Here is a 572243-nt window from a genome sequence, read left to right on the forward strand (position 1 = left end):
TTTCCCCATATAATTGTGTTCAGTTAAATAGAACTGTCCCATTTGGAAAGGACAAAAGTGGGACGAGAGGAGCTATCATGGAGATAAAGTAAAACAGAACAAGATAAAGCATGAGGTGAGGGTTACGTCTTTGGCTCTGGCAACTCCTCTGCTGCTGCACGAATTCCTTAGAAAGTGTGAACAGGCCGGCAGGTGGAGGGGGTCTTTGTGTTTTAAGAGAGACTTTCTTTAGTATAACTCATTCTAAGACAATTGGGAAAATGGAAAGGCCACGAAGGCTTCCTGCTATTGTCCCATAAATCTTAAGTTATAAAGCTGGACTCTCAGGGGGTTTAAAATGGACAGTGGCTGTGTGTTGATTACGTTTGAATTATATCACCCCCAGCTCCTGGATACAGCCTGATTAAGGCATGACTTGCTCTGCAGAACTTACTAGAGCACTAATAGCTGCTGGCCTATTTAGGAAATTATTTTGTCTTGACGAGGGCTGGCTGTCCTGGGACACCGTGTCATATGAGCCATCGGGGACCACGCAGTGCTGAGAGGATGCACTCACAGCCTTCTATTTATAACCCGCTTGCTTGCAGCCGCCGAGTGGTGAGAAGTGGATCGCCAAGCGTGCTGGGAGGTTTGGGGGTCGTGTTGCTTCTTCCTTAAACCCGCAGGTGGAGGGGAGGGGAGCTCCCAGGGGGCATGGAGGAGGGACCGGGGCTGTCACTCAGGTGCTCGAGCACCTAAGGCACGTCACGTGCTGTTCTAAGCACTTCACACAGGTCAGCCAACGTGCCCACAACCCCAGGAAGTTCTCCAGAGGAGGAAACAGAGGGCAGGGTGGGTAAGTAGTTGTCCAAGGTCATGCGGAATTCAAACCCAGGCAGTCTCGTTTCCAAGCCTGTACGCGACTGCTGACCGCCAACCAAAACGAACACAATGACATATAAATCCAATATTTCAAAGTGAGCTCAGTTGCAAATGTACACGAGACGTTTTCAGTTTCCCCCCATCGGTCCAAGGCCTGCTCAGGTGAGGTCACTTGTCCTACCCGTGATCGGTGACCTAGGCAGATGTGCACCTTCCGGGGTCCCTCAGTAACAAGGGGAGTCCCGTCCTTAGTGGAGAAGAGCCGTCCTGCAGCCCCTCAGCAGCCCACCTGCCCCGGGCCCACTGCCTGGCGGCCAAGCTCTCTTCCAACCATCCCGAGATGGGGCTCCATGGATCTGAGAACCCACGAACACAGGTGGGAAAAACACACACGTTTATTTTCACCAGCCTCTGCTGAAGTGCAGCATCTCTTCCAGTCACAACTAAATCCACAAACCAGGGCAGTATCTGCAGCTTAGTCACCAATAGAAAAAAACAGCTATTATCCTCTTATATTACCACCAGTTCAGATACTATGAAACATCATTCGTGTTCATCAGTACTTTAAGATGCGATTACACCTGCCTCGACATCATTTCTTTAATGTAATAATAAAGTATGTGCATTACTATATCAATTTTTTTTACTATTTTGATAACTGCATTCATTATAATCAGTTTCTTTATAATGCTAAGTAGTATTTTACTGTATGCCTTTCTAAATGAGCACTCTTTTGCTGAGAAGTGTTCCAGGGGCCTCACTGGACCCCCAAAGGGTCCAGAGCGCATAAAACAGACAGACCAGCAAACCCGAACTGGTCTGGGGGCACTTGAACAGCAGCTGGGTCTTCCTTCTCCCCCTGAGCTTCGGGTCCTGGTCCCCCAGGGAGCGGACGGCAGGCTTCTGCTGAGTCGTGGCAGCGCAGTCTGTGCCCGGCGTCTGCTCTGAGCCTCCCGGGGCCCCTGGGCTGGCTCTCCAGGGGCCCGTGGATGAGCTTCCGTAGCTCCCTCCGTCAGACCCTCCACCCCGGAGAGCCAGCTCTGGCCCGTCCCCTTCCACTCTGGCTGTTTCTTTCTCCCCACGGGTGTCTCACAGCTTCTCAAGGCTGGTGCCCCTTCCCAAAGGTTGCCCCCTTTGGAAAGGGCCAGAAGAGCTGCAGCCAGCTCCCTTCCCCAGGCCCCTAAGGGGCAGGAGAGGCCCCCTCATCTCTGAGAGGGGTCCACCCCGTCGGAGAGCTCCCCAGTCTCCTGGCTCCGGGGCAAGGTCTCGGCCAGCACCTTCTCCTCTCCCAGGGGAGGGGAAAGCACGCCGTCCAGGCTGATGGCCCGCCCTCCCCCCTCATTCTCCCTTTCCTTCTCCCTGGACGGGGTGCAGGTCCGGGGGGCGGGGGGAGGGCGGTAGTTGAGGGGTCCAGGCTGTTTCAGCTGGATGCGATCTGCCCCCAGGAGCCGGCAGCTGTCTTCAGCGTCTGTGACACTGGCCGCCTCTCTTTTCTTCAGTTGGGGCCTCCAGTTCCGAGGGAGGGCAGGGGAGGAATCCTACCCACGGAGCATCCCGCAAACGCTTAGGAAGGCTCTGGGGAGGTGCCACCTGCCAGCCTGCTCCTGGAAGCGATGCTTCTCGTCCTCACAGCCCCGGCTTCATTAAGGATTCCAGGAACCCTTGCCTGTTGCAGCGGGAGCTGGGCCCCTTCATCCCTATGCTGGGCCGGGGCAGAGAGACGGCCCTCGACCACGACGGAGTGAAAGACACAGGAGATATGGACAGGATGTCTTTAAGGACCAAGGACCGTCCAACAACAGTGCAACCGACAGCCATTCGTAATTCTCTGAAAATGTGCGTTTTCGGTATATTTTTACCATAACAATTCATATTCACGGACGCTGGTGAAAGAGTTCATTTTGTATATTTAGAATTATTCTCCATTCACTTTTCTCCCTCCTCAGTCAAATTTTTAAAACAGCATGAGCCTGGCTATGGATTCTAATTAGTACCTGGTGATTTGCTCCAGGGTCGCCTCGTGCAACACTGCGTGAAAAGGGACGGGGCTCCTGGAAAACTTAGCCCAGCACCCCCTGAGGTGGGGCTTTGCAGTGAGAGGCAGGGCGCCCTCTGCCGTTTGTCCTGGGAATTTCTGCTCAGTTGCAAGAGGTCTGGCTGGTAAATACACACCGTCACCCTGAATCCGCTAGCAAAGCCAGTTTCCAAAAATTCTGCAGAATTCTCTCATTTGTATCAAAGAAATAAATATCCCCAGGGCAGAGTGTGCGAAGCTTGTCCCAAGCAGCGATTCAAGTAAATCGCGGTGGGCAACGTTTCTGCCCAAAGTAAGCGGGGACCATCCACGGGGAAAGGATGAGAAGCTACGGAACTGAGTTTCAGAAGTCGCCTGCTCCGCTTAAAGCTGGACGTCTAAAAAAGGCGCTTCCTGATCATGGCCGAATGACTCAGTTTCACCGTGACTCAGCCCGGCTCCCGGTTGCCCAGGGGGTGGAGAGGGACCGACAGATGCTGTGCAGAGTCCCCAGGCGCGGCTATTTCTGGAGGGTAAATGGGGACGGGGGAGCTCACGCAGGCGCTTTGCTCAGGAAGTACAAGTGGGGCGTTCATGAGAGGAAACGCTCCGCACTCAGAGGCTCCAGAACCAACCTCTCTAGGCGCCCCCACGCGAGGGGAGAGGCGCCCTCCTGCAGGTGATGCAGGGGAGACGCAGGCTGCCAGCAAACCCAGGAGAGCCCTGCGTTGGGGTGACCCGTCCCCCTGCGCACAGGAGCTGGTCCCCTGCAGGGAAGCAGGTCTGTCCAGCGTTCGCCAGCTGCTAAAGCAAACGGATCTCCAGACTGTGCTAGGCAATTTTTTCCCTGTCCCGGAGCTGCATTTTCAACGTGGGGAATAAACGTTAAGCTTTAAACGAATCAGTTACACATGTGAGATGCCCTGAGTAGCGGGGAAACTGTGACTTTGAGATGGGTGGCCCAGAGGCTGCGGGTCTGTCTGGGGAGCTTGGGCGGCTGCCCCTATCCATCCCACCTCACCAGGGCCGGTGTAGAGGTGTAAGGACAGCCCAGAGGAAAAGGTCCTGGAGTCGGCGTCACTCCACGACCTGTTCTGGGAAGGGCTGGCCGGGAGGAGGGCGACCTTGCGGGTAATGCCGAGGCTGTCAATGGAACTAAGGCTGTTTCTGTACCTTTTCAACGCGGGGAGAGGCCTTCGCTAGTGGCAGGAGGAGAAAGCTCTTTCAAGCAGCATCGTGAACAGTGGGGCACAGACAGGAAAGTTCGTTTTCAGAAAAAAATAGGCTGGTGAAATATTTCTCTCGATGTCTTAAAGGGAACAGTCTCACGTCTCTGGTGCGGGGTGTGGTTTGGAGAAGAGCAGACTCGAAATCTTGAAGATCACTGCAAACTCGGTCTCCTTCAGAGCCCTAATCATTAGGTATTTCCCGTGTATACATCTTACCTTGTAAGGAGACATGGGTTTTACTACGTCTCCTCCAGAGGGGTCGCCTGGAGAAGCAGGGCATGCCAAATATATGCCTGATCTTTACCTTCTCAGTGTGTGTCATTTCCTTCTTTCAAACCATCAGGGAGACTGAGGGCAATCAGACAAGTATCACTCAAATGATGCAAAGGGTAGGGCACTTCTTATGACACGACTTGTAAGCATCTTAAATCTGGAAGGTTGAAGAGGACAAGAACCCTGGAGTATGATTTTAACAAAATCCCATGTACTCAAAAGTGACCCTGGGGGACACCTTTTAACAATACTGCAGAGCAATCATCTCAGTTCTAATCAAACTAAATGCTTTTTTTGTTTTTTGCATTGTACAAATTAAGTTTAGGGAAACTTCTCATGCAAGTCAAAAGGAGGCCGAACACAGATGCATCCTCAGAACGATTGAGAGGAAGATGTGACAGGAAGATGAGAAGAGAGGGGAAAGGACCCCACTGCACTCTTCTGAGGGGGGTCTGTGTGCTGGCACCGCCCGCAGCCCGGATGGACGAATGATTCCCGGCCCGCAGCTCCTTGCGCACGTTTCTCACTGAATCTTATCTCTCACTTAATCGTCTTCAGGCAACTCTCATGACCGCACTTGTTAACCCAACCATCAGCCCCACCCCTGCCTATTGTAAAACTATAGTTTTCAAATCTATAGCCTCATTTGACACACCTGACAGGTGACAGGTTTCTTCTGCAATAATTTTTTTAACAGAAAATTTCTTAAGGGCTTGATATTCATTTTCATTTATCCTGTACCTCACCTGGTATCTGGAAAATGGGAAGCACACAGTATATGAATGACGAAGAGGTGGATGGATGGATGGATGGATGGATGGATGGAAGGATGGATGGATGGGTGGGTGGATGGATGGATGGATGGATGGTGGATGGATGGGTGGATGGATGGATGGATGGGTGGAGGGATAGATGGAAGGATGGGTGGATGGGTGGATGGATGGATGAGGGCTGCCTGGATGGACAGATGGGAGGGAAGGGGGGGAGGGAAGAAGACGACCAGATTTTTTTTCTTTGTAGTAAATTTCTGTAAATTACACCCAGTCTGAGACTCTCATCTGGAAGAACTACAAAATGAATATGATCTAAATTTGCAAAGCTTACAAATTTATTAGCGGCTTGTGCAGTAACTTTTCCTTTGATGTGTCTGTGGCAAAACTAGCAACAAATTAATAAAAGCTTAATTTTTATACAAATAGTTTTATTACAAATTTGAATTTTTAAGAAATACACATTTAAAGAAATTACACAAAAGGCCTTAGTAGTCTTAAAAACGTTTTGGAGACTTTTAGTAAAATGTCGTTTCAGGCACAGTGGTCCAATCCTGCTCTCCTGCAATCCATCCGCTCCCCTGCTGAAGTCTGAACACAACTCACGAGAAACCAAGGAAGCCGCCTGACTGTGCTTACAGGTCAAAATACCGATCGTCTGATTCGGCAGAGTTATTTCTCACACAAGGCTGCAGGCTGAGGATTACGCATAAAATGAAGGCCTTTTAAGTTTGTTGTTTTTGAAGTCAAGTCATTCAGTTTGTGATTAGTGTTTAAAACCCTGAAGATATTGCATACAGAATAAAAACAAGAAACTCAAAGTACATGTTTTCCTGTAATAGACACCACATCCGTGAAGCCGGGTTTGGTTTTGGCAACACACAGTTTTTGGTTCGGAGGTGAACAATGAAAACTGGTGTTTCACATTCAATACCCTAGTGTTTAAAAATCTCTGTTAAAGGACAACACAGGCTTTTAAAGGAAGAAACTATGTAAGCTTTATTTTAACAGTGGAAATGAAACTACAACTTGACCTGCCTAATTGCTGACATCTATATAAATTACTAAAATATATATATATATTTCATTTCTGCCTACTTTGGGGACTATCTTTGTTCCACAGGAAATCCGTGACTTCTGCAGAAGCAGCTGCATAGTAGCACACAGAGCGGAGAGACCGAAAATTCTCTTTGGTGGGGCGGTCGGAAGACAGGGCTACGGGCCCCCGTCCTTCCCTTTGGAGGCTCCAACCATCGGCTTTACACGCCTATTATTTGTACAGACCGAGGGACCTGAATTTTGAGACAGTTAGACAGTGATATCAACAGACGTTTCACCTGGGGTGTGAAATGGATCTGTTATAATACAAGAACGTACACGGGCTTCGCCCAGGTTGGAAGGTCCCACAGCCCTCCTAGCACCCTTTGGTTTTTCTGATGGGTCTCACTTCACACATCAGTGCACTGGACTGTAGAACAGACATATTTTTTATTTCATCAGAAGTGCCATTTGGGACTTCACTACGGGCAGCTTATCGTGGTCTTGGATTCTCCTTCAGCAAGTAGAGGCCAACGAAGCAGGGTGTGTTAGTTATGCAGATTCCTATCAGGCACCTGACAGTTCTCATACTGGACAGTGAGGTACACAGGATATATTTCTAGAGTTCGTTGCTGTTAGAAGAAGGAGGGAAGGGGAAGGAGTAGCACCATATGTTGTGAAGTAGCTGAGGGCCGGCTTTGTTATGTTCTCCGCATGCACACCTGACAGCGACTGACGTGCGTGCGCAGCTCTCCGGCCTTCAAGGTGGACGGCGTGGGCTTCCTGAAAGGCAGCACAGAAGTCAGGGTCACCGCATGGCTCAGGCCGGCTCCTCGGCCCTCCCTCCCCCCAGAGATCCCCGAGGAACCAGCCTTCACCCTGCCTCTGGGCGGGTACCGCGCCGGGGGGACCCCGCGGCCTCGGCAGTGCCTGCAAGTTATATCATCTGCATCCACCCTCGGGCCAAGAGTACAGGGCGAGTGAGGGCACAGCCAGAGTCACCCACGACTGTGTGACCCCGCCCGAAGCCTCAGCCACTCCCCACCACGGACCCTCTGCCTCTGCAAACTGGAGGTTAACCTTCTGTTCTCTTTTCGCAACGCGATTACAAACACCCCCAGGCTAGGAAGACGTTCTGCTTCCCGGAGACGCTTCACACGCGTCCTAAGCGCTCATCACATGTTGCCGAAGGACAGGACGAGCAACTGGGATAATCAACCGGACTCAAAACACATTCGAAACTTCGGAAAGTTGTTCCCGGCGGCCGTCTGATTACAGGCCAAAGACAGGGGAGGACATTTAGCGTTCCAAATGCTTCCTTTATCCTAGGAATTCCGTTCCTTGACTATTGGAGAAGTGAAGTCTGAACTAAAATGAGGACTCATCAAATCTTTACTCAAATTAAAGTAGCCATATAATAAGAGTAGCTTGTCCTAAAGCTGCGCTGGCTTTACGTTAGCAACTTTGGTGAAAATGCTAGTGCCGCCAAATTATTTAAATTAATGGGATCTTACCTAGTTTTGTTTAAGAAGGCATTTCAGTTAATTGTACCAGGCTGCTGGTTCAGAAAAAAAAAAAAAAACCCAAAACAAAAAACCCACTGTTACCTGTTAACCCTATAATGGGCAGCCCCGGTAGCTAAGAGTTGACGTCAAGTTCCCAGCTGCCTAGACAGTCTCGTGTGAGCTACTAGAAAGGCACCTGGTAGTTTTTTGAGGCTTAGAAATTTACGAGTAGTGAGCGTCTTCCTTCACCTTTATGATCTAAGCTAGAAAGAGACAGGGCCATAGCAGATGTCCACAGAATTCTCTCCGCAAAGGTAAAGACAGAAAGGCTTATCTCCGGGGCCGAGAAGCACTTATTTGGGGGACTGAACAGTAAGTAATTGTTCAGCCCCATCGGCGCCCGCCGTCCGCTCCAGCAGGGCTGCAGCTGGTCCTAAGTACCGGACAGAGGCCTCATTATGCGCTCCCATCCAGTACTGACTGGGCCCCGCTCCAAACTAACTTCAAGGTCAACGGCCACTTGGGACCGTTGTTTTAAAGGTGAAATTTTGGTAATGGAAACGAAAGAAGAGGTTCTCCGTATCCCTTTCGGTGGCATCTGTGCTGAAATTAATTTTCATGTGCGGGCCTGAAAAAGTCACGGACAACTCGCAATACGTACATCCAATTCAGCACGTTATAAACACCGTGAAAACCGAGGCGACTCCCTCTCTCTCCCCCTGCTGGTTGAAGGTACAATGTTTTAAAATGCTCTGTTTGCAGATGTGTCTTAATGACACTGCCGTGGACTCATCTTGAAAAACTGAAAACTGAACTTTTTCTTTCATGACTCTTCAGCAACGAATGAATAAAGCCTGTCACCTAAGCTTTGCCTTTGAACATGGTCTCGATTATCTGCCCACGCAGAACAGAACCAAATATCTTTTCCTATCCTATCCGTGGAAGAAGCCTTCCTAAGGATTGCCGTAGAACCATCTTTGGGACTTTGCACCGGAGCACGTGTATGGATCATGGATGACTGAAAATAAAAGCCACCGGGGGAGGGGGGGCGGGGGGGGCGAGGGGGGCACTTTACTTGAACATCTGGCTTCTTTCTATCGTGGCAAGCCAAAAGCTGTAAGCGTTTGCATAGTAATTGCAAGTCCCGCGGCCGTGGCACTCGATGAAGGGGGCGCTTCTGAACTCTTCCAGGCAGGACCCAGGGGAGGCCAGGGCTTGGCCAGAACCTTCGGCTCCAGCGCTGGTGTGCTGCAGGGAAACAGGAGCCATGAGCCAGAGGCGCCCGCCCACCCCGACGGGCTTCCCGGGCCCTAGGGAAGCGCCGGGGCGCTCCCTCCCGGAAAGCCGCCCTCCCTGTCTCCCGAGGCCACCAGGGAACACGCTGGCAGCCACGCCGCCCCAGGGCCTCACGCCGGGCACACCCAGTGCCAGGAATCAGCCGACCGCTCCTCCCGGGGGTGGGAGGTGACTGGTCCAGCTTCACCAGCATTTCAACAACTGTTTTCTTCTTGGAACACTGAAACCTCTTCTAACCTGGGGCGTGAGATGACAGCCAAAATGTGCAGAGGATGCTGGGACCAACTGATGTGACATCAGACTTTCTAAACAAAATTATATGGGATCATCAAAATCCTTTGTTTGCTACATTAGGTAGCAAAATCCTTTATTTGCTACATCATCCATTTTCTTTTCTTTAAGAAGAGAAAACTTAAACAAGAGGAAGAGGGAAAAGAAAGCTACTATGGTAACTGTTTGTTCAATTGGGTTGAAGTAGGCTCACCTGTCCTCAGAAACCAAGACATAAAATGAATGACATACAAATGGAAGATATGGCAAAACCTCTACAGGACGGCTATTATGGACATAAGAAAAGTGAACTCTGGAATTTTAGAGCCATCAGGGACCTCTGAGGACAAAGCTAACGCCCTATATTCCCAGAGGAGGACCCCAGGATCACAGAACATTCCAGATCACACTTCCCAGGCAAAGCTGAGATGGGAACAGGCCTCTGGAGGCTGCCAGATCCGAGCCCCTCAGCTTCGCCACAAAGCCTCCAGCCTCAGCAGTGATGGGATGCCTGTTCTGCAGAACCTCAGCATTTTGATTTGCTCTTGGTTTTGAGAAATTATGGGCAATCGTTGTTCAGCTTTTTGTATGACACCAGGACAAGGGGCGGGGAAGTGACAGAGCACTTTCCTCCATTCTTTACTCCTTGGATCAAGGGCCTCTTCTGTCAAACTGAGACTCCACCTCGTATTTCTTATGGTTATGGAGTCAAAAGTCCAATCTGCCTTTGAGTCAAAGTTGTATGCTTACATCATTGTGAGTATCTTGATTTCTCTACACCACAGTTTTAACTTTTTTGGCTTTCTTGATAAAGTAGTCACCATGCAGGATTTAGAATTCTCCAAACAACTTGCTAGGGCTTCCCTGGTGGCGCAGTGGTTGAGAGTCCGCCTGCTGATGCAGGGGACGCGGGTTCGTGCCCCGGTCCGGGAAGATCCCACGCGCCGCGGAGCGGCTGGGCCCGTGAGCCGTGGCCGCCGCGCCTGTGCGTCCGGAGCCTGTGCTCCACAACGGGAGAGGCCGCAACAGTGAGAGGCCCACGTACCACACACACACCAAAAAAAACCCGAAAAAAAAAAAGCAACTTGCTAAATTTTGTTGCTGCAATTTTTTTTGGACCCGTTGAAGAGTCTAAATGCAGGACCTTCAACCCAGGAAATCTCACCATCCGACTGGTGAGAATCCAATACACAAGCATTTGAAGAACTGCTTTCCTGGCAACTTCTACACTTGGAATAACGGAGGGCAGAAAGAAACAGTTAAGAGGCCACTTTCCCTGTCAAACAAGTAACAAGGCTAATGATGATTTGGGGGTCAAAGGTACCTACGACCTGGCCACACCCGGGAGTGTGAAGATGGGACGGGCTCACAGTGGAGACGTGGGAAATGTTTGTGGAGGGTCTTTTACCGGGAGTGACTCCAGCGTAACGTGATCGTCCAAGTTCAGAGCTTCTGTGTTTCCAATTGCCTCAGTACTTTAAACTGAGGCAATAAGATAAGCAGCTACAACGGGATCTCACAAGGGTGCTGCGTTTCCTGCTCTAATTGGCTTTGGGGAGGAAGGGAGCACGGGGGTCTGGCATCGGGGGCAGCTGGCGCTAGGAGAGCAGACTCATGTAGGAGGGGGGTGGACCCCTGGGCCCCTGACACTGGCCGGTGCCCCCGCTCTCCTCCTGACTCTAGCTTCTGCTTTGGGGCTTGCAAGCGTTGTAGTAAATGTGTTCCCACCGTGGGCGCGCCCTCCTCTTCCCCCAGGGCGGCGCTGACTCGGAATCTCACCAGGTCACCCAGCTTCCTAGTCCCAGAACAGCCACTCCGTGGAAGAGGGGGGGCTCTGAGCTGGAGCTGGACCCACTGCTGTCCCCTCCCAGGGGAGCAGGCCAGGCTCCTGGGGACGCTTTGCAGGGGGTCCCAGGAGCGAGGGCAAAGAGGTGGGGTGACTGTGGGCAGCTCTTTGGGGGAAATATGGAGTTTCCCCAAACACTTACCATCACAAAGGAGTAGCCGATCCACAGCGAGGACCAGCCGCTGGGGCACTGCGGGATCTGGATGGTCTGGCTGTGCACGGCCATGACCATGGCCGGGGCCTCACACACAGCACACCTGGAAGGCACGGAGCACAGACGCTCAGCACAGCCGAGGGAGGCCCCCGCCTGCTCGCCCCTTTTCCCACTACCCGAGCTCCGCCTCGCCACGCCACCTTGCTGACCCAATGATGTGTTTTACCAAACCGATCGGGTGTCCCCTGCTTGGACGCTGAGGCTTAATTAGGGTCTTCTCATTGGTTTGATAAGCCTGCCTCAGTATTAAAACACTGAACTCAAAACCAGACCCAACACTTGTCATTCAGCCATCTACTTTGTAGCAGGGAGGAACCTGGAAGGCCAGGTTGCAATAGGGACCATCTCCTGAGACGCTGGGGCTGCAGGAGACGTTTGTGTTCTCCTTTGTGTATTTCAGCGTCTTCCAGTGTTTCAGCAATGAGTGTGGATTTCAGCAAACACAATGAATGCTCAAGAAAAAGGAGACGGTGCAATCCATCCAAGGGCTACCACTTCCGGAACAGGGCGATTTGTTTCAAGCCCTGAACCATCTTCAATGTAAGAAGAACATTTAGTGAATTATAGTAACTAAGACAGATGTTAACAACCCCAGGGCTGGCTGTCCGTGTGAGTCTCCTCCGAAGACTCTTTCCAGACCTGGAGCCAACGGACCAGCGAGGGGACCCTGCCCCAGGCCAGACTGGATGTTCCCCAAGCCAGCCTGGCTCCCGCTCAGCCGCTGGGTCTGCCCCCAAGAATCAACGACAGCAACACACAATGTTCTGACTCAGACCTGCTCTACTAAGCGACCCTTTGATGGTGGGAAAACGTTTTGTTGGGAAAAAAAAAAAAAAATTTAAACATCGGCAGTAAAATAATTATATTCAAGTCACAAACTGAACAGAGTACTAACGATGATGATAAATGGCTATAAATGGCGTTAATAATTACACCTAGTTACGCTGGAACATTTGCATGAAAATGGATTAGGAGCGGGAAGGGGGCCGAAATGAGTCGTTCGCTTTTCCGTGTGTGCGCGTGCGCGCGCGCTATTTTCTATTTTATTCACACAAACGCAGATGAATGAAAGGGCTCAGCTAGACAACAGTGACTGAAATTGGCCTTCTACATCTGCCACCATCTGCCTGCCAGACGCAGGAGCAGACACACAGCACAGAGGAAAGTGTGTCATGCCAGGCTCTCTCTGGGCTGGCGGGTTCAAGCCGCTGCAGAGACGTGGTCTGGACCCCGTCCGACGGGTGCTACGGGACAGAGGATCACAGACTGAACGAGCCCCGAGGTCCCTTAAAATCCACACACTCTCATTCCCCATATTACCTATGAGAATGTGAGACCACAGGTAGTTGTGTCAAAAGGCAGCACTAGAACACAGCTCCTACTCTCATAACGGTGGTCTTCAATCCAGAACAATTAAACAGTCCGTAGTTTTTGATGATTCATGTCCGCAGAGAGTCGGAAAGTGCTTAGAAAATTTTGTCAGGATGACAGCAGAAAAGTTGCTACTTTTTCTGCTTAAGAGGAAGGATTTTGTTATTAACTCTTTCTAAAATTAAGCTTTAGGACATCCCCCAAAGGGAGACCTCAGAAGGAACCTGTGAGTCCTGAGAAGTCGTCAGAAACCACTAAGTTAAAGTAACGGTGGGACCTGGGCGCTCAGACACCCAGAGGAATGGGCAGCGTTATTACAAAAGGGGACGTGAGATGTGTGCTTTCGGAGGAGTGACTTAAAGGATGTGACTTCTGAGGTCACATCAGACACCGTGCATCTGTGGGTCAGTTAACAGGGAGACGTGAAAACCCCGAAATGGGCAACGCTGGGGTGTTTAAACAACTCATGGTAACGGGTCCACAGAGAAAAGCAAGTCTCAGACTTGAGGCTTCTCCTGGACCTGCTTCTGGAATGTCCTAAACACATCCCAGAGTCCTGTGTCCCAACCAAATCAAGGTCAATGTCAATTTTATCAAGATGGTAAATAGGAGACAAAACCGAATAATCATTTTCTACCTGTTGTCCAAGGAAAGCTAAACAAAAACACAAAGGTGGTTAGTGGTTAGTTTCTGTTCTTGTGCACCCAGCATGGTTCTGAGCAAGAAAAGTCAACCCAGATCAGCCCACAGGGACCCCCGACACACGGGAAGGACATCTGTGTTTCGAGAGGTGCCTCTCTGGAAGTTACCAATGACTTTCCCCATCTTAAGACCCATGAGACAAGTTTTCTTACAGCTCAAAAGAAAAATCTTAGAAAGCTGTCGGGAGATATTTTGAGGTGCATCGAAAACCGGATTTTTCCAACAGGCATCTCCCAGCCTTTCTGGCCCAGGTCTATGCGGTACATTCTTTTAACAAGACTGTTCTGTGAGGACCAGGCTTCCACACTCTGGAGCTACAGACCCCATAGGTAACCAGTCCACCTGACCATCCAGTGACAGGTGGTCAGCACACAGGGTGCTGGGCTGCTCCAAGCACCCACCCCGTCCCCCTCCCCTCTGACTCCAGACACCTCTCAGCCCACACCACTAGTCTCTCTTCCTATTCAAGAGCTGCTATTTCTCTAAAGGAAACAGAAAGGCTTCCGCTGCTTCTCACTCTCGCTTCCCTAAGGAAAACTTGTCCTGCCTTGTCATTCTTTTCACCCTTTACTAGCTTCGCCTGTAAAAGTAAAATGAGAGACTAGCTTCTCCGTCACACAAGTTCATACCTTTGCCACTTTTCTATTGCTTCCGAGTATAGTGAAGGAAGCAACTTTTAATTAGAAGGAAAGAGGCAAAAGTAGGAAAATCGTGTACTTTTCGGTCACAATCATTTCAATTTCCCATTGTATTTCCCACCAGGAAGACTCCTGGGGACCTGAAAGCATACGCCAGACATTAATTAGTGTGGAAAGCACTTAATTTGGGAAGTCGCTCGAACGTATGCAGTCTCAGTGGGTACAATATCACCTCAAGAGTGCAAAAACGGGTGGGGTGGAAGAGAATGAGAAAAATCGTAGGATGTACACGTTAATGTGCACGGTACATCAGTATCATCTTGTACACATAAAGCACAGACAGACAGTATGTCCGTGGCGTCTTCATTCCTTGGGGACCACCTTACACCTACAGTTAAGTGCCACTGAACTGTACACTTAAAAATGGTTAAGACGGTAAACCGTATGCTGTGTGTTATGTTAGTTTATGTTATTGTTTTACAATTAAAAAATAAAAATTTTTAAAAAGTTTCGTGGGGGGTGATTCCAAAAATATATATATATCTTAAAAGACTCCTTAGGGAGCTAATTATTTAAGAAAGAAAAAAGCTGCAAAGCTGTTCGAAAGTTTGCCGGGGACGCCAGCGACACTGCTGGTTCGTGGCAGGGAAGGCAGCCACCCCGGGTGAGTCACACAAGATAACACGTCTTGTTCCTAAGCCGGGCCTGATCGCACCAGGGACTTGCGCCCTTCTTAAAAATGTTTAAGAAGATACCTGACTTTTACGTCCGGTTATCTGTATGGCTGGTTTCTGGTACAAAGCTCAGGTATCACAGTTAGTACACGGAATGGCGATGGATCCAACGTTTGGGGGAAAATGGAAAAACACACACACATAATCTCTGCCCCGACCGTGGGCTGCTTTTCTTCGTCGACTGCGCGTGTGCCCCGTGCAGCGGCCGGGCTCACCTGCTGATGAAGGGCCTGATGCCCTCCCCGGTGACGGGGGCCATGGACATGGGCATGGGCTCCGGGGTGGACAGCCAGTACGAGTAATCGTTCCGGGAGGCGAAGTTGCAGACGTTGTTGATGTTACAGAAGAGGAAGGGCATCGTGCTGAACTTGCGCAGACAGCTGCCCGCCGTGCCTGGGGACGCGGGGAGAAGACGTCGCTTACCACTCGCGGTCTGCCTGCACGCGGAACGCGAGTGAGCTAGCTGATAAAGACGTCTATCCTACGCGTCCGCTGCGGCGGACATAAAACTGTTCGCCAGTTACAGGAAGAGGGAAATACATGTGCCAAACAGACGGGTACCATTGGGAAGGAGCATTGCGTTCAATGGAAAGTGGTCCAGGCCAAAGGGAAGCCATCAAGAAGTAGCAGGATGAACAGAAACAAAGCAGTTCATCAGTAGAGAGAGACCTTTTCCTGCAACTGAATTCTAGAGGGAACTTAACGCGCAGCTCCTTGTACCACAGCTGGTAACTCACTGGACCGCGTCTTTCATGACATGCAGAGGTGTCTTTATACACGCTTGCAACCTCAGCGAAAGTTAGAGGTGTATAACATTAAAACATAATGCGGTGGAGCAGACCAGAGCGGACTAAGAAAATGATGACAAACACAGAGCCCTCTATCGATCTAAACTAACAGAAGGACAGAGCAATTTTGGACACAGGATAACGTGGACATTTTTAAAAAGAGCGACAGTAAAGCTGCTCTAGTTTATGACTATGAATATGCAAACTGTGAAGTGTGGACTCCAGATATCTTGATCCTACTTGATAATCTGAAGAAGAGGTCAAAAGTTTTACTAATTTAAAATTTTCAAAGAGCCAGCCTTTACGTCTGCCTGGCCTCCCATGAGTAATACGGTGGCCGTTGGTAAGGATGGAGGCAAACGGGACTCTTTTCCTTGACTAGGTCTTGGTGACACTCCGAACTGCAGGACCGGAGCGGGAACACAGCCCAGCACCACCCGGCGCGGGAAACGTGACGTGGAATGAACACACCCATCTGCAGACGCCTCACCCAAGTCCTGGCCGTGCGCCCGCTCGTTGCCTTGTACGTAGAGCAGAGAGTACCCGTAGTAGAGGATTTTGGTCCCGGGGGGACACTGGGGCTCGTCTGTTGTCTGACTGTGCCTGGTCACGAGGAAGCCGTGATCAACAGACGGGGTTCCTGGGGGACCCATGGATCCCGGCAACCCATCAGGGCCAGGCGGACCCGGGAAGCCTCTTGGCCCTGAAAGACAGCAGAGAAATGCGCTTCCTCGGTTACAAACAGGCGAGACTCGGTACAACCACCACCACCCTCGCGCCACCTCAGCTTCTCCTCTCTGCATCCCAGCTGGAGATGCTTTATAAGCGTGCTGCTGGGTGCAGAGCAGAAGCTCACAAACTCAGTCCAATGAATGAATGAAATATGTGAAAATATAAATATATGGATAAGGGACGTAAATGACATGACTCCATGCGTGTGTTCATACGGCATTTGGGAGCTCCTCTGAGGGAGGATTATTATAGGATGATTAAGAGAACCGTCTTTTAAGGTAGCTTCCCAGCCTCAGCGGCCCAAAGCCAGCGTATGGAATCAAGGGTGGAAGGAAGCTGCCGTGCAGGGTGTCCTCCTGCCCCCTGGGAGACGAGGCTGGCTGCAAGACGTTCACAGGCCTCCTGCTGGGCTGGGCCCTCTGTCTACTTAGCTGCACCCTCAGCCTTTGGCATCCCAGCCAAGATGGGACGTCTGAGGTCCTGCCTCTCGGGAAGCAGACCAACCTTAGCCCCCGCCAGTCAGTGGCCTTCCGGCCAGCACGGCACTACCACGCACTACCCTTGTCCTTTGCTCAAACGGCGTGTCTGAGCTGCAGACTCTTAGGAAAGCAGACAGGGCCGTCCCTAGTGGCCTTCTCTCAACAACGTCTGGGAGGCACTGAGCTTTGATCAACATGTGTCTCCCTACACAGGAAAGACCGACGACAACCCTTAGCTCCTCTGTAAGGTCCCGTTTCTCCGAAGAAACAAACTTCTACGGAAATCTTTCGAGAAACACTTCCTTTTGCAGGTTCCCATAGGCCTGGGCCTAAGGCTTCTAACCCCCAGATGCAGAGAGCGTGTAGTGAGGTTGGGAGAGCACAGCAAACCTACCAGGAGGTCCAAAGGGTCCTGCCTCTCCTTTCTGGCCAGGGGCCCCATCGAACCCGGGAATACCTGGTGGCCCAGGTAAGCCCACAGATCCTGTCACACCTAAAGGGAGGAGAAAGAATTCAGGATCCGGTTGTGCAGAGCAATAAATTGGCTGTATCTTTTTCTTCCCTTTTGAAATGTCTTCTTTGGCCCCCCGAGAGGGAAGCACGGGGCCTCGGACTACAGGTGGGAGAGCTTTCCCAGGAAGCCAGAGGCTAACACACACGCGGCAGCCTGACACCCACACGGGGTACGCGCCTCCTCCCGGAATTCGGGCTTCCCCCCGGCTTCTTGCTGTTGCTCTTGTTACTGTTGGGCACACAGTTTGGGGAAAGGCAGTCACGTGGGGGTAGGGAGAGATGTGACGCACTTTCATTTTCTCAGGGGCTTCCCCCCTCTCGGCCGCGTTCTGGTGTCTCAGAGAGCGTTTAGGCACCGGGTTTATTGACGTGGGTAGTGTTTTTGTTTTCATGTGTACGGTTTATTCCTAGGTGGTTAAAACAAATTTTCATGGATGCTACCTTTCTACTCTAAATGTTTTCATTCTTCTTTATCTTCCATCCCCGACTCCTCAGCAATAGCTTTTGAAGTAAGGAGTGTTTAGCCCCAATAAGCAGAAAGATTCTAGCTTAAGGTGTCCGGGAACCACAGGGCTTCGCACAGATCTTGGCCACTTGGGTAGAGCTTTCGGGCCGCCGTGGAGAACACCAGTTCGTACAATTCGGGAGTGCTACTCCCTGCAGAGTCCCCCGTCTCCCGGCCGGGAGAGATGCTTTTCCCATTCCTTTGCCCATGTGTTTCTAAGTGAACGTAGAGGTATTGAGTTGTGTGCTGTCCTAGCTTTTCTTGGATTTCTTTTTCTGACCTCGTTAGGCCTCTTCAGAAACTTCACCTGGTTTTGACATACACCGAGGGAAGGTAAGAAAGTCACCTTCAAATACGTGTTTACACAGTCACTGCCCAGAGGCTGTTGTGCGACACGCAGCTGAAGAGGAAACCCCGCCCGGGTCAGCTCCCTCCCGCCTCCACAGCCCTCTGCACAGCGCGGTTATTCCTACCTTGTTGTCCTTTGGGGCCTGGAGGTCCCTGAAGCCCTTTCAGACCTGCGGGGCCCTCAGGACCAGGGAGCCCTGGCTCCCCTTTGATGATGTCGTATGGCCCCGGGGGGCCCGGAGGGCCAGGAAGACCTGTGGGAATCAGGGCAGCCACTGGTCAATTTCACCGTCCACATTCAGGGCAGAAACAGCTTCTGACATGAAACCCAATCAAACGCAGTGCTTCTCAAAAGCAGAATCACGATCAAACACACAAGGGACCAGGTCCTCACGACGAGACACACGGGTATCTGCGCATCTCTATTATCTAACCTAAAATCCTGAATCCTCGGGACTGGAACAGACCTCGGGGTCACCAGTGTCAAATGTCCACCCAGATCTGGAGGCCTTGGTGGACCCCTGACCCAAGGGGAAGCTCGCCCCCCTCAAGGAACCACCCCTCACGTGCGGAGCTCCAACAGGTGAAATTAGGACTTTGTTCTCGTATGCATCTGAGATCTGCCTTACTGCACACCAGAACCACTGGTCTTAATGCTTCAATACTGAGTAAACGTAAACCTTCGTCTGCTTGACGGGTCCTGAAGTACACGGAGCAGGCCACGTGAAGCTGGGGGCCTCGGGTCTACCGCAGCCTCCCTCTCCTCCGTTCTCTCGCTCCTCACACGTTTCCCCATTTATTTTCTCCCCGAATAATCCACTTCTCAGTGCATTCTCGTTGCTCACGCCCTCTCTTGAAACACGGTCTTGAAAACTAAACGCAGCCCTCGAAATAAGCTCTGACCCCCAGAGGCCAGGATGGGATGCAGACTCCCTCGGACCACTTCCTTCTAAGACCAGCTGTGTCTCTGGAGCCACTCGGCACGTCTGGCTCCCCGTGGAGAAGCCCAGGCAGCCCCTTTCTTAGAAGGAACTCCATACTGTCCAGCCATAGTTTGTTCAGTCTGTGAGACGGATTTCGTTCCTGGTTTTTATGGTTGATTTCCATCTGCCCTCAGAGCCTGTGAGATTTTGTCTCTCACCCCTTTCCACTGGATTTATCTCAGGCACAGATTTAACAAACTTGACTTTCAGGACAAGTCATTGGTAAAAATGTCAACTAGATTAGCCAAATATGGGAACCCTGCCAAGTGGCCAAAGAAATTTCAGCTGCTGTTTTCTAATGGCCAAATTCTCTTACCTTTAGTTCCAGGGAAACCTTGGTCTCCTTGGTCACCTTTAACTCCCTGAAGGCCAGGGAGGCCTTTCTGCCCTGGAGGAAAGTAAAACACTGTCTTTGCACGGGATTCCAAACGATAACCGTGTGTGTGTGAATACACACAGTATGTACATATATGCACACACATGTACACATACGCTTGTGTGTACATATACACACCTACATATACACGTATAATACATGCATATACACACGGTGAACACATTTCCAATTGATGCACATGGAAGAAAAGAACATAACTTGTAGTCAGCTATGTAAAACTTCTGATGAAACTCTTCTTTCTAAAACCCAGAAGTCACATTTTTCCAAACATGCAGCAAACCATAAAATGGTCCCAACCAGTGGAAGGGCACGTGATTCTGTTTTTGGTCACGATCTGGTTCACACGTGTCCCCAACTAGACCACACGATGCCTGCGAGCTGAGAACTTGTTGTATTCACCTTTCACTCATATGTACCTGATGCTGCAGTAAAAAAAAAATCAAAGTGCCTGGAAGCTGGTAGGCACCCAATAAATATCTGCTTCAAACATTAAAAAATTAATGAATGGCCCAAATCCATGACTTCTCATGGAGATGCAAATGGTCCACTGATTCTTAGTAAGAAAATCAGAATGTCTTTATACTGCTACGCATGCGATTCTACAAACGGGGCAGCCACCCAGAAATGGCATTTTAATTTGAAGAGAACAGGATCCTGTACTGCAACCATGCTATAGGTCTATCAACAGGAAAGCACCAGGGGCTGGGGCTCTGGTGGCAGGTAAATGTCTTCAAGCGGCATCTCCCTTATGTCTTACCTTGAAACCCCGGAACTCCTGGAGGTCCCATATCACCCTTAGCACCTGTAGCTCCTGGAGAGCCGCCGACCCCCTAGACACACAAAGAGAACGTCAGTCAGGAAGCTCAGGAGACACAGGTCCCTCAAGCAAGCAACTGGTAGTCAGGAAGTTGGGAACAGCCCCTCCGTGTTCTGAAGTAGCTCTGTGAACAAATGTTGCCTTGTGGTGGCTTAAAGATGTAAAAAGAATGACCAAACCTCTGTGTGTGCCTAAATCAGGGGGCTGGAAATTGCAGCAACCTGCTTCAGTCACTCTGCCCCTTCTTCCTGCCCGCCTGTGTGGTAAATTCCAGGAGCAGGTGTAGATCTTACATCCCACTGTCCCCACCCCATAGCACGATGCCATGAACGGAGTCGAAACTCCCTGAACATTTGTCATGGCAACATCTCAATCGATCAACACCAAAGAACCTTTCTGGATGACTTTACTCCCAACACCCAACCACAGTGATTTTGCTTTAAAATTAGCTTCGCATCTTGTCTTAAAAGTGCTTTTAAATATGGAAAAAAAAAACATTAAAAATACTAAAGAAGGGTTATTTTCCTCTATAATACAGTGATATTTTTGTATTAAAAAAATACCTTAATTTCTAGATATTTCAACAAAGTTGTTCCTTTCTCAGTATATAAAAAGTTGTAATGTTTCTTTGCTTTACTTTATTTTAAAAAGTGCCATAAGGAAAATTACATGCACAAATATATATCTATATATGTATACATATAATGCACACATGTATACACAGAGATAGACAGACACTGAATAGCACTGGGCATAGGGATGTATTTCTATGTTACTGAGGCTTTCTTTTTGCATCATTTGTATATAGATTTTTAAACCCAGCATTGAACTACAATCTCCAGTAGCTAACGTTTCACTTTTGACGGTTTGTGTAAAACTAGATTTTGTAAAAAATTCTGTAACGGTTGCCTACCATGATGCCAGTAAAGATGGCTGATTACTTGCCAGAGAGAAGGGGCTGATTCAGGGAGGATCTGGGCGTGTAACACACATGTAACACACATGAAGACACGCATACACACACAAGTATTATCTTATGATCCTTTTCAAAAACAAGACCTGCCAAGGGACAACTCACCGGCATACCCTGGAATCCTGGGTCTCCCTTGGGCCCTGGAGCCCCAGGAGTGCCCGGCCAGCCTGGGTTTCCCTTGTCACCTTTCAGCCCATCAAGCCCAGGGAGCCCTGGAGGCCCCACGGGTCCCGGAAGCCCTAATGGGAGACACAGAAGTCCCACGTTTGAGGTCAGAGGGTGGTTTTATGTATAAGTGTCACTGGGCTGTGGCCGTCACCACTGCCACCCAACTGTCCCCAGCTGTCCCACAACAACATCGTATTAAGCTGCATGAGCCCTGAAGACACCCGGGCAGGTCCTAGAAGGAAGCATCTCCTCGACCGGCAGTGAACGTCGATACAAGCACCACAGTCTCAGAGTCAAGTGCCCTGCGGTGGCTGTGCTCAGGGGTGGCCGTGCCGTGGGGCAGCCACCTGTTCACGGGGGAACAGGTGTGACAGAAGCTCGTGCTGGTTTTAAACAGGCAGCCACACATGGCATTTGTGCTCCAGTCCTTTTCAGTAACGGCTTTCTCCCTCTCCCTAATGGCTTGTTCCTTGAAAGAAGGAGCACAAGAAAAGCACCGACCCAGTGGAGGCCCAGGTAAAAGGGGCCCAATGTCTTAAGCAGTTTCAATAGTAATAACTGTTGCAAACTTCTAAATAAAAAGCTCATTTGAGAGTTTAATTATTCCAATTTCTTCGATACTTGTGTATGTTTGTGCCTCTGTTTCAGTCCCAGCCCTGAACCGAGTGATACACCCTTACCTGGCAGGCCAGGCTGTCCCTGTGGGCCCCGGTCTCCTTTGCGCCCCTCCACCGCGTGGCCCGGGGTGCCTGGCAATCCCGGCTGCCCCTGTGGCCCCGGAGGACCCATGAATCCTTGTTCTCCTTTGGATCCAGGAATTCCTGGGCTCCCAGCTAAGCCTGGGAAACCCACGTCGCCCTTTGAACCTAAACAGTAAAGACAGGTTGAGATCACGGTGAAATGCAGGGAAGAAGAGAAACCCAGTGCACCAAAGAGGAGGGAGGGGCTTCCAGAAGGACCCAGGAGGAAACCAGAGCTGGTGCCCTTCTCTCTCCTTTTTATTAGATAACGTGCCAGACTCCCGCCACAGCCCCCATGAAGAAGAGAAAGCTTAGGGTACAAAGAAACTTCAACCGCTCTCTACACTTTTTAAAGGTGGTGTTCTATGGCAAAGGCACTTGAATATACGTGTAGACAAGCCTGCAAGGTAAGGCATTGCTGAAATTAAGGGCTTGTTCTACCAACAGGTGAATGAATAAACAAACCATGTTACAGCTACACCATGAACACAACTCAGCAAGAAAAAGGAATAAACTATTGACACAACGAACAGCACAGGTGACTCAAATTCATGATGCTGAGTGAATGAAGTCAGGCGAAAACGTACATGCTGTAGGATTCCATGAATGTAAAATTCAAGAAAATACAAGCTAATCTACAGTGCCAGAAAGCAGACCAATGGTTGCTTGGGGTGCAGGTCGGGGTGGGGACAGGCAGGAACAGAGGCGGGTGACAAGGCAGCCCAGGAAACTTTTGGGGTGACGACGCATTCACTGTCTTGAATGTGCTGATATTTTCATGGGTGTGTACATACATCAAGATTTAGCAAATTGTACACTTTAAATATATGCAGTTTATTAGATGTCAGTGATACCTCAATAAAGCTGTTTAAAAAAATTTTTTTAAGTGAGAGCCTGTAGAAAAAAACCCTGCATGTTTAGTTTTAAACATATTACCCCAAACTTGCCAACAAAACGACAAAATTCTAGGATTGCTTCAAGGTTATTAAGAAAAAATAAGAAGGGAAGGAAACAGGGTCACCACCTAGAAGGATCGTTGGGCCCTCCTTGGGATTTCCCCCACCCACACACTTCACAAGGCTTTGAATCCAAAACACAGCACGCCACACGGTGGTTTGCCAAGAGCCAGTAGAAAGTGTCAATTCGACTGTCCCAGACCCATAATCTATCATCCATGTCCACGTGCTTCCTTGTATCTGCTCTCACCCTGCTCTGCCGGTGCCACGTGTATCAGCGGTTAGTTGAAAAGGAAGAACATATTTAGCAACTGTGTTACCTTTCTCTCCTTTGGCCCCTGGAAACCCTGGGAATCCTCTTCCGGGGAGACCTACAAGATAAAGGTTAAGAAGTCACGTTTATCTCTCCTAAAACAGCCGAGCTGCAGGAACAGCACAAAGCAATATCCACGCTTTGCACCGATACCATATACTGTTTGCGAAACACAGAGAAATTAGTCCGTTGCACTTTGCAAGTAAAATTATATTACTACAGTTGTTCTAAGATACCCTTGACTGGATATATATATATATAATTTAGTACATTTTCCCAAGTACCTTTGAGCCCAGAACCATTACAGCATTTAGTAGAAACGATCTGTACAGATGGGTACTTATTTCCCATTACTGTCTGGAGACTCACAAATTGGCTTTTCTCAGATGACTATCCAACTAACAGCTATTCTCAAAGGCAGTGCACAGAGCCAGTGATATTTGGGGCAGCAGACACCAGGGAGTCCACAAATGTGAGTCAAGTGTATAAGGGAAGATTCAAAGGGGGGAAGTAGGTGTGGAGGCATTTCTTATGAATTATTTCTATAGGAAAATGAATGTACATAATATAAACATAAGGCTCATAGAATGAAAGAAATGAGCTTTAGAAAGAGACCAACACTAAGAGCCATGGATCCCCCTGCATGCTCCTCCCCGGCACTATTCCCCTCCCTCCATCCCCCTGACCGAGGGCAACCTGTTTCAAGTTGTGTGTGTGTCACCCTCTTGCTATATACGAATATTATTACATATGTGATTGTCATCATGGGAGCTCGCAGCTCACACTTTTGCCCAAGTTGCCGTGCCCCCTTCAGTAACAGGAGCAGATTCTGGGGACTGCGAATATGCCCAGGACCAAATTCCTCTAAAGGGGGAACGGCCAGGCAAAGAGGGCAGTGGTCTGGGCTTTCTGCGGTGTCTCCTTCACTCACCACTGAGAGCTCAGGCCATTTCAAGGGTAGATGCCCATAAGTATTTGTGGAATAAATGAACACCCTCTTTCCCCTTTTCTCATCCAATCCTGCCCCACCTGCCCACATCGTTGCTTAAACAGCTGTAAGGATGTAACTTACGCCCAGCTTACACCCAGCTCCGGTCACTTAGCATGGAATGTGAGTCTCTGGGAGATGTTTACTCCAGAGCAGAGTCTCATTCTGAAAGGGAAATGGGAGCCCAACATACCTGGTTCACCCTTCTCTCCTGCGGACCCCGGGAATCCATCACTGCCGGGCTCCCCTTTCTGGCCAGCCGGGCCTGTGGTACCAGGCTTCCCAGGAAGACCTCAAAGAGAAAGGTCAGATCGGTCAGGCAAGGAACGTATCACGGCACCGTGATCTGCATGGAAGATGCGCCAATCCTGACGTTCTTCCAGGGAGCTGTCCCTCCCACCCCCTAGCATGCCCAGCTTCCCCAAGGTTACTCCTGACACCCCTTCAGAAGGGACCTTCATGGGGCAGGAACACCACTGCACAGTGACCCCCTAAAGCTGGTGAGAGTGGAGAGAAAGGACATCCATCTACCATGCCGAACAGGAAAAGTTTCTAGACTCAATTGGAACTAGCTGTAAAACCAGTTCTAGGTCTAACTGGTGGAAAGACCCTAGAAGTCCCCCTAGACTCAGTTTGTTCATCTGCAAATGGAGGTGTGAGCCCCGCTGGTCATCCAGAGGTCACCCAGCCTTGATGCCCCTTGGCCTCTTCTCCACAGGCCCCCATCTGTGCCCTAAAAAGTGGTCTCTACCTGCTTCTCCTTTGATGCCAGGGACGCCATCCAATCCCGGGAGGCCTTTGTCACCTTTTTCTCCAGGCAGCCCAGGGCTTCCTAAAGAAAAACCAAAACACCAGAACTCCCATGACTTTGAGTTTCTCTTTGCCATCCTGGAACCCCGAGCTCAGGAGGCGGCCAGCTCACTTACCTGGATAGCCAGCACTCCCTGGGGAGCCTTTGGGGCCCGGAGACCCGGGCATCCCTGGGACCCCACTGCTTCCTTTCTCTCCCTTCTCTCCAGGGCTTCCTGGAAAACCTGCTACCCCTCGGTCTCCCTGTGGGTGACAATTGGGCCCATTAACGTGACATCTGTCCTTGGACACGTGTCTGGAGGTGCTTTCTGTACACACGCGAGTGCAACGACCATCGCACGGCAGAATCCCACTGCCGGCTTTCTAAGGGAGGATCAGAGCCCTCTGAGAATGGAGGGAAAACTAGAAACCCAGAGCGAAAGAGCAGTGGCCTGTTCTGCTTCTCGTGTTCCTTCTCCATTTCTCCCCATGACAACTTGCTACCCAAGCTCTCAGCATGTCTCGGATCCTGCTTGGGGACACAGGCCGTGAATGGAAGGGGAGGCAGGGAGACTTAAAATCAACTGGGGAAACAGTTCTGTGTTATGATTCCTTCACCGTGTGGAGATGCTCAGTGAATGTTCCTCCAAAGCCTTTCTGCGGGGATGGGTGGGAGGGGCTTCCGCGGGGATGCTGTTACCTTTTCCCCCGGCCGTCCTGGAATTCCAATCCCAGGCAGACCCGCCTGCCCTTTCTCTCCTTTTGCTCCCTTTTCTCCAGGTGAGCCAGGGATGCCCTGCAGGCCAGGGAGGCCAGGCACACCCTTTTCTCCAGGTATTCCTAGAAACACACACAATTGAAACAGAACGTGTGCTTAGCAGGTGCTAATGTTAAAAACAGGAAAGCGCCTCAACTGCCAGCCAAGAATGAGACGGAAGAGCACGCATCCCCTCATTTCTCAAGTTGTAAGTGATCCAGGCAGGCGCCAGCCACCCAGACCGCGTCAGAACCGTGCCAGGAGACGCTCCTCCTGTCTTTTAAAGACAATCACATTACAAAGGGAGAAGAAACACATTAACCACTTAGCACGCTTCCTTTCCCAACAGCATTAAACATGGCTTCTGTGTCTTTCGTTCCGAAGTCAAATCTCATTATCCGAATGAATCAGAGGGGGCAAGAGGCAGGCCATGGAGAGTAAAAGCGTACCTGCTTCCAGGATGCATGTGGGCAGTCAAACTAATTTATAAATAGGCGCCAGGGAGGGCAGGCTTATGCCCGCCCCTGTAACTGACCCTCTGCGGCTGCTGGCCTGGCTGTGAGGGGCAGCTGTGAGCCGGTTGATGATGTTACTGTACGGAGAACTGGGTATTAAATTGCAGCCAAAGCCTCCGGGAGATTTACTGCAACAAAGGGAGCCCTGGCTGTTTTATTGCAAGCAGCATCTGCCTAGCGGACTGAACGACAGGCCCAAGAGATTCGTGGCGAAAGGAATTTAAGAAGCCTTACTGCAGCCGCTGGGTGTTTATATCTCAAGCAAAGTGACAACGCGCCTCGCAAAGACTTGGGAGGAGTGAGGGAGACGGGCTGGCTGCCCTGACTTCCTGCTCCAGGCAAGTCCTAAGAAGCAGTGGCACCTGGACCATCCGGGGCCTGAGCTTTCCATCTGCTGCCTCAGCTCTGGTCACTGTCACCGCGGCAAATGCTGATGGCAAAGCCTGGGAGGCCAGCTCAGGACCAGGGCAGAGGAGCCCAGCTCAGGACCGGGGCAGAGGAGCCCAGCTCAGGACCGGGGCAGAGGAGCCCAGCTCAGGACCGGGGCAGAGGAGCTAACGTCAAAGGGCTCTACAGGCATGAGCTGCTTGTGCTGACACAAATGAACGGAGAATTCATCACCTCCTCGACGGATCCAAGTAAACGGATCACTTGGAGGTAACTGAAAGTTCATAGTACATAGCCCGTGTTTTATTTTATTAAACGGTGATGGGTTTTGTTTGTTTGCTTGTTTAAGCAATGGCCAGAAGTTCAACCGAATGCCACCATCCCTAGACAAGAGACCACACAGAATTGAAGATGTGAGTCTGTGTCAAAGACACGTCTCTCTGGATTACGTCCTCCGTGAAGCAGACTCGTCCCACAGGCACCACGTGTGCAAAGCGCTGGAAAGGAAACTCCTTTCCTAAACCCCACATACCTGGCAGGCCCATCCCACCAACCGATCCTTTGGGTCCAGGAAGTCCCGGAGCACCTGGGATCCCGCTTATGCCCGGATCACCTTTAGGTCCTAGAATCATAAGGAGAAAAACCCAACAGGTCAACGCCCACGAAAACTGCCAAGTAACCTCTCCCCACATGAGCCCCTGCTGAGCTGGCGACCTTGGACTCCCTTCCATACCTGGCTGCCCAGGTTGTCCTGCCTGACCGTCCTTTCCAGGCACTCCTGGGGTTCCAGGATCTCCCCGGGATCCTTTATCACCAGTCGGGCCGATCTGCCCTGCACGACACACACACACACACAGTGACGACCACGTCTGCTTAAAACACGACCAACTGTACAAGCACAGGTTGGTGTGACATCTCGTGTGAAGAACTGAGTAACTCGTTAGACACCTTGTCCCCCCTCCGCAGGTACACTGTCCTCTGCGTTACCTTTTTCTCCTTGGTCACCCTTCTGGCCCTTCATGCTGCCCATGTCCACTTTATCCATGGAGCCCGGCTTGCCAGGAAGACCCACATCTCCTTTATCTCCCTTGAAGCCAGGGTCTCCCCTGGGTCCCGAGGTGCCCGGGAAGCCGTGGTCCCCTGTAGAAGGAAGAGGAGGCACCGAGTGACACGTGGCCAAGGGCCCCCAAGGCAGTGACAAGTGTGGTGTTCTTTCTGGCCAGTAGAAGCAACAGATAAACAACCTATAAAGAACAAATAATCTGTCCAAAAGTGGCATTAAATGGAGAGTGTCTGAGTTACCCAGAAGAATGTGACAGCGGGGAAATGAACAATAAAGCCATTTTCTATAATTCATTATTTGCTAATAATTCCAACATATGAGACTCTTCACTTATTAAATAATTTATATTTTCTCTCCTTCTTAAATACCTTCGCAATGCCTGCTGATAGTGGCCCCTCAATTCTATATGAAAGAACAGAATTTTCCTGTTCAACTAAACAAATGACCATTTTCATGTCTCACATTTAAAGTCAATTTCTTTTTTTTTTTTTTTTTTTTTTTTTTTTTTGCGGTACGCGAGCCTCTCACTGTTGTGGCCTCTCCCGTTGAGGAGCACAGGCTCTGGACGCGCAGGCTCAGCGGCCATGGCTCACGGGCCCAGCCGCTCCGCGGCATGTGGGATCTTCCCGGACCAGGGCACGAACCCGTGTCTCCTGCATTGGCAGGCGGATTCTCAACCACTGCGCCACCAGGGAAGCCCTCCAATTTCTTTTTTAAAAACAGCATTTGAACCAATTTCAAATATCAAGATAAGAAATAAAAAATAAGACTTGTAAACTTCCTGTTTGCTAATTTGATTCCAAAGACTCAGTTGCTGTGACTAAATCTTCGAATGACTAATACCACCATTTCTCAAAACAAAACCAAAAAAACAAAAACTCTACGATGCCAACAAGGAAACCCGAAAAGCTGTCTTCTCTCTGATTTTTTGGCAGCGCGCGGCCCTTAATCCCCATGACCCATGAGCGTCTCCTGGAAGAGGGGGTCTTCCGGACCCTTGCTTGATTTTCTTTCCCAGGCCTCTTGAAATGAACTATGATCTACGACTCTTGGAGAATTTCCCACAAGGCATCGGGACACAGACATGAGATGGGCTTTTCCAGAGTCACGCTCCCTACCTTTTTCACCCGGCAATCCTGGCACACCCGCTGGTCCTGGCGAGCCGGGCTGCCCGGGGGTCCCCATGATGCCCATCTCTCCCTTGGGACCTGTGGCCGGATGGAAGGACCGTGAACGCTGATGGCAGATGCCGAGCGAGGGTCATGAACAAGACCAGGCGAGGCGTCTCCCCAGCATCCACTTGGGTGGACTCCACAGGTCACTTACCTGGGAACCCGGGCTGTCCAGGTGTGCCCTGCTGTCCAGGGAGACCAGGCAGCCCCGACTGTCCCGTCAGGCCGGGGAGCCCCTGCGGCCCTTTGTCTCCTTTGGGGCCCGGCATATCCAGGCCTGGGAATCCAGGGAAGCCCTTCTCGCCTTTCACTCCAGGGGGGCCTGAGGTGGGGAAGAGAAGAGGGGGCGTCAGCAGGATCGACAGGGTGTCCTGCAGCGTCCTGTACCGTTTACCTGTTACTTTCTGCAGAAGGTGTGTAGCTGTGCCCACGTCAGGGGTAGAGGGCAACGGCTTCCACCTTCTCAGATGGTGGTGTTTGGGGCCATCGGTGGGCAAATAACATCCCAAGACAAAGCCCCGCCTGCCCGCCGTGAGCCGTCAGCAATTCCCACCCGGGCCCCTCCGCAGTATTCAGACCTAAGCCCAGCTTCTCCACGGTGTGTCTCCCTGACTGTCCTGCCCTGGTCCACCCCCTCTGTCTCACTTCTAGAATGATTATTAAAGGCAAAGGTAGCTTCCAGACATGAACTCATTTTGTTTAAGTTACCTACAACTTACTAAACGTCTTATGGAAAGATAAGATAGAGATACCGATCCTTCTAAATTAAATATAAAAGGTACAGAATATACAATATAAAGGGGAGATGTCTTTGGCACATAAACCAAGTTCAGAGGGAGGTAAAGAAAGGTGCCTGTGACCTTACGTGTAAGCAAACAACCAAACCTGCGGCCACAGAACAGAACTGACTTTTCCCCCTTTTAGTCGCAGATTATGAGTTAGGGAAGGGACCATTCTGGAAGAACGTAGTATCACCTGATGACCCTGGGGGTCCCTGTCCTCCAGGGGGTCCCATAGCTCCAGGAGGGCCTATTCCGGGGACTCCAGAAGCTCCTTTGGGACCTTGCAATCCAGGAGGCCCCGGGTCACCTGGATGGGGAAGAAATCGTGAATGCACCACATGGGGACACAGTGGCGTCAGCACCTGCCACCCACTCGCGCCGCTCGCCAGGAACCCGTCTAGAATTTTCATCATTCATTCAACAAACGTTTACTGGGCCCTAACAGGTGCTCTGCGGACACACAATAAACAGACCCCGTCCCTACCACAAGCTCGATTTGCCCACAAGAAGTTACCTCTGATTCCCTGAAGGCCTGCAGGGCCGATGGCGCCGTGCTCTCCGGGAACGCCTGGTCCCCCGATGCTTCCCTTCTCTCCAGGGGTGCCGGGGATGCCGGGGAGTCCTGGCAGGCCCTTGAGTCCCGGCAGACCAACTCCAGGCTCTCCCTGGAAACCCCGAAGCACAGAGAAGCCAGTGACCCTCAGAGCCCGCGATTTTATCAGGCCAAGAGCATACGTGTTAACCGATGCTGCGGGTGCATTTCCAAGAACGGTATTTGTCCCCACTTCCAGTTGGCGCAGCTTCTCCACACCTCTTGCTGCCTTTCAATCTCACTACAAGCCGAAAGGGAGGTATTTTTTATTATTTTCTTTTCACAAAGGAGGAAAGCCAAGGCTCCCGCGTTTGGACGGCTTGTCCACAGTCAGAGAGGCAGGAGCTCCTTCCGCTGGGTCTCGGCCCCTCGACTCCGCCGCCCCGAGTCTGCACAGCGGGAACGACACCCAGCGTGGTGCGTGGCCAGCGAATCAGTATTAAGAGGCGGAAAGTTCCAGGACTGGAACAGAACTCCATTTACTTCGTTTTTTTGATGAAATGAAAGCTCTCGTGTCAAATTAAACGTTTAAAACCTTCTCATGAATCAAAGGGTTTTGACACACACAGATGATTAAAAATAAAGGCAGTATTCTGAGGGCCTGAAGAAAGGAGCATTCAAAGCACCCCAATCTAAGCACCGGCGGGCCGTGTGAAGCAGGAGGTGGACATTATGTCACAGCGCCCCCCTGGCGCCCCTGAAGTCAACAGCTTCCAGATGAGGACCAGGTGGAGGTGAGCGGGCAGAGGAGGCTTATCCACATGGCCCCGCGGTGAAATCTGCAAACTGGAGGGAACTCAAGTCCAAGGGATTTTGAAAAAGCTCAGTATTTTAAATCGTAAACCAAATCCTTAATTCCAGTTCCATTCGGCATTTACTAGCTCGTGAGCCAGTGTCTGAGGCGAGAGCTACAGACTGCGGTCACTGACTCACTTTCACACCCAGTGTGGGTCGTCAGGGGAAGGCGGGGCTGTGTCCCATGAAGAAGGCGTCCGAAGGCCACGTGCCCCACGTCAGCCACACGGGGCAGGGACACCACCTCGGGTCAGGCGTTCCTCACAAGGAACCTCCCCCAGCATCACCGAGGCACAGCTGCCAGCGTGCGCCCACGCCCGTCCCCAAGGCAAGGGCAAGGGCTCTGTGTCGGCAAAGGTGCCTCTCCTGGCCCTGGCCTTTTTCCCAGGTAGGACAGATGCCCTCTGGCAATTTCCCTTCCCTTCCTTGTAATCAGAACGGGAGAGGGTCTCACCAACAGTCGCCTGTACTTGCTGAGCGGAACTGCAAGTATCAGCAAGCAGCAGACGGGTGCTTGAGGGCAAAGAGAATCCTGCCGTCTCCCTAGTCCCGGGGTCCCCAACCAGGGCCCTCTGCCCCACGGTGACACTGGGTAAGGCCCGGGGATGTTTCTGGCGGTCACACTGGGCATGCGTGCCGGGGCGCTCCTGGGGCATCTGTGGGTCGGGGCCACGGAGGAGGCTGCTAAAGACCCCTCAGTACTCAGGGCAGCCCCACCAAGAGGAATTATCGGACCCGAATGTCAGTATCACTGAGGCTGAGAAAGGCTGCCGTCCACCGTGCTGGGGGCTGTTAGGTCACTCAGGACAGTGGCTTCCAAACAGCTTTCTCCTTCCACTCGTGGTAAGACACACACTGTACCTGAGATCCAGGACACACACAGGCAAGAGCCCACTCACAAAGCAGGAACAAATGATTCTCCCCAAAAGAGGCACGCACGTGCTACCCCGTGTACCCTGGTACTTTCTATCTGATGCTACTTCATTCAAACACAAAACACGCTGACCCAACAGACCCCATGAGGTTAACAGCCCACAACTTATGTGTCCAGTGAGTCCCAAGGATGGGGAGACAGCAATCCAGAGCACGCTCAGTACCCACCTTTTGGCCAGGCGGACCTGGGTTGCCGGGTAAGCCATTAAAACCTTGGCGACCGGGATTTCCAGGAGGTCCAGTGTCGCCAGGTAAACCGTCAACACCTGTTTGGAAGAGTCAAAAAAAAAATCATTCATGTAAAAATACCATTCCCTACTTTCGTCACTTCTTTTACACCTGCTCAGATGAACCTGAACAGATCTGAGGGCGCCAACAAGGAAGATGAGACCACCCCGGTCCAGGGGGTAGCCTGGGGGCAGGAAGCACTCCCGGCGCCGCCGCCCCTTCCTCTTTCTCCCTCACACCCGCCCCTCCCGCCCTTTTCTGCTGCGCGCTTAGAACTTTTCTCTCCTATCCACTCCCCGCAAACGAACCAAACCAAACCAAACCAAACCAGCATCTGCAGACTGGGAATGGCAACTTAGACTCCGGCAACCTGGTGAGAAATCCAGCCCGGATGTGCCCACGCAGACCCGCATCTTAACAAGACCCTCCGTGATTCCTGGACACGTTCGCGTTTGAGAAGCACCACTTTAGGCCTCCTGTTCTCCAGCTGCACCACACTGGAGGCACGTGGGGACATTTAGAGACTGGGTCCCGCCTCTGACGGGCTTTCCGACAGCTGCCCACGTGGCTATAAACGGCAGCAAAGTGTGAGAGCCGTTGGACTAGGCTCTCTCTGTGTGACGGAAGGCTGGGGACACGCGGCGATCTGCAAGTTTGCAGAAACACGAACCTGAATCGCCCGTGGTGCAGGGCTGCTGTTTGGAGGGGCCTGACAGACAGTGCACATAACTCCAGGCAGCTTCGTGCGATGTGGGCAAAGCGTCTCTGACTAAGGAGGCCTTCCTCAGCTACATTCTACCTGCAGTGATGGCAGCGGCCTGGTTCTGCCATGGAACGTGCAGGAGGCCTGAGCACTGCCCCCGTGACGCTGGAGGGTCGCCGGGGGGCCTTCTGCCCCGTGAGCCTGGCAGACGTGGCCACGAGCACGGTGGGCACCGCGCGGCTCCCGGAGAAGCAGGCCGCCGCCTCCCGTCCCCAAGCGCGAAGGCCTGCAACCTGGAGAGCGGGCACGACGCGGAGCCCGGAGGCCGGACGAGCCTTTACACTAAGTTTTGGTGAAACGGCGGTAAAGCTGGGGTCGGGATGCCGGCCCAAAGGGAAGAGACACGCCCCTCACTGCGCACGGCCCTCTGGGCTCTGGACCAAAGTCCCTAGTGGCCAGTCTGCACGTCAGTCTCCCTGAAGGGCTAAGAAAGCAGCAGAAAGGGGGAAACTGTCCTCCTTACTTCCTTACAATTTTCAGAAAGAAGTACTGGTTCTGGAACGTCCATGCGTGTGAGGGCCTCTCCCCCAAGAGCAAGGCCCCCCTCATATTCACCGCACCATCTCCCTGCCCTCCCCCCGCCCTCCAGACCAGCCTGGCCCAGGTCCCGGCGGGCCGCGTGCTCCCTTCACGGATGAGAGAGAGACCCCCTCGAGGGTAGGTTTAGGCAAACGTGGCATCGGCCAGCTCCCCGGGCGGCTTGGGGTCCTTAAGGTCCCAACCCCTTCCCACCAAAGCACTCTGCCGGGAGCACACGTCACCCAGCACCTCGGTGACCGGAATCACCGGCCTCCACACCGCACAGCTCTTGCGCTAATTCGCACACAGTGTGTTTACGTGCACCGCCTCTTTTCTCCTAGAATTCACGGGAGGGTGAGCGGAGAGACCACAGCCCTTGGTGCTAACCGCCGGGGACGGGTGCCACCGTCGGGGCCCACGCGGGCAGTGGCCAGAGCAGTGCCCGCCCCGCAAAGCTGCCTTGTCCTGCGGGTTTACCTTTGGGGCCGGGAGGCCCTGGAAAGCCAATCCCAGGCTGGCCGACTGAACCCTTCTCTCCAGAGAGACCCGGCCTTCCCGGGGTTCCAGGAAAACCTCGGTCGCCTGCGGTGAGAAAGACCAATGGTCAGCGTGAGAAAAACGTGAGCACGTCTCCCCCAGCCGAAGCCCCAGAGGGACAAGACTCTGAGTACCTTGCGGCCCTTGGAAACCGGGGGACCCCGGAAGTCCTGCTACTCCAGGGGGACCGGGTAAGGGCGTGACTTTTCCTTCTTCACCCTTGGGACCTGGGGAAAAAGAGCAAGGACACAGCGTGAGGGCGGCTGCATCACATCCTTATCTGCACGCCTCCATCTCTTCCTTCTCCTTTTCTAGACTCTCTCACAGAGAGCTCCTCTTCTCCCGAAATGTCCAAAATGACCGAGATGTTTGTTTGACACAAGAATTCTTTACGCGTCCAAAACAAGAGTCACGAAAAGCTACAAACTCTACAACAACAAACAGCTAGATGACCCTGGTATCCATTAATCTGTCTCAAAAAGTCAAAGCCTTTTCACCGTTCTGTTTCTCAGACAGGATTGGTTCTAAGTTGCTCTGATGCCCACAGTGGCGGGAAGTTATCTTCACGACGTGCCCCGTGGGTGATATCGTTACCCTAACCGTGAGCTGGACGGTTCTGCGGTATCTCCAGCCCAGGAAAGCCACCTTTTTTCTATCTCCAAACTGGGAGGTGCCTACGAGATCCACTGGGTGTCAGGATTGAGCTGTTACGAAAGGACCGAAGGGCTCATCTCCACTGAACCTTCAGGGACCTTAAATAGAGCTCAGGCTCTGAAGGGCCTCCCAGGGACAGCCAACACTTGCTTTAGCTACAGCCTGTGGGAAGCACCAGGGCCTGACCCCAACGCATCTTTGCTATCAGCTCCAGCCCTGGGAACAAGGCTTTTACGACCGTCAGACTAAACACAGCTCTGGCAGATCAAAGAAGTCGGGTTTCTAATCCCAAAGCTGCCTGGGTCTGGATGGGCTAGGAACCCTCCAGAATGTGGACAGCTGACCGACAGCACGGTCGGCATCGCCTCTTTGGGGAACCCTCTTCCCATCCCGTCAAGACGTATCTGTATGTGTCCCACTGGCTTTTCTGATGGTAGTTTCTGGCCGAGAAAAAGAAACCTGATTCCTTTTTACACGCTGCAGGGGTTCAGGTGCCGGAAGCACAAAGAACACTGGAGATGGCGACCTGGGAATTAGGAGTGTGGGGTGAGTGATCAGAGGCCCCTTTCCGAGACCCGGGGTTCTTTCTAAGTCAAACCCAGCATTTTCCTGCCCCGAAAGGAGTCGTAAGAGAGACGTTCCCGGGTTCGTTGCTAATCAATGAACGATCATCAATGGAGTCCTCACTTAGTCAATAACCAACGATCACCCAGCAATGACGGTAACAACAACCCATCCAGGAAGGCGCTGCGCTTGGACCTCCGTCAAGGGCTGCTGATGCGTCCTGCATTCCGAAGCTGACAAACCCTACACTGGGTCTTCATAAGGAAATAACAGTTCCCAGCGGGGACAGGAGCTGACGGAACTTGGGCTGGATACATGGCTCGGGACAGAATCGGCAAACGCGTGAGGGCAAGAAGGCCGGACTGTAATCGCTGCTGCGTCTCTCCTGTTGGAAACTTTGATCTTCCAGCTTCTTAGTTACCATGCTTCTCCAGGCTTCCTGGCCACACACCTTTAATCACCCCAAGTCACCTTTCACGCATTTCTACGACTCTTAAGCCATTGCAGTCACAGCACACGTCCTTCTGTCCTCTGTGTCCAGGCCGTTCCTGGCCTCTCCTCCTCCAGGTTTCCTAGGCAATGGTGTCAGTGTTCCACTTCCTCCCGGAATCGTATTCAACTAATAAGTCACTGACAGTCTACTGTGTGCTGGGCCTGGGGACCCCCCCCCCTTTCACTTCTGTCCCTGAAGGTAAGCCCGCCGTGAGGACACAGTGCAGCGCCGCTGTGGGAAACGCTCACACAGCCCCTCCCACGCTCTCCACCGAAGCCCGGGCGGTGGGCTCCGGGAGGGTGGGCGGCCTCTCTGCCTTGCTTCCTCTCTGGTCGCTTAGCTCAGCCCGTGGCACACGGAACCACGTGAAAAAACAGTCAACAAACGGCTGGAACTACCCCGAAGTTCAACAGCCACGTCCAAGCAGCTGTGGATCAGTCACTGAGTGCGTGCACATCAGCCGAGGGGAGAGACAGAGAACGGGCTCAGGCTGCTGTCACCTCCACACAGAAGGCTGACCTTCTCTGCTGCATACGGCATCCTTATTTATAAGGAAATCACCTATGCCTTCAAGTCCCCGTTATCCAGATCCTCCACGCCACTGGCCCATCTCATAAAGGAAGGAACGAGACACAGAATCGCTAAGGAAAGGCTGCTCAAGTCATATCCCCCCTCCTGGCAGAACTGAAACCAGACCCACGTCCCTATGTCACCGAGCCCAGGGCTCCTGGCACTTGCGTGCGGCACTTGAGGTCCTCAGGCCTCACCTGGCAGGCCTGGGGACCCGGGGTTTCCCGGAAAGCCCGTCTGTCCTTTGTCACCAATGGGGCCAACAGGGCCAAACCCTGGAGGCCCAGGAGGGCCGACGTCACCACGGCTGCCGGGGAATCCAACTCCTCCCGGGGGGCCACGTTCTCCTTTTAATCCTACTGACCCCTGAAGCGAAAAGAGAAAAAGACGAGTTATCAGCAGACATACCAGCACTCCGATCCGCGTCGCATTTTTCCACCATCCGTGGTAAAAAAGTGCCAGAGTTTAACTAGCTGTGCTACTTATTAACTTCAACCCGTCTGCAAAGGTCACCTTGTAGTTAATAAATGAAACCGGCATTCTCTCCTCTAAGCTGAGCAACCGCCCTCCCAACCCAGACACAAGTAGACGCTGCAAAGAGGAAGGCCTTATATCTGGAATCTTCTTTGAAAGGGTGACTTGAATGCCGCTAACTTTAAAATTCACCTCCCGTCTGACATATGGAGGTCTTTGCAGTCCCCCCAGATCCATCAGAAGACACTGACCCCTTATCACCTAATCGTTCAAGTCCAGGCTATCACACCTAGGTTTACAGACTACAGTTTTCCAGTGAACGTGAGACAAGTTCGTTCACGACAAGGACCCGCCGAGGGAAAACAGGTCGACGTGATACCAATGACTCCTTGTCCATCCTCTGCATATCCATCATCTGCCAAGCGCACGTCCGAAGTCTGGGAATCAACATACCGGGGAGCCTTTGGGGCCGGGCAGACCCGGATGGCCGTCTCTTCCGGGAGAGCCTGCTCTGCCTGGCATCCCGGGCTGGCCTGGGAAACCTGGGTCTCCTTTGTCGCCCTTGAGTCGAGTTTCGAAGTAAATCTCGCCAGGCTCGCCCTTGGCTCCCGGCTGGCCCATCAGCCCGGGCACACCTTGCGGTCCCTGTGAGAACAAAGCCTTATGAGGCCACCACCAAAGACACCCATCCATAGAGCAAACCAGCAGCAAGGAAATCAGGACGCCACCTTGGAAAGTGGGGACGGGTTTAGAGCTCCCCGTTCCCTGTGCAGGAGCGAAAAAAAGCCAGCAGCTCTGTGACAAAGCCCTGAGCTGACCTCACTGCTGTGCTGCCCTTAAAAAGCCTCTAGTAATGGAGAAGGGGACAGGGCGGGGGAGCGAAGGAGGAGTACTGGGCCCAGCCCGCAGATCAGTCCTTAGGTAACTTTCTTGTCTCTTACAACTGCCGACATTCCCAAGAACGGGTCAGCTACGGTTGGAAGGGGCTGGAGGTCCGATTGCCTGGGCCCAGGAACCAGAGATGGAGGCCGAGAACAGCCACGTTCCCTAAGTCTGGTCAGCGCTGAAATCACACAGCTTTTGCCTTTCACGCTCACAGCCCCAATCCCGGAAGAGATAAGGAGGCCCAGAGGCCCCGGAAAGAGAAAAGTCGGGGAAGGGAGCATCAGGCGAGCTCTGTAAGTGGGATTCTGAGCCGTCAGAAGCATAGAATTAACTTTCCCAAGAGACACACACTGGAACCCTTCTCAGTTCCTGCAAGGGGACTCTTCAAGGAATGCCCACCCCCTCGATGGTTCATCCTACAGGTCCCCTTGAGAGTGGGGTTCACCAGGAAGAGGCCCCAGGCTTTAAACAACTGTCTCAGTTACCTGTTCTCTGAGAGAGGGACCTCGTCAACCTCCCCGCTCACTTGGCAGAATTTAAACCCTGGCCGAATTCATGTGGTTTGAATTCCTTTTTGTAAACTCCCCTTGAAATGGTTCTTGGATGTAGGTGAACCACAGTGCGTGCGCACACACACGCGTACACACACACACACCTCTGTGTGTGCCTATAACAGGTACCTCCTCAAAGTACTGGACACAGCTGGTCGGAGCTGGCCCTGAGCTGGAAGTGCCCCTTGTGACAGAGGACACTTCACTCAGATCTACGCGGGGAAGGAAGGGGGAAGATATCCAATCTATCGTATTTACTCCAGTCCCGCTATCTCCACCAGCCCCCCGCCGGAAAGTCTAGCAGAGGACATGGAAAATTCATTGTCTGGTTGAAAGCTGCTGTGGTGTTTTGTAGCTTTTTCTCTCTAGTTAACATTAGCTCCTGTGCCTCCCTAAGGCCCAGCTGATCTTGGAAGCCCTTCCGGATAGGCCCAGGGGGCCTGCTCCCGTGTTTCCTCGGTGTACTGTATGGTCCTCGTGGCTCTGTTAGGGACGTTCGCTTGCCTTCTGTCTCTCCACTAGCCTTTCGGGGCGGTGAGGGCAGGACCAAGGCTTCCTGTCTTTGTGCCCTTAATGCCTACAAGAGGGAGGTACCGGAGGACGTGTATGCTGAACCAGCAATGTTCACCAATAAAAAGTAAATGCCAATGTAAGAAATTACAAGCAATGCATATTTTTCTCAAACCGGAGGCACCCCTTATGTTATTTTATGTTGATTATTCACAGCTTAGAAGTATATTATTTTCTAACACTATGAGCACAGGGCAAGAAAAATACACGTTTTTATTTTCATACTGATGACCATGTCAGTCACTGTTCTATTTAAGGGAGAAGTCTAGGATTTCTTTGAAAAATTGACATTTACAACCCTAGGACATCTCATGTGGATTCTTTGCTAATCCTAAGTGATCCAAGGGTCTTTTGATGCCCATCCCTTAGGATAAACGTCGAAGAATCAGACGCTGCCTTGGAAGTTTAGCATTGGCCACATCAATTGGAGAAGATCTGACAACTTGTGCAGTCTGCTTCTAGAAAGTGGTGCCACCATGGGAAAAGTTGGGAGACGTTCGTTTCAGTTAACACAGGTCACTCCCAGTGACCCCAGACCTGCCTGGGGGCTGGGCTTCGTCATCTCAGCCTGGAGCCCGCCTCTCGTGGTCTGTCCTCCTTTCCCCAAACCAAAGCCTCAGCGTCCAGAGGACATGTCCCAGAAACGCTGCCTAAATCAAATGCAGAATCAGAGCTTTCTTCATTGGAATCTACTTTCCAGTTTGCTCCGCTGGTTTGTGGACCCTCTTTTAGCCTCCAGCCAAATTCGAAATAAGGGCACCACATTTTTGAGCGAGTTAAACCACGGAGCTACGATACAGCATCTAATGAAAGGAAAATGATGACCTTCTCTTAGGTTATTTACCCACAGAACACCTTTTAGAAGTGTTTTCCCTCTACACCAAGAAAGACGCTCCCTGGACGGACGAGGCGTGGAGATTCGCATTTCTGCTGTACACTCCCTCTGGTTTTTCTTTATCGGGGCTTCTCCCCAGCCATCCTCCTTGCTCTTTGCTCATTTATACTGGACCTGGGGCTGGGGGGGGTGGGTGTCTGGGCTGGGCTCCAGGCAGACTTGAGGCAGGAAGTACTCCAGGAAGCCGAGTAGATAAAGGCCGGGCCCAGACTGTGTCTGTTGCCTTCAAAGCTGTTCCCACTTTGACCCTCAGCACGGCCAGGGCTCCCAGCTTTCTGAACTTCCAACGTATTTAGAAACATGTTAAACAATTGCGACTTCTAACTTAGCTCCTCAGGCACCGGGGAAGCTCTGGGAAGCAGAGGCCCATGACTTAACTTCAAAAGGAGAAAACTATTGCTGGATTCCAGCTGTTTCATCCCCATTTCAGCTCACTTTTGCCCCGACCTGCTTTTACAGAACCTTTCAGAAATATCTTCTTAAGTTACAAATGTTAAAGACCTACAAACAAAAAAGAATAATGCTGAAGATCTGACTTTCCATTTACGACAAAAGAAAAGGAGAAAGGAGAAAAGGAACGAAAGGAATTGTAGAAACTGGTTAATGCTTAACAGAACTGAGAAGCACAAAGAAAATACGAGAACAGAGCCCAAAGGCTTAAAAAGCTTCAGCAGTAGAGCTGATTACATGCCCCAAAAGAGAACGTCCTTCAATATTTAAGGTTATTAGTATAATCTGCTATTCAATGGCTTCTTTTAAAACAACGTAGAAAGGTTAAGACAATGGTGTTCTGTCTAACTGAAAGGTTTCATGTCCGTGTGATCGAGATATTTCATTTATAGATTTGAAAAAGTGTCTTTGCAATAGATGTTGGTGATAGGAGTTTTCAAATTGTGTACCTGTAAGAAGAAGAAGAAAGGAATAGTTCAAATTCCTAGAGGAAAATCAGCCAGCGCTCCTTCACTGCCATAGACACCATCAGCGCCGAACTTACTCACTGACAAGCTTGAGATTATCTGGTTTGAGGGTGCAAGACTGTGTAAAAAGACGACTCAACAGTGTGGCTGTTAGAGGTCACGTGACTCTCGGTGGCACCAGAGACCCTGCGGGAAAGTGGCCAGCAGCACTCGGCCGCGCCTGGAAACAGGTTACGTGGCGACTGAATTCTGACCCGGTGAGAAGAAAGGCAAGTTGGGGTGCAGGTTCTGGGTGCAACGGTCCTACTCATCCTCAGGTCAATCGGTCAGGAGAGACACGGGGAGTAATTCTGACAAAGTGATGCTTCACCAGCTCCCCGATAAAGCCGGAGTCCACGTGCAAATGCAAAGACACATGCCTTTGCCGGTTGGCTCGGTGGCAACTCCTGATACGTCTAGGAGCTCAGACAGGTTTACTTACAGGTAATCCTTCCAGACCGTCCCTGCCGGGTGAGCCTCTGTCGCCCTTGGCCCCTGGCTGTCCTGGGAAACCTTTCGCGAGAGACGGAGGAAAGATTCAGCACGTCGTCGATGAGACACTTTCTAAGAGCTCAAAACACGTCCACCTTTTCAAGACTCCAAAGTGCCAAGATCTTTATCCTACGTGGATGGCGTCTGAAGCGTCTCGAGACACAGTAATAACAAAACTGCCCAAGACGGGCTCAGAGGGGGGAAGAGCGACCCCCAAATGCACGCAGGTAACACCGACGCGGAACGGCTACGAACCCCCGCCCGCAAGCCCAGGGGCCACTTAAACCAAAGCAGGCGGGTAGCCTCCTCCAAGGTAAGGAAGTTTGCAGGGCCGTGTGAACCACATGCTGCTCTCCTTTGACTAGGAAATCTTTCTGACACTGAATTCGTAAGTCCTCTTGACAATTTTCAACAAAATGGACAAATCCTAGAAGTGGGGCTTCACATTCTCATCTCGTGTTTCAGTGTGGATGGAGAAAACCAGGTCAGGGAGTAAGCTATGCTTCACTGTGAAGGTTCCAACCCACTGAGGCAAATTCTGACCTGGCCCCTTTCACATTTGGGGCCTTACCTATTTCTCCGGGGGGTCCCTGTGGCCCTGGGGGCCCACGAAGTCCTGTTGAGTCACAGATGAGGCAACTGTCTCCTTTTTGACCTGAAAAAAGGGACACGGGGTGTTATATAGAAGAGGTAGGCAGAGTCCCTGGAGCTCAGTGACAGCACAGGAAGGGGAAGAGGAGGCCACCATTTACCTAACACCTGCTCCAGACGCGTCCATCTGCCGATGGCCGCGTGTCCCGGACACGAGGCCCACCATCCGCCCTCAGCATGCACCACGGGTAACCACGGGTGCCCTTCTAAGGAATCCCATCCTCTGCCCTGCCAGGGCACAGGCCCTGCCTCACTAAAAAGTGATCCACAACTCCATTCGCCCATCAGCCTGAGACGATTTGACTCTATCATTTTGTCTCTAATTCTAATACGTCCCATCATCTTTCTCTTTGATTATGTATTTTTAAAAGCCAACTGCACATATAACTCCTGGACTTTAAACCTATGTTCCGGGCTGACAAATGACAGACGGGAGTGAGAAGGCACAAAATCCAGGGCAAAGACCTGACCTGACATGGAGGACCCAAGAGGGGAGGGACCCCAGCACATGAAAATGGGAGGAAATGCCTTTCTTTGGAAACTCTAACCTCTTACATCTTGATTTGCAAACTAAGCTAACAGGCCTTCGAGTGCCTTAGACGTGCGTGTGTCCTGAACCTTGAATGTCAGGTTTCTAGGCACAGGTAAGGCAAACAGAGGGCAGAGCACACGTGGAGAAGCTGTCACTCAGGAGTCCCAGAGGCTGGGTTGTGTGCCCCTCGTCCCCTCACCCTGACCGGCACCCCAGCCCCAGGCACACCCCACACCAGGCCTGGTGTCGGGAACAAGGGCAGAACAGGAGCGCCTCAGTCACGGGGATGCGCTGTTAGTTGCCTAGTAACAGTTGCCTAGTAACCCAGCCAAGCTGCAGGTGCCGTGGGATCCGTGGGCGTCTGCTCCTGAGGCTGGAAGTGGACGGCGGGAGACCTCGCCCCACAGGCGTGAAGGCACAGGGAGAAAGAGGCTCCTCTTAGGAGCCGGGGGATGGATGGACACAAGTCTCAGTGCAGAGAACCTGCTGACCATTGTGGCTCCATCACAACATGGAACAGCCTCTACCTCAGAAAGTGCGAAGCAACCGGTAACTAGGGAGATTCATGAAAAACAAATGACACGCCAACTGGGGGCACAATCCTCCCCGCTTGAATTCTAAGATCACTTTCATCTAAGGTTCTGCAACTTGCATGGCTGTCAAAATTCTAAGACATTTTCCATGCATTTGAGCTTCAGGCTTTAGAAGAGCAAAAATTCTTTGCGATCCAAAGCCAGAAATGGGGCCCACAAGGATCAGTTTTTGGGGGGCCGCCCTCTCTCTGTTCTACTCTCTGGGTATTACGAGACATATACTGAATAAATATTGGAACATCCTTTGTTTACTCCACACTAAGACGGGACTGTTTGTGCAGTGATAATCCATCGTTCCCAAGATTGTGAAGGATTTTGATGAGTCCTGCGTCGGCATTACAGAGGACACTTGAAAAGTCTAAGATAAAACTCAGAGCCAAGGGCGGAGGTGGCTGATTCATCAGCGCACATCTGCTCACCCTGATTACGGAAACTGGGATTGAGGGGCGGTGAGCGTTCTGTATACAAGCTTGTGATCCGGCTTCAAGGAAAGACGTGAGAATGCAATCTCTGACTTTGAACCAAAGGATCGCAGGAAGGTATCAATCTGAGAATTTAATCTGCTGACCTCACAGAGGGTAAAGAACAGGGACTCTGACTTCAGGGCCCGTCTCCCCGTTATCTCCCAGGTGATAAACTGTCTCTTCAACGCCCAACAATCTCAGCAGAGCTGTCAGGAGACACATCTGAGGCATGGACTTCCAGGAGAGCTTCAGATAATGGAAGAAGATACCCGTGTCCACCCGAAGCCAGTAAGTGTGCAGAAATGTATCTCGCGCCCAAGCACAACCATCATGTTTTAAAAAATTAAATCTCTTACCTTTTTCTCCCACTTCGCCTGTCAACCCCGGCTGCCCCGCACTTCCGGGAGGGCCCTGGTCGCCTGGCGGCCCGGGCTGGCATTCCACAATTCCATCTGCAACGGGTGTTTAACAATGAGAGGATCACTCCCACCAAACTGAAGCTAGGTGCTTTCACCCTCTCTTGAGTCAATCTATTACAAAGCCAAACTTTATTCAGGTTACTTGGCAAGTGTTAGAAATCCAGCTGTGGTCTGCTTTGAAACGACCCTAGTTCGTTAACTTGTAAACCATGCCCAGCGCACATAGCATCCATCCATGTCCCGTCACAAGCCGTCAATGCTAAAATTTCTAGTTTACAATTCTAACGCTTATTTCAGCGCATCAGCCCTGTCCTGAACCTTACTTCACGTTATCTCGCGAGGTACACACCATCACCCTTACGTCGCAGGTTAAGAAACTGAGGCTCAAAAACTTAAATGATCTGTCCATGCCCTACATCTGTGAGGTCAACACGGAAACTTCAGCAACATTATGCCTTTTTTTCCTCCTGAGCAAACGTACAGTGAAGTACTCATTATTTTAGAGACACAGACTGCCCGTGGGAAAACGCCTCTAATTGTTTGTTCCTATTCAATTCTCAGCATCACTGACGTGAAGAAGCATGAAAATGAACTGCGGTGACGCAAGCACCATCTGTTGTGGGTTCTAGTAAAAAAAAAAAGTATTGTTTTCGAATACACACAGTGATAGAGTTTATATTTCCTTCTCCAATATCTCTGAAGGGAAATGACAGAGTGCGTGCTCGAACGGGCGGCTCTGTGGGCACTGGTCACGACCGCAGCCCGGACATTCACGGCTGCAGCCCCTGCCCCCCGCAGCTCACACATCAGCTCCACAGGGAGGGACAGAGGGTGAGAAGCATCCCAGCCTTTTGGGCTTTTCACAAGGGATGCTGGGGCAATGGTGGGAGTGCTCTCCCCAAACACAAAGGCCTAAAAAAGCACCCAAACTTCTCTGTCTGATGACTTTGTTTAGAGCTCAGAGGAAAAAGTTTCAAGTGTGTAAGAAATGAAGTCCAGGGGTTTTTTGTTTGCTTGTTGCTGATGTTTTCCTGGGAGCTTCTCTGAATAAAGCACAGGTGAGGAGGAACCCTGGGGTGGCCGTATCTCTGCCCTGGGTCCTCTGGCTCCGGCCGGCTCCTTGGTGACCCCATCGGTCTTGAACAGATTGGAGTCGTTATTATGCTTCAAAAAGCTTCCTTTATAAATTCCTTTCCTGGGAAGAACTCATTCCCAGCCCTGCAAGCCGAGGTGGCTGGACTCCCCGAGTCTGGAAACACAGGTGCGTGAACACTGACAGGCGTAAAATTATTACTTTTCCAGAACACTCCTCCTGCCAGCCTCCTCTCCATCAGAATCCCTACACACCCCTGGTAGGAAGGCAAGTTACCATCCTCCTCAGAATGAATTTTAAATAATTTTAAGTCTAAAGCAAGAATACAGGGATGTGTCTGAGGAGTTCTGAAGGGCAAGTTCAGGTTCGACGTTTCCACGGTCTGCTCAGGGAGGCTCGGCCGTCAAGGGCGGGGAGGGTTGCAGCCACGTGGGACCAGAGCCCAGGAGCGAATAGGGCTGTAGGCGGCTCCACGCTCCCTGGTTAATGAGCAATCGAAGGGTCCCAAGGTGGAGATTCGTTAAGATGCAGCCTCTTTAACGTGCACTGTCAACGTGTGTAAAAATCTCACTGATCAATGATCACTCAGCACGCTGTGATTGTGAATCACCTGATTTGCACAGACTGGAAAGGGCAACCCGGAAACCTGGAGGGTGCCTATCACAGCGTATTCGGCCCACACATCCTATACAATTCACAGCAGAGAGAAGTTCAAGTCCTTCCATGAGATGTGTTCACATTTCAGAACTGGCCAACTATGAATATGAAAAAAAGGTTCTAGATCTCCCCATGGTTGGCTCTCTCGCCAGGGTCTTTGCCGATCACTCTTATTAAAGCTGAAACCCACGCACGGCCCAGACCTGTCTTCCCTTCCAGGCTTCCTTTCCTCCTGTATTTGCCACCTCCTGCTACCACATAATCTACTGATACGTATTTACTTGATTTCTGTCTCAGAATGCACGCCCAGGAGGACAGGATTGTTTTGTGGGCTTTGTCACAGGTCTTAGGGCAGCGCCTGGCGTATCGTAGGCACGCCAATGTTTGTTGAATGAGTAAGTGACCAAGGAATGAATGAATAAGGACCCAAAGGCCCTTCTGACGCCTGCAACCTTCTCTTGGACACATAGAGGGAATGTGACTTTGGATTGCATGCCTCGAAGACTTCGATATTTGATCTTCATTCTCCACGTTTCACATCAGAAGGGGAGGAAGTCCCCGTAAAGTCACAGGGGATCCATCCCTCTGGCCCATGAACAACAGGTCCGAGGAAATTCACGCTGATCTGTTCCCAGTGAAGCTTCACACCTGGAATCACTTGTTCCATCCAGTCCATATCTGGCCTCCCTACGTAGCTTCATCCGTGAGAAGTCCTTTCATGGAGATGGGTCTGCATTCCAGCAAATAAGCCACCCGGCACCTACAGCATGGAGACCCCCTTCCCATAACCCACGCAGGACCCGTGCCTCAGACGCTCGGCTGAGCACACGCTGGAGGTCTGAACTTACACCTACTGGAACGTAGTTTAAATCCCCTCAAAGCTTCTTTTATTTTGCACTGCGATGACTTTGGAGTCACAGAGCCCCCTTCACTGAATCAAGAGGTTCCTGTTCTGTGCTCAGCTTTGATGGTAGGCAGACGAGAAAAATCCAGGTAAACTACCGTTCAGATTTGAAGTCACTTACAGACAAAGCAGCCCCTTCTCCGTGTGTGTGTGTGTGTGTGTGTGTCTTAGTACCAGCTTGTGTCTCTAGATGAACAGACTGCGTTCCTTTCCCCGTAAGAACCCTACAACTCAACTGGTTTGCTTTCTAACTCCAGATGCTGGTTAGGCTGGCCCCTATTCCCCTAAACCAGTTTCATTAGCTGATGTTCACTCTTCCTTTCTGCAGTGACTAACTTTGCAAAGACAACTACGTGAGATACGAACAATTCAGGAGTCACTGGACACCCGGCCTCTGGCACTGCACCTCCCCCAGCCCTGCTTAGCCCTGACCCCCCATCTGTCCTGGACAGGACACCACGCGAAATGGACCCAGAGGGAACTCACTTGTGTGGCCTGGCTGCCCAGGGGGGCCGGGGGGCCCAGGGGGGCCCGGTAGCCCATCCCTTCCACCTGGTCCGGGCAAGGACACGCCTGGCAAGCCCTGGTCACCTTTCTCTCCTCTTTCACCGGGGAAGCCGGGGGCACCAGTCAGCCCTGGTATCGGAAAGCCTGAAAGCAGAACAGAACTCATGGACACAGCACCACACCAAGTGTCACGCCGACAGCACACACTGGTCATGGGCACATGTCCATGGCTGAAAGGGGACCTGCTCCGGACAGGTGAGAAACTGCATCAGCTTCTCACCACGTAAATGCTGTTGGGCAAAGGCTCCCTACGAAGTAACTGCAAGGAAAAGGGGCTCATTGTGTAGACATTAACATCTGTGGATTTCCTTCAGTGCAAATAGTGTCCCCAGTAGGTTAGAGAGAGTACTTTCCATTTCTGCTTAGAGAATAAAGAAAGGCGTAAGAAATGTCCTTAAACAAAGCAGACGTGGACAGGAGGCAAAGCGCGTGGGAAGCGTGTTGGAAGCAGCTAAAGAACAGAGTCGGGACAAGGAAGACACAGCCCGGGAAAGAGTGCGACGTCCAGGTGGAGGTCAGAGCTGAACACGGGAAGTCGAGCTGAGCCGCTGTGGGTTTGGAGGGGACACGATCGTAGGGCCCGGTGACGGCCGAGAAGGGTTTTGACCTAGTGCTCGAGACACAACGGTCCAGGAGTCTGCAGGCGAAGTGACTTTGTGCTCCGGAGAGCAGAGAGCTGGCCTCTGGTCCCAGCGTCTGCCCGACAGGTGCAGGGGCGTGAAAACAGACAGATGAGGTGACACAGGAAGAGTCAGGTCAGAGTCCCGAGGAAGGACGGACAGACCCCCAAGCCCCAAACGTGAACTTGAGTCCCAGGTGAGAGGCTGCAAGTCGCTGAACCCGCAAGCACGGCACGTAAAAGAACTGGAGGCCATCCGTGGGGGCTCCAGCCCCATCCCTACCCCAGAACTGGTGTGGGAGAAGCAAAGGAAGGGTGGAGGATGAGCCTCAGGGAGGCGTGGAGGCGGGACCTGGGGCCGAGGGCCTCTGCCGTCAGCAGGGGGTGGGGGCTGGACCGGGGGCATACAAGGCCAGAGCAACTTCAGAGACGGTTTCTAAGAATGACGGCTTAAGACACTAACGGGGTCAGACGGGGGGTTTTAGAAAGCAGAACTGCAAATGCTGCCGGGAGGCGGGAAGTAACATGGTCACGAGGACAGCTGGAAGGTCCAGCAAAGCTTTACAACCAAGGAGAGGAAAGTGGCGGAAAAGAGGGAAGAGGGAGGACTTTAAGGGCAGATGCCGAAATTTTAGCAGAGAGGAGGCACGCAGGGCAGCGAAGTCGGCCTTGAGCCACCGCTGCTGCGCATCTTACACGGTGGGGCTGGGTTGTCCGGGTGTCGTCTGTTCCAGCAAAAACAAAGGAAGGGGCTCTGGGGGGACTTAAAAGTCAAGAACTGTCAGGAAGGGAAAAAAGAAACTGACGAAAAAGAATAAGGAATAAAAATTAAAAATAGAACGAGACACAAGCAAAACCTTCAGTAAGAACAGTGCGAACGCTCCGCGTGCTGTCGATTCCAGGGCACCCGAGGGTTTCAGGCCGAGCACTCGTTACCTGCGCTCTAGGACCTGGGATTACACGCCTGCAGTGCCTACAGACAGGCCTCTGTGCATACAGAGAAGTGTGACCCCCAGCCTCCGATTACACAACCCGGTAGAAATGCAAAACTAGCACAAAACAGCTGCACACTTAGTATAAGCTCAGTGACGCAGGAGTCCACCGAGAAGCAAGACTCGAGGTGATCAGATTTGTCAGAAGAGGTTTCGGCCTCGAGTCTGGTCTCAAGCCGAGAAACAAAGGCGGTTCCAGGCAGGGCAAGGGAGAGCTACGACGCTGGGGTGTGGGTGGAGGTCTTCGAAAGGCCGGCGGTGCCCCTGGGAGCAGCCGGACGGAGGCCGAAAGGCAGGGGGCTTAGATCAGAGGCAGGGAGACGGGGTAACTGGATGAGAGATGTAAGAAGTGCCACCTGTGAAATACACGTTTATAACGACATGTTAACCTGCCATTTACAAAATAAGCACCGTCCTAGGAGCACGGGTTGTTTTCAGAGCTAGACAAATGTGCAACAAAATTGCTAGCCGTTGTACGCAAGTTTCTGACTAATGCAGAGGATAAACATGTTCAGACTAGAAACGTGCCGAAGGTGTACAAATACTCTAAAAACGTAATTTAAGGGTGCTCACCTGGAGGGCCTGGCGGGCCTTGTATTCCTGGGAAACCTGAAAAAGGAGGAAGAGAGCGTGGGACAAACTGCGCCCGTCTCACTTGTGGCTTTTACGTTGTGAACTTCTGTGCTCGTGGGCACCCCCGGTCCCGGGACAGGGAGCTCCGAACTCGGGGAGATGCCGCGCCCCTGACACTGCAGAGATGCAGGGAGATGGGCTCCTGGAAACCCAGTGGGATTGCAAAAGATGAACTTGAACAGCACTCGGTCACCACATGGTCCTGCACGGCGCTCAGGTGTTATCAAAATGCGCATGAGTGCAGGACAAAGAAGGAAAAAAGAAAGGACACGAGAAAAGAAGGGAGGAGGGAAAGAAAGAGGGAAGGACCTTACCTTTGGGGCCTGGCTCCCCTTTCAACCCTGGAGCCCCTGGGTACCCGCGCTCTCCTTTCTCTCCCAAGGGCCCTGTGCCGATAACCTGAATTACAGAAGAAAAGATCACCGCGTGGCATGGCAGGGGACTCTGCTGTATATTATAGCACAGATGAAGAGATAAACACATCTTTTACTATTTCAAGACATGTGAAAGTAAAGAAGGAATAGTGGTGGAAGAGGAAGGGGAGGGGAGAGGGAGGGGAAGAGAGCGGGAAGGGAGAGAGTACTGAAAACATGAAATGGGTATATTCGGTAGTGCCCTCCTTGCCGAGAACTTCGCCAGGCAGCTCTGCTTCCTTTTGTAATCATCTGCTTGGCAGGGGCTTTACCAATGAAGTCAAGTTAGAAACATATTAATTCTGAGGTTTGGGTGTAGAATTTCTCAAAGTCCACGCAAGCTGTAAGAAGAATAGTCTTCTTTAAAGAGTATTATCTGAAAAACTGCCTTAAATTTCCTCAGGCAATATGTAACAGGAACACTCAAACTTTTTCTTATTGGAAGGGGTTTTATGCTTCACTCTTTTACATGGTCAAAAGTGGGGACTTCTTGAAGGTCCTCGTAAAATGGGGCAAGAAGAAGGCACTGTGGCCCTCACTAAAAGGGGGTGAACCAGTTCACCTCAATTCTGAGTTGCTGAAATTCGAAGACAAGGACCATACCAAATATTGCCTATTACCCTTAAGATGTAATTCCTCTGTAGCAATTAAATGATGGGTATTATTAAGGTCTGCTGATGAGGTTAAGGTAAAAAAAGATTATTCAAAGGCAGATGCTGGATTAGAAATATGCGACATGGAATCATCTATTGTATGACGTGTTAAAAGCATAAATACTTTGATAAGTATAATACTTTGATCTGGTAATCCTATTTCTGGAAATGCAGCCTAAGGAAGGATTACTCAAATCCCTCACCTAACACACACAGACACACACAGGCACGTACAAACATTCACCACCACGTTGTACCCATGCAAGAGGCCAGCAAACAAGGGAATGGTCATATTTCACTGTTTGCAAAAAGAACTGGGGCAAAATGGTTACAAGTATTGCACAACGCTCTGAAAATGACCATTTGAAGATAACTTGAAAACGTGAAGAATGTTCATTTTTAAAAAGAAAAAAATGTTACGTACATTGGACTGCAAGTACATAAAAATATGTATACGGACAAGGAGTCAAAAGTTATTTGCAAAAAATAAAAACTGTTCTGCTAAGACAGTCAGATCATGGATGATCTGTTTCTCTGAGCAGCATTTTCCTTAACAGACCATTATTTTTTTAAGTTTCAAAATGTGTTGCTAATACTCTCATCCATGTGCAACTCTTTTAAATTTAGTGGTCAAAGATATGCAGAAATTGTCCAAATACAATAACAAGTAAATACCAAATGCCACACAATACAAAATATAAATGATCGATTCAAACTCTGTGTACCCCCTACATCAAAACGTAATTCTAGGACCGCTGTGGAGCATGTGGCCTAGGTGACAGGCCAGCCTGTCTCTCTCTTTCCTTCTTTTCAAACGATCTCACAGACAGCAAATGTCACTGTTACTCACAATTCCAGGTGGGCCAGGAGGGCCTGCTTCACCTTTGTCTCCCTACAAAAGAACAATAACTTCACTTGCATTTTTTAATTATAAAGGTTGCCTTGCCAACGGCAGGGTTGAACTTTTTTTTCCTAGAAAAATAGATCGTGCCCACTGTATGCTAACATGATTGTCCTCTCCTTAGAATCTCTCACTGTGATTAGTCTAAAGTGCTCTGCAACTATTACAAGCAAAATCGATACATCTCCCCTTGCTTTGCATAAGTGTGACATCCGAAAATTGAGATTTCTACAAAACGTAAACGGAAGGCTAATTATTCACATTACGAAAGAGTTCATGCTTCTCAGAGAACCTCAACAGAATCATCTGCAAGTTGAATTCGTATATGGTGGTTTTTCTTCTTTTTCTTTTTTCTTTTATTTTTGGCCATACCTTGCAGCATACAGGGTCTTAGTTCCCCGGCCAGGGATCAAACCCATGCCTCCTGCGGTGGAAGCAGGGCGTCTTAACTACTGGACTGCCCGGGAAATCCCATACAGTGGTTTTTCAATACAATAAAAAATAAATGAAATAAAATGATACGAAAGCTTAGGGTGGCTAAAAGCATTTTCTTAAAGAAATCATTGTATTTGAGGATTTTGGTGTAAGACTGTCTAACTCTACATTGGAAGTCATAATAAAAGGATACTTATGGTTTTTTCTTTCCCCTTAAAATCCAGCACGACTTGAAAACATTGGATGGATAAATTCTCATCACTTTGAGGCTTAATTTAACCCATATTAGATGAAAAACTCAAAGAAATCAATCCTTTTATATCTAATGTTCTTATATAAGTATCACAACAACACGTTTAAATGTCCTGATACATGCACATAATTTCACAAATGCCCATTTTTTCCCCATTGTTTCCTTTTTTTTTTCCTTTTAAGCTAAGGCTTTAAACTCAGGTGTTAAACCAGAATTAGATGTTTTGATTTTTCTAATTTGAATAAAAGAAGAGATTTTAGAACTACCTATGGGAGCTTAAAAAAATCTTAGCTAATATATCTAAAAATATTTACCTTTTACAATCTACAAGAATTGACTTTCTCATAAAGCTACAGTCTTAGAAAGGGATTTCTCCCTTTGTCACTGGCATTGATAAACCAACCCTGAGGTCCTCTCCCTACTGTTAAAGATGAATGTTTCAAATCCATTTCTCATTTTAGTAGAGATTTACATTACCTAGTCTCATGACTAAAAGAGAAAAATAAACCAACAGTGAGTTTTCTCTGAGTATCCGACTGGCAAATATTTTTTAAAGTTTCATAACAAACAGTTGTCAAATGAAAGGGTTCCAGGGCGATGGAAGTGCTATTCTGGGGGCAATTTTATTGCGTATATGACAAAAGCCTCCCCCAAAAAGGGTGTAAACATTAACCCCAAAATTATACTTTTTAGGAATTTATGATGGGAGATCATCAGACAAGTGGATAAAGATACTTATAATGAGAAAAATGTGTTAACGATCTACATAACATGCAGTAAGAGGTACGGAAAGGCATGGATATCGTAAGTGTTGATGTATAACCACATTTATGGATGTTGAAATATATCCTCATTATGTCATTAAGGGAAAAAGCAAGATATATCATGCAATACACCATTTTTTTAAAATCTCATGTATGTGTTTGTACATGGGACAATTATTAACTCTGACCATTTCTGAGTGGGTAATAGAAAAATTACACAGGCTTTCTTTTCTCCTCTATATGTTTCTGCATTTTCTTTGCTTCATAATCAGGGAAAATTAATCTACTACAAAAAACACATAAAAACTTAAATGAGTGGAACATTTTATATTTTTTTCTTTAAAAATTTATGCGTACAAATAGAACCGCTAGGTTGTGTTTTTCCTCACATGGAGCATACATTTTATTCTTTGAGTGCATGGCCCTTTATTCTAGAAAAACTTCTAGGTTGAACAAAATGAAGGCAAAAATTCCAAGTAGGGTCACCATTTACCTTTAAACCCTCTCGGCCTGGGAGTCCTGGGTACCCCGAATCCCCCGGAAACCCCTAAAATGGAACAGAAAGCAACAGCAATCGTCAGCAAGTGAGGGCAACAGCTTGCTTTTACAAAATCACAGAGAAATACTTACTAGACTCCCTTTTTCTCCCTTTTCACCATCTTTTCCTGGTTTTCCCTGTACAATAAAGATGTAAATATTAGCAGTGCATAAATAATAATAACAAACTTGCTCTAACACCAAGGGTCTGAATCAAATACAAGGTACTATGTTGTATGGACCCTCTGGGTGAGTTGGCCTTGCTACAGTAACAAATCACGGAAGATACATTAAATAACTATGAACGAAAAGAGCTCCAACAACAGAAGAAGACTTTTCACTATTTAAAAAACTGGAGGCTGATTAGCTCCCATCTTCTAGGACATCATTACGTCTGGCAGCCGAGTCTACACCAGAGAAGTTTTCTTATTGGCAAGTGAGTGTCTGGCAGACGGTACGTCACTGATTCACTTTAACAGAAGTTTCCGTGCATCGTTTCAGGGTAGAAACTGAACTGCCTCAGCTACTGGAGGCGGGTGGGTCTCCTGTCACTGCACTCGGGGCGCGAGAAGCACCTGAGCATCTGGCCTCTGGACAGAGCTCCCGGCGGGCTTGGGCGGCTGGGAGGCGGCCGCCAAGGGTGGCTGGTGCTCTGAGCAGGCGGACAGGTGGCTTTCAGTGAGGGGCCGGCAGGGGGCACTGTCTGGTCGGGGGGCGGGGGCGGGGAGGAGTCATCTGAATAACAAAGGGCCTCAGCCGTCCCAGGGGTCTTTCTAATGGTGACCACCTCCTTATTCCTGCTCCCAGGGCTTCAGAAAGGCTCTTCAGCAGAGGAAAGACCCCTACAATCTCTTTCAGTCTATGCTCCTATGAGCCTGTGATTCTAGGAATGCAGGAGAAATGATTTCACATCAGGAATAAGAGGACTTTTGTTTTTAAACATCTCTATTGGAGTATAATTGCTTTACAATGGTGTGTTAGTTTCTGCTGCGTAACAAAGCGAATCAGCTATACGCATACATATATCCCCATATGCCCTCCCTCTTGCGTCTCCCTCCCTCCCACCCTCCCTATCCCACCCCTCTAGGTGGTCACAGAGCACGGAGCTGATCTCCCTGGGCTATGCGGCTGCTTCCCACTAGCGATCTGTTTTACATGTGGGAGTGTATACATGTCCGTGCCGCTCTCCCACTTCGCCCCAGCTTACCCTGCCCCCTCCCCGTGTCCTCAAGTCCCTTCTGTACAGGACTTTTGAAAGCACTTACTCGGGGTCCTGGTTTTCCAGGTTCACCTTTCTCTCCAACCCCTGGCATCCCCTAAAAGACAAAAAGAGAAAGAATTAGAGTTCTCTGTATATTTAAATAAACTATTAAATTAAGTAAGCATTCCATTGAAGGTGGAACACATGATGGTCTGTCCCACAAAATAATAATGATAAACAAGATTTCAGTCCTTACCTGAAATCCAGGTTCACCTTTTTGGCCCTAAAATAATTTTCAAAAGAGAGCAAAATTAGCACTATCTAGAGGCTATATCAGTTTTTATATGCTACATGGAACAGGTAAAAGGGAAAAAAACACCTTTTCCTGATATAGTAACCAAAAAATTCACATTGGTCTGCTGCATCCACTTCCTGCCATCAACTGGATTACGGATGTAAGAAGGGCAGAGTTCACACATCTGTCCCACAGCAACCGCAGCCTCCTTCCACCCTCAGCTCTCTCCCTCCTGTGGCCCAGCCATCGTCCCCTCCCCACCTTGGTGCATTTAAGAAACCCTCACACAAGAGGGTCGGCCTCAAACTAGTCTCGCTCCAACCCAGGTCCGGCTGCCTTTGCCTTCAGGAAGCTCACTTCTTATGGGATGGGTGGTCTATAAAACCCTGTTTTCAGGCCAGGGCGAATATAGCTAGAGAAACTGAATTTTGACCCAGTCTCTCTTTATGCCTTGGGATCTGCCCACAATGAGGAAGCCGGCGTGCACTGGACCAGGTGTGTCCCACCTTCTCTCCTTTCGCAGCATACTCTCCTTTCTCTCGAACTTGAGCTTGTCCTGGTACTCCGGGGGGCCCGCTGACCCCTTGGTCACCCTGTTGGCGCAAGCGTCTGGGGTTAATCGGAGGCATAAAGGCAACTACACGGGGAGGAGAAATGCAGAGCGGGGAGAAGCCCAGGAGAGAGCGTCCGTGTTGAAAACATGACTGCACTCTGTTCCAGCCTGTCCTTTTGCCTCTGCAGAAAATTAAACTTCAGAAGGAAGATGGTCCACTAAGGCTATAAAGCCAGGGGGAGGCTTTCCCGCTCAGGGGTCACCCCATAACGACGGAACTTGCACCTCTGCAGGACAGATGGATGTGTGCATATATGCACAGACCACGCATGTAGACAGACAGCGCATGTCTACACGCCAGGACACATATGCTGGTCTGTCACGTTTGATGGCACGGAGGAAAGGCACACCAGCCGCCTAGTAGCGCCTGGGAAGAAAGGAGGTCTCTTTACGTAAACCAAAAAGAAGCATCAGGGAGCTCTTCCTCAGAATCCTAACTGCTGGGTACAACGGGAAACACAGGAACCCCAGCCGTCACACGACAAAGGAGGTCCAAAAACTTCAACGGCGTCAACCGCAGAATCACTTTACTGTGAGGTTTATGAAAAGACTGGGTGGAAATCTGGGGCGGGAAGAGGAGGCCAGTGTTCATCCACCTCTGCCCGGACCTGCACTACACTCGGCTGGCAGCCGTGCAGCCGCAATTCCAAGAACGGCCACTTGGTGCCCGTTTTGTGGGTCCGGTCCAGGCAAAGCGGTGGCGAGATCTCCAGAGCATCAGGGACCCACTGCCAGCCTCTCATCCTTTCTCAGCAGGAGGAGGCTGCCTGTTCTGGCCTGTGCACCCCTGCCTGCAAGGTTCTTCCCCCCCAGCTCTGGTACGATGGCTTTCGTCTTTACAGGGCTTAATATAATGGCTATGCTACTGACAGCCAGGTCCTAAATTTGACCTTTTCCTAATAAAATCCAGGACTGAGAACATTTTGATTGAATGTGTGAACAGAGAAGTGGAATAAATGGCCTCACTGCATCTGCATCTGTGGGTCAGATCCCACGTAGAATCATCTCAGGGAATTCTAGCCGTGCCTTCAGGGAAGATACTAACAAACTCAAGAACGTTCAGAGAAGGGTATCCATGGTTATAAGCATCCAAGAGGAGGTCCAGAGGCAGAAACCCGATCATGCTTAGAACTGGGATTTTAAGCAAGAAAACTCCCCAAAGCAAAGAGCACTCACCTTGTCACCTTTTGGCCCTTGAAAACTCAAGCCCATTTGCCCCTGTTGATTAAAAAGTGGAATCCGTTATTAGCATTGTTTACTTTGTTCAAAATCATCTAACAACATGACGTGAAATGCAACAAGATGGTACGTTTAAGGCAATAACTTCGTCTCACAATGACATAATCCTTTCAAGAAAGCTGTGATCATGTTGTATTCAATGTCTATAAAAAGGTTTTTGTAAGTATTATTGAAAAAGAATCCTATAAAAACCTTTTTTAAAAAGCTTAAGATTTTTAGACTCTGGCTTTAAAAAACTAAGGAAAAGATCAATGATTCCATAACTAATGGATGGATGGAAGGATCAACAGATTGACAGATCAACCGATCAATAGATTAACTGACAGACAGGTTAGACAGATCGATGGACAGGCGGATGGACAGATGGTAAATATATAGATAGATAAAGAAATTATAATTTCCCAAAACTGTTTACAGAGATGTAAAAAATGAGTTACAGAAATTTCATGATAGTCTTATACCAATGTCAAAGAAAGACAAATGAAAAATAATCTTTACCTTTTCACCTGGAGGGCCAGGAGGGCCTGGGGGACCCTGTAGGACAGAGCATTTTAATTAAATATAGCTCACAACCCTGGTAAGCTTTAAACGCTTTTTTGTACTGACGTTATCGTCAGATCTCATGGTTAAGGTGATGATTTATTTGTTAAATATTCTTCCTGTGCTATAGAGCGGTTAAACTTTGAAAGTAACCAGAAATTAGTTCAGGACGATTATTAACAGGGATGGAAACCCTTCAGACTCGTAGGGGCTGTGGCCTGTGGAATCCACTAATCTGAGCACCTGCTGGGCTATCAGACAGCGGATGCAACCAGCCAAACCCCTGAGAAGCCTTAGCGTTTCTAGTGTGGAAACATTTGTCCACTTTGAAAACTGCTGCTGATCTTTCCAAGTTAAATGAAGTTTTCAAGCGGCGAAGTCCTCAAAGTTCCTGTGTTTGCAACAAAATTTCAGAATGCTTTTTATAATCATTAAAAAGGCAAAACTAGTCATTCTTCCCTCATGTAAACGAGTCTGTTACAGGAACATGAAAGAGGTTAACATCTTGCAGCAATGGATAGAAGAATTGCTGGATCTGAACCCTAAAAAAAAGAATAAATTTAAAAAGTAAGGCTGAAAATCTCTCAAGGGCTCTCAGGCAGGCTGGGGGAGGATGGCAATAAACCCAGGCACGCCATTCATTCCCAGTGAACGCGGCGCTCGACAAATAAGTGCTGTTAATATTAAGTCTCTTGTGCCCCCAAGAATGTGTGGGTAGAAGGGGCTGATGCCACCCTCGTCCTCGGGGCTATCAGCTGTGAGGGACGGCTGGTGTCAGAGCAGGGCTTCCTGGGAGGTCCTCTCGGGTGCTCAGTGTCTAGTCTCTGTCCCAAAGACACTGCAGCTTCTTCACAGCCTGGTCTGGGGCCACAGCCCCGAACAGAGCAGGCCCTCCGCTGTGGCTGCGTTGCCACAAGGGAAGGTCCAGGGCAGGGCCTGCCCTGTCCATCTCTGAATCCCCTCCTCATAGGAGGCGCTCGCATCCACGCAGCCCCACGGAAAATCACCACGTTGACCCTGTGGGATGTCTCGGCATGAGGTACTACTATCATCCTTTTCCCACAGCTCTGGGGATACGCGGACCATAAGTGCCAGTCAAACACCCCTTCAGACAGAAGCTCGAATAGATAACTAATAAGCACCTGCTGTAGAGCACAGGGAACTCTACTCAATGCTCTGGGATGGCCTATATGGGAAAAGAATCTAAAAAAAAGAGGGACATACTCATATGTATAGCTAAGTCACCGTGCTGTACACCTGAAACTAACGCAGCACTGTAAATCAACCACACTCCAATAAAAAATGTTTTCAAAAGATAGAAGCTCATTCTCATATCCAAACTAAGAGAGCTCTCACCACTGTGTAAAGTTTTCATTCCATTTTACGTATTTTCCCCCCTCACCACAGGTGTTCTCTGAGTGCCTCCGAGGGATATTCCCCCCAAACTTACTGGTGGTCCAGTGAATCCCGGGGGGCCAACAGGACCTTGCAGCCCTGGCAGTCCTGGCAAACCCTGCAATTCATTGAGAAAGAAAAGAATTAAAATGCAAACCAAGAGGAGACTCAGCATGTGCTCATAGTTATTTAGCAAATGCTTACAGGTGCTCCTGGGGGTCCAGCAAATCCTCTTTCACCTTTCAACAGGGTCCCTGGTATGTGGCCAAGTATTTCACCTGGATCCCCCTAAGGGATGAAAACCAAGATAAAGTCACAAATACTGACATTTATGTGAAGAGAGTGTAAGCGTACGGCGTAAGAGGCAAACACCGCTGCGGTGGAACTAGCCCAGGTCGGCACTTAGCCTCTGTCTAAGCTGGGAATAAACAGACCGCCGTCTCCGGGTTTCACTTGTCTGAATGACCAGCATTAGGGGGCTGCGACCAGGACAGAGCGTGTAGACCGCTGAACGGAAGGATGTGTGATGCTTCCACGTGACGGGCCCCCGGGCAGGAGGCATTCTAGACAGGGGCCCGGTCTCCGGTCCAAAGGCTATGGGACCACAGGCTGCTCTCACAACAGAAGGATTATCTTTCAAGAGAAGACCCAGCACAATCATGTTCAGAGAATCAGTGAGAGTACGTTTTAGGTGTCAATGTGGCCAGGCCACAGGACCCAGATACTCGGTTACACACCAGCCTGAGGTTGACGTGAAAGCACTTTTAAATAAGACGGACACTTAAATCGGTAGCTTTGGAGTAAAGCAGATGGCCTGCCACAGTGGGGGGCCCACCCCATGGGTTGAAGGCCTTCAGAGAAAAAAGACGGACTCCCGTGAGGAAGGCGGGCCGTGCCTACAGAACAGCCCTTGAACTGGGCCGTTGCTCTTCCCGGGGTCTCCAGCCTGCATCCTGGCCCCACGGGTTGTGGACTTGCCAACTCCCACAATGACGCAACTCTTTAAAATAAGGAATTTATTTTATCTCAATACCTTTTGATTATATTATATATTGAAATATATCATCAAATTAGCATATAATATAATTAACTACTATAATATATAATATTATGTATTATATATTATATAATATAAATCAACATATAATATAATTGATATACAATAATATATTATATCAGGTATTACAGAATATGTAAAATACAGTACATATATTTTCACTATGTCTCTCACTCACTCACTCTATCCTTATATGTGTATGTGGTATACACATGGCACACGCATAATAAACGCACATCTCCACGCACGTGCTACTGGCTCTATTTCTCTGCAGAGCCCTGTTGGCAGCCCCAGCCGTGGCTCTGGACAAGGAGCATCAGGGACTCACATCCTATCACTAATATTTCCCGTCACGCCGTGCTTCCCATCACGGCTTATTTCCTATGAAGAAATCGTGCCTAGTGTTGAAACTTTCGATTCTAAACTTGAAGTCTGTGTATAGGACTTAAGCACTCTTCTAATGTAGCAGAGTTGAGACAAATAGGTTACCAGGCAATCGGTCAACCACAGCGATTTAAAGTTATTTTGATGGCACCTGTTTTAAACAGAAGCCTGGAATGAATCCAGTAAAATAAAATAACGTACCTTCATTCCCGGTAACCCTGGTGGCCCCTAGAAAAGAAGAAGGTGGTATTAGTTTTGTTTTTCTCGAAACAACATCAGCATTATGACATGAGGGCAAAGAAAGGAAAAGGCAATGGAATGAGAGGAGAGAAATTAGCACCGCAGAAATGCTTACGTAACAGCCCAGTACTCACGGGATTCCCAGCGAATCCAGGCAAACCCGGAGGCCCCAGAGGCCCTCTCTCGCCCTGGGGGGACAGCAGACAGTCACTCTCAAAGGCCCTGCTCCCATCCGTTACCCCATCCTACCCTTCGGGCTTCATTTGTTGGTGAAAGTCATTTTCTAAAAAGTGTTACAAGCTATATTGTTCGGTGCTGCTTCATGATAGAAGAAATATAATATTTGAGAATTTAATTAATAGAGACAAGAATTAATAGTAGCATTTTCTTATTTGCTTTAGTAATAGACTATAGGTGAGACATTCAGTGGTTAAGGCAATTTTAGAATAAAAGTCCACTAAATAGAAAGGCACAATGATGTCTTCCTGTTCACTAGAAGTGGGAAAACTGTGTTTCCTCATCTAATAAAGAAAGGTGTAAGACGAGTAACTTGCCAACTGTGGCAATTAAAACTGTGTGCACGGGACAACATTGCCTGACTTCTCCAGGCGCAGAGTTAGGTGAACACGCACCAAGCAGGGAGGCTCTCGGTTCTACATTTACCTTCGTCCCGTTGCATCCTGGGATACCTGGGGGACCCGGAGGACCGTCTTGGCCAGGAATACCCTGCAATTAACAAGGTGAACAAGTAGCCAAATCAGAAAAATCACTGACGGTGCCATAACTCACATCAAACGTCTTATAAAGGAAGCAGGTGCCTTTTATATACATACAGGAAGTCCTGGGTTTCCAGGGTAACCAGATGCTCCTGGGGGTCCCTGTAAGGATGGAGATGAAAAGTTTTCATTGAGTGTGGGAGAACTTCATTGCCTTCCACTTGCATCCACCTGGCTGAGGATGTCAGACCCTCATTATTGACACTTGGAACACTGACCCTAAGCCGACAGGGAGGCACCTGAGGGCCCGGCCCCGGGAGCCAGATGGCCTGGCGTTTCAGTAGCGACTCTGCACCATCCACAGCTGACGATTAAATACTTCTAAAATCAAGGCTGCACACCCACAAAGTAACTCTGCCCTCATTTCATCCTTCGTAATTTCTAGGTGGCAGATACATAGATAGATAGATAGATAGATAAATTTACATTAAAATCTCAAACAGTTGGGAAGTACAGTGTATGGCATAAATCAGTTCACTGAGGGAAGAAAATCAAAGTTATTTCTGGCTGAAATCCAGATATTCTCCATCCCAGACAGTTACAATGGTATCCGCTATCTTCTGCCCTAAAGACCCAGGAAGGCAGGTTACCGGGCACACTTCCCTTTCCACTAAGTAACAACAACAGAATCAAAATGTTTACACTTTACAGTGTCTTCCTATTGTTCTGCTTTCAAAGGTCTCCCTGCTTGCATGTCCCAGGAACGGGAGTAGCAGAGAAAGCAGACTGTGAAGAAGGAAGAGGAAGTGTAGCTCTGAACACGTTACCACTTTTCACATTAAATGAAGACATCTGTCTTCAAAGACCTGTAGGCGTGTCACCCCCCCTCCCCCAATTAAATACGCCTACAGGAATCCTTGAGGAAGGAGAGAGGAGAGAAAACACGCGTACAAAGGACAAGAAGTGAGAGCAGCTCCAGGGGCAGGATTGGAGGTCGAGGACGCAGGCTCCGCCCAGCCTGGGCCCTCGTGCCCAGGACACACGCTGCCTGAGCTCCGAGGACAGAGGCAGAGAGAGGGGCGCACAGAGGAAGGCGGGGACAGGACGCCCCTCGGGACTGTCTGGGGGTGGGGAGGGTAAAGAGCCCTCCCTCCGGAGGCACCGCTGTGTCAGACCCCACCCAGTCATTACCAATTTAGTGACAACCGTACTCACTCTTGTCCCTTTAGTTCCTGGCAGTCCTGGTTCTCCGGTGTCACCCTGGAACAGACAGACATGCCACAATGACCACTCGTCACAAAAGCAACACGGATCCTCTTCAGTCCACCCCCCCAACCCCCTGCGCCCACGACAGCCAAGCTCACCTTCTGCCCTGGTGGTCCCTGCGGCCCCTCAGGTCCTTGCATTCCCGGGAACCCGATGACACCTTGTAACCCTGGGAGACCTCTTTCTCCCTGGAGAGGACGAAGGAGCAGGTCAGAACAAGGGCAGGTGGGGGGAGAAATCAGCCTCACTCAGCATCATCCAGCAGCCAGCCCACCTACCATGAGCATCCGACAAAAGACGCTGCCATCTACGTCCCATCTCAGAGACCTTTCTCTGCTCTTTTTAGCTCTTTTGAGGGCAGGGACATTCATATGTGATCCCTGGTCCAATGCTTTCTATATACTATATTCTAAAGGCTAAGTAATTTGTTGGGGAAATAAAATCGTGGCTAGTTGGGGATTTTTTTTCACTGGATGGCTTATAACCTCATTTGACGAGTGGAATCTTCTTGTTGTCGGCAGACACAGCGCTGAGGTTCTGTGAGCAGACGTCAGTCAAGTCTCCCGTTTAGGAGGTGTGTAGGCAGAGCTCACGGTGGCAGTTTCAGTGCAAGATGCAGAGACTTTTCTGTGCAGTCAACAGTGTGACGATAGCTTTTCACAAGCATCTCTTAAAAAACTGGGGTTTTTTTGCAAAGGTAGACTCGAGGTTTAATTACGGTCTCTGCCCTCGTGGAGCAAAAAGAAATAAAATTTATGCTTAACGTAATGAATATTATGTAGGGTCCACACACGTGGCTGCAATTCAGAAAGACTGGGATTCTGGCTTTGAGATGGCCCCTGAAGGGTGAAAGGAAAATGAAGGTGTGAAGAGACAGAGGCAAGGACAATTCAGGCTGGATGCCAGAGAATGGCGAGCTAGGCCACGTGAGCACAAGGCACTAAGAAGAAGAAATACAACAGGGACAAGAACGTGGAGAGATGAGGCGTTACCGTTCGACACTGGAAACAGTTTCCTCTGTAAGCATCGGTGACCCAGCGGCCTGATGAAGGAAATTGAGGAAGACAGCCACACTTTTTGCCAGTATGAAATAGCCTAAAATCAGGCCAGGAATTCAAGAAAACCTATTCTCTTCACAGTATGTGGACTTCGGTGCAACCTCACAATGTAAATTGGGTACATTAAGTAAGGATCTTTAGCCAATTTTCAAAGACAGAAGGCACGTCGGAGATTACAGACAGGATTCCTTACTTTCCCTACAGTTATGTTAGTTCAAAGTAAAAAAATAAACTGACAAGCTATACATTACATCACATAAACATTTACCACCCAAAATAGCACATTACCAAGAGTTACTTAAAGCTGTTCAACGTTGCATAAATGAAAGGACACAGAACCCAAACTTCCAAAGTCACCCTTCTTTCCAAACCACTCAGCCAGTTGCAGAACTTGCTGGTGAATTGTGCGTCTGTTGCATTTTCTGAAATGCAGAAACGTGGTTCTGAACTTGGGTCTCCAACCAGTGGACCTCCACAGATCGTGGGAGTCATTGGAAGTGTAAAAGGCAGGAAGCCAGAAACAGTGTGTGAACAAATGGGAAAGAGATTATTTCAAACTCTAGAGGAGACCATCAGATACTAAATGGAGTAAAGAAAGTTAAGCCCTGCAGTTTGGCCCAGCCCTTTGGACCAGCTGCATCCAGGGATCAACCGGGAAGAACAGATGCTAATATTCCCCAGAGCCCGGCATAGGACTTGACACAGAACACTGGCTCGTCCTCCCTGAGGCCCAGGAAAGAAAAACATTCTCAGACCAAGACTTGTTCAAATGTAAAGCTACTTAAATACATTCATTCTTAACCTAAAATAACAGCAGATACAAACGTACAAAATCCTGGCGCTGGAGACGGATTGTATGCTGACATCATATCAACCTCCTCCCTTGATTCAGATGTGGGAAAATTCTACCCAAAATAGAATTGAACTGCTGGCTAAAAAATGTGCACACTGAACTGAGTACCCTCAAATAACCTGGCATGAGATGGGAAGGAAATACGAAAGGCGCATCAGCAGAGACGCTTCCGAACGCATTTGGTGGCATATTTTTAGTACTTAGTTAATATTGGCAGGTAAGATTTTATAATTCTCATTTTCATCGTTGACTGCATGGAGACCCAGAGCCAGATTAGCTGAGGAGACCCAGAGCCAGATTAGCTGATTTCTACAAGTTTCTCATTGAGTCAGCACTAAAGCCACAAATAGAAATGAGGTCAACCTCTACCTCCGTCTGTGTTTCTTCTAGGTCACTAGAGCAAGCTGGTTCCCAGCAAATATTAAATAGTTCACCCGCATTGAGTTAGCCCCTTTTATGTCCATTTCACAGATAGGGAAATTAGGATTCCGATGCTTCACTGACGCGTCACATGTTACTGGGTGACCCCTGCGTGCTCCTGGGAACAGAATTCAGAAATCTGAATTCCCAGTCCTGGCTTTCACCACAGGGCCACATTCTTTCCCAAATATCACCGGAACACTTAAGAAAGCTCCGTATCCCAAGAGTTTTGAAATTAAGTAGCTAAAGAGGAAGTGACTCCCCCGTGGACATGGCTCTTGTCATCTCGCACATATTTTTTTTTTTAAGTTTCCTAATCTTTTGTTCAGACAAAAGTGCACATGAATAATCTAATATCCCATACCCCGTCCAAGGCTATTCTGGGCACCAGAGTAGAGCAAACAGACAGGATAAGCATTCAATCATCTATACAATTAGCTGGCAAACAGCACATGCTGCACATGGGCCCAATTCTTCCTCCGAGCTTTCAGCAAATCTCCACGAGGGTTACGGGAAAAGCAAAGAGCTGGGCACATCATGCAACGGCTTTTCATGTCGGTCCTTTCTAAGCCAGACTCCGCAGTTGTGGCCACTCGTGTGCTGAGGTTCAAGGCTGAATGTGCAGAGTTAAAACCACCTAGAAACAGGTCCTCCTAGTCATCTTTTTCCCGGGATGTGCTGGAGGCAAAAAGGTCCAAGACGACATGGCGGCCCAGGTGAGGTCCACAACCACTGTTACCACAGAAGCAAGAACTTAAAGTGGAGGAGGAGAGAGAGAAGCTTGTACAATACGACCCAGAATGTTTTGAGGCAAATGCATCTAATGGTTTTATTCTTGAACGTCAGTCAGTGTACTGTACTAATTTAAAAACAGTTTATATACCAACCATGGAAGTGACTATCAATATATCCTCAAATGATGAAATTCAGAATTTGAGGAGATAAAAAACACAATGCTATAAACGAACGAATACAGCCATGGAGAATAATCTTGGCATCAAAATTAGCCATTCTAAATTAGGCATGAAATAGAGTTTCGTGCATGGAGCAACTTACAAATTTTGTATCATCTATTATCTAGAGAAGGGCATACCTCTTTCTAAAAAAAAATCCATAAAGTGTGGGAATAAAAGAGTGTTTTTTAGAATATCCAATTATTTCCCTTCCTCTTAAAATACCTGTAGAAACAAGTTAATGATGGAAATCCAATGCTAGAATATAGTCCCCTTCAAATCTTAGTCAAAAATCCAAATACCAATAAAGCCCTCAGGATGGTGAGGTCAAAATAGTGTGAAGGTTCTAAGGATAATATAGGATAACATCATTAACAACAACAAAAACTGAAATTAACACAAAATATATCTAGAATAAGCAGTCTTCAAAAATCTTACTATCAGAGGCCTATTATGCTTGTTTCAATAGCCAACATGGGATCACTATCTTTCAGTCACATTTTGAATTATTTTTTCAAATAATTTAAAAATAATAATTATTTTATTATTAGTTATTTTTAAAATTATTTTAAAATAATACGATCAAGATAGCCTCATCCACCAGAGGGCAGACAGAAGAAGCTAGAAGAACTACAATCCTGCAGCTTGTGGAACAAAAACCACATTCACAGAAAGACAGACAAGATGAAAAGGCAGAGGGCTATGTACCAGATGAAGGAAAAAGATAAAACCCCAGAAAAACAACTAAATGAAGTGGAGATAGGAAACCTTCCAGAAACAGGATTCAGAATAATGATAGTGAAGATGATCCAGGACCTCGGAAAAAGAATGGAGGCAAAGATCGAGAAGATGCAAGAAATGTTTAACAAAGACCTAGAAGAATTAAAGAACAAACACCTAGAAGAATTAAACAACAAACAAACAGAGATGAATAATACAATAACTGAAATGAAAAATACACTAGAAGGAATCAATAACAGAATAACTGAGGCAGAAGAACGGATAAGTGACCAGGAAGACAGAATGGTGGAATTCACTGCCACAGAACAGAATAAAAAAAAAAAATGAATGAAAAGAAATGAAGACAGCCTAAGAGACCTCTGGGGCAACATTAAACACAACAACATCTGCATTATAAGGGTCCCAGAAGGAGAAGAGAGAGAGAAAGGACCCGAGAAAATATTTGAAGAGATTATAGTCGAAAACTTCCCTAACATGGGAAAGGAAATAGCCACCCAACTCCAGGAAGTGCAGAGAGTCCCAGGAGGATAAACCCAAGGAGAAACACGCCAAGACACATAGTAATCAAACTGACAAAAGTTAAAGACAAAGAAAAATTATTGAAAGCAGCAAGGAAAAAAAGACAAATAACATACAAGGGAACTCCCATAAGGTTAATTCTCAGCAGAAACTCTACAAGTCAGAAGGGAGTGGCATGATATATTTAAAGTGATGAAAGGGAAGAACCTACAACCAAGATTACCCGGCAAGGATCTCATTCAGATTCAACGGAGAAATCAAAAACTTTACAGACAAGCAAAAGGTAAGAGAATTCTTAAAAGCACCACCAAACCAGCTCTACAACAAATGCTAAAGGAACTTCTCTAAGTGGGAAAGACAAGAGAAGAAAAGGACCTATAAAAACAAACCCATAATAATTAAGAAAATGGTAATAGGAACATACATATTGATAATTACCTTAAACATGAATGGATTAAATGCTCCAACCAAAAGACACAGGCTCGCTGCATGGATACAAAAACAAGACCCATATATATGCTGTCTACAAGAGATCCACTTCAGACCCCGGGACACATACAGACTGAAAATGAGGGGATGGAGAAAGATATTCCATACAAATGGAAATCAAAAGAAAGCTGGAGTAGCAATACTCATATCAGATAAAATAGACTTTAAAATAAAGAATGTTACAAGAGACAAGGAAGGACACTACATAATGATCAAGGGATCAATCCAAGAAGAAGATATAACAATTATAAATATATAGGCACCCAACATAGGAGCATGTCAATACATAAGGCAACTGCTAACAGCTATAAAAGAGGAAATCAACAGTAACACAATAATAATGGGGGACTTTTAACACCTCACTTACATGAATGGACAGATCATCCAAAATGAAAATAAATAAGGAAACACAAGCTTTAAATGACACAATAGACCAGATAGATTTGATATTTATAGGACATTCCATCCAAAAACAGCAGATTACACTTTCTTCTCAAGTGCACACGGAACATTCTCCAGGATAGATCACATCTTGGGTCACAAATAAAGCCTCAGTAAATTTAAGAAAATTGAAATCATATTAAGCATCTTTTCTGACCACAATGCTAGGAGATTAGAAATCAATCACAGGGAATAAAAAGTAAAAAACACAAACACATGGAGGCTAAACAATACATTACTAAATAACCAAGAGATCACTGAAGAAATCAAAGAGGAAATCAAAAAATACCTAGAGACAAATTACAACAAAAACACGATGATCCAAAACCTATGGGATGCAGCAAAAGCAGTTTTAAGAGGGAAGTTTATATCAATACAAGCCTGCCTCAAGAAACAAGAAAAATATCAAATAAACAATCTAACCTTATACCTAAAGGAACTAGAGAAAGAAGAACAAGCAAAACCCAAAGTTAGTAGAAGGAAAGAAATCATAAACATCAGAGCAGAAATATATGAAATAGAAACAAAGAAAACAATAGCAAAGATCAATAAAACTAAAAGCTGGTTCTTTGAGAAGATAAACAAAATTGATAAAACCATTTGCCAGACTCATCAAGAAAATGAGGGAGAGGACTCAAATCAATAAAATTAGAAATGAAAAAGGAGAAGTTACAATGGACACTGCAGAAATGCAAAGCATCCTAAGAGACTACTACAAGCAACACTATGCCAATAAAATGGACAACCTGGAAAAATGCACAAATTCTTAGAAAGGTATAACCTTCCAAGACTGAACCAGGAAGAAATAGAAAACATGAACACACCAACCACAGGTAATGATATTGAAACTGTGATTAAAAATCTTCCAACAGGGCTTCCCTGGTGGCGCAGTGGTTGAGAATCTGCCTGCCGATGCAGGGGACACAGGTTCGTGCCCTGGTCCGAGAAGATCCCACATGCCGCGGAGCAACTAAGCCCGTGAGCCATGGCCGCTAGGCCTGCGCGTCCAGAGCCTGTGCTCCGCAACGGGAGAGGCCACAGCAGTGAGAGGCCCGCATACCGCAAAAAAAAAAAAAAAATCTTCCAACAAACAAAAGTCCAGGACCAGAAGGCTTCACAAGTGAATTCTAGCAAACATTTAGAGAAGAGCTAACACTCATCCTTCTCAAACTCTTCCAAAAAATTTCAGAGGAAGGAACACTCCTAACCTCATTCTGTGAGGCCACCATCACCCTGATACCAAAACCAGAAAAAGATACTACCAAAAAAGAAAATTACAGACCAATATCACTGATGAATATAGATGCAAAAATCCTCAACAAAATACCAGCAAACAGAATCCAACAACACATTAAAAGGATCATACACTATGATCAAGTGGGATTTATCCCAGGAATGCAAGGATTCTTCAATATACACAAATCAATCAATGTGATACACCATATTAACAAACTGAAGAAAAAAAACCATATGATCATCTCAATAGAAGCAGAAAAAGCTTTTGAAAAAATTCAACACTCATTTATGATAAAAACCCTCCAGAAAGTGGGCATAGAGGGAACCTACCTCAACATAATAAAGGCCATATACGACAAACCCACAGCAGACATCATTCTCAATGGTGAAAAACTGAAAGCATTTCCTCTAAGATCAGGAACAAGACAAGGATGTCCACTCTCACCACTATTATTCAACATAGTTTTGGAAGTCCTAGCCATGGCAATCAGAGAAGAAAAAGCAATAAAAGGAATACAGATTGGAAAAGAAGAAGTAAAACTGTCACTGTTTGCAGATGGCATGATATTATACACAGAGAATCCTAAAGATGCCACCAGAAAACTACTAGAGCTAATCAATGAATTTGGTAAAGTTGCAGGATACAAAATTAATGCACAGAAATCTCCTGCATTCCTATACACTAACAGTGAAAGATCAGAAAGAGAAATTAAGGAAACAATTCCATTCACCATTGCAACAAAAAGAATAAAACACCTAGGAATAAACCTACCTAAGGAGGTAAAAGACCTGTACTCAGAAAACTATAAGACACTGATGAAAGGAATCAAAGATGACACAAACAGATGGAGAGATATACCATGTTCTTGGATTGGAAGAATCAATATTGTGAAGATGACTATACTACCCAAGGCAATCTATAGATTCAATGCAATCCCTATCAAATTACCAGTGGCATTTTTTACAGAACTAGAACAAAATAATCTTAAAATTTGTACGCAGACACAAAAGACCCCGAAGAGCCAAAGCAGTCTTGAGGGAAAAAAACGGAGCTGGAGGAATCAGACTCCCTGACTTCAGACTATACTACAAAGCTACAGTAATCAAGACAATGTGGTACTGGCACAAAAACAGAAATACAGATTAGTGGAACAGGATAGAAAGGCCAGAGATAAATCCACGCACCTATGGTCAACTAATCTATGACAAAGGAAGCAAGGATATACAATGGAGAAAAGACAGTCTCTTCTGCATCGAGGAAACTGGATAGCTACATGTAAAAGAATGAAATTAGGACACTCCCTAACACCGTACACAAAAATAAACTCAAAATGGATTAGAGACCCAAATGTAAGACCAGACGCTATAAAACTCTTAGAGGAAACATAGGAAGAACACTCTTTGACATAAATCACAGCAAGATCTTTTTTGATCCACCTCCTAGAGTAATGGAAATAAAAACAAAAACAAACAAATGGGCCCTAATGAAACTTAAAAGCTTTTGCAAAGCAAAGGAAACTATAAACAAGACAAAAAGACAGCCCTCAAAATGGGAGAAAATATTTGCAAACGAAATCAACGGACAAAGGATTAATCTCCAAAATATATAAACAGCTCATGCAGCTCAATATTAAAAAAACAACCCAATCCAAAAATGGGCAGAAGACCTAAATAGACATTTCTTCAAAGACATACAGATTGCCACAAAGCACATGAAAAGCTGCTCAACATCACTAATTATTAGAGAAATGCAAATCAAAACTACAGTGAGGTATCACCTCACACCAGTCAGAATGGGCATCATCAGAAAATCTACAAACAACAAATGCTGGAGAGGGTGTGGAGAAAAGGGAACCCTCTTTCACTGTTGGTGGGAATATAAATTGATACAGCCACTATGGAGAACAGTATGGAGGTTCCTTAAAAAACTAAAATAGAATTACCATATGACCCAGCAATCCCACTACTGGGAGAGAAAACCATAATTCAAACCATAATTCAAAAAGACACATGCACCCCAATGTTCATTACAGCACTATTTGCAATAGCCAGGTCATGGAGGCAACCTAAATGCCCATCAACAGACAAATGGATAGAGAAGATGTGGTACGTGTATTCAGTGGAATATTACTCAGCCATAAAAATGAAACTGGGTCATCCGTAGAGACGTGGATGGATCTAGAGACTGTCATACAGTGTGAAGTAAGTCAGAAAGAGAAAAACAAATATCGTATATTAACGCATGTATGTGGAAGCTAGAAAAATGGTACAGATGAACTGGTTTGCAGGGCAGAAATAGAGACACAGATGTAGAGAACAAACATATGGACACCAAGGGGGGAAAGTGTTGGGGGGCAGGTAGTGGTGGATGAATTGGGAGATTGGGATTGACATGTATACACTAATATGTATAAAATAGATAACTAATAAGAACCTGCCATATAAAAAATAAATAAAATTCTAAAATTCAAAAAATAATAATAATATGATCATCGGGACTTCCCTGGTGGTCCAGTGGTAAAGAATCCGCCTTCCAATGAAGGGGACGTGGGTTCGATCCCTGGTCGGAGAACTAAGATCCCACATGCCATGGGGCAACTAAGCCCACGCGCCACAACTACTGAGCTCAAGCACCTCAACTTCAAAGTCTGTGTGCCGCAAACTACAGAGCCCACGCACCCTGGAGCCCACGCACCACAACTAGATAGAACCCTGCGCACCACAACTAGAGAGAAGCCCGTGCGCTGTAACGAAGATCCCGTGTGCTGCAACTAAGACCCGAACAGCCAAAAAAATAAAAATTGAAAATAAAAATAAAATATGATGATGGATCTTCCCAGTGCACTGACACCCAAGGAAAGATGCTGCCCGAGACCTGGGCCCCCTCTCGACGGGGGGCCAACTTGTTGGGCAGAGCCATCTACATGTGCTTGTTCCTCCATCAGAAAGCAGAACGCACCCAACAAGGGATGCTGATTGCAGAGATTCTGCAGTCGGGGGTCCATCTCTTGGAAGTAAGTACTTTAAAGGCAGGCATATTTTTTATTCATTCGGCATTTGGCACGAACTTGAACTCAATAAAAGTTGGTAACTGGATGATGAAATAACCAGTAGCATCACACGAACTTAGGATGAGGTAGGATTCTATCTACGTAGCCTAAAAGCTTTAAAACGTAGTAAAATATGGTTACTGGGCAGGAGGGGATCCCAGGCCTCCCTTTCCCAGTCCAAAGCCCTGTGGGCACCATGGAGACTGGCTAACATACCACAACCGGCCAGAGAAGTCACAGGGAGAGACAGTGTGGGCAGGGCATGATACTGAATCAGCTCTCCCTTTCCGTCATCTGGTGCCTTGAGATTTCCATTTCCAAGCAAAACTGCAAATAATTGATGGAACGAAAGTATTCACATTTGGAGCCAGAGCTCACCAAGCATTCAGTGATGGGGAAACTATTTCAGATGACGGGTCACAGTCAATGGGTGACTTCAGGACTGAGCCAAAAATTCCACAAGTCCAATTCCTTGAGCCCAGCAACAATCAGACATCTGCAGGACCATTTCCTGAATACCAGTACTGCTGGGAAAGGGGTGGGAAGGCTCCGATCCGTGTCACAGGGTCATGGAAAAGCTCTGGGATGAGGCCCCACTGGGCTTCACCCACACCATGCAGCGTGACTTTATGGCAGAAATATTGCCACCCGTGTAGAGGAGTGGACAGGGGGAGGACACACACAACCAGAAAAGGCCCTGAAAAGGCCTGGTTTTCCTAAGAAGAGGATGCAAACACTGACTCTCCTCTGCCCCACGAGACTTATACCTGGAACGTTAAAAGAACGTATGTGTCAATTGAACGTAGACTACATTGGGGGCAGGGATGGAGTGGGAGGCTGGGGTTAGCGGATGCAGACTATTTTATATAGAATGGATGAACTACAAGGTCCTACTGTAGAGCACTGGGAACTCTATTCAACCTCCTATGATAAAGTGTAATGGAAAAAAATATGTATATGTATAACTGAGTCACTTTGCTGTACAGCAGAAATGAACACAGCATTGTAAACCAACTCTACTTCAATAAAAAGAAAATTAAAAAATAAAGTAGACTACATTTGGGGGAGGGATGGAGTGAGAGTTTGGGGTTAGCGGATGCAAACTATTATAAATAGAATGGATAAACAACAAGGTCCTACTGTAGAGCACAGGGAACTCTATTCAATATCCTGAGATAAACCATAAGGGAAAAGAATATGAAAAGAGTGTATATATATATGGACAACTGAATCACTTTTCTGTACACTTGAAAGTAACGCAACACTGTAAATCAACTTCAGTAAAAAAAAAAAACTACATTTATTTAAAGGTAATACTGAAGATTGTTTCACATAATCGCTCTATCATTACTACTGTTCCATGCATTTATTTCAATATTAAACTACGAAAAGAGTAAACTAATCGTGCACCCAAAGCATGGCTTTATCTGTTTTATCTTCTTCCCCAAAGTCTCATTTTCTCTCTCAAGATTTGGTGATATTTCACTTGATATGGTCACTATGAGGAATGTTTACATAGTGGTCTCCATTGGCAATGTGGGTGTATGCCAAGAGCTTTAGCAATTACATGCGAGGGTGGGGAGAGGTGGGCAATTGAGAGGTTTTTTCCTAGAAATGAGGTCATTCCCCATCTTTACACATTCAAAGGATGAGAAGAACAGGAAAAGCAGAAAAGTATTAAAAAGGAAAAAAAGGCTCCTTAATCCCTGACCTTCGTGTACTATAAGATCCAGTCTCTTCTCCAGGAGCCTCCGGGACACGCTCTGCCTCAACAGTGGAGTTGGTTTGGGGGAGCAGACCCTACCTAGCCTCCCAGCACTCCCCACTTTGACATCATCAGGCTTGTAGGGACTTTACTCCCAAGACTTCTGAAGCTGCGGATAATCAGGTTTGTATGAAAAATGGGACAGACACAGTGCCGAGGTTTGGGAAAAGGGAGCTTACTGGTTGTACAGGAAGTAAATGGGAAAGCCTTTCTCTCTCTGCCCACATCTGGACTGCGGCTTTTACATTGGACTTTCCGCCTCAGGCTTCTTGAGCAGAAAAATCCCAGCCCCTCTGGATAAGTCCATCTAGTGGATAAGGTCCACCAATGCCCGGCTGATGCGGCAACAGCTTCACGCCGCCCACTGATACGGCACTTAATGCAGAAGCCTCTCCAAGAGGCCGTGTTCAAGGGCAGATTTCCGTTGGATAAATCCTGATATGGAAACATTATTTGAGCCCACGAGGAATTCTGGCACAATTCTAAGAATTCAACATTGCCGTGAAGGTTGGTTTTTAGAGCTAAGCTCAAATCATACGTAATATAAAACTAGCAGGGTGCCAGTTATGGAGGAGATACACAATAAGTATTTCTGATTAGTGAACATTTGCAAGAAATAAAACTGTGGATACTTTCCGATCTACAAAAATCCACTTTGCACATCACCTGGTGAGAAAAAAATGAATTATAAAGAGTTTTTCACAAAACACTTTCTAAAGAACCATTCTTCAACCCAAGAATAGCTTGAAGGAGCCCTAAGTGCATTCTTACTTATCAACAATTTAAAACTCTTCCCCGAAAGCCAGCTAAAAGCAAACAAACTGTCCAGCTTCACTGATCCAGTAAAAAACTTACTAAAACGACAGGCAAACTTGAGTGCTGACAAATTGTTGGTGGCAAAAAAAAAAAAAAAAAACCTTAAAATTTTCCAAAGATTCTTAGGACTTATAAATAAATTCCAGACGTTTCTCCTTCATTAGAGCCAAGAATCACTTACGGAGGACACACTTTAAAGCTGTAAGCAGTGGCAAATGTTTTCTTCAATCATTTGTCTCTTGGGCTCTTTCTGCAAAATCAGTCTAAAATGCTTTTGTTGTCTTATTCCAAAGCAGTAATCTGTTTAAAATATTTTAAGTATAAATATTTAAAGTTATTACCCCGAAGTAGTCAGCTTCCCAAATTAGCAAGAAGCAAAATATTTTGATAATGTTTTTCCAAAGTGTGGTGGGTGTATTCAGTCCAATTTTGTGTATACATTTCCTGATATAGTTAATCTTTAATCGATAGCTTTGCTCCACTTCCCCATCAGACAGTAACAAGGGGAGCTTGTTCTCTGGAAAACATGTGTGTTTCTGGGCTTCACACTCTATTAATACATTCAGATCTCAATGTGAAGGTTCACATGTCCTGATGGGTTTTCCTGGGGACCCCTGTCCAATAACCCTCCCCCGACATCCATTATCCTCTGGGCTTCAGCCTAGGTCTTGGCTCCCAACCACCTCCCGGGCCCAAACAGTGTCTCAAACCTGTAGGCACCAGTTACCCAACCCACTTCCAGGTGGTCGCTGCCCCCTGAAATACCTGTACCCACACGCCACCCCCATGGTCCCCTAGCACCCCAGCACGTCCATGGAATCTCAGCTAAACACCCCTTCCTTGGGGAAGGACTCCTAACCACAAAAGTGATTCAAAGAGAACTTTTACACCTAATTGACCCCATTAAATTAAGAGGCAACAAAGGAGGCATGAGCTTTTGAAACCGCCGTGTCCGGAAAGCCCGCAAGGGCTCTGATTTTCCCGCCACTAGAGGGCGCAATGGGACCACACTTCCCCCCCCGCCCCCCGCCCACATCAAAATTCCCCCAGGGGACCCTGAAAGCATTCAGCCTTTTCTCTTAAATATTCATTATCTTAATATATTAATATTAAATATTCAGTGCCATTGAAGATATTAGTGCAGGCACAGCTAAGAGAAATCAGTTTTTTAAGGCTTACAATGCAGAACTCTAAGGGAAAGAATTTTAATGGGAATTAAAAACGTAATTTAAATTAAATATAAAACTAGTAACCTGAGCGCTGAGGCTATTAAGTGACAGGTGAATTCTGTGACCCTAGAAATAATGTGAATTGTGGATGCTTTTCAGATTGCTTTTTTCACCCATTTTTTAAACTTAGAGTATTTGAATCTAACAATAATACAGGGGAAAAAGTAAATTCAGTTTTCTAAATGACTGGAAATAGTAAATATTGAAAAAATTAAATCCTATAAAACATGCATAAAACAGCTACAAATATGGTAGTAGAAAGGTCTCTAAAAGCCAATTTCTAAATATCCAAGTGCCAGTAAAATTTATATGAAGGATCTTCTTTGGTCCTTCTACTACAATTTTATAGGAAACATATACTTGAGGTAATTTAATCCATTTTGCTGATTTTTGCCATTTACGAAGGAAAAATGTCCATCCAAATTTTAACAGCTTCCCCGAAATATGATAATAATGTTATGACAAGGGTGCTCTTGAAAATCAAAATCATGAATGTTTTTGCCTAAACCTATTACCTTACATAGTATAGTAGAGACTTGAAAATTGTCTTTTAAAGCAGAAAAGCAGTACAGACATAAAAGGGGCCTGACTGCAGCTTGGAACCTCACTTGTGGTGGCCCTGGAAGGTTGTGTATGTTGCACACTTCAGGAAGGAGGCTGGGCACTGGCCCAGCAGGGGGGCCTTATCTAAAGTGCCCAGAGCAGCACAAAACCACTCAGAGGCCTAGGAGCTGCTGAGAACCTGCCTGCAAAATTGTACCTTTACTCACCAGCACAAGTGCCTTTTCTGTGTTTTAAAGTTCCATGAGATTTATCAAAAACCTACCTCCTAACTTAAAGATTGTGGGGAAGGAGTGAGATTGCAAGAACATAAATAATTGAAAATGAAATAGCAACAGGAGGTTAGCTGCTTTTTGAGTTTAGACAAGAAAAAATACATTTTTCTCAAAAAGACACTTTGCTTTATGTTCACAACCTTCAAATCAACGACCCTGAGGTTTAAAGAGACATATTCTATGTTATCAGCAAATGTTAGAAATACCTGTTAGTGCACAATGCCTAAATACTCCTTGGAGGGTTTTCTTGTTACCACAGCTAAGGATGTTATTAACTTGAACTTGAAAATGAACGTGGGTGTGTGACAGGGTCCTGGAAGTGCGTGCATCCTGAACAAAATTAGGGCACATAAAAGTCAGGAAATGCCACAATCTAGGTCATGGCTTTTTTTTTTTTTTAAGTCTGTGCTAACAGTAAATATGAAAAATGCAGAAGAACTATCCTGACAATAATGATTATAATTACTAATATAAAAAGCATGCAAGATATTCTTTTTTTAAAAAATTTTTTGCGGTACGCGGGCCTCTCACCGCCGTGGCCTCTCCCGTTGCGGAGCACAGGCTCCGGGCGCGCAGGCTCGGCGGCCACGCTCACTGGCCCAGCCGCTCCGCGGCACGTGGGATCCTCCCGGACCGGGGCACGAACCCGCGTTCCCCGCATCGGCAGGCGGACTCTCAACCACTCATGCAAGATATTCTTTAGGTTTAACCGTAAGAGAAACTGCCAATTAGCAATTAAGAAAAAAAATGTTTTCTTAAAAAATGTGTTAAATGCAAGTATGTACTGAAATTGGATTTTACGGGTACCGCCCTGCCAGGGGTCATTCCCTGGGTCCTCACACCTATAGCACAAGCAGTACGCAGTAGGTGCTCACTAAATACTTTCACGAGGAATAAGGAAACACAAAATGTTAAAGATTCCAAAGAAATAATATAAACCTACCAAGAGGGTGCAGGTTTAGGAATTCCATTTTCAAACTTGACTCCAAAAATAGGCATCTCTGCTCTGGGTTAGTGACCGGTGCTTTTGGGAATCCTACTTTCTACGTTCTCACTGTAGACTGATAATGCCATGTGATGGGGAAAGAACGTTGACATAGGAACCGAAAGAGTCCCATCCTGGCTCCAGCACCAATCGCTTGGACTCTCTGAAAATCCGTTCTGCCCTATATAAGACGGGACCCTGCCACCTGCACCTCTTCCCTATCGGATCTTTTAAGAGTCAGATATGATGGCGTTTTCAGAGCTACTCTGCACTGCATGAAACACTGAACAAATGCCTACAAACTAAACCCTACTGACTGTCGTCTATGTAAACACATCTCTTTTGCATTTATCGTTGTTTCTATGTCTATCAGGCCAACTGCATTTCCTAAAAAGCCAAAGAATATTTTTAAAGGGAATGAAAATGCCGTGTCGTCTCTTTTTTGTTCCTATCGGTCATGACCCGTGAATTATCTCATTCTTGTTTTTGTGGCTAAATTTAACATAGGAAAATAAGAATTTCTTGAGTATTTAAAAAATATGACAGTTTTAAGAAATTCCTCCTTTATCTTATGCACAAGGTTTTTTATTTTTTTCCTTAATGGGTACGTTGCATATTAATTCTGTTCAAGCCCAGGACATTGATTTACTCTCCCGTCTCAGCCTGAGTCTTCCTGAGGCCAGCACATCACCAGCCAAGACGAAAGAGCTCCGGGACCCTTCTCTTCTTTTTACTCCGTAAAGATCTGAGAATACACATGTGTGTTGATGACCCCAAATGACTTCCTTTCCCTCCAACCAAGTTCCTTGACTGTATCACATGGCTAATAACATTTCCCCCGACATGTTGCAATAATGTCAAGACTTCATTAATCAAGCTCAGAACTGAAAGATCCAAATAGTTCCAAGGAGGTTAAGACATGACAAATCAATTCTGTCCACACAATACAACACAGGCCAACCTTGAGGTTTCACAAAACACACTGTCAGCTTAACCTCATTAGTTAGAAGGAGCCATGGTTGGATCAATCCTAATTAATCACCAAATTTGAACCTATTTTCAGTAAACACCGTTAATCCTTTTAAAACATTAAGGAAAGAAAAGAAATTAAGCAAGGAAAGAAATTAAGCAAGATGTCAAAGGGGATTTTTTTTGGTCAAGATTGATTTTAAAACTGAATTGATAAGAAAAGCATATAAGTACACAGTCAGTGCAAAATAAGGGTGCATAATTAACACAATAAATAGCTCCTTCTTAAATACTTAAAAATAAGCTTCCCTTCACCTCAATGTTGTTTGGCAACCTGTTTTCAAAATATAATGTGGACATATATTTTTACCGAGGAGTATGGCCAAATTATTAAAAACTTTAAATTAGTAGCATCTTATTTAATGCCATTTTACTATATTTTTCAGAGGTATTAAATGTTTGACTTATAAGATAGTTTCTTGCTTTTTTATTTTAAATTACATAATGCCGATAGATTAAAACATTACGCTCTTTGGCCAGGAGCTAAGTTGCAGAAACAAGCATATCACACTTCAGTTTGTAAATTAGTTGGTATTAATGTTCTCATAAAAAATAGATGACAAATTGTAGAGTTTTAAAATGTGTGACATTTTCCCATGTATTCTGTATTTAAATTTAAAGAATCAATTTGAAGACAGAAGACCCAATGGGTAAGTGTGTTAGAGAGAGCAGACAGCCTGGGGGCGGAGAAGGGGGGGGATGCTTGAAGGTCGGGCCATACCCATCGGCGATGCCCCCTCTCGCTCCCCACTCGGGGGGTCTGCAGCATCCAGCAGAACAACAGGGCCAATTTCTCCTTGTCCAAAGGAGGCTGATCAGTCAAGTACCCTGAAGCAGCCTTCCCTGTCTCCTGCCCCAGATATAAAATTGCCAATTTTGTAAAATTCCTGAGCTCTCACGGGAATTCCAAGCCAATGGGAGCCCACAAGGCATCCCTGAAAGAATAAATAGGTTTCCAAACCAATGCTTCTCCACGGGGAGAATCAGCACCTTTCGTGAAGAAATCGATGAAAAGCAATCATCTAACAGTAGTTTGATACTCCATGTAAACAGGCTGCCGTTGATTACTTGGGTCCAGAATTTCAGAATAACAAATATTGTAGCGACCCGGAGCGGCCCTGCATCAGGGTTTCTGAAGAGACACACAGAGTCCTGCTCTGTGGATGGAGCTGGAACTTGCCCTGCCCCTCCTGGTTCCCTAAATCTACTCCAGAAGGACAGTCATGCCTGGTGACCTCGGGCTCTGGAAGCCCCCTTCTTGGGTTACCCACCAGGTAAGGGGTCTGGGATTCCAGGAAAGCAGGATGGCTCACAACTATGGAAACAGACACCACTGCCTGCAGAGCTGCACAATCACAGCTGAGTAGAGGACAAGAGATTTGCTTCTTTTTAAAAAAAATTTATTTTATTGATGACTAGTTAGTTGATTTATGATGTTGTGTTAATTTCTACCATACAGCAAAGGGATTCGGTTATACACCTATATATACATTCTTTTTCATAATCTTCTCCATTATGGTTTAGGTTCCTCAAAAAACTAAAAATTGAGCTGGCCTAGGATCCTGCAGTCCCACTCCTGGGCATATAACCGGAGAAAACTCTAATTAGAAAAGATACATGCACCCCAGTGTTCACTGCACCACTATTTACAAGATCCAAGACACAGAAGTAATTTGCTTCTGAAATCAGATCACCTACTCTCTTCTAGAATGTCTCCTTAATTATGTGATCGCACACAAGAAGCACCTCAGGAGAAGTGCCTGTGTCGGGAGCAGAATCGTTGACGGGACGGAAAACGACGCGTGCGTGTTCCAGTCTGTCACGGAGGGAAGCAAATTCCTTTTTTAAAAAACAGAATTTTAAGCTCTACTCACTGAGCAGATTACTTTGTCTGAAGCATCACTGGACGCATAGAATAGCTCTTACGTCCACACCACGGACACCCCCGTTTCTCTCCGTGTTGCACCCCAAGTCCTTCCGTGAGGAGCGGGCCTTGGAGCAAACGTTGCCCCAGAGGATGAACAGCCTCCAGGCTGGGGAACTTTCATTTTAAATTAAAGATGGACACTTTGGGCTAAGAATATAACGTCATCTAAGTAAGTCAGAAGGGACAGGAATGGCTATTCCCACTAATACTGTCATAATTACAATCTATTTTGCCCTCCCTTTTAGCTCTCGGCACTTAACCCAGTAATAAGACCCAGGAGATGACCCCTGACCAACTGTCGCTGGGCTGGGGGCGACCTTCAGAGCTGTTCTTTCGGAAAGTCAGGATGATTTCACAAAAGTTATTTCATACCAGCACTGACGTCCCAGCCCCTGGGAAATTTTCACACATGAGACAGAGAGCTGAATAGATTAGCAAGTGGAAAACACAAAAGCGCGGGGAAAGCAGAAGCCAACCCCCACCGTGAACACTTCCCTGCAGGTCTCGTGTGATTTTTCTAAACGGAAAATGGGGAGAAAAACCAGCTGGCCAAGGGGACTGAAGAAACGTTAACTTTCACAACAGCAGGCTCGAGAAATGAAAGAGGAAGGCACAGGAGTTAAATGCTGCTGAATCACATTCCCCTCTTCTCTGCATACATCACCGAGAAAGTATCCGACACTGAGGAAATGTCTGCTTGTGAAGAAAGAGCCCGTTATGGCCTGACCTTCCATGCCTCAGATTAAGGGAGCGTTCCAACACTGCCTGCGTACCAAAGGCGTCCTGACGCTGCCTGCGTACCAAAGGCGTCCTGACGCTGCCTCCGTACCAAAGGGGTCCTGACGCTGCCTGCGTACCAAAGGGGTCCTGACGCTGCCTGCGTACCAAAGGGGTCCTGACGCTGCCTGCGTACCAAAGGCGTCCTGACGCTGCCTGCGTACCAAAGGGGTCCTGACGCTGCCTGCGTACCAAAGGCGTCCTGACGCTGCCTGCGTACCAAAGGCGCCCTGACGCTGCCTCCGTACCAAAGGCGTCCTGACGCTGCCTCCGTACCAAAGGGGTCCTGACGCTGACTGCGTACCAAAGGCGTCCTGACGCTGCCTGCGTACCAAAGGGGTCCTGACGCTGCCTGCGTACCAAAGGCATCCTGACGCTGCCTGCGTACCAAACGGGTCCTGACGCTGCCTGCGTACCAAAGGCGTCCTGACGCTGCCTGCGTACCAAAGGGGTCCTGACGCTGACTGCGTACCAAAGGCGTCCTGACGCTGCCTGCGTACCAAAGGGGTCCTGACGCTGCCTGCGTACCAAAGGGGTCCTGACGCTGCCTGCGTACCAAAGGCGTCCTGACGCTGCCTGCGTACCAAAGGCGTCCTGACGCTGCCTGCGTACCAAAGGGGTCCTGACGCTGCCTGCGTACCAAAGGGGTCCTGACGCTGACTGCGTACCAAAGGCGTCCTGACGCTGACTGCGTACCAAAGGGGTCCTGACGCTGCCTGCGTACCAAAGGGGTCCTGACGCTGACTGCGTACCAAAGGCGTCCTGACGCTGCCTGCGTACCAAAGGAGTCCTGTGTACCAAAGGGGTCTGGATACTGTGTACCAAAGCCATCCTGACACTGACTGTGTACCAAAGGCTTCCTGACACTGACTGCGTACCAAAGGTGTTCTGACACAGACTGCATATCAAGGTTGCTTTTGGTAAAATTACGTTTTACTCTAGAAAGGTCAGTAGTAGCAAAGCTCTAAAGAACCTTCTGGCATCTACGGAGAAGGCCTGAAATCAGAGCTAGCAGACATTTTGATTTGGAAAGTTTTAGAGCTCAGAGCCCATGTCCTCCCTATTGGAGGTTTTCAACTTTAAATCAAAATGCCTAGACTTTTTTTCAGGTGGAGAAACACACCTCAATCACAAGGGCACAGATAAACACAGCTGCCCCGCACCACATCCTTAGAGGGCGAATACCTGTGAAGCGTGTCCTGCATCCTGAAAAGCAGCTCAAGATAAACCCACATCCCCACGTAAAGGCTGGGCTCCCTGGGCCCCTCTCTGAGGTCCACACTACCTGGGTGTCCCTGCAGACCACGGCTTCCATAAAGAACATAGCTGCTTCTCACCTTCAAGTGGCCGTGGCCCACACCCTGCTGGCTCTAACGTCACCCTCCTGACTTGGTCTCCCTCATGTCCCCACCCTCTTCCCACAGCACCACATCCCGGAGGAGTCCCAAGCGGCAACCTTCAACACTGCCGATGCAGAAAGAGGAAAAGACGGGCAGGGAGGGTTCCAACGGGACAATAGGGGAGGTTGGTGTTGGGAGTGGGGGGTGTCTAGGTAAAAAGTGTGTATGATTGTGTGTGTGCATATGCCTGTGTGTCTGCATATACCTGTATGCATGCCTCTGTGTGTGCATGCCTGTGTGTGCATATACCTGTGTGTGCATGCCTGTGTGCCTATGCCCGTGTGTGCATGCCTGTGTTTATGTGCATATGCCTGTGTGTGTGCATGCCTGTGTGCATATGCCTACGTATGCGTGCATGCCTGTGTGCATGCATGCCTGTGTGTGCATGCCTGTGCACGCATGTGTGCGTGTCCATGTGTGTTTGCACACATGCCGGGGAGAGGCTGGGGAGATACAGGGAGGAATGCAGGCCCCAGAGAACGCATCACCAGATGCATGCCACAGGGCACCGCATAAAAAAACAGGTGCACCTGTGCAGGTGAGTGAGCAGATAAGGCAAACATGATCACCATGGGGAAGGAGTAGGAATACCTGGTGGGAGGAACATGAAGAACAGAACTGTTAAAAAGAAAGGAAGGAGGAGAGTGTGGTGTGGCCCGCACAGTGAAGTGGGTGAACCCCACTCGGCGCCAAGTCCAAGCGCACTGGAGTGTCTTCAGAGCCCTGGGGGTGGAAGAGATCTGCACCCCGAGATCTCAGCTTCAGCTCCCATCCTCATGGCCCTGGACCCACAAGGGCCTGAAGGACCGAGTTCTCAGCAGAGATCAGCAATCTAATGTCGCTCTGCTTCAATAACCCCCAAACGGACTTCAGAATGTTATTGTTAGCTTTTCTGGAAGTTTCCCCGGCCATAGATTACTCCTGCCTTGGCAGTCAGGGCGTTCAATTAGCTGTCAAGTCATGGTCTCTTGCACGAACCATGTGTCCCACATTCAGAGCGGGTGAGGAGCTCAGGAAGCCAGGACGCCCCCCCCGGGGGCCTCCTGCGGTGTGAGGTCACAGCCCTCTGGGCGCACCCAGGGCTCAGCCTGTGTGGTCCCGAAGCAGACGAGCCTGCGCTACCCTTTACCAAGTGCCTCTGTATTTGGATTCAGACACCAAACCTCGGGGGCTCTGACTCCTTGTCGAGAGGGCCAGGACCCAATGCTCACCCCCCGCAGCAGCCGTGGAGGAAGGATTTGTGCAGCACGCCTGTGAAACGCCGTGGGCCAGGAGCAAAGGCGGGACATCCTGATGTAGAAGAGAAGCCATCATTCCGCGGCCTCCTGCATCCGGAGACAGGCGGCCCGGGAACAAGATGCACCCAGGCACCCTCACCCTCGCCTCGGAAATACCCAGCAGCGAGGGGAGACCCCGCTTAAGAAAAGAGTAACTCCCGAGGGCTTCCGGAGAGACACCCATTCCGCACTTTCATGATTTGGGGTCTCATATGAGGAAGTGAGAAGATGCATCGGGGGAGGGGGAACAGCTGTCCATGGTAGTTTCCCAAAGCGCCCAATTTTCCTCCCCAAATCAGGGCACACATGATGAACAACAGGGAATCAAAACTGGGAGCCTAATTCACATGTCCTGAGCCTGGTACCTGAACTTCAGGTGTCTGTTCCTGGCAAGTTCAGTTTCCCTTTCCCTGACCCATGACCCCAGCTCAGCTCTGGACCCCCCGGGGCTCAATCTCACGGCACTGCTTTCTCTCTGCCCTTGGAGCTCGCAGCTGAGTGTTCGGCTTGGGGGTTATTGGTGCTGTTACTTGTGTAACGCCTGGGACTGTCACATCCTCGAGGACAGGTGCCAACCATCCCCTAAAACTATCGGCTCGCGGCCACGACCAGGCAGAACCTCAACAAGACCCTCGAGATTGGAGTAGGGGGCACATGGATACAAGCAGCTCACTGCATCTACCCTGGATAGCCTGAACTCCTTTACCAATCGAGGGGAAACCATTGCACAACCAAGCATTCATCCAGACACTACAGACCTCAGAGTTCACACCAACCAACCTAGAGCCAGGGATTCCTCACCTGCAGTCAGTGAACCAACATATGGACATCACCTGCCGCAATGAGACGCCCGCCCATAAAAAAATTCTTTGGACAAATCCTCAGGATCTAACAAGACACCTGGGAGAGCTTGCCATCTCTCATTCATGACCAAAAGCGTCTTCCAGCTCTTTGCTGGTTGGTCTATAAGCTCGAGGGTCAGCCCAACCTCATACGGATGAAGGTGACCAGAGAGGGACTTTAAACCAGGAAGGATGTCCGGACAGCATTTCAGGGAGGAGTCGAGAATCGTTAGCCCCCCAGGGTGGATTTCCAAGTGAAGAGATCTAGAGTCAGTTGGATTTGGGGCCAGATAAGCACGATGCTGCTATAAAACCTCGTGGCTATGGAGGTAGGCTAAGCCACACGTGGATACGGTGTGCAGGGGAACCTTTAACTTTTCCAAGGGGCTTGCCGGAGGGAAAATAAGACCCAGGGGCACCCGTTTCCCACAGCCCACTGGTTCCCTCGTTCCCTCCGACTAAGTCTTCCTTTGTTTAATTACGCACGGTGCCGAGCCACCTTGCAAGGATGAGGGTCCTGTTAATGCCATTTCTGGGGTTGCAGCTCTCCACACCCACACTACGGAACCATCTCGATCATCACGTGCCGTCTGGAAACACAAGTGGAAGGCTCGTGATCTTCTACCCACAAACAGGAGGAAAATCCAACTGTACAGTTCTCCTTTGTCAGGGTTGATGTTGAGTCTTTGATCTTGAATTAACACATACAGCCTCATTTTGCTCCTTCTAAAAGAAAGCTAAATTCCTGCCAGCCAATGTTTGGTCAGGGTCCTATTTACAAAAAAAAATAATTTTTCCATTAAGAGTCAAGATGAGGGCCGCCATGGCCCAGCATCTCCGATGACAGTGTCCACTCAGACGAGGGGTTCTGTGCTTTAAAGTCCCAGGATACGATATTCCATTCAAGACATTTCATTTCCTACTACTCCTTCTAAACATGGAAATGAAATCAGCTCACTCTTTTTAAAGTTGCACTGGATGAGGTGTGTTACAAATACAGTTACAGATCCAAAAACGTAGACTTTTTTATGATTATAGTCTATCGCAAGTTTAACAGGTCTCAGAAGCACATGGCGAAGGGGGGGATTTTTATGTAATGGAGAGAAACAGGAAGACGAGGTGGGCCCTGGGGGAGGCGTGGCTCACGGTCTCCCCCCACGGTACCCAAGAGGGCGTATTCCAGTGACGTCCAGAGCACAGGGAGACGTCTGTGGTGGGCCTGATGTGAAGGAGAAAATAAACCCACTTAGCATGGAGCTGCTTTTAATGGCTTCCCTATGGTATACTGTTGATACCTCACTCTTGGATTCAAGCATATTAAAAAAAAAAAAAAAAAAAAAACCTTTGTTTCCAAAGAACTACTAAAAAGACAAAAGTAGGTGGATGTGGGAACCCACACTGATTCTCACGATGATTTTGCCAGATGATGATTCATGTCCAATATGTGGAAATAGGAAATAGGAGACATCTGGAAAAAATCTTGGCATTGCAAGACACCAGAAACAGCATGGAGAAGGAAAAGAGTGTGCATTAACCCATATACCCAGCGCACGGGAAGAGGAATATATCATCAGAGCCCGCGGTGGATGCCAAGACCCCAAAACGATTAAAGTAGACACTTGGGGTATTGGAATCCATTATATGGCAGAAATAAAATGACACTTCTCAGAGATTCCCCTTTAAAAATAACTCGAAAAAGGAGAGTTAGCTGGGGGAGGAGAGGAGTTTGGACAAGGCTTGTAATTATATGGATGTCAGGAAAAGCAGTTAACAACAAAAAGAGGTATTTGAAACATAAGGAGAGTGAATAAAGAGAGAGTTGGTTCTCCTAATGATTCTGGAAATGGATGATAAAATCACAACGTTGACTAGAAATTGGATGATATTTCCAGACAGACCTCCCAAGTGAGTACCTCTCATTTTTCCTCCACCAAAAGCATCCAAAAGCTACAAACAAGCTTCCTAACAGTGGTGCTATAATTCTAAAAACATCCTGACATCTCTCTAATATTAGGTGCCGGGAGAACTTCTGTCTCGGTGGAACCAGTCCTCCTTTGTGAATTGAGAAGTTCTCTGCCGGGCAGCTCACCCCTACGTCTTTACACCTAAAATCTGTCCCCAGCTGGACCATCAAACAAACTCCATCGCCATAGTTACCCCAACTTTAAAACTCACGCGAAAATGACATGTAACAGAAATGACATTTTAAATGACCCAAGTGCTTTTTAGGTACCATACCTTTCACGTGACCCTTTTAGCAACACTGGGAAATTGTAGGTCAAAGATCATTTCCCCTTTTCTTAGGAGAATGTGGTCAAAATTCCTTGATGGAACACACTCGGCTTAGATGGTGGAACACGCTAGAACCTAGGCTCTTATTCAACAGAACATCCTTTCCTAAAGGCTGTTCCTGATTTGAGAAATAAAAGGGGTCTGTGATCAGAGGAGTTTGGAAAACCACATGGGAAAAGCCATCCTTGAAGGTTCTGAAGCTTCTGTTAAAAATTTTGAGGTGTCCCAGGGCGGGACTTTAACCACAGCTCATGTCCCCCAAATGTATCTGTCCTTGAAACGCTGCTCCATATTCCGTCCCAGAGGACACATCCAAGAACGTCCTCAAGGTGGTCTGAGGACCACGTGTGGGGAAAGAATGAACTGGCCGCCATCGCCCTTTGGGAAATGCTCAAAGCAGAACACTTATAAAAATCAAGAACTCCAATCAGTCTCAAAAATAATACAAGTAGTTTTTTTTTTTTTTTTTTTTTTTTTTTTTTTTTTTTTTTTTTTTTTGGTATGCGGGCCTCTCACTGTTGTGGCCTCTCCCGTTGCGGAGCACAGGCTCCGGACGCGCAGGCTCAGCGGCCATGGCTCACGGGCTTAGTCGCTCCGCGGCACGTGGGATCTTCCCGGACCGGGGCACGAACCCGTGTCTCCTGCATCGGCAGGCGGACTCTCAACCACTGCGCCACCAGGGAAGCCCAATACAAGTAGTTTTGAATACACTAAACAAATCTTAATTTTATTAAATAAACCTCCTAATATGTTACATACAGTAGTAGCACTTTTTTCTGCGTTTTGACTTTATGGATTTCACATCCTAGAAGTAAGAAAATGGAATTTCTTTTTAAAGCTACTAGATTTTGAAGTCCTCGCTAATACAAACGTGGTGTGGAGCCTCCCACAGAGTTAGTGCTTAATAAATAAATTATTGTTATTATTCATTCATTATTATTCGTCCAAATCAGTTAATTTATCCAAAGTTTCAAAGAGTTTACACAAAAATATTCATTTTCATTTACTTAAGAAAAAAATGAAATACCTAGGAAGAAACATGATACCTTCAATATTTAGAACAATGGTTAAATTTAATTTATGGGAAAGAAATTTTCAATGTTCTAATGAAAAATAATAAAGATAATCTCATTCTTCAGTAATCCTTGAGGTGTCAAATCGATTCTACACAGATACTAAGAATAATAAGAAATGAAAAGAGAATAACCAGTTGATATATGAAGTATAATATACAAAAGCACTCTCTTCCATTTCCATGTGTAAATTAAAAGAAAAATCGATGAAATAAGTATATGTATAAATTGAAGACTGTTGAATTCTCAAAAAATGGCAATAAAATATAGTCCCTGGCTCAAAAAGGAATTTTACTTGAGATTCAATGACAACTAAGAAAGTCTCCTCTATTTACGATCTTGGAGGAAGTCAGATCCTTTATATTAAAAGTCATGTTAGCTCCGAAGGCATTTTTGGCGAGCACGGCAATATAGGCAAAAAACAGCCAGAACAGTAAAATGGGTGAGCAAATGCCGGAACTCCTAATCAAGCAGGGACTGGAGTGTCTCTGGCAAAGAGCAGCTAATAACAGAAAACAATGTAAGCTGGCACGCAATCAGGAAGACTGGAAAATTCAACCTCTCCTCCTGTATTTACACACGATTAGACACATACAGAGTTCTTTGCACATACTTTTTTCTTATTTAGCGTGTCCTTGAGGAAAAGATACTAAGGATACTTGTTTTCTGTCTCCAAAAGCAACAACCGAGAAAGGCCCGCCGACTGATTCATCCCTCGGCTACTCCAAGTGGGGAGGAAAGAGAAGCCACAGCTCCCCAGGTGTAGACAAGGTGACGGCCCTCGTCTTGGTGTCCAGAACGAGTGAGAAACAAGGCCAGATTCGCCTCCTGGGAAATCGGGGCGGCGTGCCCAACTTGTAACAAAGATGACTCCCTTTGTAACCAGAGTGACGAATTTCCTAGAGTGCAGAGAATACGCCAGGATTTCCTGAAGGAAGGGGCCGGGGAGGTCCCATCCTCACCACGTAGGTACAGTGGCATCTCTTGACATAGGCCTAAGAGGCCCACTTCACTACGCCCTCCCCTCAGGGTTTTACCCTGAACTTTGTATGGAATAAACACCCGCTGAAGGTGATGCAGTGCTGGCTCTTCGGGCTGGGATCCCCCTAATCTGGCTCAGGTGGGGTGGGGCTCAGACTTGGGCAGATGACCTCTGACCTGCCCCACGTCGCAGACAAGGTGGCTCCCTGTGGTTCTTTGTTTAACCTTGTGGCGCTCCTCCAGGACAGGACCTGGGAGGTCTGCCCACAGCCCCAGAGGAGCAGGTTCACTTCTTTGGGGTCCTCAGCAATCCGTTCCAGCATCACCCATTTAGAGAAAGCCTTCAGAAGGTCTGCTTTCCTTGGCAAGGTGGCCAGTGGAGACCATACAGACCATAGATTCAGTTTTAGAGCAATGGGAGTTTGGTCAAGACTCCAGAGTATTCTGAACGACGAGTGCCTCTTGCTGGGCCCTCCCAGATCAGGATCTTCTTATCTTGAAGAATGGAAACTGATTCGTGCTCTGATTAGCACTTGGACCCTGTCGCCTGCCTCTTATTCCCTACAAGACACCAGGCTAGTTCAGGGGCTCTCGATCCAGACTGCTCTCCCACTTTCCCCAAACCCCAGAAGATATTTGGCCTTAACCTGGAGATATTTCAGTTGTCACAGCTGGGGGAGGGAGGGAGCTACTGACATCTGGTGGGTGGAGGCCAGGGACGCTGCTAAGCATCCTACAGTGCACAGGACACTCCCCACGGCAACAAATTATCCCACCCACAATGAACACAGTGCCAAAGCTGAGAAACCCTGGCTGGCTGGTTTCTTCAACTGTAAAATGGGTAGAATAATAGTAAGCATAAAAAGATGCAGCACTGGGCTTTCCTGGTGGCGCAGCAGTTGAGAGTCCGCCTGCCGATGCGGGGGACGAGGGTTCGTGCCCCGGTCTGGGAAGATCCCACGTGCCGCGGAGCGGCTGGGCCTGTGAGCCGTGGCCGCTGCGCCTGCGCGTCCGGAGCCTGTGCTCCGCAACGGGAGAGGCCACGACGGTGAGAGGCCCGCGTACCGCAAAAAAAAAAAAAAAAAAAAAAAAAAAAAAAAAGATTCAGCACTGTGCCTGGCCCAAGGGACAGTCAGTACACATCAGCTCCTTTCTCTTTCTCACTCTGACCCTCCAAAGCCAGGATGTTTCTGTTCCGGCCGAGATCTGCCGTGTCTAAGCAGAGGTCATAATGCAATGTCAGACGCAGACAGACAGGTTTACATGGAGGTCTGACGTGGGATGTCTGTTGACTGTGTCAGGTAGACACAGGAGGTAAAGGGCTGGTGAAGCCACAGACCATCCACCCTAACAAGAGAGAAGCATATGCACCAGCGCAGTGCAGGAAGCAACATAAGCTTGTCCCCAGATTTCCAGGGCCGGACACGGAATCACTTCAGGTTGGACAGACACCTCCAACTCTTCCAAATCAGAGGGGCTACGTGCTTTAGACAAGAAGACGGACATTCCATTTTCAAAGCTCTCTGCTTTGAATGCAGCCTGGGAGTGCACTATCTGATGAGCCGGTATGTAGAGAGGGGCTGTGATTTACAGACAGTCTAATTAGTAAATAAAAGGAGGATGTGTTTCTTCCCCACATTGCTGGCAAGGATCCGGGTATCAGCAGGTTAAAGTGTTCTGAGAAGCTGTGAGACACCTACACTGTTCTCATCATTCCTCAGAAATACTACAATTCGGCTTCATTAAGATTCTCTGTGCTCCCAAGACTGTGGTTTGGGAAAGTCCCTTTCAAGAGTCACTCTGTTAGGAGCCATCAACCCTTTGCCATGGTAGCATTTAGCAACAGGCCACAGGGGCTATTTTCTCTGATCAGTGTAGATAAATTCAGCATCTATCTTTTTGCAGCTGTGTGACAGATGACCCTATTCTATATCCAAGTGCGTCTGAAGAATCAGTGAACACATGACCTACTTCACCCAGGAGACTGTCCCTTTATTTATGGCCCTAGGCCACTGAGATCACTCTCTTCTCAGGACAACTGTAGCACTTGTTTCCTCTGCTGTTTCTCCTGCAATCTGATCATTTACTCTTGTTATTTATTTCATGTGTATATCTCCTGCCTCTCTTACTTCAAGGAAACTTGAAGCCACCTTCTTTGGACACTGCATGCTCACTGAATAGAATGGCAGCTTTACATAAACGTGGGCTCCTGTGGTTAAAATATGTGAAAGACTTCTTGTGCAAACTCAATTTTTGCCAAGTATAAATGGTTAATTTCCCAGCCTATGGCAGTAACTCCTGGGAATACGTGGCCTTTCCCACTACCTCAAATAATTGAGAAAATCAGGTTACTGAGCAAAATAAGAGCTTAACTTTTGGCTCTTGATGAGGAGGCATGCATTCAAGACCCTAATCAGCTTAAGGAGATAGCATTCCCACACTGCTGGGGCCTCTGCAAAGACACGACGTCATTGTGTACAAACCCAAATTAATTACCTAGAGAAAACATCTGAAGGTCTGCGTGGCCAGCCAGGGAAGTGGGAAAATAAACAAGTCAGCAAAGACTGAAATCCAGTGAAAGGCTCCATGAATTTAACTGTTGAACTCAGAATAAGATCCCTAGCACTATATTGATAACTACGAGATTATAAAACAACCAATGATCTAATGCATTAATATTTGCTTATGCTATCTGGAGAATATAAGACATTCTGTCAATTAATCATATCTCCATGGAACGCAGGACTTTGCCAAAAGGGATTTGGCAATTTATACTGGAGATATTCCGATTTCCACTGGTGGATTCTAAATAGCCAATATGCTAAAGTGATCCTCGAGGGGGCATTTCTCAGAAACAATGGTTTCCAAAGTTCTCAGGCAGTTGACACTCTGCCTCCCTTAGGTAATTTGAACTCTCCCTGAGTTATATGGCTTCTATCATCCTGTTTTCAAAAGCACATCAAAATTCATTTAACTTGTACACATTGGAGAACAGCAAAATAACTCGTACGAGAATCGAAAACAGGCATTAGTAGCTCAGAAAGCAGGCCTGTGATTTGAACCACTCGATGTCAATTCTGTGATGCTCAAGCCTTTATTCATTTATTGCATTTACACCCGATTAGCACGTGCAGGACCCACTTTGAGAACAGTGGTGGCAGATGAAGGAAGACCAACTTCTCTTGCTGACGTGCCAACCGAGAATACGTTTCTTTGTTATCTGACCTTGGGATGACAGCAAGGGAACCAGACCTGAAGTCCCAGCTCAGTCAAGCTCTGGGTGTTTCCCATCGTTAAACTGATTATTTTAACATCACATCCGAGACAATAAGTGGAAGTTTAAAATTTCCTCTTTCCGTGGGAGGAAGGTCCTCTTCCCGGCTCATATGCTATGTGAACCGCAGGACCTGGAATATTTATGCTCAAGGCGAGAAAAGACAGAGCTCCGATTTCTGTCTAAAGGCTATAATACTAAATCATTTAGCTAGTCCCCTAAATTTTGAGAGGCCATCTGAATCCATTCAATAATTACAGCCTTTTAAAACTCAAATTCAGAATGGTTTAACCCAAAGCTTGCCAGTATTTTATTTTAAATAGTCTTCATTTAACAATAAGGTACAAAACCCAAAGTGGTCAATGGAACAGACAGCTGAGGGAGCAAGGTCAGGCCAGGAAGGACCACGGAGGTCCTGTGACCTTCCCACCTTGACCTTCCCGTGCCAAAGTGGAAGGCAGGCCCTACGGTGTATGTTCCTGTGTCCCTGATAAGCACAGACCTAGCCTCTGCTGACACACTGGCCACAGCAAGGGCTTCCTCAATGCTCGGATTTGAAAAGAAACACTTAAAGACCCTTTTCCTTGTGGGGGTGGGTGCCCGATGACCCCCGTGAGTGAGATGTGACCTGCCGTCTCGAAAGATGCTTCGCCAGCTCTGAACTGACATGGGCCAGGTCCTTGTCAAGGTCCTGACTTCGAGAAGAAGTCAGCCAAAAATATTTGAAAAGCTACACCTATATATAAATCTACCTTGTTATATACAATGGGTAGATTTTTGGTTAAAATTCAAATGAATCGGGCTAGAAAATATAAGACCAGAACAGGAAGTCTGAAACGTACCAGGGCCTGGGGAAGTGCCACCGGGTCTGTAGCTGATGGAAGGGAGTGGAGATCAAGAAAGCGGGTGGAATGGACACATTCTCTTTACGAGCGAGAAACACCAACTCTGCCTGCCCCCTGAGGCTTTAAGTTACAAGAAAAGCAGAGTAGTGTTGATACAGGTCTCCACTTCCTATTTGTTGAAAGTTCCACTTTTTGTAGTTTGAAGGATTTCTTTGTTAGTTCAGCGTGCTTCTAATTCAAGCTAGACACACACACAGAAAAAGAATCTGTGGTATGAACAGACTCGCCTCTCCTCTCCTCTCAAGGAGGCAGCCTGGAGCTAGCTAGAAAAACTTCCCAAGTAAGAGAAGGAACGGCACCTGAAGATGAATTATAGTTGATAAAGTTGATGATGAAAGATATAAAAATGTTTCCACATACTTCATTTATTCAAAAACCTATCCAGGTTAATACCAGTGCCACCAACTACCAACATATTTTTTAAAAGAATAATGTTGGCACTTCAGCAAATAGCTGAAAAGAAATGACACAATTTTCTATAAAGTAGAATTTGCTGAATTTCAAAAGTGTGAGTCTGTGGCCCCATATGCCCTGGGCACACCAGAAGGGAGAGAAGAATTTGCACCCTGGCCCTGTTGAATGACACCTCGAGTCCCAGAAAGCGGGCAGAGGTCCACGGGGGCCCCTCCCTCCCTTCCAGATGGCCCCAGCTGCTGTGGGTCTCACTGACTGGCCCACTGGCCACGCTGTCTCACGGCCCCACCCAGTTTCCACGGTGACCCCCCAGACAGTTACAGGATGCTGCACTGTCCCCGGGTAAAGCCCCTCTCTCAAAACAACTGTCTGCCTTCAAGATCCAACATGCCTTTGAGAGAAAATGATCTTTATCCAGATCTGTGATTCTTCCAGTAAGGGAGAGGCAGAGGACTTGCTTAGAAAAAAATATTAAAATTTTGCATTTTGGAAACAATAAATAGTTACTGTTTCTATAAATAAATCCAGACAAGTATGTTACGAACTTAAAATTGTTTAAAAATTCTAATTTGAAGAGAAGGCTCTAGAGTTCAATATAAATGTTTTCTTTTTTCAGAAAAAGGCTGAGTTGAGTTCTCATGCACTAATTCCAAAGAATGCTATTGACTCAACAGATTTTTCTGCCAATATACTTGTTCCTTCTACAGTCAAAAAAGGAAATAAACCAAATCACTGTCTTAACGCTAATTGCCACCAATAATTACAGTCTTTGGGGAAGAGCAGTTAAGATTCCTCAAAAATACTGTTAAGTTTAGTTTTGCTTCATTTGTATCGCTCTGGGGAAATTACTGAAACGGTAATAAGGCTTTAACACGACTTGCTGATTACTCGGTTGTTTTAATGTTATTTCTAATGACTTCCACAGTGATGGCAATTCAAGAGAAATTGCTGCATCGGAGCTCGGGCTACTCACCTTTTGTCCCTTTACGCCATGGCAGTCGCATTTCCCGCAGCCAGAGCCGGCACATACACCCTGGAAATAAGAGAAAACAACTTTAAATAGAAGAACACCTGCAAGTTGAGGTCCATAGCTGAACTGAAATGATTTGGGCGTCTTCACCTATTTATGGGTTCGCCCTACCCTTGTCGTATGAGCACGTCTCTCTGGAATTGCTCTCATAGGCTCTCCGTACTTGTTCAACGGTCCATCTCTTTTGCCCTAACAGACAAAACAGCAGTCCCGGAGAGGAACACATCAAAGCATCACTCAGTCCAAAAAGTGAAGGCTGTCACACTTTTAGACATGGACTCTCCAGTTGCCATAAAACAACAGGAACCCACTCCTATCTTCAAGGCTACGAAAGTACCGCACTTCTGATTCAGGAGTTTCAGACCTGAGACCACGGGAGACGGGAGTGGCGGGGGAAGAGTCCATGCTTCTTCTCTCACATCCCCAGAGACACAGATACATGCAAAAAAAAAAAAAAAAAAAAAATGTGCAGAAAGGACAAAGAAGAAGAAGCCCAAGCCTTAAAGCACTGATTTTTAATTCAATTAAAGCTGGAATGTTCAATCAAAGAACATTCCACCACAAAATCCTCCTTGTAGGCGGGAGAGAGGGTGTCGCAGGAGGGAGGAGATATGGGAACATATGTATGTGTGTAACTGGTTCACTCTGTTGTAAAGGAAAAACTAACACACTATTGTAAAACAGTTATACTCCAATACAGATGTTAAAAAAAAATCCTCCTTGCAGTTCATTTCTAACATTTAAATTAATGTTAAAACACAAGATAAAGAATCCAAGTATGTAATACGAGCTGGAGAAGAAGGGAAACAGCACGTTCAAATGCCCACCGGGCGCAACAAACGATCAGCCACCATCTTATTTAACGAGATACGTGTTACCATCCCCATTTTACAGACGTGAAAACCGAGTTAGGAGGTTTTAGATAACACGCCAGGACAAGGCGGAGACGAACTCAACGTCAACTCCCATCATGGAGAACTGCCAGTGCGTTAAAAGACAGACATATGATTGTGCTCGATACATTTGCAATTTCCTTAGAAGAGTCCAAATTCTAAACCAAAACAGAAATAGACATCGTGGCTAGAATGGAAAAGGGTGTGATAGGAATATTGATAATGTAGCTAATGAGCTTTATTAGTGGCTCGATATTCAGTGTGAGATAAAATGTATATCTAAGTGCTGCTTCCAGCAATACAGTTTCTGGAAAATGAAACCATACCATTAATAATATTGTGATCGTGTGAAGTCTGTTTTTTCAACAACATACCCAAGTCTTAGTTTCCCTACCTTGGAAATCGTCTGCATAAAACACATACATCTGGAGATGTTTATTTTATAAAATGAAATCCGAACAAGTGCCTCCAAGACAGTAAGCTGTTCTTAATTTTACATTTTGGAAACAGAGACAATTGACAACAGTCCAAACCGACCCCAGAGATTACAGATCTGTTTCTTTCCCTGACTCATTTTTCAGGCAATTCTCAGCATGCACTCTGATAAGCTCCTAACCTTGTAGATCAATCCATGTGCACAGTTTTGCTTCAGAATCTGGGTTTGGGTGACCACTCAGAGTTGTCTAAAGAGATGAGGCTAAAATCTCAAACCTGTGCTCCAGAAATTCATCCGAACTGCACAAATATAAAAGGACCAAGGGACTCCGGGGCTGAGCCTTCCTCAACAACCCCCAGGAGAGGGCTATCCGCTCCCACCCCGGTGCACACGAAATGTGGATTATGTGCCTCTGTTGTGACCCTTATCACATGTTTCTCCGAGTCCTTTGCATGTATGTGTCCCCGGACCCCGGGAGCCCCTGGAGGGCAGCCCAGAGCCTCTCACCCAGCCTGATACACCCTGTATTTCACCTGCAACCACATCGGTTGTAAAACCCACAGCAGGAAATAAAGAACATCACTGACTGAACCATGACACACCCCCTCAACTGTTCGATCTACCCCAATTCCTAGTTGTTAAAACATTTAATAAACGGGCATCAGAGACAACCCAGTGACACTGGTATGTCAACTCACAACGTATAACTACATCACAGCACTGTGGGAAAATACTCCAAAAAGGAACTCGGCGATGAGTGTGGGACTGTTCCAGATCCCCAGACCAGCCAGGGAAAAGGGGAGGTTCTGGAGGATGCCTGGGCCCCGGAGCTGCCCGATGCTGCTAGGTTAGCCCCCAGGCCGGGGGAGCCCAACAGGTGCGGCGGCCCCAAGGCACCCGGGCTCCGGGTGGCCTCCTCCTTGCAAGTGTCCCATCTCCACAACTTTCCTGCTTCTGAGCCGGGTCCAGAAACCCACCTCTGCTCTTTCAACTCTGCTGTTTATCCAGAAGGATACCAGAAGGAAAAGTCAATCAGGCCAAGAGCCACTGACTTAGGAAATGTCCACCCACCACCCAGGCTTAGCTGGGGGAACCCAACAACAGCCCGGGGTGGTAACGGACTTTTCTAACTACATTTCAACAACGGCATCTTCAAAACTTCAGATTAGGTGGGAATCGAATGACTGAAGCTGAAAATGGCTGTTGGTGATTCTGAGGTTTCCTCTTCTGAAATGCTGATAAAATCTCAGCAGCTCATCTTTATTCAGTTTGAGGGAGGTTATAAAAATGAATTTCCTGGACCTGTTCCCTGAAGCTATGGGTAAATGCCTTTATTCAGGGGTCCCCAACCGCCGGGCGGAGGACCAGTACTGGCCCCCGGCCTGTTAGGAACCGGGCCGCACAGCAGGCGGAGATTAGCGGGCGAGTGAGCAAAGCTTCATCTACCGCTCTCATCGCTCCCACGCCCCCTGAGCCATCCCCCCTCCCGTCCCCCAGCCCCAGCTGTGGAAAAATCGTCTTCCACAAAACCGGTCCCTAGTGCCAAAAAGGTTGGGGACCACTGCCTAAATTGCAGGGGACCCCAGAAAAGAGGTCACAGGGTCCCAATGGGGGTTGTCGAGGTCAAATTGTTGCTTGAGCTTTTGCTACAGAAACACGCCCAGCACGTGTGGGTAAGAATCCAGCAGTTTTCCCTTGGACAACACTTCAGGTCATGACAACTCCTGGGGGAAATCGGAGATGAGAGAAAGGACGACAGTCTTATTACAGGCCCCATTAAAGGACCCTGCCCCTGTTGCTACCAGCTTACATCAAGCAAAAAGAAAAAATTCTTAATCCCAGACAAAAGACACTCATGCCTCCTTATCTGCTTTATTCACATAGGAAATTTTATTACCCCTTCTGGCCCTAGAAGACAATTCCAAAGAACTGATCATTCTAAGAAGATCTAAATGATGGTCAACTTTTCAGAACAAAAGGCATTTTTAGACCATGATTTTTGTTTCACATTCTGGGTGGCCCAGCATTTTATGTAAATGGCTCTGCTTCAAAAAACCCTAATTTTTAGAATAACAAACAAACATCGTGAGAGGCACATTTACTTTGCTAAATGAAATCGACTTTGAAAGATCACTCTTCTGGCCCTTTACAACTGCTGTCATATAATGCCCCAGGCTGGATATCACCCTGGCATGTAGAGTCATGTTAGCTGTGACTCAGGGGCGCACGGCTAAAAAGGACAACATGACGTCCCGAGTGTCCTTTTCAATCTGGTGTAATGTCTGATTTTGAAATAGCTCATTAAATAAAAGCCTTCAGTAATGCAAGTCTCAACCCTCCGTTATGAATTACTACTTGAAAGGGCGAATAAACTGTATGAGTTACTCAGAGTCACGATTTCACAGGTGACCTAACATGCTAAAGGCCATGTCACAAATTTCATGATTTCCTGAGGACTTACATTCCACGTCCAGACCTCTCAGCAAAATCAAAAGAGAGAAGGCAGCCCCCCTGGGCCCCAGCGGCTCCCTCCTGGCTGCATATCTGAGGGGGCGGACAAGTCTGAGGTCTGGAAGATATTGGGTTCCAGTCAGCTAGCTCCCGTCCCATCTGTTTCAGATTCTAGAACAAGAAGAACTTGTACACTCTGTGAAGTACTCACACTCCACTCTTTCCTCCTGCCTTCCCCCCCCCCTCCCCGCCCCGGAGTGCAAGGTCAAGTAAACTAGCTCAAAGGCCCCAGAGGCATATGCGTGCCTGTGCTTTCTTCCCGGGAGACCCACACTTAACCTACAGTCACGACTGACCAAGTTGGTCATGAAGACAGTCTCCACTTGCACATGGAGGACGTGGCTAAAGATCCCAAAGGTCAGAAAGTTGTGGGTCTTGGTCCATCTTATAGAAGTAGACCATCCCTGGTCCACAGTGACACGGGTCACTCAGACCAGTGAGGGTAAGAGAACTCTAGAAATTTCTCAGGGGGAAAAGCATCACCATTTATACGCCTAAAACCACAGAAAAGCTTAATGAAAACCAAGTCACCCTTGACAGCCAATAATTTACCACGAGAGCATAACAGATTCCCTCCAAATGGAAGCAGACCTGAATTAATAGTATCTGAAATAGAAAAAAGTACATCAGTTCTCAATGAAGTCTGAAGGACACACACAACTTCAATAGCAGAGGTCAACTTTAAATGCCCGCAAATAGCACAACTGGAAAGGAATGCAAAATGTACAACAAAGGCATCCGTAAATAGAATACCTCTCATATTCTGTACGAGCATTTTTATCCTTTTCACGATAGGATAAAACAATGAATGTTATTCACATTTTCTTTCGTGCCCCAATTAAAAATTTCCAGAGAGTCAAACCATCAGAATTAATGCTACGAAGTATGCTACGTTCCAAAAATTCCCAGAGATTTACGATACACAGTACTCGAGCCAAAGAAGGAAGGGGAGTGACCAGGGTCAATGCCTTTCATTTGCAATGAAGTCTATTTCCGGTCTTTCTCTGATCTACAGACCGACAGAAAGCTCTTCTCGACCTTACAGTGAGTTCTAGGTGGAGAGGTTTGCTAATTCCGTTTAGAGAGAGACTTTTTTAGTTAACCAAGGAAGCCAACTGCTACATTATTCTCTCTCTCTCTCTCTCTCTCTCTCTCTCTCTCTCTCTCTGTGTGTGTGTGTGTGTGTGTGAGAGAGAGAGAGAGAGAGAGAGAATGCCCACTCATGCTAATTTGTTAGCTGTGACATACCTTCCGCAGGAAAGCATATTTGAAATGAGTTAAACAGGGCGAAGTCCTCAATTGTCTGATTTTTTTTTTCCTGTTTCTGAAGGGAAGCATCCCCACTTTAACATCCCCACTGTAAAAATTTTTATGTGTTTCACATCCCGCCAAATAGGGACAAGTGGAGCTCGGCCAAGTCTAAACAGCTTATCTTTCAAATTCCTTTTCACATTCTCTGCGCCGTGCAAAATGTCAAAATAGTTTTGTGGTGATAGGACGATCCCCATTTTCTTCCTGGCCGTATAGCCCTTCTTCGGGGAATCTTGTGAATAATCATCTACCCCACTAGAGAAATATGTGGAGACGCAGGAATGTATTTTAGGACTACTAGGGCAGAAATTGGAAGCATGCAGAAACCAACAGTGGAGCTTCCAGACTGCCCAGGGTCGGGGGTCAAGCGGGAGAACCCTTCTGGAACACGGTGAGGCAGCATCTCCTGAGCTGAGCACCACACAGCGTCTGGCCCCACTCTGGGCACCTGTCCCACAGGTATGCGGGCAGATGTCCATCAGAAGTCATGTCATATATTGTCATCACTGAAACCGCTTCACAACATTGGCCCTTATCACATCCCACTAAAGTGGGGTCTTTTCATTTCTATTATTTTTAATTCTGTATCATTACTCCCAAGATGGTAGTATGGCGAATAAAAGATGACCTCCTCCCCCCCCCAAAAAGGCCCCGTGAGCTCACACTATTTTTGGAAACTAAAACATCATAAAGAAATAGAGAGTATATATGGGAGATTTTAATGTGTATGTCCTAATTCCCATCCTGTTTGTGATTTTTAACTAGAGTATGCTATTTTTGGTAATTCTTGTTTTAAATGTTAATTTACTGCCATGAGGTTCTGCAAAATGGCTGTCTATGACTCCATGGACCCCCTGCCCAGAGAGGACTGCCCTGAAAGAGAACCTTCAAACTTCTCCAGCAGGAGGGGAGGGATGGATTGCGAGTTTGGGATTAGCAGATGCAAAGTATTTTGTATAGGATGGATAAACAACAAGGTCCTACTGTATAGCACAGGGAACTCTATTCAAAATCTAGTAATAACTTATAATGGAAAAGAATATGTATGTATATGTATAACTGAAGCACTCTGCTGTATAGCAGAAATTAACACAACATTGTACATCAACTATTCTTCAATAAAATAACTTTTTTTTTCAATTACGAGAAACAAGAAACTCCAACGGGAGAGCACACGCTGTATGACCCCATCCCATTAAGATCAAGAACAAATGAAACTATCAACGGTGATCAGGAGAGTGTAGGCCTCCGGTGGGGTTGCCGAAGACGTTTCTGGGTGCTGCAAACATGCTCTGCTTGATCAGGGTGAATGGTAACACGCGGAAAAATTCATTGAGCTCTGAATTTACAATGTTTGCACTTTGTTGTGCTTTACTACAATTTTCCTTGAAGGCATGCTCAAGAATGTTTATTGCAACACTCTACGAAGTAGCCCGAACTAGAAACAGCAGAATAAAAACACAGTGGTCTGGATTCACAGAATGAAACCCCTATCCACGGAGGAAGGTCGGCTATGACACAGATGGGTCTCATAGACTTAGAACCGAGCAAGCTGGAACCAGGCACAACAGAACAAGCCAGGAGATTCCGATTTCATGAAGTTCAAAACTAAACAAAATGCAGTTGCACAGTGGTTACCCTAGGGGGCTACTGGTGGCCAGAAGGGGACTCAAGGGGCTTCTAGGTTTCCGGAAATGTCCTGGCTCGTGACCTGGCTTCTGATCCACTTACATAAGAGACACTGTGCCTTTATGATTTCACACATTTCTTCAATAAAATCTATCCCTCCCCCCAAAAGTGTGCCTAGGATTTAAAAATTAATAACAAGATAAGTAACAAGAACCTACTGTGTAGCATGGGGAACTCTGCTCAGTACTCTGTAATGACCTATATGGGGAAAGAATCTAAAAAAGAATGGAGGGCTTCCCTGGTGGCGCAGTGGTTGAGAATCCGCCTGACGATGCAGGGGACACGGGTTCGTGCCCCGGTCCGGGAGGATCCCACGTGCCGCAGAGCGGCTGGGCCCGTGAGCCATGGCCGCTGAGCCTGCGCGTCCGGAGCCTGTGCTCCGCAACGGGAGAGGCCACAACAATGAGAGGCCCGCGTACCGCAAAAAATAAATAAATAAAAATAATAAAAAAATAAAAAAGACTGGATACATGTTTATGTATAACTGACTCACTCTGCTGTACACCTGAAACTAACACAACACTGTAAATCAACTATACTGCAATTTTTTTAAAAAACAAAAAACAAAAAAATCCAAAACACTATGATGCAAAATTACATATAATACACATAAAAAATTAAATGAAATATTAACAAGTGTGAACAAATTCCACTAAAGTAAAAGACAAGAAAACCCCATGATTACAGCTACTATTATGTAATGTTTTCTAAAGTTTCTAACCAACAAAACTGTTCATGAAAACAAAAAATAATTAATAACAAGATAGCAAATTATAGCCAAATGTTGCAGTATAATAATAATTTCTTAAAAGCCTACATTTGTACAGCATTTTTGAACTTCCAAAAATATGCTTGGAATTGTGGATTGAACGGTGACTGATCTCCAAGGAGTTCACAATCCATGTGCTTTCACCTGCATTTGCTTGATCGTTATTCTATCATCATCGTTGGTTTTTTTTTTTTTGATAAATGTAAGATAGATGTGATTCAAGATGTGAAAATAATTTTTCATCCTTAATCCAACAGAAAATAATTTAGTTAAGTAAAATAACATTTCTATTCCAGTCAATCATGGAAAACGTGGAAACAGAATATCCCCACTACTTTTTAGACTCACAAAACATTTCTGCTCGAATGTGAAAACAACTACAAGTGCTGATATATTCTTGGCAAAAAAAAAAAAAAAATGAGCATGAAACATTTGAGAAACAAACTGATCTTGGAATACGCAGCATCTCTCGTAGTCTGACTAAGAACTGACTTTGCAGAGTCTGGTGGGCTCCCAGCAACCAACACAAGGATATGAGGATGTTTGCTTGACCATTGCCATGTGATGGCAGTTCTGTTCTCCTGTTTCCCCCAACGTACAATTTTGGTGACTCATTTTCATTTCTTTTCTCCCATTTCTCCCACTTGGTGGGGGTGGACGTCGAATGTCCTTGCCTGGGAGTGGGATGAACTAGAGGGAGTGATGGTGCAGCCCAGCACTTCTCCAGGTCACTGGTGGTCCTGCTGCAAACAGATGTGACTCTAATTAGCTGCCACATGACAGCGGCTCAGATGACTGTGTGTGAAACAAGTTGGTGGGCTGAGGATATCCACTGGGACCCACGCGCAGAAACGCTGCCTGCAGATGGGAACTGGGCGTGGGGTCCCTGGTGGTTGCTGACTCACTGGCCTGAAGGACAAACGCAGAGGAGTCCATTTCGGCAAGTTTCTAGCACAGGGGTCATCCTCCTGAGCCAGAATCTTCTCCCACAGCCACCGACTGCCCTGTCCAGGGCAAGCGTGGGGCCCCAGAGGCTCCCGGCCTTTCGTGAGACTCACATTTCCCACCTTCAGAGGAGAAACCTCCCAGCAGGAAGTTCCTGACTCTCAGCTACTCTCTCCAGGTTCCCTGAACGCTTTTCCAACCTCCCCATCCTCCACCGGAAACAGCCACCACCTCTCCATCCTCCACCGGAAACAGCCACCACCTCCCCATCCTCCACCGGAAACAGCCACCACCTCCCCATCCTCCCATCCAACCCCCCACGTTCCACCTGGACTCGCCTCGTCCGTCCGAGACGCTTCCTCGAGAGCCACAGACTTGTACTTTCCAGCCACCCTTTGAAGAACAGCACCTTTTACCCAGTCTGGCATGAAAAAAAAAAAAAAAGTTGGACTATTTCCTCCAACCGGAAGCACGTCAACTCCTCCATCGCGCTGAAGTATGTGGAGGTGCCCCTGCTATCTTTGGTTTTCATCTTTCCTCACCCCCCACCCCAGTCTGGCTCTTTCACCCCGAATCCAGCCTCTCGGCCTGGCCCAGCCACTACCGCTCAGTCACCCACGTTCACCGAATTCTGCTTCCCGGTCTGGCGCACGGTGGGGGTGGGAGACTCGGCAGGAAGGAAGCAGCCCACGTGGCCTGTGCCCTTCATTCACTCACACGGAGTCTCCGCCTGTTCCCGGGCACTCATCCTTCACCTGATGCGTTACAGGACCTCAGCGTCTAGTGCACATCTGCTGTATAGGGCAGGTCTCTCCCTGCCCCAGGACGCTAAGAATGCAGAGCTGGGTGTCTCGGCGAGAGGTTGGAGAAACTGAGAAACGACAGCACGAGGCGCCTCACACAGAGTGAGCTAGCTGAGTCCCACAGACACACAGCGGAGAAGCCCTATGCCCCGTCCGAGGGACTCCGGGATCCCAGGGTAGGTCCCGCTGAGTGAGAGGGGAGGGCGCTGGCCCGGCCAGACATGGGGAGGGGGCTTTGCTACAGGGCGCTGGGCGGGGGCGGGGGGGGGCACGGAGGGACATGCCAGTAGGCAGGACAGAGCCAAAGGGCATCTTAGAAAGGGAAGTGGCAGGGGAGCTGTGCCCTCCTAGGAAGAGGGAGGGCCGGCGGCGGCTACCGGCAGGTAGGCGCGGGTACGAGGTGGCAAAGGGTAAGACGCCAGCTCCTGAAGCAGACGGGGCGTCGGAGTGGGAGGCTTCATCGCGGCACGTGCAAACCTGCCAAGTTCGACACTCAACTCAAAAGCACGTTTTTAAGCAGAACTACAGGGTGTTTTCTGCACATCCGTCAGTCTCACTAAATGCACGCGGAGCAGGAAACGTGCAACACAGCGCTTCGGGTAGAAGCGCTTTCAAGGGTTGGAGAAGGAAGAGAGAGGAGAGCAGGAAGGGAGGAAAGCGAGGGGGGCAGGGGGCGGAGTGTGAAGGGAGAGACCAGGCACTGCAGCCCACCGGGTGCCCGAGGCCTCGTCCCGCGTGGGTTTGGGTGGGGCTTATCAGAGTCGCCCCCCTCGGCCACCTTCACTGGGGTCTCCCGCTCTCACCCCTTATGCGAATCCCACCTTCACACTGTTTCTTTTAACATCCCCCTCGCAGTCTCAGCAACATCAGGTCGACACAGTGTCTTAGAAATATTGTTGCCAAGATGCCTGACATCTACAGGAAAGTAGATTTGAGTTAAGAGGTTAGAAATGGCCCCCTGGCCTTGAAGAACAGCTAAAGCGCTCTGAACCCCACTCCAGGACCTTTTCGGCATTATAGCTTCAGGAAGATTCCTCATCAGGTCTAAAATCTTAATCAAAAGAACACTTAGTGAGCGTCTGATGCTTTTCCTTCTGGGACCCAGGAGATACACTGCAGATATACTACATACACTACATTAAGTAAGAAACTCCAAGCAGCCCAGTCGAACAGGGCTCCGGGTCCATCGACTGGGCAGCTGTCGGCTGGGGGGGTTACGCAGAGTCGTTTTCCCTTCCATAGGACCACCTTTAACAAGATGCCTTGAAGGGTCTGCTTGTTCTAGGGAAGCACCGGGTCACCGGCACACAGGCACGAAGACGGCTTCACGCTGGCTATGCAAAAGCGGAGTCAGTCTTCTGTTTATCCTACGGTGTTGTGCCTCCCGATCCTTTAAGGACCCTACAGTCTGCTAACACACTTAAAATGGAAACAGGAAGAGCCTGAGTGACTAGGGAAAGGTGACAAGTATAACTGACATACCACACTCAAAAACAGAGTCTAACTAGACCAGGGTTAATGGGGATCGCCAACTTTTTCTTTTCCTGAAACCATTAAATATTATAAATCACTGCTGATTTCTTCCCACATTAGAGACATCACCACCCCCCTCCAGTCTGGGTCTGGAAGGTGATCCTAGTTGTATGACACCCCCTTCACCACCATACGCTCTCTCTGCTTCCATCTTAACAGGCTACATCCCTCTTCTAAAAAGCGAGCGGGAAATGCTGCTTTTCTGCGGAACTGCAGCATGTGGGATGGCCCAGTTGCACAGGCTGTAACCTCACTCATCCCGAAGGGGTTCAATGAGCACTTCCTCTGTGTGGGGACGGTCCCCGTTCTTGGCAGGAGGAGAGGGGGAGGTGCCCTCGTGGCGCTGGCCATCTACCAGCAGAGTCTTGTGCCCTGCAGCAGGAGCCCTAACACACGGAGGTGACCAAGCAAAGCCCATGAGCCAGCTCCCCAGGGAGGAAGAGTCTGTGGGGTGCCCAGAGGAGCCCAAGGCTGGAGACTCAAGGGAGGGTGTTGGAGAAAATCTCGCTGGGGAGGCTGGGAGAACGCAGGCCCTGTGAACCTTCAAGGAAAAGTCCAGTGCTTTCTCTCCAATAGGCCACTGGGAGCATTGAAAACTCCTGAATGAGGGAGAATTCCTTTCTCTGCATTTTAGTAATATTCTTCTACTACAGTGTGAAGGAGATTGGAGTGAGGAGAGATGGGGTGGCGGTGGGGGGTCAGGAGACCTACCAGGGAGTCTGACAGGAGGGAGCGGGGCCTGAACCCAGGCAGCAGCCGGAAAGGAAGGAGAGGAGGTATCCAGGGGATGGAGAAGGCAGACCAGTGAGGGCTCCGTGTTAAGCGCAGGAGATGGAGGGGTTTCCAATGGGCATGTGGACAAACCGTGTTGCCTGCCATTTCAGTAAACAAAGGATGCTGAGGTCACAAAGCCAGCAGCCACGATAGCCTCCCCACTCCAGTGCACCCTGAGGGGATGCAGGATGGAGAAAAACAGGACACTGGCCCCAGAGAGCTAAGGGGCGCATCAAAGGAGTGATTTCAGTGAGCCCAGAATCTTGCATCTTCCCATACATAGAAAAGCACTAGAACCATTAACAGGAGATGTCTGTAATCTCATGTAACATGTCTCTCTGCAGTTTTTACCATTAGCTGTAATCTCCTGATGTTCGACTACATGGTTTTTTCCTTTTTTTTTCCAGCAAAAACTCCTCTGTACCCACGCTCCTCCCTGACCTCTTGGGGACACTCCCTCGGGGCTCTGAGAGGCCGTCTCCCAGGCTATAGCCCTCGGTAAGGTCCCTGAACAAAACATAATTCTCCACTTTGATGGCGTGCATTTTTTTCAGTGGATAGGTGTGATCGGAAGGACAGTGATTCCATCAGTAATAATGAGAAATGGGAGGAAGGAAGGAGAAGGGAGGGGAGGGAAGAAAAGAACGTCACGCGTTTTATTTTACAATAGGAAGAGACACCAGAGTTTCATTTTCTTGGTGGGTTATTCTCCAGATCTCATGTAAAGATCTTTAGTCTATTTGTCAAACTGCGTATCTCATAACCTTCTTTAGTTAGCAAACCTTATTTAACTCGTGATTATATTCACTGATGCAAGAGATAATGTACATCCTTATGCAAGACGTAGTAGAGATCCAGCAGGAAGCCCCCAACTTCATCTCAGCCAACCATCCCTACCTCCACACCACGGAACGTCCAAGCAGAGCTGCTGGCATGAAAGTAAGCTAGCCTGACGTGCACGTACCGTTCTAGGAGACGTGAGAGATGGGAAACGAGGACCGTTTTCCTTCCTTCGAGTACATTCTAGTCCAGATGAGGAAAATGCATATAAAACTAAATGACTTGGGAAGATCATTGTTACTGCGGCTCTGAAAACACAAACTGCTTGAGAAGGAAAAATGTGTTTGGATGGGATGCTACACCGAGGGAAAAGGATGAGAGAGGAAGAGGAGAAGGGACAGAGGAAGAGGAGGCCACCTTGTTGGGGACCCGCTAGACACGGCCTGTGCTTTCTTTTTTTTTTTGCCTAGCGGCCATGGCTCACGGGCTTAGTTGCTCCGCGGCATGTGGGATCTTCCCGGACCGGGGCACGAACCCGTGTCTCCTGCATCGGCAGGCGGATTCTCAACCACTGCGCCACCAGGGAAGCCCACGGCCTGTGCTTTCTGGTGGTGGCAGGTCAACAGCAGCCGGAACCTGGGTGAGATGCCCAAGCCTGGGATACCCAACACGGGCATTCCAGAAGGAGGAGGCAGAGTGAACCAAATACCGAGATGGGAAAGTGCAGAGGGAGGTGAGGGACACTGAGGAAGCTGTGGAGGCTTGGGCCCCAGGAGTGCTGGCTGGGGCAGTGGGCCACACAGAGCCTGGCCACACGGTGGAAGGTGTGCAGGCCACTCTAAGGCAACTAGACATCGCACCCCATGACAGGGAAGCCATACAGTTATTGCCAGGAATGAGGATAGAAAAATGGATGTTCTCTCTCGTAGGACAGAGACTAACCACAGTATGCATCAAACGAACGTACACAGTATCAGTTAATTCATGCTACTTCCATTTCACAGAGACTGTGAAACACCCCGTTAGGACATCGATCACAGCCGTTCCGCCTTCTTGTCAGATATGGGACATGATGAGAAAAAGTGTGCATGTTTAGACTAATCCCAAGCAACCAGGATGAAGCCAAAATGTAATTTTCATAACTGCACTCAGCCTCAAATACCAGACTCATCGTAAAGCCACTTTTCAAAAATACATGCAAGGATTTAGACTCTTTATAAACGACAGATTCTAAAATGCTGCAGTGCAGCTCTGCAAACCCAGAGGACTCGCACTTGGAAACATCACCCCCAAAGGATAACATGACTTGATGTGTTAGCTTTAAAATCAGGTCTGAAAACTCACACAGAATGTGAACAGAAATTCCACGGAATAAACTCTGTGGAATAAAGAACACCTGACGGCGTGGCGAGCCCTCTCGCCTCTGACAAAAGGTCAGAGATCCACGCGGAAGACTCTTTGTGACAGATTCCCAGGCCACGTGCACATCGGAGCAGGGGCTCAACTACAAACTTCAAGCTCATTGGGCGTTTCTGGAAGATAACGAACATGGTGGACCCCAAACGCTGCTTTTCAAGAACTAAGTGGCACCTTCAAAGGACCCACCTAAAAACACAAGTGCAACACTTATGGTTAAAAGAAGGAAAATGGGGTAAACCACAGAAGGAAGAGGTGGTTTCCTCAATGACACACTCTGGTATTTACACTGCGGCCACGGAGATGCCAGGAGACATCTCTGAGGCTCTGCCTTGAGGCTCTGGGGCCAGCTGCCCATGGTTAGTGTTTGCAGAGGTACCATTCCCAAACCACACGTCCCCGCGCCACCCCTGAGCAGCCCTACTCCTAACACTTCAGAAACCAATCCTTAAGTTTACCAGCTCCCATTGAAACCAAATGTCAATCTGTTGACAAATAGCTATCAAACTGTGTGAGAATCCAGAAGACGGTATCTTTTCCAAGAGTGTTTAAGAAAAATATTTAGTAGCCTTAAGCCGTGCATAATTTATTACGAATACAAATATGAAATAAATAAAATATGAAAAATATCACTCACTCCATTTCCTTGTGCCTTCAACTTGAATGATACACAAATAGTCCTAGTTTCTTCATTTTTGCACTGGTATTTCATTAAATATTTATTCCCCCCATTTGCTATCATAGAGAGTTTTAGGAGATTTGTGGGCATTAAAATATGCTTTTCTAATGGCAAAGCACTTGTATAAGCATGTTAACATCTAGAAATATCTAGAAAACCTTTTGCTACCAGTTACAGTGAAGTTTAAATCAAACAAGGAGAATTGGACAGTGAACACGATTCAAAACAAATATTTTCTGGGGAGGCTTATCCCGTTGGAAACCAAAACCACACCTGTGCTTTTAATAACTATATTTTCACATGTTGATGAACGTCTTTATGTGCTATAAGGGAGCTAATTCTCTTTCTTTGAAAAACTTTAGCGTCCTTGCTATAAACTTCCAATTCTAGAGTTCAAATTTCTATGTTAATTTCTAAGTGAAGGTTCATTTGTAGAACAGCCCATTATTATTCCTGCATTTGAGGAAACCTGGCATTATTCGAAGAGGAAAACTAAGGAGAACAAAAAGAGAGGACATAGTGCGCATAGGATACAGGGAAGATGTCCTGAATGCAGTGAGCTGGGCCGGCTCTGGAAAGAAACTAAATATGAATGAGCCAAAAGCCAATAAAACTATTGAAAAGGAGAACCTGGCCAAACAATACATGAAACATGGGATTCATATCACGATGATGCAATCAGCCAATTCAGGACAACTTGCAATTCAGTCATTTTTACCCTATACACAGTATAATGGACAGTTCAGGACATCAGTTGGGTTTTTCTGTGTTAAGATGTGTGATCTGACAGGGTAGCAAAATGACCTCCACCTCCAGTTCATTTTATGACTTGCAGACACAATGCCAGGCGATAACTCAATTCTTTTTCTTTACTTATTTCTTGTTGCCAGATTCCAGCACTAACCCCTGTGTCTCTGCAGTCACTGCTCTCTTGAATTAGCAAAGGGACTTTGAGTTGTAAATTAATGTCATGTTAAGAATCAATAACATCCCAATTAAGATATGAATCACAAGGTCTCCAAGGTTATCATACAGTTTTCAGTGTGTTGTTTCTAATATAAACTTTGTGGTTGGTGATCTTATTTTCACACACACACACAAATAGAGCCATTATATGTGTCTGTATGCACAGACCTGAAAATATTCCTTTATGATGATTAAATTATTTTAAATTCTTATTCACTTTTTAAAAAATTAATTCACAATGTACTACTTCTACAGAACCCTCAACTTGGAAATACACGTCTTCTGAAATCAGGCAAACCCAGTTGTTTTGGCCATTAAAAGAAACTGAGATATTGTTTGGATTAGGCTACTCAGAGAATAAATATAAAGGTTTTCACCTACTTAATCAGGAATGATTGACGGCCTATGATGTGTTAGGTCCTGTGACACAGCAACTAAAAGGATGAAGGAGGTCTCAGCTCACAGAAAAGCCTTTACAGTGGACAGTAACAGAGGCACACCCCTTGCCATATATGGGAACATAAACTAAAGGGGTGTGATTGGAATGTACTAGATGTAGTACATCTAAAGCTAAAACAATTCAATCCATAAACATCTGGATGAAATGTACTTTGAAGAGGACAGTACTACAACTTAAAAATTCCTTTTGCCATCTTGCATCACCTACCTTGAAACAGACCGAAAACAATTGGCTATGTTCTTCAAAGGTGAATTTTATTCAGTCTGCATAACTACTTGTCCCATCCACACCATGAATTCGCCACTGAGCGCACGAAACACAAGACTGGATGTTTTAATGTGAGTGCATACGGCTCAACACTTTTTCACTAGTATCCAAAAATACCCAAACACCACAGATTAATTTCGACAGTGGTATATACTTTGAATCTTTATACCTCAGTCTGTTTATTCCAGCCATGTGCCTTTCCTCTATTAAAAATACAGTCTGGAATTACCAGTTGATGGGAATGATAAATTAATAAATAAGTTAATAAATACTACTAGTTTTCCAGTCACAGATTTCAATTTTAGATCAGCTAGAGCTTTTGGTTATCTTACCATACGAAGAAAACTAGTACACTGTGGTTACCAAGCTACATTTTTTAAAAATTCTTAAATCATTAAATATCTTGGAGAAAGTAAAGATTACGTTATGTTCGATATGGTTTGAGTGGTAGATGCATTTAATTGCATTTCATAGCATTAAAAGTGGAAAGGGACTTCCATGGTGGCACAGTGGTTAAGAATCCACCTGCCAGTGCAGGGGACATGGGTTCGAGCCCTGGTCCGGGAAGATCCCACATGCCGCGGAGCAACTAAGCCCGTGAGCCACAACTACTGAGCCTGCGCTCTAGAGCCCGCGAGACACAACTACTGAGCCCGCATGCCACAACTACTGAAGCCCGCACGCCTAGAGCCCGTACTCTGCAACAAGAGAAGCCACTGCAATGAGAAGCCAGCGCACCGCAACTAGAGAAAGCCCGCACACAGCAACAAAGACCCAACGCAGCCATAAATAAATAAATAATGGAAAATACACGTAAGATATATGCAGCCTTGATCTATCAACCAAAATATTGGTTCACGGTCACTGGCAACCCTGAGCCCCCAGAGCCCAGAGCAATCATACATCGAAATGCTCCGTCTAACATCTGGCGCTGGGCCTCCATCCAGCTCTGGTGGTTCCCTCAGCTCCTGGGGTGACAGACCCGGAGTCTGTTCTGAGGGGTACAGACCTCACCCCACTTTCAGAACCACACACAATTGGATTTTTTCCGTCCTGTTAATTTGTGTATGTTCCCCTTTGAAGGGCATACTCTCCAGATCTTGTTTTCCTTTGGACGAACCATGATTTCCTTCTCCTCCTCCCCCGACTCTGCCCAGCCTTCATTATTTTGTATCGGTTTCAGCCAACCCCAACCCTAACTAGGCGCTTCCATCAGTGATTATATCAGTCACTCCTTAGTCTGACCCGACCTGTCCCCTTTAAGCTTCGTGCCAATCTAAACAAACTGCTTGAAAGTATTTCATCAACAGTACCGCTTTTTAACAAAGGCTTGTCTACAAAATCTAGGTGGAGTCAAGCACGTGATGGAAAATCTCATTTTAGCTCGAGCAGCTGAAGATCAAAACTGTCCATCTCTCCTCTTCTGTTAGACTCTGTGGACTAGACAGGAAACTGGCACCACGCGAACTTTTGCCCTTTGAAAATCAGACCCTGTCTTTACTGCAACAGTTCACCGTGCAGCCAAGCAGAGGAGAAACTCACGGCCCAGTCACCTGTGAACCATTTTCATATTTTAGGGTTCATTAAAAAAGCGAAAGCAGGGGCTTCCCCGGTGGCACAGGGGTTGAGAGTCTGCCCGCCCATGCGGGGGACGCGGGTTCGTGCCCCGGTCCGGGAGGACCCCACGTGCCGCGGGGCGGCTGGGCCCGTGAGCCGTGGCCGCTGCGCCTGCGCGTCCGCAGCCTGCGCTCCGCAGCGGGAGAGGCCACGGCGGTGAGAGGCCCGCGTACCGCAAAAAACAAACAAACAAAAAAAGCGAAAGCAAAAGTTGATTATGAAGAATGTGTACAGAACGTGATAAAATGGTATACTTTTAAATCAAAACAAGTCAGCCATTCTGCTAATTTAATGGCCACAGAAACCAGAGGCCAATTACTGCCAATGTACAAGCCCCTCACAGGTCGGGACACAGACCCAAGCGTCACATTCCCAGGTGGGTCCTTTTTCTCTGTGTGTGACGTGCAGCTGCGTCCAGTCGCTCTGAACGCTGCCGCCCTTGTCAGTGGGTCACCAGGCCACCCAATCTTAAACCTCAGTCCTACACTCTGAAGCCAGGACCCTCCCTCTCCTCCACGCCTGCATCCCACGCTGCTACGGGTTACCTCTCCGTAGAGGATGGGCCATAACTCACCAAACGCCTATACCCTTGGTCTTCATATTTAATACAAACCAAGCATCACCACGGAGAATACAAGACATTCCCAGATGAGTACAGACTGTGAGTGTCTCACACTGACACAGAGTAATCGATTTTCCTGTTCAGTGCTTACAGAGCTCCAGTTTTAAATGATGATGCTGGTTGCAGAACTCTGTGCATGTACTTAAAGCCATTGAATTGGACACTCCCAAGTGGTCAAAATGGTAAATTTTATGTTAGGTCTATTTGACCACAAAGAAAAACTGTGAAAAAAAAAAAAAAGTTTTTTCACAAATTCCAGTCTCTCTACTGAAGGCCTCAGTGTTCTACTAGCAATGCTTCCTGCTGAGAATCAGGCCAATCACAGGAGATAAACTGCCCCCCCACAAATGTCCCTGGTTCACTAAGACCCCTTCACATAATCCACAGAAACCATGGCCTCGACTAGACACTGACAGTCAAGTTCTTGGCTGTTGGGGCCTAATTTCGGATTTTCTGAAAATAGTTTTGGTGTTTACTCTCTTTCCACCTACCAGATCTGGGGGCCTGCTTGCTTGCTTTCTTATTATGTGGCTACATTCTCTGAAGCACCACCCTTTCTTATGTTCAGGGAAAGGAAGCCCCAGGACTTCTTTGACTATCCAGCAGCCCAAGAACTCCTTAGCCTTGAAATCAAGTATCTCCTCAAATTCCTCAAAATTTACTGAAGCCTCAACTTTCTTAAGCCAAGCGGGAAGACACAAAGAGTAGGTAGATCGCTCCTCTTAGATCACTTCTAGGAAGCACTGATGCTCCGCTCTTCCCAAGGGCCCAGCATTACACAGGCAGGGAGTGGGGCCTGAGCTCCACCCCACGGCCCAAGCCCAGGGCCCCCGCTCTTCTACAACAAGCCGCCACCGTCCCAATGTATGACATCAAGAAGGGGAACTTCAAAACAGGCTTGCCTCCCGAGTAGGTAACTCGGCTACCCCAAGGGCACGTCGATATATTTATAGTGCACCACAAAAGTTACTCTCAGAAGCTCCCTGTGTGCGCGGCACTTAAGTACAGGATTCTAAGATCTAACCCATCTCCACTCCCCGGTCTGAACTCTAGTCTTTATTTGGACAAAATTACGCAGAGATCAACAACCTCTGAGATGCTTTTCGGTCCACAGTCATGCTACTGTACAAAGAAGAGGAAATTCCGCACACTTGACCCAAGGGTCTGAGTTTATACAATGGGGAGGAAAGCATAAACAATACATTTTCAGGGGAAACACGTGTCTCCTGATTCAGCTGCACTAATTAACATCACCTACCTGGAATTTCCAGGTGAAGGGTCTCTGTTTCCAGCTGCCCTTCTAAATATTCCACTCAATTCTAATGACTTCTCCCCATGAGTCTGTCTCCCGCATGATGCCTTTCTGTCAAGGACTGGGTTCTAAAATCAATGTCTCATTTCAAGGGTTGCCAAGAGCCCACAACACTCCTGCCCAATCCTGGTGCAGACCCCAGGAACGCCACCCCCAGACCCCGAGCCTCAGGGAGCTCCCGCCACGGTGAGTGGGCCCGAGGTTTACACTCGAAATTGTGAATCCGAACTTGAACCAAATGACTCAAACTTCTCCCCAGCAGGTAGCTTTCTCTGGCTGAACCCTGTGTGCTCTGCAAACCTGCCTGGAAAGCGATCGTGAAGGAGAGAGCACTTGATGACATGCAGCCTAAGGCCACACCGCACACCCTTCTCTGCTCGGAGCCAGTGAGCAAACCACCTGGGCAAAGAAAGTGGAAGGTCTCCAGGGAATCTGGGACGACCTTTGACCTCCAGGAACGATACCATACGTGATCCAGCACTTCAGGGTCTGGACCTGAGGTTCAGACGGCAGAACGGAGAGCTTTGTGTGATGAGCAGGTGCAGCGAAAGCCGCCCAACCACTTTCTGGGTCAAACGTCCTCCAGAAACGCTGGGGCAACTCACCCCCTCGCGACCCACTTTGAAACCTACACTGAAACGAGCAGCTTTGTAGTGTTTCATCATCAAAATGGAACTGATGTTATCTCCGAAAGGAATGAAACATTTTTGCCTCTTGTGTGGGATCCTAAAAGCTTTACCAGTGGCATATTTAATGAAAATGTAAAGTTAATAGTTGAAACGGTGTATTATTTTGCAGATCATTTCTTATAAATACTGATTAAGGTTATTTTATAAACTAAAAAGAAATGTTAAGCAGGGGCTGTCTGTGTCATGACCACATAAAAATAAATTCCTAACAATGGATCTAGGAAAACCCAAAATTAAGCAGTTAAGTGTTTACTATTCTCAAAAAAAAAAAAAAAAAAAAAGTAGGGCAGCATTTTTTTTCAGCGCCAGCACATCTGTAGAAGCCATACCAAAAGACAAAGCTCAGAACATCTCATCCCCAGTGCTGCTGGCAGTAAGGTCGGTGCAGCAGCTGTGCGCTCGCTGAATAGAGGACTTTCCCCACAGAAAGCTCTCGAATGTGGCCTCCGCCCTCTCCCCAATCAGGAATTCAGCCTGAGCTCGGAGCTGGCACTAAACCTGCACTTCTCACAAGTCTGGATTAATGAGTTTCTGAGGTCAAGACCCGCAGACTCCGGTCCTTCTTCAGGGGAGGCACAGACGTAAACTAGAATTTGAAGGAGTCGCAAACCATAGCTGTGAGTTCTCAGCACTCGGGAACATGCTTGCGGTTCCCGGAGGATCCCTCCTTCCATCCCCTGGAGGAACTGAGTCAAAGCCCCAGGCTGCGAGGCCTCTGCCTAGAACGGAAGACATAGGGGGGCTAACCCCCCACTACCCTGCAGCCCACCTCCAAGTCCACGTGCCCTGTAATCCCTAAGAAGGTCAGAGGTGGGGTCACAGGGGGAGCAGGAGGGAGGGAGGAGGAGAAAGTAGAAGGTTAAAGCATTTCAGTGGATGCACGGTCACGCCTCACTTTTCTGAACAGATGGAGAAATGGCAACGCTACTCCCATAAATTAATTCTTTCAATCCAAATTATTCATGTTTATAAAGGAAACTGTCTTTACACACTACTTTTGTCCACTGATTCAAATGTGTAATTCTCTGCCTGTCTCTCTCCTCCCTCCCTCTCCCCCTTTTCCCTCCCCCCTCCCCACCCGCATGACTCAGGCATTGACAGGGGTCAAGGTCCTCCGGAGCTACAGCTAAGGGGCTGCTGAATCCTGGACCAGACAAGCCTGGGGGCAGGTGTGGGGCTGTGGGTAAGGTCTCTTGAGTTCTGGGGTATCCCTTCTACACTTTTCCTGTTGTCCTTACTCTGCCTTCATAGACTTTTCTTCTTCCCCACCTAGTCAGTGGCTAAACAACCAGCGTGTGCAAGACGCTGGCCCCGCCAAGCACAGCTAGCACTCCAGAAGCAAGGAGGCACCGGGCTTCGCGCCCAAGTCCACCGACATTGACCTTGAGGGCTCAAGGAGCTTGGCGTCTCCTTCTGGGTTCTCAGCTCCATTCCAGATGCTTCAAGTTCACACTGAAGTCACCTGGGAGCGAGTGAAGTGTGACCTGATTTCCGTTCAGCGAGGTGAAAGTTAGGAAGGTAGAAAATCCCAGGAAGATGAGAGGGAGAAGCCAACGGTGATACAACGGGGTTTACTGTCCACGTGGGGATTTCATCCTTCTCCTGCCCAGGCAACTGGAGGCTACCAGCAAAGCCACAAAAGGCTGGAGGAGTCCTAAATAGCTAAGAGGGTCAAAGTCGCCCCAAACAGAAGGCCTGGTGAGCTAAGCCCGTGCCCGATGGTGAGACGGTGACGTCCTTCACCAAAGTTGTGCAGTTACCGTCTCCGCTGTCAACTCAGATTCTGAGCTCAGAAGTGAGGCGCGTCTGTGCCTTCACCAAAGATCACGGTGACCAACACGTGAGCAGCACACACCCAGGTGAGAAAGGGTGAGGCTGGGAGCCAGCGGAACTGATTGCGCTAACACGGGCACAGCTCAACCTCCGATCCTGACAAAGGCGCCCACAGGCCACACGGCCCTATCGCCAGCTTTCGGGAAACGCGAGTCAGGGAGAGACCGCGTGCGGCCTCTACCTTCCTGCACGTGCTATAAGGAAATAAGGTGAACCGAAAGGCTGATTTTCTGAATTCCTGTGTGCACTTCTGCAGCACTTTATCTGCCGGCAATCTTGGGTTCTGAGAGCTAAACCAGTCGTTTTATTTTATTTTTTTAATTTAACGTAATTTTTATTTTGTACTGGAGTAGAGTTGATTTACAATGCTGTGTTAGTTTCAGGTGCACAGCAAAGTGAGTCAGTTACACACATACATACAGAGATCCATTCTTTTTCAGATTCTTTTCCCAAATAGGTCATTACAGAGTGGTGAGCGGAGCTCCCTGTGCTGCACGGTAGGTCCTTGTTGGTTGTCTGTTTTATATATAGATGTATGTGTGTCTGTTCATGAACCAGTTCGTTTTAAATCCATTTCAGCCAGAGAAACGCTTTATCTCCAGCGAGATTTAGACTGAACACCAGGGTCAGAAGACGTTACAGGGATTCCTGAGGGTCAACCCAGAAACGGACACGCCTGTCAGGACTGCGCCGCAGGTGCAAGAAGTGTGCCCACCCATCGGCCGGCCTCGGCCCTGAGACAGTCCCGGACCCACCTCCGAGGGGTGAGGGCCAGACGCCGAGGGTGACTTTCCTGGCAGTGCACACAGCAAGCATGGGACGGAGCCGGCGGCCAAGCAGGGACTGCTGCATACCCTGAAGAATGACGTCATGCACCGGCCTGCAGCGGGGAAGTCCTACACAGCAAAAGATCGCCACCCAGATAAAGGGCTGAAAGCTATTTCCCGGTTCAGCTCTTTTGCAGCAGAGCCTGAGGACAGCCCGACAGGCTGCGGCATCCACACAGCATCAAGCTCCAGGCAGTGCTCAAGGACTTAGATGTTGAGTCGACTTTCTCTGTGCTGTACGGTGGACAGGTCGTGGCCAGCTTCCTGCGCACACCCGTCCCTGTCACCTTGAATCCTGTTGCACGAAAAGCAAGGCAAAGCCATCGACCCCAGGATCCCCCGCAAGCCAGCCCGGGGGTCGTGCTAATGGGAACGTGGTCCCTGCGAGGGATGTGGATCAGAAAACATTTAACTGACACTGAATGCACGTGTCACCCTGATTGGGAGACTGGCCGTGGGAAACAGCGACGAAGGACAGTATTGGTTAATTGACAAAATTTGAAGATGGACAGGATATTGGTGACAGAATTGTAACACTGATAAATTTCCTGAATTTAATAAATATACTACATTTAAGTGGAAGAAGATCCTTATTCTTGGATATCAGACTGATGTGATCAGGGGCTAAGGGGGTGACTTCTACAGCTTGCACTCAAACGGCTCAGCAGAAAGTAATAGTCACAACAATTTGGAGAAAGAGAGAGAAAACACGAACGTGGTAAGACGTAAACAATGGATGAATCTAGTTGCAAAGTATTCAGGAGTTAATTTTGACAATCCTTGCAATTTTCTCTAAATTTTTTAATAAAAAGTCTTTTTTAAGTAGGATAAAGACATATTAGAAAATTGGAAAGGAAGTCCAAATTTTGAAAAGGGTGCAAGGCAGCAAGGCTGCATTCCCCCGGGGAACAGCCCACCAAATGGGAAGCACGCCGCTGTGAGCAGCTCGGGATTAGCCACAAAGAAAACCTCGCAGCGAGGGCAGTGGCTGCTGACGAGGGCACAAATGACACAATGTGTCCACGGGAGAAAGGATTTCCGGTCACCCAGCGGGCGAGGTGGCTTCCCTCCGATCCACTGCGGTGCCGAGGACCTCATCTATCTGATGTCCAGTGAGCCCTCCCAGCGGGGAGGGGTGGGCGTGCATGCGGGGGATGAGGGGGAAGGACGACTCGTGTCCCAGCTCCCAGGTTTGCAGAGAGATGGGGGATGGAGCCACGACACTTCAGCATCTCAAGGGGGAACTCAGGGAGGACTCTGGAAGGAGGGTCACTCAGGTCGTTAGAGATTCTCAACGACAAAGGATCATCCTGACTGCAAGCTCTGGCAACACCTGCAGCATCAAGATGGATGTGGTTTTTCTTTCTTAAATGCTTCCTGAATTACACGGCTGTAATCTGAGTGCTTCTGTGCTGTCTTGTGCATCTTCTGTTAGGAAAACAGAAGCACTTGAGGAATTCTTCCAAAGCACCTCTGCGCCTGCAGCCAGCTTTCTCTGGAGTGGCCCTTATCGGCCCCTAGGCTCTCCCCCTGGCACCAGCAAAAGAAGCCAGCTCCTTGCTCTCCAGGTTTGCAGTGACACACACGTAAGCAGCACTTAGACAAAGAAAACTGATCTACAGCTAAAGCTTGAAAGCGATGGAGCTCAATTAGCAAGGAGCAGATAATGGTTATCATAAAGTCTGCAGTATTTCACATTTTCAGATTTCAAGTCATAGCACTGGAATTGGTTCAAAATAAGACACATAATAGCCGTTTGATGAAAACATAAATCGCCCTGTACAACACTTAGAGCAATATGTATTCGGTCAGGATCTTAAGCGACTTAAAGACCTTCCATAGAAAATAGTATCCATTATCGCTGGGCTAGGCTTGACACATGTTCAGCACCTGGACCACAGATACCAAAAACAAAACAGCAAAACACCTAAATGCCCTGGAAAGCGCCTGTCACAAAGTTCATACATCTGATGCCAGGAGAAAAGTTCAAAAGACTGCTTGCAAATGCTGGCCATACAAGACACAGGAGCTGGCCCTGGTGACCATACAGAGACACCTGCACGGTAGGGCAGAGGGCAGGTGCTGACTGTGACCTCATTCCAGGTATAGACACCGCCAACCTACACAGGACAGAGCGGGTGAATTACAAATGGCTCTCCTGTGCCTGTGATGACCTTGAAGCCTGAAGGTCCGGGCTTAAGAGCTTGGACTTGACACAGCATGCACAAGATGACAGGGACTGTTCGGGCAGGGAGGGGGGCAGGGTGGGATGTGCAGGGGAAGAACTGACATGACGAGGCCTCCTTAGGAAGGAGGCGGGCATCCTCTCCAAGTCAAGTGAGCACTTAACAAAGACGTGCTGAATTAAAGAATGATTGACGTTGGACCTCTCCTAAAGAGTTCAGCGCGGTGTGGCCGGGGAAAAGTGATTTTGAGTCTCACAGACTCAGTTAAATATTGGCTGTGCATTACCGGCCAAGTTACTTAACCTCTCTGAACGCCAGCACTCTTGGATTGAAAATGGGAAGAATCCCTACCTCTTAAGAGAATTGTGACAATCAAATAAGACGACTTACTGAAAACACACCTGGCGTGTGGGAGGCTCAACAAATCTTCCTTTTGCTTGCCCTCCAGTGAAGGGTGGGTTAAAGTCAAAGAGGAGGGAACTTGTTTGAAGCAGTGGGAAATGGAAAGTGATCTCAAGGGAGAGGAAAGCAGAATTAGCGCCTCTGACAGCCCAGCAGTGTGCGGTCACTTAGCACAGAAGCCACACCTTCGCACACCCAGTGACCCACCTCAGGAAGCACTGCAGCTGTGAGGCTGGCCCAGAAGACCCGAGTCACTCAGAAAAGGTTCAGGGATATTGAGAGTGTGCTCTATTAAGAAAGGATTGTGCATAAGTTATTTTAGCAAAGGCACTGGTGGTTAAAATTTTTTTAATTATTGTAGCACTTTAAGAAAAGCTTCAGAAAATTAGCTCATATCCAGAAAAAGAACTCGTTCCCTGATGTCAGAAAAATAGGACTTTTCTGTCCTCCAGTGCTCAAAGCACATGCAAAAAAAAAAAAAAAAAAAAAAAAAAACCACCTTATTTATGAGACAATTTAGTAATATGGGAAACTAGAATAACCAAACTAAAAACCTTTACAAGATCAGCAGAGCCTATATATTTTTCCTGTAGTATAGGGGGAAACTGTCATAAAAGGACTTTGATTAATGCTAATAGGTTGGGCCTATAGTTCCCAGGTACTAAGTTAATACAGAATCTAGAAAATGAAGTGCATTTGGAGTTATGAAAATAGCAGTTAGTTCCCTTATTTTACATTTAGTTTATGAATTTATGACGACCAGTGTCAGAAACAATTCAGAAACCATAAAGGTAAAGGTACCTCCTGGAACACACTAGCCATTCGGCTGCGTCTATCCACAAGGACTGGCCACAACTCCCAGGCACATGCCATCGTATCATGACATCTGATGGGACATACAGACCAAGGGCAGCCCCAAGCCCTGCAGGGTGAGCGCCAGCTAGCTGCAGGTCCCAGCACGTCCCAATCAGCTTTACGGAATCACACCAACCTCCAGGGGCCTTTGGGGGAGTTTCTGAATTAACTGCACCATAAAGATCCTATTTCAGGGTCCAAAACAGAAAGGAAAGAACCACCTTAAATTCCTAGGCTGGGTGGAAGGGTCCTACCATCTCACATACATAGTAAAATACCTAACATATCAGTGGGAAACTGGCATTGCAAAGCCAGAAATGCATAAGTGCTCCAACAGCCAGAAAGCTGTGACCTAATTCTGGGAGATGCCAGAATGAAACCCGACCTGCTAAAGGACAATAGTGTTCCTCTTCCTGCCTCCCACACAGCTGCTTGTTGCTTTGGGGTTAAAATACTTGACCTGAATGGGCCAGATGTGGCTGCAATTCACCTGGATTGTGGGAGCGATTGTGAAGCTCTGCTCTAAAGGTGGATGAGATCAGCTTAGAGCTGAAAATGGCCCCTCTTCTCTGCGGAGACAGAGAACCAATAGAAAAGACGAACCTGCCAGAAACAGACCTGTGGTCCTGCCACCCTGCTCGCTGAGAGCACATTACGTATTTCCCCTTTAAGATCATGGTTCATTAGTAGCAATGCAATTCTCCTCTCAAAATGTCTCAGAATATGAGGAAGAATAACATGACAAAATACGGAATAATTAAGAAGGTAATATCAAAACTGGCAAAACGATGGTAGAAGCATCAACTCTGCCATACATCCCCTGTGGCTACGAGGCAAGTGAGTTGGAAAGTGAGAGCATCTCACCCAGCGTCCACTACAGCCACGGAACGGTCATTTAACAGCCCCACTTCACACAGGAAGAAACGGAGGCTCCAGGTGGGTGAGAGGTGAAACATCCACGCCCAGTTGTTTCCACCACTCCGCACGGCCTCCCGGGGAGACACATATATGACACGGCAGGTGACACTGGCAGAAACCGTGCCCTTATTGGAGATGTCCATTTCTGGAACAGTGACCACTGACTGCGCCACTGGGAAGTCTAGAAGCAATGACAGCACACAGAGCTCCCACACCTTGGCTTCTACACACCGCTCCTCAGGGAAAGGAGCCAGAACTCTTAGGAGGAATCCGGCTGACTCGGGGCTGCGGGGAGGGGAGAAAGAGAGCCTAGAACACGTGTCCCGCATTAAACACAAGACGAAAGTGCAATGCTAACTGCCTTTTCTGAAAAGGCTTCTTTCTCACAGTACATTTTGGACTTCAGGTTTGGAAACAAATACACCCTCCAAACTCAGAGCGATCCCTGGACACGCCAAGCACGCGTGGGCGCTCAGATCAGCCATGGGGGTGGTGTCTGACCTCAAGCGTCATCTCTCTGTGCTGACAACGCATAAAGGGAAACAGCGCAAAGCGAAACCTCTCTTTACTTTTCTCCTTCCTTCAAGAAAAATGTGTGTGTGTAGACAAAATTTTAGATAAGCACAGTTAAGATTTTCAAAATCTTAAGCATGAAGTTAGTAAACGGCTGCCTGAACTAGACCCAGAGAACAAGCATTTTGAGATCCTAACTTTCAGGTCTTTGGGGTATTACTGGTTCCGTTTGTCTCTCACTCATTTATGATCTTAACAGATGTCCGCTTAAGCCCTACTCCTGCTGCCATTGTTGTTTAAGCACTAGAATGGAGGAATGAGGTTGAATGAGGTTGAGGTCCCAGCTACCAGGGGGTGTATATTTAGAAGGACCTAGAAGTCTACTGTGGGTTTGCCTTGACAATCAGTGAAACCACACGATGTGTCTCAAAACGCCTTGTTAACTGCTGAGTACATTCTGCAGCTCCATCCACGGCACTTCGAAGATAAGAAGCTTTCTCACCAACTTGAAATCCCTGCTAGGTGCTTAATAAAGAGCTACTGAATAATTAATAGAATCAGCAAGCAAGAGTTGTTTTAAACCCACCTCTGCTCCCTTGCCTCAAGGCCTCAGTTTAAAGACCAGTCCATAAAAACTCTGAAATCTTCAAAAGATCATTTCTTTAAGGTGAGGTATATAAACCATACTTCTGTTCGATTATAAACTCAGATCCCAGAGTTAACTGCTTCATTGGAAAAATGGTTTTAAACTGTCACATGCAACTGAGTTACACAGAAAAGCTAAAGACATACAATTTTTCTTCTCCTTTTTTTTTTTTTTTCTAAAATAACAGACCCCAGGGATTGACAGTGAGCGTGAGGTCTGTCAAACCGCACCTTCTGGGTTCGAAGTTGGGATGTGAGCAATCAAACCGACCCCAGCACCCATCGATACCGCATAGATGTGGGTCATCTTTTTAAAGAGTCCAATGAGGCTGAAACTTACCACGCTACAGAAACTCATCCGCCATTTAAGAGAGACAAAATCTGGACATTCAATTACAGTTTAATGCACTAAATGATCCCATCTCCCTTAACTTTTCAATAAGCTTAAAAATTATTATATTGGAAGGCAGAAAGACCAATAAGCTTCGGGCCAGGCCAAATTAAAAATTAATTTTTATCGAAACATTCACTGTTACAACTGTTTTAATTATGCATTTGCTTATTTGTTCGGTGAACACTGAACAAAATATTGCACTAAGTGCTAGGGATAAGCAGGAAAATACTAAGCCCTGTCATCAGTGAACATAAAACTGAACGGGGAGAATAAGAAAAGTGGTCATGAAAAATTACATTATCATCAGCTAATTGCTACAGTGAAGCATGCACGTGGTGGGAAAGGCTTATACTTTTCTTCTCTCATGCACGCATCTCGAAGTTCAATCGCAGCAGGGCTGCAAACCATGGCAACAGATGGAGAAGCGTGGGGGGATCCTTCCCTTCCAAATGCTTCCAGAACCTCAACAGCAGGGATGAAAGGCCCACCCTGTTCCAGAAATCCTTGCTAGCAGACGTAATCGCCACGCATCCTCTGAGAAAGATGACCCAATATTTTAGAGTCAAGCTGACTGGCAACACCAGCTTTTCTGAGAAAGCTTTTAGCCGCTTCCCTGGCCATGAACACCAGGTAGAATCCTGCCGTTCCCACTTCTTAGGCCAAACCTTCCCGCTGGGCCCTGAGAAAAGTGGTCTAGGACAGACCCAGCCAGCATGGGACCGCATCACTTTGAGACTTTCCTTTTGCCACCGAGGATTTGCGATGGGACCTTCTTGTCTATTTATGTTTGTAAGAAAAGACACAGACTGGGGTCTGCTGCCTTTCTCTCAATAACGCAGAAAAAGCCAGAACAGATACGGGCTTATCTCTGTGCTCCAGGCATGAGTCGACCCACTTATGATCTAACATTCCATGAAAAACACTGTGATGGGCAAATTCTATGCATCGGTTGGAAGGGGTGCCCAGGCGGCCGATAGAACATTATTGCTGGTAAGCCTGTGAGGGAGCCTCTGGAAGAAACGTGCATTTGAGTCCGTAAACTGAGTAAAGCAGACCGCCTCCCCAGTGCACGGGGGTGCCACCCAGTCAGCTGAGGGTCTGAATTGAACAAAAAGGCAGAGGCAGGGCAAACGGGCCCTGTCTTCCTGAGCAAAGAGGTCTGTCTTCTCCTGCCCCATGACATCCTCCAGCACTCCTGGTCCTTGGGCTTCTGGACTCAGACTAGAAGCTACAGCCCCACTGGATGTCAGGTCCTTCCAACTCCATCTGAATTACACACAGCCTTCCTGTGCTCCAGCCTGCAGACGGCAAATTATGGGACTTCTTGGTCTTGGCAACTGTGTGAGCCAGTTCCTAAAGTATCCACCTATCTGTATTGACCCAATATACGTCTCTCTGTATATCCTTTTAGTTCTGTTTCTCTGGAGAACCCTGACTAATACAAACACTGAGAAAATAGGAAATACTGAATCCTTCAGAAGCAGAAATATACATACCTATATAAGATTTAGATGTACATGTATAGATGTGTGTGGGGTGTGTGTGTGTGTGTGTGTGTGTGTGTGTGTGTGTGTAGACGGGGAACAAGAATAAAAATGATGCCAAGATAATTTTGAGTCATTGTTTTAATTCCCAAACATCTTCAAGGAGATGTGGAACCTCCTTCTCTTGGGACGAACTGCATTTTCTAGTTTGCCCTTCAAACGTTTCCTCTTTACACCAGAGCTACATAAAAGCGCACTGCACATATATGACTCTACATTGCGAAAGAGTTGAAGAGAGTTTAGTAAAACATCTGCATGGTTGTTGTTTGCGGGCCCAAGTATTCTGTCGTTTTCTTCCAGAGCCCTAATTCAGTCAATTACCACAGATGTTGACAGGCCTGCTCTCGGCCCCCCGGGGAGCACACCCTGGCCTTCGAGAGGGGTCCTCCTTGCCAAAGGCCCCCTCTCTGCCGAGGCACTGACACAGCCCGAGCACTCTTGTCCAGGTTGTCTGGGAGGCTCTGAAATGTTCGCACGATGTTTAAAACAAGATAACCCCAAAGAGCACAGATAGTAACTAATTAATACAGTAATATGTATGTTCTATTACATTGTAATATGTATTGTTAATAACTGATTCTCAGCTTTAGTTAGTATTCACCATACTACGTGTATAATACGTGTAATCCACACAGCACAGCGCAAAGCCCTACTGTGGAAAGATACCCAGGGCTTTCATTTGGGATCAGAGATGGCAGCAGTGACCCACGGGCTGGACAAGCCAGTACATGTCTTGTTTGGCCTGCACCATATTCTCGAATGTTTTGAATGGATATTTTCACATTGAGACTCTCGGATCCCACCTCCTCTCTAGACTCTTAAAAGCAGGACCATATTGGACTCCTTTTGCTGGGGTGTGGTGGGCTCCATCCCAATGCGGGCTGTTTACTTAATGACCTCCAGGCTAGGTCATCAAGTAACAGGGTTCTAACTGAGCTTAAATGATAGAAATTTTCATCCCAATCAATCCAAACATGTGTTTATGGGAAGATTCTCCTGGAGCCACATTCCAAGGCAATAAAGCATCTCAAGGAACTGCCCTGCTAGTCTCCCCATAGGATCAATGCCAACACGTTTCGCTTCTGGCTAACTAGCCATTTCTCTGGAATATCACACAACGAACGTATCATTTAAAAGCTAGCCACTGACATACATCATTCTTTCTTCTACATTATCTTTTATTTTCTCCAATCTGTCTTTGCCTGAAATTTCTCATATGATGACTCATGTTTTCTGAACAGCTTTTTATCAGGAACTTCAGGGTCATTTGTATATAATCCCTCCTGCGAAGTTACCATGGTAACGTGGGGACCAGGGTACCGGAACCACACGCACAAACGTCTTTTTTCCTCAACTGTGCAGGGTACCACGCTCCACATGCCAGAGTCCGTGCTCTGCTCTCAAACAACTGGAGCCTTTTAGGTCCTTTTTGCTCTGGGTGATTCACGCCGTCCTTGCATATGTGGCCCTTTGACAGGCTTTGTCCTTTTCCTGCTCCATCACTTCCTTGACCTCAGTCTTCCATGTTGAGTAAGTTAAAGTTCCCCCGAACTTCAACCTAGCAATTTTATTTTCTTGAGATTTCTCAGCATCCATTTGGTTTCACACCCCCTTAATTCCCACATCATCTTTTAAAATTGTTAGCACTCACTCTCTCTCCATGACAATCTTCTTTTTCAAACTTTAAACACTATTACTATTTCTCTTATCAGTATGGTAACTCATCCTAGCATGAGTGCATTTGATGGAAATTTTTTTAAAATTCCTCCATGCTAACCCTGCCTTCGTTTTCCTTCTGCAACTATCACAAGTGGAATTCTAGTTTTCTTATTTCCATCCCCCTCCACAGAGTACATATGTTAACTAATTCAAATAATATTTTTCTCCCAATAATTTAGAAGATCTTAAGAATACGTTTCAAGAGCCACTTACTGTCATGGTAGCTGGATATAAATGATGGTGCAATGAAGAACAGGCATTAAATTTTATGAAAAGGTAAAGGGCCTACATGTCAGGGGTTTTAGATTCTCCCTACCTTTCAGATCCTATTTTCCACTTAGCTTTTTTCCAGAATTTATTCACAGAATTTTTAGGAGCCCATCTGAGATCTTCCTTCCCTTTACTTTCTTATTCCCTCTCCCTTCCTGTCCTTATCAATTTGATTTTATTTTTATAATCTGGAATCTGAACAGATCTGCATACGTGTCCACAATTTGAAAGCCTTATGCTTCACATAAGACTCTGGACTCACTCAAAGAGCTTTATGAAATTGCCCTGCAGATTTTTCCTCTCCCATCCGTCCACCCACTTGTTCTGCATTTTATCCACCCAATGTGTACCCACAAAGTACTGTGTATAGACTTCAAAGTCTTCCTACAAAGCTTTTCCTCCTAAAGGATATCCATTTTCTGCACATAGTAAATGTTCAACAAATACACTTTTGGTTGGTATCATAACTGATTTCTTCGTGGTCATTTCCTCTCTTATTTCCTACATATTCTTTGGACTTTAGGTGGGAGGAAGGTCGTCAGGGCATCAGATAGGGTTGCAGCTGATGGAAATTCTTTTTCCAGCCACCACCCTTGACACTATCCCTTTCTCAATCTGCAGATCCATTTGGGAATGTTGGCTACACATTTGCTGTGTGTTATATGTTTCAGAAGCTCTGAGGCATCCTGTTTTGTTTCTTTTTTTCCTTCTTTCAACCCCATATCATGTCTTGTCCTATAAAAGGGCTTCCTTTAATCCAGAAGCGTTCTGAAAACCAGATCCCTCCCCCACAACCACCCGCTACCCATGACTAGCGTCCAATAGCCTTCAGGTCTTCTTTTCAAAGCAACGGGATTTGAACCCACACGTTCCTCTATGACTTTTTGTAATTACATTCTCACAAATACCTTGTTATCTGGTTTCAATAATGATACAATTCCAATAAAATTTGTTTTTAAGAATAAAGCCATAAATTATTTTCTAAAATTGCTGGAGACAATGTTTATGTCCATGCTCCTCCAAATTCATATGTTGCCATCCTAACCCCCCATGCAATGGTCCTGGGGAGGGGGGTACTTGGGAGGTGATTAGGTCATGAGGGCGGAGCCCCCATGAATGGGACTCGTGCCCTTATGAAAGGGACCCTCACCCAGAGAGCTCCCTCACCCCTTCTGCCATGTGAGGACACAGCCAGAAGACGGCTGTCTACGCACCAGGAAGCCAGCCAGCCTTCAACTGACATGGAATCTGCAGGTACTTTGATTGTGGACTTCCCAGCTTCCAGGAGTATGAGAAATAAATTCTGTTTATAAGCCACATGGTCTATGGTATCTTGATACAGCTGCCCAAACTAATACAAAGATCAAGCAGCCAACCCTTTTTGTACCAAGAAAAGAAAATTTTCTTTCACCGAGATACAAGTTACACTTTCTGCCTCTCAGATGGTTACTTGGGTTTCCAAATTCCATTTCTCTTTATTTGCGTCTTGTGCAGAAGTTATTTCATTCTCCTCCATTTCCACTTGCTTCCCTTTCCTTTTACTCCCATCCAACCTAGTCCTTTAAAAACCTCCTTTCTGCTAGCAAATTATCTGTACTCACTACTCTTGTGTCTGATTTCTTCTTCTTTTTGCAACATTTTGTGGGTTTTTTTAAGATTTTTTTTTTTTGATGTGGACCATTTTTTAAAGTCTTTATTGAATTTGTTACAATATTGCTTCCGTTTTATGTTTTGGTTTTTTGGCTGCAAGGAATGTGGGATCTTAGCTCCCTAACCAGGGATCGAACCCACACCTCTGCATTGGAAAGCGAAGTCTCAACCGCTGGACCGCCAGGGAAGCCCCCTTTTCTGCACCATTTTGGACCAACTAGGCCACTGGTTTCTGTCATCCCAGCCAGCGGGACGGGGTCACCACGTGGCTTTTCCTCCTTCCATACTTTTTCTGAGTCACGTGCAGTGAACCACGCACATTACCTGCGCTGCTCCAATCCTATATACAAAGTATTTCAAATGGGGCAACAGGTACTGTCCATCTTCCTACTGCTTTAATGTTTTTAAATGTTTCACTTCATTTGCATTTCTTGCCATTTTCCTAACCAACACTTTCTCCGATACAGGGAAGCCCCCTTTCCTTACGAAACTATGTCGCCCTGTATATTTGATATATTTTTCCTTCTTCAATCACCTTTCACCACAGAAGGCGGGGCCTTCCTGAGTTCACTCCTACACTGTACACTCCACCTCTAGAGATCAACCCCCCACTTCTCACCCTTCGCCGGAGACCTTATGCTCCTCCCCACAAAATGGGCTCATTCACTGAACTCCTACAGTCCTCACGTTGAGATGTTCTGACGTCACTGAAACAACTCACATTTCCAGATAGATCAGCAGTTCCTTGAGTGTGCAAATCATGCAACTCAGTTCCTCATCTCTCGACTTTATGCAAGACACATTCAACTGATTCTCTTGGGGGCTCCAAGGGCCACATACACACCTATAGGTCACAGGAGGAAACCAAAACATGCCAATCTCTTACTACACGGGCCTCGCCTTGCAGGCACTTCCTAGCCCCTGGCACTAGCCACCTTAGAGGGTTTAGCGTGATTCCTTCGGGGCGTGCTCCCCCCCAAGACTTCCATACATGTCATCTTGCTATCGTTGTTCAACTTTCTAACCAGTGCCATTGCAGACTACTCTTTCGTTCTCAGCCGCTAACTCTCTCCGCATTATTGTTCAACCAATCTCCCGTTTGCGTATCTCGCCTGGGCTGTCACCGAGAAGGCTGTACCACCCTTGCTGGCTGTGCCCACTGTCTTTGCCTGAGTCCTGCCCCCAGCTGCCAGGTTCCCCCAAAGAACTTCCCTCATGCTGCTGCTGTAGCGTCTGCCAATTCTAGCTTCTGCACATTACATAATTGTCTTTGGATCTCCCTTTCTGCTATCCCTTCCCTGTCTTTCTTTCTTTATTAATATTTTCTGTTCCTATTGGCAATCTTCCCTTGTAATTTGGAGCTCATTTTTATTTATGAATCCATTACTAAATGATAAACTTCGCCAGGTATAAATAACTGTTTTTTAAAGCTCGATTTGAAAAGAACTGAACATGTGAATATGTTCAACAAAGAAACAGCAGGCAAACTTGCTACACGTTCATCCCATGCCTTGCTGTGCGATACAGCCAAACTTTCAGACACAACAAAAATGCACACTTGGTGCCCCTTACCCTGCAATGGTCAACCACAAATTTCACGTAAAGGTCAAAAGTGAAATGCCTTTAGGAGTTCCCTCAAAATCGTAAAATAAAAGTCACATTCCAAACTTCATAATTCTCATGAATGCATCACAAAGTCACCATTATGCTATTGAAAAGGAAGACAATTACATGCTTGTATTACGAGGGAAAATATTCTAAAAATGAATTATACAGTAAAACCAAGAATCTTCAATTTCTTGCTCACAAATAACGAGTTTGCTTTGGCTTATTATCTCCCATGGCATGGTCTTGACATATCACACCTCTGTAGACAAAGACCCATCCCACCCCTACATCTGCAGAACTAAATTTGGTGTGTTGACTTTAAAAAAAAAAAAAAAAGTTACCTCTCAAAATGCACTTTCCAGTTAGCTTAACGGGCCTCTCTCATCCCTGTCCCATCCTGAGAACCTGGAATCACGTCGATAATACTTAAACCTATAGGTGAATTCCCTTCCTTTTTAAGATATAGTTTTTCTCATATTCTTTTCTTTAATAAATATACTCTATAACATATGGCCAAAATATCCAGCTGAAGGTTTTGTTTGCTCTCTTCTATTCCCTCTCTGCCCAATATAATTATCTGTTAGGATCGCTATGTTAAACATTGTTTGCTTTAGGAATGACCCCATTCTTTTGGATCAGTGAAAAAGAAGGGCTTTTTCTCCCTCCCCAGCTAAGCGTCCCATTTTTTTCAACCACTTGGATGTAAAAACAACTCTCCAGCATCAAACTTTTCCAGTAAACAGCATATCCTTCAGCCAGGGACCTGGCCAATGCCTCTGACAACATCAGGTGGTCTGTGTGGCCACCAAACATGTGAGATACTCTCCCTGGGGTCCTTCTCCTGGGATAACAGCTGTGACGGGCAATATTGTCATGTGCTGACAAGGCTCTAGGGAGGGTCACCCCGTCTCCTACAGCTGGAATCACTATCTTTCCAAACAAAACGTGAGAAACAGGAACGGGGAGCACTTTTCAACTTTCCAAAAAGTACTCTGTGCTCCTTGAAGCTCAGTTTATGACATTATTTCAAAATGTTTTATTAACATTAGTTAATCCTTTAGCCCCTTGAGAATGACCAAAGGAAACAGCAGATTAGCAGTAGACGGAAAACAAGCAGATTATTCAGAAATGGCGATGAAGCAGAAGCGTCAGTGCTTATCTGCTGTGATACTGAGCGTGAGGTTTCAAAAACAAAGTAGGAGGCCTCTATTTCTAACGTGTGGGTTCATATGGAAAGTCAAGTTTATCAAAGATCTGTACATTAGTCAAGAAGACTAGGACGTCAAGATTTGGGTAAACCCAGATCACAGCGTCCTCCAGAAGAGAGTGAAGTGCAACTTACAAACCTCTACTGTCTGGAACATTTAGTCACTTTCAGCCAAAGAAACTTTTGTAAAATAAGGGACCTTTCTTATTGTCTTGTGTCACGGCAGTTTACCAACCCGCCAGTTGTGTCATTTCCCATCGCGCGCCGGTAAAAACCCCTCCATTCCCTCCATGTGCCTCACAGGCAACAAGTGAGTCCCGTCGATGCTTCTTTCCTCAGAGTATTACCTCTAACTCACGCCGCGCATCCTAAGCCGTTCACCGGAGCCTCCTAAATGCCATCGTCCCCACATCCGAGTCCGCATCCACATCGCCCTGTGCTCTTTTCCAACGCAAATCCACTAGATAAACAATGGCAAGTAGGTTTCATCTCAAATGTCAATTCCTGCCAGTCAAAGGCCGCTGCTGGGGGCTTTGAATTGGGAAGAATTCCGAGGTCTTGCCCGAGATCACCTAGGAGGGCTGTGCTTCTCCTAGCAGTGCAGGCTGCCCCAGGGTGCACACCTGACCTCACGGTCACGCGTGGTGCGCCTGCCAAAAGCAGGACCACTGGGCATGCAGACGCAGGTGCGTCTGTGCTGGCTTCTGGGGACCACGAGCTTCCTGCTGAAAACACCCTCTGGGAACGTGACCATCCACCGGAAGTTCACTGGTGTGTGACTTCCGGAGTTCAGTCTTGTGCTCTTTTCTGAAGATTAGAGCGTCATCCACCTCCAGCCTCCCTACCCCTCTGCACGTTTCAAACACCAAAGGTCATCCTGGTCAGTTCCAGGTGCCCTCCAGCATCCTGAGGCGTCACTCACCTCCAGGCATAAAGACATGAACTGATTTAAAGTCTTAAATAGCACCGTGTGCATGTGTTTGATCTGCAGCGGGCTACGTGTCTTGTGAGTGTCTCCTGGGACACCTGCTGATGCTAACAGTACATCTGCTACTACTACTGATACCACTACTACCTCTGCAGATGCTAATACGTCTACTACTACTACTAATACATCTGCCGCTACTACTGCGTCTATAGATACTACTGCTGCAGCCGCTGCTACACGTGCTGATACTAATAGTACATCTGCTACTACTCCTACATCTACAGGCACTGCTGCTGCTACTTCTACTACACGTGCTGATGCTACTAGTACATCTACAGATACTACTGCTGCTGCTGCTACCACGTCTGCTAAGACTACTACCACTATTACTACTACTAATACATCTCCCAATACATCTGCTAATCCTCTTGCTGCCACAGCTGCTACTAGAAGAGCAGATGACTGAAGCTACCATTCGTTGGTCGCACCCTCTATCCAGGTCCTGTGCTAGACGCCCTGTGTGTGAATGGGACCCCAGCCTCTTACTGCACAGAAGGCAAAGGTGCCAACACTGATCCCCGGCCCGTGTGAGAGTGAGTCTGCAGAGGCCATGGAAGGAGGGAAGGGCCCGGATCCCGGAATGACTGAACGAGAGACGCTCAGGGAGCACGAAGGCTAACGAAGCAAGGGTAGAGGTGACGCTGAGGCCGGGCCTGCACGCGCAGGGTAAGGGGACCTAATGCTGCAGGAGAGACCGGGGCAGAGCACTGTCTGTTTGATTCACGGGAGGTGTTTACAACTGACAGGTGTGGGGAGGGGCCATAAGGCAGACTAGGGGATCTCGGAGGGCAAAGAAGAAATGACGGCACCTGGAAGTGCTGACAAGCAGCCATCAGGCCCAGGCAGCAAGGGGCCTGCCCTGGGGGTGGAGGGGGTGAGACACAGGGAGTTTGGGGCGAAGCGGTGGGGACCGGCAGGGACATCAAGGGGTCATCCCAGGACATCCATCCTGAGTGAGGCTGGAGGCGGGAACAGTCCCCAGGGAAACAGGGCGTCACAGTAACACAGACAAGGGGTCGCAGCCAGCTGCCTGGGATTCACGGCAGACGCCCAGGACGGGCTCATCGCGGTACCCTGAGGGCCAGCTGGGCAGCCTGGTGACCCCACTGGGGCCCTGAAGCTGGCTGACGCTCTGCTCCCAGACCCCGAACGTTAAGCGGCCACAGCCTCGGCTCTCGGGACCTGCGGCCCCACTGTGTTGCGGGGGACAGACACACAGGCACAGAACACTAGGCACCGAGTCGGGGCAGCTGGAGTCTGGCCTGGCCTGGGGCCAGCCCCGCAGCAACCTCGCAAATGTTCCCCCTTCCAGGTGCCCACGGGGAAGAGGGGGCGCTTCCTACTGTCTCTCAAGCCACTGGACCCTGGGCTCACCCCATCGTGACCGAGTCCCACGGGCTTTGTTTCTGGGAAGAACCCCACTTTATATTTCACATTAGTTCAAGGCTCTCCTTCGAAACAAGTCTGGAAACAACTCAAAACTCCAGAAAATTCAGGAGTGGCATTTGGAAAACTCCAGGCCGAGGGTGGGGAAAGGCATGCTGACGGCCTGTTGATCTTGCATCTCCTCCCTCACCCCAAAGGCCACCCACCTAGAAAGAGGCGAACAGGCCGTCTGCCCCTCCACCCCGCACCGGATGTAAACGTGTGTTTTCACGGCCGAGGAAGGGGCAGCGGTGCAGAGGTGTCCTTTTTCCGACTACATGTCTACAGGGAGAGAACACTCGCATTTGCTTTCATCCACCTTTCGACAACAGTAACAGAATTCCTCCAGGCTCAGGGATGTCTCAGCCACGAGCCAGACAACACGAGGTCCCCTCCCAGAGGCAAGGCGGGCACTTTGGAGAACTAGTCCAAACTGTCAGGTGCAGCTGCAGATCTGCATGTTCCCCAGCCCTGTGTCTCCACAGGAGCCGGTCCTATTAACACCTTATCTGCGTGGAGGTCCCCGTCTCCTCTCCAAACGGGAAAGCACCCTGGAGCGGAGGCTCTCTTGCTCCCATGGAACACAGAACAAATGGGGTTGACCTCTGGGTTCATACTGCACTCGTGGAACTTCTCTCCAGAGGCCAGGTGGCTGCCTACCGTGCCGCTTGGGTGGAAACTTGACGCTGCCACTGTGTCCAGAATGAAGTCAGGGTGTCCTTGGGAGCCAGCACCAAGGTGACCTCGCACGGAGCGCCTGGCTGGAGTTCAAGGACGCGACCTTGCAGATCAAACACACCCCCTATGCGGGGGGGGGGGGGGGGGGGAAGCGCTTACGAGCTGCTCACGGGGAGAAAGTGCAGAAAAGCTCCACGCAGCTGCGCCCAGAGAAAAGCTTCCTTTAGGGGACTGATGTAGGAGCTACTGCACCTGCGATCCAGGAGTGCCAACTATTTCCAGACTCAGGAAAGAGCTGCTAAGGACTCAGGAAGCCTGCTTGTAGCCCTGGACCGCTAGACCTGCACCCCACGTTTGACGATGCTGGCGACATAGGAAGATGTGCCTAACAGACAGACCTGTTAGCACTTAGGAAAGAACGCCCGGTTTAAGAGATTTGCAGGTTTTTATCCCTTGCAACCAAAATCTTTTTAAAGATGACCTAACCACAAGGTACAGAGTCTTGACAGACAGAACTGTTCCCACTTCACTGTGTCAATTTTTATTGTGGAGAGTGTGTGTTTTCTTTGCAGAAAAATTAAAAATTGCAAAAATGTGAGTTCGTTTGATGTATTTGAAAGAAAATAATGATGGATCTAAAGGCAGAATTGCATGGAGAATACACACAGCCACCCATCAGGGGCTCAATACTCACATCACAGCTCCTTCTAGGTGGATAATTCGAGAAGCAAAGGAGCAGGAGACGCACATAGCGCCACAGGCTGCCTGCCCCTCGTGGAGTGGACTCATCGTGGACCACCTCTTCTTTCCAAATCTTCCAACAACTGGCTCTGCCAGTTTTATCCTCGGCGGCGCAGTGCGTGTGGATATCCGTCCCCACACGTGCACACGCGGGCACGTCACAAGCTCAGACACGGGGACTGATCAACTGTGTCCAGGGGGAACCCGATCCACGCAGCTAAAGTTTTAACATGAAAATGTCACTGCACTGTTTCACTTTTATGTCCAAGACATAATTAGTTTTCTGCTTTAACCTCTTAATCAGAACATCTAATGACCCACGAGATGTTTATATTATACTAGAGTTTTCCTTAAAAGGCAACACAGCCCATGACATTCTTCACAGGCTCCCCAGGCCGCCTGGCTCTCTCTGCTCCCTGGGCTCCGGCTTCACCCTCAAACGGCCCGCCCGGACCCCCCGCGTGGCCACGTCCTGAGAGCGCCTGCAGCAGCTGCCCTGCGTGTGATTTCCTCTCTCTGGCGATCTCTCCTGGAATCACCTCCATCCCACTCAAGACCCCATCCACACCTCAGAACCCCAGCGCCCCTGATGGGTGGCACCCAGTCCCCCCTGCACCCCACTTTTTTTACATCACCATCCCGTGACCTTGGACACTTTTCTGATCTCTATCAGGGCTGGTCAGTGGACAATGCAAGGGGACACCGCGCACTGGCGGGAGCTCGTGGTAATCAGGCTTCCCCCGGTTCAGGTCTCTGGGCTCTTGGACAAGCACCCAAGTGGGTGAATCGGTCCACCTGGAGCTCATACACAGAGGAGCAAATGGCTCCGCTTGCCTTTCCCCAAGGACAACAGCCGCCCCCGCCTGTCCAAGCATCCTGGTGGCATCCCCCTCCTGATATCAAATAGCAAAGACGGTATGGTATCGCTTACATGTGGAATCTCACACAGAACACGAATGAACCTATTTGTGAAACAGAAACGGACTCACAGACATAGAAAACAAACTTATGGTTACCAGAGGGGAAAGGGGGAGGGAGGGATAAATTAAGAGTTTGGGATTAGCAGATACAAACTACTACATATATAACAGGTAAACAACAAGGACCTACTGTAGAGCACAGGGAACTATATTCAATCTCCTGTAATAAACCATAATGGAAAAGACTATAGATACATACATATTTATATATATAACTGAATCACCGTGCTGTACACCAGAAACTAACACAACATCGTAAATCAGCTCGACTCCAATTTAAAAAAATCATGTCTCGGGCTTCCCTGGTGGCGCAGTGGTTGAGAGTCCGCCTGCCGATGCAGGGGACGCGGGTTCGTGCCCCGGTCCGGGAAGATCCCACGTGCCGCGGAGCGGCTGGGCCCGTGAGCCGTGGCCGCCGAGCCTGCGCGTCCGGAGCCTGTGCTCCGCAACGGGAGAGACCGCGACAGTGAGAGGCCCGCGTACCGCAAAAAAAAAAAAATCATGTCTCTGAACGGTGCCTTCATGCCTTTTCTCCTGGGAAAAGCCTCACTGGTGCTTATTAGCCCCAGCAGTCAAAAGCTGCTCGTCTCTTCGACTATCTCCACATTTTACATCCAATTCTTCCAAATTCTTGATTTTATCTCTTAAATCCTTCAGCATCTCTCAGCACTGAAGAATTTGCTTTGTTCCTCAAGATTAGGTGGAAAGCTTTAACCGTGTAATCTCCTCGGAACCCGGCTGCCCACACACTTTATCTTCCAGATCAGGACGCTGCCGGGAGTGAATGCTTACGCTGAGGTAATCATTAATGATTAATGATTACGCTGAGGTCACAGGCACAGCTCGGTGGCCCCCTGCACACCCGATTCTCTGCCCCATGTGGCTGATGGGAAAAGCTACACCTTGTGGGTCTCTGTATCCCGCGCGCCCCAAGCAGGTGTGGAGAGCAGGAGGACTTTCAGTAAGTGTGCAGTACTTCCTGGGTCACTAAGTCCTCCGCACACCTCACGAGCATGCACGCCGCCCGTGTTTGCTGAGAAAGGGCTCTCTCTCTGGTCTCCACCTCCAGAGCTCTGAACTGGGCTCTTGCGGTTGCCCCAGCCTCTGCAGATGAACAAATTCTAGATTCATCTCCAAATTTCAATGGCTCCAGCACGGCCGTGGCAATCAACTAGCCACTCAGCCAACACTGGCTGGGCATCGGATCCATGTGAGGATGCTGCCACTGTCCTGGGTGCTGCGAAGCACAGAGAAACTGAAATGCAGCTGAGAAGCTGGGACCTGCACACGTGCAAAGGCGGTTAGTGGTTCCAGGAAATGAGAGACAAATGCCAAGCATCCCTTCTAGACAATAAGATTAGTGTTCACTAAAGTGCTCCTCCTGCATCAACTTTCCCGTCCTCCTTAGAAGTATCTGCATCCTGACTGCTGCTAAGGGCCACATCTTCGGAGACACTGTCGAATTCAGTGCTATTCTTATCCACTGCCAGGTGCAAGGTCTTTTTCTTTGATCAATCTTTTTCAACAGGTCTTACTATAAAAATCCACTACCAAATCCCTCTAGAGCAATATCTCTGTGATAGTCTGAAATACGCTCCAGGCACCGCCTCCCTAAAAATGCACTGTGCCCAGACCCAGAAAACGAACCTACGGCTACCAAAGGGGAGAGGGATAAATTCGGAGCTCGGGATGAACAGATAAACACTACTTTACATAAAATAAACAACAAGGTTCTACTGTAGAGCACAGGGAACTATATTCAATATCTTGTAATAACCTGTAATGGAAAAGAATCTGAAAAAGCATACATACATACCTATATATATATATATATATATACACATAGATAGACAGACAGATAGACAGATAGCTGCATCACTTTGCTCTACATCAGAAACTAACACAACGTTGTAAATTAGCTCTACTTCAATTTTTAAAATGCACCGCGCAGGGCTTCCCTGGTGGCGCAGGGGTCGAGAGTCCACCTGCCGATGCGGGGGACGCGGGTTCGTGCCCCGGTCCGGGAGGATCCCACGTGCCGCGGAGCGGCTGGGCCCGTGAGCCGTGGCCGCTGAGCCTGCGCGTCCGGAGCCTGTGCTCCGCAACGGGAGAGGCCATGACAGTGAGAGGCCCGCGTACCGCAAAAAAAAAAAAAAAAAAAAAAAAGCACTGCGCAGACTCATTAAATATGCACATGATTTCAAGAGGTTGTCCCCCTCCTCCACCAAGTACAGAGGCCATTCTGTGGCCTGCGGCAGACAATAGTTTCTTTTTTTTTAACTTGTGAGTTGAATTTATTTTTTTTTAGTTTGATTATATTTTTTCCACCTTTATTGAGATACAATTGGCAGACAACATTGTAGAAATTTAAAGTATACAGTGTGTGGACTTGAGACTAGGATATATCACAAACTGATTACTGGACGATAATCTCTTGAATCTAGTCTAATCTGGGGACGGGCATCGCAAACCCCTCCACGCAGTTTTCTTACGCAGGGCCTGACACAGTGGGTACCACCTGCGTGGCTCCAGGTGTGGGAGACAGGTACCCAGAGGTGATTCTGGCAGGGAGGCGGGCGGGGCCAGCGGACCATCAGAGACAGTCTCCCCACGGAGAGGGTCAGGAGAAACACAGCTGTGCATCGATGCTCCCAGCACGTGAGACAACCACTGGGCAGCCTCGCTCAGTAGCTAACGATGACACACCTACTCACGGGTACACAGACCCTGCGATTGCGGGAGAAGACGGTACTGAATTATTTTTTTATTGCGAGAAAAGAATCTCAGTTCTCCCCACCTCGGCCCCTTCCCCAGAGCTTCTCCTCCTCCAACTAACTATCTGTGGTCCCTCTCCTTCCACTACGGATAAAGGCTTGACTCCACTGAGGTTATATCTCCATCACAGGACACACCGGGCTCAACAAGATGGGCGCAGAGCCCAAGTCCTGTCTCTTCTGTCACACTCGCCACCCAGGCCCACAGCAGGGACTGGCCCACCTGTGAAAGCTAGCCAAGGCCCAAACTCTAAAGAAATAAGACCAAAAGAGTATAAAAGTGCACATGTAAAGAAACATCTGTATGCAGGGGACGCGGCTTCGAGCCCTGGTCCAGGAAGATCCCACATGCCGTGGAGCAGCTCAGCCCGCGAGCCACAGCTACCGAAGCCCACGCGCCTAGAGCCCGTGCTCCGCAACAAGAGAGGCCACCGCAATGAGAAGCCTGCACACGGCAACAAAGAGTGGCCCCCGCTCGCCGCAACTAGGGAAAGCCCGCAAGCAGCAACGAAGACCCAGCGCAGCCAAAATTAAATAAATAAAATAAAAAATAGACTAAAAAAAAAAAAGAAAGAAACATCTGCTGTGTACGTCCTCGGGCTGCAAAGCTGATGGCTCTCATGTGTCATGGCTCTGCCTCTGGGAAAACATGGATGAAACACCATACAAGCTAGTGGCTGGTGCATCTACCTGCCGGGCTGTTGACAGTGAGAAAATCAACCTAATAGTTTTGCTTTGCCACGAACAGCTTTCAAGTTAATAATACCGCGTTCTCCCAAATTACACAGCTGCATAGACCACCCAGGACCAGAACAAGTGGCTTTAAAGTCTGGAGTTGTTTCTAGTAGTTATTGTGTACCATCTATCGCCCTGACTTGAGGTCATCGGTGATTCTGCTGCAGTACGGCAGATACGGCTCCGATCTGGCCGGCCACACGTTAATACGATGCTTGGACCTACCGGAGACCTCAGCGGACCTTACCTCCTCTTTGCTGGCTGACACTTATTTATGAAGAGGACGGCCAATTAAAGAACTAAGCTTGGTCCGGATCATTTCTATCATTATTTCCCACAAAAAGGCTCTGTAACATCAGACATTTCATCAGAGACTTTTACGCATCTTTCCCCCACATAAACAGCTTTTCACGGTTGCAAGATAATATGGGACATGTCCTGCCAATCGCCTAGGACAGCTGGCCAACACATTTTACCCAGAACTTTGACCTACGTTTTCTTTTTAAAGCCACTCAACAGTTTCCCAGAAACAGTCTTCAGGTTTCTGATTCACGTGTCCCTAACTCACAAATTAGATGGGTTTTGCCCAGGAAACCTGGAAAACCTCGGTCCCTGGAACGAGACTGGAATTATGCCAAAAACAGCATGACTGAAAGAAGAGGGCTCAAGGGCTAACTGTGACCAGAAGTCCTCCAGACTCGAGCAGGCGCTGAGCCAAAAGACACCCGCTCTGCCCCTGTTGGTGCTATGACACAGTCTGTCCCACCGGGGTGGCCACACACAGCGGGGTGGCATGACGGCCGCACCCTTAGAGACTGGGGGTCCTCGGGGTGAGGCCCCGCTCAAAGCACCCCCCTCTCCGACTGCCTGCCTCAAGCCTCTTCCCCCAGGGCCTTGCTGACTTGGCCACGCCGCAATGCCACCGTAAAGGCAAAGGACAACAGCCTTGCATCATCACTGCTGTGACACATGCCATTCTCATCAAAATGCCTGGAAGTCAAGAACACTGGAGAAACACATTTGCTTTTTGAAGTCTCCATCCTTACATCTGGTATTTCCACATCTGATGCCTTTGTCTACCCTAAATCCAAGTTGTTTTCCCATGGCCAGCCTTGCATAATTCCCAGGGCAGAGAGGAGAACCCAGCTAATTCATTTCCCACCCTAGAGATATTTCAAAATTCTTAATTTCTAAATAAACAGAACAACCCTGAATGTCTGCTAGCCTCATGAATTGACTATAGAGATACAAAGTAAGTAATAGTTCCTACAAGGAAATTCAGTTCTATTCCTTATATTTATAACTCTTTTAACCAAGTTGAATTTCTGAGGCTGAGCCATTCCTAAAGCTGCCAAGAGGGACATCTTTTAAAATAATTTCTAGTTCAGCATGATCAAAGGCCAAAATTATTCGTATTAATTCCATACACAACCTTTGAGGGCAGCAATACTTGTCTGTTTTGTTCCACAGCCTGGGTGTACAATAAATATTAATTACATGAGTGAATGTACCAATGAAGGAATGAATACCTGTAATTACATTGATATACACATTCTATGTATGGTACGCATATAGCTAGTATACGTGTATATTTACATAGAGATACATGTACGTATATTTCCATGTGGCTGTTAGCTGAAGGCACTTAATATACAAAAGCCCTAACATCCTATAAATGATCGTTTGTAAAAATGTACAGATAAGATTCACTTCTTTAAGACACGCAGAGACCTCTGCAAAAAGACTCTTTTAATCAAGATACATGGGGCAATCCCATTCTTAGGCTTCTTGATGGATAAACAACCCCAGTCTGTCACGTGTTGGGATTCTCCTCTTGCCCTGTCCCGCTCTATGCCTTTCTGACCTCCACCTAAGGTGAATTCTAAAGTGGATCTCACAGCAAATGTTTATACGGCTGGCAGCGCCACCTCTGGTGCCCCTCAGACATTTTCTATCACGGAAAACGTCAGTCCAAGGCAGCCAGAGACGCAGCCCCTCCAGCAGAGAATCAAACTCAATGCCACGTGTGCTTTCCAGCCCTGGACGGAGCCCCCCCTGGAATCTGTCCTCACATCTGAACTCGTACGCAAACCCCTCGCTGACATCCAGGACCGCCAGACTCAGGAGGGACTGATTAGAAGTGACAAATCGATCACTAAAAGGTGAGCCTGTGGCCTTGAGTCAGACCCATTAAGTGGGTGCCTTGGTGGAAAATTACCGGAATCAATGATCAGACGCCAAGGAACAAACAACATGCAGCCGAGAAGTTGAGGAAAGAGAGCCCCGGGAACCCTCCGTTTCCCGTGCTGAGGAAGAGATGCTTTCCCCATGTTACCAAGGTCAGGGAGAGAGGTCTCCAGGGCGATTCCAGTTTTGCACAAGTCATATGAAATTATGCTCTTTCCACATTAGTCACTAAGAGGAAGAAATGATGGACGACAGTACTCTTCCAAGTGGCTATAAATTACCAACGGTCAGGATATCCCACAAGGACTGAAACAGTGGTAACACTGCCAACTTCCTATACGAAATCACTACAGTACATTTCATTGCAATTGGCTTTTGTTGGTTTTATTGGTGTCGTGCTTCAAAGCCCAGTTTTACATCTAGGAATACTTTAAGGATAGAATTATTCCCCTAAAATGTGCAATTAAAACATATTTCAGTAACTTGTGTGTGAATAGCATTATAATCCAAATAATCCAAGAAGCTTAAATTACCCAAGAAGCTTACCTCATTTTAAGGAATGAAGTAGAAGTAAAAGAAAGATGTTTTTCGGTCTACATAGTTTCAATTACAGATAAATATCAACAATATAATAATGAAATCAATACTACAAGCTAACGTTTCTTGGACTAAGGATGTGGCAGTCACTCGTGTATGTGCTTTACATGTACTATCTTCACAACAATTCTATAAAGAATTAGCTTTATTACCCCTATTACAGAGATGAGAAAACTGAGGCACAGAGAGGTTGTGTAGGTTACCCAAGGTCAAACAGCTTAGTTGCTGGTAAATCAAGGATTCAAATCCATGAGGTCTGGCTCCAGAGTCTGTGATTGTATGATGTTCTTTCTAGAGTTTCAGAAGCTAAGTGAAAACTTTTGGGGCAAAAAGAGAACAGTGAACGTTTTAATTTTTTAGTGTCGTATCTATTACACCATTATTAAAATTACTCTTACTTTACCTTGGGCATATATCAGAATACAAAGTATAAGAACAATTTTAACTGCCTGTGTATTTTTTGACCCAGAGTGAGTATTCAACACACACTTACTGAATGCAATTTCAAATTACTTTGAATGCTAGAAGCAAGATACTGAGCTAAGAACATATTAATTTGTGTTGTGTGCTTAAGTGAATTCTTAGCCTTGCCTGTTTTACTTTCACTGATGTGAAGAAAAAAATGACACTTTGACTACAAATTTGGCTTCTAGTCTAAAACAATGCCCAAAGTTATGTAAGTTTTAAATAAATTATTCAGTCAAAAGAAAAACACAAATATCTCTGTAACATATTAATGGATAATAACCTCCACGAAAGAAGAGAAAAATCTAAGGCCAACAAAAAATAATAAAAAATGATTAATTATAGAAATTTTTTTAAAGGTTTAAAAGCCTGATTGGTGGACTCTAAGGGAATCAATAATTTCATGAAAAACTTCAGTTCTTCCTAACCTGTCCTGCTGTCTTAAGCACTGGCCTTATCTTGAGTCTGGTTCTCCTGGTGGTTGCAAGGGGAAGTTGTTTCCCTGTGTCAACTGACCCTCCAAGCCTTGCTCCCAGCAAGCTGCAGCCAGAGAGACAAATCTTTCACATAAACCACAGAATGCAAGTCTTTCCCTTTCGTCTGATTGGGTCCACTCAGGTCATGGGCCTGTGTCTAAATCAGTAGGAAACTCCAGGAGAAATCCATTTGTGGATTAACTAGACTCCACCTCTGGAGCTGGGAATGAACTCATCTTCCCTCGCAGGACAGGAATTGTTGGGAAGCCGAACAAAACTGAGTTCCTGACAGAAAGAAAAAACAGAGGAAATGGAAGCTGCTTAGGTTTTGAAAACCTGAGGTTTTCAAAATGATAAATGATGTGGATTTACGTGGAAGAGACATTTTTTCTGCCTTTCATAAACATATAATGTATACTTTAAAAGAAAAAAAAAAGTTTTAAAAGCCTGAATTCCAGAAGAAAGAAATACAATTCTTATTATTTTCTGGTATTTAGGAAAACAAATTTTAATTATTACTAAGGCGTCCAATAGCTATTTGTTCAGAGTTACTTTAAGAAACTGATAAGAAGCATCTGTTGTTAGCACACTGTTTACACGCACAAATGTTTGTGAAAGATAAGGTGTGAATGAGGGATGAACCCAGAAGAAGGCTGTTTATCTCGTGTGATAAAGAGTGTGTCACGCCCAGCTTATCAGCGACAGGGGCCGATCTCGACCAGGTCTGCGAACTTATCTGAAATACACTGACCCAGGGGCCCCGCACTACCCATATTGTAGTATTTTTTCCCATCACTAACCCATCTTCCTGCTTTGGCAAAGTTCCTCTTGATTTTACAGGTCATTTCCTGACCAAAAATTACGAGTTATCGTAAACCGCTAACCCCAAGTGGTCTATAATCTCCAGGAAATGGATCTGGCCATAAGAAGACACGAAATAGGAATCCTTCATTCAGGGGCCCAGGAGGCCAAGGCTCAGAGGAGGTGGGCGAGGGTGGGCAGGCACTGCAAGAAGGCGAAGGCACGCCCTGGGGGTCCTGCTCGCAAACCTGAGTGGGCTCCGGCTTGACCAGCCCCTACGCAAACACCGAGCCCACCGTCAGCAGGTGCCAAGGTGAGAATGGAGGGCCCTGAAGATGGAAAAACTCTGACATACAGTGGATCACCCCGAGAACACCCATGTCCCATGTCCTGCTGGGGACAGGAGGACCACAGAGGACAAGCGTCTTCTCCGGGCTCCAGCTGTCCCCGTCCCCCTCGGCCACGCCCTCTCCTCCAGCATCCTGGCACCCCACATGCCTGCGTCAGGACCACTCTAACCCCCCAAGTAGCACCACAGGGCTGGAAGTGCTGCAGCAACAACAACATCAGAATCAGGAGAGTCATTTTACATACACAGGTGCAGCTTCTGCTTGAGTGCACACCACTCTCGCAGAGCAGCATGTCTATAGCTCACATCTATCAAGCGGCTGCCCCTGTAAGTGAAGAGAATGGACGAGGCCTGTGGTCCCCAGACCTCCACCGCCAGCATCGTCTGTTGGAAATGCGATTCTCAGGTGCACCCGCACCCCTAATCAGAGAAGCCGGGAGGGGGGCCGGGCGTCTGTGTCCCGGCCAGCACTCCAGGGGATTCTGCTGTGAGCTCCAGTTCCAGACCCACTGCTCTGGTGGCCTTGTGTGTTTCTCCAGCCTCAAGATGCCCCAATGATATAATTACTTTGCTATTTATTCCTCAGAATTTGCTCATGTAACGAGCATGCAGCCAGCACGGTATAAACGCTTTGCAAACATTAGCTCGTTTAATCCTCATACCTGTCCTGGAATCGAGGCCCTGCTGCTGTCCCCGTTGTACAGATGACAGAAGGTGGACAGAGAGAGAAGTGAGTTGCACACGTCCACACAGCTGTAAGAGGCAGAGCTGGATTCAAAGCAGCACCCATGGGCCCCCATTGCAGTGCCTGCCAGCCCATGCGGGCAGAGTGTGTCCTGGGCTATGTTCCTCTCTGGATGTACCTGAAACACTGCAATTGTCTTTCCAGGAGTTTAATGCAAACTTCATAGAGAAACAGGCATTTCTTTTGCCTGGCTGATTTTAGAGTTCTTGGAGTCAGGCTGAATTCTCCCACAGTATGCAACGACTTCTATTTAAGACACATAGTTAGATCAAGTATTTTCCAAATGGACACTGCAAAAAAAATGGACCAAACTATAATTATGCAGCCTTCTGCCCTAATAAAACTTTGCACATTATAGGTAATAATGATAATAATATCACCTTAACTCAAGGTTTAATGCAAGAACAGTCTGGACCTGGCAAATAAGTTTCGCGCAGCTCTGTAATAACTCCGTGACGTTAAAGTTTTATTCTTTAAAAAAAATACCAAAACACAGCTCGAAAATCAAAGCTAATAAGGAAACGGAGTTGCTTGTATTTAAAAATGACATTTTAAAGCTGATGCTCTTGGGTGATATGGAAATTGACACTCATGCTCAAGAAAAAGTCATTACTTGCATAAAAGGAAAACTGGATTTTAGAATAAATTTTGATTGCTTTTTCTTATTACAAAAATAATATGCTTACTCTTTTAAAAGAAAGTATTGTTAGAGATGGAGTAGTCAAATCTGCCACTGCTTAAAATATACATAAATATTATTTCTTTAATAGAAATGAAGGAAAAACACCACGATAGTTATCATTGGGCTCATTTGTAACATTCTGAAACAGGAAACCAAAGCTGCCTTAGCACCCTCAAAGATACCCCATACGCTAACGGTGGGCTGCTAGGAGTGTTTCTCTTTCTGAAGTGAAGACACAGGCTGCCACGCACCTCGATCCTCTGAGCCTTCTTCAGCTCTAGGTGTGTGAGTGGCAGCTGGGAAAAGCTTGTGCAAACAGCTCCGGAAACACTGAGTTACAACTAGAAAGCCCTGAGTTTTGTTCTTCGTAAAGGAATATACTGATTTTCTAAAGGAATATGCTGATTTTCTAACGCAAAACTCAATAAAAATTTTTTCACAATTTCAATTAAATGTCAAATACAGGAATATTGTCTCTACATATTCCGTTGGGTCGGACAACGTTTACTGAATCGGCTCAACTCTGTGTGAGTGACTCTACCTGTCAGGAAATTTGGTGAAATGGGAACAGGGCAACTGACATCACAGCGGCCTCTCCCAGGTCACAGCCAGCATCTCTTGCTGTTATCTGAATAAGAAAGAAATGCGCACAGCACGCAAAGACCTGTATCCAGTGATAAACAAAAGTTAATTCCAAAACTCCTAACAAAGTCTTGATGAGCAGCAAAAGAGGAGGACGTAGGATCACTCTCCTCTATACCAGCGAGAGAACCGACACATACGCATGTAATATATTTGCCTTAATACCTGATTCGCACGCTTGGCATTCGTCTTTTACTTGAGCACAGATCGAGCCAGCTTTGAAACTCAGATGACTTTCAATGTTCTTATACTGTGCACACCACAAACCAAACCTCGCAAAGCAGGAATATTACTACGCCACGGAATAAACTATTTACACAAAGAGTTCAGCCTTGTGTATATTTCCAAGTCGTGTTTAGTCTGTGGCGGAATATCTGCTCCAAATTCCAAATTAAGAGGAAACACCTTCGTTTGGCATTACTTTCCTTTGTGTTGCCTAAAACCGCTACGGGGTCAGCAACACAACATAATTTCCGGGAGCAGGCACTCAGCTCCCACCAGCCCCCCGCGCCCGGGTCCAGGGTGAAAGGCAGGCAGGATCACTGAACCCACTACGAGTAATTCACGACTGCCCTCCATGCGTCAGGTACTCCCCCAGACAGTGGGGGCATTTTTCAAAGAAGCTCTGTCCTCCAGCATCTCAAAATCATCAAGGGTGTTGAACCAACATACACAAGACAATGAGCTCCCAGCCACGTAGCAGTGACAACAGCTATGGTCTCCTCGGGGTTCACTTGCTTCACACGTACAACCTCTCCGGACATCTTAAAGGTGTCTGCAGATGCTGTGTCGTCCTCGTTTGATGGATCAGGGACCCGAGGCTCAGAGAGATCGCACTGCTCCGTGGGACACAGAGGTAAGTCCTTCGTGACAACTCGCCAGCCTGCGTGCCGGGGAGCACGGGGACGAAGACCAGGTAAGTCCGCGAATCCACGTGGCGGAGGGTGCGTAAAGCGGAGCCGAATCAAAACCACAGCAAGACACCACCACACCCCTGTTAGAGGGGCCAAAATCCAGAACACTGACAACACCAAATGCTGGCGAGGACGCGGAGCTACCGGAACTCTCGCGCTCACTGCTGGTGGGAATCAGAATGGCCCAGCCGCTGTGGAAGAGGGTTTGCTGGCGTCTCACAGAGCCAAACATACTCTTACCATATGATCCAGCAATTGTGCACTCTGGGATCCGCCCAAAGGAGCTGAACACTTAGGTCCACACACAAAGCTGCACACAGAGGTTTATAGAAGCTTTATTCAAAATCAGGCAAAACTTGGAAGCAACCGAGATGTCTGTCAGTAGAAGAGTGGGTAGATAAACTGTGGTCCATGCAGACAACAGAATATTATTCGGTGCTAAAAAGAAACGGGCTATCAAGCCATGAAAAGACATGGAAGACATTTAAATGTGTATGAATAAGAGAAAAAAGCCAATGGGAAAAATCTACATAAAGTATGATTCCAGCTACATGAAAAGGCAAAACTATGGAGACAGTAAAAAGATCAATAGTTGCCAGGGTCTGGGGAGAGAAAGGGATGGATAGACAGACCACAGAGGACTTTTAGGGCAGTGAAAATACTCTGTGCGATACCATAATGATGGCTACATGCCATTACACGTTTATCCAGACCCGGTGATATACAACACTAAGAGTGAACCCTAAGGTAAACTACGGACTTTGGGTGATGACGGTGGGTCCGTGTAGGTTCATCAGTTGTGACAAACGCACCAACTGGTGGGGGATGCTGACAGTGAGTGAGGCCGTGCTTCTGGGGACACAGGGGGTAGACGGAAAATCTCTGTACCTGCCTCTCAATTTCACCTTGACCCTGAAACTGCCCTGAACAATAAAGTCTTTATTAAAAATGAACAAATGAAAACCACCCAGCCAAAGAGTTGGAGACTTTTGGTCAGACAGGAGGTAGCCCCTGTCAGATGCTAAGCAGAGGAATCACATGGTCACAGCAGGATCTCTGAAGACAGACTCAGGACAAGGGGAGGGATGAGCTGGGGAGAAGACAAGGCTGAAAGCAGGGACGGAGCAGGAGGGGCTCGTGGCGACCCCGGCACAGGGTGAGCGGGCCTGGAATATGGTGTCGCAGCCATGGGAAGAGACGGCCGAGGGGGCTCGGAGGGGCACGAGAAGGAAGGAGGGTGGGGTGAGTGCCTGGGCGACGTGAAGGTCAAAAAGGAGGGAAGGGCGAGGCCTCCACATGAAGCCACGGTCTCTGGGCTGAGTATCAGGAAACACCGGGGCATCAACGACCAAAACGGGCCACTTGGGAAGAAGGGCAGTGGGCTGGTGAACGACTGCAAGCTTGGTTCTGGACACATTTGCTAAGTCTGCCATCAAAGCAGGACAGCAAAGGTGAGGTGCTCCATGGGAACGTGAGGAGGTCGGACTGGGGTTCAAGAGAAAGGTTTGGGGTCCCCTTCACGGAGTGCTGACAGATCATGGGAGTGGGGAGGGTGGAGAAAAAGAGAAGCCTGCTGGAGCCCAGCCCCGGGCCCCCCCACCTGAGGGGTCTGCAAGAGGAAGAACAGAGAAGCAGAGACACAGAAAGGACCCCAAGCAAGACTGATGTCACCGGACTAAGACCAGGAGAACAACGGAGGGAAATACAGGACGGAACCGGTCCCTGTGTGCCAGACTATAAGATGCTAAGCCCAGAGTCATTCTTCAAGCGGTAAACTGATGATCCAACCACTTTCTGGTTCACGTCTCCTTCACTGTGCGCACAAGAATGGCAGGAATATGTCTTTTGTATTGTTCTACAGCTGACATTTCATAGTGGTTGTTTAATAACAGCAGGAAGAACAATGCTCTGGTGATATTATTTTAGGCATTCTATTGTTGCTTTTGCTTATCTGAGCCCAAGAACTCAAAATACCCCAGCTGCTTGAGAGGCATTTTAACGAGGCTAATCCTGGTCCGTTTCTGGAACCATTGTTAGAACAAACATCGTATACCTCATCAAGACAAGTGCTGTAAATTATTCACTGACTGATGCCCCCTCCATCTCTAAAAGGATTTGTTTCAGCGGGTCACCTGTGGGTTCACTTTGTCTGCAAAACCTCTACCAGTTCTAAACTAGATAACCGAACTTGTTCAGTGATGGCCGTCCTCACCAGTTCCAAGAACTCTGAAGACAGTCTTGTTAATGGATAATGCGGGGTTCTGTGACTTCCCCCACGCCCTTGCCCCAGTGGGGGGGGGATGTTCTCGGTCAGCTCTCGCCTACAATCAGTCATCCGTGCTGTAATTCTGCACACATCCCAATCCACCTGCCACCTCTGGAGGGGGCCTTTGGTGGAGCTGGGGTCTTATCGCCGCTCTCCTGGACCTCCGTGTGTCTCCACCCCTCCCGGGGGAAAGTTCAGATATCACGCCCGTCAGTCATACAAGCGATGGCATCTCGGTACCCCAAATGAGGGAACCGTAAGGTCTTCTTTACGTGCACAGACAGCCTGACCTGTGAAAGGGCAAAGGAGGAGCTATCCAACCTTCTGAGGATGACGCACATGACAATTCATATGAAAATGAGACGCCAGGCCTCTGGTCCCCCGTTCCTTCCGCGGAGTCAGAGGTGGGACATCCTCCCGGAAGTTTCCCCTGAGCTCCCCAAAGCTAGGTGAGGTGCTCCTATGGCCCTCGGTTTACCCTGACTGTAGCGTTTACCAGCCTGAGTTGTATTTGCCCGTTTCTTTCCCAGCACTTCTCAGGAGGCCACAGCCTCCCTGGGGGAGGAGGGTGGGTCCCACTCACTGACGCTCGGCCAGTGCCTGGCGGGGGGTGTGGCCTGAAGATGTGCTCAGGGTGCCTGTGTGGGATGAAGGCAGGAAGGATGGACGGGGGGTGGGGGAGCAGATCTTCCAGGGAAACTGAGGCAGGGGGTTACCAAGTCCTCTGAAATCATCTGCTTAATCAGAGCAGACACAACATTTAGGATCCTCCGGTCCCTAAACCACACTTGTTCTCTGTGTGTGTGTGTGTGTGTGTGTGTGTGTGTGTGTGTGTGTGGCTACACCATTAACGTACACACTAATAATTCTATAAGTGTACACTCACACAGGCGAGGCACACTGTTTCTCCTGGTTGGTATTAGAGGTGCTCTCCTTCATCCCGATCCAGTTCCACGCATGAAGAACACCGTGATTTAGATGATACCTTCACCAAGCTCACTCCTGAGATACTGGGTTCATGTTGCTGTCACTGAGACTAAGTCAAAACTCAGCCTTCTCTTTGAAATTACATTCCCAGCAGAATGTGGTCCACCTTCATATCAGAATTAAATATCCGTTTGAGTGCTCTAGGTCATTCAGTCTCAGCATGGTGACTAATGGTCTGGAGATGCCAACAGCCTACTCGGGCATCACCACACTTTGGTGAAAGTTCACATTTCTGATCCTGAAAAATAATTCGTCAAGAAGCATCAAACAGACCAGTTGGAGGAGGGAGTTCGGAGGCTGCAGAAAGAAGAATTCGTTCAGCTCTTGACTGCGCGACTCAGAACCGAGGACCCTCAATCGTAACACTATGGGCACATTTTTGTCTTAGGTCTGCACCCCATTCCTCCTTCCTTGCCAAAGAAAGAAAAGTTGGGGAGGGGAGTGGGGGGTAGGAAAAAACATCCCTGGCTTAGAAAATCCACCCACCGGTAAGTGAACAGTATGGCCATAGCAGATATGATCAAAAAATATAAAAGCAAACAGCCTTTCATGTGAATAATAATAATAGTAAGTACAATCTCTGCCTGGCACCTAGTAGGTGACGTTTGGGTGGACCAATGCAGGTAACACAGATTCAGATACTCCAGAAAAGCAGGTAATCCCAGAATCATTTTTATTGGCTTCTGAATTAGGATGGACTGGTAGCATCTTTTCATTTAAAATGCATTTTTAAATGATATTCTGCTTGGATCAATATGGAAATTATTTCAACTTTTTGGTATCCCTAACAGCTGATTTTGGAAGGAGGTAAGCAAAAAAACAAACAAGAAAATGTTACTGATGGTGTGAAAAGTGAGACAGATTTTAAAATTAGCCAGATATTATTTTTAAATGGATTTTCTTATACAGCCATAAGTCTTATTCATATTAATAAATGTGCTCTCTCTGAATAAACCAGGGAGAACATGGCAAAATGATAATATACCCATTAAGTCAACTGGTGATCAGAGGGTGTCCATGTGCCAGATCTCTTAAAACATTACATGAGATTTGAAGGATACAGCAGAGCCAGGACAGGGACGTACAAGGAAAGTAAAATAAGCCCAAACTCAGCAGTAATGAGTTTGATTTCCCACTCACTGAGTGGCTCATTCTTCAAAGTCCTGGCTATTTGAAAAGCCGGCTCTCATAATTGGCTGGGCTTTGCTAATATCATCGATCAGAAAATCCAAGTCCAAACAGAGCTTCATATTTCCAAATAGAGAACCTTCTCTCATTTCCTTGCCATCTCTCCTTGGAAATGTTAAATCTTTGGGTCAATAGTTCTAGACCCAAATGAAGTGCTCTAGAGCTGCCTCTTTTGGAAGTATTTTGTCATCGTGACCAGAGAGTGTTTAAATAACCGACTAGGGTGCCTGGCTAGACTCTGGGCTGGGAGGAACAATCTGAAGTTAACTGCTTGTGTCATCATTAGGCCTTTCCATACATAGTGACACAGCTGCCGGCAAAGAGCCAGACTCTCAATTGCAAGACATGTATGCATATCACCAGTTTATTCTGGCAAGTAACAGTTAATAATTTATATACAATTAACTGAAGTCAGTGAGCATCCTTCTTCCTGAAGAGAAGAAAAAAACAAAAAACAAACAAACAAAACAAAAAAACTAAGAGCAAACTCAGGATGTGAAACAAGAGTAAGTGGGAAATGCCGAAAGTAGTAACATCATTTTTAAATATTTGGGGAGGGGGGGATGCAAAATGTGTTGAGAAGGTACACCTTCCCAGGGTTTTGTCTACAAGGCTGTGACACTGGGAAACAGCTGAGGTTTTTACTCCGTCTGAGGGGGAGGAAAAAAGCAAAGAACAACAGTCCATCAGGGACCGTGTAGAGCTGGACGCCTTTACTTGTGCAAACCGGACTCCCAGATCCTTTCCGGGCAAGCGCACAGCCGGAGGAAATGAAAACTAGGAAAACAATCTGTGCACCGAACAATGAGATGGAGTTTCATTTTGGTTTCACACTCAAATATAATGTGGTTATAATATTTTTACTGTATTAGTAAAAGTCATCGAGTCGAGTATGGAAACGTTTGAAAGCTGCACGACAGAAAAGCTCCTCTGCTGTCCCTTAGCGTGCTGCAGCGACAGCAAAGTCGTGGGAAAGCAAAGATACAGCTGTTTCCAGGCAAACGGCCCAGGACTGTTCAGCATCAACCAACAGTCTCCAAAGCTCCAGAGAAACACGCCCAAAGCGACTCCCGGGCACATGTGTGGGGCTCCGAACAGCACGGGGCGCGCGTGTCCGGCCCTCCGGCCCCCCGCCCACTCGGGCGCCCCGGGCAGGTGAAGGCGCCCGCTGGCCAGGCGCCCCCGAGGTGCGAGTTCAAATCCCCCTGACTCCCGGGCACCCTCACCCCGCGCGGGGCGCACCAAGTTCTGCTCGCCCGCCCCCGGCCCCGAGGAGTCCCCTGACTCGCCCCTACCCAGCCCACAACAAAGGAGGCTCCCTAATGGATGCGCGATCACAGCCCACGGGGGTCCCCGGCGGGGACCAGCCGCGAGAGTGCGCCCGGCTGTGCCGCGCAAGACCCCCGGGCCCGGAGGGTGGCTCCGGCGGGGGACAAAGGGGGCTCCGGGGCGCAGGGCGGGACGCCGGGAGCCGAGCCGGCCGGGACTCACCTTCGCGGCGGCCCGGCTGCTCTCCTCGTGGAGCAGGAGGGCGGCGGGCAGCAGCAGCCAGACGCCGAGCCGGGGCCCCATGGTGGCGCGCCCGGAGCGGCGGGGACCGGCGGCGGACGGCGGGGGCCGGCGCCCGGGCTCTTGGGGGCGGCGGCGGGCGGCTCACTCTCTCAGGGCCGGGACTCGAGCGCGGCGCACCGTCCCGGGCGCGGCAGCTCGCGGCGGAGACCTGAGCGCGGCCCGGCGAGCTCCCCAATTTGTTGGCGCTGCCCCTCCCCTCGGCGGCGCGGGGCGGGCGGCGCCTCAAAGGGGGAGGACCCTGCGGCGCGGGTAAGAGGCGGCAGGAGCGCGCGGCCGGGGGATTGTGGCCGCCGCGCGCCGGGACGCAGGGCTCCGCGCTCTGCACCCACCGCCGCCGCTGCCTGCCCGGCGCCTCGCGCTCGCCGACCCGGCGGAGCTCCGAGGGCGGACGCGCGGGCCCGAGGCCGGCCCTGGGGCGGCTGCGCTGCTCGTGCCGCGGGCGGCGCTTCTGGAGGGCGGAGGCGCGCGGGCGGCAGCCACTGAAGCCGGGCCTGAGGTAAGAGCGGCCCTGGGACGCCGAGCCCCGGGCGGAGGGCAGGGACTCGGGCGCCCCCCGTGCAGCTCGGGCTGCGCGCCCGGCTCTCGGAGTGGGAACGGGGAGAGTGGAGCGGCGGCTGCTGAGCGGCCCCATCCGGGCCTAGGTGGGCAGGCCGCCCTCTCCCCTGCCTCGTCGCGGGGCGGCTCCCGGTCACCCCCGGCAAGAGGCGGGGACGCCCCGCGCTTTCCCTTGTCCCGCAGACGGAGGCGGGCGGCGACGAGGCTCCCTCCCCAGCTGGGCTAAGCCCGCTTTGTCTCGTCTTCCAGGCTAGGAGGGACGGATCGGAGCCCCGAGGGGCCGAACTGGGAGCATGGACCGAGACCGGCGCGCGGCGTCGCGCCCTGCCCTGCGGCGGTAAGCGACTTGCTGCCTGTCCTCTGCGTCCCGCGCGCGTGTGCTTCTCGGAATTTCCAAGCCGGGGCCGCACACTCACGGCGCTCTCCCCCCCTCTCCCATCCAGGTGGCTACTGCTGGGAGCTGTGACCGTGGGGCTCCTGGCCCAGGGCGTCCTGGCGGTAAGTCCTGTCTCCCATTCCGGGCCGATTCGCGTGCCGGAGAGAGCGCTGGGGACGCCGAGTGGCCTTGCCAGAAGGCCACTCGCGCGTGCGCACCTGAGCGTGTGTCCGTGTGTGTGTGCCTGGGTGTCCCCTACGTCCCCGACCTAGCCCAGGCTCTGAGAAAGCACACCTTCCCCCCCTCACCCCCGAGAACTCCGGTTTGCCGTCCCTTGGGTCCCCCTTCAATGCCGTGCGTTACTGGCGTCCGCTCTTCCTTGGGAACCAATAATTTAAAACATGGCTCGCGGCATCCTTTCCCCTCGTTTGAGCAAAGCCCGTCGTTAGAAGCAAAGCTCAGCCTTAGAATCGAGGCGGTCAGACACGTGGCCCTGGGGCGCCAGGCTTGGGGGGAGAATAGCTTGCGTGGCATCAGGAGCTGGTATCGGAGGTCCTGCCCTTGGCAATTTTCCGTTCTTTTGAACGAGAGGCTCTGGGGGAATGGTCGGGGCGAGGAGGACCCGGAGACTTTGTACTCCTGGTGTCGCTGAGAGGGAACAATGGCAGAAAACACCGTTTTCTTGCAAGACGCGCTCTGGGCCCGGAAAAGCCAGGGTGGGGCTGCTGAGTCTCCCACGGGGACCCTGTTTACCGAGTCCCCCTCCACCCCAGCCCCGCCATTCAAGGTGACCCTGCCAGCATCGCCAGGCAGTCCCCGCCTGCCGATTGCACTATGGGATTTTGTACTTGGGAGCAGGAGCCACTTTGGTTGAACTTCGTGTGGCATGGCTGAGCTGTCACAGCTTTGCTGGGTCCCTTAAATTGAGGACCCAGAGGTTTAAACTGCAGCTGAAGGTCCAGGGGACTTACCAGGTGTCCTGGACCCCACCCTCCCTTCCTCTGTCTGATGGAATATGGTGGCACCTGATCTCCCAGGTGGCTCAGTCAAGAGACACCCCCCCCCATCCGCACTCTGGGTAGAGTGCACCCAGGCACAGCGGCGTGCTGTGTTCACGGTTTGCTTTGAATTCTGTTACTTTCACCTTGTTCCATCCTCACATAAAACAGACGAGGATGTTCACGGCTGTGAGTGAGGAAGTGCTATCCTAGCTTGGGAAAGAACCTCGAGCCTCACTTTTCTGCTGCAGTTCAGGGCCCAGATTGGGAGTCAGAAGAGTCCATAGACTTTGACCGGAACATTCCAGGCCAAAGTTTTCTTAAAGCTCGGGTCTGTCTCTCCTTCCTTTCCACACGTCCTGGTTTAAGAAGATCAGAGCCTAGAAATGTAAACCAGCCCATTGGCCTTTATGGGTCCTTATGCACACACGACGTACAGGACTTGGCCCAGAGCTGGGAGCCAGGGCAATGCATGCGCGCGCGCACGCACACACGCACTCTGAGAAGGAGGAGGAGGCCCCTGCAAAGGGAAGTGCCCAAATCCTCTTGAGATTGTACATTGGTTGTACTCACCCTCCCACACCCCTTCGTCCCCTAGAACCACTTTTATAACGTCAGTGTTTTCCTTCCTGAGAATGATGAGAATCTTATCTGGCATTGATCCTAAAAGTGGTGGAAAGGGCTTCATGTCAGAAGACCTGGGTACTAAAGGCAGCTCTGCCCTGGTCTCATAAATCCTGAGCCCGCGCTTCCATACATTGAAGAGAAGAGAATATCTCCCAGCCTGTACGTGTAATACACCTCTGTGCCTTCTTCCAAAGCCTCTTAGATGCCGCATACTTATCTGAGTCTCTGCCCCCCCCCGATCCTTGGATGGGACCCAGAGCATTTATTGCCTAGCAGTGCTTCTCAGAGGACAGTCCTTGGACCCCTACACTCACCTGGAAAGGCTGGCTAAAAACTCAGACCTCTGATCCACATCTCAAATCTTCTGATCAGACTTTTGGGGGTGGAGCCTGGGAGTCTGCATTCCCACTTGATGCTAAAGTTTGGGAACCACTGAGTTAAGAGTATTGGGTTGGAGGGCATTGGAGTCACTTGCCGGTTGATGGCATTTCTAACTCTGCAGATACAAACAGATACTTCTGGGTCATTTTACTAGAGACACTTCAATAGGTATTATTCAGCAATCATGGAACTTATGGTGTTCAGCAATGGATGTTCCACTTACTAACTTCTTATTGACCGCAGGCTTTAAGAGCTGTTACTCAAGAAATAATGCCTTAATCTTTAACTATATGTATTTAAAAATCTTCCCTCATTGTGGCAAGTCCAGCTCTGCCCTATTTGTCCGCCACACTCAAGAACCCTGTGTCTTTGCCCGTTTGTGCCAAAGAGTCCTCCCAGGGGTAGGTCGATTCAGTGAAAAGGGCTGCTCACTGTAGCTTGAAGAGTTTTGTAGCAGAAGCAACAGCAAATGGGTAGCAGAGATGGCAAATACTTATTTATTGAATACTTGCTATGTGCCAATTTTTGTGCCTTAATCCATCTAAGCTTCATAGGAAAACCTACCTACCCGAGTACGTAACTTTTATTACCCCCATTTGACAGCTAAGAAAACAGGCACAAAGAGTTTAAACACCTTGCCCAAGGTGTCTCTCTTTGTAAGCAGCAGATCTGAACCCAGGCAGCTCCCCACTGCTTGGTTTCCCAGGGTCAGAACTGTCCTGGTAAGTCAACTGCTGATTTCCAGTAGTTGAGTCTCCTGTTCGAGCTTTCCTTGCTCTGGACAGAGACAAGCAGAAGGTGGACCATCCACTGGTTTCTGGGAAGGGGAGTCCCCCCCCCCACCTCCTTTCCTGCTTTGCTCTCAAGAGCAGGAGCCCGGAGCAAGGGAGACCCAGCACGATCTGGTGGCCAGAGGGAGAGAGGACGGCCGCAGTCCCCTGGCAGCCTGGGCTCGGGACCCAGCGTCACGCACCCTGGATGTGTCGCACGCTGTCCTCGGGCTGCCTTCCTGCCGCTGCCCGGCCTGAGGGCGGGGCCGCGGTGTGAGTGCACGTGACACAGCCCGTCCTAAATGGCCACCAGCCCAGGCTTTGAAGGCAGGTTGCCCGGGGCTCACGAGCGCCTGTACCACACTCTGGCTTCTCTTCTCAAGACGTGGGGCAGCAGCCTTGAAGATCTAAGAGAGCAGCCCTGTGCGATTCTGGGGGGAAGAGAATTCCAGAGAACAGAGACCGTCCTGGAGAGCAAATGTGCTATGGGCTGGGCTGACCTCCTGACCTCAGCCAGGGGGACCTTAGATTCTCCAGGTATCAGGAGGCAGCCAGGAGAGCTGGACACACAGGCCACGTATGCCCCAGGAGATGCTGGGCTCTAGACTGCCTTCCCACCAGCTCAGATCTCCAGGGCTCCAGGCTCTGGAAAATTCTCTTGCCACTCCTGCGTGCCGCCACACCTTTCCCTGCCCCCAAGGAACGAAAAGAAAAAGAAGGAATATGCTTCTGTTTTGAATTTTATTTTATTTATTTTTTTATGCAGCAGATTCTTATTAGTCATCTATTTCATACACATCAGTGCATACATGTCAATCCAAATCCCCCAAATCATCCCACCACCACCACCCCCACCACGTTCCCGCCTTGGTGTCCATACATTTGTTCTTTACATCTGTGTCTCTATTTCTGCCCTGCAAACTGGTTCATCTGTACCATTTTACTAGGTTCCACATATATGCGTTAATATACGATATTTGTTTTTCTCTTTCTGACTTACTTCACTCTGTGTGACAGTCTCTAGCTCCATCCACGTCTCAACAAATGACCCAGTTTCGTTCCTTTTTATGGCTGAGTAATTTCCCATTGTATATATGTACCATGTCTTCTTTATCCATTTGTCTGTCGATGGGCATTCAGGTTGCTCCCATGACCTGGCTATTGTAAATAGTGCTGCAGTGAACATTGGGGTGCATGTGTCTTTTTGAATTATGGTTTTCTCTGGGTATATGCCCAGTAGAGGGACTGCTGGGTCATATGGTAATTCTATTTTTAGTTTTTTAAGGAACCTCCGTACTGTTCTCCATAGTGGCTGTATCAATTTACATTCCCACCAGCAGTGCAAGAGGGTTCCCTTTTCTCCACACCCTTGCCAGCATTTGTTGTTTGCGGTTTTCTGATGATGCCCATTCTAACTGGTGTGTGGCGATACCTCACTGTAGTTTTGATTTGCATTTCTCTAATAATTAGTGATGTTGAGCAGCTTTTCATGTGCTTCTTGGCCATCTGTAGGTCTTCTTTGGAGAAATGTCTATTTAGGTCTTCTGCCCATTTTTGGATTGGGTTGTTTGTTTTCTTAATATGGAGCTGCATGAGCTGTTTATATATTTTGGAGATTAATCCTTTGTCCGTTGATTCATTTGCAAATATCGTCTCCGTTCTGAGGGTTGTCTTTTCGTCTAGTTTATAGTTTCCTTTGCTTTGCAAAAGCTTTTAAGTTTCATTAGGTCCCATTTGTTTGTTTTTGTTTTTATTTCCATTACTCTAGGAGGTGGATCAAAAAAGATCTTGCTGTGATTTATGTCAAAGAGTGTTCTTCCTATGTTTTTCTCTAAGAGTTTTATAGTGTCCAGCCTTACATTTAGGCCTCCAATCCATTTTGAGTTTATTTTTGTGTATGGTGTTAGGGAGTGTACTAATTTCATTCTTTTACATGAAGCTATCCAGTTTCCCCGATGCAGAAGAGACTGTCTTTTCTCCATTGTATATCCTTGCTTCCTTTGTCATAGATTAGTTGACCATAGGTGCGTGGATTTATCTCTGGGCTTTCTATCCTGTTCCATTGATCTGTATTTCTGTTTTTGTGCCAGTACCATATTGTCTTGATTACTGTAGCTTTGTAGTACAGTCTGAAGTCAGGGAGTCTGATTCCTCCAGCTCCTTTTTTTCCCTCAAGACTGCTTTGGCGGGCTTCCCTGGTGGCGCAGTGGTTGAGAATCCGCCTGCCGATGCAGGAGACACGGGTTCGTGCCCTGGTCCGGGAAGATCCCACATGCCGCGGAGCAACTAAGCCCGTGAGCCATGGCCGCTGGGCCTGCGCGTCCGGAGCCTGTGATCCGCAATGGGAGAGGCCACAACAGTGAGAGGCCCGCATACCGCAAAAAAAAAAAAAAAAAAAAAAAAAAAAAGACTGCTTTGGCTATTCGGGGTCTTTTGTGTCTCCATACAAATTTTAAGATTTTTTTTGTTCTAGTTCTGTAAAAAATGCCACTGGTAATTTGATAGGGATTGCATTGAATCTGTAGATTGCTTTGGGTAGTAGAGTCATCTTCACAATATTGATTCTTCCAATCCAAGAACATGGTATATCTCTCCATCTGTTTGTGTCATCTTTGATTTCTTTCATCAGTGTCTTATAGTTTTCTGAGTACAGGTCTTTTACCTCCTTAGGTAGGTTTATTCCTAGGTATTTTATTCTTTTTGTTGCAATGGTAAATGGGAGTGTTTCCTTAATTTCTCTTTCAGATTTTTCATCATTAGTGTATAGGAATGCAAGAGATTTCTGTGCATTAATTTTGTATCCTGCAATTTTACCAAATTCGTTGATTAGCTCTAGTAGTTTTCTGGTGGCATCTTTAGGATTCTCTGTGTATAGTATCATGCCATCTGCAAACAGTGACAGTTTCACTTCTTCTTTTCCAATTTGTATTCCTTTTATTTCTTTTTCTTCTCTGATTGTCGTGGCTAGGACTTCCAAAACTTTTGAATGGTAGTGGTGAGAGTGGACATCCTTGTCTTGTTCCTGATCTTAGAGGAAATGCTTGCAGTTTTTCACCATTGAGAATGATGTCTGCTGTGGGTTTGTCGTATATGGCCTTTATTATGTTGAGGTAGGTTCCCTCTAAGCCCTTTTTATCATAAATGGGTGTTGAATTTTGTCAAAAGCTTTTTTTGCTTCTATTGAGATGATCATATGGTTTTTTTTCTTCAATTTGTTAATATGGTGTATCGCATTGATTGATTTGCATATATTGAAGAATCCCTGCATCCCTGGGATAAATCCCATTTGATCATAGTGTATGATCCTTTTAATGTGTTGTTGGATTCTGTCTGCTAGTATTTTGTTGAGGATTTTGGCATGTATATTCATCAGTGAGATTGGTCTGTAATTTTCTTTTTTTGGTAGTATCTTTGTCTGGTTTTGATATCAGGGTGATGGTGGCCTCACAGATTGAGGTTGGGAGTGTTCCTTCCTCTGCTATCTTTTGGAAGAGTTTGAGGAGGACGGATGTTAGCTCTTCTCTAAATGTTTGCAAGAATTCACCTGTGGAGCCATCTATGGTCCTGGACTTTTGTTTGTTGGACGATTTTTAGTCACAGTTTCAATTTCATTACTTGTGATTGGTCTGTTCATATTTTCTATTTCTTCCCGGTTCAGTCCCGGCAGGTTGTGCATTTCTAAGAATTTGTCCATTTCTTCCAGGTTGTCCATTTTACTGGCATAGAATTGCTTGTAGTAGTCTCTTAGGAGGCTTTGTATTTCTGCGGTGTCTGTTGTAACTTCTCCTTTTTCGTTTCTAATTTTATTGATTTGAGTCCTCTCCCTCTAAAAAAGAAGGAATATGTTCTTAAGGTTTTCTCTTCTCCTTCCAATCAGCTTAATGATAAGTTACGGAAAATGTACGGTGCTCAGATGCTTTCCATGCTCGAGACCTGATCCTGTGGAGATCAGGTCTCTTGCAGAATTCCCTGGAGCTCTAGTCCAGTTGTTCAAAATCTGGGCCCCCAAGAAGAAGGGAAATATCACAACGTTCCTCCTGTGTTAACGGAAAAACAAGGAAACGTCCAGCTCTCTGGAGGCTCTTAAAGTTATCCCCCCTGCATGGCTTGTATGGCTTGGCCACAGTCGATAACACCAGGGATGTGTCCTAGCATCCCAGAACACATGCAGGTATAAGGGGGACGGAGGGACCACAGCTCTGCCACTGCCAGTGGGTATATTTAGAACCAGAGGAAAAAAAAATGTGCAATTCAAGTAAAAAGTTCTAGAACAGAAAACAAAGATTTTGCTAAAATAATAAAAATCAAAGGATTGTCTGTTTTCCTGAAGAGAGGGTAGAAAACAACAACGAAAAAGGGGTGACTGGCTTCAATTAAGTAAGAGAGAAGATGCGAGAGAAAAGAAAAGCGCAATGGAGAGAAACCTGATGTGTGACGACGAGGTAATGAAGATGTCAGTACTTAGCTGCTGGTGGTTTGGGAATGTCTTGTACTTTTAATCTGAAAAGGAATTTTCAGATTAGGAACCTCTGATTAGAGGACTTGAGAGGAAAATGTGAAGTCAGCCTCCCGCTGGCGGTGTCATCACCGCCGTGGAAGGTGGTAGGTGAGGTTGGGAGCCCCGGCCTTGGCTGATTCGGCTCGTAAGCTGGGAATTCTGCGCGGGAGCTGGTGGCCCCCAGGACCAGCGGCCACACAGCAGTGGTGGGGGCAACCAAACGCCACCCCAACGTGGCCCCTAACTGGCTGGGTGACCCCAGAGCAAGTCACTTAACATTTTGAGGGAGGGTTGGCGTCCGTCCGTGCTGGGATGCTCCGGGCAGACAGTCACCCCAGTGAGTTGGAGAGTCAGAGCTGAGGACGGGGACCGCCCCCCTCAACCTGCCCCAGGCCCCTGGGCTAGGCCCTCACCACCCGCAACTGTAAAGCCGGGAAGGGGACGCTGTTCCAGGCTGACACTTGGGCTGCTCCAGAGATGACTTAAAAATAAGTATGCTGCGTGAGGCTTCTTATCTTTGGGGGTGGGGAGCTTCTGTAACCCGGTGAATGATACCTGATCAGCTGGGCAAGAGGCCAGGCAGGTTATCTGGTGGTCACCTCCTGCCACCCCCCTGGTGGCTGCTCCCACGCTAAGGAGACTCTCCTGGGACAGGCCTGAATGACTCACTAACCTTGATTTCATCGCCTCCCTGGGGCTGTGTGATTTTTTAAAAAATTATCCATGAAAGAAGATTAGAAGGTGTCTAATCTTAGGGAGACTGCGTGGGTTTCTCCAGCCCCCTCCATGCGGTCAGGGAGTGACTTTCAAGGGACAGGCGAGCAGCTCTGCCCCACCCACTAGATTCCGAGCCCGCAGGCACCTGGACCTGGTCTCTGTGTCGGGGTCTCCCATCTCCTGCCGCTGCTGTGGTGCACTGGGGGTTCTGTTCCGACGGTTCTGCTACCCTGAACGCGGCTGCCTTCTGAAGCAACAAGTTGTTTTGTAAAGAACGTGCTCCTCTAAGCGCCGTGTGGCATCCTGAATCGGATCCTGGAAGGGAGAGAGAATAGTGGGGGAAAACTGGTGCAGTTCTGATAGAGTCTGTGGTTTAGCGAATGTGGTCATGTCCATTTCTAGTTTTGACAAAACGGGCTGAGGTTGTGTAAGGTGTTGACATCACGTCATCATGTCTGCGTGAAGGGTTGTGTGGGGGCTCTCCGAATCCTCTTTGCAACTTCTCAGCAAATATAATTCATTTCAGGATGAAAACCTGCCCTTAGAAGCCATGAATCAGTCACATCTGGCACGCGTAGTCCAGACAGGTGCAGAGCAAGCAGAGAAGCAGCAAACTGTACACTGAGATCGGCAAAAGGGAGACAGTGTCCCCGTGCTTTGCTCTGATAGAAAAAAGCAAACAAAAGGCACTTCTGTGTCCTTGGAAATCTAGCAGAAGTGGCCCCTGCCTGGGGAAAGGGCTTTTGTTCCCCTAACTTAGGTGGGGTTCTTTATGGGGAGAGGGGAAGGAAGGCGCCCCAATGGAGATTGCACAGCTTGGCGTCTCCGAGGGGCTCCAGGGCTGAGCTACCGTGGCCTCCCTCTTCTTGACCGACTGACCAGGGCAGGAACACGGTTGCACAGTTGTTTCCTGAGCTCGAGATGGAACCGCAGGTTTGCAGGATGGTGTCATTTCCAGGAGGGCTTTCACATGCTCACACCTCTGGCTCACTCACTCATTTGTCTGGCCAGTGTCCCGTCCATAGGGGCTGGCCGTGTGGGAACGGAAAGCCCACCGCCAGCTTCTTGTATGCCTAGGACACCCAGGGAACAGCGGGGATGAGAGAGTGGCACGTCCAGGGTCCCCGAGCCCCCTCCACGCGCGCTCCCTGCATCGCTGCAGGCTGCAGGCCACTGCAGAATTTGGAATCAGCAATCTCCAAGTGGCCACAACTTCTACTGCAGTTATGGGCTGGGGACAAGGGCCAGGAACAAGGATGGCCAACGGCCAGCGGCTGTCACCTGGCGCTTTTGCCTGTGTCACCACCCTGCAGGAACAGAGCAGCCACTGCCAGCTCTGTTTTGCAGCTTCGCTCCCCCGCCCGCCCCCCGTCTCTCTCCTCGAAGTAGCCTGAAGCCCCGTGACCTGAAGGACACCTGCCCCTGGCCTGTCAGAGGCCTCGCGTAGCCAGCGTCAGAATCCCGCACCCAGCCGGAGCCCCTGTCCCTTGGAAATGAGCCATTGCAGAGTCTAATTAAAGTGCCCTCCCAAAATTACGGTTAGAGAGCCAGGATTTTAAAATCATCATCCATAAGCCCTGTAGACACTAAGCGTTTGTCTTTTCTCACGTAATCGTATCCCCACTGGAATCTCTGCCACCACAGCCCAAGGCTTAGGGCACACGACGTCTTTCCTCCTGTGTCATTCACGGCTGCATCGTATGATCCAGGGCCTGAAACACAGCAGGCACCCAGTAAAGCCTCTGTGCCGTAAATGAGTGAAGGTGTGTATAGCGAGCTGAAAGTGCTGAAACAAACCTTCTGGATGAGAAGGACAGGCATGGAACAAGTAGGAAAGATTAGATTTAAATGTAGCTTTTCTCGGTGTGGTTGTTTTTCCCCAATTAAATGCTACCCCCCACTGGCTAAAGCTCTCTGTACCTGATGATAAAGGAAGTGCTGATTTGTCTGTGAAAGATTTGCCTTTTTTCCGAGGGATTGTTTCAGGCCCACCCCTAAAATTCCTATTTTGCTGCTTTTGCCCACTTCAGCGACCTCCCATGTGGGAACTACAGAAGAATTACAGACTGATTTTCTGGTACCTGGTGGGACTTACATAACAGTGTGTCTTTCTGCGTGTTGAGCGCTTTTGGGTGCGTGTCTGACTTTGTGTGGTGGTGTGGGCCCCATGAGGGCGGAGGAAAGGGCTTCTGCTTGTTGACACGGTCAAAGACACGTGCTCCCTGGGACGCCTCGCAGGCTGTGGTTTGTCCGTTAGAAAAAAGAGGGGCTGTATTATCAGCAGCTGGGCAATAACTGCAAACTGAAGTCAGGAAGGAGCAACACGGAACGGGGAGCCCTCCCGCCTCCTCTGCCCTCACCCCTGCCACTGGCTCCAGGTTGGAGAAAAGGAAGGGTCCCCTGGGAGGGCCTTTGTGGGCTCCCGTGGCATCAGCGTAAGAAAGAGGAACCCCTAAGGAAGTTTCTCGCACTTCAGAACCCCAGGAGCAGCTAAAATCCCCCACAGGGGAAACACAGCAATTTGGTGCCAGGAGCCGATCCCATATCCACTGACACACATTAGCCGCTAAACACCCGCAGTTCTGAGACGGTCCCACTTCACGGGTGTGGAGACTGAGGCGCACAGGTTAGGGCCCTTGTCAAGGTCAATAAGGAGTAAGGTTGGGAGTGAAGCCCAGCACCGGCCGATTGCATGACCTCTGCTCTTCACCACGGTAGCCGTAGAGTATGTGCGTGCACTCAACATACGCAAAACGTTGGCTATGTAAAATATACACGTGTGTATTACATGTAAATATATGTACGCGTTATTTATCTACGTGGAATATAGACAGATGATAGACGGTAGATGATTGACAGAGAAAGACAGATATAGATGACAGATAAATTGATAGATGATAGATGGATAGTAGATGGATGGAGAGATAGACAGATACGGAGACGAGAGAGAGAAATAAAGAACATAGAACACAGAAGCGCACACACACGTGCCCTCTGGAGGACCCTAGCTCCTTGCTCCCCAAGGGCTGCCCAGGCAGGACGGGAATGACGTTCTCGAGGACGCCTCAGGCAGACCTGTTCTTTCTGGGGTCCCTCTGCAGAGAGGCTGACCTACAAGTGCAGATGACTAGCGGCTCCCAAACTCTGAGGAGCAAAGACTAGAATGGCTGCATGAGGAAAGACCCCTGGAGGGTGACCAAGGGGGACACACAAGCTGGCCGGGGGCTCCGATCAGCAGGACAGAGTCCCCAGACCCTGCTGCTCCGGGTCGCTTTTGGGCTCCCAGGCCGGGGAGATGCATGCCCCGCAGGCACGTGGGGGGCGGAGGCGTGGAAGCAGAGCGTGGTCTCGGAGCAGATAGAGAGGCTGTCGGAAAATAGTTAGTCCTGACCTGGAGAAAGATTTACTCAAACCCCCCGGGGAGTAAGAGACCTCCCCAAAATTACCTTAGCTGTGCACGGTACCCCCGTGGACAGCAGTGTTACGATGACAGGCTCCATTTTTCCTGGACCAGTGCCAGCTTCCCTACCTCGGGGTCTGCTTTCCCTGCTTTGTTTTCTGTTCTGATGTTTTTCACCGGAGTTCCCACATGCCAGCAGGTAGACAGGCGTGGTCTGTTAAAAAGCGTTGGAGCATCTGGGTTGGAGTCCAGTGACCGGGAAAAGCCACTTTTCCTCCTCTATCTCCTTTTCTTCATGTGTCAAACAGGAATGTTAGTATCTGTGTCACAAGTTCACAAGTTCATGGATGTGAAATCCGTTCACCCAACAACATGTCTCGATTCTACTAGGACTAACGTTCACTCACAAGTTATGTGGGCTCGGGGCTGTGTCCCAGAGGAGGACAGGCCAGGAACAGCAAGCGGAACGTTCTGAGCACGTGCACGTGTGTGTGTATGCGTGTGCTTGTGTGTTCGGGGCAGGAGTATCCAACTGTCTGATGGAATTTTTAAGTTAAACGTGCTGTCCAGGGGGAATGGGCAGCCCGCAGAGGTCCTACTTTAGAGAAGAGCCATCGCGGGCGCTTTGCCGTGACACACATGCCGTGCGTGTGGCCCTGGGGACAGAGGAGAGGAGGGTCCCCGCTCAGACAGGCCCTCGGGCAGAGGCGGACGTGGCGTGGGCGCAGCAGGCCAGCGGGACTGAGGGATGTGGGAGGGGACCGTGGGGAAGAAGGTTCTGGTCCTCACCCTTCTGGGCGCCACGGGCACGGAACCCTGCCTGCTAGGGAGCGGCTGTCATTCCACGAGCCTGAGCTGGGGACACGCTCGCGGACGCTCGCGGACGCTCACGTGTCCACTTGCCGAGATGGGTGCAGGGGGGTCTTCCCAAAGCCTTTGGACAGTTGTTTGTATTTTCTAAAGTTTGAAAAACACCCGCCAAGGGAAGAATGTTAATTTTAATTAAACTGAGGTCAAGGTGTAACTAAATTATTTCCAGAACAAATGGAAAGCCTTACAAACAAAGAACATTTTGTTCGAAGAATTCTGAGACCCAAGTATCATTTAGCAGAGCAAGAAAACTCTAGAGGCTTTGGTTTGGCAATATGGTACAGAAAACACACCACAGAAGCTTAGGAGAGGGTGTCTTTCCCGAAGGAGCGGAGAGATCCCCCAGCCTTGGCCTCACAGGCCCTCAGCAGTGCCCACTCGCTGCTGTGGTTCCACAGCCCGGACGAACAGGACACACACACACCCCCGTTTCCTCCTGAGCGCCCAGGTGAGCAAGGCCAGTGGGTGGCCTCAAACAAGAAGAGCACAGCTGGAAATTCCAGGGGAAAATCACCCCCTTCCCTTTCTTCCTTACTTGGTCACGGTCCGAATTGTTACAACCTTCCAAGTTGCAGTGAAGGACCAAATACGGGCCTGAGATCCTCTCCTTTCCTATCTGAAAAGCACCTTCCTTTCCTACAGCTCCCACCAGGTCTGGCAGCTTCCCTCCCTGCCCCGCCCCTCCCCTTCAAGACAATCTGAGCTCAGACAGGATTTCCTTCGTCTTAGTCACCAGCTTTAATGGCCCGGCCTCCCCCTTCCCGTTGCAAAACAAGGAATATTAGCAGCAAACAGTCTGAAATTATTTGTAAACCTTACCAGTGCATGTAGACATCAGTTTTTGTGTCTGCTTATCAATATCAAGATGCCAGAGGCTGGAAAAATCAATGTTTTTCTTGTTGTGAAGTCACATGGTGCAGTGATTTTTCAGCCGTCTGCCTTGGCTTTTGTGAAACTGCAGAAGAGCAAACACCTTCATTTTTACCGCAGTCCTAAAAAGCTGCAAAGTTAAAAACAAAATGACAATTTGGGCAGAAATCATTCCTGTTTTAAAAGAAGGCTCGTCAAAGGAGGGGTCAGTTCAGCAACCTTTCTGGCTGGTTCCCAGCATCACAGAAGAACAGGCCTTCGAGGCATGATGTGAAAGCATTCCTTCAAAGCCTTAACAGATTTCCTGGGGTTTCGAAGGAGAATGCAGTCTTCATAGTCTCCCCAGTGATTCTCTGAGGAACCAGGGCAACTCAGTTACAGGAACAGTATGTACAGTTGCCAGGTCTGCTCTTAATTAAAATGGAAGCCCAGCCAGGTCACTCAGCTCTGGCTGCCTGTGCAGGGAGGAAAGTGTACCCCGACCAGGGAAGGGACCCCTCCATCCAGTTATAAATGGACACGGGGACACACACACACACACACACACACACACACACACACACACACACGTCTCCCCTCCCAGTAGGAGTACTTGTATCAGCACATCACTCTCCTTTTCCCCTTGAATTGTTCTTGCCAGGAGATAGAAGACAAAAGGCCAGCCTCTCCCAATTCAAGTCAGTGGAGTCCCATCAGAGAAGCTGGGGAGAAAAGAGATACAAATATCTCTTTACAGATTCTATTTGCCTCTTTTTCACCCCCATTCCAAAATTTCTTCACTGACACCCTGTGCCCTTCTAGATGTAAAACTCTGCTCAAAAGTGGCTCTGACAGCAGTTACTTACATGCAGAATTTGCCTCTAGTTTCCTCTGAAACCAGTGGACCTCGGCCATCAGAGGTGAGGATGGCCCTGGGAGCTTTGTGCAATTGTGAGTGAGCTGCTGCCGGGGGCGGGGGGCCAGGCATCCGGGTTAAGCAGTGTCTGTCAACCTGGCTGCCGTGGCCGTCACCTGGGGGATGCTCCAAAATGCTGGTGGGGCGCCCAGCCCCGGGGACACCCTCAGGTGACTTAAGGGAATTTCAAAGCCACGCCGAGACCGGCTCACCCTTTAAGTTCGAGAGGCGGATTTGCTCTGTTCACGAAGTTCTCCAGCCCTGGGCCCTCCACCCGCCGAACGCAGCCCCAGGCCCTGGGCCGCTGAGGCACAGCCTGCTGTATGCAGCCCGGAGCCCCTCCGGCCCCTGGTGACCCGGTCCTTGGACCCCGGCTCTGCCACGTGGGTGCATTGGCGCCACAGCTGAGCCCCTGCGCTGTGATTCGCAAGTGAGCCTGAGCTCCTGCCCTGTGATTGGCTCCCTGAGCTCCTGCTCTGTGACTCGTGGGTGAGCCTGAGCCCTTGAGCTGCGATTGGCGAGCAATTTCTTTGTTTTTTTTTTTTTTGGTATTCAACTCTTTATTTTAGTAAAATCAGAAAAAACACAGCATATGCTAGCACCTAAAACTAATACATTAAGCAATTACTAAACTTACAGTGACTTGAGGTTCAATGTTTACATTCAGCAAATTTAATTCCTTTTTTTTTTTTTTTTTTTTTTTTTGCGGTATGCGGGCCTCTCACCGCTGTGGCCTCTCCTGTTGCGGAGCACAGGCTCCGGACGCGCAGGCGCAGCGGCCACGGCTCACGGGCCCAGCCGCTCCGCGGCATGTGGGCTCTTCCCGGACCGGGGCACGAACCCGTGTCCCCTGCATCGGCAGGCGGATTCTCAACCACTGCGCCACCAGGGAAGCCCTAATTCCATTCTTATTTACTGGAAACATTGCTGGCTGACACAACTGAATCTAAAAGCCACTGATTATGCCCATACACAAAGATAACCACATGTTTGAGAACCGCAATATGCCAGACACTGAAAACCAAACACAACAAAATATGTACTAAATAAAACTCTGAGAACCTGTGAAAATGTGGATACTTCATAGCAGTGTTTAGAAGTGTTTCGTTAATATTTTAAGACAAGTGTATCAAAACCTTGTCATGTTATAATTTCAAGTTGCCAATTTTGCCTTAAATTTTGTCAGAAAGTTACGGCTACCTATACTGCCAATGCTGGCTCTGCTTAATTTGCCTCACGTTTAATGGGACTTAACATTAAAAGCTCACACTACCCTGAAATATTTTATCTCACGTATGGTGACATTCAATATTCAAGTGCCAGTGTTTTCGTACTGTCTTTTGGTCAAGTTTCTTTAAACTTTTCAAATAATCACTTTTAGGCTCACAAAAATAAATGTTTGTCACAATGTTCAATAAATATCACACAAACTAGCAGCAAAAAGTATCTAAAATCTGTCGTGCGCACGTAGTTTTCTTCTCAACCATCATTCCATGGTCCCAAATAAAATTTTAGAATCTAGTTCTTAACACGCTGCGTTCCACAATTTCCAGGAGACAAGATAAGATTGGAAGTTTAAGGACACACACACAAGACATACATCTAAAATTCTCTGAATGTGCAATAAAATAAGTATTTTGTAAAAATGTATGGGCAAAATGTACAAGAGTCTAAATCTATACTAATTGAAATAGCACCGTAACGAATGACCTCAATACCATCAAGTGCACCTATTTAGTGAAGTTTTAGAACAAGGCACAGTACACTTGAAAATCTATTGCACTTTAAGAAATTTTTGCTGCCTTGTGCGATTGTAAATATTAGTCTATAAAGATCACTATATTCCAACCACAAAATGAGCACAGAATTCCAAGTGGCAGAGGCATTTTTAGTTGGTGAACAATCATCTTCAGTCAAATTTAGCAGAAAGCGACTACAAATAAAACGGAAACCTATGTAACTAAAATACATTAAAACTGCACTCTATAGAAGTAACGCCTTGTGCAGTTTAGTACATATTGCCAACCTGTGTGATCTCAAGAATTTCAGAGTTTGTAGCTACTCTGATTTACAAATTCTACAAGTGTAAGTAAGCCATTTTAACATTTCAGCGCAGCTTAAACAGAAAAAAGAGAATCTGCATTAAAATAAAAGCCTGCTGCATAATCCCTCCTGCTCTATCCTCTTGACCAAAGAACATCAACACTAGCATGTGCATTAAAGACCAAACTCCAAGCAGGTCCTTAAAAGGACTGGTCACTGGCATGGTCAGCCCTTCTACCACTTCACTTTTATTTACTGCAGGCATTCAAAACATCTAATTGGATGAAATTTCCCCCAAACAGTTTTGTTACCAAAACTTTTAAACTTTCCCTATAATAATTTGCGCACATCTGCCTAGCTTGGAATTAGTAACCTAAACATTAAAAGAGGAATTGCTGTATTTACTTGCATGAACTTCGAAGAGTGCTTTGAAAAATGTATAGATGTATTCATACATGCCACCTCATCCTGACTGGAATGGCTTATTTAAAGACTACAAGTGCCTTTCCAGGATAGAGTCAGCAAGTCAGAACTTTGACTTAGTACAGTCGGCCACGTTAGAAACTAATTCTACTGTAAGGTGTTTTCCTGCCCTCTCTGCAAGTATCAGAAAGTCCTAACGCCGGAGACAGCCCAAGATTTTTTCCTTTATAATATTTACAGATGAATTGATGATTCCTGTTAAGTTGTATCACACCTGTGTGCCAGGTTTGATTTTTAGCCCAAGTTCAGTGAATTTATTTTGTCAAAACAATTGAAAACTTGAGCATTACTGAGCCAACAGGACATCAAAATAATAAGTGGCCTGAAGTTAAAGTCACAGCACATTAACAAACAAACGATCCTCAGTCACAAAATTATAAATGCAGTTTGGGATGGAAATAAGCAGAAGGGGAGTTAAACCAAACTACAGCAGTTAACTTTTCACACCAACTTCTTAATAGGGTTGTTGATTGTTCCTTTCTTTTCTTCCTTTGGCTCTGAGCTCCCTTGAATTTGAGGAGAATCACAGCTGGTAATGTAGTGCTAGTTCTTTTTTTTTTTTTTTTTAACATCTTTATTGGAGTATAATTGCTTTGCAATGGTGAGTGAGTTTCTGCTGTGTAACAAAGTGAATCAGCTATAGGTATACATGTATCCCCATATCTCCTCCCTCTTGCGTCTCCCTCCCCCCCTCCCTATCCCACCCCTCTAGGTGGTCACCAACCACCCAGCTGATCTCCCTGTGCTATGCGGCTGCTTCCCACTAGCTAGCTATTTTACGTAGCACTAGTTCTTGAAGCTACAAGATATAGTCTCAGTTACATGTGATTTAGCTTTTTCGAAATGATGACTTTGCTGCGAAGCAGATTCAGCTGCCCCACCAGCCAACCCCCGGAGAGCTGTAATGTCCTCCGTCACTATTGTAGAAGCTCCCGTAGCCACGTCCACCACATCCTCCGCTGCCGCCATGACCACCTCGACCCCTGTGGCTGCTGCTCGCACGGCTACTACTAAAGCTAGGACTGCCAGAACTGCTACTTTGTCAACAGTCTCGGGCACCAAATCATCCACTCAATCTCTTAGAACGCCTACGACTGCTACCCTTGTAGTGGTGTTCATAAGCCATACTTTCTAACCAAGATGGCACTTCCTGTTCAGCTTCAACAAGAAGAGCCAACAAATCCTTTGTGATATTTATATTTCTTTCGTTGGAAAATGAGGTGGCAAGACCAAGGTTTCCTACATGTCCTGTACGGCCAATCCGAGGTACATATTCCTCAGTATCACTTGGCAAATCAAAATTGATAACATGTTGGGCATTTGAAGTGTCTAGTCCTCTTGCTGCCACAGCGGTAGCCACTAGCATTGGGCTTTGTCCCGAGCGGAACTGGTGCAGGGCTTCCTCTCTCTCTCTCTCTCTGTGATCGGTCTCCATGGATACTGGTACAAGCATATCCTTCATGGTATAAGAAATCCGCCAGAGAACCAGCACCCTCTTTGGTCTCCACAAAAACTAAAGCCACCGAATCCTTCCCTGTGCATTTACGAGGTCAAGCAGGAACGACCGTTTATCTGACTGTTCCACCCAAACTACTTTCTGCTTCTCGCCTGATTGGAATTTCATGTTCTAGAAATAAATGACTTACTTTTACTCCAGAGGGAGAAGGAAGGAAGATTAGTCATGCTCGCTCTGGATTTTTTTTTTTTTAAGTCCCCAAATTCCTTAATTAGGAAGTAAATGCAGTTGAAAAGAGCGTTGACTCCTGCCTAGAAATTCCAGAACAGGGAATGTGTGTCTGCACCACACAGATGGTTCAGATGATTAGAAAGGCCTGTTCCCGGAACAAAGTCAAACCTGGACCATCACTTCTGTTTTGTATGAAAGCGAGAGAGCAAAGCCAGAGCAGTGTCTCAGAAGAAAGTAAACTTATTTAAAAGGGGGTATACATATAAACATACATTTCATCCATTTTGAGAATGTCTACCTCTATTTACAGTACCTTTAGCAAAATCTTGATCCTTGTACTTATTGAGTGAGGACAAAAGACAGGCTGTTTATTCTGCCAACATTTTTGCCTTCGTGTTGGTTTTTCTTCCTCGTTGGGTTTAATTAACTAGAGTCTCTAAGGATAAACAGAAAAAAAAGGCAGCCTTCATGAGGTTTTTCTTAGCTCCTCACATTAAAAAGTTGTCTAGTTCTCTATTCTTGCTAAGCATTTTATGTGTTAAAAATTAGATCAACTTCCTGAAATTAAAAAATAAAACCTTGACACGTGATTCATACGTCACATACACTACAGACATACAGTGTTTGTAAACTAATCACTTGAAAATTATCTTAATGTTACCTCAGGTCTCTTGTGTATCTGTCTCATGCAAACCTCTGTTGATTGTTTTATCCTTTTTTTTAAACGGTGATAAAACACACACAACATGAAATTTACCATCTTAGCCATTTTTAAGTGTACAAGTCAGTAGCATTAAGGACATTAACATTGGGCTTCCCTGGTGGCGCAGTGGTTGAGAGTCCGCCTGCCGATGCAGGGGACGCGGGTTCGTGCCCCGGTCCGGGAGGATCCCACGTGCCGCCGAGCGGCTGGGCCCGTGAGCCGTGGCCGCTGAGCCTGCGCGTCCGGAGCCTGTGCTCCGCAACGGGAGAGGCCACGACAGTGAGAGGCCTATGTATGGCAAAAAATAGAACATTCACATTGATGTGCAATCTCCATCCATCTCCAGAACTTTCTTCATCGTCCCAAAGTGAAGCTCTGTCCCATTAAACAGTAACTCCCTCGTCCCCCCTCCCAGCTCCTGGTAACCTCTAGTCTCTGTTTCTATGAGTTTGCTTGTTTTAGGGGCCTCATGTAAGTGGAGTCATACAGTATTTGTCTTTCTGTGACTGGCTGATCTCACTTAGCATAACAGCTGGAAGGTTCAGACATGTTGAAGCACGTGTCAGAGTTTCCTTCCTTTTTGAGGCTGAATAATATTCCTGCACTTTTCTAAGTTATTGTCAAGTTCAGCTTCGTTTTCTTGGCTGGTAGGTTTCGGTGGTTAGAGTCAAGTTTAGAAGAAGCACGTGGGCCCCTTGGCCACGGGGCTTCTGTACTTGGGTCTCTAAGATTGGCCCCTCCCACTTGTGCGTGCCTCGCTGGTGGCCCCTCCCCTCTTGATGTGGGTCTTGCTTTCTGGCCGATGTTGACGGCTCCCTGATAGAGTGGGTCCCTCTGTGCACTGTTCTGACACGCTGAGCCCAAGGGCTCATCCTGCCCCCGTCCCCCTCTGCTGAACCTCTCGATCTGAGAGAAGCCAATGGACAAGGGTATCGATCCAGCAGAAACCTGTAGCCAGTCCCCTGGGATTCTGTGGCGGGAGTTTGAGGCCCTTTATCCCCATCACTAGTTTGGATCCCAAAGACGGGCTCGCTTGAGGCTCACTAGCTACTCTGAGCTTCTCTTCTGCACGGTCTGGGTGGGAGCTGTCAGGATGCTGTAACCTGGCACCCAGGAGGAGGGGGGGGTCCCAGAAGCAGCCACCTGCGAGGGACGACATCAGGGATTTGACATGAGGAGCCTCCGGGATGCCTGGCACCCATCTTGCCGTGGGTTTTTTTTCTCTTTGAAGTCAGTGGCGCTAAATACGTCTCTTTAACTCATACTCATTCCTCCGCAATTGTGAATCACAGGGTTTAAACGCGTGAGCAGCGGGGAGGCCGAGGGGCCAGCCAGAGGGTCAGAGTCCCAGACGGAAAGTCAGCAGAGGTGGCCCTTGCCGCCTCTGCTGTGCTCCCGGTGGGAGGGCAGGCACCGGCGCCGTGGAGGACTCCTAAGGAAGGAGCGCTGGCTCTTCGGCCGAACCCGAGCCACAGCCCTGTGAGCTCCAGGGTCACGGTCCTGGGAGCCCAGTGTCCAGTGCAGGTCCAGCGTGGGAGCTGGGGTCTGACTCACAGCCCAGACAGACGCCAGCAGGAGGGAAGCAAGCTGGGAAGACGGGAGTCCCGGTCGGAACGGGCGTGCAGCGTCTGGGGACGTTTTGTTCAGAACCCCGGCACGAAATATGCTGCTGAGGGCCAAAGGCACATTCCGCGGAAACGCGCACCTGCGGCCACTGACGCAGGCCGCTCTCGCACCCTCCGCTCGGTTTGAACTGCTGCGTGAAAACGACTGGGGTGGATAGACGATGACGGCTTGTCTGCAAAGTCAAACTAATGCAAAATATGCTTCCTCGGCAAGACAGAGTGCCAGCTGTCTCCTGGCGGCGTTCGGCCAGTGAGGTCTGCAGGCTGAGCTGGACTTTTTCTTCAGGGCAGAGGACGTTGGCCAGTGGCCTTCTTTGTGCTTCTGGAAGCTCTGTCGAGGGTAAGAATGTGGAAAGTGGACCAGTGACCAAACCGATGGGATGGGGGGAGGCCATTCAGACCCCTACTTATCAGGCAAGGTGATAGCTGAACTTGGCCCCTTGATGCCCTCCCTACTGGACCCAGGCTCACGAGGCTGCCGGGGGAAGGGGCCTCGACTGGGACGTCACCCTCCCCGGGAAACGCCGATCGCTGACACGGGGTCCACGGAAAGCACATCAGATGCTGCTCCGAGATCCTGGCTAGAGCCAGAAGAGCTGAGCCAGAGCAGTGCTGGGCAGACCGTACGTTTGAGTCCACGGATTCAGACTCTACAGGCCGGGCGGGGCCTGGGACTCTGCATTTCTAACCCCGCTCCCAGGTGATGAGCTACTGCTGGTCCAGGGACCACAGTCTGGGTAGCAAGTCTTAGACAGTTGTCTCTAGGGCCTTGTGATTCTGTTTGCCCTTTGACTAGTCACCTCCTCACCATCAAAAGAACGTACACCCAGGCTTGTTTCCCCCAAAATGTCCTGCCAATCTTCTAAAATGCCGCAGAAAACACACTCCACCCGCTTGCACGCACAGGCAATTTTTGGAAAGCTAGCGATAAGGGAAAGATCGCTTTCCTCTGCTGTTCTCTGGAAGGGTTAAGGCATTTCTGTCTTTGCAAAGCGTTTTATCTTTTGACGTGTTGGGCTGGCTGAGGCCTCCCGGGGTCATGTGCTGCCTGAGAGCAAGTTTGACCCTGAGCATTGCGAAAACAGCCTGTCTGGGGAGGGAAGGGGCCGGGAGAAGGGGCATCGTGGCCTATTTCATGAAAACACGTCTATCCCCGTTAGAAAACGGGTCTTCTTAACACCATCGGCTTTAAGTCATCATTATTTGAACAGTTTAACCCAGAGGGTGTACGCAGTGATCAGAAGCGAACACATTTCAGGGTAACCGTTTAGAGCCAAGTGTTAGAAACAGAAAACAACACTCCCGCATCATGGAGAGTGTGCTTGAAGCCCGTGTCCTGTTGAAATGACATTGGAGGCACACTGCCTCCACCCACTTCTCTCTCTGAGTTGTTCAAGGAGCTCTGTTCCTCGTGGAATGACACTTGATTTTCCCCAGTGAGGGTCAGTCATGCGTTTGACCGTCTCTGGTCAAAGCATCTACCAAACGGAGTCCTTTGGAAAATTCCATGTAAGACAAAGCATATATATTAGAGATAAAAGCAAAGATTAAGTAGGCAGACCTATTAGGCAAATGTCTACAAAGGAAATTATTTCGGAAGATTAGTGAATGGAGGTGGTGAACCCTTGATTTGCACAATGACCGAGGTCCCTCCTGTAGACTTGAATCACGTGGTCCCTTTGTGCATCTTTATTGCCCCTTGAGGCGCTGTATTCCTGAAGGTTTCCTGTCTCCTTCAAGGTACAGAATTTGTACTTTGCATGTGGTGGATGAGGAGGGGCGGGTGTCCCCCCCCCCCCGAACTTCATTCTAAGTCATTTGCTGAGAGCTCAGATGACATTTGCCCAGCAACCTGAGGGGAGGAGGAGCTGCAGACTTGGAGTCCAGCTCATGTGGCTTCACGAGCTGTGACCTTGGGTGAGATCTTCAGGTCCTCCTCTGCAGGATGGGTTTATAATCCTCCCTCAGCTAGATGCTAAAAGGACTAAATTCCACGAGGTGCATAAAGCACCGCACGCAGTGCCTGGTGTAGAATAAACACCCCTACAGGTTACCGTGATTGCTGTTCTCTCCCCTGAACTCAGTGATCCCTTGACCTTGACCAGGTCCCTCCTCGCCGCTGTCCCTGGTGACAGCCCCCGTGCATCCCTGAGTCGTGGAGCCTTGGCAGGTAACTCCAAAGGCTTTTCGGTGGAGAGATGCTCCTTCAGTGTCTCTCTCCATCCGCACGTGGCAGGCCCCAGGCGCGTCTTAGGTAGGCTGTTCGTGGACGTGAGTTACTTGAGTTTTCACTGACCCGGGTTTGCACGGGCCCCTTCTCAGGCTCCGGAGAAGACGGGTTTCCTCTGACCCCTTGACGACAGGGCTTCCGCAGAGACTGAGGCTCTTCCTCAGGCCCGGCTCCTCCTACTGCCCGACACCGTGTCCAGCTGCCTCCTCAGTGATTCCGATTCTTTGGGGTCATGTCCAGGGGCTCCGTCCACATCCAGCGTCTTGATTACTACTCTGTTCATCGGCGTGGCAACAAGAGGATAACATGGTCTTAGCTTGACTGTTGGGTAACTGCTGAAAAATCAGTGAAACGCACAGCCTCAGAGGGCAGCTCATAAGCCAACTGATAACCTTGACCAGTCTGTGCCCCAAAGAGCCTCACCATGGGTAGATAACAATCTTGGGGTGAAGGTAGAGCCCTGTTCCGTGTAGACCCCTTTTGTGCCCAGAAGCTTAAAGCAACATTCACTTAGTCACTTGTAGAGACTCAGCTTCGGACACATGTGCCCTTTCCAACACACATGCATTCACCCCCGCCTACATCTGGTGCCTCCCAACCTGGGTGGCCCTCTCCCCAGGGACCCCTGTTTCAGCCACTTTGATGGGTTGTCGTCTGGAGGGTTCCTGGCATCCACATCTCGGCTTCACCGGCCACTCTACCTGGGTTAGTTCACTGCCCCCCACTGGCTGGCTTCCGTCCACATGTTCAGGTCCTCACCCCACCTCCTACCCAGGGCTCAGCACACACAGTCACCTTCTCTGCGTAGTGAAGACAGCTTCTCCCCACATCGCTGACCACACTGGATCCCATCCAGAAAACAACTGTTACATCACCACTGCCACCCAGCCAGCCATCCTGGCCCGTCCATCTCAGGGTCAAAATGGCCCTACGTTTTACATTCAGTTCTTGCCATCAAGAGTGAAAGAACTGAGAGTGCCTTAGAGTGGTCCTCTCAAATGGCCCCCGGTGTTTGTTTTTATTTTTTATTGAACATCATAGTTTATTTTTTTTATACACATACATATACCTATTCTTTTTCAGATTCTTTTCCCATATAGCTTATTACAGAATATTGAGTAGAGTTCCCTGTGCTATACAGCAGGTCCTTGTCGATTATCTAATTTTTAAGCTCATGTCTTTTTATAATGAAGAGCTGGAGATGGGGTGTTGGAATGAAAAACAAAGAAATCCAGCTTGAAGTAGTTTGCTTTTGTTGTTTCAAGAGAGGAATTCATTCTGTGGGTGTCACTGAAGCGTTAAAGTCCCCCAGCAGCCCTAGAGAAATAGTTCCCCTGCTGTGACCCACACCCAGCTAATTTTGTTTTTATCATTAGTTAAGGCACTGGTTCCGAGGGAAGTTTTAGCCCTTGGACGTCATCTTTTAAAAATGTACCCTTGAAAACAAAATTGTGAACATAAACAGCTTTTCGTGGTCACATACACAAAATTATTATTTTCCCATAGACTTAGTAAAGTCTAAATAGATTTTTATAACATTTTCCTAAAATTTTACTTATGAAACAGCGTATTTTAAATGATTGTTAGGTGATGGTAGAATTCTAAACTATAAATCCTGTACCATAAACCGCCTTAATCTAGACTAATAATTGTGACTTTGTCTTCAGTAAACTATACGTAAGAAGTTTTCAGTTAATATGGATAGTCTGAAAAAGTTAATCAGAAGATACTTAATCTGCTTAAGAAAACAAATCTCCTTCAGACACTTCTGAAGCACTCACTTACCTGCACAAAATAATTTGTTCCTGATAAGTGTTATCGGTTTGTTTAAACCACCCTGAAGAACCTCTATCTGAGGGCCATGACTTCTTAGCTGGATTGTTGACTTGTGTTTTTTTTAAAGTAAAATTTTGTTTCTCTTTTCAAAATTCCTCAAATCAGATATTTTTTCCTGTTCAATCTAATCCTTCCACATTAAATAAAACTAGTCCAAATTTTCACTCTGCTTTGACATTGAGGAAGAGCCAAACTAGGCTGATCAAGTTCAGTGAAACAAATGCGGTATAAGCGGAGACTTGCCTGTTAAGCATTTTATTATCTTTCTCTATTTCATTCCTTTCTTTCATGAAATATGAAAATAAAACACTGGGCTTTCAGAATAAATTGAAGGTGCAGATATATAGTTCAACGTGCTAACAGTATATTTAATTCAATGATTGTACCATATGAGAGATGATATATAAGGAAATTTTCCTTGAGAAGGGGTCATCCTTAGGTGTCAAAGCTCAGAGGCAGGTAAGACCTTAGGGATCAACTAGTCCAAACTCTTCCTAAAGGTAAGTTTGGGGCCCAGAGAGGTACAGACACCTGCCTGTAACCACACAACCAGCTCCTGGTAGAATTGTGAACCCAAGCCCTAGCCAAGTGCCAGCCTTGCTAAACTAATGCTGTCATCTAATTTCACTGATTAAGTCATTTTGTATATTAGATCATTTTTTTGAGTAAATTACCTGATTCACTATTTTTAAAGGTTTGTTTTGGAAATGGTGAACAAAACATTCTACCAAGTCAAACCCATTGATCATGATAGAACTATATCATGGAACAAAGCTCCTACTTCATTAAGACCCCATACTACGACAAAGATAAATCCTTCTGTTTTAGCACAATATGTTTAAAGTCCGTAACCAGGTAAAGAGATTAAAAAACATGCTTATCTGAACAAGATGCCTAAGTAAATTAAATGGAGGAAGTCTAGACCTTTGAACAAGTCGATTGTAACATTACTTCAATCCCTGGGGTATTTGATTTTTTAAACGCTAGTGTTTTGAAAGCCATACTAAATTTAAAGGAGTGGAAGGCATGACATTAGCTCTTTCATCACTCTGTGCACCTCCAAGAACACTCCCCCATCACTGACATCACCGGGAGTTCACCTGAGTTTTGATTTCTTGAAGTTAGAAAGACTAAATTCTTAAGAATCCCTAACTTAGAGAATCCAGAAAGCTGAGATGAGACTCCTGACATACCGAAGGCTTTCTTTTTTTAATGTTTTTTTGGTTTTTGACTGCGAGGCATGTGGGATCTTAGCTCCCCGACCAGGGATCAAACCCACGCCCCCTGCATTGGAAGGCAAAGTCCTGACCACTGGACTGCCGGGGGAGTCCCCCGAAGGCTTTCTTAAAAGTCCTAGACAATAGTGAGAACCACTAGGAAGGGGCAAGGTGGGAATTCATGGTTCTGAAGAGAGAATACACAGAAGATAATCAACAAGAGGCAGAAGATGTGGTATTTGGAGGGTAGGCGACCTCAGTGTCCCTGGATGCTGCAAAAAAAACACCCCTTCCCTCTTGTCCTTATTCCTGATTATCTTATATATTTATCTCTTATAGTTCTTTTGTAGCCATCATCTCCTTTAATCCTCACAGCAGCCTTGTAAATAGACGGAACAGGTGCAGTCATCTTATTTACCGCTGAAGCAAAGGGGAGCCAAGAGGAATTCAGTAACATGCTAACAAGGTCACTAGGTTGTGACAGGGCTGGTGTTGGATCCCTCCTTTTTCTTGAAGGGTTTGTCCCCGGCAGATCCTTCCAGATTCATGCAGCTCCGTGGACATTTCCATGTGCTATTCCCAACCACCCACAAAAGAAATAAAGGACTGTTATAACCACCATGATGTTGGCAGGAAAAGAGAGCAAAGTGCATAATTCCATCGCGGCTAGAGGAGGAATCTTTAAAACGCACCAAACTATATCTTATGAAGGCGGCTTTTCACCTCTTAATGGCAAAGCCGAGGGTGGCAGATGCACTAAGTGTATTGCTTCAGCACAGTATGCCTTTTATTTTTCTTTAAATGCGAATTGCTCCTTTTTCAAATCTGAGGAGCCCTGTAAGGATTTTCTTATGAAATGGGATGGATGCTATGTTTTTATCATGAAAGATTTCAAGGCTCTCCACGGCCCCTTTAACTGCGGATGGCACTTGATTTTGTTTTCCAAGTCCCTCTTACGGCTGCTTGACTTCATCTCAAGCAAGCTAAATAAAGGAATTTTCATTATTATAACGGTCACTAAGCAGACAACTGGCGTGTCAGCGTTTAGCAGGGGATGCGGTGTTGGGGCGAGGGTGGAAAGATACTGCCGTAACTCGATGTTGTACTTGAGTGGCCTCATTGTGGACGTGGGTGGCAAGTTGGAATGAAGCTGGGGGGTGGGGGGGGGAGCGGTACAGCACAGAGCCCTTCGCAGCCACAATGCCAGCTTGATTGGGCCAAATCCCCTGAGATCTATTGAGGCTCCCCATCTGTTTGTTCACAATTCATCTAAGCAACTCTGAAAACTGCCTGGAACCTCCTCGGGCCAGTATCTGGGATTCTCTTATGGTTCAAAGCCAAGTGCATCTCTTTGTTTGCCCAGGTTTCCAGTGCTAGCCGTCCACCTCCCTCCTGAAACGCTGCTCTGAACCACGTGCTCCCGTTTGATCCATTGTAGATGCTGCACCGTATAGGTACCATAGCGCTGGGTGACTTGGCCTTGTTCCTTTGCATTAAAGACCTCCTGTTCGGTGCAATTCGTTTCCAAAACAGCAATTAAGAAGAGTTTTCTCCCAGGAACTGGCAGCAGGGTTGCCTGTCTTGACCTATTTTGGCTGACTGATTCTCCCCTACATAGTTTGGTACTCGGGCTATTAGGCGGTTTTGGAGTCTTCGCCGCCTGCATTCCTCTACCTTGTGTCTTACATCTTCTTCCCTTCTACGTAAAACAGCTACTCACCAAAATGCTATTTCAGTAGTCTGTGGGCATTCAGGTTCTCTTGGGGTCAGTGATAATTTTTTCTTTCCATATAGCTCTTTAGAAAAGGAAATGCACTGCTACTCTTTTCTTCTAGAAAGATCCCAAAGCTCTTAAATCATCCTCCAAAGATCCACTTGAACATTGTATATTGGACCTAAAATACACCTGTAAAACCGTGTGATAAGGCCAGGCAGTAACAAAGTTAAAACTGCTGGCATAAGACAATTGAGCTGTCAATCAGTATCTAGTTCTCAGTTCCTTTGAGACTCATCGCCCAAGTGGTGACAAGAACAAGATTACCTGAGAGATAGCAGACCTGTCCAGAATCTCCATAATATGTTTTTCGGCAGCAAGTTTCCATCTTACTCATTTCAGAGATTTCCATGTTGTTGAAAAGAAGGGCAAGTCATAATTTTCCCTGCTTGTCAGTAGTGGGCAAGGCCACCACAGAATTGGAGCTATTGGGCAATCTGCCGGGCTTGGCTGCCTTGAGCCACGAAAACTCAGGCCCGACCGTCGTTCATCAGCCCTGACTGGGGTGGTGAAGAGAGGGTGGGCGGGGGGTGTTCCAGCAGACCCCGACAGCTCTCTGAAGCAGATCATTTCCAACCGCAGAGCCCTGTTTCTAAGACTAAGGGCCGTAGGAGGAATGAGGCAATACTCCAAAAACGAATTCAGAACAACCAGCAGAATTTGATGTCTTACATTTACCCTTGGAGTATTTGTATTTCCCTGATTACTGATGAGGTCAAGCACGTTTGTGTGTATTTATGGGCCATTTGGATATTATCTCCTGTGATCACAGGTTTGAGAATTTTGCCTTATTTTCTCCTGAATGTCTATATTGGTACTGACTTGGAGCCCTTTATTCTAAATACAAGCCCCTGTTTGGTTACATATGTTAGAAATACTTTGTTTCACTCTGTGGCTTACTTTTTCTCTCTCTGAATGAAGTCCTTTGATGAGCTGGCCCCTCAAATTTTAATGTGGTCCAGTTTCTTCATCTTTTTATGGTTACCGCTTTCCCCAAACTCATTAACGCTAAGAGTTTCCTAGAGATGCGATCATGTTATCTGCAAATGATGGCTTCACAACTTCCTTTTTAGTCCTTATACCTTTTCTTTCTTTTTTTTTTCTTGCTTTATTTTACTGTCTAGAATATATTAGCAATATCAAGCCAGGAAGTGCTTTTTAACCCCCAACGCATTACGTATACTTCACCAGTAGTCTTTGAGATGGATGTTAGAACCTACATAAGCTGTTTTCAGAACCCAAACTCACCTTTAAAAGTATATGATCCCTTTTTCTTGTCTTATTGCCATGGTTAGGACTTCCAAAACTATGTTGAATAAAAGCGGCAAGAGTGGGCATCCTTGTCTTTTTCCTGATCTTAGAAAAAATGCTTTCAGCTTTTCACCACTGAGTATGATGTTAGCTGTGGGTTTGTCATATATGGCTATTATTATGTTGAGGTATATTCCCTCTAGGCCTACTTTCTGGAGAGTTTTTATCATAAATTGTTGTTGAATTTTATCAAAAGCTTTTTCTGCGTCTATTGAGATGATCATATGGTTTTTATTCTTCAGTTTGTTAAGGTGGTGTATCACATTGGTTGATTTGCAGATATTGGAAAGTCCTTGCATCCCTTTGATAAATCCCACTTGATCATGGTGTATGATCCTTTCACTGTATTGCTGGAGTTGGTTTGCTAGTATTTTGTTGAGGATTTTTGCATCTATGTTCACTGGTGATATTGGCCTGTGGTTTTCTTTTTTTGCTATATCTTTGTCTGGTTTTGGTATCAGGGTGATGGTAGCCTCATAGAATGAGTTCAGAAGTAGTCCTTCCTCTGCAACTTTTTGGAATAGTTTCGGAAGGATAGGTTCTAAATGCTTAGTAGAATTCACCTGTAAAGCCATCCGGTCCTGGATTTTTGTTTGCTGGGAGTTTTTAAACTACTGATTCAATTTCAGTACTGGTAATTGGTCTGTCCATACTTTCTATTTCTTCCTGCTTCAGTCCTAGAAGATTGTACCTTTCTAAGAATTTGTCCATTTCTTCTAGGTTGTCCATTTTATTGGCCTATGTATAACTGAATCACTTTGCTGTATACCTCAAACTAACACAACATTATAAATCAACTGCATTTCAGTAAAAAAAAATTTTTTAATAAAATAAAAAATAAAATTGTATCATACCCAAAATAGCTTACTGGACTATCATATGATAGAAAATACCATAGGAAATAACTTTCCAAGCCCACCTCGCCTTTAATCGGGTTTAGATCAGAGATTCAAATACAGAGAGAAGTAAACTAGGGACAAGGTGATAGTGACAACACCACAAACCAGTGCTGTCACTACTGTTGTGAAATAAGCATGACGCCTCCCTCTACATGGCGCTTTCTCATGTAGCACTGTTTCCTCTCCTCTGTCCTCCTGAGTCTGAATGTTGACTGTGGAATGTTGAATGTTGATGATGTCCCCTAAGAAGGCAAGCACTGGCAGACAGAAGGAGAAGGCAAGAAAAGCTGGGCTCACAGAGATACGGCTCTATCCAGCCTTCTGATCTGTTCACTTTTCATAGAAGAATCAGTTTTTATGTTTGGACCATGTTTTGCCACCCTTAGGAGTGGGGCTCTGAAAGGTGAGCAGTGACTCCCCCAGCGTCACCTGGTTTCCTGTGTGGCTGGCCTGGAGCGTGTTTGTCACAGCAGCAGGTTCTCAAATGTGTACTTACTATAACAGCAGTGGTAACGCCTAACACGGTGATATTTCCAGAAGCCCAAATTCCACTGGTAGTTATGTAAGTCCTGTCTCTGGGCCAGCAAGAAAGTGGGTGTGAGAGGTTCCAGTGTCCTCGCAGGAGCCAACAGGGCTTGCTTCTGGAAAGGATGTGTTCTGCCAACTGAAAGAGGTAGAAGGTAGAGGAGACTGTAGTTATGCCAAAGGTCTACCCATCACCCTAAGACATTGTTTTGAGAGTCAAAGAAAACCCCCTGCTCTGCACCAGCCGTGCCCACATTCCACCTCTGATTTATGACCACTCCAGGGGTGTGGCTGCCATTTGATGGTTCCTACTTCTGTAACTTGGAACTGTGTCTCTATGGCAGCCCTCCATGTCCTTCTGCTCTGGCCCCATCTGTGGGCAGCAATGTCCTTCACGTCATCACAGAAAGATAACTATTTTTTGTTAATAAGATCCTCTCTGCACTTAGAAAACATGATGAGTCTCCACACCCTGTGGAGATATCGGTACGGCCCTTTGCACTTTTCTAGTCACAGCCCCGATCCCCACCCCACGTCCAGCCTGCATGACTGAGCCCAGGTCCTCCTGCTGGGCTTGCAGTGAAATTGGGAAGAGCTGAGCCTCTTCTCTTCCTGAGAGGGTGTGCGTTCTTGCACCTGCACACATGTTGGGTCCTGCATCTCCGCACCTGTCTCTTTTCTAACGCTCTGCATAGGGAGCAGCGTTTGGAAGCACTTTTCTTCCTCTCCACACATTTCCTAACTTCTCTAGGATGGGTTGTGACTGAAGTGTCCCAGACGGAACACGCCCCTCTGGTGACAGCATGGCTCCCCTGAGTGGAGGGAAGGATGCCCGCATCTGGGCAGTGCCTACGTTTTCCTGGAGAACCTGATCACCTGCTCCCGTGTGATATCGGCACAGCCCTTTGCACTTTTCTAGTCATGCTCCTCTAAGGGAGACTTGTCATAACGATTCTGAGGCCAGAAGGCTCAACAAATGAATTTCAACTTCTTTTCGTTTTTTTTACTCCCTTATGTTTTTTTTTCCTTTTTTTTTAACTGTTTATTTTATATTGGAGTCTAGTTGATTAACAACGTTGTGTCAGTTTCAGGTGCACAGCAAAGTGATTCAGTTACACATATACATGTATCTATTCTTTTTCAAATTCTTTTCGCATTTAGGTTATTACAGAATATTGAGCGGAGTTCCCTGTGTTCTACAGTAGGTCCTTGTTGCTTGTCCATTTTAAGTACAGCAGTGTGTACGTGTCAGTTCCAAACTCCCAGTCTATCCCTCCCCCTCCCCCCACCCCACCCTTCCCTCCTGGTAACCATAAATTCTTTCTCTAAGTCTGTGAGTCTGTTTCTGTTTTATAAATAAATTCATTTGTAACATTTTTCTTAGATTCCACGTATAAGTGGTATCATACGATATTTCTCTTTCTCTGTCTGACTTACTTCATTCAGTATGACAGTCTCTAGGTCCATCCATGTTGCTGCAAATGGCATTATTTCATTCTTTTTAATGGTTGTGTAATATTCCATTGTATACACGTACCACATCTTCTTTATCCATTCATCTGTCCATGGACACTTAGGTTGCTTCCATGTCCTGGCTATTGTAAATAGAGCTGCAGTGAACGTTGGGCTGCATGAATTTTGACTTCTTGGTTTCTTTGTCTCAACCCTCCCCCCAACCCTCTGGGCAAGCCTGCTCCCTGATAGCCGTGGACACTCCAGTAAACGGGGGTGTGCTTCTCCCCAGTCCCCGGCCCTTTCCCAGCTCCTGCCAACTGTGGATGACCCCTTCTGGGTCTGAATGTCAGTCACCCTCTCCTGCCTGGAGGATTCTACCTGCCCATGGAAGCCTCTGGTATATGGCACCCATCCAGGATGCTGAGATTTCCCACTGGGACATGATCACTCCCGTGTCTGAATTCCCTTGCCAGTTTTCTGTACATTTATTAAGGCCCTTAGACAGTCACATCTGCTTAGAGTTGTGGTTACAAATAGTTAATAAGACTTAATGCCGTCCAGATCGTATCCAGACTAGACCCTGGGCTAAGTGCCTTACATACCTTAGCTCATGTTACCTCCAGGGTCACTCTGTGAGGTATGAACCAATGTATCCTCGTGTTACAGGCGAGGAAGCTGAGGCCTGGTTAGTGAGTGGTGAGTGGTGGGGCCTGGCTCCCACGCTCACTCCATCTCACCGCCCCCCTGGTCTGAACCTGCCGTGAGTTCAGAGTATGTGGAACTTGGCACGTTGAGTGTGTGTCCCCAAAGTGCCACGTCCTGCCCATAGGGGAGGTTAATAAATGCTTATGACACAAATACAGACCTCGTTTCTGTTTGGGGAGCTGAGTAGCATTTGCCATTAGGTTGAGCTGTGGGGTAGATCTTCCTGGGAGCCGGGCAGGGGCCATCACCGCGGACTTGGACATTCAAAGAGAGACCTAGCTTGTGAAGCACTTGTTCCTTTGTCGTGTGTTTTTTTGCTTGTCAGGCACCCAGGCGTGGCCTGCATCTAAGCCTTTGTGAGCGTTATTGCCACACGCGTGTCTGAACGTACTTGCGTCGTGTACCCCTGGTTCTGTTCCGAAGACTTCCTTTAGACCACAGAGTCATGACCTGCGTGACCAGGGCGGCCCGTGGCCACATTCTGTTTACGCACGTTTTCGGCGTGAGTGGAATCCAGGTTTCCCTCTTGGGACCCGGTTCCCAAGCTGAGGAGCGCACTGTTTCCTTGTGCTCATCACGGTCACGGCTCCCTCCTTGAGATGTTCATTAGCTAAACAGATTCGTCCCTTGCAGCGTAGATTTATAACCGGGGAAACTTGGGGAAATTTCCGTGCAGAATATTGTGGCAAATGGTTAAGAAGATTTGGGTGCGTCGCTTAAGAACAAATACTACGCAGCCAACGTATTATGAATGTTTTGTTTACGAAGAGCTTCTAGTGGCATGAGGAAATGCTTAATGTTAAGAAAAAGGAGAGTGCAAAATCTTACATAAAGCATAATCTCAAAGATGTAGGAAGAAGTACAAGGGCAAAGACCACAGGAAACATGCTGAAATGTCCTCTGCCCAGAACTGGGCCTCTCCGGCCTCCACAGGCCGATCCTGCATGAGCCCATCCCTAAGACCTGTCCTCATTTGAGGGAGGAGAAAGGTAACCAGCCTGGGACCGAGGGACATGGACCGTCCACCTGTCTGTCCCCTGCCTTGAGCTCACTTATATCATGCCCTGCAAAAGTCAGAATATTATTAACTCCTGTTAGCAATGCAATCTGACTTCACCTGTACGCAGTTCCTTTTAAGCTATCTTTCCACCTAGAGCTGATATAAGTGCAAATAAAAAACTAGGAAAGTTCACATCTGTGTCTATTCCCAGAGTTTAAAAACAAAAATAAAACAAAAAATCTTTTTCTTTATTTTGGTCTCTTTGCTGTTTCAAATTATTTCCTCCTCTACTCTGGGACATTGATGTAGAGAATTAAAAGCTGACCATTTCCTCTTTTCCTGGAAAATAGTCGAATGACTCTTTTTGATAACATGTCTGATTGTGTGTCTCAAGCATAGCCAATTTTTTATGAACATGCAGGGAATTATAACAGCGCTACACTTGTGAAGTGGAATATAATGGCACTATTCATGAAAAGGGAAGAATTCAGAGGAAATGGGCAGTGAATATCAAAATGAAGTTGAACAGTAGGTTTTTATAGGCTCCTTAAATCACGATGCATTTTGGAGGACGGCAGAGGAAGCCGGGCTGCCCAGAGCCGCCCTTGGTCGAAGCCCGTCCTGCATTTTATTCCTGAGCCCTGCAGTGAACCAGCCCAGGGCGGGAGTGGAGTAAGGGGCTGAACACACAATTGGTCCCTTTACTGGGGGAAATGGGTCCCACTTGATCCACATCAGGTTTTGCTGGAGGAATACAGGAGAGGGGCCTCGATGTCACCAGGCAGCGTCACATCTGCAAACAGCTCGTTGGGAGCTTCCTTCCTGAGGATGTTTGAACATTTTATACACAGAGCCTCGACCCCAAGGACCATCTGAAACGTCAGTGTCTCGACACACGAAGCCGCTGGAAGCCTCCCGAGATGGCAGCTCATCTCCTGCTCCTTCTGGGTGTTGACGGGGACTGGTGCCCGTGTGGGTTACAGCACAAGTTCCCAGATGTTGCTCTGAAGACCAGTGCTGGGCAGCGATGACGTTTCAGTGGGCCAAGGAGAGATGAGGAGGAAGAATGAGAAAAGAGGTCATATGTGTGTGTGTATGCATGTGACACGCATTCCATGGTTATAATATTTTGCACACGTAGACGTATAACATTTGCTCACTACTCCTACGTACGTAAGTTTCTGATGCGGTGGTGACGCAGCCCTATGGTAATGAGTCCGTAGTTCTGGAGTGGGGCGTGGGCACTGAAACTTTTAAAAGCACCCAAGACGATGCAAGTAATCAGAAACTACAGGTCTGGTGAAGAAGATGCTGTGCTCTGCTATTTGGAATCATAAAAGTAAGATTTAAAATAGGTTGTCCCAGGGCTTCCCTGGTGGCGCAGCAGTTGAGAGTCCGCCTGCCGATGCAGGGGACACGGGTTCGTGCCCTGGTCCGGGAAGATCCCATGTGCCGCGGAGCGGCTGGGCCCGTGAGCCATGGCCGCTGAGCCTGCACGTCCGGAGCATGCGCTCCGCAACGGGAGAGGCTACAACAGTGAGAGGCCCGCGTACCGAAAAAAAAAAAGATAGGTTGTCCCAACCAGAAATACCCAGTGACGGCCCACAGCTAATGGGCAGCAGGGAGTCAGGCCGAAACAGTGGTCCAGCTGCACCTGCCCTGGCCGGGAGGGAGCTGGTCCCAGGCCCAGGACGACAGGCCAGCGGGCGGGGCTCCAAGGCAGGGATCGGAAGTGGAACTGGATCAGGGGTCAGAAGGGAAACCGCTCGTGGCAGGTCAAGGCGGGTTGCCTTGGAACTCCCTTGGCCAGGTCCTGAGTCACAGCCTGTGCTTCTGAAGGCCTGGGCATGGACGTCCGGCACTGGGCCTCACCCTAGGGATCGTAAAGCTGCCCCTCCGTGTGGCTGACCACGGCAGCCCTCCAGGACCGACACTGGCGCTGGTGAGAGCTGGAGGCGCCTATGCTCCAGAAGGCACCGTGCCGTGTGTGCTGTGCTCCCAGGACGTTTTTCGGAACAGCTTACGGTAGAGCAAACACTTCAACTGTTAAAAATACAGCGCTGCTACTTGTGAAGATTCAATGCAGCCCACTGGATGCAAATGCTTTGAAAATGAAGAGCAGGATACCAACAGCTTGAAGTTACCGTCTTGTTGCCGCCTTGCTGTTTAATGAGGCTGGTGGCATAATTTTATAGAACTCTAGAACCGCAAGCGAAATTTTTCCAAGTGGGCCATCTATCACTCTAGGGGCTCTTTGTTGCTAAATTATATCCTAAGCCGATTTTTAAAATTTATTTTTATTGAAGTACAGTTAAATTTACAATGTTGTGTTAGTTTCAAGTGTACAGCAAAGTGATTCAGTTATATATATATATATATATATATCTTCTTTTTCAGATTCTTTTCAATTATAGGTTATGACAAAATATTGAGTACAGTTCCCTGTGCTAAGCTGATTTTTAAGTTAGATTTTTTTTCATGAATGCTTACTGAGTCAACTTTATGGGCATTTTATAGTCTATAAGTTTTTCATTAGTTGATTTTAATAATTAGAGCACAAGAATCTTCCATAAGGTAAGGGAGGAAAGAATACTCGGGCAGTGAAGGCTGGACAGTTAGTCCACAGGAAAAACTCAAGCTGAGACTCTTAGAAAGGCACCGATGGGAATCTGTTACCGTGAGCTAGTCAAGAGGGCAAAAATGAAATGGAAAACAGATGGGAGGGGTGTATGTGTGTGTATGAGAGAGAGATAGGGTACATTACCTACATTACCGAGGGCACAGTGACTGAGACAGGATGCTAATATTCTAAAACTAAGAGGAAAGACATAGTAAAGATATGTGAGTTGGTAGAACTTTCCCTGAAGAGGACGAAAGCCCGACCCGTGAGTCCTGCCAGAGCAGGGAGGGAACTGCCCGGCCTCCCAGCCTGGAAACAATGAGCCTCTGCTGAGAAGCTAAAAGTGGGATCCAGGGAATCATTCATCTGAAAGATGAGGGGGGAAATGCAGAGTAGCCAGGGAAATCCACACACTTTGCCAGCCTGGAAGGGTGATTTGCTTTCCTGAATTGCTAGCCTGAGCTTTGCAAGAGGAAGAAAGCCTTGAGTTTGCTGTCCCCTAAAGACAGGCACTAAGAAAACGTCTGGGGCCACCCCTCCTCCCCAGGGCTGGCCCAACCAGCCCCGAACTCCTGGCTGCAGCTCAAGCTGGGAGATCACGTCGTGTGTTGAATAAGAAGCTGGGTTTTTTGTTCGGGGCTTTGTTTTGTTGTTTTCAATATCTGCAGGACAGTTTTTGGAAGAGCGTGTATGCCCCATAAAAGGAAGCAAATGCTGCTCTTGGACCCTCATCCGTGAGTCGTGGTTGTGGCAGCTGTGCATCTGCCCACAGCACTGCGGGCCAGCCCTGCACCGCTCCTTCCCCAAGATCATGGGGCGGGGGTGGGGGGGGGCTATGGGGCACTAACTTCAGATGTTTTTCCTGTTACTGTCTTGTAAGAACACAGAGGGAGCTCAGAGAGACTTCAGTTACTTGTTTTTAAATGAGTCAGAGAGTTGGGATTTTTTTTCTACATTTAGGCAGAAAATCATTGTTTATGGAAAAGAGGACCAAATTCAGTCACTGAAGGAGGTGGTGGGGGCGGGGGAGACCCAGCATGTTATCACGTCGATGAGCAGATGAGAGTTCCAGATGCGGGGGGGAATCAGAATGCATCTGGGGGTTTGCCTGTTGCTGTTTAATCTTGGGCAAGTCACCTAGATCTCTGGAGCACCCAGTTTGCTCGTGAGAAATGGAGTCAGAGCTGGGGTTCTCCTGCATCTGAAGCCTGGCCAGGTCAGTCTTACACCCTTTAGCTACTTCCAACCCCGCCTCTCGGGACGCTCACCAACGTGCAGTCCCCTTACCAACACCACATCCTCTGTTAGACTAAGACGTAACAAAAAGCAGTCAAAAGTAGGTCTTCACTAAGACCTACTAAGAAAAAGCTGGGACTCCCTAGAATTAGTTATCTTGTCGGTCGTTTCCAGTTCCAAAAATGTGACGTTTGAGCTTGGCATGCCCAGTGCCTGGCATAGTCCTGGCACCGTACCAGGCGATCCGTGGACTTGGTGGGAGGAAAAATCACTGAAGGAACCGGGGTGGAGGTGCCTCGATGCTGCTTTGCTGGACACTCAAAGCAGTGACGGTCCGGAGCATTTCAGAAGCATTGCAGACCTGGAACATGGACACAGCATGAAGCTGGCTGTGCTAATAACACATCAGATTTCTTTGCTTTTGCGGAAACTCTCCTGACCCGGTATAGAACAGCAGTGCTATTTACCCTGATGGGACAAAGGTCCATCTTGGCTATTCATGGGACCATAGGCATGGCTTGAGTCCTTGAGGGTGGGTGAAAGGGGGAGCGGGTGATAAATGGCTCCCTGGTTTAAAGCCTGAGAACCTTGGGTCCAGTGATCACCCAGAGCCAGAGGCAGCCTCACCTAAGGACATAATTCCATGGGGCCACAAATCAACCAGCAATTCTCCTGTAAGCTGACTTCTTAATCTAGCAAATCAACCCTCTCCAAAGACTTTTCATCCTAAGAAAGTAAAAGGAAGAAGAAGGACAAAGGGGAAGGACCGGAAGACTCGAGGATGGTGGTGATAGAGAAAATGCCGGGGCTCCTCTCGCGAGAGTCAGGTTTGGCCCCTCCCACCGAGCCTGAGCTTGGCGTCTTGTCTCAGTTCCTGGGGCGGCATCTTCTGAAGAGTGGTCCTCCCAGCCCAGGACCCCAGAAGTCCAGTCCTCCAGGCCGATTCCAGGAGAAAGCAGAGCGCTCTTGTAATTCATGAAGACATTTTTAGGTACGAAGAATTATAAACGGACAGGGAATATTTAAAACGTCTCAAGGCCACTCTGTCCTTGACTGTTCCTTGACCTCAAAGCAAACTCCAGCTTCCGCAGCTCCGGTCTGGCGGGTATGCACGCAAACCCTGATGGTCTTCAGTCCTTTCTCCTGCTGTTTTTGCTAAGTGACCCCAGGGACACCGCTGGCTGGGATTTCCAAGAACTGCCTCCCGTCCTGAATCTATTAGGGTGTTTATGGGTTGCAACCAAGGAGAGGAGAAGTATGGTCTATTAAGGGCAAAGACTCCAGGGAACTGGGAGGAGAAGTGCTGGCCTTGGCATCGGTGCCTGACTGTATGCTATGCACAGGAGCAGACGCTCCTGGCAGGAGTTTCCTCCCAAGGGTTGTGCTTTGGGCAAAAGGGAGCTCTGAATGGTGACGCGGCCGGGAAAGAAGCACAGCTGTTCCGCTTCACATGTCTTTGCGCGCAGGGGAAGAATGGCCAGCGTTGCCCTGGAGCCAGACTCCTGGGTACCAGGGTGTCTAAGCCACCAATTCATGGGGTGGTCGCCGTGACCAGCGCTGTTGCACACTCACCCCCCAAAGCTCTGTCCTGCTTTCCATCTATAAGCCTTCTCCATCTTTAAATCCATCAGGAAATCTTATCAGCTGGGTAGCCGATCCTTAGAGATGTGAGAGTGGGACTGACTCCAGAGAACCCCAGGTGATGAGATGGACAGCTCACCCTGGCATTTGGAAAGGACTGGGAACATGCTTTAAATCAGGCAGGCAGGTGCATTTAAACAGTGCAGATAAGCAAGCAAAATTCAAGGTAAGACACAGTGATTCGGGAAGAATTACTTGCCCATTTGTGCCCACGTACTCCCGTGCAGTATAATAATCCAGTTATAGCAGGTATTGTGTGATTAAGTGTTTATTGGTGAGAACTGGTGAACTCCTAGTCTCCCAAGGGCAGGGGACCTACCTGTTCCCCTCCAGACCCCTGGTACTCAGCAAGCATGACGGTACTCAGCGAGCATGACAGGCCGTAGGCTCTCCAGGGTGTTTCCAGAAGCCGTTTGGTGGTGTCTGTCTGTTGATGAGAACAGCTCAGTACTCTCCTGTCCAAAGAGCAGAGCAAGAGTTGTAGGTCTGTGTAGTGGCAGACAGGTTCTAGGTCACCGGACCCGATTGCCGTGTCAGTGTGGATGCCCTCCTTCCCCGTCGGGGGGGTGTTTGGACTTTCCCAGCCTCTCCTCATCTCCAGGTCTGTCCTATTGCCATAGTACCGACATTTCCTGGCTTTTGTTGTGCTGTGGCCCACACTCTGTTTTGAAAGGACAGGAGCATAATAAAAACGGATATGAAAGAAGGCCCAGATGACATCACTGAAAATATTTGAGGAAGTCCACTCTTTTGGATGTTTATAATCTCAGCATGTTAGTTGTTTGTAATATGATAAGAGCATTTTTGATACATGGGGGGGAATTACAGGCCTTGTGGCTCAGACAATATTCATGAATTTTTATCTTGGGCTCATAGTGATGGAAAGAGAATAGGAGGTCTTGGCTTGAGTCCCAGATGACCTTGACTCTCTGGTTGACCTTGGGTACAACTTTCAGCGTCGTTGAGCGGCTTAAATTGTGCCTATGCCAGCTATTCATTGAATTGAAAAAAGAAGCAGAATTCCATTACTAAAGATGAGTTAGCGCAGTAAATTCTCCCTTTCAAAAATCTTAACTCGGGGAAATTGCTAGTACGTGGAAATTAAAATTAAAATATCGCCTATCCAAGGTTAACCCCATGAGCTCTGTGTAGATTCAGCTTCTGTGCTTTGCTTTTAGAATGAAAATCTTAAAGCATTGCAACGTCCCCGTGGGCGACCATCTCCCTGAGCGGTGAACACGTTGCCACTTACAGTACCCCTGGATCTGAACTGAGAGCGTGGAGAGGGGCCGGTATCTTCCCTCGTGGGTGAAACGAAGCAGAGGTTAAAGACGCGAAGAGCACACACAGCCTTCCCGCCACATGCCAGGCGCTGTGCTAAGCTCATCTCGTTTCCCCCCCGACAGCAACCCCACGAGGTAGGGGTGGTAGATTCTACCCATTTTGCAGATGAGGAGAGACCGCAGGACGCATGGCATAGGATGGTTCTCAAGGCCACAGGACCTCCCTCCAGGGCAGCCCTGAGAGTACGTACGTACGTACTATCCAGGTACCGACGTCACAGTGGACGTTGCATACCTGCCTGGAGCCCGGGAAACAGAGTCCGGGCACTTTGGAGGCCTGGGAAGACCCCACCCTCTTGCAGACACCCCAGATTCAGGATAAGAAGCCTAGACTAACTGTTTCATGCATCAGTGTGACGGAACTGGCTTCCAGTCCTTAAAATGTGTGCATGCTAATTCTGAATTAGCCTTACCTAATTTGGAGGGCAGCTCCAAAACTTGCTCTGTACCGAGTCCAGGGAGATTTACTGTTCGGTGGGTCGATATTGCAGTTACTGTCATATGTGGTCCCTGATCGCAGCACAGAACCGTGAGAATAAAAGGCCCAACAGCCCGCTGGGGAGCAAAGAGAAGCCTGGGGCTGGAAATTCCCTCTTGGAATATCCAAGCGGACAAATGTCCAAGTGGGTATAACGTGCACGCAAATAACAGCGCTGCCGGCACCGAGCAGGACTCTGCCGGAGCTGCCAGCCCAGGAACGCGGCTCTGCCGCGACAGAGGTTTTATTCACAGACCTGCCGATGCAAAGAGAAACCTAAGCTCCCAGCGAAGGAATCCTGTCTCGCTGCTGATGTGCAAAGGCGTGTCACGTGGCTTCTGGGAGCTGCCAGGTGTGATTACCTTGGCTGGGTACATATAGGAGAATGAGTGAGGCAGAAATGCAGAAATTCTACCCCAGAAGCCAGGCCAGCAGGTATGTAGAGTGGATGCGATTTTAGAGTGGGCTCTCCACTGGCTCGGAGCCCCGTGACTTTGATCCAGGGGATCATCAAGTTTGCAAAGATGAAGCCGCTCGGATGTAGATGTGAGCCTGCCCAGGCAGACTTTTGGTATGCCTCCCAGAACAGCGCGAACCCACACCTGCCTTGCCTGGACCAGTCCCGGCCAACCAGAACGGAAATCTGATTGTATTTTGAAAAAGCATTGCTAAGTCTCTTTCCTTCCGTTCTTCTCAGGTTTTCCCCCCCACCAAAAAAAAAAAAAAAATTGGTCATGGAGGGAGGGGTTTGGACAGAGCTCTTAGGCTGGGCATAAATAGCTTCAAGAGACGTAGCCACTTCATTTCTTCAGAACAGTGTTAAATATTCATTTCAGACTCATAGCCAATTCTCACAGCATAGACATTTTTATTCATTGCCAGAGACACCAAGAACTGACGGGCTGTGTAAAAAAAGCTCAGAGCAGGTAGTGTGTGATGTAACGCCTGCACTAAATGATGTTTTGCTAGACTGTCTCTCGTAGCGGGGGAGGGCACAAAAAGAATTGTTCATAAGTACTTAGCGCATTTACTCTAAATATAACATATCAGACTCTTTACTGGGTGTGCACAGAATTCTCACCTCCTGGTATAATTACGTGGGTGGCCTCTTAAAAGCTCCTGATGAGATGTTTTCCTCACCTTTGAGACAGAACTCTATCCCTAGGGCTATACAAACGACCGAATGGCATTAGCCTTCGTCAAAAATAGTCTTTGTTTTTCTTTCGGGCGGCCGGCCGGACCTCAGTTCCCCGACCAGGGATGGAACGCAAGCCCCGCCCCCCGCCGTGCTAGCGCGGAGTCCTAACCGCTGGACCGCTAGGGAGGCCCCCAGACCTGTCTTCCACGTGGCCGATTCGCCTCTCATTGATCGGATGAGAGCGTTGTTGACACGTGGATGAGCAGCGAGACGGAGAACTTTGCAGTCGGGTCTCTTCAGTTACCCGCATTTTCTCTGACTCACACCTGCGGGTGGACGGCTGCTGATGAAGAGGAGGAGGATGTCCGGGGAGTCAGGTCGCTTGGGACAGGTTGTGTGCGCGGTGGGTCGTGTGCGTACCGGGTAACAGAGCAGCTGGAGGCGCCCGGATGAGCCCAGGCGCACGGCCAGCTGCCGGGGAATTCGGCTCCCGCCGCGATGCCCGGGTGCCTCACCGCCTCTCCCTCCTGACTCAGCACCCCACCCCGTCCCTGGACCAGCCCATTGCCTGGTCCTTCCCAGTCTCTGCCCACGTGGCCCCTGTTCTCTCTACTGAGCAGAGTCTCACTACTTCCCGACACCCGCTTCCATCAGATCACTGCCCTCGCTGCTCTGTAAGAGAACGCGCTGCGCTTACTGTAATGTTTCTTTGCTGATCGGGACCATGACGCGTCTATTCAGCCGTGCTCTGCCTTTTACTGCGATTATGGCTGATGGTATTAGTACCCTGGTCCCGAGCCGCCAGGTCTGCCTTCGACGCTGGCTTTCTCGTACTCCCTGTTGGCTTCGGGTGGCATTTGGTAGGATGTGAGCATTTTTCAGGCGCAGTCACCTATTATGTTGCAGCAGAAAACGCCCGTACTTACAAAGAATGAGCAGGGCCGAGATGTGAGATCAACGCGAGCTTGACTTCCTGTGCCCGAGGGCAAGTGGCTGGTGTGTCTCAGTGTTTGAGGGCGCGGGTCTCGGCTCCGCAGATGGGGAGACAAAGGCGGGAGGGAGAACATTCCAGGCCAGAGGCATGGCTTTTGCACAAAGGCATGTTCTCGAGGAGGATGGAGACCCAGAGGTGTTCACGCTCACGCGTTTAAAGTCCTCGACATTCCACCGCTGCGTGAAAGTGTTTTATTAAGCACTCGGCTGGAGTTGAAAGTGGAAGGAACGGTGGATGGAAAGGAGCAGAACTCCCCTTGGCAGGTCTCAGGAGAAGCAAAGCTGGTCCGGGAAAGAGCGGGCGTGTAGGGACCGGGGGACGTGTAGACACAGAGTGGGCTGTATCTTGTGAACGGAGCATCAGGTGGGCTCTAAACTAAAGGGAAACAGCAGGACGCAAGTCCCCAGCCTGCCCGGTGCTCTGCTCTGAATGTTTGTGCCCGGCCACCCAATCCTAACCCCGAGGTGATGGTTTTAGGAGGTGGGGCCTGTGGGAGGTGATGAGGGCGTGAGGGTGGAGCCCCCATGATGGAGATGGACATCCTTGCAATAGAGGCCCACGGAGCTGTCTGCCACATGAGGACACAGCGAGAAGATGCTCTTGGTACAAAAGCAGGAAGCAGGCCCTCACCAGACACCGAATCTTGCCTTGATCTTGGACTTCCCAGCCTCCAGAACTGTGAGAAATATGTTTCTGCTGTTTAGAAGCCACCCGGCCTGGTGTTTTATTATAGCTTCCTGGGTGCACTGAGACGCTGGGCATTAGTGATTAACAAAAACATGAATGGTGGCCATCTGTATTAAGGATGGAGAAGTCAAGGACGGAGGGAGGGTGAGTTCCAGAAACTGGTCTACTGGCAGACCCAGCAGAGAAGCCCGAACAGCAGTCGAATGATTTCAGAGAGAAGCATCGTTCCCCCTGGGCTGCGCGTCGCCTGCGTGTGTGTATGCACGCTCAGGTGCGCCAGCTACTGCAGGGTGGCCCGCGTGCGCACTGGCTCTCAAATTACGCACACCTGTGGCAGCTTCACGGAGGCGTCGGGCAGAGGGGCTTTGGCGATGCCCGACCAGACGCCTGAGGCACTCCTGGCTCTTGGGTCATTGGTCAGACCGGCAGCGCCCCGGCCATCGTGACCACAGTGCCGGTGGCACAGTGCCAGAGGGCAGTGAAAGGAAACCAAGAGTGGGGTGGGTAGCGAGGGGCTTTCGTGGAGGCCTGAATGAGCTGTTTCAAATGCTGGATGAGAAATAGAACTGGTTCTCATGTGAGACTTTGAGACTGTTTCATTCGTAAGTCAACATCTAGGGAAGCCCAGACACGAAGAGGTTCAAGATCAACTTTTGGAATTGAGGGACTAAGCCCCAGATTCATAAACATCTCAAAATTTCAAGGAAAGTAAATCGGACGTCTTAGGAGCTGAGACCGTGGCTGCCTTGAATATTATGAGAGGCAGCAGGTAATGTGCTGGTGACAAATCCTAGAACGTATTCAATAGATAGGAATTAGAAGTAAAAGGGGACCGGAGTGCACATGATCTGGCTGTTAGGTGTTGGGAAGAAACACCTTAAAGTGGAGGCAGTCGGTGCTTCAGATGGGACGTGCTTCAAGATAGAATTACCTGCATTTCCAGGCGTCCCCTCTTGGCTCTGTACTTACTCGTAAGGTCGCCTGTCGAGTCCACTGCCCAGCTGGCCCCCACCCACGTGGTCCCTGGATCCTGACAACAGCTGCACGCCCGTGTCCCGTGTCCCTGGCTCTTTGCTGTGTACGTTTCAAGTTTCTGGACCAGATGAGGCATCTCCGGATCTCCACCAGCCCCTGATGGAGGAGCAGCCGTGACGCCTGGAATCACGTCAGGTGAAGGCCCTGTGGCTCCGTGGAGGGACGCTGTGAAGGAAGAGGGAGGGAAGCTTCTGGACGGGGCGTGCGTCACCCGCGCTCCGAGCACGCGTGACCGATGTCAGCACCTGCGCTGGCTCCCACCTGGGCTGGATCGCCCGGCGGGCCTCCCTCCCTTCCTCGCCAGGGGACACACTGGCGTCCTGCGTTCTGTCTCAGGACGGGAGGAGAGGGCCCAGGCAGGGGGTGTGTGACAGGAGCCGCCACCCCCCTTCCCGGACGCAGCCAGGTGGCCCACTTGCCTTCATCTGCAGGCGGGCCCGCCCACACTCTGAGATCATTGTAGCCCCGGGCAAAAAGGTGTTTCTGAGGAAGCGTTGGCTGATACGGCCCGGCCGCGCTTCCGCTCCCATTTCTGTGTCTGAGGCTCTGCGCCGGCAGCCAGGCCTGCGCCCCGTCCTCGCGACCCTCAGACGTAAACGGTGGCAGAGGCTTCAGGACAGACGCCACTGAATTCTCGCCCCGGGCACTGGGGGCGGGGCCACGGTGGTCCTCATTTTGAGCGAAGGGCAGTGCGCTTCAGAAGCTAGGTCATCCCTCCGCCTGTAGACTCTGCCTTTCGCCCTCTTCTGACGCCCCTGGTCTGTCCGTTCCTACGTCCCGACTTTGCGCGCGCCCAGCAGCCCCGCCCGGGCGCGTCCTGGCCGCGGAGCCATGCAGCACGTGCAGCGCGCATGCGGGCCCTCATTAGCCTGCTGTCAGCGTCAGGAGCGAAACTGGGGAGCGCGTCCTGGCCTCGGCCTGAGCCAGCAGCCCTCTCCGCCCCGTCCGGCTCCTGAGATACTGGGGTTTCTTTCCGTCACCCCCGCCGCCCAGCACCCAAGCCCCGGCGTGAAAGTGCGGCTGCCTGTGCTGTCTTGTCAACAGCAAAGCTGTCTCTGGAGAACACGCCTGGCCTCTGGGCAGCCGGGGAAGAGAGAGGTGGTGAGGAAGTTGGCCGCGGGCTCGTAAAAACGTGTCAGTGCGCAAGCGCGGGGAGAAGAGCGCGGGCCTCATCTCTGTGGCTCAGCCGAGGGCCCCGAGCGCAACGCCCCCCGGTCCTGCCCGCCGGGAGCAGCGGTGCCCTCGCAGGTGCTTTGCCCGCCTGGGTGAGAGTAAGGGAGCGCCTGCGGGACCTGACGACTCCGTCCGAAAAGACCTGGGGCCCTTCGTCTCCCCTCGAACGGCTCGTCCTGTCCGGTTCCTGGCTCCCACCCTCCCCTCCCTTCTTCCCCCAGCTCCCAGCCCCGGGAGGCCGGGTCTCCCTGCAGGTCTGTCGGAGATCAGGGTACCCGGACAGACTCCACGGGGGTTGTTCATCTAAACGGGTGACCGTTCCGCCCGTCAGTTATTCCGCTGCCTTTAGCTAGGGACGATTCGAGGACCCTTCTAGAATCAACGCATCCATTTTGGCTGCCCTTGAAATGTTAAACAAAGACAACCAAATTGGCTGGATTTCCCACCCAGTTTATGGGGGAGAAGGGTTTTGTTCTGTGTGGAGCGGCTGTGATCCGCACTTCCTCTGCCGTATACCCTGTCTTGCTAATACTATGTTGGAATGATTTCCTTAATTTCTAAAGCTGCATGTACGGAAATGGCTTATATTTCCTGTTTTGATAAACTAATAGAACTTTACTGGGAACCTTGTTCCCAAGCTGGCTTTCTCTTTGTTGGCCTCTTTTTAGATTAAAAGGATAATTTTAGAAAGTCCAGCTTGCCTGGAGTTGTGACAAAGACAAAGACTTGTATCATTTTTTTTTTTACCTAAAATAGGAAGGATGATTACTTTTGTACGAAAAGGAATGTCTGTCTTTTATGTTAGTCAGAATGGGTTATTCAATAGCCCTCCATACAGGAAGCTTGGGTTGGATGCTGGGGCCGATCCAATGGTAAAATATCTGTAAATTCCCTCCAGATTTGCTCTTTTTGGCTGGAGGTATGTTGGCTTAAAAGGCTTTCTTGGACAAGACGTTTCTTGGAACATGTGGAGGACAAAATATTCTTTCTTTGGGGACAAATGAGTTTTGTTCCTGCATCTTCATGTAAATTTGATTAACACTCGTTTCTTCTGGGCAAGTCGAGAACAATGGCGGGCATTTTTTCTTTCGTTTCTGTGTGTGTTGTGTCAACTTTAAAGAGAGTCACATCTGCAGAAAGCTGGGTGCACGTCTGTGGCTTTGCCCTCTTAATACACGTGGAGGGTTCACACTGGTAGTTAAGAGAGAGCCAGTCTTAAAGAGCCTAAGTCATTTGTGTGTGTTATTTTCTGGCACCCAAGTGGTTGTTTGCACGTATTTTTAAATGTCCTAAGTATCTGGCACGGGGAGAAGCAGCGCCGAGCAGCTCTCTCTGGGTTCGGAAGCGGGGCTGCTCCTCGGACACCTGCCCAGGGTACCCACTTTTCACTGGGCCGCCGAGGAACTGCTTTTCCCCTCTGCCGGCTGCTGCGCCATCCCTGATAAAGGCCGTGTGACACCGGCTCCTCCTGATGCCAGCAGATTGCTCAAAGAGGATGCAGGGCAGCAGTAAGTGGGACCGGGCGGGCGCTCCCTTAATCCTGCAGCCGCTACCCTTGATCCCTACTCCGACTTTTCCCTGAATTCCGGTGGGAAATGGCAGAGCAGTCTCGGCAGGCAGCCGGAGAGCCCGTGGCCCAAGGCGGAAAGTCTCTCCTCGAATCTGATAGACGCCTGGTTCGGGAAGCTAGGACCTGGCTTTGCTTAGAACATGCCATGACTTTTGTTCTCCCAGAGAAGAAAGACGCCCTGGGGAATCTAGACCATGCATCTAGGGTGATTTGGATGTCTCTAGGAGGAACTAAAGCCCATGCAAATAGATGTATTTTTAAATCATTCTATGAGGTATCGCCTCACACCAGTCAGAATAGCCATCATCAAAAACTCTAGAAACAATAAATGGTGGAGAAGGTGTGGAGAAAAGGGAACCCTCTTGCACTGTTGGTGGGAATGTAAATTGATACAGCCACCATGGAGAACAGTGTGGAGGTTCCTTAAAGAACTAAAAATAGAACTACCATATGACCCAGCAATCCCACTACTGGGCATATACCCTGAGAAAACCATAATTCAAAAAGAGACATGTTCCACAATGTTTATTGCAACACTGTTTGCAATAGCCAGGACATGGAAGCAACCTAAGTGTCCATCAACGTATGAATGGATATAGAAGATGTGGCACATATATACAATGGAATATCACACAGCCATAAAAAGAAACGAAATTGAGTTATTTGTAGTGAGGTGGATGGACCTAGAGTCCATCATACAGAGTGAAGTAAGTCAGAAAGAAAAAGAAATACCGTATGCTAACACATATATATGGAATCAAAAAAAAACGGTCCTGATGGACCTAGTGGCAAGGCAGGAATAAAGACGCAGACGTAGAGAATGGACTTGAGGACACAGGGGGTTGGGAGGGGGAAGCTGGGGCGAAGTGAGAGAAGCATCAACATATATATGCTACCACATGTGAAATAGCTAGCTAGTGGGAAGCAGCCGCATAGCACAGGGAGATCAGCTCGGTGCTTTGTGACCACCTAGAGGGGTGGGATAGGGAGGGTGGGAGAGGGGGAGACGCAAGAGGGAGGGGATATGGGGATATATGTGTGCATATGGCTGATTCACTTTGTTACACAGCAGAAACTAACACAGCATTGTGAAGCAATTATACCCCAATAAAGATGTATAAAATTTTTTTTTAAAGTGTAGTGATGCCAAGATTCAGACAAGCCTCCAAAGAAAAGAATTCCCATATAGAAAGCTAACCAAAAAAATCTCTTGTTCAGACCTCTCCATGTTGCCGCTGGAAACCATCTGTTGCATTCCATTTGAGTAGAATACGATCCAAGCTTTCTAGAAAATGTATCTTATGGCCTTACATTTCTAATTGGCTCTTAAGCAATCCAGGCCATTTCCAATTCCTAGAATTTCTAATCAGCACAGCAATGCTGGCTACTAATTCAGGACAGGATAAAATTCAGCAAAACAAAAGTCTTAAAAGGATGCTTTGAACAAGGAAAGAAGAACTAAAATTTTTTGGCGCTACGATTGATTAGAAGCTCAAACTGTGTCCTGGGTGCTCAGAGCCACCCTAATTGTGCCCCAGGTGGCAGGGGGCAGAGGATGTCAAGGGCTGGCACTTGTCTAGAATGGACACGCCTGGGTCCACGTTAGGCAGGGACACGGTGGCCCTGCAGGAAGTAGTACCTTCGTCCGCTGCAGAGATGGCTCAGTGGTTTGCAGTTGCCTCCTTGTCCAGAAGCGAATCCCCCTTTCTCTCCATGCCAGCCCGTGAACCCGGCACAGTGCTCCAGACCTCACGTGCTCCCCTGGAAATCCTGCTAGGAAGCAGGTTCTGGCCCGGGAAACCTGGGGCAGGTTCTGCGATCCTAGCTAGCAGCGAGGCGATGCCGGTGCTACGTCCACACAGCAGGTTGGGAGTAGCGCGGGTGTAGACGAAGCAGCAGCGTGTCCAGCGTGGACGGATCGCCTCTTTGACGCTGTGTCTGAGCCCCGCCTCTAGTCAGTCAACCTCCGTCCACTCCCCATTCTCCTCCCGCTGCACTCCTTTGCCAACATGGGGTTTCTTCCTGTTAATTGTTGCAAGGATTACCTACCGTTCATCTCTTCCAGGTGCAGCTCAGAGACGTTCCTGGTCTGCTGGGCTTCTTACGTTTATGCTGCTTCTCTCTTACTTCCCAAAGCTTATAGTTCACATTGAGTTTTCAAAACTACTCCTGTCAGCTCTGCAACACTTTCTGAGATGTCAAGAGCTTACAGTGATGTCGAAATTCATTGTCCCTTAACTCTACTCAATACTCTGCAATGACCTACATGGCAAAAGACCCTAAAAGAAAGTGGATCGATGTATATGCATAACTGATTCACTTTGCTCTACACCTGAAACTAACACAACATTGTAAATCAACTCTACTCCAATAAAAGTTAATTTTTAGGGCTTCCCTGGTGGCGCACTGGTTGAGAGTCCGCCTGCCAATACAGGGGACACGGGTTCGTGCCCCGGTCTGGGAGGATCCAACGTGCCGCGGAGCGGCTGGGCCCGTGAGCCGTGGCCGCCGAGCCTGCGCATCCGGAGCCTGTGTGCTCCGCGATGGCAGAGGCCGCAACAGTGAGAGGCCCCGCGTACCGCAAAAACAAACAAACAAAAAGAGTCATTTTAGTGGATTTGCAAACACACTGTTAAGAAAATGATCAGGCAGGCTGCATAGTAGGAGAAAATATTGGTAGTAAATATATTTGACCAAGGACTTGTATCTAGAATAAAGAATACTAAAAAAAGAAACCCACGTCCTTTCCCTGTGTCCCAGCAGGCTAAATTCCTCTCCCTTCCCTGGAAGGAGCGGATGAGGCCAGAGGGGCTGGTCTCTAGTCTGGTGGCGGAAGAGGCGGCTGCCAGGACGGGAGTGTCCTCGGTGACGCTCGTTCATCTGCTGACGGAAGTAGCGATTCACGCCCCTGGGCCCCCTCCTTCCACAGTTTGGAAGCCGGATCCACGGTTTGAAATGATCACGCGTCTTGGTAGCAACGGAGACGGTTCTTGGTTGAGAAGCAGGGTTCGGGAAGTCCCAGACCATGGGCTGTCCGTCTTGGACGATAAATCAACAATGAGTTGAAATTGAGTCCTGGCCCCGAAGCAACGTGGGCTCATCCTGAGGGTCATGCGAAGAGTGGGTTCAAGTTCGCTCCAGTCCTAGCTGCTCTGAGTCCTGGTGATAACGATGCTAGGCCTGAGGGCTGGCGGTTCCCCGTCTGTCCCCACAGTTCCAGCAGCAGAGGCCTTGGGTTACACGGCAGGAGGCCGGCCTCTCAGGGTGGGCACAGCACAGCGCGGGAGAAAGGCGGTGCTCGGTCCTCTCTGTCACCAGGCGTGATTTAACATGTGGGGCTTTCTTCTCTCTTGCTCACTCCGGACTACCCCCTTCTTCGTGGTGCTTGCCATAATTGAAATGATGTAGGTGTCGTTGCTCGTTTACTTGATTTTCTTGTCTACTTGTTTCCACGGTCTCTTCCCCACTTGGTACCCGCGGCCAGCACCGTGCATCACCCAGAGTAAACGCTGGAGAAGGAAGGAAGGGGGGGACGGCGGGAGGGAGGGAGGAGTGAATCTGCAAAGTGAAAAGGTGGATGAGTGATCTCCTTCCAGCTGTCCCATGTGTTTGGAACTGCGGGTTAGGGTCCCCTGGCTGGTGCTGAAGGAAAGTGTTTCCCTGAACGCTCCGGGCTGGGAAGAGTGTGGTGCAAGCTCCTCCGGGGCCCGGAGCCCGGGTGGGTTTCTGTGTGACCGCGGGGCAGTGAGAACCCGTGCGTGTTGGCTTCGAGCGCTCTCCAGGGAGGGGAGTCCTTGCAGTTTTCACGGATCTTCAGCCTCGTTGGTCCTGCGGGGCCGTGAGCGCTTGTCTGCGCCGGGATGAAGGGTGTCCGGACCAGGGCGAGCGTCTGGCCTGCTCGGTTGAATAGGTGGGGCTGGTCCGTGGCGGTGAGTCTACAGGAGCCCCCTGGCCCCGGGAGCTGCGTCTCCCCCCGGGATGCCGGGCGCTGAGCTCGGTGACCTGCCGGGGAGCTCGGGGGGGGGGGGGGCTGCTGCCAGAGTCTCGCTCTACACCGGGTGGCCGACGGGGATTCCGACTTGAAGTGAGAAGCCGGCGGAGGAGTGAATGGAGGTTCCCGAGAGAGCCTGGACCTTACGGTGAAATCATGCGCTCCTGGAAACCCTGACGTTGAAGGTCCGGGCCCGGGCCGGCTTGTCACCCTGGAGGGTGGCGGGCAGACTCTTGAGGTGGCTGTAAGGTGGGGAGGACGCTTGTCGTCTTCATTAAGGAGCCGACAAGAGGACCCCGGTTTGTCTTTGAGTTGTGCCGAGCAGGAAACTGGGGCGTGGACTCAAGGGCTTGGGTTGGGCAGTGGTTGGACTGAGCTTTTGTTCTTCTGTCGGGGGTGGGGGGGTTGGGGCTGGAACACAGACACAGGACCCCACGTAGCACTTCACACACTCCTCATCCGAGGCCCTCAGGAGGGTATAGGTACCTTGAGAATGTTCCAGAGCCCAGGTCCTGTCGGGGGAATGCCAAGGCTCAGCCTGAGACTTGTTCAGTCCCTGAGAGATGTCTGGAGCGCTTGCCCTGCCCCAGTAAAGTAAACACTTCTGTCCATCCTGGGGGCCTGACATTCCAGAAGGAGGCACTCAGGGCTCTTGTCGCTGTTGGAATTCTGAAGAGCCCCTCTGTAGGATATGTGAGATGCTGATGGGGGACACACACACACACACACACACACACACACACACACACACACACACGAGGGCTGGAGTTTCCATGATGGAAATTGGCTTGTCGGGTGGAGGGCTGCTTCTCAACAATGTCTCCCTCACCTCCTGTGTCAGGGTGTCTGATGCACACATGGTGGAAAAGCATTGAAGCCAGGAGTTCTCAAGCCTGTAAGTCTTAGTTCCAAAAGCAGAAAAGTGCTATTGAATTTTGAGCGGGTTGTGAAGAACTCATTGCTATAACTAAATCCAGCGCATATCCTAAACCTAGAACAGAAAGTCTGTTAGATCGATTTGAAACCATTAAAATCATTTCAACCATTGATTTATATACAGGGAGTTGGCAGGTGGCTTTAAAATCAAAATTAAAAAGAGCATGTGAAACACCAGATGGGGAATAGGAGTTTATGCTTCACCTTTCAGCCTGAGGCGTCCCCCTGCCCTTTCCAAACAACTGGTAAATGAATCAGGATTGTGTGAGCCCGGGACACCTTGCCAAGGCACCTCTTCACGTCACAGTCGTCCATGATGGAGTACAAATGCGGCGGCCCATCCAGGCTCCTCTCACTTCGGTGCTCTCATCATAATCCATAGGCCGATGGCTTGGCACGGGGCTGGCGGTTAAAAAAAACCAACTATGCAAAATCGTGGGATTTAAAAATGAGCCCCACTGAAGTTACACGCTGAAGCCATAAAAAAAATTGGCAGGGCTTCCCTGGTGGCGCAGCGGTTGAGAGTCCGCCCGCCGATGCAGGGGACGCGGGTTCGTGCCCCGGTCCGGGAGGATCCCACGTGCCGCGGAGCGGCTGGGCCCGTGAGCCGTGGCCGCTGCGCCTGCGCGTCCGGAGCCTGTGCTCCGCGACGGGAGAGGCCACAGCGGTGAGAGGCCCGCGTACCGCAAAAAAACAAAAAACAAAACAAAAAAAATTGGCAACTACCTTGTATCATATTTGGAGAGCATGAAACGATTTTACCCATGTTTGCTCGTACATTATGGAGCTTGGGCTGTCTCATTACTTTAGGACAGAAGGATAACCAAGAGATTCAAAAGGCTTTGGAGGTGCTGGTTTCTTTAAAGGGTTTGAGATTTTTCAGGTTTTTTTGAATTCTTCGAAGTAGTGACTGATGCCACCGACTTTAGATTAGGTAAAGAATGGTAATAAGAACAAAAAATGTGAAACTCTCAAATGAGACCTCTCTGTGGAAAGTGGTTAGCGAAGGAAAGGAATGTATCATCTCTACAGGAAGGACAGTGCACTGCTGACCCGGTGTCTAAGGGCAGCTCTGGCCAGATGCTGTGGAGTCAGGGTTTGCTCGTGGGCCCACTAGGGCTGGCCGTCCAGGGCACGGAGCTGCCGAGGTGGCCAGGCAGCTCCCTCCGCGTCTTGACGCGAGCCTTCGGGAGCAGGGAAGGTGCTGGCAGATGTGCTAACGCGAAAAACAGGCAGAAAACGACAGAGGGAGTCCCCAGGTGACCCCCTGTTTAGTCACGGAGACAGCTCTGGAGAGGATGGAGTCGCTACGGTGAAATGCGATTTTGTTGGAAGCTGGGACGGGCTCGGTTGTCGGGAAGCGTTGTCTGCTCCGTAAGGTTTGGCTGAGTGCTCACCAGAGCTCACCGCGCCCAGGGTCCCCGCCGGATGGGCTCCATGGGGGCTCCAAACGGTCTGGCCAAGACTGCCGAGCCAGACGGAGGTTCCCCAGTGACCGGCTGCGCTCGCTCGCCCGTCGGGGGTGATGGGGGCGGGGAGTGGGCAGGGCTGACACTTGGCTGAGCAGAGAGAGAGCGGGGAGAAGAGGGCCAATCTGATTGTCGTTTCCTACTCAAAATATTGAGTGCTGTGGACACAGTCTGAAAGGAAGAGCTCAGACACGGTGCAGTGTCCAAGCCCATCTTTGGCCTGAAATTCTGAGATCGAGGGCAAGAAGTAAATGCATTTTTCCTCGTCCAGCCAGAAAGCTCGCCCAGTCATCCACTAAAGTCATCAAAGAGTTATAGCTCGGTGTCTGATGAAAAGTTCACTGAGGTCACCCCAACCCGACTGAATAAATCCTCAGGAAAAGCCTCTTCCCCAGCCCCTCCTCCTCGGCGCCCCAGATGAGCACGTCTCAGGGAAAGGGAAGGGGCGGGGGGCTTCTCTGGGGATGCCGGGTACCCTGGGATGGAGCTGAAGATTTGTCATCCTACCAGGTGTATTTGCATATTCTGCCTCCGGATCAGAAGCCCCTTCTCCCCGTAATTCACCGGGACCTGTGCCGTGTGATGGGGCCTGCAGTGCCCTGCGCGTTTATCTTAACCCCATCCTACTCAGCCTTGGACGCCTCCTCCCAGAATCCATCCCCCACCTTGCCAGGCAGAATGAAATGCTGCTTCCTACGTGCCTGGACGCCTCCTCCAAACTAAAGGGCTTAACGCAGTATCCAAGGCTCGCTTCACATGGATGCCTGGATCCAGGCAAAGTTCTCCTTGACTTTCGAGCCCCAGGATCTAGCTTGGCATCTGGCCTTTAGTAGGCACCGAGAAAAGGCTTATTGCAGCCAGGGCGACCTTGATGTAAGCTGTGGACCTTGGGTGGTGATGGTGTGTCCGTGGAGGTTCCCTGATGGTAACGAATGTCCCGTCTGGTGAGGGATGTTTTTGGTTGAGAGGTTGGGGCCCGGGGGAGCTGTGCATGAAGTCTCTGTACCTTTTGCTGTGGGCCTAAAACGGCTCTGAAAATTAAATTCTGGTTTTTTTAAAGACTTCCTGAATGTTTTGAATGAGTAGTTGTTAGAATTGGAAGGGCTCTCAGCACCTGGCACCGTGACGCCTAGCGTAGCTGCAGTGTTGTGGTAACTTCTCTGCTTTGTGTTTCATTTTTGCAGGGCGTGAAGAAGTTCGATGTGCCCTGTGGAGGGAGAGACTGCAGTGGCGGCTGCCAGTGCTATCCCGAGAAGGGAGGATGGGTAAGTCGCGACACTGCAGTGTTATCTTCCTTACACATCCATTTTGAACGGGGTGCTGCATCCTGCCTGGTTAAGTCATTTGCATACGGTCCTAAGAAATTTAATACAGGCGCGTTCTTTTCCACAAAGCAAACAATAATATAATGCAAAATTGGGTCGATTTATACCACTTCCTTAATAATTTGAGAACAGCGTTAACTTTCTCAAGCCTCTCTTCTCTTGTTTGTTGTCATAAATACACATGTGTATGCATATAGGTACGCATAATGCAACTGCGTTTTATATTAATGTCATCTATAAGCATACATTTTGTAGAAACACTGCCTAAGGAAAGCATAGTCGCATTTATACTGCAATATCCATTTAGACTAGAGGGCGCTGGCCTTATACCACTGAGAATCGCTTTGGCTTTTAAAATTATCCCACTCGTCGCCGGAATGCCCTTTATGTGAAGCCCATTTCATAGGTAAGTCAGAGAAAAACGGTCCCCCCAAGTTATCACCGTAACATCTGGCAGAGTTTGAAATATGGACCTGATTTGGGGGGTCATATGTTCAATCAAAGGGTTGCCTTTAAAGCTGACGTTTGAGTCTTGGTATTTTTGCTGATTTAAAAAGGAATCGTTTATATGTTTATATGTCTAAGCCCATTTGGGTGTGTGCCACCGTGGGGAGGGCGGTATTTCGTTTTACATCACAAAGTCGTCTGAGTCCTTACGCTTTGGAATCACGCAGTTCCCTCTAGGACTCAAGTTTGTCCGATGCCAGGTAGTAAGAGGCCGCTGGGGCTTCTCGCCTGCATCGCCCTGTCCCTGTGGGAACCGGGAATTACAGCCATCCTCAGGGGCTCCAAATGCGTCTCACCAAGTTGAATTCTGAAGTCAGTTTTCAAAGTAGCCGTGCTCCGCTCCCACCCACCAGGAGGAAGAGACGTCTGGTTGGAGACCCACCTCTGAGGCTGGGTGTTATACCCTACATCCTTCCCTACCTGAGTCGCCCCCAAAAGGCAAATAAGTAAAAGGCGTGGCAGGGAACCCCTTTACCAATGCGGTGGGCTTATGTACTAACATGCGACTGACCCTCATTTTAGTGGCATAGCTCACAGTTGAGGAGGTCAACTGACCTTCTGCCGGGAGGTCAAAGCTTCTGTCTCCACGGGCTGTGTTCATCGTGACGGTTTTTTGCTGCTGTTGCTTTAGTAAAGGGCTCCTCTGCTTGGAGTGGGGACTTTATGCTGAAGGAGTTGCTAGTTGAAGATACTTTATCAGCATTTAATGAGGAGAAGTATTTTTAAATATATGGAAACCGTCCCATGAGGCTTAAATCCCCCTGGGGTCCCTTGGAATAGATTTTCCTAGCGATGGTTCTGGAGCAGTGGTGAACAGCCTGATTGCAGGGCTCTCCCCTCCCAGTGCTTGGCTCGCTCAGCCTTCTGCAGGCACAGAGAAGGCAAACGAGTGGTATCCAAGCATCTGTGAGACATGCCTGAGCTGGAGGGACCCTGGCTCTGATAGGACCTGCGTTCTCTCGGGGATCTGCCAAACAGAACCCAGACTGAGTAGCAGGGGGCTGGGTCTGTTCTTCTTCACTCTTTCTGATTAGCTAACGTAGAACCAATATGTGAACATAACTCCCGTAATGCTTTTACAAGAACGCTTTTCTTCCATAAAGGTAGTTCCATACGTGATGCTGTCTGCACAGCAGTGGATTCTTTTTTTTTTTTTTTTAGATGTTGGGGGTAGGAGTTTTATTTATTTATTTATTTATTTTTGCTGTGTTGGGTCTTCGTTTCCGTGCGAGGGCTTTCTTTCTCTAGTTGCGGCGAGCGGGGGCCACTCTTCATCGCGGTGCGCGGGCCTCTCACTATCGCGGCCTCTCCCGTTGCGGAGCGCAGGCTCCGGACGCGCAGGCTCAGTAGTTGTGGCTCACGGGCCCAGTTGCTCCGCGGCACGTGGGATCCTCCCAGACCGGGGCTCGAACCCGTGTCCCCTACACTAGCAGGCAGATTCTCAACCACTGCGCCACCAGGGAAGCCCAGCAGTGGATTCTTAAATGACGCTGAGGGTCTTCTCAAAGAGGTCATCAGAAGAGAATTTCTGCAGATCCCCTGGTCTTTCTAGTTTAGTAAGTTTACAGCACAGGTGTTATTTCCTGTCATCCCTGATGAAGAAAATACCTCGACTCTGTTTGTACGCATTGCCCAAAAGTAGAAAATGCCGCCTTCTGGTTAATTTCATTAACACGAGTAACCTGGCGTGGGCTTGACTTTCCTTTAATTCTGCAGACACATTATCAATCTTGGTCAAACTAAGTTGAGACTCGGCAAGTGTCCGGATAGTTTGTTCAAGACCCAGGGCCAGCGGGACCCAGCCAGGGGACTAGCCTACAGGTGCCACTCTGGAGTGTTTGGAGTCATGAAGAGAGACGTAGGCCCCGCTCCTGGACCACACAGATCCAAGCCGGGTGGTTCTAACTGTCAGCACCCGAGGCTGCCCGGCTGATTCAGGTGTGCTATTGAATATTGGTCAGTAAGGTGATAGGAATGACCGAAAGTAAGAGATAAGAAGAAAACCCCGTGAGGAGAAAGAACTAACCCCATTTATCATTGTCTACAAGGTAAGCCCAGTGTATTACTGAAGATGTTTATTGTTAGGACAGTCGCATATACTTTATGCAGTCATTTATGAAAATAGAATGTCTATGTCCGTTCTACGAACCTGGTGTATGTATATTAAATATTTGTTCATTAACAAGTCTACCCAGATGAGGTCCTATGGAGAGCAGAGCTATTTCTGCCCTGCTTTTGGATTGGTGGTATTTTTCAGAAGTAATGTAATGCACAAAAATAGCCGTGGGGTGGATTTCGCGGCTCCAAGAGCCGTGTGCATAGTTTGTTCTTTCCCACAGCTTCCCCTGGGGTCCCTTGCTGTCTGCTTTCCCCTCGGTGCCACCGCGGCCGCCGTGACAGCGCCTGGCCGCAGAGCCGCACTCCCCGAGCTCCAGGCTCGCTCGGCCTTATACGGGCACGGCGTCCAGCTAGTGTGTTCCTCACCATGGTGACAGCCAGCACCAGAGACCGTCTGTTGCCGGGTCACTTGTAGACTCTCAGCAGAAATCACAAAGGTACTGTGGCTTCGGGTTCCAAAGGACGTCTGTCTCATCCTAACCAAAAGAGCAAGCTCTGTATCGAGCCAGACTCCCCGGCCTGGAGTGGCGGGCGGCGCGTTGTCACGGGGAGAGGATTGCGTCACACAGACAGAGCCAGCCGCCCCGTGGATCGTTCCAGAAAGCCGGTAGCGGGGGCAGGAACGGGGGGAGCTGAGGCCCCGCGGTCTGTGCACGCTTCGCTCCCGGGCCAGCGCTGGGAGGTGCAGAGGGTGACCTGGCCACGCCTGCCAGTTCTCGTGGGAGGACAGTGACATTTGTGGCTCAGTGACTTGCTCCGGTCTCAGTCCAGAACAGAACTCGAGCTCTCCGACTTTCAGATGAGTTCGTGTTCCAGTACAGTAATCTTTAGTGTCTGCACACCTCTGGCCAGATGTTGACCTGTGTGGAGGAGATTCCAGGGGATGGGGGAAAAGCACCCAGTCAGAGAAAAGACAGAAGAGGTTTCGCTGTTTTGACTCCAGAGTTGTGATTCTCTAACCAATTTTCCAGCCGTCTCTTCAGTTGCTTAGTGAATACAAAAAAGTCAATAACTTTAAGAAAGGAGTTAACGTGGTTAGATCTAGAGGCTGTCGTGCAGAGTGAAATAAGTCAGAAAGAGAAAAACAAATATCGTATTTTAAGAAATGAGTTAAGATTTTGTTGTTGTTAGAGGGCTTCTGCTTCAAATAATCCCTATTAAGTATACTGGAGTAATTAGAAAGTGTAAGTCCTAAGCCAGCAGTACTCCACGGGGTGCTGTCCACAAAGAAAGGCAACTAACTGAATTCTCGGACTTTCTCCACCGCTAACGGTCACATACTCATCACCCCAGACAAAGCTGCCCAGCGCCCATATCTTTTTCTCTTCTTTTTGTTTTTTTATTGAAGTATAGTCGCTTTACAACAATTCGGGTATACAGCCAATGATTCAGGTTTAAATATATGTACGTAAATCTATATTCTTTTCCAGATTCTTTTCTATCATAGGTTATATTACAAGATAGTGAGTAGAGTTCCCTGTGCTGTACAGCAGGTCCTTGTTATTTCCCTATGTATATATAGCTGTGTGTATCTGTTAATCCCAAACTCCTAATTTATCCCTCCCCCACCCTGCTATCCCTTTTGGTAACCGTAAGTTTGTTTTCTATGTCTGTGAGTCTGTTTCGGTTTTGTAAATAAGTTCATTTGTATCATTTTTTTAGATTCTACATATAAATGATATCATGATATCTGTCTTTCTCTGACTTACTTCACTTAGTATGATAATCTCTAGGTCATGCACGTCTCTGCAGATTGCACAATTTCATTCCTTTCTATGGCTGAGTAATATTCCATTGTATATGTGTACCACATCTTCTTTATCCATTCATCTGTCGAAGGACACTTAGGTTACTTCCATGTCCTGGCTATGGTAAATAGAGCTGCAGTGAACATTGTGGTACATGACTCTTTTTCAATTACGGTTTTCTCAGGGTATATGCCCAGTAGTGGGGTTGCTGGGTCATATGGTAGTTCTATTTGTAGTTTTTTAAGGAACCTCCATACTGTTCTCCATAGTGGCTATATCAATTTACATTCCCACCAACAGTGTAGGAGAGCTCCCTTTTGTCCTCTTTTTCTTTTTTTTTAAAGAATGGTAACATTTTTATTTATTTATTTATTTCATATTTATTTTTGGCTGTGCTGGGCCTTCATTTCTGCGCGAGGGCTTACTCTAGTTGGGGCAGGCGGGGGCCAGTCTTCATCGCGGTGCGCGGGCCTCTCACTATCGCGGCCTCTCTTGTTGCGGAGCGCAGGCTCAGTATTTGTGGCTCGCGGGCCTAGTTGCTCCGCGGCATGTGGGATCCTCCCAGACCAGGGTTCGAACCCGCGTCCCCTGCATTGGCAGGCAGATTCTCAACCACTGTGCCACCAGGGAAGCCCTGTCCTCTTTTTCTGTTCTTTTTCTTCTTTCTTTCTCTACACATGGTGGAGATGGAAGGTAGTTGAGCTGCAAGCATCAGAGAGAATTTCTGTTACAGAATTTCTGTCAAAGCAGAGTGACTGCCTCCATGTGATACAAAGCTTCATAGTGTAGAAAACAGGAGAGAGAGAGCAGGGGAGGCATCTGATTCAACAGATAGAGAGGCCTTTGCCTTTGTGCATCACCTCACCAAAAAGGTTGTGAAGTTTTCAGATTTTTTCCAACCGAGGTCAATTTTAATTCATTATCTCAGTTACTCAGTCAAGTCCCTGTTCCCCTGACACTTTGGTTTTTGACCATCAACTCAGGTCAGATAGGCGATTTCAGCCTTTTAATGGCATTAACCTTAGCAAGGCGCCTGTTTTCCTACGCAACCAGGTATTCAGAAATTGGTACATACAAAGACCGATTGAGTCCCAAACGTTGGGATTTATTGAGGTGGTTAGATGGGCTGTCGACCTGCGGTGGGAAAAGGAGAGACCACCACTGTGACTGGTCCCAGAGCTGAACCACCAACCCAGAGAGAGGGACCTGGCGTCTCCCCTCAGTGTGCAGTCATCTCCCCCACGTTCACCCTCCACGGGCCTGGCAGCAGGAGACCCAAGACTGGAACCTCAGCTCCTGGACGGGTGCAGTTGACAAGCTCACTCACTTAAGCAAAGGCTGAGAACCGGGGCAAGTTGTGTTTGGCTGTTGCATTTTTTTTCATGTAGCTAAGAGTTTCCCACAGTCTTTGGGTCCCTGGACTTGGGTCAAAGTATGAGCAAATAATTCTCGACCTCACAAGATTCCTTAAATTCAGCAATATAAATCAAAGTGAGAGAAACCGGAGTGAGAGAGGAAGCAAAGTGTGAACACAAAGCTCTCAGAGATGGGTGGTGAAGGATGGATGGGGTGCAGGAGACTCAGTCTTTGGCCCTCGCCTGTCAGCCCAGGTAGGCAGCAACGAGGAGATGCAGGAAGCAGAGGCGTAGCATCAGGGAAAGGAGCAGAGGGTCCCTGAGCAGCTCTGAACCACAGTCACCGTGGCAAGGTCTCTTCCAAGGAGAGCTGTGGTCTTGCTGATGGCGGTATCTTCTGTCGTGCGTCGCTAATCGTAAACCTCACCCTCAAACGTGTATAACTGGCTATGGCAATAAAACTGAATTTTTTTCTTTGAAATGCTCAGTATAAATCTAAAGGCTGGGTGGCCACTGTGGAGCAAGGGGAGATGCCCAGAGCATAGATCTTCCGGATGTGTGTGCTGTGTGTGCCCTGCCCGCTCCAGCGGGTTCCCCTAAGCCGCACGGTCATCTGTCTCAGCTCTGGGGAGACACGTGCACGCGCGAAATGGAAACATCAGTGCTGCCGTAGCGGACCTCTTTCCAAACCAGCTGCTGCCTTTCCAGGCAGAGGCCTGTTACTGGTCTGCTCAGCAGACCTGACGGGAGTCATCGCCCGCATTTCCTGCCCTATCACAGCCCAGAAAGGGCGAAGAATGATTCAGAAATAGCAGAAACCCTTCCTGGCTTCTGAGCTTGTATAACCTTTGTCGACACATAGCTCTCACCTACTTTCAACATCGTGTGCTTATTTTTAGTGCGTCTCTGGAGCGGCAGTGGTTCTGGCTATAGCCCTGTGCCACTGTGGCTACAGCCAACTCCATCACTCCGTTACTTTCTGCAAGGAAAACTTCGGCAGATGTAGACGATGCCTGCCTAATTTGTACATCGCACATAAGCGATGTGTTTTTAAAGTGACGCTTTTCTTTTATGTCTGCCACGGTAAGAAGAACCCTAGCCTCCTTTTAACAATGGAATTTTACAGTCATTCAACACTGAAATCTGTATCTTTTGGTCACCCACACGCCAGGCACGTGTCTAGGAGAAGGGGCTGGGTCAGTGAACAGTGGGAGGGGACGCCCTGAAGAGCGGAGGTGGCCCCGAGGTCAGGGTGTGCCCGGCGTACTTAAGGGACCCCCTTGGGAGCCCGTGCGCCCCTAGCGGATCAAGGAGGCAAGACTCGTGGCAGGTGAGGTCAGAGAAGGTGGTCGCGTAAGAGTCTTAGAGAACCTTTGATTCAGGGAGACGAGAAGCCCTTCAAGAGAGTTCCTTGGAGGAACTGTGTGACTTATAAGTTGCCCAAGTCACAGAGCTCTTGGGGGGAAGCTGGTGAGGAACTTTGGTGATCCAGTCAGTCGGGGTCGAGTTCTAGTCAATAAAGGTGCCGGGAAACGTGGCCCCCTCGCACAGGCAGTCGATTACACGTAGCAGTAGTTGGCTGCTACAATTATAATTACACATCGTAGTAGCTGGCTGCTACGATTTAAAAGCAAATTTATTCATTCAACAGATACTGTTTGCACGTCTATGACGTGTCAGGCCCCATCTAGACACCAGGGATGCAGAATAAGCAGAGCAGTTCATATCCCTAATCTTTTACAGCTGATATTCTAGCCCATGCTCTCCAAAGGAATTTTTTGCAGAGATGGAGATGTTCTTTACCTACACCATCCACCATGGCTCTTTGAGCGCTTGAAATGTGGTTAGTGAAATGAACAAACTGAATTTTAGATTTTTATCTAATTTTAGTTCATTACAATTCAAATAAAAATAGCCCCATACGGCCAGTGACTACTGTATTCATACAAGATCACAATTGTGAGTGTCGAGGTGGAGAGTGGAAGAAACACACAATAAACTCATAGTGAATAGGTAAGAATACTCTAGATATTAAATCCGAGATGAAAAGAAAGCACAGTGTAAAGTCAGCGTTTCATGAAAGACCAAGACTTGTAACCTGCTGGGCTTATATCTTTACAAAAAGGGTGTTATTGCAAAAATACACAGACCCGTGAGTCCAGCACATTGGAAATGGTATATGTACAGAATGTGTCATCAGTCGGTGAAGAACGATTTCTTAATTGACTTGTCCCCTCCTTCTCCACCGTAACCCCACGGCCTCTTAGGAGAATTTGCTTTGCCAACTTGAGCTCCGATCGGTACCCTCCCCTTCTGAAAACTTCTTATCTGCAGGAGACCTTTGATGACCCAGCCCCCCCACCTTGGGACCATAACCTCACCCTTGCCTTCTTTCTGGCAAGGTTACGCAGGCATTTTCTTAGAGTAGGACTCTCAGTCCAGTGTTGTAGGAATGATTTAATTGTGCAGCTGGAGCAGAGAGAAGCAATTGTGGCACCTCTGGCTTTACTCCCCTGCTCCCAACCCCACCCCAGTAAGGGAAATGTTTAGCTTCAAAGCACCATTCTAACACTAGTCACAGTTTGATAGAAAACGGGCCAGTTTGGAGCCCATCCGAAAGGAAGAATACATTATTAAATCCTGAAAAGATGAAATGTTAATACCACCTCACTGCATGGACTCAAAGAACCCCATTATAGACAGAATCTGATGATTGAAAGTCAGCACTTAGAGAAAAAATGTATTTCCATGCCATTGAAACCATCATGTCCCTTATCTGAAGCATGACGAACTTTGTCCTGGATTCCCATGTCTCCTCCAGTAAAATACATCATTAAATAATAGGAATCATGAAAATCATTGGTGAAAATTAATCGTAGTGGCTGTGGCCTAGGCTCTATCAACCATAACAGGAATTGCCTACGACACTGCTGCTATGGTAACAGCAGAGCAGATAATTGATAAAAAAAAAAAAAAAAAGTACTTAGCATTTACAGTAGAGGCACATGACCAGTGATTAATAATGAAGCACTGGCACAGGGGCAGCTTAGTACCTGAGTGCAGAGGAAGAATTCTAGATGTCTACGTATTTTATTTATCCATTTGTCCCTCTTCTGGTGAAACTGCACACACACACACACACACACGCACGTCACTCTGGAAGCCTAGACCACATTCCTTCATAATGAAGAAATCATACTGTGCTCTTGTCTCCAGGTGTTGCTAATGAAAGATGGCTTACCTAGTGTCTACAAACACTCAATCTTGCCTGAAGTGTCTACCACCCTAGAAATACCAGGGGAAGCCCACTCTTTCTGAGAGAACCACACCCCTCTGTTCCCTTCTGAATTTCCATCCAAACAGAAGGAGCATAGAGTAGACATTCTCAGAGCTCAGGCAGAAGAGAGAATGAACTTGAGAGAAAAAAGAACTTTTTTTTACCTAGGCAGGTCCCTGTTCTCCCAACCCTTTGACCGTAGACTGATATTAGATGTTTTTATGGAAAACTGGGACATTGGTGAAAGTATGGTGTATGCAGAAGCACAAAAATGATGGCTTGAGGCTGGCCGGCTGGTCGATGCATGTGGGCAAGGGGCACCATGGATTCTGGGCAGTGGCCTCAGCGATCAAAAACCTCAGGGAGGGGCTTCCCTGGTGGCGCAGTGGTTGAGAGTCCGCCTGCCGATGCAGGGGACACGGGTTCGTGCCCCAGTCCGGGAAGATCCCACGTGCCGCGGAGCGGCTGGGCCCGTGAGCCGTGGCCGCTGAGCCTGTGCATCCGGGGCCTGTGCTCCGCAACGGGAGAGGCCACAGCAGTGAGAGGCCCGCGTACCGCAAAAAAAAAAAACAACCTCAGAGAGGCTGGCCATCCACACCAGCCATCAGCACCAAGGATGGTGAGAAAATGATTAACTGGGTTCCAGTCCAAAGTTGACAGTTTCTGGGGAAATGGCCTTCCTTTCATGGCCTCAAGGAAAACATATCTGTGGGTCAGAGCCAGGAGAATGATAATAATACTGTTTTGAGTTTTGACTGAAAACCTCACACCGACTCCAAGAGACCACTGATAAACCGGGGTGAGAGAAAGGAACGTTCTCCTCTTCTTTGAAGCCGGACTGAAGCTCTGCGTGTGGAAATCCATCGTCTTCCTTCCTCCGATGGAATGTTTTGACAAGTACAGCACTGAAGCGTATCCTTTTCTCTTGGAGAAGGAATGCCAGTTTTCAGAGACCTCTGTTTTGTTTTATTCACCTCCAGTCCATCCTTAGTAAACAATTGCAGGATTTCTAAAATGACCAGAGGAAAATTCTTACCAAACATGATGTGCTTTCTAAACGCCATCTGAAAATGGAAACGTGTTCTCTGAACTTGTCTTCCCTCACTCAGTAGGAAGAGAGGTTGAGTCTTCATATGGAAAAGGCATCCTGTCCAGTTCACTGGGGCAGCCTATACAAGAGGCTAAATGGTCCTGTGTCTAAGCACTCTTAAACTGGACTGCTTGCTCCTGTAATAAAGAGAAAAGGAGTAGATTGCACATTTTTGAAATTACTCTTCCTATTTTCTTCCAGAGATAGTAAATAATAACCAGAGAAAAATGGCAGAAATGACCAAACCAAGTGACACAGGCACAATTTCCTCACTCTAGAGTGGGAGGGGGTCATCTTTTCTCTGCCTTATTTTCTCCTTCTTGAATTAGAAGAAGCTACCCGTGTCCTTGATAGTCAAAGGCAAAGATGCTACATACGTCACTGGCATTCAGGTGAATTTGAATTTATTTTTAAAGGCTTTAGGCATTTCAGAATTTTCTTAAGAAACGGCTCAACCTGAGAGCCTGAACAGCCTGTGATTCTGAGCCCTCTGGCATCCCACCCAAACTAGCCCATTGTGGTGTAGACACCAGGTCATTCAAGTCTTCAGATGTCTGACTCACATGGGAAGTAGAAAGCAAGCCTTCAAAAGGGCATATTTCCCCACTGATTAGAAAGATCAAAATATCCCTGTCCCCTTCCTCTCTGTGTCCAGTCTAGAAGACTAAATTCTAGAAGAATCAAAGCAAGACTAGACCTTCCTGTAACCCAATACAAGCCCTGTATTGATGGCAGTTTCCTCCTAAGCCCCTGCGAGGGCACTAAAATCCCACCATAGGAACAAAAGTTTTTGTATTCAAAACACTGTTAGGATGGATAATTCCTAAAGATTTGGAACCAGAAAGGAAAAAGCGAAAGAAAGCAAAACAAAATGAAATGGAAGTAATTAATTATGGGTAAATAACATCTTTGGCCTAATAAGTTCTTAGCTGCATTGTCACCGTTGATGTTTTTCATTAAAATGTCTTTGTAAAGCACTTAACTGTTCTTCAAACTTAAAGTCTGTTTTAAATAAAGAAACAGAGGACAGATGAATTTTATGGTGAAGTTGGTCTCTCCATAATAAAAATTAAAGCGCTGGTATGTATTTAGCTCTGCATGATTTTTTGAGAAAATACACTCCAAATGGCGATAATGGCATTTTTTACGCCTTGTGAAGATACATTTCGAAAGAACCCTGATGTCAAGGTCAGTTGTATACCCTGCACCCGTATTTAGCATCTGCCAACAAGACTAGCCTTTCTTAATTCAGTAAAAAACACACACTGCCATGGCTTTGAGGACGAATGAGTTTGCAATGATTGGAGACAAAATGAACCAGAACCCTGTGACTGTGACTAGGAAGCGGGTTTCTTTTGTTTATGTTGCTTTTGACATTCTACTCTTTTCAACTCAACTCAGAGAAGTAGCCCATTGTCTTATACCTGGGCAGCCGCGAGGTGCACAAAATCTTTAATAGAGTTTACTGTGTGCCCACAGCCCCGAAGCACACATTACAACCCAAAAGAAAGAGGGGGGTGAATAGGAGGCCAGATAATCCAAGCAAAATGCTGAAACAGGAAGGTGGCTTCCGCACTCGAAGGCCTTGGGGGTATAATTCCTCATCATTTAACACCTGCTGTTTTACAAATATTTGTATTTCTCATGGTAGAATGATAGAATTGCTGGCCCAGCGCCTTGACCAATCTCTCCATCTCTTACCCAGGAAGGAGGGAAGACTACATCTGAGACTGATGAACAGTTATTCTGTTCTTAGAGGCTTTCCTGGTTACTTAATGAAAACACACACGCGCGCACACGCACACACACATACACACACACGCACACACATACACACAACACACACAACACACATACACACAACACACACACACCTCAGAATAGATTCATATATATCTAGAGTCAAATTCACTAAAAAATACCCAATTAATGAAAAGTACGATATGTTATCGCAAAAGAAAATAATCCAACTCCTAAAAGTTGAACTAAAAAAGTTCAACTCGTCCTCAAAAACAGAATTTTTCTTTGGGACTCTGGCTTAACACTGAATCCCACTTAAAATTTCCAGACAATAAGGTTGATTCCACAGCTTCACTGAAAAGAAACTCGGTGTAAAACATGCCATAGACAAGAAATAAAGCAAGCATATCTGCGCCCCTAGGAGATTTCTTTCTGTTCCCTGGTCAGCTTCACATCTTGTTTGAAATAATTTCTCCTCTAAGCCAGTGTGTTTCTTGCCTTTAAAGAGTATATTTTGAAATCAAGAGATGCCAGGGGCATGACATCAGCCTGCTTCTCCTCAAGCGTTGTATAGAAAAGAACTGAGGAACATCCTGAAGACATAGACTTAACCTCTACAAGTTACACAGTAAAGTGATACTGGTGCTGTAATTGTATTGTATTTAAATAGGTGTTTGTTTAAACTCCCGGTCAACTAGAGGCATTAGGATGTTTCATTTGAAATCCAAGAAGGCTAAAGTTATGCATTTGGTTACAATATAGCTATATCAATAGCTTCAGGTGAGTTTCAAACAAACGGAAACATCAGAGTTTGGAGCAGAGAAAGGTTTCTTGCAGGGCCGAGCAAGGAAAATGGGTGACTCACACTCAGAAAACCCCAAACTCCCCGAGCGGTTTCAGCAAAGCATTTTTAGAGGCCGGGTGATGGAGGGGGGATCACAGGGTGGGTGATCAGCTCATGCACAATATTCTCTGATTGGTCAATGGTGAGGTAACAGGGTGGTGTCACAGGGGTTGAAGTTATCAATCCTTAGGCACCAGTAGGTCTGGGGGCTCTTGATCATCCAGTAGATCATTTCTTCCATTTGGTGGGGCTTTTAGCATCTGTGAAACAACTCCAGAAATGTGCATCAGATACTATTATCTAGGAACTTCAGAGAGGAGCTACAGCCGAGGATGTAGGGGAAGGGTGTGTCCCAGGAAGACCGCATAGGGTCCTGAGCTCCGAGGATGTAGGGGAAGGGTGTGTCCCAGGAAGACCGCATAGGGTCCTGCTGGGTTACAATTAGACCGCTAAAATGTAGTACCATTGATAGGAGCACAGTTCAAGACTATTGACAAATGGTTCATGGGACCAGCATGACCATCACGGCGTACGTACGGGCGGTGACACCCCACCGCAGCATGTGCTGTGATGGCTGTCACCAAAGCTCTTGAGAACATTGCGACATAGGAAAGGTTTAGCTTTGACACATGCTCGCTTCCTGAACAGGAACCCCACCTTCCCCTCCCATCCCACAACTACACACAAACTCCGATGCCCTGGTGATGGCCGTCCTCTAGCATTTCGCTTCCACTGCAAAGCTCCCGGGACCCCAGTGAGCTGTCTCTTCCACCGTCCCTCTACAGGCCCCATCACGACTCCATTGCTTCCAAATCTACTGATCTCAGCAGAACTTAGGGAAGGGCATGGTCTCCTAACCTTTTTTCAGATTAAAGTGTCAACTGTTGCATTACCGGTGCCCCTGACTTCCTGACCAATTGCTCATATGAAAATTGTACCCTCCTTCTAATCTCCTTCTTCTGAGTGTCTCACTTCCCTTCTGGAGTCCTGGCCTGCGGATTTGAACCTGGCTTTCCAGCAGCTGCCAGACCAGCGTGAAGTGAAGGGAGACTCTTTCCTCCCTGGTCTGGCTGCTGTGCTTCTAGGACCGTGTCGTAAAAGCCCATCACCTGTTTTCACCAGACACGCTATTGCGCTGGCTCACGAGCGATATATTTCTACCCAAAACTCCTTTTTTTTCGTTCAGTAAGTTTCTTGTTGTATTTCTTTGGGGTTTTGCTTTTTGACTCTTGGTCTTCCATTTGTGCGATTGATTTTTCAAGCTTGACCCAGATTTTACTTTGATTACTGTGAAATTGCTGAAAGGTGGAGCTAAAAGTTTCTGATTTGGAGATGGTGGAAATGAGGGTATTCTTCTGCCGTTTATCTTTTTTTTACGCATCTTTACTTGTGTAGTACTGATCTATTTCAAACACAGACATTCCATGAAACGGCTACTAACCAAAAAGGAGATGTCTAAGTGTTCATTACCACTGGTATTTTTAGGACTTTATTTTGAGGCTAGCATTGATGAAAAAGGATATGTAGCCATGTGCATACGCTCAAGTAGAATAATCAGACGAAGGAAGTAAACAAAAAGAACTTTGTGGATGAAAATGAACTCCTTAATTCCAGAAGATTAAAAAGACTTCTTTAATAGAAAATAAAATAAAATTTAACAGAGGGGGTGCCCTTCAAAAATGTCCGTTATCTTGGAAAGAAAGATGAGTCATGGAAATAGCATGTTGATCCGAAAGATGAATAGTTTAGTGCTTTGAAACTGACATTTATGGAGGAGGAGGGATGCCGAACTGTCATCCTGTATCCTTTCCTGACAGTCACTGAAGTAGTCCAAGTTCCTGGAATAAGATGAGTCTTCTTAGAATTAAGATATGCATATTACAGTAAATAACCTCAGATTTTTTGAAATGGATACATCATATATGTGTGCATACACACACACATGTGTATTTATGTATTTTAATTGTATGTGTTTTATATTTGTTAAATATTATACCTTTTCTGTGTATGTTTCCAGGAGACTAGCAATTTACTATCACAGAAAACCCTTTATTCATGTGTTCAGCATGGGATTTTAGTTATTTATAGCATCTAATCTTATCTTAGAACTTAAAATAAAGCCCCGGGTGCGTTTTGAATGCCCTGAAACTTTGTGAGAATACGTTAGTGCCTCTCTACACTTATCAAGTTTTTATATTAAACCTAGTCCAGATGTTCCTCAGCACTATGAACAAGCAGGAAGAAATATTTTCAAAGACAGAAAGCATCCTTCTACTTTGGGCATCGACGCTTCCCGTGCTTCGGGGAGTTGCATCGGGCAGCGTCACTCCGCCGTAAGAGATAAACTCTGGAATTGAATTTTTCTGCCTCGGGTCTGACGTTGGCCGTTCCCGGAATTCACTGTCATTCCCGTTTCCACCATTTATTGCCCCACGGATCTCTATATTCTGTTGGCTTTGCGTCAACAGGACTTCCTGGAATAAACCAACAGGGAGTTGGCTCATAGACGGGAGAGGCGCCTGCGGGCGCAGCCAAGATCCCACGTCCCATTCCCGCCCTGAGCGGCCAGGGGAAGCCCCTCACCTTTTCCTTTTTTTAAAATAAAAATGCCATATCCGCCCCCCACCCCCCGGAGTCTTCAAGTGTCCTTACTGTATTTCACAGAAACTTAAAGCATAAAAGAAATGTGTGCCACTGGATATTTCAAGGAGGTATTGACAATAGTACCATTGATTTCAGATGCCCTGGGGCCCCGTGGACCACCTAGGACATGGATCTCTGAAAGGACCTTTCATGGGGGGTGGGGGGTGGGGTCAGGCACAAAGAGAAGAACTTTCCCCAAACTTTTCAATAGTCTTTTTTGTTAAAAAAGAAAAAAAAAAAAGTTTCTGTCTCTGAAGACCACTCCAGATTGACCCATTTTTCCTACATGTGATTTGTGAACTATTTCAGCATCTCTTAAGTCTCCTTCTGACAAATCAGGAATGGAGAGGTAGCATCCATATGCTTTCACTTTCCTAGAATTTGTCTCCTGCTATTTTTTAATCAAAATAATCAGTGTTATGCTATTGTTTCAAATTTAGAGGCATTTTACTGTTGTCTGTGGTATCTATGCATATATTGCCATCCTTTTTTACATGTTATTTCTGAAAGACAAGTAACCTTTTTTTGTCTATAAACATGTTTTCTCCTATTGCCAATAGAGATAACCTGAAAAGACACAAAATTCCCCCTTAACATTATTTTTCGACAGTGCTTTAAATCTCATTTTGTGGTCACTACGGTGAAGCATGTATTATTTTAAAGGCTTCATATGGAATAGTCATTAGTATCTTGTTCCAGTTAAAAAATAGCAGGTGTTTCCTTTGCCTTTTTGGAAGCTTCTGTTGTTTGTCTTTTGTTTGTGTGTCTGAGTTTCCCATTGTCTGGGGCAAGCACAGTGGCTGTTATGGAAAGCCATTGTTTTGGTTCACAAGACTTTATTTCCAAAACTTTGTATGGAATCTCCTGTATGTTCCCCACTATGGCAGTATCTACCCCATTCTTTAATAACCATATGGGTTGGTGACTAAACAGTTTATTTTTAGACACACAGTATTTCTCAGAGTGGGATGTCCTCTGCCTGTTTTTACAGTCGATAAAGAATCGTGAAGGTTTCATTGTAAGTCCTTCCTCCCAGCCATCTTACTCACTTGGGGTATCTGTTCCGCTCTGGGGCTCTAGAATCACCGTATTGATTTAGAATCCCAAACTTCAGGATTTCCCTCACCCACACCACCCAGGCGATGCCACCTGGGCAGCAAAAGCATCTTGTGGGTGAAAACATGTTCTACAAATGGCAGCCTTCCTCACCTCCACAGCGTTGCTATTGAATTGGACTTTTAGTAGCTAGTATATGTCAAGAACATATTTTACCTTACCTTCAGAGAATGCCCATGGTAAAAGGGTTTTGGTGGTGAAATAGTTGACTTCTCTTCTTTAAAAAGTAAAAGTCAGATACCTCAGTGGACAGTCTGACCCGATGGGATCGGCTGTTAAATTGAAGCAGTCATTATGCTTCAGTTGTCAACTGAACTGGAGTTTTATTCCTAAGACAGCGGTAATTCATCCTGTTTGGTTTTAGCCCTTGACATGAATTGTAGAATAAATCAGGAAGCAGGGTCCGGTTGGGTCACTCGGAGTTGTAATGACACCCGTACTTATTGGTGGCTTACGCTGGGTGAGGTGCTGGGAAGTCTTTGCATCCCCTGACTCTCCCGGTCCTTAGAAGGGCTCTGTGATGTGGTCCCTCTTTTACATTGAGGAAATTAAATCAAGAGCAACACAGTGAGCAGTCCAAAGTCACATCGCTGGAGAGTTGAGGAAACACGCTCTGAACCCAGACCTACAGCCCACGCTTTTGTCTTTTCTTGAAGGACACCCTTTAAAATCTGGGTATGGGGCTTCCCTGGTGGCGCAGTGGTTGAGAATCCGCCTGCTGATGCAGAGGATGCGGGTTCGTGCCCCGGTCCGGGAGGATCCCACGTGCCGCGGAGCGGCTGGGCCCGTGAGCCGTGGCCGCTGAGCCTGCGCGTCCGGAGCCTGTGCTCCGCAATGGGAGAGGCCACTACAGTGAGAGGCCCGCGTACCGCAAAAAAAAAAAAAAAAATCTGGGTATGATATTGCACATTTGAAACTCAGTTGTTCCTAATTATTATTCCTTTCTCAACCTATCATTTCCGTAACGACTGTTTCTTTTCCTAAACAAAACCATTTAGCCAGAGAAGTGAAAAAATATAGATCGAGAGCCTGGGCTGGAATCTGCCTCGCCCCTCCTCGGCTGTGTGACGTAGGCAGGCGTAGCTCTCGGAGCCTCTGCGCGCTCATTGGTGAAGCAGAGATGATAATAAGCACCTTGAAGCGGTGTGAGGCATAGAGGAGATGAGGTGTGTGACACACGTAGCCCAGGGCCGGGCACGTCTCCACCATCAACCTTGTTCCTGTTGTTATCTTTCCATACTGAGATATGATACTATCACTTCTTCTGCTGGATTGTTTGTTTCTCTAGGAGCCTGATGCCATTGCTTGATTATTAGCTGTTTTAGAGGGAAATGTTTGTGGTAGAACTACAGTATTTCTTATTGCTGAATGTTTCATGGCTTCCTGAGGTAATGCCTGCCTCATTTGTGTCCTGCTCTTGGACAGCTTTGTTATGAAGCTCAGGAGGTAGAAGCCGCTTGGCTGGTCTCAAAGGACTTGGCATACATCAAATCACACGTAGGGGGAGAGGACCCATCGCTGAACTTTTTCTCTCGTCCAAATGTCCTTAAACAAAGCAGTTACAGTGCTGTAGTGTATTTGAGGACCGCTGTTCTCAAAAACAGCTGCATGGTGCCCAAGCATCCTTGTTGATTAGCCAAATGGAATCAGTTCTTTCCACAACACATTTTTAAAGACTTAAGGGGAAAAAAACGAGAGTTCGAGTTTTCCTAGAACAATGTGCACCCGTTTTCCGCCCACATCCCCAGAGAGAAAGATATGAATCACACCACTGCAGATGAACCAAATATCAAAACAGGTGCTGCAGAGTAAAGAGCATGAATCCTCCTTTTCCTTAGATACGGCACAAATAAAGCAGCGTTTATTTATGGTAACTCTGTGCATAAACCCCATTTACAGTGACACACAAAGCGAATACGGTGTTATGCAAAGTACATAAAACTGAAGGATCTACCAAGCATCTCTTTCACAAGTTAATATTTTAACATTAAACTTTAACACTATAACAATTCAAATAGTACTTTAAAAAATAAATGATTTCCTTAAATTGATACAATTATAAGAGAAGGAATAGTAATAGAAGAAATCGACAGCAACAATTAATCATCCCCCTGCAGCCCCACCTTCAGGAACCCCAGCTGCCTATTTTAATGGGTGAACAATTTATTATATTTCCCAAGAAATTTCTTTCCAAGGAGGTCAAAAATAGTTGCACTTTTTCCCTATTTAAAATGTATACTTTGAGGCTTCCCTGGTGGCGCAGTGGTTGAGAGTCCGCCTGCCGATGCAGGAGACACGGGTTCGAGCCCCGGTCCCGGAGGATCCCACGTGCCGCGGAGCAGCTGGGCCCGTGAACCACAACTACTGAGCCTGTGCGTCTGGAGCCTGTGCTCCGTCCGCAACGGGAGAGGCCGCGATAGTGAGAGGCCCGCGCACCACCACGGTGAAGAGTGGCCCCCCGCTCGCCGCAACTAGAAAAAGCTCCCAACACAGCCAAAAATTAATTAATTAATTAGTTTTAAAAAATAAAAATGTGTACTTTGAATAACAGAAAAATTATCTGTAAATTTCTTAAAGATTCATAGCCAGTTCGGTGGTAGTAGATTTCTGTTTATATCAACCTCAAAAACCAGGGTTCAGAATGGGGGTTGAGTGGCTGTTTCATTGTGAGTTATGGATATCACTGTTAAAATACATACTCAAAATTCCACCAAAGATTTTATCTAATACGGACCACAAGATTCTGGCAGAGAATCAACTCAAATAGGTCTTTTTTTTTTAAGATTTTTTTTTTTTTGATGTGGACCATTTTTCAGGTCCTAATTGAGTTTGTTACAATATTGCTTCTGTTTTATGTTTTGATTTGTTTGTTTGTTTGTTTGTTTTTGGCCCTGAGCCATGTGGGATCTTAGCTCCCCTACTAGGGATTGAAGCTGCACCCCCTGCACTGGAAGGTGAAGTCTTAGCCGCTGGACCGCCAGGCAAGTCCCTCAACTAGGTCTTCTAAACATCACTCTTGATGCATCACTTTTTTTAAAAGAAAAAAGGCCCTTGTTTATCTTTTTAAAATGCTTACTCAGGGCTTCCCTGGTGGCGCATTGGTTGAGAATCCGCCTGCCCATGCAGGGGACGCGGGTTCGTGCCCCGGTCCGGGAAGATCCCACGTGCCGCGGAGCGGCTGGGCCCGTGAGCCGTGGCCGCTGAGCCTGCGCGTCCGGAGCCTGTGCTCCGCAGCGGGAGAGGCCCACATACCACAATAAATAAATAAATAAATAAATAAATAAATAAATAAAATGCTTACTCCGACTTGGGAGGATAATGCCGTGCTCCCAGCATCCGTGCTAGCATGCTGGCCTTTCCCCACCATAGAAGGTGGTGTCGGAACAAGATCCAGAAAAAACAAATAGGAAACTCACTGTTTTCTTGTTGCTAGACGATACTAGCCATACATACTATTTACAGTACTCAGGGGGGTGACAGGGAGAAAGCGGGAAAAGAACTGCTGTATGTGAGTTTTGGAAGCTAATATTGCGCCATCCTTACCCCGAGAGAAGAGTGTATGGGTTCAGAGTCAAATTACTCTTCAGTAAACTGGGCCTGGGTTTTAGAAGGTGGATCAGTCTCTGTCCCAGGCACCAAACAAGGGTCCAGTCGTGTTTGCTCCCAAGCTGAGTCCAGGGAGCATTTGCTTTTGGTCATATGATGGTCCCAATCTTGTTTTAACTTTACAGAACTAAACCAATTCCGCATAATCGTACACACACACGCACACACACAAAAAAAATCAGGGTGCATCTGAAGCATTGGGCGGGGGGAAAGAAGTCGATTATATTTTCATTTGATAAATGCTAATATGCTGCGTGCAATTACGGTTTTTGAGGACTGCATTGATAGGTTTATATCAGGTCAAGAATAGATATTTTTCCTTTTGGCTTTTTAGATCGTACGAGGTTTTAGACATCATCCACCAGGAAGTTCATGGGGGAAAACAATCGGGGATTATTTATTTCAGCACTTTTCAAACCACATCCCGCTCAAACTGGTGCCTGTGGTCCCCGAGAAAGGGGTGCCAACGGGGAGGGAAGGGACCGCTGGGGTGGGCTCTTTGCTCCAGACCCCAAAGGCAAGGAATCCACCCCTTTTGTTGTCATCCCGAGAAGGGCAGTGTGTTTGCACCGGTGGCCGGCCCTGTGTGAGAAGGAAGCCACGGACAAGGGGCCAGTGTTGCCCTGCGCGCGGACGGAAGGGAGCGCCCTCACCTGACCACATAGGCGCACGGAGGAGAGAGGCCCCGGGAGGGTCTCTGCACACGCTGGACCTTGGCAGTTCCTCTGTGCTTAACGACTTCAGGGGATTTTGACACCTCATTAAGACAGGGAAGAGGCCGGGGTGAGCTCTGAAACCCTCTTCGGGTACCTGATTCCGTGACTCTGTGCACCTCTCGTGTCCTGGGGAATTTAACCACAGCTCCAGCTCGGGGGGGCTCAGGTGGCGCTCATGTGTCCAGCAAGGTCGCCACCCAGCTGTGAAAAGTCACTTCTAACTCCCTGAACCTGCTCTGCCTTCCCGACTCTTCCCAGAGCGGCTCCCCCCTCCTACCTCACACGCGAGCTTGAGGACCACGCCTAGTTTCGCCTGCCCCGCCCAGCTGGGCACCCACCCACTAGCTAGGCGCCTAGTGGCCTTTGCAGCCGGTGACCGGCTTCCCCATCCTCCGCCGGACCTGGGCTCCTGGAGAAAGCCCCCCGCATCCAGTGGGTGCTGAGCAGTAGCCTGTGAGGAAGGCAAGGAGCCAGACTGGCCAAGCCCGGCGAGGTGGTCCAGTTTCCCACAAACAAGGGATTAGAAGGAATTAAGACAAAAGAAAGAGAAGGACCGTTGGAGAGCAGCAAGAAGTGATGCTTGCAACTTAACAGCCAAGGGCAAAAAGGATAAAGGACTTTTTAAAATGAAGAGTCAGAAAGGCTTAGAACTCTGGGACCATCTCCTGCGGAGTAAAGCACAGCAGCGCTAACCATTGGCGGTCGTGATAAGCAGAGCGTCGAGAAGATGCTGAGTTGCGTTCAGTATTACGAGGGCTCCCAAAGTGAGGTCCCTGGCATGGGGTGTCAGCATCTTCTGGGACCTGCTGATCTGACAGTCTGGGGAGAGGGCCCTGCAGTCTATGGAGGCATTTGAGATGCATGTGCAAGTGAGAGCAGGATTCAGTATTCCCTTTGTAAGAAGAGAGATGCCGGGTGTGTTTCCTCATCTGAAACACGGTTCCCTGGAAACAGAGGGGTTCTAGAGAGAAACTGCACTCAGGTGTCAGCTTTGTCATTTCTAGCCTGTGATTTGGGCACGTTCCTTAATATTTTTGAGCCCCTCTCTTCATCTGCAAAAAGGGGAATTCAAATACATACTTGACAGGCTTGATGTGGAGGTTAGAGATGAAATTCACGAGGCCACTGGCAGCCTCGTGGGACGGCTGTGTTATTACAGTGTCCCTCCGCTTCTTGATCCGGCCCGCAAACCCGCACGGAGCACCGTCTGTGCGAAGAGAACTCCAGTGAAAACGATGAGTGAGATGCTTGCTCTCTAGAAGACCAGGCTCTGGGGCAGAGATGGAGGAGAGAACAGACAGAAAACACATCTAAATAATCACAAATGGACGTGATAAACGCCACCCATGTTGGCCTTCTGGACCAAGAGCTTTTAGAAAGGTGTGCACTGAAAGTGGCCCAGAGTTGGATGTTAAATGGATAAATCTTTACCCAGAAAACTCACTTAAATGGACCATCTCAATACCCACACAGAGCAAGTGCATTACCATAAACAGTATTATTTTTAATTTTTTTAATTGAAATATAGTTGATTTACAATATCATGTAAGTTTCGGGTGTACAGCACAGCAATTCAGTTAACATATGTATACTATTTTTCAGATTCTTTTCGCCTATAAGGTATTACATAAAATTGAGTAGAGTTCCCTGTGCTATACAGCAGGTCCTTGTTGTCTATTTTATACATAGTAGTGATTTTTTCATTTTCCCAAGGTCAACGCCCATGTGTGGAAGTGCCCTATGCTCTGTGGTTCTGTGTTTTACATGTTTTGGGAAAGAGGATACACTTGTGAAGATTGGCTGTTGGCCATTGACATCCCAGTGTGTATCTGTTAATGCCAGCCTCCTGATTTATCCCTCCCCCTCTAGCCCTTTCCCCTTCGGTTACCATAAGTTTGTTTTCTGTGTCTGTGAGTCTCTTTCTGTTTTGGAAATAAGTTCATTTGTGTCTTTTTTTTTTTTTTAAGATTCCACATATAAGCGATATCATGATATTTGTCTTTCTCTGTCTGACTTCACTTACTATGATCATCTCTAGGTCCATCCATGTTGCTGCAAATGGCATTATTTCACTCTTTTTTATAGCTGAGTAATATTCCATTGTATATATATATAAAACACATCTTTATCCAGTCACCTGTTGATGGACATTTAGGCTGCTTCCATGTCTCGGCTACAGTAAATAGGGCTGCAGTGAACATTGGGGTGCTTGTATCTTTTCAATTTACGGTTTTCCCCAGATATATGCCTAGGAGTGGGATTGCAGGATCATATACCATAAACAGTATTTTCAAAACCTCGGAAGTTAACCTCCTTAATGGTCCAAAAGTGAACCACCCTAGGTCTCGAGAACCGTAGCTCAAGTCCATCCATCGGGAGAAAATGCGATGCCTTGGCAGGTTTTGTGCTTTCCGTACAGCTGTTCCTTGGTACCGGGACGGCTCCTGAAATGGATGGGAGAACAGTGCCCTTCTGGGGAAGCCAACTAATTGGCCAAAGTTGCCACCTGTCCACGGGCAGTCCCACACGGGGCTCGGCGGTGGCACTGTGCTGGGAAGGACCTTGGGGCCAACCGTGGCCCCCAGCAAGCCCTGCACCTGTTTCTAAGTATAGATGGCTTCTGGGATTTCAATTCTGTTTTTCCCCAAACACCTCAGCCCATGAGACTCAGAGGCAGGTAATGGGGCCAGATAAGTAGCCTCGTGGCTGTGACGTCACGATGTCCTTTCTTAGGGCTTCAGAGGTCGCAGCTGTGCACGCGGGGCCCCCGAGCGGGTCTCCGCAGCCGCTGGACCTGCTCCTTGCTTTGCCCTGGGTTTTATTTTTGCCCTGGGTGTCCTCAGTTCGGGACACGTTGACGTTTACTAAAGAAGCGATGCTTTATGGCGTTGACAGTATGTTCTCCCTTCTGCTGGCTCCCACCTGCATTAAAATGTGTATATGCCTCGGGATGTTTTTAAAGCTTCCGTCTTGACGGCCTGACCAAAAGTAGACTTTTCGGGCATCCCTAAATGATTCTTATGTTAGGAAAACCTGACCGTAGAAACAGGAAAACACCAAAAATGGTCAAGGGGAAAACTCAGAGTCAGGTCCTATTTAAGCTTGATTTGAATAGAATTCCTCAGATGTACCCTAGTAGAGGCCAGGTATACGCTGTAAGGGAAGGTTGATGTGCAACGTGAAACCTCAGAGCAGGACTGAACAACAGGTGGGCGCCCAGAGCCCCCCTTAACCAGCGAGCGAGCCAGCGAGCAGGGCGGGAGAGCTGAGCCTGGAAACAGGAGGCAGCGGGGCGGTGCTGCTGAACTTTCCCCGCGTCCTGAGTGCCGGGCGGGGCTGGCGCTCCAGACACTACTTGAAAAGGGAAGGTTCTGGGACTCCTGGCACCGTCGCCTTCCCTCTGCCCAAAATTCAAGGTTTATTTTTACTCGCTGAATGAGAAAAAGAAGGAGTGCTGTGCTCTGTCCTGCTCCGCACCGCTGCCACATTTTTAGACCACGGAGCAAGATGAATGCTTTCGGAAGGAATGTGTTTATGGAAGAGGCAGTTTTTACCCATCAGAGGGCCATGCTTTTTGACTTTAAACATGGCATAGAGCTTAAGTGTGGTGAGTGAGCAAAGCCAGAAGAGTTTGCCCCTCACATGAACGAGGGTCTCATTGGTTCGTTTGCTGTAGCTTTCCTGGGGGGAGGCACAGAGCCTGCGCTGGCGTCAGAACGTGTGTGCTAAACCGTGCGGTCAGTCGTGCTGCTGCAACTGCAAGGGGCTGGGCTCCGTGGGCCCTGGGGCCTCCCTGCAGGGTCCCTGTGCGTCTGTAGGGACAGCTGCTCGAAGCATCCCTCCTCCTTGACCCCTGTGTCCGGCCCGCCCGCGGCCTTTCCTTCACAGGGGCCCCCTCCCCCTCCTGGTGAATGAGGTTATGGCCCAGAACCCGGGGCTCTCTCGGGCCCCTTCCTGCCCAGACCTCTCGTGTCACCCCCTCTTTGAGCAGCAGACCCCCTGCCGCTCCCCATTCCCGTGTCTGCCATCCCCGGCTGAGCTGACACGGGCGGGATGCTTCTCCCTGCATCCCTGGAAATCAGCCTCTCCACGAGGCCTGGTCCAGGCCAGGTGTGAGGAGGGAGGCCACTGGGGGAGCCGGAAGGGACGCTGGCTTTAGTCGGGAACAGCAGAGCTGGCCGCCGTCACCTCTTAAGGTTCAAGTTAGATCGTGTCACTTCTGCTTTCAGCGCAGCAGCGCATCCTTTGGGGGACATGTAACATCCTTAAAGCACTTCCGATCTTTAGCCCGCGTCCCGCCGTATCCCCCGCACACACGTACGCACGCTCACACTCATCCAGATTCGCACACACGCGGTTGGGAGTGGATACACCCCGCGTGACTTAATCGGAATCGCGGGGCAATAGGCAGTGACCATCAGACCCGTGTCCTGGGCCACTGACGTGAGCACCGTCTGCCCGAGAAGGGCCCCCTCAGCGTGTTTGTGCCCGTGACCCCTGTCGGAGGGAAGGGAAGACGATAGAGGTAGTATGGGCTCCTGGCTCTTCTCTGTAGCACGGACATCTCACAGGGCGTCGCTGGTGAGTCTCTGAGATTTCAGCTCCCAGAGTGCAGCCCAACCTGGGCAAAGGCCCCTGCCCTGGCTTCTCCTTCGTGGTCCAGAACCTTCCATCCCGGCCGACGGAGGGGGTGGGGTCAGCCCCATTCATTTACACAGCGGCCCGAAACATTTGTAATGCAGAAACTTTGGAAATGCCTCACTTCCTGTTTGACTCTTAGACCCTTCTCAAAAAAATCAACGTTTAATAAATACACGTTAGTCAACTATGCCATGTACTTGGTCAAACCAACTCGGTTTTACTAAATGCCCGTTTAACCTGGCCTGGGGTAATTTGAAAAACAAAACCAGAAGACTTCACGTTGCAGTCTCATTCGTTTCTAGCGTAGTGAATGTGTACTGGAAGCCAGGTGGTTACGTACGAGCTGCGAGGCTGTCGATATTCCTAAGCCACCACCTCCCCACTCGCTGGACGTCCATAGCCTACTTGTGCTTTTGGTGGGGATCCCAGAAAGACCGCCGTGGCGGTGGGCGGTACCCCTGTATCCACGGGTTCCCCGAGGTCACCTGATGACCTGGCACGGGAAGTCTTTGCCGTTGACACCAGAAGGGGCCCTGGGAGCTTCGAAGCTGGATTCCGTGGGTGAGGCCACAAAGGGGACCTGTTATACTCAGCCTCGTGCCACGGGGGACAGACAGAGCCTGGTCCAGACTCACACCCGCAAACTGACACCCCGTTAAATCGCATTTCAGTACTTTTTTAAATCAGGGTTTCCAAGTTTTACACGTTTCAAGTTCATGTTTAAAATCAGCAGCATTTGTTCCATAGGGCAGTTGGGAGCCATTCTTTAGGGACTAGGAAGTCTGTTCTCATGCCCTTTGACTCCATTGATGTTAATTCCCAATGACACACTCTCAGGGTGCTTTGGCCAGAGGAATCCTATATGGAAGGACTGAGCCGTGTGAGGTCTGAGAGCCAGCAGGGCGGCCTGTCGTTAACCTTGACTGAGTAAATCCCCCTCGTTGAACGACTGTGGTCGGAGATCCCCTGTTCCCATGTGATCCTGAACAGTTGGACGTATTACCAAATTCGAATCAAACTCTCTTTCTTTAATACTGAAATCTGTTTTCTAAACAGACATACATCAAGTGGAAGCTACTTCTTTTGTATCTGACAGTCTTTTTAAACTGTTTATTCAGTTACTTGGGTCACCAGTGACTTATGAATTCTCCAGTTTAAGTAAGAAACTTTGAGGTCAAGACTTCTTTTTCTGGTACTTCCTCATTCACACAAAAATGTTCTTTTCTTTAATTAGTGCTTTGGGGGGTTTGTTGTCTTTGCTTTCAGGAGTCTTGAAGCCTTGCTTCCAGAATGCTGGCGTGGATGCACTGAGCTCCATAGCATGTCAAACTTGTGCTTTAAGAAAAGAGTTGGAATATCTACAGGTTCTCCCGTAGCCCCTTCTCCCCGAGCAGGGGCGTGACGTCGGGTAGCAAAAGAACCAGAAGCATCTGTTTCCAGATTAGCAAAACGGGGACAATCAGAAAACCTGATGTCACCAGACCTGTTCGTTCTTGAGGCGTCCCGCAGCTGCTGCCTTGCTGTCACGGGCACAGTGTGGTGACGCCAAGATGTCATTGGGTTAAAAGAATTTCCAGAGAACTGAAATGCTTGTGGAGAAGGAATTGGCTCCGTCACTTACCAGCTTGTTGGCCTTGAGGAAATCCCTCACCTCCGCAAGCCTTGGGCTTTAGTTCTGCCAGCGGAGCGGTGATATCGGCACAGGGAGATGCAGTCACCCCAGCTGTGGTCAGCGCTCATGCAGGCGGGCAGCCCCCCCCCCCCATCCCACTCCACTCCGGCCGCTGCGTTTGCAGGCGTGGTTTGGCGGTTCTCCGTGGCTAGCTGTGGAAGTCTCCTTTGCCCTCCTCAGGATTTACCTTGAATTTCTTAGTCCCCCTTACACCTCTTATCTTGCGAGCATCCTTCTCTGCATGTCTTCTGGAACCTTCTCTCTTTTTGCCCCGACACGTCCCATTCCCTCCCAGGGTGGTTCTGGAGGGAGTGAAAACAAAAGAACATCTGAGTTTTCAACAGCCCGTGGCAGGAGTCAAAGAACTCCAGACCTGAGAGTCTAGGGATGAGAAGAGGTTAAAATCAATACTGAAAGTCAAGGCTGAACATTGTGAGGCTTTAAGAGTAAAAAAGAATGAGCAAGAAACCAAGTCAACAGCAACTCATCATAGAAAGTTGGAAGAGTCCAAATAATTACTTTATACTCTTGATTTCCCCCACCCCATATTGCAGAGGAATTTGAGTAAACTCAAAGAATGAAACTGTAGTTGAAAGATAAATGTGTCTGGGCTGGTGATTTACCTCCCAGATACAGGGGGAAGGTAGGTTTCCGAGAGGCATGAACCAGGACAGGACAAGGAGTTGGGGTTAAATCGACAGAGGGGAGAGATGAGGTCACAGCAGAGCCATGGGTCCTCAGGGTTCTCTGAGACCTCCTCTGCGTGCATGTGCTTAGGATGCAAAAATGCTTGTGACTTTCCAGCCAGACGTGGACGGAGCAGCAGATGTGACTCGTGCCCCGTGCAGAAAAAGACCATATTAGCACATGGCCACCTCATTCCCGTTTCCTCATGGGATGCCTGGGAATCTCCCGCTAGAGTCTGCTCCTCTCTTTTCCCCTCTTATCTAATTGTGGTCAAGAATAATAATTGGACACTTCCTGCCCTGGAAACCATCTGGCCTTCTGTGGCATCCCCCATCCTTCCTCTTCCTTTGCCTATAAATTAAGTCCTGGAATAAAGAAGGAGAGGGAGACAGTTTAGTACCAAGAAAGTGATGCAGGGGAAGAACTGTGTAGTCTAGGAGTCCAGGAGGAGGATAAACAAGGAACACGTCATTGATTTTCACCCTCCCGTCCGCCCCCTCATGTACAGGAGGGCGAAGGGAAGGACTTACAGTGAAGGCACGGAGGAGTTCTGTTAGCCGGGAGGAAGGACTCCACAGTCATGGTAACCTGGGAGATGTCGGGGATCCCCTCCCTGATCTTATATCCACCGGGGAAGATGTACTCTTGGTGAAGCTACAGAGAGTTTCAAAAATCCCTCCCCGCGGCACAAGTTCATGAAAAACGGTGAATAAAGTTAATCTTGTGTGATTCTCTTTTGTGATGTAAAATTGAGCTTTTTGATTTCTCTAACAAGCTCTTTTTAAAGACTATTCAAGAGGAAAGTAAAATTAAAATAGCAAACTGCATTTTCACCGGCTTAGTTTATTAATGCTATATGACTGTCCCACCCAAGAATAATTTCAAAAGCATAGAATTTTTAAATGGCAATACTTGGAAGTGGAAATGATGTCAGGATTACTGTTTTATGACTATAATACAGTATGATGTAAGCCTTATGTAAAAATGAAGTGATCTTCCTGTTGAAATGCATTTCAAGTAAGTCTCTTGGCAGCAAGGTTTTGAATACTGGGTTTTAATTACTCCGTTTTCAACTATAATACTTTGTGCTGTAATTCTAGACACTTTCAAGAGCGTCTCCCCATTAAAAAAATGTTTAAAGTAAACCTCAGTTGCATGACTCATGTACAATGAGAGTCAGAATATCTTTTCCCAAAACACAACGGATGCACATTACACAGCAGGCAACCCCTAACCTCCCTCTGCGGCCACAGCTTACCAACACGGATTTGGTTTCCAATTCATAACTGATCCCAAAACAAGTAAGAGAGCACTCATGGAATTACCTCACAGAAATTGTTGTGTGGAAGAGAGAAGTCTTAAAGAGCGTGGTTTCCTTCACTGTGGAGAGATGCTCCCTGCATGCAAGGCATGTGCCGTGCTTGGGTGTTGATGGAATGGCAGGGGACAGAGCCACACTATGGCGCTAGGTGATCCCCGCCTCCTTGTCCCCCACCCGTCTGTGTGTCTGTGTATCTCTTTCCATGTCTCTCTGTCTCTCTCTGCAACCCCTACCCTCGCTTTGCAAAGTTAATAAGAATGTGGGGGGCTTCCCTGGTGACGCATGGTTAAGAATCCGCCTGCCAATACAGGGGACACGGGTTCAAGCCCTGGTCCGGGAAGATCCCACATGCCCCAGAGCAACTAAGCCCGTGCGCCACAACTACTGAGCCCGCGTGCCGCAACTACTGAAGCCCACGTGCCTAGAGCCCATGCTCCGCAACAAAGAGAAGCCACCGCAATGAGAAGCCCGTGCACTGCAACGAAGAGTAGCCCCCGCTCACCGCAAGTAGAGAAAGCCCGCGCACAGCAACGAAGACCCAATGCAGCCAAAAATAAATGAATAAAATTAATGTTTTTAAATGTTAAAAACAAATAAGAAAGTGGGACATTTCTCCCATCATGTTTTACTTTACCTTTTTAGATGTGGTCGTTATGTCCACTGAATCTAACACTCACTTGATAATTAAAAGATGTTTCCCCAAGAAAATCTGTCACTATTGATGCTTTTTTTTTTTTTTTTTTTTTTTTTTTTTTTTTTTTTTTTTTTTTTTGCGGTACGTGGGCCTCTCACTGCTGTGGCCTCTCCCGTTGCGGAGCACAGGCTCCGGACGCGCAGGCTCAGCGGCCACGGCTCACAGGCCCAGCCGCTCCGCGGCATGTGGGATCCTCCTGGACCGGGGCGCGAACCCATGTCCCCTGCATCGGCAGGCGGACTCGCAACCACTGCGCCACCAGGGAAGCCCACTATTGATGCTTTTGATCCAAATCTTGAATTCCACTGGAGGGGGAGGGAATAAAAGAGATAATAAGTAAGGACCCCAAGCAAGTAAAAAGTCCTAATGAAAATGAGGCTAAAATAAGTGAAATGTACTCTTCTCTCCCTTCTATTATTTTAAATAGACCTTGTGTTTTAGAGTTTTAGATTCGCAGCGACTTGTGCACAGCATCAGAGCTCCCGTACACCCTCTCCCCCCGCACCCCAGCTGTTCCCCTTGTTAACATCTTTCACTAAGGTGGTACATTTGTTACAACTGATGAACCAAGATTGGCCTTCCATTATTTTTTTAAATGGGCATCTGTCTTCGGGGATTTGTGTGATTGAATAATGCAGATTGAGAGGGGCTTTTCTCAGCCAACCAGGTGCTGGCGAAAACGCAGCAGTTTCCTCTGCTCTGTAACTAGAGGCTCATGGTGGTTCCCATGGGCCACAAGCACGTGGTCCCAGAGTCCAGATGGACTTGCCCTCAACTTCAAGGGGGGGTCCTGCACTTGGACAAGAACCCCCACAAGAAGGTCTGTGGAGTCGAAGCGTTTCCTTCTCTGGAGAACATGCCTCTAGGAGTCCTTGGTTCCCTTTGAGCAAAATGTCAGACACACTCATTACCCTTTTTCTTTTAAAATTCCTAATGATCTCCAAAAGATAAGGACCGAACATCTTGTAATTAAATTCCATGATAGTCTAAAATGAAACCATCCAGAATTTTAATAGATATTAAATAGGCTATTTAATAGACTAAGTTGACCCTATTATCTTGTGATGATACAAATTAAAGGTGGTTTCCAATTCCTAGGAATAAAATGGGATCACTGCCAATAATGAAAGAGTTGCAAATATTTGTCTTCCATCATATTTTTAAACTGCTGACCATGTCGACTTGTAACACAGAGAGAATTTAGAAAAAGGTCCAGTAAGAGTCCACATGTTCTGTGATTTTTATTCTGTGTCTCAAGCCAGAGCATCAGATCCCACAAAGCCTGAGCCTGCACTTCGTTCTGTGAGCCCAGGTTCCGGGGACGTGACTAATACGGGGCTATTTGCAGCCTTACCATCCTTGGTCACAGTGCTACCCAGGGCCCCAGCAGGGCTGCCGAGCCCACAGCGTATCCCTGTTAATGTGGCATGACAGTCGGAGACTTTTTGGAAAACCTCCCCCAGCGCACGGCTTCTACGCCCCCATTGATATTTGTCTGCAGATAATTTTACAGTCAGTTTACTGGCAAATGCGTCACAAGCGTCTTGGGCTCCTACTTACAGAGCTTCTGCCAAAGGCAACTGGAACAGAGAGTGGCCTGTGCAGCCCCAGGACCGAGGAACCCCTCCTGGCGTCACGAGCCACCAGTCCATGCTGGTTCTGTGGCCCCATCTCTGAATGGGGTGGCAGGTCACCAATATTTGTGGGCTTGATGAGGGGGGAGAAAAGCATGAAAGAAAAACTTTTAAAAATGAATTTCTGGTTTCTCGTTCCCCCTTAGTGATGGACACATATTTTTATATTATTGATAGTACGTCGTCAAACTTTTTTTCAAGAACGTTGTAGGTGGCATATTTCACAGCCCTGGAAAAGCAGCCGTTTGGGGAATCAAAACTGGAGGCCAGAAGCATTGGCCCTGATTGGGACTCTGCCACTTACGGAGCCATGTGGCCGCAGGAATGCTGATCGCCTGAACTGCGGCAGAAAGCGATAGAAATCATTATATCAGGGGCAAGAGGATGAATGGCCCTTTGTGGCCATAAAGGGGAGTGAGTGGGTGGGGGCGGGGGTAGAAGAAAGCAACAGCTCTGTGCTGGGTCTGCAGGAGAGTGCTCAGAACGCGACTTTCACGCTGTGTGTTTGTATCCGCAAACTTATTTCTGTTATTTGGAATCCCGGGAAAAGATTCTCCAAAGTGACATTGTAACAGCCCTCTAATTTGAAAAGATGGGCTAATACTTGCTGAAAGCAGCCGTGTCAGACCCAAGAAAGCAGCTGTCCGCCTGGGAAAATTCACAAGTCACCCCGGCCTCCCTCAAAGATAACCTTACCGGGCCGTTAAGTATTTTGAGGGCTTTGGTGTTATTTTTAGAGAAGCACAGAGATCTGAATTTAAAAATCAGATTCCTTTTTTTGCCTCTGCTTCCTCTTCCTTTTCTCGACCCCTCTCCTTCTTGGTTGTTTCCATTGCTATTTTTTGCTGTTTTTACATGCTGCTGGGGGGGGGGGGATGCCACAGTGTAAAATATGTTTATTTACATGCAACTAAAAAGAATGAAACACATATCTGTTCTGAGGAGTACTCATCCAGCGCCTTGACATAACAGCAGGAAATGTAGCGAAAGATCAGAGATACAAGTTCAGAGTCACCCTTGCCTTTGAAATTAAAAACTGAAAAGCACCGTGAGCTTGATAGGGTACCAAAGATGTCCCACCCAGAGGCAGGTCGGAGTTAGAAATCATCTAGTGAGCACTTACAGGACCACTGACCAAATGAATTTAGATTGTTTTTTTTTTAACTTCCCTTTTGGGGCCAAATCCATTTTTTTTTGTTTGTTTTTGTTTTGGTTTTTTTTTTTTTTTTTTTTTTTTTTTTTTTTGCGGTACACGGGCCTCTCACTGCTGTGGCCTCTCCCGTTGCGGAGCACAGGCTCCGGACGCGCAGGCTCAGCGGCCATGGCTCACGGGCCCAGCCGCTCCGCGGCACGTGGGGTCCTCCCGGACCGGGGCACGAACCCGCGTCCCCTGCATCGGCAGGTGGACTCTCAACCACTGCGCCACCAGGGAAGCCCCTATAACGGGTTTTTACGTGGCTCTCTGAGGTTGGTTGGCCCGAGACCTGAAGTCTTGCATTTCTGACCCGTTTTACCTATTTTCCTTCCCACAGATTGACAAATACCAAGTGTGGGAGTCTGCCTAGGTCTTGTGAAACCTCTCATTCTCCAAATGCGTATCATTCCCCGGGTGACGCAATCCACTTTTGTGAAAGAGATGAAAATATTGGAACTTTTCAAAAATGGTTAAAATTTGGGAAGATTTGCCGTGGAAAATGTTTTAAAATGCAAATTCCCACACAGCTCTTCTAATTTATTTTAGTCTGATTATATTTGCAATCCGTGGTCTTCCTGGCAGGAATCTGAGAGGCCACCTGCTCCTCTCAGAGGAAAAAACATTCTGTTTCAAGGCCGAGCGAAGGAGGGATGTGAGTGAGGTTTGCTCTGGTCACAGCTTCTGTAGCTTGATAATTGCACAAGCCCCTCCTGTACGATGCTTGATTAAAATTCTTGATGGCTTTGGTAATCGCCACAAGGCTAAGCGAATCTAATGTTCTTGAACTTGTTCCATACTCATAATACATCCAGTAACCATGTGTAGTAATCAGACAGATTCTCCAAACCCACAGCCAGCTGCATTTCTAAACTTTAACAAGGTTTGTGTGCTGCCTGGTCCTGCAGCCTTGGTCACCGGCCAGCCAGGAGAGTAATTTCCATTTTCATTCATTCCTGTAGGGGACGTTTGTTATATAAACCTAATCTTCTATAAATCCTTTGGAGACCAATTTGTATAAGTAATCAGAGTGGGAAAGTTCCTCAGCAGATGAGAAACAAATAAGATTTTAGATGTTTTCTGAACATTAATTCACTTCTTGGATCTTGAAACTTTGGTCAAGTGGAAACTTTTGTCCCTCCCCCACCCCCCAATATCATATAAGCTAGAATGAGAAGAGGAGTCAAAGATCAACTTCCATTAACTCCAAAGGCGGATAAAACAACAACTATAGTAAAGACAAGTACCATTCCGTAGGTATTCAAACATGGATTCAGAATTTCAGTTAGAGAGCAGAACATCCCAACGTTTTACATATTCTTCACTAACTTGATGTCTGGGTCCTTGACTGTGATCCTCATTTGTCATTGTTTATATAAGAGACACAGACACAAAAAACAGGTTGATTATCATTATGATATCATCTCTCTTCCAAAGGGGGAGAAGATCGTAACTATTGAAACCTTCTTTATACCCTTTATCGTCGGTTAGATTAAAGAAAAATCCCAATTCCATTTCCATAAATAGGAGAAAAGAGTTATTCAGAAAATAAAGTGTTTATAATGATTGACCTTGATTTCTGTTCCTTATAGGAAATTACCTGTTCACATGCACATATTATCCTGAGTTAGTCATTGAGGCTTCATGAGTTCAACACTTTGGCCAGCATTCTGTTTTGTAAGTTTTCGCAGAGAACTATTTAAGAGGGAAAAAAACGTCTCACAAGTAAACTTATATTAGAGGAAAAAAAGGCAGATGTAGCTCTTGCGGCTTCCAATGCCTCTTAACAGAAAACATCTGCTGGACTTCCTGAATTTTTCTAAGACCTTGAGAAACACACCCACGCGTTTCCGACTTTTTTCCTAACCCTCGAGTTGGCTTAGCAGGGCTCAGTTTTGCAACTGACTCCTCCGCTTTTTATACATTTCTTATCCATTTGTGTATTCCATAGATAGGCGCTGACTGCCTGCTGTCCGTCTGGGGGTTGGGGGAGAAGCAGAGAAGAGATTTATGGGGTTGGAGCGTTGTCAGAACTAAAACCTAGACTGTAGATGAGGGTTGGTTTGGGGCTTTTGCTTGTGGGAATCAAAGCAGCTCACTTTAGTATAATCCATGTCTTTTTAAATGAAGAATATAGTAATTACAGTCACATGAAGTACAACATGTCATACACATTTCACGAAGGTGTTTGCCATTTAAATTCAAGGGAACCTAATTTGATGTGTTTAGAAAGAGACAATAGATTTTTGTTTGTGTGTTTGCCTGCCCACGGGAACTAAAACAAACAAGACTTATTTTTAAAGAGCTTCCACAGAGTTCGCATTCTGTTTTGGGAAACCGTTCAGCTCTGTTACTTTCTAGAACTGGACTTTGTCATATGCTCATGTCAGACAACCCGAGGTAGCTCACCCAGTTCCTACCAGCATGTATTTTGAAGGAGTCTCTTGGTCTAAACGGTCTTCTGCTGTGTCTCTGAATCAGTTACTGTTCAAGGCGGAAAAAAAAAAAAGTATAAGGTAGCAAAATATCTAATCGTGGCGTGTTTCGATTTCTCTTATTTAAGCTAATTACCCTTTCAAGATAAACTTTCTGGGTCGGTGCAGCTCTTCAGATCCAGACACATATGTAAAGGTTCTGCCCTTCCTGTAAAATGCAAGACTTCTAAAAGTCATTATATTTTGAATATTCCTTGATTGCAACAAACACGCTGCCGCCCACTAGGTATAAGAGACCCTGCTATGGGCTGGCGATGCAGGTTTGGATAAGGCATGGCGGCCACCCGGACAGCAGGCATCACCTGACAGAGAGCGGAATTCTCCTTCCAGAGATGCAGGGTGTGGCGTGTGCAGGCTGCACGTACCTGGCCTGGCCGTGAGGACTCCAGGAGGGGCGACTGTGTCACCGGGGCAGGCCCTGGGACGGACTCACCTTGGCCAGCGTGTGTGAGGGGCAGACCAGGGCCGAGAGGTGGGCGTCTAAGGCAGCACCATTTAAGGAGCCGAGAAAGTAACCCCCAAAAGGAAAACAGGGAACCAGGTGCAGAGAGACGGGCACCGGAAACCCAGTTGTCCCCAAGAGGAGAGCGCAGCATCTTCACCGCAGGGAGGGGAGGATGGAGTCGCGACCGTTGTTAAAGCAGCGGGTTTAAAGAGAAAGGGGAGTTGGGTGGTAGCTCGCGGGAGGTGTGGGCTGTAGGAATTATAAAATTCCTGTAAAATCCAAACACAGCAGATAAGCTCAGAGATCAAAGAGGTGAATTGTGGCCGGGAAATGGTCTTTGTTCAGAGGACCAGCAGGGAATGAATGCTGGCCGGTGCCCCGGGGGTGCAGGGGAGGGCGGGCCTGGCGATGTGGACTCTTTCGAGGATCCAGCACTGTGGAAGCCTGGGCTCTCAGGTCTGTGTCTCGGAAATGCCCGCTGGACGGTGCCAGGCGGGACTCCCAGCAAGGAGGGCTTGGGACGGCCACCTTCCTTGGAGGGCACCGCATTTTTCCAGGGGGGTGAAAAGACAAGCTAGAGGCCCTAAAGCAGGACTGGAGCTCAGGGCTGGGGGGACGGGGTGCTGTCCAGGCTCACACCCCTGCTTCTCTGCCCTCGTGGGCAGCCGTGGGCATCCCTTGTGTTCAGACATGGCACCTGAGACTGAGGAACGTACCAAGTCCCAGTGGAATCATTTGTCTCATTTGCCCCCTGGTTTTTTACTTCTGGAGTTTTTTAAGAGGGGAGCGAGCTAGTGGCCTCTGGTGTTCGTGCCGTAAGCGTGCTCCCAGAGAACCTCCCAGAAGCAAGCTGGCGTTGCCTGTCCCTCTTGTGGTCTCTGGCCAGGAGCTTGGGGGGGTGAGAGCTGAAAGCAGCTGAAGGAGTGGTATTCTGTTCGTCATTGGGAACCATTTTCTGGTGAATCTCTCTGCCAGGGGACACCACGCCAGCCTCTCAGTTGTCAGGTCTATGCCCCCGAATCTTTCCTGCACATCAGAGCTCAGTGTCCAAGAAAGTGCTACTGTTTTCATGACAAAGAGGAATATTTAGCTGAAAGAAATCACTACCATACTGAGCAGCTAGTAAATCTATGACAGCATTGACCATAAACCCCAGACGTAAGCCAGATAGTAAACTGTCATCTGTAGGCAGCAGTGTATCTGAAATCAGAGAGATACGTAAAAAGGGCCTGCAGCAGCGATGCCTCATGACTATAGACATTTATGGCTTCCCTGGTCTACCCGGAAGTAGGGGGAAGTGGCGTATTCACCGAGCATTCATTGGGTGCAGGACGCTGCACAGCGCTGTGTGTACATTCAAAGATGTACGTGTTGTCTGGTCTTAAAGAAGTTACAGTGGATCCAGGAACATACCAGGAAACTAGCAGAAATGTACTGCATAAAATCCAGTCTGCATAGGGACGCAAGCTACTCTAATGTAAAAGCAGGTCCCTCCGGGGGCACATTCCAGAGAGAGTTAAATTCCTGGGGATGAGCTTGTAAGGCCACTGTGATCCACTTGGAAATTAGAAGTGGATGCTTGGTTGTTCAGATTTTTTTTTTAATTTATAAATAAGCCAGGATGCTTTCCCTACTACGTTGCTACAAGCTAGCTTCCAGTCGAGTCCATATTTTGTTTATCTCATATATTTTTCTGCTTTCTGTATTCTTCACACCTTCTAAATGTATATATATGTGTATATATAATATGTGTGTGTATATATATATATAATACCTATATAGGCCCCTCAGCAGCGTTCTAACTCCATTTATGATCAGGACACACTTGAGGGCGTGTGAACTGCTTGGTTAGATCTTGCTGAAGGTGAAGGGCTGAGTCTTCGCCGGCTCTCGTTAAGCCTTCAGGAGCTCCTTGGAGGCGGCCGATCCCATAAGAGGCAACTGCTGTCCACACAGGCACCCACACCACCTCCCTCCTTCTCTGGTCGGGGAAGGTTGGGAAGAGGGCAGAGCCACCATGAGCCAATGCTTCTCCTGGATACAGGGCACCTCTGTCAACTCACCAGAAGAAAGGGAGCAAAGGCCACTCCAGGGAGAGGCGGGGCGCCAGCCAGCTCTGGAGATGGGGGGGCACAGGCCCGACCTAGGATGCGGCTGGGGGGCCCAGCGACCCAGACGGAGGGCTGGGAGGAGGTGAGACCAGGAGCCCCCGAGGCCAGCGCCGGGAGGCCCGGGCGCCAGGCCAGTTGTGGGCGGCGGGTGCATTGTGGGCAGAGAGGACAGCGGTGTCCCCACTGTGTGGGCTGGGGTCTGGGTGGACGTATTGCAGGGAACGGGGTGAGGGGCAGAGGCGGGGAGAAAAGGATTAACAAGCTCCTGTGAAGGTGCTGAGTCCACAGTGACCGTGGGGTGCCAGGCACAGAGACGGATGCAGAGGGTCCCTGCCGGGAAGCATCCCTGATGCAGCTTCCAGGGAACGAGGGGCCTCACCCCAGAGCTCCTGGGAAAGAGGAGCAAATGTAAAGCCACGAGAAAACCAGATTTTACAGCTCGGAAACCGGGGAAGGAGGCCGAGTGAGACGCCAGGGTGTGCGGAGAAGCCCCGCAGAGCCCGGTCCAGGACAGGAGCCCGTCTGCAGAAGGCAGCGGCCAGGACGTGGACTGAAAGGGTCCTGCCCGTCGAGGGGAGAGATTGTCCGTGCAGAAGCAGCTGACACGGGCCCGGGCCAGTGGGAGAAATGAGGTGACTTCGGAATGCGTTCAGGTTCTGTTGGGGAACAGAGAGAATGCTTCCTAAAGAGTCACGGAGCTGTACTCTGAGACTCGGGCTCAGGGCAGCTGGGGGGCTCCCTCCCGCCGTCTCTCTCCCCTAGTTGCGCCGTCTCCCTCTCCCTGACGGAGGAGACGGGCATCACCGCCGGTGCGTACGGCACCAGCCTGCTAAGTGCCCATCTAGGCCGTGGTCAGGTCACGGCCCTGTAGGAGAGAGGAAGAGGACCGTTTGGGTGTCGAAGGCGTTCCGCGTGGCCACACACAGGCGCAGAGAGAAATCTCCGGAATCCCTCCGTGTGTAGCTGCTGCCCAGCTGCATAGCATGGGCAAATAGGACACCCCGGGAGGCCGCGGTGGTGGTGGAGAACAAGGTAGCCACACACACCAAGGGGAGCATCTTACAGAGACATCCAGGGCAAGGCTTTCTGGGGCTTAATCCCACCCAGAAGCTGAGCACCTAGCTTGTGGTGGATGAACCACACTGTGGGTGTTCTAAGCCCCAGAGGCCGCGAGCATTTACCGTGCTCATCACAGCCCCAGCTCTGCATTTTCACTCCCTCCGCCTTTGCCCCGTTGATGAAACGAGCCGTGAGCGCATTTGCCCCGTCGATGAAACGAGCCGTGAGCGTCTTCGCTTTTGCCAGAGGTGGCGCCCTGAGGTCTTCGTAGGAGCGCAAATGCACAGGAGGCGAGTCGGGGGTGAGCGTGAGGCCTGGAAACGCAGCTGTCTTCAGTTGCTGCCTTCCGTTTTGTAGATGAAACTATTTATTTTTCCTTCCACAAATGCGGTGGAGAAGAACCAATGTTCTGGAGGTTGTTTTCGCCCCGTGTCATGAGAACAGGACACAGCTGAGTCACTGCTCTGGAATGGATGTTAATGTCATTTGGTTTCCTCTCGCCCGGGACCCTAGGTCTCCTGTCTGGACAAATGAGCCATCCATTATCTTTCCACCAGACTGAAAAAAGATCAATTTCTCGTGGTTTGTTCTTTTTTTTAATTGCGGATGTGTGTTCAGCGTCCGTCCAAATAATCACTCTAACTGGGCGGGGAGTCGCAGGAGGGAAGTTCGGGACGTCCAGATAGCCATCTGCTGAGGCGGACGCACCAGGAAGCACCGGCCCTTTGTGGACAGCGTTTAACCCTGACCGTGGGCTGGAACCTTCGGCCCTCGCCTCCCTGGCAGCCCGGGGACGCTGCCGCCATGGGGCTCTGACGGGTCCGCATCTCCAGAGCTTTCACCCGCCGCGCTAGGTATTATTATCGATCACGTCTTGCAACAATTTCCAAAACATTCGATACTTTTAAGCTGTGAATAAAGAAGACTGAATTTCGATCTGGCTTTGCTGTCTGCCGTGTAACCTTCCCCAATATCAGACTTCACAGGCGACAAGGGTTGTGAGGAGTTGACGACCTTGAGCGCCAGGCTGCCCTGCCGCTGACAGGTCACGTTACCCTGTCCACGCTGCTTTGGGTCATCGTATGCAAAGCCGGGCTAGAGCTTTCTCCGGGAGCTGTTCCCCACATTATAATTTCATGTGTCCACAATCAAATACACGTCTAGGTACCTTCAGGTGATCTGACGTCTCGAGGGGATCTTCCAGCTCTGCACCAGTATAGTCCCTGCCATTTGTAGACGGCCAGGATCCAACAGCCCCATACGGTGAAGGAGCAAAGAGGCCCCCATCGCCACCTGATCTAAGGGCTTCTGCCTGCAGTGCTAACGTTTCCGCCACTTCTCTGAGACCCTTCCGTCCGTGCCTCTCATCTCTTTCCTTCAGCCACTCCCAACATCAAACTAAAAGTCACTTCTAGGGGCTTCCCTGGTGGCGCAGTGGTTAAGAAGTCACCTGCCACTGCAGGGGACACGGGTTTGAGCCCTGGTCCGGGAAGATCCCACGTGCCGCAGAGCAACTAAGCCCGTGCGCCACAACTACTGAAGCCTGTGCTCTAGAGCCCACGAGCCACTGCTGAGCCCGTGAGCCACAACTACTGAGCCCGCGAGCCACTACTACTGAGCCCACGAGTCACAAGTACTGGAGCCCGTGCTCCGCAACAAGAGAAGCCCCCGCAATGAGAAGCCCACGCACCACAACGAGGAGTGGCCCCCGCTCGCCGCAACTGGAGAAAGCCCGTGCGCAGCAACAAAGACCCAACACAGCCAAAAATCAATCGATTGATTATTTTTTTTTAAGTCACTTCTAGACCCTTGTATTTGTTCACAGCCAGACAGCCACCAGTTCTGACACTTGCCTGCGCGTGGCCAGGGGCTGCGCACCACCTTCTGTTCCTTAGCTCATCTCCTTCTGAGGTTGCTGCACAGAGCTCTCTTAGCCACAGTGGCCTTCTCCCGCCGGGAGGTGTATGCTTAAGTTTTCAACAGCTTCCCCATATCTGAAAGCTTGTTCTCTCGAACATCCAGAGAAACCCTGTGTTCAGGAAATGCATAACGGTTCCGTCTTTTTACCATAAGACACCGCCACCGGCATATTCAGAAACGATCAGATCTTTCTAACGTAGTCCTTCTTCAACAACGCGTCTGTTGCTGGGAGCGGGAGGGGCCGCGGGTCAGAGGTCTGTCCGACCGTCCCCGGGAGTGTGCTGATAGCTCCGAGTTTCAACCTGCAGCCCCGGGGCCGTCCCTGCGTACCTTTTGACCAGAGTTGCTAAAAAGTAACAGAACCGCCTTGTTTGAGTTTCACCTTCTCTTTCTGGCCCCAATCACTTTCAAGCAGAAGGGGAATTAATGAGCCGTGAAGTGGTCGCAAACTGAGCAGCATCGGGTTAAAGCAGAGACACGGGGTTTTTAGAGAATCTCTGAAGGATTGCGGTTGGCTCAGTTTTGTCTAGACTTCCATGAACCCAAGCCTACATCTGTTTGTTTTTGCAGTCAGTTTCTCCATCTCTTTGGGGCTTGATTATAGCTTCGTGAAGATCCGTAAAAAGATATATTCGGGGTCCACGGTCATACCCATGACTCAAGGGAGGTTCGGCTGGGTGGTGACAACAGCCTCTGGAATGTTCTGGAAAGCTGGGTAGGAATCCCCTCCTCGACAGGCCGGCTGAGGGACCTCCACCACCTGGTATCTCTGTTCCCCCACTTATAAAGTAGACGTAAGAACAGACCTGCCTCACAGAGGTGTTGCAGGGATTACGTCATTTTACTGTTGGAAAGTGCTCCAAACAGTAAATACTCTGGTCTGGAAATGTTAGTTGCTCTTATAACCTCGTCCCACACAGGGGTCAAATCCAATAACTTGATCGCTATTTCTTGGACCTCTGCACTGGGTTTGGGTTTAAAAGGCCCTCAAATATCTATCTATCTATGTCTATATCTGTATCTGTATTTAGAACACATTCCTTTGAGCAAGTCAAAAGGGAAGGGAATTATAAAATAATTAATTACTGAGTTCACTCAACTACCCTGCGAAGAGAAAAATGAGATTTGATAAGCTCTTTAGACAACATTGGAATTCCGCAGTCAAAATTTTCGTCAGAATTTTCCCCATGGGAGGCTAGCTCCCCATGACAAATGCGGAGCCTGCCCTCTGATCCACCGAGGGGGGCCATTCTAACTCCAAACGATTGCAAAATCTTGGACTTTGCAAAGCTGTCTGAACCGAGGGTGGGGTGGGCCCTTGTCCCAAAGAGCGCGACTGACTGCCACCTAGTGTTGGCCACCAGAACTGCAAGGTGTTCCTCAGGGAGAATCAAAGTAATAAGAAGGCGTCTTTTGTTGATATAAAGTTAAAATTTGAGGGCTTCCCTGGTGGCGCAGCGGTTGAGAGCCCGCCTGCCGATGCAGGGGACGCGGGTTCGTGCCCCGGTCCGGGAGGATCCCACGTGCCGCGGAGCGGCTGGGCCCGTGAGCCGTGGCCGCTGAGCCTGCGCGTCCGGAGCCTGTGCTCCGCAAAGGGAGAGGCCACAACAGTGAGAGGCCCGTGTACCACAAAAAAAAAAAAAAAAAAAGTTAAAATTTGATTTTAAAACTGAGACCTTCGGCAAGCGTGGAAAATCTTCCTTTTATAGCTTTGCATAGACCCACTTTGGCAAACTCGCTCCTTTTCTCCGTAACCTTTAACCCTCCTGAGTCACGATAGGTGTGCTAAACAGCTTATCCCTGACAATCGTGCTCAGAACAGCCTGGTTCAAATATTACCAGGACTGAGCCTCCTGGAGATGGGAGCCCTGCATTCCAGAGCCCTTGCCTCATTTCCTATCTTGATTTCAGCAGACGATGGATGTCTTATTTATCTTCCTGACCCTGAGCGCAGCTTCGATAGGGCCCATAACGCGCCATCATAGAGGCCTGGAAAGCCATCTGTCTGACAACACGGATAAAACCAGACCATCCACTAGACCGACACTCAGAAACCCCACAGATCTGGCTCAAAGAGTCGACAAGACCTGGGGGGGGGGGGGGTGTATTTTGACATATTCAGGTGACTTAAGGAATTGAAGGGAGAGAACAAGAGGGCCACAGTTTTACCCACTGAAACTCTGCCTTGGAAGTGCTTCAGAAATCATGAGCTCATAATGGTCTTAAAAATGGTCTAAAAACAGAAGACTCTGGCCTTCTGCTTCCATGTGGGAGGAACCTGCATTTTGTCATGGGGCGGAGCTGGATGATCTCAGAGCCATAATTCATTCATCTAACGGTCCTGAGCAGCTTCCAGGCATCATATGCTGCAGCAGAGGCTGGGACAGGGGCTTGCATGAGGCCTGGTCCACGCGGGCTGCACACTGAGTACTGTGTTTGGAGCGAGCTTTTCAAGCCCCTGGTCTAGGTTCAGGGTCAGGAAAACGTCCCCAGAAGCTTGAGCCACAGCCTCTAGAGCCCCCAAGAGCCCAGGCCAGGATGGCAGGCATGTGCAAAAGCCCTGAGGTGCAGGGGCCCTGACCCAGTGCCAGGAGCTCAGTCCACCCGGGGCAGAGACACAGCAAGCCTGGCTTCCCCGACGCTGGCGGGACAGGCGGGACACCTGCAGACGAGGTAGGCAGACGAGATGGATCCCTGAAACCTGACGACAGAGCCGACGTGGAAGGTGAGGGCGAGGGAGAAGAGGAACCGCGAATGGTTGCAGAACCTGCAGTTGCTGAGAGAGACCCCTCACAGGTGGGCCACCTGCACCTGCAGGAAGAGACCGCTCAGGTGGGCTTCAGATGGTTCTCTCCTTGGAGAGAAAAGAAAATGCTACAAGGGATTCACGTAGAGACTCACGCGGTTTTAAAGCCACCGGAAAAATGTCACTGAGCTTTAGGAAGGAAAAGTATTGTAAATGCTGAAAATGCAGGAAAATTCCATCCTAAAGCATCTGGCTGGGCGGCGGTGCCTGTCCACATGGGGAAACTCATGCAGTGCTCTGCTTAGGGGCCAGGGAGGGACCCCTGGATTTTATGGCTGGAGGGGGTCTTGGTGACATCTCTGCACATTTCCCACACTCAGAGGGTCAGCGGTGGTGCGCCACCCTGTGCATCTCAGGGGGCACCCAGCGTGCAGGCGGAGGGGATGCTGGGAGGGGTTCCCGGCAGGAGGACGGGCAGGGTGTCAAGGGGCCTGCACCTCCCCGGGCTGTTCCCTTATCTGTCCCAGGTGAGAAGCCTGACCGTGCATCGGAATTGCTTGGGGAGCTGGTTAAAAACAGAGATTCCCAGGCTCCACCCCTTCCCACTCCCAAGCTGTTAGAGCAGAAATTCTTAAGGCGCCAGACTCTCCCCAGCTGATGCTCTGGCGGCCAGCCAGGACCAGTCCTGGGACAGGAACCATTCCTGAGTGATCTTGTCAAGCTCAGAGGAGCACTCAGTTACCTGGGATCTTATTAAGATGCAGGTGGCATTCAGTGGATGATCCCAGGAGCTCCCGGGGTTGCTATAGGGTCCAGAGGCTTCCTGAAGGCCCTCCCAAACCTGATATTCTATGAAGCCTCTGGGAGAGTACTAGGCTGTCAGTGGTGAAAAGCAGAGATGTAAATTTGAAACGCGGCGTATGTTGGTCTAATTTAACGCAACTCTCGTTCCCTATAAGAGTCTTGCTCAAGAAGAGGCTGGTGTTTCTGTCCCAGAAAGACAGACATGCATACTGTACAACAGTGTATGAGAAGAGAATATTCTTTTACAGAAATAAAATGAAGTCCATACAGTAGGTAAAAACTGTGGGGCTGATTTTCTCTGTAGTTCCTGTACAGTCGAAATGTGTTAGCTGTCTCGTTTCCCGCCTCAGTGGGGTTCAAGGTAACGTGCTTGCCCCACAGAGATCATCCCTGCCTTGGAGGCCCTTTGCTCTGGGATCCCGTTTCAGGCCTGATATCGTGTTCGTTGCGGTCCCCGCCCCCCGCCCCCCGCCCCAGGCCCTCCTGCCTCTGGAACTCACATTTGTAAAGAAGTTGACTGTGGGTGGTTGTCTTCACGGAGAAGAGCAAAAGCACCAAAGTTGTGGTCATGACCCCGGTTGACTCTGAGCAAACCGTGTGACAGGGGCTCACAGGGGGCTGGACTGCCAGCTTTCATTGCAGAGGGATGTCCCAGAACCGGTAAGGATGGTGCTACAAGTGGAAACTCTGAACCCTGCACTGGATCCAGCATCAGCAGTAACTTGGAAGGAGCGAGATTAAAACCATAACGTGTCAGCTCTGCAGAGCTCTTAAGACAGCTAAGGGGACAAGCTGACGATACCAAGTGCTGACAAGGACCTGGAACTCTGGTGCATTGCTGGTGGGAACACAAAATGGAACGTCCAGTCTGGAAAACAGTTCTGCAGCTTTATTTTGTTTTTATGTATTTATTTTAACTGTGCGGGCGTCCTCCTGTGACTGGGTTCCCCTGGAGTTGTTTTTTTTTTTTTTTTGGCTCCGTTGGGTCTTCGTTGCTGCGCGCGGGCTTTCTCTAGTTATGGCAAGCGGGGGCTACTCTTCGTTGCTGTGCACGGGCTTCTCATTGCGGTGGTTTCTCTTGTTGTGGAGCACAGGCTCTAGGCGTGCAGGCTTCAGTAGTTGCGGCGCTCAGGCTTCAGTAGTTGTGGCTCACGGGCCCAGCCGCTCCGCGGCATGTGGGACCTTCCCGGACCGGGGCTCGAACCCGCGTCCCCTGCATCGGCAGGCGGATTCTCAACCACTGCGCCGCCAGGGAAGCCCCCTGCAGCTTTATTAAAGTTAAATGTACTCTAACCATAAGACCCAGTGCTCTCATTCTTGAGTATTTACAAAAGCACGTCCACACATACAAAAAGACCATACATGAATGATTTTAGCAGCCCAATTCACATTGACCAAAAACGGGAAACGATTCAGATGTCCTTCAGGGAGTGAATGCATAAACATCGTGGTGATGGGATACAACAGAGCACTCCTCCACAATAACGGGGGTCACCCTGTTGATACAGCAGGGCGGTGGATCTCCAATGCTGAGTGAGAGAAGCCGACGCCAGAGTTGTGACACCGAGTGATTCCATGTGTGTGACCGTCTGGAAGAGGCATGGCCGTGAGACTAGAGGTCGGACCAGTGACGGGCGGAGGTTGGGGAGGGGGCTCGACCGCAAGGGGTGGCGAGCAGCCCAGCGACTCGAGCTGATACCACTCGGAGCATCTGTGCGTCCAGACTCACAGAGCTACACACCGGAAAAGTGGCTTTCGTTGTATGTAGATGTAAAAATAAATTTTGAAATCTGGAAGAGGAAATGAGAAAACTACATAACGTCCATGAACGTACAATAACAGAAAAGTAGATTAAAGCCGAGGAAGGAAGAGGAGAAGTAGTCACACCTTTTCTCAGGATGGAGAAGGCGGAGCTCCAGTTAGAACTTGACCTTTTCAGGAACATTTCAAATACAGTGGACCAGGAAAAAGAGCCCTGTGCCCAGCCAAGTCGGAACCCTCCCTGGCTCTTAATCTTTTTTCCTTTGTTGGCCAATTTTTTTTTTTCGTAGCAGACCAACTTAATATAACGCCAGCCTCGAGAATATTTTTCTTTCGTGTGACTGTGTTTAGTCTAAATGGAAAGGAGATAGAACTGTTGCTTCTGCTCCTGGCTGTGCCCGGGATGCTCAGAGGTCCCTCTCAAAGGCCGCCCGTCCGGTGGATCGTCTCGGCGGGGAGGCCAACGTTGGAAAGGCCAGGCTCCTCACTCTTCCCTCCGGAGGCTGTGTTTCCCGGGCCTCTGGCTGTCCCTGGACGCAGGGCAGTGACAGAGACAGGGTGTCACGACACAGTCTCCACTGCACGCGGGAAATGACCTAAGAATACAACCTAAGAGAACTAGTGAGAGGTTGGCTTGTGCAACTCACACGTGAAAATTAATAGTCTACAGTTGAGCCCATAAATATTGGCGGCAAACTGTTTTCGTTACCAATCACCTTTCTTAAAATTAATTTTTGTGGGAGTCGAGTTGATTTACAGTGCTGTGTTAGTTTCAGCTGTACAGCAAAGCGATTCAGTTATACGTATAGATACATCCACTCTCTTTTAGAGTCTTGTCCCATCTAGGTCATTACAGAGTACTGAGTAGAGTTCCCTGTGCTCTACAGCGGGTCCTTGTTATCTATTTTATGTATAGTAGTGTGTATATGTCGATCCCAATCTCCCAATTTATCCCACCCACCCCCCCTTTCCCCTTGGTGACCATCAGTTTGTTTTCTACATCTGTAACGCTATTTCTGTTTTGTAGATAAGTTCATCTGTACCCTTTTTTTAGATTCCACACACAAGCGCTATCATATGATATTGTCTCTGTCTGCCTGACTTCACTCAGTATGACAGTCTCTAGGTCCATCCACGTTGCTGCAAGTGGCGTTATGGCCGCGTCGGATTCTCATAATCCCAGTGACCCCAGAGCTGTCTCCTGTTGTGGCTGTCACCTTCCAGTCATGTAAGCACAGCCTGGGGCCGCCCTGTGTGATACCTCATGATGACGTCGAGGCTGCTTGATGACTCTGGTTGTTGATACCGTTTCCATGCTGTCAGCTGCTCGGTTAGAGAGAGCGTCTCATTGTGTCACACGTATGGGAGCCTGACAACCAGAGCCCCAGAATCGGCTTCTTCCAGCCCATTCCTTGGCCACCATTTCTGCCCCCTCAGCCCATCCACACCACCTACCTCCGCGCCGCCTTGGAGAACAAGAGGCTTAGCAAACCCAGTCTGTCTGTTAGGCAAGGTTTCGTCTTTAGGCAAATGAAATGTACTTATTGCCACAAAGCACAGAGGCAATGGAAGGCCTTTCTAGAAAACCAGCTTTTCCGAACTGTGCCAAGGCAGATCACATCCAGACTATAAAAAGCTCAGCCTCGTGTTGGGCTAAAGCCATTGTGTTCGACTGCCCATGTGCTGCCTATTTTTAGAATAAGGAACAGCTTTCAGACTTATTGGTCCTATGGATGGAGAACAAGAGAGATCTGTCTTTCCTTTGCTTTAAAATGTGAATCTTTCCAAGTCAAATCATTTCAGATAAACCACCCAATAGCATCTTATTAGAGGTGACACCCTCTGTTGTTGTTTTTTATGGAAGCCACATATTATGGAAGCCTTGACATCCTAGGTGTATCTTTTGCTCCTGAATCTGGTTTCGTCCCGACCCACTTCCACCCCTGCCGTCCTGTGGGCTGTGGGCAGGACGGTCCTAATTCCTGCCAGGATCACGCTCGTATAGACCAGCTTCCACACAAGGAAGGCTCCGTCTTGGTTTCTTTAGATGTTTTTCATTTCACGGGCAGACATTTTTCAAAAGCACCTTGCTAGATGTTTTTAATACGGCATTTTACAAGCATCCTCTCTTCTTCCACTTCTAAATAATATCTATTTTATAAATTCACTTGGGGCTTCCCTGGTGGCGCAGTGGTTGAGAATCCGCCTGCCAATGCAGGGGACACGGGTTCGTGCCCCGGTCCGGGAAGATCCCACGTGCCGCGGAGCGGCTGGGCCCGTGAGCCGTGGCCGCTGCGCCTGCGCGTCCGGAGCCTGTGCTCCGCAACCGGAGAGGCCACGACAGTGAGAGGCCCGTGTACCACAAAAAAAAAAAAAAAAAAAAAAAAAAATTCACTTGTAAGAATGTCCTAGAAGGAAGGACTTGGTCCTATTCAGTCTGCCGGTGAACTTCAGAGATGGTCTTCTTAATCTTGCCTTTCACCAGACCCCTTTTTTGTTGGTTGTTTGTTTTTAGGTCAAGTTTATTGAGGTATAATTTACATACAATTCCGTGAATATTGGCAAATGTGTCCAGCCACGTAACGACCACCATCGTCATGATATAAAACAGGTCCAGGCTTCCCTGGTGGCGCAGTGGTTGGGAGTCCGCCTGCCGATGCGGGGGACGCGGGTTCGTGCCCCGGTCCGGGAGGATCCCACGTGCCTCGGAGCGGCTGGGCCCGTGAGCCGTGGCTGCTGCGCCTGCGCGTCCGGAGCCTGTGCTCCGCAACGGGAGAGGCCACAACACTGAGAGGCCCGCGTACCGCAAAAAAGAAAAAAAAAAAAAAAAACAGGTCCACGACCCCAGAGTTTCCTTGTGCCCTTTCATAGTCTGTCCTTGCCCTCCGCCCCCAGGCCTGGCACTCACTTTTCTGCTTTCTGTCTCTAGAGTGTCACCTAAATGGGATAATAGCACAGTGTCGCATAAACGGGACGGCCAGAACACAGCCTCTGTGTCTGGATCCGCGCTGAGTGCGGTGCCTTTGAGACCCGTCCTCACCGTCATGCACGGTGGATGGCTTCTTCTTTGTTCTTGCTAAGCAGTAGTCCGTTTCATGAATGGACCATGGTTTGTCTATCCACTGATGGAGACTCGGGTTGTTTCCATTTTTCAGCTGAAATAAGTCGAACCACTAGGAAGCATTACCTAAAGTTCTTCTAGTAAAGCGTGTGTTTGGCTTTAGCCGCTCGGGTCTGTGTCCCCAGCAGTGATGAGACTTCGGCTTCTCCGCATCCTTTGCAGCACGTGGCGTTGCCAGTTTTCTCTGTGTGGGTGTGTCAGCCGTCCCAGCAGCCGCAGCTACACCTTCTTCTGGATTTAATCGGCCTTTTCCCCTAATGACCAGTGGTGTTTAACCCCTTTCACATGCCTGTTTTCCATCTGTACCTCTTCTGTGTTGAAGGATCTGTTCAGATCTTTCACCCATTTTTTCAATCAGGTTGTTCTTTTCCTTATTATTGATTTCTGGGCACTCTTTCTATATTCTGTGTATGTGTCTTGTGACTATTTCCCTCCCAGCGTGTGGCCTGCTTTCTATTTTAAACGGTATCTTTTGAGGATCAAATGTTTTAATCTTATCAACTTTTTGTCTCTTATGGCTTGTGATTTTCATGTCTTATCAAAGCAACCTTTGCCTCATCCAGTCACAAAAATCCTTCCCTATGCTTTTCTTCTAGAAGTATTGCAGTCTTAGCCCTTACACTTGGGGCTGCATATTCCATTTTGACTGATAAATGTTTGTGGGGCCAGGTGAGCGTCAAGGATTGTTTCTTTACATATGGATGTTGTTTCCCTTATATCAACACTGGCCCTACAACCTGTGTCAAATAATTTTGGAGAACAGGATAGCAGGATTCCCAGGAGGCCATGTAATTCTTATTGAGGAATAAGTGAAATCTTTTATTTGGAATAGCGCCCAGGGCAGGACTGATGTTTTGTTGTATATTAATAAGAAGCTAAGGGAAAAGGTGGCAGAGTTATAACCTCAGCTCTGCCTGTTTTGCCTGAAGTAGGCAGTTGGCCATATTTACTGATAGTTATTATATATGTAATATACAGTTCAATACTAGCCTTCACATTTTACCATCAGCTTTTGGAAGAGGGCGTGACTTCACTCTCCCAGGCAATCAGAACTTGCTCACAAATGCTAACGATCATCTCTAAGAAAGGTGACTAATCCTAAAATTTAGACGCACAAATTATTTTCCTGAATCCTAAAAAAAAAGGTCCTTTCAGCCTTTTGGGCCATTTGATATGTTCTCAGATGTGTGTGAACAGCTCACGGAATGAGCTGGGACTTGGTCTGGAATCCCCTGAAGGTCACAGAGGACCACAGCATTGGAAGGAAGGGCCGGGAAGGCGGAGGAGGGGAGGGGCCGCCAGGGGATGGAGAGGATGTGGGTGTCTGGAGGCGCGCCCAGAGCCCATAAAAGGCGAGACAGGAAGAGTACACTTAGGAAGGAGAAGGGATTTCCTAGTATTCAGATGTTGGCCGGGAAGGCATGAAAAGCTTATTCTTATTCTACCAGGAAAATACTGTACCGTAGACTAAAAGTCCTGATGTGCAGTGAAGCAGGATTGATCCTTGGAAACGTTTCTCTTTATCGTTCTCCCTTTTACTCCCTTTCCCAGTGGGGGTGTTAAGGCCGGTAACCAGTAAGCTGGATGGCAGCGGGCACCTCCTTGGGGTCGTTTGCACGTGAGGTGTGATTTCTCGGGGCCTTGATTGGTCATATCCAGCTTCTACCTTTATTTTAGAGGCTGAGGCTGCAGAGGTCTTCAGCATGTGCACAGATCTATTTTGCCCCTTTTCTCAGAAGCGAAAATTCCAAGTTCATGAAAGCTTGGTAAGTGTCTCGGGACTTGCAGTGCATTCCCTCCACAGCAGCCGTATTTAAGCAGTGTGCACTCAAGCCTGGACTCGTACTCTCAGCCTGTCCAGACTCCAGCTTCCAAAACTAACCCTGGACGTCCCACGCATCCTCCAGGAGCGATGTCCAAAAGGGAGAGGCCGTGTGCTCCCCTCCGTCCTAACAGTGACCGACGTTGGTTCCTTCCTGCAATTGCGCTGAAGCATGAGACCAAAAAAACTTTGTTAGAAATAGTCTGCAACGAACGTAACTATTCGATTTTCTTCTGCCCAGCTCAGGAAGCCCGACCTCTCTTCTGAGGTGCAACCTCACGCTTAAGGGAGTTTTCTTGTGAAGACATACCTGCCTCCTTCCATGAAAACTTCAGGAGGGGAAGGAGGGTGGGGCCGTGCAGGGATTCTCAGGCTTCACTGTGCAAAGAACCCGCCTGGGATCGTGGTCAGCGCCACCCCGGGAGGACTGGGTGGGCCTGAGAGTCTGCGTCTCCTGCAAGTTCCCAGGTGGCGCTGAGGCAGCTCATGGAGCTCGACTCGAGCGGCAAGGGTGTCGTGGAAGGTGGACTCCACCCCTGCCCAGACCTCAATGCATCAGTCATCCCTAACCCGAACCCTCCAGACCCTGGTGGTCTCCCCTCTCAAGCGGGGGCGATACCTACTTCATGCACTTGTCCTGGGGGTCAAAATGAGAGAGACCATTTTTTTGAACCCTTTCGTAGCGCTTCTTCCCAGAAGATACAGGAGTACGGGATCCTCTCATTATCCCGTTTCCTAGGAGGTGATACATCTGTACGAATCAAGTTCTCTGTGGGCGGCGGGCCGAGCACGTGGGCTTACAGCTCCTTTCCAAATGTCTGCCGGCTTTTGAGAAATATTTTGTGGAGATACTTGTGTCAGGTATATGGCAGGAATTTTAGGAGCTTTAGAAATGTATGCAAAGACAGTTAAGCTACAGTCCTACTCTTTCTGGGGTAATTTTTATTTCTAACGTCACTTATTACAAAAAGAAAGGAAGAGATGGAAATCACTTTTCCCATCAGGACTTTTCGTCAGAGGCTGGAAGTTGATAAGGATGACGATTAGTACAGAGGAAAATCCTTTCTGGTTACTAATCATTCCAGCTGCTCTTTGCAAACCCCCTAGGTGCCCTGGTGGGCAGGATATCCTAGGGGACATCTCACCCCTGATGACCAAAGCATGCATACCAAGGTCCTCCGACCTTGACATAAAGGTCCTTTCAGTCCCAGCAACGCAGGATTTGTGCTGAGAGCAAGGCGGGGGGACCAGTCCTGGAAGACGAGGGAATAACTCAGATTCCCTCCAGGCTCTTCCTGGCTTTTCCCCAGAGCTGAAGCTAGAGGGGATCGAGTGAAACGTTTCACGTGTCAGAAGCTCAAGATGAGCTCTTCAGAGTGACACCATTTTCACACCCTCTAGGCTATACATATTTTTAATGGAAAATAACAAGTCTTGGTGGGAATATAAGGAAATGTGGGACCCTCACACATCGCAGGTGCGAATGTACGGTGGGGCAGCCGCTGTAGGAAGCAGTCTGGCACTCTCTCCCTGAGACAGTTAAACAAAGTTACCGTGCGATCCGGCCGTTCACTCCCAAGTATAGACCCCAAAGAGCTGAAAGCAGGAACTGAAACGGATGGTGGTGCGTGTGCACGTTCATAGCAGCACTGTCCACAACAGGCGAACTGGTGTATCCGCACGGTGGGGTCTTATTCAGCCATACACGTGGGTAAAGCACCGACACGTGACATGGATGAACCTCAGAAACATTATGTTAAGAAGCCAGACGCTAAAGGTCATCCATCATACGTATGATTTCCATTCATGTGAAATATTGAGAACGGGTAAATCCCATAGAAACCGAAAGCAGACGGTGGTTACCAGAGGCTGGAGGCTGGGGAATGAGAATGACGGCAGTGGGTGTCTGGGGCTTCCTCTGGGGTGATGAAAGTATTGGGGGGCTAGATAGAGGGTGACAGACGGGGGACACCGTGAGTATACCTGAAGCCACTTGAAAATGGGTAGTTTTGGGGTACAGGAATGTCACCGCCATGAAAAGAGACAAGTGAGGGCGTGTTCCAGAAAAGGAAAGGCTGGAGTTTTAGTCCCAAAGTCAGACTTCCCATCCAAGAAACAAAGGTTAAAAAGAAGCTTACTGACAATGGGAGGAAAATGAGACCGTGATGGGAGAGGGAGTCAGGAGAGGGTAATGAACTCGAGACAAGGTGAGGCTTTTCCTCATGAAGACGCACGTCTCCCATTTGGGTTCATGGGACACGGTCCCTCTTAGCTGGCGCTAGACGGTCCTATCCCCTGGAAGAGATGTAGATTGTGGGCAGGAAAAATGACAGTACCGATGAGGAACATCTTATCCCCCAAAGGTTGCTCGCTGTAAACGCTGACAAACTAGGGGCCTCCGATAGTTAGGGGGATTCTGAGGCTTACAGGCATGGTCTGCAGTCACAAACAAAAGAGAAGTGAGCACAGCTGAGGAAGAGCCATAAAAATCGGAAGCAAAGCATGTCTGTCCCCACACTTCCAACAAATGAAGCGCACCAAGACCTTAGAAAAGGCTGAGCCGGGGTGTCACGTGTCCAAGCTCACGGCCGCCCGTCTTGTACCCGAGCCCCCCTCGCCACTTCTTTCACGTTCCCCGAAGATTCAGATGCGCTGGCTTTGCCGTGACACACGATGCGTGTGGTCAGGCTACCCAGGGGAGCATCCGCCGCTCTCTGCGCCGACCGGCCTCTCCGGAACTCGTGCGGGGAGAGCAGAGAACCTACCATCCCTGCAACGCTGACCTGGCGCTGACGGAGCCCCAAACTCGCCTTTGTCTGAGGAGGCAGGGGGCCCAGGCTTTGGGGCAGGTCTCAGCCATCCAGCGGGATCTTCATCTCCATCTGTGTCCCCCACCCCGAAGACGCTTCTTTACTGCTCCCTCCATGCCTGGGGTCCAACATCTAAAGGGAGGGGCAGCATGGGGGTGATACTGACGTTCAGAGGCAGGGTCTCCCCACACCTTTCCCTCCGATTCTGTCCGTGACGCCAAGGCCGCACCCCACGCTGAATCTGAAATTACTCACTCCCTCTCAGTGGTGTGTGATGTTAAGGACAGATTATAAACGTTCTGCAAAGACAGACAGGCGTCTTAGCTGCACAGTTTATATGAGAAAGGTTCTTTACAGGCAATGAAAGAGAAGAGTAGAAATACTGACTCAGAAGCCCCTTAATCTAAAGGCAAGACCAGCATTTGAAGTGTGCGAGCAAATGGGCCTTGGCAGAGATGTGATGAATAAAGAGCAGACTCCCTCATCGAAGGAGGGCTCAAGCCAGAGTTAGGTGGTTGGGGATTTTTTTTAACTTGGGCTCACCTGGGAGGTTCATTAAAATATAACAGTATGGCATAAGCACGGGAGATTTTTATGGTCGTGAAACTATTCTTTATGATACTGTTATGTTGGACACACACCACTATACTGTCATCAAAATCCATAAAATGTGCAATACAAAGGGCTTCTCTGGTGGCACAGTGGTTGGGAGTCCGCCTGCCGATGCAGGGGACGCGGGTTCGTGCCCCGGTCCGGGAAGATCCCACGTGCCGCGGAGCGGCTGGGCCCGTGAGCCGTGGCCGCTGGGCCTGCGCGTCCGGCGCCTGTGCTCCGTGGCGGGAGAGGCCACAGCGGTGAGAGGCCCGCATACCGCAAAAAAAAAAAAAAAAAAAAAAAAGTGCAATACAAAAATTGTACCCTATTACAAATCCTGGACTTTAGTTAATAACATATACTGGTGCATCAGTTGTGATCACTTTACCACACGAATGCAAGTTGTCAATAATAGAGGAAACTGTGAGGGAATGGGGGGTAGTTGGAGGAGCAGAGAGGTATTTGGAAACTCTGCAGTTTCTGCTTAATTTTTCTGTAAACCTAAAACTGCTCTAAAAAATAAATTCAATTAATTTAACAAAAAATATTAATATATAACTAATGCATAAATTAGTTCCAGTAATAAGAGAGCTAGAACCCCCTTTTTAATCTTTCTATTTTCGTTGTGGCAAAACATGCGGAACGTAAAATTGACCATCTTAATCATTTTTGTACAGTTTGATGTGGCATTAAGCGTGCTCACATTTTGTGCAAACATCGTCACGACCACATCTCCAGAGCTTTTTCATCTTTCAGAACTGAAACTCTGTCCCGATAAAACTCGAGCTGCCCTTTCCCCTCCCCCAGCCCCTCGTCGCCTGTAGTGTACTTGCTTCTCTGTGAATGTGACTCCTCTAGGGGCCTCATGTTGGTGGAATCAGACAGCATCTGTCCCCCTGTGGCTCCGTGTAACGTCCTCAGGGTTCATCCGTGCTGTGGCCTGTGTCAGGATCTCCCTCCTTTCTAAAGGGAATAACCGTCCGTTGTGTGGATGGACCACAACTCTGTGTTTATCCACCATCCATCGGCGGGTGCTTTGCTGCCACCTTCTGGCGGTTGTGGAAAACGCTGCAGTGAACATGCGTGTAGAAGCATCTGTTCAAGTCTCTGCTGTCGATTCTTCTGAGTATTATTCCAGAAGCAGAATTGCTGGGTCACAAGGTAATTCTCTGTTTAATTTTTTGAGGAACCGCCCTGCACTTTTCCACAATGACCACACCACTTACATTCCCACCAACAGAGCACACGGGATCCAATTTCTCCACATCCTGGCCAACATGTAATTTTGTCTTTTTTTTTGTTTTTTTGCGGTACGCGGGCCTCTCACTGCTGCGGCCCCTCCCGTCGTGGAGCGCAGGCTCCGGACGCGCAGGCTCAGCGGCCACGGCTCACGGGCCCAGCCGCTCCGCGGCACGTGGGATCTTCCCGGACCGGGGCACGAACCCGCGTCCCCTGCATCGGCAGGCGGACTCTCAACTGCTGCGCCACCAGGGAAGCCCTCTTTTTTTTTAAGTAATAGCCATCCTAATGGATACAGACGCACATTTTATATATTTCAGAAACCTTTTCTTTTTTTCTCTGTGTGTGTGTGTGTGTGTGTGTGTGTGTGTGTGTGTGTGTACAGAAGGAGAGATTCTTTAATCACTTAAACATTCAGGGACCACTTTGGTAGCTGGATGCCAGCTCCATTTCCATACCTATTGTATGCATTATACTGAGATAGAGAGAAAATCTTAGAAATTTGTTTGGCACTTTCTTTTATACTGAAAGGACTTTTTTTGAAAAGCCAAGTAAGTTTATTCTTTCATCCCAACCCAATATTAGCATTTCACAATAACATCACTGTAGTAATTTAGGATCTTTTCTTCCTCACATTTAATGTTTTTCCCTTTGAAAGCTATGGTTTCTTTCTTAGCCAGGAATGGCTTTGTGGTTCTCGGGGCAGAAGGTGGAGGTTTACATGTAACGTTCTCGGAAGATTATAGCTCTTTAAGAAGGAAGAGTGTAGCTTCAAAAGCAACGTGGTTGCAAATGCTCATGCATGGTTATGAATTGTGGAGACTGAGCGTGTGTTCTTTCTACAGGGCCAGCCAGGGCCAGTGGGCCCACAGGGATACACCGGGCCCCCCGGGCTACAAGGGTTCCCCGGACTGCAAGGCCGCAAAGGCGACAAGGGTGAAAGGGGGGCTCCCGGGATCACAGGACCGAAGGGAGATGTGGTACGTACAGAAACTGTCGGTATTTCTCTCGCTGTCTGAAGGGTGGAGGCGTCTTGGCCATCATTAAGTCTGTTTGCCTTCTTTACAGGGAGCCAGAGGCGTTTCTGGATTTCCTGGTGCCGACGGAATTCCCGTAAGTTTTTCATAAGATTAGAATTTTAAAACACTGTACACGTGCAAAACAATACGTTTATGACTTAACAGACACATGTCTCACTGGTCCCCCTCTCTTGTTTATAACAAAAAACTTATGGGGCTACATGCGCATATTTTTTCCTCGTGGAATCCAGTCAAATATTGGACAGATTGTTTGCTTTGTAAACGTCCTTCTGGACTTGGCTTCAGAATTGAGGCTACTTTGCTAAAACTGGACACTGTTTTGTAGTAAAAAGCTGCAGTGTTGCACAGACGTGCTATAAAGAGCCAGTCTGAACATTCTGTTTGAACTCCAGAACCACCTGAATATAAAGTAGTCCAGCCAAGAGCGGGGCCGTCCTGAAGCTTGTGTGACTTCTCAAATTCTTGGTAGTTACCGCACATAAATGAGAAGACGAAAGGCATGCTTTGTCCATGAGAAAATCTCAAAATGCAGTCAAATGTGTTTTTCTAACCTAGTTTACTTTACTTCTTGTGGCATAAGAAAATAAACAAAGCAGCCTGACTCAGAGCCTTCTTCACGGGACCCAGGAGCAGATTTCCCAGGGCCGGCTTCCTGTGGATCCCAGCCTCCGGGATAGATGTGTTTATTGCACGTTTAGACCCGCCCCATCCCTCTGCTGCTGAAGTTTAAGGACATCTGCCACTGGCACTTCACACACACGCAGATGTCTGCGCCCTTACCCTACACACATGTGGTCTATCACCATGCTTGTACACGCATGCGCGCGCGCGCGCACACACACACACACACACACACACACACACACACACACACACCAGAGGGAGAGGATCATCAACCCCCCCAGGCTACGCAAGTGGGGCTGCTCCATCGCAGGAGAAAAGGGAGAGGACATGAGTGGACAGCAGTCACAGGGAATTCATGCTTTTCCTTCAGATCTTTAGCTCCACCTTCAAGGAGACTTTTGCAGCAGAAGGCAGAGCTAAAGAAAGGAAGCCACGGGGCTCCCCTGGTGGTGCAGTGGTTGAGAGTCCGCCCGCCGATGCAGGGGACGCGGGTTCGTGCCCCGGTCCGGGAAGATCCCACGTGCCGCGGAGCGGCTGGGTCCGTGAGCCGTGGCCGCTGGGCCTGCGCGTCCGGAGCCTGTGCTCCGCAGCGGGAGAGGCCACAGCAGTGAGACGCCCGCGTACCGCAAAAAAAAAAAAAAAGAAAAGAAAGGAAGCCACACTTGCCAAGACGTGAGACCTACACGGCTGGTGACCCTCAGTGTCACCTCAGTGAGGGCTCAAAGAGACACATCAGTGACAACACATAGCTGTGAGCAAATAAGGAAATAGCTCTCACATGAGTCAGAATCTTGAGAAATTGGCAGAGTTGAAGAATCCGCAGATTTCAAGGGTTAAACAAATAACAAAAGTATTTTCCTACCAACTGCCTCAAGCGAAATCGCCCATGTTTAACCTACTTTTTTGGACTCTTCGGATCATCCCTCATTGTGGTCTAATGGAAGTAGAAGTCTGAGCTTTAAACGGAGTGACCTTATGGGAAAACATTGTAACCGATCTGTATCATGTTTTCATTTGTTCTTCCACTTCATGCTCATTTAACATCAGAAGCAAATATTTCGCAAATTAGGGAGGAAATAGTCATCATATGGAGAGGTGATCGTGGTGTACAGATAACGGGTCATTTCCTACAGGGTGTCAGGGCTGCTAAAAACAGTCTCCTTAACTCTGCCGGAGTCTGACAGGTGCCCCACAGTAAGTCCACGAAAATCTGCCACTTTCGGGGCACAAGCACCTAATGAACGCAGCGTTTGAAGGACCCCTGGCAGTTTTAGCTGTTTAGAAGCCGAATATAGAACGTGCTATGCAGCACATCTAAGAACCGTATCGTGCAGAAATGGCCCTAATTAGATGTTGAACGCAAGAGGGACATTGAGATCAACAGAATTGAAATTTTTCTTTGAAGGACAGTTTCAAACTGAGACCAGATGGGCAAATGCAATTTCAAATGACTTGGGTCGATTCTAAGCGAGTGGGAAACACCAACAGCAGACGGGTGATTCAGGAGCAGAGTAAGGAACTCGGTGGGACATTGAAATGAAAGCATCACGGAATCCTAACCATCATGAGGAGAACACCTGCAGAGCTTGATTTCTGAATTTGAAGGTCAGCTTCCAGAGGCCCCTAAAAAGAGGCCTTTACGTCGAAGACCGAAACGCCGCCGGCTGTCCAGTACCAGAGAGATTGTGTCTCGTGATGTCCAGGGAGAGTCGGGGCTCCTCTGACTCACCAGAGGGTTGACTGAAAAGCCTACCGCCTCTCTTATCTGATGGCACCAGTGAAAGCAATGGCTCTGAACGTCGGAAGCAAAGAAATGTGCAAACAAAAGAAAAATTCTATTTCTCTTATTGGATTTCTTAATATCATTCGGGGTACAGGCACTCTGTGTAGGCCTTGTTCATTTCCTTTGAAACTTTCCAAATTTCTCCAGGTAAACCTGAAAGGCAGCCCACTGGCCTCAGAAATCACTCTGGAATATATATTTGGTCTATTATCAAGAACACCAAAATGTTAAAGAAATTGTACAACAGGAGATCATACCTCTAAACATCTGTTGTGTAAAGAAACAGGCTCTGGGGGCTTCCCTGGTGGCGCAGTGGTCGAGAGTCCGCCCGCCGATGCAGAGGACGCGGGTTCGTGTCCCGGTCCGGGAGGATCCCACGTGCCGCGGAGCGGCTGTGCCCGTGAGCCGTGGCCGCTGCGCCTGCGCGTCCGGAGCCTGTGCTCCGCAACGGGAGAGGCCACAACAGTGAGAGGCCTGCGTACCGAAAAAAAAAAAGAAACAGGCTCTGGTCTTGTAGTCCATAAACTGTGGATTATTAACCTGACCCCTCCATGTCTCCAGAGCCAGATTCATGCCGTTGAGACGCCCGGAGACCTAGCCTGACCCCGAGTTACACGAAAGACACGTGTGATCGCATTGCCTTCCTTCCCCCACCTGGCATCCCAGGACACCTAACTTGCTTTCTATTCGTGTTTCAAATCTAAAAAGTCAGTGTTCCTGAAGACGACAAGAAGTCAATTGACTTATTGAAGGAAGTCAGCAAGGAAATCAGCTCCTCTACGTGCCGCTAAGTCACTGATGAGGCCCCTCTGCAGGTGTGACTCCCACCCGTTTGGGACGTGGGTCTGTACAGCTCCACCTAGAATTCGGTCGGGCACAGCTGAGCCTTGCTATCCGCGAGCAGCATCTGCTTCTAGAGTGCTTTCTAGAATTTTTCAACCTGCCCTTTTCTGTTCCTGCTAAAACAGCCCTCCCTGTCGCCCAAGGAAGCAAAGCAGCAGAAACCCCAAAAGATGGTTGATATCGTACCAAACCCCGTGGGAGACAGAGCTCTGTCGTGCAGGCCCCTCTGCCGCTTAGAAGGACACCTGTGAGCCCCGGATGACTCAGTTCTTCATTCGTTCATTGGTTCATTTTGAGTTGTCTTGGCAGTTGGATTCATGCCGGGGACGTCTCTTCTGAGAAGATTTTAAGCTGTTTCATCACAGTTACATGAAAACTAGACCCCTGCGGACTGAAGACTCACTCGCTTGTCTGTTTCCAGGGACATCCTGGCCAAGGCGGGCCCAGAGGACCGCCTGGCTACGACGGCTGCAACGGGACAGCGGGTGACGCAGGCTACCCGGGACCCAGCGGCCCTGGCGGCTTCCTCGGCCCCCCTGTGAGTATGGGGCCCGTTCGGGCTAGTGGCACGGGTCGGCTCTGGGATCTGCGCGGTGGAAATGCGTGAAAGGTCTTGCTTTCAGGAGGCCCCGCAGAGGAGGCCTTTGAGAAGTTGTCTTAGCAAAGCTCTCTGAAGAGGGGGTGAGCTTCCCCCTGCTCCCAGGACAGTGATGGGGTACTGGAGCACAGGCCGGGCCTGCCTTTACACCCCGGGAAACCGCGCCTCCCCGCCCTCGGTCAGCGGCCCGGGTAAAGCACACCTCCCCTGCTGAGGTTGGCTTGGGGATACCTAGGCGTGCTGTTCCTGCATTCAGATAACTCCATGTTCCGATTCATCCTTTAAGCGTTAGGTAGAAAGTAGTGGGTTTGCCTTATGTGGTTCACTCCTGCAGCCTCCTAAGTGTTTCTTCATTTCCTCCCAAGCTCTGATCCAAATAACAGCGGATAATAGTGGGATCGTGGAGATAAAATTGTAAAAAGCTTAAACCTTGACAAAATTCTCTATTATAAGTCATCATCTTTATTCGATTCTAACATCCTTTGTGACATGAAAGAACAATGATGTTCTCTGGGATATACAGGATAGGCTTTATTTTTCGTAATGGAAAAACTTCCCTATAATGATCCATTTTGTGGCTTCATTTAATTTCTAGGGTCTTCGCAAAGAATCTGGAAATATTTTTCGGCATTCTATTGCTACCTTCTTACCACCAGTATATTGCAAATTCAGGGTTAAACTAACATTTTTTCGCAAAACTTTTTATTAAAAAAAAAAACATTTTAAGGTGAAGGAAGGGCAGTCATAACACCCTTCGTTGCGTTTCCCCCGAGGCTGGTGGATTTCTGGTCACACACCTCCGCCTTCCAGCTCCTCTTCCACTGGCTGTTTCTTTCTCACGTGATTCAGCTTTCCCATAAGCTACATTGCATTCGATTCTATTCTCATATCATAGCTTTCATTATCAATAAGTATAGCCATCGCTTTAAAATACTGATTTTATATGTAGGTATTAAAACATGTGTATATGTGTATGTATGTACTCACACATCGTGTATATTTGACACAATTCCATTTTTAAAGGACGACCCAGTATCTCTCCCACAAATGGTGCTGGAGCGTGATTGTGTTGATATTTTAGTACATAAATGCCAAAGAAGACACAGAATAGTATTTTTACAAAGAAAAGGAACGGGGTGGTAGAGGAAAGGATTTGTTTACTGAAACTCCACTTGGGTTTCTGAAAATAATTTAAATCCTATAGAGTATTTCCATTTTAACTGTACGAAAGATGCTGTTGGGTAAAAATGAAAGTAAAGCTCTCAGCCTTGTGGTCAGGGTAGAGGTTGGTGTTCAGAATAACCAGCATTGGCCTTGAGAAGAGCTAGACATTTGCCTATAAAAGGCAGCATGTGATCATCCAAATAACAGTTGTTGCACTGAATGCTAATGGACTGTTTTCTTCGTTTTTCTTCCTGTGATACATGTGCTAATTTAGGGGCCCCAAGGACCCAAAGGGCAGAAAGGTGAGCCCTACGCTCTGTCTGGTGAGGACCGCGACAAGTACAGGGTAAGTTGGTAGAGGTGGGGCGTGGCCAAGCGCCCCCGTGTAAATTCGCGAGTAACAAAGCTAATTTCCAAGTGAACTCTGGAGTGGAGAGATGCAGAGAAGGATGGACTAGCCCAGAATCACGGCTGATTCGAAATTCTCTTATCGCCCTCCAGGGTTTTCAATCTTACGCTAACTGTGGGCTCGCTCGTCCCACATTCACAGCACCCCAGATATCTGGGTGATTGACATCACCAAGTCCTGAGACGGCAGATACACTTTATGTGCTTATTTCCAACATTGCAATAAAATGTCACTAAACCTACAGATGCTTAAAAGCTAAAATTCTTAAAACTATTTTTTCTCACTTAGGGGGAAGCTGGAATGCCTGGACTGGTCGGTTTCCAGGTAAGTGTTCTTTTCATTGGAGAATAGACACGGCAGAAGTTGAAGAACTCCAGACTCCAAGTCCCAGTCTGCCTCTGCTAACAGCCTTCTCTGGTTGCCTGTCCTTAGGGGCCTCCTGGCCACCCTGGACCCGTGGGACCGATGGGTCCGGTTGGAGCTCCAGGAAGAGCAGTAAGTACCAGGCTCGTGCGCTCGCCCTTGAGGCTGTCAGGCCTCCTCTAGAGATGCAGCTCCTTCGACTGCAGACGCCGGGGAGAGCCTCACGACACAACCTGATGCTTGTGGTCGCCAGGACCAGACAGGGCGTCCTTTGTACACGTTGCTGACATCAAGGTCGAAGAGTGAGAACTCAGAATGCGTGGTCATCAGATCACTGCCAACTAGGTCAAATTCTGACCCTGGTGCCGGCTGGGCTCCCTTCCAGTCATGCACGAGCTCTCCCAGCACCGCACCTGACCAGCTGACGTGGGCCTGTCATCCCTGGCAAAGCAGACCAGAGTCCAATAGGTCGATAAGGAAGACATGGGCTCTGCTGGGCATGGCCATTAGAGCAGGCGTACCACACCTGGCATCGCCATTAGAAACCGGGGTGCCCCACCTGGCATGACCATTAGAGCAGGTGCACCGCACCTGGCATCACCATTAGAAACGGGTGCCCCACCTGGCATGACCATTAGAGCAGGTGCACCGCTCCTGGGCACAGCCATCGTAATAGGTGAGACATTGGACGCCAATTAACCAAGTGGCCCCTGTGCCCCACCTGAGTGGTGGTCTAGAGGTGTTCCCTCCTCCTGCAAATCAAATAATAGAGTGAAGTGCGACAGGACCAACCCCTGGGTGAAGGACGGCCTGCTTCGAGGAGGGGAGGGGAGGGGGAAGGAGAGTCCCAGGGCCTGGCCGCCTCAGGCCCTTCCCACTGCACGAAGGACCAGAAGCTGAACTGGCTCCTGCAAGGTGTCTGACTCTCTCCGTCCCCTCACTAGTTGTTAGTAAACAAACAGGCCTTAAATTACTCAAAGGGAGCTTCTGACTGCAGGGGAGAGCGCCCTTCTCAGAGGAAACCACTGCTCAAGATCGAGGCGGCTGTGGTGTCAGCTTCTCGACACACACTGAGAAACAGTGCACACACGTGTGTCCGGGAAGATGCAGTCACACCAGCAGTCGGGGGTGGGAGCGCTCATTCATTCCCTTCTAATTGTCGATAATAAGATGATAATGATAATTGATCGTGTTTCTACAAAGCACAGTTCCCTGGTGCCAGACAGTCATTTTTCCAAGCAGCCCTCTGGCTGTGAGAGATTTGGCCAAAGGGAATGAGATGAGGCTTATGTGACAAGATGCTCTCCTGCACACCCAGCTGTCGGCTTACAGCACACGTGCCACAGGGTTTGGGGCTGTCATGCTTTACACACACAGTTCAGGGAAGGGCGAAACAGCAGATTGTACCCGCTGGGTCCCTAGCCGAGGTGACAGCTTCAGCGTCTTTGTATGGACCATTAAACTCTCCCGTAGCCCCCTGCCCTGTCCACTTATTTGTACTTCAACACAAATTGCTCTTCTAAAGCATTTTTAAAACTTTTATGCTAAGCGTGGTGTTGACGCTGAATGCTTTGCAGAAAGACATATGGTGGCGTTGGCAGGCGGATTCTCAACCCTGTGGAGTGGCCTGGATGTCAATTAATTCTGTCTGTGCACATTTGCTGGCCCGCCAGCAGAAAGTGCAGGATGGTGCCCTGTAGGGAACCGCAGAGGAAGCCAGGAGAAGCCGTCTCTGGAGCGACAGGGCCTGGGACCTTGCAAAGGGATCAGAGCAAACATGCGTAGGACAGGGGTCAAGGCAAAAGCCTGAACGCAGAAAAGCAAACCAGAAACAGCTGTGTGTGGACCGCCAGCAGATCCTGAGAACTGGGCCTGACCCCCGCCCTCTCCCCTCCAGCCCTGCCTCCCCACGGAGACAAATGTGTTAGAACCCTCTATACATACTACCCGGTGTTCTAAATATACAGTGAGTGGCTTTCCCAGAGCTTTCCAGCAGATGTTATCTGGGTCCTGGGATAAAGAAAACAGTTGACAAATTTCTTTGTATTTGTGCAGGGACCCCCTGGACCCCCTGGACCGAAAGGACAGCCAGTAAGTTGGTGGGGGGGGGTGAGGGAAAGGGAAGGGGGGGCCTTACGTGTTTGTGTATGTCCTTCTTGACCATGGAACTACTTGGTTGACAGCTGTACTGTTTATCTCGTGATGCGGACCGCTTTGTAGGGTTTTAAGACAATGTTATAAACTCCCAGGATAAATCCAGTGGTGCACCTGGATGGTCACACGAAGTAATTAAGTGGATGTATTGAATGGCTTGTTGCTTGCAACTCACATAGCATTCCTGTGGTTACGTGAAAGTGCAGCTGGTGGTGAATGTTTGATTAGAAACGTAGACTTAGAACGAATTAGGGACAGTTCGTGCTTATCCATGTGTGTTCATTTACAAGAAGGGACAAGATGGCACCGTAGTTGTGTAGGAGCTGATGGCGTTCTTTGTCCCTGGATACAGGTGGTTTGTACCACAGTGTGATGTCCGCTTCTAGGGATGTGTTTGGTGAGTTTCAAGCCAGGCTCAGGCCCAACGCTATCCTGTTTTCATCAGAGAAAGATGAGTCAGCTGGCTGGAGCACAGCAAAGTCGGCGGCCTGTTGGAACCCGGCGGCAGAGTCGGGGTTTAGCGTGACCCGGGAAAGGAGGATAAATGCCCAAGGCAAAAGCAGTAGGAGGTTGGCGAGGGGAGCATTTGGTCGAAACTCGACGTGAGTCAGAAATACTGGGCTACCGTTAGGAAGTTTTCAGAACCATTCTGTGGCCTGCATGTGGCCAAGGGCATCTCCCGGCCTGCCCCACGGAAACCCCACCCCTGTGACCGCCTGGGGAGCTTGGCTGCTCCCTTCACCTGTGACACAGCTTCCAGCTGCGGCCGGAGCTCATCGGGGCCTCTGTCCTCACCACCGGGCTCCCCACCGGCCGGCAGCCTGGAGCAGGCTGGGGACGGCCCGGCGCCAAGAGAAGCGGATGTAGGACGCGGCGGCTGAGCCCCGAGGTCGCCCCGGATCCCCACTTGGCCGCAGCACAAACAGCCCTCACACCCTCCGCCCGGCCACCTCCTGGTGACTTGGACTCCGGCTCGTGAGGCAGGGGGGCCTCGGGGTCCCAAGCAAATCGCGTTCTCATCTAGCCTGGCTGCGTTTCTGTGCTTTGATCTCAGCTCCAGCCAGGTGGGAAAGAAGCAAAGGAAAAGCAAAAATTAATTAAAGGCTTTGTTTTTATTTGCATAAACTCTCTGGGCGTCGGAGGGGGGCGGACAGTGTGGTGCAGAGACAGATCAGATAGCGCCCCTCCCCGTCCCCCGCAGGATCCTCTGTCTCCATGGGAAGGTCGGGGCCCTGAGCAGGAAGCAGAGCTGCCGGAACCAGAGAACAGGGGACTTCTTACTTAGGGCATCCTGTCCGCTCAGCACCCCCACGCACAGCAGCTCCACTCATGAAACTGTCAAATACTTACTAGGTCGCCGGCCTAGCTTTGCCTCTTAAGCAAAAAGGAAGATGAAAAGTTTGGCTAAACCCCAAGAACACCATCCCCTAAGATCATTAAAAGGGTAGGAAATCTTTCTGTGAAATTAGAATTATTTAACCGAAATGAGAAAGTCTGAGGCAGAGGAGAGTATGAATCACGGTCTTCAGATGTGGGACCCGAGGCAGGAAATGGCTGCTTCCTGAGTCCAGAGGGGCCAGAAGCCAAGGCAACGCTCTGCGACCCTCACCGGTAGAGTCGGTATACGCGGGATTCAGAGCCAGGAGGACCTGGGATCCGACCTGAGCTCTACCGTTGGATCGCCGTGAGGCTTTGGTCCACGGGTATGAACACTTTCCCCATCTGTGATGCCCAAACTCATCGTGGGGTGCAGAGGGTTAAAGGAGAGAGAAGCAGTTAGCAGGGGCCCTGGAGTGTCAGAGCCCAGGACCAGAAGTAGGGAATCAGTCATAGGCAACTCCCCGGTCTGCAGGATTTGAACAATAAAATATATTTCAAAAAGCAAACGGCAGAGTGTTCCCAAGGGTGACAGAATAACTGTTCTTAGTCCACTGTTTTTGAGGTTTGGCTTAAAGTACCGAATACAAATTTCTTAAAAGCACGGCTGTATTAAAACACTGTCATTTTTATGCACTGCCGAGTTCTTGTCACTTAAGGTTTAATCTCAGTGAATATGCTCAGAACCGACTGTGAGGTGCCACTTTCTGTAACTGGTACAGCATTCCCGATTTGCTCCTGTTATCTGGAATGGACTCAAATGTTTATTCCACAGTTTATATATGGAAATAGCCAAAGAAAAGACATTGATTCTCCTTTTGTGTCAGTTAGTTCCTGGGAGCTGAAGCCAGAATGTTATGCAAGGATAGTTATCCAGTAATGTTGCAGATACATAGATATTAGGTTTCTTTTTTCTAAAAAACAAAAATAATAATTTTATTTCACCGTGATTATTGACTTTAAACTTACAGAAGCCATTTCTCTTTCAGGGCAACAGAGGACTTGGTTTTTACGGAGAAAAGGGAGAAAAGGTAAAGGAAACTTAATAGATTGAATTAGGAAATATTGACAGATCATTTTAATGTCTTCGTTTTATGCTGTTGTCTTGAGGTGCTCTGCAAACACGCCGTTTGCAAAGGAAACAATCACTGTCAAGTGTCAGGTTACCAAACAGGCGCCAGTGGTGGGTGTGGATCAGTGAGACTGTAAAAGCCCTGGACCTCTGACGCAGACGTAACTTTAGCCGTCTTCAGCAGCTAGAAAGTAAAGGCATTTCCCTGTGGTGTCCTCTGACATGGGGCATCCAGAGGAGATTGAGGAAGGCAGAGCAGCAGACAGCGTGGGGCCAGCTCAGAGGCCAGGGAGCGTGGCCAGCTCAGGGGCTGGGGGCGTGGCCGGCTCGATGACCAGGGGGCGTGGCCAGCCCAGGCGAGGGCCCACCACCAAGCGGATTTGTTCCCTTGGCCTCCTTTCTCGCGCATTTTCACTTTGCTTCCCATTTTGCTTTTTGACTGAACAGCAGACTCAGTGCGATCCCGTACTGCTCAGGTGTGACAAGGAAAGACTTTCTTCTTTGTGTGAATTCCACAGGAAAAAAAATCACAAAAGGAAAACATTGGAAGGTCCAAATTCATGAAAATTGAAACTCTTGTATAATGGAATATAAGAAAATAGTAAGATAACGAAGAAAGAAGAAAAGTCTGGGAAGAAGTTATCGGGCGGAAAGGAGAATAGTCACGTTAGATAGAATGAGAATGAAGTTAATGTCTATAATCCACAAATATTAATAAAATAGTAATAAAAACATCAGGGCCCCCAGAGGTAAAGGGGAGATGAACAGTTTTAGGTATTTTTTAGCTGTAATATTAGCAGACATTCAGAATATACTGTGAGATGCCACTCTCTGCAGCTAATACATCATCTCAGTTTGCTCCTGTTCGTATTATGTGATATCTAAGCTCAAATCTGTATTATATAGTTTATGTGTGAAAATAGCAAAAGAAAAGGCAGTAACTTCCTTTTTGTGTCAATTAGTTCCTGGAGGGGAAATCAGTATATTACACAAAGATAGTGGTCCAGTAATGTTACAGATCGAAGGTTTCACCACCTGTGCCTCACATACAAAAGCGTTTCTTGATAATGATAAAAAAGCTAATTAAAGCAATCCTGAGATATTATATTTATTAACGATGCTGCTCTTTATTATATAAAAACTCCCTTAACTGGTGAAGTAGTGGTGACATGGACTGATCTTTCATTTCTTAGGCATTTCTTATGTCTTGGTACCAATCTTAGAAAGCAGTAGCGTAACACATAGCAAGAACCACCAAGACATTTAGCCTTCAGACCTAGTAATTTCCTTGTATAGAAATTCATCATAAGTAGGTAATGCCACAGAAGCAAATGCAGCCCCAAATCGTGACCAGCCTAAACAGCTTGTATGCATAAATTCTAAGTGATTCTTTTTTTTTTCTTTTTTCTTTCTTTATTTTTGGCTGCGTTGGGTCTTCGTTGCTGTGCACGGGCTCTCTCTAGTCGCAGCGAGCAGGGGCCACTCTTCGTTGCGGCGCGCGGGCTTCTCATTTCGGTGGCTTCTCTTGTTGCGGAGCACGGGCTCTAGGCATGAGGGCCTCAGTAGATGCGGCTCGCGGGCTCTAGAGCGCAGGCTCAGTAGTTGTGGCACACGGGCTTAGTTGCTTCACGACATGTGGGATCTTCCCGGACCAGGGCTTGAACCCGTGTCCCCCGCATTAGCAGGTGGATTCTTAACCACTGCGCCACCAGGGAAGCCCCCTCTAAGTGATTCTTAATGCAAGTAGCAATCAAATAATTTTACCTTACGATTATTTTATTCTATATATGATTTTTATCTTATAATTGTAACACTATAAAATCGGTGTACATGTGATAAGTAATACGCAAAGATAAAAACAGCAGTTTGCGGTGGGATTGTGCTTTTATTCAACCTTGGTCGTGTCTTTTCAACTTAAAGACAGCTGCTTTGCTAAACCATTCACAGGGCGACATGGGACAGCAGGGACCCGGTGGGATTCCACCAGACAATAGTTACGTCGAGAGGCCCAAAAATGATGTGATCCTCCCAGAGCAATATAAGGTAAAGGAACTTCAGCAAAAGTGATGTATTCCCAGTTGAACAAAAAAAAGGAGGAGAAAACAAGGTAACTTTCTTTGCTCTTATTCAAACAGTCGCATTCAAAGCGGAAAAGCCCTCACCGCCAGATTGGCAAAGTATGCGTGAAAACACTGATCACAGTCACACAAGTGTATCATCAAGTACATCTCGCTGTAAATGATTATGATGAATTTGAAACAACACGAGAATCCATTTAAAAATCTCAGATCTGTCCTAAGTCTCTAGTATAGACACAGTTAGTGGCCGGAGCGCCACTCAACGCCAGGATGTGGAGCTCTCTGAACAAATGCCGTATTCGGCCAAATAAAACCTACTTTTAGGGAGGTTTTGCCGACATGGAGCATTATCCTGGGCTTTGTGGATCAAAGTCCGTTTTCTGACTCATAATTTCTGTTAACGTTTTGTCTGATTAAAAGCATACTCGTGGAGTCTAAATAAAAATTAACACCCTTCTCTACCACTCACTCACTCAGACAGACCACTTACCCTTCCTTCCTAAGCCTCCGGGTTCCCTCGTGCCTAAGAAAGACCAAAGCACTGACCTGGTAGAATACGGACCTCCTAGGGCTGCAGAGTGGAGACCCGGGTGAAACGCACCGTGAAAGGTCACGGGAACCAAAGTAAAGATCCCAAATGTAGAACACGATTCCTCTCGCTCAGGCGTCTGTCAAGGTCGGGCGTGGGTGCTGAGTCGCGGCTAGGAGAGCGCAGGCTGGACCCCGGCCATGGGAGAAGTCCGTCTGAGCAGCTGTGGCGGTTACGAGCAACGTGCCCGTTGCCAAAAGTGGCCTGGAGGTGGCTGATGTGAGGCTAGACGGGGTGGTTATGGACCAGCTGAGTTCAGAGCAGGACGTCTCTGGACAGCCAGGCAGGTGGGGGAAGCTCCACAGAGCCATCAGGGTGGATCCAGGAGGGACTTTGGCTCCTGCGGATGACCTGGCCATCGGCCAGGTAGAGCCTCCGTCCAGTTTCAGGACAGGAGCCCAGGATGGAGTGAGGCCAGAGCAGATTTGATCCATGCTGAGATGCTCAAGCATCTGAATCAGATTTCCTTCATTTTCCACGGCCAAGAGGGGGTAGGTTCTGGGGCTGGGCCCAGCCAGCCTGCAGGGGGCAGTCTTGACCTGCAGGAATCCTGGGTGCTGGCCTAGGGCTGATGGGGAAAAGGACCCAACTGGTCATGACATTTCTTTCCCCACTTGAGGCTAAGAGAAGTGGGAGAACCTGATCACGTAAAGCTGACGTCGCTTTCCAAAGCTACTCTCGCTCAGGGTTTCAACACGTTCCCAATGAGCCTTGTCCTCAGAGGACCCACCTAATGATCTTTCACTCAAATGAATATTATCCTTAGGAGCTGTGTCCCCTGGGCGTGTGCCCCCTGCCGCTGAGGGTACTAAAGGAACATTCACAGGCAGAAGAGAGCCAGCCTTGCACTCATATCACAAACAACACACAATTTCATCTGTATTGGGAAAACCCGGGAGAAATAGCACATTTCTCCCCTTGAATGTTGAAGCTGCAAAAGTTAGGGGTCATTTGTTACAATTCATTTATATTCATTATTTACAGTTTTATAAAATACTTTTCACCTCATATCATAAATCCTGATCCATTTTCAATACTACTGTTCTCGAGTTAATGAGCATTTCTTGTCTTTCATATTCTTCGCAGGGTGAAAAAGGAAGCGAGGGGGAACCAGGAAGAAAAGTAAGTCAAGCAATAAAGATGCTGCTTCTCACTGGTGGTTCCCAGATTCTCGGTGTCCCCGTCTCAATGATAGACCGTGTCTGGGTTGTAACAACCTGCAGCTTCTGGCTTCCAGTCCATTTGTCCGCAGCCACAGAGTATGATCCTTTTTTACACTGTTTTCCAGAAAACGGTTTCAGAACGTCTTCATTCCACAGTCAACACTTTAGCTCATAAATGAATCTAAACGCTTTAAAAGAGAAGAAGTGCCGTGGAGGGGCCGGGTGGGTTTGGTGGTGGCGTCCTTGCTGGGGTCCAGCCGTGTAACCGCCCTGCCCTCCCTGGTCTGGGTCCTGCCTGCCCCGCGTTCCCAGTCCTCCCGGCTGTCACTCACTGGGGGATGACGACCGGTGACATCCCGGGTTGATGACCACCCAGGCCGACTGCAGACGTCCTAGGACTCCACCGTGTGTGGAGCTGGAGTAGAGACACAGGGGCAGGACGGCCACTGTCGGGGCACTAAGAATGGACCCCTGAGCGGGCAGAGCGTGAAGTGTGGGTGCCCTCAGGTCTCTCTGTTCTCTCCTAGGGCATTTCCTTGAAGGCCGAAGAAGGAGTCATGGGCTTTTCAGGAGCGCGGGTAAAGCACGCCTTCTACACCTGCCGTTTGCTTTGTATTGTCTGGTTTTTTAAAAGACTTTATTTTTCTTTAATTTTTTATTGAAGTGGAGTTGATGTACTGATACAACGTCATATGTTATAGATCTGCAGTGTAGTGATTCACTATTTTCAAAGGTTCTACTCCACTTATAGTTATTATAAGATATTGGCTAGATCCCCTGTGTTGTACAATGTTTCCTTATAGCTTATTTTATACACAGTAGTTCCTACCTCTTAATCCCCTATGCTTAGGATCACAGTAACATTGACCCGAAAGTACAGAGATTTTCCATGCACCCCCTTTTGCTCGCCGACACAAAGCTTCCCCTACTGTCAGCGTCCTGCCCCTCTGTGATCTGTTGGCTACGATCGTGAGCCTGCATTGACTGACACACCATCATCACCCACTAACTGCGGTTTTTAATACTGTGCACCTCCGCCTGGACCGGGGGCGGGAACAGAACTCAAACGCATTTCTCCTTGTATTACGCTGAATGGCTCAGTGGTAACAAAAGTGTAGGCTGGCTCCAACAAAGAAGTTGATTTCTTGTGGCCCTAAGAGTCCAACAAAAATGTCCCTGGTGGGGTGGAAGGGGTGGGAGTGGGGTGTCTTCTCCCGAGGAAGCTCGGCCACCTGTCCCTCCATCGGCCAGAGTTCAGTCATCTGGCCACACGCAGCCCCAGGTGAGCTGGAAACGTGGGCAGAGCCAGGAAGAGAGAAAGTGGCCTTGTGGTGACCACTTGGGGGCCACAGCTACTCAAAGGACGTGTGTTACAATCTCCAAAAGTAAGAACGAAGGCTCCTGAGGGCACTGGAGCGCAGGCCTCTTTCTGTCTTTACTGTTTTTACTGTACTGTTTATGGATTTCTCCAGCTTTCTTTAAGTGGTGAACAGGATGCATTCCGTGAAAGTGTCCCTAAAATGACGCATCTCCTCTAGGAAAGAAAAGGAGGCTTCAGATGGTTTTGATACTGGCTTAGCAAAGTATTTTACTTTAGTCCCCGGCGGGTGCCATAGCAATGCCCCCCGGCAAATGTCAGTGCATATTCTGAGCTGTTACCACTTCTGTTTTCTGTTCAACCCAGGGTGCCCCTGGCTTCGACGGTGAGAAAGGTTCACCGGGACAGAAAGTAAGTTTGAGACGTGAAATGCAATCTGCTCCAGGCCTGAAACACCTTGCAAAGGTCACATACAAAGACTGGGGCATCCCAGAAGAAAATGTCCCCGGAGAAAACATTTAAAACTTTCCCACGTTTACAGTAGCAGAAATAATCCTTTCTCCCAGCTCATTCTCAAAGCGTAAGCGAGCGAGCTCATTTACGTTTTCTCTCACTTGGCAAGCCAGCCCCGGGGTCCTCTCCCTCCGAGCCTCCCGTCACCCCGCCAGGGCTCCCGTGGTTTCCAGCCTGCCCCCTTCTCGGTGTCACCGCCAGTGTGTCCTGTAGGAAGGTTGCCAACATGGCGGCCACAGGTCCTCCCACATTTTTTATACATTGATCTCGCACATTTGGGCACTTCGCTTACCTTCCGTGATGGCCCAATTTGTTGCTTTTATCCTGTGTGCTATGGACAGATTTTTGGCCATTTTCGTAGGAAGAAAATGGTAGCTGAACAATGTCTTATAAATCGGCATCAGGCTTAGAGTTGTCTGAATGCTGGCTCAGATGCGCGAGGCAACGTAGGAATCGATTTTTTTAAGTCACGATTTCTTTATTTTCACTATGTGCTGTCTTCGCTAACTCGGGCAGAGAGTGCGCGGGCCGGCCCTGCCCATCGCAGACCCCCAGCCCGCTCCCCACAGGCGAGCCCCGTGCGCGAGGGGTGGGTGTTCAGACCAGGGCTCGCACAGGCGGGGCGTGTATTTTTACACGCGTGTAATTTAACCAGCGAAAATGAACGTTTCATCCCGTTCCGCTGTCCTCCACTCATGTTGTTCACCCAGCGCTCCTCGGGGGCTGTCGCACGTCAGCACAGGTAGCGTTGTTGGAACTGGGCAGTTATGTCGCACCGGCCACGGCTCAGTTGGGATGCCTGCTCACCGACTCCGCGGTCACTCCAGGCTCCGTCGGGGCTCCCAGACTGTCTCGTGGGATGGCCTCTAAGCAGGAGGTCACTTTTAATATCAGAGAAATTTGCCTTCACTTTCCAATCTTCAGCTCCACCTAGGATGAAAGAAGGTTCGTCTAAACCAGAGGCCCAACGTGAAAGCACCAAATTAATCTTAGTTCATTCTAAATAATATAACTTTCAGCATACGTGCTCCTGGATTTCAAAATGTGCAGTAAAATAATCAGATAACATACATACTTTATCCCATTGGCGTTCTGAATTTGGGGGGGGGGGCTTGCTGTATATATTCTTTAGAAAGAGGGAATAAATTTCTAGATTTTTTTAAAGCTTTTCATATCTATCCAGATACGATGTGGGTCATAAGGGTAAACTTTGTCTTTCAATCCATATTCAAGAGAATTAGAATGCAATCATTATTAGCATTAGATAGTTTTTTAAAGTGAAGAGCAAAAACTTCTAAATGAAAAGGTTTAATGATTCCAGTTGGTGATAACTAAAATTTTTCAAAACCCATCTTGGGAGAAGGTTTTAATAGATGGATCGGGTTGTCAACACCCGGCCCCACTGGGCAGTCGTGAAATCACAACAGTGGCGGCAGGCGGCACGTGTGACTCGGTGGGAAGGACTCGGGACCCGCCGGGAACAGATCTTGCTCAAAAAAGATGAACCTGAGACTAAGGAGGCCCAAGATCTAACAGCTAGTTTAGAGAAAATCGGGGGGATGAGGGGGCACGCTGCGCAACGCCACGAGGATGGAGCGGACCAGATCCACCACGCCGGGCGTTCACGGCACAGATGCCCCAGTTTCCTCGACAGCGGCGACAGAAGGCACCAAAGTAGAAAGGACGAGAAAACCGTTAGGAATTACAGGCAAATTAAGAGACATATCAACCAAATGTCATATTTTGCCTTTTTTTGAATCCTGATTCAGACAAAGCAACTTTAAAAGGACATGTTTGAGACTAAAATCAGGGGAAATTGAACACAACATGGGTAGTAGGTGATCTTAACAAACTATCGTTGATTTTGTTAGACACAATGGATTGCGGTCACGTCTTTAAATTATGTTTTAAAGATTCAAAATGAGCACTAAACATCTTTCCTGCAGGGAAGCAGAGGACCGGATGGTTACCAAGGCCCTGATGGATACCCAGGACCCAAGGTAGGCTCAGTTCTCATTTGAATCGGGGTGACTTTCCCTTACGTCCCTTGGATGGTGTTCTGATCACCTCCTAAGCGCAGGAGGCCCCCTCCGTCCTGTGTCATGTAACTGATCCCACGACACCTGGCACTGAGAGAGGAGGTGGACGTTCACCTGTGAGTCACCTGTGACTCAGCCTCAGGATGCCGCATCTGCCTTACGGGGCCACGTAGAGGTGGCGGTGGGGACCCGCGCCCGGAGCAGCGTGAACCAGAGGGCTGAGAGACGCAGGCCGCGTAGTAACAAGAGGGTAGGGGCCCCTGGTTCCCGAGGGGGACGCGACTGACTTGTCTGAATAATCCCACGGGCGGGCAGGGAGGTCGAGGACCGGGCGGTGCAGCTGCTCCAGCTGGTGGGGGAACTAGCCGGGAGGGGGGGGCCTCTACCACCAGGTGGGCCACAGCTGGTGAGGATGGGGGGACTCACGGTCAGGCCTTGCGGGCCCCGTGAGGCTCAGGGACGTCAAGGCAGCTCATGGGATGGTAGGTCTCACTGTCCGATGGTATTGGGTCAGGCGCCGTCACACCACCCCAGCTCGGCCCCGTGGGCAGCTCAGGTGCGGTCAACAACGCAGAGGAGTCTGCCCTGGGGAAGGCGGCCACCGGGCCACTTCCGGAGTTTGCCACGGGTCTCAGAGTGAGATGGGCACCGGCCCACCTGTTCTCTCCTGGTGTGTCCAGCTGGCGGCTGGGATGCCCGGACTTACCAGCACAGCATCGTGGACATGGAGCCCGGACACCGTCCGTGGTTCTGTGACTCAGAACAGCCTCCGCTGGGCTCTTGGTCGCTTTCAGTTCTGTTCTTTGGAAACGGGCATAGTGTCCAAAACTCCAAAAGGCCAGCCTCACGTTCTTTTGTTTTCCCCTTTTCTTTCTCCAGGGAGAAATGGGCGAACCAGGCCCCCCCGGCCCACCGGCCTACTCCCCGCACCCTTCCCTGGCCAAAGGTCTGTATGCCATTTGTCCTGCTTTCTCGTCTGTTGTGGACACAGAGCCATGACCTTGCGAGATCTTCTGAGCAAAACAAAACAAAGCAAAAAGAGAAAAGTGTTGAAGTGTTCACGTTGAGCGCTTAAACGTTGGGGAACCTCAGTCCTGTGGACCCTCCCTCCCTCGTGGCTTAAGCGGGGTGTCCCGGAGAGACCCCCGGTTAGCCTCGGGCCGAGAGAGCGCTCACCACTTCCCTCCTCTGGGAAGGGCCTTCATTTCAACGTACCTTGTGCAGGTTCTGGTTCTGCCACCTGCGGCATCACTAGAGAAACCCAGCCCTCGTGCCCGCCAGGCCTCCGTGGGCGCCGTCCCAGCCACTTCACTGGTTTCTGGTCCAAACGCGCCAAGATGCTTACGCCCCCTGCTCACCGGTCCGGAGCCTGGAATTGATCATAGCTCATAATTTGGAAACAGTCACAGCCTTTTAAACTTCAAAGAACTAAACCTCCAGGCATTTATTTGCACCTGAGCTCGTACAGGAAAATGATCCCACGGTCACAGTTGACCCCTGAGTGTCAGTGAGGGATTCTGCACGTGTTGTGGCTTGTGCTGTCCTTGTTAGTTTAGCTTAGCCTCCCATCGGCACGATCTATTAAAATATAATTCTAGTTCTGCGCTTCGAGCAATGGTCTGTGGACCTCTTCGAATGTGCGTCCTTCTACGTTTAAAAAAAAAAAGTGTTTTTGGCACCCCTCCACATAATAGTATGAATATTTATTTATGGATAATTTATCCGTGATACAGGACGTTCCCTGAGGTCAGAGATTTTAGCCTGTGTGGTCACTACTGTATCCTCAATTCTAGAACAGTCCAAGCTCATGGTAGTTGCTCAGTAAATGTTTACCTGAATGACTGAATACTGCGTGTGCTAAAAACATGTACATCAGATAGGGGTTTTAAAGGGTGAGATTTTTTTTTTTTAAATGAAGATGCTCTAATGTTTCCTTCCTGTACCCAGTAGGTCATCTGTCTCACCCTGTTATCTATGTCCAGGGGTCGGGGACTAACCTTCCTGCTTAGGTGTGAACCATCTGCTGCTTTAATACCTTTGCATGTCTTCATCCAACGATGGGGAAACTATAGACAGAGTGAGGCCAAGGACAAGGCCAGGTGGGGTCCCCTGGAGGTCTCTCTCCAGGGTGACATCAAACCATCGATGAGTGTATTTCAAATAAACTCAAACCTGGGAGTCCACACCGCTGTGGAGCCAGCTCCCCGTCCTCCTCTGGGGGGCGCCCAACACGTCTGCCAAGCCAGAAACCCCAGGGACCCGACATGAGGTTGACTTACCGTTGGTGATTTTGGTGAAATGGAAATCACGTCTTCGAGACTTTGGGAACTTAATTTTTTTTTATTTTTCAACCCACTTTTTTAAAATTTATTTTTTTTATTGAATGAAAGATTCTTTAAATTCTATAGTGCTTTACGATTTTCAAAAGTTTCACACCCATGATTTCATAGAAGCCCTCAATAACCCTTTTGTCCCTCTGCCCCTATAGTTGCCCCTCCTCCCTGCCCTCTCCCCACTAGTAACCACTGGTTTGTCCTCTAGATCTGTGTCTCTGCTTCTTTTTTCTTATATTCACTAGTCGGTCGTATATTTTGGATTCCATATATAAGTGATATCATACAGTATTTGTCTTTCTCGGTCTGACTTATTTCACAGAGCATAATGCCCTCCAAGTCCATCCATGTTGCTGCAAATGGCATTATTTCCTTCTTTTTCATGGCCGAGTAATATTCCATTGTATATATGCGCCACATCCTCTTTACCCATTCATCTGTCGATGGACACTTAGGTTGTTTCCATGTCTTGGCTATTGTGAATAGCGCCACAGTGAACACTGGGGTACACGTGTCTTTTTGAATTAGTGTGCTTTGTTTTTTTGAATATATACCCAGGAGTGGAACTGCTGGGTCATATGGTAGTTCTATTTTTAGTTTTTTGAGAAACCTCCATGCTGTTCTCCACAGTGGCTGCATCAATTTACATTCCCACCAGCAGCACAGGAAGGTGTTCCCTTTTCTCCACATCTTTGCCCACATTCGTTATTTGTAGACTTTTTGATGATGGCCATTCTGACATGTGTGAGGTGATACTGGGAACACAGTTTTTAAAATTAACATTGGTGATGTCTCTTCTGCACTCATCAGAAAGCTCCCTGACTGAGAGCCCAGAATGCATTCAGTTCCCCTCACCACCCTGCATTCCTGGAAACCACACCGGGACAGTGGGTGGTCAAATTTCCTTTTCCCCAAGTGCAGGGTGAGAAAGTCAGCAGCCCCCCTCCTTGCTCCCACAGCGGAGTTCCTGCATCCTGGATGAGCTGGAAGGCTGACCCAGCTCCAGGGCTCCTTAGGGTGAGAGGCTGACTCATGAGCAGATTCTGTCATGGAAAAGAGGAAAATACATGTACCTCTCACCAGGCAGCGTTGCGGGAGCTTGTCAAAACGCAAAGGATTCGAAGAGCTTTGCATTGAAAAACATGATTGCAATGTAACTAAAACGTGATCTTGGGCCTCCCTGGTGGCGCAGTGGTTGAGAGTCCGCCTGCCGATGCAGGGGACACGGGTTCGTGCCCCGGTCCGGGAAGATCCCACGTGCCACAGAGCGGCCGGGCCTGTGAGCCGTGGCCGCTGAGCCTGCGCGTCCGGAGCCTGTGCTCCGCAGCGGGAGAGGCCACAACGGTGAGAGGCCCGCGTACCGCAAAAAAAAAAAAAAAAAAGTGATCTTGCTCTTTTCCCAGACACTCGAGAAGATCTGTGGTTTTCAATTTTATTTTGTCTCTTTTTATTCAGTCATGGTGTTGGCTAACATTTGTATGGCGCTTGCTGAGCACACGCCAGGCAATGAAGCAAGTTTTTCTAATTTGCACCAGTCCATTGATTTACTCCTTGTAAAGACCCGTTGAGATGGGGGCTGGCATTGGCCGCACTGTACTGACGGAGAAACTGAGGCACGGAGAAGTTGGGTAACTCGCCCCAGATCATGTACGTAGCAAGCGAAGGAGCAGGACTCAGACCCGGGCCGCCCCTGTTCCAGAGCCCAGCCCTCCAGCTCCCCCCATGGTGCCTGGTGCAGGAGGGTCCAAATCGGCCCCGTCATTCTTCATTCCTGCTGACTCAGCTGTTATGCAACCTGATCTTCCATGACCCTGTTCACCCGTACCCGCCCCCCCAGGTGTCCTGCTCCGTGCTCACCTGCTTCACTTGGGCCGATGTCCTCTGTGCACGTTCTTCCCCTGACCGTCCTCTGCCCTCCTCTCCCCTGTCATCTATCTCCATCAGCTGTCAGCTTACCTTCTCATGAAGCCTCACCCCTCTGTGACATCGGGGCCGTAATACCATCTACACACGCGCTTTGACGGGAATCCAATGTCAGCCAAGTGTGTAACGCTGAGTCTTCACACTCAAGAGCTCAAAAATACTGTCGACTCCTATTATTCTCATTCTCTGTGGTCCCTCTGTCAGATTTCCCCCCAAATAATCCTCCCCTCCGCTGAAACCTCTCTGTACCTTTTTGGCGTTCTGTTCCTCTCTTGTTTTATAACATTTATAGGGATCTTTTATCGGTCCTCTTTGGTTGAGAATGAGCTCCTCGAAAGCAGGGGCCACCATAGATGAAACATTTATCAGTAAATATACATTCGACGAAAAAGTGAACATCTGCCCTGAGCCCTCAACAACAGTCTTGTTCATAATGTGGGGCCTGTCTCGGTTCCAGGTGCCAGAGGGGACCCAGGATTCCAAGGAGCCCCCGGGGACCCCGGAGCCCGGGGGGAGCCTGGAGAGCCCGGCTGGCCAGGCCTGCCTGGCACGTCCATCGGAGATGGAGGTAACGTGCTTCCGCGGCGTCGGAGCCGAGACGCCCCCTCGGGCCTCACGCAAACCCCGCCCCTCGCCGGCTGCCCAGCCCCGCAGTCAGCGCTCTGTCTCATAGGCTGGCCCAGCGGCTCTAGCGCGTCTCGAGTACATGTTGGGATGTCGCCACAGAACCACGCACCTGTGGCGGTGACTCCGTCGCTAGGTCGGAGGTGCTGCTGCTGCTCACCTCACGTGATTCTGTCACTTGGCCAGGAAGAGCACGGGCGTCGTCCAGTGTTATAACAACTCTCGGTCCGTCGTCGGGGGGCAGGGAGGGGGGCGTTTGCAAGCGGAAAGATAGCGGTGAAATACACCAGCGGCCTTGCCCTTTGAGTCCCTGGCCGGACTGGAAACCGCTAGCCCAGCTGGGGGCCTCCCGGGGCGGGAACGCGGGCGCAGCCGGTAAATCTCAGAGGTCTCACGCTGCTGTGGTTGCTGTTGGCTTTTCAGATGAGAAGAGAGGCTTACCGGGCGAGATGGGACCCAAAGGCTTCACAGGAGAGCCGGGCATCCCCGCCCTGTACCCCGGCCCGCCAGGAGCTGACGGAAAGCCAGGGCTCCGAGGCCCCCCAGGGCTCCCGGGACCACCGGGCCCAGACGGTAAGTGGAGGGAAACTCAAGGGAGGTCGTGCCAGGGTCCGGACAACGGAGCCTGTGGCCCCGGCTGGATCTCCACTTGGGGTTTTCTTGTAAATAATTCCGCGAAGTAGGCAGAGGGCAGCGTGAGAATGTGGCGGGCGCTCTGGGGTGCAGGCAGGAGAGGCCCGCCCTGACATACAGCCGCTCCCCTGGGTTAGCCAACGCGATAGGCAGACCTGGTGATCTGCCTCCCGGGCCCCCCGAGGAGGCAGAGCTCACACCTGCAACGGAACGTCGCAGCCCTCGGCGGGCCCCAGACGAAAGATGCCGAGAGTCTCCAGGCTGGACAAGCGCGGCGTCCGGGCCCTCGCGCTGTCGGGCACGGAACTGAGTTTCCAGGCTCTGATGCAACGTGGCTCATCTTTCAGCTGAGCTCCAAGGAGGCTTGGCCTCCAAAACGGTTATTCTCTCAGCTTCCAGCTTTAGGGTTATGCTCTGAACGTCGTAAAATCGAACTAAAACCATCCATGTCTCTGAGACATGGACACGATTCAGCATCTTCTTTTCAAAATATTTGAATTTTAATTCCTGACGTCACCCCCCCGCTCATCTCTGACAGATTCCTCTCTTCACGTGTGCTAATGGATAGTGTGTGAGTTCAGTTAAAGGTAGATCGAGACGAGGCTTTCCTTGCTTTCGGGAGCCAGCTTCTCATTGCTGTCTCTTCAGAGGGAAAACTGTTGGAGGCATGAGAAGCACATCAGTACGTGCTCCTCCACTAAAAAATCAGCAGTCACTTCTCTGTTGTCTTCTGCGTTAAACTGTAAGTTACCAAGGCTCGACGTTCCCAGTTTTCCTTCAACTGCAAAAAGCAGATTCTCACATTCTTTTGAAAAAAAATTCGGGGTGCAGATATTTCCCTGGAGTTTGCCAAATACTTTGAGCGCTGTTATCACTAATCTTTTTTTATTATCCTGGCAGTAATATTTATTATTACTGTGGCATCTGTGATAATGGCTGAGGTTCTGTGAACATTACATATCCTGAGTAAATGGTATCTGTTGAGATTTCCTTTTTTGGCAACAGAACACGATGTGTTAAAAATAAAAGCAGAAAAATATGCCACTTCAAAAGACTGATTGAAGGCTAACCATGCCATCATTCCTGTAACTAAATTCCATTTTGATAGACACAAACACATACCATCTGGCTTTGTAAGTCTTGCTTAGTAAATCTATGATTTACCAACATAAGTCATCTGTAAACAAATTAACTAATTTCCGGCCCATGTGGTTAACTGAAGGGAGAATTTATAAAATAGATGGAATGGTGTCTGATACATTTTATCAACTTCAGTTCTCCTTGAAATATTTATTTTACCCTGGGAGACACATTGCTCCCAAATCACTTTTCTAAAAGCAATCTCTTGTACAAAAAGTAGCCAACCTTAATGGCCTTTTAAAATATTTTTGTGTAGAGTCATAATTTAACATCAATGACCTTGAGTCCCACAGAGTTCTTCAGCTTTTTCCCTGGAACGAAACCGTTGGAGTCTTTTCTTGTTAACTGCACTTCACTCCGTTCTATGTGCTGCTCCTGATGGCAAGCAGAATTTTTACTCTTTTGCCATTCCAGCAAAATCGAACTGTGAAGCCGGTTTTCTTTCTGAGCTAAACGTTTTGCTTACGTCCAGTTCAGCTCAGGTAACGGAGTCGACTGCCGGGGCTCTAGAATAAGTCAAACTACTGCCAGGTTTATTACGGCCACTGACCCCTTCAGGAAAATCATGTTGGAAACATCGCAGAGGTGCACTGCTTTTTTTTTTTTTTTTTTTAATCAGGAGATCCCGTTATTTTTTTTAATTAATTTTTATTCGAGTACGGTTGCTTTACAGTGTTGTGCTAGCCTCCACTGCTGAACAAAATGACTCAGCCGTACACATACAGATACGCCCTCCCTTTTGGACTGCCCTCCCATTTAGGTTACCACAGTGCATTGGGTAGAGTTCCCTGGCACAGTGCTATTCTTTAGGACTTGCTTGAAATTATGAATTTACCAGATGAAGAAAAAAAACAGTGTAGGAAGGAGGGAGGATGGCACCTTAAGATGCCCCAAAAGTGCCTTTTTTGTCTAGACTTGCAAACACTGGGACGCATACCCACAGCGTCTTCGTCTCAGATTTTAAAAGCCAACATCCCTGGAGTATCTGTGATTAAATAACTACCTGTAATAGTAGCTGCTCCTAACATAACAGGAGAACGTGGAAACATAGCATAAAGCCCTCAGTCCACCGCTAGGCTGACATGCTGTTGACCTGGTCACCAGTGGCCTATGGAGCCACATCCTGGGTACCGTGTGCTCTGTCAGCAGCCTGCCAGCGGTACAGGGGGCAGCCGGCACCCGCCCCCCACACACACACGCTCTTCTCCAGCTCCACGACCCCCCCTTGTCATCTCTCCCCTTCTTTTTGCGGCTCCTTTGCTAGGTCCTCCTCCTTCTCCCTCTGCCATCCCGTGGGCAGTGGAGTTCCTGTCTGTGTCTCTCTCTCTAGCGAGCTCCTGCACTCACAGGAATTTAAACACCAGTTATGAGCCAGCTCTCCCTAACTGTGTCCCCAGCCCAGTTCCACATTCTAAGCTGCAAACTCATCCCAGCTTCTAACTGGGCACCTCGTCACCGCTGCGTGTCTCACAGGCGTCTCCAGCTTTGCATGCCCCAAACTGAACTCTGGGTCTCCCCTCCCCAGCTCCCCACCCAGCATGGCCCCCGCCCCGGGCCTCACCCATCTCCACATACCCCGGAGCTCGGGCCAGACTCCTGGGAGTCGATACCCAGCAGTGGCGCTTCCCAGGAATGTGCAGCCCAGTTTCCACCACGAGATGGCGCTCTGCTCAAGTGGGACACGGAGCGTTTTGTGGGCTTTTGGAGTCTTGTTTCTTACACCCTCACCCGGATGTCCCTGCTTGGAATTATCAGAGCCCTGCAGATGGCGGAAGGACGCCTGAAATACCGTGATCCTAGTGACGGGGGTGGGAGGATCACAAGTTATCTACATGGTTGCGTGTGTGCACGTGTGTGAGCCCAAAGGAGTGAAAGAGGAAAGATGGTGGGGTCTGGGGGGGCGGGGCGTGCACAGGTGCTCCGTTCCAGAGGAGAGGACAAAACTAGGGAAGCTAGTCCATTCTAACATCTTTTACTCTTTGGGTTTTCTGTCATTCTGGGAACCAGAAGCTGCGGTAGTCTTAGAACCCAAGTCGAAGTAAAACACGTGGTTAAAAAAGCCTAAAGTCTTCCTTGGACTCAGTGTTTCTGAAGAGTAAAGATTTCTATTTCTAGACTTTACTGGAAAAACTAAAATCATAGGCGTTCACATGTGTTTCCAATCCTGGAAGCAATGGCCACAGAAAGAAACTCTCCGTGTCTTTTCTGCAGTAGTTGGGATGGAATTGGAATGGGGGCCACTTTCTGTTGGGAGACTCGGCGTAACCCTCCCCACGCCGGGTCCTGGGCTGTGCTAACGTGCCGTCCTTGTGGGTTTTCTCCTCAGGTTTCCTTTTCGGCCTTAAAGGAGCAAGAGGCAGGGTGGGCTACCCTGGGCCTTCTGGTTTCCCCGGGGCTCGCGGACAGAAAGGATGGAAAGGTGAGGCTGTCCGGGAAGTACAGGGGGCGGGGCGCTGCTTGGCCCTCCTGAGTCCAGCTCACTTCGCTGGTTCCAAGATGAGGACGAGCCCTTGCTTCCCCCCGGCCCCCTCCCTGCCGTGGGGGGCGGCGCCTCCTCGTTTTCCGCACGCCCAGCTCTCAGCTGGCTCTCCCGTCTGTGTTCTGTCTGCCACGTTCGTCACTGAAATGCAACACGGGGCCCAGCACGGGACAGAAAAGATGCCCGGTAGCTTCTTAGACTGAATTCAGATGACTCATCCAAGCCCTCGGCTCCAAGAAAACGTAACAAGTATTTGCAGGGGGCTGTAGGGTCATCATCTGGTTTGGTCCTAACCCGACTCCCCGAGCTAGGGATGCGTCGGCAGCAAGGCGGTGGCAAAGCAGGAGAGACGTGACCTGCCCAGGTGGGGCGGAGGCTGGTGGGAGCGAGCTGTCCTTGCTTTCCTCTCCCTGCTGCCCCCGGGGGACCCCACCTCTCCAGGCAAGGGCCGCCCGTGGGGGCCTCGGGGGAGCCTGTTCGGCTGGCCCATCCCTGGGCATCCTGGGTTCTAACCGCCGGACCTCTGCGGCACGCGTGGAGCTGTGGGCGGCGCAGGGGTCCGGCGTCGTGGGTGAGCTGGGCAGCTCGGCACCCCCGGGCCATCACGTGTCCCCCTTTGCGCCCTGGGAGCCAAGCCAACCACCAGCCTCCAGCTCGGCCCTCCCCTGCCCCCGGGCTCCCTGGGTCCCGGCAGCGAGACAGAAGAAGGGAGGGCACGTGTTTCTTCCGTCCGCACCAGGACCCCGGGCTCCAAGCCCGCGGCCGCTGCCAGGCCGCCCTCTCTCCGGCTTCCCTTCACCCTGGACCTTCCTGCCCTCCCCCCGAGGCCCCCGCGGTGGCTTCTCAGAACTCCTGTCGCTGAGTCCCCAACTCGGCCCGCACCTCCGTCAGCCGTCCCGTTCTTTACGGATCTGCGTCCCGAGGAGACTCACGCTCCTTGCCTGAGAGTGAGGGGGAGTGAGGACCAGAGTGGGCGTGTCCTGCAGTGTGCCCCGCCCCCAGCCGAGCCCCCGCCCCCTTGCTCTCCCGTCCCCTGCAGAGCCAACAGGGGGGTCGTACACGCGCTTCACGAGCAAATAACAAGTCCCTCCCTCTCCGCCCACGTTGCAGGCGACGCCGGCGACTGTCAATGTGCAGACGGTGACCGGTTCATCGGGGGTCTTCCGGGGCCACCAGGACCCAAGGGCTTTCCCGGCACCAATGGGGAACCAGGGAGGAAAGGCAGCCCGGGAGACCCCGGCCAGCACGGCATCCCCGGGTTCCCAGGATTCAAGGTGAGAGACCAGTTCTGCCACGAAGCCGATAAGACCACCTTGACGCCTGGCCCCATTCCCCCGTTCCCGGCTTTAATTTATTGAATTAATACAGCTTCAGACCAGCAACACTTACACGCCCTGTGTGACATTCAAAAAAGCCATGTATTCCAAGAGGAGCTTTAAAGCTTTTCCTGGTGGGAATGTGAAATGGGGCGGGCACTGTGGAAAAGTTTGATGCTTCCTCAAAAAAGTCAAACATAGGGAACTCCCTGGCAGTCCACTGGTTAGGACTCTGTGCTCTCACTGCCTAGGGGCCGGGTTCAGTCCCTCGTTGAGGAACTAAAATCCCACAAGCCATACAACGCAGCCAACAAATTTTTAAAAAGTCAAACATAGAGGTGTCACGTGACCCAGAAAGTCCCCTCCTAGTACAGACCCAGGAGAACCGAAAGCACGTGTCCACACCAAAACTTGTGCCTTAAAGCTCACAGCAGCATTCACGATACCAGCCGGAAAGTGGAAAAAACCCAAATGCCCATAAATGGGTAAATGAAACGTAGCATACCCACCCGATGGGACATTATTCAGCCATCAAAAGGGGTGAAGTGCTGACACGTGCTACAGTGTGGTGCCCTCAGAAACATTATGCTAAGTGAAATAATACACAAAAGAACAGATATCATATGATGCTATTTGTATGAAGTGTCCAGAATATGCATCTTGAGACGAAGTAGCTTGGTGGTTGCCAAGGGCTGGGAGGAGGGGGAATGCGGGTGACCGTTTCTTTCTGGGGTGATGAAAATGGCCTGGATTTAGGTCATAGTGATGGTTGCAGAACCTCGCGAAAATACAAAAAAAAAAAAATACTGAATTGTATGCTTTAAAATGGTTAATCTTATAGCATGTGAATTATATCTCAAAAAAAGAAACCCTTCTAGCATTTTGAATGCAAAGCTACATACTACGTGCTGTGTGTTCACCTCTTCGGATTTAGTATAGGACCGATTTAGCATTTTAATGAAGGCTCCCTTAACTTGATAAAAAGTGAGACTTCCAAGTATATCATGAATTTAGTTTGGATGAATGTATGAAATTTTCTGGATTCCAGCTAAGTGGGCTTTATTTCACACCTGAGGAAAACATCATCTGGAGTAGATCTTTCTTCGTGGCAGGTTTTAACTGACCAATGATTTCAAAGTAAATTTCAGATGAGGGCAAAGAAACTATATTTTTTATTTATTTTTATTTAAAAAGAGAGCTGCAAGAGATGTATGAAATGAAAAGTCTGTCATTGTATATATTCAGCAGTAGAGGAAAGTTCGCTCGGACACTTGGCCAGGGACGGTTAGAACAACCTGGCTTCGTGTCCAGATGCAGGGGGGTCGCAGCCACTCGGAGCTGTTGGCGCACAGGCTCGTGACGCATAACTGCTTCGTGTCGCGGGAGCTTTGCAGGTGAAAATGAGGTCCACGGCACCTCGCCATTCTCTGGGGCTTCTCAGAAGACAAAGAGTTTTATCCAACTGAACACAATAGCTGCCACCTTTCCTCCTACTTTAAAAATGACACCATCTCCACATCGCGGCTGAGCATATGTAGACGTTGCTCAGGTATTCAGGAAAAGCGTGCGTGGTGAGAATCCAAACTGAAAAACGGCAGAACTCGTAGGACCTTCAGTTATTTATAAAACGATGGGATATTTCTGAGAAGTCAAATGGATCCCGTTTTGTGCACGTGGAATCTCTAAAGTCTTCCAAGAGCACGTGCTTTCCCCAGCTGTATCGCGTGCACACCCACAGCACTTGCGTTCAAACATCTCAGGTACCGTGTTTACCTTGCATTTAATTGTATGTTCGTGCATCTGCAGCAGGCGTGCCTGAGACAGTTTTTGGTGGTTTCATATCTGTACTGATAGAGCCTGGAAGAGTGCTTGAAGTATGGGGGTCGATTAGTAAATGAATACATGCATCCATCCATTTGCCCAGCACCTCCTGGTTGAGCACGGCCTGTGTGTGAGGTGCTGTTCTAGGTACTGAGAGAATGTCACCCTCTTCTGCAAAGAACGAAATCAATAAATCAAGTATCTGTGGAATTTTTTAGGAGAAAAGAACTCGTACTCACTTGAAACGTTCCATTTAATTAAACCAACACTAAAAGTTCCCGTGTTCTTGCAAATACCAGCAACCGAGAGTTGTCCCAAACTGGCATATCACGCACATTAAAATGCGTCCTGAAACTTTCACCTGCTCGTTTCTGCTCATCAAAAGACCTAAACTAGGGCTTCCCCGGTGGCGCAGCGGTTGAGGGTCCGCCTGCCGGTGCAGGAGACACGGGTTCGTGCCCCGGTCCGGGAAGATCCCACGTGCCGCGGAGCGGCTGGGCCCGTGAGCCGTGGCCGCTGCGCCTGCGCGTCCGGAGCCTGTGCTCCGCAACGGGAGAGGCCACGGCGGTGAGAGGCCCGCATACCGCAAAAAAAAAAAAAAAAGACCTAGACTAGATTTTACACCTTAAACGTGAGTGTTCCTGCAATGAATTGCCTGTGAAGTACGATTTTTTGCAACCTTGACTTCAGGTAGGGAGACACATACTCTTGTTGTTCTCAGTATGATCACCAATGTCCATCCTTCGTTCCTGGAGGCCTATTATTTGCCCGGATTCAACAAAATTGCAGTTAGGGTTATAGCAGCCTTAGCTTTTCCAAAGCTAATGAGTTTACGCATCCCTGGGACTTCCTTGAACTGCAGATTGCGGTTCAGTTGCCCTGGGTGGGCCTCAGGGTCTGCACTCCTGACAAGCCCCAGGGAGGCTGCTGCTGCCCATCTGGGGGCCACACTTTGAGTAGCAAGGTTCTTGTTTTCACCGTCCAGCCATGTGTGGCTACTTCCCTTAAGTTTTAACCGTTTACACATTCAGTGTCTCAGCCCCGCTGGCCACGTTCAAGTGCCCCATGGCCATCTGTGGTTGGTGGCCACGGTAGTGGGTGGCCAGGGACAGAGACGTGTGGCTCTGGGCTTGATGACAGGTAAGGGCCCTCAAGTTGTATAAACGAAAATCATTGTCTTCTCGGCTGCCCTTAACAGTGTGAAGGAGGAAGAAACTTTGTGTTTGTTTCTACAGGGAGGCCCCGGTGACGTTGGCCCTCCCGGGCCCAAAGGAATGAAGGGAGATTCTCGAACCATCACCACCAAAGGTCAGTCTTGTGGTCAGCAAATCTGAGACTGTGCACCCTCCTGTGGCTGCCCTGGGCGAGCAGCTCACGCTGTGCTCCTCCCCCAGGTGAGCGGGGCCAGCCAGGTGTCCCAGGTGTGCCTGGGCCGAAAGGGGACAGCGGCATCCCAGGGCGTGACGGGCTGGATGGATTCCCTGGCCTCCCAGGCTCTCCTGTGAGTACCGCTGGCGGGGCGGGGGGCGGCGGCTCTGCCCTCACCCCCATCAGTCACGAGCTTAAACACGTGCACGTCAGAGGTGCTAACGCAGCAGGAAACCCTCCCGGTGTAACCTGTTCTCTTTTCGTGATCAGCAATCATATTTTTTAGAAGACAGTGAGTGAGGCTGGAAGCCAAGCCCTGAGTGAGCATTTAAGAGAAAAAGAGGAAATAAATATTCCTCTTTTTGCCGTCACATAGAACGAGAGCCCCCCAAGTCGAATACTCCTAGATGGAAGGTGGAACGCTTCTTCTAGGGTCACTTGTAAAGTACACAGCTGCATTTCTGCAGCACACACACACCGGCATGGAACGGGGCCGTGTGTGATAAGATGCAGAGCCCCCAGCCTCCTTTCTGCGGGGCCGGGGGGGGGCAGGCGGGGAAGGGCGGTTGGCCGCGGAGACTAGACCCCTCCTCCTCCCTGCCTGCCCTCACCCTGCTCTGAGGAGTTGCGTGACTAGAACACGGCTGTGCCCAGCTCCCAGCCTCCTGCTCTCCGATCCCAGCGCCCCTCCTTATTTCTGATGCACTTTCTCGTCCAAACCAAAGACTCCCTTCCCTCCACCACTGCATTGTCCCTTCTGACTGGGAGATGGGTCACGAATGCTGAACCCTAACAATGAAATAACGTGTGCCTGCCCCCATTTCGCCAAGTCTGTGCCTAACCGTTCTCTTGGAGAATTCCCCTGGAGAAAGAAGGTCCAAGCAGGGCGCTGGGGGCTTGGAAAGAGAAGAATACTCAGATTCCTATGCCTTCCAGAACTATCTTCGAGGGTGTTGTCCATGGTTGTTAGAAAGTCTGTCCTTTACTTCTGTGACTTGGTGAGACCACGACTCTCGGTTCCTACTCATCTCTGTATCCGGAGCGCAGAACTCAGGGAACGGGGAAAAGTAGCTGGGGAGACGGCTGTCTTTGAGGCTTACATGTATTTTTGTAAGAGGTGAACCAAATCTCTCACAGGGTGATGGCATCAAAGGCCCCTCAGGGGACGCAGGCCACCCAGGACCACCCGGTACTAAGGGCATTCCAGGAGAAAGAGGCCCCCCAGGACTGGGGCTGCCAGGCCCCAAAGGCGAGCGCGGCTTCCCCGGCGACGCTGGATTACCTGGACCGCCAGGCTTCCCCGGGCCTCCCGGCGCCCCCGGCACTCCAGGACAAATAGGTACGGAGGGGTCCAGGCTCGCCTCTTTCAGAGTCGTGAGACACTGTGCTTCTCCACCCGCTGTTCTTCTCGGGCGGTGCGTGAATTCCCCGGGGGCGAGTCACGTGAGATGGTGTCACACCATCGGTTCTTATCACACGCAAGCGACACCCGGGGTTTTCTGGACCCACTGCAGCTTCCTCTCGCCAGCTGGAATGCAGGGCCTCTCCCTCTAGTGCTGGAGTTACAGAGGCTCAGCACAGAAGTCCAGAAACGGGCCTCTGACGCCCTGCGTGTCCCAGCCTTCCCACCACACACACACACACACACACACACACACGGAAAAGCCAGGCGCTTTCCGTTATTGCAGAATTACCTCACTCTGTCACTGTCTCACCCCTAGATTGTGACACGGGTGTGAAAAGGCCCATCGGGGCAGATGGCCAGGAGACCGTCCAGCCAGGTACTGTCGTGACGTCGGGCGGCTTTAGAATTCTTGAAAACTCTCGGTTTGTAGACTATGTGCTAGAATTGGCGTGAGCCCTGCCGTGGGCACAGAGCTGCCGTCAGAAATAGAAACACTTGCGGACTTGGAGCTGCACTCCATCTGCCTCAGCTTAGCACCCAGGGAAGGGTAAGCATGTGACCTTGTGTCACCAAATGGTCCCTACGGTACGAAGCATCTGTTCACAGTATCGGGAAGAGCCCAACAGATAAGTCCTTTCACGCCTAAAATATATGCCTCTGCGTGTGTAAAGGGCAACTGAATCATTTGCTCGTTATGCAGGGTGAGGAGTGAGTCCAGATGTGAGAAGAATCTGGTCCGGTGATGAATGGATACGAGAAGGAACAGGGCTGGCGGATAAGGAGAGGCCGCCCAGATGATCCGAGCTCAGGGCAGGGCAGAGGGGAGGGGACGGTCCAGAAGTTGACCCGGCTGCCATCAGACAGGCCACGTCTCCAGCCCGGGGGGGCCTAGAAGCCGAGGTGGGAAGCCAGGCGGAGGGGTGTGAGTCCAGGACACAAGGGGACGGATGCCAGGCCTCGGGATCTGAAGAGCAGGTCAGAGAGGATGGGTTTTTTGGAGGCAAAGGTGCCGGCAGAACATCTGGACGGCGGCAGCTCACCAGTGGCAGCTGAGGGTGTGGAGCCATGCGTTTGGGATAAAGGCCGGGGCTTGGGGAAGCAGCAGCAGGGCCCCTGGGGCCCCCGCACGAGGCGTGGGGGTAGATCAGGAGCTCAGGGCGAGGGTGCAGAGCGGGAACGGCAGCCCCGGAGCTTCCGGAGAGCTGGCCAGTCTCAAAGATGCGGGAAGGCCCCTGGGATTGAGGCTCTGCCAGCTAGAGCCCAGGCCCCCTGAAGACGGCCGGGGGCCTTTCTTTTCACGGCCTCGGCCGCCCGCCTTTGCACCTCGGACCCGTCGTGTGGCAGACGAGACCGAAGCCCCTCTTTGGCCGCTAAGTCGGGCCAAGATAGGAGCCCTGCGAAATCACAGGCAGACAGACAAAGGGCATCTCGAAGGACTGCTGTGGCTGCAGGGGTGCTCCGTCCGACAAAATACCCCTGCGCCGCGTCACCGGCCAGAGGTGGCTGCCTCCGGGTTTCGTTTTGCACGGCTCACAGCAAAACGAGCTGCCTCTGCTAATCCTGAAAGTAATGGAAGTCACAGAGGAGAAGTCACAGCGTTCCTTTTGAAATTGAAGGCCTCCTCCATCCCTGTTGGGAACTGCCTTGGGGTCGGGGTCGGGGTCGGGGGGAAGGACCCCCAGATGGGCTCGGCTGTGTGAGGTTTTGCCCTCCAAGAGGGTGGAGGCCTCACGGCCAGCACGGCACCTGTTCTCATCCGGCCGGACTTACTTCATGTGCATCCTGTATTAATATTCTGGTCTCATTACACAACGAAATTACAGTTATATCAGCATCAGGATTCATGGAATCATTAAGTTACTCTGATGGTGAAAAGGCAGCCGGCTTTCACAACCGGTGCTCTCGACCTTAGCCACGTCCAAAGCTGTGACGGTGGGTGTGACCGTGGCTACAGCTCCTCTGTCCTCTCTTCCCAGGTTGTGTTGGAGGGCCTAAGGGATCGCCAGGCCAGCCGGGCCCCCCCGGCCCCCCAGGTAATGGGAGAGCGCTTCCAGCCTTCCTCCGTGCGTCCGCGTCTTCCTTTCCCCTCTCGGGCTATCTTCCTCTGCCCCCGACCCCGCGTTCCCTCCCCACCCGCACCTGAACATCACAGAATTCTTGGTACCGTACCGCACGCTGGCAGCCTCTATAGGAAGATGACTTCCGCCCATCAGTGTAGGAAAGTGAGCGGTGATTGACACCTAGTGAACCCTAGGGTAAGAGAGAGGCTTCCTGCCACGTGGAAGTCAGCCTCAGCTGCGACACAGACCCGGCGGGCACCCGGGCCTGGCAGAGATGGCGGCGCCCCGAGACCAGAGAGGAGGCTTAGCTCTGTGCGTTCCTTGTATCCCCGTGCGTCCCAGGGTGTGGAAGAGGATCGTGCGGGAGAGGAGTGTTTCCTTCGGGTTTTGACTGGGAGGAAAGCAGATCAACAGGGCTAGGAATTTGTCTGTAGGACCTAGGAGCTGGGCTTCGTCTGCTGCCACAGACCGTCACCCAGCTGAAGAGTCACGTGGACTCAGGAAGGGTTCTGGGTCACAGAGCCCGGTCTGGGGCCGTCCAGGCTCTCCCCCTCCATGGGGCGGCCTTTCAGAGATGGCACACGGGCTGAGTGACCACAGCTGCTCCGTGACGCCCAGACGCCGTGCCAGTCGGCCTAGGATGCCGAGCTCTCAGGCTGCACCCCTGGGCAGAGTTCAGCCCAGGGGGTCTGCCTTCCGATTCGCTCCTCCTCTGACTGGGACAGGGCGGAGAGGACGCCTTCACCACCCACGGAGGGGTCACTCAGACAATCTGGTGTGGAGGCCAGAAGCCCGTCTGTGAGTCTAGGTCCACCGCTCTTCAGCTGTGGGCTCTGGGCATCTCACCTGTTCCTTCTGGAACTTAGTCTCCTCACCTGTATGAGAAGAAGAGTGCGGGTGTTCTAGACGCTTCCTAGCTTGCACATGGTGTCCCCTACTACTGCACACGTAACCCTGGAGCTGAGTCCTGTGTAAACTCTAAAGAACTACGGTGCAGGGCCGCCCCCCAAACGGGAAAAGTGCATTGGCCGATCATAGGCGTCCCGGACCCTGAGAGTGTCGTCCAGGCGCACAGGGGGTGACGGGATCTGGGGACAGCGAGGCAAAATGCAAAAGTATCATTGGCACCAGGAAGCAGAGTTAATGGCCCTATGTTGTCTTCCGAGAGCCGAGCGCGTTATCCACGTGGCACTTCATGACCCCCCCTGCCCGAGCCCTGGAGAGGTCTGTCCATCGTGGATCCCAGCACAGGCTCGGACGCTGCTGTCCCCACAGTGGTGGCGACTGTTAGGGGGAGGGGCTCAGACTGCAGTGGGACAGTTTTCAGCAGGCCCTGGGGGGAGCAGGGCCCAGAATGTACATGCATCGCGTGCGAGGGGAGAGGATTTTAGACGTGTTTTGACAACGTGAAGTTAGGGAGATCATCAGGTTAATGAGGCCATGAGGGCGTGATGAGAGCCGAGGTTCGTCATTTCTGGCTTAGACTGACTGACACTCGGTTGCCAGCTGTCAGAGGTGCTGTTTCAGGGCTGACACCCGCCAGCCTCATCACTTCCCCGTTTCCTAAGAGGCCGCGTTAAGTCGGGTGCCGGCCTTGACCCTCTCCTGTTCGTCTCCTGCTGGGGTTGGCTCACGCGGCTCTGACGTGTGTCGTGGTTTCTTTGGGTCGTTTAGGTGCCAAAGGCGTCAGAGGGCTTCCGGGATTATCGGGAGCTGATGGGGCACCGGGGCTCAAGGGCCTCCCGGGAGATCCAGGTCGAGAGGGATTCCCAGGACCCCCAGGTGAGTCAGGGTGGGAGTCCGCTCGGCCACGTGGATTCAGGGAAGGACTGTGTGTACCATCTGGCCGTCCCGCCTCGATCACCTTTTGACATCTAGAAACTGTTTCGACAAAGGCTTGGTGACGACTTTAGCTCTTGTCCTTGGGAAATTAAAAAATGTCGCCGTTTTCCTCACTGAAGTTGTGCTGGAATTCTGCAGAAGAAACTTACAGATGTTGCTGGAGAAAAGAGATAGGTGCACAGGGAGATCTTTATCTAGTGGGTATGAGACCTTCTGAGGGCACATAAGGTGATCCTCTGCTGAGCCCTCGGCACCAATGCCCGATCTGCGGATCAGTCACCAGGGAGCCCGCAGGAGACACCTGTGCTTGGCTGCTTGTGGCGTGGCCTCTGCAGCCGCTTGTCCGAGTTAGCAGTTCGAACCGTTTCCTCTACAGTCGCCACAGCACAGCATCACGGGAGCCATGTAGTGGCTGAAAGAGCTTAAACGTTTGAGCTGTACACGGAGGGCAGTGAACGTGTTTCTGGTAACGAACTGTGATCAGAAGCTGGGAGTTACCCGCGTGGGTGTCTGCGTGCCCCAGCCCACGACGCAGTGGCCCCAAACACGGCTGTCCCTTTGTGGTCACGGCTCAGATGGTGTGCGGGGCCATGGCTGTGTTACTTGGTGTGCAGAGACCCGGGCGCTGGGGAATCGTATCATCTAAACAAGACCGTAGACGGTTTCACTAAGGCCACACGAGCCAAACATCCTCCTGCAGGACCCCGGCCACGTGTTCTCTTCCTGGTGCCCCGCTTAGATGTCATGATGCAGACTTCTCGTTACAGGGACGCCCTGTGTTTCCTTTCAGGGTTCGTGGGGCCCCGAGGAGTCAAAGGTGCAGTGGGCCGCCCTGGCCTGGATGGACTCCCGGGTCCCTCCGGCCTGCCGGGGCCAGTCGGGCCTCCGGGAGACAGGGGCCTCCCTGGAGAAGTCTTGGGGGCCCAGCCCGGGCCCCGGGGAGACACCGGACTGCCTGGACGCTCTGGGCTGAAGGGCCCCCCCGGAGAGAGAGGCCCTCCTGGATTCCGGGGTAAGTCACAGGGGCAGGAGGGCAGGGAGCCCAGTGCCACCGCACTGAGGCTCCCAGGGCAGGGTCAGAAATCCCTCCTGGGGGTTAGGCGAGAAGCCCAGGACTGCATGCAGGACGCTGTGAGTCCTGCTGATTCTTCGCCCCCTTGGTTCCAACGTTTCTTTAGAATGTTCCAGAACAGTGGTGGTCATGCTGTGTACAGGATGGCCATCTTAGCTCTTCTGCGAGTACAGATGAGCCGACGTGCTCTCTTCCCAAGTTGGGTGGGGCTCAGCTTGGGGCCCTCCCTGCTGCTTTCGGCAGGATGTGTGCGGTTCTGCGAAGAAGACGGGAGCTGGCCATGCCTGGTGAGGGGTTGGGAGGGAGACAGACGAACTGGAACGCAGCTCAGTCTGTGGGTGTGAAAGTGATGGGTTTAAAAAAATGTAACGTTCACGACATCATCGATGCATGTTTAGCAAAGCGGGAAGAAGCCTCTTGTCTGGTGAGTGAACAAGGCATCCAAGGCTTTGTTTACGCAGTTTTCGCAGAACGGGCCCTGAGAACCCAGAGTGCCTGGCTTTCATGCGACTGCGTTGGTGGAATGGGTGGGGTGACCACCCGGCCATTGGGGGCCCCTGTCAGAGAAGCGTCAGCTGCTGTGTGTTGACTGTGCTGCCATCAGCCCAGCGCCCGAGCCCAGCCAGACAGGGGCTCCCTGTGTGGTGCAAGAGGTGACACTCCCCAACGCCAGCCGTCAAACCAGTAGGTGTCCTTCACGTGAGACACTGAGGCATGAGCCCGGTTCTCGACGGGCAGCTGGACGCCCCACCCTCAGAAGCATGTGCCCGCCAGTCTCTTCTGCGATCCGACTGTAAAAACTGCCCAAGCTGGGCTTCCCTGGTGGCGCAGCGGTTGAGAGTCCGCCTGCCGATGCAGGGGACGCGGGTTCGTGCCCCGGTCCGGGAAGATCCCACGTGCCGCGGAGCGGCTGGGCCCGTGAGCCGTGGCCGCTGAGCCTGCGCGTCCGGAGCCTGCGCTCCGCAACGGGAGAGGCCGCGGCAGTGAGAGGCCCGCGTACCCAAAAAAAAAACAAACTGCCCGAGCTCTTTTACAGAAGGATGCTTGTGGTTCCCACAGACTTCAAAAAGTCTGGGCATAACACCACCAAACGGCAGCAGAGTAACTTCCGAGCCTGTGCAGCTTCCCATGTTCAGCGTCACCTTGATGACCTGCCCTTTGGGAGAATATTGCGTTTGGCAAAAGCTCTGACTTCCAAAGCATCGGTTTTGGGAAACTGTATCCATGTCTATTCGGCCGCCCCTGTCAGGAGCAGTGGGCAGACCTGGATGTTACTTACATAGCCATTTAACGTGCTTGTAAAGGGCTTTTTTTATATATATGTAAATTTTATTTATTCATTTAGTTTTATTTTTGGCTGCGTCGTGTCTTCGTTGCTGCGCGCGGGCTTTCTCTAGTTGCGGCGAGCGGGGGCTGCTCTTCGTTGCGGTGCACGGGCTTCTCATTGCGGTGGCTTCTCTTGTTGCGGAGCACGGGCTCTAGGCATGCGGGCTTCAGTAGTTGCGGTTCGCGGGCTCAGTAGTTGTGGCGCACAGCCTGAGTTGCTCCACGGCATGTGGCACCTTCCCGGACCAGGGATCGAACCTGCGTCCCCTGCATCGGCAGGCGGATTCTTAACCACTGCGCCACCAGGGAAGTCCCAAGAGTATTTTAACATGTGGCGAAATGCTCAGAATATAACGTCAAGTGAAAAACCCTAGATTAAAACTGCACTTAAAACGAGGTGTGAGTTTTACAAATATCCGCTTCTAGGTATAGTTACAGGAACAGAAAAGAGGCCAGAAGGAAATATATACCAAGACGTTAGTAACTGTCTCAGGATGACAGCATGAGTTACTTCGATCTTGTCATTTATACTTCCTTGTATTTTCCAGACTTCCTACCACCTGGAAAACCTGTTTTTATAGAACAGGTCTGAGGAGACAGATGTTGTTGGCAATGCACTGCATGGGGTTGACCTCACGGCTCTTGTCTCCATTCCTGCAGGAAGCCAGGGGATGCCGGGAATGCCGGGCCCGAAGGGTCAGCAGGGCTTCCCGGGACCATCGGGCCAGCCGGGGCTGCCCGGGCCACCAGGACAGCACGGTTTCCCTGGAGCTCCTGGCCGGGAAGGGCCCTTGGGGCCGCCGGGCACCCCAGGTTTTGGAGGTAAGGATCCACCCTCCCATCAAGGAGTCAGGGCCTCACTGACAATGGAACCAGCACTGCCCACTTGGGGAATTCTCAGCTGTGCTCCAAGGAACCCCCTCGCTCAAGAGCTGCAGGGGTTCTGAAGGTACCGCACATGGCATGGCTTAAAAAACAGAAATTTATTCTCTCACAGTCTGGAGGCTGGAAGGCCAAGATCAAGGTGTCCGTAGGGCTGGTCCCTCCCGAGGCCTCTCTCCTGGGCGTGTAGACGGCCGTCTCCTCCCCGTGTCCTCACAGCGTCGCCCCTCTGTGCCTGTCTGCATCCTAATCTCCCTTTTTATAAGCACAACTGTCATACTGGGTTAGGACCCGCTCTCATGACCTCATTTAACTAACTTCAATCACCTCGTTAAAGGCCCAGCTTTAAATACAGTCACGTTCCAAGGTACTGGGGTCAGGACATGAACATTTGCATTCTGCAGGGACACAGTTCAGCCCAGGCAGGTCCAGGACATGTATGTCATCAAACAAGGAGAATTCAGACAGTCTGAGAGGTCTGTCCTTCCTTTGTACCTGTTGTGTATATTAGGGTTCTAGGTAAGATTTCTTTAGGAAAAAAAAAATTCCCACTGCAAGAGTTCAAAATCCGCTCTGCTTTGAAGAGGCAACGTGATTTGTTTCCTGAATGTGAAAAATTTGGAGAAGAAAGGAAAAAGCCTCCTTCAGGAAAACCACGGGGCGAGGCGGGCAGGAGCAGGAAGGCACAGACGCGAAACTGCGGACGTTCGCTCACCGGAGCCCTTGCAGGGGGGCCGAGCGCGTCACAGGGCGGCTCGGAGGGGCCCAGACGTCCATCAGGCGACGTCCACGGTGACCCTAGTCTGTCGTTGGCCGTAATCAGGTGACACCTTTGTCCAGGACCGTAGCCGGTCCACACGAGGCAACGCCGTGCCCCACAGAGGTCAGACGTAAGCCAGATGCGTCCCACAGGGGTGGCCTCGACGGCGTCCCAAACCCGGGGGCTCCACTCGGGTGGAGTGACGCTGTGCCCCCCACCGGGTTCACAGTAACGGGAGCCCCGGGCAGCGGGTTTGGGCCGTCCGTGCCAGTGTGCGCAAGGCCTCGCCTGTCCTCAAGCACGGAGCACAGCACGGTGCGTACAAGATCCACGCCAAAGCCCTGCCTGATGGAGCCCACGGCTTAGGAGGAGACGGAACTGCCCACGGGGAAGGCTGTGTTTGGCCGGGGCAAAGCAGCGGGGCGACCAGACCACAGAGGAGCTGGTGGGCTGGAACAGCCCTGGGAGGAGGGCGTGGGGGGGCCGGGCGTGGAAGGCGGGCAGGACTGGAAGGGGCCCTTCCTAGGAGGGGCGGCCCCAGGAGATGGGCCAGGGAAGAGCACATCATCTGAGGAGGGGGGGGGAGCCTAGAGAGGGACATGGGGCCAGCGTTCTGGAGGCGCTGAAGGCCCGCTGAGGAGCTAGAGCCCCTGGGCGAGGGAGCCGTCGGGGGGTTTAAACAGAGGGGCTGAGCTTTGTCGGGGAGGCTGGGGAAGGGCAGGCCAGCAGCCGCTGACACCCGAACGAGATGAGGATGGCGGGTGTCGCAGGACCTCCCCTAGAGCCTAACCGCGGCGACGCCAGGAGGACCGCCAGCCCGCAAGCGACCCCAGCCGTTCCAGCTCCGTGGCTTTGCGCCCGAGCGGAGAAAGTCTCGTGGGACGCGCGTCCCACGGGCTGGCCGCCGGCCGTCGGGGAAGGACCTCTTTAGACAGGCCGGCCTGCCGTGCGCTGCTGACTCTAGCCACACCTTCGGACTCACCTCTGTGGTTACACTTTCCCGTTGTCCTTCCAAGACGTTTTTCTTACCAAAAGTAATTGTTGTGGATGTCTCAAAAGCATCGCAGAGGTGTTTTCTCTGTGTGGTTTGTTCATCGTGTTGTATCTTCCTTCCCCTTCCTGACAGGTCTGCCTGGAGACAGAGGGGAGCCAGGTGACACAGGCGTCCCTGGCCCCGTGGGCATGAAGGGTGTCTCTGGGGATAGAGGCGACCCTGGCTGGCAGGGTGAGAGAGGTCATCCCGGAGGCCCCGGATTCAAAGGAATAGCCGGGATGCCTGGTGCTCCGGGCCCCAAAGGTGACTGCAAAGCATGACCAGGGACCTAGCCTGTGGGGCGCGGGGGGCACAGCTCTGCGGGAGGCCCAGCCTTGCAGCCCCCGGCTGCGTCGGGCCCTGGGGGGACCGGGTGATGCTGCCCAGGCTGGCGGTGACCGCCGTGCCCCCAAACGCCAGGTTACTAACTTAGCACCAGAGAGGGACTGTCTAAGGAGCAGGACTTACTATCTGCCGGGGGGAACCTGCGGACAGGCCCCCGGGAGTTGGGATTCAGATCCGGAGGCTGGGTGGTGAACGGAAACCAAAACAAAGGGAAATGCTTGGTACCCAGTGTAGGTTTCGCTGCTCACGGGTGAGGCTAGGCCACCCACAAGTGGGGCTGTCCGCACCTTGACTGCAGCTGGAGACACCGTGCCGCGTTCTCCAGGGCGCTTTGCCAGGTTTCCACGCTGGGTGCAGTGTCAACGTCACACCAAGTCCCAGGGCCCCTTTCCAACCTGGTGGAAAGACCCCGGACCCCGTGCCTTCCAGTCTCCTCCTGTCTGTCCGCCTGCATTGGCCTTACGTCTTGTCCCGGTGGCAGACGGGCTGACCGCCCCTCAGGCAGCAGACCAGCCCCTTAGCAAGTGCTGCCCCGAAAATCCTACTGACGTTAAGAATCTTAGCATCTCCTCACGCGAGTGGCAGGTGGGGCTGTCACCGTGGCGATCAGCCACGCCTAACCCAGCGCCTTTCTCATTCCCTCTGAAGGAGTTAAGGGTTCTCCCGGGATGGACGGCTTCCAAGGCATGCTGGGGCTCAAGGGGCGAGCCGGGCTTCCAGGAAACAAAGGAGAGACTGGATTTTTTGGAGTCCCCGGGCTGAAGGGCCTGGCTGGCGAGCCCGGTGTGAAAGGTACGTCACCTCTCGGCCAGGCTGAGACTCACTTTCACGGCGGCCTGACACTGCCTAGAACAACGTTCCGGGAACCCAAACACTAGACGCTATTAAAAGAGGAGCTGGAGGGCTTCCTCCTCGCTTCAGTGCACTGGCCGTGTGCCAGGGAGGGACACTAGCCGAAGGAAACTTGAGAACGGAAATGACGCAGCATTAAGAACCAAAAACACCCTGAGAAGCATACCCCACCGTGAGCGCTCCGCGGTGCGCACGAGGAGGTGGGGCCGGGGGAAAAGCGGAAGGTGAGGTCCGAAGGACGGAAGAGGGACACGGTGGTCCAGGTGCACGGCTACACCCGTGCAAAGAGGCGGGGTGACCCCCAGAAGCGAGCCTGGCCCGAGCCCCGGCCCGGGCGGCAGCCCAAGACCCCAGGTGGGAGATTCAGGAAGGGTGTTCCCCACGAACCACGGTTTCAAGACATTCGTTCAGACGCCCTTGTTCTCAAAGTATCACCGTGGTCTCTAAAACAACTGAATTACTAATACCAAATGTTGATGGGGATGTAAAGACATGGGAACCCTCAGACCCTGCTGCTGGGAATATCAAGTGGGGCAGCCAGGGTGCAAAATGTTGGCAGCTTCTTAGAAAGATAAGCACGGAAACTACCCGGCAAATCCACTCCTAGGTGTGCACCCAGGAGAACTGAAAACACACATCCACAGAGAAACTCATCCACAAATTTCGTAGCAGCATGATTCATTATAGCCCCAAACAGAAACAACCCAGATATCCATCGCGGATAAACAAGATGGGGCATAGCCGTATAAAGGAATATTAGTCAGCAGTGAAAAAGAGTTAGGCTCTGACACGTGCTACGACATGGATGAAACTTGAAAGCATTATGCCGCACACCGTCTGCTTCCATTTGTATGAAATGTCCAGAACAGGCCTGTCTGCAGAGACAGAAAGTGGGTTCGTGGTTTCTGTTGCTGGGGAAGGGGAGACGGGGTGACCGCTGAGGGGCACGGGGTTCTTTGGGGCGATGAAACTGTTCTGAAGTCAGTAGTGGTCCCTCCAGCCAAGACATTCTGTGCCGCCGTCCCTCAAGGAGAGAAGGGTGGAGGAAGACGGGTGTTCCCGTCACCTGGGCTCCCAGCTCACAGCTTCGGGGGGAGCTGTGCCACCCATGGCTCAGCCCCTCGGGATGCGGGCTTGAAAGGAAGTACAGCAGCGGCCGAGAAGCCTTCCCCACCTAGGTTCTAACCCCTGCTCCGGAGGTCAAGGGAATGACTGCCTTCTGTTCCCTTCCAGGCAGCCGAGGGGACCCCGGACCCCCCGGACCACCTCCCATCATCCTGCCAGGAATGAAAGACATCAAAGGAGAGAAAGGAGATGAAGGCCCCATGGGACTGAAAGGATACCTGGGCTTGAAAGGTGAGGCCCCGCCTGACCTCAGAGCCTGGGGTCCCCTGCCTACCCCAGCCCCTCCCAGTGTGCGGGAACAGCAGAGACGCCCCAGCGCCCAGGCCAGCCTCCTGTGCTGCAGCCCTCCTGACACCCTGACGTCCGCACCAGGGGCTGGCGGGCGGTTCACGGGGGGCGCGGGGGGCGCGGAGCAGGGTCCCCCCAGAACTTCACACTCAGTCTCCGTGCAGGCCTTCCCGGAATGCCAGGGATTCCCGGGCTGTCGGGAGTCCCTGGGCTGCCGGGGAAACCAGGCTACGTCAAAGGAACCAAAGGCGATACCGGATTCCCCGGCGTGCCCGGGTCACCAGGATTCCCCGGCGTGCCCGGCTCCCCCGGAATCTCAGGGTTTCCGGGCTTCACAGGCAGTAGGGTAAGTGGGCATCTTCTGTGAGTTCCTCTCCCCGTGGCCTGCTGGCCAAGCACTGCGGTCCACGGTTCCTGGGGGACAAGACTCGGTTGTGCCACTTATGGGCTGAACAACCCTGGACAAGTTACTGAACCTCTCTGGGCCTCAACTTCCTCATCTCTCTAATGGGCAATAACAGTGCCCACCTCACAGCTGCCGTGAGGCTTGAACGAGCTCTTGAGATGGTGCCCAGCACGTTTGCCCGGGTAAGCCTGGCAGAGGGTAGGGCACAGTCAGCCATGATTATTACTACCACTGTCATGACCACGGTCTGTGTCATTGATATTATTTATTTCAATAAAACCGCCATCGTTACTACTTTACAGCTTAATAAGAACAGGTATGCAAACCAGCTTCTATACTACACTGAAAAGCTTTAGGACTTTTTTACAAAATGACGCCATCGCAAACCTTGAGAGTTGGTTTTAGCAGAACAGCTGGATACACTAACCCTTCAAAATTGCAAACTTCACCAAGTCAGACAGAGAAAGAGAAATATCGTATGATATCCATTATATGCGGAATCTAAAACGAAATGATGAACTTACTTACAAAACAGAAGCAGACTCACAGACTTAGAGAAGGGACTTATGGTTACCGGCGGGGGGAGGGTTGAGGGGAGGGATAGTCAGGGAGTTTGGGATTGACATGTCCACACTGCTATGTTTAAAATGGATAACCAGCAAAGACCTACCGTAGAGCACAGGGAACTCCGCTCGGTGTTATGTGGCAGCCTGGATGGGAGGGAAGCTTGAGGGAGAAAGGATACATGTAATGTATGGCTGAGTCACTTTGCTGTGCACCTGAATCTGTCACAGCATTGTGTTTTTTTAATAAATGTACTTATTTTTGGCTGCGTTGGGTCTTCGTTGCTGCACGTGGGCTTTCTCTAGTTGCGGTGAGCAGGGGCTACTGTTCATTGCGGTGCGCGGGCTTCTCGTTGCGGTGGCTTCTCTTGTTGCAGAGCACGGGCTCTAGGCACACGGGCTCAGTAGTTGTGGCATGAGGGCTCAGTAGTTGTGGCACACGGGCTCAGTAGTTGTGGCATGCGGGCTCAGTAGTTGTGGCACACGGGCTCAGTAGTTGTGGCATGCGGGCTCAGTAGTTGTGGCACGTGGGCTCAGTAGTTGTGGCTCGCGGGCTTAGTCGCTCTGTGGCATGCTGGATCTCCCGGGACCAGGGATCGAACCCGTGTCCCCTGCATTCTTAACCACTGCACCACCAGGGAAGCCCCTGTCACAGCGTTGTTAATTGGCTATACTCCAATATAAAACAAAAAGTTTTTTTTAAAAAAAATCACACACTTCACGAACGGCCACGTAAGATGGTTTCATGTTTGGCTTTGCTCCAGGGCGACAAGGGAGCTCCGGGGAGAGTAGGCCTTCACGGCGAGATCGGCTCCATCGGTGACTTTGGTGAGTGTTGCTGGAACGGTGGAAACGGGGCATCCCCGGCAGTGAGGGGACATCAGGCCCGTGGGTGCTGTTAGTTATTCTGAAGCAAATTATTCTTACTAGGAATGTAGTGTCCTAGAAGTTGCTAAACTAACCACAGGAAGACCTGACTTCAGCCATCTTTTCTGCACCTAACAGGTGATATTGGAAACACTATAGACCTTCCAGGAAGTCCAGGCCTGAAGGGGGAAGGAGGCACTGCTGGAGCACCAGGTACCCGAGTGATTCTCCATCCCTTCATCTTGCGCAGCCTTGCGCCCTGGTCTGTCGTCACTCAGGCTTGCCAGCCCTAGTGTTACTTCGTGAGCCCACGGATCACGACGTAGGGATGGTTTGAGGTCCTTAAGCCCGATGTGTAAGGAAGACTGGAATTTTTAATTAAATTGAGCCTGAGGACAATGTCAGGAAACCTTTCTCTCCCTGAGAGGGAAGATGGAGAGAATCGACCTTCAGTGGATGGGAGTCCCTGCAGCCTCTAAAATGTACCACATGTGCCTGTTCTACTGGGACACATCCTAGGGTGCGAAGCAAGGGACACAATGACCAGGGCCCTTGCAAACTGTGAAAGGTCTGGAAGGAAGGGGAGTGGAAGTCAGACCTCTCTACTGAGTAAGGCAACAAGGGGCGGCCCCCCGGCCCCGTGTAGGTCAGGGGGTGTCACGTGGCATGGCAGCGCACGCCCCTTCTCTGAGCCTCAGTGAAGTTCAAGGTCAAAATTCCTGCTTGTGTCCTATCCCACGGGACCTGGAATAGATGCCTCCTTCCTGGGATTTTATCTTGGGAGACCCCACAGGTCTGCCTAGGGATGGCTCGGGTTGGGGGAAAGAGTCTGTCCATGTGTTCGGCCAACAAGGAGGGCGCTGGGCTTTATTGAGAGAAAGTTCCAGAATGGAAAGGAGCATTCAGTCTAGCTTGGGAGTGGAGGGCTGTCACTTAGGAATAGGTAACCTCACCTATGAACTCCTCTGGGCTCCCTGTGGATCTACAATTTGGTCTCCCGATGGCTTTATTCCCAGACACAAGGGTACACTAGGCAGGCTGGATCTCCCAACCTAAGTAATTACTTTGGCAGTTTGGTTTATAAAAGCAGAAATGTGAGACCACCTTTGCCACATATGTCACTAACAATGGCCTCGTTTGTTCAATTGAAAATGTGTGAAGAGAAGCTGCCCCACCCCAGGAAATATGGTTGTTGCCCCTTGAACGTTTAGCTTTTAGTTAAACTGCAGTCCAGGAAGTGGAGGCTCCCACTGTGTCCATCTCCAGGGGACTGTATCCTAGGGGCAGAGGGGCAGTGGCAGCTGTCAGCATCCTTGGGGGCGTTCCATTCACCCTAAGACAAGTGCAGCGTAAGAAGTGGGCTCGGCCACAGCGCTCGACCCTGCCGCGTGGGCGGGAGGTGCCCAGGGGCCCTGGGCAGGTGGCCTCCTAGCGGGAGGGCCCCGAGGACCGGGGACTCTGTCCTGGTCCCTCCTCGGAGGATGAGAGACAGGCTGCACCGGACTCTGGGTCCGGGTGTAGGTGGTGGAGACCGTTGATGGAAGAAATAGGTAAACAGGGGTTTGGAGCAGATTTTAAAACACTAAGATAATCCACAGAAAGCAAGCAGAACTTCTTAGGTGGTTTTCTTCAAGACCACGAGAACGTTGACAATAATTGTTCTGAGAAGAGCCTCAGAGATTTCAGGAGACGTTGGCAAAAGTGATTGTGTAGAACCGGGTTGGTCTGAAGTTTCCAAAATCTTCCAGCGACCCAGAAACACCGAAGCCTGTGGCACGGAATAGTGTCACTGACGGGAAGGCAGCGCTTCTCGAAGCCCACCCAGTGAGCAGAGAAGCACCTGAGGGGCTCGTCTAAAAGGCAGATTCCGGGCCTGACCCAGACCTGAGAGGCTCAAACATCTCGTGTTTTGACTAACCCCCCAGATTCCCCAGCACAGCACCCATTAGAAACCACTCAGATAAGGGCTCAGGTGAGTGGTCTGTTGCTGCTTAACAAGGCGCCCAAAATGTGGCAGCTTAGAGCACCCACCGCTGGTGTTATCTGACAGCCTCTGAGGCCAGGAGTTCGGAAACACGGTGGTTCTCATGAGATTCCGGTCATGAGGTCGGGAGGGCTGCCTCATCTGGAGGCTAGACCGGGCTGGGCCATCCACGTCCAAGGTGGCTCTTGGCGGGAGGCCTCAGTTCCTCCCTGAGAGCTTGAGTGTCCTCGTGACACGGCAGCTGGCTTCCTCCAGAGCAGGGACAGAGTGAAAGCAGTGATGATTTGTATGACCTGGGCTCGAGGTGGCACGGTGGCACGGCCACGGTGTCCTGGTGTTCACGCAGTTCAGCCCTCCTCGGTGTGGGTGGAGCTCACAAGGGTGTGAGCACCAGGACGCGGACCACTGGGCGCCAGCTTGGAGACTGCTGACCACAGGCTCAGAGCAGGGAATGAGGTAGAAATTTAGTTGAGGAAGGAGCCATCTAGATTTCCACCCCCGTTCACAATTGGAAGCACCAGCGTGAAGGCAGCATCCTTTACCTGGTGCCCCTTGAACCCCACGAGCCTTAAGCCCCAGTGACGCAACGGCTGTGGTTGGTTCTGAGCAGGACGTCTGTGGTTACAGGTCTAAAGGGATTGTTCGGAGAGAAAGGAACAGAGGGTGATGTCGGCTTCCCTGGGATCACCGGCCTGGCGGGAGTCCAGGGCCCTCCTGGACTGAAAGGGCAAACAGGTAAAATCCCAGGCCACACCACCTTCCCCCAGCCTGCCCTCCCTGGGCCCAGCTGGACGGTGCGGTGGCCAGTGAAGCCGAGTGCGGCCGAGCCCCCACATCTCCAAGGGCCCAAAACAAGGGCGGCCAGCGCCGCCCGTCTGCTTTTCGCCCGCGGTCGCAGCCGAGGCAGCTCCCTCCCACCTGTCCCTCCCTAGGTCCAGCCCAGCCCGGCTGTGGTGGAGGCATGGGGCCGACGGCCGTGTCTGTGCGGCCACCGTCTGTCTCTCCGTACGTGTTTAGACAGTTCCCTGTGACGGCTGCCATCCGTGCATTTCAATTGCAGAATTCACGGGGGATCCCAAGTTACACGAGTGAATGCGTTGTGTGCTTTTTTCTCGCCGCTGTCTTGCTCGCTGTTGCCCGGGATCTGTGAACGCAGACAGGCTGCTCCTCAAGGGGCCTCTGGGTTCTCCCCAGGCTTCTACGTGCACGATGGAATGAGAACACGAATACACAGGCTGTTCTGTTTGGCCAGGCTGTGCGAACCCTGCCGAACTTGAATGCGGGGTCCAAGGCCACGTGGAAGGGAAGCTGGTTCCTTCCCGCAAAGTCCCTCCCCGAGGCAGGACCCGAGCCGGAGGCCACGAGGCCTCGGGGTTCCTGTGTCCCCCTGAAGGCTGTGTCTGTCCCCCAGGCTTTCCAGGACTGACCGGGCTGCAGGGGCCTCAGGGAGAGCCGGGACGGGCGGGAGCGCCTGGCACCAAAGGAGACTACGGCTGGCCGGGGAGCCCAGGCCTACCGGGTAAGACCCCTCCCCTCTCTGCAGCCACGAAGCAGTGGCGACCTGCAGAGAGGCGTCTACTCCCCAGAACGATGAACAGAAACCTACAGGGAGACCTCAGGGTGACGCTCAGTCAGCACCTGGGCGGCACGGAGGCGGGACACGGGGACAGAGGCGAGGGTCCCCGCTGAGCGAGGTCTGGCGCAGCCCCTGGGGGGCTTGGGGAGGTACTCGGCCTGGCCTTGCCGGGCCTTGGTCAGGGGACGGGCCCTTGGACACTCTCTCGTCCGGAGTTCGGGGGGGCGCAGCTGTTCCACGGCTCCACGTCCACTGCCCACATCACAGGAAGAGCTGTCGCCTGCTTCCCAAGTCCCCCTTCAGGAAAGCTGGTCCTCGGAAATCCAGAAGGAATGGAAACGACACCAGGCTGTTGGTTGCAAGCACCGTTTTTACACATACGGTGACTCGCGGATCAGGAGAAGAAACACACAGCACTGCCCAGTCCCCTTCTGGCTGTAACGAGTCTGTAAAAAGTTTCCGTGAAAACAATTTTTAGGTTGATGCTTCTCCTGGTGACACAAGTGACTGATTTACATGTCCCAGTATTTGCTCTACTTCCGGTTTGCCCAGCTTTCCAACACGCTGGATGGGCGACCGTATCACAGCAGAGAAAAGCATCTGATTATGTTAAGGGTCCCCCTCTGCTCCCCCACGGAATAACCACGAGGGTCCCCCACAGGTCTCCCCGGCCTCCGCGGCATCGGCGGATTACACGGCTTGCCAGGCACCAAAGGCTTCCCAGGATCCGCAGGTACCAGATGGCAGTGGGGGAAGGGACCGGCTGGCCCACCAGGGACTTGGACGGGGGTCGGGGAGCTGGGCGGGCTCCGTCCCTGAGGCCACGGGGACGCTCAGTCCCGTCTGGCTCCTCCACCGAAACGCTGCAGACCGGGGGCCCAGCCAACAGGCAGTGAGTCACTCGTCCCAGCTCCGGAGGCGGGAAGCTTGGGGTGGGTGCCGTCGCGGCAGAGTCCGGGTGAGGACCCTCTTCCCGGCTTCCCGCCGTGTCCGCGCGCGGTGGGGAGGGAGAGCGAGCTCTCTGGTGTCGCTTCTTATAAGGACGCCGATCCTGTCGGGGCCCTTTCACCCCAAACGCCCCCCAAAGGCCCACCTCCAGACCCCATCACATGGCGGGTTAGGGCTTTGACAGATGGGTTTGGAAAAGACAGTTCCCTTCACAGCAGTGGCGTATGGGGGTTTTGGCGGGGCGGGGTGTTCCGTACGGAGAAGAACGTGAGACCTTTAAGAAATTCTTAGAAGCTGCTCTTGGAAGTTATTGTAACACTTTTCTTCCTGAAGGAGATACAAAGCCCATGCTTTCCAAAAGCCGATGACAGAAAGAGCTTTGCAAGGTTAGCCCCTTCTGGGTGGGATCTCAGAGCACCACCTGCGTGTCCGTCTATCCCTCAAAGGGCATGAGATCCCCTTTGTGCAGAAAGCTTCTTTTTACCCTTGTCCCCCTCTGGGAAGCTGCCATCACAGGTGCAAAACAACTCTCGGTGACTTCCCTGAAATTTCTTTATTTTAAATTTAGTTCCTTTCATCTTAAATCTTAATGCCCTGTCTTTGCATTTAATTTCTAAAACGTATTAATTGGACTAATAATATTTGTAGGGCATATTATTAATACATGTTTTTTAAGGACAACTTTTATTGTTTTCAGATTATAAAAGTTGTTCATGCTGAGTAGAGAAGAGCTTAAAAAGATACACTTAAGCAAAAGAGAGACAAATACCCATAGTTCTACCACTGCTTTTAGAATAGTCTCTTTATAGATGTTTTGCATAATCAAACATTCATCTGGCAACAGGTAAACTTGGATGTGTGTAATCATATATGAATTCACACCCTCATGCTTCAAGTAACATTTCAATTCGAGTTTAGATGGTCAAGTTATGTCACTCTTTCTGACACCAGCTACTTTGAGCCCCTGATACGGGAACAGGGAAGGTTTTAAATCGCGTTTCCCTTTGCAGCCTAACTCAGGCTTAGCACCAGGAGCCCGGGGCCCTCGGCAGGTCTCAGCTGCAGGGCCATCTGCATCCTGGAATCTGGGATTTTTCCGGGGGCCTCGGTGGTCTCCCCTATAAAGCAAAGGGGTTCAGTTACGATTCCAGGATTCCTTCCAAGTGGCAGGGCCTAGGGCACCGAGGCCACCTAGGAAGCTGACATCTCCACGGCTGCCAGTGGGTTCTCTGTTTCTGAGTCTCACTGAGAGCGTTACTCTCCCTCCACTCATGAAAATGGACTCTGCCCCGTTGAAGACACTGAAGTCTGCTTGTCACCCCGGCCACAGGTGCGGACGTCTATGGCGACGCCGGCTTCCCAGGCCCTGCCGGGGCCAGGGGTGACCCAGGAGAGGCCAACACCCTTCCAGGCCCCGCAGGAGCCCCGGGACGAAAAGGGGAGCGTGGAGTCCCAGGTGAGGCCAACACCCCAGTATCACCATCTGCACCCCCAGAACCACAGTGTCCGTGAGTCTGAGAGATGAGAGGCCGGGGGCAGGGCAGGTGCTGGCTCCTCTAGGGAGAATTTCTTTCTTTTTTTTTTTTTTTGCGGTACGCGGGCCTCTCACCGTTGCGGCCTCTCCCGTTGCGGAGCACAGGCTCCGGACGCGCAGGCTCAGCGGCCACGGCTCACGGGCCCAGCCGCTCCGCGGCATGTGGGATCCTCCCGGACCGGGGCACGAACCCGCGTCCCCTGCATCGGCAGGCGGACTCCCAACCACTGCGCCACCAGGGAAGCCCTGGGGAGAATTTCTTGCTGCAAACCTCCCACTGGTGCTCCACCGTTTATGCTCCATCATAACCTTACGCCACTGGGGTTAGCTATTGGCCACACTCCCTTGTAGGGTGGGTAAGATCACACTCCATCCACTCGGTGCCCCCAGGGTAGGGCCAGGTGTCACCCGCAGGTGGCCCCGTCAGCTGTGCCTTGGGCAGGTAGCATGCCTGCGAGGACAACATCCCAGCAGAGGCTGGTCCGTGGGACCCTCTAGGCAGCAGGAGGGGGCTGCTGGGACTGGGGACAGACCCGCCCCGAGAGCCTGCGCTGGGCACCTTCCATCACTGCGTCTCCTTGTTGGCCCTGCCCCTGGACAGGTGAGGGCACAGAGAGGAAACAGATGAAAAGCTGGGTGCTGGTACTAAGCAACTTCTACTTCTCTCCTAAGGGGAGCGAGGCCCAGTCGGGAGTCCAGGACTTCAGGGGTTTCCAGGCCTCACCCCCCCTTCCAACATCTCTGGGTTACCAGGTGACGTAGGTGCGCCTGGGATATTTGGCCTGGAAGGTAAGCAGGGCTCACACTTGGATACATTGGAATCTCTGGGGACAGGAGCTGGCCATGACCTGATTGCCTGAGGGATAGAACGCTTTCGTTGTCCCCTTGAGGGCGTGATGCTGAGTGAAACAAGCCAGACAGAAAGGGACACATACTCTCTGATAGGAGGTCCCTAAGTAACCACATTTGCAGAGACAGAAAGTAGACAGTGGGGGCCGGGAGGTGGGGGAGGGGGCGTTAGTGTTTAAAGGGGACAGAGCTTCCGCTGGGAAGATGCAAGAGTTCAGAGAGGGATGGCGGTGATGGCTGCAGAGCAGCGTGAATGCATCTCCTGCCACCGAACTGTGCACGGAAAAATGCTTGAAATGTTAACGTTTGTGTAGACGTTGCCACGATAAAAACCGAAGCCGCCCAGTGTTACAAAGTTGCCAAAGCCGGCCCCCTGAATGGGTGACTTTGCATCCGGCCTCCCGGCCGTGACTGTGCCTTCCTCCCGTGTACACTCGCCTTTCTTGGCACTGATGCCAACAGGTTATCGAGGTCCCCCGGGGCCACCTGGGCCCGTGGCTCTTCCCGGAATCAAAGGAGATGAGGGGAGCCCGGGAGCCCCCGGAAACCCAGGGACCAAAGGATGGGTCGGGGACTCCGGGCCCCAGGGCCGGCCTGGCGTGTTCGGGCTCCTGGGAGAAAAAGGTAAGGGTCGGTGCCCGTGGGGGGCTCCTCTCGGGGAGGCTGGCGGTGCCGGTCAGAGATGGCCAGAGCCCCCGCCCAGCCCCACGTGTCCGCAACGTCCTGCTTGTCCGGAAGGGCCCAGAGGGGAGCAAGGATTCATGGGCAACCCAGGCGCCGCCGGGAGTGTGGGAGACCGAGGCCCCCAGGGACCCAAAGGAGACCGAGGACTCCCAGGTAAGTGTATCTCACAGGGCACACCCGGGAGGTCGTTCTATCACGGGGCCGTGGCGCTGGGACCGAGGCTGTTGGAGGGGCTCTGAGCGACGTCCAGGTGGCCTGTCACCCAGACCACCTCTAGAGAGCGCGCTGGCTCAGAGGAAGCTCCAGAACTGGTTCAGTGGGTCAGAAACGGAAGAGAGACCAGACCAAGGGAGCAGAGCGGCCCCCTCACGCATCATCTGGCCTCGCTTTTCCCTTTGCAGGTGCCCCGGGTGCTGTGGGCGCCCCGGGGATTGCAGGAATCCCTCAGAGGATTGCCGTCCAGCGGGGGCCAGTGGGTCCGCAGGGAAGGAGAGGCCCTCCGGGGCCTCAGGGGGAGATGGGACCCCAGGGCCGCCCGGGAGAACCAGGTAGGAGCCCTGCCGCGGGGCCACCGCTCGTTTCCCGTTCGCTTTGCTTTCGCTTTTGTTCTCCTGCTGGAAAAGCCCCGGCTGAGCGCCGCTGCTGGAGCATCGCGTTCTTCCCGGGGCGCTCACGCGTGTCTCGGTGGCCGTGCAGGTTTCCGCGGGACTCCAGGGAAGGCAGGGCCCCAGGGAAGAGGCGGCGTGTCAGCTGTTCCCGGGTTCCGAGGAGACCGGGGGCCCGTGGGGCTGCAGGGGCCCGTCGGCTATGAAGGTGAGTGATGGGTGACGGAAGGGGACAGAGGGCGGGGAGCTTCCTCCGGGTCCCGCTGTGTCTGATCAATAGACCGTGGTGTACGGGGAGGGGTCAGACGAGCCCCGAGATGAGCAGAGAAGAGAGAGAAGAGGGGCTGTACCCCCCCAGCCCAGAGCCCGGGGCCCCCCTGCAGCCTGGGTCCTGGGCAGGGTGCATACGCCTGCGCCCACCCGGCGTCCCCTGCACCTGGCAGAACACCTGGCACAGAGTCCCCAGGACAGGCCGGCCTCCTTCCTTCCCCTGAGACATCTGCGGCTGCCTCAGAGAAGGAAGCAGCTGACATACTTCAAGAGACAAGGTTCCTAAAGCTCTTGAAGGCCGGAAACTATGAGCTGAAAGTCACCGATTACGTTACAGGGGCCACTGTGAAGTCTTAAATCATCGACTTCTTAAAGTTATTTGCACGTGTGCAGGATGGGATAGGCCAGAAATAATAGCGATTCATGCAAAAAAAAAAGTCTTGAGATTTGGTGAAATCCACCTGTGCTCGGTTTGAGCTCGTGGTGTGAGCACTGTTCCGACAGCAAAGGCGGGCTGCACGGTCAGCGCCCAGATCGCGGGAAGCACTTCGCGACCCACGGCCAGGAGGGTGTAAAATGCGGGGGGAGGCGACCCGAGACGCGCATGGCGGGGCAGGGGGCGGCGCGTGCAGGCCAGGGGCCGAGACAGTGCGGGGTGGAGGGCACGTCCTCTGAGAAAGGCGGGATCACCCAGGACGGCTGATTTCGGAGGTCTGACGGGTCGTCCTGTTGGGGGCAGGTCAGCCGTTCTGCAGCGTCAGGGCCAGAAGCGGGGCCCCGGGTGGACATCTGGGGAGGTGGGCTTCCAACCTTGGGAATGGCCGCTCCCCAAAGCATCAGCAGGGGCACCTGCCGCCTGGGGTAGAGGAGGGGGGCGGGGCTGGACGCGGCGCTCCCGAGACCCTTCTGGCTTCCTGACGCGCTCATTCCCGCTCAGAACGGGGCGCCCCGGGGGGAGGGCTCGTGGGGAGGCTGAGTCCCTGCCCCTTGTCCACTCCCCTCACTGCGGGGTCCCACGTACGGGGACGGGGTGCGGGCCTCCCGGGAGGCTCCTGGTCCCAGAGGGCAGAGCCAGCGAGGCCCCGGCCCTTGGGGAGAAGCAGAGCAGGGCTGTGAACGTCGCCACGCGCGCAGCCAGCACGTGGGCTGCGGTCCGTGCGGCAGCTGCGAGGCGGCCTCTCTGTCTCGGGTCCCAGGGGAGCCAGGCCGCCCCGGGAGCCCCGGCCTGCCTGGCATGCCCGGCCGCAGCGCCAGCATCGGGCACCTCCTGGTGAAGCACAGCCAGACGGAGCAGGAGCCCATGTGCCCCGTGGGCATGAACAAGCTCTGGAGCGGATACAGCCTGCTGTACTTCGAGGGCCAGGAGAAGGCCCACAACCAGGATCTGGGTAGGTTCCGCCTGCCGAGCTGGGCCGCCCCCGCTGGCCGCAGCGAGGCTGCCGAGTCCTCAGAAGGCAGCGAGACGCCCCAGCCTGGGCTCGGGCAGCGGACTCCGCCTCGTAGCCCTCAGCGGCCTCCGCGGGCTCACGCGGCCCGGCCTCTCGCTGCGCCGTCCCCTGGAGGCTGCCAGCGGGTCCCCGTCTTTCTCGCTTCTCGCCCCGCGGCGTATAAAGCGGTCAGGCCGGGGCCGCGAGGGGCTGGGGGGCACTTAGAACCCCGCAAAGCGGATATGGGGGCATGTGCTCTGGTATCTATCCCGGGAAGCCTGGTTGCCAAGAGGAATTTAAAAGACCTAATAGCCCATGGAAAACGTGGCCAGCACATACTAAAATTGGGGGCTTGGAGGGAGGGTGGCCACGTGTGTGGTGGGGAGATCTGCTGGGCTGAACCCAATGATTTGCGCACCTCCCCGTCCAGATAAGTTTGTTTGTTTGTTTTTTTAAGTGAGACATAGCAGACAAGAATAAGGGCCTAAAACAGCAGAGACGAGGCAAGGCCAGCCCAGGGCCCGGCAGGCCTCAGGGGGCAGAGCAGACGCCCGGCTCTCAGCTGGAAAGCAGCCAGTGTGAAGGGGGAAAGAACTCACTCTGGCCCCAAGATGAAGTCGGTGGAGTTGTTTGGGGTGCAGAGTAACCAGAGTCCCTCTGGGAGGCACCTGGGGGCCGTGAGCCTGCGCCCATCCGGGATGCCATCAGCGGGTGCTGGGGGCTGGTGCTTTAAGACCCCCCGACGCGGGCCTCACCGGGGGGCGGGGGGCTGTCCGCCAAGCCGCCCCTCCCTCTGAGCCAGCCTGGTCCCGAGGTGTGCGGGAACCTCGGAAGGGCGCGCGGTGCCGGTGGCGTCGGCCCCTGAGGGATCGGAAAGCCCCAGCCCGCCCTCCACCCCGCCCCGCGCGTGGCTGAGCCCCGCCGGGGGCCTGGAGGGGCATCTTCCCGGCCCGCTCAGCCGTGACGGTCCCTCCCTTCACCGCAGGGCTGGCGGGCTCCTGCCTGGCCCGGTTCAGCACCATGCCCTTCCTGTACTGCAACCCTGGCGATATCTGCTACTACGCCAGCCGGAACGACAAGTCCTACTGGCTCTCCACCACCGCCCCGCTGCCCATGATGCCCGTGGCCGAGGAGGACATCAGGCCCTACATCAGCCGCTGCTCCGTGTGCGAGGCCCCGGCCGTTGCCATCGCCGTCCACAGCCAGGACGTCTCCATCCCCCACTGCCCGGCTGGATGGCGGAGCTTGTGGATCGGATATTCCTTCCTCATGGTACGTGGTGCTTGCCTGCCGTCTCTCAGTGCACGGGCCCAGGTGCAAACTGAGTTCCTCTCCCCAGCCACGGCCTGGCCTTTGTAAGACTCACCCAGGCAGTTGTTCAGGTTGTGCACTGCACAAGGGCACCTGGCCCAGGGGAGGGGTGAGAGCTGGAATACCGCCTGCACTTTGCTCACTGAGCCGTGTTAGGCCTGGAGCTGCCCCCACCCAGAAGGCACCCATTAATTTGCCACCAGGCCTTTGTACAGCCTTAATTAGGATAAATTTGGCTCTCATGATAGCATCCCTTACAACTCTCCTGTTTACCATCAGAGGGAGAAAGGAAAGTCCAGTGGGGAAGGTGGGTCTTGTATTGAATTTATATTTATTATGACTGTGGTAATTCCCACTATATTGACCAGATGCCCAACGTGTTAAATATTTCATAAATTGTATTAATAACATTATATATATATATATATATATATATATATATATATATATATATATATATATATTAGCCCAAGTTTGCTAATCTTATGAAAACAACAGAAAAAAAATGTGGATTCTGGCAAAGGAAGGAGAAGGCAAACAAGTGTTGATTTTTTTAACATTTTTTAAGGTATTACTGCTACAATAATTTGAAGCAACAGGATACTAAGTTCTGTGCTGGGACAGGCAGCTGTCTGCTTTTCAGGAGCTAATCATGTCAGGGGGCTTTGGTGGATGGACAGAGCTCTGGTCCCATCGAGAAATTCAAAAATGAAAAACAAGCCTCTTCCTTGTTGAGGGGGTGATTACACTGTATCCAAAAAGGTCAGACAGCCCTTCTTTCATTAGCAATTACATCTGGAGCTGTGTCAGGGACAAGGGACAAGCACACATGATCCTCTGTAAGCGCCTCCTGCCGGCCTGACCCTTGACACCCCCAAGGCGGGTGACAAGAGGACCACGGTCCCCTCGCCGTGCTGTACAACCAGGGCGGACTGATGGGCTGCCCACACCTTCCCTTCCTGGCACCGACGCCGGAGAGCCAGCACACAGCCTAGCGTCCGCCCGCCTGTCTGGGGTGGCCCCTGTCTTGTGTGCACACAAGACACACTCTGATCCGTCGCTGCCACAGCAGCAGAGGCGTCGGCCCCCCTTACCTCAGTGATCCCTCTCGAAGCTGGTCTGGTGGCGACTGTAAGTCTCCTGCCAGCCACCGGTTTACTTTTTCCTCTCGGTTCAAATGAGGTCCTGCCAGGCTAAGTGTCCAATGAGTGATTCTCTTAAGAGACATCGGCTGCTTGAGTCCCGAAGCCAGAGGCTTGTCCGCTGAGGCGAGCACATTGGAAAAGGGGTGTGTGTGTGTGTGTGTGTGTGTGTGTGTGTGTGTGTGTGCACGCGAGTGTGTGTGTGTGTGTGTGTGCACATGCGTGGAGGGACCAGGAGGGCCTCGGCTCCTTCAGGCCAGAGCGGGGCTTGAGATGCCCCGTGAAGACACGCCTGCTTGTCTCTGTCAGCAACACACAGTAGCTCTGTTTGGGAAGGCTTCCGCATTCTGTGAGCAGAAAACCATTCAGAGGTTTCTGTTCTTTGCTGCTTCATTTGAAGAAAAGGTTAAACTGGGCTTCTGCACAGATATCTCACAGGGCAGCCTCTGCTGTGCCCTGCCCACCGTGGCCGAGGCGTTCCCGTTCTAAATTCGCGGGTTCTGACACCACACTTACCACTGGGCTTGCTGGACCGAGCCAGATGACACGTTTTAGAGAGAAGCTTTGCGAGCCGGGGCCCCGCCACGCCCCTTCGTAAAAGCTAAACGTGCTTATGACACCAAGAGAAAGTAGAACTTGAAAGTGGCAAAGAAAATCCCCTCCGACACTTGGCCACGTCTCCCAAGCAGAACCATCCCAAGCAACTAATTGCTAATGTAACAACCCTCTGATTAAAAAAAGCTAATTACACTAGTATTAACGTGTTCACTGTAGAAAAATCAGCAAGTAGAGCTTTTCTTACAAAAATAATAAAATTCAAAGCACCCGTACTCCCCCTTCGTAAACGTTAGCGAAGGTGGAGGGCAGGAGGCACTTTGGTGCTTAATGTTTTTGTTTTTTTCTTTTGTTTTTTCTCTGGCTGCGCCACACGGCTTGCGGGATCTTAGTTCCCCGACCAGGAATCGAACCTGGGCCCTCGGCGGTGAAAGCGCGGAGTCCTAACCACTGGACGGCCGGGGAAGTCCCCGGTGCTTAATTTTAATAGACCCTCTGCTCCTGACCCACATGTTGATTTTATTTTTTTTAATTTACCTTATTGCAGCGTAGGTGACTTACAGTGTTGTGTCAACGTCCACTGTACAGCACAGTGACTCGGTTATACCCATACATACGTTCTTTTTCGTATTCTCTCCCCTGCTGGTTTACCCCGGGATATTGCACAAATTCCCTGTGCGCTACAGCAGGACCCTGCTGTCTTATTTTTCCTTTAAAAGAAAGGGTTAACGTGTCGGCATCTCTTCCGCCCCGCCCCCCACCCCGCACAGCACACGGCCGCGGGCGACGAAGGCGGCGGCCAGTCGCTGGTGTCGCCGGGCAGCTGCCTGGAGGACTTCCGCGCCACGCCGTTCATTGAGTGCAACGGCGCCCGAGGCACGTGCCACTACTACGCCAACAAGTACAGCTTCTGGCTCACCACCATTCCCGAGCAGAGCTTCCAGGGCGCGCCCGCGGCCGACACGCTCAAGGCCGGCCTCATCCGCACACACATCAGCCGCTGCCAGGTGTGCATGAAGAACCTGTGATGTCGGGGCCGCCCCGCCGGACACGCTTCTCCAGGGGCCACGCAGCCGGGGGGCCACTTCGGTGCTCATTCTTAACTTATTACCTCAGACGCCGACCCCCAAATTGACTTCATTGTTTTTTCTTTAAAAAAAACAAACCAAAAGAATAATCAAATAAGGGCTACCAAAGGAATTCAGCACCAGCACTTCGACCAAATAACCCCGTGGCATCCAAGGCGCTGCCCTCTCTCCCCGCGTCTGTAGGACACCCTGACCCCCCCGCCCCAGAATGGAAAACCATGAACCCTCCCTCTCAGGTCATCCGTCCTAGACGGTTCCACGCTCGGCGTAGCTCTAACGCCTTCCCGTGTGTCTATGTAGTCACTGCAGCCTCAGCCGCCACTGGTAACCCGCTGATTGAACTCAACGGGGAGGCACAGACACGGGAGGCCGCGCAGCCTGCGGGCTCCCGAGCTCGGCCCCGCTGTCCCACGCAGGGGGCTCCTGGGGGCGGCCCCAGCCCCGCCCTCCGCGCCCCCGTGGTCACAGCGCCCTCTTCTCCCAAACGCCGGCAGCGCCAAGGATCCTGGTCCCCTCAGGAAGGCCGACTGTGCCTCTTGTTTTCAAAGCCACCGATGTCCGCCCCTATCACCCTTCCCACCAGCCCTTGCAGACCGCTGGGTTCGGCAAAACTCGCGTAGAAGCGAAGACCTTCTCACCGTCTGTTGTCAGCCCGGCTGCGTGACAGCCAACCTCGCAGGGTCGGAAGTGACGCTTCCACTGCCCCCAGGCCGTCCCTGGACATTTACCCTCCGTACTTTGCGCAGAAGTGTATTCCTATGACTACTCCATCCTCTGTAACGACCCCCCAATAAAAGTTCGTTTGGAACGTTTTCATACCCCGAGTCATTGCCTGCCGAATTTTCTCAAGTCCGTAGAGCACAAACTTTGCCGTGAACCCCCAAAACGCTGCAGCCGGGCCCAAGTTCGAGCCCTGCGCCCAGCTCGGCACCGCACAGCTGTTTTTTCCAAGTTTCAGCAGATTGAACGCAAGCCCGTGGTGGTGTCACTCGTGTCCCAGGGAACTGTGTGTGCGTTTATGATGCGCTAGTGTTTACGGAAGGCACCCGCACCATCGCTCGTGCGGATTAGCAGGATGGGTACCAGTCGTTCCCCGGCCCCAGCACAACATCCCAACAGAATCCCAGGGTTTCCAAGAAATAGCCTCCAAGACACATTTCCGGCTTCAGTTTCTCTGGAACCTGGCTGACCTTCAGGCACCCAACTCACAGAATTTATTTTTACCCTTTAAAATTCAGTCTCATATTAAACTTGTTCTAAGTACAGTTTCTACCGTTCACGAGGCGGCAGCGTTACAGTAATAATTCCACGAGATAATGTGTTATTTGAAGGCGGTCGGCGCCTGCCTGGCCCGCACAGCCCCAGCGGCCGCCCGGGACAAGGACTCTGCTCCGGAGGGCTGAGTGAGGACGTGTGACCCCGGGCAGTGGAACGGGGCCTGAGCAGAGCGACCCAGGAAGCAGGGCGCCTCACCAAGGGGGCTGCCACCGTGGAGGGCTCGGGGCTCAATCCTGCGGGGACCCACCGAGGGGGCCACAGGGGCCACTCAGATGGTCCCCCCCAGGCGTGGGAAAGGCACACCCTCAGCCTCCAGCTCCGGCCCCCAGGGGTCAGGCTGCCTCACGTGCCCGGGGCTGAGTGGCCTCCTAGCAGCCCAGCTGGAGGGATCAGAGAACCAGGTGAAGCTGACGCAAGGCGCTGTAGGCTACACCTGGGGACATCTGGTTTCCGTAGCAACAGCTGCAGCGCTGCAGTGGACAAGGTGAGCCTAGAGGCTGAGGCCAGGGCCTGAAAGGTGCCCAGCACAGGGAGGTGATGGAACAGCTGCTTTAAAGACTCTAACTTGTAGAGTGTCTTGTAATTTTCAAAAGTTTCAGACGCACGATTTCATATGGTGTAGCTTCGATGCCTCTGTGAGGTTCGCACATCAGAGGTAGGTGCCCAGCATTAAACGCTGAACCTCACACCTAAAATACATAAGGCGAGAAGACCAAGATCAAGATCTCGATACGTAACTGGATTCAAAAATGTCGGCCGTAAAATGTAAACCAAACACAAATAATCCATAACCGCAACACCTGTTTGTGCAACGAAGCTCAGATCCTGTGCGAGGATAGCAGGTGAAGATTCGTAGTCAGGATCAAACAGCCAACGTTCTGAACCTTGAAACTTCAAACTCTGCCCTTCGCAGACCCTCGCATGTTGCGTGAGACTTTTCTGGTCTAGTTTCTCAGGGCCGAGAGTAACCGCCAGCCCGGAAGCTAAGTGTACGTGAGTGGCTGATGCTGTCCCCGCACCTTCCAGAGAGTGGGTGCCCTGAGGTTAGACTCGCTGTCTCGCGACTGCTTCATAAGGTGGCTTTCCTCGCCCCTCGCACAGACCGTGCCAGGCCCCACGTTAAACCAGAGGAGATGCCTCTGGAAGCCTCCTGGCTGGTCGGAGGGGCGCCAGGAAAGACGGAGAAAGTCCTGGGGTATCGCGCCAGCTTCCCGCTGCCTGAGAAGCGCGAGTCGGGCGGCCCCCGGGGCAGCTCTGCCCCCGGGGGCCGCCAGGGGAGCTGAACCGAAGCCCGTGCTCGCCACGGCGGCGTCCTGGGGACGAAATGCGTTCCCGCGTGTGGAAGGGCCCCAGGAGGGCTGTGGCGTGTGCACACCGTGGCGCGAGTTTGGCGTCGCGTCCCAGCCTCAAGCAGATGGCGTTGGAGACTCCCGGCCACTGGAGGGTTTTAAAGATGTTCCCACTGACAAGAGGTCTCCAACATAGGCTGTGCAGGGGCGAGGTAGAACCCTTCTGAGGGTAAATTCCTGACACGCACAGAAGGGGTGATATTGAGCCCCGGGAGGACCGTGAGGCGGCAGGACAAACCCAGGTGAACGGTTTGCAGGGTATCAATACGGGAAACGGCAACCCTGCCACTCGAGAGCTACGTGGCGCGTGGCCCGGTCGGCGCACTCAGCAAGTGCCACAGGCACCCGCGAGCCACTGAGGAGGGTGACATGAGCGCAGAGGCGTCCATCTGCCCGAGGGACACCCGGGCTCAGATCACACCTGGCCGTGGCCCTCCCTCCAGGCTGCCGTTCCCAGAAAGAGGCCATCGCTCTTTGTTTATATATATTTATAAATGCGGCATGTTCATTTATTCCTTTGACAAGTATTTTTTTCAAGAACATATGTGTTGAAGGCACACATCAGCCGTCCTGGGGGGTGAGAATACCACACTGAACAAGACACACTTAGTGCCTGCCTGTAGAAACTGTCGTTTCCTGGGGGATACAGGCAATACAAAAAGTAACGAACGTAAAGCTCCATGAATGTTATAAAAGGAAAAATTAGGGGTACAGGAGGGAAACGGAGCAGAGATATCGGAACCAAAGCATTCCTCTTGGAGGAAGTGATTTTGTTTTCCCTTTTTGTTTTATAGTGGAGTAGAGTGGATTAACCATGTGTTGTGACGGTTTCAGGTGCACAGCAGTGATTCAGTTCTACGTATACGTGTATCTATTCCTTTTCAGATGCTTTTCCCATTTAGGTGGTGAGAGATTATTGAGCAGAGCTCCCTGCGTGATACAGTAGGTCCTTGCTGCTTGTCTGTTTTATATGTAGCCGTGTGTACGTGTCCGTCCCGAACCCCCTATCCCTGCCCCCCACCCTTAAGTTCGTTCTCTAACTCTGTATGTTTCTGTTTTGTAAAGACGTTCATTTGTGTCATTTCTTTTTAGATTCCGCAAATAAGCGATCTCATACATCACTTATTTTTTTTAAAAAAGAGAAACAGCAGGTGTTAGGGACTAACTGGGCGGGGAGGGGGGAGAATGCTGACACGGGTGTAACTTTGGAAACGAGGGAGGCCTGAAGCCAGAGGCCAAGGCCCCCCCCCCAGGGCTGTGCTCCCCCCGATGCAGCCTCGACCCACATCGTCTGCCGCAGCTGAACAATTAGGGAATGGATGGGGGCGCGGGGAGCGCGTTTCCCACCGCCTGAGATGGGGGTTACAGCTGAGAAGCGGGGAGACGATGCATCAGAGTGAGAGGTCGGCCAGACCAGGTTTGACTGAGCACAGACCTGTGCTGGACGTGAGCGTCAGTATCTACACATGTACTTCCTTGCTCTCAGCTGGACGGCTCTAAAGAAACACCCCCAGCCCCCCTGGTAACAAGCACACCCAGCCCAGATCTAGGCTTCAGACACTTTCCCCAGTGAAAGGTCCCAGGGCTCCTTGGAGCAATGGCTGATTCTAGGACGAGTGCAGGAAACACACAAGATGAGCCTGGAACACAGGTGGTGCCAGAAAGTAAGAAAGTACTCAAAAATAAACCCCAGGGGCTTCCCTGGTGGCGCAGTGGTTGAGAACCCGCCTGCCAATGCAGGGGACACGGGTTCGAGCCCCGGTCCGGGAAGATCCCACGTGCCGCGGAGCGGCTAAGCCCGTGAGCCACAACTACTGAGCCTGCGACCTAGAATCCATGAGCCACAACTACTGAGGCCCGCACGCCTAGAGCCCGTGCTCCACAACAAGAGAAGCCACCGCAACGAGAAGCCCACATGCCGCAAAGGAGAGTAGCCCCCGCTCGCCGCAACTAGAGAAAGCCCGTGCGCAGCAACGAAGACCCAACGCAGCCAAAAATAAATAGTAAATAAATAAATAAATTTTTAAAAATAAATAAACCCCAGAGATGGGAACGGGTCAAAGGGACACAGCAGCCAACAGACACAGCTTCCTGTCCACGAAAGCTGCGATAACGTGATCAAGAAGGAAGCCATCCTGAATTAAAACCCAAAGGATCAAATAAATGTCCGTGAGTCCACACCGATATCGCGATGGAATCACTAAATGAATGGGGGAGAAGAGACAAATCCTGGTAAAAGCACCCAGTTAAAGCGGGTAGTTATTCTACCATAAAGGAGGGGCGTGTGTGCTGTGCCGGCGACGTCCTCCCAGAGAGCAGAGTGTGCGAGGAGCGGGGGGCACCTGGGCCACGGGGACCGTGACCCCCACACCTGGGCCACGTGATCAGTGATGAGTCACGGTAACAGCGGGGCCCCCTTAGCACGACGTGAGGAGGGCACTTGCCTCTGCGCTCTTCCTCCCAAACCTCCACCCCAGCCGCCTCAGGAGAAACACGCCGGACAGATCCCATCAAATCCCAGACAAATCCCAGAACACCTGTCCGTACCCCTCAAGGCCATCAAGGGCACCAAAACCAGGTGGTCTGAGAGGATGTTAGAGCCATGGGGACCCTAAGGAGATGTGACCACTAAATGTCATGTGGTGTCCAGATGGGACCCTGAACAGAGAAAAGACATTAGGTGAAATTAAGGGGATCTAAATAAGCATGGACCTCAGTTAATAATAATGTAAAGCAGGAGGAAAAGAAAGGACAGTGGACGTTTTAGGAGCTGGTGGAGATGGGCGTATCTGAGAGCCAAGTCCACATCCAGTGCAACGTCAGGAAGAAGCTGGGAGCATCTCCCCACCCACCTGAGACCCCTCCTCACCTGCGGGATCTTCCCCCGTCCTGTCTCCCATAGCAGGTTACTGAGCCCACTTCTCCCTGCACCCTCCTTGGAGTGCCCGCTCCTCACATGGGCCACTGGCCTGCTCCCCTCCCACCAGGCTCCAAACCCGCCGGGTGCCCAGCCGCATCTCTGCCCCAAACAGAGTGTGGACTTGTGCCCGCAGACCGGCCACCCTGAACCCCTGAGAAGGACCACCCTCCGGGCACCCCGTCAGGGAGGGACAGCCATCGCGGGCGTCCAGCGGCTTCCGGGTGGCGTGGTCACCAGGGCTGAGACCGCCGGGTGCCAGGGGGCGCAGCTCTTGGGCCCCACCTGTGCCCAGCATGAGCTTCCACTGTTGGTGGATGTTTTACCAAAGGCACACGCGCTGGTGTTGTGCGTGTGCATGCCCCCGTGCACACGCGCCGCACACGCAAGCACTCACACGCACACGTACACATACACCAGTGCACGGGCATCACACGTGCACATACACGCACTCACGCACATGCATACCCGCGCACACACGTCACCCTGAACGTACGTGCTCTCACACGCACACGTACACATACACCCGTGCACACTCGTCGCGCACGCGCATGCACGCGCATCGTACGTGCACATACGCGCGCTCACGTGCACACGTACACCCACACCCGTGCACGTGCGCACACATTCCTCGGGAGAGAAAGCACCTTTCCCAGTTCCTGAACTTCCCAGTCAAACATCATTCACAAGCCCTGAAAACAAATTTTTTTCAAGGTACAAAGTCAGAGCTTCACAAAGCAAATGTGTTCTCTGGTGAATCCAGCTTTCTTTTGACGTTACTGAAAAAGGGAAAGAATGTCTTTCCAGCCAGCTCCCCCAGTCGAGCTATCTGACGGCCACACCCTGGGGGACGGGCACTTGTCCCCACTGCGCTCAGGGCTCTCCCGGGCTGTCCCCCGCCTGCCGCCCGCTGGGAGGCAGGGGTGCTCACTCCATTTTACCGCTAAGGAGGTTCCACCGATGGGGGGTGAGTCAAGTGGATGAAACGACACGGCCAGGCCAGCCAGCAGGCACTCCAGCCCAAGACGCCAGACACGGAGCGCCCTCCCCGAGTCGCTGCCGTCGATGGAGCCCCAGCTCCACGCCGGGGCCCAGTGACTGCGGGGGAGGCATACGCCGGGGGCCTCCGACACCCTCCCCACCCGCATGCCGACTGCCGGGGGCCGTGCCGCGCGCAGGGCTGGCCAACCGGGGCCCTGCCTCCTTCCACGGCCAAGTGCAGGAGCGAAGGGCCCTAGAGGGAGGCCGACCTGGAGCCTGTGCGCCATTCGATGGCGTAAAACAGCCATAAAACTGCAGCCAATTCCGCAGAGGCCGTTTGACGATCTGGAGGTCAGGGTCCAGCTCCTCTGACAGGCAGACCCCCCCTCTCTCCTGGAGCTGCCCTGGCCCTTACTCCGCACCTAGAAAGAGGCGCTGTTACCCGCAGGGCTCCTGGGAAGGAATTCTTGCACGTGGATTAGGAGGATCCTGTTGGGGGTCCGCGTACCTCCTGGAGGAACGGATGGGTGAAGCCAAGGGAGGAGGGTGGGCGGGGGCCCGGGGACCCGCCCGGCTCTCGTCCCTGCGACCGAGGCCAGCAGCCCTGGGCCCGTGAGATGAGCAGCCCGGAGACTCCCTCGAGGCCTCAGGACTCTTCCAGCGGAACAGCCAAGCCGAACACAGGAAGGACGTTGGCTCCGGGCTGCCCAGCCCTGGAAGGCCGGGACAAGACCTCGGCGGGTCTGCCTCTCCACCCACCGGGGACTCTAGCTCTAGATGCACCTCTCCTCGCCCAGGCTCTGGGTCTTTGGCACCCCCAAACCAGCTGCCTTCCAGCCCCTCCTGCTGGGGGAGGGGCAGCGAGCTCAAGGTCAACGCACGGGAGGGGAGGGAAGGTCGGCCTTTCTCAGCATCCAGAGCAGGCGCTCCGTGTGCAGGGTCTACACTGCAGACCCAGCAACTCTGCCCCGCTCTGACAGCGCAGGCCAAAGGGTCCCGCTTCGAGAAGTGGCAAAGATGGGGCCAAGCGCTAAGGGAACGGGGAAGGGGTGTGACATAATGAGGGCAGGCGGGTGGGGTGCGGAGGAGGGCCGGCCCGGCCTCATTACACAAAGGCAAGAACAACCCCCGGTCCCATCAGCCATAGCGGGAGCTGTGCTGCCTCAAAACCTTCCAAAGTCCTGCAGACACCAGCCCGCCTCTCGCTCTTGGACACAAGAGCAAGCGCCCAGGGCTCACGCCCCTCAGGTGGGCCGCGGTCATCGGCGCAGGTGCTCCGCAGGCGCAGCGCGGGTGCAGAGCTCGGAGGTGAGACACGAGTCGGCTCCGTCCCCTTCCCTCGGGAGGACAAAACCATCTCCGATCCACTGCCCACAGCAACCGGGCTCTGAGCCCCGGCTCACCTCGGCCAGAGGGAGACCTCGCTGGAGACGAAGCTGCCGGACGTCTGCGGGAGAGGGTTGCCGGCACAGCAGGCGGTGCTGATTCAACCAGGAGGTCGGGTTCAGAAATGACAAAGCGGTTCTCTTAAGACACCAGCCCGGCGGCCTGTGAAAACGGGGAACCGTGGTTTCCAGCACCCAGATTACAACATAACCCCCCTCAAAACTTCCCACGCAGGACACCTCGAGGCCACCAGGAAATGCCCGGCCGGGAGCTGCTGTTGAGAGGAAGGTTTCTGAGGACACTCGGGTGAAAGTCTGCAGCGATGGCTCCTGGGCCAGGCTCAGCGGGTTTTGACCCACAGCTGTCCGTGGCCTCCCAGCCACAGAGCAGCTGCATTTGAACAAAGGGAGAGAAGGAATGTTTGAGGTCCCAGCTCGAACCCGCATCCAGCAGAGGATCCCCTCCTTCTCCACTGGCTAGCTCACTAAAGCAGCTGAAGCTTCCCCGGAACTGACCTGGTTCCCTGGTCGGGAACTGGGCCCACGGGCGGCCACGGCTGGAAACCCGTGAGCAGGCTCAGAGCCCAGGAGCAGTCTCCCTGGTGAGAGCCCAGGCTGGCACCCAAAGTCCACTTGGGACAGAGCCCAGAGTGAAGCCTATTTTTTAGGGCAGCAATGAGGGTGCAATGCCTACGTGTTGTTGATGGAGAAGGTGCCATCCTGGGCCGTCCTCCAAACACGGGGTCATTCGAGGGCACGAGCTGGGGGTGCTCAGAGCAGATGGGCAAGAGAGCCAGACTACTGAGGAGCAAAGGGCTGAGGGAACTCAGCCACCCCTGCCTTCCAGTACCAAGACAAATAATTTCCTAGGTCTCCCAGACGTCTCGCTAGCAAAGACACACTTTGCGGAAAAATAAATACAACTTCCACCCACTGAGTGGGAAACTAAGCCACGTCAATGAAAAGTAATCAGACCGACTCGTTTTCACTTTTGAACGGGCTACGGTTGCAAAATGGAAGTTTTAGACCTCGAGATCTGCTTCAGTAACAGGGCATCTCAATCGAGGCCTCCCCAGTCACACACAGGGGGCTCTGCCGGTGTTTCCATCACACAGATGGGGCTCGTTTGCTTACCCGGAGGACGTGTGCCACCCGGGAGCAGAGGCAGGGCTAGAGGCCGCAGAGTCAGAGATCACGCGCTCTCCGCAGAAACACTGAACACCTCCCCGCAGACACTGCTGCTCGTGAAACATCGTTCACCAGCCTCTGCCCCACTTCGTTTCCTGTCAAGGACTGAATGCTTGTGTCTCCCAACTTCCATGTGTTGAAGTCCTAACCCCCAGATGGGATGGTGTCTGGAGGTGGGGCCTTTGGGAGGTAATCAGGTTTGGATGAAGCCTTGAGGGTGGGGCCCCCATGACGGGATTAGCGCCCTTGTAAGGAAAGAGTCACCAGAGCTCTCTCTCCCTCCAGTACGTGAGGACACGTGCAGAAAGGTGGCCATCTACAAGCCAGGAGAGTGCCCTCACCAGAAACTGAGTCGGCTGGAGCCTCAACCTAGCTTCCAGCCCCCTGGACTGAGAAATAACGGCCTGCGGTGTTTCCTTGCAGCTGCCGAGCAGAGGCTGAGACACCCCTTTCCCAACAGAGAACCCCAAGCCTGACCTACTTGTTTTCCATTACATTTCTAAGAAAACAAAACTGTTGTCTCATGGCTTCCCCGTCTTGGCATCTCCTAAGAACAAAGCCACACCCCACCCCCGGAAAAGAGGTTCCCTATTCGGCAACTGCCCGGGCGACCCACACAGTGGTCAACAGAGACAGAGCTTTTAGTTTTGCTTCTATTATTGGAACTCGTGTCTGCAAGACAACTGGGCAGACGGGCCAATCTAAACACCTGGAATTTGTAGGACTCGACGCAGCTTTTAAAGCTGGAGAGACGTGCCTTACGCTCACAGCCATCACTCGAGCGCCCCCAGCAAGGAGCCCCTGGGAGCACAAATAAAGTCTAAATCAAAGTCCTTCTCAAAATCCTTTTTAATAATGCGTGTGGCTCACAGTGCTGCAACCGATATAAAGACACTGATTCCTGATTTTGTATAAATTAACACTTATCGAGAATCACTACGATGCATCAGGGTACGAGTACCGAGTGGCAGGACCAAAGATAAATCACAGCGAGCAGAAACGTCTGAAAGTCACGCGGGTGCCGAGACAGCCGAACACCCTCTGTCAGAGGCCAGGCGTGAGGACGGGGCAGCCAGGGGGCGGCGGTCTCCGGGAGCCCGGCTCCGCACGGGGCTCCTCTGGACGGTCCGTCCACTCCCCACCTCCCAGGGCGGCGACGGACGTGGGGGACCAGTCACGGGGACCTTCGCTACCGGCTGGCATTTCCGCCCGGTCTCCTCCTCCGAGTGCAGTTCTGCAAAGTGACCCCCGACCGGCTCCTCTGACCGTCCGTGCACCCCGGGGCCCGGGCCTGGGCGCGTCAGGCGCAGCACCCAGATCTGGTCCGTGCGGGAGGCCTGGAGCTGGCGATGTCCACGGTCTGCGGCGGCCCGCGGGCCCTCTGCCGCAGGATCGCGGGCACCACCATGTCGAACAGGGTTTCAAACAGCAGATCTACGTTGTGCCCGGTCTTGGCGCTGGTCTCGAAGCACATCTGCTCCGCGGCCGGCACGTCCTTCTCGTCCAGCATCTTGTACTTGAGGATCTTTTTGTAAAAGGCCGCCGCGTCCTCCGGCTGCACCTGCTTCGGCAGCCTCGGGGCCGCACAGCCGCCGCCGCCAGCCGGCCCGGGGCCGTGCCCTCCCTCCTGGCCGCCCTCTCCGGGCCCCTCCTCGCTCAGGTCCACCTTGTTTCCCACGACGGCGAAGAGGCAGTCGGCGCTGGCCGTGTCCGTCAGGCCCAGGAACCTGTCCTCCAGCTCCAGCAGGCTCTGGGCCTGGTTCACGTCGTAGGTGAGGATGACGGCAGCCGCCCCCCGGCAGTACATGGAGCCCAGGCCATGGAACTGCTCGCGCCCTGGGGGCGAGGGGGGAGAAAGAGACAGTTACCGCTCCTCTCTGGAAGTGCCCCCCGACTAGGCCGCCAGGGACCCCCGGGAGGGACCACGGAATCGTGACCCCAAACGTAGGTGTGGCCGGAGCCGAACGGGATGGAGCCCCTGCTGTGCAGAAAGACGGGGTGACGGCCAGTCCCCACGGCCAGCAGGTCCTACACAGCCCGGTCCGCCCACCGCGGTGAACCCGCGAGAGCGAGGGCGACAGCCGGGCCCTGCTTTGCTCCTAACGGGCGGTGCTGCGGCTCCTCCTGTGTCTGCGTCTCACACGGGGACGTTTACGCGCGACGCTCCCGCCAAGGGCCTTGCTCCTCCGTGACACGCCCTGTGCCACCTCCCAGCGTGGCGGTCGTGCTGACGTGTCACCGAGCGGGTCTGCGTTCCCGGCGGGAGCAGAGCTCCCCGAGCCCAGGGCCCCGCCCCACCTGCAAGGCCACGTTCCCACCCCCAGGCTGCGGAGCTCCTGGAGAAGGACTCAGAAGCGGGTGTGTCGGAACAGAGAACACGCACACTAAGGCAATGCCCTCTCTTTGAGGGAAGACACAGCGACTCCACTCTCCAGCCAAGGTGGGTAGCGCCCTGCACGCCGCACGGCGAAGCAGCTACGGACATCCCGCCACCGAGGGCTGGCCCCACCCCTGAAGCCTGGGCCCCTACCTGCCCAGAGTGGGGAAGTGACAGCGGATGCAGATGGCCCTGGGCCCCTCAGACCCCCTCCCCCCTCTTCCTCCCTCCCTCCCCTGCCCGTGGGCACCAGTCAGGGCTGCACAGGCCCCGGGTGACAGCCCCAAAGGGGACAGAGAGCAATGCCCTGGAGAAGGTTCAAGAGGGATCCGGACGGCTGGACACGGCCCTGAGCCCGGCCCAGGGCTGCTCCCCGCCTCAGAGCCTGGGCAGGGCGTCTGCAAACGGACACCTCACACAGCGGGGCCGAGGCCTTCCTTGCCTTTTCCGTTTTAAGGGGAAATGGGTGCTTTCTAAGTTGGACACGTCACAGCGAGAACACAGCATCAATCTCCCTTGGGTCGACCTCCTCCTCTCTGGTCCTCCGGGGAGACGGTGGGCACCTCCCAGGGCTTCTGCCCACTGTGACCTCCCAGGGGGTCCCTGGCCCCCTTGCGGGTCCCCCTCCTGTCCTGGCCTGTCCCTCGCCCCTTGGAGCCCGGACGCAGACGCTCAGCAACCCCAAGTGCAGGTCTCGGTCATGCAGCTAACAGACACCTGTCTGCACCAGGCAGGACAGGACCTGGGGCTTTACTCGCCCCCCGCCCCCCGGCCCCGCGCTCGGTGCCACTAAACGCGCTGAGTAAGGGAAGCCACAAATCATCCCCTCCATTTGTTTTTTTTTTTAAAAAAAAGACAACACAGTTTTTCTCTCATGTAAGATTTCTTGGTTTGTTTCGTGACAATTTGGTCTCATTTGCTAGGTGGTAGGAGCCTCAGTCATGTCAGAAGCTGAATTTACACTCTGCACCCACCTCAACTCCCACCTTTACTCTGAAGTGCAGACCCAGGGGAAGAGGGGGAGGGGAAGAGGGGGAGGGGAAGGGGAGAGGGGAAGAGGGGGAGAGGTAGGGGGGAGGGGAAGAGGGGGAGGGGGACCGAGGGAGGGAGGGAACACCTCGACGGGTCAAACCCCCAAAGAACTGAAATTTCATCACACTTGAATATACCTTTATTCCTTCATATCAAATCATCAGAAGCCCTGTCTGTAAAAGGCCCAGATCACAGTAAGCGACAAGGCCAGCGCCCCTCACCTTGGGGTCTCCGGAGGCCAAGTGTGACCACGTTTGTTCCCAGGTTTTCCCCAGTGGCCCCCTTGGGTTCCCTTCTTCCTCGTTCACGATGGGAAGATGGTTCACTGACTCCATGGAGGGAAGTTCATAAATGCGAAATGGGGCCCCTCCTGAAGCCGTCCCAGGCCCCGGGATCAATCACACCTCCTGCCATCTGGGTTCACACCTCCATGGGCAGACAGGAAACCCCCTGGACCTGGGTGTGGAACAGAGAAGGGCAAACCTGACTCCATCCTGGATCTCCTCCTTTGGCGCCAACCCTGGGCTCTGCCACCTGTGCTGGCTCTGCCCCTTTGTAAACGAACGTGGCCTAGAGCCTGAAATACCCATTCTGGCAGTTTCCTTTACTCCGTGGTCCAATTCTGGGGGTGCCAGGGCACCGGGCTAAGCGTGCAGCCGCCCTGAGGGGGCAATAAGAAAAATCACAGGTTGTTTCAAGCTTAGCCAGCGCAGCTGAGGGTCAGGCTGCCAGGCTTGGTGTACGTGGCCCCTGCCGTACAGCCTGCCATGGCGTCGGAGACAGGGGTCGGAGAGAGGGGCCCGGCCTCCTTCACCTCCAGGAAGCGGCCTGGGCTCCCTGGCCGTGGGCGGACAGCAGGGCTGCAGGACGGCTGCAGGACGGCTGCACGCGGGACTGCCCAGGAGCCCTGGCCTGTCTGGGACGCACATCAAGGAGGGACTGTGTCACGTAGGTGTACCCTCGTTGTTGCATATTACAGGATTTCCTTCCACTTTTCAAGCTGAATAATATTCCATTGTATGCATATACCACATTTTCTCGTCTATTCATCTGTCAAAGGACACGTAAGTTGCTTCCATTCATGGCTACTGTGAGTAAAGCTGCAAGGAACTTGGAGGTGCTAACAAGTCAGTCTCAGGACAAATACTGCACGACTCCACTTCTAGGAAGCATTTGAAATAGTCAGATTCATGGAACTGAACAGCAGAATGGCGGTTGCCAGGGTCTGTGGGGAGGGGAAATGGGGAGTCGCTTACCCACGGGCATAGAGTTTCACCAGCACACGATGCAAAACTTCTAGAGACGATCTGTGCAAATGCAACCCCGGTAGCTGTGATCAGCCACAGCGTAACGTGCACTTAACCACATGTAAGAGGGTAGCGTAAGTGTTCTTACCACAATAAAATAAAATTGGCAAACAAGAAATGACATGTTAAGCTTGGTGTCGCCAACAGAGTTCAGAGGTGGACGTGAGTTATCCTGGTGGCTAAGGAGAAACACAGAATCTGTTAACAATGCCACCAGCATCCGATCAGACATATCCTAGGACGAACTCCTGATCTGCAGCAAAACTGGCTGGACGTGGATGGGTGGGTCCAGAGCAGCTGGAGAGGGAGGCCAGCTGGCCACAGTGGACGGGGTCCCGGCAGGGGGGGGACCTAACAGGTTTGCCGGAGCCCCAGGTCAGGTCTTCAGAATCACAGATCAAGAAGTGCACTGTCCATTCCCCCAGAGAGCGGATTCCATTCTCTGGGAACCCAGGATACCGGTGGGGTGGTCTACTACAGGGGATGAGAGATTACTCTCCATCGTCCCTTCCCGGCCCAGGTACAGGAAAAACTGGACTCACGACCGGAAGAAAGCTGGCTCGGCGTGGTAACAGGTAACAAGCCCTCGGCGTTCGGCAAACTCGAGCGGTCTCCCCTGGGACCACACTAAGGGCGCCTTCCCCTGCCCACGTTTCACAGAGGGAGAAACCAAGGCACAGGAAGCACAGGATGTGGCCCACAGAAGCAGGAAGGTGGAGCTGCCCAGAGCCAGGACACGGTCCCGGGGGCCAGGCCGCCTGAGGTCTAACCGCCTACAAAGAGCCCGACTCCCCGATGGACTGTCTGCATTAACCCTCTCCGTGTGCGCTGCGGGCAGGTCCTTAACGCCCTGGGCCTCGGTTTCTCATCGCCAAAATGTGGACGGTACCCACCCAAAGGGGCTTGTGAAAATGGAATTAATTCCTTCAATGGGCTGGAACTGTGCCTGGCTCGTGGGGAGCCCTCCGCGAGTGCCGCCGGTTAATGAAAACCGAGACTCAGATCCCCCCCAAACCTCAGGGTCGGCTCCCCGATCCCAGGGACGCCCCCGTCTGAGCTCTTCACCAGCACATTTCCTGTCCCCTGGGGCCCGCTGGTCACCTTTTCTGTTGACCAAACTCCTACACCGTCCGTATCTGTATGAGGCTTGCTTTCCGAGGACGACCTTCTCCCCATTTCTCGGGGACACTCTGTCATGTGGCTGCCACCCACTGTGTGACGGGAACTGAAAACCAGCCCGGGGGCAGGAGGACAGGGGTCGGTGGCCACAATCAGCCCAACCTGCTGCTGGACAATGGAGATGAAGCACCTGACCGCAATTTGACGCTGTGACGCTCCAGCATCCTCTGGCCAGACGACGACCAGCATTTCACCCCGAGCGTCGCGTCCTTTTGCCGCAAATAGCTTTACATAACCCAGTGGGTGGTACAGTCACCAGAAACCATGTTACAACACTGGCCGCACATTTTAAACAGGGGAGGGGCGGCTTTTAAAACACAGTGACGCTCGGACCCCCTACCCCAGAGCACAGGATCGAGGATCTGGCGGGGCAGGGGTGTGGGTGTCCAATCCCTTTAACGGTCCCCCCGGAGAACGTGATGTGCAGCCGCCGAGCGGAAGTGGGGAGGTAAGAGGAGGTCCTTCAGGGAGAGAATCAGAACCACCCTATTCCAGGCCAGCTGAAGAGTGAGGCCCACCAGGAAATGTAAGTGCAGACAGTGAAAGAAAGAGGAACTCTAAAAACGCCCACAGAAATATCAACGTGGCAACATGAAGATAAAAAACCCAGATCCAGGGCTTCCCTGGTGGCGCAGTGGTTGAGAATCCGCCTGCCGATGCAGGGGACGCGGGTTCGAGCCCCGGTCCGGGAGGATCCCACGTGCCGCAGAGCGGCTGGGCCCGTGAGCTGTGGCCGCTGAGCCTGCGCGTCCGGAGCATGTGCTCCGCAACTGGAGAGGCCACAGCAGTGAGAGGCCCACGTACAACAACAACAACAACAAAAAAAACCCAGATCCACAGACAGAGAGGGGAGCAAATAGAAACTGCAGGGCGACCTCAGAGATGTGACGCCCTCCCCTTCTGAGAGATGCTTAAAACATGAAATAAAATCCTTTTCTAAAGCTTCCAAGTTCCACCCGCAGAATTATAAATAATACTACCTGAAGGACGACTTTAGTTCTCTTGTGTTCAGTGCGACGCATTTTGACTACAGTCACAGGGAAGATCTGGAACATTCCACCTGCGTGTATGTGTCTCTACAATGATAGTGAACCTGGTGAGAGAAAAGCCGTGGAAACAGCTGCCCCCCAGGAACGTTCGCAAAGAACAGATGCTTAGAGCTCTTTTCATGCAGTCAGAAGACGGGTCCACGTGTCTTCCCAGGGTGATAAAAGGGGTTGGCTGTGTGGAGCCACCGCTGGGCACAGCTGCCTCCACCTGTGTGTGCAAACTGAGCGGGCAACAGGGCGTGGACACTTCATCTGAGAACCCACCCTCCACGCAGAGGCTCCAGGAAATGAGGGGGTGATCCACCACTGACCGTCGCGCCGTGCGCGATGCTTAATTTTATGCGTCAGCGTGGCCAGGCCGTGGTGCCCAGCTCTGTGGTCCGATGCAAGTCTAGATGTTGCCAGGAAGGTATTTTTTTAAGTGTGATTAACATCGGCAAACACTGACTTAGCAAAGCAGATCACCCGCCATAATGTCGGTGGGCCTCGTCCAATCAGTTGAAGGGCTTTAAGAGCGAAGACTGAGACTTCCTGGAGATGAAGGAATTCTGCCCCCAGAGTTATAAAATACTGTGCCTGAGTTTCCAGCCTTGCTGCCCTACAGGTTTTGGACTCAAGATGCAACAGCAACTCCTCCTGGGGTCTCCTGCCTGCCAGCCCACCCTGCAGATTTCAGACCCGCCAGCCCCACACTCCTGGAGCCAGTTCCTCTCTCCCTCCCCCAGTCTAAATCGATCTCCCTGTCTCTCCGTGTCAGTCTGTCTGTCCGTCTCTCTTTCTATATATATATACATATACATATATATGGATACATACAGTGTATATATATATATATATATATATATATATATATAGCATATGTATCTAGTCTGCATATATTATATATGTATATAGTATATATATAGTATATGTATATAGTGTATATATACTGTATCTAGTGTATATCTATAGCATATGTATCTAGTCTGTATATATTATATACGTATATAGTATATATATAGCATACATATACACTGCATATATATTGTATATGTATCTAGTGTATATATATAGTATATGTATCTAGTCTATATATATATTATATACGTGTATAGTATGTATATAGTATATATAATATGTATCTAGTGTATATATATATATCGTATATATATCTAGTCTATATATAATATATGTATATAGTATGTATATAGTATATGTATACAGTATGTATATAGTATATGTATCTAGTGTATATATATATATATATAGTATATGTATCTAGTCTATATATATTATATACGTGTATAGTATGTATATCGTATATATATAGTATATTATACAGTATATATATAGTATATATATCTAGTCTATATATATTGTATACATGTATAGTATGTATATAGTATATATATAGTATACGTATACAGTATATATATAGTATATGTATCTAGTGTATATATATATAGTATCTGTATCTAGTCTATATATATTAGATATGTATATAGTATATGTATCTAGTGTATATCTATATATATATAGTATCTGTATCTAGTCTATATATATTAGATATGTATATAGTATATGTATCTAGTGTATACCTATATAGCATATAGATAGTGTATATAAATGGAGATACACATATAGATATATATCCACATCCTCTCGGCTCTGTGTCTCTGGAGAAGCCTCACTGACACACTTGTTTCCCTGAAAGGTGTCCCCCTGGGAATGTGCCTGCCGGCAACGGCCAGACCCTCCAGCAGGTGGGACTGTCTCAGCAGCCCGTCTCCCCTCCGTCTCCAGGTGTCTCCACGGGGGCCCAATTCCCGCCGTAAAAAGAGACCGCCCCACTGTACCCTGCGGGCAGCGGGCATTCCTCAGGGCCTCCCAGCAGGGTCCGCGCCCCAACCCCGCCGCATGCACCCCTCGGGCACCCGGCACCGCTGTCAGCCAGAGGCCACGCCCCCCAGCCGGCCCGGCCGCTGGGTCCATAGGCGGGGGAAGCGGCCTGAAAGGGCTCTGCAGCAACTGCAAGTATCACTCTCACCCGAACTGGTCACGTCCTCATTACGACTGCCTTGTCTGCCCTCCTCACTAGCCCGGCAGGTTCTCTTCCTAAGTCAGACCATCAAAACGGAGAAACCTCCTGCCGCACCCGTGCTGCCACGTCCCAGCTGGCTTCCAAATGGAGCGTGAACTCACCAACAGCCCAAACCCTCTCCTGCCAGGTTCTCAACGGCTAAACAGTAAACAGAGGAAACGTGATTTCCAAAACAGACACCGAGGGACACGTTTTATTGGGTGCGGGGCCGGCACAGAATGGGAAGGTGGAGAATGGAAGGAGGAATTTCACGTCGATTTTTTCTTGGGTTTAAAATGATCTCCTCCCTCTTTCTCTATCGTTTATTCTTGTTTTGTCTCCTATAAAAGAGGTAATTTCTTTTTTTTTTTTTTTAAGGATAGCTTTACTGCTTTGCCAGCAAAGGGGGACACAGCAGGCTCCTGCCTCAAAAAACTATGTGTCCCTAAAAGAGGTAATTTCTAAAGTCTCCTATCCGTCTGCAGTGGGCGGAGTCATGGTCCCAAAAGATACATGCGGAGCCTCATCCCCAGAGCCTGTGAATGGAGCCTTATCTGGAAATAGTAGTTACAGGTGTAATCAGGTTAAGAGGAGGTCATTAGGCTGGAACCTAATCCAGTACAAACAGTGTCCCGATAAGAAGAGGAGAGACACACAAACACGTGAAGAGGAATAATGATGTGAAGACTATCCCCAGAAACCACCAGAAGCTGGGGGGGTGGGGGGGGGGCGGGGATAAGCTTTCCGACAGAGCACGGCCCTGCCCCCACCGTGATTTCAGACTTCCAGCCTCCAGACCTAGGGGACGAGGCATTTCTGTTGCTTTAAGCCACCCAGCCTGTGGAGCTTTGCTACCACAGTCCAGGAAACTCTTAGCCCGGGAAGGTGTGAACCGGGCGACGGCCTCCCCGTTCACAGGCACCGAAAGTCCTGAATCGAACAAGAACGATGTCCACGTGGAGGGACCTCGTCAGGCAGACAGGACAGAACCAGGAGCTATTCTGGCTCTTACAGCGAGTGCACTGCATGTGCTTAACTTCCCCAAGAGCTAACCCCTCTACAGCACTCACTGCGTCCAAGCCCTTTACATGCATGGCCGTTTTCTCCCTCCCATGCCCTGGCGGGGACTGTGGCCTCATGTCCACCCCCAGGCCTGATGCAAACGCTGGCAGAGGAGCACAAAGGCCAGGGGCACACGGGTGGCACGTGGCAGAGGCGGATCCTGAACCCTGGCCACCGGCTCCAGGGTCCAGGGTCCAGGTCCTGAGTGCAAGGCTGCACTGTCAGATCAAGTCCTACTCCGAGAAGGGTTAGCGGGACAAAACCGGGCTCGAAAAAGAATGGCGGTATTTCGAAGTCTAGAAGAAACAGCAGTGGGATGCCTTCTGCAATAGCTCTCTCATCAGAAACTGAGCAAACCCCCAAAGGCAAGATAAGCACCTACAGCGAGCGAAGAGCAGGAGTCCTCCGGTAGAAGCACGCCGCACAGGGTGTGGACGCCCTGAGGGCTTCTTCTCAGATGGTGACAGTAACGCTGAGACGTGGCTGGAGGCTGCCCGGCACCATCCCATCTACACGGGCTTAAAGCTTGGCCTCAGCCACCGGGCGGAACCACCCGGGGAGCAGGCCCTGCCCACTTGCCTGCCTGAGGGTCACCTACAGGAACCTCAGAAAAACTCCATGCAGGCAGAGACCCATCCAACAGCCACCAGCTGGAGATGAAAGTCGAGAAGTTGAGAAGGAAAAAAATCCTACCCCACAATATTACTGGGGTATCTTTTCTGCCAGAAGGAAGAACTAAAATTTCAACACAGATGAATGAATGACACCGTCAAAGGCAGTGATTAGATAACACTTTAAAGATAAACTATTATTATTATTATTACTTTTTTTTTTTTTGTGGTACGCGGGCCTCTCACTGTTGTGGCCTCTCCCGTCGCGGGGCACAGGCTCCGGACGCGCAGGCTCGGCGGCCACGGCTCACGGGCCCAGCCGCTCCGCGGCACGTGGGATCCTCCCGGACCGGGGCACGAACCCGCGTCCCCTGCATCGGCAGGCGGACTCTCAGCCACTGCGCCACCAGGGAAGCCCAAACTATTATTTTAAATCCAATAACCCAACTTAGTTGCTTGCATTTATAGGTCCTTTAATTTTGTTCTTAATCGTCTGTGACCATTAAAAGGCATTCTAAACATAGCCGTGCTGCATGACACAAAGGACAATGATTATTCTTTGAGTCTAGGAAGCCCATGGGCTTACACTAGTAACGAAATGAGAAACAGCTTTGTGGGACTTGACTACCAGATCAGTCGGCAACTATTTAAGGACGGTCATTCTGACCCACGCCTGTAAAATGAGACTTTTTTTCCTTCTGTAAGTAAAGGAACCCAAACCCCAAATGATTTCCAACTAAAGAAATGGCAACATATGGGGAAGAGGAAGTGTTTCAGAAAAACGGATTTATTTTCACATTTCAATACATATCCAATGACATTTACCCAAATCAGCATACGTGTCACCTCTGTCGTTTCTGTTTGGCAATTTGAAGGCTGAACAAAAACCAAGAATACATCATATGCCATACGAACCACCCAAATAATTACCTGCACAAAAGTTAATCCCTTGCCTGTGACTCACTGACAGGGCTTTATGAAATAATTCTCAAGGTCATGTAACTATAACTGGAATTTAATTCTCAAATTGCTTCACTCTTTTCAGACATGGATTTACTAAAAATAATTCAATAACAAGACCAAATAATTCAAATAAAGGGACCTTCTTTAACACTCTAGTATTAAGAAAAAAGGCAAATCCAAAGAAAATACACTTATGTAACAGATTTAACTTTAAAAAACAAAAACTCTCACATACCAAGATATTAAATCCAATATCCTTTACCTTCAACAGATACTCTGTTGTCCTGTGAGAATTACTTTTTAAAATGAGATTATCAGGGGCTTCCCTGGTGGCGCAGTGGTTGAGAATCTGCCTGCCAATGCAGGGGACACAGGTTCGAGCCCTGGTCTGGGAAGATCCCACATGCCGCGGAGCAACTGGGCCGGTGAGCCACAACTACTGAGCCTGCGCGTCTGGAGCCTGTGCTCCGCAACAAGAGAGGCCGTGATAGTGAGAGGCCGGTGCACTGCGATAAAGAGTGGCCCCCGCTCGCCGCAACTAGAGAAAGCCCTCGCACAGAAACGAAGACCCAACACAGCCAAAAATAAATAAATAAACAAACGTGGGGTTTTTAAAAAATGAGATTATCCAAGGAAAAGTCAATTATTTGTGAAATTCTCTACTTATTAAAAGCAGGAAACTAAAATCATTTCAGATTTTTTGAAGCAAGTTTTAACTTGTTTCAAAGACAAGACTGAACTGCAAATACCATGTTAAGAAAACTCTTTAACTATAAAGGGTTTTCTCAAAATATTAAGTTATCTAGATTGGCTTCTTATCTGGAGTACCTCACTCAGTAAATACCCCAGTTATTTCTAACAGAATGTTTCTGTCTTCTTCCGCATAATATAAAGTCTTCTGAGAAATACACAGCAGAGAACAAATGTTTTCCTGTTACAATCACCTCCCTTGTCTGAGGTTTCACTTTCCAAGGTTTCAGATGACACTTGGTCAACCACAGTCCAAAAATATTAAGTGGAAAATTTCAGAAATAGGCAATTCATGTTTTGAATTGTGTGCTGTTTCATTACAGGGAATTGTTATAATTGTTCTACTTTATTTTTAGTTATTGTTGTTCATCTCTTACTGTGCCTAATTTATAAATCAAACTTTATCATACGTATGTATGTATTAAGAAAAATATAACATGTATAGGCCTTGGTACCATCCACAGTTTCAGGCATCCCCCGGGGGTCTTGGACTGCATCCCCCAAGGATAAGCGGGGAGCACTGTAATTCTAGCCCAAGGGAAGTATATTAAACCTTTTCTGAACAGTCCTAAGGAAACAAAGGATTTTACATATGTTTACAATGTCTAGTTACCTCTTGCTTAACAGATTGGGTGTGTTCTAATGAAATTCCCTAGAAAGTACATATTCCATAGACACACATTGTAAAATCAGAAACACCTTCTGGGGATGATTTAGGTACTTAGATATAACTGTATCAATTTAGCAGTGCAAAAACCCTTTCAAATCAATCCCATCAAAGTATTTTGTCTGAACTTAGTCTACCATATTTAAATATAACGATATTATGCTATACGTACAAGTAAACATTTTAAATAATTGCCTAGAATAGTCAAATTCACAGAGATAGAAAGCAAAAACGGGGTTCCCAGGGGCTGGAGGGAGGGGGGTGGGTTTTGTGTTTAATGGGGTTGGAGCTTCAGTTGGAAGGTGAAAAAGTCCTGGAGATGTGATAGTGGAGACAGTGGAACGTGCTTAACACCAGCAAGCTGCACGCTTAAAAATGAGTAAAACGCTGAGTATTATGTGCATTTTACCACCAAAAAGATTCCCTATGTTTAAAAATAGATATAGGAGGCAGGCGATAGAGAGGTAGAAGGGAGATGACGGACAGGCGGTAGAACTGCACGTAAAGACACAGCGCCAGCAAGCGCGCCAGTGGCCTGAGCCTTGCTCTTCTGGACACTCACAGCTCGTCTGCCCGTGGCTGCAGCAAGCCCAGCCTCATGACCCGGACCTTGAATCACCTAGCGATGTGGTTAAAATGCAGGTTCGCATTGGGAAGGTCTGGGCGGGGCCTGGATTCTGCGGCTGCTCCCCGCCCCCCCCGGGGCTCCCACAAGGAGCGGGGCAGGGTGACGGCAACCATGGAGCAGTCCCGGGCGGCTCTCATCACCCCAAGACGCGTGCAGTGTTAACACGACCAACCCCGCAGCCCAGCCCTGCGCGTGCCGCGTCGGCGGGGCCCCCTCTGCCACCCCCTCCCCGGTGCTCGGCGCCCAGGCACAGCGACAGACGGAGCAGCTGCTCAACCGGGGAAGCTGAAGGGCGCCGACACTGCCAGGCGACACTCGAGCTGCCAGGACCTGCGGGTCACACGGTAACTAACCAGAGTTAATCGGGCTGGAAATCAATTAGGTTCGGAATGTGCTTTCGCAATCGCTATAGAAAGGGGGCCCGGCTAAGTGAACAGTAGGTCAACAGGCTTTAAAAAGAGGGAGCAACGTATCCTCACGCAGCCCAGGATTGTTTCAAACAAGCCACACACGGCACCCTGATGTGAGACCACACCACTCACGGCTACCCCGGAGGCAAGGGCCTCACGGGAGGGCTCCCGTCGCGACAGAAACTCAGAAAGCGTTGAAAACGTCCTCCATTCCCGTGGACTTGTCCTATTTCAGGACAAGCGGCCAGGCAGAAGGGAAGAACTGCTCTCCCCTGGCCCCCTGGCCCCCTGGCTCCCTGGGATGGCGTCCTCACCAGTTTCCTTGAGTCAGCTGAATCCCGTTCCTCTAACCGAGTCAGCTCCTGCTCCCTTCAGGTCGGCACAGAGCCCAGCCTGGCTGCAGTGTCACTCCGAGCGCCAGGCAGTGTCAAGCTAGACAGGCATGCACACACGCGCGCACACAGACGTGTACAACACGTGCACACGTGCACACACACGCACACGTGCACGTGTATACCTACATGCACGCGCACGCACGTGTACAACACATGCAGACACACACGCATACATATACCTATGTGCACACATGCACACACACATATACCTACAGTACACACATGCACACAAGCACGTGTATACCTACATGCACACACATGTATGACGCACACACGCACGTGTACACCTACATTCACAGCACATGCACACCTAATGCCCCTCGTCCTCCCCACCATTAGCGGCACAGCTGTACGGATCTTGAGGCAGAGGCCCAGAGCAGCCACACAGCTGCTCAAAGACCCGCAGGACGTAAGCAGCTCATAACCCCCACAGCGGCATGAATACCTGGGTAAGGAAATGCCAGACGATCGGTTTTAATGGTGGTGGAGGGCCTCCGAATTCTGTTAGGACAAGAATGAGATCTGGGCAAGCATTTTTTTTTTTTTTTTTTGGTGTGTGTGTTGGGGGGGTGGTACGCGGGCCTCCCGCTGTTGTGGCCTCTCCCGTTGCGGAGCACAGGCTCCAGACGCCCAGGCTCCGCGGCCATGGCTCACGGGCCCAGCAGCTCCGCAGCATGTGAGATCCTCCCGGACTGGGGCACGAACCCGTGTCCCCTGCATCGGCAGGCGGACTCTCAACCGCTGCGCCACCACGGAAGTCCCACTTTTTTTTTCTTTTTTTGCGGTACGCGGGCCTCTCACTGTCATGGCCTCTCCCGTCGCGGGGCACAGGCTCCGGACGCGCAGGCGCAGCGGTCACGGCTCACGGGCGCAGCCGCTCCGCGTCACGTGGGATCTTCCCGGACCGGGGCACGAACCCGCGTCCCCTGCATCGGCAGGCGGACTCTCAACCACTGCGCCACCAGGGAAGCCCTGGGCAAGCATTTTTAAAGCAATTCCAGCCCGACACGTGTTAAAAGACGATTTTCAAGAAAGGGCAAAATCATGACTCTCCCACAGATGCAAAAAATTAATACATGCTAAAGGTCTCGGGATCTCATTTAATGAGGGAGCCCGACCGATGTCACAAGCAGCTCAAAGATGTCAAGAGGGCACAGGTGTCCACAGGGCACAGATGCAGGAACCCTGGGTTCACGGAGGAAAACAGGAACACGTGGAGAGCAGCACAGGAATGATCAAGTCTTGTGCAAACGGAGGCGAACTGCTTTTTCCGCAAAGAAGAGTGACCACCACACCCCCTCAAATCTAACCCGGTCCCTAATAACGCCCTCCTGTCACCCACACCCCTCCTTCACAGCACTAATCACACAGGCTGGTTGTCCAATGCCAACCTCTCAACAGACTTAACCCCAGGACGAAAGGCCAGCTGCCTTGTTCGCCGCTATCCCCCCAACTGCCCAATTCTGGGGAGGTGCTCAAAGTGGAGACAGAAGAGATGAGTGGATGGGTCCAAACTGCTCACTCCATACAGGCCAGACCTGAAACCAGAAGGGACCCGGAGGCCACTGGGCTGAGACAGGGCCCGAGGCGCCACCCAGGGCTCCCTAGGGCTGGTCGAGCACAGAAAACGAGGGTCAACCAAGGGGGAAAATGAAATCCCCACCCCCCCAGAGCGAAGCGCAAAGCAAGGTGAGGAAAGGGCCCCGTGAGGGACTGCAAAATGTGCCCTTTAGTACTGAGGGAAAGCCTTTTCATATCTAGCCTTCTTCAGCTTTACGCAGGTAAGGGTGACGGTACTCCACTTTGGAAACAATGTTACCCATTTACTTCTGCGTTCCACCTCCTATTTGACAGTCGGACTCCGTGGAAAGACAGTCGATCACCGAATCTTCAGCTGGAAAGTGGAACTAAGCAAATTGCAAAATACGTGAAAATCCACTGTCCAACCCAAATCACACTGTCAATAAATCTAAGTCTTAGCAAGTCACAGAAGATCCATGGGACGGGCCCAGGAAGAGTCCTGCTGTTTAGTCCTTATCCCCCTTTACAAAAGTTGAGGACACCTGTTATGTGCCAGGAAAAAAGAAAACACCTATTACTAACAGTCTAGGGGCCATGCAAGGCCCGTTCACATCTACCGTCTTGTTTAAGCCTCATAATTAACCCTGTAAATAAGGCTTCTTACTACAATCTTAAGACAAAGTAATGTACGCTTCGAGACAAAAAGGATGATATCTTCATGAAAAAGTGCCCCAATGGATTACACTAAAAATAAGAACCTGCTGATTCCAGATGCAGTGCAAGACTCGGGTGGCTTCTCGGAATCTGTTTAGGTGACATTGTCACTTCGAGAAATACCATGAGACGACAGCTTTCCAAAGGACGCAAGTCACACGCCAGCTTTCCGTTTCTGAGCGGAAACGCCCGCTCGTACTGAGGACACAGTGACTTGCAGCCACCAACGGGGCAGGGCGAGCCCTCGGACCCCAGGGCACGGAAGGCATCCTTCCTTCTCCAGGACTCAGGCGCCTCAGAAACCGGCACTGCCACCAAACGAGGCCGCAGGCCCACCTGGCCGCCAGAGCATCCCGGGCACCCCTCCGTCCAGGTCTTCAGGGACGGCACATAAGCTCGGGGAAGAGAAGGTACCCCGACTTAGCTGCCCCAGCTACGTGAGCTCATCTCCGACACGAAGACACAGCGCAGACAGCCTCTACACGGACGGGCATTCTTGCTGCTACGACACAGCCAGCCCAAGGCGGACCTCTTTGGGACCCACCGCCTTCAGGTGCTTCGGTGTTTCTGCGGCTCAAGGGCGCTAGGCAGAGTGCGCCGTGATCCACGCTCGTCTCGTCGGGTGTGTGCACACGAGGCTGTGCGCCGTGCCCACAGCGTCCCTCCTGGGCTCGCTCTTTCTCGGGCAGACATCACTTCCGTGAAGGGCTGGCTTGCTGATCAAGAGCATAAACCCCTGGCACTTCGCCCAGCTCAGATCCCGGCACAGCCACTTCCGGGCTTTGCGTAACCCTGCCAGGTCGCCTCCTGTGTCCTGTGAGGGTTACAGAAGTTAAAATACACACAGAGTCGAGATCAGCCCTGGCATTCAGTGCTACCAAGCAGCAGCTATTATTTGGCCAAAATCTGTGCTGCAGGCTCGTCTCGGGGAAGTTGCAGAGACGATGGCTGATTTTGTGATTTTGTGCTTGAAGGACTGTGCTCATCAGCCTCCATCAACAGTATTACAAACATGCCCTGCAATTTATTTCTCCCCATCTGAACATTCACTTTCAAATACAGGTCAGCATTTCAGGTGTAACCTGGGGAAAAAGAGCTTCTTCTGTGAGGTGTAAATGCCCAGCTACTACAAGAACTCTTGATGCCTGTACGGCCGTTAATAATAAAATTCAGAACTTTCAAAAACAAACAGGGAAATAGATCAGCAGGATACAAAAATAAACAGGAGCCCATGAGCTGGGCAACTGTAGTTAGAGCACTGTGTTCTGTTTTCCTTTTGCTATTTTATTCTATTTTTTTAATTGAAGTATAGTTCATATACAATGTTATATAAGTTATAGGTGTACAATGTAATGATTCACAATTTTTAAAGATTATACCCCATTTAGAGTTCTTTTAAAATACTGGCTACAGCCCCTGTGCTGCACAGTATATCCTTGTAGCTTGTTTTATACCTGACCGTTTGTGTCTCTTAATCATCCACTTCTATCTTGCCCCTCCCCGTTTCCTCTTCCCACTGGTAACCTCTAGTTTGTTCTCTCTATCCAAGTATGCTTCTTTTTTGTTATATTCACTAGTTACTTGTATCTTTTACATTCCACATATAAGTGATATCATGCGGTATTTGCCTTTCTCTGACTTATTTCACTTAGCATAATACCTTCCAAATCCACCCATGTTGCTGCAAATGGCAAACTTTCATTCATTTTTATGGCAGATGGTATTCCATTGTGTATTTTTTTTTTTTAATTTTTATTTATTTATTTGTGGTATGCGGGCCTCTCACTGTTGTGGCCTCTCCCGTTGCGGAGCACAGGCTCCGGACGCGCAGGCCCAGGGGCCATGGCTCACGGGCCCAGCCGCTCCGCGGCATGTGGGATCCTCCCAGACCGGGGCACGAACCCGCGTCCCCTGCATCGGCAGGCGGATTCTCAACCACTGCGCCACCAGGGAAGCCCTCCATTGTGTATTTATACCACATCTTCTTTATCCATTCATCTGTTGATGGACATTTAGGTTGCTTCCATGTCTTTGCTATTGTAAATAGAGCTGCAATGAACATTGAGGTTCATGTATCTTTTCAAATTAGTGTTGTGAACTTTGTGTTATCTGAGCCAACAAATGTTTTTTAAAGGTTTTTAATCCAAGGCAGAATAATAGATAATACCATAATTCTAATAGTTGAGTATTATTTGATGTACTGGTACCAGCATCACATAAAACCACCTTCAAGAGCTATACTTCATTACTTATTTAATTCTACTTAGGCCAGGAGTCTTTCAAGAAAATGTCTTATTTGCAAATTTTCATGGCTGAGGATTTTTGATAAGATTCTAACAATTTAACATTCATTTATTGATCATTTGACCACAATGTATAATAAGCGTGCCTCTAGGGCTTCCCTGCTGGTGCCATGGTTACAAATCTGCCTGCCAAGGCAAGGGACGTGGGTTCAAGCCCTGGTCCGGGAAGATCCCACATGCCGCGGAGCAACAAAGCCCGTGCACCACAACTCCTGAGCCTGTGCCCTAGAGCCCGTGAGCCACAACTACTGAGCCCATGAGCCACAACTACTGAAGCCCGCGCACCTAGAGCCCGTGCTCCACAACAAGAGAAGCCACCGCAATGAGAAGCCCGCGCACCTCAACGAAGACCCAACGCAGCCAAAAATAAATAAATAAAATCTATTTTTAAAAAAAGAAAACAGTTCTGAACTACTTTAAAAAATAATAAGTGCTTCTCTAATTTTCAGAAATAAAGGAAAACGCAAACTTACAGCAACTTCCCCATGTTTTGCACGTTCCCAGTAATATATTTGTTCTGCTTGTTTGAGGAGACAGAACAAGGCCACAAAGTGGGCTAAGAGAACAATTCTCGGAGAGTCTGTCTGTCAGACGCACCCAACACAGCCGCTCCTGGGGAAGCTCCTGAAAGCAGCCTCGAAACAGGCAAAAACTTCCAACGCCTCCCCTGAGTTCTCACAGTGTGGGTGACAAGCAGCCACTACAGCTCCTATCAAATGACAAACACAACTGCAGCTGAATCACGGGGACAGAAGAAATGTCCCGGGACGGCAGGCTGGGGTGGACCGGGGAGGCCTGGGCCGCGGAGGCTGGCCACCCTCCCTGCTCCTGCCTGCAGCCCCCAGCCTTCACCCCTCCCTCCTGACAGCCACGCCCTCCGAAAGCACTAGCTTTACTGATAAACACGGGAGCATCTGAGACAGAAAAGGCCTTTTGTTACTCCACCAAAAAAACCTCACAAAACATTCTTTTCCCCACCAGCACTGGCAAAACCGAGGGCTCTCAGTCTACCCCATGAGTGGCCTGGCCCCCAGACACAGCGGGGGCACCTACACACCACAGGTCTGGGGCCACTTTCCTCCGCCAGGCCTGTTCTCCAAGACAGAAGGGCTTTTTTTTTTTTTTAATTTATTTATTTATTTATTTTTGGCTGCGTTGGGTCTTTGCTGCTGCGCGCGGTCTTTCTCTAGTTGCGGCGAGCGGGGGCTACTCTTCGTTGTGGTGCACGGGCTTCTCACTGCGGTGGCTTCTCTTGTTGTGGAGCACGGGCTCTAGGCGCACGGGCTTCAGCAGTTGTGATGCGCGGGCTCAGTAGCTGTGGCGCATGGGCTTAGCTGCCCCGCGGCATGTGGGATCTTCCCGGACCAGGGCTCGAACCCGTGTCCCCTGCACTGGCAGGCGGATTCTTAACCAACTGTGCCACCAGGGAAGCCCCCAGAAACGCTTCTGATGCCTGGGTTCAGGCATTTGTGGAAATACAAGTGGCCCTTCAACAATGGGGAACCAAATAAATATCATGAACCCAGGAAAAAAAGCGAGGTCCCAGCCCCACAACCTCTTTCAAAAAGCGCGATGAGAAATCATAGCCAAACCGGAAATCGAAACTTCTAACGTAGGCCACTGAAATCAAAAGTTGTACATGTAAACGCCAGTCAGTGGCCTTCTAACACTATCCACCGTTCCGTCACGGGCCCAGCCCGTGCTCACGAGGGCATGGGGGCGAGGGTAGTAGGCCTCATCCTCTTCTTGTCGGTGCCTGCTGTGCTGTTTCACTCGTTCTTCTCTGTGTGGGTGCTACCCAGGCGTGAGGGGGCCAGTCTGCATCTCACCCTGGCCTCCGTGGATGGCGTCCCAGGGCAGCGTCGTGGGGGGGGCACTCTGCATACGGGGGGCACTGAAGTTCAGTGCCTGGGCGCCCACGCAGTGGTGGGGAGAGCGGAAAGGAACCCACTAAACGCCCGGCCTCCCATCCGGGCTCCCCAGCACCCAGCGTGACCTGGGCCTTAGCTTCCTGGCTTGCAAAACGGAGGTGATAAAAATACCAGCTGCGTGACGTAGTTGTAGGAAATAAGAGACAAGGCCCCCAAAGCACTCAGCAGGTGCCTGGCACACCCCTGAAGCCAAGGTAATCCCTGCTATTCACACAGGCAGGAGCCCCAGGAAGGAAGGGGCCGTGAGTCAGCAACTGGACGCCCTCAGAAAACACTTCCAAAGCCAGCTTTCCTTAGGACACCACCCTGATTTCTGAGAAGACTGCAGCAGGGGAGGATCTTAAAGCACAGGGGCCCCTAAAATTAAAAGAAGCGTCCATGACAGAGGGAAAGGCGGCATGAAATAAGGTGTAAACAGTGTAAAGACTTTGGTTAAGGAGTGGCAGGTCCCTATTAGCTCCACAGCCCCTTTTCTGCACCAACCGGTCCTCGGACATTGGACAAATAACTTCCTATGGCTGTCTCCTCATCTGAAAGAGAAAGAGGCTGAAAAGATGGATCTTAAATCCTGTTCTACTTTTACCGGATCACACCAGACTCTGTGTGTCCCTGCGACGTGGGTACCTGCAACGGATATGCCGAGTTTACCGACACCTGCTGGGCTCGGCAATGAAGAGTCTCCAGAGCTGAAGGATATGCTCCTACAGTGGTCCGACTGGTCTCATCTTTGCTGCAAGCAAACCCAGAGAGGTCAAAGCTAAGCCTTACTTTGCTCATAGGTCCAAGGCTATTTGAGACAAAAGAATGGGAAACTGGGCAGTGGGCAGCTAAGCTATTTCAGAGACCTGAGACCAGCCCACAGAGGCCAGGCCAGCGTGAGGGAAGCCACCAGTTCACACCCACTTCCTCCTGGTCCAAAGAACAGATCAACCACTGTTTATGAAATGCTTTGCAGGAGATACACTCTCAGCTTGGCCTTCTCTTGGAACAGAAATACTAGTGTGGGGTTGGGTTCGGCTTGGGCTGAGCAGGAAGGCAGATCTCAGAGAAGAGCTGGTTTTGAAGGCTGGGTGAAAACAAGGGGGTAAGTGGCCGAGGCAGCTGTCACCAGGCTCCACGCGTGAACTTCTTTCCGAAGGACGCTGCTGAGGAGACAGAGTGAGCCATTAAATTTGTCTGTTTTATGGCCAAGGCTAAAAGCTTATCATCTGGGTCTTTTCTTCCCAGATCCTCTCTCCAAGCGCCCTGCCTTTCCAGCAACACTTCTGTGACACTGGCAGAGAAATCAACAAAATTTTCATTGCCAAATTATCCACATGTGTGTGCATAAAGTCAGCTAAGAAAAACAAGAAACAGACCGTTCTCTTCATAAGCATTTAAGAGCTAACTAACTAGTTCGCTACACAGAATATCTCCCAAGTCTGTACATGGAAATGTAAGTATCTCGACAAATGTAAGCTAAAATAAATGGTGTTGGGTCAGCTTGATGTTCAACATACACTGACTACAAAACCCAAACATCCTCCTCCTATAGGTGGTTTACCCAAGAGGTGAAAATTTACGTTCATACAAAAACCTCTATGTGAATGCTTACAGTGACTTTCTTCATAATCACCCGAAACTGAAACAACCCAAATACCCTTCGACTGGTAGGTGGATAACCAGCGATGGTACATCCACACAGTGGAACGTTACTCAACAATTAACAGGACTGAACAACACAGATGGATCTCAAACGCATTAAGCAAAAGAAGTCAGACTCACGATGCTCCATCCTGTATGATCCTAGAAAAGACAACTAAAGGGACTTCCCTGGTGGTCCAGCAGGTACGACTCGGCGCCCCCAATGCAGGGGGCCTGGGTTCGATCCCTGGTCAGGGAACAGGATCCCACATGCACGCCGCAACGAAGAAGCCCGAGTGCTGCAACTAAGACCCAGAACAGCCAAAATAAATAAAATAAATAGTAAATAAATAAATATTTAAAAAAGAAAAGACAAGACAGCTATAGGGACAGAAAACAGATCAATGTTACCGAGGGCTGGGCTAAGTAGAGGAGGTGACTCAGAGAGACCAGGGATTTGTTTTAAATGATGGAAATGGTTTGTATTTTGGTTGTGCTTGTGTTACACAACTGTATGTGTTTATCAAAACTCCTATAACTAAAAAATTAGGGTGAATTTTACTGCTTATGTGCAAACAATCAATAGACCTTACTTAAAACAAACCAAGATAATCTACCGAAACCCAAAAACTATGATATAGGCAAAACTTGTGAATTTTTAAGCTACAAAGCCAAAAGCTTTTAAAATTCATGTGGGAGGAAAAACTCCAAGGTTTACCTAGATAGCACATTAAACGTGAAATTGCACGTTAAATAGCATTATACTGTCATTTAAAGAACAGAACAGGTGAAAAGTTCTGAGTCAAGGTTGTGGCATATATAACAGAAGCACGTCTTTCCAGAATCATTTTTTGGAACCGAAGATGAACAAGAATTATAAATCAATAGTCCTTATACCCAGACATAACTATAATTCAAAACATACATGCACACCCTATGTTCACAGCAGCACTATTCACAATAGCCAAGACATGTAAACAACCTAAATGTCCATCAACAGATGAATGGATAAAGAAGATGCGGTACATATATACAATGGAATACTACTCAACCATCAAAAAGAATGAAATAATGCCATTTGCAGCAATATGGATGGATCTAGAGATTATCATACTAAGCAAAGTAAGTCAGAAAGAGAAAGACAAATACCATATGATATGGGCTTCCCTGGTGGCGCAGTGGTTGAGAATCCGCCTGCCGATGCAGGAGACACGGGTTCGTGCCCCGGTCCGGGAAGATCCCACGTGCCGCGGAGCGGCTGGGCCCGTGAGCCATGGCCGCTAGGCCTGTGCGTCCGGAGCCTGTGCTCTGCAACGGGAGAGGCCACAGCAGTGAGAGGCCCGCATACCGCAAAAAAAAAAAAAAAAAAAAAATACCATATGATATCGCTTATATGTGAAATCTAAAGTATGATACAAATCAACATATTTACAAAACAGAAACAGACTCACAGACGTAGAGAACAGACTTGTGGTTGCCAAGGGGGAGGAGGGGTGGAGAGGGAAGGATTGGGAGTTTGGGATTAGCAGAGGCAAACTGTTATAAATAGGATGGATAAGCAACAAGGTCCCTATAGCACATGGAACTATATTCAGCATTCTGTGACAAACCATAATGGAAAAGAATATGAAAAATATATACAACAAGGTCCCTATAGCACATGGAACTATATTCAGCATTCTGTGACAAACCATAATGGAAAAGAATATGAGAAAAATATATATATGTGTGTGTGTAACTGAGTCACTTTGCTGTACAGAAGAAATTAACACAACATTGTAAATCAACTATACTTCTATAAAAATTTTTTTTAATAAATCAATAGTCTTCATCTTTGTTTTCGGCACTTGGAAAGTACCGTGCCACTTCCTTCTGGCCGCCATGGTTTCTGATGAGTTATCTGCTGTCATTATAATCTTTTTTCCTCCTTTGACTGCTTTCAAGATGTTTTCCTTGTCTTTAGCTTTTGGAGTTTGGGTTTCTTTGGGTTTATCCTGTTTGTGATTCTCTCAGTTTCCAGAATCTTCAGGTTTATGTTGCCAGATTTGGAAAGTTTTCAGGCATTATTTCTGCTCTTCCTTTTCAGCCCCACTCTCTCTCCTCTCCTTCCAGGACCCCAATGACACAATGTTAGGTATTTTATTCACAGGTCCCTGCGGCTCTGTTCATTTTCATTCTATTTTCTCTCTTTATTTCAGATCAGGTAAACTGATGGTTCTATCTTCCAGTTCCTGGTTTCCTTCCTCTCTCTCCTCCATTCCCTCACTGAGTCCATCCACCAAGTCTTTTACTTTGGTTGTATTTTTCCAGCTCAGAAATTTCCATGAGGTCTTCTTTTGATCTATTTTTCTGAGCCTCTCTATTTTTTCTCATTTGTTTAGTGCGACCACAATTGCTCACTGAAGCATTCTTGCACATGGCGGCTTTGAAGACTTGGTCGGAAAACTCTGACATCTCTGCCATCTTGGTGCTGGCATCTATTCATTGTCTTTCTGGATTCAGTTTGAGATCTTCCTGGTTCTCGTACGATGAGTGATTTCTGACTGAAACCTGGACATTTTCATACTGAGTTATGAGACTCTGGGTCTTACTTAAACCTTGCATTTTAGCTGGTTCCCTCTGACATCAACTCGGCATGAGCTGAGGGGCCAGGCAGGCACTGCCTCTTCTCTGGCAAACGTCCAAGTTTCCCACGTAGCCTCCCATGGCACCATGAAGTGGGGCAGAGGGGGGCTTGTTACCACCTGCCGGACATGAGAGCCCACCTCCCTAGCAGGCCTTCTCCAACACCCCCCAGTGGGGGAGTTGGGGTGCTTCATTACCCCAGGCAGGGGGGAAGCCCCGGTTCCTGCAAGGCCTTCTGGATGGGTGTGGGTCCAGCTTTTCCTGTGTTTTGGCTAGAGTACAGCAGTTAATGTCTAAAAGGTTTCTATCTTACTGTGCAACCTCTTTCTTGGTTCTCTGGTGAGAGAGTAGCCTTTCTGGTCTTGTTTTGTCTGTAGCCTTTGGCATCTCTAAATTTCTGGCTTCTTGAGCTCCAAGTCTGGGATACATGAGGTATAAAGAAAACCCAGGGAGCTCACCGCTGGGTCACTCTTGGGATCCCGAGGTCCCTGGGCAGTCTGACCTCTTCTCTCCATCTTTCAGAGTCTTCTTATGTTTGTTTTGTATGTAATACCCCAAAGATTTTAGCTGTAATTAGTGGGAAGAGGAGGGGAAAGTCCTTCCGCTCCAGCTTTTCCCAGAAGCAGAAGTACCAGCTGCTCTTCTTCATCTCTAAATAGACTCTTGTAACATATCAAAGTCAAGAGAGAGAAGCGTCTCCAAAGAGTTGTTTCAAGGGCACATATAATTAACATCAGGAACCAGTACCTCCTCACCAGGCATACACTGGCCTATTTTTGGCTGCATTATAGGGCCCAAGACAATGACATTTTTACACTGATTTTATCATTCAGAGTCAATACATCATTAAGACAGTAAAACTGCGAACTTCAGCCACTCCAAATCGTTCCCATTGCTTTCAATGATTTCATCCAGCAAAACTTAGCTTAAAAAGGAAATACTGCAGAGTAAAATGCTAGTCTGTGGCGAACATAGAAATGAATACAACCCAAACTTCCCTCCAAGAGCTTGTAAGTCAGAGGAAAGACAAACGGGGAACCAAACAGATAAAAGGCAGAACACAGCAAGGCACACCAGGTCACGTGGTAGAACATTCTGGAGCGAGCAGAAATCTGGCCCCACCACGACTGCGTCACAAAGTATGTGACATGGGCAGATGGGACACAATTCAAGTCGGGGGTCTCCAGGAGAGGGGACAGTCCCGGAGAGAGCGATGCCACAAGCAAAGGTGAAAACAGAGGAGGACAGGGCACGTGTGACAAATTCCAAAGAGCACCTTTGGCTCAGTCCTGCGGCACCTGCTGACTCCGTACCAGGAGGACAAGAGGAAAGGGGCCGTGAGAGTCTGTCGTCACAGTGACGAAGCCCTCATTCTAAGGATAAAAACTCCTTTAAACTCATGTATGTACACATGTGTACATGTGTGTAAAATTTCTTTTTCACAAAGAGGGAAGTTCTGTGAAGTCTCAGCGAAGTGAGAGGAGAGGAGTTCAATTAGGAATCATAAAGTTTCCATTCCTCCTGCGAATTTAAAGACAACGGAAGCATGGAATTATCGCCCAGAGACATTGACATGATGCAGGTATTAGTTCACAAATGTGGTGGACCTCAGTTCGTTAAAGTCTCCCAAATCGCACCACAACAGTGAGCCTTAAAGACCTCCTCCCACCCACCCCCAGAATTCCCAGCACCTCCTCCAGGGAGACTCCAGGCGGACCTCCCAGCACATGCAGCTGCGCCCTGGCAGCCTTTGTCCTCTGAGATCTCTCAGTACAATGGCTCTCTGTCCACTCTGCTGAGCCCAGACAGTAGATTTTCTTCCACCTACCCTAATACCCACATTCATATTCAGGTCACTGTTTTTGCTCAAGAAAGCAGAGGAATTCTACAAATGATGCCTTGACCCCAGAGGGCACGCGCTCAAAATCTTCAGTAGTGCTAAAGATGTGACCCACCCACAAAGAGGTCGGCCTCCCACAAAGACGTGGACCACCCACAGAGACACTGACCCACCTACCAAGACACGTACCACCTACAACACAGGCTTTGCAGGCTTAGCTTCCAGATCCCAAACCTAATCTAAGATTTAATTCTTTCCAAGAACTGTTTTTCAGTAGGAGCCCAGGCTAATCTTAAATCCAGGCCCCAGTCTAGCTCTGGGTGGACACCCAGGAGAACTCCCGAGAGCTGCGTGTCAAGTTTAACTGAACCAGGAGTCTCCTCAATGCCTAAATGCTAAAGTCTTCGGGGAGTTTCTAAAACTCCAGGAAGACTTTTAGAAAAGTACTTTCCTTTTTATGTGACCTAAACCAGGAGTCAGCAAACTATTTCTGCAAAGGGCCAAGGTGAATGTTTTTGTCTTTCTGTGCCCTATGGTCTCTGCTGCGGCCACTCAGCTCTGCTGCTGTAAAACACTGGGTGGGCGGGGCGCCAATAACAGTACGTAGGGCAACGGTGAGGCCCAGGTCAGCCACCAGGTCTGCAGAAAGGGGAGGTCATCCACTAGACGACCCGTGTCCCACCAATGCTGCTTGTCAGGATTAGGACCTCAAAACCCACTCAGCAGCTGCACTAATGAATTAAGAGAGCCGGCTAAAACCCGAGTCCTCCACCCGCTGGCTCCGTGCACACTTTGCACGGGCTGTCCACCCACCTGTGCGCCAGTCTCGCGAGGCTAAACACGCAGCCCTCGCAGGCCGGTCCAAAGCGTCAAGAATCGGCCCTGCGGCCCCTGGCAAAGACGGCTCTTCTCCAGGCGGGTCCTCAACGCTGCCGCCTCTAACAAGCCGAACGAAGCCCACTCCCGACACAGCATGCCCTCCATCCCCCGGCTCCAGGAGCAGCTGCCTAGAAGCGGGGCCGGGGCTGCGGCTTCCACGCAGAGCAGGAGGGTGACCAGGGCTCGCGGGCCTCGGACGGACACTCCGTGTCATCTGGCCCCTTCGCTCATGCACCGCCCCACGCCCCGCAGGTGCCCCCCCCCAGGACAGCACAGCCGTTCACAGGGTGGAGGCTCTCGGTCCTGCACAGGAGGCCCGGGCCTCTTCGCTAACTTCACGGCGTGAGCAATTACATTCCCCTCCCCCGGGAACCGCGATTTCAGGACCCAGAAGTGCAGCGCATCCTCTCCGGCGTCGCACTGAAGTCGTTCAAGGGGAAGATCTGAAACCAAGTGCTCTGAATCTCATCTCTCTTGGAGCCGCGAAGTTTGTGCTCATTGGTTACAACAGCAGTAGGAAACTAAGGCCCATACTGGGAGTGGAATGCTGCTGTGAACCAACGTAGAAGCGGCTTTGGAATCGGGCGACGCGCAGAGCCTGGGAGAACTCGAGAAACTTGGCGGAACCGGCTCCAGCCCCATCGACCGTCACACTCCCTTGGAAGCAGTCCTGTGCCAGCTGACTAAGCTAACTACCCAAGAGCCCAGCACATCTCCTCTCCGCGCTCTGGCCCACTCACCACTCCGCCGGCGGGCTTCAGGCGGCAGCACTGTTGCCCGGAAGGCCGTGCCAAGAGCCAAAGGGCTACTCTGACGCCTCGCTGTCATTTTTGTTATTCAACACCCTGCCACCCCACCCACGCCAAGTGACCAAGAGCAGCGATCAAAACCCTGCATCCTCTGGCGGGTCCCCATCCTTCTGCCTCAGTTACAAAAATGAAAATGAACGCAGCTTAGCAGACACTGTGGAATATAAAGAAAGTTTAAGGGCAAGGCAAAAGGAGGAAAAAAGAGAGAATCCCCTAAAAGTTAAACTTTTGCATTTCCAACCGGGATTCCCGAAGAGGCAAAGACTCAGACCTGCCTTTTCCCTCCAAGCTGCACATGACCCCACCGTCCTTGAGGAGCCAGGCACAGAGGTGGCCCGTGTCACTGCTGACTCTGGGCCTCGGCCCCCCCTGCATGTGTGTACACAGGAGGTCAGCAACGTGGAGAGGGGGCCTGGGGCCCCCAAGGCCCACACTCAGGGTTCCGGGAAGAAGGCGGCAGCCCGGACAGCCAGGAGGTGAGTCACTGCCCCCGGGAGCCCAACAAGATACCAAGGACATCTCATCAGCCTTATTACAAAATCCGCTGGCAGTCAAGGATCCAGCTGCACCATGTCCTTGGCACCGAAGAAGAAAGTGGTTGCTTGACATTACACTGCTCCTTCATACCTGGGATGCCAAGGCACCTGCTCTGACACAACGGTCAGCTCCTGTTCCAGAAACACCACGCCACGTGGTAAAGGTCAGCTTCGAACAGCAGCCACCACAGGGCTCCGGGTTTGGGTCCCCCAGCTCCAACCCTGCATTACCCTCTCATAAACCAAGGACAGCAGTGAGGCCCAGCCAGTCAACCAAAGGAGCCTCAGGACCAGCCTTGTGCCAAACAGGCAGACGCATCGTGTTAACGTGGTCTGATTTCTACAGCCCTCGTTCCGTTGCTACCGAATGCTTAGTGCTGGAGGGTCAGCTTAGGTAAAGGATCTTAGAGGAACTTCACTCACTCTGAAGCCTGGAGGTGGAGAACAGAGCAGGGAAGGTACACTTGTACCTGGGAGACGCCGTTTTCACAGCATGTTTTCAAATAAATTAGTCAAGATGTTAACAGCCATAACAACAAAAAAGACGGCAGCAGAGAAAGCAGGAGGGAGGGAGGAGGGGTAGACGTCCAAGAGCAGCCTTCATTAATTCAGTTTTAAATACAAGGTGAGTTATAATCCTGTTTTTTCAGCTGACTGGTGCACCCAAGTGAGCAATTTTAAAATTCTGGACCAGACCTTCCAGTACACATATCACTTTTTTAAGTGCAGACATTTAGGGAATTCCCTGGCGGTCCAGTGGTTAGGACTCTGTGCTTTCACTACCATGGGCCCAGGGTTCAATCCCTGGTCAGGGAACTAAGATCCTGCAAGCCGCATGGCACAAGCAAAAATAAAACAAAACAAAACAAATAAAAAACTTAAGTGCAGACATTTAAAAAGTCAGACCTTAAAGTTTCAGGCTTTCAAAAAGTCAGGCTCATTGCAAACGGGCCATACTATTTACAGTTTATTTACTTGCAGTACCTTATTCTTTTTCATGGGGAAGGAAATATATTATTGTAACATTCTAACGTCAGTGTAATTATTGAGTTTACACACTGAAAGCTTGAATCAAGATCCTCTGATATACTGTACTTTTGAAAAAACACAAATATACTACATGCACTAAAAATAATCATTACCCATCTTAAAAATGCTTCTACAGACAATCACTTCAAAACCCCATAACACACATGAGCCTAGATCACACGGCTGATAAGTGGAAAATGCAGACATGCCTGGCACTGAGGGAGGAGACCTGAGTTCTGCTTCCTACTTTGCTGCCTAAACCCTCAGGGAGTTCAGAGCCTCTGTTTTCTCTTTTGTAAGGACAGGTAATTTACACTAGCTCTGCTCACCCCTCAGCAAGGTTGTTGTGGATAGCAGCTGAGATCCTGTTGGTGGGAGCACTTCAATGCCTCTGGTTGCCACTAGCTGGCTGGGCTGGGGTGCTCTGGTACACAAGTCACCAGCACTCTCTGGAGCCCTGGATTGTCGCTAAGATGCACCCAGTGGCTGAACGGTTTCCCAACCAGCAAAGGAGTCAAGTAAGAGGGGCCAAGCGTGGTCCCACACTGACTAGGGGCCTGATCCCGGAGATGCGGACACCTGTGGAGCAAGGGCCGGATCCTGTGTGGGGCAGGAAACGCCTGCCCTGGGGGACTCCGGCCCTGAGGGACCCCTGCCCTGGGGGACGCTTCTCTCCGGCTGGAAGCCCCTCACCCCTCACCTGCAGTGTCCCAGATGGAGATGTTGTAGGAGCGCCACTGCTTCAGGTAGAAGGCACCGCCCACCGTGCTGACCGTGTCCGGGAAGCGCCGCTCCATGTACCTCTGCAGCAGCGACGTCTTGCCCACGTTCATGTCCCCCAAAAGTACGATCTTCCCGTCGGGCTTCCTCATCTTCCGGCAGGAGGCACCTCTCCCTTTTTCCCGCGCCCTTCTGGCCCGTGCGCCCGGGGTGCGGCTGCAGCAGCCGGACGCCTCGAGGCTGCTCAGACCCGAGACTCGCGGAGACTCGGACTCGCGGGCACCCTCTCCTCCGGACGCTTGGGAATGCGGAAGAGGAAGCGCGTCTCCGCGCTGGGCTGGAGCCTGGGACCCAGCCCGACGGCCACCTCGGGCGTCCAGACCGCGGCGGTCTGCACCAGGTCCAGGGCGCCCCGGCCCCGCCCCCGGCCCCGCCCCCCAGACGCCCGGCGCCCCGGGCCTCGCCTCGGGCCCCGCCCCCCAGACGCCCGGCGCCCCGGGCCTCGCCTCGGGCCCCGCCCCCCACGTCCCGCCCGCGCCGCGCGCTGCGCGCCGCGCGCCGCACCTGACCCCCTCCCGCACCTGTGGACCTGGCTTCTGGGCGGACCCGCGACCTTTCCCCGGGGCGGGCGGTGCTTTCCGCCGCGAAGCGATCGGAAGACTCGAGCAGGTGGGAGCGCCAGGTCGGTCACCGGGTCGGGGCGGCTGGCGGGGAGAGCGGCGTCCCAGGAGGCAGGTCCGGGGTGGACGGAGCGCAGGGACGCGGCCCGGGCCTGCTGACCTCAGAGTCCCGCGGGGGATGCGCTCCAGCCCGGCCCCCCAGGCTCTCCTCCTCCGTGGGTGCCAGTGTGGCCCCGGGGCCGGGCGCACGGAGTTTTTCTGGAGTGAGCGTCTGCGAGGACCCGTCCTCTGACTGTTAGTGATAAGGACGGAGGGGCGCTTGCTAGTGTCGTTTTTGTTTTGTTTCGTTCACTTCGTCAAGAAGACGATTATGCTGTTTTATATTTGAGAAGTGGACAGCCAACGCCACTTAAAACTTTGGAGTGAAATTTTGACTTTGGCAGATGCGATGACGACTAACGAAATCTTTCCATCTTACTTCTTTCACAAAGTGAACCTCGAAATGCTTCTGACACACTCGGCCTGTGGGACTCGGTACTTATTTGAGACAATGGTGATGCTCTAGTGTGAACACCGGGGGGCGCTGTTTGCCGAGGCCGCGCCGAGTCCTCGGGTTCCCTGCAGAAGTCGGGGGCGGCGCGCTGAAACTCAGCCGCGCGCGGGTGCGGTGAGGGCGTCGCGGGTGGGGAGGACCGGCCTTGCGCAACTCCTGCCTTGCTCCGTGTTTCCTGCCCCGCACATCGGAGCTCTGCCCACCGTTACTGCCCACCCCCTCCCGAGCTTTTTACAGGACCTCTCCCACCCCCTTTCCCTCCAAGTCCTTACCCTGCTTTATTTTCTCACTGCTCTGTAATAGAGTTACGCTGCTTATTCCCCGTGCAGTATCCCTGTCTGAAAAGTAAGCTGCATGAGGAAGGGACTGTTTCTGTTTTGCTCCTCACTCGGCCTGGTGAAGAGTCTCCAGCACATAATAGTTGCTCAAGAAAGCTTTGAGTCAGGACGCAGTGGATGAATTCACCATCTTTGTGAGGCCAGAAGGGATTTCGGGCAAACGTCACCACCAGCCCGGCTCCACACCGTGCTCCTCTGGTAGTTTAAATTTCCCTAGGGAGAGGGAGCGTCTTTTAAGCTGCTTCTGTATCCCCCAGCTCACTAGACCTTTCTGGGCTGCTCCCTCATTCAGTAAATCTGTGGACGTGAGCCCATGAGGGCGGGGCTTTTTGTTCCTTTCTCTGGTGTCTCCCAAGTGCCTAGAACTGGAACGCAGCCCCCGCTCGATCAGTGTGTGTTTGGATAAACGTGTTGGTTTGCTGAAAGCTGTCCCCACTTGAAACACTGGTGTTTTCTAAGCCGGATTGGAGGGGCAGTGCTGATCCCAGCACCCAGCCCGCTGCCTGGCACGTGGCAGAATTCACTCAGCAAGTTTGTTTTAAAAAAATTTTGTTAATTGTCCAGCACTTTGAAAAACTAAATTTAACCAGGAGAACGTCTCCATATCAAATTTCAACCACTCCTAAAAACTGCCTTGAAGACTGATTCCTTTTCAGGAAGCAGGACTGAGGAAGAAGTCAAAGGTTAAAAGTCTGTTTAAACTAGCCACTGTCATCCCGAGTGCAGTGTTTTTTCTGCCTGCATTTAAACCACTGACCTAACAGGGTAATCCTTTTACCGATCGATTGCTTAGATGAAAGGTGCCCAAGGCCAAGAAAATTATGTAGTTCCCTTTTTTTAAAAAATATATTTATTTATTTTTGGTTGTGCTGGGTCTTCATTGCTTCATATGTCTAGTTGTGGCAAGCGGGGGCTACTCTTCGTTGTGGTGTGGTGCGCGGGCTTCTCATTGCAGTGGCTTCTCATGTTGCAGAGCACGGGCTCTAAGGCATGTGGGCTTCAGTAGTTGTGGCTCGTGGACTCAGGAGTTGTGGCACGCGGACTCAGTAGTTGTGGCACACGGGCTTAGTTACTCCGCGGTATACGGGATTTTCCCAGACCAGGGCTCGAACCCGTGTCCCATGAATTGGCAGGCGGATTCTTAACCACTGCACCAACAGGGAAGTCCCTGTAGTTCCTTTTTAAATAGATGCAAACTGAACAATTCTGGGACTGTCCACAGTTACAATAAAGGAAATAAGCGAATGTGGTTGCTTCTGTTGGATTTTGCAAAGTGGCTTGGGAGTTTATAGGTACTTTGTTGTGGAACAATTCTATCTTTTAAAGTACTTTCCTCTTAAACAAACAAAAAAACCCTGGCTATCTACATGTCTTTGTTCATCAGATAGGAGTTGAAGAGCTAAGCTCTAAGCCCTGACCTAGGGCTAGAGAAGTAAGAGAGACAGCCAACAAACTAAACAAGCAAAATATATAGTGTCCTAGACAGTTATTAAATGTTTGATGGAGAAAAACTGAGCAGGGGAGGTGGATAGAGAGCGAGGCCTGGGGATGGATGCAGGGGTTCAGTTTTGAACAGGATGTCTGCAAAGATGAAGTTTCTGGAGCATTAGAATGAGGTTAGGCGTTAAACATGCAGTTATCTGGAAAAGGAAGGGTTCAGGTACAGAGGGCAGTGAGTGCAAAGGCCCTGAGACAGAAGCCTTCTTGGTGGGCTCCATGGGAGTACAGAGCAGGGAACAGAGCAGGTGAGCTGGACACCAGGCCCATGAGGAAGGGGGGCGAGTGGCCAGAGAAGGTCATTAGGACCTGTGGTCATGATGAGGGCTGTGGCTTGTACTCTGAACCAGGTGGAAGGGTGCCTGAGGCCTCTGAGCAGAGAAGAGACATGATGTGTCCTAATACCTTCCTGCTGTGCTGAGATGGCCATGGCAGGTGCAGGGAGAGACATCAGGGAGAGACAGTGGTGGCTGGGGTCAGTGGGGTGGCAGAGAGGAGTGAGCAGCGTTGCTTACATTCTGGATGTATTTTGCAGGTGGAACGTACAGAATTTGGTGTGGATTAGATGTGGAATAAAAAGGGTAGGAGGGGGTGGGAAGGGAGAGGGAAAAGAAGGGGGAGAGGGAGGGAGGGAAAGAGAGAAGAGCCAGGAGCTAGCATCTGGACAGGTGGGTACCACATACATCTTGCTCAGGTCTAGAGGAGCAGCCGTCCATCACTAGAGCGAGGCTTCCCGACCTCAGCACACTGACGTGTTGGACCTGATGATTCGGTTGTGGCAGGTGTCCCATGGATGTTCAGCATTGCCCCCTGGCCTCTACCTACCAGACAGGAGGAGTGACACCATCACACCCCCCATGGTGACAACCAGTCAATGTCTCCAGGCATTGCCAAGTGTTCCCTGGGTCAAAATTGCCTTCAGTTTAGAACTGCTGCTCTAGAATAATACCGATGCACTTTAGGATTTATCATTAAATGTCTTAGAGGGCTTCACTGGTAGCACCATGGTTAAGAATCGGCCTGCCAATGCAGGGGACACGGGTTCGAGCCCTGGTCCTGGAAGATCCCACATGCCGCAGAGCAGCTAAGCTCATGCACCGCAACTACTGAGCCTGCGCTCTAGAGCCCATGAGCCACAACTGCCGAGCCCATGTGCCACAACTACTGACGCCCACGTGCCTAGAGCCCATGCTCCACAACAAGAGAAGCCACCGCAATGAGAAGCCCCTGCTCGCCGCAACTAGAGAAATCCTGCACGCAGCAACGAAGACCCAATACAGCCAAAAATAATAAATTAATTAAATAAATTAATTTATTAAAAATAAATAAATAGAATAAATGTCTTAGAAGTGAACATCACTCACTAGTTATTTTGAAACATATCTAATGAGATATTTATAACTGTGGAAATCTACTATTTGTCCCACATAAAATAGTGACTACTATTTATTAGTCGCCTACTATGTATTGGGTTCATTACCTATAAATCTCTCAGAGTGTTAGGAACTTTCTGAGTCATGCAGCTGGCTCGTGGCAAAGGGCATGTGTCTAATCTTTTTTTTTTTTTTTTTTTTTTAAATTTTTTTTATTTTTTGCAGTACGCAGGCCTCTCACTGTCGTGGCCTCTCCCGCTGCGGAGCACAGGCTCCGGACACGCAGGCTCAGCGGCCATGGCTCACGGGCCCAGCCGCTCCGCGGCACGCGGGATCCTCCCAGACCGGGGCACGAACCCGTGTCCCCTGCATCAGCAGCCGGACTCTCAACCACTGCGCCACCAGGGAAGCCCACATGTGTCTAATCTTGAGGTCTTACCCTGTGCCGTGCAATGTGGGTCACGTCCCCAACATTTACATCCATAAAATACTGATTCCCCTCCCTTTAGTTCACATCTACAGAACCCACATCTACTTAAGAACAAAAATGATTCCTAGAGAAGCTGTTGTCCTCGAAACGGTCCACCAGCGGCTGAAGATGCCCCCCTCAGGGTTGATAGAGCAGGCTGGGCTGTTATGTCCTAACAGTACGTATCCTAATATACGTATATATATATATATATATACACTCTTTTTCAGATTTTTGTCCATTATAGGTTACTACAAGATACTGAAAAAAAAAGGAATTTCCTGGCAGTCCAGTGGTTAGGACTTGGTGCTTTCACTGCTGTGGCCCGGGTTCAATCCCTGGTCGGGGAACTAAGATCCCACAAGCCTCTAGGCAAGGCCAGAAAAAAAAAAAATAAAGATACTGAATATAATTCCCTGTGCTTCAATAGATTTAAAAAATTATGTTTTGTTTATATGTATAACTGAAACACTTTGCTGTACACCTGACTCTAACACAACATTGTAAATCAACTATAAACTTCAATTTAAAAAAAGAGAAATTAGGAAAAAAAACTCTATTGGTCATTAGTGGTTTTTCTTTGGTTAGTTGCCTATTTATAACTCGTGCACATTTTTCAGTTAGGGTGCTACTATAGTTTTGACAGTCTTCAAAATTAAAAATTGAGGGTCATATGTATATTATATGTAAATAAATTTCAAATATATATAAATATAAAACATACATAAATTATAAACATGTAAATAAATTTCTGTGATAGATACATATATAAAGCTTATATGTATATATTTGTTTACATAACTATGTCAACCTTGCTTATGGTGGGTTTTTTTGTTTGTTTGTTTTTTGCAGTACGCGGGCCTCCCACCGCTGTGGCCTCTCCCGTTGCGGAGCACAGGCTCCGGACGCGCAGGCACAGCGGCCACGGCTCACGGGCCCAGCCGCTCCGCGTCACGTGGGATCTTCCCGGACCGGGGCACGAACCCGCGTCCCCTGCATCGGCAGGCGGACTCTCAACCGCTGCGGCACCAGGGAAGCCCTGGCCACTTTTGAAGTAAGTGACTCTGGTTAAATATTCCTAATCGTCGTGCACTTTGGTTTCCTCATCTATCAAATGTGGACGATCCTGTCCCTCTCGGTGTTGTTGTGACGTTGATCCTCTGCACAGGGGGTGCACAGTAAATGTCAGGTCCCTCAACCCCTCCTCTGTGGGACTCCCCTCAATTCAACCAGCACCCCCTTGGCCAGCACCACCCACAGTCAACAGGATGAATCAGGCCCTGCAGACTCCAACCTTACCCCAGCTTGGGCAGGAAATCGTGGGTATTTATCGAGTCTGTTTCACTTTTCATTTTCCAACACCCGCCCCACTCCAGAGTTTCTGCTCTTCTTTCTCTTCGAATCCCCTTCATCCTCTTCCCTGCCCAGAAGTCAAGTTGATGATCTGAGGGCCGCATCCCCAGCTGTGCTCCCAGGGCTGCACCTGCCAGAAGGCTCACATCCCACCATCCCGGGCTTCGGAATCAGTGCCTCTGGACCCTTGGCAGGGCTGCTGGGGGAACCAAACTTACAGAAAGGCTGTTAGGCTGAAACATCTACACACGGATTGCAGGGAGAGGGGTGCCTAATTGAGAACATTGAAAATTTCCTTCAAATGCTTGGAAAGAGTAAAACAAAATATTCAAAGCTGTCATGATGGAATAACTGCTATACCGGCTGGTAGTTTATATCAACAGTCTGCCGAGGCCACTTCTTAGATTTCAGAAAATATTTTCATCTAATTCAACACTGTTGCCTTCTAACAGCTCATTTTCCACTTATCGTAAAGATGATCCTAAAACTGCAAAGCAAATTGAATGGAATTTTATAGAAATGGGAGTAAAATCAGTACAACCTCCCCAAATGGTAGATTTCTGACAAAAAGAGAATCTTCTAAAATATAAAGCGTGTGGTGGCGGTCAGCACAGAGGGGAGATCACAGATTCTGTCTTCGGAGCCATTCGCCCGTCTTCCGCCCTCTGCATGGACACTGCTCTCCCTGCCCTCAGTCACACACGCTTCAGGGAAGTGTCAGAATTATTCCTGCCCACACGTCACATGACTGGTCCAGGATCGGCGCTGCAGCACCTTCCTTCATGGTTCCTTCCAAGCCATTCCATTCTTTCTACCTCGACTCTACTTGATCCACGTCCGGGTGGTCCCGTAGGTAGAGACCCCCAAACTGCGGCTCATCTGTTCTGTCCCGACACTGGTTGCAGGATGTCTCAGTCCAGGATGCGGGTCTTTATGTTTCTTTTCCCAAACAGACCGCAATTTCCTTGGGGACAAGTGGCTGACTTCTTTTCCCTGGAGTATAGGTTTGCCCGGGCTGCTGTAACAAGTACCACAGGCCGGGTGGCTTAAACGGCAGACGTTCATCTCGCGATTCTGGAGGCTGGACGTGCGAGATCAAGCTCGGCCTGGCTCTGTGGGGCATCCTGGTGCTGCTGGCAGAAGCCCTGTGCCCGCTGCCCTGTCACTGCCACAGCGTTCCTTGTGGGCTGAAGTCTGGACACAGGGCGTCTTCCTGCCTCGTTTCTGTAACAGATCGGCTTGGTCTGTGCTTGGCCTTCTGACTGATCTTCAAGTCAGGACCTGGTCGCACCCCCGGAAGGACTTTGAAGGAGCTTCAGGACAAAGAAAGAAGGGCTGGAGGGCAGCACTGCTGCCGGGCTCTGTCTTCCTCCACCAGGCCTCAGCCTCTGCTTCCCTGGGGCCACGGGCCTGGCTGCAGGTGTGGGTATGAGTGCAGATGGGGTACAGGTGTGGATGTGGGTGTGTTAGTGTGAATTCAGCTGTGGGTGTGGGTGCAGGTGTGGTGCAGGCATGGGTGTGGGTGCAGGTGTGGTGTAGGTGTGGCTGCAGGTGTGGTGTAGGTGTGGCTGCAGGTGTGGTGTAGGTGTGGGTGCAGGTGTGGTGTAGGTGTGGCTGCAGGTGTGGTGTAGGTGTGGGTGCAGGTGTGGTGTAGGTGTGGGTGCAGGTGTGGTGCAGGCATGGGTGCGGCTGCAGGTTGCTCTGCACATGTGGCTGCAGGTGTGGTGTAGGTGTGGGTGCAGGTGTGGCTGTGGGTGTGAGCCGAGCAACTCCTCTGGTTTCCACCACACCTCCATCTCTGCTCACAGGCGGAGAAGCCCCTTTTCGCTCTGAATGGATGGTTTCACCTGGGCGATCCTGGACATAGGACGCCTCTTTTGCTTTCCTCTAAGCCTGGGGTCCTTAGTGTCTGGCTGTTCCCTGCAGTCCTAGTCAGGTCTTAGAACCTGGTTACAGGGAGGGTATCCCTTGGGCCAGGCCCCAGGTCTCAAAGCACCAGGCATCTAGACACAGGAACTCTCTGACCCCACTGCACACCCACTGACTCAGAAACTCTGGGTGGGCCCCGGTCTGGGGTTTTCTCAAGCCCCCCAGGTGAGTCTGAGCAGCTCAAGCCTGACACCGCTGCTAACACCTGGGCTGATCTCACCAGCGACTCCGGCCTTGGTCTCTCATCAGCAGACCGGCCACTCCTGCTCTGTTCACAGGCAGGGCAGCGTTTGCTCGGCAGGTCAACATCCCCTCTGACGTTGCCCCAGGCCTGGCGATCATCTGCATTCAGACATTCCTCGGTCCTTCCCTGTAATATAATTTTGGGGTTTAACAGCTCAACTAACTTCCTCTTGCGAAACAATGTGAACTTCCCCAACCAGACAGAACGGGAACTGAAGTTAGTTGCTTTCGATTTTTCAGTAACTGATCAACCTTTTGAACTTTTTTGAACTTTGTACGTGAAAGTCTCTTCCAAATTGTGTTCATCCGTCCATTGTCACCCCTTCAAGCTCACCGTCTGTGGGCGTCTCGGCGGAGAGGAGAAGAGAGGGTTTGTCATCCTCTGGGAAAGCATCGCTTTTCCTGGTCTCGTGTGGATACGCCCACTTGGGGATGTTTCACTTCCCACCGTGGACGTGACTCATTTTCTCATCCCGGCTGGACGCTCCGCTCCATCTTCGGGGCCGCCGTGCAGACTGCTTCCCTCCCGCCCCGTCCTCTCCAGGTCACAGAGCTCCTTAGCGCTGAGTCATGCCGCCTCCTTCAAGGAGCCTGCTCCTCTGTGCTCCTCGTCTCCAGTGACCCATCTAACCGTCACTCAGTCTTCCAACGCATCTTTGGCCTTTGACCCTGTTTCCCGCTTCCTTCGTTGTGAAAATCCAGCCCGTGGCCTTCCCACCTTCTTGCCTACACGGCCTCCCCAGGACCTACCCTTGATCATGGGGGTTTGCTTTTTCTAAAACATTTTGATTGGAGTAGAGTTGCTTTACAGTGTTGTGTTAGTTTCTGCCATACAGCAAAATGACTCAGTTATACACAGGTAGGTACATATATCCACTCTTTTTTAGGTTTCCTTCCCATTTAGGTCACCGCAGAGCATTGAGTTCAGTTCCCTGTGCTGTACAGTCGGTTCTCTTAGTTATATTTTATACATAGTGTCAATAGTGTATATATGTCCATCCCAATCTCGCAATCATCCCACACCCCCCTTTCCCCACTTGCTGTCCATAAGTTTGTTCTTTACATCTGTGTCTCTATTTCTGCTTTGCAAATAAATTCATCTGTACCATTTTTATAGATTCCACATATAAGTGTTATTATACCATATTTGTTTTTCTCTTTCTGACTTACTTCACTCTGTGTGACAGTCTAGGTCTATCTACATCTCTGCAAATGGCACTATTTCGTTCCTTTTTATGGCTGAGTAATATTCCATTGCACGGGGGTTTGCTTTTTAAATAAATTGGCCATATGTTTAAGTATCCTATAAGTCTTCGTGCCCTGAAACTTCTGTTGCATATAAAGTTACCTAGGTTTCCTTGGAATAGAACTTGGGCCGCACTGGAATCAAACCTAAATCCTGACAAGAGTAGGCATGTAAAAACAGACCTTCTTTTTTGTTGTTGTTGCGATACACGGGCCTCTCACTGTGGGGCCTCTCCTGTTGCGGAGCACAGGCTCCGGATGCACAGGCTCAGCGGCCACGGCTCACGGGCCCAGCCGCTCCGCGGCACGTGGGATCTTCCCGGACCGGGACACGAACCCGCGTCCCCCGCATCGGCAGGTGGATTCTCAACCACTGCGCCACCAGGGAAGCCCCCAGACCTTCTTAAAGACTCTAGAATTTCTGATGGTCTGAAAAATAAAGAAGAAACAATGACTGTGTTGGAGCTACAAGAAGATGGCGACGCCCATTTCAGGATTTTAAGCCACTGCTGTAGCTGGAGCCCTTAAGCAACCATTCAGTCTAATCTCAAGATTTCATAGTTCCTGTAAATTTCTTAGATTGCGTCACCATGAGATTCGGAGGCCTTACAGGGAGGAGACAGTCAGACGTTCCCGTTCCCACACGTGGGCAGAGACGGGGCAGCACACAGCTGTCTTCAGGGTCCAACGTGGGGCATGTTGCCAAACCCAGGACACCCCCTGGAAATCAGGATCGCTGAGTCAGTGGTGGGGCCCGAAAAGTTAACAAGAGGCAGGTCAACAGGAGGAAAGAAAGCAGGTTTTATTCACACGCATGTGAGTGTGTTCAGATGAAGGGCCCCCTGAATCGCTGGCTATAGGGGTTTATATACCAACTTACTAGGGGAAAGGGAGGGGAAGAAAGGGCTGCTATGGGGAGACAAATGAGCTTTTAGGGGGCCACCTGGGAGGTGTGGCAGCTGTGATAATGTTTCTTTGTGCAATCTCTCATCCCTGTGTGAGGGGTCAGTCTCCTTCCCCCAAGAGGGAATAAAGTGCTGCCTTTAGCCAGATAAAGGAAGCTCCAGAAAGGCTTCTCTCTGCATCGGCTGTATCTCAGCTGTCTCAGGTTAAAATACTCTTCATACCCTCTCCGTGGGGCTGAGTGGGTCCCTCCAGAACCAACAGAGACTTTGCTTAGGGTTTGACCTGAAGGACCACTCCTCAGGGGCGTCGGCTCCAGGCTCAATGAGTTGGCTAAATAAGATCTTGATGCCTCCAGAAGACCAGAGTTTCAGCATTTCCTTGCAGAAACAGGCAAAGATTCCTGCGCTCTGTTCTGTAACTTACTTTTCGTTTCCAAGGCTTAATGATAACATACTTGCTGTGGACTGAATATTTGTGTCCCCACCCCCAAACTCATACGGTGAAATCCTAACCCCACGCACGGTGTTGCTGTCAGGAGTTGGGGCACTGGGGGGACGATTGGGTTGTGAGGGTGGAGCCCCCATGAATGAGATTAGTGCCCTTATAAAAGGGACCCCAAAGAACTCCCGTTCCTCTTCCCCATGTGAGGACACAGTCCGGCAAACGAGGAAGTGGGCCTCACCAGACACTGAATCTGCCAGCACCTTGATCTTGGACTCCAGCCTCCAGAACTGTGAGACATACACTTCTGTTGTTTATAAGCCATCCAGCCTGTAGCATTCTGTTATAGCTCCCTGAATGGACTAAGATAATACGTTTTTTAGACTACCCACGGGAAATAAATGTGTTTTCATTTCCCAAAGGCTTACTAGAGTTTTGGACTGCAATTGGAACAGATGGGAATCTGAAAACAGTGCTCTCCTCCTGTGAACCCACCAGAGGTAGGAGGGCTGCCCCTACCCCGTTGGCTTCCACCCATCTTTAAAGAAAGGCACCATGCCACTAAAACTCCAGTTTGAGACTCTCATCACTTATATTCAGTCATTCATCCCAGTGTGGCTCTGAAGTATTTTCGGATGTTAGCTTATCAGATTTTCAGTCCATCCCATGGCTGCCATATTTACCTTGTCTTCTACCTCTCTTATTTGATTTAACTCTCTATCTGTCTGGCTCTAACTGACCATTGGTAACTGTATATTAGAAGAAAGAATGAGAAAATCTTTTTCCAGGCACTAATCTTTTAGAACCACATCTGAGAGTCAGTGAGGAGAGATGCTCAGATCTGCAATCCAATTGCTTTTTATTCTTTACATGAGCAAGTTCTTTTTATCGCACCACTGGACAAATATTTCCATAAGAGATCCAGTTATAATGATTAAGGAACTAATTCTAACTTCAAGCTACTTGAATAAATAGTAACATGGGTCTCAAATAATTTAGGGAAACTGTAAAGAGCTATTTATAACCTGAAGCTAATTTTAACAAATTACATACCACTGGACTGAGTCTTAGGTTTTAAGAAGTGGGCAAACATAGTAGGGTTCTACTTAATTTTTATTGTTTTGTTTGTGTTTTCCTGTATTTTTCACATTTTCTTTAATGAATACACATTACTTTTGAGAAGAGAAAAAGCAGATCTAAACTTAAACTTAAATTTGAACCTGGGAAAATAGGATGGACGTTTATGGGAAGGACCAAATGAACAACTTAAAATTCATTGTTTACTTTTAATTGCAGTTATATTTCCTTGCACCATTCAGAGTGTTTACTGGTTTGGGGATCGGGGGTGGAAGAAAAGTATGGTTAGTGAAGTGTATTTAAATTGCCATATTACGGTGCTAATATTCTGAAGTGTCACTGCTCTTAGGACTTTGCTCAGCACTTACACGACAATTCTTAACAACTACTGCTTGATGAGAGTGAAAATATTAAAAATATAGGTTGAAGCATATGAAATTGCCGGCGTTTGAGCTTTTGTGAGCTACTTTGGTAAATTCACTGTACATTTCTTGAGTGCACAACTGGAGAAGTTTGACAAATGTGTTCAGGGGTGGGACCACCGCAGTCCAGATAATGGCATGTCCGTCACCCCAACCCCTCCTCGCGTCCTTGTCACCCTCCTGCCCGCCCTCCAGTGCATAGATAGCCTACCATTTGTTCTCCATTCACCTGATGGGTATTTGGGTAGTTTCTACTCCGCTACTACAATAGCGCTGCCGTGACCGTCCATACAAGTCTTGGTGTGGACAGATGCTTTCATTTCTATTGGGTAAAAACCTGGAAATTGAATGGATCATACGGTAGGTACATGTTTAACTTAAAAAAAAAAAATGCCAAACTGCTTTCCCACGTGCTTCTTGAGATTTACGTTCCCACTGGCAGTGGTTGAGAGCTCTAATTTCTCTGCATCCTTCTAACGTTTGGTGTGTCGGTCTTTTAAATTGTGCTCATTTTCATGGGTACACAGGGGAACTGCACTCTCGTTTCTGTTCGTATTTCCCTCCTGATGTGGAGCATCTTTTCGCGGCTGTTATTGCTACCCGTAGATCTTCCTGGATGAAATGACTGTTCAGGACTTCCCCGGTGGCTCAGTGGTTGAGAATTTGCCTGCCAATGCAGGGGACATGGGTTCCATACCTGTTCCAGGAAGATCCCACGTGCCGCGGAGCAACTCGCCCCATGAGCCGCAACTACTGAGCCTGCGCGCCTAGAGCCCGTGCTCCGCAACAAGAGAAGCCACCGCAGTGAGAAGCCCGCGCACCGCAACTAAGAGTAGCCTCTGCTCGCCACAACTAGAGAAAGCCCACACGCACAGCAACGAAGACCAGCACAGCCAAAAAATAAATAAATAAACGCATTAAAAAAAAGAAGAAGAAATGACTATTCAGATCTTTGCACAGGTAGTAGTATTTTTTTAAAGCCCCTCAGATGATTGTAACGTGGGGCGATGGTTGAGAGTCACCGAGAGCAGCCCAAGCTCCACAAACACTGATCCCCGTGGCAGCTTCTTGCTCCCCCTACTGGCCATGGGGGGTAGTACCCTCCCTTATCCAGGTTCAAGGAGAGGGTGACTCCTTCCAGAGCCCCGAGGACCCTTCTGGAGCCAACCTCAGCACGAATCTTTTAGGAGATGTCGAAGTGGAGAGGGATGGCCGTCTCCTCTCTTCCTCGCACACTCCCCCGTCGGTTTTCTGCTCCCTGGGAGTCAGTGGAGATTCTGAAGTGTGCAGGCTACTCGGGGGGAGGATGCCACCTCCACAACCCCTTCCCCCGAGATGGGTGCTTGGAGGGTGTGTCCTGGGGCCACCTCTGGGCTCGAGGTCACGATGACCCATGGACCTGCCACGGTAATAGGCACTGGGTGTTCAGAGTACGCCAGAGCAGGGCCAGTGGGCGGGAGGGGGGAGGGACTGCGGGGTCAGCCTCCCGTCCCTGCCCCGCCTGAAGCGAGGACCCGGGCATGTGGCTAAGCGGCATGTTTTCGGTTGAATCGGGTCCCTCAAAAAGACACATGGAAGTCCCAGCCCCCTGGACCTCAGACTGTGACCCTACGTGGAAACAGGACGTAACGAGATGTACCTCGTTAAGATGAGGTCATACCGGAGAAGTGGGTGGGGGGGCCTGATCCAGGATGACCGGTGTCCTTTTACTATAAAAGGGGAGAATCTGACCACCGAGACACACACACAGAGAGGAGAAGGCCGTGTGATGACAGCGGCACAGTCTCAGGTCAGGGGTGCTGGCGACACCCAAAGCCAGAGGCTCGGGGAGGACCCTCTCCACAGATTGCAGAGGGAAGCGGCCCTGCAGACCCCTGCATCAGACGTCCCGCCTCCAGGAAGGGAGAGAATCGAGGTCTGTTGTTTCAAGTCTCTGGTTTGTGATACTTTGTTACAGCAGCCCCAGGAAACCAGAAGGAGGACACACAGACTCGGCCCTCACCCGATGACCGTCTCCTCCAGGCTGGGCCCAGGCTTCCCGTTAGAGAGACTCCTTGGTCCACGCCGGGGAGGGACGGCCCCGGAGCGCGCGGCCGCGGGCTTGGGGCAAAGAGGCTCTTTTCAGGCGTGACTCGTTCATTCCTCATCTCATTGTTTTTAAAACTCTTTAATAGATGGTTATGGTTTAAAACACGAACCATTATTTAAAACACTACGAAGCAAAAATTCAAAAAATACTTTTAGATTGCATTTTCCAGAAATAACCGACATCAGTTGATGTAGGAGAAGATGTTGGCAAGTTCTCTCCACATGTGGCCCGGCTACACACGCGCGTACTGACAGGAGGTTCTGGGGCGGCAGCGGTGTGGACCAGCCAGAATGGGACCCTTCCACTTCTCACTCAGCTTGTTTCTGAATCTCCACGCTTGCCGACGTTGTTGGATGAACACCAACCGTGCATGTTTCTTTTTGAATCTGTGGGAATAAGTCCTTAAGGAAAATTCCCAGAAGTGGGATTGCTTCAGCTCGGCCCCTTGGTCGCTGTTCTTCCTACTGTTAAGAAGGAAACTATAGGCCTAAAAAGGAATCAGTCACGTTAGGCCCCAAGGCAGCAGATCAAGACTTAATACCTAACCCAAAAAGTTTCAGCTTTTCCTGGAATGTGATATTTAACCGACCAACCTGGCATTTCCTGGTCAGCACTAGGGGGTAATCTGACTGATAGACCCACTCCAATACACACACACACACACACACACCCCACCCCCACCCCCACCCCGCCCCAGAGGGGTGACATCACCTCCAACAATGCATTCTTTGTTAATAATTCTCCCTCCCCCACTCCCTGCCACCTTTAAAACTATTTCCTTTTCTGCAGCTCAATGAAGCTACTTTTTATTTGCTAGATGGGCTGCTGCTGGATTCATGAATCGTTCAATAAAGCCAGTTCGATCTTTTAAATTACTCATTCAATTTTTGTTGTCTAACACGATAAAGTTACAAAAGTGATACATGTAGTTTTCTGTTTGGTTGGTTTTGGGTTTTGGCACACCCTGTGGCATGTGGGATCTTAGTTCCCCCACCAGCAATCGAACCTGTGCCCCCTGCAGCAGAAGCTTGGAGTCTTAACCACTGGACCATCAGGGAAGTCCCTAGATGCAGTGTTGTGTTTTGTTTTGTTTTTTACATCAAATGCAAAGTGTAAATGTAACACTACCTTGATACTTGCCCTGTCCATGCTCATCCGGAAGGGGGATTGCTGTAAACAGTTGAGGGAAATTTTTTTTTAATTAAAAGAAAATCAGTTGAGAGAAATTTTAATGAAGAAAGTATGGACTTCCATCTTTGTTCTCTCTTTCAATTAATATGTGACCATGGGGAAGGCTCTGGGTGTACTTAATGCATAATTTCCTCATCTAGAAAAATGAAGTTATTGCCTACTCTCTTTTTCTCACAGGGTTTTATGACAATTAAATGACGTGTGTGAAATGGAACATTTACAAAAATATATCTGTACTAAGTCATGATGGAAATATCAAAAATTGTCAAAGCATTTAAATTATTCTTACCACAGCCTTCAAATAAAACACAATATAGTTGAAAACAAACAATAAAAAGAGAGTTTGAAAACCTAAATGTTTGTAGCTTAGAATGAAACACTCATGAATTATGGAAGAAAGTATAGTGGGGAATCAAAAAATATTTAGAAGTGAACGTCAATGAGCAGTTTATTAAAGCTTGTGTGATGCAGCAAAGGCCATATTTAGAGGCAAATTTATATCCTTCAGTGCATTTATTAAAAAGAAGAAACATTTAAAAGAACTAACTTAAGAGTTAGGGACTTCCCTGCTGGTCCAGTGGTTAAGACTCTGGGCTTCCAAGGCAGGGGGCGCAGGTTCAATCCCGGGGAACTAAGATCCTACATGCTGCATGGCATGGACAAAGAGGGGGAAAAAAAAAAAAAGGGTTTCTTTTTAAAAGTTGAAAAAGGAACAGAAAGTATTTTTTTAAATCACAAGATAATTAAAAATAGCAAAAATTAATAAAAGTATAATCAAAGAAGCAACATAAAGGGCAAATAAAATTGAAATCCAGTTAAAAAAAAAGATTATTAATACTTCGAACTCTAGTAAGACTGACAAAGAAGAAAGAATCACAAATAAACTGGATATAGGATGAAGGGGTGATATGGCTAGAGACTAAATTTAAAATAATAAGAATACTATACATATTTTATACTAATATTTTGAAAGCTTGGATGAATAAATGATTTTCTGTAAAAACTGCTAAAGTTGACTGAATAAAAAATGGAAACTATAAATAAACTAATAATTAACAAAATTAAACCAGTAGTCAAAAGTCTCCCTCAATCAAAAGATACCAGGCTTGGCCTCAGAAAGACAGATAACTCCTATTTCATATAGACTATATGAAAAATTAGAAAAAGAGGGGAAATTACCCAAGTCAATTTGTGAGGCTGGTATAGGCTTGAATACAGAGTACAAGGAATGTGAACTATTGACCAATATCACTTTTGACTATAGATGTAAACTCATAAATAAAGTATCAGCAAAGGAAATTCAGCAATGTATAAAAACACTAATGCACCATGACAAGGTAGTTTAGCCCAGGATTATAATATGTTGTGAATCAGAAGGTGTATTGTTGTTATCCACTGCAATACTAGAATAAAGGACAAAAAACATATGATCACTTTAACAGTTACAGAAATATTGTCTGATAAAAGTCAATAATTATTTGTGATTTTTTTTAAAGTCTTAACAAACATGGAAGCAAAGGGATTCTCCTTACCCTGAAGAAAAAGGTATTTTTCAGAAACAAACATCACACTTCCTATTTTAACTTTAAAAGCATTTCCATTCAAGTAAAAGAAAGGCAAGGTCATTTGTTATAACCCCTATGATTCTTCAAGGGCATCCTGGCTAATGCAGCAAGAAAAAAAGAAAACTAAGAGCTAACAGAAACTGGAAAGGAAGATGCAAATCTTGTTATTATCTGGAGATGATATAATTGCATAAGTAGAAAATCTGAGATAATTGACAGAGAAATAATGGTTTTGTTGGAAGTAATATCTATGCTACAGAAAAGTCAATAGCATGTTATCATCAACCATAAATAATTATAAAATGGAATAGAAAAAGATGCCATTATTCATACATCAAAAGTTACCAAAAATAAATATAATACAGGATATATGAGACTTTTATGGAGAAAAGTATAATCATTGTTGAAAGACATTTTCAAAGATACAAATAAATGGAGAGTCATGTTACGACTTATGAATGAAATAAAGCTGAAAATGATGAAGGTGTCTACTCTCCTCAAATTAATTTTTTTTTGAATTTTTGAATTTTATTTTTTATGCAGCACGTTCTTATTAGTTATCTATTTCATACATGTTAGTGTATACATGTCAATCCCAATCTCCCAATTCATCCCACCACCACCTTCCCCACCGCTTCCCCCCCTTGGTGTCCATACGTTTGTTCTCTACATCTGTGTCTCAACTTCTGCCCTGCTAACCGGTTCATCTGTACCATTTTTCTAGGTTCCACATAAATGCGTTAATATACGATATTTGTTTTTCTCTTTCTGACTTACTTGACTCTGCATGACAGTCTCTAGATCCATCCACGTCTCTGCAAGTAATGCAATTTCATTCCTTTTTATGGCTGAGTAATATTCCATTGTATATATGTACCACAGCTACTGTATCCATTCGTCTGTCGATGGGCATTGAGGTTGCTTCCATGACCTGGTTATTGTAAACAGTGTTGCATTGAACATTGGGGTTCATGTGTCCTTTTAATTATGGTTTTCTCTGAGTATATGCCCAGGGTAATTCTATTTTGAGTTCTTTAAGGAACCTCCATACTGTTCTCCATAGTGGCTGTATCAATTTACATTCCCATCAATGGTGCAAGAGGGTTCCCTTTTCTCCACACCCTCGCCAGCATTTCTTGTTTGTAGATTTTCTGATGATGCCAATTCTAACTGGTGTGAGGTGATACCTAATTGTAGTTCTGATTTGCATTTCTCTTATAATTAGTGATGTTGAGCAGCTTTTCATGTGCCTCTTGGCCATCTGTATGTCTTCTTTGGAGAAATATATATTTAGGTCTTCTGCTCATTTTTTGATTGGGTTGTTTGTTTTTTTTAATATTGAGCTGCATGAGCTGTTTATATATTTTGGAGATTAATCCTTTGTCCATTGATTCGTTTGCAAATATTTTCTCCCATCCTGAGGGTTGTCTTTTCATCTTGTTTGTAGTTTCCTTTGATTTGCAAAAGCTTTTAAGTTTCATTAGGTCCCATTTGTTTATTTTTGTTTTTATTACTCTAGGAGGTGGATCAAAAAAGATCTTGCTGTGATTTATGTCAAAGAGTGTTCTTCCTATGTTTTCCTCTAAGAGTTTTATAGCGTCCAGTCTTACCTTTAGGTCTCTAATCCATTCTGAGTTTATTTTTGTGTATGGTGTTAGGGAGTGTTCTAATTTCATTCTTTTACATGTAGCTGTCCAGTTGTCCCAGCAACACTTATTGAAGAGACTGTGTTTTCTCCATTTTATATCATTGCCTCCTTTGTCATAGATTAGTTGACCATAGGTGCATGGGTTTATCTCTCGGGTTTCTATTCTGTTCCACTGATCTATATTTCTGTTTTTGTGCCAGTACCATACTGTCTGGATTACTATAGCTTTGTAGTATAGTCTGAAGTCAGGGCGTCTGATTCCTCCAGCTCCGTTTTTTTCCCTCAAGACTGTTTTGGCTATTTGGGGTCTTTTGTGTCTCCATACAAATTTTAAGATTTTTTTCTTTTAGTTCTGTAAAAAATGCCACTGGTAATGTGATAGGGATTGCATTGAATCTGTAGATTGCTTTGGGTAGTATAGTCATTTTCACAATATTGATTCTTCCAATCCAAGAACATGGTATATCTCTCCATCTGTCTGTGTCATCTTTGATTTCTTTCATCAGTGTCTTATAGTTTTCTGAGTACAGGTCTTTTACCTTCTTAGTTAGGTTTATTCCTAAGTACTTTATTCTTTTTGTTGCAATGGTGAATGGGATTGTTCCCTTAATTTCTCTTTCTGATCTTTCATTGTTAGTGTATAGGAATGCAAGAGATTTCTGTGCATTAATTTTGTATCCTGCAACTTTACCAAATTCATTGATTAGCTCTAGCAGTTTTCTGGTGGCATCTTTAGGGTTCTCTATGTATAGTATCATGTCATCTGCAAACAGTGACAGTTTTACTTCTTCTTTTCCAATTTGTATTCCTTTTACTTTTTTTCTTCTCTATTGCTGTGGCTACGACTTCCAAAACTATGTTGAATAATAGTGGCGAGAGTGGACATCCTTGTCTTGTTCCTGATCTTAGAGGAAATGCTTTCAGTTTTTCTCCATTGAGAATGATGTTTGCTGTGGGTTTGTCATATATGGCCTTTATTATATTGAGGTAGGTTCCCTCTATGCCCACTTTCTGGAGAGTTTTTATCATAAATGGGTGTTGAATTTTGTCAAAAGCTTTTTCTACATCTTTTGAGATGATCATATGGTTTTTCTCCTTCAATTTGTAATATGGTTTATCACATTGATTGATTTGCATATATTGAAGAATCCTTGCATCCCTGGGATAAATCCCAATTGATCACAGTGTACAATCCTTTTAATGTGTTGTTGGATTCTGTTTGCTAGTATTTTGTTGAGGATTTTTGCATCTATATTCATCAGTGAGATTGGTCTGTAATTTTCTTTTTTTGTAGTATCTTTGTCTGGTTTTGGTATCAGGGTGATGGTGGCCTCATAGAATGAGGTTGGGAGTGTTAATTCCTCTGCAATTTTTTGTAAGAGTTTGAAAAGGATGGGTGTTAGATCTTCTCTAAATGTTTGCTAGAATTCACCTGTGAAGCCATCTGGTCCTGGACTTTTGTTTGTTGGAAGATTAATCACAGTTTCAATTTCATTACTTGTGATTGGTCTGTTCATATTTTCTATTTCTTCCTGGTTCAGTCTTGGAAGGTTATACCTTTCTAAGAATTTGTCCATTTCGTCCACGTTGTCCATTTTATTGGCATAGAGTTGCTTGTATTAGTCTCTTAGGATGTTTTTTATTTCTGTGGTGTCCATTGTAACTTCTTTTTCATTTCTAATCTTATTGATTTGAGTCCTCTCCCTATTTTTCTTGATGAGTCTGGCTAAAGGTTTATCAGTTTTGTTTATCTTCTCAAAGAACAAGCTTTTAATTTTATCGATCTTTGCTATCGTTTTCTTTGTTTCTATTTCATTTATTTCTGTTCTGATCTTTATTATTTCTTTCCTTCTACTAACTTTGGGTTTTGTTTGTTCTACTTTCTCTAGCTCCTTTAGGTGTAAGGTTAGATTGTTCATTTGAGATTTTTCTTGTTTTTTGAGGTAGGATTGTATTGCTATGAACTTCCCTCTTAGAACTGCTTTTGCTGCATCCCATAGGTTTTGGATCATCATGTTTTCGTTGTAATTTTTCTCTAGATATTTTTTGATTTACTCTTGGATTTCTTCAGTGATCTCTTGGTTATTTAGTAACGTATTGTTTAGCTTCCACTTGCTTGTGTTTTTTACGTTTTATTCCCTGTAATTGATTTCTAATCTCATAGCGTTGTGGTCGGAAAAGATGTTTGATATGATTTCAATTTTCTTAAATTTACCGAGGCTTGATTTATGACCCAAGATGTGATCTATCCTGGAGAATGTTCCCTGTGCACTTGAGAAGAAAGTCTAATCTGCTATTTTTGGATGGAATGCCCTGTAAATATCAATTAAATATGTCTGGTCTATTGTGTCATTTAAAGCTTGTGTTTCCTTATTTATTTTCATTTTGGATGATCTGGCCATTGGTATATGTGAGGTGTTAAAGTCCCCCTATTTTTGTGTAACTGTTGATTTCGTCTTTTATAGCTGTTAGCATTTGCCTTCTGTATTGAGGTGCTCCTATGTTGGATGCATATATGTTTATAATTGTTATATCTTCTTCTTGTATTGATCCCTCCTTCAGTCTGTATGTGTCCCTAGGTCTGAAGTGGGTGTCTTGTAGACAGCATATATATGGGTCTTGTTTTTGTATCCATCCAGTGAGCCTGTGTCTTTTGGTTGGAGCATTTAACCCATTCACGTTTAAGGTAATTATCGATATGTATGTTTCTATTGCCATTTTCTTAATTGTCAGGGGTTTGTTTTTGTAGGTCCTTTTCTTCTCTTGTGTTTCCCACTTAGAGAAATTCCTTTAGCATTTGTTGTAGAGCTGGTTCGGTGGTGCTGAATTCTCTTAGCTTTTGCTTGCATGTAAAGCTTTTGATTTCTTCATCGAATCTGAATGAGATCCTTGCTGGGTAGAGTAATCTTGGTTGTAGGTTCTTCCCTTTCATCACCTTAAATATATCGTGCCACTCTCTTCTGGCTTGTAGAGTTTCTGCTGAGAAATCAGCTGTTAACCTTATGGGAGTTCCCTCGTATTTTATTTGTCATTTTTCCCTTGTTGCTTTCAATAGTTTTTCTTTGTCTTTAATTTTTGTCAATTTGATACTATGTGTCTTGGCGTGTTTCTTCTTGGGTTTATCCTGCCTGGGACTCTCTGCACATCCTGGACTTGGGTGGCTATTTCCTTTCCCGTGTTAGGGAAGTTTTTGACTATAATCTCTTCAAATATTTCCTCGGGTCCTTTCTCTCTCTCTTCTCCTTCTGGGACCCATATAATGTGAATGTTGCTGTGTTTAATGTTGTCCCAGAGATGTCTTAGGCTGTCTTCATTACTCTTCATTCTTTTTTCTTTATTCTGTTCTGCGGCAGTGAATTCCACCATTCTGTCTTCCAGGTCACTTATCCATTCTTCTGCTTCAGTTATTCTGCTATTGATTCCTTCTAGTGTATTTTCTTTTCAGTTATTGTATCTCTGTTTGTTTGTTCTTTAATTCTTCTAGGTGTTTGTTCTTTAATTCTTCTAGGTCTTTTTTAAACATTTCTTGCATCTTCTTGATCTTTGCCTACATTCTTTTTCCAAGATACTGGATCATCTTCACTATCATTATTCTGAATTCTTTTGCTGGAAGGTTGCCTATATCTGCTTCATTTAGCTGTTTTTCTGGGGTTTTATCTTTTTCCTTCATCTGGTGCAAAGTCCCCTGCCTTTTCATTTTGTCTGTCTTTCTGTGAATGTGGTTTTCCTTCCTCGGGCTGCAGAATTGTAGTTCTTCTTGCTTCTGCTGTCTGCCCTCTGGTCTCCTCAAATTAATTTATAAAGTCAATGCAATTCTAATCAAAATAGCAACACATATTTTATGGAAGTTGACAAGCATACCCAAAATTCACCTAAAAGGGCACAGAACCACCATTTGACTCAGCAATTCTACTCCAAGTTACTTCCCCGAGAGAATTGAAGATATATGTACAAGCACAAAATCTTGTACATGAATATTCACACAGCATTATTCTTAGTAGCAAAAAAAATGAAACAAACCACATGTCCACCAATGGATGAATGGATAAATAAAATGTGGTCTATCCACAAGATGGAGTACTTTTTCAGTCATAAAAAGGAATGGCTCTCTGGGCTTGGACCGAAGTTGCGGCGTCATGGCGAAACGCACCAAGAAGGTCGGAATCGTGGGCAAATACGGGACCCGTTATGGTGCCTCCCTGAGGAAAATGGTGAAGAAAATTGAAATCAGCCAGCACGCCAAGTACACTTGCTCCTTCTGTGGCAAGACCAAGATGAAGAGACGAGCTGTGGGCATTTGGCACTGTGGTTCCTGCATGAAAACGGTAGCTGGTGGTGCGTGGACCTACAACACCACTTCTGCCGTCACAGTAAAGTCTGCCATCAGAAGACTGAAGGAATTGAAGGACCAGTAGAAGCGCCACCATTTGATACGTTGCTAGCCTATAATAAAAGGGTTAATTTATGTAACAAAAAAAAAAAAAAGGAATGAAGCACTGACACATGCTACACCCTGGATGAACCTTCAAAATGTTCGGCTGCATGAAAGAAATCAGGCCACATATTCTTTCCTTTTTTATGAAATATCCAGAACAGGCAAATCTATAGATACAGACAGTACATTAGTGGTGGCCAGGGACTCAGAGAGGGGTAGTGGAATATGGAGTGACTGCTGATGGGCACGGATTTCTTTTTGGAGTAATGAAAATGTTCTAAAATTCAGAAAGCATTGTAAGTGGACTTGCCTTACTCCCTACAAAGATTGTTAGCAATGGAGACCATGTGTCATTATCGCCCGGGTGCTAAGCACACAAATGCCCATCAGTAGAGGAAAAAAGAGAGTGCATAACCATACAAGGGAATACTGCTCAGCCTTTAAAGGAAGGAGACTCTGCCCCATGTCACAGCATGGATGAACCAAAGACATTATGTTTCAGGGTCTGTCACAGGCCGTAATCAGGCCAGGACTGGGGTCCCATCTGAGCTGCACAGGGAGGGACCAATGTCCCAGCTCAGATGGTTGTTGCAGGATTTGGTTCCTTGTGGCCCGTTAGACTGAGGACCTCAGTTTCTTTCTGTCCGTTACCTGCGACCATCATCAGCTTCTTGCCATGTGGGTCTATCCATAATGCAGGTCTGTCATCAGTTGGTAAGGGAGAGGGACATTGGGGTCTGCTAGGGGATGAAGACACATCTATGTTACATGGTCATGGAAGAGGGCTCCCATCCCTTTGCCACATTCTACTGGTTAGAAGCGAGTCACAGTTCCGCCTACACTCAAGGGGTCGGGATCACACAGGGGGTGACCCCAGTGGCGGGATCATGGGCCCAAGTCAATCCGCCCGCCACACCTGGGCTGTTGGTAAAATGGTCCCAAGGGCAAACACACCCTTGTAAGCCCCACGCTGACTCTACTCTGTGCTTTCACAGGGCAGGGTATTCCTTCTAACATCAGACCCGCGAGGCCCCAGAGAAGAGCAATTCATCTCTGGAAACATCACTGTTTACTTTCTAGCACCTGGACACAGAATCTGCCTCCTAACGCTTCTTTTGGAGGCTAGACTCATCCTTACCTGTGTACTAAGTTATAAACACCCAATGGGTCTGCTTCTGCATTTAGTTAAGCAACAAGCGCAGCCTTCTCACCCAAAAAGAGTGCTTCTAAATATTACTAGAAATGAGATTTAAAGGAAGAAAATCTTAACATTGGGAAAAGAGAGCATTTTTCCAAGGAGTCCCAGTTGAACCTGTGGTTAATAGAGCTTTTAACTGCAGGGAGATGCGTCACAGACTGCAGAAAGCAGTATTTTGTAGAAAATCCAAAGGCAGCTTGGCCGGAACGGGAAAGAGATCAACAGGACAAGAAGCCAACAGCCCGTTTCTGGGCTTGGACAGAGTTCTTCTCAAAGATCCAAGCGTATAGTGGGAGGAACAGCAAAGGGAAACTACAATACGCACTCGGTGCTGTTCTGGGAGCCTGAAGATGGACACTGAGGTAAGATCCGAGGAGTGTGTGCTGTCCCAGGGGCCTGATGTCCGGGAGGGAGTACAGTTAAGTCCCCTACATACAAACGAGTTCTATTCTGAGAGCGCGTTCGTACGTCCACCACAGTTAGCCTAGGTACCCAACTAACACAATCTGCTATATAGTACTGTACTGTATAACAGGTTTATAATTCTTTTCACACAAATAATACATAAAGAACAAACACAAAAAATAAAGAAAACATTTTTAATCTTGCAGTACAGTTCCTTGAAAAGTACCACAGCTGGCATCCTGGAGCTGGCATGGAGTGAACAGGCAGGAAGAGTTACTGGCTGGAGGAGGGCAAAGGGGTGGGCGATGGTAGAGCTGAAGGGTCGTCAGCAGCAGGAGATGGAGGGCCAGCCGCAATGTCACTCACGCCTGACACTGATGGAACGCACGGTCGCATCTTTGGAAGTTCGCAGCTTGAGGGTTCGTATGTAGGGGACTTGCTGTGTCAGGGCAGAGTGTGGGTGTGTCTGACCCTCTCCCCCTCTGTTGGGAAGGAGCGGAAGCCTGTTTGCAAATACCAGCGTTGTTAGTAGTAGGGCAGCATGTATCACACTGTCCTTAAGACCAGTGGTAACCAATGCTCACATTTGAGATATAGGGAAGTCATTCTGGCTTAGGCATGAGTCAACTTGAATTTTATGCTAACTAAACCAGCCTGACTGTGGCCTATCAAACACACATTGTACATCTGCTTTAATTGTTAAAGAAAAGGGCACATTGGCCAGAAGTTAAAAATGTCCATGTTAAAAATAAAGTCTAGGGCTTCCCTGGTGGCGCAGTGGTTGAGAGTCCGCCTGCCGATGCAGGGGACGCGGGTTCGTGCCCCGGTCCGGGAAGATCCCACGTGCCGCGGAGCGGCTGGGCCCGTGAGCCGTGGCCGCTGAGCCTGCGCGTCTGGAGCCTGTGCTCCGCGACAGGAGAGGCCACAACAGTGAGAGGCCCGCGTACCGCAAAAATAAAATAAAATAAAATAAAGCTTAACTGCCTCCCGTCCAGCGCTGGCCCTCCTCTGACGCTAAGACTCCCTTCCCAGGCGTAGGGCCACGCTGACTCGCTGTGTACAGGCTGCTCTGTGTGTGCTTTTCCTCGAAATGTATCCTGGACTTGTTTAATGTGCTTTGCTCTGACGAGATATAAACCTGTGCTGGAAACCGTGCTTCTCTGGAGCAGTTTCTCAGAGGGATCCGGGAAGAGGGCTTCTGGGCTGGTTCTCAGTTTGGCTCAAATAAAACTCTTCTCTTCTCCTTGTGGATTGTTTATTGATTATTTGCGTCGACACCAGCAGGCCTGTGGTCGATGGTAGCTCTCTGCCCCTCACCTCTGCCAGCCTGATTATCTCCAGGCCTCTTCTCAGTGTCCCTCCAACGCTGGAGAACAGGCTGCTTAGAGATCAAACAAAATACTTTCCCTTTGAATCTTGTCTGTTGGCTCCTTGACACAGTACAAAAGCGAAGTCAACCAAAAGAAAGAAAAATCCACCTGTAATAGTGACCCACCGGTGCAGCATCTAAGACCTACTTTTTCTCACGAATTAATATATATTTTATTATTTGGCTGAGAAGGGTGAGCTTCAGAAAGGCTAGAGGTATAAATTAACCAGTGTGGGGTAGGGCAGATCACACCCAGACACCAGCTCTGCCGCTTTTTAGCGTCTGGGTCTCATTTTCTTCAGCAGTAACACGGTGTTATGCTCCTTACCCCCTCAAAAACATAAAAACAGATAAAACCCCTAGTACCTCAGATGTCGGGGAGCCCAGTGTCGCCCAACTCAGCATCGCTGGGACCCAGGCTCTCTCCATCACTCTCCCCGCCTCTGCCGAATATTGGCTCAGGTTCAGGCAAGATGACCTCAGCGCCCCGAGACGTCTTCCCCAGGTCCAGGTACGTGTACAGACTGGACTACCCGCTTTGCCTCTTGAAGAGCATAGAACCCGCTCCTCGAAACCTGCCTCACAGCCTAGTGGCCAGGAGGGCACTGCTCATGCATAAACCCTTCCAAGGAAAGTGGGCTCACAGTGCCAGGTTAGATCGGTCCGGATCAACCTCCAGACCTGGGGAGAGAGCCACCATTCCGAGTAAAGTGACAGCACCACACGTATGCCAAGCAGGAAGAAGGACGGCACTTGGGCAGGTCCCCCGGACCGCCTCTTCTTCCTCGCTTCCCAGCAGTGCCCTGCCTCCCGGCCGTGGCCCTGGGCACCCTGTTTGTATCTTGTGGGTCCACCTGATCCACACTAGCCCCAGCACCTTGCAGGTGCCCTGTGCATGTAAAGAATTAGTACCTGTTTGTTGAAGTGAATTAAGTAGCCTTCGACATATTTGCTCTGCCTTATAAACCTCTAATTAAAACAACACCATAACCCTACCATGATGGCCCAGGTTAGAAACTTGATCAGGCACCAAGCCTGGGACCTGGAATGTCTCTTAATTTCTACAGAAGCAAAGCTGCAAATCCCTCTTGCTCTAACAAAGCACGCCTACGTTGACTTCATTCCTCTGGCCTTTTGAGGTGAAGGCAAACAGTGTGGTCTGTGCTTTTCTCTAAAGTATTTATGGGCAAATCTAAGCCCACATGAATTGCTTCATCCTTATTATTCACATTTTCTAATTGTTCCCCACGTCTCCTAGATGGAGGGTAATAAAACTTCGATGCTCAGATATTTACTTAGTGACTCACGTGGCCTACAGAATAAGCAAATGATTTTCCTCCACAAACTTGGACTGCATCGTTGTATTTTTCCTACCCAATAACTTTGTTAACTATGCCAAATGTTTTTTGAATTTAATAGTACCGTATTCCCTAAGGATGATAAATACAGCCTGGCTTCTCCCTCTCAGTTTTTGTTAACTTGCCCCTGAATCAACTATGAGAAATGACTCTGACCCATAAAATCGTTATGCTCACCAACCAAACAGAGGTTTTAATCCTCTTCTTAAGATTCTTCATTAGGTTTCCATGCTTCCTGGATTGGACTTGAATTCCTGGAACCCATGTGAAAGGCCACCTGCCATTTTGCTCACATCTGCCTCAGACCTGTGCAAATCTAGTCCTGGTTTTCCGGGCTATTTTGCCTCTAAGACAGAATATAAGTGTTAATGTCAGACACCAGATCTTAGCAAGGCCTAAAGGCATAATCTCTGCCAAGAAGAGGTTTAGCAGAAACAATGGCGAATCAAGAGTCCAGAAAGGTCTGTGTTCCTTTCATTACCATGATAAAATTTCATAATTGTCTCCTGAGTTAATTTCTAACTTACCTCGAGCAGAATTTCTGCTTGAATAACCCCTGAAGGATCAGACATAAATACAGAACTGTCTGATAACGATGGTTAGGTCTGGGCTAGTTTTCAGGGGTTATAGAACTGATGTTCAAACGAAATTGCTCACAGTGACCACATTTCAAAACACAGTCATCCTAGAGACAGCAGAGGGCACTCCAGGTGAATATTAAGTAACTGAAAAGCAAATATCCCAGGAGGAAATGTGACCTGGAACGTTGGGTTAGTGCACCGTACAGCACACGCTGAAATTTCTCCCGCTCAAAGCTAACCTAATATTTTCCATTTGTTTATCTTCTTAATGTCCTAGGGCTGTACTGTCCCACATGGGAGACCACATGTGCCTATTTAAATGTAAGTTAATTAAAATGTAAAATTCAGTTCCTCTGTTGCACTGGCCACATTTCATGGACTCAAAAGACACAGGAGGGGCTTCCCTGGTGGCGCAGTGGTTAAGAATCTGCCTGCCAATGCAGGGGACACGGGTTCGAGCTCTGGTCCAGGAAGATCCCACATGCCGCGGAGCAACTAAGCCCGTGAGCCACAACTACTGAGCCTGCGCTCTAGAACCCGCGAGCCACAACCACTGAGGCTACGTGCCACAACTACTGAAGCCCGTGTGCCTAGAGCCCGTGCTCCGCAACAAGAGAAGCCGCTGCAATGAGAAGCCCGCGCACCGCAATGAGGAGTGTCTCCGCTCGTCCACGTGCAGCAACGAAGACCTGACGCGAGCCAAAAAAAAAAAAAACTTACGAATTGTTCATTTCTGGAGTTTTTCCATTTGAATATTTTCGGACCTTTGTTGACTGAGGGTAACTGAAAGCAAGGCATGCAAAACCTCGAATGTTATTCGGAGGTGATGTTGGGAAGGGTGAGGGCCACGCGGTGGGCGCCCACGTTGCGGGCTGGTCACCTTTCACTCCCGGTCCTTCAGGCTTTAAGACAAATGATGATGGTATCGGTGAACCTGGACACCGGGTGAGACGAGCCCCACCCAACCTCTTTTTTCTTATCCCAGAAGATCCACCAGGGGGCAGCACCACCTCTCAGACTTCACAGACTCATAGAGGAGCAAGGAACATGCGGAGTGTAACTGATTTGTACACATTTCCTAAGTTTACACAGATCTTTTCCCCCAAATCTAAGGGGCCCATGAGAAGGAACTCACGTTCTGTGACAAGCAAGAATCGCTACATCACAAGGTTTGAGGTGGCTCCTAGGTGACCCATTGAAATGTACATTTACATTTATAAATGTATGTTTGTATGTTTACGTATGAAATAGAAAAAAGGGTAATGTAATAAAATTATTACATAAAATAATATATAAATAAAATAAATGAATAAAATAAAACGTCATGAATTCACATTGGTAATAAATAACCTACTTGTTAATTAAAAATAAAATAAAAATTCTGAATAAAATAAAATAAAAATTCAGTAGTTCATACTGATAATAAATAATCTGGCGAACACCACCTTAACCAAGTGATCAAAATTAACGAAGTTAATGTCACCTCAAAGTAGGGCACACTGACATTGCTTGTGTAGAAGATCCCAAATAATCTCAGAAATATCTGCTGGAACTAATAGGAAAATCTAGCATGGTCAAAGGATACAGTGACAGTATATAAAAATCAACTGTATTTCCATATATAAGCAATGAACAATTGAAAATTGAAAATTAAAAAATAACAATAATAGCATCAAAAGCATGATTTGGGTATGTTGATAGAAATGTTCTAAATCATGCGGGGGTGATTACCTGATTACATACATTTGTTAAAACTCATAAAACTGTACACTTAAAATTAGTGAATCTTATTGTCATGTAAATTATACCCCAATGGAGAGAGAAAAAGCCCTACTGTGTGCCCAGTTCCAGGTGCTGAGCACACAGCACAGAACAAATAAAGCTTTTCCATTGGAGCTAACTTTCTAGTCAGGGTTAGATCTTTGAAAATGAATGAATGAATGCACATGTCAAGTAGTGAAAAGTGCTATGAATTAAAATAAAGCAGGACAAGGGTGCAGGATGGCGGGAGGGGGGGTGTGAATCCTCTTATACAGAATGGGCAGGAAGGGGATTCGCACGGATAAGACGGCAGTTGAGCCGAGACCTCAATTAGATGAAACCGACCGTCTCCGACCGTCTTTGACAGGCAGAGGCCAGTCCGGGGGCGGGACGAGTCCGGAACTCGGACCTCTGGGAGTCGGCCGCCCGCTTCCAGCGGCTGCGCGAGGGCGGCCGGGAGCCCGGAAGTACGTCACGGGCGGTAAGTCCCGCGGCTGCGCGGGGGCGGTCGGGAGACCGGAAGTCCGCCGAGGGCGGTGAGTCTCGCGGCCGCGCGGGGGCGACCGGGAGACCGGAAGTCCGTGGATGGCTGTGGGTTCCGGCTGCGGGGCGGTCAGGGGCTGCCTGGGAGGTAAGCGCGATGCCGGCCTTCCCGGCCATGGCCACCCGGGCGGGGGCCGGGGCTGCGGTTGCTGGCGCCGCCGTTGTCGCGGTGCTCTCGGCCACGCTCGTGCTCTACGGGCCGCCGCTGGACGCAGGTACTCCGCCGCGGGCTTCTGGTCCGGGCGGGAGGCGCCGCCGTGGGGCCGGGGACGCGCGGAGCCGCGGGTCCTGGGTCCACCTGGGGAGGGGTCAACCGAGGGACCCCGAGGACCCCGGCCAGGCCTTGGCTGCTGTATAGAGCGGACTGTGTAGAAAGAATCAGGCGTAAACGGGACAAGTGCGTCCGACTTGGAGCACCATCCCCTCCTGTATGGTTTTCCTCTCTTGCCCTGCGGATATTATTGTACCTAAGATTTTTCAAACCGCTGGACAGTGTGTTGTTTTATCTCACTTCTCCCAGCAACGTGGAGAGGCTGCTGTTTTGTAAAGAAGGAGGCCCCGAGCCAAGGTTCCCAGGCAGAAATTAGCTGAAATGGTAAAACGCGCTTTGGCTGTAGTCCTTAGCAGCAGGCAGGACGGAGAGTAACTGTTAGGGGGGTTTGGCTGTTTGGTTTTGGGCACCGTAGTTCCAGGTGATTTGAGGAGCATTGAGGGGCCCCTCAGCTTCTGCACTTAACTCAGTCACACCAGCCCAGGAGCTTCTGGGCACCAGTTTGTTCGGAGATACTTTATCGGTCGCAGTTGGTCTTATATTCGTACACTCCGTGTTTGGTTAGCAAGATTTCTCTTTTGAGTCTGCTTGAGATTTCATTATTAGGCCGAACTGCGGAGCTTTTACCAAAAACTGGCCTCCCATCCCAGCTTTAGGGCATCTCACTTAATTTAGAGATTGCTGTCAGATGTTCCAAATTAGCTACGGTTCACATTAAATTAAAGCAAGAAACATTGGTATTGCAAAGTTGTGAGTGGCAAGTAATTCTAGAAAACAGCCCAGAATAAAGAAATCTATTTAACTCTCCTCAGCCACACTTCTTTAAAGCAAACAAAAACCAGACAGGTATGACCTGTTTTTCTAGATTCAGAATTGTATGAAGACAAATTACTTACTAGGATAAATTTCAAGTTGCCTCTTGCCAAGGCCTTTTTATCCTTAAGAACTTTGATGTTTATATTTCAGTATTTCTGTGGATAAGTAACTTGATTCTCTGTGGAGTATAGGGAAGTTTAACTGACCTTCCTTTGGCCCGCTCACTAACAGGGGTTGATCTCAGGTGAGTGTTACAAAACGCTAATGAGCAGGGTGGATTGTGCTTTGCAGTCATACAATGGCAGTTAAAAAGTGAAAATGCTGTACTTCTCAACAGTGACGTTTTTTACCCATCTCACATTGGTTTCAGAAGGCATTTGAGAAGGATTTGACTTGTCTTTTGGTTGGTGGCGTGATTATTTGATTTAAAAAAAAATTCTTCTGCCTGAAAATGGCAGCATTTTGGTAAAATGGTGTCTTCTGTCCTGGCTTATCCGTTCCTAACCACGGCATCTTCACAGGTCTGTCTCTGAGCCTCAGTTTCCTTGTCTGTAAGAGAAGGATAAACGGGCTACCAATGAGGAGAGTGAGCCAAGATGCCGTTAATTCATCAGGCACTTATTGAGTGGCTTATTCTGTGCTGGACTCTGTTCCAGGTGGTTGAGGGTGGGAGTCCAGCCCTTAAGTCACAGGTGGGGGCTATACCTCATTCTGTGGAGCCAGAAGGTTCAGGGGTGGTCTTGGGATGCTCTGTGTGTGGCTAGCTGCTTAAAGTGATGGCAGCTCATAAACCCAAAGCATTGTAAGGGACTCAGAACGATCCGTGGGTGACTGGTAAGTTTGGATTCTGTCTTTACAATTTCCAGACTTTAAAAAGCACCTGTATTTATTGTTCTGGGGCATTTGGAGGAGAGACCATTCTCCGATATCCTCGCATTGACCAGTCACGTTATGCTAGGTGTGTTCAAGTTTGACACAGATGCATGGCAAGCACCTCGGTAAGCGCACAGACGGCTCGTCAGCGGTCAGCAGGGCCGTCCTGAAATCCGCCTGTAACAGCTGCGGTTCTTGTCCTGCAGCTGGCCGGGGAGCCCAGGCAGGGGTGTCTCACAGCCTCTCTGCACGGTGGCGAAGGGAGTGCATGGCTGTGAGTCTGGGGTGCGGGCGGGCCCGCGGGGGGTTGGGGCGGGCCAGGGGCGGGAAGCGGGAGCTGGTTGCTCTGTTAGGTCAGCGCCTCTGTGGCCCGGCTCTGCGTCCGGTTGGGCCGGAGCAGAGGCGTTGGGGCTGGACTGGTGGTTGAGCAAAGCCTCGTTGTGCCTTTTCACGGCCAAAGGGTTACGGCGATTCTGTTTTGGAGTTTTAACCCTGTGTTGATTTGGAAGAAGGTAGGAAGGCATTCGGATGGATGGTAATTAATATTCTTTTTACATCTTGGGGTCTAAGCATCCATCTGATATATCGGCTAAGGAGGCGTTTACATCTGCTCATTAAAGGAAGTTACTTGAATAACTTCGTTGAGTGAAAAGTAAAATTGTAAGAGTGATAGAAGATGAAGCTGTATTACCATATGTGTGGAGCTGAGTCAGTCTCTGTTCTTCACTTGGACTTGGAACCCACGCCTGGTTTTCCTCTGCTGCTGAGATAATGGGAAGATAAAAATATTGGATGCCTTTTTTGTGAAAATGTTCGTATCGGCAAAGATCCTTTAATTCTAGAGAAAATGCGTGCTTTATTATCTGTTCATACATTGGGCTCTACAGAACACAGGATTTCTCTCACAGCTGAGCTATTTTTAATAATATGGCAAAACATACAACACAGGCAGTTTTTCACGAATGGCCAGTTAAAATTAGCTATTTATAGACAATTCAATGATCAAACTATTTTAAAATGCCACTTTGAGCCCAGTGTGAGATGTGTTCTTTATTTAGAATGCCATTTCCAGGTTATTTGATTAGTATCTAATTGAGCGTTGGAACCATGACTGGAAAATGAATTGGGAAATACCGTGAGCCCCTGTCCGGCTTGAGCAGACCCTGCAAGGTAGCAAAGGGGAGAGGAGACCTGCCACACCTGAAGGAAGATCACCATGAAATATGTGTAGTTCATTAGGTAACAGTGCGTTTAAAAAACACTTTCTGAAAGGTTCAGTAGGTTTCCAAGATGTCTGCTACATTCGAAGTAAATCTGGTCCATGCGACAGTATTAGTAGTGTTGTGTTGTTACTTCTGAACAGCATTTGCTTACAGAAATGAAATGATGAAACCATTGGATAAAAATCTACAGGAAAAACCATACATCATATTAAGCCAGCTTTGGGAAGTGTTTTGATTAATGGGGTATTTTGTTCAAGTCTGTTTTTGATGAATGCTGGTAGACACTTACCTTTCTGAACATTTTCCTGTTTTTCAGTTTTAAATCGAGCATTTCCGCTGCGTACAGCACACTCAGTAACGGACATGGAGGCTGCTTTGCAGCTGGTGAGGAATGTGGTGCCTCCTCTGGCCGCCTGCAAGCACAAAGGGCAAGCTGGGAGGATAGGCGTGGTGGGAGGCTGCCCAGAGTAAGTGGCGCGGACGCGGCGTCCCTCTCCGGCTGCTCGCCTCCCTGTCGTCCTTCCGTCCATCCAGTTGGACCCCAGGGGTCATTTCCAAGTGTCCTCTGATATCCTGGCAGTATTTTTCAGTGATGAACGTTTGATTGAATAGCAGAGAAAGCACGGGGCCCCGATTGGGTGAGGCTGTTTCTTCTTGCTTTGTGCTCTCTGTACTGACGGCGTCCATTACTGTGAGCCTGTGTTACTTCTGTAGTCAAGGTGAAGACACTCAGCGTGCTTTCCTTTCTTAGTTTAAAGATATTCCTGGAAGTTCCTTCTGAAATTTGACGGATCCTAGCTTTTTTCCGGGGCCTTTTTTCTCTTCTAGTTTTATATGTTATGCTGCTGTGTCGACACATAAAGATTTGTAATTTGTCCTTGCTTGTGATACCTGCTGCCTTTGACTTAAATTCGACCTTGGTTACCATTCAGTTTCTCCTTCCTTTCTGTTTGCACTGATATGCTCTTTGCCTAGCTTTGTATTTTCAACAGTTTAGCATGTAGTTGGCTGTATTTATTAAAATAACATGTAGCTAGATTGTGTGTCTACCCAACGTGACAGTGACTGCTGTTTCTAAGTGAGGGAGATGTATTTCTTTTGTTAGCAAGGCTTGTATTCACACTGTGGGGTGCGTGTGTATGTCCACTGGCCTGTCCTTTGGCATTTCGGGCGAGTTCGTGGCTCTGCCCTGGGGAGACTGTCACACGTGCAGCGTGCCCCGAGCATGTTTCCCTGTTCGGGTTAGCAAAGCTCCTCTTCACCCCTGGGATTGATGTAACAGTTACAGTCACTCATCTGATGTCAAGTTCACGGATTTTCCTTGCTGTGCTTGAAGTGCCCTTAAACATAGTTACAGGCGTTTCCGAGCAGGCGGGTGGAAGCAGGAGGGAGGCGTGCGGGTCTCCTCTCGTTTGTCCCCACGTCTGAGGTGGCCGCCGCCTCTGCTCACCGTTGCTCTCGGGGGTGGGTCCTGCTCCTCGGGGCACCAGCCAGTCCAGGGGCTCCGGCCTCTGGTCACCTCGAGCACACTGTCTCTCTCTGCAGATGCCTTTGGGAAACTCTCCTTGTCTTCTCAGACCTCTAGGTTTTGTTTTGTTTTGCTTTGTTTTTCCCCGAACACACATCCCTACTGTCCTCCTGGCCAACAGAGCCCCAGTCTCGTTCAGTTGGTGTTGCATTTCCTCTTACTTGTATCGGTGCGCATTTCTGATAAATCAAGTGCTTCCTGTGTCTATATTAGTCTAGAGAGAGGTGCTGTCTTTATAATTTTAAGTCCTCTCATCAAGTGTGCATCTCTTCTATAATAGGCTTTAAAATGTCCCCAACAGAGTTATGTGTTTTATAAGGTTAATTCCTAGATGCTTTATGATTTTTGCTGGTATGGTAGATGCTATCATCTATTCTAATCAGTTATTCCTGGTATAGAAAAAAACCTTTTTGTTCGGTTGATATAAACCTTGTCGGACCATTGTACACTAGGAGATTCATTTTTTAACAGCGTTATTGAGGTCTGGTTGGTATACGGCAAGCTGCAAATGTTATAAATGTACAATTTGTTAAGTTTGACCTCTGTATGGCCCCCTGAAGCCATCCGTCAAGGCTTCAGTTTGCACATACGCATTTCAGAGAGACCTTGGGGCACCTGGCCAGGATCTGCCTCTCCTGACATGGTTCAGAGGCCTCATGGGAAAGATTGACTTTCCTGGAACTGATCCATGTTAATAACCCTTTCCCGAGCTCCTACTGAGGGCTGGGCCGCGCCCGGGTGCTGCTGGTCTGTGTAATTTACTGATAAGCCTCGTGTGCTTGCCTCATTCTCAGAAGTGTTTGACTATAAATATCTTCTTTTTAGGTACACTGGAGCCCCCTATTTTGCAGCAATCTCAGCTCTCAAAGTGGTATGTTTGTTCATAGCTTCTTTTTCAGGATTTTTCTAGTAAAGAGTTGGATTATTTAAATATGACTGAAGCAGACGTTTTCTGAATATTCTCTCAATATTCAGAGAAATCTGAATAACATTTTGGGTAATCATAGTAAGAGACGTCTACCCTGACCTCTTGTGCATCACCAAGTAACTTGGACTGGGACTCATTTTCTTTTAAACTGAACTTTTTTTAGAACTGTACTTCACCGCAGTGATCCAGGCTGCCTTTTCAGTCCTAGCATAAGCAGTGGACATCTTTTAACCTTGACAGTTGTCACGGCAGCATTTTGATCAAGTCCTGAAGGCCCAGTGGCACAGGGACTGTGACGTGGGCCGTGTTCCCTGCGGACCTCACAGCGATGCCACCTGAGCCGGGCCGGGCCGCCTGCCTCTTTGGCGGCAGCAGAAGTCCGCCTCTCTTTCCAGGCCCTTCTTAGGTTTTGCCGCCTCCCGGAGGCCTCTCAGCTGCCTCCTGGCTGTGGGTTACCTGCGGCAGTGGGTGCTTTTCTTTTGCGGACAGCGCTGCGGAATTTGCACGGTTGTACCAGAGCCAGCAGTGCTCTGAGTGTGTGTCAGGCGAGTCCCGCGTTGAGCCGGCCTCCTGTGCCCCTCCTCAGGGCGCGGACTTGTCCCACGTGTTCTCCACCCAGGATGCCGCAGCTGTGATCAAGTCGTACAGCCCGGAGCTGATCGTTCACCCGGTTCTGTGAGTGGGGCCCCGGCGGGCGGGGGGCTTGTAGCCACTCTTCTGGGTCACAGGGTCTCCGTGGAGCCGCGGCGCAGGGCGGGGGCGGGTGGGAGGGTGCTGTTGGAAGAAGGGAGGGAACGACAACGAGCCCGCGTCTGTAGTCAGAATAAGACAGACAGTGTGCAGGAGACCTGGGCACCAGGGCAGCCCGGGCTGTCCCCTGTGGCCTGTCGGCAATGACCAGAGGGTCCTAGGCTCAGGAGGGGCCTTGGGCCTGCCTGTGACAGTGTCTCACGTGGCAGCAGCAATGACCGTTCGATCGTTCAGCAAGCACTTCGTGCTGGACTCTGCCCTGGGTTCCACGGGGACAGCGTCTGACTGGGCAGCCCAAGACCTGCTCCCGTGCAGCTTCCTCTCCAGCGCAGCCCTGTGCCCTGGAACTTTCTGCAACGGTGAAGCTTTTCTCTCGGTGCCGTGCGAGACGGTGGCTGCCGTGCTCTTGAAACGCGGCCGGCGGGACTCGGGAGCTGAGTTTTCACTTTGATTTTAATTACATGTAAAAGCCCCGCGTGCTCAGTGTCCACCGTATTGGGCCATGTACACAGCTTTGGAGGACAAACAGGGTAACAGCGTGTCAGGCGGTGCTAAGGACCACAGGGAGGACGGGGCGGGGAGTGCTGGGCGCGCACGTGTGTGTGGCGGGTGCTCCTAGGGTGGCGGGGGGCCGTGGCGCAGGGTGTGGCGTCCAGTGAAGACGCAGGTGCGGGGGCTGGGGGGAGCAGGCGCAGGAGCTCATGCAGCAGGCCTGCTGGGGACACTTAGTCGGGGGGGCTCGGGAGGGGCTGGGTGACCAGCAAGGTTCAGGGCCACGCTCTGCCGGTCGTGGGGGTCATGGTAAGGGTTCTGGCCCTTGGGGCCCAGGGCGGAAGCAGGGGTCCCGCTGGGAGGCTGTGGTAAGCCCCTGGGGACGCTTGCGTGCTGGGCTAGAGCCAGGAGCGGTCAGAGCCTGGCCACAGCAGGGGAAGAGCGTGGGGAAGCCACCAGGGTGTGGGCTGGGCAGGCGGTCATCTCCGTGGCCTGCGGATGTGCCGGCGGACGTGGCTGGTGCCCGTGGGGTGGGCAGGGGAGCCTGGATCTGGGAGTCGTCGGCCCGTGGACTGCGTTTAAACAAGGAGGCGAAGCTGTGTGCGGGTCGGGAGGGCCCGGCGCGCTGGCGGCTGGCGGCTGGCAGCAGACGGGAGGGACGTGGAAGGGGCCCGGAGGGCGTCCTGGGGCCGAGTGGAGAGCTTTGCGGACGGTCCCGGAAGAGCCCGTGCCTGGAGCCAGAGACGAGGCCTTGGCTCCCAGTGCGGGGTTTCCGGCAGCCCGAGCGGGGCTGCTGGGGGCGGGCCGGGCCGTCTGGTAGCCTGTGGGCCCTGAGAGTGGTGGCCGGGCCTCAGAGTCGCGCGCAGCCGCCAGGTCTGGTCCTAAGGAGGGCTCCTGATGTCGCGGGGGGTCGGGGCGCCGCTGGGCACACGCCTCCCCGCAGGCCTGAGGTGGGGGCGTCTGCACCGCAGGTAGGAGTGCAGCCCGCACTGCATCTGTGCGCCTGTGTGACGGAACCAGACTGGCACAGGTCGTTTTGAAATGAGTCATCGTGTCTTATTTTAACGTGTTTTACATATTTTTTCCCCTGTGAGTCTTATTTTTAAAAAAAGAAAAAGAAAGTGTAGTATGATCATGACTATATACCCTGCATTATTGACTCTGTTTCTGATGGGAAGGAAGTTCCATTTGCCTCAGCTTTGGTGAGACCCAGATCCTCTGTGTACCTTTGCGGAGTTCACAGAAACACGTGGACCACTCGAGTAAACTGCCGGGGTCCCTCCTGGGGCCTGGGAAGGGCCCCTGCAAGTGAGAGGTTCCGTATCCCCAAGAATGTGCCTCTGCTGCCCTCACATCAGGCCACACAGGCTCCTGGTCTCTGCTCAGCCAGGCCGCTCTGTGTCATTTCCCGTGAAGCAGCACTTTCTCACCGTGTCTCCTGTCCCTGCTGTCCCCTCCTTGTCTTGTCTGCTTGTCCCCAGAGGGGATGGCTTCCCCTGCCAGCCTTCTAAGTGGAGGTGGCTTTTCCTTTGTTCCCCCAGCCGCTGGGTCTGGAGGTGGGATGTGCGTCCTCCCAGACCATCACCTCTCCTTCTGAAACCTCCAGCTCCCTTGGAACTCACATCCACTGACCCAGTACCCCTCCTCCGTGCAGCCGTCTCACTCAGACCCCTCATCAGTGCTTGGATAGTAATGTCTCTCTCCATCGTTGCTCCCGGGACTGTTGCTCACGTGTGTGTAGGGAACTGCTTTACCGGAATATGATTCACTGTAAAATCCCCCGACTTTAATTGTGCTGTGGTTTGTGGTCTGTTTACCAGGCTGTTACGTCACAGATGATCTTAGGACGCTCCCACCACTCCGAGCCGGAAGCCCCTCCCCATGGGCACGCAGCCCGAGGCGGCCGCTCATCTGCTTGGTTTCTGAGCATGTCTTATGCATGTGGAACCAGAGGTCTTCTTTTACTTTTTAGCACCCTGTTTTCGAGAGCTGTCCACGTTGTCAGCGCTCTGTCACTCTCCAACAAAAACAAAACCCAGAAGTCCCCCCACCCCCACCCCGCCAGCTGCTGGCAGCCGGCAGTCTCTTCTCTGTGGGTGAGCTTGGTGTTGTGTTTTTGCAGGTTTTTTTGTTTTGTCTTGTTTGCTTTCAAGGTCCCACGTATAAGAGATAGCATACGCTGTTTGTCTTTCTTGGGCTCATTTCACTTAGCAGAATGCTCTCTGGGGCAAATGAATGCTGAAAGCTAGACAACTATGGTGGGGTCCTGGCTGGGGTCCTGGCACCAGAAAAGGACTTTGGGGGAAAATCTGGAGAAATCTGTAGTTTCATTAACAAAGTAAACAAAAGATGAAAGTTCTAATCTGTTTTGCCCTTCTTTTCCTTTTTCAGTGACAGCCCCACTGCCGTCCAAGATGTGGAAAAGTGGCTGCCCCGACTGCACGCCCTGGTCGTAGGGCCTGGCTTAGGCAGAGACGACGGTCTTCTCGAAAACGTCAAGGTAACGTGTGGAATTACTAACCACGCCTGTTCCTCCGGGCTCGGCCCTTCGGTCGGGGGCGTTTGACGGAATTGCGTTTTCCGTTGTCTGCTGCGGTGTGTGCCTCTTGGATGAGCGCGGTCTGGGGGGTAGAGGATGCGCGTGAACCAGAGCGGGGCCCCGCTGAACGGCGCTCTCCTCCGCTCCTGGGGCTCCGCTCTCAGGCTGTGGCCGAGGAAGTCTCCGCGGGGCCCGACGTGACGGGAGTCCCAGCATCCGGGCTGAGCGGGGTTAGCAGCGGCCGGGCGTGCGCTCCGGCTCGCGGTCGCCTCCCCGCGACCCCTGCCTGCTGGGGAGCCCCGGCAGCCTGCTCCTGGTGCCCGCCGTAAGGGCGCAGTGCCCCCGCCGGGGCTGGCCGAGGGCCACGCTTTGTGAAGCGCTCTGCACGGTGCCCGGTTGGGCGCACGGAACAGCAGGCCCAGTGGGAGTGTGTCACGGTGAGCCAGTGGGAGAGGGTGCTTCTGGGGGGTCCTGGCGGCTTCTCCGTTGCTGTAAGTTGTGCACTTAAGAGAGAAGCGTGAAAGGTGTTCTGGTGGTTCTAGCTTTGTGTCGTCAGCGGGTCCTTTTGAAAGCCCTCGTTAGTTTCATTTCTTAACCTGGTGCTTCTCTGACCACCTGAGGTCCTCATTGGTCTAGAAACCCTGGGCCTCGGGCCCCACGCGCCTGTTGTTCTGCTGCCTTTGCGCTCTCTTCTGTCCCCTGCCGTCCTTTTCAGCTGAAGCCAGCATAGCCGGCGCTGCGTGATGGGGGAGTGGGCAGGAGACCCTAGTTCACCCTCGTGTGTACACGTGCATTCGTTTACTTTTTCATTGATCATTTATGCTCTTCCTTATTACTGAAACTTCATGCGTGCTTTAATCTAAAAAGATGAAACTAGTTTTTTAGCCTCAAAAAGTTGAAATAGAAATAAATACTGTCCTGGATCAGGGAAAATAGGCAGCTCGGATGGCACACCGACCCCACATTGTGTGTGTGTGCCCTCTGCCGGGCCCTCCGACGCCGCCCCGGTGTCACTCTGCGAGGGGACACGTCTCGGGGGCCTGCCGAGCTCTCCCTGCCCTCCTTGGGGCCCTTCTCAGTCTCCCCGACCACCTGCCCCAGCTCCAGCCCTGGGAGGTGTCGGCTGCGTGCCTCGAGGGAGCTAGCAGTCATAGCGAACCCGACTTGCCGCCCTCGTTTCAGCAGCTGGAGGGGCTCTTGGCTCAGCTTCTGCTTTGGAGTTAAATGAACAAAAACTCAAGGGAAAAAAGGTGTAGGGCGCTGTGAGTGTTGGACGGACTCTCCTAGCCACCTGTGGGTAAAGAACATTTTAAAAGGCAGACGTGTGTCTGCTTTACCAGAATTTAGTGAGAACGTGAATTTTAAGGCTCCCTTCCACGGAAAATCTTTCCAGCCTTTAGGGTGAAAGTTGGGGCTGGAAATTTCACTTTCTTCAAGCCCATGAATTATCACTGAGGAGACACCGCAGCCGTGACAGGTGGCTGGGGATGGAATGGAGCAGGAAATGTGTTTTCAACTTTAGTGTCGATAGTTGGTCCGTTTATTACTGCCCGTTTCAAACGGTTTGGCTAAAACATATGTAGCCTCTGTAGGACACGATGCTGAGTGACGTAGGCCACGCGCAGCAGGACAAACGCTGCGCGATCTCACTTGTTTGTGTGGAGTCAGAACGGGTGAGCGCGTAGAAGCAGAGAGGACAAGGGCGGCTGCCGGGCGCTGGGGGTCAGGGGAGTGGGGAGAGTTCACGTCCTCCCCCTGGGGGAGGTGATGGCTGTGTGGGTTAGCTTGGCTGGTGAATATTTCACTGTACTTCTGCACGGGCTCACCTTGGAGATACCGGGGGTTTGGTTCCAGACCACTGCAATACAGCGAGTTCTCGTCATAAAGCCAGGCACGTGAATTTTTTGGTTTCCCAGTGGAGATAAAGTTACGTTTGTGTTACACTGTAGTGTATTATGTGTGCAATAGCATATCTCAAAAACAGTGTAGGTACTTTAATTTAAAAGTACTTTGTGACTGAAAAGCGCTGACCGCCAGCTGAGCTTTCAGCAAAGACATGGCTCTTTTGCTGGTGGAGGCTCTGGCCTCCACGCTGGCGTCTGCTGAAGGCTGGGGTGGCTGTGGCAGTTCTGGAAACGAGGCTGCAGTAATGTTTGCTGCATTCGTGGACGAATTTAAAGTGCACAGTTCAGTGGCTTCTCGTATATCTATGGAGTTTGCAGCCATCACCACAGTCCGGTTTCGGGCATTTTCATCACCCCAGAAAGAAGCCGCATCCCCGTTGGCACTTGCTCTGTGTGCCTCCCAGCCCCTGGCGACCACTCATCTACTTTCTGTCTCGATGGATTGGCCTATTCTGGACCTTCGTGGGAACAGCATCACACGGTGTGTGTGCTGTCTTGTCATTTCAGGGCTCACCCCGTTGTGTCAGGGTGTCAGTGCTTCACGCCTTCCGTTGCTGCGGAACAGGCCGCTGTATGGAGAGACCGCGTTTTCAAAATCCATTCATCGACTGATGGACTTTTGGGTTGTTTACACTTCCTGGTTATTACAAATAGTGCTGCTGTGAGCACTCATTTACAAGGTTTTTTGTGGGTTTATGTTTTCATTTCTATGGGGTGTATACCTAGACTGGAGAAGCTGGGTCATACGACCACTCCGTTTGGTGTCTTATCTAAGGGTTTTGCCTGACACAAGATTTACTCCTATGTTTCCTCTTAAGAGCTTTATTCTTTTAGCTCTGTGGTCCCCTTTGAGTTAAGTTTTGTGTATGGTGTTAAGGAAGGGGTCCAGTCCAGTTTTGTTTTGTTTTGTTTTTTGTTTTGTTTCTTTGCAGTACGTGGGCCTCTCACTGTCGCGGCCTCTCCCGTTGTGGAGCACAGGCTCCGGACCCGCAGGCTCAGCGGCCACGGCTCACGGGCCCAGCGGCTCCGTGGCACGTGGGATCCTCCCGGACCGGGGCACGAACCCGCGTCCCCCGCATCGGCAGGCGGGCTCTCAACCACTGCGCCACCAGGGAAGCCCCCAGTCCAGTTTTATATCCAGTTGTCCCAGCACTTCTTCGGGCCAGTGAATTCTCTGGGCATCCTTGTTGAAAGTCAGTTGACATCAATGTGAGGGTTGATTTCTGGGCTCCCCTTTCTGTGCCATCGATTGTACAGCTGTCCTCGTGCCAGTAAGCACACTATCTTGATTATTGTATCTGTGCAGTAAGTTCTGAAATCGCAAAGTGTGGGTCCTCCAACTTTCTTCTTTCCAGCGTTATTTTGGCTATTTTGGGTCCCGTGAGTTTCCATGAGTTTTAGGATCAGCTTGTCAGTTGCAGAAAGGACAGCTGGGATTTGCGTAGGGGTCACCTTGAATCTCTAGGTCAATTCGGGGATCACTGCTGTCTTAACAGTATTGAGTCTTCCAGTTCATAAGCTGGTTTTGAACCAGAGTTTGTGGATGTAGGATCTTGACTGACCCGCCTAGTGTCTGTGCTCTTTTGCAGCTTGTTGTTTTCCTTGATGGATGTGTCTTGGAGACTTTTCCTGGCAGAATATGCAGATGTTCATTATTTTTAATAGCCTCATCATAATGTGCTGTAATGTATTTAACTAGTTCATTTCGGCTGTTTACAGCGTTTTTTTCTATTAGTGATGCCTTGAACATTTCTGTGTATCTGTTTCTTCGGGGTGTTTTCTGTAGGATAAATTTGTAGAAATTCCATTGCTGAATCAAAGAGTATCTGTGGAAGGTGGAGGTAACTGAGTGAAGTACAGTTCAGAAGTTTACACGGGGACTGACATACAGGCAGGATCGGGTGGAAGGTGACCCAGTTGTCCCTAGCTGCACGGAAAGGGTCCAGGGGGGTTTCTGAAAAACGGATCTGGCCCCCAAGTGAGACGCATGTCTGCACTGATGGGCACTGGACTTTATTTCCCCCCCACCCACCCACCCTGGGGTCTCTGCAGAGGCACTCCGGCAGTTTTCATATCAGAGAAAGATGGTCAAGTCGATAGGGAACTTGTCCGGCTTGGGTGCATTCCTGGCGAGAGGGCTAAAGCTCAGTGACTCGCGCGGAGGGGGAGCGGGGCAGGGCTCGGGCCTGAGATGGAGCTGACAAAGTGGGGTCAGTGGGGTCCAGCCACACAGTGCGAAACTGAAACGTTTCTGAGAGATGCTCCCAGCTTTCTCCAGCAGCTTGTAGTGCTTTGCTCTCCAGCAAGGGCTGCCCTTGCCAGGATGTGCTCCGGGGAGCTGTCACTCCTCGTGTATAGAAAGCTCCTTGCTCCACTTTAGCCCTCCTGACCTGTGTGTGGCTGGCTCCTTCCTTAGCCCGTTCTTCCCTTAGGTCAGATTGCTGCCCGGATGTGTGTGTGTGTGTCTGTGTGTGTGCAGGGCTGGCTGCCTCGTCACGGCGTGTGCTGGTGCCGCTGACCCTCCAGATGCCGTGACCGTGACGGGGTCAGGTGCACAGGCCCTCTGAGCCGCGGAAGCAAGACCAGCCCTCCGTTCTCTGCATCAGGAGGCCGAGTGTCACGTTGTGTGGTGCGATGTATGTGCTCCCCGCAGTGGCGGCTCACGTTTCCCGGGTCTGAACATTCCCTGGGCCACTGTCTTTGTAAGAGCTCTAGTAGGAAGGTACAAAGACTCAAAGTCTGAATTGGTTCCAACAGTAACGCCCGACTCGGGGCGAGCAGACAGAGCATTTCCACTGTTGCAGAAGGAGAGAGGCTTCCGTGGGCCCCGTACCCTGACCCTCCACCGGAGGGGCTTTTGGGCACACTCCCAGCACTCGGACTGGCGTCGGCAGGTGTGGCTGAGGCCGTGGGGCAGGGCAGCCGTGCTGGGTGAGGTTGCACGCCTCACTGCTGCGTTACGGACGTGGGCTTGTCTCCCAGTGTTTTAAATTATCCCTGCTTGTCATGTGTCTCGTTCACCGTTCTCTTCTAGCGTTTTCTGTTACCCGCTGTCTCTCCGGTAGGAGTCCTCTCCTCGTGCTGTTGCTGTAAATGCCCTTGTCATGAAATACTGGTTCATGATAATCAGCAGTCACGTTGATCAGACGCACGTACAATTTTCAAGCGAAAAACCTAAAACTTTTAGTGTAGCATTCTCAGAGAGAAGTGATTCCCTGTTCATGACCCCGGTCGTTCATTTGAAAACACGTGAAGTGTTCCTTATGAGAAGTCGATGAAAGCTGAGGCGTTGGGGAATGCCCGGGACTTCCGGCCTCTCGGCTCCAAACCCTGAGGGTTGGTGTCTGTCGGCGGTGCGGCGGCGCCGGCTCAGGGCTGCCCGCGGTGGGCCGGCCTGGGCCCCGCGCCGTGGGACAGCTCCCGCGGGCGCCTCTTTGCAGAGTTCCCGGTGCCCCGCCTCACAGAGGCCCTTTTCTGATGATCTTTTACATTTGCTTTATCACTCCCTGTCCGTGTGTCTGTCGGTCGGTTGGTGGCCCGATGCTGAAGTCCGTCAGGAACCGCTCGGTTCCTTTTGCCTCTCGAGAGGCGACGGGCTTGTTGCTCAGCCTGGCTTCCTTTCCTCGCAGGGCATTTTAGAAGCGTCCAAGGCCAGGGGCACGCCCATCGTCATCGATGCGGTGAGTGCGGCCCCCTCTCCCGTCCCCTCCTCCCAGGGGCCCCCGCGGCCTCGCGGTGACGTGAGTCCTCGTCCGCAGGACGGGCTGTGGCTGGTCGCTCGGCAGCCGGCCCTCATCCAAGGCTACCAGAAGGCGGTTCTCACCCCCAACCACGTGGAGTTCGGCAGACTCGCCGAGGCCGTGGTGAGTCAGCCGAGGCCCCGGGCAGGGGTGAGGGGCGTGCCCTGAGGCTCTGCCCCGGCTCCTCCCGCAGTGCACCTGCGGGGACAGACGTGCGGAGGTGGGTGGACAGGTGCACGCCCGGGTGCGGGTAGTGAGGGGGCACCTTCCAGTTAGCGTGTCTTTGATTGGGTGAAAGGCGGCCTCTGCGGTCAGCCCGCCCTCCGGCCACCGTGCACCCTGCGCGGGTCACTGCTTCCCTGCCCCCGCCTCTGTAAGACGCGGCACGTGGTGGAGTCTGCATCACAGGGTTTGCGAGGGTGAAATAAAAAACACAGCTGACCCTTGAACAGCGTGGGTCAGGGGTGCTGAAGGCTGCACGCTGTCAAAATTCTGAGTGAGACTCACAGCCGGCCCCCCGGGTACGCGGTTCCCCGTGTCTGCAGTCCCGCATCCGTGGGTTCAGCCAGCCTCGGATTGTGCAGGGCTGTGCTGTGTACTGTGGGAAACGGTCCACACGTAAGTGGGACCTCGCGGTTCACACCAGCGTTGTTGGAGGGCCAGCTGTGTATGTTAAGCCCAGCGTCCTCACGTATCGGTGCCCGTGAACGTTTGCCCGTTATTACTCGAAGTCGCATCCCTCGCAAACCCTTACAATCCCAGCCATGGGCCAGTAGTCCTAACTCGGCCTCCCTCCCGCTGGTGGATGGAAACGTCTGCACGCGGGGCCCGAGCTTGGCCGTCGGCAGGTGCCCGGCGGGCCCGTCCCCGGATGAGGCAGGATCAGAGCGGATGGGCTCTTCCCGTGTCTGATGAGCTGTGTCTGTGTTGTCCTCCGTCGTAGCTGGGAGACCCCCTGGATGGCGGGGACCGTTGCAGAGCTGTGCTGAGACTCAGCCGGGCCCTGGGCAACGTCACCGTGGTCCAGAAAGGGGAGCAGGACGTGATCTCTGATGGCGAGCAGGGTGAGTGGCCGAGGGCTTCACGCCGCGTGTCGGCCGGCCATGCTGGGCACCAGCCCCGGGAGGGTCTCCTGTTCACACACGGTCGGGCACACACGGGCACACTTACCGCCCGGAGAGGGCCTCCCTGGTGAGCGTGTCAACCACAGCTTCTGGAAAGGCCATTTTTGTCTTGTTTCTCGCTGTTTCGCAAAGGGAAGTGGCAGCGATGCGTGCTGGTCCTGGCCGACACCAGGTACGGGGTGCGGTTCTGTCCGTGCTGTGCGGGCAGAGGCTCTGGGCAGCGGGTGACCCTGCAGGCCCGTTGCCGCCTCGCCTGAGGCACAGGTGCCGTTGCTTGAGTCTTTCACTGCTTCCTGTTTTATAAAAACGCCCGGAAATCGGAGACACCTGAGGAGCGGCCAGTGGGGCGGGAGCCCCCGGGCCCCGAGCGTGGCTGCAGAGCCCAGCAGGCCCGCCCGCGTCCACAGCGGGGCTCGGCGCCCGGCGCCTCCGCTCCCTGCAGACGGGTCCTCCTGCCGCTGAAGTCGGCCCCGGAGGCGAGAGCACGCCAGGCGTTGCCGGGGGGCCGGGCGCACGGAACCGGTGCCCAGGAGTGCGCGCGCTCCCACGCTGTACACGCACGCGCTCGCCGTCACGCGCTGGGCAGGAGATGCAGAGCGCCTTCTCTGCGGGGCCCTGAAGCCCGTGGGCCAGACGCTGCAAGGCGCTCTAGACGCCAACACGGAGAGAGCGTCGCAGCTGGTTAAGACGTTTTCCCGAGAGAGACTTCTCGGCACGGCACAGACGAAGTCCTGGCAGGGCCGCTGCTGGCGCCGTGGGCGTCTCCTGGCGTGTGAAGCGGGCGCCCTGGGCCGGGGACGCCGTCCCCACTCGTCCCCGCAGACCTCTCGGTGCTGGCCGGGGGAGCTGGGCCTCCGCCGGCCGTGTCAGGACGGGCGGGGAGGAGCAGGTGACGGAGCGCGGCCCCTCTGACACGGCCCCCTCGCCCCGCAGTGCTCACGTGCAGCCAGGAGGGCAGCGGCCGCAGGTGCGGCGGTCAGGGGGACCTCCTGTCGGGCTCGCTGGGCGTCCTGGCACACTGGGCCCTCCTGGCCGGCCCCGAGAAGACCAGCGGGTGAGTCACGCCTTTGTCCCTCCCGTGCTGTTTCAGCAGTTGCCCGTTTCATAAGTGGCTGCTTGGAACATTCCGCTGAGGTGCCGGTGTCTCATGGAGGAAGAGCCCCCAGGGCAGGGGTTGGTCCCAGGACGCTCGCGCGGGGGCTCTGGTGTCGCGCGGGGGCTCTGGTGTCCCTGCTGGTGTCGGGGGTGCTGCCCGGGGGTCTGCGGTGCATGCTCTGCGGGACCGGTGCCTCGGGGGACACGCAGGCAGGGGCGGAGCGTGTGCCGGGAGATGACTGTCCCCGGGGCGCCGCGCCCTGAGCGGTGGTGTCCGCCGTCGCCGACGGAGGGTGAGCCCGGGCAGCCCACCCCCCGGGGCCGTCGGCCTCTCCTCGCTGTGCCCGTCCTGGCGACCGTGACGGTGCCGGGCTGCAGGGTCCCGGCACCCCTGGCCCGGGGGGCCTGCGGGGCGTGTGCGCGCAGGCGGGTCTGTGATGGGGCCAAGAACGTAGCACGCAGCTCGTCCCCAGGCTCCGGTGTCGTCCCGGGCCTAGAGCAGCACCGAGCGCTTACCCTGTGACCGAGCGCCCGTCTGGCTTGCAGCCGGGACGTGGCTGCGTCCTAATCTCTCTCCGGGCGTGCGGGCATTTCTGATAGGCCCAGTGGCACGTTAGACGGAACTTGCCAGAGTGGGTCCCAGGGCGACCACAGGAGGGACGGGGAGGGCCTTCGGTGGCCACGACGCGCCGCTAACGCCGCTCCCCCGCAGGTCCAGCCCGCTCCTCGTGGCTGCCCTTGGTGCCTGCGCGCTCACCAGGCAGTGCGCCCGCCAAGCCTTCCAGAAGCACGGCCGCGCCACCACCACCACGGACATGATCAGGGAGCTCGGGCCCGCGTTCAGCAGACTCTTCGAGACCTCGGCCGGTGCGGACGGAGGGGTGGCCCCGACAGGGGAGCCGTGTTTGTGACGGGACCAGCCTCCGGTCCATCCGAGTCCGCTGCGAGGTCCGTGAGCGCGCCGTGCAGGTTGACGTAGAGTGTCCGAGCTTGGAGCGTAGCACTTTTCTGGCTCAACTGCTGTGTGCTCGGAGATGTTACGATAGGAAACAAAGTATTCCTGAACTTTTCTGAGCTTCTGGGCAATATCAGAAAAGAATGAAGAGAATCACGTGACGGCGAGACCGTCTGTCACCAGCTCAGCTGAGGTCGTGGGCTTCTGCTGTGATTCTTCTGTGTGCGAGCAGTTCCCCTCCTCGGGTAGTCCCCTGGGGGGGGGTCCCATTGCTCGTTTTCAAATGTCTGCGAATGATGTTTTGTTTTGGTTTTTTTTTTTTGCGGTACGCGGGCCTCTTACTGCTGCGGCCCCTCCCGTGCGGAGCACAAGGCTCCGGACGCGCAGGCTCAGCGGCCACGGCTCACGGGCCCGGCCGCTTCACGGCACGTGGGATCTTCCCGGACCGGGGCACGAGCCCGCGTCCCCTGCATCGGCAGGCGGACTCTCAACCACTGCGCCACCAGGGAAGCCCTGACGTTTTCTTTTTTAAACTGAGGTCCCCGAAGGGATGTGGCATTCATTCTTTAGCTCATTTTTGTTTCTTTTTGAACTGCGATTCGGTTGGACACATCTGGGCAGAAATACTAAGCATTGCTTGTTTTGGTCAATTGGTTGAAATGTTTCAGAATAATGAGAAACCTGTTAGAACTCGGAAGCTCTTTTGGAGGCAGCTGGGAAGACCACAGAAGGGAAGCGAATGGGCCCCTGACCCCCGAGTGCACAGGCAGGGCCTCTGGGGTCCCTCACGCTCCCACTCCCCCTGGCCTGTGCGCCAGTCGGGTGCTGACTGACAGGCCCCAGCGCGGCACAGGGGAGTGGGAGGGGCGCCTGGGGCTCCGGGGTCGGGCGGGAGATGGCACCCAGGTCGGGGGCTCCAACACGGCCCTCACGCCTGCTCACGGAGCAGGACGGCGGCTCCCTCTGCTCCGAGAGTGTGTGTGGCTTCCGGAGCGTTCTGAAGTTCTCTCCGTAGTGAGTTGTCCCATCTGCATCAGGTCGGCTTGGGCGCAGCTGTCCGTGTGGGCAGTTCTCTTCGTGGCCCGAGAGCTGGCTGTCTCCCGTCGCATCTCTCTGCGGGGCTGGTTACAGCACGGGCGCTTGAGCGCACTCACGCGTCGGTGCCGCCTCTGTGGGGCGGGGCCTGGCCTGTCCGTCTGTCCTTCCCCAGTGACTCCTGCTCTGTGGTCAGAAACCTCCCCGCAGAAAGGTCCCACTTCCTCTAAATAGTGGACTCTCAAGATTTCTTTTAATATGTTTACCATTGTTATTTCATATCTAACTGTAGAAGAGTTTAAGTGTCACGGACATTTTCTCCTTTGGGGAATTCCACCTAAATCATGGTCTCTATTAAAAAGCAGATCTGGTTTCTTAAACAGCCAGAATCCACCTTTCAACTTAATCCTGAGTTGAGGACATTCTCAGATACTAGGGAGATAAAAACACGTAAGCCTGTCTGTCTTATGGTATGGTTTTCACCACTGCCTACCAGTGCCGTTAAAATGAAGTAACTAAGCCCACACCGTAGCTGTTTCTTTCCTTGGAAGACACGACTCAGCCGGCACGGGAACTACTGTGGTTTTGCCCTGAATCCCTTTGCTTGAGAAAAGCACAGTCAAGGGCCCGCGCTTCCGAACCAGGCGAGCAGTCGCTCCCTGTCCTTTGCAGACCGGCTGAGGACACGCGGCCAGGAGACCAGCACCGAAGCACATCTGGCGGCCAGGTCAGGCTCCGGCCGGACAGCCTGCCCCGAGTCCTGAGCGGCCCAGCTCGCCTGTCCCGCGTCAGGGGCCTGCCCGCCCTCTGGGATCCTGACCTGACTCCACTGCTCGTGGGCTGGGTCCCTTGGAGCCTGTCAGCTTCTGAACGGGCTTCCTCATCTGTAGAACAGGAACCTCCTGCCTTTCAGGGGCAGGAAGGTCAGTGACGGAGTTAAGGCGGCTGCCGGGCCAGCCAGGCGGTCTGCGCGGCGCCTGACGGGTGCTGACCTGCTGCCCGGGGCCGCGCCCGCAGGGTCAGTCAGTGCCAGCCCCACAGCGGTGGACACGGGGTGGCCTGGCTGAGAGCTGGGGGAAGCGGCGCGACGGTCACCCCGCGTCCCGCTGGCTGGCTGAACAGCTGTAGCGCCCCGCCTGCGACAGAAAGGAGACGGAGCACGAGGCCGCCGGCAAGCTCGGTCCCAGGTTGCCCGCCTGGTGCCCGCCTGTCACACCTGTGCCCTCACCCGTGTCACCCAGACTCCTCGAGCACAGCCCTCGCTCGCCCCGTGGTGTCTGCTCAGAGGCAGCAGAGTATGGTACCCCAAGAACCAACTGTTTAAGAAAGAGGTGAAACAGAGCCTATCAATCAGAGGAAACGGGCTGGACGCTTGCCGGGGTTTCCTCTGCTGGCGCTTTCTGTGGTTGACGCGTTACTTTGTAACCAGGAAAATAAATGTAAAACCGTATGCCCTCCGCCCAGTCCAGCGCTGCCCAGCACGTGGGGTACAGGCCGCTTCTCCTGCTTGACAGCAGGTGACCCCGGGGAAGGGGTCCCGCCTGCCCTTCCCACGACGTCTTCCGGGATCCCATGCAGGACTAACGTCCTGGTCTCAGGGTTTCAGGGCCGCCCCATGATGTCAGGCCCCAGGCTCAGGGGCCAGAGACCACAGTGTGGGCTGATGTGACCTCACTGAACTACTGCATCTGTGGCCGTCGAAAGCCATTCTCCAGCACATCTACTAGCACCCGCGGGGCCGGAACGGTTTGGTTTATTTTAAGGTTAACTGAGCATCCGCAACAGAAACTTTAACATCAAGCTTTTATTGTGCCTTGAGGCAGCACAGAACCGCGCCGGGAGCCGTGGCCTCCGCATCCCGTGTCCTCAGCTCCCTGGTTTGGGGTCTTCTGTCCTCGGGTCCAGCAGCTCCCACGTGGACACGCCGCCCCTGTCCTGGGGAGGGGGACGGGCCAGCTGGGAGTCAGGGCGCGGGGGCGGGGGGGGGGCAGAGCCGGGGGCGGGGCGGAGCGGCGCTCACCTTGATGCTGACGCCGTGGGCGGCCAGGTCCCGGCGCAGCGCGTCGCACGCCTCCAGCAGGGGCCGCCTCTCCAGGAGCTGCCGCCGCGCTTCCCCGGGGGCCTCCCCCGTGGCCAGAGCGAACTGCCGGACCTTCCGCCGGAAGCGCACCAGCTCCTCGACCACGCTGTGCAGGGCGGCCGGGCCACCGCCGGCCCCTGAAACACACTGCCCGGCGGCGCCGGGTGAGCGGACAGGGCCCCGGGCCGGGGAGGGGCAGGGGGTGCGGCTCGTCTCCCCTCCCCTCGCCCGAAGGTCCCGGTCGCCCAGGCCGGTGAGCGGGGGGCTGCCACTGCAGACGGGCGGCGTCGGCAGGCCTGGGCCTCGTCGACCAAGGAAACCAAACCTGCTCGCGCCAAACGCCGTTCAAGGCCCTGGACGTGCTGCGCACGGCTGGGTGCGCGCACGCGCGCAGCCCCGTGGCGCTCTCCCCTGGGGCCGGGGACCCACCCGGGGGAGCTCCAGGTCTGGCGTGGGTCCAGAGCCCTTCCAAGTTGCCAGGCGTCCTCCGCGCCCCCGCCCCGCCCCACGGAGGAGGGGCCGGCGGTCCAACTCCTTGAACCTCACGTGATTCCCCAGCCACTGCTCGTTACAGAGACGTGGGCGCCCCAGCAGAGACCTGGCCCCCTCAGCCTCGTGTGAGCCGCCAACAGGCCCTGGACCGCCCAGGGAAGGCCGCAGTCCGCTAGGGAATCAACGTCTCGATAAACCAAACAAATCATCGCGACTCTTTGTGTTGAGGCCAGAGAAGCGCACCGCCTAACAAAGCAGTCCTAGGAGACGTCCCTGCTCACGGCCAGGGCAGCCGGCGCCAGGCCTCAGCTGGCAGGTCCCCGGCCCGGCAGTGTGGGCTGTGACCAGGCCTCGCGGCGGCAGGTGGCCCAATAAGGCCCGCAAGGAGATCCGGGGCGGCGCCCCCCCCCCCCCTCCGTGTGCAGTCCAGGCTCCCGTTAACAGCCTGTTCACACCGTTTTTTAGAAAGTGGCAGCTGTGGCCCTTTCCTTTCCGGTCCTGAACAGCCGTCCTAAGGCTGTCTGTCGGGTGACGCAGAGCGAGGCGGGCGGGCCCCCTGGAGGAGGAGGGACCCTGGCCTGGGGCGTCGGGCAAGGACGCTTCTGTGCGGAGGACAGCCTGCTGGGGGTGAGGGGAGACAGGTGTACATGGGGAGGGCAGCGGGTGAGTGAGGTTGGCACGTGGGAGCCCAGAGGGGCGGGAGGTGCCCGGGACTGCTGGGAACCGGAGTCGAGGGGTCGGGGGTAACAATCGATACGGAGAGGGGACCCAGGATCCCGGGGGCTGGCTCTGCCTGCCTAGGGCCAGGGCAGCTGTGGCCAGAGCGCAGCGAGCACCCAGTTGCCCACACCCTCCCCGCCGAGAGCAGCCAGGCTCCTGGGAGAAAGGCCGACTCCTGCCTGCGACACACGGTGCCCGATGGGCTGGGAACGTCAGCGCAGGAAGCACGTGCCACAGGGATGGGGCCGTGTGGGGCTCCGCGGCCACCCCACGCTCCGCCCCCCAGCCGCGAGCCGGAGGAGGACCCGCGTCCACTCTGGCACGAGGAAGGGTCTCTGTGGCGTGGTCACGGTGCACATCCCGGGCCCGGGACAGACGGGGATCATGGCCCAGAGGATGTGGCATCACGTGTGCTGGGTCCCCGAGGGGCCGGGGTGTCAGGGCGGGAAGGCCACGGAAGGCCAAGGGACGTTCCACACACGGGGCACCGGAGACCCGGCGGCCGAACAGCCCACGGGCCTGGACGGGGCCTCTACAGAGGAGCGCGTGACGGGGACGTGGGCGGCCGGGGGTGGCCAGGCCCGGGGATCCCTGACAGCTGGTGCCCGGCCGGCGGCTCAGACGGCGCCAGAGAAACATGCTGCCCGCAGCCTGACAGCCGGGTACGCTTTGAGGCTCTCTCTCGGACACCAGTGCGCACGGGATCCGGGGCGCGCCGCCCACTGTGCAGCGAGGTGCACGCTCGTCCGCTCCCGGCTCGGTGTGTGCCCCCCTTTCAAGGAACATAACGCATCTTAAGCACGTGGTAAGTCTGGCCTTTCGTTACCGTTGAAATCGGCGTTTCTGAAGGGAAGAAGCGGCTGTCACCGTGTTAGCGTGTAGATTAAGTCCCATGACCGAGGACTGAAGAGAGAAGGGCGTACCTGTCGCTCAGCCAGAGAAATCCCCACCGTCTCAAAGAACTGCTCCACGTAGGACACGACGGCACCGAACACGGCAGGGCTCCTGGGACCACCGGCCGCCTGCGACAAGTCACCCAGAGGAGGCTCTTGAAAGGCAAGAGCACCGACCCCGGGCAGGTCGGCCCCCGGCGGCGCGGACGCGGCCCCGCGAAGCCAGCGCTGCCGCCCGCGCCTGGGGCCTGTGCTCTGAGCGCCTGTGCCGGCACCGAGCCCCCGGGCGGCGGCGGCGGCGGGTGGCCTTCGGGGCGTGCCTGGGTCCTGGGCATCCGAGAGGAGCTTGGCGCCAGGGCCCAGGGTCGGGCAGGGCTAGGGGGCAGTCGGGGTCCCCACCCGGCTTCCTTCCCCATCTCACGTCCGTGTGGCAGACTCGGACTCCCCCGAGCTCCTGTGTCCATGGGCCGGGCCTCCCCACGGCCCCCAGCTCTTCTGACCCCAGCTCAGGACGGGGCCACACGCAGGGGTGGCCCCGAGGCCACCGGCTCTGGGAGCTGGGTGGCCCCAGGGGCTGGCGAGGTGGCGTCTGCTCTGCCCTCAGAAGCGTCACCACGTCCCGGGAGTTACCTCGGCGGCCGCCTTCAGCTGTCTGTTCCCGTGGTGAGCCAGGTCAACGACGGCGTCCACCGCTCCCGGCGTGTTGAAATCGTCCGCCAGTGCCGCCTGCACGGCCCCCTTGGTGCGGCCCAGCCTTGGGGGAGGTGAGCAGACGGGACCCGGCTGGGTGGCAGGAGCTGCAGCGATGGCCGGGCCCCCGGGACAGACGCCACCCGGGGGCTCCACCCTCGGGCTCCCTGCTCTGCTCCCGCCCCCGGGGCGGCCCTTCCGGCTCCTTCCCTCTGCTGTCAGACCCCCTCAGGAGCCGGCTGCCGTGACGCTCGAACCCCCCAGCCCCCGGCAAGGAGACTGAGGTCCCCGTCACCTCCTTCCCCGTCCCCAGCGGCCCTGTCAGGTCCCCTTCGAGCCACCCCTCGCTCACACGCTGTCCTGCATGCCTGCGGGTCAGTCACCGGCCCCTCCGAGGCGCTGCCGCTGTATTGATTCCCTGCTGCCCCTCGTCCCGGACTTTCCCCACCTCCCGCGGGTGCCCTGCTCCCCAGACACAGGAAAGGGTTGGGCAAAGCCCCCGAGCCTGGGCCCGAGTGACCACAGGGAGAAACGGACCTTCGCTGCCCGGGCTCCTGCGACCCAGCGCTGTCACCCAGCGTAACCTGACCTCTCCTGCCTGACGCGCACTCTCCCCTGCACGCCTGCAGCACTGCGGGTCCTTCCCTGGCACCCGCCGCCGGGAGGGTGGCCGGGTGACTGACGGCGCCCAGCTGCCCGGCCCCAGGGCTTGGGCTTCGTCCCGGGCTCCACTGCTGTGACCCACAGGCAGCCCCTGCCTGTCTGCTCTGGAGGCCCTCTTCCCGACCGGCCCCGAAGGAGCCCCGGGCCCTCTACTCCTCCAGGGGATCCCTGGGTGGCGGGGGCACACAGACCCCGCCCACCGTCAGCCTCCGGGGACCCCCGATGACCCTGCCCCCCTCCTCTCCCTCTGGTATCCCCCGAGGCTCTGTCCGTCTTCCCAGCTTCTCACCGTCTCTGAAGCCCGTCTCAAACCTTCCTCGCCTTTTTTTTTTTGGATGCAGTTAAACACAGACACGTCGAGCCATTTACCGAGCAACAGAACCGGAAACGCTGTCGCCACGTCCGGGCTGCGCTCCGTTCACTTCCCGGGGCCCCTTGCTGTGCTCCCACCTCTGCAGGCACGGCCGGCCTGTGATCATGACCCCCAGGGGGCGGGGGGCACACGCTGGGCTTCCAGATGCGCCCGTCAACCCCTGTCACCGCGACCCAGGTCCTCCCTCCTTCCTTCAACAGCTCCCTCGTCCGCCCACCTGCCCCACTTCCGTCGACCACGCCATCCACGAGGTTCCGGACGCTCCCACGCAACCGCGGGCCGCGCAGGCCTCCCCGAAGGCGGGGTCCCTGCCCGTCCCCTGGCGGGCCCGGGGCTCCCACCGGCCCCACCCCCGTGTCCACAGCGCCCCCTCGCGTGGCCCTGAGCAGCACCCACCTCTCCCACAGCACGTCCTCCTGGACGGGGCCGCCTGCCAGCTGCCCCCTCATGTAGGCCCGAGCGTCCTCCACGAAGGCGGCCACGGAACGGAGCAGACGCCTGGCCTCGAGCATGGCGCCGTCGCTGTAGTCCATGGCTGCGGGGAGGGAGCCCGGTCACCCGGGAGCCTCGGGCGCCCACAGACCGCCAGGCTCTGTCCTGACCGCGGGCAGGCAACGTGGACACCCCTCCCCACGTGGGTGGCCGAGGGCTCATTCCCGCTGACAGACAGACGGACGGCTCTGGGAGGCGGGGGCCCCGCCGGGTGCCTGAAGCGCCTCTGGGGAGGCCAGCAGACTGGCGCCACGAGGACTCGGGCTCCGTGTTCCCGAAGGGGCAGGGAGACCCGGCCACCACCCCGCCGGCGAGCGTGCGGGGACGGATGAGGGACACTCGCCGCGCCCGGGCGGCCCCAGGTCTCTGGACAGGGGTCCGGCCGGCGGGGAGTGCCGGGGCCCCCAGACTCGCCTTTGGGGCTGGCAGGGGACGCGCCTTCAGGCCCGGGGGAGGGGCGGCGCCGTGCGGAGGGCTCCCGGCTCAGGCCCTGTGCCAGGGCGGCTCACGAAGCCGGGGGGCAGGCGCCGCGGGCTCAGGCTCTCCAGGCCCCGCGGAGCGCTGAACACCCGAGTCCCCCGGCTCCGGGGTCCCCCGGCCGAGCGCCAGGACCACTGCTCCCTGGAGCAACCTCGGGCTTCCGTTCGGAACCCAACCTCAGGGCACGAGGGCACCACCCCAACAGGATGGGGCGCACCCCACCGGATTTCGGGGTCCCCAGAGGCTCCCCGGGGCCACACGTGAGGGGCACCCAGGCCTCCCCGCCAGCTCACCTGACCTGTAGCTGCTCCGCAGGCAGAAGAGCCGGAAGACGTCCGGGGAGGCCGTGCTGAGGAAGTCCTGCAGGGCCGGGGCCGGAGAGACGGGAGCCACTGACCCCCAGGCGCTCGCAGCGCTCCTGCAGCCACCAGTGTAGACGCCTGCACCGCCCCCCCGAGCAGTCGCGGGGCATTCGCCCCACGAGCCTGCGGCCGCGTCACCTGCACACGGCCTGTGCTGTCGCTCATCTGCCGTGACCTGCGGGGCTCAGGCCCACGGCTGGATTCTGGAAGAGCGTTCACTCGAGGGAGGGAGGGCGTGGGTTCCTGTATCTCGATATCATCAACACCTGTCCAACTCCTACCGATCTCACTCCGTGTGTTTAAAAACGTTAAGTTCTAAGGCAGCGGCCACAGATTTCGCCGGGCCAACCGCAGGATAGACAGGGACAGAGGTGAAGAGCGAGCCCTGTCCAACCCGCCCGTCATCAGTAAGAGACCCGGTATTTCAACGTCCCTGTCCGTCTCCTGGTGCCCCTTCCCAGAGTGTGACAAAGGAGTATGTCTTCGTCCCCTTAATTCCCCAAACTAGCCAACTCACTTGAGGCCCCGTCCCGCAGTGGGCGTGTTAACTCTCGCATCTGTGCAGTCACGTGCCCTCGTGTTCTCACCTGTCACTTCCCCTTTAAATCTGCAAGCAGCAGCGTGGAGACGGAGCCCCTGCGCTGTGATGGAGTTACCATACCACGAACAGCACAGGCAGATAAATAACTAGCGCCGTGCGTACGAAGCGTCACTTGCAGAATGCTAACATGCGGATGTGTCGTGACTGCAGTGTGTCTATAACGGTGACAGAGAGACGAGGCTTAGGGAACCAAACGCCAAACACCCAAGGCCAGGGCCCGCATCCTGTGCCTTCTCTGCAAGTCCTTCTGTGTCCCGTCGGCCGTCACTCCAGCCACTCTGACAGCGCTTCCCCGACCTGCCAGGGTCTCGTGATAACCGGCTGTGCTCGGCGGGACCCCAGTAAACATGCAGCTCAGCTGGCGTGGGCTTACACGGGGGACGGAGAGTGAACGCCGGGTACTCAGAGGGCCTTTAGCCGCCCTCTGACTTTTCCCTCTCCTTTCTGAATTATTTCTTTAGGTTTCCTTCCCCACCACAGCACGGACTCAACTGCGTCATAACTTGTCGCAAGCCCTCTCCTGTCTCTGACGACGTTGCAGGAGGCCTGTGCCCAGTGGACACGCTTGCCTTAGGTGAGGATTTGCTTTCGCAAATCGTCGTCTGTTTAGCTTGTTATAAATCGCCGCCAGACGCTTGGTATGTACGGCTGTGGAGCTGTTTGGGCAGAAGCAAAGCTGTGCATCTCCGCGGCGCGGCCACCGTCACCAAGCCCTCCCCGCTGCCCCGGGGCCCCGACCGCCGACAGACGTAAGACACGCTGCCCCCAGCCCCACGCGCTTCTCTCTCCGAGTCGGTACCTTTCCTGCTCTCCTGACTTTCTGCTCATAATCGTGCATTTAGTCACAGAATTTTAAAACTAACATTCTGGATATTTTATGTCTGTCTGGGTCTTCGGTTTTTCTGAAAGAGATCTCTTCTCCATTTTAGCACTTTATATTTTCGGGGCAGCCATGTTCTCTATTTCATCCAAAAAGGATTTTAGGTGGTTTTATTTTAAAGGGTTTTTCCTGGACTTCCCTGGTGGTCCAGTGGTGAAGACTCCGGGCTTCCACCGCCGGGGGCACGGGTTCCATCCCTGGTCGGGGAGCTAAGATCCCGCACACCACCTGGGCATGCCCCACCCCCCAAAAAAGGGGGGGAGTTTCCTGCCACTCAGAATGTGGACTCATTCAGATAAACCTCAATGTGTGTTCAGAAATCTAAGTTAATAGTTCTCCAAACGCCAGCAACACTAAAGGGTATTTATGTTCACCACTGTGAGATGCCCCTTTGGGGTCAGAGAGTTCAGCGGAAACCTGGGATCTAACCTTTCTACGGCGTTCTGTGTCTGGGGACCGTTTCCTGATAATGATATAGAAAGAAAATAGGACTACATCCAACCACAAAGCTTCTGCGCAGCAAAGGAAGCAGTCAACAAAGTGAAAAGACAGCCGACAGAATGGGGGAAAACATTTGCAGACCACACCACCTATCTGATGCGGGATAAATATCCAAAATATATAAAGAACTCACACAACTCAATAGAAAAAAAAAAACAAAAAGATTCAGAAATGGGCAAAAGACTTGAATAAACATTTTTCCAAAGAACACCTACTAATGGCCAACAGGTAGGTACCTGAAAAGATGCTCAACATCACTCATCATCAGGGAAATGCAAATCAAAACCACAATAAGGTATCACCTCACACCTGTCAGAATGGTTGCCATCAACGAAAAATAAGTGTTGATGAGAATATTGAGAAAAGGGAACCCTTGTGCACGGTTGGTGGGAATGTAAACTGGTACAGCCACCGTGGAAAACAGTATGAAGGTTCCTCAAAAAATCAAAAATAGGTTTACCGTACAATCCAGCAATTCCACTTCTAGGTACACATCTGAAGGAAACAAAATCACTATCTCGTAGATGTATCTGCACCCCTATGTTCAATGCAGCATTACCGACAATAGTCAAGATAGGGAAGCAACCTAAGTGTCCACTGATAGATGAATGGATAAAGAAGATGTGACACACACACGCTCACACACGCACGCTCACACGCACACACACGTGCATATACATACTACAGACTGTTAATCATCAAAAGAAGGAAATCTTGCCATCTGTGACAGCGTGGCTGAACCTAGAGGACACTGGGCTCAGTGACAGCCGAGAAAGACAAATACTGTATGATCTCACCCACATGTGGAATCTAAAAAAAAAACAGAAACAGAAACAGAGCAGAAAATTCCCTGGGGGTCCAGTGGTTAGGATGCCGGGGCCCTGGGTTTGATCCCTGGTCAGGGAACTAAGATCCTGCAAACCGTGTGGTGTGGGAAGAAGGAAAGAGAGGGAGGGAGGGAGGAAGAAAGAAAGAAAGAAAAAGAAATGGAGAGCAGAGCAGTCGTTGCCCGGGGCTGGAGTGTGAGCTGGGGAAGACTTTGGCCTCCTACGAAGTCCAGCAGCGGGAAGTAACTCGGACCTGCAGTAGCCCCCCCAGTGGGCCACCCGCTAAGTGGTCAGGAAAGTAATGCTGACTTTGTAGTGTCGATGAAAATTCTAAATGCATGTACCCAAGCAGCTGTAGTTTAATACGGCCATGAAACATATCATGTAAATGGCCACCAGTAGGGGATGGTTTAGATGAATTAAGGTGCGCCCTTACAACAGATGATTCAGCCCTCCAAATAAGTTCACTCCATATGAAGCAAAAGACTCAGTCGTTTAAGAGGCGCCTGGGACAACGCCGAGCGCGCTGATGCTTGCACTGTCGGGGCCCCAGGAGAGAGAGAGGCGGGCAGAGAGCTTGCATTCGCCAGGCCCGCGAAAGGAAACAGACATCCGAGCCCAGGAAGCACAGAGAGAGGCGGGCAGAGAGCGTGCATTCGCCAGGCCCGCGAAAGGAAACAGACATCCGAGCCCAGGAAGCACAGAGAGGCCCCAACAAGATGAACCCAAACAGATCCACAGCGAGACACACTGCAATTAAAATGGAAAAATTAAAGAGAAAATCTTAAAAGCAGCAAGGGAAAAGCAACCAGTTTCTCACAGGGGAACTCTCATAAGACTGTCAGCTGACTTTTCTGCACGCCAGAAAGGAGGAACATCATATACTCCAAGTGATGAAAACACTTACAAACCAAGAATACTCCACCCAGCTAGGATCTCATTCCGATCTGAAGAAGAGAAAGAATTTTACAGACAAGCAACAGAGAACCCCTAAACCAGCATTACATGACATGTTAGAGGGAGTTCTCTAAGAGGAAAAGAGAAGTCCACAACCAGAAATATGAAAATTATGAGAGGAGAAATCTCATTGGTAAAGGCAAACATTCAGTAAAGACAGAGTAACCACTTATAAAGCTAGCTAGTAGGAAGGTTAAAAGACAAAAATACTATAAATCATCTATAGCCACAATAAGGAGTTAAATGATACACAAAACAAAAAGATGTAAAACATGATGCAAAAAACATTAACCATGGGAGGTGGGTAAAAATGCAAGCTTGTTAGCATGTGTTCAAACTGAGATCCTCCACTAAAATAACCTCATATATACGTGGGATGCAGCAAAAGCAGTCCTAAAAGGGAAGTATTTAGTAATATAAGAAAAACCTCAGAAAAACTTAAGAAAAGTCTCAAATAAACAACCTAACTTTACACCTTAAGCACTAGAAGAAGAACAAACAAAACCCAAAGTTAATAGAAGGAAAGAAATCATAAAGGTAAGAGCAGAAATAAATGAAATGACTGAAAAAAAATACGAAAGATCAATGAAACTAAGAGCTGGTTCTTTGAAAAGATAAAATCAATAAACCTTTAGCTAGACTCATCAAAACAAAAAAAGAGAGAGAGAGAGAGAGAGAGAAAGGGCCCAAATCAATAAAATCAGAGTCTTGGAACAGGAGGGAGGAGAGGCCGAGGCCCCCGGGAGCCGATACAGGAGGGGACGGGTCAGGAAACACCGCCTCGCGCTTTTCGACAAGAAAGAGCCGTTTAACCCAGAAGCAGGAGAAGCCCGTCAGGGCCCCGGGGACACAGGGCACCGGAGATGGGGGTCTCCTGATGCACATCGGCCTCCGTGACACGTCAGCAGACTGGCAGGCACACAGGAAACACGACAAGCGCGTTACCTTAATTGTGATGTAGTTCTTCAGTGATTTGGACATCTTCTCTTCTTTGCCCTTCACGTGCAAATGCCCTGAAACAAAAAGAAAGGCACTCATTCTGCACCCCCAGAGCGGGGGTGAAGGAGGGCGCGTCTCCAAAGGCGCCCGGACTCCGGGAGCCCTGGCCCGTCACACAGCCCTGCGTGGACGCCCACACAGGCCCCCCAGATCGGCCCCGCGCTCAGCCCGCCAGCAAGGGGGGCCCACGTCCGTCCTGGGCCAGGGCATCACCACACTGCGGGGACGGCCCCTCCCTCTCCTGTGACTCACCGACACAGGGGACCCGAACCCCCCTCGGGACCCCTCCGTCTGAGCCTGGGCCACATCTGTGCGAGGCTCACTTCCAAGGGGGCTGTGATTTCCAACAGAAGATGCTTCCACTTTCTCTGACACAACTTCAAGCACCACCTTTTTTCAAGCCAACTCTTCCAAGAACTGGTTACACTGTGGCTTCCAGAAAGCTGTGTAACCTTGAATATGTCAACCTACGCAGCCTGCCGTATACACCAAGTACAAGTGAAGTTCTAAAAAGCTGACAACATCTGGAAAACGAAACTCATCTGACTCATCCATTTACTTCAGGAAAAGGCATCGATTCTCCAGGGTGTCAGGAGACACAGCTGTTCCTCCGGGACCGGGTGAAAGTGGGACAAAGAAGATTGCAACGTCCTAACAGATCGTGGGTCTTAACAGCAGCGCCCTTCCCCACGCCGCATCCAAAGCAGCAGGACCTGCCGTGTGCGGACACAGAGCTCCGTGAGCGCTGGCGCTGCCGCGGGTCCCGTCCGACGGCAGACCCAGTCTCCCAGGGGCACCGGTGCTGACGGCAAACCCCAACCCCTCACGAGCGCCGCCGATGAAGGGCCCGTGGGGACCGGCCCTCGCGTCCCGACGGGTGACACGGGATCACCTGTCCCCGAGCCTGCGACCGGGCGCGGGAGCTCCTCCATCCCTGGGACCTTGGATTCCCTCCCCGACGGGCTCGGAGCAGAGTCTGCGCTCACAAGTCCTCCCGCTGAAGGGGGGAGCCTGGCTCCACGCGGCTTCTGAGAAGAGGGGTGAGCCCCGACCGGAAGCGGGTCCGGGGCTCCCTGCCGAAGCGCCCGAGAAATGGAGCGGGGCCATCGGGCTCTCGGCCCGGCACAAAGGACGCGGGTTCTGGCTCCGGTCGGGCGCCAAGCAGGGACACGAGGTGGAAACCGGACCTCGGCCCCCGCGCCGGACACGGCAACTCAGCCCATCCCTTTCAGACGACCTCAGGGCAGCACCGAGATGCGGGGTCACACACAGAGCCGCGAGGCTGGCCCCCGGGCTCCGGGCGGGGCACACGGGGTGGCAGAGGCGCCGCAGGGCGGGCCTGCGGGGAAGGCAGCCCCGCTGGTCCCTGTCACCCACGTGGACCCTCGCCGCGGACTCGAAGCAGCTTCTGCCTGGAGTGTGTCTGCGTTTAATAGCACCTCGCTGGCAAAACCTGGTTTCCTTACTCGAAGGACTTAAAGAGGTGGTTCTTGTTGGTTTCCTGAGCTTCAGATGTTGGCAGATGTTGGCCTCTGCCAACCCCAGCACCACCAAAGCCTTTTCTCTTTCTTCCCCTCAAATACCTTCACTGCCCACGCCAGAAAGGTAACAGAGCCAGTTCTCGGTGGCTCCACGACCTCTGTCACAATCCTGGACACGTGAATCTCCCCATGCATCACAGGAAATTCCAGAGCTGCCTCGCTCAAGACGCCGCTGCCTTTGCACAACTTCTCATCCACTTCTGCGAGCAGACGGCTGGTGTTAATCATGAGGTTTTTTTGAAAGTGGAACGGAACGCAGTGCTTTCAGAGAGTGACGGATATTTACGGTGACAACGTCTCGGCTCAAGGATGGCGCACTCATAGTCATTACGACATCATACTATTTGAAATTCCCTCCTCACGGTTTCCTTTCAAACAAACTTCTGCAGAACGGCCCTGCACAACATTTTCCGAGCTCTCGTCAGCTCACATTTCAGTCCCAAAAGGCACAGTCGGTATATTCCAATCCAAGGACGTTCACGTCCAACAACAAGTCAAAGACCATTTAAGGGACAAACTCTATGTTTCTTGACCTAGTAGCCGATTCAGGTGTTTCCAGATGTAGCTATTTCACAGACAGAGTCGAGAGAACTGAAAAGGAACAAACTAATCTGAAGTCATCGCTCACCAGAATGCAGGAAGTAATTCCCCCACTGCTGGCACTGGTGAAAGACCTCGCACTGTGCGATTTCGTTCTCGTGGTGAGGAAACGCTAAATCGATGCCACCCGAGTGGATGTCCAGCCGACTTCCAAACACCAAACTGCAAGACACAGTGCAGAGCAGGGAGTTAACTCAATCCAGGGACACGGTCTCCAAACCACATCCCGTATTCACTCCTTCCAGCCCCGGGCCACACACACACCGAATGGAGCCCAATTCCAAACGCGTGACAATTCAGCTGATGCAAAAGCGGAGCCTCACATTTGTTTTTACTTCATCAAATCTCTAATTCATAGCTTTTCCTCCTGGGAAAGCGACTTCATTTTCTCTGCTCTGGATACAATACGTGGCTTTTAAAAACTTCAAAATTACTTTTTCTTACTTCAGTAGGCAGACCTTAGTGGTTGTTCAATTATAACAAAAAAAGAACTATAAAATGAAGAGATTTTTAATTTGGCTTTTGAAAAATGAGCCATTCAGAAGCCATACATGAATAACAAAGTAACAGAATTCACAGTGACACATTTCAGCTGGCGGCATTTCGGCTCTACGGCTGCTCAGTCCCGAAAGCCCTCAGTCCACAGCACTGCCCGACGCACCCCTCAGGCCTGCCGGGACACTCAGTGTGTGCAGCTGTGTCACCAGAGCACCCGCAGAACAACCGGTACCAGCACCAGTGGCCCAGGCTGACCAGCGGCTGCTTCAGAGGATGTTAAAAATGCAGAGATCGATGAAAAATGCAAAAGCTCGCACAACGGAAAGGGGGCGCAAGGCGGGCGGTTGTGGGGCTCTGGCGGCCGTCGGCCCCCCGGGGGTGCAGACGCCAGTGAGTTTTTCTAAAAATGGCTAAAAACAGATGTTTTCAAAGGTGCCACAGCCTCACTGAGGTCCTTCCTGCTGAAGGCCGACTCTCCTCCCCACTGACCCAGCTCGGGAAAAACCACGCTTGCACTGGTCACACCGGAGCTGAGTGGGCGGGCAGGCCGTCCAGGACCGTACATCCTTGGCAGTGGTTTCTAGAGAATCTCTAATAAGAGTCCTCGAAATTCAAACGCTATGAGGGCAAGCGTGAGACGGGAGGGACCAGGACTGGGGAGGAGCGTATGAGGGGCCACACTTGCATTTGTAACGAGTGACCCATCTTTACGAAGATCTGACGCAAATATGACGAAATTAAGGCTTAAAAGCTACATGGTGGGTCTGCAGTGTTTGTTATACTAGTCTCTAGTCTTGTCTGTACGTCACAGCTATTTTAAAATAAGAGAAAGCTGAAAAGGAACAGAAGTCCATTTTCATTATTTAGATTTCAACAAAAATAAAACATTTAATGGTAACATTACATTTGAAATTTACTAAAGGTTTCCTGCTTTAGAGAAATTATTTGAATCTAAAAGCTAAAGATCTTTTTACAACACAACGTACATCCCACACCGCTGTTAAATCAACAAGTATTTGTAAATACTTTTAAGTGTTTACAGTAGGGCTGAGAGCTGGACATGTCTGCTTGTTTTTAATATTTGCTTATTTATTTATTTACTTTGGCTATGCGGGATCTTCGTTGCGGCGTACCAACTTCTTAGTCGCAGCCTTCTGACTCTTAGTCGCGACACGTGAAATCTCGATTGTGGCATGCCGACTTCTTAGTTGCGGCATGCACGCGGGATCTGGCTCCCCGAGCAGGGATGGAACCCGTGCCCCCTGCATTGGGAGCGTGAAGTCTTACCCACTGGACCGCCAGGGAAGCCCCTAGTTGATTTTTTTTTAATGAAAACTTGGACCCTGTTTCCTACTAACAACAGGGTGTGACATCTCAGGAGTTTCACATGTGTCTCCCGGTAAGTCATACAGACATATGCTCACGGGCGAGGGCAGCAGGGGAGGGGCACGCGGCGAGGGGTGGTGGAGGCAGGACCCCTTCTAGGTCTTCACTGGGGTGAACACACTGGCACAGGCAGGTGGCCGAGGGTGAGGCTTCCCCCCGTAGAGTGGGGTGAGCCTACAGCAGGAACGAAACCAGCGTGAAGCCGAGGCACGGGGCAGCCTGCTCTTAGGTAACGTTCACGCCCAGCCAGAAAGCTGCTACATACGACAGCCCACAGGAGGACGACTGGGTTTGCTGATCTTAAAACTTGGGGTGTGGCCAGTAGTTTGAAATGTTCACCTTAATCACACTTAGTTTCTAATTTTAAAAACTGATTACAGGGGCTTCCCTGGTGGCGCAGTGGTTGAGAATCCGCCTGCCAATGCAGAGGACACGAGTTCGAGCCCTGGTCTGGGAGGATCCCACATGCTGCGGAGCAACTAAGCCCGTGCGCCACAACTACTGAGCCCGCGCTCCGCAACAAGAGGAGCCACCGCAATGAGTAGCCCCCGCTTGCTGCAACTAGAGAAAGCCCACATGCAGCAACAAAGGCCCAATGCAGCCAAAAATTAATTTTTAAAAAACTGATTATAATAAATATCTGCAACACATCAAATGTATCAAAATCCATGAGTTAATGTGCAGGGCTCGGGGAACCATGGTGGGGACCCCGGGACAGGCTGGAAGTGGAGAGCCCAGCCGGGATGCGGCCTTCAGCACCCGCGAGCACACATGCAGACACGCGCACACACCTGCACGGACGCGCGTGCACGCACACACGCACACGCACGCACACGGGCAGAGCCAAGGGAGCGCCGACGCGGGAGCGACGGTGCACAGGGCAGGTCCACAAAAAGAAGGTGGACGAGGCCCCAGCAGAGACGCCAAAACCTGAAGAACGTTGTTCCACAGGAGCCAGGGAGCGAGCAGGGGTGTCAGCGGCCCGTGACACACCAAGCTGACAGTCCCCGTGACCTCCGGAGACCAGAGTGGGTGGGGACGCCCGTCAGACACGGCGGGCACGTGCGGACAGTAAGAGACGAGACAAAACAGAGGGTCCCCGGAGGAGCCGGGGACCAGAGAAGCACTGTGTTGACAGGGGTTCCCAAGACACAAACGTCCCGGCGTGGCGCCGCCCTAGACAGAGCCAGCACAAAGGGCACACGGAGGGGACGCCAGGGTCACGCTCGAGGCGCCCGGCCCAGGACCAGCTCCGGGGCCGAGGATGGGGGTCCAGCCCCTCGCCCGGGGCCCTGGCCGCCTTCCTGAACCTCCCGCGGAAGAGACGCGGGCACCCCGGAGCTGGCCTGCGCGTGACGGGCAGTCAAGAACTAACTGCAGAGCAGGCTCTTCTCCCGACGAGAACAAGCGCTGATGTCGGGGAGATAAACCTGTTCCGGTTTTGCTGTTTCCCTTCCCAAGGCCCGTCCCACCCGGGCGCCGCCTCCTTCCCAAACCACCCGCGACGCCCCGCCTGCACCCTCTGCTGGCCGAGCGCGCACATCACAGCGCCGACGACTCCCGGGAAGCCTCACCTGGCGATGGTGGAACACTCGGTATGCCAGCCGGGCCTCCCGTCGCCCCAGGGCGAGGCCCAGGACGGCTCCCGGGGCTTGGCCGCCTTCCACAGGGCAAAGTCGCTGGCGTGCCGCTTGTCCGCGTGACCTGCCAGTGACAGACGGTTAATCCGCGGGAGGGAATCCGGAACGCAGCAACGCAGGCACCCCAAACAGGCAGGACGCACGCCCCCGATTCCGTTCCTCTCAGAAGTAACCTCACGTTTCTCGTGCGTGGGTTTTTCTCTCTGCCACGGGAAAGCTAGACAGCTACCAGCTGCTTTGATCTGTAACAGGACGGAAGCACGCGGCCGGTGCCCTGGCAGCGCGGCCCGTTTCAGTGATCTGAGCGCTGCGCGCGGGGTCTGGGGTGCGCGCGGCGCTGCTGCTCTGAGGGGCCCGCTCCACACGTGCTCTCGTCCTCCCGCGCTCCGTCTCTGTCAGTAGCTGAGTTTCAGAGTAGCTGTTTTCAAAGAGAGATGATGATCACACGAAGCAAAAAGGAAAATGCCGGAGTGCTGTGTCAGTCACATTCAGAAAGCAAGAAAACTCAGGAGAGGAGGGTTCAGGGTCCCAGGACAAGCCGGTGCGCGGCTCTCTTTACGCTCCAGAACTGGGAGGCCACCAAGATGCGCCCTTCAGTAGCTGACGGATAAACAACCTGTGCTCCATGCAGACAATGGAGTGTTATTCGATGCTGACAAGAAGTGAGCTTTCGAGCCCTGAGACAACATGGGGGGGGGGGAGGGCTTCCCCAGCGGCCCGGTGGTTAGGACTCCGCCTTCCAGTGCAGGGGGTGCGGGTTGGATCCCTGGCTGGGGAGCTAGGATCCCACCTGCCTCGCGGCCAAAAAACCAAAACAAAAAACAGAAGCAATACTGTAGCAAATTCAATAAAGACTTTAAAAGTGGTCCACGTCAAAAATAAAAAAATCTTTAAAAAAAAAACAAAAAAAAGGAGGAATCTTACATGCATGTTACTAAGTGAAAGAAGCCAGTCTGAAAAGGCTAGACTGTATGAGTCCCACTCTGCGACATTCTGGAAAAGGCAAAACAATGGGGACAGTAAAGAGATCAGCGGCTGACAGAGGCTGGGGCCGGAGGGGATGAAGAGACAGAGCACAGAGGGTCTTCAGCGCAGAGAAGCCCTCTGCGTGACACTATAATGACGGCTACCTGTCGTTGCACATCCGTCTAAACCCAGAGAGACACCTAGAGTAACCCTGCTGTAGACTATGGACCCGGGGGAGGCTGGCGCGCCAGTGCAGGTCCACCAGTTCTAACACGCCCCGCCCTGGTGGGGATGCCGAGGACGAGGGGGCCGTGTACAGCGGGGCAGCGGGCGTATGGAAGTCTCTGGACCTGCCACACGCAATTCTGCTGTGAACCTAAAACTGCTCGAAAAAATAAAGTCTACTTTCTTTTCAAAGCGTTGCTGATGCCAGAGAAGTTCCTGCCCTGCTTCCCTAAGGCCGGGGCCGCACCTCGCAGGCGTGGACGGTCCAGGACGGGAGCAGGATAGCGACGGCTGAGCACAGGTTAGAAGTAGTGCTCTGGGGGGTCAACTCAACACACCCTTTGTGATTGGACTGAGCGACACGGTGCATAGGGCGGGAGGTTACGCCTAAAAACAGACACCACTCAGACAACGTGTCTTTGGGGCCTTTGCTCGTTTTTTGTTTGGTTTTGTTAAATATCAACAGTATCCTTTAAAGTTATGTTTACGTCAATCCCAATCTCCCAATTATTTTTCATGTAGTTCTATATACTTATTATTTCTTCTCCACAAAATTGACCTTGCAGAAGAGGGTATAGGAATAGATTCAAATACAGAGGGAACGTCATACATGCTAAAATACGTATGGGAACTTATCTACACAGGGACGTTTACGTGGGAATTGATGTATGATAAAATGCCTGCGAGGATTTGACACGTGACAGCAGCCAGTTGGACAAGGGCATTGAGACGGCACGTGCACGTGCAGAGCGCCCCAGGGAGGAACGGGAGGCTGCGTGTCACGTGCTGCGGGAACTTTCTACTCTGCGTGGCCTCTCTATTCCAAGAAACCCAACTAAATCGAAAACTCGGGTGTGATCAACGTCCGGCAACATCACCACGTCTGAGAGAGCAGGGGAGGGTCGGGGCTCTGTCCCCAGAACCCCACGGGAGGGAGAGGCTGCTGTGTCCCCAGAACCCTACGGGAGGCAGAGGCTGCTCTGTCCCCAGAACCCCACGGGAGGGAGAGGCTGCTCTGTCCCCAGAACCCCACGGGAGGCAGAGGCTGCTCTGTCCCCAGAACCCCACGGGAGGCAGAGGCTGCTCTGTCCCCAGAACCCCACGGGAGGCAGAGGCTGCTCTGTCCCCAGAATCCCACGGGAGGCAGAGGCTGCTCTGTCCCCAGAACCCCACGGGAGGCAGAGGCTGCTCTGTCCCCAGAACCCCACGGGAGGCAGAGGCTGCTCTGTCCCCAGAACCCCACGGGAGGCAGAGGCTGGACCCACCTGTCTCTCCCACGGGGGCAGGGGCCACGCCGACCAGCTTGCCGTATCTGTCTCCTCTTGACTGCAGGTCGAAGTAGACGTTGCCTGTTTCATAAAGGTGACGTGAGGCCCGTTGCTGTCGTGAACACCACATCTGCACACGCGCCTCACAGCTAAGGGCCATTAGAACCTGAACCCAGGATACGGCATCAGCCTTCAGGTGGCGCCTTTCACCGTATGTTTAAGCCGGAATTAACAACGACCCTGGACTGTAAAAGCAGGCGCTTGCTCGCACCACGAACGTCCAGTTGTGGAAGGGAAAACACAAACGTCAGTTCTCTGTAGAATGCTGAGCCCGTTCTTTTTAACAAGGAAAAGAGGAAGTGAGTTTATCACTGGCCTGCCTGCAGCTCTGGGCCCGGGGTTACAGACCCATCATAAAGCAAAGTCCTTTTGAACCCAGATACCCTGAGGCCGCCCTGCCGCTCAGAACAGGCACCCCCGCCGCGGGGTCCTTTCACCGAGGTGCGCACGGGCTGCGGGTGCCAGACGAGCCTCCCACGGGGCCCCCGCACAGCCCGGGAGCCCCGCTCGTCCCCACTCAGGAAGACGCAGAGCAGGGAAGGCGGTGGCAGAGCCGCAGCCCCGGCGGGAAGAGTCCTGCCCCGAAGGAGCCGGCGCTCAGGAAGGCGACGCCGCGGCCGCCGGATCACACTCCCGACCAGCCACCTGCGCGCCGCGATCGGCGCGAGGGCCCAAGGCCGGGTGCGATTTTTAACCTTTGCAAACTTCTGGTTTTTAATCTTCACGTTCTTTGTACTGACACAGTTACTAATCTGTATCTGCACTACCCTTCTCAGGGACAGTGGCCTTGAAGACAGGTTGCTTTAAGATCCAGGAAGCTTTTATGGGACTTCCCTGGCGGTCCGGTGGTCGAGACTCCGCGCTTCCACTGCAGGGGGCGCAGGTTCGATCCCTGGTCGGGGAACTGAGATCCCGCCTGCCTCATGGAGCGGCCAAAACAAACACAAGATCAGGGAGCTTTGACTGTCAGAAACCCACGTCCCCGGTCACTCTCCAGCCCAGCTGGCGGAGACAGGGCAGGCGCCAGTGCCGCAGCGGGGCGACGGCAGAACAGCGGGAAAACGGCCGCCGGTGACTGGGCTCCGCCAGCCCCCCACGGGGTCCTTCCTCGCACGCAGTTTATCACTGAGCCCGGCCTACGCGCCGCGGTACAGCAGCGAAACAAACACTGTGGGAACTGCTTTCTACTAAGTCAGAATGCGGACAGCACTTTGAAAATGCTTTGACAGAGGGAGAAACCGCTCCCTTCATAGAGGACACGTTTTCCCGAACCTGGGCTTACTTCACCCATTTGCTGAACAAATTTTTTCTTCACAAATAGTTCAAAGCTCAAATTAGAGTCAAGCTTCTGTGGAACTGCCACGAAGTCCAAATTACTGGAGTTCCAGTTAACACATTTATTTTACATGAATTATGTTTGTGTCACCATTATTAACAATGTACAATCAGGGCTTCCCTGGCGGCGCAGCGGTTAAGAGTCCACCTGCCAACGCGGGGGACACGGGTTCGAGCCCCGGTCCGGGAAGATCCCACGCGCCGCGGAGCAATGAAGCCCGTGCACCACAACTACTGAGCCTGCGCTCTAGAGCCCTCGTGCCACAACTACTGAGCCCGCGAGCCACAACTACTGAAGCCCGCGTGCCTAGAGCCCGTGCTCCGCAACAAGAGAAGCCACCGCGATGAGAAGCCCGTGCACTGCAACGAAGACCCAACGCAGCCAAAAATAAAAATAAATAAAGTTAAAAACCAAAACAGGACGACACGCAGCATTTATCCTGTGCCACGCCCAGGTGAACCCCTGGCGCCTCAGGACACAGGTCACAGGTCTGGTCCCTCCTCCCCCTCCGGTTCCAGGACCGCGGGGAGACGCCTCCTGTACCTTCTGGAGCAGATGTGCAGCTGTGCATAAAGGGCCTCGCCCTACGCAACCCCAGCGTCAGCACCGGCCCCAGGCGCGGCACCGAGCCCTCCCCGCATCCTGTGGCCTCGGCACAGGGCTGTGTCCCCTCTTCCGTCTAAGACACACCCACTGTGTTCCCTCCACAGCTGAAGACACCGACCGGGTCCCCTGTCGTACAGAATGCCCGTCTTGGGGTGCTTTGTCTGGCCCTTCCTCTGGGTCCAGCTTAACTGGTTTAGGAGCTGCTGCTTTTGTCTGGGGCCCCAGGGCAAGGCTGCACCCCGGTGTTTTGCTGCCTCTGGGATCCTGCCTTTCTTCAGCTGCACCACCTTCTCCCCAGCCGTGCCTTCCAAATCCTGCCCAGCCCCAAAGCCCTGGCCAAAGCCTCCTCCTTCCCAGGAAGCCTCCTCCACCCCCGGGGCTGACGGTGAGCTTCCTCAGCTCTGATATCGGCACCGTCCCACTGGGAAGCCCATCCCGTGCTGCCTTACTTGCACAGCTTGTCGGTTCTCGGACCAGAAAAGCCTCTGGCCTTGTGAAGAATGCCCAGCCCGGGCACTCCGCGGGTGCTGCCCGCTCGCTGCGAGTAAAGGACAGAGGAAGAAGTGTGACCCTATATGCGGTTTACGGGGATGACTCCACAGGTAGCACCTTTCCTTCGTGGTCCTGCCTGAGAGCTCGAGAGGCGCGGGGACCCTGCCTGGAATCGCGTGCAGCCTGTGCGCAGGAGGACTTGCGGTTTTTCCTTCACGAATTTGCTATATTCAGGTTTTGTCTCCAAGAGGATCAGGCAAAGCACCCGAAGACGGGGTGTTCTGTACAAGGGACCCAGTCAGTGTCTTCAGCTTCATGGAGGGAACGCTGTGGGTGTGTCTTAGACGGAAGAGGGGACACGGTCCCGGCAGAGGCCACGGGATGCGGGAGGGCTCGGTGCCGCGCCTGGGGCCGGTGCTGATGCTGGGGTTGCGTGGGGCGAGGCCCTTTATGCACAGCTGCGAGGGGCCGTGCCTGCCACTGGCCCGTCAAAAACGACCCTCCCCTACGCAGAGAGGGAGGACCAGTCCTTAACAAGGGGGCGGGTCTTCAGAGCGACCGCCACTGTCCCCAGCTGTGTTGCGAGAAATGAAGCACGAAGTTGAAGAAAGGCTCCAGCGAAGCCTGCGCCCCCACCCGGACCCCGTGGCCGTTGGCGCCTGGCCACGCCTGCCTCGGCGAGACCGACTCTCGGGTGCCCATGTCGCCTCCGACAGCGCGAGGCGTTTCGAAAGAGAACTGATTCGGCAGTTCCACAAAGCTCGAGGCACAATCGTAGAAAATCTCACAACTTTTTTGCCGTAAGAATCCTACCAGGAAAGACAGTAAGACGTTCAGCCCATCCGAGCCACCCAAATATGCGGCCCGCCCGTCAAAATCCTGTGGGTCTCACCCAGTGATCAGGTTAATAACATAACCGCTACCTTTTGGGGTGGAGTAAGCGTGCCCGTTAGCAATGATTCTCTCGATAAAAGCAATTATGTGAGGAATGTTTTCAGTTACCCTCAGGTACACGGTGGGTGGGAGAACCTGTAAGAAAGCAGAGGAGAGACGCGGTTTCCCCAGCTCCGCGCAGAGGGGCATCGGCCCGCTGACTCCACCGCCCAAGCCGCTCGTGGTCACCCACCTACCTTCAAGGCTGCCATGTCTTGTTTAAAGTCTTCCTCATAAAGATTGGCCAGGGAAGCGGGCGACACGTCCATCTGTAAGAAGATGAGGAGAGCATGCGAGTCTGGGGGGCCCACGACGGAGCCCCGGGGGCACGGCCGCCCTCACGGGCCGCACAGCGCGGCCTCCACGCGGTCCTGCTCACAGAGGGGCACTTAATCGTCCTAGTTCCTTGGCTGGTCCACAAGGTTTACTGACCTGCTTTCCGGTCACAGAGGAAAAGGAACACACAGTGTCATGATTTCTGTTACATAATTCAAAACAAAACCCAAAGACCTACAGAGCAGCCTCTGCTCTTCTAGGACCAGGGCAAGCCAGGCACCCCGTCCGACACACAACCACTTGAGCTCCCGACTTTTATCCCTTATCTCTCAGGGGGCAAGAGAAAACAAGTCCCAAGTACACGAATGAGGAAACGTCTCAGAAACATCTGAAAGCAACGCAGCCCCCATCAATGGGGGCTGTGACGGGTGTGTTCAATCTGGAGGGGCCAGGCTTGGACGTCCGGGGGCAAGCAGAACCCCAGAGAGGTACGCTGAGTTCTGAACGCGGGGGCGCTGCGTTCGGGCGGGGAGGGGGGCCCGGCACACACGACAGTCCTCCCTAGAGCACTTCTTACTTTTCAGCACAAAAACGCTGCCAGCCCAGAGCACGACGCTGACGTCCTGAAACCCTACGCGGGTCCACGACGGTGAGCTCTCACCTCCCCTCAGGCCACCCCGCGAAACAGCGTCAGGGTGAAGACAAGACACTCCCGCTCCGGAGGACAACGAAACTGCCTCAAGTGGAAGGCCACCCCGAGCCCCGCTCCCCTGAGGCCACCTTCGTCCCGGCCCAGGGCCCGAAAAAGGAGTCGTCCTGGAAACCAAGGCGGGGGAACATCTACTGAAGAAAGACACCTGGTGAACAAAGGGTCTTTTTCGCTCCCTGGTCTGGGGCAAGACAGCAAACCTCTCTGCCTCGGCCTTCTCTGCAAGGCGGAGGGTCCCACCGAGTCACCCCTTACTGAGACGGCTCCGGGGAGTCCCGTGCACGCGGTGAGACGGCTCTGCAGACGCAAGACCCTGTTCATATCGCGCCGCGCAGACGGGGCACCCAGACCCACTGGGCCTTCTCCTGAGCGTGCCCTCGTGGCAGAGCAGACCTCCTAAACAAGACACCTGCTACCGTACACCCGTCCAGAGGACAAAAGGCCAACCGAACGGTAACGCCTAAAGACTCGGTGTCACCGTGCCGTTTCGGAAGTTTCAAATAAAACGCAACGTGGGACCCGAAGATCAGCATCTACCTAATCAGTATGTGCCCGATTTCAGTCTCCCGCACCGTAATTCTCTCTGGGAGAACACGAGCAGTGTCGGTGCGCCTGAGCCCGGCCCCCCTCCCACAAGGCAAACACCGTCGGCGTCGTCCCGAACAAGCGTGGTCAGCTGCATGCTGGTACCTCCTCTCAAAAGCCCCCCACGCGCCTACGCCTGCGCCTGGTCTCCTCGGCGGACGCCGCACGGTATCCGGGACCCGGGCACGCGGTGCGCCGAGCACCACCGCCCCACGCAGGCCTGCGTCCGCGTCCGTCTCCCAGCCGGGCGTGAGCCTCGCACCCCCCGGCCCGCGCTCTCGCGGTCTCCGGCCGTGACACCCACGCGAGCGCGCAGCCTGAGCTACAGACCCGCACGGGACGCCCTGGTCGAAGACACACGCACACCCTTGGCAGGCTGCTGGCAGCGCCTCCGGAGGAACTTGAACCTGACCCGCCAGGCTCGGGCACAGTGCTGGCGGACGGCTGGACCTCGTCGACGTGACACTGAAGAGCACGTTCTCGTTGCATCTTTAAGCTGCATTTCGCGTATTTTGAGGGAGCTTGAACATCTCACGTGTTTAGGGACCATCTGCACTAAACCATCTGAAATCAACCTTTTTTCTAGAGTTGTAGGTCTTTTAGGTCTTTTCTTATTGGTATGTAGGAAGTATTTTTTTAAAGAAAAGAAATCAACCTTTTATCCCCAGTGTGAATTTCAATTTTTTTCACAGTCTTTCAAACTTCTGGCTATTTTATGGCCCGTAGAAAATTTCATTTTTATATTTAGCCATCTTTTACATTTCTCCATCTTTTCTGGGTTTGGAAACAAACTTAGGAAGCCTTCCCCAACACGAGGCTATAAAAAGTGCCCCACGGTTTATTCCAGCAATTTGTGGTTCCACTTCTCTTATGTGAAATCCAATCTGCTTCAGATTTGGTTGCAAGGCACATATCCAACTTTGGTTTATTTTTTTCCCCAGATGGTTACCCAACTGTCAACACTTTTTACTGAGTAAATTCATCTGTTCCCTAATGATCTGAAATGCCATCTTTACCATAAAATAAATTTCCATGATTTACTGTGTCTATTTCTGGACTTTCTAGTGTGTTCCATCGTCTGTCTCTTCGTGTAACTGTAAACTAATGTTTAATCTCCACAGCCTCCAGAGACGCAGAAAGCAGACGGGGGTGCTTCGGGGTAGGGCGCAGGGAGGCTGGAGGATGGGGTTTCTGGGGGGAAGGGTGGTGACGTCAGGTCACCGTCTCGACACCGGTGACGGTCACAGGTGTGGAGGGTTTCTCGGGCTCTGCACACGCTGTGCGCGCTACGTGCAGCTTCCCCCAGGTCTGTTCCACCTCAGTAAAGCTGTGCTAAGAAAAGGGAAAGAATGTATTAAAAACAAAAACAGCAGCAGCTTCCTATAGGTTTTTAACTTTTAACCTCTGGTAGGGCTACTCCCTCCCTTGTCCTGGCTACTCCTGCTTTCTGCTCTCCCGTGGGAGCTCTAGGGTCAGCGTGTCCAGCTCCGATAATACGGACACACGGTGCGTCGGGGACACCTCTGCGCAAACGGGCACGTCCTGCTCCACACGTGGTGAGCTCGGCTGCGAGCGCTCACAGGTGACAGTGAACTGGAAGTGGGCACGAGCCGTTGCTGGCTTGGGGAAGAGGGACTCGTACTCCAAAACGAACATTTTAGTTCTAGGCAACTGGGCCTCCCCACCAGGGGCTCGCGCTGCTCTCTCCACAGAACCACCTACAGGAGGCGCTGCTGACACGGGGTCCCGGTCCCTGTTACGTCAGACCCCCGCCGGATCACCTCAGCTGAGCTCTCCCTGGCAGGGGACCCCGCCGGTCCAGCCCTGGCCCTCAGCTGCGCGTCCAGCCTTCTTCCCAGAGGGGAGGGCACGTGGGCCAGGGTTCCAAAGCACAGAGAGAGTAACTCGGCTTGAATCTCTGAGCCATTTCTCGTCGCTTTTCTTAACACAAAACGCGACCCTGTGAATATACCTCGTTTCTTTTCATCCTTACCCCAGAAATCCTCCTGCGGTTTTTATCCCTGACGAACTATAAAACTGTGCCAAAAGTTAAAGTCGAGGAAGTGATTCAGAAAAGTGAAATTTTGTAACTTAAAATATTTTAAGAGCAAGTGCCGGCGGAGCAGATGGCTTGAAGGGTACGGCCGTCGTCAAAAAAGTTTGCCTTCAGTAAAAAGAACAGTCTCTCTGCTGGATCCTGAGAAACACACAGGTATCTTCGTAACTCTGTCTCAGACGCATGGTTTATAGCATCTTGAAGTGAGACTTATGTTGAGGACAGAAGAGACCCTTTGATGCCAGGTTAGCATCCTGCTGTGTAATACGTACGGAAACGCTCAGGTGTCCAAAAACACTCTCTACGCTTAGGATCTGTAACCAATCCTACTGACTCTCACGTTCTAAGTGGCGCAAAAGCTCTTTATAAAGCGGCACGCGACGCCTCCTGCGCCTCCATCCCCAGGCTCCGGGCCTTCACCCCGCGGCTCCCGCCCCGACTCCCCTAACCCCCCGCGCACCCCACCTCTCCCCTCCGGGGCCCACCCGCCAAGCCCCCGCCACGGCTGGACAGCTGCACCTCCGACTCTGCAGACTCACAGCCAAGCCCGGAGCGCCCGGTGCGGGGACGCGCCTGCGCGGCCTCCCGACGCGTCCCGGCTGGGCGTGGGCCAGGTGAAACGCCGGCCCGGGCGCCTTCCTTCTTGAGCAGCCGGCCCTGCCCGGCCGCGGGCTTCCTGCAGGCTACTCACCCCGCTGCCGCGCCAGGTCACAGGCTTCCGTCCCTTCGCTCCTACCCGGGCCGGCGAGGCGGGCCTCCAGCGTCCACCCTGCTCTGCGTCGCGGGACCAAGCTTCCCACCAGGCGTCCCGGACCCTGTTCGCTCCCGCCCGGACCCCAGCAGATTCCACAGGGATGTCGCACACCTGCCCCCCCCCCCACTGCCTTCCCCTTGGTCTGTCCTCACCGTGGACGATCGCACACTCCTTCCTGCATCGTGTTTGCTCAAAAACTCCACCCTAGGACCCTGGGGCTGCCACCCCAGCAAGCGGCTGGGCACAAACTGAAGTCGGACGGCCCCGGGCAAACGGCTCCGGTGGCAAGGCAGAGGGACAGCAGCCAGCAGCGCACGGCCCCTGGCAGTCGGGGGCTGGGGGCCCCGCCCCGCGGCCCCCAGCCGCCCGCTGCCCCCCCAGCTCTCCCTCCTGCACAGGCCCCCACGAAGGGGCGGCTCCCACGGCGGCACCTCATGACCTCGCCTCTAGGCTCCGGTGGTGGACACCTGCCCGCAGGGACACCAGACACAGGCGCGGGATTTGGAGGCCAGGCAGAGACAGAATCAGGCCAGGGCTCGAGCTAAACCGTCAGAGAGAACCAGGGACGGGGTGATGGATGGCCAGCACGGGCACCGCCTGACCTTCACCTCCAGCCCCGCAGTGGCTCCTTTCTGGTACCAAACGTGGCATGTCTTTTCCAATGCCAACCACTTCTCCGACCCTCTGACTCCAGCTGGAAGTCAATCCTATTCGTTTTGTTTGTTTCTTTTAATAAATTTACTCATTTTATCGTTATTGATTTGTGGCTGCATTGGGTCTTTTTTGCTGCGCACAGGCTTTCTCTAGTTGCGGCGTGCAGGGGCTACTCTTCGTTGCGGTGCGCGGGCTTCTCATCGCGATGGCTTCTCTTGCTGCGGAGCACGGGCTCTAGGTGCATGGGCTCAGTAGTTGTGGCTCGCGGGCTCTAGAGCGCAGACTCAGTAGTTGTGGTGCATGGGCTTAGTTGCTCCGCGGCGTGTGGGATCTTCCCGGATCAGGGCTCGAACCCGTGTCCACTGCATTGGCAGGCGGATTCTTAACCACCGCGCCACCAGGGAAACCCCGTCAATCCTATTCTGACACCAGCTCCCGGGGGCAGCATAGACCCCGCAAGTTAAGGGCTCAGTCCCACTTCAGGACTGAAGTTAAGGGACTGCCCCACTTCAGACACCTGCAGCAGCGGGGTCCCCAGACCACCAGCACTTTTGTCCACTGACTAGAAATTTGGGTGTCTGATGAAACGAGTCACAGAACTCAGGAGAGCACTCCACTTCCCATTGCCAGTTTATATAAAGGACGCAACTCAGCAGCAGCCCCGTGGGCAAGACACGCAGTATGAGGTTGGGGGGGTGGGGCGCATGCCCTCGGGGGCTGGGCGGGCGCCACCTCCCAGCACCTCCATGTCCAGCAACCGGGAAGCTCCAGAGCCCCGTCGTCGGGGGGTTTTCTGGAGGCTCCATCCTTGGGAAGGCTGATTAAATCCCTGGCCATCGGTGATCAGCTCCACCTCCAGCCCCTCTGCCCTCCCAGGAGGTAGGCAGGGGTGGAGGGATGGAGGCGGGAGTGACAGTTCCAGCTCAGCTCGTGGCTGGGCTTTCCAGCACCAGCCCCCCCATCCCAACGCCATCTAGGGGCCCCAGCCACTGGTCAACCCATGAGCTCACAGGAGACACTATCACTCCAGCTGTGCACCAGGAGCCGCGACAAAGACCACATGCTCAACACAGCCCTGAGCCGAGCTTCAGATTGCTTTGGCTTTCCTCCACTCACGAAGCGCGCACCCTCCCCCAGTGCAGGGCGCCCACCGAGCTCTCCCGGAGGCCCTTGTCCCTGGTCACATCCCCCTGCCCCAGAGCAGGCCGTTCCCACTGCACCAAGCTGGTCCCCTGCTGCAAGGTCCCACGGTCTAGGGAACAAAGCCCAACTCCCAGGGCATCGTCCAGGCCGGGACGCCCCTCCCTCTCCAGCTTCGCCAGCCGGCGCCGCCCACCCCACATGCCAGGGATGCTGCAGGATTGGCTTCCACGCAGGACACGCTCTGCTCTCTCCACGCTCTCCTCTCCACCCAGAATGTCTCGCTGCTCATGTGCCAATCCCTTCCTAACGCTTAACATCCCGCGTGGGCGGACCTCCTCCAATAAGTCCTTTCTGAATTCCAGAAAGGCGCAGTGATCCTCTTTGCACCCCACCCCCAATCCGGGCTTTTCCAAAATAAACTAAGTGACACACAGAGCATCCGCCTGAGGGTCCGCCTGCCTCGCCGGACACAAGGTCCGGAGGCCAGGAACTGTCTGTCTCACCTCTGTCCACACAAAGCCTCTGTCCCAGGCCTGAGCCTGGACCCGGATGGTCAATGAAGTTCAGGGACAGTCCTGGAAACGGAAGTCGAGTCCACTGTAAGGGAACGTGACACACTGACTGAACTATCCAGACTAAGTAAACATGGGAACCCCCGCTGTGCTGAGGACGTGAGGAAATACGTTTAAAGGTGGAACCCGTTTTCTGCACTGCTGGTCACCGCTCTCCGAAGTGATCCAACTCCAAGAAGGGTGACAGATCGTATCAGATAAACTGCTCATCATTTGACCTAGTAATTCCACCTTGGGAAAAATATTTAAGCAAACAAAACAGAGGGAGAGAAAAACAAATTCACTGCACCACTATTTTTAACACCTAGAAACAATAAAAACAGTCAAAGATGGGGAGGTCCACAGGAATCTGAGTAGCCCCCAATGGCGGAATGCTGTCTAGTTATTAAAAAGGCAAGTCGGTAGGAAATAGGAAGATGGGGTTTCTAGGAAATAAATCTGAGAGAAAATAACAGAATATGGGAGGAATGCAAGTCCAAAAATAAGGATGGTACTAAGTACAATGTCTGTGTGACGGAAGGTTGTAAGACTATTTAAAAATGTTTAAGAATACTTAACATGAAAAAACACTCAAAATGCAATAAGTGGAAAAAGCAGGTTATGAAACAATATAAAGTATAAACTCGTTTTCTAAAAAAACACTATATATATATATGCATACATTTTTAAAATTACAGGATGTAAGGCACTCCATGTAGGTCTTTCTGTAAATTAGATAATTTAACAATTTTTTTTATAGATCATTAGAAATAACTGTTATAGATATACATAACTGTTATAGAGAGTTGCTAATCACAAAAAGCAGAAGAGGTGAACCTTTGAAAGGAGACTTTAAAAAATATAACTATAGGGGGTTTCCCTGGTGGCGCAGTGGTTAAGAATCAGCCTGCCTATGCAGGGCACACGGGTTCGAGCCCTGGTCCAGGGAGATCCCACATGCCGCGGAGCAACTAAGCCCGTGCGCCACAACTACTGAGCCCGCGCATCTAGACCCCGTGCTCCGCAACAAGAGAAGCCACCACGATGGGAAACCCACGCACCGCAACGAAGAGTAGCCCCCACTTGCCGCAACTAGAGAAAGCCTGCGTGCAGCAACGAAGACCCAACACAGCCATGAATAAATAAAATAAAATAAAAAATAAATAAATTTAAATATATATATATATATATATATATATATATATACACACACACACACATATATAAAACTATAGGGAATTCCCCGGCAGTCCCATGGTTAGGACTCCGCGCTCCCAATGCAGGGGGCCCAGGTTCGATCTCTGGTCAGGGAACTAGATCCCGCATGCATACCGCAACTAAGAGTCTACATGCCGCAACTGAGACCCAGTGCAGCCTAAATAAATAAATAAATAATAAAAACAGAACTACGGGGACTTCCCTGGCGGTCCAGTGGTCAGGACTCTGTGTTCTCACCGCCGAGGGCCCAGGCTCAATCCCTGGTCGGGGAACTAAGATGCCAGAAGCCATGTGGCACGGCCAAAAAAATAAATAAAATTTTTAAAAATAAAAAGTAACAATATAACTATTTTATTTAATTCCTATGTTAGAATTTCCCCCCAAGACTTCCTCTAAATGCTGAATGAGATATAAGAGAAGCACCCTGTTCACTTAACAAATGAGATTAAACCTCCTATGAGCTAAACTTCCCTATAGCCCAGAATGGCCTTCAGACTTTCCTCTGTAACCAGGGAGTGAGGTATTTACCCTGGAGGCTGAGGGGGCAGGGAAGGGCCTGCATTCGGGCTGGGAAGCCTCCTTCAGGAAGATTACCTGTCAGAGTATCCTCGAGGGGACAGTAAGGCCTGAAACGTCTAGTGAGGGGCAAGTAAGACGTGTCACGTAGGGGTTAGAAGACTAATCAATCAAAGCGCTGATCAATATAATCCACACTTACCTCATTGGCTCTTGTGATTATTTTATCATCCACGTCTGTAATTCCCATCACCATGATGACGCCGCACCCAAAAACCCTGGTCAGGATCCTTCGAATTATGTCAAATCTAACGTATGAGCTGAAAGAAAAAAATGTCAGGGCCTCTTTGAAACCGGAAGTCATCACTGTGATCTTCAAAAGCGTGCGGTACATTTAACGTGATGCCGCACCCACGTTAACTGTGAGTGTGTGATATCAAGGACGGTTCCAAGGACAGCTGAGAAAAGGAAAAGCCTTTTACTGACTGGCCCATGTGGGTCTGCGTGAGAAACAGACAAAGGAGCTGCCTCAATTGCAGGACACCACATTAGCATTTTTAACTTTACAGACGTTGAGTTTACATCTATTCAACTGTATAGAAAGTTCACTTGTGATGCAAGCTCAGGAGGTGGTCAAGATACTGAGAACTTTTACCATCCTTGTTCGTGTTCTAGAATAACTAATGTTTCACCGTGGCAAGAGATAGAATCAAATAATGACAAATCAAGACAGGGACAATCCCATCAAAGCTGGATAAGATCATTCCTAAGAAACGTGCACACAATTGCGGAATACAGAAACACCAGCTTATGGACAGACTGCACAGGGGTTAATTCAGACTTGTGAAAGCAAAAGGGTTTAAAATCTAAGATCCATTTAAAATCTCAAGAAACTAGTTTCCCATAAAAACCACCTTAAAACTCAGGGTCAGCTAATCTCATGCTCATCTCTGTTATCCACACGGCCTAAATTTGAGCTCATAAAATCATTTTCCCTCGAAAATGAGCCTCATTATTGTATCCTTTGAACTCCCAACAACCACCCGCCCCAGACAGAGCTGAGGCCAAATTCCAGGGACAAGCATCTCTGAAGCTCCTTCTCAAGGAGCTAAAAGGTTAAATATCCTTTTGAAGCCTCAGACTGCTTACTTATGAACTGGGCAAAACTCCACTATGTCCTAGGGTTGCTGTACATAATCTTGGTGCCTGTGAAGCAGGAATTCCAACTAATTCTTACTGTAATTATCATCCGTGTACCCCTCTTTGTCGAGTCAGGAAAACTCTACAAGAAATGAGATTTAAGAGAAGAAGCTAACAGGAATCTAAAACAGAGCGAAAAAAGAGTCAAATCACACGTGCAGCCCAGAGGAGCTGGGGGCTGCAGGTCTCTGATACCTGCATGTGGCTGCTCCCCGGGGCCTCCACAAGCACCGTGGGTACCCTGAAAGCCCAGGTGCAGGACCAGCTCCCCTGGCTGAGGCCGCACCCGTAGCGGGGAACCTGGACTGGCAGACACCCATCTCCCCCTCAGCTCAGCACTGCCCAGCCAAGGGACCTGTGTCCCCATTCACACTCTGGGGGCGAGAGCACCACCACCCGGTGTGGTCAGAGGGTGTCACCGGTTGGGGCTGGCGCAGCGTTTAGCACCTCACGGCACGGCGCGCAGCAAGAGCTGTGTCTGTTCAGTGTCTGTCTCTAACATAGAGGCTGGGGGGGCGAGCCGAGCCGGGAGGAGCGTGTGGAGACAGGAACCTGGAGAGTGAGTAGGGACAGACCCGCGGAAGGACACGGTCCTGGGCTTTGGGGCTTTAAACTTTATTTCAGAGCAGTGGACCGTGCCTGCCCGTGCCTGCCCCCTAGGTTACAACCTCTTCAGAAATCTCATAGCACTTGGGGTTCTCCCTTGCAGGGACACCCCAAATTGAGGGCTCTCCCTGATAACATGTCGCCGAGATGCCCAGAGAGTCGTTATCCTCGGGCGGGTGGGGGGGGGCTGGGCGAGGGGGTCGGACAGGAGGCTTCTGGGGTGTTGATGACGTTCTGTTTCTCAATCTAAGAGCTCTGAACGTTGTCTCGGCCGTACGCTGAAGATCTGTACTCTTTCCCATATTTGTAAGGACACACACAAATTACAACTGAAAGGCCTGATTCTGCTAGTTGAAAATAAGGGAGAGGCTCTACCCTACTCCCCCTTTCTTTCAGAACTTCTTCCTCAGCCCTTTTAAAATGTACCGAAATGCTTCTAATGGCTAAACAAGGCTCTGTCAGTCTCCTAACTCAGGAAAGTTTCAAGGACCTGGGAGCCTTCACTTCGAAATGAACTTACCAAGAATGCTCACCACCCAGTGGGAGGGGCCTGACCTGTGCCCGGATCCACACTACAGACCTGCCTGAGCCAGAGAGCGGTGCCCACTCAGCTCACCCAAGACTGCAAGTCCCCTCTGTCTCTGCAATCCTTCCAGCGAGCTGCCTGTGAGTCCCATTCTGGTTTAATTCTTATTCGACAGTAAAACTGTTTTCTTTCTCTTTTGCCTTTGTGGAGAGGTTTTCCAGGGTGGAGATACAATAACCTCTACTGTTTTCAATATTTCCCCCAACATATTTAATACTTCAATAAAGAGATCAAAATATGCTTTTTATAAATAACAGTTAAGTTAGCCCAAAGTGAAGGAAAAAATGACTCATAGACTATTTACTTTGTTATAACACACACAAAAAAGTTCAGATCTTGGGCTACCCTGGTGGCGCAGTGGTTGAGAGTCCGCCTGCCGATGCAGGGGACGCGGGTTCGTGCCCCGGTCCGGGAGGATCCCACATGCCGCGGAGCGGTTGGGCCCGTGAGCCGTGGCCACTGAGCCTGCGCGTCTGGAGCCTGTGCTCCGCAACGGGAGAGGCCGCGACAGTGAGAGGCCCGCGTACCGCAACAACAACAACAAAAGTTCAGTCTTGCTGGGTGATATATAAATTTTTGAAATATGTACTGAATAAAGGTGACTTTTAACCTAGATCTGAACAATAACAAGTTTAAAAGATGCACAAGAGAAAATATTACGAAAAGCAGCAATTTCAACAAACGTAGAAGGCAGCACATTACCAGGTGGAGACAGGGAGCACCTGGAGGTCAGACGCCCCAGGGTCCACCCCTGCTCTCACACTTCGTAATGTGTGACCTCCCTCAAGGACTGACATGTTACCTATCCTCAAGAACTGGTGAGCCTTCACCACACTTCCCACCTCAGGGACTGGGTTAAGCAACATTTTATGGGCGTTATTTCATAAAATTATGAAGATTCAAAAAGATGGATACTATTACCCCCACCTCAAAGATGAAGAAACCAGGACTCAAAGTAATAAAGTGGGGGACTTCCCTGGTGGTCCAGTGGGTGAGACTCCGCACTCCCAATGCAAGGGGCCCGGGTTCCATCCCTGGTCAGGGAACTAGATCCCACATGCATGCCGCAACGAAGAAGTCCTCATGTTGCAACTAAAAAAGATCCCACATGCCGCAACTAAGACTCGGAGAAGCCAAGATAAATAAATTAATAATAATAAATAAATTTTTTTAAAAAATAAAGTGGCCTGTCCAAAGCTGGGAAGTAAATAAGCTACGGGGGCCAGAAATAACTCCTAACCAGCTGATTCAAGGGCCCTTGGAATGGCTTCATCTCACTACCCAACAGAAGCATCTGATTCCAAAACAGGTCCTTCTTCACTGCTCCTCACTGCCTCCCTGACCTTCCTCACCTGTGAAATGGGACCAAGCGAGACTGTGACATGTATGCTTCCCACAATGCCTGCAATACAGAAATTATTCAGCACTCTCAAGTTGCCACTTGAGGGATGGTAAAAACATGCAAAGGCTTTTTCTTTCCAAAATAAATGGTCCCTTAAAATGTGAAAATTCAACCTCAGGACACTCACCAAGCATGACCCAGGTGTGCATGATCGTAGACAGTTGGTCCACAGCTATACCTAGGAAGAGATAAAATCCACCATGTGAAACATATTTGCAAGAAACGGCACCCCACTCTCAGTTATGACAATCATACAATCATGCGTGTTTTGAAAAGTAACCACTTTGGGGGAATGCCGGGGCTGTATTACACTTGAATTGCTAAATGCACAGACGAACCTGTGAATCACTATGACTTTAAACATGCTTTTATCACTTATTAAATGCTTCCACCTGAGAACCCAATCCCGCTTTCCATGCAGAGGCCCCCGCCTCCTAATACGCTGGGTCCACAGCCCTTCCCGCTCCACCTACCGCAGCACCCCGCCCCCCCAATCCCCGGGGGCTACCAGGAAGCGGCGTCCGCGCCGCTCACAATCAAGGGGTCCTTCCTCCCGGTGAGGCTGTTGTACACCTTGACGCCCGTGTCGTAGCCCGCAGGCTGCAGCCAGCCCTGCCCGCGCGCCCCCGACGCCGCCCGCCCCGGCCGCGGCCCCAGGCCCAGCGCGGCCCGGAAGAGCGAGGAACCCACGGGGACCCCGCGCATCCGCAGCATGGCCGCCCCGCTAGCCGCGCGCAGAACCCCGCCAGCCACACCCACTTCGGGAGGGGCCACGAGGCCCCGCCCACACGGAAGGAGCCCGGTCACCCCCTGCCTACCCCGGAAGAGGCGGTCGGGAAGAGGCCGCCCCGCCTCCCTCGGGCTGTCGGGATCCCGCTGCGGCGCAGGGGGAGGGGCAGTGCCTCATGGTGGGGGAGGGGAGCGGCAGGCTGGGGAGGTGTCCCATTCCCGGGCCGCGCGCGGGCCGAGGCGCTCCGCCCTTCTCAGCGCAGGACTGAGCAGAGCCGGTGCAACGCGGGCCTGGGGGCCGGGCCCACGCGCGGCCGGGTCCGGTTCACGGGGCGAGCACCAGCAGCCGGGTCCTCGCCTGCTGGCGAAGCACGTCTGCACACCAACGCAGCACACAGAGCACGTCTGCACCCCAGCGCAGCACACAGAGCACGTCTGCACCCCAGCGCACACACTCTGTCTCCGCATGAAAGCGAAGCTAGGACACCACCCATTCATCAAGTACGCGTAGTAGGAAATGTCTGCCTGGGATTCATTTTAAGATTAAAAGTTATGTCATCTCGTCTCTTGAGAACAAAAACATTCTGAATTGCGGTTTCAACGGGACTTTTTAAAGGTGGCTTCTCTTGAAGTTACTTTCAAATTATCTCGACAAATGTGTACCTATTGATATCTTCCAAAACCGTGTCAAAAAAAGAAAAAGAAAGAACGAAAGAAAGGATGAATGAATGAAAGAGAAAGGAAGGAAGGAAGAAAAAGAAAGAAGGAAGGAATGAAAAAGAAAGGAAAGGAAAAAAGAAAGAAAAAAAACGCCTTTGCTTTTGCAGTCCTCAAAACAGCACATAAGTTCCGCAGTTCTTTCTCGGGCTTGTTTTGGTCGTTCTATAGAAAGGCAAGTGCTTAACTAGAGACAAACAATTATCTTCTTAGAGCACTTAAACTTTTCCCCCAAGATCCCTGGAGTCCAGCTCTGCAGCTAAACGGTAGTCTAACGTGAACTGGGTTCTAAGGCATGATGCTAAAATGTTAGAATCTGTCGTTCAAAATTAGGAGACCTCCACATCAGTGCTAAGCACACACGCCCCAAATACTCACAGTTCTGCTGGTGCATTACCCGATCCCTGAGTAGTTGAGATTGCAAGTTCGTTTGAACTCTCTCACTGTACCCACCAACAAATTCAGAAAAGGATTGCAGAATCAGTCTCTGATGAAATCTACCTGTTGTGCAGGTGGGAGAACATTTGAGCAGTAAAACATCTGATAGAGAAAGCTCTGACCCAGATATTAGATATGCCAGTAAAATAAGAAAATGAACAAAAGGCTTGACTGCAATCTGTGAGAATATGCGGAATTCAAGGAAAAAGCTAGAAGTTTTGAAACCAGATTTAGTAAGACAACACCAAACCCCGCACATGAATCTGGATAGCTGGCATGTTTTAACTGGCCATAGGACATCATGATTTTTAAACTAACAATGGTATCTTCTTCTGCCCTCTGAAAATTGGCCCTGTCAGGCAGCAATGCTACTCTAAGTCGTCTAAGAACCTTCAAACAGTGATAAACATACCCATTATTTAATGACGCTTAAAAGCATGACTTCTCTTGCAGGTTCAATATTAAAGTCAAAGTGATGGGAAGATATATTAGCACATACACCAAAAGAGTACGTGAGAGCTGAGGCGATTCCTCCCAGTCTAGGTCAGAACAAAGTATATTAAAATTAATGATTCCAGAATATCACGAATGCCATTTCTTAGTGTCCTTCATGACAACAGCAAAAAAAAAATGTAGTTCTCAGCATTACATTTTCTTTCAAAGCCAAATTTGTAAATCGAAAGTAGAGTAGATAAGATAGCACATATTGTTTAGGGCAATTCAAGTTTGAGATGAATGTGTTAGGATTTATATTTTAAGCACCTCAAAACGTAAAGAATTTTATCTCTTTTACTCCCATAGGTTTCAGCATCCCCAGTTAAACTAGAAATATAACCTTAGAAAAAAAAAATTTAATAACTATTTTTGAAACACACTCCAAAGAACAAAATTGAAACAACCAAAATTCTTCAATCTATCCTCAAAATTAAACACTTTTCTTTAGTGGCATACCTAAAATGCATGGTCACAGTTATGCCTTAGCTATCGGTCTTCTAACCTTGTCCAGAAAACGGTAAAGTCATTGGCATACACTTTAAGGACTTTGGAAAGCTAATCAAATATTTTCTGACTTTTTAGCCCAAGGGGTAAATTAAATGTCTTATAGACATTTTTCACCACTGCATCCCTACTGCATAGACCAGCAGCTAGCACATGCTAGCTGCTCATTAAATATTTCTTGTTGAATGAATGAAGTTTTTTTGTCTCACGTTGTCTGTGAAGTCCATGAAAACATGAAAAATCATTATTGGGATGACATCGTGATTAAAAAACAAACTCCAGCTTGCTTATCATTGGAAGGGGTAAAGTGTTTCTCACCTTTATTCTTAAATCAAGATAAACACTACTCATTTTAGAGCCGATGAATGCAAGGATTAAAAGAACCTATCTCTTTCTTGCAACTGTATTTTTAAATTACTTAATTTTTTTTCTTATTCAACGTTTACTCTGTATCCCACATAATGTCTCCGTTTCCACATAACGTCATAGTATTAAAGTCTTTTGTGCAGGCTAGTGGCCAGTAAATGAAACTTAACTCATCCTTTGCTTTAAACTGGGCCAAAACTGGAAAAATGCGAATCGCTAAGTAAAATAACAACCATTTTCCTGAATATCGAAGTGAACGTTCTCCTGATGTGAGGGTGGGTTAAGGGGACTGAGAGTAAAGATCAAACCCGTTTACTTGAAAGTGTTAAGTACTATTCGTCGTTTATCACCGCATCAACGATCCAATGTGAACAACTCATTTCGAAAGACAAACAGCTCCATTTAGTCTCGTCTGCGCCCCGCAGATCGCTGGAACGAGCACCACTGCAGATAATTACCTATTTTATAAACACTGGATTGCTCTGCAATGCTACTGGGTCACAAAGAGTAACTTATAACTTCCCGGCGGTCGTGGCTGTCACAACACTGCTTCTCCGGAGACTCGGAGCTCCAACCAGAACGTGCCGAACCTCAGAGCATCGCTCCCCGACCAAGTGGAGCGTCCGCGGGGCAGCAGGGCACCCGGGAGCGAGGCCGAAACGCCCCATCCATGAGCCGAAGGGCGCGGCGCCGCCCAGGCGCGGAGCTGGTAGGGACGTCCGGAGGCTGCGGCCGAGCTACCTGACAGGGTTAGAGACCGCGACAGGACACCCGCCCCTCGGAAGAGGAGACGGCCAAACAGCACAGGTCAGCCAAAGCGGCCGAGCGCGCCAAGCCGGGAACACCAGCCTTGGCGCAGGCCTGGGCCCAGAGGACAAAAGCCAGAGCGTGGCCACGCCCGTGGGCGGGCCCTAGACCGGAAGGGGCGGGCCTGAGCGCGGAGCCGTCGTCTAGGCAACAGGGCTCTTCCGAAAGTCCTAATCAAGGAGTTTAGGGCGGGGAGAGGAGCCATGGGGGGAGGGGAGGGGCCGAGACAGCACAGGGAGAGACCCCCCAGGACCCCGGCAAGTGGAAGCCTGCCCCGCCCCGCTTTGGGTGGTCTTTCGAAATGGGGGCGCGGACTTAAAGAACGGATTCCAGGACACAGGCGGGAAGGAGTCGGGATGACCCACCCTCTGCGGGGGCCCGGCGTGGGGAACGGCTCCCCTCTCGAGGCCTTTTGTCTCCAAGCCGCTCAACACTGAGCTTCGGCCGGCGACACAAAGGGAGGGCGGTGAGGACCGCGCAAGCGCGCGAGCCGCCGAGGCTGCTGGGAGTGGTGGTCCGACTGCCGAATGGTAGGTCTCCCGCGCGGGCAGGCTGCTGCCTGGGCCGCACCAGTGCGCATGCGCCATCGCTTCCGGCCTGCTCGGCCAGCCCTCTCCCTCCGCCCCCCGGAGGACGCGGGTTTCTAGTAGTAAGAGCCCGGGAGGAGGTATCCGTGCTCACCCCGCCTTCTCTTCGTCCTGATTGGAGTACTGAGGTGAGAGCGGCAACTCGATTGGCTGTCGAGGTTGCTAGTCTGTTCCGAGCCGTACTTATTTCCCGCTGCAAGGCGGCCTTCGGAGAGCGAGGGGCTGAGCATGGGGAGGGAGGTGGCGACCTGGGCTCGCGATGGTGCCACTGCCGGGTCGGTTCCGGCCAGGTCTTGGGCGGGGCTACCTGCTGTCCCGCGTCCCCTTGTGGGCGTGCAGTGCCGTCCGACGCGATCCGCCTGCAAGTGCGAAACTCCTAGTAAAGTTTCCGCCTCGCCCGTCGCCCCTTGCCCCCGCGACCCCCGCCCGGGCAAAAGTGACAGACAAACCCACACCCCCGGGCGGCGGGGCTAGTGAGGGGCATGAATGCGGTGGGGGCGGGGCCCACGGGAGGGGGGGGCGGAGGGGCCGGGGCGCATGCGCGGTGCTGGGGGCCGAATGTTTCCCAAGTGTTTGAAACTGGTATTTGGGTTTTCCACGTTGGACAAGTGCGGCGCGGCGGGCGGCGCGCGCCCCTTCCCGCGCTCGCTCGGCCCCGGCCCCGGCCCCTGCGCCGGGGTGCGCGCCCGCACGCCCGCCTGCGCCCGCCCCGCTCCTGAGGCCGCCGAGCGCAGGTCCGGCCCGCCAGGCACCGGTCCCCGGGCCCAGGCAGCGCGGCTCGCAGATGTAGCGGCGCGGGGCCGGCCGGAGGGGGGGCGCCGGCGGGCGGGAGCCTTGCATTTTGCAGCGCTGGGCTCCGAGGGGGCGGGGGCCGGAGGAAGCGGAAAGCCGCGCGGAGTCGCCGGGGACCTCGGTGAACCATGTTGAGCCCTGCCAACGGGGAGCAGATCCACCTGGTGAACTATGTGGAGGACTACCTGGACTCCATCGAGTCTCTGCCTTTCGATCTGCAGAGAAACGTCTCTCTGATGCGGGAGATCGACGCGAAATACCAAGGTACGGCGGGATGGATGGGCGGGGGCGGCTGCTCCATCCCCGCCGGTCGCGGCGCGCCGCGGGGGCTGCGGGCCGTCCTGCTCCCCTCCTGGAGAGCCGCGAGCCCGCGGCGGGGCCCTTGCCGGCAGAAACAAAAGGTCTGGAGCGTCTTTGATTTGCCAAGGTCCTTGTGCGCGAAGCCCGGACACGGAGGAGGAAGGAGGAACGAGAGGTCTCAACGCCAGGCTGCGCGAGCAAAGCGCTCTTTGTAGTGAAGTGACGAGGCGGGGTGCTGCGGGGGAGGGGGCGCAGGGGGCGCAGGCTACAGCGCCGAGGGAGGGATGTGCCGCGGTCGCTAGGCTGAGGGGCGCAGGGACGGGGCTGCGCGCAGGGCTGCTGGGAGGGCGCTACGGACGAGGGGTCTCCCGGCCCTGCTCGCTATCCCCGGAACCACCTTCACCCAGTCCCGAATCTGAGTGTTACATAAAGTCCGGGGTCCGTACTCCGCGTGGTGTAGCCCCAGTCGCCCCCGCCCAGCCCCCGGCCCTGGACACCGAGTGAGGGCCGACTTGCGAGGGGCGACGCGGCCGGGTGTAGTTTGCGGAGGGCCAGGGCTTTTTTCCGTGTGTGCAGTGGGGAAGGGGAGGGTAGGGAAGAGAGGATGGGGCGAAGAAGTCGCCCATCTGTGCTGCTCTCGGGGGGCGCAGGCAAGTATTGTCGGCTTGGAGAGGAACATGTCAGGGGAGAGGACCTGTGGGTCGTTCTCTGCAGCCCCGGCTGCCCAGACTGCCGGAGAGAGACGGAGGGTTCGGGTCCGCTGGGAATTGCTGGCTTGTTGGGGAAACTTTCCTGCCTGGTCAGGCACGGCATTGGGGTCTGTATTTGGAACGTGGATAGTCACTCGGAGTTTACCCATGTTTACAGGACTGCGCAGCAGGCAAACGGAAGAGTGGGGGGAGGTGGAAAGCCAGAAAGCGCCCCACAGCGCCCTGAAATCCTCTGAAGGGAAGGCGCCCCTGCGCGCTCTACCGGAGGCTCGGCTTCGCAGCGACTTTTATAGGAGCCTTATTAGCATATTGCGAATGTTCCGCCTCGGCCTCCTGTAATTGGCCGTGGCATCTCCCATGGAATGTCCTTAGCAGTCCGCTGCTGAACCATTGGTTGCTGGGCCGGATGAGGGCGGGCCTTGTGCAGTGACTGGCATGGTTCTCTGTTTCCGCTGCTTTCTTTTTTCTCTTTGGTAGAGGGGCGGGGAGGAGGGAGGAGGTCGAGTTGATTTGAATGTCTTCGGGTCGCTCGGCCTCCGCTGTCGCATTGGCCATTGGTGTAGCTAGGGTGGACTGTTTTCTCGGGTCCTGCGTTGTGATTGGTGCCCCGCCTGGCCTCCGCCCTCCGGCCTGGCGATCCCCATAGGCAGTGGTTCCAGGGGCGGGGCGCGCCGCCGGCTGGTCACCTCCCCATTGGCGGGGACCGGTTTGGCCCCGCCCCCATGGACGTGAGCCTGGTGACTTCAGTCGCGGAGCAATGGCGGCGCCCGGTGGACAGGGCGAGGCAGGCAATCCTGGTTGCCGGGGCTGCCGAGGGCGCAGTCGGGCCTCCCGCCCGGGCCCCGAGGAGCCGCGGGTGCGGCCGCGTGGAGCGGGGGAAGCGTGAGTGACCCGGGCCTGGTGGGTTGGTGACCCAGGACAGGGAGAGCCGGGCGGCCCCCGAGGGGGGTCCCGTGTGCGCTGAGTTCGGAGGTGGCTCGGGTGGTGGAATGACTAAAGCGGAGAGTTCACGGGTTTCCCAGTCTTTGAGGAATTCGTCGTCACCGGCACTGTTCCTTAGCATCTTTAGGAAATCTCAAGGAGACCAAGAAGTTCATCCTGAAAATTTTCGAGCGTCCACGTCAGTATACCGTTGAGGTTGCTTTCTTACAGCTTTCCTTACTGTCTGGCAGCCTGTTTTACCGCTTCAGAGCCGGAGTGGCTTCCGTCGAGTTAATACACGCTCAGTGCGTACTTGGCTCCTTCGGAGAAAATCAGTCCCACCCGCACCCTACCCGGCTCACGTGGAAGCCAGTGCCCTGAGTGAGCTGCAGAGCCTTGACATCCGTCATGGTAATAGTCGTAACTCATTTGGTTGGGACTTAGTACTGAGTGTTGAGATACGCAGCACAGCCTAATCTAAAAATTAAGGCTTTATTTTTAAAAGAACTCCTAGGTTGCAAGTCAAACTTTGGTTAACAGTATTTGTAAACATTAACTGGTCATTAATTCATAAGGATGGATCATAATTAGTTTACCAATGATATTTGAGGTTATTTTGAATTTAAAATATTTTTCCGCTATTTTTTAAAGTATTATTTTTTAAATGCCCACGCACCAAGGAAGAAGGCTTCATAAAGAACTTCAGCGCAATCCCTGTGTAAAACAAACAAAAAGAACCATTTCTAATAATTGGACAGATCAGTTTAAATTTGGCTGCAGTCTCACTTAATCTTTAGATTCTTTCCATGGTACCGTTACTTTCCTATAGTATGGAGTATATGGAGCATTTTTTAGAAAAAAGGGTCAGCAGCGGTTGGAGCTGGTGAAGCTGAAGAAGCCAGGTGTGCCGATGGGATGCCGCCCTAGTTAGCAGAGGGGTTCCTGTTTACAGATGTTTGTACTTCAGTGGCTTTGTTGATAAGAGTAGTTCGCTTGGGACATCGAAGAAATGTATGCCGTTGTGTAGGTAAAAGAATTATTTCTTGGTAATTTTGTAAGGGGGTGTTTGTTTCTTTCCCACAGCGGGGCTTCACGTGGCTGTAAGCTTGCTTGTGATGTAAAAGACGCTGTATGCTATTAAATTTGAAATTAGCAATATGATGGAATTGTTCTCTTTTCTATGAAATGGTACCATTGTCTTTAGGAATTTGCTTACTAATTAAACCAAGTGATACAGTTTTGTAATGTGTAATCCACTTAAAAAATAAATGGCAGAAACTATATTTTAGCACCTGTGAAATACAACTTGGATAAGTTGAATAGAGCTATTTATTTTCAGGAATAATTACTCCAAGAGCCCGTGAGACTATGGCATTCCTCCTTTCTGGTGGCAGACAGTCTGCATTGTTCCTCTAAGAAATGTCTTCGGCGCTATCTTCAGTTGAAGAGTGTAGCCTGGAAAATAATATGTGCTTAAGTAGTGTTCGCTTAAGTGCATATGTTTACTCTAGTGTGAGGTTTATGCCTTATAACTAATTGGATATAAGATCTGGAAGGGGTTATGTCACATTTTATACTCGCCCCACCCGTATCCTCCCACAGCTTCCGAGTTGGAGAGTTGAATTGCCTTATTTTAAGAGACTACAAAAGGTTTTCAGGAGAAAAATCTGATACTATTTAATTTAATGGTTACTGTTTAGGGAAAATAACTCTGGGAGTTTCTATCTGTGTATTTAAGTAGATTCTTGGGAAGAATATTTACTTTCCTTATTTCAATCAGATTATCTAACAGCTTTTATTTCTTGAGAAATTGCCTAATTACATTTGCCAAATTACATTTTAAAATCACATACACTGTCTTCTAACCTGTCCAAGAAGATTTACATTTAGTACTGAGGGGTTTTTGTTTGTTTTTGATAATGTTTTAAAATCTGTTGCCTTTTATAGATATAGATGTTATTGTTTTAAGCAGTAAATGGAAACGTAAAATCTGCAACGTTTGTTTTAAAGCAAGGCTGGGTCGCCTGGCTTATTGTGACAAACCTTTCTTGTTTTCGGTAATACACGGTAATACAGAGATATTCCTGTATGTGCTGGGATGGAATGACGTGACCAATAAACTGAGGCCCTGGGTCCCTATGTAGTATTTATGTATGTTCTCTTAATTTAATCCGGTATTCTAGATGTCGGTGCATTAAAATAGCTAAAATAGGGCTTCCCTGGTGGCGCAGTGGTTGAGAGTCTGCGTGCCAATGCAGGGAACACGGGTTCGTGCCCCGGTCCGGGAGGATCCCACATGCCGCAGAGCGGCTGGGCCCGTGAGCCGTGGCCGCTGGGCCTGCGCGTCCGGAGCCTGTGCTCCGCAGCGGGAGAGGCCACAACAGTGAGAGGCCCGCGTACCGCAAAAATAAATAAATAAATTAAATAAAATAAAATAGCTAAAATAACAGCCTTTAAATTATTACAAAAATATTTGAATAAAAACAATGGAAATGTAGGACATAATCATTAATTTTATAGAAAATAAAGGTTTAGGGCTTCCCTGGTGGCGCAGTGGTTGAGAATCCGCCTGACGATGCAGGGGATACGGGTTCGTGCCCCGGTCCGGGAAGATCCCACGTGCCGCGGAGCGGCTGGGCCCGTGAGCCATGGCCGCTGAGCCTGCGCATCCGGAGCCTGTGCCCCGCAGAGGGAGAGGCCACAACAGTGAGAGGCCCGCATACCACAAAAACCACAAACAAAAAAAAAAAAAAAAGAAAATAAAGGTTTGGACCTCAGCACTTCACCTAAACTTGAACTTTCCCCGTAGCTGCCTATCCATGGAGTTTTCATTACCCACTCTCTGAATGCACACAGAGTCCCTTGGGGAGCTCTGAGGGGCACTTTGATAGATAGGAACTGTGTTGATGTTTGTATTTAGTTCTAGAGATATTTTCACCAGACAAAAAAAAAAAGCCTGCCAGAGAGGCCTACAGGTTACAAGTTTTCATGCTAGGAAGCCTTGCATTGATCCTTTTTGTCCCTCAACAGTTACTTTTTTTTGTAGATTAGAGAACCGAAAGCCTTGGTAGGGTTTACAGCGAGGGTATAACGCTCATTTTTTCCTATGCAGAAATCTTGAAGGAACTGGATGAGTATTACGAGAAGTTCAAGCGGGAGACGGACGGCACGCAGAGGAGGAGAGCGCTGCACTGCATTCAGAGGGCCCTGATTCGGAGCCAGGAGCTGGGCGACGAGAAGATCCAGATCGTGAGTCAGATGGTGGAGCTGGTGGAGAACCGAGCCAGGCAGGTGGACAGTCACGTAGAACTCTTTGAGGCGCATCAAGAGGTCAGTGACACCACCGGCCACAGCAAAGCTGGCCAGGATAAGTCAAAAACTGAGACAGTCGCGCAGGCAGAAAAGCCTAACAGCAAGCGGTCCCGGCGACAGCGCAACAATGAGAATCGGGAAAACGCAGCTAATAATCACGACCATGATGACATCACCTCCGGAACGCCGAAGGAGAAGAAGGCGAAGGCCTCCAAGAAGAAGAAACGCTCCAAGGCCAAGGCCGAGAGGGAGGCATCCCCTGCGGACCTTCCCATCGACCCGAACGAGCCCACGTACTGTCTGTGCGATCAGGTCTCCTATGGAGAGATGATCGGCTGCGACAATGACGAGTGCCCCATCGAGTGGTTCCACTTCTCCTGCGTGGGGCTGAGCCATAAACCCAAGGGCAAGTGGTACTGCCCCAAATGTCGAGGGGAGAACGAGAAGACCATGGACAAGGCCCTGGAGAAGTCCAAAAAGGAGCGGGCCTACAACAGGTAGTGGCGGGCCTGGCTGGACCGAGGCGGCAGGGCGAGCCGTGCATCCATTGCCTCGCCACCTGGACGGGTGCAGGGACTGCACGTGTAGCCCTCTAAAGACTGGTGGAAGAGGGGCTCTTCCTCTCGTAGGGTTGACCGGGGTTCTCTTTGCTTTTCCGTTGGTGCACGTATGTAACGAGAGAGTGGTCTGTGGGTCAGCATTTTAGAAACTGCAAATATAGGTTTGAATTAAACACTCGCGTGGGTCTCTGGTTTCTGTTGTTGTTGGGAGTCGGGGATGACGTGGAAGCAACCGAACACATTAAATGTGGAAAGAAGAGATTTCATTTCGCTACTATTTTATTTTTTTTTAATGTTATTACTTCACAAACAGATTTTTTTAAAGTTAGCCAAGTTGCTGAAAATATAGCCCATAGCAAATTGGTTTCTTGCCGTAATAGTGTATATCCATGTAACAATTCAATAGAAAGGTTTAAAGTTTGAGAATCATTTTCAAAAAGCTAAATGGTTACATTTTACCTGACAAACGTTTTATATACTGGCCCGTTCCCCAAATGGCCATTTTTAATGATTGGGTACATTTTTTAATTAAACCAAACAGGAGTGGTCCAGTCCTGGAGCTTCAGATCACGCTTTTGCTATCAACAAATACTAGTGTAGCTGTCTTTAACTTACATAAGGTGTACAAATGTGCATTTTCAAGTGAACTTGCACTCGCTGTATTATAGTCAGAAGTGCAGCCAGATGCCATGGTGTGCATGAAAGCCGTACAGACTTGACATCAAGAAATAAATGCAACTTGGCCAGTTTGTTCATCTACCAATATATTTAATCTTGACATAAGTAAGTGTTAAGTTTTTGTCTTAAACATGTGTACACCAGCAACTTAGACAAAGCCTTAAGCAAATTTTGTATTATTGTTCTCACTTAATAATGAAGTAGAAGTTATCTATTTGCCAGCAAAAAATAAGTGTTAAAACAGAGTGTATGTTTAGACCATGGGTGGGGAAATTACTGCCCGCAGACAAAATAACGGCCCACCACCTGCTTTTGTATGGTGTGTGAGCCAGGAATGATCTTAACATTGTTAAATGGTTAAAAAAAAAAAAAAAGTCAACATGAGAATCCAATTTCATGACATGAAAATTATATGAAATCCAGGTTTTAGTGTCCGTAAATAAAGCTTATTGACACAGCCAGGCTCATTCACTAGCGCACTGTGTGTGGCCGCTTTGGTACAGCGTCAGAGGTGAGTGGTTGGGACACAGACCATACGGCCCACAAAGCTGAAATTATTTACTTTCTGGCCCAATCGAAGAACAGTGCTGACCTCTGATTTAGACTGACTTCTTGCACGGTCATCGGTGTCCTCCACTGCCCACATATTGAAAGGGTCAATGGAACTTTTCTTCCTAAGCGATACATGGTTCACTTTAACCCTGTGTTGGAGAGAACGGTTTCTCTCCGTAGTCTGCTGAGTCCCCGAAGCTACCGTAAGGAAGAATCGAGGAACCACTGTAGCATCTGAGCACGTGTATGGCATGTGTTTATTACACGTAAAACCATAAGTCGTTTTCTGAGTGTTGACTTCATTTGGCAAGCGATTGATGAGAACTTTTTTTGTGCCAGACATGACCCCCTGACTTTTACATTGAATTTCCAGCACAGAGGGCTGTTTGGTAGAGAAACGCACATTGTGGTCGATCGCACGTTAAAACGTGAACTGTTTGCATATCAATACCTACAAATGGGCATTTGCTTTCCTGCAAAACTCCCAAACGTTTAAGAATCTTAAGTGTTTAAATTTGATAAGCTTTACCTAGACAAATAAAAATTAGGAAGTTTACTAGATGAAAATAAGTTAACTAACATAGTCAATGACAGTCCAATGGCGAGAAGAGCAGTTTAAACGAATCTTTGCTTGTATTAATTAACTATATTGAAAACAATTCTATTTGCTAGTTTTCTGCTTCTATCTTAATTAGAGCTAATGATGAAAGTTAAGTCACGGAAGTGAAAATTGAAGAGAACGTATTTGCTAATACTGAATTTCTTCATGTTTATTCAGTTTCGGTGCAGACAGCTCTGCTGGAGAGAGACAGGCACAGGGGCCAAACCTTGCTGTGTCCGAACTCCATCTTTGTCCCTTAGGGCTTAGGTCTTGAATACATTGCCTAACTCATGGTTCTTCACTTTTAAAATACAGTTCACCCTTGATCCACATAGGTTTGAAGTGCATGGGCCCACTTACACGCGGGTTCTTTTCCAAAGTAAACACTACAGTCCTGCACGATCTGCACTTGGTTGAATCCGTGGACTCTGAACCCCAGATACAGAGGAACTGCAGGCACGGAGGGCCGACTCTAAGTTATACGTGGATTTGCCACTGCCCTGGAGTCAGCGCCCCTAACCTCCGTGGTGTTCAAGAGTCAACTGTATGTTTCACTTAGGGTGGTTCCGAGAACTAAATGAGGTGAAGTAAAACACTGGCATGGAGTTAATCTAATGCTGGGTCTTTTTTCCCTACCGTTGATGAAGTTTCTCCAGTGAGGACAAATGGCTAGTAGCCATGTTTTCTTTTTAAAATGTGGAGTGTTACAGAGGCAGAGTTTGTTAGATTTAGCTGTCTTTTAAATCACTTTGATTAATTCCGGTGGACACTGGATAAAAAGTCACAGATAAGTGCTTAGAACCTTATCACCAGGTAAGTGATAGGATAAAACAGAAAGATCCAGGTAACCCTCGGGGAGTGCCAAAAATGGGATTGAATTCTTCTTGTATTTATTTAGGTTAGTGAATAGCTATCTAATTAATGTAGAACAGTTGCTTTGGTTTATTTGCTTTTTGGTTTTTTTGATTTAAACATTTTTATGGAGGTATAATCGACATAACATTAAATGTTAATTATGTTTCAGGTGTACAACATAATGATTGGATATTTGTATATATTGCAAAATGATCACCGCTAAGTCTAGCTGACATCTGTCACCACACAGTTATAATTTTTTTAAATCTTGTGATAAGGACTTAAGATTTACTTTCTTAACTTTCAAATATGCAATACAGTATTATTAACTACAGTCACCATGCTTTACATTAGATCCCATGAGTTATTTATAACTGGAAGTTTGTACTTTTTGACCCTCTTCACCCATTTCATGCACCCACCACCTCTGCTAACCACCAGTTGCTTATGTTTAATAACCAAGTTCTTACAGTCCAGATAAAGGGTCTAAAATGTTTCCATTAGAACATACTTTATTTTAAACTGGGACAAGGCAACTCGCTTCACGTAACCGCTGCATATCGGGCAGCCATGGCAGTGGTGTGCCTGGGGCCCGGGGCATCTTCGGGGTCCTGAGAAGGAACACTGCAGTGACAGAACCCATGGGCTGCCCACAGAGACGTGCTCTCCAGCGACTTGGACGTCGTGGTGTGGTCTCGGTACCCGAGGCCATCTGTGGGTGCAGTTGCTGCAGTAATAAAGCATTTACCAAAGCAAACTCCATGGTATTATTACTCTATACTTCTTTTCTTTTTTCTACTGTATACTTATTTGGAAAGAATAGGTATTTACCTGAAATATCCTTTTGTACCTCATGTTCATGGAGTGTTCCAGGCCACATGTATTAAGGTATTAAACCTTTCACTAAGCAAATTATGAACTTTCTGTCTGTGCACTTTTAAAGACGTGCTTCTGCAGGAGGGTCTGGCCCTTCCCCACCGTTCTGTCTAAAGTAATTTATGACTCTTAGCAATCGCTGGCATGTATAGAACAAGATTTTATGGAAATTGTCTCCCTCTCTGTTGTAACCTGTGACCCATTATTCCTCTTTCATCTTGGTTCCGGTGGTTTTAGGCAGTCTGGGAGGTAGACTTCTGGATTCGTTTAATCTGGAGAAATTGCTGGTCAACTGTAGCTTTTCTTTTCTTTTTTTTTTTTTTTTTTGCGGTACGCGGGCCTCTCACCGTTGCGGCCTCTCCCGTCGCTCCGGACGCGCAGGCGCAGCGTCCACGGCTCACGGGCCCAGCCGCTCTGCGGCACGTGGGATCCTCCCGGACCGGGGCACGAACCCTCGTCCCCTGCATCGGCAGGCGGACCCCCAACCACTGCGCCACCAGGGAAGCCCTGCAGGTTTTCTTGACGCACTTGTGTCCTCATCACCCTCATTCTACACGAGTGTGGAGGCTCCGGAAGGTAACAGTGGTAAATGGTGTGTCGTGACTCAAGATAACCTCGGGAGGTTTTTATGAGGGGTTTTGTTTCAGAATATTTAACATACAGTTGTTTTCCTCACAAACCAAACAGGAGCGTGCTGTGTCCCCTGGCCCCCCGAACAAGGATGACAACATGTTTTGACTGAAACGAAACAAAGCATTAGGTCGCTTTTCTTTCCCTGCCTCAAATTCTTTGTATTATCTGATTTTGTTCCAAAAAATGGGGTTGATACTTTCTCAATTTAAAACCCTTACTTGAGAAGAAGTCACTGCAAACTGAGTAACAGGTTAAATCTTGATTTGAACCATTTAAAACTTCGTTAAACCTGAGTGTTCCTATTAACCAAGAAAATGCTTCTGTTTGAGCAGGTCCCCTTTAAGTAAAGTGAGTGGGCACTGCTGACAAATTAACAGCCACCAATCAGCGCCCGCCACGCGGGCACCGTGGGAGGTATTTGCATACTTCTGTTACACCTTTATAACAACCCTGCCTCCGAGGTGTTAGCGCCCCAGGTGAGGACGCTAAGACTCTGGTGGGGTGGGGGGGCCTGATTCTTACAGGCCTCTCGTGCCTCACTGGGCTGCAAAGCCTGCGTCCTCTTACCACCGTCCTGCACCACGACGCCCGCCTGCAGTCAGGACCTGGCACCCTCGGCCCATATGAACTGATGCCGCAGTGATCTTGCCTCCGTCCTCGCTGCCCTGGGCTATAGAGAATTACCTTCCACTTAACGACTGAGAAAACTGAAGAAGATAGGAGACACTTGCCGGGCCCAGGATTAGAGCTGGAAGAGGAGCCCAGGGTGCAGGGCAGTCAGCCTGGGGTCTGCCCTGCTGGGCTTTTACCTGAATGAAGGACCTGTGTTACCAAGTGTAGCATCTGCACCTGCCTTTCCTCCAGTGAAGCCGTGCGCTGTCGTAGCGCATTTCCTATCTGGCCCCATAGTAAATTTCAAGCAATTTACTAGAGGCAGAGTGCAATCCAGGCCTCAGCATGAGATGTGGGGTTGGACGGTTTGAATCGGGACTAGTTTACCTCATACAGTCGGACCTCGGAGAAGTTGCTTTCTCAGCGCAGTGTCCTCATAGACAAAATAAGGCCAGCGACAATGCATATCTATCCCATGGCAGGAGGATCGGCCTAGCTAAGGTGTGCAAGTAACTTACAAATGCTAGACACCATGCCAATAATGACTGGAGTAATACTTTTGGTCAGTTGTTGATTATTCTAGTTAACAGATGTACTCTGAAAAGTGAAACTGAGATCCCTTAGAGCTGGAGAGAAACAGTCAAGTCCAGCCTTAGAATAAGGCATCCACTTCCTCTTTCCTCCTGCCTGAGTAAGTCTGCAGCTGCTTTTCTATAAATGATTGTTTCTCTTTGTAGAACACAGAAGTAAGTAGAGAAATAGAGTTTGTATTTTCAGCAGCTATCAAAGCCCAGTAAACTTCTTGCTGACTCAGCTCTTGGTTGAATTTGAGCGTAGAGAGAAGAGTAGTTCAGCCCCTTCTGTGTGTAGGTGAGGAAACCGAGGCCCAGAATGATGACGTCACTCAGCAAGTCAGCGGTGGGGCTCTTGGACCAGATCCGAGTGTCGTGACCCCAGGGCGGCCCATCCCGCCGAACCCCGCTGTTCCACACGCGGCCTCTGGTCTCAGACGCTCTTCGTGGGAAGCCATCAGCCTTCAATGAACACGTGCTGAGTAAATAACGAATCTAAGAACTGACATAGAAAAACAAGACATTTTCTTCTCTAAGTTCTAAATGTCCTATAATCACACCTAAAATGGAATTTCCATTGGTTTGTGTGAAGGAGAGATTTTTAGGACAAATGTATAAGCCATTAGAAATGCAGTGTTTCTAAATGATTGATATTTGAGAAATTGGATCTGGTTAGATTTTGATTACCCAGTGCACTCAATACTTTCTATTATAAAATTTCATAAAAACAAATGTCAATAATTGTTCATAGGGTTTATTAGCAATTTATCCATTTACAAAGATGCTTAGAAATGGTTTGCTGTGTCCCGAATTTTGTTTTGCACAACAAATTGCTTGATAAATACTTAAATTTCCTCTGTGATTGTATTTAAGCATCTTTTGGTTGCCAATAGCAGTAACTGACTACGCCTTAAGCAAAGACGGAAGAGAGAAGGAGCGGCTCAGAAAATCCAGGAGCCAGAACAGCAATGAGGGCAGAGGCAGCATGGCTTTCTCTCTGCAACACACATGTGACTTGAGAAACAGTCTGGCCCAGGTAGAGACAGATCCACTTGGCATCAGCTATGGCCAACGGGGCAGATGGTGTGCTAGACTGGGAGCTACTGCAAGTCTGGCTCTGACATTCAGATACTATGTTTAGAGTAAACCTTCCCTTTTTAAAATACTTCTTGCCCTGATGGATGCCATGTTTAAAATGGATAATTATACTGCCACCATGGCAACCAGAGTGGATCAGGCTTCATTCTTTCCCTGATAGTTGGGACGTGCTCAGCGAATGGCAATTATCATTTGTATCTTAAGGTAAGTAAAAATTAGATGGTGGTGAGGGTTATAATTATTCCATGGTCAATATACACGATTTTCAAAATATTTTCGGTTCCTTGAATCATAGATCTACTCCATAAACATGAAAAATCCGAAGTTGACTAACAGTGAAATAAAAATACTTCCAGGGCACAAAGACCTGCCCTAAAATATCGGTCCGTTGAAGGTAGGGATACACCAGGATGAACTTCACAGCTCATCCTTCAATGAGAAAGGCTAGTAATGAGCATTTCACTTTGCAAATTTTGAGGCCTTATTTCTAGACTCAAGAACATTAACAAAAGTGAAAACTAGATTGAGCTGCACAAGGGAAGGATAAGAAAAGAATGTGTGAGGACAGCTGTGAACTAGTTGGGGGGTTATTCCATATTACACTATAGTTCAAAAACGATCTTTAAGGTCAATGTAAAGAAAGGACACACTATTATCATTCTTATTAAGCCCTGACAGGACATATTGGTGTGATGCAAATCTTAGGTGAAGTTATAATTCCTGCCACTGAGTTTGCAGTGCAACCTCATTTTTGGAAAACATGACAACTGAACAGACCGCAGAAGAACAAATTTGATAATTCTAGCAAAAACCTAAAGTGACAGTTATTGTAGTTACTGGGGCTACTGCCTTGAGGAAGCAAAATATACGGGCAGATTTACTCACCTTATTTCCTCTTTTATTCCTATGAGCTTCCTTTGTAGTCTGACTCTTAGTGTCAATTTTATTTATATTTTCTAATATCCAGCACAGGAAAGAAGCTAGTGGAGGATACTTCTGGCCTTACTGGTAAAGTCACAGCACTGAAGCGTGCATGGGATAGAAGACTGTTGCATCACCAAGGGCGGACGGTCCCCTCGTTGGTGGGGCGACTTGGAATTTTTGACAATTGAAGGTGTCAGGCCAACATTCCTGAAGTGCAGAAAAAGCAGAAGGTCAGACCGAGAAATAAAAATGTGGACGATAAAAATCAAATATCTGTGGGAGCCACGAAGAGCTTCTGATCAATATGATCAAACACTAAAAGACTGCAGGAAATGTGCAGGAGGGAAAAAGTGTAATTACATCCTTAAGAGCAAACACAAGAAAGGAAATTCCCCACGTGCCAAAGCAAAGGAAGTCAGAGTCAGAACAGTAAGCAGCTGCTGAATAGGTGGGCAGGTGACAGAGGCCTGGCCAGCTGAAATGCCCGACCTGCTGGCCGCAGTGAAGGTTAAGAATGGGCAGGTACCCCAAGCCTATCACTCTGCGTCTTCCCTGGAACTTTCTTCTGGAGCTACCAGCACAATTTCTTTTTCTCCTTCCATTGGAGCAGCTCACCTGTGAGGATTTAGGTCTGGGGCTTCCAAGGTGGCCTTACCCATCACATGGAGAAAGTCTGCCTGGAAAATGAGACAAATATATTGCCCTGATGGCAGCATTTCAACCTCCGAAACCACACGAACCCCTGGGATGGCCGGTTACGTGAGTCAATAAAATCCTTTTGTGCTTAAGCAGGTTCAAGATGGGTTTGTATACTAACCGAATCTACTACGACCTCCACTTCCCAATCTACTGACCTCCCCAGGGTAACGGCTATCAACTGTGGGTGTATCTATCTTTACACGTCTTTTTCTTAGAAATTAGACACACTCCTCTACAGTGGTTTCAACACCACAGATTTCACACGCCTCCCATCAAAGATGCGGTCTGATTTCCCTTCCCCCGTCTCGGGATGAACCTTCCCATCTGCCCTCAGGAGGAGAGAGCAGCAGACATGGTGCCGTGAGAACTTCAAGGCTGGGATGGTCCAGCAGCACAGCTTCTGACGGATCCCTCCTCTCCACGGATGCTTCGCCTTGAGACAGCTGTTCCTGCTGTGTCTTCAGCTGAGCCCCAGCTGGTAGCCAGTGCAAACCACCAGGCGTGTGAGCGAGAACCTGCAGACAGTTCCAGCCCAGCCCCCCACCCCGTGCCAGGTGAGCAGAGATGAGCGGTCCCCACCAGCCCTGCCCGAGTCACAGATTCCTGAGCAAATACATTTGAGGGTGGATTGTTACGTAGCAGTAGGTAAGGCAGAACAATGCCTAGGCAAAGATACAGTTTTGCTTTGCTTTGTTTTTTACATACATGGGATCATATCCTATGTATTGATCTTCAGATAGCTAATTTTCTTCCTATGTAACACTTTGCCCTGGAGATCCTTCCCGGTCAACACATGGAGGTTAATTCAGTATAATTAACTATTGCAAATAATGATGTCCTATGGATATGCCATAATTTATTTAAACACTCCTCTAACGATCAGCATTTAGATTGTTTCAACTTTTTTTTTGAAAATCATGCTAAGATGAATGTGTTTGTGTTGATCTTGTCACGCACGTACGTGTGTATTTCTCTATGAGAGATACATAGAAATGAGATTTTTAGCAGAGAAGATTTTACACTTTATCTTTCTACTGAATTGTAAAAAAAAAAAAAAGCTGTGCCCTTTTATATCTCCACCAGCAGCATAAGGGAATACTTACTTCCTCTTGCCTTTGGTGCCATTGGATAGTAACCAAATAAAGGTTTTCCCATTTTGAGAAAAAAAAATAATTATACATGGTTATATCTGAAATACTTAAAATATTCCATATTTTATACCTATTATATAATATATACATTTTATATACGTGTTGCACTTTCTTTGTTTCTAGTTATTTTCTGCAACTCTTCAGGTGTACATTGGCCATTTGTCTTTATTTGAAGATTATTCATTTTCCTGTTGCTTCGTTATGTACAGATATTTTTCTCCCATTCTGTTGTTATTTTATATTTGTTTATGTCATCTTCTGTCATAGAAACCTTTACATTTTGAGATCACCTCTGAACTTTTGTCTCATAGGATTACGTTTTGCTTAAGAAAGTCTTTTCCACCCTAAGATTTAAAAATGTTCTCCTATATTCTTTACATTTAAAACAATGTCTGGGGCTTCCCTGGTGGCACAGCGGTTGAGAGTCCGCCTGCCGATGCGGGGGACGCGGGTTCGTTCCCCGGTCCGGGAAGATCCCACGTGCCGCGGAGCGGCTGGGCCCGTGAGCCGTGGCCGCTGAGCCTGCGCGTCCGGAGCCTGCGCTCCGCAACGGGAGAGGCCGCAACAGTGAGAGGCCCGCGTACCGCAAAAAAACACAGAACAACAACAATGTCTGCTTTATCCATCTGGAATGTATTGTGGTGTTTAGGGTAGGGAGTTAATTGAAATTCCATGTGGTGTGGGAGAATACAGGCCCTAAGGCAGAAGGACCTGGCCTCGGGCTCTGGTACTTAGGAGCTGTGTGACCTGCCCGTGCTTTCTTCATCTCGCCGAGGCTCAATTTCTTTCATTTGTAAAATGAGTAATAATACGTGTCCCTCAAAGTGTTAATATGAAGTTCAAATGAGATAATATATAAAAGTGCCTAGAACTTAAACTTAATGTGTATATTCACTCTCACCAAATAGTTCCCCAAATGGATGGTCAATTGTCCCAACCCAATATTAGACAATCTGTTACCTTCTCACTCATATGGAATGTATGAGTATCTATTATACACTCATTTTTCATATATACATGGATGTCTCCATTACTTTCCATTGATTCATTTCTTCATTCCTGCAAAAACAGACAAACTAAAACTTCACTCTATGGTGGTTTTTTTTTTGTTTTTTTTTTTTGCGGTACGCGGGCCTCTCACCGTTGTGGCCTCTCCCGTTGCGGAGCACAGGCTCCGGACGCGCAGGCTCAGCGGCCACGGCTCACGGGCTCAGTTGCTCCGCGGCATGTGGGATCCTCCCGGACCAGGGCACGAACCCGTGTCTCCTGCATCGGCAGGCGGATTCTCAACCACTGCGCCACCAGGGAAGCCCTATTTTTTATATTTAATAGGACAAACGTTCAATTTGTTTCCATTAACTGTTATAGATTAATTTGGAGAATACCTATGCATTTGCTCTTTGACTCTTCTCGTGCAGCTATATGGCATATTCCCATTTCCTCTGAGATCTATCAGAGCCTTCTGTGAAGTTTTACCATTTTCTTCATAGTTCTTACTGGTATTTTGTATTTTAGGTTCTACCTTACATGGACCAATTTTTCATGACTTTGCTGTATTGGCCATTATTTGCAGTTAATTTTTGTATGTCGATCCTTCATCTGGCCCCCTCGCCTGCTGACGTTTTCTCTTTCAGTGAAAGAGAAACTCATTTCTCAGGTGTCAGCCGGCTGAGATTCTCTAGCTGTGCCTCGAGCACCTCCGCGCTGGCGGGTGCATTTCTGCTCAGAGCCGGCTTTTCCTTCCTTCACCAGAGTCCTGTTCTGCTTCTCGAGGAAACGCTTAGAGCATTTCGCCAGGATTCTGATGTTGACAGACATTCCTAGTGAACACCGTTTGTCAGATATTCTGACAAGTTACTCCCATGATTTCTATTTCCAGAAATTAGTGTGGAATTTTGTTAGACTGTTTTTTCAGTGGGGTTGGGGGTGGGAGCAGCTACATGTGGAGCTTCTCCTTTTTTAAAAATTTAGTCAATTTTCTAATTTTGAAAAATCTTGGCATTGTTGGAATAAACTCTTCAGAGACAGGATAGATTGATCCTTTTAATGCACTTCTGTGTTTGATTTGATAATATTTTAGTACTTTTATGTCTCTGAGATGAAGCTTTTTATTTAAGGTGTCCCATTTTGTTTTGACGTTAGGATTACATTAGCCTTATAGAATGAGTTTAGAAGGTTTACCTCTTTTTCCATGCTCTGGAAACATTTATATATCACAGGAATTGTTTGTTCCTTAAAGGTCTGTTAGGAATAACTGGGCGAACCATCATCTTAGCAATCCTTTCCAACCCCTTCTAATCAGGATCTCTGCTTCTTCTTGACTCTACTTTATCGTCTCATATTTTCTATATTTTATATTGCATTTTTCATTAAAATAATTATTTCATCTAGGTTTTCAAGTCTATGACATACAGTTGAAGATATTACTTGTTATCTCCTTGATGACTACGGTTATGGAACCCTCTCCTTTCTAGTGTTATTTATCGTATATTGTCTCTTGTTTCTTAAATTGGGTTGTCAGATACTAGTCTATGTAACTGATCTTTTCAAAATGCATGTGTCTGGCTTTATTGACCAAATCTGTTATTATTTTCATTTTATTGATTTCTTCCGTTATCAATATAACTTTCTTCTTTCTCTGAGTTCATTGTGTTGTTTTTTCACATTATTTATTTATTTATTTATTTTTCCCTCCTGCCTTATGGAGGCTTATAACTGACAAATAAAATTGTATGTGTTTTAAAGTGTACAACCTGACAGTCTGACATATTCATACTCTGTGATGTGAGTACCACATTCAGGCTAATTAACACTTCCATCACCTCACATTGTTTCCTTTGTGTGTGGTAAGAATGCTTAATACCTACTCTCTAAGCAAACTAACACAACGCTGTTAATCAACTATACTCCAACATAAAATAAAAATTTTAAAATAAGTAAATAAAATAAAATATTAAAAAATCTGCTAAGCAATTTCAGGGATCCGATGCGGTATGAACTATAATCACTGTGCTGTCGTTAGATCCTCAGAACTTATTCATCTTATAACTGAAGGCTTGTGCCCTTTGCCCAGCATCTGCCCACCTCCCCAACTCCCAACCCCTGGTAACCATCATTCTACTCTCTGTTTCTATGAGTTCAACTTTTCTTTTCAATTTTATTTTATTTATTTATTTATTTATTTATTTATTTATTTTTTTTTTCTGGTATGCGGGCCTCTCACTGTTGTGGCCTCTCCCGTTGCGGGGCACAGGCTCCGGATGCGCAGGCCCAGCGGCCATGGCTCACGGGCCCAGCCGCTCCGCGGCATGTGGGATCTTCCCGGACCGGGGCACGAACCCGTATCCCCTGCATTGGCAAGCGGATTCCCAACCACTGCGCCACCAGGGAAGCCCTCTTTTCAATTTTAGATTCCACATGTAAGTAAGATCATACAGTACTTGTCTTTCTCTGTCTGTCTTCTTTCGCTCAACAGCACAATGTTCTCTAGGGACATCCCTTTTGTTGCTAATGGCAGGATCTGCTTTTCTGGCATGGCTGAATAATATTTCATTACATGATATCTGACATCTTCTTTATCCATTCATATGACGACAGGCACTTAGGTTGTTTCCATATCTTGACTACCGTGAATAAAGCTGCAATGAACATGGAGGTGCAGATATCTTTTTGAGATACTGGCTTCATTTCCTTCACATATATGCCCAGGAGTGGAATTGCTGGATCATATGGTAGTTCTATTTTTTAATTTCTTGAGGAAACTCCATATTGTTTTCCATAAGGCAAAACAATGTACCAGTTTACATTCCCACCAACAGTACACAAGGATCCTCTTTACTCCACACCCAGGCTACCATTTACCATTTGTATTTCTGAGAATAGCCATCCTGACAGGTGTGAGGTTGTATCTCGTTGTGGTTTTAATTTGCATTTCCTGGATGACTAGTGATGTCGAGTACCTTTTCCTGGATGATTTCCCGAATGATTAATGATGTCAATGTACCTGTTGGACATTTCTATGTCTTCACTGGGAAAATGCCCAATTGAGGTCCTTTGCCCATTTTAAAATTAGGTTATTTGTCTTTTGCTATTGAGTTGTAGGATTTCCTTACATATTTCCTTATCATATATGTGGTTGCAAATATTTTCTCCCATTCTTTAGATTGCCTTTTTTTTTTTTTTTCCTTTCTTTCTTTCTTTTTTTTTTTTTTTTTTTTGTGGTACGTGGGCCTCTCACTGTTGTGGCCTCTCCCGTTGCGGAGCACAGTCTCCGGACACACAGGATCAGCGACCATGGCTCACGGGCTTAGTTGCTCCGCGGCACGTGGGATCTTCCTGGACCGGGGCACGAACCCGCGTCCCCTGCATCGGCAGGCGACGCTCAACCACTGCGCCACCAGGGAAGCCCCTAGATTGCCTTTTCATTTTGTTGTTTATTTCCTTTGCTGTTTGGTATAGTCCCATTTGTTTATTTTTACTTTTGTTTCCTGTGATTTTGGTGTCATATCTAAAAAATTATTACTGAGACCAGTGTCAGGGAGTTATACACTCTCTGTGTTCTTTTAGTAGTTACTCTAGACTTTTCACCTACATACCTAGCAAGGCCTGAAATTAATTAACTTTTTTGCCCTCCTCCCCAACAATACAAAGACCAGTTTATATACATTGTTGTCCAGCATTTCAGTATTATTTTTCCTCACAAATCAGATGTTACCATTATTGTTTTATAGAGCCAGTATTTGTTTACTGGCTTTGCTTACCACACTCCTGCATCTCAGACGTTCTCTTTGGGATTTTTTTTTTCTTCCTTAAATTCTGACTTTAGGGGTTTCCTTTAATAAAAATATGTAAGTCGTTTGCTCTTTTCAACTGAGTCTAAGAATACTGAAAGTACATTTGACTCTCAATTTTATAAGGCAGTTATTCAGGGCAAAGAATTCTAGAGTGGCAGATTTTGCTCTCGACTCTTGGAGAGAGGCTTCCTGACTTTTGACTTCTCTTGCTACACAGACGTCAATCCTGTGTCCTTCCTTTGTGGTGATCTATCTTTTTCTTCTGGCAGCTTTTAAGGTCTTTTTTTCTTGTGAATTCTGCGATTTTACTTTTGTCTGTTCAGTTTCGTTTTCTAATTTTTCTTAGGATCCACCTAGCTTCGTTGATCTGAAGATTGGTAGCTTTGAGCAGAATTAAAAATAGTTCATGTCTATTATCTTTTCTAATTTATCTCATCCCTGTTCTCCTTGTTATAGCCATGGAACTCCAGTTACATACACATCGTAACTCTCATTCTATTCTCACTATTAAAGTATAATCTCATTATTAAGTATAGTTTCTCACTATTAAGTATAATCTCACTATTAAGTATATTTTCTTTCTTTGTCTCTACACATTACACTCTTGGGCTCTTTCTTCCAAGTAATGAATTCTCTCTACAGTAATATCTCATCTATTTATTCTGTACATTAATTTTTAAATTTCAATAATATTTTTCATTTCTAAAACTTCTACTTGGTTATTTAAAAATTTTCCTTGTTCTTTGATCCTATTACTGAGATTCTTTTATTTTCAAAGCATTTTAAACAGTTATTTTATAATGTTTGTGTGATATTTCTAATTTCTGAAGTCTTTGAGGATTTTATTTTGCTGTCTGTAATTCTCAGTTCTGGTACCTTGTTTCCTTGTCATTTTATTTATTTATTTATTTACTTACTTACTTACTTCTTTTTACTGTGGAACAGCTAATCTCTTTGGAATTTTACCTGTAGAAATTCTTGAGGCCCCAGTTGAAGGTGAGCTCCTCCATTGAGGAGTTGCTTTTTCTTCTGCCAACATACTAACAACCCGGAAACCAAGTAAAATTAAAATCCCAGCTCGTGGGCTTTCAAACCATACAACTAGGAGAAATTCCCACCACAAACACACAAGCTGGCTTGAATTTTCAAATCTCCCCCCTTCACACAGCACCAAGGTGGAGGAAGACAACGTTCCCTGTTGTCCTGTCCTGCAGGGCACATTTATTTCTCATTCGAGCTTTTTGAGAACGGACTTCGCTGGCTTTCCCACTGGGCTGGGTTCTGGGCCAGAGCGAGACCTGAGAAAGGTCAGGGAGTTCTGCTCCAGCATGTGTTCCGCCGGCACCTTGGGTCCCACACAGCCCTCTGGGAAGAAGCCAGGACTCCAGGGGTTGGCCTGAGGAGAAAGACATTTTTGTCACTAACAAGGATTTCTGCTTTCCTTTAGGTTTTAGCCTCTGTGGATTTTTTTTTTTTTCAATCTCATGCCATCTCAGCAATGCATTTAAAAAATATCTTTTAAACATATTAATCACTTCAATTGGAGGGTGTTCAGGATATCTAGCCGGCTGTATTGCTGGTGATAGAAGTCTTTTATCAAATCCCTTCTGCCCACAGTAAACACTGAGTTACTGGAGACCAGGAACCATGACTGATTCATTTTTCTATCCTGGGACCTGCCACCATTACTGTATGCACAGAAATGTTATTTGAATGAATGCCAAAGCCAGTCATTTCAAGTTCAAGTAATTGGCTTGAAATTCTAAGTACCATCAAGGCAGTTTTTCTCCTGAAGACTCTTTTTTTTTTTTTTTTCTGGCCGTGTCTCGTGGCTTTTGGGATCTTAGTTCCCCCACCAGGGAGGATCAAAACTGGGTCCCTTGCAGTGAAAGCGCCGAGTCCTAACCGCTGGACCGCCCGGGAACGCCCCCTGAAAACTCCTAAGGCTGTAACTGGACACCACAATATGGATTCGAGAATTCCTTGGGAAGCTGGCTATCCACACGAAGGTTCTCTTTTAATCAAATTAACTGGGAAGTTGCCCAATTGGATTTTAATTTGAGTCACATGAATTCGATACAATAGGCCAGCAGAGGTGTCTGTGTTGCAGACAAATTGCACAATTATGGGGCTTCCCTGGTGGCGCAGTGGTTGAGAATCTGCCTGCTAATGCCGGGGACAAGGGTTCGAGCCCTGGTCCGGGAAGATCCCACATGCCGCGGAGCAACTAGGCCCGTGAGCCACAACTACTGAGCCTGTGCGTCTGGAGCCTGTGCTCCGCAACAAGAGAGGCCACGGTAGTGAGAGGCCCGTGCACCGCAACGAAGAGTGGCCCCCACTTGCTGCAACTAGGGAAAGCCCTCGTGCAGAAACGAAGACCCAACACAGCCAAAATAAATAAATTAATTAATAAACTCCTACCCCCAACATAAAAAAAAAATGCACCTAAAAAAATAAGATAGATGAAAGTGGAAAGGGGGCTGGGTAGCTAGCTGGATAGAGGTGTGATAAAGCCAGTATAGTAAAATGTTAACAGTAGAATCTAGTAGTGGGAGGAAGGGTGTATACACTTTGCTATATGTGTGAAAAAAAAATTTGCACAATTACGGGGATCAGGTTGCAACGGTTTAGAAAGATATTTTCAGCATAAAATTTTTGCAGCTTGTGCTGCTTTCCAATGACGTTTCACATTCCCTCGCCGGTACTGAGGTACTGCCGAGATCACTGGATTATCTCACTGCCCCCTCCTCCCTCACTCAGGATGCATCTCCTCAGTCAGCTTCTCGGGGTGCGTGGTCCATGCACTGTGGCAAACACAGGCTGCAGAGAAGGCGTGTTCTGCCTCTGGGTCCTCCCAGTCAGAGACTCACGCTAATCACTGCAATGGAGTACGAGATAAACCACCATAGAAGCAGCATCGGGCAGGCAGTAGCACAGAGAGTGAGGCACTGTTTTGGAGCAGCTGGGACGGTTTTCCTGGAGAGGAGGCTGCTGGGTGGAGAAAAGAATGGAGGAGAAGGTAAGGGGTGTGGGGCAGGGGCAGGGAGCAGTATGTGGCCCTGTCGCCCGGGGGTCAGAGTCCCAGGCTGCCCTCCTGTTATGGGCAAAGCTTCATAAAGCCCCTGCGGGCTCAGATTTTAATGCCTCCACCCACCCTGCCCAAGGCTCTCAATGTTTACGGCTCCCGAGGCACTGTGCTCACTGGCCCTTCCAAGGTGACCCCTGACCAGATGGCCTTGCACCCTGTCCCTGCTCTTCCGAGGTGACTTACATGTGTGCAAGTGCTGCTGCCCCCAAAGCCCTTGCCTCACGTCTCCCTCCTTCCCTCTCTTTCTTTCTTAATATTCTACAGGATTTTCATTTGTTCTTTACCATAGCTCTCTTCCTATGGGAACTAAGTTGAAATTTACCTTTCTTTTTTTTTTTTTTTTTTTTTGCCGTGCTGCATAGCTTGCAGGATCTTAGTTCCCTGACCTGGGATAGAACCTGTGCCCCCTGCAGTGGAAGCACGGAGTCCTAAGCACTGGATCGCCAGGGAAAGTCCCTGAAATTTAACATTTTAAGTAAATGCAAACTTGAAGTGCCATGGTCTCTACTTAGAAATGTGAGTGATAACATTTAATACAAACCAAGAGAAAACACAACCAAAATAGCCAGAACATATCCCCTGTCCCTCACGAGCACGCTTCTCATGTGATTAATTTATCCATCCTCTTCCTTCAACTGGCATTTCTTGTATTCTGAATTGAAATACAGGCTGAATATATTTTTATTAATTCCTGTAGTAGTTCAGTCAACTCCAAAGTGCATTGTGACCCCCAGGAGCTGCTCAAAATTGTAGCATACTTATAGTTTATTTTATGTCATCCTTTAAAATTTTCCAGTTTTAGGGAATTCCCTGGCGGTCCAGTGGTTAGGACTCCACGCTTTCACTGCCAAGAGCCCGGATTCAATCCCTGGTTGGGGAACTAAGATCCCGTGAGCCGCATGGCTGGGCCACCAAAAAAAAAAAAAAATTCTATTTTTATGTTTTATAATATATATTAGCACGTTTCACGTAACTTACAGATATGCATAGACTGGGGTGCATGCTCCAGCATCATTTGTTAATGGGGTGACCAATGAAGACAGTTTGGAGAACAGAGGTTTGTTGAATGCTTTTCTCAAGCAAAATGCTTCTGGTTTTAAAGCATATTCTACCAGGCTTCCTAATCCACTGCCAGTTCTGCTAACATAAGATTTAAAGAGTGGAACATCTAAATCATAAACGCAGTCTTATCTTGCTAATGTTTTGTTCAGTGATAAGAGTCTTGCTGTCTTTCTGAATTTGTTTTCCATCTCCAAGAACTTCTGAGCTGCTTTGTAAAGATGGAGGTTCCTGGCAGGTGGCGAGGGAGAGACCCCAAGAAAAGTATGAATTGGCAGCTCCTCCCTCAAATCACATTAGAGGAGCTCAGACCTGGGTGGGCTCCAAGCGGCTTTCCTGCCTCCCAGACCTTAGGGCTGAAGCTCCTCTGTTTTGCTGCTTGGCTCTGCCTCATTTGAAAACCTCATAAATGCCTATAACTCTCGGTTCATAGACTCAGAGGTTTTAAAATCCCACCTCTACTTAAAAAAAAAATTAAATTCTGTTCTTCTTTGCCAGTTCAGTGAGAAATACACTACCACATTTTACAAGTTTGATTTCAAGCTTGATTTCTTCTTTTGTGGTTTTTTAAAAATTTAAATTAATTGTTTTCGTTTTTAAAAACTTTGTTTTGTGTCTTTTAAGCTTGATTTCTTTATTTTGCATACTTGCTTCATTATTCAACATTAATTTCATGGCCCCTGCTCTTATATTCTAGTGTTGGTAATCTAGGTTTTTCATTCTATTTAAAGAGTAATGTGATTGTGTGTGATAAAGCATCTTTTCAAGTTCCAGAAAGGGTTAATGAAACTCTCTTCATCATTTTAAAATGTACTTAAAGCTGAGATGTCTGCTTAAGGCCGTCTCCCTGCTGTTCCATGGAAAAGACATTTTGGAATCTAGACCCTTTGATAATTTATGGTTTAAAATTGGTATCAAATGAAGAAAATGTAGCTCCTTAGTCCAGGTGCCTTTCTAACACAAGTCATTCCTAAGTAAGTTATTTGGTCTTTTCAAACATAGCTTGAATGTCGCCAGGTTTTATCTGACGCTAAGGCACGTGTGACCCCTCCGGGCCCCTGCCTCCTTGCCCCGCCTCTCCTGGGCCCCCCCCGCCAACCTTACTCTCTCCCAGTTCTTCCCGGCACCCCGAGCAGGGACCTCCAGGTTCCTGGTCACCACGGTGGCTTTTCCACGCACACCTCCCACCAGGGCACCCCCTCGTCCCTCCCAGCCCTCCCCTTTCTCCCCCATGAAAAACTCATCCTTCTCAGTATCTTTTCCTTATGGTCCCACTTTCAGATTTTTCATCCAAAGAGCTCATTTAGATGCAATGGATTTCTAGGTCAGTGAGGAGACACCCTTGAACTTGGGGGAGAGGATCTGACCTTTCGCTGACCTCCAGATGACCCTGCGTCGGCCCCATCAGCCCTTGGATTTCGAGCACTCAGTGTCCCCTGGATCCACAGTTAGCAAAATCCTCTGTGGCCAGAATCCTATTTAGGATTTAGTTTGCTAAATCCTAGTTAGCGGAATCCTTTGTTAGAATTCTGTTTTAACAAGCTCAGAGAAACTTCCCAGGTACTTCTCTGGAGGCACCCTCCTCTGAGGGGGGCGGGAGGTGATAAGGGGGTGTAATCGTCAGGCAAGGCGAGTGCCTTGTGTGTGAGGCCTGGAGGGTGTGCTTCCTGACTGTCCCACAGCATCACATCCAAACACAGACGCAAGGAAAGAATCAGTCATGTCTGGAAAACCTGACATCGGAAGTCGTACATGGCGGTTTTAGTTATAATTTATGTTACTATTTATAACTATTTTAGATAAAAGTTATAAACAACCGAATTATTTAGTAATAGGAAAATGATGTAAATACGTATGCTTGGCTGGATAGTGGGAGTACAGTGCAGCCATGGAGAATTTCTGTTTGGAGGACACTTAAAGGATGAAGAAGTTTATGTCCTCCGGGACTTTAAAAATGACAAAACATTATGTAAACATTTTTGTTCCAAGATGAAACGTTCTGTTTGTGTGTCTGTCTCTCCTTTCTCCTGAAGACCAGTTGAAATGACCAAAGAAACATGAAAATAAAATTTTAACTGTCGTACGTACAAGTGACCCTAAAGCAAAAAGCGTGTGAGGGCTTAACCTCCCCCCTCCCGCCTCGAGGGTGGACAGGACTTAGCCACTTGCTTCCAAACAACAGAGTCTGGAAACGGGACAAAGGTAACTTCACAGTGAAGACGTCCTGTACCCCCGTATGACGCGGGGAGAAAGAAGGCGACTTCCATATTCTTCCAGAAAACCCATAACCCTTGTCTAAACACAATGAAAACAGAGAAGCCCACGCTAAGGGTCACTCTACAAATTCCTGAGCATTGCTCACCCAACTGTCAAGATCACGAGGGACAAAGGAAGTCTGCAGACCTGCACAGACCAGAGGACACCGGGGGGCTATGGTGACCAGATGCAGTGTGGGGTCCTGGACCAGATCCTGACACAGAAAAAGGATGTTCACAGAAAAACTGGTGAGATCCAAATAAAACCTAGAACTTAGTTAACAGTAATGTACAAACGTTAAGCTCCTAATTTTGACAAATGTACCATAGTTACGTTAGAGAAACTGGGGGAGGGGTTTATGGGACTCTCCTATCTTTGCAACTCTTTCTGTGAATATAAAATTATTCCAGGAGTTCCCTGGTGGGGCAGTGGTTAAGAATCTGCCTGCCAGTGCAGGGGACATGGGTTCGAGCCCTGGTCCGGGAAGATCCCACATGCCACGGAGCAACTAAGCCCGTCTGCCACAACTACTGAGCCTGCGCTCTAGAGCCCATGTGCCACAATTACCTAAGCCTGCGCATCTAGAGCCCGTGCTCCACAACCAGGAAGCCATCGCAATGAGAAGCCCACGCACCACAATGAAGAGTAGCCCCCGCTCTCCGCAACTAGAGAAAGACTGCATGCAGCAGTGAAGACCCAATGCAGCCCCCAAAATTAATTAATTAATTAATTAATTAATTAAAAATAAATTATTCCAAAATAATAAATTGCTTAAAAATGTAAATCTTAATTTAAGACAACATTGAATTCATTTTTATTTATTTATTTATTTATTTATCGTTTTTAAAATTTTTTTGGTCAAGCCGCTGCTTGTGGGATCTTAGCTCCCCAAGCAGGGATCGAACCTGGGTTGCCTGCAGTGAAAGAGCTAAGTCCTAACCTCTGGACCACCAGGACATTCCCAAACATTGAATTCAGAATAAAAAGAATGACACAAGTTAAAGTGTGGTGCTTTATAAATATAATGGAAGCAATATCTGATGAAGATATAACACTTGTCAGTAAAGCAAAAACATAGCATCTCCCTTCTCCTTCTCCTGGGTCAGATCGGCTGGTGAGACTGGTGCATTTGGTGGGGCTGGGAGCTGAGAATTCAGGGGCTCAACCAGCAAGTTTGGCAGGGCTGGGCCGGGGAGGGCGTCTCTGTGGTTGGCCCGGCAGTCTTCATGCCAAATAGGTGGTCTGAATGGCCAGGAGGTTTGCCTTACAGGCAACTGAGCAAATAAGTAAATGCATTGTGGATAAGCAGAGCCATGTTCCAAACACTTGGAAGATTACAAATATGGAAAGCGGAAAGCTTCAATGACCTCTTTTGTATTGGATTAGAATTAGTCACGTCCATAGGAACTCACGGCCTTTGGTACGTATAGATAGGGAAGTAGGTAACAGATGTGCCTGTGCATGCGTATACGTTTCCTAGTTCTGCCCACTAAGGGGCTTAAAAGCAATGGCAGTCCAGTGGCAATGAGCACACACAGCACCCAGATCTTGGTTTCTAATACCATTGTCCACTGAAAGGAACTGGGGCTTCCAGAAAAATGGCTGATTCCAGCCGGCACAGGGAAACTACAGCGGAGCCTGGAATGCCTTGGGTCAGAAAGTGAGAAAGTGCCAAAGATGTTGGGAATGTGTCGGAACAACACAGGAGCCATCTTGAAGGAGCTTCCGTGGGCCAAGTCTGAGCATCAGGATAAATAAGGATCGGGCTTCCCTGGTGGCGCAGTGGTTGAGAGTCCGCCTGCCGATGCAGGGGATGCGGGTTCGTGCCCCGGTCCGGGAAGATCCCACATGCCGCGGAGCGGCTGGACCTGTGAACCATGGCCGCTGAGCCTGCGCGTCCGGAGCCTGTGCTCCGCAACGGGAGAGGCCACAACAGTGAGAGGCCTGCGTACCGCAAAAATAAATAAATAAATAAGGATCATGAGAGATCATGACCCATTGAATAGTAAGACTCCATGGATCTCTTCTGACATAAATAAATAAATGAGGAAGTATATAAATAAATGTCCAGCAGTAGAAGTAGAATGAGTGATGGAATCAGAAAATCAGCATTTGGCATTCGTCGTGGTAATACTTCAGGCAACAGTCATCCCTGATGTGGAAGATGATACACACGTCACATTTCAGAGCATCTATACCCGCAAAAAGCTGTTACCTTCACAGTGGAGCAGCCTGGCAACCTCCTAACCAAGGGGTGAAAGTTAATTTCACTGTAGCAACGAGACAAATTGACACAGGCAGTCCTGAGGAGCAACACCAGTGAAGTCGGTCTAATTGCTAAATATCAAACTTTGCATCTTGAGACAAAATACACCTTCCTTTTGAGTGTCTACGGAAGAGTCACAAAATTTGCTTGTGTTATATATTAGTCCACAAAGAAAACCCCAGTAGGATAAGTATAGTTGATGATTGTTTATTTCTGTGAGCAGATGTAGTTTTGAATAAATGAGCTTTAGTATCAGTTCTATCAACCAGTCTGGGCCCCTTAGGCTGGTGGGCTACAAGCATTTTTCAGCTTTAGAGTATTCTGTCTCTGAAATAATGCAGAGATAGGCAGCCCTGTGTCTATCCAAAAGGCTCTTTATTTCAAGCGCTGTTCAGATGTCCAGGGGTGCAGAAAACGCCTCGTTACATTCTATGCCCTTGTGCTGGCTAAGTGCAGGGTCATTAGTTTTCATTTTCATTTGTGTGTTGGTGTTTCTTTTGTGAATGTCATGAGTGTTTTAAAAGTGTATTTGCTGGTTCTTCTTAACATTTAAAAAATACCGTATCTGCCACGGAGGGGATTCAGGGGGAGAGGGACTTTTTTTTTCCTTTTTAACTTTTTAAAAAAATTTATTTGGGGCTGTGTTGGGTCTTCGTTGCTGCGCGTGGGCTTTCTCTAGTTGCGGCGAGCGGGGTCTACTCTTCATTGTGGTGCATGGGCTTCTCATTGCGGTGGCTTCTCTTGTTGCGGAGCACGGGCTCTAGGTGCACGGGCTTCAGTAGTTGTGACTCGTGGGCTCAGTAGTTGTGGCTCACGGGCTTAGTTGCTCTGCGGCGTGTGGGATCTTCCCGGACCAGGGATTGAACCCGTGTCCCCTGCATTGGCAGGCGGATTCTCAACCGCTGCGCCACCAGGGAAGCCCCGAGAGGGACTTTAGACTCTCGTTCCCTTTTGCATTTTAAGGCCAGGCAATCCTGAGTCCGTCCGGTGTCCTTTTTCTTTCCAGTTTCCGCAAACACACCTGTCTGTGAGGCCCTGGCTTGTTCTGCGTGTGCGATGGGCCTCTCGGCCTCGAGAACGCACTGCACAGACAGGAGCGCTTTGCCAGCTCACACTGTGCTTTTGGCTGCACCTCTAATCAGCAGGGTGAGCACTCAGTGAGGCTAGCGGGCACGGGTGTCCAGAGTGAGGCCAGGGCCGTCCTCCCAAACATTCGAATCTGTGTCTGTAGTTAAAGGCCTGCAGTCTTGCATCTTTGACCAGTCGGGGCTTGAGGGAGAACAGGGGGAATGGAGTGCAAGTCTCTCCCTGTGGCTTTAGCCCGCGGGCCTGGGGGGCGTTCTGGTTTCTTGAAGGTCCTTGTGAACACCGGCACTTTCAAACCACAGAGTGCGGTCTCCGGGGCCCACCAGAGGATGGGGAAGTTGACTAGATCACCGGAGCCCAGGAGAATATGCCCTGAGGGTCTTTCTGAATTGATTTTGCTAAATTCTTCGCTTTCCTTAATGGGGGTCAGGAAGCAATAGCAGGTGCATCTGAGTGGGAACAAGGCACAGAGAGTGGGTGCGTAGGTGAGTGCGGGTTCGGGTGGGGAGCTGGGGGGAGGGGTGGTATAGTGGAGGGGGAGGGGCTGGGACAGACGAAGAGGTTGGACCCGTAATAAAAAACTCAAAAAAATAGAAGGGGGACATTTCCCCAGTCATCGTATGGGGCCACTAGTATCCTAATATACAAACCAGAAAGGACTCCGTTTAACATCCCATTCCCCCGCCTTCGGTTCTGTTCTCTAGGTTGTCTGCCTTCCTTCTGATTATTAAGGCTGTTTATTTCTACAGTACTATCTGATTTCTTATTTATTTATTTATTTATTTATGGCTGTGTTGGGTCTTGGTTGCAGGGCGCTGGCTTCTCACTGCAGTGGCTTCTCTTGTTGCGGAGCACAGGCTCTAGGCACACGGGCTTCAGTAGTTGTGGCACACGGGCTCAGTAGCTGTGGCTCGCGGGCTTAGTTGCTCCGCGGCATGTGGGATCTTCCTGGACCAGGGCTTGAACCCGTGTCCCCTGCATTGGCAGGCGGATTCCTAACCACTGCACCACCAGGGAAGTCCGTACTATTTGATTTCAAACACTAAAATATTTTATAGGCAAGTCTATTCTTTTCACTTTTACCCCAACATTTCTTTATTTATTTCATACAAGTCTTTGATTTTTAACTCTTTATTAAAAAGTGCCTCTTTTCTATTTCTGCGTATGTCAAAATGTACTTTTCCTTCCTTTGACCTGGACTTACTTTCTCCATTTATATTTAACTAGATTTGATCTCTTTCTCTCCTCTAATATGATACATTTGTCTCCGTTTAAAATTGCCAATTCAATTTTTTTTCTGATAAATGTTGTTTCTTTAACATCTTCCTCTGTAGGAAGTTTTTGTTTTTTACCTGTGTCTTCTTAGGATTCTATCTCTTTGGAGAAAGAGCCCTTTTGGGGTGCTTGTTTCAGTGCCCCCTTCACAGTTGAGGGGGTCTTTCATGGTGGTTAAGAGGGTGGGATTTAGAATTCTTCAGCTCTGCCCCCAAAGCACATGAGGGAACGGGGGCAGAGGGGCCCTGTGCTGGGCATGGTGGTAAGATGTGCAGAGTCTCTGAGTGGAAATCGGGGTTATGAGTCCCCAGGTCCCCCAGACCAGGACAGCCCTGCAGCCATGAAGAGGACGTGCTCTTAGAATAGACGGAACTGTCAGATCCAGAAATCAGGGTTGGAGTTATTGTAGAAAATGCTTCAGAATACTTCTTAACGTCGAAAAGCGGTAGACAACCAAATTACATCTGGAACTGGAGGTGGGTACAGCAGAAGATAGTGGTCTACAGCTCCAGTCGGCAAGTTTTTAAAGATTAAAATATCCAGCACTCAGATAAAGAGGCCCTTTCCAAAAGAGGTAAGTTGGTTTCAAATTTTCCCTAGGAAAACTTAGGTATACATCTCAAAAGCCAAAAACTACTCTCATCACTTGACTCAGCAGCTCCGTATCAGACATTTATCTCAATAATAATAACAGCCAATGTTTATGGAGGCCTGTGACCGCTGTTGTGATTGCTTTACGTGTATTTGTTAATTTAATTGAAAAGAAACACAATGAGGTAGAGATTATTATTACCCCCATTTCCTGGTGAGGAAACGGGAGCCCAGAGCAGCCGGGCGCTGGAAAGAAGTAATTGGTCAGGGAGCCCGAACATGATGGAGTCTGGAAAGTGGGAAACCTCTGAGGCTCCAGCGTCGAGTGTCTGTGGGTGGGACCCCGGGGAGTGGGAGTCCCTTCCTCCTGGCTGTGCACCAGCGCCTGGTGGGTGGGCGTGTGTGTGGCCCAGCCGTGTGTCCTTGGCCTGTAATGAAATGCAGACTCCCTGTCAGAGGTCCGCGAAGTGCTTTCTGGTCCTCGTGGTTGAATCAGGGTCAACATTTACACACTGAAGATTTTCCCTAGGGGATTCGTTAATTCAATTGTCACCGAATGGGCATGTTCTTTTGTGGTCGTTTGCTTTTCATTGAAAACCTTGCCTCGAAGTGTTCGTTTTCTGCCGCCAGCTCTAATTTTGCAAAAAAAGATGTACTGGTTTGCAGCAAAAGGGATCTTCAGTTAACTGACCCGCCCAAGGCCGCCAGTTCCTAGCAGAGGCTGAGGAATAGACATCCGGAATCTGATTCTGAGTGTCATGCTTTATTCGCTGAGGAGTGAGCTCTATTTTAAAAAGGTGTTTTTCTTTAATAACACTTTAAAGTGCATATTTGCTCTGGGGACAGCAGAGAGCTAAAGCTTAATGAGCCGTTCGGCTCCGGCAAAACGACAGGGAGAATTTCACAAAGAAACCAGCCGCGCGCGGTGCGTGTTCTGGGTTTGTTTCCACCTCCTTTGTTAGTCTGAGGACAGTGTCTGCTTTCTGCTCCCAGATTCCCCAGCTCAGGGCGCCTGTCAGTGTCAAGTGGTGACCCTTCAAGGTGCCCCTTGGCCCAGAGAAATACCCGGCAGCCCTGTTTATTAAGTGGTAGCGTCCGAACAAGTATCTGTATCCTCACAAGCAGGCAGTTGTTTGAGAAAATAATGCACATGCATCCAAATTAACAACAATATTTCAGTCATCCGTACATAAGGACAATTTCCAGCTAATGGGCGAGCACACCTAGTTGTTACCCCTCAGCTTCTCTGTCCTTGGCACGTGGGGAACCGCCACCCTCATTATCGGGGGGCACTGCCACCCCCATTTCCTGGTCCCGTTGATTTTCGCCTGGCGCTTGCTTCTTAGCACGGCAGCTGAAGGAAACCCAGCTCCGCAAAGGCGCGGAGCTGCTTTCTGGCGTGAAGCTGTGGACTCCTTCAAGCTCGTCGCCCCCCGGAACATTACGGAGTATCCTGGGGGGTCTAAGGCACCCCGCGGCACGCTGGGGGTTGTGGTGACCCTTCTGGGTTCCTCGACACACAGCCTGGGAACCACGGGCATAAGCTCAGTTTCAGCTTTGCAGCCGCTGGCTTAGGAAATGTACAGGTGTGAAATCGGCCCCAGGAAGTCTCCTTGTCCGATATTCGGTGACAGTAACAAATGCGTACATTTGTGAAAAACACTTCCCAGTGGCAACAGAGGTCAATCAAGATTCTCCACGCCTTCCTTCGCTTGAGCGCATAATATGAGTGAGTCTCCCAGGCCTTCCTTTCGGGTGGAGAAGGCCAAGTAAGAATGAAAACAATATTCGGAGCTGCTTCTTCCTTTTCTTTCTTTTTTGGCTGCACTGCATGGCTTGTGGGATCTCAGTTCCCCAACCAGGAACTGAACCTGGGCCACAGCAGTGAAAGAGTGGAGACCTAGCCACTGGGCCGCCAGGGAAGTCCCTGTCCTGAGCTTCTTAGCCGCATTTTCCTGTGTCTGGCTGGTCCTGAAAATCGCGCTCCGGTTTTCTGCCTTTTCTGAAGGCGGCTCAGGCCCAGCGACTGGACCTGACAACTAAACCCCGACAGTGAGGCCTGGACGAGACAGGAGGAGTGGAGGACCCCAGGCTGGGCAGCGAGCACGGCGAGTGTCCCCTACGCTAACGACAGGTCAGGGCTCACCGAGGTCTCGAGAGCGCCCCTACCGTTCCTATGCCTGTTGATATGGTGGGAGATTATCAAGCGGTAAAGGAAATGGACTCTACAGAAAGGCTTATTCATATTTTTCTTGACTGCAAACGCAGATGGGCCCCTGAGGGACTAAAGTTCCTGGAGCTGCAAAGATTTGATCATGTGTATGTGAAAAAATATATACCTGAATTCCTCGCCTGGCTTGTGTAAAAGGAGATTCGGAGAGACGGGGCTCCCTCTCTCGTATTCTCACTTGGGGAAAGAATTGATACTACTTAAATGAATTAAGCCTCAACTGCTTATAAATCTCTCTTAATCCATGTCCTTAATTTGAACTTTGTATTATTCACCAGGGTGTTTAGGCTTTTTCAATTTTAGAAACCCTGCCTCTAATGCCCCAATGCTCTGTGATCTTGTATAAGCGTTTCTGCCCCCTTCCCCCAAGCTGGGAATGCAGAGCTCACCAGCGAGAGCGAGAAGGAGACGAATCTCTGCGTAGACGCGTGGAACCTCCCTTCTGCACGGCACATAACTCATGGTGGTGCCCACATGTGAGATGACGAATGCATTTCCGTGAAATCCCACTCAGTGCGTGACCCATGACGCTGGCAAAGATGGAGAGAGAAGAAAACGTCTCAAGTTAAACCCAAAGGAAATGGCCGGTTCCATACAAAGGCACCCTCTTTAACCTGTTCTTAAAATGAACTGCTTGTTTTTGAATAGCTTTATTTAGATTCATACAAAAGTTGCAAAGAAAAGTCTGCAGGGAGTTCCCACCTGGCCCCCACCCCACCATTAACATCTCACTGCCATCATTACACGTGTCACAACCAAGAAGGCGGCACGGATACATGACTATAAACTCTCTTCTTTACCCCGATTTCATAAGTTTTCCCACTAATGTCCTTTTTCCACCTCAGGGTCCCATCCTGGATCCTCATGTTACAGCCTGAACATTGTGTCTCCTCAAAATTCATCTGTTGAAACCCTAGCCCCCAACATGATGGTGTCAGGAGGTGCACACTTCTAGGGGAGATTGGGTCGTGTGGGCCGAGCCCCCGTGATGGGATTGGTGCCCTTAGAAGGGACCCCAGAGGGCCCCTCGTCCCTTCCTCACCACGTGAGGGCACAGCGAGAAGACCACCTGTGGGCCAGGAAGTGGGTCCTCAGCAGACGTGCGATCGGCAGGTGCCCTCATCTTGGGCTTCCCAGCTTCCAGAGCCGTGAGAGAGAAGTGCATGCCTGTTGTTTAAGCCGCCAGGCCCCGAGCCTGTCGTATGTTCGTTACAGCAGCGCCCGGACTGACCGAGAAACCTCACAGCCTTCAGGCATGATGTCTCCCTGGTCTGTGACGTTTCCTCAGAGGTTCCTTGTTTCTCAGTGACCTTGACGGTTTTGAGGCCTACTGGTCCGTGCTCTGTATGCTGCTCCTCAGTCGTGTTTGAGGGGTGTTTTCTTCATGGTTACGCTGGGGTGACGGGCTCGGGGCAAGCACGCCCCAGAGTGCCGCGCCCCCCTCGCCCTGGCACACAGGTCCCTGTGTCCCGCTTTTGGGTGTAAACTTAGTGGGGGAGTTGCTGTGACGTAGGATGTGCACATGTTTGACTTCAGTGGGTGACGTCAGAGCTTTCCCAGGTGTAAATATCAATTTACACAGCCACCAACCTCGTCTGGAAGTTTCTGCTTCTCTTCAACCTCACCAACACATGCTATTGAACTTCTTCTTAATTTTAGCCTTTCTGATGTGTGCAGTGGTTTCCCGGGGTAATTGTTTGCATTTTAGTGAGTTTGAGAGCTTTTTGTTTTTATTTAAAAAAATTTTTAACGTCCTTATTGGAGTATAATTGCTTTACAATGTTGTGTTAGTTTCTGCTGTGTAACAAAGTGAATCAGCTATTCGTATACATATGTCCCCATATCCCCTCCCTCTTGCGTCTCCCTCCCGCCCTCCCTATCCCACCCCTCTAGGTGGTCACAGAGCACCGAGCTGATCTCCCTGTGCTATGCGGCCGCTTCCCACTAGCTATCTATTTTACGTTTGGGAGTGTATATATGTCCATGCCGCTCTCCCACTTCGTCCCAGCTTACCCTTCCCCCTCCCAGCGTCCTCAAGTCCATGCTCTACAGCTGCGTCTTTATTCCTGTCCTGCCCCTAGATTCTTCAGAACCATTTTTTTCTTTTTCTTTTTTAGAGTCCATATATACGTGTTAGCATACAGTATTTGTTTTTCTCTTTATGACTTACTTCACTCTGTATGACAGACTCTAGGTCCATCCATGAGGTTGAGAGTTTTTAAAAACATGTTATTGGCAATTTTGCTATTGTCTTTGGTGAAATGCTGTTGAAGTTCCTTGCTGGGTTTTCTATGGCATTGTCTATTTTCTTCTCTGTAGGACTTGTCTGGATCATTGAAGTATGATCTCTTTGTCAGTTAAATGATTTCTTCCACCGTATGGCTGGGCTGTTAGCCCTCTTGGGGTTTCTTGTCATGGACAAAAGTTCTGAATTAAATGTCCAAAAGATGCACCTTTTTCTTCTGTCTTGCCTAAGTTATCTTTCCTTACTCTTTGGTCATGAAGACATTTTGCTATATTTTCTCTTTTTTAAAATAGATGTTTTTATTGTGGTTAAAATACATATAACGTACAGTTTATCACTGTAAGCATTTTCAAGCGTAGAGGTCAGGTATTAAACACATTCACGGTGTCGTGCAACCATCACCACCATCCACCTCCACAGCTCTGCTCATCTGGTAGAACCCAAACTCCGTCCCCACTCAACAGTCGTCTTCCGTGGCTCCCTCCCCAACCCCTGGCACCCACCATCCTACTTTCTATGATCTCGATGTACTACTCCGGGTACATCATATTACTGGGATCCTGCCGTTTCTGTGACTGGCTTATCTTACGAGCATAAGGTCCTCAAGATCCGTCCACGCTGCGACATGTGTCAGAATGTCCTTCCTTTTTAAGGTTGGATGACGCCCTGCTGTGTGGACGGACCGCATTTTCTCTCTCCATTCATCCACTGATGGGGACTTGAGGTACTCCCACACGTTGATTATTGGGAAGACGCTGCTGTGGACACGGTGCACAGATACCCCTTCAGGACCTTGCTTTCAATTCTTTCGAGTAGATACCCAGATGTGGAATGGCTGGTCATGGTCATTCTATTTTTAATTTTTTTGAGGAACCACCATACTCTTTTCCACAGTGGCTCCACAATTTCACACTCCCACTAACAGGGCACAAGGGTTCCAATTTCTCCACATTCTCGCTAAGATTTGTTTTTTTTGTTTTGATTTGTTTTGTTTTGTTTTTAACAGTAGCCACTCTGATGAATGTGAGATGGTATATCATATAGTTTTTTTTTTTTAACATCTTTATTGGAGTATAACTGTTTTACAATGGTGTTAGTTTTTCGTTTACAACAAAGTGAATCAGTTATACATATACATATGTTCCCATATCTCTTCCCTCTTGCGTCTCCCTCTCTCCCACCCTCCCTATCTCATATGGTTTTGATTTTCAGTTCCCTGATCGTTAGTGATGTTGAGCATCTTTTTATTTACTTCTTCATCATTTGTTTATCTTCTTTGAGAAGTGTCTATTCAAGCCCTGTGCCATCGTTTAACCAAGTTGTTTGTCTTATTTCTTGTTGAATTTTAGGAGTTCTCTATATAGTCTGAATATTAACCCCTTATCAGATGTATGATTTGCAAATACTGTCTCCCATTCTGTGGATTGAATTTTTACTCTGTTGATGCTGTCCTTTTTTTGAACTTAAAAAAATTGTTTACTTTTCATTTTCTTCCAGTTTTATTGAGATATAATTGACATACAGCACTGCATAAGTTTAAGATGTACAGCATAATGGTTTGATTTATATACATCATGAAGTGATTATCAAAATAAGTTTAGTAAAAATGCATCACCTCGCACAGACACAAAATTAAAAAAATAGAAACATTTTTTTTCTTGCGATAAGAACTCTTGGGATGTAATCTCTTAACTTTCACACATGACATGCAGCAGCGCTAATTACATTTTTCATGTTGTACATCGCATTCCTAGTACTTATTTATCTTGTGACTGGAAGTTTGTACCTTTTGTCTGCCCTCATCATACTGTCCTTTGATGCACACATTTAAAAAATTTTCATGACGTCTAATCTTTCTATTTTTATTTTTGTTGCCTATGCCTTTGGTGTCATATCCAAGAAATCAATGCCCAATTCAATATTATGAAGATTTGCCCTATGGTTTTCCTCTCAGATTTTTATATTTTTAGGTTTTACATTTCAGTCATTGATCCATTTTTGAGTTAATATTTATATATGATGTTAGATAAGGTCCACCTTCTTTCTTTTGCAAGTGGAGTTCCACTTTTCCCACCATTTCTTGGAAAGACTGTCCTTTCCCCATTAAATGGTCCTGGCACCCTTGTCAAAAATCATTTGAGGGACTTCCTTGGTGGCGCAGTGGTTAAGAATCCACCTGCCAATGCAGGGGACATGGGTTTGATCCCACATGTCATGGAGCAGCTGAACTCGTGCGCCACAACTACTGAGCCTGCGCTCTAGAGCCTGAGAGCCACAACTACTGAGCCCACATGCCACAGCTACTGAAGCCCGCGCGCCTAGAGCCCGTGCTCTGCAACAAGAGAAGCCCCCGCAGTGAGAAGCCCGCGCACCGCAACCAACAGTAGTCCCCGCTCGCTGCAGCTAGAGAAAGCCTGTGCGCAGCAACGAAGACCCAACGCAGCCAAAAATAAATAAATAAATAAGTTTATTTTTAAAAAGTCATTTGACTGTATACGGGAGGGTTTGTTTGGGGCTCTCGATTTCCTTCCATTGGCCTGTGTCTGTCTTTATGGCAGCACCGCCCGGCGGTGCTCACAGCCCCCGCACTGTGGCCGTCCCAGGATACCTACCCTGTGGTGAAGGGAACGGGGTGTGTTCTCTTTCAACCTCAGTCTGAAGCAGGACCCCCATTTCCGGGTCACCTGCCCCACCTTCGGTTGTAGTTCTGAACCCAGCAGGTACTCTTACCCTCCCAAGGGAAGGGTGTTTTGTTTCTGTCCCCTCCCCCCAGCTGCAATGGGTTTTCACAAACGCCTTGACTGTGATGGGGGTGCTCCCCTCTCCCAGATGAAGGCTTCTGTTCCATGATATTTTTTTATTTCCTCTTTGATTTCTTCAGTGATCTCTTGGTTATTTAGTAACGTATTGTTTAGACTCCATGTGTTTGCATTGTTTATGTTTTTTTCCCTGTAACTGATTTCTAAACTCAGAGCGTTGAGGTTGGACAAGATGCTTGATATGATTTCAGTTTTCTTAAATTTACCGAGGCTTGATTTGTGACTCAAGACATATATATTTTCTCAGGTCCTTTCTCTCTCTCTCCTCCTTCTGGGACCCCTATAATGCGAATGTTGTTGCATTTAATGTTGTCCCAGAGGTCTCTTAGGCTGTCTTCATTTCTTTTCATTCTTTTTTCTTTATTCTGTTCCGCGGCAGTGAAATCCACCATTCTATCTTCCAGGCCACTTATCCGTTCTTCTGCCTCAGTTATTCTGCTATTGATTCCTTCTAGTGTATTTTTCATTTCACTTATTGTATTGTTCATCTGCGTTTGTTTGTTGTTTAATTCTTCTAGGTGTTTGTTCTTTAGTTCTTCTAGGTCTTTGTTAAACATTTCTTGCATCTTCTCGATCTTTGCCTCCATTCTTTTTCCGAGGTCCTGGATCATCTCCACTATCATTATTCTGAATCCTGTTTCTGGAAGGTTGCCTACCTCCACCTCATTTAGTTGTTTTTGTGGGGTTTTGTCTTGTTCCTTCATCTGGTACAAAGTCCTCTGCCTTTTCATCTTGTCTACCTTTCTGTGAATGTGGTCTTCCTTCCACAGGCTGCAGGACTGTAGTTCTTCTTGCTTCTGCTGTCGGCCGTCTGGTGGATGAGGCTCTAGCTGAATTCTTCTAGCTGGTGCTGGCGGCACCTGCCCCAGGTAAGCAAGCACTTTCCTTCTGTCTCTACCTGCAGCCACCTGCCTCTCCTCAGATCTCTGCTGAATCCTTTGTCCTGTGGCCTCCGTGCTCTGACGGGCTTAGGAAAGTCCATCAGAGCAGGAGTTTGTAGCTTTCCGGTCTTCTCCTTGTTGTAAGGGTGGAAGTGCCCCTCTTTCTGGCTTTCTACGTCCCCAAGCAGAAACCAGAATAACGTTATAGTTTTGGAATCTGTTCCTGCTTTTGAGTGGATCTTGTAGATTGAACATGAGATCTGGTCATATGTTGAATATTTACATGGACGTCGAGTTGATTTATTTTAATGGCTGTACAGCGTTCCATGTTATGGTTTTGCGACCGTTTATCTTTTTTTCTATTACAACTGTGCTTGTGTGCGTTTCTTTGTGTGAACTCTGAGTGTTGGTTGTAGTAGATCTCAGTGGACTGACTGCTCGGTTTTAGGACAAAAGCATTTGTATTTCACTATAGTCTGCCTACTCCCTGCCCAAAGCGGCTCCTCACATTTATACGCCCACCAGCAGAATGAAAGTTCTTTTTAACCATGTTCTTGCTAACAGTTAATATGGTCAGGCCTAAAATCTCTTGCTAATCTGATGGAATGATATGCTGTCATTTTACTTTTTCATTCCCCGATTACTAGTGAGATTAGGCATTTGTTCAGATTTTTATTGGCCTTTCTGAATTTTTCTTTCTACCAGCCTGGGTGCCAAAAAAGTGCCTTTTATACACAGAATATCTCCAGAAAGACATACAAAACATTAATGTGGTGCTGCCTCTGGAGGAGGGGGCTGGGGCTGGAGTCAGACAGGAGACTCTTTAATGCATCCCTCTCTGATTGTTTTAAAACATCATGTGCACGAACTGCTATTTCAGTGAGTCCATTAGTATTTGGCAACACCGATAAGTGAGAATCAGACATTCGCACACACTCCCCTCGGTAAGAAGACGCAGGCTCGGGCAGAGGGTCCTCTCCGTCCCTACAGGAGGACGGCGTGACCAGCAGGGAGCAGAGTCTGTGGAAGCAGACAGAGCAAGAGCCAAGCGCCAGCGCTCAGTGCCTGGGAGCGCCCCTCCGCCTTCCTCTGAGGCCCAGTCCTCTTCCTTTTTCTTCTCATTCCCACCTTTCTTTCCTTTTCCCTTCTGTTTAGATCTTTTTAGCCTCAAAATAAATCCCAGTCTTTTCTCTTTTTCTTTATAACAACAGACATTTATTGAGCACTTACGTGCCACGGAGGTGGTTTTTTTTTTGGGGGGGGGGGCTCGTACCTTCCGGGATCTCAGATCCCCGACCAGGGATCGAACCCAGGGCATGGCAGTGAAAGCCCAGAATCCCAACCACTAGGCCGCCGGGGACCTCCCAATACATCCCCTGGGATTTAAGCTGGCCTGAGTTCCCATTGCTCATGGTGAAAGTACCGGACTGTTACATCACACTGGGGGACAGGGGAGTGAGGCTCTGGCACCGCCAGGGCTGGGCTCCACCCCCTGCTGTCCACTTGCTAGAGGTGTCACCGTCACCTTTCCGCCTCACGGATGGATAGTGTTTTCATTGTATGCATCCGTCCTCCCACAGATGGGCCTTAGGGTAACTTCCAGGTTTACTATTACAAATAAAGCTATTGTGAACACGTCAGCACATGTCTTTGGTGGGCACGTGTCTATCTGTTGCCTATAAATCAGAAACGGATTTGCTTGTTTTAGGGGAGGCGTTTGTTTAGCTTTGCAGAGACTGCAGTGCACATTCTGGGGGTCGTTTCAGCGACTTCGGCTCCACCAGCAGCGTGAGAGCTCCAGCGTTCCATGCTCTCAACAACACTTGGCGTTGTCCCTCTTTTCCTGTTGGTGTCGGGCGTATTGCATTTTTAAAGAGTTGCCGGCCTGGAAGTTTACAGCAAGAAAATGTCAGCAAGGCTCGCCCAGCTCTTGCCCCGGAAATGAGGGTGTCAGGAAAGTGGCAAGAGAGGGGCTTTGCCGGCAGGAATGAGCCTCTGGGAAAATGGCATTTCTAGCCACAAATCAGCAAATTGGCGTCACTGGTTTATGGTCTTGTTTAACGTGGGCTCGTCCTGAGGGCTTAGCTGCCCGTAGTGAGTGCCTCTGGCTCATGGGAAGAATGAGCGATTCCAGAAACCAGAACAGTGGTTGCCTCGGGCGGGGGGGGGGGGATGCGTGATGGACCAGGAGGGTGTGCGAGGGAAATTTTCTGGTGCTGAGAACGTTCTAGATCTTGTCCTGGTGAATATACATGGAAAAAAATCATCGAGCTGTACCGGTAGGATTAGTACACTCTGCGGATTATACTGTGTGTATGTAGATCCCTGTTAAAAAAAAAAAAAAGTAACTAAGTTCTCTTCTCTTCCTCTGTTGGACAAAGGAAGACCTCTGTCAGCCTCGCCCCTGTGATTTTGACCAAGGAAAGGAAACGTGGCATCAGGACAGAGAGGAGACGGCCTGCCAGCTGTGTCTGGGCGAGGGGACAGGTCTGCATGGAAGGTTCTTCCTCTGAGCTGGTGGGAATCCCAGCTAATGCCAAGGGCCGTCAGAGGACCAGGCATGGAGGGGAAAATACAAGTCTGTTTTCCCACATGTCAGTAGAAGGAAAAAGTTAAGGAAAAGGTGTTGCCTTCAGATTTACAAGGCACCATGCTGGGTTTGCCAGTAGAAGAAAACCTAGCTGCTCAGCCAGACGTAGAAAAATATTATTTGGTCCCTGAGTGAAAACAGATGCTGTTTCCCATTACACCCTCTGGCACCTGCCAGCAGCAAAGGCGTGTTCTTCCTACGCCCTGATCAGATGCGCGAGGCCAGCGAAAGCGAAAGGAATTCCAACTTCATCGTCTCCAACTCCTTCATCACTTGTCGCATTTGCCTGGTGACAAGTGGGCAGGGAGACACTCCTCCCACTGCACTGTATCTCCTGGCGGTTTCTCTCGTCCTCCCATCGCGCCTGGACATGCAGGGGCTGTGCACCCACACTCGCCTCTCCTGGACCCTCGGAGTGGGATTCCAGGAAAGGACTTTCTTTTCCATCAGGTCTAGGGTTTGGGCTGCTGGTTGACCGATTGCTTCCTCGGCCCCCACTGATTGAATTTTTCCAGCTTTGGAAAGTGGCGTTTGCCTCCTTGCCCAGGCAGACAATAATTTAGGCTGCGAACACAGGTCAGCATATGACAGTTTCATCCTTTCAGGCACCTGTGGGGCTTCCTGTGTGGCCAGCCCTTGGCTAAGCGGCCAGCGGGCTGTGTATCTGGCCTCAGCCCGCCCATCGCCCTGGGTTCTCTGTGCCTGCCCCCCTTCTTCCAGGATCTCCCGCCTGCAGCCGGGCCAGCTCACACCGTCAGTCACCATCATGTGGACTCGGTCACACCTTCTAAAGGATTTTCAGCCAGAACTGGATTTCTCTGACACCTTAAGAAGCTGCCCCATAATAAACCACAGGACAAGTAACACTCACTCTGTTTTCACAGCCTGAGCTATTATTTTGCTTGATTCTTTTTTTTTTTTTTTTTTTGCGGTACGTGGACCTCTCACCGCTGTGGCCTCTCCCGTTGCGGAGCGCAGCCTCCGGACGCGCAGGCTCAGCGGCCACGGCTCACGGGCCCAGCCGCTCCGCGGCACGTGGGATCCTCCCGGACCGGGGCGCGAACCCGCGTCCCCTGCATCGGCAGGCGGGCTCTCAACCACTGCGCCACCAGGGAAGCGCCATTTTGCTTGATTTATGGGGAATTAAACTCAAGGAAGACGTTGGTCTTTTCAGATGTTGCTAAGTGCATGCGGATTCCCGTCGGGGTCAGGAGGGAGCTCGGGTCCGGCTCGGCTCTCACGGCCCAGCAGGGTTCGCAGGGCCTGGCAGCTGCTAGGATGGAGCAAAGAGGTGAAGGAGGGCAGGGAGCGCATTGGCGCGGGGGACCCCCAACCCCGGACTGGCTCTGGGCCGGGCCCGTGGCCCTTTAGTCCGTGCCAGGGCTCACGCCCAGTGGATCGCTGGCGTTTCTCTGAAGCGACAAGTTCACAGGGCAGCCCGCCGGAGCGCCACTGCCCAGCAGAACTGGCCACATTCTCTAGCTGCTCTTTGCAGTGTGGTCACCTTTGCCCACTGAGCGCTTGAAATGTGGCGCATGAAATAAATTTTAATTTTATTTACCTTCCATTAATTTGCTGCTTTATTTACATAGCCATGTATGGCTCTGGCTACCTTATTGGACAGCACGGCTTTGGAGAGTGGGGGGAAAATCATCTGGACCTCTACTGATATTTATTTTCATCTAACAAAGAAACTAACTTTGCCAGCACCCAATATTCAGAGTGGCCCTGGGGCCCTCGCTTAGCTGGCCTCTGAGGGGGGGGGGTGTCACTGCCGCAAGCTGTGCAGGGACCTGGCCAGGAGGTGCCAGTCAGAGGGTGACCGTGGAACCTTAGTGGCTTGTTCAGAATCTCATAAGTAGCCTAGGTGTGTGCCTCTTTTACTGGATTTGCAAATTATCTGGTTTTAAGAAAAACTAATCGTTGCAAAGTGGAACATTGATTTAGAAAGAGTCCTGTGCAGAATCACAGGTTGACGGTCACAGTGATGAAACAGACAGGACAGAGGGGACACTTCTTTTTTATTTTAATGTTTTTTTTAAAAAAGTTATTTATTTATTTATTTAGCTTGGCTGTGCCGGGTCTTAGTTGCGGCACACGGGCTTCTTAGTTGCGGCCTGCATGCAGGATCTAATTCCCCGACCAGGGATCGAACCCGGGTCCCCTGCATTGGGAGCGCGGAGTCTTACGCACTGGACCACCAGGGAAGTCCCCAGCGGGGACACATCTGCTCCAGCACGGCATGGTGTGTGGAGGCCTCTGCAGGTCTAACTGGACCCCTGCTCCTGTCTGACAAGGCCACAGGATCCAGAGCGACCAGGACAGTGAGTCACAGATTAACCTTCCCCATCGTCCAGGATGACCCTCCCCCAATTGTGAGTCGTGTCTTAAAATATTGGCTAATAATAGTATAAAGTCACCGAGATGAGAGACACGGAAGGATCAAACACAGGAAAATGAAGCCAATTTTTTTTTTCTTTACCGTTTTAAAGATCCTAAATGTAATATATTGTAAAATTTCACTAAATGTTTGAAAAATTTCCAGAAGCCTCTTTGGAGCTTTCAAATCTAGCAGCAATTTTAGTCAAACACCACAGAGGAAGCGCTTCCATCTGTGGTTCAAAGAGCCAAAATACAAAGAAAGTAATGGGGCAGCGCGCCGAAACGCACGCCTTTGTCCCGAGACTGAAAGGAAGTGGGTTAGAGCGCGGTACACAGCGAGGGGGGGTCTCCTATCCAGGCAGATAAAAGCATAGAGGCTCCTTTTTAGCCTCTTATTTTAAAATGATTTCAGACTTACAGAAAATTTGTAAAACTAGTACAGAGAGCTCCCCCGTACCCTTCACCTAGTTCCCCCGATGTTAACGGTACAGTGACGGACACCAGGACAGCAACCCTGGCACGTGTTGTCCACCAGTCAGCAGATCTTCTCGGCGCTTCTCCCGTTTGCCAGCCGATGGCCTTTTCCCAGCAGGATCCCATCCAGACCCCACATGGCGTGAGTGTGAGGTCTCCCTGCCAACTCCCATTTGGGAGTGTTCCTCAGTCTTTCATGACCTGGACACTTTGGAAGAGTCCTGGACAGGTACTTTTTAGGCTGTCTCTCCCTTCGGGTTGGTCTTACACTTTCTCGGGTGTCAGGAATGCCTCAGAGGGCACGCTGGGTGTCTGTCCGGCCCTCATCCAGGGTCCACAAGGCCCAAACATCTCGCTACTGTAGGTGTTGCCCACCGCCTCCTCACTAAGGCCTGTTTGCCAGGCCTCCCCTGAAAAGTGCTGTTGTTCCTTTTGTAACTAACAAGTATCTGGGAGACACTTGGAGGCTGCACATGTCTTCTTTCTAATCAAGGTGTCTATGGATCCAGTACTTATGACATCTGCTGTATTCTGCTCCAAAACTAAACTGAAAAGAGATCTATTTCCCACTGTGTATCTATAGAAAGATGTGTCATAGAACATATATTCTTTTTTTTTAAGTTTATTTATTTATTTTTGGCTGTGTTGGGTCTTTGTTGCTGTGCAGGGGCTTTTCTCTAGTTGCGGCGAGAGGGGGCTACTCTTCGTTGCGGAGCGCGGGCTTCTCTTGTTACGGAGCACGGGCTCTAGACACGTGGGTTTCAGTAGTTGTGGCATGTGGGCTCAGTAGTTGTGGCGCACGGGCTTAGTTGCTTCACGGCATGTAGGATCTTCCCGGACCAGGGATCGAACCCATGTCCCCTGCATTGGCAGGCGGATTCTTAACCACTGTGCCACCGGGGAAGCCTGGAACATATATTCTTTTTGTTTGTTTGTTTTTGTTTTTTTGCTGTACGCGGACCTCTCACCGCTGTGGCCTCTCCCGTTGCGGAGCACAGGCTCCGGACGCGCAGGCTCGGCGGCCACGGCTCACGGGCCCAGCCGCTCCGCGGCACGAGGGATCCTCCCGGACCGGGGCACGAACCCGCGTCCCCTGCATCGGCAGGCGGGCTCTCAACCACTGTGCCACCGGGGAAGCCCTGAAACATACATTCTTAACAGTAACTGGCTATTTTATTAAGGTAAAAAAGTTTTAATGGAAGAACTGTAACCAGTCGCATTGACTGAAGCAGAAAAGGAAAGGATCTGGATAATAGTTATTACAACACATGTGAGACTCATTCACTGTATCTGCATAAGTGAGTTACAACAGAGTCTTGTAGCCACAAGCCTCCAAGCGCTACAGATGCCACCGACACACTTATGCTGATTTAGAAATGAAACCATAAAAGAATGTTTATGCTACTTTGTAATGAGGTGGGGAATGAATATTTTTTTGTACCAGAATAATTCTGGTTAAATTGTAGCAGGATAATTAAAAGTGTTGAACTTCAAGATAAATTATACAGTTTTCTGTTACAAAACCACAACATAGCTGTTCAAACTTTGTGACCTGCCATTGGGAAAACTAACGGCTGTCAGAAGGATGATTCTTAGCAGATATTTAAGAAATAATAACCCACACTGTTAATTTGTACCTTAAAAATAAAGGTGATTTAAAAAAAAAAAAAGACTAAGAAAATTACAGCTTTTTGAAAGACACTTGAGAGAAGCTTTTGAAAACAGCTGGGCTAAAATTTTTATTGTTGCCCAAAATGCTGTGTGTCATCTATTAAAATGCTCCTGTCTGCATACTTAAAAAAATAGACTTTATTTTCTATCTTATTTGACAATCTTCCCCAAAATGGTGGGTTGTAATTCCATTTGCTATAAAATGTTAATATGCAGTGACTTACGATTAATTTGTGAGAATTGACATCATGGAAGATGGAAATTTACTAGCTGAATTTCAAACAAAAATGTTTGCATAATTGGTGGATAAGATTGAAAAATGAGTAACATGATATAGTAAGTCAATTATCCATCACTGTTTGGGTTTGTGCTTCGTTGAGGAGTATTTTTTACAAGTATGAGAGCCATTAAAATCAAGTATCAAAATAAACGACTTAGAATCAGACCTTCAAATACTGTATCAGAAAATGTTAAACTAAGAGTCTCAAAAAGAGTGAAGTGTGTTCAATCGTATCACTCTCCACTAAAAATACTATTATGTATTATTGTATTACAACACCATACACAAAAATCATATTATGTATTATATATGTATTATGCATTACTTTAGGGAGGATAAAAAGGTTTGCCGTACCATAAATAAATAAAATAACCCACAATTATTTTAGGGCATTATTCGTTTAATCTTTAACTCAGGCTTTAAGCATGTTTATTGTTGCGTAGGTTTTAAAATGTAGGTAATATGTTAGCACGGCCATACTTATATATGGTTTAAAAATACATAATTATGTAAGGAGAGTTTGCTTAGCTATTTTCACTTTGGGGGATGTGAGATCGAAAGTATTCTTAGACCACGGCTCTGCATCCAGGATGGCTTGAACCTCAGAGCAAATGTGTTATATGTGTTACGTCGTTCAATTCTCACAAGAAGAAGAAGTGAGTCTTCTTTGTGAAGTGATAGTTGTCCCTAGTTTTTAGTTCAGGAAACGGGAGGCTGAGAGAAGGTAGGAAGTAAACGTGTGGTTTAAAGGCAGGAAAGGATTTGCCGGAACTGAGAACCAGCCTCGTGTGTCCTCCCCCCGCGCTCGGACTCTGTCCACAGGCTCCACGGAGTTTCTAAAATGGGCTTTTCCCCTCAGTGTGGAGGCTGAAACCGTGAAATCATCTTTCGGCCTCACGGGCACATTTGTTGATGCCCCGTGCGCTGCGTCCAGTAGGTGTGGAACTGGGGATCTGAATGGCAGGACTTGTAAATACTCACCAAGGACGGTGGTGAACACTTAACCGCCCATTATACGTACGTTATGTATTCTCCCACGATGTTTCTTGCTCAAGACGCATCATGTTAACTTGCACAGCTTCGTCTCATTCTTCACGACAACTGCATAGTATTTTTTTACGTAACACACCCCAACTTACTTATCCGTTTACTCCTGATGGATCGATGCCCAGCTCTTCCCTCCCACCAACAGCTGGTACTGCCTGGCTTCTAATTATGAAGTGGTAGCTCATCTGGTTTTACATTCTCTCGATTGCTAATGAGGTTGAGACCTTCACATACGTTTATGGGCCATTTGTGATTCCTTCTCTGCAAACTGTCTGATAGTGTTTCTTGAATATTTTTCTATTAGGTTATTTGTGTTTTTCTTGTCTGTGTATGTGAATTCTCTGCATATTCTGGATATTAACTGTTTGTGAGTTACATGTGTCACCAGCATCTTTTCCTAATCCTGGCTTGTCTTTTTATCTTTCTTTTTTTGTTCAAACAAAAATTTCTTTTTATTGTGGTAAGAACTACCCTCTCAACAAATTTAAAGTGTACAATACAGTATTGGGCATAATTTTGTAGAGCAGATGTCTGGCGCTTAATCATCTTGTTTTTTAATCTCTTGATGGCATCTTTTGATGAGAAGTTTTTAATTTTAACATAGTTCAACTTATCAGTTTTGTTCATGATTGTGTGTGTGTGTGTGTGTGTGTGTGTGTGTGTGTGTGTGTCTTCGGATCCAAATGCACCCCATGGTTACAGAGAGGGTCTTTCTATTATCTTGTAAAAGTTTTACAGTTCTTTTTCGTATTTAAGTCTTTAATCCACGTGGGATTGACTTTTTAATATGGTGTGAGATAGGGATATAACACCATTTTCCTCTGTGTTTAATGTATTGCCGAGGGACTACTCATTAATGGTGCTTGCGATTCATCAAATAGGGCACACCTGCCCCAACACAAATCTGTGTCGGGTATGAAGGGGCTCGGTTCTTGGCGCCCTGTGCTGTCCTGCCGCCTGTCTGTGTGTCCTCTTTGCCCGCCCCACACTGTACTAGCCACTCAGCTCCCCGAGTCGCCCTCCTCCTGGGAGGGTACCTGCCCCGACCCTGCTTTTCTTTCACACAGTCTCCGCTACGCTGGCTCCTTCATTTTCCCATTCAAATTTGAGAATCAGCTTTTCAAGTTCCATGAGAAATAAGGCTCGCTGTGATTTAAGTGAAACTCGGTTGAATCTACAAGTCTGTTTTTACTTTTTTATTATTATTTTCTAAACATTTTCCCTCAAAAACAGTATTCAAGTCGCATGTAGAAAACTGGAAAACCCAGTAAAACAAAAACAAAGAAAATCACTAAGGCAAATCTCACCACTAGAGATGAGCACTGCTAACATTTTAATATGTCATTTTATCATCTTTTTGTATGTAGTCTATTATATACAAAATACCTATTGAATACATGTATAGGTATACAGAACACACGTAAATATAACACATATCGATATATACAGGATATTTATTTATGCTGCGGACCACATGTTATCACCCCCAATGCCCATTGTTTCCTCTTCTCCGGGCTCAGCACGCTCTGTCTAGCCGCCCTGGGCCAAGCAGACGTCTTGACCCTGTGTCGTGTCCTCTCCTGCAGAGGACCTCGCAGGCAGAACCACTGCAGAGGCAGGGCTGGAATAGCCTTCATTCCATAGCCGCTGCTGCCCTGCGCTGCTGCCCTCGCGGAAGCGCCCTGAGGAACCTGACGTGTGCACCCCGGGGTGGGATGTGGTTTGGAAGACAGACTCTGAACTTGACAGAAAGCAAGGACTCTTAACCACTTGGTTTTGCCTTATTTCCCTACTTAGGTATCCAAAGAATTGATATTTGATAAAAACCCATGTCTAAATAGGACAAAAATAGCTCTTTTGACAAGTACAAAATGAAAATCCTAAACGTTGATACAGCATGCTTTTTCACTGAGTTGTGAACACTTTTTTCCCTCTTACCTGGCCATCGAATGATGGGCTGTACCGTGTAGACTGTGGATGGGCTGGTACAATCCATCGGCATTAGCACTAGGGTCAGTTCCTACGGGCCGCCATCCACCTGCCTAGTCGCCTGGTTCACGGCAGGCGGGCAACTGGAAACCCCTTCCTCCCTCCCATAACTGGGAATCAGCTGTGGTTCTGTCTGCACTCTGACATGAGTTATCAGTGACTCCCCCTAATTATCACGCCCAGATTGAGGTTTGGTGTTGTGTTTTAAGTACCATGTGTGTTATCAAAGATGCACCCCGGGGCTTCCCTGGTGGCGCAGTGGTTGCGAGTCCGCCTGCCGATGCAGGGGACGCGGGTTCGTGCCCCGGTCCGGGAGGATCCCACGTGCCGCGGGGCGGCTGGGCCCGTGAGCCGTGGCCGCTGCACCTGCGCGTCTGGAGCCTGTGCTCCGCGACGGGAGAGGCCACAGCAGTGAGAGGCCCGCGTACCGAAACAAAAAGGAAAAAAAAAAAAAGATGCACCCTGAACTCCCCTTGTCTTCTTTGGGATGTGGGAGTTCAGTGGATATCACCAGGTGGCCAGGAAGGTGATATGGAGGGTGCTGCTGCCCCCTGCTGGTGGAGATGCGCATTGCCGACCATCAAAGCAAAGGCAACCGGAGCTTCCCGTCCCAGGGGAATCTTTTTCCCACAAGCCACACAGCTAATTTGATGCATAATATGGGATTTTCCTGTAACATTGAAGTGAAAACCACCTGGGCACACAACTCCAAAGCAATGGTGACATTGCTACTAGAGTTAAGCTAGTCTCAAGCAGAATTTATTTTTTTCCTACCACTCACCAGGTATTAAATACTTACTGTGAAATTTTGCTTTTCCTGGACACTGGACATTGTAACTATTTCAAATGTATTATTTTGTTATATACTGTGCATTCACTTTTATTAGAGTATTTTTTTAACATGTACTATGGCTACCTTTTTAAAGAATCATTTAAGTTTTTTTTTTTTAGTCTGCCTTATATTTTGTACCAGATTTTAGTAGTACATTTGCTCTGTCGATACAAATTTCATATACATTTATTCTAATTTGTTTCACGTTGTGGCTTGCTTTTTATTTATTGGTATTTCCTGAAATACAATTCCCACGTTGGCTTTTAACGGTACGTGAAGCATTTGTAAATTTACTAGTAAATCTGTTGGTTTACTTGTGCCCTATTTAACAAGATTTCAAACACAATATATTATGTTTGGCTCTATGGCTTTCCATTTTTCTTTTTCAGGTTTAAATCACCATGATTTAAAAGGTATCATCCCAACTGGACTCTAATGCCCAGTATAACTTTATGTAGGTTTGCTCCTGTCATAGCCCTTGAAAATAGCATTCCATACACAAATGATTTTTTAAAATGCCTAAGATTTTGTTTTTCAAAAATGTCCTTGTTGGGTTAGGAGCCCAGATTCTGGGTATGTTTGGACGGGCCTCTCTGCCTGCTGCCCCGTGGGGTTACGATGGGGAGGTGATGTCTCGCCTGAGTGTGGGGCTGCAAATGACCTTTGCAGACCAAGGGCTTTGGGGGCTGCCTCTCTGCAGCAGATGGCCACTTCCTGCCACTTCCCCTGGGGAAATCCTCGCAAATAAGGAATTATTGTCTCTAAGAATTTGTTCAATTCAGAGATAAATACATACTGGACTTGGAACACAGGCGTGCAAAGGGCCTACACATCCCAGGGACCTGCTCTGGTTTCTCTGAAGTGTGAGGCGTGCAGACCCGTGGGAGCAGCTTTCTGGCTCGGCGTTCCCGCCACTGGAGAGCAGCGCTGCTGTTCCAGCCACTTCCCACCCTCAGGGCACGGCACGGGTGGACCTGCTGGGGACTGGAACAGGGCTTCCCCTCTGCCAGTTGGTCTCTGCATGTGGTTGAACCAGTTCGTGTAAATCAGAGACCAGCGAAAGCCAGTGTGGGGAGAGATGGAGAATCCAGCAAATGGCGAGAGAGGCGGAGACTGAACACTGAACTCAGAGAAACAGCTGCGTTCTCAGCAGTCTCTGGTTCCAGGCGCTTCCCGAGGCTGCGGTGCGCCCCAGCGTTTGTGTACGAAACGTCATTGCTGCCTCGTCTGGCTTCCGGGGGCCTGAGCTTGCTTCCGGTTCTGACAACCCAAGTACACGAATGGACACAGTGACTGAGGCTGGTCTGTTTGACGCTAAAGAAACATGCCTTGTGCAAGAAATCAGGTCGTTTAAACATCGTCAACTCCCATTATGAGATATCAAAGGTTATTTTCCTAATGGATGATCGCTTATTATAATTTGAAAATCTAAACATCAAACCCCCAATGAATTGACTCTAGTATTAACGCAGAGGCATCATCGGGTGGGGAATATTCTGGACCCCTGGGCTGTTTGCTTTTTGTGTAACACAAGAGAGCCGGCTTTAGAGCAGCTCGAGGACTACGGTCTTGCTCGGAAGATGGGCCAGACAGCAGAGGGAACAGAAACAAGGAGGTTCAGAGTCCATCCAGCACGTCCTGCCCGGGTTCCCTCCGCGTGACCCCCTCCTCTAGACGATCTCCCCTGACAGCCCCGCCACCCGTCCTGGGGGAGCTCAGCCCCCGTGGGCCCTGTTCTGCCCCCTCGTGGCACAGAATCTTAATTGCCTGTTTACTCGTGTGTCCCAGAGGCACGCTGAGCTGCTGGAGGTTAGGGGACACTGTGCGCCCTTCACCTCGCAAGCCTGCACCCGGGAGGGCTGAGAGCCGAAGGAGGCCTGGCTTGGGTGCAGCCCTCCGTCCTGGCCGTCTCCGTTCTCTGTCAAATGCAGCCGCATCCTCAGCACAACCGCGTGGGTCACTCACACACCCGCTGGGCAGTGCGGCCGTGCGCGGCTCGGGGCCAGACCCTGCGGCGCGTGCCTCGGCCCCAGTGCACACATCGGGGGCGGCCCGAGGCGCCCAGGCCACAGGCCTCTTTGCCACGTCCAGACCTCCCTACGAGCTTTTCGTTTGAACTTCCACCAACTTCCAGGGTTTGCTGACGAGCAGCTCGGGTTTCTGAGAATGTTTTTAGAAATCTGAGGAATAATTACCATATGCCACCATACGTTCTCTGCTCCGTGAGAGGAGAAAACTCAGAACCACCTGAAGGACTTGTTCGAGGCCCCGTCCAGCCCCAGGCTGAGGCCAGGATGGTACCCAGGGGTCTGAACTGTACAGATCAGGGTTCTCTGGGGAAAGCTGAACGAGCTGGGTTTATACACATACAGAGACTTGTCACCAGGAGTTGGAGAAGGAAGCAGGGCACCAGGGCAGCTCCTCCTACGCCCTCATGGTCGCGACCACTGCCTCAACGGCTCATTTGGATGTTCGGTCTGGGGGGTTGATTTGGTGGTGGTGAATTCCACGATGTGGTGTTTATTGGCTAATCCATTTAGAGGGGGGTGACCCCCAAATCCTGAGACTAGGTTAGGACCACCACCTACGACAGGCTGATTATGACTAGTGGGGACGGAGGCTAGCGTCGCTGGAACGGCGTAACCCACCAGAACGTGCGGTGGGGGGGGTGTTACTTCCTCCGTCGGGACGGGGAAGCTGAGGCCCGGGCACTGAGACACTAGCCCGGGTCCCAGCCGAGGGACGGAGCGGGACGGAGCGCAGCCCAGTCCGGCGCTGGAGCCACGGTGACGGGACACTCGGGGATGCTCAGACCTCAGCGCCCGTCCTGCCCTGGCGCGGGTTCTTTCCCGGGGGCCCAGGCTGGCGCGGGTTCTTTCCCGGGGGCCCAGGCTGGCGCGGGTTCTTTCCCGGGGGCCCAGGCTGGCGTGGGCCATGCTCGGAAGGAGACCATTTTCCAAGTGGTCGGTTGTCCTAAGGGAAGTTGTGTGCCCGCTGGGATGGCTTCCGGTCCCTCACCCCCCGACCGCCAAAGCCCGGCCAGCAGAGGGTCAGTCTTTCAGGAGATGCCGGCGGGCAGGCTCCAGACTCATCTGGAGGATAGCGGCTTCATGATGGGCTGCTTGTAGAGCCATCAGCCATCCTCACAAATTAACTGATTGCCTCCTCATCTTACGGTAGAAACTGAGGGCTCAAATTGCTGATGGTGAATTTGACCACGTGGGGTGACTGATTAAGACATGTAAAGGGGGCCAGGCTAGTCAAGCAGGTGGAGGGAGTGGGTACCAACCAGAGCGAAGTCCATCAGATGTGTCTCCTCTGAGCTGCCCTCTCTCCAAGGAAGGCCCTGCTGAAGTGCTGATACACAAAATCTATCGGACGGGCCAAAAAAACCCCAAACCGCACCTTTTATTCACACGAACACTACTTACCTCTCTTCCTCTTTCTTTTATTCAAATAATATTCTGTGCAGTCCGGAGAGCGAAAGTGCATCGACACACGCACTTCTGGGGGTGGTTCCCAGCCCTGGCGGGACACGTCAGCAGCACAGGGTGAGGAGATGCAGCGACTCCGCGACTCTTTCCATCGGTCTCCAGCTTGCCTGCTCAGGTGGCAGCAGAAACAGGGTGGCTGGCGGGTTAGAGCTGGGCTCCAGACGGCCTCACGTGCGGGCTCGCCCGTGTCCAGGGGCCAGAAGCCCGGCGGTCACGCTGGGCAGCTGCAGCGGCTTGACCCCTGCCCTTCCTCTCAGCACACGCAGGTGCCCCTGCGAGCAGCCGGCGAGGCGCTGCAGGCTGACCGGCCCCCCGGCTCCGCTCCGTGGGGAGAATGGGCCTGAAGCTGGGGGATCCCCGCCGCCACACAGGAGCCCCTCAGCGGGTGCAGCCCCCCCTCCAGACGCCTGTCCCTCCCCCTAGAGCCTGCCCGGCCTGCAGGAGGCTGCTCAAGCCCCGCCCCCTCCGAGAGCCTCCTGCTCCAGACGCCTCCGTGCGTCGCTGCTCTGCTTGCGGACCCCGCGGACCCCGCGGACCCCCACTCCGCGGAGGGAAGCCAGCCTTGCCGCTGCGGCCCCGAAGCCGCGCCTTCCGCGGGCGAGGAGGGGCGCGGGGCGGGTCCCAGGGCCCTGCCCGCTTCCGCCCAGCAGCCCGCTTCCGCCCGGCAGCCCCTGCGCGCCACGTGCCGGAAGAGGGCAGCGGGCCCGGAGCGGGGCGACGTGCTGGCCCGGGGGGCACCCAGGCCCCGCGCCCCCGGGCCGCACGTCCCCGCCTCCTGGGGCCTCCGACAGCCTGGCCTGAGGACAGCCGACCGGGAGCCGCGGGCCTCGCCCCGGGAGGAAGACCCAGGGCGACGGGCTGCCGCAACCCAGGGGCATCTGGGGCCGGACGGGAGGGCGGCGTCGAGGGCAGAAACTGAGACCGGCACGGGGGCCAGGACGCCGGGACAGAGCAGTCAGCAGGCCCGGCTGGAGGAAACCGAGTTCACACAACATCCCTCCTTCAGAGGGTCCTCGGTCCTGGCCCAGATGCTCCCAGCAGGGCAACGGGGTGAGGGCTGGGGACCCGACCCGCCTCCTCTCATCACATCTGGGACTCCCCCGAGGGATGGTGACACGGACAGTCTCAGCGCACAGCTTTTGTAAACTCGTGACCTGAATTGAACTATGACCAAAGGTCTAAGTGTCTCAGATGTAAGCAGTAATGGATGGGCTGCTGTCTGAGGTGCAGGAATTTGAGGGCTTCTTTCTCACGGTATCTCCATAACTGCCTGGGTCCCAAATCTCTCTTGGCTCTCTTTCTTTTTCTTCTTCTTTATGGCCGTGCGGCGTGTGGGATCGCAGTTCCCGGATCAAACCCATGCCCCTGCGTTGGAATGCGGATTCTTAACCACCGGACCGCCAGGGAAGTCCCTTAGCTCTGTTTCTTTACATCAGAGCGCTGGGTGCCTCATTAAAAGACGGTGATTATTGGACTTACGTTGCGTTTCCTAATTTATAAGACCTGGATCCATCAGCTGTCCAATCTGTCTCCTGTGGCTTGGAGCCCCCCCTCCCTACCGCCTGATTCCCCTCAGGTAGAAGCCGGCCAAGCCCTCCAGTCCTGAAGGCCAGCTCCTCCGGGCCCCGTGCCGGGCTCCACTCACACCACGTGGCCCTTTGTGTCTAAGGTCCCCCACCTCCCTGGGGAGTTGGTGTTAGTGAGAGCCGCCCTCCCCTCCGCGTGCTCCTCGACCGCGCTGACTTTGGCCCCTTCCTTCCACAAACCCATCCTTGCATGCGCGGCCCCTTTGCCCCCGAGTCTGACGGGGCACTTCTCCCGTCTGACCCTCCCGGAGCTTTCGGCAGCTCTGGGCCCCGCTGAGCGCGCCTTGCCTCCTGAGAGCGCGTTCCCTGCGTGCAGCCAGCCAGCTCGCGGTGTGCCTCCGACGTGCCTGCCCGGTCTTACCGTCTTGTGCTCGGGCCCCTCGTCCTCTGGCTTCCTTTGCATTCTCTTTCCTTTCCTAGCCTCGCTAGGTGAGCTCACCCATTCCCACTGTCACCTAGAATCTGACCACGTCTCAATCCGTATACCTTCATAGACCTTCCTGAGTCTCAGACTGAAACGCCCATTTACTCACCGTCAACTAGATATATATTTTTCTATTTTATTGGAGTGGAGCTGCTCTACAATGCTGTGTTAGTTTCAGGTGCACAGCAAAGTGGATCAGTTACACATATACATGTATCCACTCTTTTTTAGATTCTCTTCCCGTCTAGGTCGTTACAGGGTACAGAGTAGAGCTCCCTGCGCTCTACAGGGAGGTCCTTTACTGGTTATCTCTTTTACATAGAGCAGTGTTCCACTAGATATTTTCACATGGCTGTGTTATGGGTTAAATTGTGTTCCCCCGAAAGAGGCTGCAGCCCTAACCCCTGCTACTTGTGAATGGGACCTTATTTGGAAATAAGAGTCTTTGACGATGACCCAGTTAGGACGAGATCTTGAGAGCTGGGCCATGGTCCCGTATCTCTGTGTTCCTATAAAAAGGGGAAATTTGGACACAGAGACGGGTGCACACACCCAGGGAGAACATCATGTGAAGATGAAGGCAGAGATTTATAAGCTGAGGAGAGGGGCCTGCAACAGGCCCTTCCCTCACAGTCTTCACAGAGTACCAACCCTCTGGCACCTTTGTTTCAGACTTCCGGCCTCCAGAAATGGGAGACGATCTGTTTTCTAAGCCTCCAGGTTTGTGGTATTTTGTTCTGTTGGCCCCAGGAAACAGGCTCAGCCGAGACCGTGTTTGAGTTTTGTCCCATTCACTCTCCAGTCCTACATTATTCTGAAGCAAATTCCAGGCAAGAGAGAATACCAGCATAACAATCTTATGTATTTTTAAGCACTTTATGTCAGTGACTTTGAACCTCAATGTATCACCCACCCACTGAAGTCTGGAAGTTGCCCAAGTATAGATTCTATGCAATATATATATATATATATTTTTTTTTTTTTTTAATTTACTTATTTATTTTTGGCTGCATTGGGTCTTTGTTGTTGCATGTGGACTTTCTCTAGCTGCGGCGAGCGGGGGCTACTCTTTGATGCGGTGCGCGGGCTTCTCATTGCGGTGGCTTCTCTTGTTGCGGAGCACGGGCTCTAGGCACGCAGGCTTCAGTAGTTGTGGTGTGCTGGCTCCGTAGTTGTGGCTCGTGGGCTCTAGAGCGCAGGCTCAGTAGTTGTGGCGCACGGGTTTACTTGCTCTGCGGCACGTGGGATCCTCCCGGACCGGGGCACGAACCCGTGTCCCCTGCATCGGCAGGCGGACTCTTACCCGCTGCGCCACCAGGGAAGCCCCAATACAATATTCTTATCCCCGAGAAGCAGTCATAGTCTCCCCAATTCCATGGCTAACCAAATGTTCTGATCTTTAGCGTACTTTAAGAGATTCATTTAATGTCTTCCAGCAAATATTAGTTCACCTTGAAGTCTCTGAGATACGTTCAAGTACGGTCCACGCAGGGAATGAGGGAGCGGCATAAGGTTTCCTGTCCTGAAACTCAGCCACTTGGGTGGCTTCACGATCAGTCCCTTAAAAAGGTTTCCGAGGTCGCCTGCGTCCGGGCGTGACGACTGATCCTGCACGGGAGAAGGCGGAGGTGACACGGCAGATGCTCTGACTTCTGCTCTCAGCACAGAGTAATTTTTGTGACACTTGCAAAGGCTCGTGCTCCTTCGTTTGGTCTAGTAGGTTTTTCCATAATGTACAAAAATAAACGTTTTAAATAACATACTAGGCATGCCAGAATGGCTATTCTGTTGCTGTTATTAACTAATTTATATACTTAAAAGGCTTACATTTATTAATACGTGCCGGCTCAAAGAAGTTTAGGGAATTATGGCTGTGGTCTTTTATGAAAATAAGCACGCTTATTTATGAAAATAAGCACGATCCTGTTAGCTGACGGCAATTTATACCTCTCCCTACCCCCAAGAGAGATCCAGTGAGACAACGTGTTCATAAAATTAGAGCATGTGAACAGACCAAAAGTGGTGAAAAGGACTACATGGGAGGGTCAGAGGAGTAAATGGAGTCTTACAAGCAAAATGAAAGGCCGCAGTAAAAGCCCATCCCTCCAGTCCCCCCACGGACCACGCTCACGCAGGGAAGCATACCCAGAGACACAGCGGGTGTGAGCGTCTGTTTATTCCACGTGTAAAGGACAATTTAAAAACAAAATGTTAGTAACACTCTGAGAACATTGGTTTTGTTCATCTGACACATCCTCTATCTTCACCAATTTTTATTACAAAAATCAGAAAAGTAAAAATTCATGACAATATTCGCACAGTGTGACCACTCGCTGCCTAAACAAAAGCTAATTTCTATAAAACCATAAACTTAATGCAGCTTCATTAAGAGAGATTCAAAATTCCCTCAGTTAACTGGATATACATAGTGGTACATATTTTAAAGCAGAAAACCCCAAAAAAGAAAAACAAGGAAAAAAGAAAATATAAGTCAAAAGAGTCAGTTAAATATTTTGACCTGACAGTCCCCTGCAAAGAGTAACTTCCACTACCTATAAGGGAAACCATTATCTGTGGTAAAAATCCTAGAGTCCAAGTAGGAAATGTGGAATAAAAACACATCAAATCAGAAGTCAGTCCCAGGCTGCAGGTGCTTTCAGTGAAATCCAGGGCAGTGAGCTACGCCATTAAAGAAGGGACCACTCACGTCCCCAAACCAATACGTGTGCCTAAGAGTAAGACCTTCACCACACGGCACGTAGCAAAGTTTCAATGAAAAGACTTTGAAAAAGACAAACGTTCTTCTCTTCATACGCTTCACTGCAAGAAATCTTTGTAAGGCTGTACCTTGCATAGGGAAAGAGTTGTCCTCTGTCAAAAATTCTACCGGAAAGAGTAAAAGCAAGCTCTTCAAAATGATGCCCATGCGCAAAGCGTAAATTGCCAGGCACCTCATTGACTGTCTGCAATTTATCCTGACCAGATACGATTTAATTTGACGGAAGGAAAAATGGCAATTTATGGTGATGGTATTCAAAAGAAAATACTGAGATTGGCAGCAGAAAAATTAAATTTCAAAAGTGCATCCTGAAAGAGGCCCACTGTGCCACGGAGGAGACACCTGTGCGCTAAGTACGCCTACTTGTACTCATGCTAGGACTCCACGAGAACCTGCCGAATCAGAGTGCACTTTTTCAGAAAGCTGAAGTGTAAAAAAATAGTACAAGTCGTGGCATTCCTTCAAGTCGATGCTACACTAGTATTGGGAGTTGGTCAGCAGGAGGCCTGGTGTGTCCACGAGGCGGCCTCGGCCCTACGAGCCGTGGAACAGGTGCATGGTGCCCAGGACGGCGCTGTCGTACCCCTCCTCCACCTTCACGGAGCTGGAGTGCTCTATCACACTGTTCAGCTCCGGGATGCTTTCGGCAGTGTCCCCAAACCCGTGGTAGTGTCCGTAGTGAAGGTTCTCCCCGATATCTTCCACCCAGGAAGGCCTGCTGGCTATGCAGCTACTTGGACTCCCGTTCAGGTGCAGAGAGCCGCACATCTCGGGGTTAACGCTCGTGGCCTTTTCTGGCTCTTCAGTCCCACTAACACAGGCAGAACCCTGGCTACTCGGAAACGGCGGGCCCGGAACTACTCCACCGCCAATTCCATCGGGTCCTGTTAGGCACTGGCCACTCCTGCGCTCCATCCCACTGAGCTGTGTCGCGGAGGGGACGTCCAAATGTCCCTTGATGAGACATCCATTTGTCAGTGTATTCGATACGGAGCTACTGTTTTTCGTATCTGCATTAAGAAATACACCTGTCACCAAAATTCAGAACCAGAGGGGAGGAGACAGTATAAAATGCTTCATTCCTGCTACTGTTTTAAAAGATTTATTTAGTTTCCTTTCTTTAAACAAACCAGTTCCTCTTGCAAGGCAAAAAACGGTGCATAAGTGATTTAGAAGTAAAACACAACAGAAGCATTTGCCTGGTAAGACAGGAAACATTTATAAATTTCATTAGTGTTGGGGACCCAAATGAAAGAACTTCAGCTGACAGACGTACTGCATGAAAAATACCAACAGCGGTGGCCTGGTCTCGGTTTAAGACTACTTTGGAGAGCAGTTTGAAAAATCACCACCTGTGAGAAAGTCCATCAGAACTGAACGTGTTCCCACAAAGGGTTAAAATGAATCAAAACCTTCTCCAGCTTCTAAGAAATTAGAAAGAGACAAGAAAAGCAGTCGATGAAGCACGAGAACTAAGGCGGCTCCCGGGACAAAGTCTGGCAGCGTCACGGGAGGCTCCCCAGAGCGCCCCCTCCAGGCCGGGGACGCGCACACGGGAATAGGGACAGGGAGTGCTTTCCTCAGCAACACGCGAATCACACGGCACTTCTGCAAAATGCCACAGCAGCACCGGCAGACTGCGGGAAGAACCACGAATGCTAGCGAGCCCGCGCGTACAGTCTTGGGCCAGGGGCACAGCTCTGAAGAGTTTCTTCTGAGTTCAGCAATTACAGTGACTATGTCTCCAAGGCTCCACTTTCAAAAACCATCATCTGCACATACAGACATCTGTTAAGAGGGAGATGTCTTACGGGGAAAAAATGTCGATCACAGAACGTTTGGACACATGGGAATAGGCAGTTAATTACAAGGTATTTTCTGTATAGTGAAACTCAAGGATTAATATTCACGTTCACAGGAATTCACAGAACAGTACAGAGAATGATCTAAAACTATGACTTGCTTAATGATGTTAAAATCTACCCCAATGTTCTGCACTGTTCAAGTAAAGTGTGACATTAAATACAGAAGCACTGACTCCGTAACCTCTAGGATGAGGACACACAGGCGTGTGTCCCACGCCCCTAACATCCCGCACACTATGACCCCCGACTGGCACCCAGACATAGGTTTCTGTGTGTCCTGAAAATCTTTCTGATGACAAAAACATCACATCTTGTTCAACGAACAAAAACATCTTCTAAACGTTCTATTAATCATCAAGTTTCTGGCAGTTTAAGTGACACAGTTTAACAGCCGCTATAAATTCTTCAGCGGATTATGGATTATTTCTTTTCAAATTGAACAACAGATTTTCTATTTAGTTAAACTTAAGGCTGGAGAACAAGTGTTTCAAGAACTAAACATGAGGTAAAATTAAAAATAAAACAAGTTATTCCCAGGGAAATATTTATTTTTTCCCCCCAAATAAACAGCTTTTCCTGGGTAATAAAACTCATGAGCAGGATGTTGACCTCGATAGTTACTAAGACAACTTATACTACTACTAACCAAGACAGAAATGATATTTTTAGGTGACTGGGCCTCAGAAGTCCGAGTTAACTAGACTGATTTTTTTTGCTTAATGTTCACTGCATATGTATCATTCTTCTCTGGTGCCCAGCTAAAGTCAAGTAGCTCCATTATGCATTCTCAAACTCAAGGCCAGTTGTAACCCCGTGTCATCAGGAAACATCTAGTAAGTCTGAGCATATGAGAGCAGCAAACCTCCCAGAGACTGGCTAAGAGCTCAGGCTGCTGGGTCAGACCCGCAGCTGCCGACGGCCGGCAGGGCTGCCCAGGGCCGCCTGTACACTCTGCTCCAACGCGCCTTCCAGGACTCCCCTCCTCCACCCCACCCCCTCACCCACCTACTGCAAGTGATCTCTAGCAATCCCATGCCTTTTGTTTATTCAGTCAGAGAGTGTTATAAACGAAGTGATGCAAAACACGGGGAATGCTTACTTGGCACCTATCATATGGGATGAGTTGAGTTGAAACAATGGCCTTTTCAACGTTAGGTTCAAGAGCGGCATTCAATTTAACCCGAACACCGAGGGAATTAATGTTTGAAGATTAAAGAGTGATTACTTCTGCCTTTTTAAAAGCATGTAGCAATGCCATTTTTTAAAAAGCTGGCTTTGAGTTCTGTTATTTATCTTTAGCCAAGATCTTTAAATGTATTATCCAATCAGAATTGCCCTTGGAAAATCTACCCACTTCATTTAAGTATTTGCCAAAATGGTGACTCCATCCGTAACAATTCTGTAGCTTCTAGAAAGATGTACACATTTTCTTTTCATCTTAGTGAACAAAAACGATTTTTTTTCATGTACCTCTGGGAAACAATATAATCTTTTATCCCCAGTAAAGAATTTAGCATACAGATATAGTAATAAAACTTTTAAAAAACCAGCATCTATTTCCAAATATATTAACACATTAAGAGAATGGCTAAAATGTTTTCATGGTCACCTAGATAAAAGAATGGTAGAAAAAAGCATTAGCTAAATGGCTAAATCTTGAAGTAGTAAAAGAAACAAAGCCCTTACCTTTTAAAAACCAAAAATGACTATCAACTGTTTTAATACACTAAAAATTTTAGTGAGAAAATGTGTTTTGTGAGACACGGCGCTCAGCCTCTCAGTAGATTCAGAGTGAGCGCCACACAAACCAAAGCAACCAGGAGCGCCGAGTTAGAGATTTCACAGTGGCCCGACTGGTTACAAGTCAAAACCACAACATCTACTAGTTCTCAGTGTTTACAGCCAGACATTCCTTTTGCTGTTTATCGCCTCGAAATTACTAGCCATAGATGTTCGTCTGGTATAGTCACCCCAAGGTCCTATGTCAGAAAATGAAAAATGTGAAACCTCATTAAAATCAAACAAGGCACATGAAGCAAAAGCCTCAAATCAAAATAGGAAGATTGCACTTATATTTTTCATATCCATAAAATGCACCAAAACACTTCTCCTTATAGCTACAAACTTGTCCAAGATATGCAAATTAGAGCATAACATTCTTTAAAACACTGGACAAAGTGCAAAAATTGCTTGAGCGAACGCATGTTAGAAATAACACGCGTACTGGTTCTTGCAACGGCAGGGGGTCTGCATTGCTGAAACGGTATAGATTTCTATTTCTTTCGGTCCAACGGAACCACCCTCCTGCTGTTTGCTGTCTTCGACCATTGGACCGCTGCTGCGGCTAACAGGAAACTGTCCACTCCCACCTGTTACAAACTCTCTATCGACGTGCATGCTGTCGGCCTCGTCTTCCGCCTCGCCATTCAGGAGCGGCATGGGGTCATCCGAGCTTTGAGCTGCACAGAAAACAAAGGCAATTTTAGGTTCCCTACACCGAAGCAGAGGACTTTAACACAGATGCTTCGCATTCCTTGTTGTCAGAGCACTGGACGCTCCAAAACTGTCAGATAACTTTACAATCTACGGACTATTAATGGACTTGGCACGCTACCGATAAACTTACTTTCCCCAATAGAAGACAATTCCTCAAATGTGCAGTTTCGATGAAAAGTCATGGCATTTCAGATACCTACTTGAGATTTACTTGTCGGCATAAATTTTCATTTAGGGCTGTTATTTGGACAATGTAAAGCAGTTATACAACTCAAGAGACGTTTCTAAATAGTTTTAAAGATTCAGGACACTCTATGTTAGGCCCCCATATGTTCCTTTAGTTGTTTTTCATAAAGAAATGACAATTCTTGAACAAATAAAAACCACTAAAACGGTCCTCAAATTAAAAAAAAAAATTTAACTTACTTCATTAACAGAAAATAAAGTAAAAGCCAAGATTAAGACAGGTTTGTCTTAATCTTAATGCACTGCCCGAGAGCAGCTCTGGCCCTCTGCACCAAGATGCAACGCAACTGGCAACACCCACTAAACGTCTGGGTTCCAAGACATTTGGAAAGGATGCTACGCACGCACCTTTCCTATGAGACTCCCACTCCTGCATCTTGGAGAACAGCTCATGTTCACACCTGGCCACTACTCCAGGGGTCACATACTCTGTGCAGCAATACCTCCTGCAACCCCCAGGCAGCCTGCTTCTCGGGAGCAGCCACTCTCATGCAGCGTATGGCTCGCCAGTCTTAAGGAGCATGCATTTTTACAAAACTGAATCCAACGAAAATCACTTTCATGCCTCGCCTTTATTCATTTACCATGGCATGAATGCATCCCATCAACTAAATTCAGAAGGATCTTTCAAGTTGAATAACCCACTGTATGGCTGGATTACAGTTCACCCACCACCCAGCTCCCCACTGCAGTGTGGGTGGCTCCTTTCCTTTCCTATCATGAATACACCATAACTAACATTCCTATAAATGCACCTTTGCATACACTTCTGGTTCTTTCCCAAGATAAACTAGAATGATTTCTGGGTCAGAGGCTATATACAACAAATAAGTAACAACTTTCAGTGTAATTTCTTTCAAATAAGCATTTAAAAACAGACACACCTGAACTGTGCAGCTTCAATTACTTCTAACTTTAGACACACACGAGTCATTTTCAATATAGGAGCATATCAGTTCCAGAGTATTCTCCAAACTGTTGCAAGTTTTAAATGAAAAAAAGTCTTAATAAAAGAGAAACACAAATTCTCAATGATCAGTATATGGAAGAAACAGAAACAGAGCCGTGTGATTTGTGCAGCTGAGAAAAAATCTGCACAGGTATGAAGCCAAAAGCACCCTACAGATAGAGGTGACTTAATGCCAGAGGCGACAAACTGAGGACTTCAGTCTTTTGTGAAGCTTTTCTTAATCCTCCACAGGCCCCAAATCAGTGATAGGCTAGGCTCCATCTTCACTATGAAACAAGGTACTTTCAAAAAGTCAGTGGTAAACAGGACACCTTAGAAAATGGGGGGGGGGGGGGAGGCTGGGAGAGGGACGTTCCAGGTACCAGTTGACAAAAGCCTCACAACCTTCAGGAGTTCTTGGTCAGTCACCGCAGAGATGAGGGGCCTGCAGTAGCAAGGCCCACGTCTGATGAGCCAGATCAGGCCATTTACTGAGAACCAGTGCAGGCTATCGGGGCAAAGCCACAAACGTCCTCGTACAAAAGGTCAGACTTCACTGGGGATACAGTGCAGATAGCTTTATGTAGCCATACTCTGAACGCCTGGTTTTGTTCTGGAATTCAGGGCCAGTGTTCCTTGGGGAAAGTGACATCTAGGTTACAGTGGCAATTTCAGATCTCTGAAAAGCAGGTTTTAAAAAGAAAGCTGACAGGTGAGACACGAGGAACCCCCTCCTCCCCCAAAAGTGCAACGAGAAAACAGCTTCATGAAGGCAGGGGATGTGTCTCTTCACTCCCCAAGCCCAGTGCCTGGCAGTGTTCCATCGATGACTGATGCCCAGGCTCTAGCCAGAAAAGGCACACACACAGAAAGCAAGCAAAACTATTAAGAGTAACGAGAGTAATCATATCTCAGGTCAGACTAGCTATAAAATGAAAAAGGACAGTAGGGCAGACCTGCCACTAGGGGGCCAGACGAGCTGGTGGCAAAGGGAGGGATTTTCAAGATAAAAGCGGGTACAGAGGAGCGGGCACAATACCACCTTAAAGCAGAGACTGATCCCTTAACCAGAGGCCTACGCAGTGCACTAGGGACGCTATCCTTTTACACGTCTTTTGTTCATGCGGGTAGTTGCTCACCAATAGAGCGGGATAAACATGAAACAGACCAAAGCTTTCAGATTCTAGTAAAAGAAACTCTTGAACGTGGGAGGCATATGCTAATACAAACAGCCTGGAATTTAATTACTCTCTCCGTAGATACGCAACCTTTGCAAGGCGTTTTTCCCGTACAGGCTCCATCTGCCAGGATGTGCAGCCACCTGGCTGCTAACCTAGCTGCCTAGAACCCTGGGTGATGTATTTCACATCGATGCCTTCACGTCTTTACTTCTAGCACCTGGAGACAGGAAGGGCTCAAACAGCTCGATGGGAGCACTCAGATTGTAATCATTTACCTTTAAAAACTGCACTATACGCCATGAAATTATAATTGGCCTTTCAGAATTTTGAAGGACGCTGCATCTGGACTCAACTCCTTTCTTTCCAGCCACGGAGCACGCCACCTGCGGCATTTTCTCCCAACACAACTATCGCCATTGCCAAAGGAACTGCCAAAATACTCCATGCCGCGTCTGAGAAAAGTGGCTTGCAGACATTTCAGAAAAAAAAAACATTTTCTTCCAAAAGTATCCATTTTGATTCTATTTGTTTTAGAAAAGAAGCACTTTCCCTTCCCATCTTCCTATTCCAGTTTAAAGGGAAAAAAATACCGAACATTTGTAAAAAGCGTCCTTATCTTTTGACTGCCAAAGCAGGTATTTGTTGACTAGACATGACTTCAACACACGTTACACGATGCGTATTTATGACAGAAAATCACCTAGGATTGGCTCAAAATAAACGCTCCCAGTTTTCTTCCCCCAGAGGTGGAGTCATGACCAGGTGTGCTGCCTAAGGAGCCCCTCATCCTTGACTTTGGGGCCAGTAAAGATGCTCCATTCGGGAAGGTGCCCAGGGCAACACAGAAATCCGCATCTGAATTTTCATCTAAGACTCGAGAGTTGAAAAACACTCCTAAAGCCAGATACTAGTGAGATTCCAGAACTATATAAACTATTTCTGATCAAGGAGTTTTAAAACACAGGAAAAGCCTTCCTTCACTTTTAAAGACAGGGAGGGGTCCGCAGCATTACAGAAACTGTGCCATCAAGGAAGCTTACTTTCGTGCCGGCTAGGTCAACGGAGGTAGATGTGCCTTTACACGCAGAACACGCACACAGAGGATTCGGACTGCCAGGCACATTACAAGGCACATCTAGGGCTTAGGAGAAACGCCTCATCAGACTTAACTTTTACGGCAAGGAAATCTCTTACTAGGCAAAAGCCAGTCTACACAGTCTCGTGCTTTAAGATGTGAACATTTCGTTAGGTAACAGGGCACCACTCCCTGGACACAACCCACACAGCTGACACCATGCGATGTGCGAACGCTGCCAAGCACTTTCACCCAGCGGGTCCGATGCAGCCTGGGGCCAGGGGACCCACTAGTGGTTCACAGTCCTCTGTGCCTCTTGAGGGGGCCAGCGTGGGAAATCCTAGGTGCTGACCCACAACCAAGGTTTCCTCACACCCCTCTGGCCTTCCCACTGAACTGGGAGCTCTGACCTCCCCATGAAAGGAACCAGGAAGGAAATGTTTCCTTAGTGGTTTCCCTGCATTACTAATTACAACCGTTCTCTTCTACTACACAGTACATTTTACCCAGATAACGACCTTTGCAAAGAAAGGTCCCGTTAAAACCACATCAGCGCATAAAGGCAGTAGGAAGGTGGTTCTACCACACGGTGGCCTTTCGTGGGACTCCTGCCATGGCCTCAACTGCAGCAGACTGGGGGTGGGGAAATTCAATAGGGCAGGTTAGTGAAGATGCCAAGGACACGGAAGGGAAGGTGCATGTGACACAGACCACTTGGAACAACGCGTGCCACGACCTGGCCCTGGCTGATTCCCGCTGCCGCTGCCACAACGTGCAGAGGACGAGGTGCACGAGGTTTGCCGACCCCAAGACTAAAACGGAAAATCACTTGGTTCTTAAATGTCATTCATTCAGATCGTATTTATAAAGTGCTATGTCTTTGGGGACTGAGATAAAACCATCATTTGTTACTGCAACGCAATTAGGAATGTTCTCTGGTCAATTTTTAAAGGCAAATACGGCCATTTACCGCAAGTTTGAGAACACTAAAGACACGCCAGAAGTTATTGAAGTCTTTTGTGTGTGTCGCACACGTAGAACTACATTACCAATGTGATTTCTATCATCTGAAGTTTTAAGTCATTAGCTAACCTGTATCACTTAACAAGCTCCTTAAGCCACACCCATCCTTTCTCCTTGTCTTTTTAAGCCGGGTCAAAAGAACAGTTCAGAGCAGGAAGTGGAGGGAGAATCTCTGTTAAATTCCTCCTGGGGATCCTCTGAGCCACTTCCTACTGCTGACTTTAAGCTAAGCCATGACGTATCTTTCCTAAACGGTGTTTGATGTTAAATACCTAACACGTGACATATGAGAGGCTAAGCTCAGTAATACATCTATTTGACTAAAACAGAACCGTGAAGTCAACCTAACACGTGAGGTCTGGCACCACCACAGCCTCCTACTGACGGCCGACTGTTACCCCAAAACAAACCTGGAGGTTCCTGGGCCAGTCTGTAACTCACACTGCGTCTCCCCAGTGAGCACTCTGGAGAGGCACCCCAACAATTATGGATTAAAAACAAGATGAAAAGTTCCTCTCATGGATGGGAGTGGCATTCTTCTCTATCCTGGACCACTGATAATTTGGACAAGTTTTCCAGGAATACATCTGGGAATAATTGCAGTTACTCCTGAAGACTAACTAGAATGCTAACAGACCTAACACAAATTTTCCTGAGCAGTGAAGTCCCGAGGTCCACCTGTCATTCCATCCTGAGCAAACGGTCGGTAAACAGGGAGGAAAAGAAAACCCAACCAACCCCAAACCTAGTTATATACTGATACTTCCTTGCACCATCCTAAATGAACAAAATCCATACCGGGGAAAATGCTACCCCAAAGTACTTTTCATTTATATCAACCACCCACATAGCTTTGGATTTTACTTCACCTTCGCGAGGTTCTGACCAGAGTGCATTGTGATACTGGCGTGAATGACCGCATGAAAGGCATTCACAGTATGAATGTCTGCAGTACAACTTGCTTCCAAGGACAGTCTGCATTTGAGCAGAACAAATTATCGCTGCATCACGTTCTCTTACATCAATAAGGTTTCCATGGGAAAAATTACTCCAATTACCTTAAAATATCTGAAAACAGTTTATTACTCCTCTCTCTTTGGAAAGGAGTAGGTAATGTTCACATTTGTGATTCCAAACTTTAAAAAAAAGTTAGAGTCAATTTTACAGGACACATACATCTATCTTTAAGAGTTGGCTCAGCCAGAAACATTTCTGGAAGTGATTGCTTTTGTGAGTATATATTCCACACTAAAAACATCAACATGTGTAGTTATTAAATTCTAGTAAGACAGAATAGACTAAGTTTATTGATAAGGTCCACGCTATGCATTTATGCAGCCAAGATATTATTCCAGGCATCTATTTTTAAAACAGCAAACTTAAGTTGCCCCCCAAAAGATTTAAAATTTCTCTAATTACTTTTACATGTGAAGTTATTCAAAGATGTATTTTATAGGCATATGTTACACAAGGGGGTAAACATATTTTTTTACTCTGGCATGAGAACTAAAAACTTATCTACAAAATGAGTAATTCAGAATGAGCAAAACCTCAAGCTCATACATTTATACAGTGAATCAAAACAAGATGTCAGAAATTAAATGAAAGTGAACTAAAGCAACATACCAAAAAATAAATAAAACACACACACACACACACACACACACACAAAAACCCCAGTCACAGAATGTAAATAATTATACAGCTATTGAAGCCAACTATTATTTCACTTAGAAAATGCAGGCAGTTGGGAAGGAAAACCTTGTTTCAGTAACTGAGAATTACTGCCCCAATACCCCATTCACAGTGAGTATGTTATGGTACAAAGAAAAAAAGAGACACCTTCTCCCAGAGAAAAGAAAAAGGAGCGCAGGGGCACGGGTGGGGGACAAAGGCCCATCTGTTCTGCACACGCATTCACACACATGCACAATCCTGAGTGACACGTGGGCTGAACCTCAGGGGCCAGTAGCCGAGCGAGGGCCGGAAACAGGAGCTGAGAAGTCAGGTAGGTGCACGTGCTGAGGGTGAGAAGACGCCTCTCTCTCCAGGTGCACTGGAGCAACACTCAGGCCTAGGTGTGTGTAATCATCACCTGCAAACTCAAACGCCAGTGGGCTCCAACCCCACCTTCTTCTCAGCTGGCACCCTCGACCTGAGCGCGAGGGAGGGTGCTTTGGGAAAGCTGCACTGTGAGTTCAACGTGCAAAACACCAATCCCTAACCCGGCCAACCAAGATGAACCCCCGCCTAGAGGAGGAAAATAAAATCTCCCAAATACCTGCATGATTATTCAAACCCAACGTGTGCACCCCCGGGGGCTGGGAAACGAGCTCTTAAGTTTTAGGAATCCTTGGAAAGGCTTGAAAGAGATACTTCAGTAAGAAGATACTGGCCAATTCAACCAAACTTAAAACCAGATGAGCCTAGTTTAAAACTCTTTAGGTACATTTGAGTCTTCTTAGAATGTTAAGTGACATCCTTTTAAAAAAACTAAACAGAATTTAAGATTTATCCTATACACTAACATGATATGGACACCCGTCCAATTCTTGCATGAGGTCATAGAGCGAAGCTAACAATACCATCCCCAAATTATTAACCAGGCATTAAACAAAACAAGGAATACTTTTTGAAGTTTAGACATACCTTCAGGTTGTGCATATGATTTTTATACCCTTCTAAAAACTATTAGGCCCGTAACTTACAAAAGCTATGAATTTGAGAAACTATTACTCTTAAGTTCATACATTCATTTCTATAGAAAAGTCACATAATCACAAGTTTTTATACTGACCAACATTTAAAAAGTTGTGACGATGATACAATTTTATTGACTCTGTAGGAAAAATGTTTTTGTTTGGATAGACTCCAGTTACACAAAAGAGGCACAGCACTGGAAAGAGGATAAAGCTGACACATTAAAGTCAACTGCAACTAGCCACTCAGGTTCTTCTCAGACTACACTTGTATAGTTGTTTCTTTTTAAAGCCAAAGGGCACAACTTTGTATTTCTCTTCGGCAAATCTTACCTGAGCGCATAATTTCACCATGATTACTTTTCACCGTCATCTCTAAATTTCCCTTTCCATGTAAGTTTGCTAAATATTCCTGCCAAGCTAGTAATTCTTAATTTTTTTCCCCCTAAATGAAAGGGAGATTTTTTTCCCTCAACCATAAGGAGTGACTTAGCCGACTCTGCGTATTTACAAACCCCGAAACTATCTAAAGATAAAAAGGTGGAAGAACACTTAAAACTAAAATAACTTACCTTAGAGACTCAAGTCCTCAATGTCAAAGTGGCACACCGGGCCTTGCTGTGACAAACACACACCACACTGTGTCCAATGCAAACATCTACCTTCGCAGGTGTGAAATTATATTTTACTATCAGAGCAACAACTGTTGTAAGCCCAGGAAAATTCACAGGGAAAAAAAAATGAGGCACAGGGGCAGATTTTTTTTTAATAGTTGTATTTCAAACAGGTACAACAAACGAGAAAAAGCTAATTCATGGCAGGTAAACCTAGGTGTGCAGAAAGTTATATACACACAATTACACTTCAGCTGTCAACACTGCCCTCTCATATCCTCCCCTTTCGTTAAATGGCCAATCTTCAAAGTGGCAACACAGGAAAAACTCCTCCATCACTGCACCAGAGTCCTCCAGGCACAGTACCCCTTACGTGAAGGAGTCATCTCGAAGGCGCTTTCAGCCATAAAAAAGAAAAGACGTTAAGGAAAGGAAACAAGTTTGCTCTTTCCCACCCACAAAGTGGTCTCACCTGTGGTTCTAGCTTTCTTTACTCCAAAGGGCTCCGACTCTTCCAAGCACCTCTTGCGATTTGTTCCCACACTAATGTGATTAGGAAATACATTCGGGTGGCCCCCATTTAAGGGGCCACTGTTATAGAAAGGATTCAGATGACAATTCTGGAGGTTCAAGAGAAACTGGGTACACTCTTGGAAACCCTGGGTTTGAGCAATGTCTGCTGCCGTCAGGCCACTGGCATTTCTCAGGCTGTACGACACAAAAACACTGAATTACATCCCATTACCGTTTTCATGTGGTCTCTGCTCCTGCTGAACTGACTAACTATCTGAAGGTGATATGAAAGAGCATACAGATTTACAGCAAGTCTGAATTAAAGAAGGAGTTACGCATCCTAGCTCTGTAACTAACTTCTCTTATGCACATTTGATTACTAAGCAAGATTTGGGAGATAGTAATTTTAAAATCAATATACTAAACTTAAAAAAAAGGCATCTTCCTATTTAACTTCTCAAAATCATTTTTTATGTTAGTCTGAAGAATGTAAATTTATGCTAACTTCAGACTTCACCTGAAACTGAATTCTATATTATCTGCACTTAATTTTAATAATCCATTCCTTTAGCTCGAATAAAATCATAACAAACAAACATGTACTGAATTGTCCATGGCATTTATAACAATCGGCTTCCTAAAAAAAGGCAACTGGCTTAAAGACAAGCCAGAATTTGTGCTAACATGTGACACTATAAGTGGAAGTTTAGAAGGATGTCCTGAGACTAATTTATCATCAGACTGGATGGAGATCTGAAAAGCTGAGTTTTTTGTGTTTTGTTTTTTTGGCCTTAGGAAAACGTGCAGAAGTTCAGAGCATGAGTGGGTGTTTCCTTCTAATACTGTCCTAGGAACTCATCCCCCTAGGCCGAGTCCTACTATCAAAAAGAATCAACACCACCCACGTGGCTAATAACATTAACAAGTAAAGGTCCGATGTCCTCTGCATTAGCTAAGAGTCAGACTAAATCAGAAGTGGTGGCAGCATATAAATGAGAGCTTTTTAAATAAGATGAATACGAAAGAACCAGTTGAAATTGTAAATCTTAATTAGGAAACAACAAAAACTGAGGGAACAAAAGCAACTCCACATTGAAGTTCCCCTGGAAGACAAGAAAATACACTGCCCTGTGAAATGAATCTGTAAAAAAGCAAGACAGGCTGTTAGCTGCATGCTGATGCGCTGAAACCAGAGAAGCCCTGAAGGGCCAAGGCAGCACCACACCCCCCAGTGAGCTCTGCCACAGACAGTGCGGCTGTGACCAAACACAGGCCTCGTCTTGTTCCCAAAAGAACAGGGCACCACCCTGGACGCTTTTTCCCTAGATTAACGTGAATGAAAAAAAAGCCATTTCAGAGAGAAAACTACAGAATGAGGGACAAGTAAATGGATTTTCCAGTTTAAAGATGACAATAAGCCCTGTATTCCTACTTCCAGCCGTCATACTCAGAAGGTTCCAAACGCAGAAATGACAAATCTCTATACTTTTGGATAATCACTAAATATGTTTCCACTTTTAAAGCATGAGATAAAGAAATGTATCATACATTTTGAAGAAAGGCAAAGGCCCAAACTCAATCTGAGCAAATACAAAAGAGACAAAACTTGAAAATTCCCCAAACCAACAATATTTTCTTAAAAATATAAGGCAGCTGTGTGCAGGGCTACTGGGAACTAAAATTGACATTTTTATTTGGTTTCATGGCTATGATTTCTGATAAACATTCTAAAATTTCATAATATTTTGATATATGAATTAAATAGAGAGGAAATATCAAAGTTTGGGTAAAGTGAATTACATTAGTTATGTGCATAAAAAATGATCACATACTTGATTTTTAATATCAACACGTTATAGAAATTTAAAATTCAAGCAAGTGTAAAACTGGATAATTTTTTAAATGGTGTATTTCATTTTCAGAAGATATCATGAGTGAATGGTCCAAACAGGTCTACTCTATCAACAATTTGAACAGAATAAGTAGCCGCATTAACGTTAAAAAAAAAATTAACTGTACACAATTTGCAAAGACAAAGACCCAGAATATAAGCAAAGTTTAAAAAATGATCATTTCTATAGATAAATATGAACTTGCTCTCCAAAAATTAAAGAATACAGAAATAAGAAGCTGCTGCTTAAAATCAGGACAAATAACGCTGACAGTAAAGATTACTCCTCAGCGGATGATAAAATAAAGAACAGCACACAGATTTTTACATGGCATTTACCACCCTAAATGCCAGTTCACCGAAGAAAGCTGAGATGCTCAGGGAGCATGCCAACTTTTCTAAGTCACTGAAAACAGCAACATTCAAACTACACTCAATTCCTTTACTCTTAATTCAGAAACCGAACAGTAGACTGAATCTGAGTTAGAATAGCAAGTTTACTGTTCTTCCAAGGAAATATAGCCTTAAAGAAAAAGAGCAAGTGCACGCCAACATCCAGAGACCACGGAGGCTGTAAACGTCTGGGTGGGAGCACCCAGATAGCGCCTGAGTGAGCACAGGCAGCATCCCCTGCCCCGTCCCCACTACCACGAGTGGTCCCGACACCTGCACAGCACTCGGCTTGGACGAAGCCAACCAGATTTCCAGGTGGTGTGAAGTACTATCTTCAAAACTCCAAAGAACAGTCACTAGACTCAACTCACGCTATGTACTCCTCATGTGTGGACCAAGCAAGTAAGAACAATCACAAGCCGAAGTGAACTTCAACTGGTTCCTCATATAACTCTGAGGGATCCAAAGAGTGATCCAAAGGGGAGTTCAAAACATTCCAGAAAAATGTATGGACAGATATCAGAATCTGGGACGTAAGGTAACCGGAAAAATTAGTTGGGAGATTATAATTTTGGCACTATCCCTACAGTAGTATTATTAGAAACAGGGACATACAGTATCCCTTCTCCACTTCTGGTGAAACTACAGAAGTTTTCAACTATATTATTTCTCAGTTACTAAGGACTGACTGTAACATTCAGTTTAATAATGTTTATGTTCCTCTAAAGCAAAAAGGTCCGTGAATACCTGACTCTGGTACAGGACAGCAGAACCTCCCACTTCCCTCTCCTACCTCCAAATGTTTTCCTTCCCATCTCCTTTCCTATGTACCCACATTCATTCCTCCTTTCTTTACCCGTAGTTTAACATACTAATTCTGCTCTGCTCGTATTTAAAAACTTGCAAGTGGCTCTGCAATCATATGGCGCACAAAAACTGGGTGGAAAGGAATGACTGGGGTCACCAATCCGTGGCAGGCACTTTTTCTGCAAAGGGCGGGACAGCAAGGACTTTAAGCTCTACAGGCCACAGTCTGCATTCTCTCGTTGTAGCCTGAAAGCAGCCTTAGATGATGTGTGAACACAGCATTGGCTATGTTCTAATAAACCTTTAGTTACTGGCACTGAAAGTTGAATTTCATATATTTTTACATGTCATGAAATATTATCCTTTTGATTTTTGTTCAACTCTTTTAAAACATAAAAATCATTCTTAGTTTATGGGCCATACAAAAACAAACAATGGGCTGGACCAATTTTGTAACATTTAACCAACAGATGATACTGGTGACTAGTCCTCTACTCTTTTTTGAAAATTTTTATTTTATAGAAGTCTGTTGATTTACAATGTTAATTTCTGCTGCACAGCAAAGTGATTCAGTTATACATATACACACACACACACACACATATATATATACATATATATATATACACACACACACACATTCTTTTTTATATTCTTTTCCATTATGTTTCATCACAGGATGTTGAATATAGTTAGTTCCCTGTGCTATACAGTAGGACCTTGTCGTTTATCCATTCTATACATAACAGTTTCAACTGCTAACCCCAAACTCCCAATCCTCTCCCCTGTTCCCCCTCGCCCTTGGCAACAACAAGTCTGATCTCTATGTCTGTGAGTCTGTTCCTGTTTCGTAAAAGTTCATTTGTGTCATATTTTAGATTCCACATATAAGTGATATCACATGGTATTTGTCTTTCTCTTTGTGACTAGTCCTCTACTCTAAATAACAGATGCCTATGGGTTCCTGAAAACTGTCTCTCTGGTAATTTTATGAACTATTCAATTCAAACAAAAAAATAACTTTTTAAAAGTTGCCAAATCTGTTAAATCACAAAATGTTAAATATCAAGAGAATATCTAAAGGTAAACTTTAGAAGAATGTAAAAGAAAAGACCTTGAGAGAGCATGCAGAAGAAATCATCAGTCCTACTCCATCCGAGTGTTTTCTGTTAAAAGTTCTAAGAGTCTTACGACTGAATTAGGCTACGTGCTTAATATGAATGAGGCGGAAACTGTCTTTACAGGTCTGAATTCCTCAAGTCACTTCTTAATACTTAATAAGTAGAAAGGGTTTTCAAACGTATTACACAGAGGCTGAAAATCACGTGGGTTTCTAGGTGAAGAGCAGCACAGAGATTAAGCAGTATAGTTCTGACAACACTTTAACAAAAGAGGCTCAGGTCTTTAAATGCATTTTTTAATATATGCTCTCCTATCTGTTAAGCATGTTTCAATTTTAACATTTTAAGAGTTGAAACCGTTATCCTGGTTAAAATGTATCATCAATTTATTAAGCCTTCAGCTCTATTTAGTGTTACAAGCTTAAGCAGATATTAAACCTAAGCAACCCTCCATGATTTTCCTAAAATACAATGGGAGCTGGGCACATGAACGTGATTTAGGATTTACAGGTTCTATGATAATTTCACATTCGAATTTGGTCTTTTCTTCTGTTACAGTACTTTTTAAACAGTCAAGCCTTCACTCTTCAATCCCGAGGTATTCACTGCAGGTGTGATATGGCACACTGCACTCACTGCTGGCGACTCCTACCAACCCCAAGTGAGGGGCTGCTAAAGACAAAAGTTAATCTGAACTGTGGTCTTCACACACTAGTCCAAATGGAAATTTTCAGTATCTGGAAGATACTGTTCAAAATTACTCTCAAAAACTGTATTTCGCATGAAAATTGGGGTAGTAATGAAAGTGTACGCAATATTTTTAGACTAAATCTTTAAAAAACACACACGTGAATTTCCTGCCTTTGGTTTACTGTACTTGGGCGGATGATGCCTGATCTAAAATGTACCTCTGTCCATTTCTGACAGCAAGAAGCCCCATGGGGGACGTGCTGTGAGGTTGTTCTAAAGCTCCAGTTCACCTTTCTGGTCCCCTCTGGTATCCATTTGAAAAATCTTTGAAAACGGGCAGACATTTTAAAAAATCAGACACCAGTCAACTTGATGTCCAAATTGGGTCTCTAGTTTGTTGAAGTTTTAAAGCTGACTTTAAGAGGTGACACGATCAGATTCTTAGACTAGTAAAAATCAATTTGCTACTGAAGCTATGACAAGTCTCACTGAGACTAGGAAAAGTAATTTTGGGGCAGGCTACCCATTTTCTCCCAGTAGTTCCTAGTGTTCTTTCAAAACTGTAATATGAAAACATGGGAAGACATAGATTAATATTTACTGTGAATTATTTATTCTGCTGAATAACTGGCAAAATATACTAAAGTTAAAATATAAAGGCTCATATACTGTATTTTCAGTAACAAAATTCTGAATAGAATATGAAGACTTATTATACCTAAGAATGTCTCCCCAAAGAACTTGAAAACAAAACTCCACTCTGCTGCCAGCTAACCCCCCATCTATTTTCCACTTATAGTGTCACAACATCAGAATATGAGAAGCCATTCTAATAAGTTTTTCTTTTTTTTTTAATTTGCAAAACCACGGATCGGGAAGTATGTGAAATATACTTTTCAGAATCTGAGTTGTCACATCACCTTCAGGATGTTCTCTTTTTTGTTAATGCCATGTGACAATAAAAGATAACCACAATCTTTATATAAATAATATTTCTGTTAAAATTCTGATCTCAACTTAACTATTGTTAGTTTACAAGTAAATAGGTAGATATCATAAATTAGGGTAAGCAAAGCATGCAAATCTAAAGAATCTATATCTGAACTCCTAGATTAGCATTAAAACCAATCACCGCAACAAATACCTCAACAGTATGCCTCGAGTGGAGAAAGGAAGCCATACTGAACATTCAATGCCACAACCGTAAGGTTTTCGGAGAAGCACCTGTGGCAGTTTCAGCAGTTTCTATATGGAATGCTCCCCCTTTCTAGGATTACTTGAAAAAATCAAGTCAATTCGAATTACGTAGCTGTAAAACATTGACATGTGTAGTTTTTACAGATTCAGAATCTTCTGTGTGATTTAAAACGGGCAATGGTTCATAAAACAGGAAACTTAAATAATAAGGGATCACATATTTGCAGGCAACATTTTGATTAAAAATACATATACATACATGAGGTGCAGAAGCACATTTACTGAGCGTAAGCCATTGTCATGTGACCACCTTGACCAAGAGCTATTGCTCTAAAACACTGCCTTTTCAATTACTTCTAGTAATTTTCAGCATGAAGCCAATTTAATTATGTCAGTTATTTCAACAAAAGTTTAACAGTATGGACTAAAAACCATTAACTCACGATTCTGGTTACTTTAAAATTTGGTATGCTGTATCTCAAATACATTAGTAACTATTCCTAGATGGAAATAAGCAAATACATGGAATCATTAAAAAAAAAAAAAAGATAAAAAACATTACTAAATGTCCATTTGTACAGACAAAACATCACAAACATCTAAAATTTCTTCAGTAAAAGGAAAACGTGTATTTTTAACCCTTTGGTATCCAAACTCTTAAATACGTAATTATGAAGACTTTCTTAAATATATTCTTCAGGTAACAATAGGAAAAAACTATTTTTTAAAGTTTCTACTTGAATAAATTTGGTGCCAAGTTTTCAATTCAAGTTCAACATTACTGAGGATAGTTTTATGTTGCAACTGAATCCCAGCTATGTTTGCATACATTAAAATATAACAGCATCATTCAAAGAGTTTCATGAAATATTTAACCTGTTCCCACTATAATTTAGCAAAGGAAAAGACATGTGAATTTAGAAATCATTGGTTCTCCTTGAAAGCACTATATAAAAGCAGTGTTTAAACAAATATCAAAACCTATATATTATTCAAGCTGTTATGAGAAACAATCAAAATTCTGAACTGAATTTGTCAACAACTCTAGAATACTGTCAGCCTGCCATCTATCTGTTCCTTTCCAGCAGGCAGAACTTCATCAGCTATCTCGGGAAGTAATTCCTCCACCTTGCCTGCAACAGTTTAATAAAAGGAAAAAAGAGCCAGGAAATTGCAAGATCAGACAAGACTGCTGTAGTGACAAGTAGGTCAGGGAGGGAACACTAGGTCAGGACTGGAATGCACAGGATCCAAGATCAGAAACCACTAATTCAGAGTTACACTGCTAATAAATTTCATGGTTGGACTACTATTCTGAAGGTCAAATAGGTGAACAAATGAAAAGAAACCACAAACTTCAAACATGAATAAATGTCTAATGAAGTTTGCCAAGGGCAAAAGCTGCAAAACTTCTGACACTAATATTAAATATGCTCATTACATGACTTGCCCTAATGAAAATTTTGCTTCTAGACAGAGCTCTAAGGGTAAGCCAATAAAGGTGGGTCATAAACATGGACCAAACTAAACCAACTTCATTTCAATTAAGAATTTTTAAAAGTTCAGCAAAATCCTTTTTTCTGCAACATGCAAAGTCTATTATGATCACATTTTAAGACTTCTGTTACTAAAGCCCACTGTATCTATTTTCTAAATTAGGCCAAGAAAGATTTTTTCAGAGTGAATCACTGAACTTGCTTATATAAGGTTATAGATGCTTCTCCAGCTATCTGATGATCATAGTTAAGTTCCTCTTGGGATGAAAATAATTAAGTTAAAATATATGTAACCCACTGGAACATCTGGTTACCACAGAATCAATGGCTTCTACAGAAATGCTCTCCTACAGAAAGCTATGGGACTTTGTCACAACATAATTTAACACTGGCACCTGGTATAATGTGGTATTAAAATGGACTAGCAAATTGGCCTTAGATGCAAGCAATTCTGAATCTCTAAATCCCACTAAATCCCTTTATTTCTACTCTGAGGCATTAAAAAAAAATCTACTTTTATATCTGGTTGATATGGAAACATTCTCCACTACATCTCTCAAGAAAATAAAGACAAAAATAACCAAAATCAGTCAGTGCCAAAATACTAAAAGGAAAGATAATTCAAGGCTAGAAATGTGTACTTTACAAAGTTGTTTGTAAAAGGTCTTTTTAAAAAAATTTATATATATATATATATATATATATATATTTTTTTTTTTTTTTCTTTTGTAAAAGTAAATGCAACACATAAACATTCAGGATTGAGCCCAATCTTTCGGAGTCAGTGAGGAAATGTTTGATTGAATCACCATGCAGGTTACATTCATCTTCCACTGGCATGACTAGAGCCCCCAAGTCACCTGAACAGAACAGTGCCCAGCTGGCCTGTGGGAACACAAACAGGCTCTCTTGCTTCTCCTCACTGGTCACATAAAAGGTGGTCTTAATTATCAGCAGACAGCAAATTTTCAAGAGTCCTTCTCTGAAATCACATTAAAACTTAATTTTATACTGTTACTTATTTGATCATCCAAAAGAAAAATAAGGCAACAACTTTTCCATGTTACTATATGTCCTTCTTCCAATCAAAAACCCTTGTGTGTATTAAGTAGCATTCAAATCCTGGCTGCAATGAAGCACTGAACTGTCATATAAGCAAAGTTAAGGATGACGACAGTTTAACTTACTTAATAAAAACTCCCTACTTGAGAAAAAATGAGAGTGAGAAGTGTCTGTAGAGGTTTAGATCATTTAAAGTATACAAACATTTAGTCTGGTCACAGAATTGACACTTAATCCTGTGTGTTTTTATTTTTAGATGTAAACAGTAGCAAATAACAATGACAGTCATATAAGGAGAAACAAAACCTCACATGAAAAAGAAAACTTGGCACCAAAACTCAAGATGTAAAATAAGAGAAGAAAAAGAAACTCCATCAACATACTCACGTGTGGTGCTAGAAAATGTGCTACGACGCACAGCAGCTGACATGCGTTATCTTACAGATGCAGCCTACATTGACAAGTAGGTTATGTAACAAACCAGTCTAGCCACAGATGCCTGGTACGCTTGCCCTCACCATCATCTACCCCATGACCAAAAAAGCAGCAACTTCAGATTTTGGCCACTTTACGTAGCAAATATATAAAAAGCAAAGTAGGAATTAACAACAAAATTATTATTTACCACCAAGTGTGATAAAATACTGATACAAGACAGCTTTTAATCTGGTCACAGAAAAAGGAAAAATTTCCACCAACTCCTAAACACTATAGCATGTAATATTAAAATTAATAATCTGGCTCACTTTGAACTGGAAACAAAATTAGTTAACGTCAAGTAAGTAAATTAATTCTGTGCCCCTTGATGACCTTAAAAGAAAAAGGCATTTTATTTGCTAGGACTACACTTTACCATAAGAGCAGCATAACAGGAAACAAATAAAAGAGTTATCTAAGTACCACAATTTGGGGGAATCAAACTATTATTTGTTGGTAGACTAAAAGTGTTAAACTATGAAAATGTGCAGAATAGATACTAAAAAGCAATGTACAATTTAGCTTACTGGCAAAACTGACATTTTATCTAGATGTTAAAACTAAATAACCACATATACAATAGCAATAAGTAATGATTACTTGTGCTCTATCTCCAGGCCAAAGACATATAATTTTAAAAATTGCTTTTGGCTAGGTGGCTCAGGCTAAATATTTCTTCTAAAAAATATCTGAAAGTTCAGTCAAGGGAAATCACCATATGCAGGGTCTTGAGGGAGTGGCTCTTATACTGAGAAGGAAAAACAAACTGGCACTCGAGGCCATGCTCAGTCACACTTGGTGGGAAAGAGACACTCGAGGGTCCTGTAACAAGGACAGAATTGTAAATAAAATGATCTCATTTTAAAAAGACACCTATTAAAAAAAGGACATAGCGCAAGAAAGATATTTATTGGTTCAAAGGATTAAGCTATCCATTAAAGTGAATAAAACTAACATCTTAGTAATAAAATGCTCAGGACCAATTAGAGTACTGTTTAGAAAAATAAATCACTGAAAAGATCAACTTCTAATTATTCATTATTTCAATAAATGACAATTAAGGAATTTAATCAATTATTTTACGACTCTGTATTTTATAATCAAAGCTTCTGTTATTAAAATTAAAGATTTAAGTTTTAAATCTAAAAAACAGCTAAGAAAACTGCATCTACAACTTTGCTTTAAAGCAATGCAATGAGAATCACCTTGATGTTTTCTAAACTGTGTAATATATATTCATATTATCAATTGTTTTTACATTACCTTAAATTATAACTACATATGAAGTCACAAGGTGCCCTGCAATGTAACAGTTAACACAGGTCATATTTATAAATGGCTACATAAGTAAATGATCCAAGCCCAAACTAATGTCTAATCTTAACAATAATACTTAATGAAACAGAAGCTAAGATACTAAGAGCCTAATGATAGCCCTTGGTATCAGACAGGCCTTTATTAACCTATATGGTTCTGCTGTCCAGGATCTGTTTCCAATATTTATTATAATACAGAGTCAAAACAATGAAGTGGAAACCAAAGGGTTAAACTAAGTCAGTTTTATGGGTTTTATTTCTCCCAAAGTCTAAATTTTCACATTTCCAATTAGAATAAAGTGGTTTGTAATTAATTTTTATGAAATATTCAAGACACTCAAAGTAAAACAAAAAAGCTGATATTATCATAGTTATGTTGGTTATTACAGCTCTATAGCTTACACTCAATATTTAAGGGTGAAAACCGCATCCATTTTGTTAATGCTGTGAACTGTAGAAGAAAAATTTTTACAATGAATCTTTAAGAGAAAGTTAATACAAATGAATTAAATACTGAAATAAATGTATAATGCCATGGCTAGCTAATGATTTGCATACAAGATCACATTTTAAAATTAATACACTTAAATGTTAATACTGTTCTCTCAAGCTAGAAATAAGCCAGTTGATGTAAACTGGGCTAAAACAAGGATATTCTAAAATAATGCCATCAGTATCAAAAACTCAGAGTGAGTTTTTAAGTCTTTAATGTGTACAGTTCCATTTTACAAGGAATTATAAAATCATTAAAGAATCATAATAGGTTTTAAAACATAAGATGTTCTCATATCTGCTAAAAGATGAGGAAACCATCTTTTTAGCAAAATTAAGGAAAAAAGCTAACTGTCTGCAAGAATTTTTTTGAGCCAGAGAGGCCTGAAAAGATACTCTAATCCAATTCGAGGCACTCATTCTGAAATTAAAACTTGGCAAAGTCTGAAGACTTGCCCACAGTGACACAACTAGTCAATGGTAAAGTCAACAATGCCAGGCTCCGATTTAATGAGTTAATTGTTCCTTCCACCCTAATATGCTCTCTCTCTCTCTCTCTCGGCAAGAACGCTGAGGCTGCTGGCATTCAGCCCCTTCTGCTAGTGGTCAACTCAACTCACAACAACTTGCTCACTAACGCCAACTGATCTAAAAAGCAAAACTCTATTACCAATATTGAAAACAAAGCTCAGAACTTTTGCCTGCTCTAAATCCTGTCTCTAAACACGACACCCTTGACCACATCTTTGGTTGGCAAGAATAAATGAAGATGCTTACTCGGCATGAGCCCCGTTAGCCGCCAGGGCACTAATGCAGTCCAGGCTCCCAGAGCGAGCCGCCTTGTGAATAGGAGTCTCGCCCTCACAGTCCTGAAACGACAAAAAGGAAAGCATTCAGATCCATACAAGACTTCCACATTCTAACGTAATTAACAAAGGCCATGTACGATCTCATTCCTCTGAAATAGAATAAGGTGAGCCAAATCTGAAGCAGAACACAAAGAAATGTAGACGTGAAGAGAAAATAAAAGCAGACCAAGGAAGGAGCACATTCTCCTGAATTCTTAGGTCAAGAACAAAAAAATCATGGGGCCTCTCCAACCATGACAGCACGTACACTCTAGGTGGCAATTTAGAAATAATTTTTATGATGGATCACAGCACAGGTGCATATAACACCCAAAATTATTATCCTCAGACCAAAAAATAGTAATCAAGGCCTAAGAGCTAACGTCTGGCCTAGTCCACCCACGTTCCTCTACGTCCACCACAGGAGAGCCTGAGTCGAGACACACCAGTGCCTCCCCTGGATTTTTTATCTCGAGCCTGAATTAGGACTATACTTTAGACAAGACAGCTAAGGTTAAAGGGTCAAGAAAAAAATGGGAAGGGAGAACACAGGGTCAAACACAGGTGGCTCTGTATACAACTCAGGCTGTCTGTGATGGGGGACTTTGTCCAAGGACTCTTAGAAAGGATGCATTAGAACCTGACTGACCCTTCAGGAAACAATGCTGAAGGAGGCATAGGAAATGAGCAGACTCGGGGAAATGACTCTGAAGACTCATACAGGAATTTAAAAAAAAAAAAAAAAAGAATTACTTTACACTGTATGAATGGACCAAAAAAAAAATGTGGAACACAATTTCATTCATAGGCTCTCAGGTAAAAAAAAAAAAAAAAGGTAAAGAGGGCTTCCCTGGTGGCGCAGTGGTGGAGTGTCCGCCTGCCGATGCAGGGGACACGGGTTCGTGCCCCGGTCCGGGAGGATCCCACGTGCCGCGGAGCGGCTGGGCCCGTGAGCCATGGCCGCTGAGCCTGCGCGTCCGGAGCCTGTGCTCCACAACAGTGAGAGGCCCATGTACCACAGGAAAAAAAAAAAAAAAGGTAAAGAAAGATACAGCAATTAAGAGAAGGAAGTTGTTTCCATCAGAAAAACTGATTTAGGACCTTCTGCCTCAGAAATGCCAACTGACTAAGCAGCAACAGTTCCTGAATCACTCACATCCCATCATCACTGAATGCGAACTTGGCAGTAGAAAACTACACATAATTAAGGGATAAAGACATAAAGCAGGAGTGGGGCAATGGTGCACAGTGCATGGCACTTGGAAATATTAACTCACGGGGGGAAAACTGAGGTGAGGACTAAACTAGAAAGAAGGAGTGGTAGAGCATTTCACAGAAAAATATAATATGAAAGACTCAACCGCTTACTGGAGGGAAAAGTTATGTACAAGCTCAAGAGTGATGTAAAGTTCCAAACAGAATAGTCCCAATTTTGAAGAAACAAAATCATGAGGCTATCCAGGGAACTATCTAGTGAAATCAGACTTAAAAAAACGAAAGACAAACCTACCCTATTGTCTGAAAAGGGGAGGGAAGGGAGAGAGGAGGTACACAATAAGGACAAATAAAAATAACATACACTATTGCCAGGAAAAGTAGAACTAAGATTTAGGTGAGATTTTGCCAAACACCACAAAAACTCAAGAAAACCAAAAAGGATTTTAAAAGCTGTCTTTGGTACAAGAAGAAACAGGTTTTCTATACTATTTCGAGAACAGGGTGGGATAGCAACAGATGCCAGAGAGAAAAGCAAAACTCCCCTGCCCCTGTTTTGTGTTACACGAGGAGACTATTTAAGCTGGGAAGGGCAGAATAAACACTATTTAAAGAAAACTGCAACCGAGAGGATGAGAGTAAAGAGCCATTTTAAGGTTACTCACATCTCAAGTTCAGACCAGTCATATTTCAAAAATACCAAATAGTCTGTAATATGATTCTAGAACTATCGCTGGCAAACTCTGAGTCATAAAGGACAGTGGGAGAGGTGCCAGAAATCTGAAGACGGACAAGTCACCTTGAATTTTAATTAAAAAAATCTTACTTCTAATCTAATTACAAGAAACTAAAGGCAATATCAAATGCCAGCACCATTCTAGAAGGGGTATTAAAGAGATGACTCACAGAAAGTGACACCAATGGGTAGCCACTATGGACTTACAAAAATAAAGCACTTAAAAACTAACTTCACTTCCTCTTCGGGTAAACTTAGAAGCACTGAGCCTGCAGACAGCACATCTGAGCCTCAGTAACCCCTCATGCCAACCTTACATATGGCAGAGAAAGTCTCTATTAAACTTGAGGAAAAGGAACTTCGAATGGTTAGAAACTAACATGCCAAAAGAAAAGGTATGCCAAGGTTCAAAAACTTATAGGCACACGAAGAGTAAGAACAACCTGCATCAAGTTGCGTAAGTCTATGTGGGAAATGAGAAAAAACCGTCTACCTTGAGAGGAGCCAACAGAAAGCCTACGGGGGCCTCAGGGTCACTGGGTGCCTGTCGCAGCAGTCCAAACCGACAGCCGAGATTCGCACGGGCCGAAGCTCCGCACCTGAGATCACGGCCAACCAAGGCCCTTCCAGGAGCAGTGCCAAGACACTTAAGAAACCCAAGCGATACCCTTGTACATGAGAGGACGTGGGGATGCCGAGCCAGGCGGGCTGTTTAAACACAAGAGGAGAGCTGTAAGGAGAGTAGGATCTGGGGACTCTTGCCCTGGGAGCACAGCTGAGGAGAGATTTCCACGTAGTGCTGTCTAGAGCAGCTGGGGGAAGGAGGAGAGTCTCAAATCTTTTACCCGTGGAAAATACCGAGCTGCTATAAATCATTACACGAAAAGGGGGCTTCTGGGTTTAAAAAGATTTGAAAAGCAGTGTTAGACAATTTCTGTAGATCTCTCTAAATGCTATGTAATAATTTAATGAAAATCATCATATAGAAAATTTATACTTAAAACTCCACATGAATACTAAATATTAATTACTGCTATTCATGGGCTATCCATAGGGAGATTAAGTTACAACCAGTAAACCACTTGTCCAAGGCCAGAGAGATGAGGAAGGAGGGCGTGCCCTTTCTACCAGGAGAAAAGGGGGGGGGCGGGGGGGGGAGAATCCACAAGCAGGAAGGAGACTAGTGGGGACAGGCGACGCCTAGCACCACAATGGTACAGAGTCGCCCACTTTTAACTCCTGAATTCACGGACCAAAGCAACAAAGCAATAGAGGGGCAAGTGTGAAAGAAGGAAGAGTGGAGGGTGGCAGGTGACCCAAAGAGCTGTCCCACATCCAGCTTGCAGCTTAGTGACAGAAACAGGCCTAAAATCCAGGGTTCTCCTCATGCGCCCTTCCCACCCAGTCTCTTCAAGAGAACAAACTGCCCCCTTATCCCTCACTCCCTCCCCTTTCTCACTGACCCTTGTTTTAAACCACTGCTAGGACACCCTTCCTCAATCTGGTGTCCCAGAGTCACGTCCTACAGGACACCTGGCTACTTCTCTGCATCATCCCCAACCCGTCCCTGAAGCGACAACTCGTGCTGGTCAACCTGCTAATGCTACCTGAACCACACAGATGACTGCAGATGACTTAATTGCCATTCTCTTGCTGGAACAGATGTGCTCTCACAATTACCTGTGGAAACGGAGCTAAGGCAGCTGTGAGCAGAGGAGCCAGGAAACCGGGGCTCAAGGCCAGGCTCCTTCAGTGACCAGCTGTGACCTTGGGCTACTCACTGTGGGTCACAGTGAGTCGCACAACGGGCGGAAGCACTCTGAACACAGGGCATTGCTATGTGACGGGCCAATTATCCACAAATAACTTCATAAACGTTAAGTTCCAGTTAGCCCACAGGCAAAGATATCAGACTCTAATTAATGCCTCAATTTAAAGCTCAGCACCGTGTAATTAGAGCTGGAGGGAGAGAACAAAAGCCGGCCGCGTGGACCGTGGGCGCGCCCTTACCGGTTTGTTAATGCTGGCTCCCGCGTGGATCAACCAGACGAGGCACTGAGGATGTCCTCCAAAAGCGGCGATGTGCGCTGGGGTCTGCGCGTACCGGGTGGTGGAGACATCCAGTGTGGCTCCAGCTCTCACCAACTGTATTAAGCACTCCAACTTGGAGAACAGCAGGAGGGGGGACGAAACAGGCAGAAACGTCAGTATACTATTAAACGTTACACAGATCATCTAAATTCTATAATGGAGATGAGCGGCATTTTTTGTTCAACTTTCTTTCTGTTTAAGAAAACAAAGTTAAGTCATTCCTTCCCAGTATCATACAAATTTTAAAAGGCTTACTTAAAAGAACATTTTCCCTCGTCCTCGTAAAAGAAAGTTGGTACACAGGAATAGAAAGTCCAAACAATTGACACTATACAAGTTAAAATATTTTGTTTTTCTAAAACTGAAAAAGCCCAAATCAATATAATACTGTAAATCAACTATACCTCAGTGTTTAAAAAAGCCAAAGTCAGAAAAGACTAGACTGCATATTCACAGACTTTTGTCAGAACTAAGCTTGGCCACTTGCACGCGCTATTCGAAAGAAGAAAAATGTTAAAGTGATTGGTCGGTAAACCCTTCACGGTCAAAGACAATTTTCTGCAGCCTGCACTGGCCGCACTGGCTGAGTGCTCGATTGAGGCCGAGCTCCAGATTGGCTCCTTAGGGAAAAGATGTGTGGAGCAAGTGAGAGGGCAGCGCTTGTCCTTTCATACTGTTTGTACAGAACCCCCCCTCCCATCAAAGATAAAAAGGCAGTAGAGCACAGTGGAGCTCTGCCCCTAGCAGGTGACTAAAACAAAAAACCACAGGAGTCAAGCAGGACAAGACTTTGCAGCCAGGCATCGGTACCATACTAGCTTCTGGAAGAAGAACCAGCACACTCAACAAATATTTAGCAAGTGCCTCCCGTGCGCCAAGCATGGCGGGAGAAGGCCTGCTGTCCTCAAAGGTTTACACTGCTCCGCCCAGCGTGTCCTCGGGTCCCGGGGTCCCGTTTCCCTCCGAAGCACAATGCAGCTAGCGAAAAACCACTCACTGCCAACAATTCCCCTCCTGAGAACAGACCTCAGGGGAAGAAGAGCTACACTCGGGTCTCATCCTTCGCCTCTTATCCTCTTCCAGCAAGTTAAGCCTTTCCCTGTGAAGGGCAGATCACTGCCAGCAACGTGTTTGTGAGATGAACGCTCCCAGTTGGTGGCACACTGATTTTTAAACATGACCTGTCTTCCAGGAGTCTGAATCTGAGGGTGATGGCCGGTAAAGAGATACCACTTCAGCATATTTTTATCTATCGCCTTTATCAATGTACTGAGCGAAAAATGATGGCCAATACTAGTGATAAGCTGAGCAGGTCTCAAGTCCAACAAAAATGAAACAAGGATGAAAATCGTTTGGTACGCCAGAAGCGTTTAATCTTAACATCAACTGAGAGCTCCCTGGACTTAAAATTTGTTACCTGTGGGCTGGACGTGGAAAACCTGCTTTGGAATTTTGGAAAGATACCCTTCAAGGCGACGGCCTGTAAAGGCAAGGCGTAATCAGAGCTCCTGAACGACGTTCAGTCCTCTGGGAGCGAACAAGCCTCGTGAAAAGGTTAGGACCCTTGTGCCGAGCTGGCTCGTCCCTAGGAGCGCGGCCTGAGGGCTGGGAGGCACGGGCTGGGCACAGCGGACGCGTCCAGGCCCACAGACGGAGGGAAGCTGTGGGCAGAGGGTGCAGGGGGACAGGACCGGGAGCCTTCGGTCAGGAGTGCGGCCCGAACAGCCTTTTCGCACAGACTGAACGAGACTTTCTGCGGCCCCTTCTGTATCCAAGACTCTACGGTCACTGTGATTAAAGACAACTGAAAACCTTCAAGTAAACGCCTCTGGTTGCAGCTTCTGGTCTCCTACTTCTGGTTCACCTACCGCCCGCGTTCTAGGGAAGCAGAGACTCCGTGAATTCTTACCGTAAAATACACAGGCGTGAAACCGACCGCTCTACCCGCTCTCGGCTACTGTTACTCCCCAGAGATGCCCGACGCAGCCTCGGACCGGGAGACAGTCTAAGTAACCACGTGTCACGAGGCCGACGCATTTCACAGGACGTACCGGATGGTCCTACTGGGCGTCCTTCTCCACCAGGGTCGGGAGGATGGGAATCCCGAGGGGAGCCGTCTCCCAGAAAGCTGTGCCTCTGCCTCTTACAAGGGCGCCTGTCCCCAAAACACAAAGGCACGGGCGATGCTGGGAAGCAACGCTTTGAGCGTTACCTACAGCCTTTACTGTAAAAGTGCACAAGGCGCCCTCGGCGGGGAGATCACCCCTCAGCCCGGGGAAGCCCGCGGTCCAGGGTGGAGGGCGAAGGACGGGGAGGAGGGCGCTTTCCCAAGGGCGCTCGCCCGCGGCGCCGGGTACCCGAGGGGCGCCGCGCCGCGGGTTGTCGCCCAGTCCCGGCCCGCCGGCCTCTCAGCCCTGCCGCCACGACTCCCTCTCACTCCCTCCGCTAACGTAACCCTGGCTTCACTTTGCGGGCGCGCTCAGCCCCCGCGTCCCCGAGGTTCTCCCCGTATTGTGAACGCAGCACCTCGAGCAAAGCGAAGCGGCTGCGTCGGGTGCAAAAAGATAACCACAACGCAACCATTTCAGCATCATCCTGCCTGTGTCTCCGCAAAAGCGTTTCCCGACTTCAACCCAACCCCACCCTGTCAGGCCGAAGACGTCTTCAAAAGACCCCGAACGGGGGTCTCCACGTCTCCGTCACGAAAGCCACTCTGGACAACAGCACCGTGCACCTCCCTCTGCGGCCACCTGTCCCAGCGAAAAACCCCCGTTACCGCACGGATGGGGAAAACGCTGCCGCAGCTCTTCAGAATTCAGAGCAGCACGCTGCCCTTCCGATCTCGTGACACTCCAAACACCACAGGTTTGCCTAAGCCGGGCGGGGCGAGTCCCCAGCGCACGGACGACATCCCACACGGAAGCCCCCAGCAACTCGGTCCGAGCGTCACCTTCCCCCGACCCAGCCGTCGGGGGGCGCCGACGGGCTGACCACGGAAACCCTCTAACGCGACCTTCGGGCCGCGGCGGCCTCCCGCCCGGGCGTACCCGTCGGAGGGGCATCAGGAGGCCCCGCGGCCTTCCTCACAGAGGTTTTCCTCAGAGAGGCTCCGGACTCTCGCGCGCCGCCCCGCGAATCGCGTCTCCGCACCTCGACCCGAGCCGGCCGCCGCGGGAGGCCCGGCCCTCAGTCAGCACCGCCGGCGGCGAGGAGCCCTCACCAGCCCGGGCGGCGCCTCCGGGAAGCCGCCCGCGTTCGAAGCTGGCGCCGCCGCACATGCGCCCCGGGCCCCTCCGGGCGCGGGCGCCGCCGCCGCCGCCGCCGCCCGGCCCGCTTCCGCCCGCGCTCCCGGCACTCCCCGCGCGCCCCTCGGGGCCCAGACCTTCCGCGCCGCTGCACATGCGCCCCGGCCCCTCGGGGCGCCTTGCCGGCCGACCCAGCTGGCGCCCCGCATTCCCGACACGCCCCGCGCCCCTCACGCCTTGGCCCCCGCCTTCTCCGACCCCCCACGGCAAAACCGCGGAAGATGGCGCCTTAAAGCGCCCGCGCCCACCTTGCCGAAGTGCGCGGCCCAGTGCACGGGAGTCCAGCCGTAGAAGGAGTCCTCGGCGGCCAGGTGGGCGCGCGGCGTGTGCTGCAGCAGCGAGCAGAGCGTGGCCAGGTCCCCGTCGCGGCAGGCGCGGTGCAGCGGGAAGCGGAGCGACAGCAGCTCCTCGCTGGAGAAGCCCGCCTCCACGCCCGCGCCCGCTCCCGCCGCCGACATGGTCCGTCACCGGAGAGCGCGGGCTGGCGAACAGAGAAGACGCGCCAGTGAGGACCCGAGAGACCGCCGCCGCCGTCCGAGCACAAAGGAGCGAGGGCAGCACCGCCGCCGCGTCCCGCCGGCTGCCGAACAGAGCGCGCACAGGGGCGGGGCGGGGCGGGGCCTGCGGCGCCAGGACTGGGGCTGACGCCGGGAGACGCCGGGCCAGGAGGCGGGGCCTGGACCGTCGGGGGCGAAGGCCGGGGGCCGTGGGGCGGGGCCTACTCCTGGAGCGGCGGGGAGGGGCGAGGGGAGGGGCCATGAGCAGGGGGCGGGGCAGGGGACTGTGCCAGGCCGCTCCCTGGACCCTGCAGGCGGCGTGGGCTCTGCTCCGCGCCTCCTGTCAAGACCCAAGGCCCGACAGTGTCCCGACCCCCCTGATAAAAAGCTCCGGGAGGCGCAGGTTTGGGGTTTGGGCCCGGCCCTCTGAGGTTTTGGCGGCGCCCCTCTAATTCGCTCAATTAATCAGGCGGGCGTCTGCGGGGACCTGAGGGCAGTTCCCGAAGTGCGGCCAGCTGGCCGCAGCTTTCTGTCCTGCTTGTCTGGCGAGGTGGGCTGCACGTTTTCGAGAACCCATGGCAAAAACACTGAGAAACATGGCAGCAGGCAAGGAAATACTAAATTCTCTTTCAATGATCGAGAATCACAGATTGTTTTTTAAAGATATTCTTTTCTGATTATGAGTAATATGGCAAAATCATCAATAATTTCACTGTCAAGGGTTAACCACTATTAACGTTTATGGCTATTTCCTTACAGTACTTTTCTAACCTTATGGTCTGTTTCACTTGTATATATTCGTTGTCCTTGTGTATATTGCTTTCCTTTTTTCTTCTACAAAATTCTAAGTCACTGTAATTCGTCTTTAAGTAGGTAACCAGATGTCTGGGAAGATATTGATGCGTACGGTAGCACATTGCAGCATTAGTTAATAAGACAAGAAATTAGAAACCTAACGCCTAGCAAAGGGAAATTGTTAATTTACGGTATAAATATGCAACACGGTCATCTACTCATCACACAACAAATGTGGGTTGAATACAATAGTGGATGAAACACTGGGAAATGCTCCAGACACAGCAAAGGAGAAAACATAGCGGGTATCTCACCTTAGTGAGCAAGTACTCATGGATGGGAAGTGTGACTTAAAATCTGTCTCCCATCAGATGAGGCAAGAAAGGAAATTTCAGTAATTCGAGCAATACTTTTTTGTTTGGGCCAAAAAGGTAGAAGTATGCTATAAACCCATTTCGAGATTGGTCCACTCCAGAATTCAATTATTTTTCTTTGCAAACACCATGATGCTTTTAATCTAATTATCTCTTTAAGATGTATACCTGGGACTTCCCTGGTGGCACAGTGGTTAAGAATCCTCCTGCCAATGCGGGGGACACGGGCCCGAGCCCTGGTCAGGGAAGATCCCACATGCCGCAGAGCAACTAAGCCCGTGCACCACAATTACTGAAGCCTGCGCACCCTAGAGCCCATGCGCCGCAACTATTGAGCCCTCGTGCTGCAACTACTGAAGCCCACGCACCTAGAGCCCACGCTTGGCAAGGAGAAGGCACCGCAATGAGAAGCCCGCACACTGCAACGAAGAGTAGCCCCCGCTCGCCAAAACTATAGAGAAAGCCCGTGCACAGCAACGAAGACCCAAGCAGCCAAAAAATTTTTTTTTCAAATAATAAATAAATAAATAAAATTTAAAAATTAAAAAAAGATATATACCTGGGTGATGACTTCCACCCTTCCTAGGAAAGAGGCAGCCCATTTTGCAGAAGGACGTGAGCACACCTTGTCATCCTTAATAATGAGAGGGGAGTAATCTTCCTTACCCTACCTTTTGCGAATGATGACGCCGGGGCAGAGGTAGGCCAAGGAACTTGCTCAGGGACAAGCTGCCTGCCTGTGGCAGAGCTTAGAATAATATCCAGGCCAGTTTCCAACCCACAGTTAGACTTTTTTTTTTTTTTTTAATTTTTGGCTGTGTTGGGTCTTCGTTTCTGTGCGAGGGCTTTCTCTAGTTGCAGTGAGCAGGGTCCACTCTTCATCACGGTGGACGGGCCTCTCACTGTCATGGCCTCTCTTGTTGCGGAGCACAGACTCCAGACGCGCAGGCTCAGTAGTTGTGGCTCACGGGCCCAGTTGCTCCGCGGCATGTGGGATCCTCCCAGACCAGGGCCCAAACCCATGTCCCTGCATTGGCAGGCAGATTCTTAACCGCTGAGCCACCAGGGAAGCCCAGTTAGACTTTTTTTAACCTTGATGTTTATTTTGCATAAAGAGTCCTAAGGCCTCAGAAAGCAAAGCAGGTTACAGTGATAGGGTGCTTAGAGTTTGTCCTTCCTCAGCTAAGATGACTTTCCAGTTTCTTGGGGCTACTCGGACCATATACATATTGAAGTAGCTGTCTAGAAATAGATTAGTAGGATGATGGACCCCTAAAATATGCTGCATAGTAATTGTGGGCATGAGAATGATAAAAGGTCGTCTAGGGAGTATTGCTAAAGTCAACAGTCCAATTGCTTGGTCCCAGGTTTTGCCCAACTCTTATAATTATTACTAATTACAGATTTTCTTTAGGACCGTTGTTTGTAAAGAGCTCTAGGGAAAAAGAGTGCCTTCATGACCCACATCCTTTGTTTTTTATTTGCTAAAGCAACCAGAAATCAATGACAAAGGTTCTCTCCTCTACTCAGGATCCCCTGAATTTCAGCGAGGCCGCAACTTTTGGACTTGAGTGTTCATCTCAGCCTTGTCCAATTCTAGCAAGAATCCTGCCAAGTGGGTTTGGCTAGAATCCCCTGGCCCCCATCTCGATAACCCTCCAAATCTAATTGGATTCTTCACCCTCCCACCACCCCCTGGCTTGCCTTCAGCAAGAGTCCTCTTAGGTCGGTTTAGCCAGAACCCCAGATGTTCAGTTGACCCTGATGGCTCCTCTTAGTAACTCTGCATCCACCGACACCCAGCCTGCTCCTTGGCTCTGAGTTCCCGCTTGCCCATGTAGTATTCAGAGTTCAGTCTGAGCCCTTTCCTCGACTGCAAGAAAAAAACAAGATCTCACCAGTCCCGTTGCAGGGCTCCCTACACCCATATGAAGGCCCCCTCTTGGATCAAGCCTGCCTTTCCATGCTTTAACAAGTGTCTTCGATTAATGTCTTCTTTAACAGCTTGAAATAATTTTTTCTTTAACATAAGCAAACTTGAGTATTTGAAGATATGATTCAAATACATGATGGAAAAGAGAAAGATTCAAAACTCAATATATATATCAGAAACAAAGCCCAACTCAAGCCTGCCTTTATGATTGGCATTGTGTTTTCCAAAAAAGGATTGTGTGGTGAGGACTTGCTCACATGGGCAGCACTGCCCGGAAGGAAGCTCCCGTGAGAAATGCAGAGGGGGGTCCACACGCTTGGTAGGTGGCGGCGGGACTCTTCTGAGCGCTGCTGTCACCCTAGGTACCGGTCACGGTGAGCAGTGTGTCATGGGAGAAGAGTGGAGAGCAAGGCAGGCCTGCGCTGTCTGCCACGCCTGGAGCTTCGTAATTCCTGGAAGTGCCAGCCAGCGAGGGCTTTGCCGTGTTGGGTGAGGGCGGGGCTGGGTGCAGAGGGAGAAGCAGGTGGTGGGAGTGCAGCTCGCTGGGGCGGGGGGAGGGTCCACTCCGACGGTGCCCTCGGCCTGGCCTAAAAGCGGGACCACAGCCCCACTCTTCTGTTCTCTCGCTGCCCCTTCTCCCCGCCCCTCCATCTCCCACCACGCCGCCGGATCCATCTGTGAAGAAGGCAAGTCTGCTTCAAATTGGATGTAAGAGTCTGGGTCCACTTGGGCTACCGTCAGAAGTACTGCAGACCAGATGCCTCAAACAACCGAAACGTTTCTCACAGCTCTGGAAGTCCGTGATCAGGGGCCCGGCTCTGTGGGTTCTGGGGAGGCCCGTCCTCCTGGTTCACAGTTGCTTTCTCTTATCCTCACGCTGTGGACAGGGGGCCCCGTTAAACCCTCAGTACAAATTTGCTGCGTGATGATGTGAAATGCAGGCTACACTCAGATCCATTGGCCACTGCTTTTCAGAAAAGAGACACGCCCTGGACCAGGGATCTTGGCTATAACCAACTTTAAGGTTCTGGAATCTTACTACTTGTCCTGTCTCACTTATATCTTGTTAGAAAAGTGATGAGCACAAACGTTCTTAAAATGAAAGAGAAACAGAAGGTCTGCGCTCCCTCCAGAAGCAGACTGTGAAAGCAGAACCACGGGGACGGAGGGTGAAGGTTCGCAGAAGGGAAAGGAAACAGCGGGCTGGCCGGCCGCCGCCCAGAGATGGGGGCAGCCGCGTTGGGCTCCTCCTGAGCCACTGAGGGTGACCGCACGTGCCCCCTGACCCCTCGACCTTTAACTTGGCAGCCACACAGTCTGTTAAAATGTTTTAGCTGATGCCTTAATTTCCTGGTGTTATCACTGGAGAGAAAAGCCCCAGCGAGTCATGGCTAGTATTAACCGTGCCCGGCTGTCCCTGTGGGCGGGGTTGGGGGCCCCTGCGTGGCCCCCCTGAGGCCGGCCTTCCAGGCGGAACCACAGTCTTTGGGCGGAAGCTGCTGACAGCTGCTCGCTGGACCAGACCCAGGCACCTGGTGCAATGGATGTTTGTCACGTCTTCCTCGCCCATCCTGACACCCCCACAGTTGAATTTATTCTGTAAGAATGTTCCAGAAACAAGAGCACGTAACCAGACAGGAATCTCTGTTACCGAGGAGAGTATAATCCTAGTCCCCTGAGGAAATAACAGGAGTTAGGTTGTCAAATTAAAAGTACTCTTGCCCAGGAGGCCAGGTGGGAGCAAAAAGCTCTGGTCACTTGGTCCCAAGGTGGTCTCTACCTGGAAGACCAACGCGTGGGTGCCTCTTTCATCCTGCTTCCCTGGAGCCCTGCAGCCTGTTCCTGGGAGCACGGGGTGGCGGGGGAGGGAGGCCCAAGCAGCGGTGGCCCAGGGCACCGTGGCTGGTACTCTAGCCCTGCGCCCTTTCTCTGTGTCTGTGGGCGAGGACGCGCGAAGGGAGTATATTAACGGGTCTCCTTGCTGGGGGAGCATTTCTCAGCCTGTTGGCTTAATCTCCTCATTCATCAAAGAAGATCAACGTTACCCTAGCTTGGCAAGAGGGTCTTTGCCAGGGTCAGTGGAGGTTGTGGATGTGAAAGCGTTTTCAGATTGAGAAGCTCTAGGTTACTAACTGTCCTCCAAAGTACCTTTATTATTTTCCCCACCGCCAGCAATTTATAAACACTTCAGTTACCAAGGCTTCCCGGTATGAGGTATTACCTACCGCTCGATGTTTTGTTTCTCTTGAAGAGACTACATCACGGTGTCCAGGACCCCAGGGGTCTTGTCAGAACGTGCGCCAGCTGCCCCGAGCGTCCCCTCGGAGCTCGCCTGGCTCCCGGGCACTGCTGTCCTAGGGCTGCTGGTGTGACAGCACACTGACCTGTGGCTGAGAGACACTGCCCTTCCCTTGCCCCTTCATCCCAAACGTAGGGTGGACCCTTCTTCTTAGTTCCTCAGAGCACAGCAGAGAGCAGGCTGTCGCCGAGAGCAGCACTTGCCGAAGGTTTGGGGACGCCAGCAAGGGCTTGCTGCCCTCCTGAGAATAGCTGGAGACCAACGACTGTTGTCACTGTCCTTGACGTGACTGGCCCCGCTCCACTCCCTGCCTGCCTCAGTGGATGAGGGGCGAGAAGAGAGGGTGCATCAAAGAGCTCCTACCACACTCAAAAATCTAGTTCCTGTGGATTAGACAGAAATGTGAAAGCAAAAGTGAAAATGACTCAGAAGGAAACAGCAGACCATCTTTACGGCGTTAGAATAGTGAAGGATGTCTTAACAACTCAGGAAGCAACCCATAAAAAGAAAAGGACAGCTCTGACTATATTATAATTGTTAACTTCATTTCGACAGAAGGCACCAGAAACAAAGTGAAAGATAAGTGGCAGACCCGAAGGAAATAGTTTGCAAGTCTTTCCACAAGCAAAGCATTCGTATTCAGCATAAAGAGTCTACCAATAAACAAGAAAAGGTGAACAACAAAAGAGAGCAGGCAAAGGACGTGAAAAGGCAGCTCACTGGAAGGAAGTGTACAGATCCAGTGAGCAAGTGGTCAGGGGTTGCTGCTGCTGCCCTGCTGCATGGACCGGCGCCATCAACACGTGAGTTGGCTCAGTAAGGCGGGCGTGACGCTCTGCGTTGGGGCGGCAGCTCTCTTTCCCACGCGCACCTTTTCAGCCACCGCACGTCCCTCTGTTTCCTTTCATAACCTAACTTCAAGGAATTGGCATAGTTATTGCTTCACGTTCCCTCCTCGGCCCATTCCAGCGGGGTGTCAGCCCCCAGGAGCCCCTGGAATAGCCCTGGTCGGGCTCAGTACACACCCTCCTGTTGGCCAACCCTGTGATCAATCCTCCGTCCTAATCCTGCCTCCTTGGACGCTCAGCGGGTTGGCCCTCAGTGCCTTTTCCAATCGCCCTGATCTCCTGGCTTCCGTGACTCTCCAGCTCTTCTGTTCCACCTCCAGATATTCAACAACCCCAGGCCTGGGTCCTAGACCTTGTGTTCCTCTCCATACTTCCTTCCTAGGCAATGTCGTCCCATCCCGTGCCTTCCTATACTGTTTATGTGCTGATGACCCCTAAGTTCACATCCCTCAGCCCTGTCTTATAAATTCAGTTCCCGTCTGCATTTGGGTCTCTGCTAGGCGTCTCCACGGATGCCCCAGATGAGATGCTCGGGTCGCCCCACACCTGCTACCCTCGCTCACCCCCACTGGGTTCTCTGCAGTGGCTCACGTCCAGCACCGGGGTCAACACCCTCCACTCCCACACACACCCTCACGCGGGTCCTGGCGGCGCTGCCTCCGGGGGACCCCCTTCCTTCCTCTTCCCCTCCTACCACCCAAGCCACACTCTCTCACTTAAACCAGCGTGACGGCCTCTCCGCCTTTCCTGCCCGGCAGCCAGAGGATCTTTTCAAGATGTAAATCTAACAACAGCACTGCCTTAAGACCGGCCAATACCTTTTCCTTGAATTTAAAATCCATATGGCACAGACTTGGAATGTTAACTTGTATTCAATTTTAATTTATTTAAATTTGAAATCTTAAACTTGATTCAGTTATTGGGAAAACGCTGAGTATTTTTAAACAACCTGGAAACAGCTTGGTTACGGGTAGCGTCTCTTTCGACTACAACTATCCTGAAATCTAAACGCAGATCAGATATTCCCCGTGACAATCGAATTCTACAACTGAGATGTGCTGCAAATGCAAAGTGCACCCTGAACTGTAAAAACCTAGTAAAAGAATATAGAATATCTCACTAATAACTTTTAATATTGGGTACATATTAAAGTTATACTATTTTGGATACACTGGGTTAAATAAAATAGATTATTCAAGCTGGTTTCACCTGTTTATTTTAGTGTGGCTAGTGGAAAAATTTAAACTACATATATGTACCCTGTATTTCGTGTCTGTTGGTCAGCTCTGGCAGGTTGGAAGCTAATACATCATCCAGCAATAAATCAGCGGAACTAGTTGAGGATATTTTTCTACTGAGGGAAAACCACCGGTTGCTTTGGCCGAGCACCCGTCTTGACCGGAGGCCCATTTTCTTCCTTAGAAAACTGTCTGTTCAGAGCCTTTGCCCATTTTTACTGGGTTATTTGTCTCTCTATTATTGAGCTGCAATAGATCTTTTTATTTATTTATTTTTAAATTTTTTATTTTATATTGGAGTTCAGTTAACAAAATTGTGTTAGTTTCAGGTGGACAGCAAAGTGATTCAGTTCTACATATACAAGTATCTATTCTTTTTCAAATTCCTTTCCCATTTAGGCTATTACAGAATACTGAGCAGAGTTCCTTGTGCTCTGCAGTAGGTCCTTGTTGGTTATCTATTTTAAATACAGTAGTGTGTACATGTTAAGCCCAATCTTCCAATTTATCCCTCCCCTCCAATAGATCTTTTTATATTCTAGGTACAAGTCCCTTATCAGATATATGATTACAACAAATTTCTCCTATTCTGTGGGTTCTCTTATTTTCTTCATGATGTAGCTATAGATATACATTTTAAGGTACTCTTTTTTTTTTTATTGTGGTTAGAAAAACCATAACATTGAATTTACCATCTTAACCGTTTTTAAGTGTACATCTCCATAGTGTTAAGCACATTTACATTGTTGGACAGCAGATATCCAGAGAGCAGGAGCTCAGCTCTCTGCCGGGGACCCAATGCACTGACTCGGCTGTTTTGGAGGCTGTCACTTAGATTGGGGACATTTTTGCGTGGTCAAAATATTAAATCATTACACTTTCAGGATTTGGAAACTGCTGTACTTAAAGGAGCTATAAGGTTCAGAGGTGGACCAGGGCAAGGTCAAAGTCAGGCATCTCGTTAACCTGCAGAAGGTCGTGAAAAGGACTTGTAATATGTCGTCTTACTTGGGGGCAGCAGTGCTGCGTAAATTGATTACATCTGTACATCCTGATTGGCAAAGAGCAATGGTCACGATTTTAGAACATTTAGTGAGAAGACCCTGGCCTCTGGATTAGAAGACCTGCTAGGGTATTGGGCCCACCACAGGCCAGGTGATGGTGTGACCATGAGAAAGTCACTTAACGTCTCTGAGTGGAGGTGACACCTCCCTCCACGCACTGTGGTGAGGGTTCAATGGCATTGTGCGCACGGAAACAATTCACAAATCACAAAACACTCTAAAAATGTTGGCGAGGCATTCTGGGCGGAACTGTGTCCCCTCGAAATCCACATGTTGAAGCCCTAACACCCAGGAACTCAGAATGTGGCTATATCCGAAGATGGGCTCTTAAAAGGATGAGTAAGTTAAAAATGAGGCCATTAGGGTGGGCCCTAATCCATTCTGACTGGTGTCCTCTAAGAAGAGATTTGGACACACACAGAGGAAACACCTTGTGAGGACACAGGGAGAAGACGGATGTCTGCACGCCAAGGAGAGAGGCCTCGGGAGGAACCAATGCTGCCCTTGATCTTGGACTTGCAGACCGCAGGCTGGGAGACAATAAATTTCTGCGGTTTAAGACACCCCATCAGTGGTACATTGTTACGGCAGCCCGAGCAAACTAATACTCGAGTCAAGTAGGAAGAAAACCCAGAAGTAACGACTCGGCAACATCCATTTATTGATGGGGGCTGCAGAATGATGCCGTAGAAATAGGAGAGGCTGGAAATCAGAGCTGTTTGCTTCCCTCTTAGACACCGAGTTCCTTGGTGACTCGCGAATCTTGGGGCCTCTCTGTGCCTCGGCTTCCTCGTCTGGGGTCTCGGGGTTGGATGAAAGGACTCATTCTCTGATTCCAATCCCCCAGTCCTCTATTTTACAGTCATCTTGGTGACTTCGGGGAACGAGGGGAGAAGGGTTTGTCTGTCCTGAGAAGAGTGCAGAGCTGGCAATTACAAATAACATGGGTTAGTTTGATCCAAGCTCCAGCTGCCTTTATACGCTGGGTTTTAGAACAAACATCAGGGCCCCAGTGGCGCAGTGGTTGAGAGACCACCTGCCGATGCGGGGGACGCGGGTTCGTGCCCCGGTCCGGGAAGATCCCACATGCCGCGGAGCAACTAAGCCCGTGAGCCGTGGCCGCTGAGCCTGCGCGTCCGGAGCCTGTGCTCCGCAACGGGAGAGGCCACAGCAGTGAGAGGCCCGCGTACCGCAAAAAAAAAAAAAAAAGGAGCGGGACTTCCCTGGTGGCGCAGTGGCTGAGAGTCCGCCTGCCGATGCAGGGGACGCGGGTTCGTGCCCCGGTCCGGGAGGATCCCACGTGCCGCAGAGCGGCTGGGCCCGTGAGCCACAACTGCTGAGCCTGCGCGTCTGGAGCCTGTGCTCTGCAACGGGAGAGGCTGCAGCAGTGAGAGGCCTGCGTACCGCAAAAAAAAAAAAAAAAAAAAAAAAAAGACCAAACATCAATCCATTGCCAAGTCTGCACCTCAGAACAGAAGTTCTCTCTCCTTGGTTGTTTCTAAGGCAGGATTCATGACCTTCTCCAGACCCACTTCTCTGGAGAAATGGGGGGCAATCTCACATTTTAACGCAAATATCACTTTCCAGCCTGCTCACCTCAATGTGCTGAGCTCATCCACCACCAGAACTAGTTTGGATAAGAAGCCGTGGAAGACACGCTGACAGCTGTTGAACGAAATTTTTCATCTTCTCCCAGAAAACGCTGGTGGGCCAAATCCTCTGCAGCTAAAACACTGATGCTGCAAAGTCGGGGCCAGCTGCCAGAGCATGTCCGTCTCTCTGTGCCGTAGCCAATGTCATTCTGATAAACCAGAATCCCAGTGCAGTGAACATTACTGGAAATTGGGTCATTCCTGGGGATTGGAAAGCTTTCTTCTCTGTAGAGATCTTGGTTTCACTCAGGGATCAGATGCAAAATACTTAAGCACCCTCGGGGTCAGACAGTGGCCACGAGGCCACGGGGAGGTAGGATGTCAGCCCCCCTCTGTGAGGGTCAAACCACGTGGCTCCCTGGAAAGCTGATTCAGCTCCTCACAACAGAAACCCAGTGTGTGCTTTCTGAGCCTTCACAAAGCAATGAACCTACTCTGTGTGTCTGCATACTTGGCACACGTGCTTGTGCACCTTGCACGATGCTGCAGCAGGAGGGGGACATGGAAGGGACAGATGTGATGGTTACTTTTATGTGTCAGCTGGACTGTACACAGGGTGCCCAGATACTTGGTCAAACATTATTCTGGGTGTTTCTATGAGGTTGTTTCTGGATGAGATTCACACTTATTTATTTTTTTGTTTTTGTTTTTGGTTTTTTTTGGTGATACGCGGGCCTCTCACCGCTGTGGCCTCTCCCGTTGCGGAGCACAGGCTCCGGACGCGCAGGCTCAGCGGCCACGGCTCACGGGCCCAGCCACTCCGCGGCATGTGGGATCTTCCCGGACTGGGGCACAAACCTGTGTCCTCTGCATAGTCAGGTGGACTCTCAACCACTGTGCCGCCAGGGAAGCCCGAGATTCACATTTAAATCAGTGGACTGAGTAAAGCAGATTGCCCTCCCCGATGTAGGTGGGCCTGATCTGAGCAGTTGAAGGCCCGAACAGAACAAAAGTCTGACCCTTCCCCGAGTAAGAGGGCATTCCTCTTGCCAAATGGCCTTCCAACTGGGACATCAGCCTTTTCCTGCCTTTGGACTTGAACTGAAACATTAGCTCTTCCTGGGTCTCCAGACTGTCAGGCTTCAGACTCAGACTGGAACCACACCACCTGTTCTCTTGGGTCCAGCTGGCCCACTGCAGCTCCCGGGACTGGTCAGCCTCCATAATCACGTGATACAATTCTTCACAGTTATTGCACAATCACTCTTTCTATATTTATATGCACATCCTGTTGGTTCTGTTTCTCTGGAGGACACTGACGACTGCACGGCCTCTGAGGTTATGTTTTGCTCAGAGCTCACCCTGGTAGACAATAGAAGCTTTGGACACATTTTTCAGGCTCGATTAGATTTTCATTTCTTTTTTTTGTTTAAGGAAAAAAACCACACTGCCTCTAACTTAATACTTAAATAGGTTCATTTTATTTGGCACTCCTTGAATAAAACGATTCTCCTTTACACAGAATGGTTAGTAATTCTATTGTGTTTTTCTGCCTGGAGGCGGGGGTGGGGGTGGGGGGTGTGTGGGTGTGTGGGGGTGAGTGAGCAGCCCTGGTTTCTCAGGCTAGGTTCTGCATCCCCTTGTGGTTTTTGCCTCCCTTGAACAAACTTTTATACTTCTTTCTTCTTTGCTGGAGAGAACTTCCTGTTTGGAAAGAGGAGATTTTGGGGAGAAATTCTAGGTGTCCCTATGAGCCTGCGCTGCAGACCCTCCCACCGTTCACTCGCCCCTGTGAGCCCCAGCGAGGCTGGGCAGTGCGGGACCAGGGGCAGCGCTGGATCCCCTCTTTTGTGGTCCTTGACTCAGAACAAACGCCTTCCTGGGGTCGCTTGAGGTGCGGCCCTCCCGCAGGTCCGGATGGGCGGGTGTGTGTGCAGACCGCGGGTTCAGCACTCAGCAAACATCACCTCGTTCAATCCCCTGCACCCCAATGAGACGGGTGCTCTGAATACCTCACTTTGAGGATGAAGATGCTGAGCCTTAGGACGCGCTGTCACTTGCCCAAGGTCACCCCAAGGTCACACAACTCGCTAGGTGCCCGATGGGGATTTGAACCCAGCCTGGGATGCTCTAAATCCTGCACTCTCAACTGTCATCCAGCGCCACCAGCTGGGAGTCAGAACGGCACCTCAGTGAGTCCTTTTCGGTTTCCCCAGAGGAGCCAGGGGGCTGGAAAGACACGGGAGAGGCGGGCGTCCAGTGGGGGGTGGAGGCCGGCCGGGGCTCTGAGTTGAAGGTGCTGTGCGTCCCCCCGGTGGGCTCAGAGGATGTTCAAGACGCAGGGCAGAGCCCCAGGCACCCGGGCGTGTTTGCACGGAGGAAAGTGGGGGGCGAGGGCTGAGGGGAGAGGTTCAGCGAGCGAGGAGGGGAGACAGCCGGCAGCTCTGGGGGAAGAAGAGGCCTCGGCCAAGGTCGGGGAGGAGCCCCGGACCAGCTCTGGCCCCAGAGCCCAGGGCGGCGAGGCCCCACTTTGGAGCGGCTGGGCCTGGGCCTGGTGACACCTTGAACCCCTGGGAGGTCCCGGTGGCGAGCCTGGAACCCCGTCCTCAGGGCGTTGAACCAAGGACAGGACGCAGGCCCTGCCGTCTGAGGATGATGGGGCCTGGAGAAGCAGCCGATAGGAAGCGTCAGGACCCAGAGGCTCCGTCAGGCTGGCCGGCGAGGCCCCCGGAGCCTCCCAGAGGCCCTAGGACGTGAGCGGGGCCCCGGGTCGGGCTGCAGGTGGTCAGTGCCTGGCGTGAGGGGGGCGCGGCGCCCGTGGGGCGAGGCCCAACGCGGGGGACACTGCGCTGGGGAGGGGCCTGCTTCACGCGGCTGCCAAGTCCGCCTCGGAGAGGCCAGGGGGACAGGAGGCCAGCCTAGGGAGGAGGCTCGGAGGAAGGCTCGGTGCCAGCGCGGGCCCGGGGCAGGAGGCGCTGGGGAATGCGGGGACCCACTTCGGCGGGGAGGGGTCGCGGCTGGAGAGGCCTCGCGGGGAAGCGGGGGCCCAGGCGGGGTGGCGCCTCCGGCAGGCGGCGCGGGCCTCCCGGGGCCGGAGACGCGGACACCGCCGCACGGGGCTGTGTCCCGGGGCCCCGCGTCCCGCTTCCTCCTGGGAAAGAGGCCCGGCCGCGCTCGGTTCGGCGGGAAGGGAGGGCACGCCCGCCCGCGGCCCGGGGCTCCTGCGACGCGCACGCGCTGGGCCCGGAGACGCTGGGCGCCCGCGCCGCTGCCCCCGGGACGGCGCCCGCTGCCCCTCCAGCGCTGCTCCCAGGCGCGCGGGGCCCTCGAGTGGGCGCCTTACGTGCCCTCTCACCGGGGAAGAGAATCCCAGCACGAGGACCCGTCCTCCACACTTACCGATCTCCGGGCGGCCCCCAGTTCCCTTTACCTAAAGCTTTCTGAAGACTTTCAGTGATTTTTAACAGAGCTGCTAGGCTTTTCATCCGATAAAGTATTTCTTGGTCCTCTTCTGTAGGAAAAAGTAAGCACAATGGTCAAGGTTTGACACAGGGCTGTGGTGCAATTCCACACCTGCGTTTTCCCTCTCTGCAGGCCATCTGGTGCTCCACGCAGGCTCTTGGTCTCGGCACTGTCTCCAGAGGCCCCATGTCTCGGGCCGCGGGAGGAAGTCGGAGGTGGTCAAGCAGTAGCTGCAGGTAAAAGGTCCCCAGGGGGGGGGTCACACTCTGTAGCTCAGGCTTCATGTTATTAGCACTTTCTCACGGGTGGAAGGTCTGCATTTCATGAAACTTTCAAAAAGCCCAAGTGGATGGGCTTCCCCGGTGGCGCAGCGGTTGAGAGTCTGCCTGCCGATGCAGGGGACGCGGGTTCGTGCCCCGGTCCGGGAGGATCCCACGTGCCGCGGAGCGGCTGGGCCCGTGAGCCGTGGCCGCTGCGCCTGCGCGTCCGGAGCCTGTGCTCCGCGACGGGAGAGGCCACAGCAGTGAGAGGCCCGCGTACCACAAAACAAAAGGAAAAAAACCCAAGTGGGAATTAGGTGTCCTCTTGGTGCTCTACGTCCTATGTAAGGTCTGTGTCATCTCTCCCAACCATCACAACCGAAACCTCTGCAGAGTTCACATAGGACCGACCTGAGGCTTCGGAGAAGAGAGCAGGTGTGGAAACATTACCCGCGAGGGGATGAATTTCACGTCTGTGTTTATTTCTCTCCGGGCTTTGCCCCAAGGCTCAGCCTCAGTGGTGGTGAGATGCTGTGTCGTGAGAACCAAAACTCAGATAGAAATCCATCTTCCTGGACACAGGAAACAGGCTAGGAGTCCCTGGGAGCAGAGAGTGCCTGAGGGAATTCCGGAGGGGAGAACGCAGGAAAAGTGGATTTCCTAATTCTATATACGGAACCCGGCAAGTCCCAGCCTCACCCTGGAACTTGTATATACACAAGACACTCAAACCAGCAGAGCAAACACTTTGAGAAGTGAAAGATTTGTGGGACTTCCCTGGTGGTCCAATGGTTAAGACTCCGAGCTTCCACTGCAGGGAGCACAGGTTCAATCCCTGGTCGGGGAACTAAGATCCCGCGTGCTATGCGGCCAAAAAAATTAAAAAGTGACAGACTGAACCACCACCCACGCACGGCAAGACAAAATATACCATGTGAACCTAATCAGGTGGAATGATGGCTAAAATAAAAACATCAATGGTTCTCCAGAGGATTAAATCAAAACAACATAATATTTACAATGTCTAGGATTTGATACCCAACATATAGGGAACCAGGAAAACATCACCTTGTTATCACAAACAGCACATTGTTAGGATGGGAACAATGTTCTTGGTAGCTTTCTGTAACCTACAAGTAAGAAAAAGTTCTGAAGCATGGTTATTCTACACTGTGAAATTGTTCCATTATCTGAGTTTCCTGTCTAAACCTGCTAGTTTTATTCTGCCCCGTGGTGTACTGCCTCTTTACATGTTTTGTATGTGAATTATAAGCTCATCTCTGGCAGTGCTTTTGGCTGAGGAAATCGTGTAGCTTGGTTGAGGCTGTTTCTTCAAAGTAGTTTTGCATTTGTTTCTACCAAGTGTCTCAGCAGTGTCAACGCCAGGCCTCTAAAGCTATGTTTCCCGGCTTGACCAGAACATGCCGAAAGAACCAGTTCAAACCATAACGCCCCCCCCCCCCACAAGCCTGTGTTTATAAACTTTCAGGCAACATCAAAAGACAATTGACCAACTGGGAGAAAATATTTGCGACGTACATCACAGACAGAGACTGATATCCCTCATGTATAAAGAATTCTTAAAAATGAAGGTATAGAAGAATGAGAAAAAGATGTCAACGGATAATTCACAAAAATATATAAAAATGACCCATGAACATGAGATGTTCCAACTCATTTACACTTAGAGAAATGGGAATTTAAACAACTCTGAAGTACCATTTCTCACCTGTCAGGTTGGCAGAGATGGAAATGTCTGATGATTTACTCGGCAGCCCAGGCTGTGGGGAAACAGGTTCTCGCATGTGTTGCCGGTGGGGACACAAACCGGCACAGGCTCCTGTGGGCTGTTTGGTGGTTCAGACACAACCACACACGCACTACACTCATCTTTTGACTCAGCGATCCACTGTAGCTATCTATCCTGAAGATACCACTCCAACCAGCGATCCACTGTAGCTATCTATCCTGAAGATACCACTCCAACAAAATGAAAACACACACACTTAAGTTCTCCATCTCGGCACTGTTTGCAAAACGTTGGAAGTAAGCTGAAAGCCCGTGCAGAGTGGGGTGGTTGAATAAACTATATCAGGTCCACACAGTGGAGAATTACGCAACTGTAACAAAAATAATGAGGACGCTTTCTACAAACTAACATGGAGAGTGCTTTACAGTATATATTGTTAGGTTAAAAGAAGGAAAGTACAAAATATCGACAGTGTGCTACCTTTCACGTAAGAAAGGAGAGGTTATGAGAAAACATACATGATCATAGCTCAATCAAGTGGCTTAAAAAACACTGGATAAGAAGATATACACTATGACAGTATTATGCTAAGTGAAATAAGTCAGACTGAGAAAGACAAGTACTTTATGATCTCATTTATATGTCGAATCTAAAAAATAAAACAAACAAACATAACAAAATGAAAATAGACTCATAGATACAGAGGACAAAGGGGGGGTTGCCATAGGAGAGGGGTGTGGAGGATGGCAAAATAGGGGATTAAGAGGTACAAACCTCTCGTTATAAAATAAATAAGCCACAGGGCTGTAATATACAGCATGAGGAATATGGTCACTAATACTGTAATAACTGTTTAGGGACAGATGGTTAATAGACTTATCCTGATGATCGTTTCATAATGTATCCAAATGTCAAATCACTATGTAGTACACTTGAAACTAACATAATATTGTGTGTCAACTATATTTCAATTCAAAAAGAAAACATATAATATAAAACAGTAAACAGAATAATCTTGTACCCAAAAAGGAGCATTTGCATGTACCTGCTCCTTTGTGTCCAAGACAGTACAGGAAGGACAGGCCAGGAAGTAGTGAGGCTGGTGAACTAGAGGAGGCAGGAGGGGACAGGTGGAAAGCAGTGGGGGGCGGTGGAGTGAGACTTCCCAGTGTACCACGCTTTCTGTTAGAACCAGGGTCGTGTTTCACACACTCCAGAATAAATAAGTGAGATCGCCCATGATGGAGAGGGACCCAAAATGGAATACAAACCTCAGGTGGAATGTTATAGGTAAATAAGAGAACCCCATGGAAGGGGATGGGAAGAGGGGAACCGGCAAGGAACTTTGGGAAGCAGTACACGATGGTATACTGGAAAGCTGAGAACAAGTCTGTACACAGCTCTTGTCTGATAGCAAATTTGTTTTTCACGGGGGTGGGTATACGCTAGGAAGTCAGCAACTATTTCCTGTGATTCTAGGACTGAGTAAGGGGGTCGGTCAGCTCTTGAGACGTCTGAGAGCCAGGTTTCTCACAGTTCAAAGGAGAGGAGGAAGCTCAGAATTGCCCAGTGGTACAGGCGAGGGGTCAGCGGGCTCATCTGAACAGAAAGATGTAGAATAGGTGGATCTGTACGCACACAAATCTTCCTGGCTCTGTCCGTTGGAAGGGCCTGGAAACAATGACACGCCAGGAGCAGTGAACACTCCCAGCCCCAGATCTTGACTTCTAACTACCATTCTCCAATACAAGAGACCAGGGTTCTTGGGAGACATGGCTGGTCCCCGGGCTGGGCCAGGGAAAGTGAGGGAGGGACCTGGAGTTTCTTGTGTTGCCAGAAAGCTAGAAAGTACTCAGAAAGGATGGCAGCACGCCAAGCCCCCAAGAACCAAATCTGAGAGTCTGAGAGACTAAATATTAGTGGTTTGTTACCCACTATCAGTATCAACTATCAGTAAGTTCACACTGATGTGAACACATAATGGAATAAACAAGTAAATAAAGGGAGGAGAAAAAAACAGTTCTTCCTTCCAGTAGAATTCTCAGCAATAAATGTAGAAGGAGAGATGGAAATAGAAAATCACCTTCTGGCAAATACTGCAGTGATAATTTTTTTTTTTTTTTTTTTTTTTTTTTTGCGGTATGCGGGCCTTTCACTGCTGTGGCCTCTCCCGTTGCGGAGCACAGGCTCCGGACGCGCAGGCCCAGCGGCCATGGCTCACGGGCTTAGTTGCTCCGCGGCACGTGGGATCTTCCCGGACCGGGGCACGAACCCGTGTCCCCTGCATCGGCAGGCGGACTCTCAACCACTGCGCCACCAGGGAAGCCCCTGCAGTGATAATTTTTGCAGGTGAGAAGCAAAGGATGCTAAATAGGTGAAAATAGGATGAGAAATAGGATGTTTTCACAGTCTGAAAGTATCTCGCCACAAGATACTAATGATTTACAAACGCAAAAAGTATTAATTTCATTATGGAGAAACCTGGTATTCGCCACCTTAAACAAGTGATGAAGTAAACATCCCTGGTAATGAGATATGTCTGCATCACATCCTTAACGTTCTTGACCAAAATGCGTAACCTGGATCTAGTCCTGGGGAAATTTCAGACAGCCTCAAATTGAAAGAGATTCTATGCAAGAACTAGCCAGTTCTCTTCAAGGTCGTGAAGGACAAAGATAGACTAGGGAACTTCCCAGATTGGAGGAGGCTAAAGGGACATGAGAGGTAAATGCAGTGTGGAATCCTGGATGGATGGATCCTGGAGCGGTAAAAAAAATAAATACATTTAGTAAGATAATTGGCAAAATTTGAATCAGGTCTGTAGGTTATTTGGTAGTATCACATTGATGGTAATGTTTTCGTGATTGTATTAGAGTTGTTTAAGATGTTCACAGCCGGGGAATGCCGTGTAAAGGGAGCACAGGAAGCTCTTTGTAGGCATTTGCAGGTTTTTTATGTCTAAAGTGATTTCACAACGGAAACTGTTTTAAATGCTCACATTGTCCTCGTTTTACCCGTGCTATTGTTCCCCAGACACGCCTCCGCTCATGCCTGTACACTCGGGATTACAGGCGCACACACAGCAGCAACCCACTTGCATTTATAAATAGCCGGAGACAATCTGCCTACCGCCGAGAGCATTCTGCAAATAAATATCTTTGTTCAGATGCACCATCAGAATCTCTGCTGAGGGTGACAGCCCTCCATCCTGCTCAGCAATGTCCTTCTGTTTCTGCTCCAGCCAGGGGACTCTTCCGTGAGCCTCGGAGACCTCACCTGCACCCGGGGGTCACCCACACCTCCTGCCCAGGGCCACCCCGCCCTTCTCGGAGCTCTCCAACCAGGCTTCTATTGTGACCAAACTAAAATGCGAATGCGGGCTTTTATCTCCTCTAGCAAACCTCCAGCTACCTCTTTGCACCATCTCCCGTGCAGCCTGGGAGCCAGTCCCCCCATCTACCTCTACCCGCTGAGGATACAGGGTAATCCCTCCCTGAGCAGTGCCTCCTCTTCTCCACCTGAAAAATTCAGGATACAACGGAATAATTTTATTCTCTAGCTGGGAGAGGCACACTCTACTTTCGCCACACCCAAGCTCTTGCTGATGCAGGAGAACTTCACTAGCTGAATCGCGCTTACAATAGTCTAAAAGATGAAGATGAAAATGACACCGTGAACACGATGTTCGGGCAACCTTGGTGCTTCCTCCGATCTGCCCTCCACCGATGCAGGACTCTGCTCTCGTGACCCCTTTCCTCAGGTCCTGCCGCTTCGGGCGGCGGGGCAGGACGTGGCTTACGAAGAGGAGGGGCAGTGGATAAGAGACGGCTCTGCCTGCGTGAGGGGGGTCGCCAGCGCCGCCTGTGCGCCTCGAAATCCATCACCTGCACCTTGCAAGTGGCCACCACGTGCGTGCGCTGTTTGCTCACTCCAAGAAAGCCCTCATGCCGCGGACACGGCTCCTTTGGAGAGTACAAGCTACAAGCCTTTCCAAAGACCAAGGGACGGACCCCTTCGCCATCCGGTCCAAGCAGAAGCATTTCCAATGTGCAGGCGGGGGCAGGCTGTTGACCCCGAGGTGCCTGGCTTGCGGTCCCCTGGCCCGAGCATTCTTTCAGGAGCCAGAACAACAACGGTCTAGGTACCCAGCCTTGTAACACGAGGAGGCTGTTCAAAGCCCGTGTCTCAGAACCAGACGCGCCACGGCGGCTCTGCTGGTGACAACGTCACTCACTGGAACCTGGGCAGAGGGGCCCCCAGGGGGGCGCTGGGTCTGGCCCCCTCCCACTTGTCGTACGTGGCCGTCTGTCTCCCGTACACGTCACGGCTGGCCCGGGCTTGTGCCAGCGAGCAGTCCCTGACTCTCACGGGATGGTGGCCATTTGTCAAGAAGCTGGTGGACCCAAAAGATCGGTGGGCCGCCAGCTGCCCCTGATCACGGGCGAATCCCTGAAGGGTGGCTTCGGAGTCTTTGCGCAGCGAATCACACTCAGCAGCCCTGAAGGCGCCGCTCTCAGGGCTGCTGCTGGGATGGAAGGCCGCCCCCCGGGGCGTCCTGGGCCCTGGCTCCATCGGGGGTCACATGCCACGACAGAGTGGAGCGGCTCCTTCACAGTGTCGGCCCAGGGCCCTGCTCTCTGTCCCCACGTTCCCGCCTAGGCCGGCCTTTGCCCGCCCTGCCCCGAACTCATAAGTTACCTCCGTCCTCTCTTGGTCACACTTGGCGCCGTTAGGAGCAAAACGATTCCAAGAACAGATCCGCCGGCGGTGAAGCCTGGCACCCGCCTCAGGGTCTGGATGAATCTACTGTGGTCCCGGCAGCTCAAGGAGCTGCAGACGGGGAGGGCCCCCAGGCCCGCAGCTCAGTCTCGGGGTTGAGGGACGACCAGGGACGAGCACGGCGGGGGGGTGGTCCCCTCTGCAGCTGTCCGCGCCGCACCGTGGGTTTGGGAATGTCACGGTCCCCCTGAGGCCGGCGCTTCCTCTGATGCAGGCTCCCCTCACCCCGTCCTCTCTCCCTCACTCCTGACCCCCGACTCAATCCCTCCCTGCGACTTGCTCTCAGCCTGTCCTCCCGCTTCTTCAATGAATTCAGTGCGTGTGATGCAGAGACGCTGTGTCCCCAGGCCAGTCGAGCTCCCGGCCGGACCCAACTCACCCTGTAACCTCTCCTAGTGTGGGCCCGCCACCAAAGACGCCCAGCTATATTTAATTTAGAACCATCAGGCTCTTTGCAGAAGTCAAGGAGCGGGGCGCATCCCGAGGTGTTAGGAATATTAGCTGGAATTGTAACCCTATTCCTGCTCAATCTTCCAAGCCCCAGAGGCTGGCTCGCTGGAGAGAGTGGGGAACAGACGGAAACGCAGGCCCCCGGGCCCTGCCTACAGAGAAGCTGGCGGGCGGGCGGGGAATGAGAATCTGAGCAGCTCCCCTCCCCTGTGATCTGGTCTCGCCTCTACGGCCCAGCTTGGGTCCCAGCCGGGAGCCCCAGGAGCTGTGCCGTGCCCCCTTTCCTGTGCCTGGTCTTTAGGGCAAGGGGAAGCTCTGTTATCCCGCAGGATGCTGGCTCTGCAGCCTCAGGGCCTTGGTTCCCTGGTCTTTATTCCAGCAAGTTCATTGGTTGGGGGAGACGCTTTTCCCATTCCTTGGGGGCACCCCTGGGGGACACGCTGGGCTCTCCCTGCCCCGCCCACTCCAGGGAGAAGCAAAGACCTGAGTAAAAGTCTGGGGAGGAGTGGGCAGAACCACAGCACCCTGCTCGGCTGGGCTGTCCACCTGCTTGCGGGACAGTGTCTCTGTCCAGTGGTCCTAGGTCAGACCCACAGGCGGGAGGTGGAGGCTTGGGTCCCTGAGCCCCGACAGAGGTGGGAAGTCTGCCCGACCCGGGGGAAGCAACCTCGCTCTCCAACCACACGTTCGTCTCCAGTGAGGGAGGCGTCTCTGCCTGCACCCTCCTGTCCTCCTCCCACCTCGTCTGAGCTCAGCGGGCCGGGGGGACCTGCCGGGCTGTATTTACCGTTAAAGAAGAGTTCATTTTCTTTCCTGGCAGAGAATCGAGCTTCGTTGCACCGTCGTAGTGTCAGTCTGATAATTCATTTTAATACGGGCTTCTTTGATGAAGAGCACGGAAAAAAATGATGGAAAACGTAAATGTACACTCCCGTGAACGTTTTGATCCATACTGTACTTTAAAACATTAGCTTGGGATGCTAACGCGGTTTTCAACTCCTACTGCAAACGTGCTCTGGCAACTTCGTATGTAAACAGTCAGGCTTCATCTGACCTCCTTGAACCCAGCTGTTTGGCAGATGTTCCATGGGCTAATCCTAGGAATTGGAACTTACATGTGGACGTAAAATTTCAAGAAAATGCTGAACTTCCCTGCTGCTGAATGCGTTTTCACACGCTGCGGGTAGATTTCTGCCACGTGGCTCTCTCCTCAGC

General features: G+C 49.7%; 8 protein-coding genes, 2 long non-coding RNA genes and 1 pseudogene across 31 annotated transcripts; 6 read left to right on the forward strand and 5 right to left on the reverse strand.

Moving 5' to 3' along the window:
* Nucleotides 1-5561: 5561 nt before the first annotated feature.
* COL4A1 (collagen type IV alpha 1 chain) lies at nt 5562-154420 on the reverse strand. Its single transcript, XM_059041904.1, has 52 exons — nt 154190-154420; nt 94979-95038; nt 62522-62611; nt 62373-62417; nt 61275-61319; nt 61105-61167; nt 60576-60629; nt 60403-60429; nt 58965-59048; nt 58816-58878; nt 57324-57359; nt 56763-56804; nt 55480-55566; nt 54935-54961; nt 54743-54793; nt 53571-53615; nt 53434-53487; nt 51438-51479; nt 49836-49920; nt 49462-49497; nt 47197-47361; nt 43994-44089; nt 41969-42052; nt 41348-41418; nt 37502-37693; nt 36772-36940; nt 34428-34520; nt 34234-34338; nt 32415-32512; nt 30441-30591; nt 30120-30233; nt 29299-29466; nt 29091-29180; nt 27897-28049; nt 27643-27741; nt 27442-27531; nt 25951-26090; nt 25388-25514; nt 25213-25293; nt 24655-24753; nt 23481-23531; nt 22145-22330; nt 21402-21535; nt 20264-20336; nt 19426-19497; nt 18252-18380; nt 17155-17253; nt 16040-16252; nt 14977-15154; nt 11245-11359; nt 8766-8938; nt 5562-6968 (listed from the first exon to the last, which is right to left on the reverse strand). Exons 1-52 carry the CDS (start codon nt 154268-154270, stop codon nt 6887-6889), a joined length of 5007 nt encoding a protein of 1668 aa, XP_058897887.1. The 5' UTR covers nt 154271-154420; the 3' UTR covers nt 5562-6886.
* A 233-nt stretch (nt 154421-154653) lies between these two features.
* COL4A2 (collagen type IV alpha 2 chain) lies at nt 154654-328271 on the forward strand. Of its 2 annotated transcripts, none has more exons than XM_059041903.2 (48): nt 154654-154766; nt 155075-155162; nt 155269-155323; nt 210216-210296; nt 266730-266864; nt 266953-266997; nt 270596-270712; nt 272211-272282; nt 272634-272669; nt 272778-272840; nt 274764-274799; nt 277229-277270; nt 279259-279354; nt 281065-281100; nt 281669-281719; nt 282826-282870; nt 284919-284972; nt 285891-285957; nt 289725-289835; nt 290315-290464; nt 293991-294083; nt 295254-295417; nt 298516-298588; nt 298675-298781; nt 299786-299987; nt 300370-300429; nt 302030-302086; nt 303788-303895; nt 304746-304967; nt 307014-307175; nt 309122-309292; nt 310022-310165; nt 311459-311581; nt 311803-311984; nt 313372-313435; nt 313613-313687; nt 316086-316193; nt 316870-316977; nt 317696-317767; nt 319313-319438; nt 320189-320305; nt 320828-320989; nt 321104-321202; nt 321451-321597; nt 321746-321862; nt 323121-323312; nt 324337-324623; nt 327130-328271. In XM_059041903.2, the coding sequence occupies exons 2-48, from the start codon at nt 155119-155121 to the stop codon at nt 327385-327387; spliced, it is 5136 nt and encodes a 1711-aa protein (XP_058897886.1). In that variant the 5' UTR covers nt 154654-154766; nt 155075-155118; the 3' UTR covers nt 327388-328271. The 2 variants fall into 2 exon arrangements, with proteins under 2 accessions (XP_058897886.1, XP_066872735.1); XM_067016634.1 differs by lacking the exon at nt 154654-154766 and adding an exon at nt 154807-154911.
* LOC131743343 (ATP-dependent RNA helicase DDX3X-like) lies at nt 172622-173377 on the reverse strand (annotated as a pseudogene).
* Nucleotides 328272-337752: 9481 nt separating the features above from the next.
* Nucleotides 337753-367802, reverse strand: RAB20 (RAB20, member RAS oncogene family). Its single transcript, XM_059041938.2, has 2 exons — nt 367545-367802; nt 337753-338381 (listed from the first exon to the last, which is right to left on the reverse strand). Exons 1-2 carry the CDS (start codon nt 367714-367716, stop codon nt 337846-337848), a joined length of 708 nt encoding a protein of 235 aa, XP_058897921.1. The 5' UTR covers nt 367717-367802; the 3' UTR covers nt 337753-337845.
* A 280-nt stretch (nt 367803-368082) lies between these two features.
* Nucleotides 368083-378920, forward strand: LOC136792774 (uncharacterized). Of its 2 annotated transcripts, none has more exons than XR_010837157.1 (3): nt 368083-368233; nt 373267-375318; nt 375365-378920. It is a non-coding gene; the product is annotated as an uncharacterized lncRNA (long non-coding RNA). The 2 variants fall into 2 exon arrangements; XR_010837156.1 differs by having other exon boundaries at nt 368088-368246.
* Nucleotides 378921-381067: 2147 nt separating this feature from the next.
* Nucleotides 381068-393051, forward strand: LOC136792775 (uncharacterized). Its single transcript, XR_010837158.1, has 3 exons — nt 381068-382485; nt 392299-392518; nt 392768-393051. It is a non-coding gene; the product is annotated as an uncharacterized lncRNA (long non-coding RNA).
* LOC131743345 (large ribosomal subunit protein eL43) lies at nt 390631-391008 on the forward strand. Its single transcript, XM_059041939.2, has one exon. The coding sequence runs from the start codon at nt 390660-390662 to the stop codon at nt 390936-390938; it is 279 nt and encodes a 92-aa protein (XP_058897922.1). The 5' UTR covers nt 390631-390659; the 3' UTR covers nt 390939-391008.
* A 5071-nt stretch (nt 393052-398122) lies between the features above and the next one.
* On the forward strand, nt 398123-418896 carry NAXD (NAD(P)HX dehydratase). 7 transcript variants are annotated; one of them, XM_067016649.1, is made up of 11 exons: nt 398123-398261; nt 401673-401823; nt 403710-403755; nt 404399-404487; nt 407446-407554; nt 413127-413177; nt 413256-413360; nt 414181-414301; nt 415295-415415; nt 416169-416404; nt 418119-418896. In XM_067016649.1, exons 1-10 carry the CDS (start codon nt 398216-398218, stop codon nt 416365-416367), a joined length of 1038 nt encoding a protein of 345 aa, XP_066872750.1. In that variant the 5' UTR covers nt 398123-398215; the 3' UTR covers nt 416368-416404; nt 418119-418896. The 7 variants fall into 7 exon arrangements, with proteins under 7 accessions (XP_066872750.1, XP_058897915.1, XP_066872752.1 ...); XM_059041933.2 differs by lacking the exon at nt 418119-418896 and adding an exon at nt 400127-400258 and having other exon boundaries at nt 398204-398261; nt 416169-417826; XM_067016647.1 differs by having other exon boundaries at nt 398225-398388.
* Nucleotides 418897-419183: 287 nt separating this feature from the next.
* CARS2 (cysteinyl-tRNA synthetase 2, mitochondrial) lies at nt 419184-457414 on the reverse strand. 12 transcript variants are annotated; one of them, XM_067016642.1, is made up of 18 exons: nt 456971-457414; nt 455560-455686; nt 455088-455210; nt 453391-453441; nt 450707-450751; nt 449672-449789; nt 441205-441276; nt 440998-441103; nt 437578-437661; nt 435056-435185; nt 431626-431759; nt 429403-429470; nt 424623-424689; nt 423754-423892; nt 422262-422385; nt 421662-421760; nt 419467-419673; nt 419184-419381 (listed from the first exon to the last, which is right to left on the reverse strand). In XM_067016642.1, the coding sequence occupies exons 6-18, from the start codon at nt 449723-449725 to the stop codon at nt 419313-419315; spliced, it is 1353 nt and encodes a 450-aa protein (XP_066872743.1). In that variant the 5' UTR covers nt 449726-449789; nt 450707-450751; nt 453391-453441; nt 455088-455210; nt 455560-455686; nt 456971-457414; the 3' UTR covers nt 419184-419312. The 12 variants fall into 12 exon arrangements, with proteins under 12 accessions (XP_066872743.1, XP_066872738.1, XP_066872746.1 ...); XM_067016637.1 differs by lacking the exon at nt 450707-450751 and adding an exon at nt 453214-453263 and having other exon boundaries at nt 456971-457395; XM_067016645.1 differs by lacking the exon at nt 456971-457414 and adding an exon at nt 453214-453263.
* A 1235-nt stretch (nt 457415-458649) lies between these two features.
* On the forward strand, nt 458650-464680 carry ING1 (inhibitor of growth family member 1). 2 transcript variants are annotated; one of them, XM_059041937.2, is made up of 2 exons: nt 458650-458962; nt 463742-464680. In XM_059041937.2, the coding sequence occupies exons 1-2, from the start codon at nt 458827-458829 to the stop codon at nt 464440-464442; spliced, it is 837 nt and encodes a 278-aa protein (XP_058897920.1). In that variant the 5' UTR covers nt 458650-458826; the 3' UTR covers nt 464443-464680. The 2 variants fall into 2 exon arrangements, with proteins under 2 accessions (XP_058897920.1, XP_058897919.1); XM_059041936.2 differs by lacking the exon at nt 458650-458962 and adding an exon at nt 460372-460590.
* A 52588-nt stretch (nt 464681-517268) lies between these two features.
* ANKRD10 (ankyrin repeat domain 10) lies at nt 517269-550315 on the reverse strand. 2 transcript variants are annotated; one of them, XM_059041929.2, is made up of 6 exons: nt 549936-550315; nt 546302-546454; nt 542270-542361; nt 530510-530745; nt 522124-522213; nt 517269-518899 (listed from the first exon to the last, which is right to left on the reverse strand). In XM_059041929.2, exons 1-6 carry the CDS (start codon nt 550143-550145, stop codon nt 518424-518426), a joined length of 1257 nt encoding a protein of 418 aa, XP_058897912.1. In that variant the 5' UTR covers nt 550146-550315; the 3' UTR covers nt 517269-518423. The 2 variants fall into 2 exon arrangements, with proteins under 2 accessions (XP_058897912.1, XP_066872846.1); XM_067016745.1 differs by having other exon boundaries at nt 517269-519661.
* Nucleotides 550316-572243: the final 21928 nt, after the last annotated feature.

Source organism: Kogia breviceps, chromosome 16 (assembly GCF_026419965.1).
Source record: "Kogia breviceps isolate mKogBre1 chromosome 16, mKogBre1 haplotype 1, whole genome shotgun sequence".
Taxonomy (NCBI): domain Eukaryota; kingdom Metazoa; phylum Chordata; class Mammalia; order Artiodactyla; family Physeteridae; genus Kogia; species Kogia breviceps.

Excerpts from the sequence above, each read along its gene's own strand:
- COL4A1 (XM_059041904.1), bottom strand. The coding sequence starts at position 154,270 with ATGGGGCCCCGGCTCGGCGTCTGGCTGCTGCTGCCCGCCGCCCTCCTG. Across the intron at positions 11,360-14,976 it reads ATCAGGCCCTTCATCAGCAG|GTGTGCTGTGTGTGAGGCCC; the intron begins GTGAGCCCGGCC and ends CGTGCCTTCCAG. Across the intron at positions 8,939-11,244 it reads TCGGCTACTCCTTTGTGATG|CACACCAGCGCTGGAGCCGA; the intron begins GTAAGTGTTTGG and ends GTTTCCCTGCAG.
- COL4A2 (XM_059041903.2), top strand. The coding sequence starts at position 155,119 with ATGGACCGAGACCGGCGCGCGGCGTCGCGCCCTGCCCTGCGGCG. Across the intron at positions 279,355-281,064 it reads TCCTCCCAGAGCAATATAAG|GGTGAAAAAGGAAGCGAGGG; the intron begins GTAAAGGAACTT and ends TATTCTTCGCAG. Across the intron at positions 284,973-285,890 it reads ATGGATACCCAGGACCCAAG|GGAGAAATGGGCGAACCAGG; the intron begins GTAGGCTCAGTT and ends TTCTTTCTCCAG.
- RAB20 (XM_059041938.2), bottom strand. The coding sequence starts at position 367,716 with ATGAGGAAGCCCGACGGGAAGATCGTACTTTTGGGGGACATGAACGTG. Across the intron at positions 338,382-367,544 it reads CTCCATCTGGGACACTGCAG|GGCGCGAGCAGTTCCATGGC; the intron begins GTGAGGGGTGAG and ends CCTCGCCCCCAG.
- LOC131743345 (XM_059041939.2), top strand. The coding sequence starts at position 390,660 with ATGGCGAAACGCACCAAGAAGGTCGGAATCGTGGGCAAATACGGGACC.
- NAXD (XM_059041931.2), top strand. The coding sequence starts at position 398,271 with ATGCCGGCCTTCCCGGCCATGGCCACCCGGGCGGGGGCCGGGGCTGCG. Across the intron at positions 407,555-413,126 it reads GTCTTCTCGAAAACGTCAAG|GGCATTTTAGAAGCGTCCAA; the intron begins GTAACGTGTGGA and ends CTTTCCTCGCAG. Across the intron at positions 415,416-416,168 it reads GGCCCCGAGAAGACCAGCGG|GTCCAGCCCGCTCCTCGTGG; the intron begins GTGAGTCACGCC and ends GCTCCCCCGCAG.
- CARS2 (XM_059041927.2), bottom strand. The coding sequence starts at position 453,977 with ATGCTGCGGATGCGCGGGGTCCCCGTGGGTTCCTCGCTCTTCCGGGCC. Across the intron at positions 453,442-453,771 it reads GGCGCGGACGCCGCTTCCTG|GTATAGCTGTGGACCAACTG; the intron begins GTAGCCCCCGGG and ends ATCTCTTCCTAG. Across the intron at positions 441,104-441,204 it reads AAGACATGGCAGCCTTGAAG|GTTCTCCCACCCACCGTGTA; the intron begins GTAGGTGGGTGA and ends GCTTTCTTACAG.
- ING1 (XM_059041936.2), top strand. The coding sequence starts at position 460,431 with ATGGACGTGAGCCTGGTGACTTCAGTCGCGGAGCAATGGCGGCGCCCG. Across the intron at positions 460,591-463,741 it reads CCGCGTGGAGCGGGGGAAGC|AAATCTTGAAGGAACTGGAT; the intron begins GTGAGTGACCCG and ends TTTCCTATGCAG.
- ANKRD10 (XM_059041929.2), bottom strand. The coding sequence starts at position 550,145 with ATGTCGGCGGCGGGAGCGGGCGCGGGCGTGGAGGCGGGCTTCTCCAGC. Across the intron at positions 546,455-549,935 it reads GGGCCGCGCACTTCGGCAAG|TTGGAGTGCTTAATACAGTT; the intron begins GTGGGCGCGGGC and ends CTGTTCTCCAAG. Across the intron at positions 542,362-546,301 it reads GAGCCAGCATTAACAAACCG|GACTGTGAGGGCGAGACTCC; the intron begins GTAAGGGCGCGC and ends TTGTCGTTTCAG.